At 39.2% G+C, this 576,716-nt stretch overlaps 1 protein-coding gene and 1 pseudogene across 2 annotated transcripts; one reads left to right on the plus strand and one right to left on the minus strand.

Annotated features, from left to right (window-relative positions):
- Positions 1 to 156,081: 156,081 nt before the first annotated feature.
- Positions 156,082 to 430,598, plus strand: GUCY1A2 (guanylate cyclase 1 soluble subunit alpha 2; the record flags this gene model as incomplete). Its single annotated transcript, XM_081098790.1, has 8 exons — positions 156,082 to 156,369; positions 187,442 to 187,503; positions 197,980 to 198,101; positions 234,013 to 234,728; positions 331,253 to 331,738; positions 354,013 to 354,156; positions 409,695 to 409,849; positions 429,257 to 430,598. 8 exons carry the CDS (start codon positions 156,082 to 156,084, stop codon positions 429,462 to 429,464), a joined length of 2,181 nt encoding a protein of 726 aa, XP_080954916.1. The 3' UTR covers positions 429,465 to 430,598.
- LOC308524705 (heterogeneous nuclear ribonucleoprotein A1-like) lies at positions 285,379 to 287,334 on the minus strand (annotated as a pseudogene). Its single transcript has 2 exons — positions 287,241 to 287,334; positions 285,379 to 286,332 (listed from the first exon to the last, which is right to left on the minus strand). The product of its transcript is annotated as a heterogeneous nuclear ribonucleoprotein A1-like (transcript).
- Positions 430,599 to 576,716: the final 146,118 nt, after the last annotated feature.

The raw sequence follows: 576,716 nt of genomic DNA on the forward strand, positions 1-576,716 counted from the left end.
ACTATAAGCTTAGGCCAGTTAATTACCAATTTCAGATACCAGATGAAACGCGTAGGCCTTGACAGTCTTTAAAGATCTCCCCCATCTCCTGAGTTGAGTCCAATTCTGCTAAAGACCAGGCCCAACACCTAATTGTAAAATTGGCAGAACTTCATAGAAGGCTGAATTTACAGCCTCACAAAATCGCCTGCTCCAAAGTCAGAGCTCTAGTAAGGAGACCCTGGGATTAGGGTTGGGGTCTCCTGGGCAGATGCACCTCAGAACTATTACCCCCAGGTTTCTCTGAAACTCCTGGGCCTGCAGGAATGGTCAGTTGCCCTTCGTAGAAAGAAGATTGCAGCCTCCTTTTGCTCCCAATGGCCAGGTCTGAACTAAAGCAGACACCATGCCAGATACTTAATAGCTTATTAAATTCTAGCTTAAGAGAAATAACATGGACTTTGAAATCAGAAGTGCATGGGTTTGACTCCTTACTGTGCTACTACCATGTAACCTGGACAAGTTATTTATTCCCCATGAGCCTCAGTTTCATCATAAAATAAGAATCATACTAGCCATTTCACAGTATCTTAATGAAGCTAATCATTATTATTATCAAAGGAAGATGGAGATAGGATAAGCTCCATCCCCAGGCATTAAAATAGCCAGCAGAGGTCTATGTAGTCTCACAGAGTCCATATTTTTAAATGTGGCTTTTTTGGGGGGGAGGGGGTGGTTATAGAAGTAACAGTTACTTGTTAAAATCTCTGAAAACTATTGAAAGAAATTATTCATGGTCCCCACATACTAAGCAACCAGCACAGTGATTGGCCTTCCCATTGAAGCAGTGCATGCACGGTAGAAAGCTGAGTTGTTTGTCTAGCCCTGTCTGGGTTACTTTTACAATGTTGGCCAAGGCACTACACCTCTCTCTGCCAAGACAGTGCTGGCTTCCCCAGGAGGAAAGAGTAGCTTCCCACCTGGTCACGGAGGGCAGGCCTCTAGCAATCTTACCTCTCTAGAGGACTGGCGGCAGGTTCTCCCAGAGTGTTTTATGTAGCTGGTCCAGGAAGAACAGACGCCCTTTCATACAATTAGAACCCACTGGAGGTGTCGAGGGGAACATTAGAGATGGGTCTTTCTGCATTAATTTTCTGGCAGTCAGGTGCAGAGATTTCTTTCTTTTTCTTTTTCTTTTTCTTTTGGCTTGTTGGTATGCATGCGAAATGTGAGCGATGTCTCCGATTTAATTCTGCTGGAAGTATCTGATCCTGGGGGACACATGCTCTGACCCTGCGCTGTCTGCCTCTGAATGGGGATCTTTGATGGTTTCAAAAGGCCATTCAATCTGAGGTTGTTCCAGAATTTTAAAGCATAAAAACCAACAAGTACAGATATGTATGGAAGAGGCATTCTGAAAATGAACTACTATTTACATGAAAGAGGTGGGAAGAGACTGTTACTGCCAAGGGGATTGTGGTTCCAGGGGATGAATGGGCACCTTTTCCAGGGCAAGACCTACCTCACCTCCCAATCATGTTGACTTGAGCACAGAACCAGCCTGAAGAGCCCTAGTAGCTATATTCTAGAACATTCTCCAAAGTACATAGTCCCTGGCCTGCATTTATGGCCTCTCTAGCACCATTGCTCTGCAGAATTTACCCTACACCCACTCTGTTAACTTGTTCTTCCCTCATGCTTATATCACTCTGCCCTGGAATGTTTTTCTTTGTCTCACCAAATCCTCCCTAACCTTCGAGATGCTGCTTCTCGGACAGTCCCATGGGGCTGCCCAAGCCCTTCGTACAAGGTTGGAGCCTGTGTTTTGCATGCCCTGCGCACGCTACAGCCCTCTGGAGCAGCGTGTCACACACACACACACACACACACACACACACACACACACACACACGTATACTTTCCTGGCTCAGCAGGAAACGTCTAAAATATTCCTACTCTAGGGAAGACCTAACTGGCGATTATTCCTCCTTGTGAAGCAAGATTAGGAGCTAAATTCACTTGGGTTAACCAGAGTCACCCAGTCACGTGGCCGTCCTGGGTGCCTTGATGGGCAGGAGTGTGTCCCAGGGGCTCCTTTGTCTACACAACACAAGCCTCTGCACTCTGCGGCCGGGAGGGCCCTCCTGGGCTTCACCCGAGAGCTTGTCTTGTAACCTCTTGTTAATAACAGGGACACACAGCTCACCACAGCAGACATTTTGAGGATTTGCCTAATTTGAATGGGCTTTAGTGCCCATGGTACCTCCACTCTCTTCAATCTGCGAAGGGCTGGCAGTCAGCTTTGGGCGCCTGGGCTGAGAAGACAGGCCGGTGGTCAGACCAGAGAAACTGCACTTCCATGGGATCCATCTTGCTGTCCCCTTGGCCCATCCTTAATCCAATGTTTCCAGGCTGGGCGACCTGTGCCTCCCGGCGACGGGATGGTGCGCTGAGGTATGAAGCATCTTCCTCAAGTACCACTTCTGCTTGGAGAGTAATTTTAAAGACTATTTTTAATTAAAAAATATGCATAATATTAATTTGATTTGAAACTATACATCCATTAGAAAAACTTGTATTTCCAAAATATTTTATATCTCCAAGGCCCTGGAGTTACAGGTTTATTTCATCTTTGTTTATGTATTAGGGGCATTCTAAAGGAAAAGCTTGAGTAGCACTGGTTTAATATTATTCACCTGTTTCTTTTTCTTTTTTAAAATCCTTACTGTTGAAAGTATCACATATGTCCTCCTCTTCCCCCATTGACCCCTTCTAGCCTGCCCCTACCCACCACCCCAGGCCTTCACCATGGGTTATGCATATATGCATACAAGTTCTTTGGTTAATTACTTCCCACCCACTAACCCACTCCCGCCTTCCCTCTGAGATTCATCAGTCCGTTCCATGCTTCTGTGTCTCTGGATCTATTTTGTTCATCAGTTTATTTTGTTCCTTAGATTCCACATATGAGTGAGATCATGTGATACTTGTCTTTCTCTTACTGGCTTATTTCAATTAGCATAATACTCTCCAGGTCCCTCTAGAACAGCCGTGGGCAAACTACAGCCCGCGGGCCGGATCCGGCCCGTTTGAAATGAATAAAACTATTGAAAAAAAAGACCGTACCCTTTTATGTAATGATGTTTACTTTGAATTTATATTAGTTCACACAAACACTCCATCCATGCTTTTGTTCCGACCCTCCGGTCCAGTTTAAGAACCCACTGTGGCCCTCGAGTCAAAAAGTTTGCCCACCCCTGCTCTAGAAGCATAAGCATGCTTATGCTTGGATATGAACTAATAAGCATTCTTTGGACCAGAAAGGGTTAGAGATAAAGGGTATTACAGAAGAACCTGTGGGGAGGATGGTGGACAATTGGTGGCAGGTGCAGTGGGAAGCGATGCTAAAACCAAGGCCATCTGAGTTGAGGCCAGTATAAACAGTTTACCATGCTTCAGGCACCTCTCCCATGATGCCAGAATGATACAAAGCCCTTAGCCCCTTCCAATATTTAGTTCCATCCCTAGGAAAGAGAAATTAAGATTAAAAAGGATGTTGAGAATTTAAAATTAATTGAATTAAAAATTTTTTATTGGGATGATGTTAGTTAACAAAATTATATAGGTTTCAGGTGCACAATTCTATAATACATCATCTGTATATTTGTATTGTGTATTCATTACACAAAGACAAGTCTCTTTCCATCACCATTTATCTCCCCTATACCCTCTTCTATCTCTCCCTCTGGTAATCACCATCCCTTCACCCTTTTCACCCAGTGCCCACAACACCCTTCCGTTCTGACAACTGTCAGTTTGTTCTCTGTATCTGTGAGTCTATTTCTGGGTGTTTTGTTTGTTTATCTTGTTCATTAGATTCCATATGTAAATGAAATCATATGGTATTTGTCTTTCTCTAACTGGCTTACTTCACTTAGTATAATACTCTCCAGGTCCATCCATGATGTCACAAATGGTAAGATTTCCTTTTTTTTTTTTTTAATGGCCGAGTAGTACTCCATTGTGTAAATGTACCACAGCTTTTTTATTCACTCATCTACTGATGGGCACTTGGGCTATTTCCAAATCTTGGCCACTGTAAATAACACTGTAATGAACACAGGTGTGAATATATTATTTTGAATTAGTGTTTCTGGTTTCTTTAGCTATATTACCAGAAGTGGAGTTGCTGGGTCTTAAAGCAGTTCCACTTATAATTTTTTGAGGTAACTCCATATGTGTACCACAGTGATTGCACCAATTTGCATTCCCACCAGCAGTGCACAAGGGTTCCCTTTTCTTTACATCCTCACCAACACTTGTTGTTTATTGACTTATTGATGATAGCCATCCTGACAGATATGAGGTGATATTTCCTAGTGGTTTTAATTTGCATTTCCCTGATGATTAATGACATTGAGCATTAATCTTTTTCAATTAGTCTCTTGGTCATTTGTATGTCATTTTTGGAGACGTGTCTGTTCAGGCAGGTCCTTTCCTCATTTTTAAATTGAATTGTTTATTTTTTTGGTGTTGAGTTGTGTAAGTTTGGGTATTAACCCTTTATCAGATATATCATTGGCAAATATGTTCTCCCATACAATGGGTTGTCTTTTCATTTTGTTGATGGTTTTCTTTGCTGTGCAAAAACTTTTTAGTTTGATGTAGACCCATTTGTTAATTTTTTCTTTTGTTTCCCTTGCCTGAGGAGATATATCAGAAAACATATTGCTAAAAGAAATATCCGAGATTTTCCTGCTTATATTTTCTTCTAGGATGTTTATGGCTTTGAATCTTATATTTAACTCTTTAATTCATTTTGAGCTTATTCTTGTGTGTGGTGTAAGAAGGTGATCTAGATTTATTTATTTTTTGCATGTATCTGTCCTATTTTTCCAACACCATTTATTGAATAAACTGTCTTTACTCCATTTTATGCTCTTGCCTTCTTTGTCAAATGTTAATTGACCATAAAGGTGTGGGTTTATTCCTGGGCTCTCTTTCCTGTTCTATTGACCTGTATGTCTGTTTGTATGCCAGTACCATGCTGTTTTGATTATTATGGCCTGGTAGTAGAGTTTGACATCAGATAGTGTGATTCCTCCAACTTTTTCTTCTTTCTCGAGATTGTTGTGGCTTTCAGGGTCCATATAAATTTTTGGAATATTTTTTGTAGTTCTGTGAAATACACCATTGGTACCTTGATTGGAATTGCATTGAATCCATAGATTGCTTTAGGTAGCATGGACATTTTAATGATGTTAATGCTTCCTATTTGTGAACATGGTATATGCTCCCACTTATTTATATCTTCTCCAGTGTCTTATAATTTTTCCAGTAAAAACGTCTTTTACATCCTTCATTAAATTTATTTATAGCTATTTCCTTTTTCTGATGCCATTGTAAATGGGATTGTTTCCTTAGTTTCCCTCTCTAATGTTGGTGTATAAGAATGCAACTGATTTCTGTGTATTTATTTTGTGTCCTCCTACTTTACTGAATTCATTTATCAGTTCTAGCAGTTTTTTGGTGGACTCTTTAGGATTCTCTATATACAGTATCACGTTATCTGCTTACATTAACTGAATTTTTTTTTTTTTTTAGCTCAGAAAGAGTCAATTTGAGTTTCAAAGCAGAAATGATTGGATTTGTGTTAAACTACAATATTTGTTTTCCTGCCATTAGTGAAAGTGGGATGTTTGAAACTGAGCAGATTCCAATTATAAGAAAAATAACTTTATATCCATGCAACTCAGAGTCCACGATTATGTTAGAATTTACATTCCATAAAATGTTTACTTCACGTATGCATGTTTATACCATGTACTGTGTATCCAGTACATGGGTTTCAGGCTCGTCTGCTTTGCTCAGGTGCTCAGAGGACTCTGTGGCTCTTAATGAGAGAACTAGGTCAGGCTGCTGTTCAAAGAGAATGCTGAGATTAAGGCAGGATTTGGCTTTTCTTTATCCTGAGGCTTTGGAAAGAGAGAGAGAAAACACTTCTTATGGATTTAGAAACATGAGGCAGGAAATTTTTTCCCTCAGATATCTGCTGTATTCACCTGTCTTTAAGAAAACCTATTATACTAAAAATAAAATCAGACTGTATTAGGAAACAACAGAAGAAATAGAGCTCATTATCTGAACTAGAAAATAATTCTTGGTAGTACAAAAGTAGTTTTTTCTTTCCTCAAATTCTTGTTTATGGATCATTAGCCACTTGACAAAAGAGATTGGGAGGAGTCAAACTAAAAGTTAAAGCACTAAGGACAAAGCAAATTGGAGATGAATCATAAATGAAAAAGTATCTTTTGGTAATTGCCATTCTTTGAGAAAATATAATTTAGTTTACAAAGTTATCAATTAAAATTTATCTGTTGGGGGGTGGCAGGAAGCTGACCTTTCAGTAAAAGCATTTCTTGTTTTGATATTTTATAAAAAAAATGTAGAGAAATCTCTTTGCCAAGATAGCCCAGGAATCTGGAATCCCTCCCCAACTTGCCACCTAACTATCACCCAGTGTTTGTATCAACCTGTAAAGTGTGTAGTTATGTAGGGGTCATATTTGTTATAACCAAGGCTATTTGTTTCCCATTGAATTCCAGTAATATTTCTGCAGCCTGGAGCTTGCTTACATCTCACCTGTCTCACCTGTGTGGCTCTCCTCCCATGTCTTACATTGTTTTTCTGCCAGCACTTCCCGGGGCAGGATGCAACTTGCTTTCAATTAGAGTTCTGAGGACTCTGTCCAACATCCTTCTACCCTAAGCAAAACACAGCAGCTGCTATGCTCATTCACTCTGTATACCCCCTCGCACTCCTCCCTCCCTCCCTCACCCTCCTTCCCTCCCTCTCAAATGTTATCTCTACCAAGAAGAAGGCACTTGCCTCTGCACAGGGAAACACAACTTCCTCTTCAAAGGGAGCTCAGTTAGAGACCTCTGTGTGCTTTGGAACTGAGCGGAAAGAGCCTGAAGAAGGGAGAGACTGGAGGGAGAAGAAGGAGGATATTGGTGGGGGACAGACTAGAAGGAGGTGGGGGTGGGGAGAGGAATGCTGAGGGAATGCAATTAGTGGTACCCAGAGCACAGGTAGACACTGAGTGGCCAGATTATTATGACCACCCCATCAGTATTCATTGGGCCACCTTTTGCCTTCAACACTGTGGCGATTCTTCTTGGCATTGACTCCACGAGTTGTTGAAAGGTGATGTGAGGAATCTGACACCATGCCTGATGAATAGCACTGTCCAGTTCTGTGAGACTTGATGGTTGTGGAACCAGCTGCCTGATGGCTTTTAACTTCGTCCCACAAATGCTCAATTGGACTGAGATCTGGTGATTGTGGGGGCCACCTCAGCAAGCTAAAGTCTCCCTCATGTTCTTGAAACCACTCCTGCACAATACGAGCTCCGTGGCATGGCGCACTGTCTTGTTGGAAGAAGCCATCTCCATTGGGATACGCCATCAACATGATAGGATGAACTTGATCAGCAACGATACTTAGGTATGTCGTGCTATTCAGACGTTTATAATGGTCTGGCCCTCTAGCAACTTCAGCGCGAAATTATAGCTAATTTGCCTACAAAGGTCAAGTTGTCATAATAATCTAGCCACTCAGTGTATATATTTCCTTCAAATAGGGGATGGGGCAAATTTTCCTTCGAGAAAGGGAACTTATCTCAATTAAGGAAAATTTCTCAGTGAAGGGGGTAGATGTTGACCTGGCCATTTGACATGGCCAATAGGCATAGTGCTTCTTACAAAGATGAAAGACACTTTGAGAAATCCCCAATTATTGAAACGCATTCCTTGACAGGAGGCTGAATATCGCCCCTGCGTGCCGGGCGCAGGACCACTGCACCTGCTGTGTTACTACACGACGGGCATCTGCAGGCGAGACGGTGGGACTTGGAGCTTCTGCTGTGACCTGGTTACTTACTGTACAGATGACCATCAAGCAAGTAAAGTTGTTTTAGCTCTTTGTTCTAGGTTTACGTAGCTTTACCTCATGTGGGAGGTTAAGAGTTTGGGGAAATTTTTTTTCAAGTTTGAAATCTCATTTGGCAAAATGTAGCCAGTGAAATGTGACAACATCAATCCCGATTCTTCTCATTCAATGAAACGTCTCTGAAAAAGCAAACAGGGATGCTTTATGAGGTAGCTGATTAGGCTTGCGATGCCTGTAGGCACTGAGATTTGCTCTGGAGGAGCCCTGGAATTGCCACTGTTTTCAGGCTGGAAACGGAAGCAGGGAGAGCTAGATTTACTAATCCAGCCGCCTGATACCATCTGAGGCATGAGCAAACGTGCCTAGATTTTTTTTTTTTCCTGGAGGAAAACTGAAGTTAGTCTATGGGAAAAGCAGGCGAAAGCAGATAAATCCAAAAACGTCAACCATAATCTGCTTGTCAAAGGCAACACTGATGGCACGAAGTGTATTCTGGGCATCTCTCACCTTGCCTTTCTCATTCTTCTTTCCTTGCTGGGCCTCCCCACCCGACCCCACCCTTACTCCATCCTGATCCTGAGAGCTGATGCCCCCTCATGTCAATTTTCCCTTCTTAGATACCATGATAACAATAATTTCATTTTCTAGACCAGGGGTGGGCAAACTTTTTGACTCGAGGGCCACAATGGGTTCTTAAACTGGACCGGAGGGCCGGAACAAAAGCATGGATGGAGTGTTTGTGTGAACTAATATAAATTCAAAGTAAACATCATTACATAAAAGGGTACGGTCTTTTTTTTTTTTTTTTTTTTTTTTAGTTTTATTCATTTCAAACGGGCCGGATCTGGCCCCGTGGGCCGTAGTATGCCCACGGCTGTTCTAGACAAAAATTATGTCATGTTGCTTGACCAGAGATTTGCAAATGTATTTATGTAAAAGTCACACACTTTTTATAGTTGCAAATATACATAAATCCTGATTCAAAGTGACCTTTTTCTCATCCCTTCCCCCAACCCCAACCAGTCACATTCCTCTTCCTTCAGTCCACTAGTGCCACCTAAAATGAGTGGATAAAAAAATATAGTTGGAAGTGCTGTTGGCTGATAACACCTGTCGTGGGTCTTAGTGATGTGCGTGTGTCTGGGACCCCTTTCTTCTTCTGAGATTCCCACTTCCTTCCTTTCTGTGCATCCGTTTGCTGCCTCCCCCCACAGTCCTAAGAGACAGATGAGAGTTTTTATCTTCTAATGACTCTGCCTCCCTGGCCACAGTGATTGGTTCAGAGATAAAAACCTAATCTAAACTGGCCAGTCAGAGGGCTCCCTCAGAATTCTTACAACGATCAAGGAGATAATAGTCTCTTTTCTCTCTGATTTTTGAGGGCGAAAGAATAGAATCCCATAGAAGGCTATAATTGCTAGTGTCCAGGTTTTCAACTGTAGAGACGTTAAGATAAAAAGCCAACCCATCTGAGAGTTAGGGAGAGTCCTACAGTGCAGTCAGGGAAATGTAACTTTCGCAAGCCTCTACTTCCAGTTTAATCGTGGGCCCACCTCTACGCTTGCCTTTCCTGCAATTTGCTCATCGTAGTCCACAAATATCTACTCCTCTGCTTCCTGGTTTTCTCATTGTTTTCCTTAAATACCCATCAGAGTTCTGACCAATATAATTCCACAATGAATTAACCCCATCTAAGAAATTTGTGTTTTTTTAAGGGACACGGCACTGAGATTAATAAAGCCCATTTGCTGGCATACCCGGCAGTGTGGCCATTGGAAGAGAAGCAGTTTGCTCCACCTGGAGGCCTCTCAACTCCCGCCACAGCAGTGCCCGTTGGTGCTGCTCACCGCCAAGCCCAGCCTCCCTCCCGATCTGTTTAGCACTTGGAGGCAGCTGAGCTGGTGACTCTCTTCAGAATGGACAGCCATGTCCGGCTGCTTCCTGAGAGTTCGGCCTGCGTTAAGCGGTGCTTCCCTATTTCGCCCTGTGGGTCTGATCTTCCTAACAGCCCTGGTTAGGCTTGATGCCACCAAGCCCTGTGGCAGGAGCCTGGGAAAAGTCCTTGCCCTGGCAGAGAGGATGTGACTGAGGGCCAGCCACGCCAGGGTTTCCTCGGGACTGCGCAGCCTTTCAGCTGTGCAGAGCCTGGGTGATGGATGTTCTTTCCTTCTTTCTCCAACGAGAACCTCAGCTGGCTGGCTGTACAGGAAGTTCTCAAGCTTGGGGCCAAGGTTCCTGGGAAGCTCAAAGTCCCTTTTGCCTTCACGTCTTTGAAGCTGACCCCTGGAGGAGCAGGCGTTCCCAGCGTGGGACCAGGGGAGGAGGGGGGAGTTTCCTGCGGGACAGATCCACTTGCAGCCACGTGAAGACAGTTGGTGGATATGCTTCTTGATCTTTCCTCTGACAGCCTGTTGGGTCAGGCTGGCTTTGAAATATCCTCATCGAGAGTCTGTGTTGACAACAAGTGACAACATTTCTGCATCTGTTCATGATGGGAATGCGCCTCATGGAGCATAACAGAGAGTTCCCAGGAAGCCTTGTGCAGCTCTCAGCCCAGGAATGAGCGTGGGCCTGGCGACAGGCCTTAGAAGCAGTGTTGGGTGTGACTGAGGCACTCGCTGGGTGTGAAGTGAGTATCCAGCATCGTGTTTCTAAGAGAGAATAGGATCAGCGATGTAACTTTCACTGAGTACCTGTTCTGTGCGCTGTGCTCTTCTAACTAGGTTAAGTGGACTCCTCCTAATTCTACCAAGTAGCTACCTTTATCACCTCCATTTTATGAGAAAATGAAACACAGAGAATTGGAATACATTGCCCAAGGTTACTGTGGTAGCTCACCTCCAAAGGTGAGTCTTCTAATGAGCCATGCCTCCTGATACCTTGAATGTCTCCTGGCCACTGTGACTCATGCTTGACCATCAAAACATAGCACAAGTCATGTCACGTGAGTTCCAGAGCTAGTTTGTAAGCCTTACAGATCCTTCCTGGTTCTCTTGGAATGATTGCTCTTGAACTTTCCCTGGTTGCACCCAATCACTGGTAAAAAGCCTAGGAACTCGGTGGGAGGCCATGGGAATGTGTTCTGTTCAGTAGCCCTAGCTCAGTGATGGTGAACCTTTTGAGCTCGACGTGTCAGCATTTTGAAAAACCCTACCTTAACCCTGGTGCTGTGTCACATATAGAAATTTTTTGATATTTGCAACCATAGTAAAACAAAGATTTATATTTTTGATATTTATTTTATATATTTAAATGCCTTTTAACAAAGAAAAATCAACCAAAAGAATGAGTTCGCATGTCACCTCTGACACGTGTGTCATAGGTTCGCCATCACTGCCCTAGCTGATCTACCAGGTGGGCCTTCAGATGACTGACAACATCTTACTGCAGCTGTAGTAGAGACTCTAAGCAACTACAACCCAGGTAACCCCAGCCACGGAACCATGAAAATGAATAATTAATTATCGTTTCAAATCACAAAGTCTTAGGGTGGCTTGTTACACAACAAAAGATAACCAGAAATACTCACACAGCCAGTAAGTGGCAGAGCTGGGATTGAAACCCCAGAAGCTTGGGTCTAGAGTCCCCTTGCTCTCAACCAGTGTTCTACACTGACCCTCCACTGCTTTCTGATGTTCTGTCCTCGTGATGAAGATGAGAGGTGCATTGCCCCACGCAGGCAGGCAGACGATAAACAAAGTGAGTGTGTGGAGAAGCTGGATGTAAGTGGAGTGGACTATGCATGGGGTTTTGAGTCTAGTTTTGTGACCTCAGACAACTTACCACCACGTGGGGACCTGATGGTGCTGAGGGTCAGGGTCTCAAGTCAGCAAGTGCAGTCAGTTCTTTCAGTACAAATATTTTTTGTCACGTGTCTCTGTGTGGTCATATACTCTTTAAGGTCAAATCTTTTCTCTGTATGGCACTGCTTGACATCTGAAGCAAACGCTCACTGTGTGACACGTTTGGGGCTACAGGCACTGTTAAAAGTAAGTCTTTTGTTTTAGATTTTGACTGGATTTGTATATTTGGATTCATTTCAGTTGAATGTGTTTAGGAAGAGTCTTCATCCTACTTTTCTGTGCTTTAGTTTCCTCATATGTAATATGGGAGTTAAGTGAATGGCATGGGGTTCATGCGGTATTAACTGAGATAATGCACGAAGAGTGTCTGACACTCGCTTCATTCTGAGCAGAGAATTCCTTGGATGCTCTCAAGGCCTGACTGGCTGTCCCATCACTTACTAGGCTCCTGTGGGGAGAAACATAGATTGGTGATACCAAAAAAAAGTTTTTAAGGGACTGAAGAGGTCCATTTACGTCACCAACTAGCAAGTCAAACTTTTTCTTTTGTGCCTCAGGGATAGAAAGTTTTCTATTTGCAGTACTTCTCACTGTATAGTGGACGAATCAAAAACATGATATGACAATTAAGTAAAGAGAACACGTGTACACTAATCATGCAAGGGTTAGTGTATTTCCTGAGAGTCTGGTTGTAACAAATGCAAAGTTTTTCGACTTTATACTTGTTGCTTCCATAATTTACCTGAAGAAAACTGTGATGGGAATTCCTGCCAATTCTCTCATGTATGAACAAGCAGTGGAAAGAGAGAATGGAGGAGACTATATTTGAGGGTCCTATTTCAATATTGCCGTATCTCTGTTTTTTAGAGGACTTGATTGCTAAATCCAGCCGTGTAAATTCAGCCGTAGCTGTACCAGTGGTCGGTAAACTGCGGCCCCTTGAGTGTGGCTCTTCCACAAAATACCACGTGCAGGTGCGCATATACAGTGCGATTGAAACTTCGGGGCCACACTCAAGGGGCCAAAGAACCGCATGTGGCTCTCGAGCCGCAGTTTGCTGACCACTGGTATAACCAATCACCCTATGCTCTAGTAACCTAAAATAACAATTATTCCTGACTGCTCATGGTATCTATGGGTCAGGAATTCAGAGAGGATGAAATGATGACTTGCCTCCCCTTCACATGTCCCAGGACTTGTCTGGAATACTTGACAGCTAGAGACTTGAGTCGTCTGGAGTCACAAGGACTCACATGTCCCATCATAGATGCTGCCTGTTGACTGGGGTACTAGCTTGAGCTGCCAGCTGTGTTGGCTGGAAACACTCATGTGTTGTTTTTTAGGCTGTGCATAAGCTCTGCCCAATTGCCAGGTTGTCATGTTAATGAATCACACTGAGAAGTCCAGTCAGGGAGGAGCCAAAGGCGTTCAGGGAGCTCCATTAGGGGAGGGGCAGGGAGGAGTTTGGGAGGGTTTGAATAGTGAACCCCCTCACCAGGGTGTCACTGTGGATACTCAATTAGAGAAAGGTGTTGAGACAGCGATTCAGAGCTTCCTGGCAATGAGCGTTCCCATGGTGCTGGCTGTGGTTGAGCCAGTGTAAATACACTCAGTGCCTCCCTGAGCCACGTGGTCTTGCCCACTGTGGGCATCACTAAGAAAGGGAGGTTGCCCTGAAAGAGCAGGGAGCTCAGCATCAATGGGCTGGAGCTGTCTGCAGTGTCCAGCAGCCGCTCTTCCCTGTGTGCTGTCCCTCACGATTCCCTGAGGCGGCTGAACGCTGAAAAGACAATTCTTGGTGATGATGAAGGTGCAGTCATGTGAGCAGATTTGAATTTTGTAATTCCGGAGCGCGACCAATGTTACTTTATTTTCTTCAATTAAATATATTCCTGCAAGTCATTCACTTATTCATGTACTTATGGTGCTGAGAAAAATTATCCAAAAGTTGGAAAAGAGAAAGAAAAAGAGTCAGCCCCCCACATTCATAAGCTAGCCTGGCATTCACAGCGAGGCTATGTTATTCTCCTATTAGATATAAACCATCTCACAGAATTTCAACTTAGACAAGGTTACTCAGGGAAAATGAAATCAAGGTTACCCTGATAAAATGAGACAAAACAAGACCAGTTTTAAGCTCAGACAAAATACAAGGTCACTGTGCCATTCACAAAACAGCAAATACCCCCTTTTTTCGACCAAAATGAATGTCTGCTATTTTTTTTTTTTACCATCAAAACACTGTTCTTGATTTGTTTTTTCTCCCTATAGATGTGACTCAGTGAGACACCCAACCATAGAATTGCTCCTGCTCCCTGACAGCGCCCAATCTAGGGCAAACCCTGGCTTTCTTAGATGCCTTTTCCCCAAAACTTAACCACAACCCAAATCCTGTAATAGTTTCCTCTTCCTCGAATCCTCTTACTGGGACACCCATAGTTCTCCATGGTGAGCACTCTCCCTCGTTACAGCGAGTAATAAACCCAACTTGTTCAACTCTAGGTGTGTTCTTGGTGGACTTTGGCTGAGAGTGATGATAGAATTGAGGCAAAAAGATGATTATGTGAAGTTTTATTGTCATGGGAAGAGAAATCATCTAATGGGTCTTAAAATATACTTTTAACTCCGGAGAATCAATTTGGTACAATTGAGTGAACCATTCTGTAAGCTTAATAAGACATAATAATTTTAGATGACATTTTTCATTTTCTGTAGAGAAGATAACACCAAAGATTCTGGTTTCATTGTCCTGGAAGAGATTGGCCAATTTTACATTTAATGTAGTAGTCTAGTTTTAGAATTTCTTTTTTCCATTGACAATACAAATCTTAGTTCTTCAAATTCTCTTGGAATCAATTTTGTAATTCTTTTGGTACCTGCACTAATGCTCATTCTCTATTTGTATGCAAATTAAGTTGTTAACATTTCGAGACTTATACACAGACAGTTGGGACACTAAATGGAATGCTCCAATATGGAATCTCGAAGAAACAAGCCAAGATGTTGTTTGAACCTCCCCTACGAACCCAGGCTTGTGGGCGGAGGTGTGAAGTGAAGTTGTGGAGTGGGGAAGGAAGGGGAAGTTGAGAGCGCTGGTGAAGCAGAGGAGTTTATTTTTGACCAGTTTAAATGTTCCCTGATTCAAATCCCTCTCTCCCCTCCCATTGCCATTGTGCCCAGCCCTGAGGTCGTATCTCCAGCACCATGGCTGCATGTCTTGGAGGCTGTTATTAAATCACACTTAGACTGTTCTTCTTTGCTCTAAATAATGTAGGAACTCATCAAATATGCATCCACATTTATACATCTGGGAAAATGTGCTGAGGTTTTAAAAAACGATCATATAAATGATGTGACTCTCACAGTGATCTTTGACCAAAAGCGATAAAATCTCAGCTGGGTAGAGAGTGAGACTACTTGAAGCTTTACTCCCAAAGGATAGGGTACACTCCCGGCTTCTTAGTTTGTAGAACAGCAATGAATATAACAGCACAGCGGTTTTCCAGCAGCAAGTAAATGAGTACACACCCAGAGAGCAAAGCTGTGAAACATGCAACTGCATTCTGAAAAGGTTTGTTTAAGGGATGTTTTCTATCTTGACATTGTAGAGAAGCTAGCCGTTCTATATCCAGGTTACAAAAAAGATAAATGGCCATAGGAGATTGGATTCATGGTGACTGGTTTGCCCCCTTACTTTCCTATGAATGACTGTTTAAAGCAAGTATTTTTACCTATGGATTTATTATCCTTGTAGGATGTCAGAGCTGTACCTCTTATACAAGAGCCTATAGGGTACCTTGGATAAGGACTTGGGAGATTTATGGTCTAGGTCTATCAGAAACAAGTTCAAGTTCTTTGTTTTGTGTATGAGATTTTTTCTTTCATCTGTACTTTCTTCTGTTGTTAAATTGGGGAACAGATAATCCTATATAATAAAAGGCTAATATGCAAATTGTCCCCACCTCCGGGAGTTCAACTGGAAGTTCGACCAGGAGTTCCACCAGGGGGCGGGCCGGCCAGACCCCACACATGCATGAATTCATGCACCGGGCCTCTAGTATCAATATAAGTCAAGCTATAGCCACTCTTCATCTTGTGTAATTTGCTTGGGTCCTGGGGATAATGCAGGCCAGCTGCAGATTGCAGTGAGAGGCCTTGTTATTTGCCTTTTCATTAATTTAACAAGTGTTTTTGGGCCTCATTAAATGCTAGGCTTTGGGGAAGGTAATGGTAAAACAATGGTAACTGAGATCAGAGATTTACTGTCCTTATGGAGATCAGAGGGGAAGGATTAAAAGGTAAACTTAATGAAGTGTCTCCGGACATCAACTGGACTCTAGAGAGAGATTGCCTGGGTTCATGCACCACTTCTGCCCCCACTATTTTATGACCTGGGCAAATCACTTAGTCCATTCAGGCGCTATAACAGAATGCCATCACAGACATTTATTTCTCAGTCTGGAGACCAGGAGTTCAAGATCAAGGCACCAGCAGATTTGGTGTTGGGTGGGGATCATAGGCCAACTAGTTCAGAGGCCATTGTCTTCTTGCTGTGTCCTCAACTGGTGAAAGGGGCCAGAGAGCTCCCTGGGGTTTCTGTTATAAGGATACTAAGCCCATTCATGAGGTCTCCACCCTCATGACCTAATCACCTCCCCAAATCTCCACATCTTAATATCATCACCTTGGGCATTAGGTTTTTAATATATGAATTTGGGGGAGACACAGACATTCAGTCTATAACAATGTAGGTGGAGGGGGTGATTAGTAGATTGAATGGGGAGGGAAGATTGGAAACTGTGGGAGCATAAAAATAAGTACTTCTAACCTAGACTTGAATAAGGGGTACAGAAGGCTTTCTGTAGACGGTGATAGTTAGGCTGAAACCTAAAGTGCCCAGGACGTAGCCAGCTCTGTGGGGAGAGGGTCCAGATAAGGAGAAATGGCCTCTGCCAGCACTTCTGTCTGGGAGAAAGCTACCCCTCCAGCCCTCGCCCTGATACCAGGCAATTCAGTTCCTCCTTGTACGTCCAAGGTTTTTCTCTGAGCTGCTTCCCCAGCGTTGGAGTAGGTAAGTCCATGCACAACCTCGTTAAGAGGAACACCTTGGACTCCAGCAGCCCTCTGTTTCACTCAGCCACAATCCTGACTGGTTTTTACAGCCAGAATTTATGGGGCCTTCTCTTCCTGGCACTGGAACCCTGGGCTGGGGACATGGTGTGGGGCTGGGATCCTCTCACTCCTCAGGGGGGAAACTCCACAGCTGAGATATTCCTCCTGATTTTTATCTGCCACATGTGGGTGTGGGACCAGCCTGTTCTGTGTTTCCCTCCTACCAGGCTCGATGTGGCTGCTTCTTTAAATCCCTGGTTGTAGGACTTCTGCTCAGCTGGATTTCAGGTGGTTCTGAATGATGGCTCTAAACTACAGGTGGTTCTGTAGTTTAGTGGTAATTTTGGTGTGGTTGTGGAGGATGTGAGGACCTCATTGACGTACTCTGGGCCACCTTGACTGGCAGCTCTGGAGGTCAAGTCCTCGGGGTGACCTCCAACATTGACTAAAGCAGATTGTCCTCCCAGCCTGTTGAAGGCCTGAATAGAACACAAATGCTAATCCTTTCCTGAGTCGGAAAGAAGCCTTTCCGGACTAACTGCCTGAATAGTGGGGCATTGGCTCTTTGTTCCAGTTTGGACTGGAACTGGAACAGTATTTGTCCTAGGTCTGGAGCTGCTGCCCTTCAGATGGAAGCTATGCTTTTGGCTCCTCTGGTTCTCAGGCCTTTGGACTCAGACTGGAACGAAACCCTCCGACTGGACCTAAACTCTTCTTTCTCCAGCTTGCGAGCTCTCCTGTGCATCTTTGGAACTTGCCTGCCTCCATAGTCACATTAGCTTATTTCCTATAATAAATCCAAATATATATATAGTTTTCTGTGTGTGCATATATATTTCTGTTTCCCTTGGGAACTCCATTGCAATGTTTAATTGGTCAGGGGTGGCTGATAAACTGTCTTCTAAGGGTGGGAGACAGGAATTTTGTCCTGCTGAATAGACTATGTACGTTGGGGCCAGACCTGGACTGCTCAGTATTTACAGAGAAGAAGCTGAGCTTCTCTCTCCACTGGCACCAGTTCAGATACTTTCAGTGGTTCTCAACCTTCCTAATGCCGTGACCCTTTAATACAGTTCCTCATGTGGTGATCCCCAACCATAAAATTATTTTCGTTGCTACTTCATAACTGTAATTTTGCTACTGTTATGAATCGTAATGTAAATATCTGATATGCAGGATGTATTTTCAGGGGTCGCGACCCACAGGTTGAGAACCGCTGCAAATGGAAAGTTAGAGAAAGCTTTTCTCAAACTACCTTAAGCAGTAATGTAACTTGCATACTTATCAGTTCAGCAGTAGGGTGGGCTTTAAGGTTGGTTGACTTAGCAGCACAACTATTGCATCAAGAACCCAGGTTGTTTTCAGTCTACCATCCATAGACCTGGTGCCACTGCAGGCATAATTCCCACTGTAGGACTAATACGGCTCCACTACGAATAGTGCAACAAGGCTACATGCTTCCTTTCTTTAGAGAGAGGAAGGGCGTGGAGGCACAAAGGATGCCACAATAATGGAATGAGTCACTTTTTTGGAATCAATTTAGATCATAAGCCTACCACTGGACCATTAACTTATGCTAGAGAAAGGCCATGAGCTGGTTGACTATGTGTAGGTTCCTGAAATAATCACTGACTTGGGGTTACCAGGGTTGTCATAGACCATACCATGGTTCTCAGGGGAAGGACATTCACTTCAGGGGAATTTGGAAATTTGTAGTGAAATCTTTTGGTTGCCATAATGACTGGGACATATTGGCATTTTGTGGGAAAATGGCAAAAGATGACAAATAGCCTATACATACAGGACAATTTCTCACAGTAAAAATTATTTTATATCCTAAGCAATTTCAAATACCCCAAAACACTAAATCCACTCTAAATATAATTATTGGTAGGATTTTTACTGCATATGATAAACAATTTTTAGTGAAGTTACTTGAGATATGTAAGAATAGATTTTTTTTATGGAAAAAGTTCAAGTTAAATAAAAACAATTATGATGGAGTCGCTTCTGGCAGACACATATTTTGTACTAAGAATAACTAAAATAGTCAGGTAAAATGGAGGAAAAAAATGTATTTGGAGGCATTGGAGGGTTGCTGAGGAAATGAGGGATTTAAGACTTTATCCCAGAGATAAAGGAAGCTGCATACCGCTTCTACCTTCATACCATTCACTGATTCCTGGCTTGGGGACGAGAATCTGGGCAGAAGTTGAAGGTCCCTTTCATTACTGTTGGGATAGACTTCTGGTTTGCTACTGTGACCATAACTGGTGTAAAGGGAGCCTGTCCTTCTCTTCCTTCTGTGATCAGTGGCACCTAAGAGCATACCACCAACTCCATGGTACTTAAGATGATCAAGTATCTGATATGCTGGCGAGATTGCTAGGTGTCCCCTGCCATCTGGACCCCATCTCCACTTGCCACGGATGATAGTCTGAGTCATTGTGATGCTGTAGCATGCTGGGCACCATCAAAACCCCACTTGTCAACAGCAATGGAGCTCCGGTTGTCATCTGACCTTGACTGACCCAATTTCTGAGGCTCTTTTTAGGAGCACTGATGCTACCAATTGTTTTAGATTTGGTTCCCCCACAAGTGGGTCTTGTAAACCGTCTACCATTGTGAGCAGCTGGAGTTAATTCTATGGAAAAAACCAACAACACAGCACTCACACTTCAGTGTTATGTCACTTAAGGGGGGAGGGAACCGGGGTATTTCTATATCAGCTCCCAAGTGTCACTCATGGGGACATGCTTCTAGGGGCTGATAGTCTTTTTCTGGACTGCCATGCATATACAGGTAGAATAGCCTTCTGCAGTTTCAGAAAAGTCCCTCAAGTAGGGAGACTCAAGATGGAAACAGTTAGAGATTGGCCAGACCACAGTGAAATGGCACAGACAGGTTCACAACACCTGGGAGACTTCCAACACCAGTGGCCACTTATGCTCTGACTTCAAGACTTTGGCGATAGGAAAGAAAAATATGACTCAGAGCATCCTACAAAAGTTTTTAGAGGAGAATAATGTTTTTAAAGTGGAATAAAGATATTTCTACTCCTCTTCCTCTTAGAAAAAAATCCCACAAAAACAAACACAAAATTTAAGACAAAACAAGGAAAAGAAGCAGTAGGCGCATCAGTAACTCTAAACCAGTAGGTGAGGATGGAGGGGAGATGAAGGAATGGTCTGCTGGCAGCAGGGAGGAAGTCAAGCTCAGGTGCATATGGAGAGGATACTGATGAGACACAAGCCAATCCATCCAGCTGGTTCCCAGAAAGTTTCAGGAATTAGATGCATCAGGTGCCGAGAAAGTGTGAGGCTAGGGGAAGAGGAATGAGATAGGAAGCTGAAAAGACGGGATTCCTGGAAAGTTTTATAAGGATGAGAACCCTCATTTGCATAGTGAGCGCCTTTCCTCATACCCTCCTTCTGCCCAGTTCTGGGACACTAGACCTACTAGCGGGGCAGGAGTGAGGCATCAGGCTCAAAGTTGAGGAATTGTGTAAAAGTGCAAAAGTGGAAAGAGGAGGCCTGCTTCCCCAGACAGCTCTGAAACATGAAAGACAAAGAAGCAATAGTAAAAAAAAGCAGAGAGTAGAAGAAATGAGAGAGAGGCCCAAGAGATGAAACTTTTTGTTTTTGGTATTAATAAGCAAGATGTAGGATGCTGTAAGATGATCCGAAAATAGTAACAGACTTTTATAAATTAAAAAACAAAAACAACATAGTAGCATGTAAAAATTAAATGAATCTTCTAGAAATGAGGTTAAAAGGTTTAAAAAAAGAGCATTAAAGGAAAAGAGCTAAGAAAATTAGAGGATCAATTCAACAGTGGACTAATAGGAAGTGCAGAAAGAGTAACAGTGGAGATGATTTCAAACATAGGAAGTTTTCCAGAAAGTGGAGTGAAGAGGTGGGCAACAGGAGAGGTGACAGCAAACCACCAGGAGCCCCAGCATCAAAACGAAGGTTCCCGAAGACGAGCAGGAGGGCAGAAAGGAGTTAACATAATAATACAAAAAATGTCCCTAGAACTGAAAGATGAATTTGTTGATTGAAAATGCCTGTTGAATACCCAGGGTAAAGAATGAAAGTCACAACACAGGGGTTAAAAAGAGATTTAAAAGCTTCCAGAGATAAGAAAAACAGATCCCATACAAAGGCCTGGGAATCAGAATGGCGTTGCAGTGCTCAGTACCAACACTGGGTGTTAGAAGATAGTGGAAGAGGTTTACCAAATTCTGAAGAAAATGGTTTCAACATAGACTTCTAAACCAAGAAAAATTATGAGTCCAGGATGAGGTAGAATAAAAAATGTTTCAACAATATGCCTGCCAAGTGCCCTGTTTCAAGAGGAACCTAGAAGTTCTCTATTAAATTAAAAGCTAAAGGAAGAAAGAGGAAGACAGTGGAGTCTGGAAACTGAGAATTCACACGAGAGAGGCAAGGAGGGGTTCACCCTCACACCAGGCTCGGGCCAGCCAGTGCAAACCAGATCCGGGAGAGGGAGGCCTCCAGGAGAGAAATGGATGCAGTAGGAAATCTGACAGGTCTGACCAAGAGTAAAATCGTTGTAAGCAGCTTTTCAGAGGATATGGAAAGAAAATTAAGAAATTTTAAAAAGTAATAACAAAATGAGGTAATTATTAACTCTAGGGAGAAAATTTTGTACAAGGAAGAACCATAATAATAGTTTGCAACTTGGTCAGCATAAGCAATGTAAATAGAGTCCAATAGTAACTCTATTGTGATTAAAAACATCGAGGATATAGTAAGAGAACTGAAATTCTCTTCTACTGCAAGAGTTAGTCAGTAGATACTGTTTAAAATTCAAGAGAAGAGTATGCATAAGTTATTTAAGAATGTGGAGGTAGTGAGAGTGTATGGACAGCTATGAGTCAGTGTGCCTCTGAGGAATGAGATGGGGGCGGGGCAGAAATGGTGCTGGGCTCTCTCCTGCCCTGGACATGGGACTGCCTGAGTTTACCTGCGTTATTACTTTGCTAGAATGGAAAGGCAGACGATGTGTCCAGGAAGTGGAAACTTTGCCAGCAAAGGCATGGGTGGAGACCAGTGTGATCCCCCTCATTTGGGAACTGTTGAGAGACCCACTGAAAGGAGGGAGGGGGATCTGGAAGGGACAGGAAAGTGGAAGCTGGAGTGAAGGCCTGGGCTTTTGAAGAAGGACAATATGGTAAAACATATTTGATGAAAAAATATGATGAAAAGTCTTCCCAAGTTGAATGCATCTCTAATTTCGTTCTTCCTCATGCTGTAAAATATGGAAGCCAGAGTACAGCTGGTTCAACATAGTAGCAATTCCAGGTACATGCTGTACCATGGTCTGCTCTAGACAGTATCGCCTTTTCAGGGACGTTTGGTTCCAGAGTGCTAGCGGCAGCACCCCGAAACAGCCTCCTCAGGGGGGCGCTGCAATGCGGCTGATTCATCATCTAAAGTAGTTCCCACCAGACTTGGGTCGCTTGACTCAGTTTGGAATAAACCTTATTTGCCACATTTATGTTAAAGTGTTTGAAGGCATATTTTCCTGAACGTGCCCTTATTTTAAGAGAAGATTCAGGAGGGTAGGGTTAGGGGACCGAAATGTGTAAAGGTTAAGTAGTTTGTCCAAGATCCTACAACTGGTTAGTGGTGGAGCTGGAACTTGGAGCTGGAGCTGTTATACTGTGAGCCTCCAGCCTGGGTTCTGTCCCAAACTGGTCACAGTCGCAGGCAGCTCAGTAGGATGGAGGGGGAACCGTTGAGGTCTTTGGTTCTCTGATTCCACTCCAGCATCTGAATGTCACCCTCGTAGCACAGTGGCCTGCAAAGAGCGACAACACTTAGAAATGCCAACTGTCACCAGAAACAAAGGGTCGTCTCTGGTACTGCAACACCCGTGTGTACAATGATACACGTCATCATCAGCCATGTCAGCGATTAACCAACAAACGTGGGCCAGGTGCTCTGCTGCCTGCTGCTTTCCACCACTCTGCCCTGAGCTGTGGCATCAGCAGAAACCCACAATGCATATTGCCACAGCTTGCTGCCCTCTTGCTTTGCAACGGCAACCAGCTCTGGCTAAAGGGTGCTCTCAGTTTTATGGAGACATTTTCTAGTCCTCAGATCTGTAGGCACTTGGTACAGAGATAGGTAATAAAAGGATATATAAAGGAGCTACTTTGTCATTAGGTGTAATGCCCAACTTATTCATACTCATGATTCTTTGCAATGCACTTGTTCTTAAGACATTATTATTAAAAGCAATTGACTTACGTGCAAAAAAAAAAATATGAAGTTCAAGCACTGTTTTTGTTGCTGTACCCGGGTGGTATCTCATTTGCAAATGCAGAGAACCAATAATAATATCAGTGCTAAATTTTTTTATACTTCTTTATGGCGTATAAAGTAAACCATGGAATCATTACAAGCCCTCTGTGAGGTAGGGATCATCCCATTATTTTAGAGAGAAGGAAACAAGGCCCAGAGGAGCTAGAGCATTAATTATTTATTCCTTCAGCACTGTGCAGAATAGCACAGTGTCAGGATCATAGACTTTGGAATCAGACCAAACTTTTAATTCCATTTCTGGCTATTTTAGTAGCTGTGCAACGCTGGCCAAGTCTCCTAGCCCTACTAAACTCCAGCTTTCTTCTCTGTGCTTTGGAGCTAATCAAAGTATCTACTCATAGGGCTGTAGTCAGAATTAAATGAGATAATTCCTGTAAAACACTAAGCACACTATTTGGAACATAGCTGTTGCTCAATAAAAATGGTGGCTGATTGCCCTAACTGGTTTGGCTCAGTGGATATAGGGTCAGCCTGTGGACTGAAGGGTCCCGGGTTCGATTCCGGTCAAGGGCATGTACCTTGGTTGCGGGCACATCCCTAATAGGGGGTGTGGAGGAGGCAGCTGATCGATGTTTCTCTCTCATCGATGTTTCTAACTCTCAATCCTTCTCCCTTCCTCTCTGTAAAAAAAATCAATAAAATATATTTTAAAAAATGGTGACTGATATTGCTATCATATTAATATTACTGCTTTTATTTTTTTTTTGCCTATGTGTTGGTTATTGTGATAGGCACTGGTGACCTAATAGTAAAATACATTGTCTGGTGTCCTTGCATAAATATTCCCAACTAGTAAGTAAAAGAGACAACACATGTTTTCTGTTTCTTACTATTTAAACTAATTCAGTGTTGAACGCATTAATCTCTTAGCAGTGAAGAACATTGAGAAATTCAAATAAATGCAAATAAAAGCTAATTAGGCAAATGCCGGTGTCTCCTCAGTTGCTCAAAGTAAAAATTTTTTTCCTGGGTTCTGGGCAGACTCCCTTTTCCTTAAAGTAGAGGCCATTCTGATTTCCAGCGGATGAACCTGCCTGCAGTGGAGCTTGTGTGCACTGTGGCCAGCTGATCCTTTTTTTATGGAGCCATCACAGACTCGAGGTTTTCTCAGGCAGATGTTGAAATCCAGATCAAAAAATTTATCAGTGATGTATTGCAAAGACTATTCATCTTGAATAAGATGCCATGTTGCAAACTGTCTTGTTTAACAGGATTACAGAATAGTTACAGTTTCCATAGAAACAAGACTAACTCCTTTTAATACAATCCCGGAAGTCTCTGAGGTCTCAGAAGACTTGCAAAACATGCCATAGACTGTTAAAACATTGCCTCTGTTGACACAGGGAGGGAAGCATTATGGTTCCATCAAGCTGTCCTTGTGTGGCACAGTGCACTGGAAATTTCAGTTAGGATTCTGATTTTTATCAAGAAAGTGCATCTTCCTCAAATATCCACTTCGCTCTTTGAAGCAATATTCAGCAGGCCAATAGTCCCAGGAGTTAAATCCAGACCTTTTTTATTCACACTGTTCAGGAAACTTCTAAAAGAAGAGTTTTCCAAATGCAAATTCACCTGCTTCGGTTTCTTCATAGTAGAGTTGTCATTTCATAGTAATTACACTTTGTCCTTGACCTACAAGCTAGGTCATATAGTTCATATTTCATTTGCTGGAAAGAAGCAACAAACCATTGGGAACTTTAGCCATCACACTGCCAAAAAGCCCTTGGACTCAGTTAATTTATAATTCTCTTATCCTATCTAATAAAAGAGAAACATGGTAATTAGCCATATGTCCACTACCCTTCCCATTGGCTAATCAGGGAGATATGCAAATTAACTGCCAGCCAAGATGGCAGCCAGCAGCCAGGCAACTGACGCGAACAGGGAGGCTTGCTTGCTCCAGTGATGGAGGAAGCTAAAGTTCCCCGCCTGCCTGCTGGGCTCTGAGCTGCTCTCTAAGAAGCATTGTTACAAATATAGAAGCTAAACAAAACCCCAGAAACCTGCTTTCAGTTAGCCGGGATCTCAGAGCTGGAGTTGAAACAGTGTTCCAAATACAAAAGGTAAACAAAGTCCAGAAACCTGCTTTCAGCAGCCAAGGTCTGAGCTAAAGCCGGCTCTCAGCTCCAGTGACAGCCATAGAAGTAAATAAATCCAAGAATAAAAAAAAAAAGATGAAAAAAGGAGAGGTTGGGAGCTTCAGGCACCGGCCAGACTGAAAACGGCCCTCAGCCCCTCACCCAGACTGGCCAGGCACCCCAGTGGAGACCCCCACCCTGATCCAGGACACCCTTCAGGGCAAACCAGCCCCACCCATGCACCAGGCCTCTATCCTATATAGTAAAAGGGTAATATGCCTCCCAGCACCGGGATCAGCAGAGCAGCGAGGCCTCTTGGCCACTGGAGCAGCGTGACAGGGGGCAGCACCCAAACCCCCTGAGTGCCCTGCGGCTCTGTGTGTGACAGGGGCGGGACCACAACCTCCCTATCTGCCCTGCTCTGTTCGTGACAGGGGAAGGCGCCCCAACCCCCTGATCAGCCCTGCTCTGTGCCTGATGGGGGGAGCTCCCCAACCCCCTGATCGGCACTGCTCTGTGTGTGACAGGGTGTGGCGCCCCAACCCCCTGATCGGCCCTGCCCTGAGTGTGACAGGGGGGAGTGCCCCAACCCTCTGATCGGCCCTGCTCTGTGGGTGACAGGGGGCGGCGCCCCAACCTCCCCATCGACCCTGCCTTGAGTGTGATGGGGGCGGCACCCCAACCCCCCAATCGGCCCTACCCTGAGCGTGACTGAGGGTGGCATCACAACCTCCTGATCGGCCCTGCTCTGTGCATGACAGGGGGGAGCTCCCGAACCCCCTGATCGGCCCTGCTCTGTGCATGACAGGGGGGAGCTCCCCAACCCCCTGATCGGCCCTGCTCTGTGCATGACAGGGGGGAGCTCCCCAACCCCCTGATCGGCCCTGCTCTGTGTGTGATAGAGTACGGAGCCCCAACCCCCTGATCGGCCCTGCCTTGAGTGTGACAGGGGGAGGCGCCCTAACCCCCCAATCGGCCCTATCCTGAGCATGACTGAGGGTGGCATCGCAACCTCCTGATCTTCCCTGCTCTGTGCATGACAGGAGTCAGTGCCCCAACTCCCCAATCGGCCCTGCTCTGAGCCCGACCAGGGGCTGCACCTAGGGATTGGGCCTGCCCTCTGCCACCCGGGAGTGGGCCTAAGCCAGCAGGTCGTTATCTCCTGAGAGGTTCCAGACTGTGAGAGGGCACAAGTGGGGCTGAGGGACACCCCCCACCCCCCACCAATGCACAAATTTTTGTGCATTGGGCCTCTAGTTGTAAATAAGAATAAATATATTGATTGATCCATGCTATAGGGAAGCTCTGAAATACATAGAGAAGTAACTTAAAGGGATAAAAAAAAATTCAGGCTTCAGTATTTCAATCTGAAACCAAGTTGGAATAGATAATTCATTGGAAATGGTCAATTACTAGGGACTAGCAATAATAAATTCTTTTTTTAAAAAATATATTTTATTGATTTTTTACAGAGAGGAAGGGAGAGGGATAGAGAGTTAGAAACATCGATGAGAGAGACACATTGATCAGCTGCCTCCTGCACACTCCCGACTGGGGATGTACCCGCAACCAAGGAACATGCTCTTTGCTCTTGACCGGAATCGAACCTGGGACCTTTGAGCCTGTGACACTCTATCCACTGAGCCAAACCGGTCAGGGCAATAATAAATTCTTAATGGTGTGAGTATAGTGGTAAGACTAGCTCTTGTGATAACCAAAGTGGATACATAGCAGGTAAGAAGGGCATTAACTAGGGAAAGCAGAATGCTAACATATAATTTTAGTATAATTTTCAAAAGTTACTTTGTTTAATAGTTAATTCTGGATGAGGTAAATGACCTGTTTGTGAATAATTTCTACTCTTTATTATTATTGTTTTCGCTTTAATTTGGACACCTAATTGCTCATTAGTGTCCCATTGAATGAGTTTTATTCCCCCCTTTTTTCTGTTTTTTAAAGAAATACATACTTATTGCAAGAAGTTATAGTGAAATTCAGTAAATTACAAAGAGGAAAGCCAAGGCCAACCATAAGCTGATTGTAATGGTAGTCTTATCACTTGGGTGCCCATTTTCTTAGAATTTATGCACGTATCCTCACATAAATAAACTTTTTAAAGACCAAAACAAGCCATGAATGAAAGCCATCTTGGAAACCTCAAAGGAGGGTAAGATTGAGCCAGGGTATACGTGTTCATAAAACATAATGAAAATGCAAACTTCTTCCTACAAAAGCAATGTTTCCATGTGTAGGAGGCATCTCTCTCCCTGGATTGGATGCATACCAGCCAGCATCAGACATACACTTTCACTCTGGTCTATAAAACTTTAAAAACGTCTAGATGAAACATCATTCCTGTTATGTGCATGTCCATTTGATGGAAAGCCTGTATTTGGAAATAGTCAGATGTTTGATGTCAGAACAACCCCATTTTTACTGCATAGTTTTACTTCTCCTCTGGAGATTTTCTGTGGGGCGCGGACACAGTGTTTTGGACAGGTTCAAGCCTTGGGATATTGAGAGGGCACAGTCCTCTCATTGCCACGTGCAAGTCCCAGCTTGGATGGCAGAGCCCTCCCAGCACAATTATAGCCAGAAGCTATAGCTGTAAACTTGAGCCTGTCATCCGAACACGTGGCCCTATGTGCCTGAGTGATAGAGTTCAGGTGCATGTAGTGGAGTGGGACTGAAACCCACGAGAATGTTGTAAACAACTTGATCACGCCCTTACTTTGCCTCGTGGCATCTGCTATAAAATAAAGACACGGCTTGTGGGCGTGGTCGCTGTTCTCAGAAGCAGCGTCCCACCGAGACCCAGCTTTTCATTCTCTTGTCTGTCTTTTCTAAGCCTTTCATCACCCCCACTTGGGTTCAACCTTGGCCGTGCCGGCGCGGCACAATTTTCATTCACTATTAACAGTGTTTTAACAACTTTGATTCAGGACCAAGTGGCAAGACCAATTAGAAGTTGGAGCAAAGGCCCAGCTGTTGGATGATGTTGAGTGCCTTTCCTTGTAGAATAGGCCGCCACCCGGCAATGGCAGAGTTAACCTCTCACTCTCACCTGTTGCTACAGGCAGTTTTCTGCAGACCAGCCAGGTCAGTGGTTCTCCACAGAGCTGGTCAGGGCCTTTAGGAAACTTGTGGGAGGGTTTGGTTGTCATATGATTGGGAGTGCTACTGCCGTTGCAGAGGTCTGAGCCAGGGGTGCTAGATAGCCCTCCCTGTATGCAGAGTTGATACAACAGAGATTTGTCCCACATCCCATGTGACATTTAAATATTAAAATGTTATTATTTTATTACAAATGAATTCCCCTTTATTTACCTTTGAATGAGATAGATAGATAGATAGATAGATAGATAGATAGATAGATATGTTGTAGGCAGTGGGAATGGCACCAGGTGCTAAGACTGGTGGGGTTGGACCAGACCTGGGCTCAGCAACCTCAGTACTTGAGTTCTGGCTAGGAAAGAATTCAGAGCCAAGACTCCAACTATTAGAGAAAATTTATGTATAAAATCACAGAGGTGGAAGAAGTAATTTGTAGAAGAAATGGGCTGAGGAAACAAGTTATAGAAGCAAAGAAAAAGCCCAAGGAGGTTGGGAGTGAGAAGGTGATGGCAAAGTGGCTGGGATAGGGGAGATGAAGGAGGAAGGGGAAGGAAAAGGGAAAAGGAAAGGGAAAGGTGCGGATGTGCTCCCACGAGCACTGGGTCCTCATCCTAAGGGTTTTAAGGGTGGAGAGTTAGGAGAGGTCCCAGGGGAAGATCTCAAAAGAATATTCAGCAGGGTCTAGGTGTTCACTGATTGACCAACACAAGGGCAGGGGGTCATTATCTAATGCAACTGGTCCTGAGGTCAGCCTTGGGGTGACTCGTCTGTGTTTTGCTGCTTTTCTGGGCCTGGAGCTGAAATACAATTGAGTCCTAGATGTTATCTCTATGGAGGAAGGTCAGACGGTCCAAACCCCAAACCACATGGCCAGCGATATGCTAGGGGAGGAAAGGTTACCCTGGGGGCGAGGTCCCCCCTACAGCTGTCCTTTGCTACGCACCCGGGGCTTTCTACCTGGTGACCTTCTGCACCAGGCCCCTGGTCCTTGCTCTGCTCCTGCCTAACTGCCTACCACAGACAGACAACAGATAAATAGGTAGATAGCTTATCTTAATTTTATGTCTGGGGAGTTAAGGGGAATATTGGTTTTGGGGAGCATTGGGTTTCAAAGAACTGGATCACACACTTCCAGAATAAAAGTGCTCTGGATGAGCACAGGGTTTCATTTTCCTTAGAAACGGAGTTCTAGGTGAAAGTTAGTAGGTGAGCCGTTTGGTGAAAATTCAGAGAGAAAGAGAGAGTTCCTGAATTAACGCTGGGGCGCGAAAAGTCTGACACATGTCAAGTCTCCCCTCCCCACGTCTGTTGGTTTCCTCTCCTCTTCCCCCCTGAGCATGAAAAGGACAGCATTTGGGGAGGGCAGATTTTCCTAAATGCACGAGAGGAATGCAGATCGTGTAGCCTGGAAGCTTTCTGCTTTATGTCTGACACGATCAGATGCTGTCTTGAGGAGGATAAGTCTGACAGCAGACTGTTGGGCAATTTTGGATAAGAAAAATCTCATCTCCCAGGCGTGATTTAAAAAAAACATAACATTTGCCATTTATTCTCCTACTTAGATCTTGCTTTTTCCTTTCTGATCATGCTTCCTGATTCTTAGGGCTCTTTAATCCCCTGTCCTGAAATCTCCGAGGAGAGGCTTCTGTACATAAGATTACGTAGATAATAAAGTTGAGCCTGTGATTGATTTGGGACAGCTCCCAGTCTTGGCTTATCACCTTAATTTTTCAACTTGCCCTTTGGGCGGCAAATGCAAGCTTGTTTCCTTACTTTCTAGACTAACTCCTCTTTGAGGCCTGCATCCTTGGCGCTGTGTGAATATAAAATTCTACAGCTAGTGATTTCAGGATCTTACCTATTATCCTATGAGAGTATTTTAGAATTCTGCCAACGTGGACTAAACTTCAATTTCTAGCTCCTCTGTCCATTTACATTTCCCAAAAGGCATCTTGTGTCTTTTGCAGGGAGGAAAAAATGTGGGTTGATAACTAGCCACAGTCTACTTTACTCCTCATTATGTAACAGTTTCAGTGACCATGGTCTAGTTTAGAGGCAGTAAAAAAGAGGCTGGGCATGCTTCCTGCATCAGTAATTATAATCCTAACCTACATTTCTACCTGCACAAGGACAGATTCCTAACTGATCTCTTTCTGATGTTGGGTTGACTCTTTCGTCCTCTCATGTTTACAAGAAGGAGGTAAACTTTGGAAAACAAACAAGCTCCTGTGAATTTTCCTGATGGTGTTTGTTCTGTTTTTGCAAACACAACGGCGAAAGCAAAACCAAACCAAAATCACCACTGAGGAGATAAGAGCCTATGGGAAGGAGGCAAAGGCTCCAGAGGAGAGGGGGGCAGAGGGCTGGGAAACCAGTTTAAGTGAGACTTCTGTTCCCAATACTGTTTCTATTATATTAAAAAACAAACCCAAGGCCACCCAGTACTTTAAGGTTTTAAACCAAGGCAACTGAGACTGGTTTGAACATCTTGATGTCCATTGGACCAAAAATTCTATCAGAAGTAAAGGCCTTGGACATTCTGGGAGGCCACAGTACATTGAAGTTTGGGAAAGGAAACTCAGTAATGCGTCACCATCCATCAAATCCTTGATCAGGTTAGATGTCTAGTAAGACCTTGGGCAAGGGCATTGGAAGAGAAAAGGAGGAAGAAAGAGGCCAGGAAAGCTCCATAGACAACTTTGCCAGGAAGGCAAGTGGGACTCACCAAGAAATTATGTGAGGGCCCTGACTGTTGGGGGCAAGGGGACCTGGGAGGTAGTAGAAGGACGACTGACAAGGGGTCATGAAGGACTCAGCAGCAAACTCCCCCGATGTGTACAGTGCCCAGCACAGTGCACAGAGCGCAGTGAACTGACACCACAGATCAGTTCCTCCCCTTTTCTCTCAGCTCCCTCAAAGAGGGGCCTGTGCGGCAGCCTCTGCAGCTGTCCAGGTCTTGCACTGGCTGAACCAAGGTGTCCCTTGGGCTCCCAACCCTGCTGCTCTGTCAGCGGTCAGCTGTAGGACTCAGAGTGATGCTGGCACCACTGCTCTCCCGGCGACTCGCCCACATGCTGTGCGCTGCTTCCCTGTGTGTGCCTGCAGGACACTGTCTTCCCACCCCGCCTCTCCTCCCTGGAGTTCCTGTGCCAGGACCTGAGATGCTCACTCTTCGATGATGAATGTACGGAGTTCTGTGCATATAATATAGAGCCTGATTTTACATTAAACTGTCTCAAATATTATCAGACTATTCCATCCCAAGGAATTCAGTCTTGCAGAAAGTGTGAAGTTTGGAGCTAGGGTATAAAAAAAGCCGTCTTCCCTAAGAAAAGCAACTTGGAAATCTCCAAGTTTTGCTTTGGGTGGCCCGCTTGCATCAGTGATTATAATTACTGGTTGTACTTACATTGTCCTGATTTTACTTTCTCTAGGGATTTCCTTATTTGGTTTATTATTGCCAACACTCTTGCTTCAAAAGGAGTACAGACCCTCTTTGACACCTTCTGCCAGGTGTCAAAGCCTTTTCTAAGAACCCTTTTAAAGTGGCTGCGTGAGTTTGAATGTCCACACTTATTTTATTACATTGCGGGGAATGACAAAATGGAAATAAAGAGTTCAAAATGCCTTCATTAATGGCATCCTCGTGAGGTGTTGCTTTTCTTTTTTTGAATGAAGTCTACAGAATGCTCGTTCTCCGTGCTACCTATAACCCTGGAAAGGGCTTCTCTGAGCAGCAGGCCCTGCATTCTGACCCCAACCCCAGTGTCCTGGGCTCTCTTTTCCCAGGCTGCTCCTTCCTCTGCCCCAGGTCATGGTGCTGTCAGACAAGGGGGGCATTAAATACCGCGTTTAGGCAGGTTTAGGCTCTGAGGCTGAGCTGAAAGTGGGGTCCTCCTTGAGTGGGAGATGTGACAGCCATGAAGGCTCCCGGGCACCACATGTCTCACTGGCTGCCATGGATTGGAGTTCTTATGTAAACACTTCATCCAAATTGGTGAGACTATCCTTGCACAATTTGTCTCACAGATTCTGTTTCCCTGGGAAAGTCTGTACGGTACAGAGCACATATCTTGTACCTGAGTAGGATCCTAAAATGTTCCTCAATGTCTCCTGTGGCCCCCTGCTCACCAGATGAATTTAAGTCTCTCTGGTGCATAAGAACTTTGGGTTCAGAGAATCTTTTGACAGCTGATGAGCAGAAAGGTGAAGATCTAATAGAAGTATGAGTTCCAGACCTGGCCTAGCCACGTTGTAGGCCCTGTGGAAAATCACAGTTCTCTGGGTAACTAGACATTGAGGCTAACAGTGCCTGTCTCACCCTGTAGGATGGCTGACAGAGGCTGAGATTCATTTTTAAGTGCCTCTTTATGGGTGTGCTGCCCAAGCCCAAGACCATTTTCACGCTCAGGTTGGTGAAGACTGGGAAAACACAGGTTATACTTGGATTGAGAAGTCTGCTCGGTAAGCCCATCCATCTGTATCCTCTTGCCTCTTCTCTGCCTTTCACTTTCTCGTTAGTGCTCCTGTTGAAAATTTTCAACAGATTTTTGCCTTGTTTCATTAGGCCAAGAAGGAAAGGCATTTTTCTACTCATGCCTTCCAGCCATTTATAGACCACATTGAAGACATTCTTGGGGGTTCAGGAACAAAACTCCTTTTTTAGTGTTAGAGCAATTATCTATTCCCTTCTCCCTCCACCTTCCTCCCCCCATTATGCCATTCATTTTTCTGGTTAAGGGGTTATCATAGTCTGTGATCTCTTGTTTGTAAAATGCAAGGTCCCCTTAGTAATGGAAGGGCAGGCCAGGAATGTTCCGTGGAGGGGTGCGAGAGGAGGTTTCCTCCTTTCTGCCACCCTCCCTGTGGGAAATGGTGTGCAGGCTGTGCAGGCCTCCAGTGTGGATGGCTCACACTCCTTTTGGAGGTAGATCGGTCATTCCATTTCATCTGGTGCAGGCATCTGAGTAGGACGGGAGGGTTCTAATTATTAGTTAATGAAGTGACTCTATAGGGCCCTATGGAGCCTGCTTTTAGGGAAAGGAAATTGCTTCTCTTCTCTTGTCGGTTTTTAATAATCTGGTGGTTGGCAGACCTGAATTTCTCAAGTGCCTGATTTTGTTGTATATTGCAGAAATGCTTATCGTCTGTTCTTTTGATGTGGTGGGTTGTTCTACGCAAGAGGGGAGTCAAAAAGAGAACCTAGGTAGGGCATACTTATCAAAAGAAAATAGAAATACATGTGTATCAATAAAAGAGCACAGAGAAACCCTAGTTGGCTTTGCCCCACATTCATAAAGGAACCTGACATTGTCCAAACTCTCTCTGGGTATCACTTATTTTTGAAATTGTAAGAAATGGTGTGTGTGGAAAGTAACATATCACACACACACACACACACACACACACACACACAGAAATAGAAAAGGCAAGTAAAATACAACTCAAATGAAAAAATCAAATTACTACAGAGGCTCATGTTAACTTTACCTGGCATCGGGTTGACATTCTATCAGCTGCCCTCTGCCCTCTGGTATTGCTGCTTGAGTCCAAACCCTGGCCAGTGATAACATATGCAACCAGCGTTAGCCCGAGAGGGTGGCCAGACATTACATGTTCTTGGGGACAGAGAGATGAGCACAAGCACTTGCGCTTGGACAGGTCTTATTCATTCTTGAATTCTCCACTTGCTGATGGCTCCACAGGCTGACATCACAGGCAGGACTTCGTTTGTTAACATTTTTGGCTTCAGCCAGAGCAGTTCGCTCTCTCTTGTCTGTTTTATATAGTGAGGCCCTATAAAATATTTGGTTTGAAGGAACGTTTTCTGCTCTTAGAACAGGCATGTATCTCATGGCTTTGGGAAAAACATATATTTAAAAATAGCAGGTAAGCTCATTTGTTTTCTGAAACCCAAACACTTAAATTCTGGAAGGAAGCTCATTATTTCAAGGTAACCGCTTTAGTGTATTCTTCTGGGAAACAGAGTATTTTTGTAAGCTTAATGATGATGCTAAGTTTTTTTTCCCCTGAAAATCCAGATCTTTCTTAATATGTTAAATTTTCCTGAAGGGGGAGGGGTATGTCTGTAATGATCCATCAGAGCACTCATGCATATCTCCAGCTTCTCCCCTTGCTGTTCCCATGCTTGTCGATGCTCCATGCCTTTGCTTACGATTCTCCTACTTTTCTGAAATAGTGACCTGCCCCTCTGTCTTTGCACACCCACCCTTTCTGCAGGGCCCAGCTAGGAATTGGCTTCTTTACTGAATTCCTCCCATCGACAGACACTTTGTTTTCTTCTTTTTGGTTTTGTTGTATAGAATGGATAGTATGTGGGCGCTTAAACTCTTATTGTGGCTTCTAGAATATTGTGTTGTTATGTATTACTCAACAATTCCACCCGCACAGGAGAGGGGAATTAGTGTCAGAAAGCACCAGTTAGCACCAAGTCAGCAGTAGGCAGTGTGGCAGGGCGGGCCTGCACTTTCTCTCCTGGTGCAGAGCTACGCTGTGGACTCTAGGTTAAAGACAAGCTCCTTTGCTCGTGGGCTGTGTGGCCTTGCGCAAGCTTCTTTGTGCTTCAGTTATTATTTGACATGGAAATCGGAGCTAGTAACCCCATTTGGTTGTTGTGAGGATGGAATTGGATTATATATGTAAAAGATTTGAATACCTGGCACATTTTAAGCCCTCAATATATACTAAATACTAGAGGCCCGGTGCACAAATTCGTGCACAGGTGGGGTCCTGCTGGCCTGCTGTTGGAGGGCAGATTGGGGCTGGCCAGGGGGAAGGGCCTCGGGCAGTTGGCCGGCTGGCCCTGCCCCCTGGTCAAACTCCAGGTTGAACTCCCAGTCGAGGGGACAATTTGCATATTAACCTTTTATTATACAGGACTAGTGGCCTGGTGCACAAAATTCATACACATTAAAAGGAAATTAATTAGAGGAAATATTTTAATATTGCTATTTTCCCTTTCTCTGTAATAGAAGTGTTAGAGATGAAAGAAAATTAGTAAAATGTATATGAAAATCTCCCTCCTGTCAGAGTCTGGGCCACGCCGTGGGACCTAGAGTCAAGTCCCTGCCCACCACCCGCACGTGCTTCGAAAACACAGGAGACCCAGACCCAGCCTGTCCCACCCCTATTGGGTGAGACGCAGACCTGGCTGGCCCCACCCCCATCAAGCCCCTCCAGGTGGGAGGGCACGGGTGCAGCCTCAGGTCCCCCAGCCCAGCTCCAGGTGGGGGGGCGCAGCCTCAGGTCTCCTGGCCGAGCACTGGGGCATGGGTAGCACGGCCTAAGGTCCCTGTCAAGCCCTGCCAGGTGGGGGGCACAGCCTGAGGTCCCCGTCAAGCCCCCCCAGGTGGGGGGAGCAGCCTGGAGTCCCTCACCCCGCCAGGTGCCATGCAACCTCAGGTCCCTGCTGTCCGGTCCTGACGTTATGGCGCCTGGGCTAATTTTCATATTCCTTATTATTTAGATAGATTATTACTAACCTAAAGAGCCACCCTAAGAGGTAGACATTCTCTCCATCTTGCGGCTGAAGAACCTGAAGCTGGCAGGTTAAAGGAATTGATGAGCCATTATTGACAAGCACACATCTTTTCTACCATCTCTTGAACTCTTCTTACCAATGACATTGTTTTGCTTTAAATTTATATAGAATTACCTATACCATATGACCTCCTTACATTTTTCTTTTTGCACTTCCTATAACAGCTGGCTTACTGGTGGCAAATTGGTAAAGGCAGCAAACACATGTCAATTAAATGAGGTCATGAATGTGAAAGCATCTGGCAAAATGCTTAAAACTTATTCTGTCAGATGCTATGAGATGCCCTTGGTGGGAAAGGCCACACAAGCATAATGAACTTGTGTGGTAAGCACACACTTCATAGTGATGAATAGTGCAATAGGAAGACTTAGGTTTTATTGAGATTAGAGGCAAGGAATGTTGTATTAAAAAGGGATGGTAGACCACCGGTTTTCAAATAATTTTTAATGATTGCATTCTTTCTTTTCTCTTGATTAATTAAATCTTTCTTGTAAGTCCAATCATAATAAAACAGGCCAAAGAGAACTTCAGGTTGGAGTTGGGTAGAGGAAGCACATTTTCTCTGGTAAGATCACCCCCTTCTTCCCTTGAGGCACCTCCTCAGAACCTTAGAGGACTTCAAGTCACAATCCTACCCTTTATTTTTTACTGTGAAGTAAATGGGGCTGAGAAGTTATTGGTCCAATATCCTAAGTACAAACTCAAGAACTTGGTTCTTCCGACTCTGCCCTGATGCTCAAGGAGACACATGGTCGCCTCTTCTGCTTTTGTTGTCTAGGTTCTTAGAACTACTTACACTTGGCATAGCGAAGGACAAAAGTTACCTCTCTCACGTCCCAAGTACAAGGACACAAATGCAACCAGGCACGTGTCAGAAGCCGAGAGCTTTAACAGGCAGTGAATTGCCAATGCAAGAGTTTTCCAAGGAGACCAAGATTTAAAAGTCTTTCATTTTAATGAGTGCATGAAAAGAAAAGGAATAAAATGAATATTTAAATTTTTTCCTTTAAAGGACATAATGCATTTCAAGGCTATTTAGCTTAAGCGAGTAGGAATGATCAGAAGGTGACCGAGCCCCTGTTTTTGTGGTCTAATTTTGAGGAATGTTCTTCACATTAATTGGCTCTCCTTGGTGTAATTATTGTACGAGACTTGAAGATAGACCACGAAGGAAAATACAATATGTGAAATAAAGCCCTCATCTGTAAAACCCTAATAAGATCAGGGGGTGCCATCAGTAAATAAATGATTTCAATCCTACAAGGTCAGAATGGGAAGTCACAAGCAAGTGATACCCAAGGGACGATAGGAAATGATATTGATTACTAATCACTAGATAAGCATCTAGTGCCCTCTGGGAACTCTCTGTAAAAAACTGATAGGGGAAATACTTAAATCCAGAGATATTTAGTGAGGCCTCCTGAATGAAAGATGGCTAGGTCAGCAGAGCCTGTCCTAGCTTAACTTATCCATGTAGTTATAGATGGAGAGCAGATGTTTCTCTCTCTCTCTCTCTCTCTCTCTCTCTCTCTCTCTCTCTCTCTCTCACACACACACACACACACACACAAGCTTTTGCAATTATGCTTTTTTTTTTTTATACTACAGAATCATAGAAAGAAGTGAGCCAAGAGAGAGAGAGCTTGGGTCTTTAAGGCATTATAACTCTATTCACTGGTTAAACAGGACAGTGGCCATTCTGAATTCTGGCTGATCAAATTACAAACGAGCCCTTCCTAGGAGATGTCTGAGTGGAGGTCTGTGTGGAGTCAGTAAGATGAGCAGAAGCGTAGATCTATTTTTACTAGGAAACACATGTATACAGTAGAGGAAAGGCTGGAGGCATTTACACCAAAGGCCACAGTGCTTTTGTTCTGGTTGGTGGGACTATAACTGATTATGATTTTTATAAATTGACGGCTGTTTGTACTTCTTGCATCACATGGATTTTTTGTAATAAAAAGTCATGCACAAAACTTTAGGTTTAATGTCATTTGAAACAAACACTCTCCCCCCACATATTCATATTCAAAATATCAGCAGGACATTTTGCCTCCAATCATCGAGAGGTCTTTGAAGACATAAGCCCCTTCCTTTCCAGCCTGGGCTGCTCCTTAGCCAGCCCATCTCGCAGGCCAGACTTATGTGAATTCTTATGAGCTCCAATCAGAGCTCCACTGACGCCCGCAGCATTGGCTGCCTGAGATGCCGCATGTACAAGGAAGATTATTAGTTGCCTGGGAACTTCAAGGAACTAAAACCAGTATTAATAACGATAATAACAGTTACACTGAACTAGGGTTTGCTGAGCACCAGGCCTGCTAAAGCTTTACTTAACACATTTGGTCCTTACAACTCCAGTAATTAGAAATTACTAAAATTCCCATTTTACAGATTAAGGCCAGAGGGATCAAATGATTCACTCAGCTAATAACTGGCACAGCTGGGACCCAAATCGGGGAGGTCTGTCAGATGTCAATCACTCTGCAGTGTGCTGGTGGTTGCAGGTGGGGCCCCCTATTCCATGGCTAACTCCTACCAGCTCTCCAGGCTAACTAACCATGTTCCCATCGATGAGCTAGGGGGTCCCACATTGCAGTCACAGTGTCTGTAGCACTTGACTCAGTGAACTGTGATTTTTTTTCTTTCTTTTCACAGTTATTTCCTCTCCTAGACAGTGAGGTCCCTAAAGATAGGAGTTATGTCTTGTGGTTGTCTCCCTGGCAATTATTATCTTGCCTGACTCCTAGAAAGTGCTCAATCAAAATTAGGTGAATACCTAATTAGCTGGGTATGGTAGACACACCAATTCCACACACTGCAAAGTTCCACTGACTCATAAGTAGGAGCTGAAGACATACCCGAGGATCGACGAATTTCTTCCAGTGATAGGACGGCATAGGTGAAGTGTTTTCCACCTGTGTGGTCCTGGGTTTAGTCATATGGAGAAATAATTTGGTGTAATCTCTTCTTTCTAAGAAATTATAGCCCCAGGAGCCTTTATTGCCTATAAAGGAAAAGGCAGTTTTGCTCTGGTTTGAATATCATGCTTGGTGTTTTGTGGACCAGAGAAAGAAATAAAAGAACATAGCCTCAATGTTAAAAAAAAAAAAAAAGAAAGATTAAGTGAAAAAACCTTATATGTTCATTGTTTTGCTTCTTTTTTCTTTTTAACTCACTTAATTATGCAAAAATAATTTTGTGATTTTTGTGTTAACAATGATAATGGTTATAGTTAGTATTTCTTATCAGTAATTTTATTACTTTATTTTTATTTAAGTGTATTACATATCTTGTCTTATTTAGACCTCACAATAGTCTGAGGTGGATATTATTATCCTCATGTTATAGATGTAACTCCAGAGTTTTTCAAAGAACACAATCAATTTATTTATTTTGATCATTTAAATTGACAAGGTAATAAAATCATACTTCAGAAGTTTGTAAAAATATAGGGTAACCCTGGCTGGGTAGGTCAGTTGGCTAAAGCTTCGTCTCAATACTCCTGGGTTGTGGGTTTGATTCCTGGTCAGGGCACATACAAGAATCAACCAATGAATGCATCAATAAGTGGAACAACAACCTGATGTTTCTCTCTCTCCTTCCCCCCTTCTCTCTCTAAAACCAACAACTATAAAATACAGGGTAAAATATCACACTGTATTTTAAACCCAGCATAGTACATTCTATTACCAAATGCTTTACTCAGTTTTACTTTTTAATGCTAAACAGTGTGACTGTTGCTGCACAGAGTTCAGAAGGGGACGTTTCTTGGAGAAGATGACTTCAAGTTGGTCCTTGAAAGATGAAATAAAGACAAGTTTAATGTTTCTTAAAAGACATTTATTTTAAACTTCAAAGCAGTTTATAATCATGCCCTTTGTTCCTTGTTGCTGACCCGTCTGCAGCTGGGCAGAGGGCTGTGTACAAAGAGACCGATTTCTGCATGGGCCGAAATTCACTATTTCCCGAGGTTGTCCTCCGTCACTTGGAATTAGGATGTCAATTCCACAGATATGTGCCTCTCTCGTGAGTCTGTCCTAATTCCTAGTAATACATGTCTACACTGAAAGGCAAGCGAGGTGGGAAATTTGTATATAGTGAGTCAGGAGGAGGAAGTGGAAAACGTGGAATCACATACCAATTCTGTTACAAGTGATCATTGGAGCTTCTGAGACAGTGTGGTGGGATGCTGTCTTCTCCAGATTTTCCTTTAAAAAGTCCTTGAAGATGTACATTTTTCTCATTAAAAAATTTTAAATTAAATTTATTGGGGTGACATTGGTTAATAAGATTATACAGGTTTCAAGTGTAGGATTCTATGATACATCATCTGTACAGCACATTGTGTGCCCATTGCCAACGCCAACTCTTCTTTCGTCACCATATATTTGACCCTCTTTAGCCTTTACTCTCTCCCAAGCCCCTTCCCTCTGGTACCCACCATACTGCTGTCTGTGTCTATGAGTTTTTGTTTGTTTTTCTTGTTTGTTCTTTTGGTGCTTTCAGTTTTGTATCCCACATATGAATGAATCATAGGGTTCTTAGCTTTTTCTGACTGACTTATTTCACTTAGCATGATATTCGCAAGATCCATCCATGTTGTTGCAAATGGCAGTATTTCATCTTTTCTTATGGCTGAGTAGCATTTCACCATATATTTGTACCACAGAAGATATACAAATTTTCAATAGCATTGGAAATCAATAATAAGAGTAGAATGCAGGCTAGCATTTGAGGTGAGTTTCTATTAATTGGAAAATTGATCAGATTCAATTGAGAAATACTTCCTTAGGTTATGCATGCTGAGCCTTTGCACGAGAAGGTTTGGGCTCATTTTTTCTCTTTTCCTCTAGCTCAGGAACAAAAGGGGCACACTAGTAAGACAGGTTACCTCCAAACTGCACAGGAAATATTTTCTGAAGCAATAAAGGATGTATACCATTACCCCGGTATTCCAGCCCTCACTCTAACCAAACAAATTATCATCTTTTTCTATATCAATTTTATATTGCACTTCCAGAGCACAACACCAGGGGGGGGGGGGGAGGAAGATCTGCATTAATTCATTGCCTCCTAAGATTTGTATTTATTACCTAAAATGGAGAGTCTGACAGCAAGGGATAATATTTCAGCAGAGCCACACGGGATAAATGCTTGCCATCCACTGTAAATTGGATTAGGGATATACTCATTATTATGTTTCTAAGTTTAGATTTTAAATAAGCCATCTAATGCCACAAATGTCCAATGAGGAGACACTTGAGGACACAGAATTTACCATGTCTGTTGGCAACACTAGACTTGATTAGCTCTCAACTTAGTCAACAGTCAATACAAAAAAAAAAAAAATTAAAAGGAAAGCAAAATAAATAGGTCAATGAAATATTCTACAGCACCAAGAAGTAAGGTTAATTTGAAAGCTCAAAGGGAGAGTACAACTGAAAATTATTTATGTTAAAAAAATAGACAACCTAGATAATCTATTTGGTGTTTTCAGTGAAAGGTTTGAAGGTATGACTTTTATGAAGCACCAGTAACTAATAAGAGAATACGGTCTGGGATAAAGGACAACACGGAATGGAAGGTAGTTATTACGAAGAAAAGAATGCAGGAGCTTCACTACATAGGAGCAGAACCAAATTATCTGTACGACACAGAATTGGCAGTCTAGAAATTTTAATCATGAGACGAAAAACTTTCAAAGTTTCACAGACTAAGTGGGAAAGGAAATATAGAAATAGAGAGAAAACAAAACAATAGCAAAAATGGATACATGGGATGTCTACAAATTTTGTGTTCCCAAATGAGGTTAAGATATATAGACCACAAGCATTAATATACACTAACATAGGAATAGAATTGCAATGTAAGTCTATAAGTTATAAAGGATCACTGTTTTCTAGGTAAACTAATGGTAATATATCTATAAGTAGGCACCATTGAAGACACTCAAAATTGCAAGAATAATGAAAAATATCCATGACCATCAAAATGGAAAATAAAGTCCAGTTTTGTTTAAGCAACATGAAGCAGGCTGACTTCATACTTTTACAATAGTACATGCTGGCCCTGGCCCATGTAGCTCAGTTGGTTGGGCATTGTCCTGTGCACCAAAGGGTTGCTGGTTCTATTCCCAATAGGGGAACATGCCTGTGTTGCAGGCCCAATCCCTTGTGGGAAGTGTACAGGAGGCAGCTGAGCAATAGTCCACTCTCACATTGATGTTGATCTCTCTCTAAAAATTAATTTAAAAAATCTTGAAAAAAGTAAAATGAAATACTACATGCCATAAAAAAATGGGGCAACATAGAGAGAAAGTACCCAGTAGAACTGTCCTTCATTATCATATATTAAGGCAACAGATAGATTTCTTAATGCAGTCAAAGCTTTAGCATATGCCAGTTATGGAAAACTGAATGAAAAATAATTACTCAAAGGCATTCTTTCCTTAAAAGATTCTTTTGGTTGAGAGATGAATTATCCAAACCCAAAAATAAAAGTGGAAAAGTCATCAGGTGAGTTTTGAAACAGTATACCTATAGAGATCAGAATAAAAATATTTTAAGTAGAGAAAAAAAATCCAAATGTTTAAAAATTCTTAAACAAGAATAATTGCAGAACTAAGCAATATTATAAATAAACAATATTATATGCTGGGATATTACATCAAGTAAAAATGCTCCTTAAAAATTAAGAGAGAAAAAATTTCAGGTAAATAAGTATCTGGGACTATTTGCTGCTATCAGAAAGAATCCACAAGGAATGGAAAAGGCCGTTCTTCAGGCTGGAGAGAAGTTATCCCAAGTGCAAGGAGAGCACTATACGTGGTTAATATGTGCATTTAAAACACCCACTAAAATACCCTTAAAAGATTATTAATTGCTTAAAGTAGAAATAATGAATATGTATGGTAGATTTGTATTATGTTTAGGGGTAAAATATTTATGACCAAAGTGACAGAAAGGGCAAGGAAAATAAAAAGGAATTTTACTGTTACAGGTTTTTACACTTGATGTGAAGTGGAGTGATATTAGTTCAATGTAGACTGTGACTGTGATAGGTTAACAATTCATATTGTAATCTATAGAGAAATTATCAAGGAAAACACAAAGAGGTATAGATAGAAGGCCAATAAAAAAGTAAAGTAGAATACTAACATACTCAATTAACCCACTTATATATGTAATTACATTAAGTGTAAATAGATTAACACTCTAAGATATGTCAGACCTATATATGAAGAATCATAAACTATATTTTGTTTATAAGAGATATCATTTTAAATCAAAAGACAGATATAGTGAACATGAAAAATGGAATATATATGTACATATATAATAAAAATACTAATCTTAAGAGAGGTAATATGGCTTTATTAATTTTAGATAAAATAGATTTCAAGACAAAAAGTATTACCAGATATAATGAGGGATTCTTCAAATGGTAAGATGTTGTTTTGTCTAAAAGATGTATAACTTCCAAACATCTAACTTTAAAAAAAAAAAAAGGTAGCTTCAAAATTTATGGAAAGAAAAATAACTTTACTAATAAAAAATAGATAAATAAACAAAAAGAATTGGAGATTTGAAAACTCCTCTCTCAGAAATTATTTGAACAACAAAGAGAATTCTTAAAAACATAAATTTGGAGAAGTCTCTATTCAGGTCCTTTGCCCATTTTTTAATTGGATTGTTGTTTTTTGGTGTTGAGTTTTTTAAGTCACACTGCTGGCCAAATGAGATATGAGAAGAAGCTCAATGTCACTAATCATCAGAGAGATGCAAATCAAAACCACAAGGAGCTATCACCTCACACCTGTCAGAATGGCTATCATCAATAAATCAACAAACAAGTGTTGGCGAGGACGTGGAGAAGAGAACCTTCATGCACTGCTGGTGGGAATGCAGATTGGTGCAGCCACTGTGGAAAGCAATATGGAGTTACTTCAAAAAATTAAAAATGGAACTGCCTTATGACACAGCAATTCCACTTCTGGGAATTTACTGAAGAAACCCAAAACACTAATTTAAAAGAATATATATGCCCTTATGTTCATTGAAGAATTATTTACAATAGCCAAGATTTGGAAGCAGCCCAGTAGATGAGTGGATAAAAAAGCTGTGGGACATTTACACAATGAAATACTACTTGGCAGCAAAAAAGTAGGAAATCTTAGCCTTTGGGACACCATGGATGGACCTGGAGAGCTTTATGAGAAGTGAAATAGGACAGTCAGGGAAAGACAGGTACCACATGCTTTCATTCATATGTGTAATATAGTGAATACAATGAACTAACAGCAAAATAGAGATAGACACATAGATAGAGAGCAGGTTGACAGCTGGGGGGTGGGTAGTGTTGGGGTGCTGGGGGGGGAATGGAAGGATTGATCAAAAAAGAAAGAAAAGAAAAAAAACCATGGACTCGAACAACAGTGTGGTGATTCCTGGGGGGAGGGGAAGGGTTGGGTGGGAGGAGGCAGAGGATGGTATAGGGGGGATAAATGGTGACGGAAGGAGACTTAACTTGGGTTGGGGAACATACAATACATTGTACAGATGATGTGTTGTAGAGTTGTGCACCTGAAACCTGTATAATTTTGTTAACCAGTGTCACCCCAATAAATTCAATACAAAAGAACATAAATTTGTACATTACAGACTAGGCTAATCTAATCGACAATTATAGAATACTATATACCCAATAATCATAAAATACTATATACCCAATAATCATATTCTTTTCTAGTGCATGTGGAATATTCACTAAAAACATGTTGGGGTGTAAATAATCTTAACAAATGTAAAAGAATGGAAATCATGCCATGTAAGTTCTGTGGAATTTTCTAAAATTCAATGTTTTAAAGGGTAGTTAGGAAATCTCCAAATATTTGGAAATTTAACAACATAGTTCTAAATAACCCATTGAAATTAGAAAATATTTTGACCCTAAACAGCCAAAAAGACACTTGTCACACTATGAGAACTGCAGCGAGCAGCCACAGCTTCTCTTTGTTCTCAGCTGGGTATGTGCCTCTGAGGGCACTCAGACTTTTGGCTGCTGTGAACATCTATGAATGACGATGGAGACACCCTGATTATTGTTTTGGGGGTTACAAATACATTTGAATGAGTAGGTACATTTGCAAATTCTTGGTGAATATTATTAGAAGATCAAAAAGCTCTTTTCCAAATTGGTAAAATGAAGTTCAAAAATAAAATTAAAAACAAACTCTAAGAAAGATAAAATATTAGAATTATATAACTCTATAGTTATACTTCATACTCTTGGAGAAGTTGATCATTTTCTGGTAAAATATAAAAGACTAAAATGGAATCAGAAGTAGAAAAGCTGAATAGCTATGCAATAAATTGGAAATGTTTTCAAAGGATTGCATCCCTGAAAATTTCCAACAAGATAGATAATTTTATTGCTCTCTATGTCAAAAGGTTTTCATTAAATTTAATAACCATTTTGATTTAAAAAATCAGCTTTCAGAAATTGTATTTCTATAGAAAGATAATATCTAACTTAAAACAAAACCAGTAATATGTTTAGTCATGAAATATTATGGAGACTGCTATATAAATCAGCAACAAACTAAGAATGTTTTTTAATATATGCTAAAATTTTTCTGAACTTCTAACAAATTAAAGATGACTGAAAACAGAATAAACACACACATCAAAAGATAAGACAGCCCAGCAGGCATGGCTCAGTTGTTGAGCATTGACCTATGACCCAGGAGGGCCATGGTTAGATTCCCAGTCTTGAGCCCCAGTAGGGGACGTGCAGGAGGCAGCCGATCAATGATTCTCTCTCATTATTGATGTTTCTATCTCTCTCCCTCTCCATTCTTCTTTGAAATCAATAAAAATATATTGAAAAAAAGATAAGACAAATTTATAATTTCCAGATATATTTACATTTTTTCCCTTTCTTTTTTTAAATATATTTTATTGATTTTTTTTACAGAGAGGAAGGAAGAAGGATCAAAAGTTAGAAACATCGATGAGAGAGAAACATTGATTAGTTGCCTCCTGCACACCCCCTACTGGGGATGTGCCTGCAACCAAGGTACATGCCCTTGACAAGAATTAAACCTGGGACCCTTCAGTCCGCAGGCTGATGCTCTATCCACCGAGCCAAACCAGTTAGGACTCCTTTCTCTTTTTTAATTTAGAAATCCAGAATAATATACCAAGAAATTATTAAACTGAAAAAGCTTATTAAGTTAGTTGTGTATAAAATAAATATTTAAAAATTTCTCAATTTTCCTATACCAGAAAAATTATAACAATATGTGAAAATGATGCAACAAAAATGGAATTATACATGAAAACTATGTATAATGTAAATGAAGAAAAACACAAAATTTTATTAAGTGGCACAAAAAACCCAGGTTAAATTTTAAGGCTGAATATTCATCCAAAGTAATCTAAGAGTTTAGTGCAATAGGATTTCTTTTTAAGTTTTCAAGTTTTCTTAAGTTTATTTTGAGGGATAAACAAAAATATTTAGAATAATATTGAAATAAAAAGTATTGATAAGGTACAGTGGAATGAAAATGGACTGATTAATAACAAATTCAATTCCTGATATTGAATAGATGAATAAAAACTATGGTAAAACAGTCTTCATAAATCAGTGCAGAAATGAGAAATTACTCAAAAAAATGATGCTGGGTAATAAATACTAATTTTCACCTTATACTGTATTTCATTATTTGAGGTTCCGAAAGTATTCATTTTAAAAATCAAAACAACAACAAAAAATTGATAGAAGACCAGAATGCAGAAAGAATACTTACAGTTGAATAATCCTATATAATAAAAGCCCAATATGCTAAGTGTCCAGTCGTCAGGTCATCTGTTCAACCAATCAAAGTGTAATATGCTTATGATATGCTAAGGCCACTCAACTGCTCCCTATGACGTGCACTGACCATCAAAGGGCAGACAGTCAACTGGGTGACCAGTCACTATGATGTGCACTGCCGACCAGTGGACAGATGCTCTGACTGGTAGGTTAGCTTGCTGCTGGGGTCTGGCCGATTGGGACTGAGCAAGATGAGCTGACATGCCCTAGAGCCCTCCTGTGGTCCCTCCTCGGCTGGCCAACCTCCCGCGTCCCTCCCTGGCCCAGCGATCATGCACAGATGGGATCCCTCGGCCTGGCCTGTGCCCTCTTGCAATCTGGGACCCCTCAGGGGATGCTGGAGAGCCATTTTTGGCAACAGTGGGACAACTGGTCGCTATGATGCACACTCACTACCAGGGGGCAGACACTCAACCCAAGAGCTGCCCCCTGGTGTCAGTGTGCTCCCACAGGGGGAGCACTACTCTGCCAGAAGCCGGGCTCACGGCTGGCTAATGCAACAGTGATGGTGGGAGCCTTTCCTGCTTCTGCGGGCCTAAGCAGTCAGTCGGACATCCCCCGAGGGCTCCTGGACTGCAAGAGGGTGCAAGCTGGGCTGAGAGACATCCCTGAGTGCATGAATTTTGTGTACCAGGCCTCTAGTTTAGCAATAAGAAGACAACCTGATTTTTGAAAAATGGCAAAATATTTAAATAGACACTTTATCAAAGGATGGAAAATAAGCAAAAGAAGAGATGCCCAAGAACATTAATTATCTGAGAAATGCAAATTAAAATGACAGTGAGATACCTCTATGTAAACACTAGAAGGTACTCTGTGGCAAGGTGAGAAGGCCAGTCTGAGAAGAGCATATAGAAGCTGGAGTGGGGCTTTACAGGCTACATTTGTGGGTGAATTCAAGAAGAGAGTAGTAAGACCAGTAGGTGTTGGGTCATATTCCAAGACAAGAGGTGGCAAACTATAGCCCACAAGACAAATCTAGTTCACAACACACACTCATTTGGAAGAACAAACAAACAAGAGTAATAAGGATATTAGTGAAAAAGGAGAGCAATTCACGAACATAGCCAGATTAGGTATTTATGAAACTGTAGTATACCAGTAGGTGTGAACAGACAGACCAATAGATCAGAGTAGAAAATCCAGAAATAGATTCAATTACATATAAAAGTTCACCACATGATAAAGCTGGCACTTCAAATAATAGGACAAGATGGACATTGTAATAAGTGGTGATATGATAACTGAATTGTCACATAGAGAAAGATAAAATTAAATCTATTCCTCAAATGCTAACCAGGATAAATTCCCAATGGATCAGGGATTTAAGTGTAAAACATGAAGCCATTTAAGACAAGAATAAAATGTGAACTCCTCCATTAGCTGGAAGTCGAGAAACATTCCTAAATAAGACAAAATTCAGATGCAGTATGTGAGAAAATTGATAAAGTTGAAAACATAAAAGTAACTTTTAAAAACCAGGCATGGAAAAACACATATAAATAAAATTTAAAAACAAACAAACCCACACACCAATAAACTAAAGGATGCATTTGGAAATATATAAAAACTAAAGATTAATATTCTTGATATATAAAAAACCTCTGCAGATAGAGGACAAAATGGTGAACACTCAGATGGAAAATTGAGCTAGAGAAAATAACAGTTCACAGGAAAATAAATGCAAATAGTTCTTACTCATATGAAAATATGATCATTTTGCTCATAATAACAAAAATGCAACTTAAAAGGTGCTCTGTAATTGCACTTTTCAACTATCAGACTGAAAAAATTCAGAAGTTTGACAATTTATTCTGTTAGTGGGACTTTGGAGATGTAGGGAGTTATAGATCCAATATTAAAAAGAGAAAAAGATATATATTTTTTTCTTTTTAGCTGTTTAAATCCCATCCTCTGATTTGGTTGAAATATAGACATAATGCTATCCTGTGACAAAGTTTGGAATTTCCAGGTGAGAAATTGGCCAGTCTCGTTGAAGATTAACATACCACAGAAAAAAGGCACAATCCCCATAAGCCAGGTCTGTGTCTTTAATGAATGCTAGGGCTCAGTGAGTGTGTGGTTCTGAGTTCTTAAATGTGCTCTTTATTGCAGGTGCTCTGCCCAGGCAAAGAAACAAAGAAGGGCACCTCCCTCCCAGGCAGACCTTGGGCCTGTCAGGTGTGATTTATGACTGTTTATTCTAATCGCTCTATGAGTAATCAATTCTCCGCCTCCACCCCCTCCTCGACAATATAGACTACTGTGTAGTTTTGCCAAGTTTTTAATAATGAATAGAACTGGATTTGAAAATTGAAATGCTGCCAGCCATATATGTGAGTGTGCATGGAAAGCTATAGAGGAGGCAGCTCTGTCTTTCTTGACTTTCTATTTCCCAACACTTGAGACAGAATAGGTGCTGAAAAAGTGACACTGAATAAATAAAACAGTACATTCTCTGGAATCTTCTTAAAGAACAGTACTAGGTGTAGGGAGTGGCTATAGGGTCAAACCTTGGACTGACCTGTGGCAGGGCCACAAACAAGTCCCAGCTTGGAGGGCAGAGCCCTCCTAGCATAATTAAGCTTGACCTTATAGTTCCTTGTTCCTCCTTTGTTCCTTCTTAGGTAGCTAATGGGCTGTGAGAGGTGCAGCAAGTGCTGCCAAAACAAGGTGAAACTTGTAAGAACATTGTAAACATATTGACCACTTCCCTTGTTTTGCTTTGTGTGCTCTGACTATAAAATAAAGCCTCGGCTTGCAGGCTGTGTCACTGTGTCCTCATCCAGGTACAAGTGAACCTACATAGCCCCAACTATATTCCCTTGTCTGTCTTCTTTAATCCTTCACCACCCCTCTTCAGATTCACCCCTGGCCGTGCTGGATGCGGTTCAACTAGGAATGGAGATGCACCAATACCTATCCATTGAAGCTATGGAATGGGATCTCTGGGGGGTGTCCCTGCAACCTTGACATGCTTACAATAGCCTTTCTCTCAATTAAGTCAGGACTCTTGGTTGTAAGTGGCACAAATACATTCATTGTAGGCAAAAAAGTAGATTTGTTACTGCTATGGACTGAATGTTTGTGCTCCCACCCCCAACACATATGTTGAAACCCCGAACCCTGTTGGAGATAAAGCCCAAGTGGAAGTAATGAAGTCATAAGGGTTGGGTCCTGATCTGATAGGATTTAGTGTCCTAATAAGAGAAGAAAGATGAGAGCTTTCTTTCTTTCCACATGCCTGGGAAAGGCCACGTGAAGACATAGCAAGCAGGTGGCCAAATGCAAGGCAGGAAGCGAGATCTACTAGAAACCGAATTGGCCAGTACCTTGATCTTAGGCTTCCCAGCCTCTAGAACTGTGAGACATAAATTTCTGTGGCTTAAGCCACCCAGTCTGTGGTACTTTGTTATAGCAGCCAGAGCAGACTAATACAGTCACTCATGTGGTAGACTAGAAATTGCATAGCTCACAGTGTTAAAATAGCTGTAAGAAGTCTGGCCTCAGAGAAAACCACCAAGACTTGCTATCTCTCTGTCTTTTGTATGTGCTTGTGTCTGCTTTATCCTATTGAAAAGCTTTCCATGTGGCAGAAAAAACTACTCAAATTTAGACTTGCATTCTCCTACTTCAGCAATCCCAACAGAAAAATGTTCTGAAAATCGTGTCTGAAAATCAATCCCAGAAAAGGACTTTGTCACTGCTCAGAACACAGGTTTCCAATTTAGGGTAAATCTCTCTTGTTGTGAGGACAGTTGTTATTGACAAGGCCTGGGTCACATGCCCATTGCTGTCACTGTGGAGAAGAGAAGCGCCAGGTGCAACCCCATCAAAAACATGCAGAATGGCTTAGTGGCGGTTCTTTAAGGAAAAGGAAGTTGATGTGAAAGGACATGTGTCCACTCCACGTAGGCTGGGGCAGCCAGGCCTGTGAGTTGAGGGAATTGAGCACCTCCAGCAGTGCTCAGCAATTCAGAATAAAGCCATATTTGGACCAGTGTAGCTCTGATGGTGCTTCCCACGTTCATAAAATAGGCTCTGTCTAGTTCCTGAGCCAAAGTTGTTGCCCAGGACTTTGGCTCTGAGTATCTTAAGACGGTTTTGCCAACTGGTAGTTACAGAATAGTCACGGAAATGTTAAGTACAGCATAGGGAATATAGTCACTAATATTGTAATAACTATGTATGGTGCCAGGTGGGTAGAGAATTATCAGGAGATCACTTTGTATATTATGTAGTTGTCTAACCATTGTGCTGTATACCTGCAACTAATCTATATATATAAAAGCCTAAGTGACCATTAAGACCGGATGACCGCATGATTGGTCAGTAGCTATAACATGCACTGACCACCAGGGGGCAGATGCACAATGAAGGAGCTGCCCCCTGGTGGTAAGGGCACTCCCACCGTCAACCTCCTGTGGTCCTTCCCCCCCGCCGGAGGGCTCCAATCAGCCCTAATCAGGACTGGGCAAGATGGCCCCAATTGGCCCTGATTGACCCCACACGTGCACAAATTTGTGCACTGGGCCTCTAGTATAAAATAATATTGAATGTCAATTTAAATATAAAGCAAAAAACCCACTGTTTTGTTTCCATAGGGGACAAATACACCGTTATCACATCTTAAGTGTTTTTAGTTCAGTGATGGCGAACCTATGACACGCGTGTCAGAGGTGACACGCGAACTCATTTTTTTGGTTGATTTTTCTTTGTTAAATGGCATTTAAATATATAAAATAAATATCAAAAATATAAATCTTTGTTTTACTATGGTTGCAAATATCAAAAAATTTCTATATGTGACACGGCACCAGAGTTAAGTTAGGGTTTTTCAAAATGCTGACACGCCGAGCTCAAAAGGTTCGCCATCACTGACCTAGTTCCTCTGGAACTGAAATGACCAGAAATTAGAATCCTATGGTTGGATCTACTCTCTGAGACCACGTTTCTGCTTTTATGTTTCCTGAGCATCATTTGCTTCTGGATTTCACATTACCATGCTACGTCCACAGTACGTTTATTCGAAAAAACCATTTTCCTCAAGTTAGGCTCAGCGAGGCTGGCTGGTATCTTGGGCTTATTACTGGTGATGAGCAGGCTGGAGGGGCTTAGAAGTGTGAGTGCAGGGAGCCCCCCCCCCCCTCCAGACCACCTGTCCTGGGAGACTGACCCGGTCCCTCTCAGTCCTCCTCCGCCTGAGCTGTCCTCCTGAACTTTATGGCTTTACTTGAGATAGGGAAAAACTCATTTCTAACTCAGATTGTCCAGGGTGTATACAGTGCCTTTTGATCTTCACATTTTATGTAGTTTCCTCTGATGTTAGTCATTAGCAAACATGACACAAGCAGAAGCTTGAAAATCATTTGCATAGCGGGGCATTATATGCTTGGACTGTTCAGTCTTGGAGTCCTGAGCCGCTAAGGAAAGAAATTCGGCTCCTCTATTGAAAAGACCACGTGGAGGAAGAGAGATGCCAGAGGCGCAGCCCCAGCAGTGCCAGCGATCCTAAGTACCACATGTGAAAGAAGCCAGCTGGGGTAATCCAGCCCCAACAGAAGAAAAGCCAGCAGAAGCCTACCTAGCCCAAAGAATTTTGAGGAACAATGAATCATCATCGTCTTAAACCACTGAGCCTTGCAATGGTTTGTTACACACAAGAGATAACTAAACACTCTGCTTGTTACCAAATATGGAGATGGCAGTCTTTTGTCTTTGCCTTGCTCTGGTTCCATTCCAGAAGTCAGGATGGGTGCTCAGTCATCCATAGATGCCTCTGCTTCACCTCCCATGCAAGAAGAAGGTAGCAGGCTAAGAACCTTCACTCTGCAGTGGGGCTGGAAATATCCCGGTCCATTCTCTGTCCACTGGTGGTGATGTCTGTATGATCCTTTGTAAGCTGTGGGATGTTGGTTATTTCTTATGGTGGCTGAGAGGATTTAATGCAATGATACACATACATAAAGCATCGGGATGAGAGTTGACTATCTGTAACTATACTTCTTTCTTCTAAGGTTTTCATTTTCTCTGTGGCCCCGGAACACAGACAACTGACTAGGGGTTTGCAGGTGGGATGATGCTCCATTTCTAACTGACAGGATTTCAGCATCTTTGTCTTTAATTTGAAGGGCACAAAATTGAGGGAAGAATTTGTCGAGGATTTTTTTTTCACCTGATCTCTCTCCGTGCTTCTGAAACCACATTCCCACCATGTTCTCATGGATGCAATCTTCCTCCGGGCTTCTGCTCCGTGCTCTGGCATCAAGGTGAATCCCTGATCCCCATGCCTGAACTTAGTCTTTTAATATCCAACAAATCCTAACCATGTGGATTTGGCTATTTTCCCAGCTTTGCTTATGTTTAGCTGGAGCTGTGACACACATTAGAAAATATGATTTTTGACAGATTCACACATTAGGTCTGAAAGATGTTGTGGAAAGGTAATTGGCTAATGCCCATGTGATAGCTCTCTCTTCTTTGGGGATTAGACATTGAGAATATTTGAAAGAAAATGAGCTACGCAATCTGATGATGAAACTTTTTGCCAAAGGTTATGCTAGTTGCATATACATGCTCAAATGATATTTAATTAAAAGTTAGAATTTCTAGTCCATGGTTTTTAGAGCATCAGAATTTTTTTAATAAAGCTTTCCTTGTACAGATATATTTTCAAGGATTATTAACTAAAAATGTAATTAGAAAAAAATTTGATTTTTTTGCTTTTTAATTGAATTTATTGGGGTGAATTGGCTAATAAAATTATATAGGTTTCAGGTGAACAGTTCTATACTATACCATCTGTATATTGTCTTGTGTGTTCACCACCCCAAGTCAAGTCTCCTTTCATCATTTTCCCCCCACTTATCTTCTTCTATCTCCCCGTGGCTAACCCCTTTCCCTCTGGTAACCACCATACTGTTGTCTGTGTCTATGATTTATTGTTTTTTCTTTGTTTGTTTTTTGCTTAATCCCTTCACCTTTTTCACCCAGCCCAGCAATACCCTTCCACTCTGACAGTTGTCAGTCTATTCTCTGTCTCTATGAGTCTGTTTCCATTTTGTTAGTTAGTTTATTTTCCTCATTAGATTCAACATATGAGTGAAATCACATGGTACTTGTCATTCTCTAACTGGCTTATTTCACTTAGCATAATGTTCTCCAGCTCCATCCATGGTGTCCCAAAGGATAAGATTTCCTTCAAATGTACCAGTTTTCTTTTATCCACTCATCTACTGATGGACATTTGGGCTGCTTCTAAATCTTGGCTATTGTAAAGAATGCTGCAATGAACACATATTCTTTCGAATTAGTGTTTCAGGTTTCTTTGGCTATATTTCCAGAAGAGGAATTGCTGGGTCACAAGGCAGTTACATTTTTCATTTTTCAAGGTAACTGTATACTGCTTTCCACAGTGACTGATTCAATCTGATTTCTCACCTGCACAAGGGTTCCCTTTTCTCCACATCCTTGTTGCCAACACTTGCTGTTCGTTGATATATTGATGATAGCCATTCTCATTGTGGCTTTAATTTGACTTCTCTTAGTGACATTGAGCATCTTTTCATATGTCTTATTAGCCATCTACATGTCCTTTCTGGAGAATTGTCTATTCAGATCTTTCGCTCATTTTTAATTGGATTGTTTATTTTTTGGTGTTGAGTTGTATAAATTCTTTGTAAATTTTGGATATTAACCTCTTATTAGATGTATAATTGGCAAATGTATTCTCTCATTCAGTGAGTTGTCTTTTTATTTTGTTGATGGTTTTATTTGCTGTGCAAAAACTTTTTAGTTTGATGCAGTCCCATTTGTTTATTTTTTCTTTTGTTTCCCTTGTCTAAGGTGATATATCAGAAAAAATATTGCTACTAGAAATATCTGAGATTTTATTGCTTATGTTTTCTTCTAGGATTTTTATGGTTTTAAGTTTAACACTTAAGTATTTAATCCATTTTGAGTTTATTCTTGTGTATGGTGTAAGAAGGTGGTCTAGTTTTAACTTTTTTGCATGTATCTAATTTTCCCAACAGCATTTGTTGAATAAGCCATCTTTACCCTATTGTATGTTTTTGCCTCTTTTGTCAGATATTAATTGACTATAAAGGTGTGGGTTTATTTCTGGGCTCTCTATTCTGTTCCATTGATCTCTATGTCTGTTTTCATGCCAGTACCAGTTTGTTTTGATTACTGTGGTCTTGTAGTATAGCTTGACATGAGGTAGCATGATTCCTCCAACTTTGCTCTTCTTGCTCAAGATTGCTGTGGCTATTTGGGGTCTTTTGTGGTTTCATATAAATTTTTGAAATATTTGTTCTAGTTCTGTGAAATACACCATTGGTATCTTTATATGAATTACATTGAATTTATAAATTGCTTTGGATGGTATAGACATTCTAATGATGTTAATTCTTCCTCATGAATATAGTATGTGCTTCTACTTATTTGTATCTTCCTGCATTTCATTCTTCACTGTCTTATGATTTTTTGAGTACAGGTCTTTTACATCCTTGGTTAGCAATTACAAATATTAGTTTAAAGGTCAATATTCCCTTGACAACTGTACCCCGTTTTTTCTATTTCAACTATCATCTAAATTTCTGTTGTCACTTTCTTCATGGTGTTCTTTTAGACAATCTTGATTTTAAAGTACTCAATTCTATTAATCTTTCATTTATGTTTAGTGCCTTTTTGGGTCTCATTCAATGAATTTTATTAATTATTATAGCCTTATCATAAATCTTGATAGCTAGTAGAACAAATTTCCTATATTATTCTTCTCAACTATTCTTGGGCCTTGATTCTTTAATGTTAATTTTAAAATCAATTTGACAAATTTCTCAACAAACTATGTTGAGATTTGATATTGCATTACTCTATAGATTAATTTGGGCAGAATTTACATCTTCAGAATAAATTTTCTATCCATAAACACTGTATATATCTATTAAGACTTATTCAGTGTTTTTAAATATATTAAATATATTTTAATATTTTTATGTTGGGTGTTCAGTTGTTGAGTGTCCGATTGTGGTTATGCTTCATAACTTAAATATATGCATTATGTATCAAACATAATCTTTTTTAAATGTGGAAATATGTCTTATTTGGAACCTAACTATTAAAAATGATGGTAAAGTTATTGATATGGAAAGATCCATAGCATATTAATAAGTGAGAAATGCCTTTTCTTTCTTTTTTTTTTTTTAAATATATTTTATTGATTTTTTACAGAGAGGAAGGAAGAGAGATAGAGTTAGAAACATCGATGAGAGAGAAACATCGATCAGCTGCCTCCTGCACACTCCCCACTGGGGATGTGCCCGCAACCCAGGCACATGCCCTTGACCGGAATCGAACCCGGGACCCCTCAGTCCACAGGCCGACGCTCTATCCACTGAGCCAAACCAGTCTCGGCGAGAAATGCCTTTTCATAATGTAATGTGTTAGGTAAAGGTCATTTATTTAAATATTAGAGGCCCAGTGCATGAAAATCATGCACGGGGCAGGGGAGCAGCCCTCAGTCCAGCCTGCGCCCTTTCGCAGTCCAGGATCCCTTGGGGGATGTCCAACTGACAGCTTAGGCCCACTCCCAGTGGAGAGGGCCTAAGCCACAGTCGGACATCTTTAGTTCTGCGGTGGAGGCAGGCCGCTGTGCTCACCAGCTGTGAGCCTGGCTACTGGCTGAGTGGCGCTCCCCCTGTGGGAACGCACTGACCACCAGAGGGCAGCTCCTGCATTGCGTGTCTGCCCCCTGGTTGTCAGTGCACGTCATAGTGACCCATCCTTCTGCCGCTTGGTCGATTTGCATATTACCCTTTTATTATATAGGATATGTAAAATTGTAAGTATGAAATAAAGAGATATTTGGACAGCTGTTAAAAATGCAGAGTAGAATAGGAGAGTCATATGGAGAAGCACTTTCAGAATGGTGGAGTAAGGACCTTTGAAAATATGCTCCTCAGAAAAGCAATGATAACACTGGCAAAAATTGTCAAAATTAAATTTTTGGAACTTTATAAGTTGAAGGATTGCAACATTTGAAGAGCATTGTTCAAGAAAATCAGCTGGATCCTGGTAAGAACATTGAGCTTTATGGTGTTTTACTTTGCTCTCTTCTACCACCCTCTCCCTAGATCTGCAATAGCTTTGAAAATCAACACTTTCACAATCACAGCAACTATAATATCCAGCAAACTCATAGGTCCTGGAGCGGGTGATATGGGCTTGGAGCTTTCTAACAGCTTCATTCCCCAGAATTTGATATTCCTTAACCTGTCTTGTATCTCACTAAAAAGCTCCATTTCCAGGGCTTGTCTTTTGACCTGACTCAAAATCACTGTATGTGAATAGCCATATCCCTGAAACATTTGTCAAAAACAATCAGCAGCAATTGTTTAACACTGACCAAGGTGATATTATCTACCAGTTGGGGCTAAAAGAGGCGTATCACAACAATAAAAAGGGAAAAAGTTGGGAATAAGATAATGTATACATGGGACTTTGAAAATCTCCAGTGTATTCCTGGGAATCTAGAAGGCCACACATGGATATGTGTATGCCTAGAAAAAACCTGAGAAAGCCCTAATTTTTCATTGACCTTGAGATTGTGCAAGCAGGAAGTAAAGGCTAAGGAAGAGTTGTGAACTGCCTTCCATAGCATTGAAGGCATCTCCTAACACATTCACAGAGCCCCTCAGCAAAGATTGGGACACTTATTGATTCAAGGTATTAAGGGAAAATCTCTGTCCAATCATTACCTGGCCATTAAGTTAGTCAAGCAGAGGCTTTAGTGGCCATACACAATTCATAGACTTTATAGTATTATTTCAGGAAAGTCATTAAACAAACAATAACAAACCCCAGGCAGGGGTATCAGATTTTGTTATATAATTAACTAATATTATCTTATTTAAACTATTTAGTATTAATTGAAAATTCAGAGACATACAAAGAAGTAAGAAAATATAGCCCATACACAAGAAAATATGCTGTTAGTAGACACCATCCTTAGGAAAATCTGACACTGGATTATTACACAAAGATTTTAAATCAGCTATTTTAAATATGTCCAAAGAGCTAAAGGAAACTATGTTTAAAAAACTAGTGAAAGTGTGCATTTATTACAGAAGAAGGTGTTGGGAGAAGAATCTACTTCAGGGAGCCTGATGTGCAGCTTCAGCATCCCCGTGGCCTTTTTCACTTGTCGCACTCTCACTGGTCAGTTGGCCAGGGAGGAAGAGGGTGTGAGACAACAATCAGGAAATGTGAGTGGGTGACCTTCTGAAGATCACTTTACCCAGTTCAGGGATTTACTCTCCATCCTGCCCCAATATCCTTCAAAAGCTACATATTTAGTGTTTCTCCACTTTAAAGTTTTTAATGTCTCAGTGGAGAGCTCATTCTGTGCCTTCTGGATGGTCTTCCAGTCCCTTAAATGAAGAAGGAAAGGAGAAGAGATTAGAAAAAGGTAGAGATATGAGGGTGGGGAAAGAGGAAGATGTGATGCCTAGACCAGTCTCTTACTAAAGGCTAACTGCTATTTAAGTATTTTGGGGATCCATTTCCCTATCAGCTTAAGTCATGTAGATGAGTCCCTTTAGTCTTTCTCCTCACAGTTCGTCCTCAGCTGTCTCTAATTTTGAAGAGCAAACTCTTTCTCTAGATGTGACAGTGGATTTGCTTCTGTGCTGTCTGCGGAGATAGAACTGATTCTGAATATCTAAAATCTATTCAGTCAGAGAGAAACGCTACTTTTCCAAGCACCCTCTCCCCCTTAATAGAAGGAACCAACCATGAAAACGTCCCTGTTTTCCAAGGGGTACACATGACCCATCAGAGGTAGCCACTGACCTCAGAACCTCGGAGACCCCGAGGGAAACAGCCTTGCTCGCTTTCACTCCACAAGGTTCTTCAAGGAGGGAAGAATTCATGTCCTGCTAAATGGAACAGGCTAAAACTGCAATGGAAATAAATGGTATTTTCCTGCTTCTAGAAGCACATTATAAAAATAGAAGCTGAAAGTTAAAGGGAAAAACAAAGAAGAATTCACATCTGCAGTGTGATGAATTGAAATTTCCCTGAAGAATTTTGGTTTCAGGAAAACAATTCTTGCAACTTCTCACACCATCCCGAGAGTGGGATGTTAAAATCCTTAATAAATAGGGTTGTTAATTCAGGACAGCTGAGTAAAAAATGTGACTGTCACTCAAGGTTTCCTCTTCCTTGCCATCTTTTGATTAAGAGACATTTTCATCTCACCATACCTTAACTCCTTTCTAGCTAACCCACAATTGCCTTGGCCTCCAGGCTAGATATCTCTTTCAGTGGTTCTCAACCTTCCTAATGCCGCGACCCTTTAATATAGTTCCTCATGTTGTGGTGACCCCCAACCATAAAATTATTTTCGTTGCTACTTCATAACTGTAATTTTGCTACTGTTATGAATCGTAATGTAAATATCTGATGTGCAGGATGTATTTTCATTGTTACAAATTGAACATAATTAAAGCATAGTGATTAATAACAAAAACAATATGTAATTATATATGTGTTTTCCGATGGTCTTAGGCGACCCCTGTGAAAGGGTCGTTCGACCCCCAAAGGGGTCACGACCCACAGGTTGAGAACCGCTGGCTTAAGTGGATTACTATGCCATTCAAAATATTTTGCACAGTCTACTGCAAATTATTTAAAAATACAAGCAATCAAACCAACAAACTCACAACCCCTGCTATTGCTACTAGAAAACACAGTTGCCAAGGGAAGCACGTAGGTTACCAGAGATATCATTTTCACGGTGTGTTTCTCTGCTGTAGCTGGGACAGGTCGGGAAATAGGTTGGCTGAGAAGCAGGGACACGCTCCTCATACCAGGGGACTGTGTGCAGCTGGAATGAACACACATCGGATGAGATGTCACACTTGCAGAAACACTGGAGAGCATTTAACTCCGGCCAGATCTCTGCGGCGTGCGCTGCCTTTCCCTAATCTGTATGTCTATGCGGAGAGTGAATTTATAAAACGCCAGAGTGGGGCTGACAGGCTGACAGCCGGTGGGAATTAGAAAGAGGAGAGGTGAGATTGTCTGTGCTATTGGGGCCTGGTGGAAGTGGGGCCTGGTGGACAGGGGCCTCGTATTGCTATTGCATTAAGTTAATGTGTTGGGACAAGGCTGTACTCAGGACTTGGATTGCTCCGTGTTGCCGGCATGCAGAGAGGCTCCTGCAGCTGGGCCTCGGCAAAATGTAGAGTGCAAGATGCGAAAAGGCTAACCATGCCTTGATACATGCTTTAGCTGTGGCCTTCTAGAGAGATTGTTCCTAGCTTTGCTGCCCAGCCTGGAGAGTTACACACAGTGGGGATTTCAGGCCAGAAAAAGCAGGGGGCTATGTTCATGCAGAGAAAGCTAATTGACCAGACCCCCAATTTTGTCCTTCTTGTGGCATCCCCTGCTCTCTGTAAGGTGGCCCTTTATCACTTTCCTGGCCTATGACCTGGATCCTGTCTCAGGTTTTCCCTAGTCCATGCTACCTGCCCCATGTGCCACACACTGTGCTCAGTGCTGGGAATACATATAGAGGTGCCTGTGGTCTCTGCCCGTGAGATTTATAGTGTGGGGGGAACTGCAATTCTATGAGTTGCCAAAGACCTGGACAGAGTGCTGGGAGAGTATCAGGCTTCTTTTTCTCTAGTAAGCACTATTGATTTTAAATCAAGGGAGGTAGTTTCTTTATCTGCAAATAGCCAGTTAGTTTTAGAGTCCATTGGTGGGAGGAGTGGCGTTTCTGGTCATCCACAGGCAGGGGTTAGTAAGAATAGTCATTTTAATTTTATACACGAGAGGCAAGGCATCCTAGTCCATATGGCAAATGTGTAGTTGATTACATTTTAAACCTTTCTCAACAGATAGCCAGTTATATAAGCATATATCACTCATCAGAAGCAAACACATCTCCAGAACTTAACAGAGGAACTCTAACTTAAAATTTATAGTGAACCTCTGTATGTGTATCAGTAGTATAACTCAGACAACTCTTTCCTTGTATTCATGGTTTCCTTAAATGTAACACACTAGGTGCAAATTTCCAGGCCTGGCACCAGAAGCAAACTGAGGAGGGAGAGAGAAAGTCTGGGAAGACCTGTGGGTACAGAGCTGTAACTCCTCTCAAAGGCAGGAACGGAAACTCTGAAGTGTCTGCAGGAAACCAGAGTTTTCTTGGAATAGGCTGATTCCCTTTCCAGCCTTTCTAATGGCATTTGATGACTCCTTAAATGCATTTTTAATTAGACACCCAGATAACCAGAAGACATATGGTGCTAATGTTTCCCTGGCCTTTTACGAACAGAAGCAGCTGGGAAGCAGAACAAAAATATTTTCTAGAGGAACAAGTAAGCCTCAGGGGATAGAAATTGTTATCAGCCAGTCCTGAGGTCTTCAGGCTTCATTCATGTCTTCATCGAGCTGGAGTGGGTGGAGAGCATACCCAGGGCTGGCCCTGCTGTGAGGAGCCTGGCTGGGAATGTGTCACCTGTGATAGTCTCCTCATTGGGCCTGTGGGCTCCTTTTGTGACAATATATGTGATTATCATATATTTCTAGATGCATTGTTCAATATGTAAGTTAATACACCTAGAAACTATGTTTCTGCAGCCAAGACGTGATGCGAGAGGCTCCAGGGAGGTGGGGAGAGGCTGGTTGCCATTGCCGTGTGGGTGGGGTGGAGGTGGTAGAGGGTGGTAGGAAGTGGTAGCGGTTGACCAAACTGCCCTTGTGTCCCCCTCTTAGTTCTCAGAAGCAGCTCAATCTCATTTGTAAATTAAAACCAGGGTGACTAAACTTGGAACAAATCCAACAACCAAGTGGAATGATTCACAGTGATATTGAGAGGTGATTTTTTTTTTAACCAACCAACTTCAAATTATATTAGGCTCCATTTCTGTGCTTGGTTCTGTCTTCCATATTGGGCAAATTCCCAAAGACTTCTGGAACCGTCTCTGTTTCATTTGAAGTCCCTTTTATGATAAACAGATTGCTTTTTGAATGCTGGGCATGTACCAGGTATTGTCTAACTTGAGTCTTGTAAAGAATGTATTGCCCTGCCCAGTTGGTGTGGCTCAATGGTTGAGCATCAGTTTGATTCCCGGTCAGGGCACATGCTCAGGTTGCGGGCATAATCCCCAATGTGGGGCCTGCTGGAGGCAGCTGATCAATGATTCTCTCTCATCATTGATGTTGTTCTCTCTCCCTTACTCTCTGAAATCAATAAAAAATAATATATATATTTTAAAAAACATATTGCCCTTCTAGAGATAAGGAAACTAAGACTCAGAGATGTTAAGGCACCTGCCTTGTCCAGCTAACCAGTGGCAGAGTTGGATTTGAACTCCAGCTTTCCTGACTCCAGATATTCTCTGACTTTTGCTATATTTGGTGTTGGAGGAATCCTAATTGCTGAGATCCTTCCATGATCACACTGTGGTCTTGGACAAAGACTGCCAGGGCTGTGTATTTTAATGCTGCTAAAGATGAGGATACACTTTACAAAGAATTGTGTGACTCTCAAACAATTCAGAGACTGGGCATTGGTCTGAATTTTGTATCTTTGGCAGCAGGGACTCAGGGCAGCACCGGTTTAGTGCTCCTGGAAGTTTGACCTGATGGAAGAGAGGGCAGAGTCCAAGTTCTGCTTGGAGAATATTCTCTGACTTGAGTTCTGAAGCTCTATGGGGAACCGACTGCCAAAGCTCCAACTCTACATGCTCTGGGAAACATTCTCCTCCAAAGCTGTTTTATTAAAAATATATTTTTATTGATTTCAGAAAGGAAGAAAGAGGGAGATAGACACATCAGTGACAAGAGAGAATCATTGATTGGCTGCCTCCTGCAGGCCCATTACTGAGGATCAAGCCCGAAACCCGAGCATGTGCCCTAATCGGGAATTGAACCGTGACCTCTTGTTTCCTAGGTCGACACTCAACCACTGAGCCACGCCAGCTAGGTCTCCAAAGCTGTTTTTTAAACATGAGGTGAGAAGTCCTGAAGAGGAAGGTGCACCAATCATTCTTCTGAAAGGAAAGAAGGTTTTAACACCCACTGACAAAATGTGTGCCGCGAGGCAGCAGAAACAGATAAAACTGTCATTGATTTCTTTATAACTTGGCTGAGACAGCGCTGTTGGCCCCTTCCCCTTCATCTCAGGTCCAGACAAGCCCTCTGCTCCACCTCCTCAGCTCCTGGTTCTCCCTAGGAGAGGAGATGAACAGACCTGGTCCCTGAAGGAGAAAAGAGAAAGAGCCTTTCTACTCTCTTAAGCCCTGTCCATAGAGTGCAGGTTTAGCCCTTAGAGCTTCTGCCTTTTCTGCTACGTGACTTTGAGAACAAGTCATCTTGCTGACAATGCCTGGCATATTTTGTACATTTATATGTGATCACAGGCGTAATTCCTGTAAAGGTCTAGCTTCCTCCAGTGACTAATCCCTCACATTTTTATACTGCTGTTTATCTGAATGCTTCCAAACACACTGTCTCATTTAATCCTCACATTAATTCTATGCCATAGGCAATATTATCCTCAAGTAAAGAGATTCAGAATCTAAGGCGCGTGGTCGTGGAGCTTGTAAGACGCAAAACTGGAATGCAAATTCAGGGCTATCTGATCCCAGAGCCTGTGCTTGTTAACCACCACACCACACCACCCAGAAATGGGAGGCAACCTACCGAAGGGAGAACTAGGCAAAGGCCACGTGACTTATCTTGTTGTTACAACTCTCTGCTTTTCGCTCTTAAAAAAGAAAGTGGCATATTTTTTTATTATTTATTCCTTTATTAGTTCCTTTTACAAATAAACTTTAATTCTGAAACAGTTTTAGATACATAGAAGAGTTGCAAAGATGGCACAAAGAGTTTCCATATGCTGTCTAGCCCAATTTTCTCCATTACTAACATTTTATATGAGTATGGCACATTTGTTATGATTAATGAATAAATATTGATGCATTATTATTGACTAATGTCTATATTTATGCAGCTCTCTTATTTTTTTTTCTATTCCAGGATTCCATCCAAGGTACCATTCAGTTGTAATGTCTCTGTAGGTGCCTCCTGGCTGTGACAGTTGGGAGAGTACTGTCAGGGACCTTGCAGGATGTTTTTCTATTGGGATTTTCTAATGTGTGTTTTTTTTTTGTTGTTTTTTTTTTCCTCATGACGAGTCTGTACTTGGGAGGAAGAGCACAGAAGTGTCATTTCCCTCACATCATGCTAAGGAGACATACTGTCAATGTGATTGCTGCTGACTTTGATCACCGGCTGAGGTAGTTTATGGCAGGCTTTTCCTCTATAAAGCTGTCCTTTTTTTCTTGCCCTGGATACTACACTCTTTGGAAGGAGGACACTGCACAGCCCTGTTTAAAGAATGATAATTTATTCTTTGTTTTCTTGAGGGTACAGCATCTGCAATAATAACTTGGAATTTTTCTGCATGGACTTGATTCTTCTCCCCATTTACTTATTTGTTTAATAATTTACTTATGTCAGTATGGCTTTATGGATATTTATTTGTATTTGACATCAAAGAATATCTAGTCTACCAGCAATAAGAAAGTAGGTTGGTAGAGCCCTGCCTTTCTTTAGTTAAGTGGTAAATATTTCTGGTTATTCTGAAGAGTCAGTGGTGTATCTAAAAGGTATAGTCTTTCTGTGGGCTGTTTATTGACTTGTGGAATATTGATCCTGGCAAGTATCATAGGCATGTTTTATTTCCTCATGAGGAAAAGTAGTCACAGCCATTATGGCACCACTGGCCCAGTTTGTTTTTTCATGTGTTCCATCTCTCCTGTTGCCCACATCTGGCCAGATACGGAGGGAGGCCAGAATCTATTGTCACTCATAACTGCGTCCATTCCTGGTGGGAACCAAGACAAGCAGCTTGCACCTCATGGCATGCAGTTCCAATCAGTTGCTCATCTTTGCAGCACAGTGAGGGCCAGCAAGCTTCGCTCTTTCCTCTTAAGACACAGAGAGAAGGACCAGGTTTTCTTTAATGCCCTGTAGCTATTGGAAGGATGTGGAACTTGAACTTTTGTTTTCCCTTAAGTACCTAAGGTGTTGTGTTTTGGCAAGATGAGCCAAATATATCTGGGCAGCACCCTCTAGTGTGATTTCAGTACAGATTTTCAAATTAAAATGGTAATAACTTGGGATTTGCACCAGCCCAGCATGAAAGAAACCCATTAGTAAGTCTTGGCAGCAAGAGTGAAATCGTATCCACCTCCCCATGCTGTCCGTATTAATCATCTGCACCACGCTCTGTGCTGAAGGGAGGTCTCCTCAGCCGGCTCTAACATTTGCCAGCACAAGAGGAGTGGGACCCTTACCTTCCGCCCTTGCATGGCTTCCTTAGGGAAACAGAGGTCCATTGCCCCTGACTTGGAAAATCCTCATACACCTCTAATTCTCAGAAAATAGTCTTGGTTTTAAATATCACCATTTGGGTGAGATCCCTCTGCCGCTCTGGGACCTCCCAGGGCATCAGGGATTGATTACTCGCCGTATTTGCTTTCTTGTCTGGTGCTGCTCCAAGACAGAAATTGTTTTGTGTCATTATTTCAGTGACATAGTCTACCTTTCCGGGACACATCAAGTGTGTCTGGTCTAGGGAAGCAGACAGTCCTGCAGAGGCAGGAAGCTGCCAAATAATATTCGGTCTCTTGGTGGAAGGTTGTCCTTCACAGAGTGATGTGGGGCCACCTGGGGCAACCTGCGCAGGGGAAGTGGAGGGTTCCAGCTAACACTAAAGCCAGGCAGTGTAGAGTAGGAGGGAAGCACTGACATATTAATAAGAGAGATTGGACTTGTAACTGCTCTGTCCCTGATTAAACAAGTGGCCTTGGGCTGTTACTTTACCTCTGTGAATCTGTTTTGAAATGCTTACTTTAATTGATTTCTGTATGTATTAACTATGTAAAAAAAAGTATATACAGGGCCTGGAGAATAATAGGGGGTTGATAAATGATAAGGATTATCATTCCCATCATTAAGATATTGCTGTTATATTCTCTATGATTGTAATGCCAAGATTCTGAAATCCACATGGTATGTTCCAACTTTTCTCCCTTTGGGCTTGGCTTTAGTAAGAAATATCACCCTTCACAAGGGGAAACCCTCTTGCCCACCATCACTACAGCATCATTTTAAATTATTTTCCATGGTAGGCTAATCGGTTCAGACACATTCTCTTTTTCTTTCTCTCCTGATTTTATTTATGTTCAGCAATGAACATTTATAACAGTGGTTCTCAACCTTCCTAAAGCCATGACCCTTTAATACAGTTCCTCATGTTGTGGTGACGCCCAATTTCATTGTTACAAATTGAACATAATTAAAGCATAGTGATTAATCACAAAAACAATATATAATTATATATGTGTTTTCCAACGGTCTTAGGTGACCCCTGTGAAAGGGTTGTTCAACCCCCAAAGGGGTCGCAACCCACAGGTTGAGAATCACTGATTTATAAGATCATTGGCCCTGGGTGTGATATCGGTCAAATAAAGATATTGTTACACAAGGATTGAAACCAGGACCATGACCTCAAAACTGTGAGGAGAACTAATTAATCATAGCAGGTATTGGCACTTCCTGGAAGAATGTCTCTGAGACTGTAGGAGGTTCACTTGTTTTCATCATTGTAAGGTGGTTTCTTTTCCTTAGTTGCTCCATAGCAAAGCAAGCTCAACTCTTCTCATCTATCTACACTAATAAAAGACAAAGATGCTAATTGACCATACCTTCGCTATGCCCACCAGCCAATCAGAGCAACTATATGCAAATTAACCCAACCAAGATGGCAGTTAATTTTCATATACTGGCTGGGAGCGAAGACTAAAGACAAAGTAGAAGGAAGCCAAACGCTGCAGAAGGGGGCAAAGTAGAGGCGGTGGAGACAGGAACGGAGCCAAGGTGGCGGAGGCGGGAGGCGGGAGGCGGGAGCAGAGCCAGGGCACTGCGGGCGGCTGGGATGCGGTGGGTGGCTGGGGTGCAGCGGGCGACAGGGACGTGGGAGAGCGGGGAGGGAGGCGCCAGGTGGTGGGCGGCGGCAGGGAGGCAGAATAGGCCCTTGACGTCAGGGAGGGATGGGACCTGAGCACTTGGATCAGAGGGATAGGACAGGCTCCATGGGAGGGAACAGAGCGGAGCTGTGCTCACACTCAGCCTCGGACTTCAGTTTCCTGGTGTGTCAGGTGGCCCTCCCCGCCTTCACTGGGTTGCAAGGTTCAGCTCAAAAGACTGAGAGCCTCCAGGGTGGTTGGGAAGGCAGTTGTGGGGGCGGGGGGGGGGGGGGGTAAGGTCGGTGGGAGAGCGGATTGGCTGGAGGTGGGGCAGCAGGGCTCCTGGATTGGCTAGATTCGACAGGGCGGGGCTAACCTTTGACAGGTGCGAGGGGGAGTGTAAGGTTACTACCTGAGCCCAGCCGGAGCAGAGGCCGGTGGAGCAGAAGGACATCCCGGCATCCCGATACCAGATGGCATGGCCTGCTGGTCATGGCCAAAGGGGAGGGTGCTGAGAGCGGCTCCACCATGGGGCTGCTGCCTACAGGCATCCTCCAAGTGGGTGAACGCCAGGCCCAGGGAAGGTGAGAACCTGGCATCCGGTGGAGGGCAAGGGGCAGCAGCGTCCGGGGAGCATGTGAGGTGTCGGGGGTGGTGGACATGGCCCTGATGGCAGGCTAGGCCTAGGGGACCCTACATGCACACAATTTAATCGTACGCTGGGCCTCTAGTATATATATAAAAATCTAAGTGACCAAACAACTGAAAGACTGGTCGCTGTGACGCACACTGACCCTCAGAGGCAGACACTCAACACAGGAGCTGCCTCCTGGTGGTCAGTGCGCTCCCACAGCCAACCTCTTGTGGGCCCTTCTCCCGGCCGGCCAACCTCCCGCAGTTCCTCCCCCTCTGTTGCCCTGATCGGCCTTGATCTCAGGCTAGGCCAAGGGACCCCACCCATGCATGAATTTGTGCACCAGGCCTCTAGTTGATGTATACTCTGGTGTGCAGAGAAGAAAGCTGCTTTAAGGTTTTACCTGACACGTATAGACATAGACATTCAAGACTCAAGGAGACCTCACTAGTCTTGCTGTCCTAACTACCCTATAATAACTACTTGTGGGCAGCTAGGGTACATTTTCAGATTTTTTGCTGGGTTGGAGTAAAGAAATATAAGCATTCACTTGCCATAAAAATGTTTTTGACTGTCACCTAACAACATTTCTCAGCAATCTCTCCATATTCATGGCTAGTCCCTCATGTTATCATACTATACCTTTTCTGTGACCTCTGTGAATGTAAGAAACATTCAAACCTGTGAGTTTATTTGAGCCAAACTGTTGACAATTGCTAGGAAGCAGAATCTCAATGGGTTGAGGTTGTGCTCCAGAGAATGACAGGTTTTCACTTTGTTTCATACATTGCAATCAAAAAGGAGACATAATGGGTTACATGAAATCCATTGATGATAGATTAGGGAGATGGGAGAAAGCAAGGGTGGCGGGAGAACCTCTGGGATTGGATAAAAAGTAAAATGATAGACACATACTTCTTTTACATAGGTGGGTACAGGATAGTTAACAGTCAACAATTAACATGATAACAATAACAATGAGGGAATTTGTGGTCTCTGCCCTGGTGCATTGATTGTGCCCTGAGGGGCTGGAAAAAGGGAAGTTACCCTGACATTTCAAAGGTATGTTATCATAGATGCAAAAAGACAGAGGCTCAGTTAAGGTCAAAGTTATCATTGTCAGGGAAGATACCGCCTAAGACATGACTACCTGCCATACACTGCTTTTAATTTTAAAAGTTTTAATTTCAGACCTTCCTTTGTGGTTTCTCTATGTCTCTGAGTTTGCAAGGCTGCCGTGCAGGCCTTCTCTGAGCTTGTCAGGTTGGCATGTGGTCCTTTTTGTCCACACCTCCAAATTTCACAACAGAATAGATACTCTCCTAGATCACTCCTTATCTCATGTACACTCTGCCTTTTGTCTCCACCATAATTATGAAGTTGCTCCTTCAAGGGCCATGTATTCAGTAGCCTCACAGTGGTCTAATAAATTACCTTTCCTCAATTCTATCTTCCTTCCTGGTGTATCTGACATTCTATCATACTTTTCTCTTTCTGCAACTGCGTCCTTGACTTCTAATATTTTATACTATTCAGATTCCCCTGCTACTTGTCAGAGTATTCATCTATCTATTAGGCTGCTTTTTCCTTCTTCACCCACCTTAGAAATGTAGGCTTTCCCAAAAGTCCAATTCTTATCTGTATTATTTCATCTTCCCGCTCACCTATTTTCTCACTTATGTCATCCATTACCATTGCTTCAAATATTATCTTCTTATCAAAGGCTCCCAAATCTTTATCCAGATCTTAACTCTCTCAATCTCCTATTCTCCCTATTCAGTTGCTTGTTGAACCTTTTCACCTGTGGATCTATTAGTACCTCAAAAGCTTTATATGTAAATTTCTGTCATTTATCTGAAGGGTTTTCAAGTCATGATTTACAGATCGTTATGGTTCATAAAAATGCCTTAGATACTAATTTGGGATGGGGCTGATGGTTGTGAGAATGAGCTAACTTGGAGGACTGTTTTTCTGTTTTATATATGGGACTTCCAAGTAATATTTCATTTTTTTCTCAAGGATTGTGATGCTGAAGAAAATGTTTGGAAGCCACTGAGTTGCCCAAATTAGTCCTGAACTAGTTCCTTTTACTTTTGATTTTTAAATTTCAGTTATTGCTATTGGGAATCACAAAGTCAAATGCCTACAGGGGCCAAGCAGGAAAAGTAAAAGAGAGAGATTCCCTGAGTCCAAGATAAAGGCGAGTAGTGGCAATTCTGGTGTACTGAAGATAACTACCTCTAAAGACCTTCAAGTAAAAAGTTAACTCAGTGGATGAGCCATAAGTTCATATCTGTAAGCTTCATCTTCCCAAGAGTTATACATTTGCAATCTTTGGGTAGCAATAATATCCTAATTGCCCAGGCTAACCACCTTGGAGAGATTGCTCTCCTTCCTTTTTCTTCCCTGTCCTTAGTTTGCTTTTTTGTCATTGCATTCATGACCAAATGTAAGGCTTCTTCCTCCCAATGATTCCCTCAACTGTCCTTTTCATCCTGTTGGTTTAACTTCCTTATTAACTTGTTCATGGGTGTTTTCTTTGCTCTTCCCTCTGAGTTCTTCTACACTGTTGTCCACATTAGCTATGGTGAGAAGCCAGTTACTTCAGCTTGGTTTTCAAGGCCATTCGCCTTTCTGCATTATCTTTGCATTTCCACAGAATCCTATATAATAACGAGCTAATATGCTAATTAAACCAAACAGCAGAATGACCGTCCAGACAACCTTCTGGACGAAGCCAGGGCTGCAGAGCTGGCCAAGGCTGCGAGGGGTTGCGAGGGCTGAGCCCCTTGCACAAATTTTGTGCACCTGGCCTCTAGTCTGATTATAGTCATCATCTGATATCTAAAAATATCTAATTTAGTTACTAGATTGGGAACTTCCACTGTTTCATTTAATACTAGAGGACTGATGCATGGATTTGTGCACCAGTGGGGTCCCTCAGCCTGGCCTGTGCCCTCTCACAATCTGGGACCCCTCAGGGGATGTTGGATAGCCGATTTTGGCCCAATCCAGACAGGAGGGTGCCCAATCCTGTGCATTGAGCATCTGTCCCCTGGTGGTCAGTGCACGTCATAGCGACTGGTTGACCGGTCACTTGGTTGTTTGTGGTTTGGTTGCTTAGGCTTTTCTATATAGAGATAGGTATGCATTTTTTTCAGTAACTACCATGTCTAACAGGTACTGTTTTAAATGCTCTGGACATAATCTTTATTGTCAGAGAGATCACAGGTGGACCATGCAAACAAGTAATTAAGACATTAAATAATGACTAAAGATATGAACAAAACACTATGGGAGTATAGAAAGAGAAGTAGTGAATTCTGAACAGTTTGAAGACTGGGTGACAGGTCAAGGAAAGACACTAGTACTGGAGCTTGAAAAAGGTCCCCTTGATGTAGCAGTTCACCAGGATGTAGGAGACAGAAGGAAAAATAATTGTAGGCATTCCAGATGGCTGAAACAGGATCTTAGAAATAATGTTATAAAAGGACATGCAGAACATATTGGAGCTATATGTCTGGAGAACAAGTAACATATTTGAATAGGGAATGAAATCTTCCTAGGTAATAGTAGGACGAATCTATGGAATTTACAGAGAGAAATTTTGGATGCAATATGATAAAGATTTATTTCAAAATGGAAACCATAAAACACTTCAAAAATAATTTTAATGTGTTTCTGTAGCAGCCAGTGTGACCATTTTGGCCAAATTGATTAGAGCATTATTAGACTAATTAAATGTGTTGGTTCTATCATTGTTGCTTAGCACAGGAAAGGGTCTCTATAATTATAGAATTGAATCCCAGTGGACTTGTTTCTAAATAGGAGCTTTGTGAAATATTTCCAATTACTCTGCTTCAAAAACTTTCAGCAGGGAATTGGGACATGGGCACTTTTATCTCTTGCTGGTCAGAGATTAAATTAGCAAAACCTTTCTGCAGGGCAATTTACATATGAATTACATATAATTAGTTTCAGCACATTCCTATCTTTTGACCTACTAATTCTATGTGTTGTAGCTTCTTCTAAAGCAATTGTTATATATTGTCAAAATTTTATCTATAAGGGTCTGGCCAGAGTGGCTCAGTGGTTGAGTATCAACCTCTGAACCAGGAGGTCACGGTTCGATTCTGGTCAGGGCACATGCCTGGGTTGGGGGCTCCATCCCAGTGGGGGACATGTGGAAAGCAGCCAATTGATGATTCTCTCTCATCATTGATATTTCCATCTCTCTCTCTCTCCCTCTCCCTTCCTCTCTGAAATCAATAAAAATATATATTAAAAAATTTTTATCTATAAGGATACTCATCATGGAAGTGTTAATAGGAAAAACTGGAAATAAGCTAAATGTCCATCAATATGTAATTGGTTAAATAAATTATGATACATTTGTACAATGAAATATTATTTAGCTACTAAAATTAACATTATAAGAAACATTTAACAACATGGGCAATCATTCACAACCTATTGCTAACTTTGAAAAAGCAAGTTTCCTAAGTACTGTATTCTACTTTTATCCTATAGATGCATTGATTTCTGAGATCTGTGGTTATGGAATATTTTAGTTTTTCCCTCTTACTTATTTGTAGTGAACACTTCCTACACTATACATATAACACCTTTGTAATAATTTAAAAGGGTATTTTTTAAAAATGCAAAAATCTGTTACTGTTCCCTTGGAGTCAGAGCCACCACATCTATGGTATAGGAGCCACAGAGTTGCAAAGCCCAGCAAGCAAGAAGGATAGAGAGGTCCCAAAGGGGAGTTCAGTCTTGTGAGCCAGGAGGACTTCCCCTCTCTGGCCAAGGACTGTGTTCCTCCTCTGTATTGAATTGGCCACAGATACATCTAAGGAATTTTCCTCTTTTTAACTTTTCCCACTATATGGCTCAGTTCATGTGAACTTCCTAAAGCTTGATGACAATTTTCCTCTTCTACTCTCTTCCCTTCACTCAAGTCCTAACTGTCTCACTGCATCCAGGAAGCTAGTGCCAGCGATACCTGTAGGTGCACAGACCACCAGCGTAGGTGCAGGCAGGGAGTACATGCATGTACTTCCTCGGGGGGAGACTTGGACTCCTGCTGCCTTTTCTTCTGAAGGGGGTTTACTAGTTTTCCTACCTTTGCTACTTAGTGGCTTTCTCATGGGGGAAAAAAAAGAAGGAAAAAGTGGCTCATAGAGGAACATGGGGTAAGGAGCTGAGCTGTCTAAGCAGAGCTGTGCCTCCGTCTTACTCTATGACAAAGAGACAAGAACATACAGAAAGAGCTAAGATGGCTTTTTCTTTTTTTGGTGGCTGGGACTTGGGCAAGATGACTTCCCTACCCTGACTTCATGGGGAAGTATATATTTCTCTCCCTTATTAGAAACGAAGATCACACTCACTAGAAACCACTCTGTTTTAAATTTATATTTAGGCAGAAGCACTTCTTTGCATTTGCCCCATTTAGAGTGGGGAACTCTCAGTTAATTTAATTTTATTTTTTTTTATAAGGGACAGTGGCAACATGCTGGGGCAGCAGCTGCAAAGAAGCTTGGAGTTCATGGGAAGGGTGCAATAGAGTAACTGTTCATACACTTATTCAAGAAAACCTATGCAGGCACTTTGGGGCCATGGGCGCACATAGAAGATGGAGTCACAGCTGCCCTTAAGTACTAGAAGTAGACTTTTCCAGACAACTGGCGATCATTACAGTCTGCGTTAACTGCAAGGGCAGGGGGATGCTCACAGGTTGGAGGAGTGTGAGAAGGGATTCATGGGGCGCTGGTGCTGGGAATGAGGGTAGGATTTGGTGATGAGGTGAAGCCTAAATTGAGTCTTAAGGGGTGAAAAGAGGTAGCAAAGACAGAGAACGGGCAGGAGAAGACATCCAAGATAAAAGGACCACATGAACAAAGGCATGAGGTGGGCAAGTGCAAGATGTATTCAGTGAATTAGAATGTGATGGGATGTGGGCTTTGGTAAGAGATAAGGATACAGAGTTGGCTTAGCTGGTTCTTGGAGGAACTTATGTGTTTTATTAGAGAATTTGGGCTTATTCTGTAGGCAGTGGAAAGCCACTGAGGAGATTAAGTAGGAAAGCTACATAGTATTTGAGCTTGAGAAAGATCATTTGGTTAGAATGGTCCTGAATAGAAAGAGGAGGGGTTAAGGGGCCAGTTAGGAAGCAGTTGTTATGAGCTCAGAGAGGGATGGTGAAAAAAAGTTTTAATGAAAGCAAAGATGGTTAGGAGTTTGGAGAAATATTTAGGAGATGAAATTAATAGAATGGGGGTTACTTGGATGCGTGTGGGAGAGAGCACACAGTTGGGAATCAGAGAAAATACCTCTATTTCAGGCCATCAGAGCTGAGTGTAATGAAAGTCACATGCTTCTTGGGTTCCATTTTACCATGAGCAGTTCTTCCACAGCCAAAGCTGTGGTGCTGGTCTGTTTGTCTCAGAATTAGGATAGATTGGTTGAAGGCATTATTTCATTATTTTATTGAATATGAGGCAAGCAGTTTTCATCTGAATCTGTCCTTTCTATTAAAAACATTTTTGGGGGGCGGTGAGGGTTTGGCGGGGGGTGGGGGGGGGGAGGGTGGGAATAAAGAGAAGGAAAAGAATCCCTAATTTTTTATGAAGGGATTCATTTAAAAAAATTTTTAGAATAGGATTCTAGTTTCTTAGGTATCAAAGCATTAGGGATTAATGGCCCAAGTCAGTTTTAATTCAGATGTGAAGAATTAAATGTTGACAAGCAACATATCTGTTACTAAAGGAGCACAGTATTCCCCACCCCTTTTCATGAGGGAAACGTTCCAAGACCTCCAGTGGATGCCTGAAACTGCAGATAGTGCCAAAACCTATATACACTGTTTTTTTTATATACACATACTTATGTTAAATTTTAATTTATAAATTAGGCACAGTAAGAGATTAACAACAACTAATCTATCTATATAAAATCCTAATATGCAAATAGACTGAATGGTGGAACAACAGACCAGCCGAACAACGGGTCGCTATGATGTGCAATGACCAGCAGGGGGCATGCGCATAACATGGCAGGATGGTGGAGCAGGTGAGCTGGGGCGCCAGACCAAGTCGGGGCACCAGCCACTGTCACTGGGGAAAGCCTCTGGTGGTTACTGAAAATTCTTTGCTCCTGCACACCATGGTCCTGCCCGGCACTTGCACCTGCTGCCAGCGCCGGCCCCAGCTCCTACCCGCTCCCGGTGCCAGCCCTGATCGCTCTGCACCATCAGCAGGTGCGAGCAGCGGCTGCTGGCCCCGATTGCCCCTGAGGGCTTCTCCACCTCCCCCTGCTCCTGGGGGGCGATCTGGGCAGCAGCTGCTACTCACACCCGCTGCTGGCGCCAGCCCCAATCGCTTCGTGCCATCAGCGGGTGTGAGCAGGGCTGGCACTGTCAGTGCGTGGGAGCAGCAGCGGCGGGAGCGGGGCTGCCAGCAGACAAGGGACTGGGGGCCATGGTGGGACGGGCTGGGCAGGGTGTAGAGGGTGGGTGGAGACCCGCCCCTGTGCCCACTGCAGCCTCGTGGCCCCCAGTTCCTTTCAAGGTGCACAAATTCATGCTCTGGGCCCCTAGTAATAAAATAAAATAATTATAACAATGTACTATAATAAAAGTTATGTGATTGTGGTTTCTCCCCCCCCCCCCCCCGCCTCTCTTTCTCTGATAATCTGATACCAAGGTGTCTACTAAGTGACAGGTGAAGCGTTTACAGCGTGGAGAACTGGACAAAGTGATGAATCACATCCCAGGCACGACAGAGTGGGATGGCGTGAGATTTCATCACCTTGCCCAGAATGGCACACAATTTCAAACTTATGAATTGTTTATTTCTGGAATTTTCCATTTAATATTATGGACCATGGTTGGCTGCTGGTAACTGAAAGCATGGAAAGCAAAGCCCTGGGTAAAGCAGGACTGCTGGACTTTGAATGCCTAAATAGACAAAACCCAAGGTAGTTAATTAGACTAAGTGCTGCTGGGGAAGGCTCTCCTCTGGCGCATTGCCGGGAGAGATGATTAAGGATGCAGAAAAATTAATTTTGCATCCAGGGAAAGGTGAAAGACGCCCAGTGATTCATTCAGTGGCTGTTAAGGACGTTTTGGCATCTGAGCTGTAAAACAAAATGCTGTCTTTGTGTGAATGATGTTTCCCTGACGGTTCCCGGGTGGACACTGCTAGGCCCAGGGCTCACCTTTCCCTCCACATGTTCTTTCAATTGGGGGAGGAGGGGTGTTGGGGGCAGATTATGGATCAATGAGAAGATATTGAAGAAGCTGTACTTGTTTTAAGGATCCACTTTGGAGGAAAACACACCTTTTCTTTGTGCTTTACATCATAATATAATCATGTTCCTAAAATCTATTCATCTTTCTCCCTTTTCCTTTCTCTTCTCTCGTCTCTTTCCTCTCTCTCCTCTCCTCAAACCTCTTCCCTTTTGCTTTTCATAAACCCAAATACTGTTTAATGAACTCAACATATCAAGCAGTCTAAAAATTAATTTATTTGATAACTATGCAAAGTGAAGGGGCACAGTCTGCAAGTTTGGGCTCAAGAGCCCAGTGTTCTTAGCTATGGGGATCTTTTCTCTTACACGCAGGGAATACTGACAATACCCTTTAGGTACTAAAGTCAAATGTCTGTATGGTTATGCTTGCTCTGTATTAGCTTTACAAATATGCTGGAAAGTACACGAGGGCGTGCACTCACATTTATAACTTCTAACTGTAAAAGGAGACATAACATTTATCTGCTCAAAGTTCTCATGCTTTCAGAGTAATCTCTCTAAGCAAATACAATTAGGAAATGCTACTAAGAGGCCAGCAGGACAGTAGGTCTTTGAGCTACAAACACTGCAACAGCATGATGGTGTCAGTGTTGAGTGCACAAACATGTTTCCTGTGGGTCTAAATGCCAATTAGTATGATGTAGGAACTGGCGACACCAATGCGGGGTGCAAATGTCAACATCATTAATTGTTTCTAGCTGTTAATTAGAGACGAGATGCATGACTAGGAAAAACTCCGAATGTCCTAAGTCTGTTAAATGAATGTGTTTTTTTTTTAAAATATATTTTATTGATTTTTTACAGAGAGGAAGAGAGAGAGATAGAGAGTTAGAAACATCAATGAGAGAGAAACATCGATCAGCTGCCTCCTGCACATCCCCCACCGGGGAAGTGCCCACAACCCAGGTACATGCCCTTGACCGGAATCGAACCCGGGACCTTTCAGTCCGCAGGCCGACGCTCTATCCACTGAGCCAAGCCAGTTTCGGCTGTTAAATGAATGTTAAATAAACTTTCAAGTTCCTCATTTTGATTCAGCAATGGAACTGTCAGTGAAAAATACATATAAACAGAAATTTTATTATTATGTTCTCATTATTATGTTCTCAATATGTTCTTATGTTGATCTTTATTTGTTTGGTTAATATCCATTTCTTTTACCTAAGAGTATCCTAATTTACTTTCATCCTCACTGGATGTAATTTGGTTGAAATGTGCATTGAACTTCCTAACCAAAGGCCAGGCATTTGACACATGTCAGATAATTGGATGCTTCCTCCTTTTTTAATTTGAATTAGAACTTTATTATTTTAGAGCACGTTTAGGTTTATGGCAACATTGAGGGGAAGGTGCAGAGAATTCCCATGTCCCCCAGCCCTCACACATGCATTGCCTCCCCCATTATCAACAGCCCCCATCAGAGGAACATTGGTTACAATCAATGAATCAATACTGACATATCATAATCACCCAATGTCCATAGCTTACATTTCAGTTCACTCTTGGTGTTGTGCATTCTGTGGGCTCGCATTCATCATTACGGTATTTATTATACAGAGTATTTCCATTGCCCTCTGTGCTCCATCTGTTCATCCCTGCCCCCACTTCAACCCCTGGCACCTTTGGTCTCCAAATTTTTGCCTTTTCCAGAATGTCATATAGTTGGAGTCATATAGCATATAGCCTTTTCAGAATGCCTGCTTTCATTTAGTGATATGCATTTACAGTTCCTTCACATCTTCTCATGGTTTGATAGCTCATTTCTTTTTAGTGCTGAATAGTATTCTACTATCTGAATATACCAGTTTATTCATCTATTCACCTACTGAAGAACATCTTGGCTGCTCTCATGTTTTGGCAATTATGAATAAAGCTTCTGTGAGCATCCATGTGCAGGTTGTGATGGACATATTTTCAATTCCAATAAGCACATACCAAGAGGTGTGATTATGTTATGAGTTTGTTTAGTCATGTAAGAATCCCTCAGACTCTTCCAAAGTGGCTGCACCATTTTTAATTACCAACAGCAATGAATGAGACTTCCTGTTGTACCACATTCTTGCCAGAATTTGGTATTGTCAGTGTTCTGGATTTAGGCCATTGTAATAGGCATGTGGTATCTCATTGATGTTTCAAGGTTACCTTTTAATTTGCATTTCCCTGATGACATATGATGTGAAGCATATTTTCTTTTTCTAAAATTAAATTTATTGGGGTGACATGGGTCAACATGAACATATAGGTTTCATGTGTGGGTGCACCATGTACCCACCAACCAAAATAAAATCTTCTCTTGCCATCATATACTGGGAACCCCTTCGCCCCAAACCCCCTTCCCTCTTGCAACCACCATACTGCTTGTTGGTCACAAGTTTCAGTCTTATATCCCTGGAGCATATTTTCATATGCTATTTGCCATTGGTTTATCTTCTTTGGTGAGGTATTTGTTAAGGTCTTTGGCCTATTTTTTAACCAGTTTTATTTTTTTAATCAGGTTTTTTTTTAAAAATTTTAAGAGTTTTTTATATATTTTAGATAACAATCCTTATCATATATATCTTTTGCAAATATTTTCTCCCAATTTGTGGCTTCTCTTCTCATTCTCTTGAACTGGATTTTGGAGAGCAGAAGTTTTTAATTTTAATGATGTCTAGCCTATCAATTATTTCTTTCATGAATTGTACCTTTGTTTTTTGTTTTTTTTTTTTATCTAAAAGGTCATCACCACACCCAAGATTATCTTTTAAATTATCTTCTAGGAGTTTCATAGTTTTCAATTTTCCAGTTAGGTCTGTGATTATTATGAGTTAACTTTTGTGAAGGATATAAGGTCTGTGTGTAGATTTGCTTATTTTACATGTGAATGTCCAGGTGATCCAACACCATTTGTTAAAAACACTTTCTTTTTTCCATTGTATTGCCTGTGCTCCTTTGTCAAAGATTGGTTGACCATATTTATGTGAGTCTACTTCTGACTCTCTATTCTGTTCCATCGATTTATTTGTCTATTATTTCACGAATACCTTAATTACCATAACTTTGTAGTAAGTGTTAAAGTTGGGTTCAAAACTGTGCTGGCTATTCTGGGTCTTCTGTATCTCCATATAAACTTTAGAACCAGTTTGTCAGTATCTACAAGATAACTTGTGGGGATTTTGATTGAGATTGCATTGATTCTATAGATAAAACTGGAAAGAACTAATATCTTGACAATATTATCTTCCTATCCATGAACATAGAATATTTCTCCATTTATTAAGGTCTTCTTTGATTTTGTTTATCAGAGTTTATAGTTCTCCTTGTATAGATCTTGTACATATTTTATTAAATTTACTTTAATATGAGCCAAACTTGTTCATATTTTTGGGTGCTAAAGTAAATGACATAGTGTTTTTCATTCCAAATTCCACTTGTTGCTAATGTATAAGAAAACAATTGACTTTTGTGTATTAACCTATTGTGCGACCTTGCTTTAACTACGTATTAGTTTCAGGAGATTTTTTTTCCCCTCAATTCTTTCAGATTTTCTACATAGACTATCTTCCCATCTGCAAAAAAAAACAAAAAAAAAAAAAACAGTTATTTTTTTCTTCCCAATATGTATGCCTTTTATCCCATTTTCTTGTCTTATTGAATTAGCTAGAACTTTGAAAAGAATGGTGAGAGGGAACATCCTAGCCTTGTACCTCATCTTAAAAGGAAATCTCCAAGTTTCTCACCATGTAGAATGATGGTACCTATAATTTTTTTGCAGATATTCTTTATCAAGTTGAAGAAGTCCCTCTCTATTCCTAGCATATGGAGAGAGTTTTGATCATGAATGGTTATTGGATTTTGTTGACTGTGGTTTCTGCATATATTGATATGGACATGATCATGTCAGTTTTCATTTTTTATTCCACTTGCAAAACTCTAATTAACAATAACAATAATGATGGTGTTGGAAGCATGATATGTTCCATTTCCCCTGGAAAACTAGCTGGTGTGACTTTAAAAAAAATAGTTCAGCATAGTGTGTGGATGGCTAAAAACCCAACAATATTTGACAACAATCCTTTTCTACCTGTTTATATCTACATGTTGGTCTGCGGTTGTAGACATTATAAAAAGATTCTCAATTCTTATCTCTCTGTCTCTGGATATTAAAACCATTCCCTCCTGTATGTGCCTGAGTTAGGCCTCTGAGCCAACCTTGTTTTATAGAGACCTGTAGATATGCTGCATTATGAAAAATGGAAGATTAAGTTCAAACTGTCACTTAATTGCCTTTGAACTTTTTATTGCCAGCAGCTTCTAAGGTATCCTACACAATGTCATTTCTTTTCATCCTCTTACAAGTCCATTCTCAATATATGACATGGCTCTTACTCCAGGGCATGGCTGAAGAAAAGATATTATTGCACTTATTTGGATAGGAAAACATATTGAGAAAATTAACAGCAAGATAATAGTGAGAAAATAATGATATTGAGAAAATAACTAGCAAAAATCTTTTCAAATATTCATTTTTATTTCACCAGAATAGAATTTCAGATGGAGCAACACATCAGCCAAAGTGCACAATAGTGGGTAATGGCCTATTTCTCTGAGAACACTATTCATGTGAAAAGGGGAGGGGAAATTGAAGGCAAGAGGAGATTGGTCCCCTAGCATAGGTGGAAGAGTGGCTTTAATAGCAGCCCAGACCACTCACACACAATGAAAGGGTGGGGAGGGGGAAGAAGAGAATGTGAGTATAGGTGCCCAAAGGTGAGACAAGGAGGTCATTATTATATCTTTAAATCTATTTTTCAATGAAATTTGAGTGGGTGCATGAAGGCAAAGAGAACAATTGTGAGAAGGTTACTTTGTAGAGTGGGTGAGTCCATATGTTAGAGAAAAATAATAGGTGTGCCAGGCCATGCCATGTGCCTATTTAAATTTATTGTCATGAATTCAAATGATGACCAGTCAGGACAGTGTTTTCTGATCCTCCACCCATTTTCAGCTACTCAAACAATGGCTCAGAGAAAGTAGCATTTGAGATTAAGCAGCTCTGAGTTTCTTCAAGTTAGGATAACATAGGAAGAGAAATGAGAGTGGTTGCCCAGATGGATTGTATCAGGTGGAAGTGAGAAAGAAAGAAGTGACAGAAAATGAAAAAGAAATTGGAGTCAATGTAGGAGATGTTCTGATGAGAATAGGAAGTAATGATCAGAGAGTGTGAAGCTTAGAATCTAGATTTCAGACCTGATACAGTTATCAGGGAGATTATGGGTCACGAATATGACTATGAAATTGGGTAGCTGAGGAAAATTGTGTAAGCAGTGAACTCTTCATGACCATGTATATTCATGTAAAGCAGATCTGAAACAGAAATAAAAAGCAAGTTCTCCTTATATTTACTTCTGTGTTGACTCTTCAACTATATTATTAGGTGCAATACATCAGAGCTATATACCAATATAGTAAACCCTTGGTCATAGTAACCTTCCAGATGCAGGATTCTGTAGAACTGAACTTGGTTCCACATTTAGAAACAAATGTCGATTCCAATAGTGTCAGTTAATTCCTTTCCAATTCTGTGTACTTTGAGCTATGCAAAGTAGAAAAACATAGTCTAAGACACATCCATTACTTCACATATCTACCTGTGTATGCGTTTAAACATGCATGTTCTACTTTTTTAGCAAATTTCAATTATATAATACTTGAGTTAGATAAGACCCTTGGGTAAGCAAATCCATTGGGTCCCTGCATTGTCATGGCTGAGAAACTGTTCCGTGTTTTCACTACCATGGCCAGGAAAAATTTGTCTACTATATAAATTGAAAAGAAAATCATGGTTTAAATCACTTTTCAATATTAAATAAGGGCATATAATCTCAATGTACAAGGTTAGCATTGCATCTGGGACCCACATAATATGCCTTTTAGACAGGCTTCTGCACCAATAAAAACCTCATGGATGGAAGAGTGAATTATCTTCACTTCAACCCTCTCACTTCCATTGAGCACCATTTGATATCAGGCATTATAAAAAACACAAGACTTACAAAAATAGAAATAAAAACACTTCCTTGTGTTTGTGATATGTATGGATGTATATGTATGTGTGTATTTAATTTTTATATAAAATAATTTTTGAAGTTAGTATATGACTGACCATAGATAGGTGTTATTGATTGAAAATAAATCATTTTATCCTCCTTGAAGAAGAAATGTGTTAGTGGGAAGAGAGATATGCAAATCAATTATTATAATACTAGTGGCCCGGTGCACAGATTCATGCACATTGAAAGGAAATTAATTAGAAGAAATATTTTAATATCGTTATTTGCCCTTTATCATAGAAGTGTCAGAGATGAAAGAAATTAGTAAAATGCATATGAAAGTAATATATAACTTGATTATTAAACAATACAACATGATATAACAACAACAAAGACACGATATAAAAACAACATTGTTAAAAACAATGACTGATAAATTGATTAAACTTATTCTAATATCTCCCTGTACACCATATTAAGAGTGAAAACACTTTCAGAGTGCTTGACTAATTTCCCTTGTGATGAAGAATTTACAACTTTAACTAACATCACATGCTCTTCGAACTCGAGAGAAAGCAACATATAACTGATCATGTGCGAAAACGGGTTCAGGTAGGAATATTCCTACTCTGTCTAGAGTTTGTCCTTGTAATTTATTAATTGTCATTGCAAATGCTGGCATCACGGGAAACTGTCTTCAAATTAATTTAAATGGGAGGCGAGTGTCAGATGGGGATGTATATCATGCATGAACAAGTCAACATTTATTTTTAAATTAGAGGCCCGATGCACAAAATCTGTGCAAGGGTAGGCCTTCCTAGTACCAGCTTCTCTCTGGTACCCGAGACCTGGGCTTTCCTCTGGCTGCCAATAGGCACCCAGGACCCGGGCTTCCCTCGCAGCCCCGGCTTTGTCCGGAAGGTCATCTGAAAGGACGTCTGGTCTAATTAGCATATTATGCTTTTATTATTATAGATTGCCAGTGCCTGTTATATATACCGGCTGGTCGGTCATACGGTCGTATGGATGTACGGTCGGTTACTTAGCCTTTTACATATATAGATAATAATTGCTATCATTGTGGTTATTATCAAGAGTAGTGGAAACATTGGAGAAAGAGTCTGCATCCTTGGGAGGGTCCGGGAACTTCCATAGCCTGCAGCTCTGCTGCTAACTTTTTGAAGGAGTTCATGTACCTGTGGCTGAAGGGGTAATTGCATACTTAGATAGTGAATTGAATGTACCTAAGATATAGGTATACATAAGGCGTTGTAGAAGCTAATATGAAAGGAAGCACCACTGAAGCTGGGTTTAGAAGGATGAGCAAGTGGAAGCAGAGAATATGGTAGAGTGGCCATTATCTGTGGAACAGAGATCAGCATGAGGTCACGACTTAGCCCCACCCAGCACCTGATTTTCCAGTCCATCATCGAGAGCGATCATAAATCATTACTCCTCCCCATGGCTGGGTATTTAGATTAACCTTTGGCATCATGGCATTCTGGGGAATTTTCTTAGGCTCACCTTTCAAGATTTCCAGTATTTAATGAAACTATTATTGAGAATGACACGATTTAAATGAAAACCAAACACACACAGAATTTCCTCACATGTAAGAAACCCTTCTAATATTCATTGGGCATAACACTTTTGCAATGCCATCTAAAATCTTATTATTCATCCTTTACGGGAAGATTAATTCAAAGATTAAAATGGGTGGACACATGAATGAACACAAGCAAGTGATGGAATGCAGACATCTATGCTTTCATGCATTAAAGCATGATAACTATGGTGCACTGCGATGGATCTTGTAAACACATTTTAAAACAAGAACATAAGTACGATTTGACAAACCTGAGGAAGGAAAAATGTGCTTCCTCTTTCTTGTTCTTGAAGGAATCCCCCTCCACAGACGATATGCTCATATAAAAGATGGCACTGCATGTGACATTCCGTTGTTCACAGAATAAGAGCATTGTGTGATTTCAAGTTTTAATGAGCCCCCTCTCCCCCCCCCTCACAGCAGTATGTTATACAAAGGGCCCTTCCTTGCATAACTTGTGAGGATTACTTGGAAGACAAAAACTTAATGTGTTCCATGGGCACAGGCATATTTTTAAAACACTTTCTCTTCAGGAAGGTCTATAAATATGGATTAGTGTCAACAATAAAAAGAAAGTTTAAGAAAAAATAATTTGAGTTCCCGGGATAAGAGGAACCAAAAGGACTCCACCTGAGATGGAGAGCACATGCTCATCGCTTAAAACTGGGCAGTGGAGTGGGACTCTTTGCAACCGTGAACACATAAGAGGCTGCAAGAGACTGCTCTGAACTGATGCCCAGGGCTATCCCTGCCGTGGACTGAAGGTTTAAGGAGGCAGGAGAGGGTGGACACAGTTTTTCTAGGAATCTGAGAAAAGGAATTTGCTGGCTCTGTGTCTTGGTCTAAAATATTCTCAACATTGCCATGGGGTAGTTACTTGAAAAACCCACTCTAAGCCCTGATTCTGGATCAGTGACTCAGAAGGCGGGTAGAGATAACCATAAGGCTAGCTTAGTGGATGGGAGGGAGAAAGAGGAGGAGGGAAGACAACATGTGTTGAACAAACAAATGTCACTTTCCACTCAAAATAAGGTTGAAAATGAATATCTCCAAACTCAAAAGACAATCAACAATCAGAAGTTGAAATTAACCCAGATAAAATTAATATAATGTAGCCTGGCAAAAAATTTAGAACAAGTACCTTGAAGATGTTCAAAGGCCAAAATAAAATCTTCTTTATTTAAAAAGCACCAGGAAGTTTGAAGCAAACAACATACAAGAGAAGCAAGAACAATGCGTATGAAAAATATATTATTTAAACTAAAAAATGCAATCATGGGTATAAATTCTAACCAGGACACAGAGTGAATTTGACAAGAATATAGTTTCCAGATACAAAGAAGCAAGCTTTAAAAAGAATGGATAAAGGTATGCAAAGCAGATCAAGAGCTTCTGTATTAGTTACATATTATTGCATGACAGATGACCCCAAAACTTAGTGCCTTAGCCCAACATTTCTATCTCAAAGTGTCTGTCAGTCAGGATTCTAGCTTGGTTTTGGCTCAGGGTCTCCCAGGAGGCTGTAGTCCAGATTTTGATTGAGGATGCTGTCATCTGAGGGATAACTGTATGATGCAACAAAATTTATAAAAATTTATACTTTATTACTATCAATTATCCTTTGTTTCCCCATTTTTTTCTTTTTTTAAACCCTATTAATATCTAACGTCTGGTTTCCTTGTATACTTCTGTGTGTAGTATATTTTCCTAGGGTGATTTTGCCCATTTTTAAAAAAACTTTCAATCTTCCTGGGTGCCGAAAATGCATTTCTTATGGACAGAAAATATTATGGCTCTCTCCTCCCCACCCCCCAGTCTGACAGTGTTTTCCTTTTAATAGTTCAGCTTTTCTCATTTTCATTATGACACATGTGTGATCTGGGCTGTCACTGTATTTTGGCAAAATGAAAATTCGTGTTGGTTTTCAATTTGGAAATTGTCAGAAGCACTTCTATTAACTCTAGCTTGTCATAAACAGCAGCAGCAGGAATCACTAATAATACGTATAACCTATCTCAACCACCAGAAGTTTCTCTGAAGTTTTATGGTGTGTGTCAAGCAAGGCTTAATCCAAGGTGAAAAAGGGGAGAGAGAGGAGAGGAAAGAAAATTTGCAATAAATTCTCTTGTGTTTAAAATGATCAACAATGGACATAATTATGAGTTATCAAATTTTTATATACTAAGTTTATAAAATTATTTGAAACATGTTTCATAAAACTTAAGAGCCATATATTCAGAATATCATTTCCTCATATTTATAGAAGTATGTGATATATAATAAACTATGTCAATTTAAAGTATATGATTTGATAATTCTGGAATATGCCTAAAACCATAATCACAACTAAGTTAATGAATATAGCTATCATCCTTAAAAACTATATCAAGCAAAAACATTTCTGCACAGCAAAAAACAAACAAACAAAAAAAAAAACCCCACCATCAATAAAATGACATAAAAACTTACTGTATGGGAGAACATATTCGCCAATGATATATTCTTTTAGGGGTCAATTTCCAAAACATATACACTCATACAACTCAACAGTAGAAAGACAAACAATCTAATTAAGAAATGGGCAGAGGACCTGAATACTTCTCCAAAGAGGACATACAGATGGCCAACAGATACGAAAAAATGCTCAAGATCACTAGTCATCAGAGAGATACAAATTAAAGCTACAATGAGGTATCATCTCACACTCATCAGAGTGGCTAACATCAATAAATCAACAAACAAGTGCTGGTGAGGATGTGGAGCAAAGGGAACCTTTGTGCACTGCTGGTGGGAATGCAGACTAGCACAGACACTGTGGAGAACAGTATGGAGTTTCCTCGAAAAATTAAAACCAGAACTGCCTTTTGATCCAGTGATCCCACTTCTGGGAATATATCCTAATAATCCCGAAATACCAATCACAAAGAACATATGCATTGTTATAGCAGCATTATTTACAATAGCCAAGCTATGGAAGCAGCCCAACTGCCCATCAGCAGATGAGTGGATACAAAAGTTGTGGTACATCTACACAGTGGAATACTATGTGACAGCACGGATAGGCCTGGAGAGTATTATGCCAAGTGAAAGAAGCCAGTCAGAAAAAGACAAATATCATATGATCTCACTAATATGTGGAATCTAATGAACAAAATAAACTGATGAAAAAAATGGAACTGGAAGCATTGATACATGGAACAGACTGGCTGATGTCCGATGGGAGAGGGGCGGGGATGACTGGATAAGGATGGTGAAGGGATTAGCTAAAGAACATATATGAATACTCTATGGATGTTTGCTGAAATGGTTTGGTGAAGGCCAAGGGAGGTGGAAGCAGGGGTGGGTGGAGGTGGGCAAAGGGGGTGGGGAAATGCAGATACCTGCAATAATGTCAACATTAAAAATAAGAAAAGAGAAAAAAATATGCCTAAAACTATAACCACGAATAATTAATGAATATATTTACCATCCTTAAAAATTTCTTCAAGTCCCTTTGCACTCTTCCTCTATGCCCGCCTCCCTCTTCCTCCCACTACCAGCATCTATAGTCAACCATCACTTGCCTCCTGGCACTATACATTTCTTCACATTGTCTAGAATTTTAAGTAGGAGAAATCATGCACTCTTATGTCTCTCTTCTGTCACTTAGCGCATAATTATTTTGAGATTTGTTTATGGTATTGTATGTGTCGATATTTCATTTTTCTTGCTCATTAGTATTCCTTTCTATGGATATACAGTAGTCCCCCTTTATTGTGGTTTCACTTTCCAGGGTTTCAGTTACCAATGGTCAAATGTGGTTTAAAAATATTAAATGAAAAAACACAGAAGTAAATAATTCATAAGTTTTAAGTTGCACACCATTCTGAGGAGTGTGATGAAATCTTGTAGCGTTCACCTGTTGATGGGCTATTTCCGGTCTTTAGCTATCACAAAGAGAAGTACTAAGAACATTTGTGTACAAGTCTTTGTGTGGACATTTGCTTATATTTAGCTACACACCTAAGAGTATAATGGCTGGGTCACAAGTTAGGTGCTGTAAGTTTTCTTTAAGAAACTGCCCAACTGTTTTCCAAAGAGTTGGTACAATTTCACATTCCAACAAGGGTAGTGCTGACATTTAGTTTGATCAGGCTTTTAAATTTTAGCCATTCTAATGGGAGAAATCTCATGATTTTAATTTCCATTTCCCTAATGAATAATGATGTTGAGCCTTTTTTTTATGTGCTTATGCTCTGTGCATATATTTATTGTCTTTGGTGAAGCACCTGTTTAAATCTTTTGCCCATATTTATTATTAGGCCCTTTGTCTTCTCATTGAGCTGCAAAAGTTATCTACATATATACAGGTCTTTTGTATGATAAATATTGTACAATTATTTTTCTCCCAGTCTGTGGCTTTTCTTTTTATTTTCTTGATATGTCTTTTGAAATATAAAATTTTTAATTTTATTAAAATCCAATTTATTTTTTTCTTTTATGGTTTGTGGTTTTGTATATTTAAGAAATCATTATGCCAGTGAAGGTAACTAAGACTTTCTCCCAGGTTTTCTTCTAGAAGTTTTATAGTGTCAGCTCTTATATTTATATCTGTGATACATTTTGATTTAAATTTTGTGTGAGGGTGTGAGGGAAGAATCCATACTGATTACAGTTCTTGCACAAATAATCAAAACTTTATTTCTTTATTTACTTATTTTGCCACTGAAATACTTTCCCAACTTTGTTAAAAATCAATTGACTATATATGGGTGGATCCACTTTTGGACTTTTAAGTCTGTTCCATTGATAGATTTGTTCATCTTTACATTAATACCATAACTTTTGATTAGTGTGATTAGTGTAGCTTCATCCTAATCTTATAATCAAGCTGTGTAAACTTTTCAAATTTGTTCCTCTTTTTCAAAGTTGTTTTGCCTATTGCAGTTCTTTTGCATTTTTATATAAGTTATAGAATTAGCTTTCAATTTTTACACAAATGCCTGCTGGGGTCACCCTTCAATATTGGATTGAGCTTATAGGTCAATTTCATAGCAATATCAGGTCCTCTGATTTATGATCAAGTTTCAGACATCAATGGACTTTAAACAGGGACCAAATGTTGATGCCTGGTATTCAGGGAAAACAATGCAAGGGAAAGATAAAGGGAACAAGCTAGAACAGTAAGTAACTTTAATAATTAACAATAATACAGGTCATGGGGTCTCAGTTACAGCTCTGCCCTGGGTGAGCTGGAGAGTTACTAGGCTAATAGAGAAACCATACATCTCACTGGCCCTTAGCATGCCTACTTGGTGTTGATTTCTCTACACATTGCAAAAATGATTGCTATTCACTCCTTCTCTTCTACCCTTCCTCACTAACAGCCCACAAGTCTGAATAAACCCTCTTTATACCTTGTTTCCTTTTCCCTGTGGCTTAGTCACAGTCCTTTTGCCCAGGCTCCTAGATCCTGCTATGTCAGGCAGAGGGTCTGTTATGCCCAGATTTCAAGATCCCCAAGAGCCCACCAGGGAGCCAGCGAGTCCGATGCAAAAGCAGAGAGTCTTTATTCAAACTAGTTCGGCTCCCCAACCACACTCACCGATGCAACAGTAAGCCAAGTGGCAGAGAGAGGGCTAGCCCGATGGGAAGAGGAGTTTTATGGGGGGGGGGGGAGTAAGGGGAGGGGAGGTGACTGTGGGCCCTGCCAATTGGCCAGGCGCAAGTCGGTGTATCTATGGCGACTTCCCTTGATTGTCACTGGTTAGTTTAAAGAAGTCCTGGGTGTGGTTAGCAGAGGCTTGGGCTTCCGGGAAGAAGCCTTGCGGAGCACATGGCTGCTAAGGTAAGATGGAGGGCGTAGCCCTCACCCGTTCAGGTCATTGGTTTGTTGAAATTTGGCCACCCAATTTAGGTGGATTTGAGGCACTACCAGAATTCTACAGAGACATGTCTGTTCTCAACATCTTTCCTGCACTTGGTACAAACTGTACTGTATTTAAATACTGTCCTTCACACATTGTGACTCAGAGTTGCAGCTGTCCTAGTTTCATCAGAGATGGGGTAGGTTCTTTTTATTGCCCTTCCTTCCTTCCTTCCTTCCTTCCTTCCTTCCTTCCTTCCTTCCTTCTCTCTCTCTCTCTCTCTCTCTCTCTCTCTCTCTCTCTCTCTCTCTCTCTTTCTTTCTTTCTTTCTTTCTTTTGCTTCTTATTCTTTTTTTTGTTAGGGTTTGTTTTAGAAAGGACATCATAAAGGGAAAAACACACAACTAAACAAAACCTTTGTTATTCCACCTTGGTTAACTTTAAGATGTTAAAACCATCTTTCCTCCCGCTAGGGCAGTGCTTGGCTGAGGAGAGACAGGAGAGCAGGGATGGGGAAGGGACTTTGCTACAAAGGACTCTGCAGGAATCTCTGTTTTAATCTTCCTGGCAGGACTTTATCAACATGGATTCCATCTGTGCCCTGCAAAGATCAATAACTGCCTTATCAAACAGATTTACCAAACATCTTGTCTGTAAGCCAGCTGAGATCAAAAGGATGACAACTTCCAAGAATTCACAGTTACAGTTGACATACCAGTGTTCAGGAACTTTCCTTATAGCAGCTATATACCAGTGTCCCCTGTCCGCTTAGCTCAGACCGTTTCTGGCTCTGTTCTTCAGGCTGGATCCCTTCTATGGATCCGTGCATGTTTGCCCTCCAGTAGCCTGCAGTATTTGCATACATTTGCAAATAAGCACCAGCAATATTTGCATACAGTGTGAAAAACTGAAGTTCAGAGTGTTTAAGTGACACATTCAAAGATGTTAATTCAGACAAGGCGGAGCCGAGACTTAATCCTATCTTCTTAGCCATAGGTGCGATTACTTTATTTTAAAAATATATCATATCCAGCCCTGTCCGGGTGGCACAGTTGGTTGGAGCATTTTCCTACATACCAAAAGGTTGCAGATTCAATTATCAGTCAAAGCACATACCTAGGTTGTGGGTTTGATCCCCAGTTGGGGTGAGTACAGGAGACAACCGATCAATGTTTCTGTCTCACATCATTGTTTCTCTCTCTCTCTCTTTCTCTCTCTCTCTCTCTCTCTCTCTCTCTCTCTCTCTCTCTCCTCTCTCTCTCTAAAATCAATAAATATATCCTTGGGTGAGGAATATATATGTGGTGTTCAAGGATAGATATGTATATCCTCCAGTAATTGTCCAAGGATATATATATCCTCCAATAATTGTCCTAGGAGGATTATATTATTTCTTCAGAAACTGACTGAATCAGAGAATCAGTCACTTACCTCAGGTCATACAGATAATAATTGTAGAGCTGAGCTAGGACCAGGTCTGATCTAAATCCAGGGTGTTTTTGTGGTGCAAGTGGCTACAACCTAAATTGCTTAACTAGCGCTTTCTTCCTCTCTCAACCCAGCATCTCCGACCATATTTCCTTGGCTATATTACTATTTTTTAAGTCTTATATGTACTATCTGCATTCCTCAGATAATTTTGTGAATTAGTCAAAACAGTATAGCTCAGTTTTTCTCTATTATGTCCCAGGCTCTGGAACATTGTGCCGGCTGCTTGTGAATATTTAAAACTTCTCAGTCCTTTTACTCCCACCAAGGCCGTTTGGGACTTTGAATGAAGCCCATGGGGATAAACCTGTGCTTACTTATAAACCCTTTATTGACACCGTTCTAAACAGCCATCAAGTAACAGGGATTTGGAAAGTTCCCACCATAACCAGTGCTAATTATCCAGCTGAGAGATACTGAGTGAGACGATCTGGGAGTTAACAGCCTTCTTGTAAATATTGCAGTTTAATTTTCTGACCTTCTTTCAATGTTTACCCTGCCTTGAAGAAGACCGGGCTGCTTATTGCCTGGAATGGCAGAATTTTCATGAGTTATCAGAAGTATTACCTTCTACCTGGTAGGAAGAAAAATTATTTTCTTTAACTCTTTCAAAGGTGTCTTTTGAAAGATGTCCACCTGTATTTGGAGAAATGAATCAGGGATCTTAACATTTCATGAACATCAGCTGATTTCAGGCCAGAACATGGGCAGGCCTCAAACTGCAGGGTTACTGGGGAATGTGGGGCTCAGGCAAATATCTTAAACCAAATTCTAACATATTTAGTTAAATAAACCTTCTATTCAAAACACCTTTGTTAATTATAGTTAAGTGAATTTCAACCTTACAGAACGTGGTTTATGAGATTGCAATGTTATTTGGAAAGAATATGATCTTTTGGCTTTTAAAAGGGAGCATGGATGTGGGTAGTACCTAGTGCGTTTAAACTTGTAACATGTGAAAGGGTGAAAGAGAATAAAACGGGGCAGAGAAAAGCTTCCTGTGCTTAGCAGACACCTTGCAGAAAGCTTGCAGCCTTGAACACCGCATAGCTCAGATAACCAGAAGACACCCGGCGGTGGTAGGAACGAAGGACCAGACCCTCACGTCAGCCAGCGGAACTGCTTGCAGCCAACAATAGCTGATAAAAGTCTTCGCCCTTCCTACACTCTCTGCTGACTCCCCTTTGTCCATTCAGCCCATCTGCACCCAGACGACTGCAATAAAAGCTTTTTGATAAATTATAGCCTCATGTCATAGGTGCGCGACCCCGACCACTCCGAACCTTTCAACATGTGGAATCACTTGTTCTTAAGGATTCTGAATGATTTAGGACTGCATTCATCAGTCTTCTTTAATATCCAATAATCAGGGCAACAATCTTGCCCTTAACTTGTTGCTTACAACAGTGCCCACTGCATGCTGGGTGACATTGTAGAGTCTATACTTTAGACTCTTCCAGTTGGGCCACAGGAACGTTAGTGGGGCATTCCTTCTGAGCAGTGCTCATTCCCTCGATGCCTACAATACCACCTTTCTTGCAGATTTGCATGAATGTGGCCAAAGGAACAACTCCATTTTTATTAAACGCCTAGAGAACATACAGTAGGTGCCTCTCCTCTTTCCCTTTGTGTTGGTCATTTTGGTGAATTACTGGAAGATGGAAGTTCCAGCCAAAAGGCTCGTCTGAATACATGTTTAAAGAGCTTTTGGATATTACAGTGCTGTGAATTAGCGGATGTTAAATTAACTGCTTTCATGTGTAAAACTGCCAAAGGCAGAAGGACAACCTTAAAACATCATAAGAAAGTAAAACATTGCCGTTTATAAGAATAAATCAGCCTGGCCAGTGTGTCTCAGTGGTTGGATGTTGACCTATGAATCAGGAGGTCACGGTTCGACTCCCAGTCAGGGCACATGCCTGGGTTGCGGGCTCCATCCCCAGTGTGAGGTGTGCAGGAGGCAGCCGATCAATGATTCTCATCATTGACATTTCTATCTCTTTCTCACTCTCCTTTCCTTTCTAAAATCAATAAAAGTATGTTTAAAAAAATAAAAAATGAAGTAATATATTCAGTTCGATATGGAAGTAATTTGAGAGAGCAACATGCAGTTATCAAAACTGGTCTTTGATCAGGACCTGAAAACTAAAAACAATGATTAAAAGCTACCCATTTCATCCTTTGCCTTTGTGAGCTCAGGTTGGCGACAACCTACAGAACACCATATGAACAATATCTGAAAGCTTCCGTCCCAGAGCAATCTGAGTTTCAGAGGAGAAATGTTCTTTTGCCCAACAAGATTCCCAGAAGTACTTTAAGCACAACAAAGGGACCCACTAACCTTTGATGCTCTCTACAGACTGGGCTGTATTGGAAAGAAGTCAAACGCTGTCTTCTCACGGAAGCCAGAAGTCAACACTTCTTACACAGAGCCGCATAGTCACCTCCTGGCCTTTTCATCAGAAAAAGCCAGGGACACCCCTCCCCCCACTCCCACCAGCAACGGAGAAGGGCAGTCCACGGAATTCCCCAATAACAGAATGACTGAGCAAACGGGAAAGCAGTCAGGCTGCTTCCGGACTGGGCTGCCCTAGGTAGTTATGGCATATTATTGACCTATGCAATTATCCACACCGTGATTCCTCCTCTTACGGGTGGGTGTACTTGGGCCTTCCGTTAGCGAGAGTCAGATACTCTTCTAAATAGACTTCATCACCACACAACCCGTGAGATGGTTGTTGTAAAATGAAACGGAAGCACAGAAAGGTCAAGGAATTTTCCAAGGGCATCTTAATCAATTACTAGTGGTTGAGTTGAAAGATTCAATACCCGGGTCAGTCTGAGGTCGAAGCCTTCTCATACTCCTCTTCTACACTACATTTCCAGGAGTCTTCCATTTTATTCTCTGGCTCCTTGAGATTTCAGCTCTCAGAGCCTCTCAAGGCACTGTTTTCCAAATTAGGGGTGGGGTGGGGTGGGGGAGCAGGTGCTGTTGTTTCTGTTCTGTCAGGGATCAACTCCACCACGGGCTTTGGGGACTTTACTGCCCTCAGGAAATACAACTCCTCTCTCAGCTACTTAGTTAATATCAGCCTTTGATCTTGATACAAGCTCTGGCATTTCCCAGAGTTTTCCTTTATCCACAGAGGTTACTTCAGAAAATCCATTTTTGGATCCAGAATTTGTTTTTCAAGTTGCATCGCTATTGCCATCTCCTTACATTCCCGACTCCTAAAACATCACCAGCTCCTCTCTACCTCCGGTCTAAGAGTTAGGCATTTCCAAATTGAACCCTGCTTACCCACAGCTGACTTCCAGCAACAACATTCCACAAGCAGTCTCCTGTGCACCATTGCCTTTGCAGGCACATAAGGGACATGAAGAATTCTTTTCTAAGTTCAAACAATTCCAGCCTCTTCTTCAGGAGCTACTTCCTACTGTTTGTTGCCTCCATGATGTCATGGTGTTCTCCTTTCACTTTTCCAGTTCTTCAGTGCCTGCTTAATCATTCTGCATATGAAATTCTCTCTGTTGAAATTACTGGTATGGATTTTTTTCTCACGACAATACTGATTGATCCAAGACTCAGAAGCAAGAGATTATAAACTTTTCTCTTTTTGATCTAGAGCAGAGCCAACACAGTTACTCAGAGCAATGTCAATTTTGCTCTGGCCCTGTTTTATTTTTTCAAATGTCCAGGACAGATTGACTGGTATATATCAGGGGTCTATTTTTGGTCTAGCTTTAGTAGATGGGAAAAGGCCAGGTAGTTAAAACATGTTTCATTGGGAGTTGGCCCCAGAGAAAGAGAAATTATAAAAAGGGCATCTACTATGTAATTATGACTTTGGGTAATTAAACAATCCTAAAGGACTGAATCCTTTTGAATCATGAAAGGAAGAATACAGTATTTCATGCAGAATTAGTGTTGATTCTATTGTACCATATTCTATTTTTTTAAAAAAAATTTTAAGAACTTAATTAAACTTGCCATTCTATGGATAATTTGATAAATAAGAATATTTCAATTTTGCCAGAATCTCAGCATTTAAAACATCTAGTTTCTGGAAAAGTGTTTATTCTGGGAGAGAAGGAGAAAGGAAGGGAGTGGGAGAGAAAATAAAAATATGAAAAACAAATTAGTTGACTAATTTGGTATATATATATATTACTCTTACTCTTAATTTGTTTATACCTATATATCTCTATCTCTATCCCTATCTCTATCTCTATCTCTATCTCTATCTCTATCTCTATCTCTATCTCTATCTATCTCTATCTCTATCTCTATCTCTATCTATCTATAGCCTCAGTGAGGATGTACTTAGAGAGGGGAAGGGAGAGAGACAGAAACTTTGGCAACTTTTTAATGACAGGACAACACTGAACCAACTGAGCCACCCTGACTCTGGCCAGGGTGGTTTTTATATTTTTATGTTCTGTTTGTATATTTTCAAGAAGCCATTAGTAACTCATGGATTCTTACTCTTACCCACCAAATAATGTTGATACTTAGAAGTATAGTCATACTGTAATCTAGTGAGTTCTGTGAAGAAAAATGTATAGGAAGTCTAGAATTTATTAGTCCCAAATCATAGAATGTAAGAGCTAGAAGAAATGTTATGATTTAGGAATTCCTTCATTTGGAAAATACAGAAACTCAAATTTAAGGAGGTTAGGTAGCTTGCCTAAGGCCATACAATTTGCTGGCAGGAGATTAGAGACTACATAGAATCTCATCAGTCAAAGCAATCTAAATGTTTGCTAAATATTCACTTTGCTATGCGTTGTAGCTATTTATTTATTTATTTATTTAAAATACACTAATTAATGATATTTTAAAACATACATAAATGTAGAGGGAATGACATAATGAACCTTCATGTATCCATCATCCAGCTTCCATAACACATGCTCATCATAATCCATAAACAAAATCTTAATCTATTTCTTCTTGAGTGATCTTTGATAGCTTGTATATTTCAAGGCATTTGTCCATTTCATATTTTATTGTTCTCTGAACAGATGGAAGATCTATAGTGATGTGCCTCTCTCATTCCTGATATTGGCAATGTGTGAATTCTCTCTCATTTTTTCTTTATTGCTCTGTTTCATAGGTCTTTGAGGCACTGTTCATTTTTCTTCATTATTTTGTTTTTCTTTTCTTCAGACTGAATAGTCTCTACTGACCTATTTTCAAGTTTGAGATTATCATTTTTTAAACCAGCTTAGATCTGTTGTTTATTCCCTGTAGTGGATTTTTCATTTCAGTTATTGTAGTTTCAACTCTAGAATTTCTGTTTTTATAAGATAGATGACTCTTACCTCTTTTGTGTATAATTTCTCTTTTTTCCATTTGACAAGAAACCATTGTTATTCTTTCCTTTAATTCTTTAGGAATGGCTTTCTTGAGTTCTTGGTCATTTTTGTTATGGCCGATTTAAAGTGTATGTCAACTAATTCTAAAATGTGGGCCCCTTTAAGGACATTTTCTGTTTTTATTTTACTTTTTGCTTCTCCCTCTCCACTCCCTCTCCCCCCCGAGGAGTGTAGTAAACATTCTTTTTCTTTTCATATCTCATAGTTTTTGTTGAGAACTGGACATTTTAAATCACACATCATAAACATACTGGCATCAGATATCTGTATTTTCCTTGAGTTGGTTGTCATTCCTGGGCTTTTGTTGTTTCCCTTGTTGCTGCTTATATTTTTAGTAACTTTCCTGGACTAATTCTATAGATTCTATAGTCTCTGTTGGGTGCAATTATTAAATTCCTTGCTAGATTTTTAAAATTACAAGTAATCATTTAAAAATTTCAAACGTGGCTTTCTAGGGTCATCCTTGGGACAGCGTAATTCAGTGATAAGTCAATAATCAATCAGAAGATTACTTTAAAAGCCTTGTCTATATGTCTCCCTCCCCTTATAAAGGGTAATTATCTGAGAAAGCACACCTTCAAACTTCCAGAAGCATAAAAACAGTCTTAGCTTTCACTTCCTACTTTTGCAGGGCCAGAAGGTGACTGGGACCTACTTCTTTCTCTGTCCCCTCTCTCCCTCCCCCATTTTCTGGCCATTCACATAGCCTTGTACATATACACAGTACATATACACAGGAAATCTCATAGATTTTCAAAATTTCCTATGGCCATTTATTTTCCCAGGATCTCCTTTTAAATTCACAGTCAGGTTCTTGTTTGACCCTCTCGAAATCACAGTCTTAGGTAATATTGTCAGCACTTTGTTATGTTTCTGGTAGGCTTTGGGGCCTGGGCATTTAATTGTTTTTCTTGAGGTGATCTCTTAGTCAAGTCAAATAATCACAATATCCAGGGAATAGAGATTTTCCAGGGGACTGCAAGTTTGTAAAAAACATTGACTGTTTTCTGAGGATAGTGCTTTTAATAGCCTCTCCATTGGCTGCAAGACTGGTGGGTGAGAAAGCAGGGATCAAAGAAGGTAATAACCCCAAATTAAATATCACATCCCTCACTATTTTATCAAAGTTCAGCAGTCTCTCTTGGATAGACAGGTTGTTTTTTTTTTCCAGTTTATCTATAGCATTGATATATTTTTAGAGTTCTGAAATGATTGAAGTTGTTCTGCCATTACTTTCATTGCTTTCATGGGAAAACTAGTTCAGCAATGTTTTCAATCCATTGTTCTAGAATTCAATCCACCTGTCTTTCTTTTTGAAATATGTTTTGGCTGAATATAGAATTTCAAGAGCTTAGTCCATTGTCTTCTGATTTGCATAGTTTCAGATGAGACATCTAAATTCTGATATTTACTCATTTTGCATAATGTATATTTATTTCTCTGCTTTTAAGATTTTTTCTTTTTCCTTGGTTTTAGTCATTTTACTATAATTTGCTCTGGGGTGTGTTTGTGAGTGTGTGTGTATGGTGAGTGTGTGTGTGTATGTGAGTGTGTGTGTGTGTTTTCTTGTTTATTCAGTTCAGAGTTCTTTGGCTTGGACCTTGGATCCACGAGTTTATAGTTTTTATCATATTTGGAAAATTTCTGGTGAATATTTATTTATTTTTGTCCCCACTCTTCTTTCATCCTTGGACCCCAATGAAATAAAATTTAGTTGGCCTGTTAATATTTTCCACAGGTCACTGATTCTGAGTTCTTCTATTTTTCAGTTTTTTTCTCTCTTCATTTCAATTGGGATAGTGATTATTGCTCTGTCTTTAAGGCAAACCATATCTTATTCTATACTGTTTAGTAAGCTTATTCAGAGAACAATTTATTCCAGATACTATTATTCTCATATCTAGAAGTTTCTTTGAGTCTTTTTCTTTTCTCCCATTTTTCCTCATTTATGACATTTTTACATCCTATGTATATGGAGCACATTTGAAATAGCTGTTTTAATGTCTCCTATCTTTAATTTCTGTCATCTTTGCAGATTCTACATCTGCTTATACTAAGTCATATTTTTCTGGCCGTGGGTAATATTTTCTAGCTTCTTCACATGTCCAGTAATTTTTATTGGATTGTGGTCACTGCAAATGATACATTGTTGAGTGCTTTATTATGTTCTTTTAAAGAAATTAGGATTTTAGGGTGTACAGTTACATTCCTTTGCAAGTTTGATCTCTTTGAAGTTTGTTTTTAAGCTCTTTTAGGACAGATCTAGAGGGGTCTTTATTCCTGGGCTAATTTAGCCCCTACATAAGCCACGGTTTTTCTAAGATCTCAGGCAACTGTCCGTTATATTCACAATGGTCTGTTCTCTGACTTGAAGAAAGTTGAACAATTTCCAGCCCTTAGTGAGCTCTGCAAGTTACACATCTAACAGATTCCTAATAATTCTTCTTTACTCAAAAGTAGTTCTAATTTGGCCTCAGCTGGGTTTTATTGAGGATATATAAAAATCTACCAAAACTCAACAAAAAGAAAATAAACAATCCCCCAAATGCACAAGCTGTTTGAGCAAACATTTCACCAAAGAAGATCTATGGATGGCAAATAAGCCCACTTAAAAGTGCTCAACATTATTACTTATTAGGTAAAAAAAATTAAAAACACAATGGCATACTACTGTACACCTATTTAAATGTCTAAAAAACTGACAACACCAAGTGCTGGTGAGAATTTAGAACAGCTAAAAATATCATATACTGCTTCTATGAAAATAAAATAGCACAACCACTTTGGAAAATACTTTGGTAATTTCTTAAACAGTTAAACATGTACTATTATTATCTAGATTATTATACAGACATTCATACTGAGTTATTTACCCAGATGAAATGAATACATGTGATCCGACAAATACTTACCCATTCATGTTTATTTGTAATAGCTCAAAACTGAAAATAACCCAAATTTCCAGTAGCAGTTGAATGAATAAACACATTGGGCTATATACATAAAATAGAATATTACTCAGCAATAAAAAGGATAAACTATTCATGCATGCAATAACCCAGATGAATCTCAGAATAATTATACTGAGCAAAAGAAGGCAGACCAAAAACAAACAAACAAAAAAGATGCTTTGCTGTGCATTATATAACATCCCTGGAAATGCAAACTGGATAGTCATGGTCATTCTTACCATATTGTGCAATTTAAATAAAGGACTTTTTCCTTATCTTAGAGAAAAAGCTTCCAACATTTCATCATCAATTATAATGGTACTTGTGAGTTTGTCAAACATATAAAAAATGTTCAGGTATGTTTTTTCTGTACCTACTTTTTTTTTTTTTTTAATCATAAAGGTTGTAGTTTATCAAATACTTTTTTTGTGCATCTGTTGAGATGATCACCTGATTTCTGGCTTTTATTTTATTAATGCGATATACTGATTTGTGTATGTTAAACTGTCCTGGCCTCCTAGGGATAAATCCTGCTTGACCATGGTGTGTGATCCTTCAGATGTGAATTTGGTTTGCTGATATTTGTTGAAAATTTTTGCATCTGTATTCATCAGAGATATTGGCTTATAGTTTTCTTTTCCTCTAATGGATAATACTGGCTTTGGTATCAGGATAATACTGGTCTAATTAAATGAGTTTGAGATTGTTCTTTCAATTTTCAACCTCATAGAGGCTGTGAGTGTATTGGTCCCAGGTAAAAGGGAGAGGGAAGCAAAGGGGTTTTGTGGGTCTCTACTCACTAACCTGACAGAGTTGGGTACTTGCGTATTCCATATTGTTACAATTTCTCTTCTTTTTCTTAAATCTTATCCCTACCAAACTTTTCTTTTTACCACTCTGTGTGCGTATCTTCCGGGTTTCTCTCCCATATTCACTCTCTACCCTGTCTTTGCCCGAAAATGTTCATCCATCTCAATAGCTCCGTTTCTTCAACTTCAAGTTGAATTTGGCTAACAGGAAGAATCACAGGGGTTGGAGGGGGGAAGCGAGTGAGGGCAGGGCATTTATCCTCCTGGTTCCCACTTTCAGGAGTGGGGGTGTTGGTTCCTCTTCAAATTATGAAAGGCCACAATGACGCCACATAATTTTTTTTTTGTCTCCAGGCTCTAGGTAACTCTCCATTCCCTCAACATTTCAGGGCCCTGAGGGTGAATGGAATCATTATTCCATGTGATTTCCCTGATGCCTGCTTAAACCTTTGTAAATAGCCCCTTTATTAAACTCTCCTCAAATTCTCCAGTTTGCGTGTGCCAGCTGTTTCCTGCTGGGACTCTGACTGATATAGTCACTGTGCTCACCATCTTGCTCTCTTCCTCACTCTATTATCCATTCTTTATTTGAAGAAAACAAAGGATGAATGCCTTCCTCTTGCAACAGCATGTTTTCATTAGTTTTTTTGTTTGTTTCTTTTGTTTTTAGGTTTCAAGGAGCTGAGACATACTCATGCCACCGTAAGTAAGTGGGAGTTTATTGTGAGGTCATAAACAGAAATCAAGAAGGCAGTAATTTCTCTCACAAAATTAGCCTTTACAGAAGAGCTGAGGCCGCATGAAGTCAGCTCTCAAGGGGACTAGAAAGCAGTTCAGTTTCTATTCAGTCGCAATCCCTTTTCACACTCCTGTGAGCACCAGGGCTCCTATACACATTTTTCTGGGTTCTCTCTTGACCTTAAGACTCCTTGGGAAATTTAGAGGCCATACACAAACCTTTTGAATATATTCAAGGGCATATGATTATGGCTAAGTCCTATGAATCTAGCATCTGCCAGCCCTGGCTTGAATTTTGACTTTACTTACTGTCTGTGTGTTTTGGGAAAGTTATTTAATATTTCTAAGTTAGTCCACTTGTAAAATGGGAATAATGACCAGTCTTATTTCATTTGATTCTTGGAAAAAATTCTCTCTGAAAAAGATGGGCTGGGTAAAGAACAAATGCTTCAGAATATGCAAGGCACTGCTCCTATCATTTTCATTAGAAACAAAATTGTTTTGACAATGACTTGGGGGAAAAGAAATCACTGAACCCCCAGTCGGGCTGGCTGCCCACGGCAATAAGGTGAGCCTCCGGTGCTACACGATGTGATCAAAGGAGTTCTGTGGACAAGGACTGTACGATGTTGCTGAAATGGGTCCAACCAGGGCCAAGATCAACTATCGGCAGGGTGCCTTGGGGACTGGTTGCAGCACCAGCTAAACAGGGGGCCCTGGTAAAGCTTGCGCCTCAGTTACTAGTTAGGGCTCCTTCACTCCTCCATGGAGTTGGTTTGGAATTCTCTTTCAGCTCTAGGGAGCAGACACTCCCATTCATCCTCACAGCAGTGATTCTACTGTCTCTCCTTTATGTGATAACAGCTTCACATTTGGTCTCTGCGAGACTGTGGGTGTTAAGTCTCTGTCCCCAGAGAAGGATATGTACAGGTGGTCACCATCTTCCCTACTTGGCTTGAACTTTCCTATTCTCTCACCTCCTGGGCTAAGGGACACCTGTGGACTGGCTGCCTTCGGGTCTGGAGGGCCTCCTTATTGAGTTGCTGGTGTGGCAGAAGCGCCATGACTCATGTGAAAGTAGTTAAGAAGGAGACTCTAGGCAGGAGCCCCTTAGAAGGAACTTTGCAAATAATAGTTATTTGAGAAATTGGCCAGCAAGGGATATAAATTCTACCACCTGAGTGAATTTTCTGGCATGTAAATTATACCTAATTAAAGCTGTTTGGTAGGAGTGGAACAGAAAAGTGAAATGAGACGGAGTAGAGTGTGTGTAATGACCATTGGGGAATCATTCAATAACAAGTATTTGTTGACATCTATGTGTCAAATACCATCCTAGCTATTGAATACAAAATATAAGTAGATATATTTCCTGACCTTCTTGAGATAATACATGGGGTATTAATCCTATTTTTAACTTCTTGGTAGAGGTGCAATGTAGATGGCATTGTACTGTAGAATAGATTTTGTTTTTCTGGGCATGTGATAAAAAGCTGTATTTCTGTATCGTGTCCACCCCATATAAAATATTTATGGAGTGACACAGTGTGTGTCAAGAAAAATTATGTTTCAGATCAGGCAAGCTTTCTCTCTGGGCTATCATTTCCAATATTGAGTAGAATTACAATTTTGGTGACTTGCTATCCCACTGACAATATAAAACTAACTATACATATTTTTTCATTTCCTGGAGATGTCAAAGAAATAGTTCTTGGCCTCATGACAATAAAAAATACTTTGAACTTGTAACTGTCATAGGCATATATCTCATAATTCTTTTCATGGCCTTGGAGCAATATGTTTAATTTACTGTCCTCATAACCTACTTCTTTCCTTTATCTTTTTCTTCTTTCTTTTTGTTTTGTTTGTGGATCTGAGTCGAAAATGGGTGAGAGTATTTAAGAGGTTTCTGGCTGTTTGGTTTTCCTGAAAGAGCGTTTCCAGCTGCACTATCGAGCAGGCAGTCATTCTCACTTTCATTTATGGAGGTGTACATAGCTGATGTTTTACCATATTCACCTGTCACTCAACATCTATTCATTTATTCAGCAAACATGTTTGATACCATGTGTCAGGCTGTGGTCTTGCTACTGGATATACAAATGCAAACTGTAGTCCTTAAAAAAAATTATTGTCCAGTGAACGATAAACAGTGTCCTGCACGTGGTCATTCCCTCAAGCTTTGTAAATCCCTGAGTGTTATATTGTTTCAAAACACAAAAATAATAATTTAATTGACAATATCAATCAGGGGCTTTATCATTCCCACGTCAAAGATGTTCGCTCTCCTAGTAGACATATCACTCTGTGAGCTGGTGCTGCCCACACTTCAGCTAGGAGCCCATGGTTGTACTTCAGCTATAGAATCTGGGATCTAGGGACAAAAAGTGTTCCGAGTTAAATTTGGTTAGATTATGTCAAATAATTTACATTCTTACCTACAGTGTACAAAATTGCATTTCTCATACACTTGCCAGTCCTGGATATTAACAGTTTTAGATGACATTGGAAGCTAAGCCCAATGTGCAAAACAGATCTGGGCCTGGCCGCCTCGGCAGCAGTGGGACCCAGCTGGGGAGGGCTCAGCACCCTGTCCTGTTGGTCTTCCCTATTCCTTCCCTCTGGGTGCTTCCTGGCATCTCTGAAGGCTCCCAGGACTGCATTCATCACCGCTTGAAAATCGTGGTTTTTCTAGTTTGTCTTTTGTGGCTGCAATTGGTTGGTTTCTCATGAGTATAATGACATATCTTTTATGGTACTTGAAGCAAAAATACATGGTTTTGAAATTAACAGTGTGTTTCTTTTGTTAGTAATGTTTGAGTTATAGTGGTATTTAAATATTATTTCTAGTTCTCCAGACACAAAATAAAAAGTCATTATACGCTTTATGCATTGTTTTAAAAAAAAACTTCCTAAGATTGCAGGAGGATGCCAATAGAGAGCTTTCCTATTTTCAGGGCTCATATGCTACCCTCACTACAAGTTCAGCCATGTATGTCATATTGACTCATTCAGGTCACAAGAGAGACAGCTAGCACACCCCAAAAGGGACATCTCTAAACTTAATACATTAGTGTATTCCATTATGGCGTGAAAGGCTTTCCAAAGGACTGAGCTAATGTTTATGGAAATATGCATGCTTAGGTTGGAAGACTTATAAATACCAGGACAATCTCGGGAATGTACAGGGCTCTAAATATACCGCATTAGCTTGGACAAGGGTAGAATGTGGACAGATGTACCAGTGACAATGGGTCTTTTGGATCATGCTCTCCACTTACTTTTCCCATAAAGGCACATCCCGAAATTGCACCAAGTATGCATCAGTTTATAAACATGGTCTGAAGCACTGTGATGAGCGGACTAGACATGAACTCTTCAAAAGGTGATGGGCTTCCAGGGCCTCTCAATTTGGGAAAAAAGTGGAAGGGAGAGCAGTAGTGCCCTGCCAGTCCAGGAAGTCAACAAAGTGGCCACTATCCCAGAGCAGTCAAGTGCCTTGCTTTCAGACATAAATGATGTGTCAATGAACCATGGGGTAGGTAGCTCCTAATGACTCCCCTCAGGGTATTTATACCCTTGTGTCAATCCCCCCCAATGAGTGTGGGTTGGGCTGGATAACTTGCTTCTCATGGATAGAATATAGAAGAAGTAATGGGATGTCTCTGAGATTTGATTATAAAAACACTGCACTTCTATCTTGGGTACTCTCACTCTTTAAATGAGACACGGCTCTACTTTATGGCTTGAATGCAACCTCAACCTCATGAGAGACTGTGGGACACAACTAAGCTATTCCTGGATTCCTGACTCAAAGAAACTGCTTTTTGGGGAGTTATTTTAAGCTTCTAAATTTCGGGGTTAATTTTTTATACAACAATAGAGAAACAATATAGACTGTTTTAAAAATACAGGTTCTTTCTACAACATTATAAACAAAGAGGAAGAAAGTTCTATGCTAAAAGGTCCTCTGTTAGTAAAACTTCAGGAACCTGGATCTTTGATGATAACTCATCCAACAGAGAGGCAACTCGCTTGGCCAACATAATTGTCTCCCCACATTTCAGGATAGCCATCATCACCACTGATTTTACAGCATCTTAGGCTATACCCAAGTAAAAAGTATTTAACTGACACTACCCTAAGTCTTACTTATACCCAGGTCCCATGAAGCAGTGTAGGGACTGCAACTCTACAGAGTTTAGAGGTTTGTAGTACCATATTAGACATGCCCTATATACTAGCCTACTTAATCTTCATAGGAGCACTGTGTAATAACTATTATCATCATTATTTTAGAGATGTGGAAACAAGCAGATGTTAATACACTCGTCCAGGAATCATAGGTAGAAAAACTGAAGAGAAAATTAAAAGTCAGGTCTGCCTGGCTCTAAAGCCAGGGCTCTTTCCTCTTTATTATTCCTCCTTCAGGTGTTGGGCTGAAACTCCAGGTGAGCAGGGTGCACACAGAGATGATTATTCTGGGTGTAGGGGGCTTCACAGAGGGGTGCAAATTTGAGCTTACATGTTTTACAGGGAACCCAAGAGGCCTGTGAGCAGGGAAGGGTGAGACACAATGAAGCACTAGGAAATATGTCAATGCAGCCAAGAATGAAAAGAAATCAACCTAACACCATTTGCTGATGGGATCTGACACAACTCTGCCAATTCTAAGATAAAATAAACTGCCACTTACACTCATGTGACCTCCTTCTATTCCTCATGTATTGTCCGTAGGAGAGATCTTGGAGCAGGAAGTTGCTTCAAATCTAAATATGCATAATCTTTACAGCAAATACTTTACTTACATTAGGCTTTAGTGTATTCTATTTTGTTAGCCCCAAATACCAGCAACAGTTTGTAATTATTTTCATTTTTTCCCAAGTGGTTACAATCTTTATAACATTGAATTTAAATAATTATATCCTTCTGGGATTGATTTTTTAAAAAACATTGTGTGTTAGGCTGAATTTGCAATGTTTCATTTAACATTGCCGAAGGAAAGAACACATATTTAAAATATTTCAAGCTGGAGCTTTACATAGAGCTTTACATAGACAAAGAGAAACTTCAAATATTGATTACTAATTCCATTCATATTTTGCACCCAAAAAATAGGAGGAGTTGCAAATACAAGTTTGAAGTTGACCATTATAGGTAGTAAGAGCATCAGCAGGTGATTCCTCATTGGGGTGACTGTCTCAGGAGTTCTGGGAATATAGGGGATCCATGGAGAGTCCTATTTGCATGAGGATATACAAACATGACTGATGGAAGAACTCTACAACACTGGGGCTGAGGGTTTTTTAAGAATATTGTTATTGTTGAAAATTACACAGGTCTTCCTTTTCCCCCCATTAACCTCTTCCAGCCCGCTCCCGTCCCCCCCCCCCCCCTCCCCGGGCCCTCACCACCCCATTGTCTGTGTCCAGGAGTTATGCATATATGCACACAAGTCCAGTGATTGATCTTTTTCCCCCACCCTCCCCTGCCTTCCCTCTAAGTTTCAACAGTCTGTTCCTGCTTCTATGTCTCTGGATTTATTTTGATCATCAGTTTATTTGGTTAATTAGATTCCACATATGAGTGAGATCATGTGATACTTATCTTTCTCTGACTGGCTTATTTTTCTTAGCATAATACTCTCCATCCCTGCTGTTGCAAACGGTAAGAGTTCTTTCTTTTTTATTGCCACATAGTATTCCATTGTGTAGATGCACCACAGTTTTTAAAATCCACTCATTTGCAGATGGGCACTTAGGCTTTTTCTGAGTCTTAGCTATGGTGAATTGTGCTGCTATGAACATAGGGGTGCATATATCCTTTCTGATGAGTGTTTTAGGTTTCTTAGGATATATTCCTAGAAGTGGGATCACTGGGTCAAATGGCAGTTCCATTTTTAATTTTTTGAAGAAACTCCATACTGTTTTCCACAGTGGCTGCACCAGTCTGCATTCCCACCAGCAGTGCACCAGGGTTCCTTTTCCTCCACAACACTTGTCATTTGTTGATGATAGCCATTCTGACAGGTGTGAAGTGATATCTCATTGTCATTTTGATTTGCATTTCTTGGATGATTAGTGACTTTGAGCATTTTTTCATATGTCTCTTGGCCGTTTGTCTGTCCTCTTTCGAAAAGTGTCTATTTAGGTCCTTTTCCCTTTTTTAATTGGATTGTTTGTCTTCCTTTTGTTAAGTTGTATGAGTTCCCTATGTATTTTGGAGATTAACCCCTTATCAGATGTATCATTGGCAAATATACTCTCTTGTTATTTTCATGATGGTTTCTTTTGCTGTGCAGAGGTTTTTATGTTGATGTAGTCTCATTTGCTTATTTCCTCCTTAGTTTCCATTGTCCTAGGAGATGTATTGGTAAACATATTGCTATGAGAGATGTCTGAGATTTTGGTGCCTATGGTTTCTTCTAGGATTTTATGGTTTTACATTTTACATTTATGTTTTTTATCCATTTATGTTTATTCTTAAGTATGGTGTAAATTGGTGGTCTAGTTTCATTTTTTTTGCATATATCTGTCCAGTTTTCCCAACACCATTTATTGAAGAGACTGTCTCTGTTCCAACGTATGCTCTTGCTCCTTTGTCAAATATTAATTGAGCATAGTGGCTTGGGTCGACTTCTGGGTTCTCTGTTCTGTTCCATTGATGTGTATGTGGAGCTGAGGTTTTTAAAAGGAGTAATGTGGGGGGAGGGAGAGCCAGTGCTGCCTGTCAACCGGTGAACTTGAGAGTTATAGCTCCTACGTTTCCTCTTGGAATCATGGACTTGAACAAGATGTGGTGCTGTGTCCTTTAACAGCCTAAAATGTAAGGGCCAGGCTACTGTTTCTGAAGCCTTGTAAAGGGTTCAGTATTCCTCGTCTGCCTGAGATCTGTGTCTGTGGCGGAGGGTCAATAGCAGAGATGATGGAGAGCTTGGGGGCTGCAAGACCAGCATCTGTAGTCTCGATGAGAGTTGCTGAAATAGGATCTTGGCTATGTCTGATTTATAACCATGAAGATCTCATGACCTTAACAACAACCTTCAGTTTCTAGCTCCTGATATCATCAAGCAGCATCAACAGACACTTACACTCTCATTTTCACGTAATCTCCACAAAATTCCCACAAGTTAGAGAACATCGGCTTCATTTGGAAGATTTAGAAACTGAATGGAAAAGGCTAAGTAATTCTGTAGTTACTGTTTGAGCCTGGTTTGAACTTAGGTTCATCCAACTCAGGCTATTAGCTCAAAAATTTGTGAAGAAACATAGCTGTACTCCTGAGATATTCAGACATCCTGGAACTTCAGGAATTACACCCTTGTAGAAGGCTACCCTTATTCTCTGTGTGCGTTTGCATGCACATGTGTGTGTAATAACTTTGATAAATGGTTGGAGCTCCAGGGTATTGTGTGGAAGGCTGAGTTATAAGAGTGATCATGGCAGACATGTGACTAAATCTTTACTGATTTGTAATCTACTTTGCCAACCAGTGGGAAACAAAACTGATTCTCATTAATTTAGTTATCACAGTTTAGAGGGAAATTGACAGCATATTTAACTGTGGTTCTAAATTTTACCCTGAGAAAGCCCCATTCTAAGTTAGGAATGTTTTCTTGAGGACTGTTTGCATGGTATTATTTTTCCATCAAGTGCAGTTGAGGGGTAGCCATTCGAATTAAGAAGAGTTATAGTTCAAGGCAGATCCTATGGATTAGCTGGCTGAATTACATTCAAAGGTCAACTTGAAAGAAAAATTGGAAATGTTGCCACTTGTTTATGCACAGAAGGAACAAGGAACAGCATAAAGGGAGGGGAAGAGAATATCAGGAAAGAACTTTTAATAACAAATTCTTAATATTTGTTGCTTTTAAGTTCTTTTTCTCCTAATAAAATATTTAAGCTTTTCATTATCAAAGTGTTTTTTTGATAGGGAGGATATATTTCTAAATTTATCTGGTTTCTCCTGTTTATATTTATGGCTCAGGAAGAATTATTAATCTCTCCCTTTCTTTCTCAAAAGTGTTCTTCTTGGAATGATTAACTATATAGTCACTCTATTTATTGAACACTTACTATGTGCTAGGCCCTGGATATGGACACAAAAGTGAATAAAACAAACACCTATCCTCAAGGAGCTTATGTTCTAGCAGAAGGTCCAGCCCTCACCTTAAAAAATAAAAAGCCACAGAAAAAAAATAAACAAAAGAATTACAGGGTAATATGAAAGAATCAAACCAAGGCCTGAGCTAATCATTGAGAATGGGGAACACCTTTAATAAGAGTAACTAGAAAAAGGAGAACCAAGATGGCGGCATAGGTTAACGCCGGAGTTTGCTGCTTTGAACAACTACTTCAAAAGTGAAACTAAAAGACGGAAGGGACATCACCCAGAACCACAGGAACGCTGGCTGAGTGGAAGTCCTACAACTAGGAGGAAAGAGAAACGCATACAGACACTCAGAGGAGGCGCAGTGCTGAAGTCAAATTCTGAGGTGCGGAGTGCGCGGAGCGGGCTGGCGGCGGAGGGCGTGGTTGGCATTTTCAATTGGGAGGGAGTCGCAGACTCTGAGCTCCAGATACAGGCGCGAGTCTTTAGGGACCCAGACTCAAACGGGAGAAGCGGGACTGCCTGGCTTCGGTCAGAGCGAGTGCAGCTTTCTCTCCGAGCTTTGCAGCAGGTGCTGGGACTCAGAGAGGCAGAGCCCCTGGGGACAGGACTGAGAGCTGCCATAACTGCTCTCTCCGGCCCACCCTGTTGATCCTGTGCGACCAGCCCCGCCCAAGCCCTGCACGGAGGCATTTGCCGGATAGCCTCAGGCAAACGCCAGATTAGCACCTCCCTCGAGGACAGAAGTTCTCTCACTGCTGACACAGCTGATTCTCATAGCCACTTGGCCTGGAGGTCAAACCCTCCCTGGAATTAGCTACAACAATCAAGATTTAACTATAAGACCACGAACAAAGACCACTAGGGGGTGCACCAAGGAAGCATAACAAAATGCGGAGACAAAGAAACAGGACAAAATTGTCAATGGAAGATCTAGAGTTCAGAACCACACTTTTAAGGTCTCTCAAGAACTGTTTAGAAGCCGCCGATAAACTTAATGAGATCTACAAGAAAACTAATGAGACCCTCGATGTTATATTGGGGAACCAACTAGAAATTAAGCATACAGGGACTGAAATAACGAATATTATACAGACTCCCGACAGCAGACCAGAGGAGCGCAAGAATCAAGTCAATGATTTGAAATGCGAGGAAGCAAAAAACACCCAACCGGAAAAGCAAAATGAAAAAAGAATCCAAAAATGCGAGGATAGTGTAAGGAGCCTCTGGGACAGCTTCAAGCGTACCAACATCAGAATTATAGGGGTGCCAGAAGATGCGAGAGAGCAAGATATTGAAAACCTATTTGAAGAAATAATGACAGAAAACTTCCCTCACCTGGTGAAAGAAATGGACTTACAGGTCCAAGAAGCGCGGAGAACCCCAAACAAAAGGAATCCAAAGAGGACCACACCAAGACACATCATAATTAAAATGCCAAGAGCCAAAGATAAAGAGAGAATCTTAAAAACAGCAAGAGAAAGAAACTCAGTTACCTACAAGGGAATACCCATACGACTGTCAGCTGATTTCTCAACAGAAACTTTGCAGGCCAGAAGGGAGTGGCAAGAAATATTCAAAGTGATGAATACCAAGAACCTACAACCAAGATTACTTTATCCAGCAAAGCTATCATTTAGAATTGAAGGTCAGATAAAGAGCTTCACAGATAAGGAAAAGCTAAAGGAGTTCATCACCACCAAACCAGGATTATATGAAATGCTGAAAGGTATCCTTTAAGAAGAGGAAGAGGAAGAAAAAGGTAAAGATACAAATTATGAACAACAAATATGCATCTATCAACAAGTGAATCTAAGAATCAAGTGAATAAATAATTCGATGAACAGAATGAACTGGTGATTATAATGGAATCAGGGACATAGAAAGGGAATGGACTGACTATTCTTGGGGGGGAAAGGGGTGTGGGAGATGCGGGAAGAGACTGGACAAAAATCGTGCACCTATGGATGAGGACAGTGGGTGGGGAGTGAGGGCGGAGGGTGGGGCGGGAACTGGGAGGAGGGGAGTTATGGGGGGGGAAAAAAGAGGAACAAATGTAATAATCTGAACAATAAAGATTTAATTAAAAAAAAAAAGAGTAACTAGAAAAAGAACTTCTGAGGAGGAGACATTTAGGCCAAAACCTAAGGGATGAGAAGTTACCCACACGGCGTCATGGGGAGAATATCTCTGGCAGGGGAGTGGCAGATGCAAAGTTTCTGAGTGCCTAGTACTATGACACATTTGAGAATTTGAAAGCATACAGTGAGGATGTTGTTTAACAGCAAAGAAGATTGATATGAAGTGAGGGATAAGGCAGATCATGCAGGGTCTAGGATTCACATGACAGTAAGAACCCTGGATCCTAAACATACTAGGGAGCTACTGATGATATTTTAAAATAAAATTTGTTGTCATTTCTAAGCAAAATTTTCTTTTTAAAAACTGTACAGCATTTGTCGTTTGTGTTTTAATACATAAAAATGCAAAAATTAAATGATTTGTAATCTTCCTGCCCTGATAGCCTAATGATATTATTAAAATGAAAGTTTTGTGTTTACATATTTAAACACACACACACACACACACACACACACACACACACACACACTTTACTTTCTTACTTTGATGCTCTTGCTTTTTTTCCAGTGTAGCCACTATTACATTTTTCTTGTGTTTCTTTCAAAATGTTATGCAAATACTAAAATATTTGTATATATAAAAAAGGATCACATTTATTTATGTTATATACTTTATATTTTCATTTAATAGTAACACTCAAAGAATATCTCATTCTTTTTTAAAATATATATTTTTATTGATTTCAGAGAAGAAGGGAGAGGAAGAGAGAAATAGAAACATTAATAATGGGAATCATTGATTTGCTGCCTCCTGCATACCCCACACTGGTGGAATCAAATCCGAGCCTGCACCTGGGCATGTGCCCTGACTGGGGAATCGAACTGTGACCTCCTGGTTCATAGGTCAACGCTCAACCACTGAGCCATGTCAGTCAGGTGAATATCTTATTCTTATAAAAAACTGCATAATATTCTATTTTATTGGTGTACAATCTTTCCTTTTTTAATCATCACCTATTGATTGATATTCCTATAGCTTTTCTTTTTTTTATTGTTTTGTCACAAAAGCAATGCTCCCCAAAATATCCTTGATAATAAATCTTGGGACATATTTACAAATGTCATTAATGAGTAACATTATTATGTGTTTTTAAAAATTAAAAGATTGCTGAATTGTTCTTGCAGAATGATTTCACCAACTTAACACTCTAGGCATGTGAAAGTACCTGTTTTCCTGCACTCTCCTGAATACTGGATATCATGAAATATTTCAATTCTTTCCTATTTGGTAAGTAGAAAATGGTATCTTAATGCCTTTTGAAATGAATTTCTTTGAATTGTGATCGGATTGAGTTTTTGCGTTGATAAGTTTTTATATTCACATCTTTGTGACTCTCTTGTTCATACATTTTAATCATTTTCTACTGGGTAATTATTTTTATTATTGATTTATACAAGCTCCTTGTGAAATGACTAATTTGTAATTAAGAAAACTATGCCTGGCAATATTGCAACAAATATGTTTCCCCAGCTTGATATTTTGCTATCCACAGTTTAGATTTTCAGGTAATCAAATTTATCAAGTTGTTCTTTTTTTAAAAAAATTATCTTTATTGTTGTTATCTAAATTATCTTTATTACAGATGTTCCCTTTTTTCTCCCATTGAACCCTTTTAGCTCACACCTGTCCCCCACCCCAGGCTGTCACCACATTCTTGTCTGTGTGCATGGGTTATGCATACGGGCATATAAGTTCTTTGGTTATCAAGTTGCTCTTTATGGTACCTAGATTTTATGCCAGGATTAAAAGACCTTTTCCATAAATAAATTAGAAACAAATTCAACTATATATTCATCTGAAACTACTATTTTGAATCATTTTAGGCAGAGGTATGGAATTGAGGAAAAAAATGGCTCTGGGGAGACTAGTTAAGTGGCAGTTAGGTAGACAGAGAATGGGGGCTGGCTTAGTATGGTAGCCAGAGCTCCAGGGAAGTGGACAGTTACAAGATATTTTGGAGTTTGTGCCCACAGGACTTAATTATGTACCAGATGTGGGTGGAATCAAATCCAACCCGTCGGTTTTTAGTTTCTGCAATAGGGTGGAGGTCATGTTACTCACTAAATTGGCAGCAGGGGTGTTTTGTAAGAGAAAAATCTCAGGTTCTAGTTTAGACGTAAAGTTTGGCATGTTTGAGAGACATCCAGTTGTAACTGCTCACTGTTAGGTTGATGACTAAATATACTGATCTGGAGCTGAGGTAAGTTCTGACTTGGATGGTATTTCAGTAATGAGATCAACCAGAGAAGAATCTAAGAAACTCTGACACTTCGGTCAAGATAAAGGAAGAAGAAAAAGCCAACAAAATAGGATGAGAAACAATGAGTAGGCAAAAATAGAGAAAACCCTGGAGAGAGTGGTATTGCTGGAGCCAAGAGAGGGGAGCCTATGGATTCTGTGATGGAGGGAGCAGTCAACTCTATGAAAGGCTGGTGAGAGGGCAAGTGATATGAGGGTTGGATTTGGTCTATGGCCATCATTGATGATCTTCATAGGAAAATCTCAGTAGGGTTGTGGTGTAGAAGCCAGATTTGATGGATTAAATTTGGTTGGTGAGCACATATTCATGTATAATAGCTCCCGTTCTCCAACACTATCTGCTTTGAATTTACAGGAATAGTCTCATTATGGCCATTACATATGTTGTGTCTTCATTAGAATCCTGGTTCTCTTGGCGCACCCTCATGTCCCATACTCTAATTATCATAAACACCTGTGCACTTCTTATTATATTAACTTCCTCCTTTCTCCTCAACTTCTGAAATGCTTTCACAGTGCCCTCTGAAAATCACAGTCCATTACTGGCAAAAATTTCTGTATCTTAACCATTTCTCTGAACACCTCTCGTCCCTTCTTGCTACAACAGAAACCTGTCCCTCCCTAGAGGACCTTATTTTTCCTTCAGTCATCCTAAATGATGGCTGTGTGTTTTTTAAATTTCTTTACAAAATTCTCTTTATTGTTGAAAGTACTGCAGATGTCCCCTTTGTTTGTTTGTTGTTTTTTCCCACTGATCCTCCTCCACCCTGCACCGGCCCCTCCCAGGCCTTCACCACTCTATTGTCTATGAGCTATGCATCTATGTATATAAGTTCTCTGGTTAATCACTCCCCCCTGCCCCGCCCCACCTTCCTGTTGAAATTCATCAGTCTGTTCCATGCTTCTATGTCTCTGGATCTATTTTGTTAATCAGCTTTTTGTTCATTAGATTCCTTATAAGAGTGAGATCATGTGGTACTTACCTTGCTCTGACTGGCTTATTTCCCTTAGCATAATGCTCTCCAGGCCCATTCATGCTGTTGCAAATAGTAAGAGTTCTTTCTTTTTTATAGCTGCATAGTATTCCATTGTGTAAATGTGCCACAGCTTTTTTTATCCCCTCATCTGCTGATGGGCACTTGGGCTGTTTCTAAATATTTTCTATTGTAAATTGTGCTGCTATGAACATAGGGGTGCATATATTCTTTCTGATTGGTGTTTCTGGTTTCTTAGAATAATGATGGGTGTTTTTACTTCTGTAACCCTAGCAGTCCTGGAGACGAGATAGTTGCCTTATTTCCTCTTCATTGGTGTTTTCAGACCATGCTCACTCTTCTAAAAATTTCCACCTTTGACTCTCATGTCATTAGATTATATTACTTACTACCACTCATTGTTCCTTTCATCTTCACTCTCCGGAAGCATTTCCCCTTATTTCTCCATTATTTGAGCTCCGGCCTAATTGGGATTCTCTAATATGACTCATTATTCTTAGTTTATTTTTTAAAATAAAATTAATCCTTTTAATGCCTGCACTGTCATTCCTTGAAGTTATCTCTTCCAGTGTCCTCCACTCTACCTGAGTAGCTCATTCCCATAGGCATACACTAGAGCTTGTTACATAAATACCTACAACTTTTCCATCATGTCAATGGCATCCACTTTTCCATCTCAATGCTGTTAGTACTCCAATTCTAACAAGTCATTAGTCCCACTAAACTCGCCAATCCATTGATTGGTTTTATCTCTTTTTCATTGACCTTCACCCCCTTGATGTCTCCTCTTCCCCTCTTACTCAGCTTATATTTTATGACCAATTATTATAATCACTCCCTTTGACTCTCTTAACTGCCTTGTTAAATTTGTGTACATGAACCACACGAATCCCCTTAATGTTGCTGAACTCTCTTGCTGTATTTTCCCAGTGTGATCATTCTCACACTCTAGACAATTACTTCAGACCTTTTTTCTCCTCAAATATCTGACATTGCCTTCCCAAAATTATACTCAGCCTATGAATTTTCTTACTTCACTAAAAATTTGAAGCACCCAGACAAGATCTTACACTCTCATTCACACATTTATCCACCTACCAACAGTTTTATCAACATTTCCTGCTTTCTTTCTTGTTATCATAAATAACATATTGATAGTCTTATTTAAAACCAATCTTGCCAGTTGCTTACTGTGTGCCTCTTTCACCCCTCTCACTTACTTAACCATATTGCTCCAGCATCTTTCCTTCTCTTACATTATAAAATTTTACTCTTCACTCTTGAGCATATAAACATAGCTATTTATCCTTTTTTAAAAAATACAGAAATGGAAACAAAGAAACTCCCTCTACAGACCTATTTATTTATATTCCCTTTTAGAAAATTTTATTTATTGATTGATTTTAGAGGGGAGAGGTAGAGAGAGAGAAACATTGACTTGTTGTTCCACTTATTTATGCATTCATTGATTGACTCTTATATGTTCCCTGACCAGGGATTGAACCTGAAACCTTCGTGTGTCAGGACAACACTCTAACCAACTGAGCTACCTGGCCAGGGCCAGCATCTTTTTTTAAGGAACTCCTTACAAGTACTGTTTACACTTGCCATTTCCAAGGTTCCCAATTATTCTCTCCCTTCTCCCTTAAACCAATTCCAGCTCACACCTACTACTTTACCTAAATTACTCTTCTCATGGTCATCAATAACCTTCATATTGCTGAACTCAGTAGTCAATTCTTACTCCTCATTTTAGTTGAACGTTCATCTAAAGTTTTTTTGAAAATTTCCACTCTCTTCTGCTTCTTATACTTTCTTCATTTGGTCTCCAGAACACCACACTATCCATATTTTCTAATTACAAGTCATTCCTCTACAGTCCCTTTTGGCGGAATCCTCTTTACTCTTTGACCTCTTAATTTTGGACTATCTCATGGCTCAGTTCTCTGTCCTTCTTATTTTGTTATATGCACTTACTCCTTTGGTGATCTCTGGATAACAATGATCCCCCTTGTATCCCTCTGATTGAGACCTCTCTCCCAAACTCCAGAGATGTATCCAGCTACCTACTTGTTATGTTCACTTATAGACTTCCGATTCAGTTGTCCAAAACTGAATTCAATTGTCCTCACAGATCTGCTCCACCTACAACTTTCCTTTTTGCAATCGGGGGCAGCACTATTCCTTCATGCAGCTTCTCACCCCAGATGACGTTATTCTTTTCTTCCTTTCAATCCCTATATCCAATCTCTCAGGACATATTTTTGATTCTACCTTCCAAGTATGTTCAGGGTCAGACCCTGTCTCACTATCCCTAGTGCTGGTATCATCGTGTTTTCCAGATTTTGAAACAGTCTCCTAATAGACTTCCCTGTCTCCATTCTTTCCCAACCCCCTGCTCCAGTCCATTTTTAACACAGCAATCAAAGTAACCCTTAGAACAGCAGTGGCCCCTGTTCTTACAATGTCCTCCAGGACCCTGCATGACCTGCACACTCAACCATTCCTTTTTCCCTTTTGACCTCTTTTCTTACTAGTTGGACCTTAGCTTACTCTGTTCTAGCCAAATAGCTTCCATTAGATTCCTCAAATGCTTCAGACATGTCTAAGTTCCTCACCTCTTTCACATTTTTCTTTGAATGTCAATAAGGCCTACCCAGATAACCTATAAAATGACAACCTCTTCCCCTTACTATCCCCTTCAACCTACTCTATATTTTCTCCCACATTATACTTAACACATTCTAACATGTCATTCATAGTTATTTACCTCTTTATTATAGCTACTAGAGGCCCAGTGCACGAAATTCATGCATGGGTAGGGTCCCTAGGCCTGATCGGCAATCAGGGCCAATCTGTGGGGCGACCGGTGAGGAAATTGGAGGGGCCCCCACTGGCACCCGCCTTGGCTGGCCTGGGGCCTGTGGGCTGGGGGCAGCTCCTGAATTGAACTTCTGCCCCCTGGTGGTCAGTGTGTGTCATAGCAACCGGTTGTTCCGCCATTCGGTCTATTTGCATATTACACTTTTATTATATAGGACTAGAGGCCCAGTGCACAAAAATTTATGCACTGGCGGGGGAGGGGAGGGTGTCCCTCAGCCCCACTTGTGCCCTCTCACAGTCTGGGACCCCTCGGGAGATAAGGACCTGCTGGCTTAGGCCCACTCCCGGATGGCAGAGGGCAGGTCCAATCCTTAGGTGCCTGCCCCACAGCTCCTGGTCTGGCTCAGAGCAGGGCTGATTGGGGAGTTGGAGTGCCGTCCCCTGTCATGCCACCCTCAGGCACGCTCAGGGTAGGGCCGATTGGGGGTTTGGGGCGCCGACCCTGTCACACTCAAGGCAGGGTCGATGGGGAGGTTGGGGTGCCACCCCCTGTCACCCACAGAGCAGGGCCCATGGAGGGGTTGGGGAGCTCTCCCCTGTCACATTCAGGGCAGGGCCGATGGGGAGGTTGTGGCTCCACCCTGTCACACACAGAGCAGGGCCGATCAGGGGGTTGGGGAGCTCCCCCCTATCAGGCACAGAGCAGGGCTGATCAGGGGTTTGGGGTGCCTTCCCCTTTCACGAACAGAGCAGAGCGGATAGGGAGGTTGTGGCCCCAGCCCCTGTCACACACAGAGCCACAGGGCGATCAGGGGGTTTGGGCTCTGCCCCCTGTCACGCTGCTCCAGGGGCCAGGAGGCCTCGTGGCTCTGCTGATCCCAGTGCTAGGAGGCCTCGCTGCTCTGCTGATCCTGGTGCTGGGAGGCCTCACGGCTCCGCTGATCCCGGTGCCAAGAGGCCTCGCGGCTCTGCTGACCCTGGGTTTGGGAGACCTTGTGGCTCCACTGATCCCAGGCTGGGATGCCTCGTGGCTCCGCTGATCCCGGTGCTGGGAGGCCTCACAGCTCCGCTGATCTCGGGTTTGGGAGGCCTCGCGGCTCCGCTGATCCTGGTGCTGGGAGGCATATTACCATTTTACTATATAGGATAGAGGCCTGGTGCACTGGTGGGGCCCAGCTGGTTTGCCCTGAAGGGTGTCCTGGATCAGGGTGGGGGTCCCGCTTGGGTGCCTGGAGAGCCTGGGTGAGGGGATGATGGCTGTTTGCAGCTGGTCACACCTCCTTCAGGGTAGGGGTCCCCACTGGGGTGCCTGGCCAGTCTGGGTGAGGGGCTGAGGGCCGTTTTCAGGCTGGCAGGTGACTGAAGCTCCCAGCCCCTCCTTTTTTCCTTTTTTTTTTTTTTATTCTGGAGTTTATTTACCTTCTATGTCTGTCACTGGAGCTAAGAGCTGGCTTTAGCTCAGACCTCGGCTGCTGAAAGCAGGTTTCTGGACTTTGTTTACCTTCTGTATTTGAAACTTTGTTGCGACTCCAGCTCTGAGATCCCGGCTGACTGAAAGCAGGTTTCTGGGGTTTTGTTTAGCTTCTATATTTGTAACAATGTTTCTTAGAGTGCAAGCTCAGAGCCCAGCAGCGGTAGGCAGGGAACATTGGCTTTCTTCATCACTGGAGCAAGCAAGCCTCCCTGTTCGCTTCAGCTGCATGGCTGCCGGCCGCCATCTTGATTGGCAGTTACTTTGCATATCTCCCTGATTAGCCAATGGGAAGGGTAGTGAAGTTATGGCTAATTACCATGTTTCTCTTTTATTAGATAGGATTAGAGGCCTGGTGCTAAAACCAGCTCTCTGACATCCCCTGAGGGGTCCTGGATTGTGAGAGGGTGATTCTCGGGTAATGCACCCTGGAATCAGGCTCCCTCCTCTCTGGTTCTGGGTGTGTCACCTGAGAACCGCAGCTGCAAAGTCATCACAGCTCAGCATATCCTGTGTTGAACACCTGCCCTCTGGTGGTCAGTGAGCATCATAGCTACCAGTTGGAGCATCTGTCCCCTTGTGGTCATTGCACATCATAGCTACCGGTTGGACAGTTGAATGATCGGATGGCTGCTTAGGCTTTTATATATATAGATTGTTTATTTATTCTTTCTTCCCGTTATCATAAAACCTCCAAAAGGGCAGGGAGCTTAGTTTTGTCCTTTGTTGTATCACGAGTACTTAAAATATTGCCTACCACATTGTCAATACTCAATAAAATATTTTTGAATGATTGCATAATATTTTTGACTATTATGTTCTCAACAAATACCACATACCCATATACCACATCCTCCATCATACACATATATACACTCAAGTCATTAAAATAATAGAGATTAAAACCTTAGGAATTGACGTGGAAACATTTCCACTTCTGAAATGTTTCCAAACTTGTTTAAATATATAGTTCCAAAGTTACCAGTCATTGGTAGAGTCAGGGCACCATTCTTGTGACCAGATGCTGTAGCTTGAGCTCTTTCTTAGTCAATCAATTCTAATTCCTTTCAAACCCTATATTAGACAAAGAGTAGATGTTGCATGTACAAAGGCAAAGGAAATTGGCCCAGACATTTATTACTCTGTAAGACATGATCAAATGGGCCTAGTTATCATTCATAAGGGTTACTTTGATTGCTGTGTCAGAAATCTATTAGTCTCTCTAGGGTCTGTTTACCAAGATCAATACTACAAGCCATAATATCAAAGAATTATGATGGCAACAATGAGAGCTGGAGTGCTTTGATATACAGCCAAAGATCTAGGCAAGTGAAGCCAAAAGAACACTCACTGTCTCTTTTAATATTTCTGATTGATTAAAATGATCAGTGCATTGAGTTCTACCTAAGTTATTTTGTTAACTGGAAAGGAAGAAAAATGAATAGTATTCAACATTGTGAGTCTGTGATTAAACTAACCCAAATTAGGGTCTGGAAGGTTGTATAGAGTTGACAATACTGCATTATTCTCCCCTTTAAAGAGATGATGATGATGATGATGATGGGGACAATGACAATGATAGCTCTATTAATAGTGATGAGAAATAATTCAGTTCTGATAGCTAGATACAATGGTATATTTAATTATTTCTCATATGGTCAAGAGAGGCTGTGTTTTCTTTCACACTGTATTTGCAGATTAGACGCTGATTTAATATTTTTTAAACAAGTTTGGCAACATTTTAGAAGTTTTGGAAATGATTCCACAATGATAAATAAATGAATTTTTTTAAACCTTTGGTCTTACCTTGGGATGGCAAGCGGGGATAAGTTGGTAGGATTTGTACATGAAGTAAGCAAAGACCAGGGCTCAGTCAACTTGTTGCTTTGCACATTCCCAAAGCTGAAGTTTATCTTAGGATATGGATGAGGTTGCACCTGGTTGTGACACTTCATTTGAAATAATATGAACATCCTGCTATGGGTAAAAGTGAAGTGAAAGACGTGAACTTGAATAGAGCTCTTCCAAATTCTGAAAAACCTACCATAATTTTAGTTCAGAGTTGAATATTTATGCATCCAGAATTTTACTGATCACAGAACTACATTTTATTTCAGTCTTAGTTACTGACACAACTGCTTCTTAGGTAAGGCAGGTTTCAGTTTAAGTTTGAGAATGCTTAAATCTGGTTTACAGAGCATCTTGAACAAAGGATATGTTAGTCATGGTTCACCAGAGAAACAGAACCAAGAGGATGTGTGTATATTTGCATATATAAAGAGATTTATTTATAAAGAATCAGCTCATGCGATTGTGGAGGCTAAGTCCCAAGATCTGCAGTTGGCAAGCTGTGGACTCAGAGAAGCGCTGATGGTGTAGTTTCTGTCTGAAAGCAGGCAGGATTGAGACTAAGGAAGAGCTAACATTTCTGTTTGAGTCTGAAGGCAGAAAAAATCCCCACAAAAAAAACAATATTCCAGCTCAAAGCAGTCAAGCAGGAGGAATTCCCTATTATTTCAGGTTGGAAGGGGTCAGCCTTTTGTCCTAATCAGGCTGATCAGTTGAGGCTCACCCACAGTAGGGAGGGCAATATATGTTAAATGCATCCCTAACCACCCTCAAAGAGACACTCCTAATAATGTTGCACCAAATGTCCGAGCACCTGTGTCCTAACTGGCACATAAATTAACTAACACAAATCCTTGCCAACTTGGCACCCATATGCATCTTCTTAAACCATTCTTAATCTCCAAATGAAGATGATAACAAGGTCATAGTTCTGCCTGTCATAATGCAACAATCCTACATAGGGGTGCAGTGTTATGGACTGAAATTGGTCTCCTTCTTCCCAATTCATCTGCTGAAGCCCTGATCCCTAGTGTGGCTATATTTGGAGACAGGGTTTCTAAGGAAGTAATCAAGGTAAAATAAGTTGTAAGGGTGGGGCCTGGATCTGACAGGATTAGTGCCCTTGTACAAGGAGACACTAGAGCATTCTTCTGCACTTTTTCTCTGTGTGAACCCACCAAAGAAAGGCCCTATGAGTAGGTGATGAGAAGGTGGCCATAAGCAGGTCAGGAGGCAGCCCTCACCAGAAACCCGAGAGGTCAGAACCTTGATATTGGACTCCCACCCTCTAAAACTGAGAGGAAATAAGTTTCTGTTGTTTAAGTCACCAGATTATGGTATTTTGTTATGGTGGCCCAAACAGACTAAGACAGAGGAAATCTATGGACAGAGAGTAAATCAAATTGTCAAGCTTCTTGATATTAGAGAGTCTTTTTATTTTAGCAGCACATTCATTGCAGGTTTCATGACATATTGTTAAATTATATTAGTTATTAAAGAACAGCAATGAGAAATGGAGAAGTCCTTTCTGAGGAAGCATTTCTATCTGTACATTGAACAAAACAGAAAGTGAATAAATGAGTGAATCATTTAAAGTGAATAGTGAGCATTTATAAAGAAAATAGTTCAGAGAAAAAATTTAAAGGTATATTCACATGTGCAGGGGTGGGAAAAAGTAGGTTTACAGTTGTGACAAAAGTAAATAACACAATAATTAATAAATAATAATGCAAAAATATATTCTGTAATTTCCATAGTCACAACTGTGAATCTTCTGCCCACCCCTGCATATTTTGCAAATTACTCAAAATAAAGGTACAACAGAAATGATTTTAATTATCTACCAGAAGAGGGTAGTTACATAATTTATGGTTGACCTCCTCAGTGGAATCTAACATGATAATCCAACATGAGAGCTATGAATGCCACCTGGAAAATGTTTATCATTTATGTTATATGAAAAATATACAATGTATTCTGCTGTGATTATAGTTATATAAGAGTGTGCATGCATATTAATAAGACCTCTCCATTTGTTTTCTGGTAATTTTATACTAATAGTGCTTTTAAAATAATGTTTAGAATAATGTTTACTTAATGACATAAGGGCCTCAGAGCTGCCAGTATCTATGCTCTGCAGCCTGTCCTTCATCCTCTTCACATGGGTGATAGATCCCTTTGCTCTGACGAGCCAGATGGCACGCATACATCAGAGAGGCCTGAGCTTGACATCCATTCGAGTTGCACTAAATGTTTGGTTAAACATTTTTCTACTCTGAATCATTCACATTAAGAGCACAGCTTTCCTTTTTTTCCTCTGCAGAAGCTTAAGTGACACTGAAGGGAAGGAAGTGAGGATTAAAATGATTAAAGGTGTCAGATGGAAGAAAACTGTGAAAAGCTAAAACTATGTTTGGAATCATAAACCTTATTGTTAAAGGGACAATCGTCAACTTTAGCATCAGATTATTACTTCTTAGCAAAATAATTTCCCCACATTACCATCCTTTCGCACTTGTGCACAGACTGCTTTAAGTGCTTCTACATGGCTCAATATGTCCTTGGCGTTTATTGACTATAACATTTAAAAGGTCATTAGGTGTCTTTAACGGCCATTCCAGCACCTTCTTGCAGGCTGCTGTGATTGTCCCAAAAGAGAGGTTGCTTGGTGCCTGGCATGGGCTTCCGGCCGTCACTGCCACAGGGATCTTTCAGCTGAGGCTTAGGTGCTGGACAAGGAGACGAGTTAGAGGTTTATGGAGAACGTGACTAGACAGGTAACGCAAGTCCAGACAGCGAATGTGCCAAGTACACACCAACTTTATAGTCTTTAATATCTGTTTATGTAATAAAAATATTCTGTCTTCCCAAAAAGAAAGCTGGAAAGACACTGGAGAGAAAGGATGATAAATTTTAGCCTTTCTTCGGAGACTCTTGTATCCTTAGAACCTATTTGTCATTTTCATAGATTTATAGCCTAATTATTTCTTTGGCAAAATTTCCTCCTCGGGAACATTTTCTTTCAGATATTCTGACATTTTTCTATCTGACATTAAGGGGCTGGGAAGGGAACTCCCTGATGTTGTACCTCCTGGACAGCTCAGGCACCATGCCAGGCCCTTGGCACATGCATTCAATCGATCATTAAACAAATATCAGTGAGTTCAAGCATCAATTCAGCTGATATTTGATAAATTTCTGTTATGTTCCAGGTGCTGTTCTGGAGCTGGGAAACGGTGGTGGGCATGACAGCCAAGGCAGCTTGGAGAAGGGATCATCTTCTTTATACATTATCCATTGACAGGCACTTAGGTGTTTCCATACATGTTCATGAATAATGCTGCAAAGACATTGGTTTTTATTTCCTAATAAGAGTGGGAGGCAGTTTCTACAGGAGCATCTAGGGATAGGCCTGGTAGGGAGGCCAGAATAGGATGTGCATGGCCGTACGGTCAGACTCTATGGAGAGAAAGCTGCAGGCAGATGCTACAGGGGCTCTTTCAGCCCTGGTATCTGTGAAATCGGGGAAAGACACTGTGTTTCAGTTGGATGGGCAGTAGGGGCGCCTAGCTCCAGAGGACTTGCTGAACACAAGTGTGAACACTTGTGGGGCCAACTGCTGCTGAAATTTTGCATTATTAATGTTGATATCATTTCATCTAGAGCAGAGGTTCTCAACTTGTGGGTCGCGACCCCTTTGGCGGTGGAACGACCCTTTCACAGGGTTTGCCTAAGACCATCCTGCATATCAGATATTTACATTACGATTCATAACAGTAGCAACATTACAGTTATGAAGTAGCAACGGACATAATTTTATGGTTGGGTCACAACATGAGGAGCTGTATTTAAAGGGCCAGAAGGTTGAGAACCACTGATCTAGAGGCAGACAGAGGTGGATGCGACTTGTAAACAATTAAGCATACTAGTAAGTCAAATGTTTCTTGGATTATTCTTTGCTGCTAACTGTAAGCTGTCCCATTTAATAACAAATCTTTCTTTTTTTCTTTGCAGGGATTAGAATCAAGGTAATAGGTAAATTAGATGTCTATACCAGTTTTAAGAAACATCCTGATTCCAGAAACTTTAAAATGTGGAAGGGAAAATGTTTCTTTAGGAATAAGAAGGTAAGGTATATAATATGGCATTCCAAATATAATGGCATATTTCACTGGCATCAACTCAATTGTATCACTTTCCAGCAAAAGCATTGGACTCAAAGACCTACCTGGGCTCGTATCTTGGCTCTTGATCTGCTCTAAGTTACTTAATGATTTATTTAGGCTCCCTATATCTCACTATTCTCTTTAGTAAACTGAGACAGTAATCCTATCTAATAATAGACAAACATGGTAATTAACTGTACCTCTGACACGCTTCCCATTGGCTAATCAGGGTGATATGCAAATTAACTGCCAACCAAGATGGCGGCCGGCAGCCAGGCAGCTGAAGCGAACAGGAGGTTTGCTTGCTCCAGTGATGGAGGAAGCCAGTGTTCCCCGCCTGCTGCTGCCAGCCACTGAGCTGCACTCTAAGAAACAATGTTGCAATTATAGAAGCTAAACAAACCCCAGAAACCTGCTTTCAACCAGCTGGGCCTCAGACCTGGAGCTGCAACAGTGTTTCCATTATAGAAGCCAAACAAACCCAGATACCTGCTTTCAGCAGCCAAGGTCTCAGAGCTGGAGCAGAGCCTCAGAGCTAAAGCCGGCTCTCAGTTCCAGTGACAGCCATAGAAGGTAAATAAATCCCAGAATAAAAAAAAAAAAGAAAAAATGGAGAGGTTGGGAGCTTCAGTCACCCACCAGCCTGAAAATGGCCCATAGCCCCTCACCCAGACTGGCCAGGCACCCCAGTGGGGACCCCAACCCTGAAGGGGGTGTGACCAGATTCCAACAGCCATCATCCCCTCATCCAGGCTCTCCAGGCACCCAAGCGGGACCCCGACCCTGATCCGGGACACCCTTCAGGGCAACCCAGCTGGCCCCCACCCTTGCACCAGGCCTCTATCCTATATAGTAAAAGGGTAATATGAAAACTGACCCTAACAGCAGAAGGACTGGGAATGAATGGTCACTATGACACACACTGACCACCAGGGGGCAGACGCTCAATGCAGGAGCTGCCCTCTGGTGGTCAGGGTGCTCTCACATGGGAGGAGCTCTGCTCAGCCACAAGCCAGGCTGATGGCTGCCAGTACAGCGGTGGTGGTGGGAGCCTCTCCTGCCTCCTCAGCAGTGCTAAGGATGTCTGACTACAGTTTAGGCCTGCTCCCCGCTGGCAAGTGGACATCCCCTGAGGGCTGCCGGGCTGCCAGAGGGATTGTCTGATTGCCATCTTAGGCCCAATTCCCCGGGGAGTGGGCCTAAGTTAGCAGGTGGTCATCTCTTGAGGGGCCCCAGACTGCAAGAGGGCACAGGCCGGGCTGAGAGACCCCCCTCCCCCACGAGTGCGCAAATTTTTTGTGCACCAGGCCTCTAGTCTATATATAAAAGGCTAAGTGCTGCCTGACCGGTAGCTATGACATGCACTGACCACTAGGGGGCAGACGCTCAACCCAGGAGCTGCCATGGCCATCTACATATATAAAACCCTAATATGCAAATAGACTGAATGGTGGAACAACCGAAAACTGGTCCCTATGACATGCGTTGACCACCAGGGGGCATGCGTGGAACATGGCGGACATCGGCTGCAGTGGGATGGTGGAGCAGGTGAGTGGGGGCACCAGACCAAGGCCAGTCGCTGTCATCGGGGTGAGCTTTTGGTGGTTACTGAAAATTCTTTGCTCCTGCACGCCGCGGTCCTGCCTGGTGTTCACACCTGCTGCTGGCGCCTGCCCCGCTTGCACCTGCTGCCAGTGCCCAACGCCGGACCTGATCGCTTGGCACCATCAACAGGTGTGAGTGGTGGCTGCTCCCCCTGATCGCCCCTCAGGGATTCTCTGCCTCCCCCTGCTCCTGAGGAGCAATCAGGGCCAGCAGCTGCTGCTCGCAACTGCTGCCGGCACTGGGCTACTGCTCATATCCACTGCTGGTGCTGGGCCCGCTAGCACCTGCAACCAGCACCAGAGCCACCACTTGTACCCACTGCTGGTGGCCAGCGCTGGTCCCGATTGCTCAGCGACTTCAGAGGGTGTGAGCAGCAGCTGCTGGCCCTGATTGCCCCTGAGGGCTTCTCCACCTCCCCCTGCTCCTGAGGGGCGATCGGGGCAGCAGCTGCCATTCGCACCGCTGATGGCGCTGGCCCCAATTGCTCCATGCCATCAGCAGGTGTTAGTGGGGCTGGTGCCATTAGTGTGTGGGAGTGGCAGGAGTGGGGCTGCTGGCAGACAGGGGACCGGTGCATGAAATTTGGGCACTCGGGGTGGGGGGTGTCCCTTAGCCCAGCCTGTGCCCTCTCGCATTCGGGAGCCCTCAGGGGATGTCTGACTGATGGCTTAGCAGTCGGACATCCTTAGCACTGTGGAGATGGAAGAGGCTCCCGCCAGTGCCGCTGTGCTTGCCAGCCATGAGCCTGGCTCAGGGCTTCTGGCTGAGTGGCACTCCCCCTATGAGAGCATGCTGACCACCAGGGGGAAGCTCCTGTGTTGAGCGTCTGCCTCCTGGTGTTCAGTGTGCATCATAGTGACCAGTCATTCCGCCATTCTGTCGATTTGCATATTAGCCTTTTATTATATAGGACTAGAGGCCCAGTGCACAAAAATTTGTGCACTCGGGGGGCGGGGGGGGGGGGAGAGGGGGTCCCTCAGCCCGGCCTGTGCCCTCTCGCAGTCTGGGACCCCTGGGGAGATAACAACCTTCTGGCTTAGGCCTGCTCCTGGGTGGTAGAGGGCAGGCCCAATCCCTGGGTGCAGCCCCTGGTCAGGCTCAGAGCAGGGCCAATTGGGGAGTTGGGGCGCTGCCCCCTGTCATGCACAGAGCAGGGCGGATCTGGAGGTTGCGATGCCACCCCTAGTCATGCTCAGGGTACAGCCGATTGGGGGGTTGGGGCACTGCCCCCTGTCACACTCAAGGCAAGGACGATAGGGAAGTTGCGGCACCAGAGCAGGGCGGATCAGGGGGTTGGGGCGCTGCCACTGTCTCACTCAGGGCAGGGCCGTTGGGGAGGTTATGGCTCTACCCCGTCACACACAGAGCAGGGCCCGTGGGGGGGGGGGGGGTTGGGGCGCAGCCCTCTATCACCCACAGAGCAGGGCCGATCAGGGGGTTGGGGCTCTGCACCCTGTCACACACAGAGCTGCAGGGTGATCAGGGGGTTTGGGCGCTGCCCCCGTCACGCTGATCCTGGTGCCGGGAGGCATATTACCCTTTTACTATATAGAATAGAGGCCTGGTGCATGGGTGGGGGCTGGCTGGTTTGCCCTGAAGGGTGTCCTGGATCAGGGTGGGAGTCCACACTGGGGTGCCTGGCCAGTCTGGCTGAGGGGCTGAGGGCCGTTTTCAGGCTGACGGGTGACTGAAGCTCCCAACCGCTCCTTTTTTTCTTTTCTTTTTTTTTATTTATTCTGGGCCAGCTTTAGCTCTGAGGCTTTGGCTGCTGAAACAGGTTTCTGGCCTTTGTTTACCATCTGTATTTGATACAATGTTGCGGTCCAGCTGGCTGAAGCCCGGCTGAGTAAAGCAGGTTTCTGGGGTTTTTTTAGCTTCTATATTTGCAACATAGTTGCTTAGAGTTGCAGCTGAGAGGCCGGCAAGTCAGGCGGGGAACGTTGGAGTCCTCCGTCACTGAAGCAAGCAAGCCTACCTGTTCGCATCAGCTGCCTGGCTGCCGGCCGCCATCTTGGCTGACAGTTAATTTGCATATCTTCCTGATTAGCCAATGGGAAGGGTAGTGGTCGTACACCAATTACCATCTTTCTCTTTTATTAGATAGGATTCTTTTATTTTTGTGCAGTAAAAAGTAAAGTTTTACTGATTACCAAATCACAACTTAAAAGGAACATTAACATTTGGAGAAGGATATCCAGGCTGCAGAAGGATCTAGTCAACAAATCATACGAGTACTTGCTGAAAAAGTGAAAATAATTCTCTGTGAACAAAGCAGAAGTGAATTGATAAAGAAAAACAACATAATTATTAGCTGAAAAGTAGAAGTACAGTCATGTATGGAAAGTGGGTATATAATTTGTTGTGTAAAAACTTAGATTTTTAGAAGGTAGTCAGTTCCATCCATGCTGTTGTAAATGGTAAGAATTCCTCCTTTATTTACAGCAGCATAGTATTCCATTGTGTATATGTACCACAGTTTTCTAATCCATTCATTTGTTGATGGGCACTTAGGTTGTTTCCAAATCTTAGGAACTGGAGAGCATTAAGCTAAGTGAAATAAGCCAGTCAGTGAAAGAAAAATACCACATGATCTCACTAATTTATGGATAATAAAGACCATTATAAACTGATGAACAAAAATAGATACAGAGTCAGAGCAGCATTAAACAGACTGTCGAACTACAGTAGGAAGTCCAGGGAGGGTTGGGGAGGGTTGGGGGGCGCGGGTAAGAGATCAACCAAAAGACTTGTATGCATGCATATAAGCATAACCAATGGACACAAGACACTGGGGGGTAGGGAAGGCTGGGGGAAGGCCAAGGGGGGAAAAAAAAGGAGACAAATGTACTACTCGTTGTAATATTTTAAGCAATAAAAATAAATAAATAAATAAATAAATATTTTTTAAAAAGAAGGTAATCATCCTCATGCATTAATGACCAGGAATTTAATAAATGAACAAACCTTTATACATTCTTACTCAGACCGAGCTCTGTTGACTCTGATCCGGTCACCATTGCTTTTTCTGACCACATACTGCTTCCCATTGCTATTGCTCATTTTCAGCTTTGATCTCAATGGAGGGAGTGACAGTAAGACTTGCTGAGTTCAGTGCCTTAGAAAGTTGAAACTAGTAGGTTGCTCTGACATAAGGTTAGTATGATTTGGCTCCTTGGATGTTTTGGTGGCCTTTAAAAAGCCTTTATTTGGGGCCTTTCACATAGTGATGGGAAGAAGCTGAGCATCTTGTGGGAAGAAGAAATTGAATAGTGGCTGAGGCAGGCTTAGACTTTGTGCTATTAATCACCATCAGTAGAATGTTAGAAAATTCCTTCTAATCGCTCAGGCTACAAGCTCCTTATCTATAGAAAGAAATTAATGAGTACAGTGCTGGAGCCGCATATAAAAGAGTTATTTTCATCTGGGTCTTATCAGTTTGACAATGTGCTCAAATGAATGGCAATGAAAGAACAAGGCTTAGAGTTCATAGTATGAGTATCCTGATGTCAAGATTACCCGTGTATTCAATACGGCCTTCAAAATAGCAGTGTCACTTGTGATTGACTATGAACACTGAACCGTATTCTTCAAATGCAAAACACGGGACTGGCAGAGCCTGCAGATGCTCTGCGGCAGAGCTGGTATTTCATCTGTCTCGTTAGTAGACCTGACCCAAATGTAGCATTAGTACAGTGCTCTGTGTGAGCTGATAGAATACTTAGTTTATTCATAGTTGTATGTCTCCCTCTGTCATATGTTTAACAGGTAAGTTGCTCTGTAGGTGTTGCCGTCCTGTGATGGGAACAGGTGCAGGTGTACGGAGCTCGCAGAACAAAAGGCAAACACAAAGGCAAAGGAGAAACATTAGCAACCTAAGGCTTGGGACTGGGGAAGCTTCATCGTAACTGCCCCACAGCGCTGCTCCTATGGTGTTGGCCACGCTAGTTTCATTGCCACAGTCAAGTAGCTGGATTAATCTGCTTTCTGCATGTGTTCCATTGTTGACCTGTCACATCTGCAAGAGTGGAAGGATGCAAAATGTGGATCAGGAGCTTATATGTGCCAGATGGGAGTGTGTGCTGTGGTCCCTCCTGACTGCGGAAGAGCCTGGCTTAGAATGTTCTTGAGTTACAAAAACATCTCCTCATTACTGTGTACAATTAATTACACAGCGTATTGTTTGCTGTAAATAGCCACAGATTTGTCTTCAGTTCGATTTTAAAAGGCTTACTCTTTGCCTAACAAAGGATAACACCCCCTCCCCTCCTCCGCCGCCCCCAACAGGGATGTGTTAGAAATGCAGATACTGTCTCTCCAAGGGAGATGTGGCACAATCCTGACAGGACGCTGGTGTTTTTAAACAGTGAATCCTAGTTACAAATTTTCCTCTTTTTAATCATTAAGGACCTCTTTTATTCTTTAACTGTCAAGCATACCATATTTTGAAAATTGTGGTTCATCAAACTGCATGTACTAAGTAAAATTTCTTCCCATTTTAACTAATTACAATACCTATAATTCAACAGTTCTGATCAATTAATACATTATAGCTAAGAAAGAAAAGAATGATATAGTCAGGTTTTTGTTGATTTTTTTAAGAGACATAGTGTTATTTCCATTAGTTATTATTGAAAAATAATGAGAAACAGATCTACAACTTTTTTTTATCCTCACCTGAGGAAATGTTTATTAATGAGAGAGAGAGAGAGAGAGAGAGAGAGAGAGAGAGAGAGAGAGAGAGAGATCAGTTGCCTCCCTTACATGCCCTGACCAGGAATCGAACCTTGGTATACAGGAGGACACTCCAAGTAACTGAGCCACGTAGCTAGGGCTACAACTTTTTAATTCCTCTACAGTCCACTAGGAATTCAGGTACCTTATAATAGACAACTTTGAATTACCAATGTCTTAACATCATATAGCTGCTATATTTTTATTATTAATTATAATTATAATAAGTAACTTGTTATGCAGATATTTTTGTATTATCTTATGTAAGTCATCAGAATAATTTCTTCAGATAAATATGTTGTTCCCATAATATGAAGAAACTTGGTCTGTGATGTCAACTTCAAAATCAGGCCCAAAGCTCCCTTTTCAAACATCTTGGTCATGCACACTCATTCTGCAAGGTTTGAACAACTCTGCACTCCTTTAGGCATTTTAAAGTGGATATGTAAAGTTTTTTATTACAAGTTTAAATAATTTCAAATGTAAAGTTTCCAGCATATTGTAAACATTTTCATTTTAACTAGAAAACTGTTCCACCAGTCTTTTGAATGTGTAAGAATTACACCCATGTGTAAAATAGAAGACACACACACACACATACACTTAGAATGTGTAAAATCCTATCTAATAAAGAGAGAATATGCTCATCGACCCTCACGCTGTCGCAAAGATGGTGGTGCCCACAGCCAATGAGGAGGGATATGCTAATTGACTGCCACATCCTCAAAGATGGCGGTGCACACAGCCACAAGATGGCAGCTCCCAGTCCCCTCAGCCCCACCAGAGCAGCAGGCATGCGGCTGCTCTGCGAACCTGCCTCTGGAGTCCCCCAGTCCCCTCAGCCCCCCCAGACGCCCAGGGCCACTCGAGGCTCAGGTAACCAGGGCCAGCTGAGGCTTGCGCTGCCAGCAGTAGCAGCAGCAGAGGTGTGATGGGTGCGTCGCCTTCCCCTGATCACTGAGTTGCCTCCCGCCCCTGAGGGCTTCCGGACTGTGAGAGGGGGCAGTCCAATGCTGCCTGCAGCTTCTACCTGCCACTCCCACTCATCCCGGTCCCACTGTGCCTGCAGTGGGCTGGTGCCCAATCAGTCCTGATCAAGAGAGGCTCGTACCATCACAGCAGCGCTCGCCAGCCATGAGCTCTGTCTCTGGCGCCCTCCCAAAGGGAGTGGCCTGAGGACTGCCCCTCCATCATCCCCCAAGGGGTCCCGGATTGCAAGAGGGCACAGGCCAGGCCGAGGGACTCTACCTGTGCTGGGGAGGGACTGTGGGAGGGCTCCAGGGCATGTTCTTGCCCAGTCTTGATCAGGGCTGGCCAGCCAGTGAGGGATATGGGAGGTTGGCTAGCTGGGGAGGGCCCACGGGAGGGCTCCAGGGTGTGCCTGACCCCTCTCTCTCAGTCTTGATTGGGGGGACCCCAGAAGCAAGCTAACCTATGGTTGGAGCATCTGCTCCCTGGTGGTCAGTGCATGTCATTGTGAGCAGTTGAGTGGCCTTAGTATATTATTACCATATTGTGCTTTGATTGGTTGAACAGTTGACAAGTCACAGGACGACCGGACACTTAGCATATTAGGCTTTTATTATATAGGCTAATATTGTTAACTATAGTCACCATGTTGTACATTACATCCCTAGAACTTACTTATTTTAAACTAGATGTTTGTATCTTTTGACTTTCTTCCTCTCCCTCCACTCCCTTACAACCAACAATCTGTTCTCTGTGCCGATGAGTTTGTTTTTTTTAATAAAAGATTCCACATATAAGTGAGATCATACAGTATTTGTCTTTCTCTTTTTGACTTATTTCACTTAGCATAATGCCCTCAAAATTCACTCATATTGGCACAAATGGCAGGATTTTCCTCTTTTTAATGGCTGAGTAATATTCCATTATATATATTTCTAAAGATATATAGCTGGAATTGCTGCATCATATGGTAGTTTTATTTTTAACGTTTTGAGGAACCTCCAAACTTTTTTCTATAGTGGCTGTACATTCCTGCCCACAGTGCACAAGGATTCCCTTTTCTCCACAACCTTGCCAGCACGTATTATCTTTTTGATGACAGCCGTTCTAACGGGTGTTAGGTGATATTTCCCTGTGGTTTACTTTGCATTTCCCTGATGATTACTATGTGGAGCAACTTTCATGTACCAATCTACCTTTTTTCTCTATAAATTTGCCTATTCTGAACATTTCATATAAATATATACGTGGTCTTTTGTAACTGACTTCTTCCCCACCTTTATTGAGATTATAATTGACAAATAAAAGTATATATTTAAGGTACACTGTGATCTTTTGATATACATATACACTCTGAAATGATTGCCACAATCAAGCTGATTACTGTATCCATCATTTCACACAGTTAAGATTTTTTTGTATGGTGGAAACACTTAAGATCAACTCTTTTAGCAAATTTCAAGTATACAACACAGTTTTTATTATTAACTAGAGTTATCATGCTGTTCATTAGATCTCCAGAATAATCCTTAGTTAATTGATTAATTTATCGATGAGAGTGATTGTTCAGCAGTATTATTAGGGATAAAATTTAGTGATGAGAGCCCTACTCGGGTGGCTCAGTTGGTTGGAGCATCATCCCATACACCAAAAATATTGTGGGTTCAATTCCTGGTCAGGGAATATACCTGGGTTGTGGGTTTAATCCCTGGTCTGGTGTGTTTGAGAGGTAACCAATCAATATTTCTCTGTCTCTCTCCCCCTTCCTTTTTCTCTAAAATCAATAAATATATCTTTGGGTGAGGATAAAAAAATTAGTGATGAGAAATTTATGGAAATTATAGCAGTATAGATTTGTCTTGCTTTGAGATATCCTACAAAAGACAATTAAATGCATTAAGCTGGTAAAGTAAGAATACTTTTTTTATTCCAAAATTATTACTTTTTTCAATAAAGATTAGATGGCTACCTCTTAAGATATGGATATTTTAGTACACTTACATGTCAATTTATGATTAATTAGAAATAAAAATATAACATCTGTGAAAATAAATGAGTAAATATACCATTTAAATATGAAAATATTACCCAATCTACAAAGGACTTGGGTATGATATTTCAGGAACCTATTTTATTGCATTAAGTAAGAGTACCTGTCTTTCCCCAGGTTTTGCCATTTACATTAGCTACTAATGATAGTACATGAAAGGGATTCTTGGACCATGTGGTTTTATGTCATATCAATGATGCAATAAATTGAGTACTGGGTAATATCACTTGAAGAATGTTCATAATTCAGACTATCTTCATGCTTAAATTTGCAGGCCACTTTGACACATATCTAAATACAGGTATTTTTTTAACTTGCTGAAGCACCTAATTTAAGCAAGTTCAGTTATATGGTCATATATGAGTAGTTCTCATTTTGATAATTATATATGGGTAGTCATGATATTCAGAATCATAGTATGGTTAACTATTTAAATTAGAAAAACATATATAGTGTGAATTGCATAAAACAAGTTTATTTAGCATTGGAGGGCTAAAGACATTTCTAAATGCATTTCCAGAAACTGCTGTGCTTTTACTGCCCAAAGACAGTAAAAAATGCATTTCTCCACTTAATTTTGAATGTAAAAAAAGGCAATCAAAGAAATAAATTACAAGTTTACTTTTTAATTTGAATGTCACTGATCAGCATGAATTTTTTATTTTTATTTGCTAAAATGCCTCCCTTAATAGCTTTGTAAACTGTCATTTGCTCAGAAATTATAATGGTAGTAGAGATGGTAGAACAACATCGTTCTGTTCTTCTTGAGTGGTCTAACTTTCCCTTCCCGCTTCCCCAAGATTCCTTTGAGCTTTCTTACTTCTGGTTTGCTGAGGAAGAGGAAATGACATGAGGACTTATTTTAATAGCGCTGGTCTTCTGTGAAAATTATACTGAGAAGTGGTTTATTCAAGGAATTCAAAGTAGTTCACAAACCCCTTGAATGTCTTTATTATGTAGCCAAAGAATAGGACACCATTCACTCAGTGGCCATGTCTTTCCTTTAGCCCACTTTCTTTTGGCCTAAACATAAGTATGAATAGTCTCATTTTTGCCTATAGTTTCAAAAAACACCACAGGACAGTGAGAGCCTTCAGTTACACTTTCCTGGACTACCACAAGGTGGGGCTAAATTTTAAGTAGAAAGCTATTTTTGTGGTCTGAGCAAGCCTTCCCTAATTTTATTTTGCTATTGCTGCTGCTGTTGGGGGGTGAGGTGGGGTGGTGATTTTCTAACAATGTAAGGCTTACACAATTTAATTAGTAATTGAAATATTTTACAATAACTGTACAATATTTTACAATATTTCTTCTTTACAGAGGATGTATATACTTTTTTTTTCTTTTACCAAGTAGTGAGTTCAAGTATTTACTATATAGGTACCCCAAATGATTGTGCTGATTATGATCTGCATATATGACATAAAATGACACTTTAAAAGAGAGTTTTATAGCATTCTATACGATAAAAGAACTCTTCCTAGCTTTTGTTTCTTTCTCCCTTGCCTCCCCACTCCTACTTCTATTTCTTCTTCTTTCTACCTTTGCACTGTTCTCCAACTTTTACCAGATGACTAATATGCTAGGGCATTTTTCCATTTTCTGTTCTTCCTCCCACCTCTGTGACTGGGGAAGATGGGCTACCCATGCTAAGACAAAATTGAAGGAATTTTCTGAGTTGGAGAGAGTGTGTACCCAAAGAATCTCGGATCTGATGATCTGATATTATGTGCCAAATATTGATACAAATACAATTATATTGATAATTATTCATTAATCAACTATTCATAGAGAAATGGCTCTGGGCCAGGTGTTAAGTATACATTAGTTAAGAAGACATACATGAATTCTTTCCTAATCAAGTTTTTATAAATGCAGATAATACGTTTTCAGTTGAAAGTCCCCTTATGCCCCTTTAGCTCATTTTGAGTTAATTTTCTCTGACCAGTCCCTGTCCCCAGCATCCGTTCTGATTTATATCCCTATAGATTAATTTTGCCTCTTCTTAAACTTTATATAAATGGAATGTACTTTTCCCTTTTTTAAATAAATCTTTATTGTTGAATGTATTATATATGTCCCTTTTCCCCCTGTTGCCCTCTCCCACTCCCCTCCTCACCACCAGCCTTCACCACCCTATTGTCTGCGTCTATGGGTTATGCATATACCTATATGAGTTCATTGGTTGATCTCTTTGCCCCCTCTGTCTTCCCCCCTTTTTTATGTATGACTTTTTCCCACTCAGCATAGTATTTTTGAAGTTTATTCATGTTGTTAGGTGTATCAATAAAGTGATTCTTTTTATTGTGAGTAGTCTTCTATTGTATAAACACACTACAAATTGCTTGTCCATTCTATGATTGGTGACACTTCTGTTGCTTACAATATGTGACTGTCATGACTAAAGATGCTATGACCTTCTTGTATGTCTTTTTCACAGACATGAGCTTTAATTTCTTTTGGTTGATTATCTAAAAATGGGACTGCCGGGCCCTAGTGTAGATGGATTTTTAACATTACAAAAAAATTGCCAAATAGTTTTCCAAGGTAGTTAGACCATTTTATACTCTCAAGAATAGTGTAATAAGTTCCTAGTTGCTTCACATACTCAACATTTGGTACAACCTGTCTTAATTTTAGCCATGCTGGTGGGTATAAAATAGTGAGGATATTTATTTGTCTCAATTATGAGCAATAAGGTAGATCTCTAGAGGTCATGGTGGGAACACCTCGGGAGATCAAGGGTGAAAGGAGGACTCTTGGGGAAGCAAACAAAGCAGCACTAGGAGGACACTGTGTGTGAGGGGACCCGAGCCTTCCGCGTTGAGCGGCTGTCTGGGAAAGCGAGGCAAGGTCACTGCAAGTGCAGGTGGGAGCAGGGAGGGGCCTCAGGAATGTGGTGCATTCTGCTGTGTATAGCCCAAATGATAGCTTAGGCTTTATAAGGAACCTACATGATGGTAGAATGTTTACATTATGATAGTCCAGAACCTCTTATGGGATCTTAAAATGTGGGTCATGCTCTATTAGAGCACTTAAACCTAGTTGTCGAAGGCAGTCCATCCTGAAGAGTACTCTCATATTAAATATACCACTTATGGATGGGATATTCTGGTTCGAGAACTTTTAATCATAGCTGGAAAGGGGGTTTTATTTAGATCTTCTGATAGTAATATGAACACAATGCCTACTAAAAGGGGAATGTAGACTTTATTGGTACTATAGGCAATCAAAACAGTTTGGCAAACTTTTATTGGTCATAGATATGATGGAGTTAGTATATTTAGATCTTGGCATTAAAAAAATTTTGCATTGCCCTAACCGGTTTGGCTCAGTGGATAGAGTGTCAGAGCGTCGGACTGAAGGGTCCCAGGTTCGATTCAGGTCAAGGGCATATACCTTGGTTGTGGGCACATCCCCAGTAGGGGGTGTGCAGGAGGCAGCTGATCAATGTTTCTCTCTCATCGATGTTTCTAATGGTCTATACCTCTCCCTTCCTCTCTGTAAAAAAAATCAATAAAATATATTTTAAAAAAACTAAAAATAAAAAAATTTGCATCACTGTGGTTACTTTTTAAATTCAGCATTTTAAAACTTGTCAGCCAACTTTATAAAAAATAAAAAAATTATTTTCAAATAATAATTTTAGGTTTATAGAAAACTCATGAAGATAATAAAAAGATCCCATATACCCCCTCATCCAGATTTCCCTAATGTTAACCAGCTTATATAAACACTAGAGGCCCGGTGCACAAAAATTTGTGCACTGGTGAGGGGGTCCCTTAGCCTGGCCTGTGCCCTCTTGTAGTCTGGGACCCCTCTGGGGATGTCCACCTGCTGTCTTAGGCCTGCTCCCCAGGGCATTGGGCCTAAGCTGGCAGTCAGACATCCCTTTGATAGCCCGGGAGCCCTGCGGGGAGCAGGCCTAAGCTGCAGTCAGACATCCTTAGCGTTGCTGAGGAGGCGGGAGAGGCTCCCGCCACCACCGCTGTGATGGCAGCTGTCAGCCTGGCTTGTGGGAGCACACTTACCATCAGGGGGCAGCTCCTGCATTGAGCGTCGGCCCCCTGGTGGTCAGTGTGTGTCATAGTGACCAGTCATTCCCAGTCATTCTGCTGTTAGGGTCATTTTGCATATTACCCTTTTATTATATAGTATGGTGCATTTGTTAAAACTGAAAAATTAACATTGATAAATTACTAATAACTCCTGAGATCTGTAAGAATTCTTAGTCTTTTCTTGTTTTTCATGATCTTGATAGTTTTGAAGAGTCCTGGTCAAATATTTTTTAGAAAGTTCCTCAATTGACATTGCCTAATGCTTTTCACATGATTAGATTGGGGTTATGATTTTGGGGGACAAATACCACAGAGGTAGAGAGCCCTTCTCATTCCATCATATTAGGGCGACATAATATCAACATGACTTATCACTGACGAAGTTTCCAAATTTCTCCATTGTGAGGTTACTATTTTTCCTGTTCTAGTTTATTCTTTGAAAGTGGGAGGTTAAGTCCCATCCACACTCAGCGTGTGTGTGCTTTGGTATGGGAAAGGGGAGACTGGAGATTAAGCTCCATCTTTTGGAGGGAGGAGTAACTACATATATTTTTGGAATTTTTCTGTAAGAATAACTTGCATCTTATCTTCATGTATTTACTGATTTGCTAATTTATTTGTATCAGGTATGGGCTTATGGATATTTATTTTATACTTTGGGTTATAGTCTAATAATACACTATTTTTCTTCAAAATTCTTACAACTTTGGTCTTTGGGAGCTCTCAAAGGAGTTCCAGTGTCCTTTTGACATACATACCCCCTATTTATTTATGTTCCATTTTAATGCTTCTTTACTTTCTAGCACATCTAGAAGATGCTCTAGACCAGGGGTGGGCAAACTTTTTGACTCGAGGGCCACAATGGGTTCTTAAACTGGACTGGAGGGCCTGAACAAAAGCATGGATGGAGTGTTTGTGTGAAATAATATAAATTCAAAGTAGACATCATTACATAAAAGGGTATGGTCTTTTTTTTTTTTTTTTTTTTAGTTTTATTCATTTCAAATGGGCTGGATCCGGCCCGCGGGCCGTAGTTTGCCCACGGCTGCTCTAGACTCATATTTTCTCTGTACCAGTCCTAGAGAGTCAGCATTTCTCCAAGGATTCCTTTTATTGGAAAATTGTGTTTTGAAATCAAGATCTGAGTACTGAGTGTGCTTATTGTTGGGGTGTCATTGCCTCTAGGCTCTCTCTAAACACAGAGCTATGAAATATGTGTATGCATGCCAAATATATATAGGTATTATCTATCTATCTATCTATCTATCTATCTATCTATCTATCTATCTATCTATCTTCTACCATCTATCTATCTATCTATCTATCTATCTATCTATCTTCTATCATCTATCATGTATCATCTGTCTATATTAAACATACCACAGGGATTATCCTACACTTTCCCCTTACTTACTTGTAATTTCTTTTTCTGATAAGAAACCTAAATCCTATTGATCTAGCTTTTATTCACTTACTTTTTCAGTCTTAGTAAGTATATACCGTACTTCCAGAATTGTTATTGGATACTCCTATGAGAAACAAATTCTCTAACTAGCACACTGTGTTCATGTACATTTTTTGGCTTTTACTCTTACAGATTTCATCAAAACACCATCTTCCCAAGTTAATTAGGTAAATTCCTCTTTCCTTTCCACCTCTAATGAGGTTATTCATACATTATAATACAAATGAATTCATATGCCAATCAACTTTGTATAAAAAGGTATATTTTTCTCTCTGTTGCTGTTCCTTTGTTTAGCACTGCAAGTTGTGATGGTCTATGGATACCCTATAAATTTTGAAGAGACTTTAGTAGTCAAAGCACAGTTTTCAGGAGTAGACTAGCTGGGTATGAATTTGAGGACTGACTCATATAGTACTTAAAATTCTCTATGAAATCTAAGTTATATTATGGAGTGTTTTTTAAACAGAACAGAATTTTTACAGTGGCTTATGAAATAAATTGACATGAAATATAGGGCATACCAATATGAAAGTCAAAAGATATGATGGAAAATATCTACTCCATGCCAGATATTTCTCCTATAATGCTTCTTTTGGTAGACACAGGTGCTAGAGACTTGACAAATCATTGGTAGACCATAGTGCTAATTTTTCAAATGGCTGAATTATGTTTTGATGTTTATTTCTTAGGACAGAATTTATTATTCTTTACCTCTCCTTTCTTCAAGATTTTAATCTGAAAAAGTACTGCCATAAGTACTTTTATCACAAGAACTACTTTCACTAATTATTCAGGCTACTCCTGTAATTGTTTGCCATATTTTACAATTTTTACGCTTCCATATTTAACTACAGTCATGGGTTTCTTAATGATGGGATATATCCTGAGAAATATATTTGTAAGGTGATGCTCATTAAGTGGCCATCATAGACTGCAAGTACACCAATGTAGCCTACACACCGAGGTTACATGGTAGAGCCTATTGCCATAGGCTACAAACCTGTACAGTATGTTACTATAGTGAATGCTGTAAGTAATTATGTAAGTATTGGTGTATCTAAACATACCTAAGTGTATAAAAAACAGAGTAAATATACAGTTTAAAAGAGAAAAACTGGTACATCTGCTGCAGGGCACTTACCATGCGGCTCTCAAGGACTGGAAGTTGCTCTGGGTGAGTCAGTGAGGGAGTGGTGAGTGAATGTGAGGCCTAGGGCATTGCTGTACCCTACATACACGGGTCACACAAGGCCTCCCCCTGTTTCTTTCTGTCAGTGTCAGAAATAGAACATTGAACTGTCAATGCTGCTCCACACACGGGGATGTGGGCTGGATTGATTGGAAATAATCAAGGAGCAACTGGCTGAGTAAGGCACAGATCACCACAATAGTGACTGTCAGGAGGGAGTGAAAGGTGGCCTGAGGATCAGTAGAAATAGGAAACCAAGATGCAGAAATAAAGGAGCATAGGGGGCTGTCATGGTAATTTGGTTTTGGCTGTTGCATGTTGGTGAGGTGGTCAGATTAAGGTGATTGGTGATAGTCACAAAAAAAGAGGGTGTGTAACATGGAGGTGGTGTCGTACTCAGGAATATATATTGTTAATTCTCACCAGAGGATATTTTTTCCATTGACATTTTAGAGATTGGAAGGGATGGGGAGACAGAGAGAGAGAGAAACATTGATATGAGAGAGACACATCGACTGGTTGCCTCCCACAGGTGCCCCAATTGGGACCAAGGATTGAGCCTGCAACCGAGGTAGGTGCCCTTGACCGGAATGGAATCCATGACCCCTTCAGTTCACAGGCCTACGCTCTAACCAGTGAGCCAAACTGGCTAGGGCAGGATTCAATTTTTTTTCTTTGGAAGTTTGTTTATGGTTTCATTGACTCTATCTGGCACAAAGGGCTCTCTCTGGCATTGAATTGGTGGAAAAAAATAAAACTTATCTATGCTTTACAGCATTAAACTTGAAAATATTTCCCAAGTACAGGGTCAGGCTGGCTCCACACTATCACAGAAAGCTTTTACTAAAGTGGCAGTGGCACTTAATACCTGTTAAGGTAGCTCTTGTGGACCTGTGTCCTTGTACAGGGCCATCAGTTCTCAACAAAGAATTTACATAATGTCCTCTGAAGACCATCAGCTAGATCTGGGAGGGCTCTAGTGCCTCTAAGTATGTAATGTTGGGGATATCTCCTCTGTGCTTAAATAGGTCACTGGCTGACTGATTGGGAGGTGATCTGTCAAAATTAAGGTCTTATGAGTGAGAGGGACTCTATTGCCACGCCCCAAAGATATTGATGCTGTCAGAGAAAAAAAAATCCTCCTGAACCACATATCCTTACATTTCTTAGTGGAAATTCAGCTTCATTATAATCTTATGGAACCATCATCATATATGCAGTCTGTTGTTGACGAAAACATGTGGAACGTGAGTGTATTTTTCTTTACCTAATTAGTCCTGATATCTTCAACACTTAAATATCACCACCCATAGCTACTTTTCCACTTTTCTTTAACCATCATCCTAGCTGGTTAAACCAGATACAGTTGCTTAATCCTGCTTCAATACTGCCTGCTTTACTCCTAGTATTAAGGTCTTCAAGACATCCACTTCTTTTTTTTCTTCTCCTTTTATAATTAATTTTGGGTATCTGAGGGTTGTACTCCTTACCAATTATTTTTTAAATTTTTACTGCTATGAACTTAATGTCTTTTCTATACATCTCTCTATATTGTGCAGCTTTGTTCTTCTTCTTATTTTTTTTCTCTTCTACAGATTCTTATTGTGCACATGTTCAAACTCCTCTACTCTCCTATAATATTTGACTGGAAAACCGGGCCTTTATTTGTTGATTATCACTTGTTGGAGTGGTTGGGGGATATGTATTTATTTTATATTATCTCCATGTGGAAATAAGAGTGGAGAATAAAATAGTCTATACCTGATATCTCCAACTCATTGCAAACAGACTTCTAGTCGTCACTAAAACTACTCTCTTCAAGTTTCCCAAAGATTTCTAATTGCAAAACCCTAAGAATATTTTCCATTACAAATGGCATTATTGAACTACTTTGCCATGTTTAAATATTGAGTCCTACATTCTGAAAATTCTTTGGCATGACATTCTTTTAATTCTTTCTAGTCCTTGTCACACCATTCTCTCTCCCATCTGAAAGCTGTCCTTCTTAGATGCTGGTGTTGCTCAAGTATTTTTGTTTGCTTTTATGGTCACTATAGTCTTCCTATGTATGTTTCCTGTTGCTGATATAACGAAGTACTACAAACCTAGTGGCTTAAAACAACACAAATTCATCCTTTTAGAGGTTTGGCGGTCAGATGTTGCAAGACGAGTTTCACTGGATTCAAGCCAAGGTGTTGCAAGGGCTGGAGGTGATGGGGAGAGGATATGTTTCTGGTCTCTTCCAGCTTTTAGTAACTACCTGCACTCATGGCTTGTGGTCTCCTTCTCCATCTTCAAAGCACATCACTCCTATCTCTGATTCTGTCATCACCTTCTCCTGCAACTCTGATTCCCCCTGCATTCTCCTTATAAGGACCCTGTGGTTACAATATTGAGTTTCCCCAGGAATCCAGCAGAATCTCCGTATCTCAGTTCTTTTCATTTAACCACAGATACAAATACCTTTTTGCCACATAAGGTAACATTCATAAATCCCAGGCACAAGGATCTGGAGGTCATTATTCAGCCTGTCCCACTCTTGTGACACTCCTTCATTCTTAAGTTTTGATGAAAACCGCAATGCTCATGATTTCTGTATCTGCATCTCCTACCCAGCCTTCTCTCCTGCGTTCAATATCCCCATGTCTAATGCTTGCTAGACATTTTCGTCTGGACCAACTTCAAATTCCATTATAAGACATGGACCTTATCGTCTTCCCAGGACCATTTTCTCTCCCTGTGCTCTCTATATCCGTTAATAGTCTCCATAATTGAAACATGGGGTCATGTTGAAAAGTCTCACCCCTCCCTCAGTTCCTATACTAAATCAGTCATCATGTTCTGTTAATTAACTTCCCTATATTTATCTAATCTGTCCCCTCTAATGCATCTTTATTTTAATTGTCAATGTCTTCTTTTGCCAAATAGGATGATAGTGTTTAATTCTTGTGAGCCTATTGCATCAACTTCACAGATGGAGTTGAAGCATAGGGAGGTGAGGACCATGTGCAACGTAGCGAGAGAGTTGGGATTTAAGCATTGGATCTGGCTTCTTCTGCTGCCCTAGTTAAAGCCCTTGTATCTTTTATGGGTTCCTCAGACAGCCTCCTAACCATTTTCCTTGAGAACAGTTCTGGCTCTTCGAGTCTATTCTTCATGTCGTAGTCACATAATCCTGATATACATGGCTCTCTGTGATCTGAGACCTGTCTACCACTTATTACCATATTTTGCTGAGCCCTGCTTTAACTTCACACTCCAGAAATTTTGAACTCATATTTCTTGGTGTACTTAGGTTGTTTTTCAATTTTGTGCCTTTATTCCGCCTGACTCACTACCTAGAATACTCTGCCTTTAACTCCCCTGTCTTCAAAGAACTATTTATTCTTTAAAACTCAGCTTAGACATCTTTACTTTCAACAAGGTATGTACACTTCATTTTTAAAAGCTCTATTGCTGAATCTTGGAAAATAAAGACTGTATTATCCTCCTGTCTCTTCACAATACCTAGTACAATGCCAAACACAAAGTATTACTCAATAAATGCTTGTTGAATGAAGGAATACATTAATGTATATGTTGGTTTTATTATATTTTTCAATAAAATCAGAAATATTCTTTGTGTCTTCTTCATGGGTCTTTAGACAATAATCATAGTAGAGGCAATTACCAGCAATTACCACGCTGAAGAAAAGCAAACGAAGTCTTTTTTGTTGTTGTTGTTAATCCTCCCCCGAGGATATTTTTCCATTGATTTTTTTTCCTAGGGAGAGTGGAAGGGAGGAAGGGAGGAAGGGGGTGGTAGGGGGAGAGAGAGAGAGAAAGAGAGAGAGAGACATCAATGTGAGAGCGACACATCGATTAGTTGCTTCCCACATGCACCCTCCTATCAACTGAGGCTGGGGATCAAACCTGCAACCCAGGTATATGCTCTTGACCAGAAATTGAACCAGAGCTCCTTAGGAGCATGGACCAATGCTCTAGCCATTTAGGAACACTGTCCAGAGTCTAATTCTATATTTTATATGGATTTCTGTCTTAATAAAAAATTGCTTTATGCAAAATAATAAAAATAAAAGAAATCATGAAATTAATGTTTAATACTAAAAAGAATGATTTCATTACGCTTAAGAAAGTTTTTTCTACTTTTCTCTGTTCAAAATAAATAAGTTAAAGGCATAATGAAGAAAACATATAAAGGATCATTATTCATACATAAATTCCTCATAACTAATTAGTGATACTAGTAAAATTCCTTCTTGTTTGTATATGTATCAAATCAAGCATGAAAGTACCAATAACTTGTTCCAACTTGTCAATTTACTCAACAGCTATATGTCTATTTTTTATCTCACAAACTGGGTGCTAATAACTTTGAATAAAAAGAATTGGTTTTCTTTGTGAAAAGAACATGCAGCTTTGTTTGGAAGTGGATCTTGCCACAATCTGATATCAACTTGTTATTGATTGCTGTATTCCAGTGAATTTGAGTGACAATATAGCTTTGCCAAACATTTGCTCATGTTTACTTAATTCTCAAATGTATAAAGGATATCACAATCAATTTTATACATTTACATTAGTTTTTAGTGATTAATATTGACTTCCTTTAAATCTGGCCAGATTTTATAGAAATTATGTTATGCCATTTATATAATGAGAATAAGCTATTGTCATGGACAATAGTTTGATAAAGGCCAAGGGAGGGGGAGGTGGGTGGAGGTGGGCAAGGGGGGGAAAGGGGGACACTTGCAACTGTGTCAACATTGAAATTTTTTAATTAAAAATTAAGTAAATACACTGCAATAATAAAGCTTTACAAACATGAAAAGACTAAGGTATTATTTTTTTTGCTAATGGAAAACTACCAATAAAAAGCAAACAGCAAAAAACAAAGGTGCTCATTTGTGAAATAGGACACCAAGTAGAGCAGGGAACAACTGAGGAAGAAATGCTGCTACACTAATCGGAAATCAAGGACTCTGAGAAGCAATGACCGCCTCAGCCTGGAGACAATTACCTTTAATATGGCTCATTACATAATCTGAAGACAGAAGCATAATGCAAACCATGAAAAATGAAGGAGTGACAAGAAGAACTATGGATAGAGAACAAGTTGAGCATTTCTCCTTGGTAGCTTTAATGCTATTTGAGTTTTAAAAATACTGTAGTTATCTTGTTAAAGAATGTTGGAAGTAATTAATGATGATGTTTGAATGGGGCATTTGCTTTTATACTCTAACCAAATTATTTAAACTACTTTTTGATGAATTTAAAGTTGCAGGTGGTGGCTACTGCCTTATAAAAATGGACAGTAATGATGGGAAATTTGGGACATGACTCGATTTCAAAACCTCTTTTATTTGTTTTCTCATACAAAAGTACTGAGCACTCTCAGTAGTGGTGTCTCTGAACAAATATGCCATTTGTTAAAATGCTCAGTAATATACTCATCTGTGCTCTCCCTAAGATGCTCTTCTTCATATTGTGCAGAGTTGGTGACCTCCTCTAGCCATTGCTTCAAGATCATTCCCATCTGGTCATTTCAAATCCTGCCTGTCCATTCCTCTAGGCTGATCTTAGTTATAGGATTGTATTTATTGCTGACCATTTGAGTCATCTTTTCAAATCTCAGTATCCACACAGCCATGTCTCTCTTTCTCTATCCTCCTTGCCTCCTGGACCTCCTGGACCTGGCCGACAGTGCTTTCACAGTAGATAATTGTTCTGGCTCACTAACTGACGAGAAATTCCCGACAGCCAATCATTCTAGTTTGTGTGGATGAACATTCTCTTTTGATTATTGAAAATAAAAGATAGCAAGCTCAAACATTTTTTTCTGGTATAAAGGGGCAGTATATTAGATTTAATGTCAGAGCACAACATATTTGGTATGAGTCAAGGTGGAATGATTTTTCTTGCCCAACCTGGATTAAAATCCTCTTCACTGAGTCAATCAAGTCACAGTCTTAGGACATGAAATGAAGGATGTTGGGGCCTCTTTATTAAGTACAAGAACACATCTGGCCCTAACACAGAAGTGGCACTTACTAGATCTTTTTTTTTGGTCTCATTAAAAAATAGTTTCTGTAGAGGGTAGCTTTTCTTTGTATTGATTTATTAATGACTGATGTGCTTTGAAAATCGGCCATGTTAGACCAAAAGAAGGTAAAATAAAGAGGCTGATGTATTTTATTGACTTTGATTATATTTTTGGATAGTATTATAGGTAGATAACATATAGCAGGTATGTTCTAAATTTGAATGATATAAAAATGGTGTGTGTGTGTGTGTGTGTGTGTGTGCTCTCATGTGTAGTGGAGGAGGTCATGAACAGGCTACATAGCTAAATTTTCAAGGTATGCAACTGATTTCCTAAACAACTGAGGTAGTTGGACCTGCTAGTTTATGTTCCTGGGACTAATGGACTGTTATTGGATGGGTAGCTTTTTTTGATCTGTACAACACTCTCTTCATGTCACTTCTCAGGTCAAAAGTTAAAATGATTTTTTCCCCAATGACTGCCAGAGAAAGTCCATAGTAAGGCCTTTTGCAATCTGGTCTTTATTTTCTTATTCTAATTTCTCATTACTCCCCAATACACATTCTCTGATGAGACTGGATGGTATTCCCAGTATATCCAAACACAACATACTCTCTTCCTTCTCCATGCCCACTTCATTCATTTCCATCCATTCAAATTTTACTCATTTTTCAAAGACCAATTCAAATTCCATTTTCTTAATGAGGAGATATCTGAAGTTCCTCTATTTTTAAAAATATTATAATACTTATTTTCCATATGACATCTGATGTGGTACTATTTTGTAATGCTATTTAATTTCTGATATTATTTAACTTCTCTTATGGTTATTAGAGTGCAACTTTTCCAAAGGCCGGGACCATATCTGATCTTTATAATATCCACTTGTGCTTGGTTTAACACCAATCTTTCAGTCACACACATATGTGTTGAGATGAATGGATATGGATGAATTAAATTAGCCACGACGAGTATGTGTAACTGGATCAATAAAAATCTATTTTTACTACCTAAGAAAATAACTCAAATGATATTTTCTACAAATAATGAGCTAGACTTTTCTTCCCTCCCCAAGGGATAGTCTTTCTTAGAGACAGCCTTCTAAAATAGAACTATGAAATGAGATTTTGCAGTGCGAAGGGTCCAGCTGTGATTAACTATGTGCCAATGGACCATGGACAGGTTCCTCAATCTTTGGATGCCTTTGCTTCTCTATCAACAAAATGCAATAAGGTACCTTCTTTTCCCTGCTTGAAAGTAGAAATCATAGGTAATAATGAGTCCTACCCTTGCCTTTCTTGTTATTTTCAAACAAAGAATAGTTATCAAGGTTTCAGGGTCAGTTTTAAAAAAAAAAACCACATAAAAATCTTTTAAAAATATTGCATGAGGTAATATTGTTCTGCTAAACTATCAGCATATACAATCTTTGGTAAAAAGATTGTATGTATAAGAAAGTTCAAGAGCAAATATTTTGTGTCTTTCTAAATTATTTTGTTTCTTATTATATATTCAAAGCTTAGTTGGTAGATAATTAACGAATTGAAACTATACATTTGTAAACTACAGAACAATGTACTACACATAAACCACACTTAAGGTAATATTCTGTACACAAATTTATTATAACAGAAAATGACAGTAAGGTGCCTAATTTTCATTTTACATTTGTAAGCTCTTATTGTCTATTTGCTCATTTAGAGTCTGTAATCAAGATAAAAGACAAGCATTTCTGAGAACCTGGGGTGGGCGGAGCAACCAGTCACGGTTCCCCAAATAATGCACCAGCCGGCCCTGGTGCCGGAGTGACTGCACAGGAGGGATCGTTTAGCAACCTGAGGGAAAGGCAGCATTACTGAGCATCTGTTGAAAACTGAGCGAATTCTTAGCATGGCGCAGTTTATAGCTTTAACATTCGACTGTGATACGTTTTCAATTACCTCATACATTTGAGAAGGTGGGTATTGGGGAGTTATTACAGTAAAAAGCAAGAGCTACAGGAAAATCAACATGGAACAGAAAATGAAGGTGGCAATGTCTAATTTCATCCCAAGGTTTGTGAAGCTGTGCAGTACCCAACTTATTTGGTTAAAATAACTAATCAAACAGTTCCAATTATTAAGAATTAAATAAAATATTATTTTCCACTTTTCATGTATTTTCAAATGCTACTGAGTTGTTAGGATATACATAAACACATATTAAATCAGGCGGGCGCAACCACCATGTACATGGGATTCTTAGGTATTTCTTTTGGCTAAGGGTGCTGTTAAAAATTAGTTAGAAAACCTGAAAACCAAGAAAATGTGGGAATTTTCACCTCTGAGATAAAAGTGCAGAAACCTTACCGGATGGCGCAGACACACGTGCAGGTTGTTTGCATAACCCGCAGGGAAACACAGAGTCCCTGTTGGGAGCTGGGTGTGGAGGACTTGGGCTTTGGGAGGATTGCCTACATAGGTACATGCTGCTCATTAGGAAGCAAGGATTCCTCTACTTACTAGTCTGTGGCCCCAATAAGATCCTGTGCAAATTATAGAGATGGAGCATTTTCCACCACCTGTGCCCAGTGGTGGTACAGATGCCTGTCCGTTTTTGTATACCAAGAGGACTTTACGACCATTTTGCTCACTGTAAGGAGAACTGAGAGAGATAGGTAAACATGTTTTATCTTCAAGGTTTCACATCTTTTGGTGGAGAAATGTTTCGGATTAATTTTAGCACACACTTGTGTTTTTAAGCTTGAACTAATCTATTTATTGCTGAAGTCACTCATTTCAATATCCACATTGAAAGTTTTTCCAGAAGTGATCACAGCATGAGTATAAATTGTAATTTGTTTTTTTTAATTTCTTACACAGAAAAATTTTCCTATTAATTATTTTAAGGGATCTGAGTACATTGCCACTTAATTATGATTAGGAACATTTGGTTAATGTTTATTTTAAATCTAGTGACAAGGGTACAACATTGTATTCTTAATGTTAATACTTTTAAGAATTCCAATATTTGTGTTAAAATTGAATTTTAAAAATAGATTCTTTATTTTAAAATAATGATTAAATAATAGATTGCATACTGGTGACAAATTGAAAATATGTAAGTAAATGTCTATTAACATTAACAAGGTTACATCAAGACATTTATCGATATTTCATGCTTATTATTGTTCACTGTCAAGCTCAGTAAGTTGCAGACAGGAGGATAGAATTCTTTTCTATAATATAATAAAGCAGACAGAAGAATTAGGTTATGAAAAGACAGGGAGATGCTGAACATCTAACCAAATACAATTGAGTTGAAATTTTTCTTTTTTGATCCATTTAATTCTGTGGGCCATGTTCAGGGTAGCTTCATCTAAGCAAAAGACTTTAGGCGGCTATGGAAGGGATTTGCAGGGGAATTGCATTCTCAGAAAGGACAGGGAGAAAAAAGAGAAGCTGACCCTGCAATGTGCAAGGGGACATTTTTCTAGACACAAACTATGTCTGAAAGAAAATGGATAACTCCCCAAATAGAAAACTTATAAAATATTTGGGATTGGTGATAGCCCAGAGATTTTACCCAACCCTTTTAAATGAGAGATGAGGGGTCTGTGACCCAAAGAGGTTAGGTAACTTGCTTTTGATCTTGTGGCCAGTTATTAGCAGAGCATCTACTACCAAGTAGAGCTTCTGCACAGACCAGGGCTCTTCCGACGCCATTGTGCTCCAGGGAATAATTCCAATATGTTAATTGTGTGTGCAATATTTATTGGCAATGCAATAAACAGCTGACGTTAATTAATCAGCTCTTGTTTCTTCTCTGTTTTTAGGGCATTTGAGGACAATTACAAGAGGCAGGCAGGAAGTATGTTTCAAAGGAAATAACATGGACTTAGGAGTCAGGCCTGGAATTCTGACTAATATTTATCAGCTTCATGACCTTGGGGAAGGCATTTTAAATCTTTGTGCAAGACTTTTCATATTTGAAAAATTGGAAAAATACGACCTATTATGGCAATGTAAATATTAAATGAAGCAAGAAGTAAACAGGCCCTCGTCCATACTAGATTTCTCAACAAATGTTACTTTTACTTAAATAGATTTGGAAGGCAAAGGTTTGGAAATAAATTGGAAAGCAAAGGGTTTGGGTGGAAAGAAGTATTTAGGAAAATTATTAAAGGCTACAGTGGACCACATGACAGAACATGGCTACTATCAGACACATAAAGACAATACTGTGCATAGAGAAAGGCACAGTAATCTTCCCATTTAATCTCCACCTAATACCTGAAAAAGAATCCTAACTTCAAAAAAGTGTGTAGAGAGCTAATGACGCTGAAGACAAAAAGGTTGGGAACAGTAGGTGGCATTGACTTACAGGGTCTCTCCTCAGAGGAGGATGGATTTCTGCAGTGCGTGGTGGAGATTGCAAAGCCACTTACGGCCACTTAAAGTCAGGTAAGGAAGAGAGTATTGTCTGCCAAAGGCACCAAAAGATGCTGACTACTGTCCCTCTTTCTTGCTTTCTTGGGCATGGTGGCCTCAAAACAAGGCAGCCCTCCACTGATTCACAAAGTCTACCAAGTGCTGCATTGACTTTATTGTTTTTCTCTATTTCCTCCTTGCCCCTCCCAACTCTTGTTTTGATTAACAAGTCCCCGATCCCTTCCCGATGGTTTTGTGATGAAATATAATCATCGAATGATGAGTTGCATTATCTTCCAGGTGCCCCTTTATATACGAACAAAATAGTTGATTCTTCTCATTTTGATATTTTCCTTAATATTAAGTTTTCCTTACAACATTATGCAAGAATATAAAGCTCAGTATATCTATGCTTATTTGTTCACAATCTCTCACTGGGAAAGTATGTTTGCCCTGTTTTAAATAGAGAATATGAGGAAGTGGGAGGCATAGAAAGATCTCCAGGAAACACGGACATAGGATTAACCTGCAGGGGCGGAGTAGGTGTATGTGTGTTAATTTCTAGGTTAGGGATCCAGAAAAACTTGCCCTAGTTAAGAGATCACCAGCTATTATATTTCTTTAGAAGAACTTGCTTTAATGTCACACGTACAGCTCCTGTGAGTTGCCTGGTTTAGGCAAAGATTGACTAGCAGTGATGGAGAACCTTTTGAGCTCGGCGTGCCAGCATTTTGAAAAACCCTAACTTAATTCTGGTGCCGTGTCACATATAGAAATTTTTTGATATTTGCAACTATCATAAAACGAAGACTTATATTTTTGTTATTTATTTTATATATTTAAATGCCATTTAACAAAGAAAAATCAACCAAAAAAATGAGTTTGCGTGTCACCTCTGACACGCGTGTCATAGGCTCGCCATCACTGGACTAGGAGGAGAGTTTCTCTTTCTCATGACATCAGGCAAGAACTCTGCTCTGGGGTCAGATGTTGCAGGTTTTCCTGCTGGAGACTTAGGTGGATGGAAACAAATTAGGAAAGAGTGCGGAGCTCTGAATTGTAAAGAATTTGGGGAGTGAGGACTGCTTGTAGTTTTTACTTGAATTTGGCAGAGGTGAATTTTCCTCAACTACTTCTCTGGGAAGAATGAAAAACAAATTAAACAAGCCAAAGTAAGGGGCAGGAGTTCATAAATAGCAATGCTGTATGTGAAGGTAAGGCACACACAACAACCCATGTTTTATGTTTACAGGGGAAGCAGTCACCCTCTTCATTAAGGTGGAGAAACTACTCTCTTAAGGAGTCCTTCCCAATGGGTGATCAATCTGAAGTGAGTTCTCAGGTGCCCTCGCCAACTTCACAGGCAAACCAAGTACATGGGAGTGGGCTTTAAGGAAAGTATCGAAGCACAATACCTCCAGCAGAAATGGGCCTGTGGGCATGCATAGGCAAGTTTCTTTTTCCAACATCCCCGCAGAAACTTCATTTTCCTAAAGTGTTTGGATTCCTTTTACTAGCTTCAAGGCTTACACATTTTTTTTTTAAATGGAGCATAGGTTACTCCTATCGTCTCCCTTTAAAAACGTTAATTCAAATATAGAACACAGCGCTCTTCCTATCAAGAGCCTTTGACCCCGCTCCTGAACAAAAACACAAAGGAAGCCCCGGCAACCCTGAATGCAGACGATGGCCTGTCTCTGGCTAGGCCTCCGTTTATTTACAGTTTAAAAAGTCAGTGGGAAGATCATGATCAAAGACAGGCTAATTCCTACAGAAAGCTCTAGGACCACTTCACTTGGCGAGATGCTATAAAGAGTCTTTGATTCAAATGGTTCACACGAGTCAAAAACGTCCGGTAGGTTCAGAGTTCTTTCTGGCAATAAACCTCCAGTGTAAACAGGAAGACTCTGGGGGCCTCTTGCAAATTTTAGGAACAAATTGTACTCATTGCTCAGCACTCAGTCATTTTGACTTGGAGACAAGAGTCAGAATGATTAGAAAAAGTTGGGGTTTTAAGTTCAATGTAAAAGGTTATTTACCATAGCCACACAGAACATTGTGTGTGTGTGTGTGTGTGTGTGTATTAGCAGTTTTTTTAAAAAAACATATTTTATTGATTCCAGAGAGGGAAGGAGAGGGAGAGATAGAAACATCAATGATGAGAATCATTGGTCTGCCTTCTGCACATCCCCTATTGGGTTCGAGCCCACAACCCAGGCATGTGCCCTTGACCGGATCAAACCTGGGACCATTCAGTCCACAGGCCAACACTCTACCCACTGAGCCAAACCAGCGAGGGCTGTATTAGCAGTTTTATTAAAAGATTGTGAAGGGCCTAATGCTATCTAGTACCCTTAATAGAAGCTGTAAAGTTGTGTGACTATAATTGTGTCTGATTTCCAGTGGAAACAAATGCATATAGATGTAATGGGGAAATCAATAGTAGGTAATCACACGATGATCATTCCTAAGACAAGAACCAATAACTCCAACTTATTATGCCATGATCAATACTGCACAGCAAGAATTTGAGACAGTTTTCCCAAAGTTGGAATTGTGTAATTTTCAAAAGAACCATCCTTTGTATTTCAGAAAAAAAGGCCAGTGAAACAAGAACTGACTACTATTCTTTATGATAAAAAGTATAATTGTGTCTGATTTCCAGTGGAAACAAATGCATATAGATGTAATGGGGAAATCAATAGTAGATAATCACACGATGATAGTAATAATAATAATAAATAGCAATTTTAGAAGAGAGTCCCGAATTTCCTCTCTAGAGGAGAAACTATGCAGTTAGCAACTTACTCAGCAGGCTGAGAAAAGACTATGTATATATATTCATATATATATTTAAGTGTAGCATTTTTAAAGAGATTTTTTCCAATCCTCATCCAAGTATATGTTTATTGATTTTAGAGAGAAAGGGAGAGAGAGAGAGAGAGAGAGAGAGAGAGAGAGAGAGAGAGAGAAACTTAGATGTGAGAAAGAAATGTCAATTGGTTGCTTTCCGTAGGGGCCACTACTGGGACGAACCTGAAACTTAGGTAATGGGACCTTTAGGTGTACTGGACAATGTTACAACGGAGCCACACTGGCCAGGGCCACGTTTTTCATGTCTTTAACTCCTATTTAAAATCTAAGAATCAGGCATATCTCTGCATCAATTTGAGTGTATTTATCCATCATATAAAAGGAAATCTCAAAAAGCATTCATATTTATTTGGGCCCTCACAAATATTTGGGAAGGTTTAGAGTTAAAAGCAAATTGGGGTTGGGATCAGAGCACAGCTATGCGTGTTTTGTTTTTTTCCTTAAATACAATCCACAAACCCATCTGCCTTCACCTTGGAAGGACCAGTCCTTAACAAAACAAAAAAACAAAACGCTTTGGCCTTAGTGCCATCAGGGGGCTAAAGCCTGAGCCCTGAACTTTTCTTTCCCGGGAAGGGAAAGGTGGGGAGGGTGCTCATCTTTGTTGCGGAGGGAAGCACAGCCTAGGACCCCTCTTCTAGGAATGTCTTATCTGCTCCCCCCCCTACCCCCCACCCCCACTCCCATGTCAGAACAAGTCTGAGGCTTTTCTGGAGCCAAAGCAGTGCTTGGAGCGGCTGCTGGTCTGCAATGAAGCAGCTCCGCCACAAACTTTCAGCAAGAGCTCTGCTCGCTCGGTGATGCTTCTCTCCTTGGGCTTGGAAAGCCTTTCTCCCACTCCTCTTAGCTTTCCGGGCAGCAAGTGCAGCCAAGTGCAAACAGATCGTGTATTTGGCGCTAAGAGCCTGGAGAAGGAGGGCCATGGGATCACTCTCGGGGTTCCCCCGAGCCCGGTCCTAGGTGGTGGAGTCTGCAAAACTGGTCCCCAGCCCGAGCCCCAGCTGACGCGGCCGCAGGTGGCACGCGGAGCTGTCCAGCACCAGCGGGGAGCCGGGAGCCGGGAGCCGGGAGCCGGGAGCCGGGAGCCGGGAGCCGGGAGCCGGGAGCCGGGAGCCGGGAGCCCCGTGCGCCCGGCGGCCCGCAGCTCCGCCGCCGCGCTCTCGCCCGAGCCGACCGGCCGCCGTCCTCATTCAGCGCCGCCCGCCCTGGGCTCGCTCCGAGCCACGCGGCCTCCGGGGCGGCGAGCGCGGTCCCCGCGAGCTGCTTGGGCAGAATAGGTGCCAACATGTGGCCCCTTCCCTCCTCCTCCTTAGCGTCTCCTCCGGATGGGCGGGCTGGCCCGCTCGGCCTTTCCCCAGCTCAGAACTTCCGAAATAAAGTCCCAGGAAGGCGGGAAAGGGCAAAGATGGACCTGAACCCCCACTGGGCGCGCTCGGGCTTTCCCTGGAGGATCCCCTCCTCTCTGCGCCCCAGCCGCCTCCTCCGCGGGCGAGGGGTAGGCGTTGGGGGCGAGGGCCTGTGGTCTGACCCGGACGGCGGTGCACTCCCCGGAGGAGGAGACGGTGGGAGCGGGGAGGGCGCACGGAGGACGGCAGCCAAGTGTCCTTGCTGCTCCTGAAACGTGGCGACAGGCAAGGCAGAGACTCCCCATGAGCGCGATGGCGACACGTGATCCAGGCGGAGGGAGGCTCGCGGGGTGGTGGATCGAGAGAGACGGAGGGGGGCGGGCTGCAAGGAGAGAGGCGGGAGGAGAGGGGAAGGGGGGCGCGCGGGGCGCGCGGGCGGTGGCAGCCTCTGCCTCCGGGACGCACGGGCCGCAGCCCTCCCCGCGAGCCGCGCCGCGCGCTCACACACTCGGGGGCTCCCCGCGAGCCGGAGCGCGGCGCACGGCGAGGCGCCGAGGCGGGCGCGGAGGCGGCGCCGCGCGAGCTGCAGCCGAGCCGGCGGCGGCCCCCAGCCCAGCCCGGCGCTGCCGCCGAGCCCGGGCCCCAGCGAGCGGCGGCGCCCAAGTTCCCGCCATGAGCGGCGGGCTCTGCGGGCTCCGCGGCTCCGGAGACTCCCTCCCGGCTGAGCGCGATCGCCGCGCCCCGCGGCCCCGACGCGCCTAACGCCGCCGCTCGCCGGTCCCGCTCCCGCTCCCGCCGCCGCCCGCGTCCCGGCCGCCGCCTCGGCCCCGCCGCGCCGCGCCGCTCGCAGCATGTCTCGAAGGAAGATTTCGTCCGAGTCCTTCAGCTCCCTGGGCTCCGACTACCTGGAGACCAGCCCCGAGGAGGAGGGCGAGTGCCCGCTGTCCAGGCTCTGCTGGAACGGCAGCCGGAGCCCGCCCGGGCAGCCCGAGCCCAGCGCGGCCGCCGCCGCCGCCACGGCCGCCGCTGCCGCCGCCTCTGCCGCCGCCGCCGCCGCCGGGGCCAGGAGGGCGCAGCGCCGGAGGCGGGTCAACCTGGACTCGCTGGGCGAGAGCATCAGCCGCCTGACGGCGCCCTCGGTGAGCCGGGCGGAGGGCCGGGCGTCGGGAGGGGACGGGGATCCGGAAAGTTGGCGCCCGGCGAGTCGGGCGTGCGCAGAGCCCGACCGCTGGGGGGCGGCCCGGCCTCACCCCGCCGGCCTGGGGTTCCTGTGGCCCGGGGCGAGACCCCGACCTCTGGGCCCTGGGGTTAGGGGGGGCGGGCGTTAGAACACGCCAAACGAGTGAGACCTTGCTTTCGGGGTCTCCGGACTCGGGGGCCTGCCCGCCCACCCCAGCCTCTCACCCTCGTGCACCCTGACGGCCCGGGGCTCCTTCGCACCCACCTGTTTTCTTCGTCCCAAACTTTCCCAGGCACTGTGCCCGCAGATCCCATTCCCAGGCCCTTCATCCCTGCTGTCCCCAAGGGGCGCCTGCCCTTCCAGGAAACTCTTCCTCTCCCTTTTCCCACACTCTTGTTCTTGGCGTGACCTCCGCTGACATCTCTGAATTCCACGGGCTATCTGCATTCTGGGACGCATCCCTTTTCTCCAGTCTTCAGGCACTGGCTGTCAGATACTTGTTGGGTTGCCTTGTCATGAAAACAAAAACAAAAACCCCTTTAATTTCTTTCTCCCCACCCCATAGACTTTTTTTCCTTAGTCACTGAGCATGACTAGCTCAACCTTCTTCTCTGGGCAACTCTGGTGTCTGGTTTTCTAAACCTCCCTGGTATATCTTGCACCTGTACCTCACACCTTCTCTCTGTTTCCCCTGACTTCTCCAGTGCTTTTTCACTCATTTATTTCGTACCTTCCTTTTCATAAGACCTTCATACATATCTGTTGAGCGAGCAAACGCCTTCCTAGCCCTCGGAACTAGTGCTCACTCCGGGATGACTGTATCAGCTGTTCCAGGGGTGCCAGACTCCCCTGGTTCCAGGCGTCCTTCCAGAGCACTTCTGCTCAGTCCTGCTCAGCCATGTCAGCCACCCTTGGCGTGGCCCATTTGCAGGAATGCCAGGCCCGTGTTTTAGTCTTTCCGTCTGTGCGACCTCTGCTTGGAAGGAATTCACCCTATTGCAGACAGAACCAGAAAAAGATGCAGTGTGAAAGCCCCATCCACCTTTCATTCCCACCCTGACCTTGGATACAAGGACTTCAACTCCTGACAGCACTTTGACCTACTCTTCCTTGAGACTTCCACTTCTCAGAAGTTTCCACAATGAAACCGAACTTTGATCTTGTTCGACTACTCTTGAGTCTCCTTGTGAAAGTCCTCTTGCAGCTGATGGCAGTCCTGCAAATATCCCGGTGGCCCTGGCATTAATGGGGCATGATCTTTTCCTTTAACCGTGACACCACTCTTCCGGTCATCTTCCTTTTCTTGTATGTGTTCCCTTCAGTTTACCTTCGGTGGCCTCTCCCATATGATTCATTCATCATTGATAACTTAGGAAACAAAACTCAAAATGGGTTGGCTGCTGCTTGCTGCTCTTTACTGCAAGTATCTCCCAGAAAGTGTAATTTTAGGGACTATTTGTTGTTGTTAAACCTAAGTCTTTATTAAAGGAGCCCAGTGATCTTGTGCAACTGTAGCTTTGTGTAAATATCTAAAGCAACATTTATGCCATATACTAAATCTTTAGTACAATAGATCCATATCTGAATACAATGTTTTTCTAAAGGCAATGATTAGTTTTGGGGGAATTTTTCTTAAATAGTCTTGGAGTTTTCTTTTCACTTAAGAATCAGAATTTACAAATATGTAAACAAGCAATGGCAGTGCCCCTGGTAACACTAATTTAATCTACGTGAGGAGTAGATAAAAGTAACAGAACACAGGGTTTACTACCGGAACAAGAGGGAGGAAATATTCTCTGATTTTTACCTTTATAAGTAAAATTTGAATGACACTGGCTTTCTGCTGGATAAAAGGAATGCGCCAGGTAATGGTTTTTAGGGTAAGAAATTTGAAAATTATCATGGTGATCTAATCAATGCAACAGCTATATGTACTTTCCATGCTGTAAATCTTCTCCGTTTTGAAAGCTGAGAACACACTGGTGAACATAGCGTAATTTTCCACATCATAGTATATGTATAAATAAATCTCATTGGCTAACCATGTTGCCAATAGACTTAGTAACACAAAGGAAACAGAGGTTATATTTTAAAGCAGTAACTTGTGTCTGTGGTTGCCTCCCCCCACCCCGTTTTCTGTTATTTGGTGAGCTAGAACGTCGCTTCAAAAAGTTCTAGTAGATTCATTCTCCTTCATTGCCAGGATTCTAAACTTCTCTGAAAACACTTGAGGAAACAGTTTATGTCCTGTCTTTTACTTCTGGTTGTTTTGATTGTTATGAGCTGTCTTGCATTTGTCACAATATTCTTCGGGAAAGACTATATTTGCTATGGAAGCTCTCTTCTCCGTTGTGGCTTCATCATGGAATGTTGTCCACTGGAGATTTATTACTCATTCATAATAATTTACAAGTAGGAAAATGGAATGATTTTAATAAATACTAGCATATTGTCCACTAATTAAACTAGTTGTTTGATTAATGGGATATTCAAAGTCTGGTTTTTGATAGTTTAAAGTCATTTTTAGATACATTGATGTTGGACTTAAAGATTATAACACATTATACCAGTTTAATAATAAAAAGTAAATTGAATTGATGAAATTTAAAAAAAATTCCGGAATTTGGGAGACCTGATTTTCATTCCTTGTGCCTTGGACAACTAAACATTTTTATAGCTCCATCTATATCATTTTAACTCTCTAGGTTCCTTCTCATTTGTAAGGTATTATACTTAGGGTCCCTCCTTATTCTGGGATTATACAGAGACATATAATGTATTATCAAGCTTTTGATAAACTGCCATAATGACATATAAAAGAAAAATAAGCACATATTATGAGTTTTAAATTTTTGAGGGAAGTAGATTACTTTCTTAAGTAGGAGCATCAAAGCCATATTTATTCCACCCAATTATTAAACAATATTGGAGGACCTACAATGTGGCACGTATTGTGCAAAGCACGGGCAATACAATAGCCAGGAAAAAAAATTCCCAGTCTTTGACCTCATGCGACTTCTTTAATTATAGCCTTTATTTTAATGAAACTGTACTGAGGGAAATCACAAGAACTCCAGTTGTCCTGGGGATGTCTTGGATAAGGTTTACTTATCATCCACTTTGGGTAGTTTTGTTTACTGTGAATCTGTGGAGTGCAGCCATAACCATAAAAACAACCCTAAAGTCTTGACTGCAGGTGCATAAATCACCTATTCTGTTATTTATCTTGAAGTCATTTACCTGGAACACATGTGGAGAAACAGCTGGGGATTATACGTCACAGGTGGATTTAGTAACCCATTTATTTCGATTTTATTCTTATAAATGAGAGTTGCGGAGAACCCTTCACTCTGACATCGGTTTTGGGTTTGCTGGTGCCAGCCTGTCAGTGAAGATATTGAGACCAACTGGAGGGTGGGCTTTCCTAGTTTTCTTGTCAGAGGACGACTGGCTGTGACAACATCGCAGGTGGCTTTGAAGACTTCAGAAGCTACAGAGCAGCATGGCAGGAAGGAAAGTGACAGAACTGGAAGGATGACGACTAAGGGGAGGAAAGCTACTGACACAGGGAATAGTCCAAGGAAATGAGAGAACAGTGAGCACAGAGAAAACTGGAAGGAAGGCTGGATTCAAGCAGCAAAAAAGGAAAAATGGTTTCACTATTTTTGGAAAGGTATCACATTGATGCAAAGCCTATGAAAAAGTGAAAGGACATAAAAATACATATGTAGCCTCCCCTGAAATTGAATACTATTAGCTTTCTGACATGTGTAAACTATTAAAAAAGCCTTGAGAGGGTGGGTGCAACTGGCATGTAAATAACGGAAAATATATGAAATATCTTTGTGAGGTGGGACATGTGATAAATTTTATCTTAATTGAAGTTTTTAAAATTTGGGCTCAATTTAGCTAACAGAGTTTGAGTAACAGATTCATTGCAATTAGAAAATTAGAGAAAATGTATTCCAGTAGTTTAATGTTCCCACATTTGTGCAAAATAGACACTGTAATCTGAAATCAGAATTTACGGACCATTTGTTGCTTTCCCTGCTGCGTCCCTGACCCTGGAGAAAGAAAGTGGCAGAGGTGAAAGAATAAGGCTCAGAGTTTGTCAGGGGTTTGAATAACTCCCTGCTGAGCCCCTTGCGAAACCAACTCTTACTTCTTAGAGCCTTGCTTCCCTATTCTGTGAAATAGGGATAATGACAATCTTGTAGATTTGTTGTGAACGGAGGAGCAACGTTTTTTGTTTTTGTTTTTTTTTTAAAACTCCTCGAACTCAATACATGATAGTTTTGGGCCGAGATCCATTACTTTCAACTAAATTTGAATGCCTCCAAATCATCTAAAAATGTCTTTTCTCTCAATAATTTACTTGCTAGTAATCTTTGAAAGAGTTCATAGGTTAACGGATGTCATGTACCCAAGAAAGAACAAAACGTAATAAGGAGTTTATTTTGTTGGCATTGCCCAGTCAATCCATTAAAAAATTAGTACTGGCGTCTCTTTCTGCTCCCTGGCTATGACTCTTGTGTGTATGTAATCATTGCAGATTTGAACATTTCTGTCAAACTGCAGAGTGCTTTGTGACAATATGGAAACCACTTTTACAAGTTTTATAAGAATACATACAAGGATATACATATTTGGTAGAATGTAGGTTATTTCACAAAAAATTGCTTTTAAATTAGGAAAAAAAATAGGTGAAAGAGAAATTGCTTATTTCATTTGCCTGAGAATGTCAAATGTTCTCCATTCATTGCATTCAAACTAATTTGTACATGTGTTCAAAGGTTTAGGCGGTGAGATGCAGCAATTACCCTGCTAATGGCATTTATGTTTTGTGTACAGTGATCTAGTCTTGTTTGGCTACCAGCTCAATTGTTAGATCTTCATTTTAAAGCTAAATTTTGACAAATGGGAAAATAACATCCACAATTATTAGTTAGTTCATAATTGATCTACCTTGAAGGACTCTAAGCTGTGTGGGAAGTGTGTTCGAGTGCTATTATGTCTTTTCCCCTCAGTATCATCGTTGCTCTTTTCATTCACCTTTGCTTTGTCCCGTTGTTTCTGTCATATGGAAATTAAGGTAAAATTTTAAAAAATACATATTTTATTGAATATGATAGTAAAATAAATGCATTATTTCCAGATGTATGCATTCTTCACCCATGAGTTTAGGGAGAAGGTAGCATGATACCTTTTGGAACTTCACACACCTCTAGAAAGAAAAAAAAATGAAGTGCATAGGCAGGGAAAATATTTGCAAGGCCTTTCTGGTGACTAGGTTTTCTTTGTAGGCCCTTGCTTATTACATGAGCCAGTGATGTAGCTCAAACTTTAAAGTTCCTATTTTTAAATCCTGACTCTAACCTCAACACTCTTAACGGTTATGTCATACTAGAGGCCTGGTGCATGAAATTCATGCACTGGTAGAGTCCCTAGGCCTTGCTGGTGATCAGGGCTGATTGGGGCCTTCCAGCTGTCAGCCAGGACCTTCCTTCGTTCTGTGCCACCCCCTGGTGGTCAGCGCATGTCATAGTGAGCCATTGAACTCCTGAGGGGATAATTTTCATATTGGGCTTTTATATAGAGAGATAATTTAGCATAGTACCTAATGGGTAATCAATAAAATGCTTAGAATAGATGAATGGGTGTTTTTGTTTAATCGTCTTCTTACACCTGCCATTTAAAGCAAACCTTCAGAATGCAGCTGTGCTAACAAGCAGATGGGGTAGTTTCCTCCTCCTGGTTTTTATTAGGTGGCCCATTTATATTTTAAGAAGTCAGGTACATGAAATGATTCCTTCAATCTCCTTCAGTCTCCAGTCTGCTTATAGTGTCTGCACAATTCTCCCTCAAATGAGAGGGAAATGTTTGTCAGCAAGTGGGCTACTGTTGCCAAAAAAGCATTGCTAGGAGATGGAATGACAGTCTTGCTCCTCAAAACTCACTTCAGGACAGAATCTGAAGATCTAGAATTATGTACTGTAAGCTCAGAGCACCTCATAACATTGCAAAGTCCAGCTTAGAGTGATTTAGGAAGTAGGGGAACTGCAAATATCCCAGAAGCTGGAGACTTGTGGGGCTGTGGTGAAGAGTTGAGAAAGAGTGAACGTTCTTATGAAAACAACAGTGAGGAAATAACTTCCTAATACAGGCTGGATTTGAGACTTATTAAACAGTTCTTCATTTAAGTAGTGGTTATCCAACTCTAGTGAACACAAAAACACCTGAAGAAAATAGTTAGAATCAGATTCCTGGGCCCCTCAGCAGGTCTGGTTTGATAGCTCTGAGGAGGGGGGAGGGGAGGGACTTGGACTTTATAGTTTAAACAAAAGCCCACCTGCCGGGAGCCGGTCCATCCTTGCTGTTTCAAGGGACCTGGCATATATGGCATACTGTTCTTAATATGTTTGCTCACCTTCTTGGCACTATGTGCTTTAACCAAGGTCACCTCTCTGAGAAAGGTTGTTTCCCCAGGTAGGGATTTTCCCCTGAAGTTAGGGAGGGAATAAAACCCCTTAACTAAGTGCCAGGCAGGTAACTAATCACTTTAACTACGAATAATCATGCTTAAGCTACATAATCTTTACTCCCTGGAATGGAGATAAGAAACGCCCTAACCTTTGGAATAGAGATTGATAGGATTGGAATCAACTGGTATAAATACAGATGTAACAAGACAACAGGACACAGAACCTAGACACAGAACCTAGACACAGAACCTACACAGAACCTAGAGACAGAAGAACTTCGCTGGAGAGAACATGGCAAAAGACCCTGGACAGAAACTGGAGACAGAACCTAGTGAGAGAACATGGCAAAAGATCCTGGACAGAAACTGGAGATAGAACCTAGAGACAGAACCTAGCGAGAGAACATGGCAAAAGATCCTGGACAGAAACTGGCCACAGAACCTAGAGACAGAACCTAACGAGAGAAACTGGCTGAAGAACCTAGAGACAGAATCTGGCTACAGAACCTGGATAGAACATGGCAAGAGAACCTGACTAGAACCTGGTGACCGAACCTGGCTGGAGAACCTGGACAGAACCTAGTGAGAGAACATGGCTACAGAACCTGGCTGGAGAACCTGGACAGAACCTAGTGAGGGAACATGGCTACAGAACCTGGCTGGAGAACCTAGCAAGAGAACATGGACACAGAACCTGGCTGGAGATCCTAACCAGAACTTCGCTGGAGATCCTGAACAGAACTTGGCTGGAGAACCTACAGAACCTGGCAATAGAACCAGGCAAGAGAACCCAACCATGCTGATCAACTGAATGCTGCCTTTGTGTCATTCCTTCTTCGCCGACTCCGTCCACACCTTTGGGGACCCCTGGACCTGCTGGGGCTGGACCCCAGCACCCACCTGATAGCTAGGACCCCACAGCTATACCTCAAGGACTGGATTCCACACCTTCAGGATCACTGATCTAGACTCCAGTCGACAGTGAGCTCTGCAGACTGATTCTTTGGAAAGAATGATCCTGGACATGACTCCTTTGAGGTGACTGTATCCAGGTGAATTTTTGTGTTAATAGGGACAGAATAGAAGTGGTGACTTGGAGCCGCATGTGATGGTTGTGCCCTTTGTGTTCAAAATAATCGTGTTGGTTGTGTGGCAGAGGAGGTTGGGGTGTCATGGTTTGTGGTTGTAGTTACTTGTGGACTCTGTGGCTGTTTTTCCTGAAGACGCTTTGTTAGCTCCCCTAAGTTTACATTCAAAGTCACATGCCATTGCTTAGTGTGCTAGGGCCCCTTCAAATAAACTATTAGAAAATGTGGAGGAGGGCAGAGGAGAAGGGAGAAGGGTTATCTTGAGGATCCTGTGACAGGACCACCAGCCTTTGCGTTTTTCAGAGTGTTACCCGTACAACATTTCTCAAATGCTCCATCTACTGGTTCACCCTGAAGCAATAGCTTGTTCACATGCCTACAAAAAATTTCTTTAAAAGGTGAAGGGAGAAAGAAACAGATCTGGATGCCAGGAAAATATTTTTTTCCTAGAAAAAAGTAGGGGATTTGGATATTAGGTGAATAGAGCTACCTATCAAACCTTACTAAAATATAATACCAGCTACTCATCGCTACATCCTTAACCAGTTAGTCTTTCTCTCATTCAGTGGATAAGTTGAACTCTCCAAATAAATGGTGAGCCGACATTTGAAGAGTTTGCATTTGCAGAGAACTCTGGAGCCAGTCTATCATGAGAGGAGGCCGTCTGCGTGGAAGTCCTGGTGGTATCTTAGTAGCAAGTCCTTGAAGCCCGCTTGACTCCTTTTCTATTCACTGTACTATCTTTGCTATGTGTGACTCTGCTGTGCCCAATAGAGTAATTAAAAATGTCAAAAACATGCTTACATTCCTTGTTGCTTTATGCCTACGCTTCTTCATGCATGAACTCTCCAATTTAATATCGGGGAAGAATGGTTTTTCTGATTAGTTTTGTGCACAGCACACAAACACACACACACACACACACACACACACACACACACACACACACACATGCCCATTCTGTTTTCTCTCACTGCAGTTTCCCCTATAGAATACTGTTATTGCTCACATGTCTGTATTAGGACTTGTGTTGTACTGTGATTTTGGTTTGTTCTGCCTCCTCAAGACAGATTTATGCATGTCTATAGCTAGTAAAAAGTCTGATTTGTAAAGGCACTCAATACCTGCTTGTTAGGAGAATGAATAAATGAGTGAAAAAATCCTTGTGTCACTTGTGATGTATTAGTAATTCTTTGTAGGCTATGATGATTTTGTGCTGACATATTTAGTTGACTATTTTGACTGTTCTATTTGTAGCTTTTTCTTAGACACAAATAAGAGTAAATATAGTTGTAAAATTATTTTTCAGAATGCTTCAGGTTTTGAAAATCCTCTCATGTTGAGTCTTTTATTGGAGCTTCACAATAATCTCTAGATTTTATGCCAGTTATCTCTAACTTTGGTAACCATGATGATCTTAAAATGCTTGTAGTCATAGTAACTATTTGGGGAAGCATATGTGCTGACACAGTGCATTCTAGCTCTTAAAGATCAGATGTGTATCTCTGGAAGATATGGAGATGGTATCTATACCATGCTGTTTTGTTCATTATTATTTCAATGTGTAAGAAATCTTTGTTATCAAACATTATATTAAATAAGAATCTCAACAAACCAGCACATCCACATATTTATCCTACAGTAATCATTATAGACATAATAATGGTGTTGGAGGGATGGAGTCCTTGGGAACAGTGATAAAATTAGGAATTGTTGCTTTAAGAAATGGGGAGGAATAGTGACCAGGAACAGTTAGAAGTATAATTAGGTATTTTTTAGAGGGCCCAATTGAGGTTGGAGATAATTAATTTGTAGCCTAGTCTGAGAGGATGAGTATGACTTGGAGAGGTATAAAGTGCTGAAGGTATTCATTGTATATTAAAAGGCCTATCTGTCAACTTGAACTTCAGGTGTTTGGGGGTAAATCCATTGGAACAGTAGATGATGTCTTGGGAAATAATGAGAGTGAATGTCAAATGAAGCAGACTGTAATATTTGAAAGCATTTCTAGCCCTCCTGTGTTGCACACAGATTTGATATTGAGCTTATTTAATGTATATCTGGGTCTTACTCTTTCACTATTCAGTTAATGCTCCTAGAATAGCTAATTGACCCCCCAGGCCACCGCCTTCCGCCAAACCAGAATCGATAACTGGTTATTAGTTAGTTTTTGAGAAACTCAATGCAAATTTCTTGATTAGTATTTATGTTATGTTTTCAAAGTTAGAACTGAGCCTTGAAAAATTAAGGCTACTCAGTTATATCATTCAATGCATTATTTATGGGCCTTAGTTGTTACACAATGAGTTTCCTTGGCTCAGATTTGGTAGTACATTGCTTCTTGAACATAAAGGAGCCTATGGGATTCGAGTAATAGGTGGCTACCAGAACATTTCCTATTGTATTGGAGAACACAGCTGATATTTTCTTATCCAAAATGGTAAAAAGTCGTTCTGGTTAATCAGACATTCTGACAAAGTATGCTGTCTCACATGTGCACTATCAATTTGTGAGTAGATGAAATTCAATAAAATACTCTTAAGAGTTAAGCACTTTTCAGTTTGTGAATCAGTCTTTGGTCATCCCAAAGTCTCTCCTGTCTGTGTCAGTGATGCAGTGTCATTTTTATGAGTCTTAGCTATCACTGGGCTATGGGTGTGTGGACATCCTGGCAAGTGGAGTGTTTTAAATAATCAAATGCTACATAACAGGAGTTTTTTTTCTACATAGAAACACTGAGGAACTGCATGGTTCTGGTGGTCTGAAAGAGTTAATGTGCATACTTGATTACTAATACTCTACCAGGGAGTCTCTTAGGCAGAGGGAGGCAAATTAGGAGTGGATTTTAACAAAAAGCTTAAAATTAGAGATCTGTGCATAATTTGGTTAATGTGATTGCCTTGTTTTCTTGAAAAAATACCCGTTCGTATATGTGTGTGCGCGCAGGATGGGGGCAGATGCTGCAGTTCAATAAATGTCGCATTCTGATTTTTGTTTTAATTTGACTTTGGGGAAATAACTTTCCTGTCTTTGTTCCCCCATCTCTGAAATCACATATAATCATACTAATCTCTCACTCCTGGGTAAATATGTAATAAAATGTGAACAGTGAATCGGAGACATTGTGTTTACTGTTATTAATTTCTTCATTGTGCTGCTATGCTGATTCCTTGAGGATTAAGGTCATGGTTAGGATTCCTTTCCTCTCTACATTCGGGGAGAATAACGGGTTTTGGAGTCAGACACTAACTCCTGTGTATCTTGTGCATTCTTGGATAAGCCTCTCTGAGGCTCAGTTTCTTTTCTATAAAATGAAGGTAATAATTTATAGAATTATGAAGATTAAATGTATACTGCGTAGCACAGTATTTGGAATACAGTAAACAATTAATTTTGGTGCCTTTTTCTGACCCCTTATCAGTTATCCTACAGATCTGTATATTGGTTATCACATCTCCTGATACTTCATTATCTCCAGCCACAGTCTTTTGGGAAACCCCCAAATATTTCCTTCCTTTATAGTTCTTGTTTAGCATTCTTGTGCTTTTCATGGAAAATATGTTCAACATTTTTGGGTGTGCAACATCTTAGGATTATAAAATCTCTCAGAAATTTCTTCCCAGAAATCTTAAAAACAGATGCAATTTTACTGGTTACTTACTTATTCACTCAGTCACTCCTCACATGCGTTCATTCGGACAGCATTTATTTAGCAAATGAGGATTTACCAATTCATTCAGTATATACTCCATATGCATTAAACACACAAAGTAGACATTCAGACAAAAATTGGATATGGTCCTATTGGTTTTAAGAAATGTAAAATCACATTTTAAAAATTACCAAATAATGTGTTGAACGACTATTTCAACCCTCCCTCTGTCTCCCTCACTCGTCCTATCTTAACCTTTCCTTATTTGGCATGATGTGGAGGACATGTGGACAAAGGAAGAGCCTGTATAGAAAAAGACCAGTTGAAACTGTAATGATGATGATGATGATGATGATGATGATGATGATGATGATGATAAGGAGGAGGAGGAGGAGGAGGAAGAGGAGGAGGAGAAGGAGGAGGAGAAGGAGGAGGAGAAAGGGGTGAAGGAGGACAAGAGTGTTGATTTATCAAGCATTACCATGTACCAGGCAGGTACCAAGTGCTCTAGACATGGTATTCCATTAAATACCCACAACGGTAATGCAGGAGTAATGCCTTCCCATGGTCTATAAGGTGTCAAAAGCCTACCTTTCTGACCTCACCTCCTGACACTAACCTCTGCTCACAGTTCTACAGTACACTTCTTGCTCACTCCAGGCAAGTGTTATCTTGCCGCACTTTTGTCTCATTCCCCATGCCAGAAATGCTCCCTTGTTCCAGTTTTCCATATGATTGGCCCTTTTGTGGCGTTTAGATTTCTGCTCAGTGTCATCTCATCACACCCCCCCACCCGCCCCAATTATTCTCTCTCACATCACTTAGTTTCCATCATAGCACTCACCATTAGATGGTATCTATTTACCAGCTTGCTTATCTATTACCTGTCTCCCCTCACTGCAATTTAAGCTCTGCACGAGCAGGACCTTGTCTGGGTTGCTCACAGTGGTCTTTGTGGTGCCTAGAAAAGTCCTGGCTCGAGGTAGGTTCTTAATACATCTTTATTGACTGAATGAAGTAGAGTCATTTTGAGAGAAGTCTTAGCACTTGGAAAAGAAAGAGCATAATTAAAAAAACACAGACACATAGGGTGGGAGAAGGAAAAAACAACATGTTAGGTAAATACTATGGACCCAGCGTTTAAGTGTTTTTATAATATGTGTTACTGAATTTTCAGAATAATTTTATGAGCCAGAGAAGTCAAGTAACTTGCCTATGATCACAGCTAAAGAGTGATAGAGATAAGATTAGAATCTTGGTCTGTGTGGCTCCAATCTCTGTATTCCTTCTAGTGGAATTATATGTTTCAAACCCCTGTGAGTGTGGTGGACATTGTAGTGCCTAGATGCCCCTTTAGGAATGAATGACTTACTCACCTAGATGCTGGGAATACTACTGGCTGTCACCCTTAACTGTCAGTCTCTTCCATGTGTTGCCTGGACGGAAGGGAGCTGCCTTGCCCAAGGTCGTGCCCCTTCCAGTGACTGATCAACATGGGGACCTGAAGGCTTGTCTGCAAGCAATAGTGCAGCCAACGCTGAAGCAGAACTCCATGTAGGGTCAGCTGAGGCCTCCCTGAGGCTGCATCTCAGGCATCTTCTCCCTCTTTCTAGTTCTGCTTCTTCTCTACTCTTTCCTGGGTATGGATCCCAAGAGCACCTCCTAATAAGCTTTCTGCATGCTCATCTTTCCAGTCTGCTTCTCAGGGAAACCATCTTGCTGTAGTGATTTCGAGAACCATCATGACATTAAGAGAAGTGCAGAAGGCAGCACCCAGAAGGTGGCATTTGGAAGAAAAATAATGATAACCTTGAATTTGGAGTTTCTGAATTTAGGTGCACATGGTCAGCTCTGGACTTTGAGTTCTCTGAGGGCTTAGTATTACTGGATCACTAGCCTCAGCTCAGTGCCCATCACATGGTCGGCAGTCACTCATTAAATAGACTGTTGAAAATTTGGGATTGGAGTTGGGGTAAGAGGTTGTGGAAGTAATAGCTAATAGCTTGAAAATTGACAAGCTCTCAGAGTGAAAGAGAGAAATCTAAGAACAACAGAGACTTGAGAAGCAGTACACTAGCACATAGAGACCCAGAAGAATTCAGGTACCAGGGTGCTTTTTGGTTTGCTTGTGAGGGTGGGAGGTGGCTGGAGAGAAGCTGGGAGCAAGGCCTGTAGTGGTTGATATCTGGGAAATAATGAGGACAATTTAAGGATGGCACTCTCGAGCCCAGCATGAATGCAGTTGCTGGTGGCCTCAGAAAAGCAATGCCAATTCTGCATCTGCGATAGAAAACTTCTTAACAAGGTTCAAAGAGGGTATGTATGATGAATAAACAGAGGATATGATGGGCATACATTTCTCATCCAGGGTGTTTGGCAATAACAGTAAAGAGAGATATTTGGCAGGCCTTCTGAGGCCACATCCAAATTTATTAAAAAGGTGGAGATTGTTTGAAGGTGACAGAGTAGTGAGAAGAGTTGGAGATGGATGAAATAGGTGCCAGGAAAGGCGAGGGTATACAGCGTCACTCTTTCACTGCTTTCTCTGTACCTGGGGAATGCCCTATGGCATCGTAGGAATATAGGGCAAAGGCAGCTGTCAGAGGTAGGTTTTTTTAAAAAATATATATTTTATTGATTTTTTTTACAGAGAGGAAGGGAAAGGGATAGAGAGTTAGAAACATCAATGAGAGAGAAACATCGATCAGCTGCCTCTTGCACACTCCCCACTGGGGATGTGCCCACAACCAAGGTACATGCCCTTGACCGGAATCGAACCTGGGACTCTTCAGTCCACAGGCCGACGCTCTATCCGCTGAGCCAAACCGGTTAGGGCGAGGTTGGTTTTTATTTACACCGAATTGATTATAGTCTTGTCTCGATTTTATCCGTATATCTCAGTGATGGGTCAGTAATTTTGATATCTAATGGTTGTGAAATTTAAATTGCCATGCTATTCACCGTTCTCTAGGTTTTCCTCTATGCTAGCTGCGCTGACGATGGGAGGTCAAATGAGGCCAGACATGTCATTCATTTACCCGCCAAACATTTTACATTCCCCTTATAAAATGGACATTTTTCATTTGTATATTCCACGGCAGATAGCTGTTAGATTGTCTCATCAGTCTGAAAACTTCAGGTTTTCTCTGACTCGTCTACAGACAGGACTTTATAAATGGAACACCATGTGGAGGGAACTGTTTTTGATTTGTGCTTTGTATTAGCTTTCTCTCTCTCAGTGTGCAAGGTAATTTGAGATGTCTATTTTAAAGCCATGACTCCTGGCCTTACACTCCCTGTGTCCATATGACTTTGCTTAGTGTTAGAGCCTTTTGCACTGATGGAAAGGTCACTAATGGAAGGGGCTCCAGGGGCATTAGGAGTCAAGTGGCCAGGACTGCACTTCGTTGTTATGTGGAATATATTTTACACAGTTGAAAGGTGGTGTGGGAGGTAAAGTGAGGCCAAGCAGGATATACACAATCAAATGCAGCTTCTTGGCTCCCTCCCTTTCCTTTTCCGGGTAAATTTTACTTAATTTCATTAAGAAAGGATTTACGTCTCTTTTATTTACTGCCATGGGCAAGTCTGCTAGTGCCTGGCACATAGTAGTTGATCAATAATTATTAAATGAATAAATTTAGAGTGAATATAAAGATATTTATTCTAACTATACTATACAAATAGTGTCAGAAACAGATAAGGTGATACATACAAATGCACTTCAGAAAAATAAAAGCAACAGTAGTAACAAAAACAGACAAAACAGAATGTACAGATATAAACAACCCATTATGTCCTATTATTTTTATTCCTTCGTCATATATATATATATATATATATATATATATATATATATATATAATCCACCCACTATGCACGCTTGACTTTACTGTGTACTGAGCCATAATGCAAGGTCTATGGAGCAGAAAACGGCTGTTGTCATCTGCAGAATTTAAAAACCAATTTCTGGATGTTCCTTAAGTACTCTTGTAAGCATCTATAGCAGTCAATTTACATTACATACTAGGAGGAAATAAGTTTTTCCCACATGATATAACAATATTTTTTTAAAAAAATTCAACATTAGTTCATTAAACAGATATTTGTTGCTGGCCTTTTCTGTGCGAAGAATTTGAGATGTCTCAGTTACATGGGGAAAATACTTATAATCCCTCCCCTCCCCCACTTTTTTCTTATGATTTCTGTTGCAAACATTTTGGGAATGATATTTCAGAAAGTTTTTATCTTGATTCTAACCTCTTCCAAGAGAAAGCAAGAACTTTTGGAAGAAAAATTTACATTTTCCCAATAGCAAATTAGTGAGAAACCTGTAATAACTCAGTGTTTCTGTAGACCTCAACAAACAAGAAACATATCTGTAGAAATGCTGTTGTTCAGATTCTTGACTCTATCTTCCAAATTCATTTTTCCTTGTGCGATTGGTCTAATTTGTGTATGAGAGATATAATCTTGATTTTTTAATGTTGTCTTACTAAATACTTAATTTTCAACTGAAGGTATTTATGTGTATTTTTTTTTTGTTTGTTTCAGGGATGAAAGGATGCAGGGGTGCTTACAAATTGTGTTTTATAGTACTTGTAGACATAAACCTGAGTTTATTTTAATAGCATTTTGAAATCTGTCTATCATTGATTATATAGAGCAGAAGATAAATGATTCTGCCATTGGATTCTCAATTTAAAAATGCCATCTAATAGAAATCTGGAGTAGGCATAATTACTCTCATTGTTTCTCTTTTTAAAATTTGCCACAAGTAATGAAAATGTGTTTTACCTCTTTATAAAGAAACCTGCCTTCAAAGGCATTTGTTGTAAGGAGTGATAATAAGATGATTGTATTGTAAGGGAACAAAGACTGAGGGGAAGAGTGAATTTTAGCTACAGACTATTGTAATTCCATTTGAAGCTTCAGACAGATATGAGGGAATTTCTAGCATGCAGCCTAGAGAAGAGAAATTTATTGTTTCCTTCTGATAAAAGATCAATAAAGCTTTGTTGACCTGACTGTGTTTGTAAGCTATAAAGACACTCTTTGTGTGTGTGTGTGTGTGTGTGTGTGTGTGTGTGTGTGTGTGTATTGTTAATTTATTGCCATTATACATACGTTTAAAAGAAAACAGTCTTTCGTTTTGTTCCGAATTAAATTCTTTTTCCAAAAGTGTGCTTGTCAAGTACTGCCCTAACTTTTCTGCGGGAGAGGAACGGATGGGATTTGTCTGTAGCTTGCAAGAGGCTACCTAGTGGACTCTGTCTGGTGTGGGAGGCTGCTCCCTGGCTCTTTAAGCATTTGGGTAGCTCTCTCCTGTTTCAGCTGCATGCTTGGGATGGGAGTTGGGAAAGATGTAGGAAATAAGAGACTAAACTAAGTTATAAGTGTAATTTTTCACAATCGGCCTAGCATTCTTGACTATTGGGAACAGTCTAGGTTTCAACTATCTAATTAATATAGATATTAAATTATTTTGATTATAGCAATGGGATATATTATCATGATGACAATAATTGTAGAAATCAACAATTCCATTGGACATGTAATTGGAAAAAACATTTTACTACAGGTTACCCCCAAGAGATGTAATCATTTTTCAAAGAATACATATGAGTAAGTCACTTTCAAATATGTGCCTTCAAAAAAGTTACCAGAGTTAAGCTATAAAGTGAGTCTGCAAATATAAATTTTAAAATAATATCAGACTAATAACTTTGGTCCATTTGATAAGGGATTTAGCTATTTTATGTGATTTATAAATCAAATCAAGATGTAACTGCCTGGAAACATTTTAAAAACCTAAAATAACCAAGTTTATTATTTTGCTCTTCCAGAGTAACGGAAGCGAAAGCAAAGGCATATAAAACATTTTATACTAATTTAAACTTGATATGATATAGGTCAGTGATGGCGAACCTTTTGAGCTCGGCGTGTCAGCATTTGAAAAACCCTAACCTAACTCTGGTGCCGTGTCACACCTAGAAATTTTTTGATATTTTCAACCATAGTAAAACAAAGACTTATATTTTCGATATTTATTTTATATATTTAAATGCCATTTAACAAAGAAAAATCAACCAAAAAAATGAGTTCGCGTGTTATCTCTGACATGCGTGTCATAGGTTCACCATCACTGATATAGGTTAAGATTGAGAAAACATTGTAAGGTGGGGGCATTTACCTTTGATAGTCCCTATTTTCAGTCTCTCCCTCTCTTTCTTTCTTAATTCCTATATCAAAGCCTCATACCATAAAAATCTGCTATGAGTTTCTCTCATCAGACAAATTTGGACAGTGTACATTTTAAATACTTTATCCTGTTAAATTACTCTTGAAAAATACCTCCTTTGATGTTAAGTAATTTTGCAGGAGTTGAAAATAAGTTTTTTGGAGAAGATTGGGGGATGAATGGGGTGGAGATAGCTCTCTTGGTGCTCCTAAAATCAAACCTGTCCCCACAAGGCTCTGACATACATGGATAGTTTATGGAAGTGGTTATGTCTGGGTGCTTCTCTGGCAGCCATCTGGAGCTCTCTGCAGCTATAATAAATTAGTTAATGTTCTTGATCTGTAGGAATAACATAGATATATATATTGGGAGATATAAACAAAATAATATACAGCACCTTTGACTATGTGGCATTTTATTTATTATTAATTTTTTTTACCATAAACTATTTTCTGTTGTTCTAAAGAACTGTTACTACTTCCTTAGGGTTCATCCTATATAATAAAACCCTAATATACAAATAGACCAAATGGCGGAACGACCAGCCGCTATGATGCGCATTGACCACGAGGGGGCAGACGCTCAATGCAGGAGTTGCTCCTTGGTGGTCAGTGCACTCCCACAGGGGGAGCGGCACTCAGCCAGAAGCTGGCTCACAGCTGGCGAACACAGTGGTGGTGACGGGAACCTCTCCCACCTCCATGGCAGTGCTAAGGAGTAGTGAGCCGAGTGGTAAGGAGCAGTGAGCAGGCGGGCGGTAAAAAGTGAGGGGTCCAGGACTGTGATAGGGTGCAGGCTGAGCTGAGGAAACCATCCCCCGACCCAGTGCATGAATTCCGTGCACCAGGCCTCTAGTTTTAAATAAGGCTCATAAGACTACATGATACTAATGTTGTCCTTATGTTTTATAATGCTTGCAGATTCTAGAAATTTTTCTACTTACATGCATAATTCAGGAATTAATATGCGTTGTGCCACTTTTGGATGCCCCTGTACTAGGTTTGGGTGGGAAATTCCGTTAAGTGCCCTTATATATGCAAGAAAATGAAAATGTCTTTTAAAAACGGAAAAAAGAGAATAATGTCCAATCAGTACCTTGTTCCTAAGTATCATGTCATTAAAATTCCCTGTTGTTTGGTGTGAATGGGTGTACCTGATTTCTGAGGGTCAGCAGTTAACTGATAGTTATACAACTGAACTGCAGAGCAAGAAACTTAAAACTGTGTAGTATTCTAGACAGAATTTGAGAAAAATCTATACTGTGCCAGAAATTTCCCTTCCTCTGTAGGCAGCTGTTCCTAATATCACTTCTCAGTCATGCTCTTTCATGCCCACTTTTCCCAGTTACTAACTTTCCATTAGGCAATGAGACAAACAAATGGCCAAGAATGTTAGGCCAAGAATGGCCAAGAATCCTTTATGCAATGTTTCATAAAGGATTCCCCTTCCTTCTCTTTCCTATGGATGCTCTCTCTAACTGCACCTCCCCCCCCCACCTCCACCCCCTTTCATCTCTTTTACCTTTGTTCATTCTATTGTCCAGTGGCCACTTTGCTCAGAGCTATATACCCTAGCTGGTGACTAGAGGTAAACATTTGGTTCTGACGTGAGCAAGTTTGGATGTCTTTTGTCAGAGTTCTAATATGAACCCCACAACAATTCACATTGTAATGACCTTTCTTTAATGATAGATGGCTTATTTTGAGTAGTTTTTAGGGTAAGCAGATTTGAAGAGAATTTTGAAAAACCAGGGGCTTTCACCAACTATATTGTCTTTAACCCCTGACAACGTAAGGCATTTTTCTTCTTAACTTTCCTCACTCCAGGGCTGTGAAAAAATGATGTGCCGACCTATACTTTCCATTCAGAAGAGCCACAGGCATTGGATGGTACCTGCTTGGAGCTTACCAAGCATGTTTTAAATACACATTATCCCACCCTGATTCACCCAGGAAATGCATGCTGTGGCAGGACCAGGATTAATTATCAACTCAACTTAAAGATAAGGAAACAAAAGCTCAGAGAGGAAGGGTAACTTGCCCAACGTCAAGAAGCTAGTAACCATCTACATTTTGGAGCCTCGTTCTCCTGTTTCAGGTCCTAAGTTCTTTCTACTCTGACATATCTCTTGACATGTCCATGAATTGTTGCATCCCAATATACAGCATTGTTCAGGGTAGGTTCCCTATTTCATTTCCCATATGTTTCCTACTTTGTGACTTGCTAAGGGGTGGTAGCAATATCCTGTTGTTGTTTTTTCTTGTTTTAAAATATTTATCTTTACTCTTGAAAGTTTTACAGATGTTACCCCCCCCCCCATTGATCCGCTCCATCCCTCCTGTTGGTTTTCTTGAATTTTACCTCCTCTCACCAACTGTTTAGTTCCTGACTGTGCTATAAGTCCACACAACACAGACTTGTGTTAGAAATGACAAAGGTCTCTTTCTCCATCAGACTCTGCCTCTAGGCTGACCTAGTTTGCCTTTCCACTGTCATGTTTGTATGCTCCAGGCTCCCATGATGGAGGTAGCTGTGACCAGATTGACAAAAGCCATCACCACTGCCAACATCTGAGCTTATGCTGCAGAGTCTGGGAAGAGCAATGATGTTACTTGTACATAGTTTGCTTTCTGAGTATGAAAGAAGTCATGATTATCATAGAAATAGTTACATGCATAAGGGTCTATAGTTCTCTTCATAGATTGTATATAATTGTGCACACCCATTCATACACATATCTAACAAATTATTATTAGAAGAAACAAGGAAGTAACATGATAGTGTTTGTTTGATGGATTAATACCTACATTAAGAGATGTGCTCAGAGTTAAGTGACAAAAAAAGGTACGACTTTCCACGTCAGGTAGTACTAGTGTTCTGCTGCCTGCATGTTTTTGTCCTGAAAGAAGTGTGATTATCTGTACCTCAGCTTAGGAAAGTCGTGCATCATAAACACTGATGACATGGCAGTCCTTATCTGCCGAACATCTGCCTGGTAAGCACCTTTCATAGTCATTTGGATCACCCGATTATAGTCAACACTCAGTCTTATTATTTTAGACCCTCATTGAGTTTTATCTTCTAAGAGAGGTTGAAACAGAGCTGGGCAGCATCTGAGACCCTTAAACTCCAAGTATTTGTGCTGGTCATGGTCTGGAGGTGACCAGACTCTCAGCCACTGACTGGCTAAACAAAATGCCCACGGTTCTTTGGTTGGCATCTGATGACAATTATTTACATTGAGCAATAACTGTGAAATGAGGCTGATTTCTCAAAGTCTGCATGGTCAGCACTTTCTTACCTGTTCATGAGGAACCAAGCCATAATCAAAAGTTTGCTTTAACCCAGTTAGAGTCAAAGCAAAACGACTTTCATCCCAAATTGTTCAGTGCGCTGTCGAGAGCTGTCCGATGGCAGGGGAGGCCTTGCGCTTGAGAGGTGGCACTCCACGTCTGTTTATAAGACTCCCTTTTTAGTAAAGATGCTTGAAGAATTTTCCTTACATTAGGAATAATCTTTCTCAATGTGACAGAGGGCCAATATCCCCCTGAACAGTATTAGATGCAATGTTTCATAAAGGACTCCCCTTCCTTCTCTTATGGATGCTCTGTCTAACTGCACCTCCCCCCCCACCCCCACCCCCTTTCATCTCTTTTACCTTTGTTCATTCTATTGTCCAGTGGCCACTTTGCTCAGAGCTATATACCCTAGCTGGTGACTGGAGGTCATTCTCTATCACCCAGTTACAAATTATTGTTTAAGCAGTGTGTTTAGGGTTGACAAAACATTTCCCTGTTTTATGTGTTAATTGTATATTTTAACTGTCAGGCAGAAATATTACTTCCTTTATTTCTGGGCTCTGGTTAGGAAACACTTCACTGTTGCTCCAACTACTGGAAACAACAGGGAATTCTTTGGAAATGCTGAAGTGGAGGCTGCAAAGGTGTTTTAAAAAGCTAGACATTATTTCTGACATGAAGGCTGTTGCTATCCTGTGTGGTACTCCAGAGTTGAAAAGACACTAATTAGCTTTGCAGCATCTCATTGGCATCTTTGGGCTGTGAGGCAAGCCGGGCAACAGTCCTAAATGTTAGACATGGGCAGTTTATTTCAATTTAACAATTTTTTGACTACTTCCTCATCAAGAGATTCCACACCCCCCCCCCCCCAATAGGATTATCATATGACACATATTTGTATAATACTTTATAGTTTTATTTCATTTTGACCTTATAACAACCCTGATAAATAGTTTGCTAGTAATTTTTTGATTTTATCAGAAAAGAAATTGAGGTTCAGAAAAGTAAATGGCTGCATCCAAAAATCACACAATCTAGCCAAGATGGCTTCTTTTCAACTGTAACCTTTTCTGCCTCTGTGAGGATAGAACATTGCTGTTCAGAGGAGCAGATTAAAAGCTTGGCCCTGGGAGGCCCTCAGACATAGATGAGATGCATCCATAGACTCAGACGCTTACCACTGAAGTGACTTTGGGCAAGTTTTTTAACTCCCCTGGGTTTCGTTTTCACATTTATAAAATTGGGGTAACACCTTCCTCTCTCATGGGATATTTATGAAGATTAAGTGAGTTGCTGCATGTAGCATGTTAGCACAACTTAATATTGTTGAAGGCTGCTACAGTGTTTAATCCAGGAAGCTTACCCTTATTTCACTCTGCATACAGAGTCAGCCCCACGCCACCTGTGAGATTCTGCTTGGTTTAAGGGTTCAGGACTGGAGCCATGTCTCTTCAAATGTTTGAAATACAGCAGGACTCATTTTCCTGTCAGTGTCTAGAAGTGATACCACCTTGTCTCATAGGCAGTATTTGTAGTCAGACGACCGAATGGCCACGATGACCAGTGGAGCGTGTTTCTCCTGAAGTTCTCCTATTAAGAAGTTAATGATGATACTAAAGCTATTTAAATAAAAATGACAACATTGATATATTGGGGAAAACAATTTTACATCATTTTCATATTCATTAAAAAAAACAACAACACAAAAGGAAATAAGAGATTTCGGATAGATACATGGAAGAATTTCCTAATAGTCACCAAAATGCAATGTTACCAACGTGAGCAGCAGGAGATCGAAGTCTTGTTGGCAGTTCTTCCAGCTGAGGCAAACCACTTTGACCTTTCTGAATCTTGGCTTTTTCCTCTGTAAAATGTGGATTTGTGGGTAATGATATTTGAGACTCATGATGTTCATGAATATCTAAGAAGTAAAGGAACAGAGAGTGATTTGTAAACTGTGGTGTTATTGTTTTCTGGAGTTCACTGAAAACATCAGGTATTCTTGGATGACTTATATGTGCTCTTGTCTGAAGGTAGGTAAAGGATTAACAAATAATTAACTCTTTGGATCTATTTCAGTTGAAGGGATGTATGTTTTCAGTTTAAATTAGTATTGATGGTATTAAGTCTTATATCAAATCAAATTCAATGGCTGTTTTTAGAAAGACATTAAAATAAAATTAGAAGAAAATACTTGGAAGGAAGACACATCCGTTGTATAGAAATACTTAATTACCATATTGATTATACGTTAAGTTCATTCAGTTACAATAAATAATTACAGTGATAATAACCACTGTGCTTTGGCTAATTAGAACATACTTCTAATAAGACCAGGGTTATCAGTTTGAATCCCTTTATGGGTCAATTAGCATGATATCAGCCTTCACCCTAAGCTCTCATGAAGTCACTGAGATGTATACTCATGTTCACAAAGAGAATAAAGTGGAGATTAGATTGAAATCATGCAGATGTTCAACCAGTATGGTAGAGGAATTCTATATTGTAATGCATCTCTAGCTTTTATTTTTTTCCTTGTAACAGTTATTATTTTTGCATTTCATAATTCATTACCTGGACTACTGATAGTGGCAGAAAAACGGTAGTAGGTGTTAACTTCAGCAATCTTGGTACTTGAGTTCTGGCTAAGAAAGAATTCAGAGCCAAGACTCAAACTCTAAGAGAAGGTTTTTCTAGAAAGTCACAGAGGTAGAAGAAGTGAGCCATAGAAGAAATGGGCTGCCCTGGCTGGTTTGACTCAGTGGATAGAGGGTTAGCCTGCGGACCGAAGGGCCTGGGGTTTGATTCTGGTCAGGAGCACATGCCCGGGTTGTGGGCTTGAACCCCTGTAAGGGGTGTGCGGGAGACAGCTGATCGATGAGTCTCTCTCATTGATGTTTCTGTCTCTCTTTCCCTCTATATTCCTCTCTAAAGTCAATAAAAACATATTTAAAAAAATGTGTTGAAGACTTATTCCATCTAAGGAAGAGCAGCAGCACAGATACCAGCCAGAATAAATGTAGAAGTTAAAAAAAGAAGAAGAAGAAATGGTCTTAGGGAACAAGTTACAGGGGCAAAAGAAGGGCTTAGAGCTTAGGAGAGAGAGTGAGAGATATGTGCCTTGAGAGAGGAAAGAGGGAGGAAAGGCTCTGGAAAAAGAGAGAGAAAGAGCATGTCCTGGGATGGGGAAAGGCTCAGACCTGCTCTAGAGAGAGACCAGCTGGGTCCTCCATCCTGAGGGCTTTTATTTGAGGCCTCAGGGGGAGGATTCCAATAGAGTTTTCATCAGCTTTCCAGGTGTGTCTCCTCAGGGAAATGGTCTCCACTGATTGGTTGGCATCAGGGTAGGGGGCATCAGTCAATGCAGCTGGTCCTGACATCAGCCATGGCATCCCTCTGTCTGGTTTTGCTACTCTTCTGGTCCTGGAGCTGAAACACAGCTGAGGCCTAGATGTCATCGCCAAGGCTTTTAGTTTGCCTGTTGCGAGGCACCTGGGCTCTCCACCCTGGTAACCCTCCGCACCTGGCCCATCCTTCCTAGCCTCATGCCCATCTAACTGCCCACTGCACTACCAGTTTTGTTTGGCAGAGTACTAGTGTCCATCACTTGAAATGGCCTTCCAAGTTTCCTGAAAGGTGGTTTAATTACCAGTCTGTTCTGACCCTTTGAGTACCAGGGCTGAACTTTGCAATGCTTTACTTCAAAACAACCCTGAGAATACAAACTTCTTTTTTTAAAATTTTGTTTTATTGCTTAAAGTATTACAAAGAGTATTACATATGTCTCCTTTCCCCCCACTCCATTGACATTCCCCTGGCCTCCCCTACCCCCCAGTGTCTTATGTCCATTGGTTATGCTTATATGCATGCATACAAGTCCTTTGGTAGATCCCCCCACCCCCCCCGCCCCACGCCAAACCTCCCCGGGCTTCCCACTGTAGTTTGACAGTCTGTTCAATGCTGCTCTGCCTCTGTATCTATTTTTGTTCATCAGTTTATAATGGTCTTTATTATGAGTCTTTTTCAGATGGGAAATTGGAGGCATTCCTCCTCTCCCCCCTCCCCACAATGTTCCTTACTCCCAGGTGAAGATATTTGGGCTAATTTTATAAAAAGGTCAATAACACAGCTGGGTTTGAAATACAGAGGTCCTGACTCAAAGTTCTATACTTAATTTGCAGTCTGGAGTTTTTTTTCCCCTTTTGGTTTATATGTAGTAAGTTTGTCCAAAGGCTGGGAAAATGAATGAACATTGTATCTGGATATTTAGCAAGATTAATGATTATTACAATTACATCTCTTTCAGAAGTAATTAATCTGGTTGTTTGAAGTGACCTATTATTTTTACCAGTTTTATTAATAATACCAATCATGTAATTTGATCCATTGGTGTCTAAGAGCTAGCCACAAAGACAGGGTGTCTATCTACCACTATAATTTTGATCACTTTAAATGATGGAATTTGGCATTTCATGTTCTCATAAGGAAAATGCTTTTATGTGGTGGAGATCTTCATCTTGAGGCTTGGAGGATGATGAGAAGGGTTCTTTGCCCTCCAATTTATCCCTCACAGATAAGCCTATTTACCCAAATTCCACCATCAGTGGTTCAGACCATCTTACAGAATGTAGAGAAGCTCATTCACACCATCATCTGTCTTAAGGAGTGAGGATCGAGGGCTCGAGGAAATGGAGGCATGATTGCTCCTGAGTGTCATCTGAGATCAGTGTACTAAGGGGATTTGAAATTTTGTTGAGGGAAGGAAGAGAATATACAATAATGATTTGGGAGTTCAGATGTGGTGGCGGGGATTCGACTTATCAGAGTGCACCTTAAATTCAAGTCAGCACAAAATTGAATGCTGATGTCAGTGCACCAGAGTGAAGTAATTGTGAAGGACATTTAAAAAATCCTATATATATATACCACAAGCAATATAGTTATTTGTTTATCTAACAAATTCATATTGATTATAAGCCTTTAGTGACAGCTAATAAATGGAACTGTGTTGAATTTAGCAGTTATGTGTGAACATCTCTCAGAAGCTTACTTCTCTTTCCTTTTATTTGAGAGGAGAGAGAGAGAGAGAGAGAGAGAGAGAGAGAGAGAGAGAGAGAGAGAAGAGAAACATCGAATGTGCCCCAACTTGGGATCAAACCTGAAACCTGGGTCTGTGCTCTGATCAGGAAGCGACCTGCCTCCTTTTGGTGCACAGGATGATATACACCGGCCAGGGCAGAAGCTCACTTCTCTTGATATTTGGATAAACTACTCTCAGTAAGGCTGACTTATTCAGGAATGGTTTATGGAGTATTGCTCTTGATCATCATGTTTATAGTACCTAAACCCTGATAATACATGAGAAGCAATCCGGACTCCCAGACTAGTTGAATTGGAAAATTTGGGAGTGGCGCTCAGGTATTGGTATTTCTTATAAGCTCCCCTGGTGACTTTAATGTGCAGACAGAATTGAAAACCATTGGCTTAGAGCATTGATTCCAGAGATGAAGGGAGAGGGAGAGAGAGAGATAGAAACATCAATGATGAGAATCATTGATTGGCTGCCTCCTGCTTGTTCCCCTGCTGGGAATTGAACTGTGATCTCTTGGTCCATGGGAGGATGCTCAATCCACTGAGCCACCACAGCCAGGCAATTTGTTTTTAAATCACCTGTGGAATTTTTGTTTGCTTATTTTTGGCAGGATGAAGTGTTGTATATATAAAAATGGACATGGAGACACAGAATACTAAAGGTGACAGGGATCCTTAATGCATCTAGTGCAGGGGTGGGCAAACTTTTTGACTCCAGGGCCACAATGGGTTCTTAAACTGGACCGGAGGGCCGGAACAAAAGCATGGATGGAGTGTTTGTGTGAACTAATATAAATTCAAAGTAAACATCATTACATAAAAGGGTACGGTCTTTTTTTTTCTTTTTTTTTAGTTTTATTCATTTCAAACGGGCCGTAGTTTGCCCACGGCTGATCTAGTGGGAAGAAGACACACTTAAAGCTGGTTCTGATTTGCAGTTACTTATTCACTTACTAGTTGTGTGATCTTGGGATATTCACTTAACCAATAGGAGCCTCACCTTCTTCATGTCTGTAAAATTTTGATGAATGTGTACCTAGTACGATGACAACTGTGTTTCATGCTGTGTGCAAACCACACGCGCGCACACACACACACACACACACACACACACACTCTCACATACAACTTGTCTCTCTGCCTCCTGCCCGATGGGTCCCCACACCGTCTGGTGCAGATGTCCAGAGCAGGGCCTGACTGTGTGGGAGCCTCCACAGGGCTGTCTGAGCTGCAGGGCCAGCTGCTGGGAACGGCTTCCTCCCACTCCTCAGGGATCACTTCTCTGGCTCTGTTGGGACTGTTTCATGGCTGGCTGTTTGGATCCCATGACCTTTCATGAGCATAACATTTAGTCTGTGGGGGTCAGTGACTGCCGGTCAAGGAGTGTGAAGCTGTTAATGAGGCCGGAAGTGGAGAGGGCTTCTTGTTGTCACAGGACGGAAGCTTTTGGGTTCCTTCTTTTTGAGCCCCAGACAATGAGTGTGCAGGACACAGATGGCTACGTTCTCTTTCCAACTGTCTTCCTATCCATTGCTGCTTTGTGTTGAGTAGGGACAATAAGACAGTAAGAGGCCACTATCGAAATCCTGGTTTGGGGGAAGCGGAGAAAAGTCACAGACCTGCTGGTTTTTCTTTTTTATAAGAACAATGGCTTTTGTCTCCCCCTCTTGTTTCTCTGCTCTCCCAGCACATGGCCTTGAAGTTATGAGGTCACACTGCTCTCTGGTCGCACATTCTTTGTGTTCCAGGAAGAAGGTTCATGGGTTGTTTCTTTTCTTTTTCTTTTTTTTTTTAAATATATTTTATTGATTTTTTACAGAGAGGAAGGGAGAGAGATAGAGAGTTAGAAACATCGATGGGAGAGAAACATCGATCAGCCGCCTCCTGCACATCTCCCACTGGGGATGTGCCCGCAACCAAAGTACATGCCCTTGACCGGAATCGAACCTGGGACCTTTCAGTCCCCAGGCCGACGCTCTATCCACTGAGCCAAACCGGTTTTGGCGGGTTGTTTCTTATTAGTTGTAAAGCGTTAAGGCTTGGGGTCCTGATCTTAGCTGTGGTGCTTCAATGTCCTTCCCATTATAGGCCTGGATTTAGGTCTATCCTCAATCTTAATTTTGAGAATTCTGCTTTTGTCACCCTCTCTGTAGGCCTGATCTGAGTTTCACTGAAAATGTTTTAAATGTGGCTGCCACTTTTCTATTTTTTCCCGTTGTCTATTGGAATGGGCACCATTTTCTCATTGTTTGCAGGAATGGTGGGCCTGTTGGTTTTTTTAGGTGATGAGTATCTTGAAACGTTACACTTGTGGGGAGAGTGCCTTCCACTGGATTATGAGACGTTGAGGGCAGGAGCCATGTTTTCTAGCCGATTATGGTGACAACCAGTATTTATTATGTACATACTGTGCACCAGAGTCTTTGCTTTAAGTATTTCCATTAATTCCCATACAGATAATGTATACATAAAAAAATCATATTTCAGAGAGGTTAAATAAATTGCCCTAGCTAGTGAGTCACAGAGATGGATTTTGAACTCAATTTGACCCTAAATTCTCTTTTCAAAATCACCTTTCTAAACTCCTTCTTGAAGAAAAGGAAAGACACAGATGAGAAAAACAGAATCTCACCCTTTAGAAAGTTGGATGGGAATGTGGAGTAGAGGACAGGTACGGAGTTGCATTCTTAAGGAAAAGAATAGTAGAAGGTCTATAGATTTGCATAGCCCTTGCTTTCCCCGTTAAGCTACACTGACCTGCATCACTGGCATACATAGACTCTTAATAACTGGACCCTATGACTGTCAAGGCAGAAGTCACCCTACCGAAGGCTTTGGTCCACAGGTGGGTCTTCACTTCATGCTTTTTTATTTAGATCAGAGAGACCCTGAGATTATGTGAGGATGTCTGTCTCTCACTGATAAAGCCATGGGTTGAGCGATCAGGCAAACTCTAGAGAAGGTTCTAGTGAATCTCTGCGATTTGACACTCCGAGGAATCATGTTTGTGTTGAAGTCACCCTTGGCTTGCTGAAGATCAGGGGCTACTCTGCAGTCAGCCTCCGTGCTTGTAGCTTAGACCATCAGAATGTGCACACTGGCCTGGCAAGCAACAGAAAGTGCATAAATGCTCTAGCAAGTCGAAGCTTCGTTCAGTGTGCTCAGAGAACATTTTCCTTTTAATGTATTTGGGAACTATAAGTTTAACTCCTCCTGGGGAGTAAAAAGTAACTGCTTCACATAAGAAAAAAAAGTCATCTCTTTAAAAGGCTTAACTCCTTTCACAAACATGCACTTTTTAAAACCTGGGAAATTCCTGGTACTGGGACAAAAAAAAATGTCCTTTAGCAAAAATGAGGTCATTCTGGTCTTAACTGCCCCTGTGCACTCTCTAGTTCCTGCTTTCTGCTCCATGTTTTGGGACCAGAGGTTATGGGGAGGATAATCCCCCTGTGGATATTAACTGCATTTAGGGCATGTTGCCAAGAGAAAGTTATCTTAGCTCAGAAACTGCCAAACCAATGCAAGAGGCCCAGCTCCCAGGGGTGACTGATAATGACTTGGTTTAGGTTGGCTGTAGGGTGGATTTTTAAAGCACACTTTTCCTGTGCTCCAGGATTGCTGTGTCTGCTTCATCCTCCTTAGATTTCTCAGCAGCTCCATTGCTTCTTGGTTCAGGAATGATTTTTCTTTCCTAGACACATTTTATTTACTCTGCTTTGATTCTGTCCCGATGAGTAGAAACATCTGCGCCAGTCTGAAGCCTCATGTTCATCTTTTTTAACCTATTGTACTAGTAAATGAAAAACAGCCGTTGGAAGAAGCTGCCCTGTATCTCTTTCTTTGAACACTCAGAGTCTGATTCCTCCTAAAATTAGTTTCTGAATTGGTTTGGCAGGGGTGAAGATTGCGTGTGAAGTCTTTGGTTTGCTCAGGGTAAGAGTTCTCCTAAGTGACAGTGTAGAACATCTCAGCGGATGCTCTTGATTTAATTGAAGTTCACTTTTTTCCTAGCTTTCACACAGCCATTCCCCATGAAGGAGGATGTTGATACTTTGAAGAGTGTTAGGGAGATAATTATATCTATTCTGGATGTTTTCATAACAAGGTGAACATGGAAGGGGTTCAAGTGAACCTTGACAACAACCTTCATAGTCTCCTCCAAGTTAAATATTATTGAGATGGCCACTTTGAAAGATGGAGGGTGGGAAATAAGTTGATATTTCTGAACTGCTTCTTAGGTACTAGCACAGTGCTAGATTCTTTCCGAGGTGACCCTTTTAGACTTGTCTAGGTTCTTGTAGTTTAGTTAGTGGGAGCCCATGAGGTCATCTAACTACCTTGCTGTCTCACATCTTGAAGAGTCTGTGTCAGAGTCATGACATTCCCTAAAACTCATCCATCGCTATAATGGATCAATATTTTGATAAACATTTGATAGCTTTTTATTCTGCTTGATTGACTACAACATTTTATTATTTTAAAATTTACACTTTTGACACTGAAAATTTGGTTTTTATCTTAATTTGTTAATAAGATGTATGTGCTAGGATCTTAGTGTCACTTTTATGGCTCCATGGGTCTGAAATTCCAAGTTTAGGCTCTGTTGCCTAAATAAGTCTAAGAATCATTTTTTGATCTGGGCTTAAGAAACTCTATTTTCAGCTGGCATGGAAAGGAGAGGATTATAAAATTTGGTCATGAGCTGTTTAGGTATTTGCTCCAGACCCCATTTCTTGCCCTGAGCACTTGTGGTCCCGCAAGGAGGCTCCAGAACCCTTGTTTGGAATCTCTTGGATGGTAAGGAAGTCAGGCTTGCCCTGTGCATGACCCATGTTTCTTCAGTACATCCCCTCCCACTGCCCCTGGGGCCTAGGTTTATTATAGGCATCCAATGAGTGTTTTATTGAACTTAATAGCTGCTACAAAATAATTGGGAAAAATATGGCTAGGAAATGCTATTGTATTGGGAAATTGGGAAATTCTGGGTAATTACTGAGTGCCTCATATTAGTTCCTGTGGGGAAAATACATGGCAAAATGCATCATGGGTTAATATTTTAAAGAAAAAAAAACTCTTATGAGATAAATCAGAAGCTACATATCTGCCTATGATGCTCAGAATGGGAATGACACTGATTTGCTGATAATTTATTATTGTTATTATTATTATTCTGTAGCCTCAGACGATTCAGCAAACTCTCAAGAGGACATTGCAGTATTATGAGCACCAAGTTATTGGGTAAGTAAAAATGGATTTTGGTCATTACTGGGGCAAATTAAAGATAATTACTCAAGCAGAGCAGTTGAGCATGTAGTTTTTTGCCACCAGGTCAGCTTTATTTCATAGGGGCTGTGCTCTCAGCATGGAGGGTAGCTCATGCGGGACCCTGGAATGACTGCCTTAGGCTTATTTGTGTTTAATCCTTTTAAATAAAATTCCCTTTGGTATTACTTTTTATTTTTTCTTCTTCTTTTTATTTGTTGTTTTTATCCTCTCATTTTCATCCATTTCATTTCATCTCATAATTTTGCCTTAGTAATGTGCTAAGATTTAATGGTACCAACTGAGATGCTTTAATCCTTCAGTAAAGTTTACTCAAAATCATTACAAGTTTAACACAGTTCAGTGAGAGGTATTATTTTAGCTAGAGTCACATGCCACATTTTTCTTTTTTATGCCCCGTTTGTTGACATCATTGTGATACGGTGTAAAGTAAGATGTGAGGTCAAAAAACATTTCAGGGCCGCATAGAACTTTTAAGTAACTATCTCTTTTGTAGAGGGTGATGATGATAATAATAATTAAAGCAAGGATTAGATGTCATTATTAAATGAGATAATTTCAATGAAACTATTTTGTAAATAGAAAGCTCCAACTGAATGAAAGGCATACCTTTTTTCCCCCCCTTACCTCTTTAAAAAAATTATCTTTATTGTTGAAAGTATTACAAATGTCCCCTTTTTTTCCCCCCATTGATTCCCTTCACCCTGCCCCCTACTCCCAGGCCTTCACCACACTCTTGTTTGTGTTCATGGGTTATGCATACATGCATGTAAGTTCTTTGGTTAATCACCCTCCACCCCCTCAATGTGTCTGGATCTATTTTGTTCATCAGTTTATTTTGTTCATTCGACTCCACATATGACCTTTGATTGGCTGTTGTAGGAAGCAATTGGCAAATACAAAATCCTAGATTTACTTTCCAATGCAATCTAGCTATTTAAATATTTAGATTCATTGGCATTAGGAAGGCATATTTTTAATTCACCTTGTTAATATTCTCTATGTGCTACCATGATTTTTCTTGGTAAGTTTTTAAGAACTTTTGAGGAATTAAGATTCAAATCCTGATACCTCTTGACATGCTTTTGGAATCATTGAACATTTATGGTTACTAGTCATTGCCATGGGGATCAAGGATATATATTTTTTTCTATTAAGGTGTTACATAATTTTTTTTATAAAACAAAAGGGAAGAAACTTAGTAGAAAAATAACTCCATACCTAGTACGATGCCATATACTTGAAGTGCTTGATGATTATGTTGTCATTTCAAAGGGAATTGCTTTGAAACTTTGTCATATCAATCCTCAAGAGTGCCTCACTAGGAAAAACACATTATTTAAACTCATGAGATGGCTTTTAGTTTGAGGCCATTAGGGATTTTAAATGGTTTAACCTAATGGAGATAAAGAATGTAAGAATGTCAAATTAATCTCTCTCCACACATTCTAAATAAAACTTAATCACTCTCATTGGATATGCTGCTTTCTAAGTATGGTGTTGGATTAAATTTGTCAATATTCTTAGATCAGTTCCTAGTATATGGTAAGTACTACATATTTGCTGTTGGGTGTATTATCATCATTATTAATATTTTATGACAATATTAGTAATCAAATGCAAATTATTTTATGGAGTTATGAATGCCCTTTCTAATGTGAAATCAAATAATAACTGATAAAAAAGTCCCATTTGTGAACTAAATTTTGTCTTCCAGGCAAATTGAATTGGGAATCTTGTAAATTTGATCAAATAGACAACTAGACTATATTACCATTATCAGCAGAAAATTTATATTTTGTTTTTAAGATGGAGTTGTCTTTTATCTAAGTTACTGCCTCAACTCTCCCTTCTCTCCATCTGTGTAGAAATAGCCTGTGGTGGTTCTTTGTTCATTGCCGAAATGTCCTTTCTAGTTCTGTTTAATGCAGACACAGTATAATGAAAACAGACAGGGAATGTGACTCCAATATAAAGAGGTGTCCTGATGTCCCACTGGTTCCAAATATACCTGTTAGCATACTTCTTACGTGGGTGCTGGCTGCCTTCTGCGACTTGAAGTACCTTTGCTCACAACCTGTATTTGTACTCATGCCCATGAAGACAAAAAGGACTCGTTGGCAGAATAGGGTTACATTTGCTTTTCTTGACTTTCTCCTTCCTTTCCTTCAGTCATCGCTTCCATGTCCAAAGCCCTCCTTTGCCTTTTAGACTTCTTCTTTCCGCTTTCTTTCTCTTTTCAGTACTGAGAAAGGAGGGCATCTATTACCACTAACGTTTGGATTTACATGTCTTCACACCAAGGTGTTGTTCCTCTTAAGAAAATACACATGAAGGCTTTTTATCTCTAACTGTGAAGAGGAATGTTTTTTTTTTTTTTCTTTTCTGTTTTAGTTAAAGGGATTTCAGGTAGCAAGTGCTGGAAAGTATTATTTTACATATTCCTGGGGAGGTTAGAGTGGGGAATAGATGCTTTTCCTAATTCCTGAAATGGGGCTTTGCCTAAGGCTTGTCTTTTTTTTAATTTTTTATTTATTTTTTATTTATTGCTTAAAGTATTACAAAGGGTATTACATATGTGTCCATTTTACCCCCCCGCCCTAGACAGTCCCCTAGCCTCCCCTATCCCCCAGTGTCTTATGTCCATTGGTTATGCTTATATGCATGCATACAAGTCCTTTAGTTGATCTCTTACCCCCCTACCTCCTGCCCCCCAACCCTCCCCGGCCTTCCCGCTGCAGTTTGACAATCTGTTTGAGGCAGCTCTGCCTCTGTATCTATTATTGTTCAAAAGTTTATAATGGTCTCTATTATCCATGAATGAGTGAGATCATGTGGTATTTTTCCTTCATTGACTGGCTTATTTCACTTAGCATAATGCTCTCCAGTTCCATCCATGACGTTGCAAATGGTAAGAGTTCCTTCCTTTTTAGAGCAGCATAGTATTCCATCGTGTAGATGTACCACAGTTTTCTAATCCATTCATCTACTAATGGGCACTTAGGCTGTTTCCAGATCTTAGCCATGGTGAATTGTGCTGCTATGAACATAGGGGTGCATATATCCTTTCTGATTGGTGTTTCTGGTTTCTTGGGATATATTCCTAGAAGTGGGATCACAGGGTCAAATGGGAGTTCCATTTGTAGTTTTTTGAGGAAACTCCATACTGTCTTCCATAGTGGCTGCACCAGTCTGCATTCCCACCAGCAGTGCACAAGTGTTCCTTTTTCTCCACATCCTCTCCAGCACTTGTCGTTTGTTGATTTGTTGATGATAGCCAGTCCGACAGGTGTGAGATGGTACCTCATTGTTGTTTTGATTTGCATCTCTCGGATGATTAGTGACTTTGAGCATGTTTTCATATGTCTCTTGGCTTTCTGAATGTCCTCTTTTGAAAGGTGTCTATTTAGGTCCTTTGCCCATTTTTTGATTGGATTGTTTATCTTCCTTTTGATAAGTTGTATGAGTTCCCTATAAATTTTGGAGATAAGGCCCTTATCAGATATGACATTGGCAAATATGTTTTCCCACACAGTGGGTTTTCTCGTTGTTTTGTTGATGGTTTCTTTTGCTGTGCAGAAGCTTTTTATTTTGATGTAGTCCCATTTGTTCATTTTTTCTTTAGTTTCAAGTGCCCTAGGAGCTGTATCAGTGAAGAAATTGCTTCGACATATGTCTGAGATTTTGTTGCCTTTGGATTCTTCTAGAATTTTTATGGTTTCCTGTCGTACATTTAAGTCCTTTATCCATTTTGAGTTTATTTTTGTGTATGGTGTAAGTTGGTGGTCTAGTTTCATTTTCTTGCATATATCTGTCCAATTTTCCCAACACCATTTATTGAAGAGACTATCTTGGCTCCATTGTATGTTCTTGCCTCCTTTGTCAAATATTAATTGAGCATATTGGTTCGGGCTGATTTCTGGGCTCTCTATTCTATTCCATTGATCTATATGCCTATTCTTGTACCAGTACCAGGCAGTTTTGAGAAAAGTGGCTTTGTAATACAACTTGATATCTGGCATTGAGATCCCACCTACTTTGTTCTTTTTCAGGATTGCTGCAGCTATTTGGGGTCTTTTTTTATTCCAGATGAATTTTTGGAGAGTTCGTTCTAGATCTCTGAAGTATGCCGTTGGTATTTTAATGGGAAGTGCGTTGAATTTATAGATTGCTTTGGGTAGTATGGACATTTTAATGATGTTGATTCTACCAATCCATGAACACGGTATGTTCTTCCATCTGTTTATGTCTTCCTCTATATCTTTTTTCAACGTACTGTAGTTTTTTGAGTAGAGGTCTTTTACCTCTTTAGTTAAGTTTATTCCTAGGTAGCTTAATTTTTTAGGTGCGATGGTAAACGGGATTGTTTTTATAATCTCTCTTTCTGAAAGTTCACTATTGGTGTATAGAAATGCCTCAGATTTCTTGGGGTTAATTTTGTATCCTGCTACATTGCCAAATTCATGTATTAAGTCTAGTAGCTTTTTGATGGAGTCTCTAGGGTTTTGTATGTATAATATCATGTCGTCTGCAAATAAGGACAGTTTTACTTCCTCTTTTCCAATTTGGATGCCTTTTATTTCTTCTTCTTGCCGAATTGCAATGGCTAACACTTCCAGTACTATGTTGAACAGGAGTGGTGAGAGGGGGCTTCCCTGTCTTGTTCCTGTTCTTAGGGGAAATGGTGTGAGTTTTTGTCCATTGAGTATGATGTTGGCTGTGGGCCTGTCATATATGGCTTTTATTATGTTGAGGTATGATCCTTCTACTCCCACCTTGCTGAGAGTTTTTATCAAAAATGGGTGTTGAATTTTGTCAAATGCTTTTTCTGCATCAATTGATATGACCATGTGGTTTTTTTCTTTCAATTTGTTTATGTGATGTATCACGTTTATTGATTTGCGGATATTGTACCATCCTTGCATCCCTGGGATAAATCCTACTTGGTCATAGTGTATGATCTTTCTGATGTACTGCTGGATCCGATTTGCTAAGATTTTGTTGAGGATTTTGGCATCTATGTTCATGAGGGATACTGGCCTGTAATTCTCTTTCATTGTGTTGTCTTTACCTGGTTTTGGTATTAGGGTGATGCTGGTTTCATAGAATGAGCTTGGAAGTGTTCCTTCCTCTTGAATTTTTTGTAGTAGTCTGAGGAGGATAGGTTTTAGTTCTTCCTTGAATGTTTGGTAAAACTCCCCTGTGAAGCCGTCTGGTCCTGGGCTTTTGTTTGCTGGAAGCTTTTTGATGACTGCTTCAATTTCTTCCATAGTTATTGGCCTAAGGCTTGTCTTGAGGTAATTCAGCTTTTAAGTGCCTTGGGGGTTGGGGTGATGAATCCAGAGGATTGCAGGGAGTAGGAGCTAGCCCTTCTCAGTTTCTTAATCTAGCCTCTAACCACTGACCTTCACACCCTCCCTTTCCTCTCCTTTAAAGCTCTGCCCTTGGACCTGCTTTATTTATTAGAGCTCCAGGATTGCATGATTCTTCCTCTTGATGAATTCATATACCAGTAGCCCATAGACATCTCAGAGACATTTTTAGTCTCTAAGACCTAGACTTGAATGCAGGGAGCAGCTGTTCAAAGGATCACACAGATGGAGGGATGGGAGGGGGTAGAGGATGGAGCTTCTCATTAGGGAGTAAGATAGCCTCTGTGCAGCTCAGCAACTTTATCTTTAAACGTTTGCTCTGCTCCTTAACTTATCCATTCACTTGTTCATTTATTTATTCATAGACACCATTCAAATTGGAAAATGAGCACTAAAATCATTTATTCATGTGGTGTGATAAATCTCCTCCTCTCCACTGTCACCGTCCTCTCTCACTTAGAGGTTCCCATCTAGTTTTTTGGTATCTACTCCTGTCCCTTAACACTGTATTCTCACTGCAGCCGAATGACTAAGATATTAGGTCATACCATTTCCTTTAGACCAGTGGTTCTCAAGTGTTAACAGGTATCAGAATCACCCGTCAGATTTGCTGAAACTCAGATTGCTGGGCCTCGCCTCCACAGTTCCTGATCAGGTTGTCTGGGAGAGGCTCAAGAATTGGCGTTCTTAAAAAAATTTTTTTTTGGAAATACAATTCAGATTTATTAATCACTTGTGTCTGAATAAAACATAAACACATGCAAACAACTCTACTTTGTTTTTATTGTCACACTGCTTTGTTTTTATTATATTCACAGCATCAAATTTATGTTTTTTTTTAGGTGAGATACCGGTATGGGAGGCCTTATTTATTATAACTCAGCCAAAAGAGTTGGCATGTCTGAGTTCCCAGAGGGATCACACTTTGAAGTCCTGGCTTTGAACCATATTGAGACTGACTGTGATCGGATAAAATCTGAATTCTTTCTGTGACCTGTCCTCTGTGTACCTCTCTGATTTCATCCCCTTCCACTCCCCCTATTTCACTCCATTCCAGCATTCCAGCCACCTGTCGGTATCTCGACTATAGCAAGCTTGCTCAACCTCCAGGCCTTTGCATGCACTGTTTCATTTTCCTGTAATGCTTTGTCCCCAGATGTTTGTGTAGATTATTTTTTATACATTTAGGTGTCTGTTTAAATATAATATCTTCCGAGGGACCTTCCCTGACCACCCAATCTAAAGTGGTCCTCCATCCCCTACCTCAACCTCCAACTCTGATCATTCTTTATTGTATTACTCTTCATTATTCCTTTTCATAGTGCTTATCATTAACTTGTATTAGCTCACTTATTTTATTATTTTGTTATTTATCTTACTTTTATATTTCTGTACCTTTGTAAATGCTTGGTACGTGGAAGGGACTAACAATTTTGGGGGGGACAGTGAGGAAGTGTGAATAAATGAATAAGTTGCACCCTAGGGGCATATACACAGATATGCATATAATGGATAAAAGAATAAATTATGCTTTGGAAGGAGATGTAAAATGAGGGGTGGGAATAATTTCTGGGGCCCAATAGAATTCTAAAATTATAGTGCTAGTAGTCAGGACCCTTTTCCTTATAGCTAAATTACCTTGACTTATTTGCATAGTTTTCCATTAATGCTTAATGTTCTGCCACTGTGTGTCAGATTGATCTTATGGTACCTTTTGATTACTGTATGAATTCCACACAAGCATGCTCACTTGGATAGCTTCTTGCTTGTGTAGCATAGTTGTCTTCTCCTCCCTCAACCTAGAATGAGAAAAGGGAGCATTGAGTGTACACGCTTGTGCTGCTTTAACTCAAGCCTCTAGGGGAATGGACTAGGTTTTTGGGCCACATCCGGCGGAAAGAATACTGAGAAGAAAATGGGTAAGTAGGAGATACCAGGGTTCCCCTGGGAACAGAAAGGAAGTCAGGATGGAGGAAAATCTGCTTTACGATGACATTTATGGCTGATGTCATTCTGGATACTGTCTTCTGCCCTTCCTTCTCTCTGTGCTTCTTTGTTGTGTAGTATAGAGCAGGGACTGAGAAAATGTGCTTTGGAAGCAGGCATACCAGATACATTAGACTTAAAAGTTAGATTCTACCTTTGATCCTGGACAGATTACTTAACCACTCTGAGCCTCGCTTTTCTTATTTTTAAAAGGCTACTGATTATAGGGTTGGGGTAAAGTTTGAATAAAATATTAATGATAATGATATGTAAAGTCATATAATCATATACAGTAGTACAGTGCCTGGCACACAAGGATAATCAGTTCATTTGTTGAATTGCTACCGCCATTAGTACCTGGCTCCTAGCTCCTCATTTTTCATTGCTACGTCCTTCCCCTGGCCTCCTTGAGCCTTTAAAGTCTGGAATCAGTTGTTTAGCATCCGGAGCTAAACGTCAGCATGCCCCCCTCATGTTCTAGCTACCACTTTCTTCTTACAGAGTTTGGAATTTTTTTAACCTAAATTTCTGCCTCTGGAGTGCCTAACCCAACTACTGTCACTCATGTTTATACGGCATTACTCCTACTGGTCTGTAGCTCACAAAAGTGGGTTACTATGGCAGTGTAGACAAAGCAGAGATTTATTTAAAACCATGATTGGAAAACACATGATAATCACTCTTTTTAGTTTTTATGTTCATTATAGATTTTAACATGAAAGGATAAAGAAATATGTATTTAGAATGATGACATTAACTTTTTTTTTTTTTTTTGCCAGAATTAGCATTGTTGTGCTAATACCCTGGGTAGGACTGCTGCCAACCTCATATTGGCCTGGAATGCCATTTCCTATAGTCATCTAAAATTAAATTCTATTACTCCAATCATCACTGTGGGCCCTGTGTTTGTTTTATACAGCCAACCTTCTGTTCTCTTTCTTTTGACAATTGGGTGGGGACTAAGCTAGAATAATTTCAATAGAACATTAGAAGTAAAATTAGGAGTGGGTGAACTCTGATTATTCTGGAAACAAACTTCGATGGTATTACTTATGCTTCCATGGTCAGATTTTGTGGTTATAGATTTTTTTTAATCTAAAACATGATCTAGTGTTTTTATATATTTACAAAAAATAACTATCTCATGGAATAAAAACAAGAAGTCAGATGAAAGCTAATATCTATTGATTGCTCCCTGTGTTGGAGGCAATACATGGGGCACTTTACATCTGTTATTTTATTTAATCCTAATCCTCTATTTCACAGAATCATTGTATAGATGAATAAATCGAGGCTGTGACAAAAATATTTGAAAATGGTGGCCCTTGATTTAAAAATAATACTTTCTTCGTCTATGTTTAACACCCATGTTCCCCTTTCCACCTTTTATTGACTGATTACTGCATTCTAGAAACTATAGTATGCGTTTTGCGTAACTTTTTTGAAGTCAGATCTCAGTAAGGTGTACAACCATTAAGCCATTTTACTTTTTCTCTCCAATCACATCGAACATGTTAGCATGAGTCCCCTTCAGTATTAGCGTGGGCACATCACTCTGTTTTCCAGGTACATTCAGGGCGTTTAAAGTCCACTTCAGACCAACTGAAATCTTTAATCTCATGCCCCATCTCACTCTTATATCCCTCTGTGCCTGGGCCGGCTTGGCCTGAGGAACGCGCAAAGCAGTGCCGAGCAGGTGTGATGTGGCTGTTCACTCCGACACTCCAGGCCACTCCTCTCTAGGTCCCGTTCTCTTCCGATGTGAGGTGTCAGGTGAGAATGGACCGGAAAACCGCACTGGTTGTTGCAATAGTCCTTTCTTGGCTATGATGTCCTCAGTGAGGCGCATGGATGGGCCCTACTTTGCTTCAGACAGTAGATGTCTGCTGAGGAGTGAGACATCCAAGCCCCAAGCTCTCTCAGCAGCTGGGCTTCCACAGGGAGCACCCCCCTGCTCTCCTTTCCTCATGGGGGAGGGGAAAACGATAACAAAGCTCTCTTCCTAGGCCAGTGGCTCTTCTGAGGATTTCCTTTTCCTTTTTGTATGTCTCTTCGCTTCTGTGACATGGTGGCGGGTGACAGTGGCAGTGGCTCTTTAGTCATTGCTGAGGTTCTGGAGACGTCTGGTCTCCTTGGCTTCTCTTTTGGAATGTGGGAGCTTTGGTGCCTTAGCTTTAAGTCAGAGCCGCCGGAGAAGTTCCAGTCAACATCTGGTTACAGCATTCTGTCCTTCCGTCCGCACAACAACCCTAGGAATCATCCCCATTTTATGAGGGAGGAAAGTTAGACTAACAGAGATGAGCTTACTTGTCCCCAGTCTCACAGATAGAAAATGGTAGAAACCGTGAAGGGGCACGAGACGTACCCAGTTTCAGTTATAACGTAAGTCACAGGGCTGCAATGTGCAGCACAGGGCATCTAGTCAATAATATCGCAACAACCTTGGATGATGACAGATGGGTGCTGGACGTAGCATGGTGACCACTTTGTTACGTATATTAATGTTGAATAGCCCTGTTGTATACCTGAAACTAATATAATATTGCATATTGATTTTGTTAATCCAAAAAGAAAATGGTGAGACCATGATTGAAATTCTGTCAGCCTCCAATTTGTTTGCTTATTATCCAAGCACCACGCTGTCTTCCTGACTGTCTGTGATAGAGGTTAAGATGTATTTGCTTTCAACACAGTTGGTGCCAATGCACCAAATTAGTGGTGTTAATTCTTCCTCTAGGCAAGTTGTGTATAGAAACAGATTACCAGCAGCTATGAAATACTCACATAAGGAAACGTTAGTTACATAAAGCTCATCTACCTTCTGGTTTTCCTCATTTATTTTTTCCCCCCAAACATAGCTTCCTTATTAATGATTGTCTCCAGTTCCAGGTCCACTCTGCTATTGCTGATGTTAATGGTGGGTAATGTCATAAATTATGTCTTAAAGGTTCAGTTATTTTAAAATGTGATTATGCTGAGAGCACAGAGCACGTGCATTTGTGCGTATGTATATGAGTGCCTTCGCAGATGCTCTGACATTTGTCTCCATATGCTGATTTTGTTTTCTTCTTAGTTATAGGGATGCAGAAAAGAATTTCCACAATATCTCCAACAGATGCTCCTATGCAGACCATTCCAACAAAGAGGAAATCGAGGACATCTCGGGAATTCTTCAGTGCACTGCTAATATGCTCGGTATATTAACTATGTGTTTATATGGTTAAGAGTAAATGAATGAGGAGAACAGGAAAAGTAAAGGTGTGAATGTTTTATTTTCTACTAATGGGAAGTTCAGTTAATTGAAGCTACGGCAGATTGAGCCCTTGTCTTCAAGTGATTTAATTTCAATACTCCTGAAGATGTTTAAGTGAAAATGATATGTGGCATTTACTTAGAGATTGAAAAACATTATAATAAAATTACGTTCCAGGGAAACTTTTTAAAGTATGCTTAAACTCGACTAAAATTGAGGATCTTTCTGTCCTCTCCAAGCCCATATGCTATTATTTCTGTTATGATTACTCCACTATTTCTGGAAAGCTCTGTTTGTGGCTGGGAGAATAGGTCATGGGTACTCACAGTGGACTCAGAGGCAGTGGGCAGGTCATCTCCTGAGGTCTGTGTGCCCTGTGTGGTAGTATGTGTGTCCATCTTAAAGATACTAGTATTTATGACAGAGGTGCTGTTTTTGGGTGCTCCCCAAATGACTTAGGGGTGCTGTTGGAAACTGCACTTCGTCATGCACTCGGCATCAAGGGACCATGACGAACCATACTATCACACTGTAGTCTGTGCTATTCTTGGTATGTGAGACCTATGTTGTATTATATGCCAAGTAGATACCACAGCAGGAACACATCTTGCCCTAATGTCTTACAGAGGTTTTTAGTGAAGAATAATCTCTTTCAAATTTTTTTGAATCCTCCTTTTTCCTTATGACTGAGACAGGAATCCATGAAGTGGTGGCAAGGACAAGAACTCGTAGTGACTGACTCCAGGGAGAGCTCAGAATGACATTTCCCTCAGAGTCAGGCGATAGAGACTGGGCAATGTGGTTTGCCTGATTTTCTCTCCCTTTAGAGTAAGTACTTTCCCTGGAGACATCCGAGTCCCTTTCACAAACAGATCCCAGGTGACTTCAACCGAGATTTTTCTAAACATATCTGACTCCTAAAGATAGATATGGCTTTTACACTCAAGCTGGGACTCCAGAATCCATGACTACATTTTCATTCTAAGTATCTTAGTAAACACAAAATATTGTACTGAGAACATGGAGATTTTGTGAGGGGAGGCATATAGATGTGTATGTAGTTTGTCTATAATAGCTGCAAGACAGTGAAAAGGAAGGCCAAATGTATACTTACCTCAATCTTGGTACAACTGTGGGAATGCTGTGCCCCAAGTAAATCCTATTATTGGAGCAGATGAAGGATGAGAATAAAGGAGGAGGGAGATGGGCTGTTCACAGTTTTCTGATTTTGTATTTTCAAGGACTCTCCCATCATTAACTTCTTTTTCTCTGGACACATTGTGATTTTCAAGGGGTGCCCCAAAGAAGGATGTATCAGAATCTTGGCTGGGGGATGTTTAGTATTTTTTTTTAATATATTTTTATTGATTTCAGAGAGGAAGAGAGAGGGAGAGAGAGATAGAAACATCGATGATGAGAGAGAGATAATCATGGATCAGCTGCCTCCTGCACCCCCCCCCCCATAGGGGATCGAGCCCGCAACCCAGGCATGTGCCCTTGACCGGAATCAAACCTGGGACCCTTCTGTCTGCAGGCCAATGCGCTATCCACTGAGCCGAACCGGCCAGGGCATAGTATTTTGGAAAGTTGCTCTTATTCATTTATAAACATTTCCTTGTACTTTACATCTCCTTTTCTTTTGCTCCCTACCTTGAGAATCAGTGGTTTAGAGAGAGTATGAGGTGTTCAAGATACTAAACATATAAGGAGTACTAGTGGCATCTGAACCATGACTTGCAAGCAAGTGTGCCCAAGTCCGCAAAGAAACCTAGGTCAGCCAATTTGGCATGGCAACCACCAGGTGACGCTGTGGCCCAGAGCAGCTTAGTTGCCCTTCAGCAGTAGCCATGAGATACAGGGTAAGTAGTGAGTGGAAAGAACAACAGGTCGTGTGCTACCGGATGATGTTAGGGAGTGAGTAGATTTAGCTAGGTACTTATAATTTAGAAGATGACTGTATATCAGGTTTTGGATTTCTGTAAATAATACATTTGTTCTAGAAAAGAAACACTTCCCCCTCTGCGTAATCATGGGTTGTTCCTAAACTGTAAGAAGTGCGATCTTGTAAAATTTAAATTTCTGACGAGTAGAACTAAATGCCTGCACTTGTTGACCAGATGCTGGCCTGGTAATTATGGGCCTACGAGATAGCTGTTCTCTTTCGAATAACGTCCTTTCATAACTCTTGAAATATTGACTCTCTGAGGACAAAGGTAACAGCTTTACTGGTCATATTCAATGGAAGCTTTGTGCTTTCCCCCCATTTTTAAAAAAATCGATTTGAGAGAGAGAGAGAGAAAATATAAATATATCATTTTGTTGTTCCACTTTGTTTATGCAATCATTGGTTGCTTCTTATATGTGTCCAGGGATTGAAACCCGTAACTTAGCATATTGGGACAATGCTCTAAACAGCGGAGGCACCCAGCCAGGGCTCAATGAGACTTTTGTTTTTAACAAGTCATTGAACTATGATTAATTTTGGTTTGCTTAGATTTTATCTTTTTAAAAAATTACATTTAAATTCTCTTGTGTAATAATTTATGAGCATGCAAGAGTTGATTAACTCACTGGACAGAAAACCACTACACAAGAAAGGAAGTTGTTTTTGCTTTGTTTGAGTGTGGGGAGTTTGGCATGGAGAAGTAGTTTCAACCAGTTTAGGAGAAATTTTGCTGTTTGGAAACCTTCTTTGTGGATGCCAGCGGGCAGTTTTCCAACCCTACGATTTATATTCATTACCTTTGGGGAAAGTGGTTGGAACATAGGTGGGATTGGGAAATACATATTTTTCTCACCTTCTTAACCTAGAAATGGTAGAGGCTAGAAATGTGTTTGCTCACTCATCTCTATGTTATTTATATTTCACCTATTAAGGAAAAAGCTTTAAAGTCATAGGTCAGAAAATATGATCAGAGTAGCAAATTTTACTTTTTTTAGAGGGACCATCTCTATTGATTTACTATACTCCTGTAGATAGTTTGATTATTTATTGGCTTTTCAGGTTGGCGTTTGAATCTAGTGGTTGGCATGGAATAAGAAAGAGGCGCCTGAAGAGATGGAGCGAGCTTGCTACAGAAGGCCAGTGGTGCCTCTGTCCTGTGTTTGCTCAGTCCCAGCTTCCCCAGGACTCCCCGAAAAAGCGCATGCACATTACAGAGCGGTCCATGCCTGCTGCTAATGGGAAAGGACTTTTTCCAATCAGCGAGATTTTCACCATTTATTTCTCTTTTGTTGGCTTAGAAACCGGTTGTTGCTATTTCTGTCTCATCATTTACAAATTAGGGATATTAAGTACAGACTGCTCCTTGTCATCTATTCGCCTCATTTTGGGGCTCTGGCAGTCGTTGGGATAATGCAGTGTAGCAGCCTAACGAAGCTTTAAACCCTGGGGAAAGGCTGTACAAAGAAAGATGGTTGTGAACCATGCTCTCCCTGATAAAGGCTTTTAGTGTTAAATTTATTGCTTTATTTGGTGGACGTCTTTTGCATACCAAAATAATCTCCTAATTTTGGTTGTCTGAAAAATGTAAACCTTTCCCAGCCATAACCCACAAAGCTCATTTTTTAGCTCCAGTTAAGTAGTAAAAATGTATTTATGAGCCTGTGAGTTGCAGCATTGAGAATTTTCTTGGGAGATGTAATGGTTGAGTGGTACAATGAAGTCTCTAAGATAAAGCATGAAAGGGTCTATACCACATGGTGCCACCTGGTACTGTGGTGTGGATTTAGGTAATATTGTGGGGAAGAGTTAAGGGAGAAGGATGATAAAATGCATAGCTCCCTTTGCCATCATGCAATTTAAAATAATCAGGGGTGATGACTATTTCCGTTATAATGTTATTAAAGGGGTGGTGGGTGTTTTGGTATAGCATCAAGAGCTATGAGTTGGAGGCGATGGTGTAGGAAAAGGCATTCCACACTAGGATAGAAATGAGATCTCTAGGTAATTTATTTGCTTATGAAATGTAGCGAACTAAGGTTTGATATTTTAATAGGTATGAGTTATTTACTAAGTATTAACAAAGCATAGCCTTATACTGCCCTTGTTAAGTGTGTTTTCTCTCAAAATAATCAGGAAGGACATGGATTGTGAAGGAGTATTCATTCAAGTTGTCTGTTTCGCAGGTCTTCTGTTAGAGTGGGGCTTTGTTGTCTCCAAAGACTTAGCATGTGTAAAGTCAGAATCCCAGTAATGTTGCCATGGGATTATTTGTTGGGAAGGTGAGGAGGAAGGAGGAGATGACTATTGGGGCTTCTACCTCATGGTATTTTCCTGGCCTCAAGGACTCTGAAATACTATGAAATCAGAGCTCTCCACAAAATGCCACAGATTCTAGAATCATGAGCTGGTCTGGAGCTTTACATTGTTTGTTTTTTTATAAGCAATAGCTTGTTGCTTACATGTTAACTTGTATGTACTTTTTGGTTTTATTGTGATTCTGAATGTGCAGCTAGAGCCTTTTAATTGGCCATAAAACTGAAGAATTAGCCAGCCTTACTTAGGGTTAAGATTACCTTGGGGTTTTCTTAGAATAACTCTTACTCATATGATTTTTTAGTGAGCTGGAAAATGTTTAACATATTTAGCACCTTGAAGGGCTACTTGGTGTAATAACCATTTACTGGCTTTATTGAGGAATTAAGATGGGTAGCAATAAGTAAATTCTGCCAGTATAGTTTTTGTTACTATAAGTTGGTAAGTGATCATTTTTCCTCTCTCATTAAAAGTAGATAAGGTCCATAGTTTAATGAGATGAATTGGAGTTAAGGTGGTTGGGAGGCCCCTAGTTTATTAACTGATTTAATAATGGTATTACAATATAGTGGTTTGGAGCAAAAAGGAGCCAGACTACTTGTGCTGAAAGCAAAGCTCCACTGCTTATTAATTGTGTGAACTGGAATGGGTTATGTAATCTTTCACACTTCATATTCCTAATCTGTAAAATGGGGGTGATATAATTCCATACCTCCTAAAGTTGTTTGGAAAATTAAATAATTTATATAAAGTATTTATATATCATGAAGCCTGACACATAACAATATTTCATAAGTGTTTGCTCTTATTATTGAATATTCACAGAAGAATGTTTACATAATACCTGGGGGGGTCAATATTGCTCAGTTTTCTAGGTGAGGAGACATGCTGAGAGCCATGAACTTGTCAGTGAGGACAAGCCACAAAAAGCAGGAATTAAGCCCATGTCAGTCTGATACCAAACCCCGCTTTCTTTAAAACATTTTTTTTTTTAATTGAGCACTACCTGATTTGGCTCAGTGGATAGAGCGTCAGCCTCGGGACTGAAGGGTTAGAGTCCCGTCAAGGGCACATACTTCAGTCGCAGGCTAGATCCCGCCGGATCGGGGTTCATGCAGGAGCAGGCAGCCAATTGATGTGTCTCTCTCACATCGATGTTTCTCTCTCTCTGTCTCTCCCCCTTATTTATATATTCATTGATTCTTAAATGTGCCCTGACTGGGAATCAAACCCACAACGTTGGCATGTAGGGATGGCACTTTAACCAACTGAACTACCTGGCCAGGGTAAACCCCACATTATTTTCACTACTTTATGCAGAGTTGTTGGAATGTGATTGACTTTACATGACCATTCTAAAGCTAATTATACAAGTCTCTCTATTTCTCTCCGTTATGATAATTGTCATGATATTGCATTTTACTTAGCTCATTACTATTTCAAATATACCTCGGAAACTTTTTATATGTGACCAGTAGTACCAAAAATGTTTAAGACTGTATCTCATTGGTATTGAGAGTACAATTTCATTGTAATTTGGATCATTTTCAGTTTAGAGACAGGGGGCTTGTAGGAGGCACCCAAGGGATGTTGCATTCACACATCAATGTTTCTCTCTCTCTCTTCCTCTTCCTTTCTTTAAAAAAACAATAAACTAAAAAAAAAAAAATAAAAAAATAAAAAAATAAAAAGAAATGATCAAAGTGTATTCCAAAATGGCTGTACCATTCTCTTCTTCCGCTCTAGAAACTGGTGTCATCAGATTTTGGATTTTAGTCATTCTAATAGATGTGTGTTTTCCCTTTTAATAAACAAAAATAGTACCTGCTATCACCTTAAAATTTCAACATATGCAAACTATAAGAATATTGTTTTTCTGTTTTTCATTCTGGGTGAATTTTCAAGATTTTATAACTGAATTTATATACTGCTTAAAAATTTATGGTCAGATGTTTAGCATAAATGATTCATGGTACTGATAAGTAGAATCTTTCCCTTTGATTTGGTAAAAAAACAAAAACGTAAGTTCCCAGAATGGAGTTAGTCAGCATTATACAGTGGGAAATAAAATCTCTTAGGAATTTGGGTATCACTTCGAAGTGATATGACTTGTAATCCTATTTGTTGACGATGTTTAAAGTATAAGACACCATAAGCAGTCTTTGCTAATATCATTATTCTCTCCTAGTCCTCAGCTTGCCATGGTTTAATTCCTTTCAACACTATCAGTGGCCAGTGAGCCAACTCACTTAACTAAAACTCTCATAACAGGTTTCTCAAGGCTCTTAAAAACCTATTATTGCTCTTTTATCAGGAGATCATATCACTTCTTTTTAGTATCAGCAAAATTCTGGGGAAAATTATGTCTGACTTAGAAGAGAAGAAATGGAAGCACAGATAGGTCAAGCTGCCTGTGTTGGGTCACACCATTAGCTGGTGGGAAGGCAGGAAGACTGAATCTGATGGAAGGGTCTGCTGCATGACTCACTGAACCCTTGACCGAATCTATTACTAAAGAACAGCCATTATTTTGTTTTGTTTTTTCTCTGAGTTAGAAAGAAGTTTATTCTTTTCTTACTATGTAAAATGATTGTGGGTCCATGTAATTTCACATGTCAAACTCATAGCTCATTTCTGTTGCCATCTCATAGAATGAATTCATAATGATTTGGCACATTTGCTTTTTAACTTAAATACTTTTTTTTTTATTTTTTGGTTTTTGAATCTTTTAGCTCAAGTGAACATACCACCTTCCTTTTCCCTTCACTTTTCCCTTTATATTTGATGACTGTTATTCATTAAATTACTCATTTCTTGCCTATGGGTTTAATTTCTTTTTTGCTGCATAACTCTAATTTTGACTCAACTATACATTTTAATAATGTGCTATTTATATGTCCTGCACATTAATGAAAATTTTAAGTAAGGTTACAGTTAAGTTCAAACATCCTAGGTTTTATGCTAGATGAGTTGTCATTCTTATTAGCCTTGAGTTTAGATCTCCAATTCAGATCTCCAGTCAATTTAAAGTTGTTTTTTTTAGCAGCATTTCTATCACAGTCTATTTAATTAATTTGGTGAGTAGAAATTTATGTTTTCCAATAAAGATGCTTTTAAAATTAAGGTTTTTATATATGGTACATTCCCTTTATCTCATTGGCAGTCTATTTTTTAAAAGTAAATATATTGATCTCTCTTGATTTGTTTTTCATGAACCCCATATGAAATATTCCCATATGTTTTCTTTTCTATACAGAGAACTATGGATGGTTATGTATTGTGTATGATTTTTCTAGGTATTTCATAATTCTTCTTTCCTATTTTTATTACCAATAATAGTAGGTAGTTAGGTGTTCAAATGTTATATGATTGAGGCCAAACTTCTGATTTCTGGCCTAACAACAGATAATGCCCATTTTTTCCCCCCTGTATTTCTAACATGTCTAGTCTTAACTTTAAGATGAGAGATAGTAATTTTCTTGCCAGAAGAGAGAAGATGTAACTCATCAGAATGTTATTGTATCTGTGTGGACAGCTTGCACATTGCTATCCACCACTGTTATGGTGCAGACTCAGTTGGGGTAGGTGGATGGGACATAGAGAATGGTTGGGCCTAGAAGGATCAGGCTTCCCTTCCATAGAGAAGGGGAGTCAGAAGACCCAGCTGTGAGTCCCCACAGAAGAGATAAATCATGCATGGTATGAGGGACGATGTCATTTGAAGTTAGGGGAGTGTTGGTTACAGATATGAAAAGAAACCAGTAGGACATACATAGTAGTCGTTTGAGGAAAAAACAAATGTGATTTTCATAAGCAAGGATGCTCAAGTAATTTCTGACTCATACATACTGGCCAGGATTGAATCTTGTCCAGAACTAGACAGCGAAAAGGAGAGGAAAAGCCAACTCTGAAAACATCAATTTTTATTTTAACATTGCTGAATTTATGCTTTTGCTCTTCTAGAGAGATTTGTTTTGCATTATTGATTTGAATCTTAATCCCAGAAGAAATGACCTCTACTCCAGACCATAGAACAGTGGATTCCACTAGTGATTGTATAGTAAGATTGTTTAGAGACATTAAAAAACAAAACAAAACAAAAAACCACAAAAAAACCCAACAACAAACAAAAAATTGAGGCCTGTAGACACTATATCCAGATATATGTCTAGGTTAAGTAGTAGGAATTTTTGTTTTTAAGAATAAGCTTTCCAGATCATTGTGATATGACTTGTACAGCCATGACCTGCCACCTAAACTCCTGCTAAAGAAGTTCTAGTTTAATTCCTAGGGAATTCGGTACCAAGTTACATTTATTGGAACTTAAGGTTCTAGAGCCTGAGTTATTGTCTTATTTCTGAGGAGGGTTGCTGCCTGTACATTACTCAGTTCTTTTTTACTTATTCCACTTCTGTTCAGGACTTTTCGTTCTGCATCTCAATTCCAAACAGGAAGTGGGGCCCTGCTTCCATTCAGTGTCATTTATCTTCCTGACTCAAGCTAACACCTCCTGCTAGATACCCTGTGCTCTAGTCATGCTTTTTTTTTCTTTTTGGCCTTTCTTTGTATTTTTACCAAATCTTGATGTTGAGGACTCATGATTTAGACTGCCACATTCTAATCTAAACCATACATTTATGATATAATTTTTTTTTCTTTCTGATTTTCTCCTGTCTCTGCATAAGTGGGCACATCTAGTTCTGGGATGATCCCTCCCTTTTTCCATCCTATGTCATTAACTTTCACTGATGTGTGGCAGATTGTTCAAGGAATGTTAGGAATAGTGAGTCACATGTAGTTTTAGTCCAATGCAGACTTTTTTTCTCTCCACTGTTAGGCCCAGAAATCCTATTAATCACCAGAGGACAAATTTAGCCTGGGGGTGGGGAGGATAAAGTGAGCAATAGGGTGAATTTGCAGCTGCTGTGGGGAAGGGAAGTTTATACTTGCCTGTGAGCTTTCATAAAGTGGAGTCGTCGTAGGGTCTTTACAGAGGAAGTCAAGAGGGATTTCAGCCGACAACAGGCAGAGCAGTGGCAAATGATCCGAATTCTCATGAGTTACTCCACTGAGTAGCTCGTGCCCAGGAACATTTTGACTGAAAGTACTGCAGATCACCGTCATTTTTCCATTTTTCATTCTGTTTCTCCAGATTTCTTGTATTTCCTACAATATTCTGACATCTCTTTCACCTCTTCATTCACTTCTAGTACTTCGGACTGTTTTTCATTTACCTCTTTTTTTTTTTTTTTTTTTTTTTGGTTTGTGTTCATAACTTTTACTATTCATTATTTTGATTCTCAATCCTAAATATGAATAAAAAGGAACAATGTAGATCTGCCAAGCATTTAGAGGTTCACGTCTCTTAATTTGTCATCATTCTTGGCTTTTGTGCTATATTTGAGCTGAATTTTTTAGATGACAGATTTAGTAATCAAGAGATTCTAACATGTTGCAGATCTTGAAAGCTTCTTTAGTTTAAAGATCTAAATGATCGCCGAAACCGGTTTGGCTCAGTGGATAGAGCGTCGGCCTGCGGACTGAAAGGTCCCTGGTTCGATTCCGGTCAAGGGCATGTACCTGGGTTGCGGGCATATCCCCAGTAGGAGATGTGCAGGAGGCAGCTGATCGATGTTTCTAACTCTCTATCTCTCTCCCTTCCTCTCTGTAAAAAATCAATAAAATATATTAAAAAAAAAAAGTTCTAAATGATCATTGGGGCTTTAGGTGGGCTAAATTTTATTGTTGTATTACTATAGGGAAAGGTTTATTAATCCAGAGATGTGTGTAGAGAATGTTTGCCTTATCAAAGAAACACTTTTCAAGTATTTTATTCCATAAATATAAATATTTCTTAGGTATCTACTTTTTTAGGTTCTGTTCTAGGGATCATCAGAGAGAAAAGCAGACAGAAAGTGGGAAGGCAGACAACAAAAAATCCACACAGATAACAAAAATGATAACGCCAGAGTGATATGTACTATGAAAAAATGGAATGGAATGGAATACAAAAGAGTGGGAAGGGCTTAAATAATTATGTTAATGATAATTATTTTTAATTCATTTAAGCAATTCTAATAGTATTTCTGCTTGACTATCGTGTTTACATTGTTTCAACGGTATTTCTGGATTCAAAACTTTAGGGGTGAACTCTTTTTTACATGGTGTTCACCCGATATGGAGGTTGATGAAAGTTCTGGTTTTCCCACTGATGTCTGAGTAGCAGTTGCCTCAAGAAGGAGGCAGTGATGTTGGGGGTTGGACAAAGTCCTATTGTGTTAGTCCATTTCACAAATGTTTGTGGAGTACCCTCTGTGTACCAGGCCTGTGCTGGTGCCAGAGATTTGACAGTGGGTACGGCAGACGTGGTCTCTGCTCTTCTGTCACTGTCAGCCTTGAAGCTCATGGGCAGGTCACAGGGCATGGAGAAGAGAATTTCTTTACCTTGCGGACAGAAGGGAAGGCTGGCTTGTGTATAGCCACTGAAGACAACCATCCTAAGAGGAGTGGGAGCACCAACTCTCATAAACCGAGAAATTGGGGATTCAGAACTCTTTTATGCAGTGAGAGGGAAAAGAGCCTATCATAAAAAATATCTGCAAATCAAATACATACTTAAGCTTTCTCTCATTCTCATCCTCTTTTTCTCTGTCTCCATATACACTTACTACATATATATCTACGTACATAAGTACATCAATATATATATATATACACACATATATACATACATATATATATATATATATATATATATATATATACACACACACACACACATATACAGGGTAGGCAAAAGTATGTTTACAGTTGTGAGTACATGAAACAGAACTTATTCTTGTATTTTATGATCATAACCTGCATGCCTTTTTCCATACAAACAACTGTAAACCTACGTTTGCTTATCCCTGTACACATATACATCTATCTATCTATCTAATACAGTGCTCTATTGTTTATAAAAAAAACAACTTTCACATATATTATTTTGTACTTTTTAAAACTCTGTAGTTAACTGTTATTATCTCAATGTACAGATGAAAAAATTAAGGCCCAAAGTGTGAGTTACTCAAGATCACTTAGCTAATAGATGATCGAGGTTGGATTTGATTTTTGCTTTTCCAGCTATAGAGAAGGAGCTCAGTGCTTTTTACCATGCCAGATTTTTCTGTTTCTGAAAATAAATGGTAATTGTAGCACATCTTCCATCCCTGTTTCTTAAAAAAAGTGTGTGTGTGTGTGTGTGTGTGTGTGTGTGTGTGTGGTACCTGGCAGTTAGGGGCCATATTTAACCCTTTGTAAACACAGCAACAAGGTGGAGTTCCTAGAAGGGTAGGTACCCAAGAAATATTGTCTGAAATACAAGAAACTGAGAATTATTATTGAGGAAGGAAAACTAAAGACACAAGACAGACAAATAAAGCAGATGACCCTTATTGGATCCTGGGCTATTGGGACAATCAACAAAATTTGAATGTAAACTGTGGGTTAGATAACAGCATCGTACCAATGTTAAATTCCCTCATCTTTATAATTGCACTGTAGGTATACCAGGGAGCATTCTTATTCTCTGCAGGACTACACTGAAGTATTTAGGGGTAAAGGGGCGTGATGTCTATTATGCCCTCTCAAATTCTGTGTGTGTGTGTGCTTGTATGTGTGTGTGTTGGAGAGAGAGAGAAAGATTATTTGATTTTTATTTAATAAATGTTTTTATTGATTTTTAGAAAGAGAAGAAGGGAGATGGAGAGAGAGAAACATCACTGTGAGAGCAAAACATTGATCCACTGCCCCCCGCATGCCCCTTACCAGGCACTGAGCTTACAGCCTGAGCATTTGCCCTGGCCAGGAATCGAACTGCCAATCTTTCAGTGCCCAGGAAGACTCCCAACCAACTGAGGCACACTGGCCAGGGCTAGAGAGAGTGTGTTTTTTATACTGTTACTGCAACTTTCTTCTAAGTTTGAAATTATTTCAAAGTAAAACATTTCTAAAAATTGCCGAATAAAATTTATACTTAAAAAAGATCATAAATCCAAAGGGAATTTCTATTTCTACTTAGCCACAATAAAAAAAAAATCAAAACTAAACTAAACTAACAAACATAAATGAGTTTAAGAGCTTGTAGTCTATTTTTATACTTGTGTGTCTTTTGCTTTTTCCGATATTGTCCATGAGGGCACCAAATTCTGTATAATCAGTGTTGGTTGGAGTCCATCTATGGAGTTTATTTTCCTCAAGTTTTGTGGTCTTACATCTAATCTGATTTAGGGATATGTGCCTTGAAGATGAAATTAGAATAGTGTCTGAACATATTCCCACTTTTCACAGGGCATTGCTACCAGAATAGAGGACTAGTTCCCCTATGTTCTGGATCACTTTACTCTTTTGCACATGAAAAAATGTTGTTCAAGAATGAGAGCATGGCCCTAACCGGTTTGGCTCAGTGGATAGAGCGTTGGCCTGCGGACTGAAAAGTCCCAGGTTCAATTCTTGTCAAGGGCATGTACCTTGGTTGCGGGCACATCCCCGGTGGGGGGTTTGCAGGAGGGAGCTGATTGATGTTTCTCTCTCATCGATGTTTCTAACTCTCTATCCCTCTCCCTTCCTCTCTGTAAAAAATCAATAAAGTATATTTAACAAAAAAGAATGAGAGCACGCATTTCAAGACAATAAAAAAGTAAAACAGCTTCCTGCCCTTATTGCTTAAGTTACCTATTTTCTTCATCCTATAGTGAGTGACATCTACACTACAACATCTTCCTTTCTTCTTGTAATCCCTTTATGTTACGGTGTTTCTGTATTTCCCAGATACTTTTCCTGAAATCAAAAGCCTCATCAATCATTGACATCAGCTCTTCTGCCCGCTCTGATTTTTTTATTGCTTCCCTGACATTTTAAATACCCAGGGTAAATTATTTTTCACAGCCTGTCATCAGTCATTAGGTGATGCTGCAGTGTGCTGTAGGAGTGCTTCTATATTTAGTAGCAGGGCTTTCTGCATCTCTGTATAGCAGTGTGTGCAGGTAGTTACATAGAATCTTCACCCGAAGCAGGGCACTACACCAAGTAGCTGTTTAATTTGTAAATTGAGCTAATAGGAGTTTAAAGTGAACTGTTCAGAAGATGATGGAAAACCACGTGACTGCAACTGTATTTGTTAAAATTATTTCTACTGCCCAGATTTTTAATTAATAATAGGTCATAGCATCAAGCACATGCTAGATAATTCATGTCCCCTCTTGCTGGAATAGACAAAGTATCATTTAAGAAATGATTTTCATTTTAGACACACATTATCACATTCTTAAAACCTTAATTGTTGTATAGAAATAATGAGTTTTAAGTGAATGATCCTCAAATTTCAAAATTAAGTTTAGGATCATAAGCAAACATAAGAGGCAGATAAATGTCATCTCAGGTTCGCTCTCTCATGTCTTGTTAACTTCGCTGTCCCACCCCCTCAGCCCCTGCACACTCTCACATACACACTTTCATGCTGTCATGGGCCTCAGGATCCTGATCATTTGGGGAAAAAATCTTTAATTAAAGGATGGATGAATCTAGTTGCTAATGGGAGGCAAAAATCCTATAATCATGATATTCACAAACCAAGGTCTCTGCTTTTACAATGTTTAAATCTTAAGGAAGTATGAGGTACTTATAGGATGTAATAAATGTTGGCATTACCACTTAGGAGCTTGACTGTATTGGCTCATTCTTATTTATATATGTGAAGTCTTTGGCTAGATCTGATTAGTGAAACTGCGATGTTAGTAGTAAGCTTTACTGGAGTACAGGATCTGAAGACAGCAGAATTCAAGTTTATTGGCTCATCCTATATAATAAAAGCCTAATATGCAAATCGACAGAATTGTGGACCAACTGGTCACTATGACGTGCACTGACCACCAGGGGCAGACTCTCAACTCAGGAGCTGCCCCCAGCCCGCAGGCCCCTGGCCAGCCAAGGCGGATGCCAGCAGGGACCCCAATCGCCCCTCCGGTTGCCCCACAGATTGACCCTGATCGCTGGCCAGGCCTAAGGCCCTACTCATATACGAATTTTGTGCACCAGGCCTCTAGTAGTTCATAAAGAAGATTGTCTCACACTGTGAGATTTGCACATAGAACAAGCTTACTTACTATAGTCACAGGCTAAAAAAATAATCTCAAATGTCTATTTGCCTTCTCGGGCACCAGGCCAGCCATTTCACTGTTAGTGGGATAGAAAAAACAAACTATGTTGACCTTTGACATCCTTCTGGAAGCTAGAAAGGAAATAGCAGCAATGTTCTGGCAAGGCTTGGGAATGAGCTGAGAAAAGCCAGCATAAAAAAAGAAAAATTAATTAGGACTCTTTTCTGGTCCACACTAAAGAAATACTTTAAAAAGAATGTGGCATCCTTCGTTGTGTGTGAGTTTAAGATCTTCCAGCTTTGCAACATCTTTGCCTGTCAAGGACGCGAATTGGTTGACCTTTTGGGTAATGCATTTTTGTTTGCTTTCAAATATTAAGAGAGATCTACCATATAACCTTTTGTGTTCTTTAGGAGTCGTAGAGTGGCGGGAAAGTGATAAAAGTTTATGGGAAAAGGAAGAGCTCCACGTTTAGACAGTTACGCTTTAAATCTCTTTTGGGTCAGGTAGCCCTACGCTTACCTATTAAGATATGTAGAAGAACAGAGTAAGTATTTGGTGCAGTTTCTTTTTTCCTGCATCTGCATTCTTTGCTCCCTCTCCTCTCTAAGTGGCATGCCCTCCTCCTTGTTCCCTCTGCGTATGCCTGCCCGGTGGGGGCTGCTCTCTTTCGGGGATCCCGGGGGAGGGAATGTGAGCGACAGGGCACAGGTTGGAATGAGCGAGGTTTGCTCACAAGGCATGATTGAGACCAGCCTGATTTGAGATATGATTCTTTTTTAAAAAAATAAGTTTTTATTGATTTTAGAGAGAGATGAAGGGAGAGGGAGAAGAGAAACATCGTTGTGAGAAATATCGATTGGTTGCCTCCTGTACGCACCCCGACCAGGGATTGAACCTACAACCTGCATTTGTGCCCTGACGTGGAATGGAACTGGCGACCTTTTGGTGCACAGGACAGTACTCCAACCCACTGAACCACACTGGCCAGGGCCTTGAGAAATGGTTCTTGCGGTGTCATTTTAAGAGAGGCGAACGGGAAAATAATCTTATTCCTGGATCTGCCAGTGCTTTTCACTAGATGTACCATATCCAACTTAACGTCCTCCTTCCTCTTCTGCCCCAAATGTAAATATGTGGATTTTCACTAATACTTTTAGTCCTGACACCCTCTCCATAAGTTTGTGGTGTGTATTTTGGTCTGATAACAACAAACTTTGTTTACTCTGCTCTAGTTGACCCTGAGTGCTTTTATTAGTTATAACTTAATTTTATTCATCTGTAACTCTTCCTCCTTATTCCCTCTGCTGGCTTCTACATCAAAGAGGACCTGACACATGCTCACATGTGCTGTCACTGTCGCCGTCACTTTGCTTTGGAGTGGGAACCATTAAGAATTTAATGCCAAGGGCTTCTCGCTATCCAGTCCATATTTCCTACATTATCTACCTTTCTACATTAACGAACACCCTTGGGTTTAAGTTAGAATTTAAAGCAACCTTAATATTCATTTATTCATTCATACATATACTCAACAAATATTTCTTTTATAAAGGGTGCTGACATTATGTAGGTTCTGAGTTTTTGAGCCACATACAGTAGAATTATTGACAAAGTTAATTATACTGTAGACCATTCTCTTCTCTCCAGGCCTCTCAAACATCCTAATCTGAGTCTTGAGTCAAAGACACCAAAATACATAAAATAATCTGTCCCAATTCCTTAGTATCCTGATAGTGTATCTTACTATTGGACCTATGTTTACAGTAATCTATAAAGCCTTAATAGACTGAGGACCTTCCTAGCTTTATCTTAGTAATGGCTCATACTTCAGATTGTTTTAAAGGAATAATTCAAAACAGGAAGAAGAAACATCAAATAATGGCTTGGTGTTTACTGAGTTCTCTTTATACTGACAAAACATTGGCAACAATCAACAGTCCAACTATAAGGAAATGGTCAATTAAAATATGATAAATCTGCTTACAAGAACATTAAGCAGCTGTTTCAATGAGAAAATATTTATGATGTTGTCATAGCTCTGGTTCCCCAGGAAACACTCTGAGATTCAGATCTGTGCTCAGGAATGCTATTGGACGGTGTCCTCAGGACCAATGACCCAACCAGGCGAACCGGTTACTTTGGAGGCTTGAGACAGATCCTTTGTGGTTTGTAGCTCCACCTCTTGAGTCATCCTTTTCCACAAAAGGTAGCATGTGTTCTCAGTTTAATAGTTTTACCAGACTGTTTCCCCTGGAGGATGAGAAGAAAGTAGAATGGGAGAGGGAGAAGTTAACTGCTGTGCGATGCAGTCACAATAGTCTCAGCTGATCTTCAGAATCGCCCCACCAAGGCAAGGAAGCCTCACTTTGTATTACAGCTCACCACCTCCCAGTCTAACCATCTTTGGATGGAGGCTGCCTGGGGGTGGGGACAGGACATGGGTCCAGGCAGCTCTCTTCAGCTGAAGGCAATTCCCAGAGCCAGACGCAGCCTAGAGCCGACAGCTTCATACACTCCCAGCATAGACTAGAGATGAAATACTACACGAAAGCAAAAAAGCCAACACACAGTGTTTTTGTGTATATGACTGCATTATGAACCAACTATGTAAGACATGTGTGAGATGTGCAAAAACTAGGAGACACAAAAAGAATGAACATAGTCGGGTCGGTGTTGTTCAATAGTTAGAGTATCGGCCCACACATTGAGGGTTCAATTTCTGGTCAAGGGCATGTACCTCGATTGCAGATTTGCTCCCCATCCCTGTTTGGGATGTGTTAGGGAGGCAACTGGTTGATGTGTCTGCCTCACATGGATGTTTCCCTCTTTCTCTCTCCCTCTCTCTCTGAAAAACAATGGAAAAAATATCCTCAGGTGAGGATTAACCACCACAACAACAAAAGAAAATTAACAACAATAAATGAACACAGCTGTGTTATAAAAGTGAAAGAATTCATAAGAACATAACCCTTTCACCAAATAAATCAGGAATCCAGTGTCCCTTGCAATAATGGGAGAACTCAGGTGCATAGTGTCTCCTTCTCTCTCACGTTTAAAATATTACTATTTTATTAATTCTTGCATGTCTCAGGCTTTCTCTTGTGTCCTATATGCAGGATGTGTCTGGGTGTGGTAGGAAAGACATAGCCTATGAGATATTAACACATACAAATAGTGGCTGTACCTGAGATGCTAGCTTCAGCAATTCCTAGAGTGGCCTCACCATGAAGCAGGTGGTTATGCATTCAGTTCCTACATGTGCCATCGATACTTTTTCCCCCACAGTATTATATTGCTGCCCTACCCAGCTCAACATAATTATCTATCTATCTATCTATCTATCTATCATCTATCATCTATCTAATGTAGATATCTATGATCGAAGGAGCTGGGTGTGAAAAATGTGAATGAGCATGATAAATCAAATAGGAGACTAGAAAATAGGAGCTTGAAGTGTACTCTCTAGTGATGGGAATAAATACCGACATCTATTTTCCCAAGTTAGAACACATACACACAAGAGGCTGAAACAGGGACATAGCCACATCTCACATTATCTCCTCTCAGCTAAAACAGATCTCCTATAGCTCTATTGCTTTCTTGTTTCCTTCCAAATCATAATTTGTCCTAAATCACACGCACTGTCTGTCTACTTTCTAATGTACCCATGTTTTTTATCTCTCTATAAAATTGTTCTTTAGAGCTGCCTTTAATGCATTTTGAATTAGTTCTTTGAAAACATAAGATGAGAAGACAGAGGAGAACATGGAGCTATTTCCAGGAACTTTAAAGAATGTCCTGTGAGGAGAGCAGGTGGATTTGTTCAAGTCATCACAGAGCATATAATAGAATGAGATGACTAAAGCTGTAGGATGAGGGCTTGCCTTGATGGAAGGAGGGAGAACTCTGTGATCACTAGAGGTAGTATTGGAAGAGCAAGCTTCAGTTCCTCAGCTCAGGTGGTGTGTAAGCAGAGGGTGGATGACTGCTGATGAGGCCACTCTGGTTTCAGGGAAGTGGAGCTGAGTTACCAGTGAAGTTCCTGTGTGCTTGTGGACTTCATGTCTTGACATGTGAAATGCATTTCTCTCTTTAATAAACGTACAGTCACCTGCTATCATCCTCCAGAAGTTAAAAGTATTCAGACTGATGCTTGTGAATGTTGTAAATGCCATCAGATGCTACTGAAATACCTACATCATGGATGCATGTTGTTGCACTCATATCTGTCACACATGAAGTCTGATGCTATTTGGCTAACGAAACACATACAGGGGTGGGCAAAAGTAGTTTTACAGTTGTTTGTCTGAAAAAATACGTGATTATTACAATAGCTTTATTAACTCAAAAGAGTGTCACAATGGCACAGTGGTACTCACAACTGTAAACCTACTTTTACCTACACCTGTATTTCAGGTCTTTGGCCAAGTATTTATTACCTAACGCAATAGGAAAGTCTTACAAAATTTCAGATTTCCACCGTTTTAATTTCTTTACCACAACACAATTTTTATTCCAAAATCTAATCCTCTGTACAAATTGGGTAGAGGCATAGCTCCCAAGACTGGGTTGGAGCAGTTGAGGAGTGGGAATCACAATTTGGCCACTATAAAAAGCGCAACAATTAAAGAGTCATTAGTAGTGATTAACAGCTCTGAGTAAACCCTGAGGATTCATCCTTGTGGAAGTTATGCTCTCCACAGCCCCTTTGTGGCCTCCAATTTGAATAGGACTGGCCATCAACAGCAGAGGCCAGAATCCCTTTGTTTATTTGCATAGTAATTCCCTCCCCTCCCCTCTTATCTATTAGGTAAGAGACTGACAAAAGGTGCGTGTCAGAGAAATGCTGAGCGCACATCTCTGTAGGGAGACTGAAAGCCCATGAGCCGCCGCCATATTTTCACACTGTGGCAGATTGCATTTCAGAAGCAGGGGCCAGTTGTGGGCACAGGGCTGAGGCTGGTGCACCTGCAGCTCCTCTTTGTAATTAGCTCATATCTGTGCGTTCTTTGAGCCTGCACCACACTGCTGTTGGGCTGTTGGCTTAGCGTCTTCCATAGCAACTTGCCAGGGTGCTGAGGAAGGAAGGCTGGGCAGTGTGATCAGCTCTTAGTCACCTGACGGGTGGCCAGCTTCTGACAGCAAGCACAGCGCAGAGCCCTGATCAAGCTGCCTGATTATACATCTGCTACTTGAGTCTGTCCATTTTTCCCCCTGTTATTCCCTTTTTTAAATTGAATTTATTGGAGTGACATTGGTTAATAAAATTATATAGGCTTCAGTTGTACAATTCTGTAATACACGCTCTGTATATTGCATTCTGTGTTCACCACCCTAAGTCAACACTCCTTCCATCACCATTTACCCCCCTATGCCCTTTTCTACCACCCCCCTTCCCCTCTGGTCATCACATTGTCTGAGGTTTTTTCTTTTTTGTTGAATCCCTTTACCTTTTTTAAAAATATATATATTTTTATTGATTTCAGAGAGGAGGGGAGAGGAAGAGAGAGAGAGAGAGAAACATCAGTGATGAGAGAGAATCACTGATCGGCTGCCTCCTGCATGCCCCACACTGGGGATTGAGCCTGCAATCCATGTATGTGCCCTGACCGGGAATCCAACCATGACTTCCTGGTTCATAGGTTGATGCTCAACTCCTGAGCCTCGCTGGCCAGGCAATCCCATTACCTTTTTAACCCAGCCCATACCGCACTCCCCTCTTACAGCTGTCAACCTGTCCTCTACCTCTGAGTCTGTTTCTATTTTGTTTGTTGGTTTATTTTGTTCATTAGATTCCACATATGAATTAGAGATGTATTTTTATTGATTTCAGAGAGGAAAGGAGAGGGAGAGAGAAATAGAAACATCAATGATGAGAATCATTGATTGGCGGCCTCCTGCACTCCCCTCCTGGGGGTCGAGCCTGTAACCCTGCATGTGCTCTTGACCAGAATCAAACCTGGGACCCTTCAGTCTGCAGGCTGGTGCTCTATCCACTGAGCCAAACCAGCTAGGGCTGTACCACAGCTTTTTTATCCACTCATCTACTGACGGGCACTTGAATTGCTTCCCAGTCTTGGCTATTGTAAATAACTCTGCTATGAACATAGGGTACACATATTCTTTTGAATTAGTGTTTCAGGTTTTTTTGGATATCCCCCGACATGGAATCACTGGGTCACAAGGCAATTGAATTTTTAATTTATTGAGGCAACTCCATACTACTTTTAATAGTGGCTGCACCAATCTATATTCCCAGCAACAGTGCACTAGGGTTCCCTTTTCTCCACATCCTTACTACCACTTTGTTGATTTATTGTTGATAGCCTTTCTGAGAGGTACGAGGTGATATCTTATTGTGGTTTTATTTTGCATTTCTCTGATGATTAGTGGATATTGAGCATCTTTTAATATATATATATGTACACACACACACACACACACACACACACACACACACTATTGGCCATCTGAATGTCCTGTTTGGAGAAGTCTCTGTTCAGGTTCTTTGCCCATTTTTTTAAATTGGATTGTTTTGTGTTTTGGTATTGAGTTGTACAAGTTGTTTTGTTTTTTTTTTTAATAAATTTTGAATATTAACCCCTTATTAGATGTGTCAGTGAATATGTTCTCCCATTCAGTGGGTTGTCTTTTCATTTTGTTGATGGTTTCCTTTGCTGTGCAAAAACTTTTTAGTTTGATGCAGTCCCATTTGTTTATTTTTTCTTTTGTTTCCCTTGCCCGAGGAGATATGTCAGAAATAATATTGCTATGAGAAATGTCTGAGATTTTACTGCCTATGTTTTCTTATAGTATTTTTATGGTTTTGAGTCTAATATTTAAGCCTCTAATCCATTTTGAGTTTATTTTTGTGTATGGTATAAGCAGGTGGCCTAGATTCATTTTTTTTTTTTTTGCATGAATCTGTTCAATTTTTCAACACGGTTTATTGAAGAGACTATCTTGACTCCATTGTATGCTCTTGCCTCCTTTGTTAGATGTTAATTGACCTTAAAGGTGTGGCTTATTTCTGGGCTTTCTATTCTGTTACATGATCTATGTCTTTTTATGCCACTGTCATGATGACTGTGGCCTGTGGTACAGTTAGATGTGATTTCTTAAGATTGCTGTGGCTATTTGGAGTCTTGTGGTTCAGTATAAATTGTTGGACTATTTGTTCTACTTCTGTGAAATATGACATTGATATCTTGATAGGAATTGCATTGAGTCTATAGATTTCTTTGGGCAGTATGGACATTTGAAATATGTTAACACATTGTGCACCAGTAGTTTTATTGCTAGCTTTACCCAGTGGCCAGATAAGTTTCTATTGAACTAGTACAAAAAACGTTTTACGAAGTATCATACTTTAAGAAGATATTAGCCTGTAAGAACATGTAATAAAAAACTTCATAATGCAGTGGGTATTTAATGGTAAGGCGTGCCTTTAACATTTATATAAAACACTGTGTAATAGGAAAACATGAGAATGCTTGTGACCCGTCCACAATGTGTTGTCTTCATACCCATGAACATGATACAGGCTTCCACTTATTTGTATTTTCTCCAGTTTCTTTCATCAGCATCTTATAATTTTTCGGAGTATAGGTCTTTTACATCTTTGGTTCAATTTATTCCTAGGAGTTTTATTTTTTGATGTAATTATAAATGGGATTATTTTCTTAGTTTCCCTTTCTGATAGTTCATTATTGGTGTATAAAAATGCAACTGATTTCTGGGTATTTATTTTGTATCCTGCTACTTTACTCAATTCATTTATCAGTTTTAGTAGTTTTTTGATGGAATCTTTAGGGTTCTCAAGTCTCTTTATTTCTTAGTTCTCACATCTGGCTATTTGTTGGCAAAGAAACAAGAACTCATCAAATACTTAGCATTCACACCTACTAAATGTTATTTAGCACAATTTTCTCTGCATATATAAAAAGCTCTACCAGCAAGTACTGAAGTGTACAAAAACCAGCAATGGAAAACCTACACATATACATATTATGTGAGTATATATATCTACTCTATATATTATATAATTATATCATATGATCATATTTTATATATATATAAAATACATGGACATATGTTCAGACATACAGCTGTATTCATTTGTTCATTCATTAACTGATTTATTATTTTATCTATTCATTCAAAAAATTTACTGTGTCAGGTATTAGGGTGACAAATTTTGGTCTTCATTTAGCTTCTTAAGTGTACCATGTTAGTTTCTCTTTCAAGACCTTTGCATAATGTTTCTTTGGTCTGGAATGGTTTTCTTTTCTCTCCTGTCTCCTTGCTGCCTAGTTGACTTTTACTTATTTTTCAGATATGTCACTTTTTAAAAGGAAACCCTTTGATATAGTAGATTACATAAGACGCCTATTACATGCTCTCATAGCATTCTCCTCCTTATCATTACGCTTGCCATCATGTGTTTTCTGGAACAGTTGTGGGATTATGTGTGCATTTACTGGATTTTCTGTCTTTCACCTACCTCAGGAAGGGTGAGACCATGTCTATTCTGATCACTACAGTGTGTCCAGTGCTCAGCACTGAGACTGATGCAGAGCAGGTGTTCTCATATTTTTAAAAATAAAGAAATGACTAAGTGGTGGACTTCTGTCTTCAAAGAGGTTACGTCTGTTTGAGTGGGTGAAGAAGCCAGAGGCTATTGTCTGATAAATGCTAAGGTGGAAGTAATCAGAAAACGCTTTGAAAGCCAGAAGAGCAGAGGCATCTATCTCTGTCTTGGAGTGTCAAGGAATGACCTGCATGATGAGTCTAAAGCAGATAACTAGCTAAGTGGGGTAGGTGGGAGAACAGAATTCCACTAAAAATCAAAACCAAACCCAAAACTAGTATGTACAGAAGCCTGTGAGTGAGAGAGGTAGTGGCGCATGTTCAGAAAACTCCAAGTGGTTCATCGTGGCTTGTGCAGAGATGTGATGTTGGGAGACTGGGACAGATGAGATGGGCCCACAGGTAAACGGTGTATCAAGCTCTGCTAAATGTTATTTAGCACAGTTTTGGGCTTTTTTCTTAGGGCAAAAATGTCCTCATTAGAGGACATTAAGCAGAGGAATTTATATGATAGGATTTATGATTCTGAATGGGTGTGTAGAGAATGTATTGCAGAGAAATTGGAAAGAAGCTTAATTAGTTAGGAGGCTTTTGAAATGATGCTAGACCAGGGGTCGGCAAACTCATTAGTCAACAGAGCCTAATTATCAATGGTACAATTATTGAAATTTCTTTTGAGAGCCAAATTTTTTAAACTTAAACTATATAGGTAGGTACATTGTTATTAACTTAATTAGGGTACTCCTAAGGCTTAGGAAGAGCCACACTCAAGGGGCCAAAGAGCCGCATGTGGCTCGCGAGCCACAGTTTGCCGACCATGATCCTAGACTATTGATCATAATGGCCTAAAACAACAAAGTGGTATTTGGGATAGAGAGAATAGCAGAATGTCACTGGAGTGCATCACACACATACACATTTTTTTAAAATATATTTTTTATTGATTAAGATATTACATATGTGTCCTTATCCCCACGTTACCCCCTACCCCTCCCCCGCCCATGCCCTCCCCCCCCCCCCCCGTTGTCGGTGTCCACTGGTTAGGCCTATATGCTTGCATATAAGTACTTTGGTTGATCTTTCCCCCTTACCCCCACCCTCCCCTACCTTCCCTCCAAGGCCCGACAGTCCAATCAATGCCTCTCCGTCTCTGGATCAGTCCTTGTTCATTAGTTTATGTTGTTCATTATATTCCACAAATGAATGAGATCCTGTGGTATTTATCCGCTCTCCAGTTCCATCCATGCTGTGGCAAATGGTATGAGTTCCTTTTTCTTCTTCCTCTTCTTAAAGAATACCTTTCAGCATTTCATATAATGCTGGTTTGGTGGTGATGAACTCCTTTAGCTTTTTCTTATCTGTGAAGCTCTTTATCTGACCTTCTATTCTGAATGATAGCTTTGCTGGATAAAGTAATCTTGGTTGTAGGTTCTTGGCTTTCATCACTTTGAATATTTCTTGCCACTCTCTTCTGGCCTGCATGGTTTCTGTTGAGAAATCAGCTGACAGTCGTATGGGTACTCCCTTGTAGGTAACTGACTGTCTTTCTCTTGCTGCTTTTAAGATTCTCTGTTTGTCTTTTGCTCTTGGCATTTTGATTATGATGTGTCTTGGTGTGGTCCTCTTTGGATTCCTTTTGTTTGGGGTTCTCTGCGCTTCCTGGACTTGTAAGTCTATTTCTTTCACCAGGTAGGGGAAGTTTTCTGTCATTATTTCTTCAAACAGGTTTTCAATATCTTGCCCTCTCTCTTCTTCTGGTACCCCTAAAATTCTGATGTTGGTACGCTTGAAGTTGTCCCAGAGGCTCCTTACACTATCTTCATATTTTTGGATTCTTTTTTCTTTTTTCTTTTTCGGTTGGGTATTTTTTGTTTCTTTGTATTTCAAATCTTTGACTTGATTCTTGGGATCCTCTTGTCTGCTGTTGGATCTCTGTATATTATTCTTTCTTTCAGTCAGTGTATGCTTAATTTCTAGTTGGTCTTTTTTCATATCCTCCAGGGTCTCACTAAATTTATCGGCGGTTTCCATAAAATTCTTGAAAAACCTTATAAACGTGGTTTTGACCTCTATATCCAGTCGTTTGCTTTCCTCCATTTCTGTCATTTGTGACCTGTTTCTTTGTCTCCGCATTTTTTATGCTTCCCTGTGTTGGTAGAGTGGTTTTGTGTGCTAGGTGTCCTGTAGGGCCCAGTGGCTCAGCCTCCCCAGTTACCTGAGGTGGACACTCTTGGTGTACCCCCTTGTGGGCTTTTTGCACAGTCTTATTGTAGTTATGCCTTGATTGTTGTAGGATCACTGGGAGGAATTGACCTACAGGCCAATCGGCAGTGAGAATCAGCTGTGTCTTCAGTGGGAGAACTTCTGTGCTGGAGACACCCTTCTGGGGCAAGACTTGCTTCAGTGGGGCTTTGGTGCTCACTGAGTCTGCCCCCTGAGTATGTCCCTTATGGATCTGAGGAGTTGTAATCTGGATGGTCCCCCTCTGACAACTGGGTACACTGGCTCTTGGATCTAAGGAGCTGCTAATTTAGCCTGTGCCTGAGGTTACCCAGCAGGAGCTATGAAGAGAACTGCAGATTCCCCTTCCTTTTTTGGAGTTTGGAGGTGCCCTGATGAGGCCCAGCTGTGAAGCAATGCAAGCTGCTGTGGAGTCTTGGGCCTTCTCTTGGAAGTTCTGGGTCTGTCTGGCCCAGCTGCAATTTGTTAGGTAATTTTCAGGTTGCAAAGGGCCAGGGCATTCATATGCAAAAGCCTCTGCTGCAGCCTGGGTGGGGTGGGGTCTCAGGGAATCAAAGGACGGAGCAAGCAGCCAAGGAGGATCCTCAGCCCTACCCGAAGGGGCCGCACGTCTCAGTGTCCCGATAATTGCTGCAAGCACCTTTGAGGGAAAGCCGCCCTCAAGTTCAGAGTTCTGTCTGCTGCCAGACAGTCCAGTTTCTTCCGGTATGAGTCCTGGGTCCCCAGAGGCTTCCCGGAACCGGAGTTCAGAGCAGTCGGGAGCTTGTGACTCCCTAAAGATTCAAAAAGACAGCCTCGTCCTCAGGTGCCAGCCCCTTTCTGCGAGCGCACGCGAGCCTCCGTACCTCTGCATTTTATTTCCGCAGCTCCTCTGGCTCTCAGTGTGCTTTTCTTTCCTTCTAGTTGTAGAATTTCCACTCAGCCAGCCTTCCTGTAGTTCTGGATGATGTCCGTTTTGTCTTTTCGTTGTATTTTTGAAGTTGTTGTGGGAGGCAGCAATTTCGGTGTTTACCTATACCGCCATCTTAGTTTCTCTCCCACACACACATTTTTTTTTATATATATATTTTATTGATTTTATACAGAGAGGAAGGGAGAGAGATAGAGAGCTAGAAACATCGATGAGAGAGAAACATCGATCAGCTGCTTCCTGCACATCTCCCACTGGGGATATGCCCGCAACCCAGGCACATGCCCTTGGCCGGAATCGAACCCGGGACCCCTCAGTCTGAAGGCCGACACTCTATCCACTGAGCCAAACCGGTTTCGGCCACACACACATTTTTACTAAAATAAAATTATATTCTGTATATTGTTCTGACAGTTTTAACTTAATTATATATCATAAAAAATCAAATATATCTTTATGTCTTTTATTTGCCAGTCTTGGTTCAGGCATACATATACTCTCCTAGATTTTTCTAAAATATTTATTGTTCAGTTTTTTTACATTTTAAGCTTTTAATTGATCTGGAATTTTGTTGTTGTTGTGAGATGGGATTTAATTTTACTGTTTTCCAGATAGTTAGTTAGTACCACTTATTAAATAAACCATTCTTCCTCCATTGAATTAAAATACAATTTTGTGATATATTAAAACTTATATGCACAAATTTACTTCTGAATTTACTTGTTCTCTACTATGACTCAATAATCTTTGTTTATATGGAAATAAAAATTTTAACTATATTATGCTATATTTATTGTAATATCTGGTTCTTCCCTAGTAGTCTTCCTAATCAAACATTTGGGGATATTGTAGGCATTTATTCTTCCATGCATATTTAAAATTACTGTATTGATAATACTTGTTGAGACTATTTTGGTAGAATTTATATTTTTACTTGAGACCTGGTGCACAAAATTCCTGCACTGTGCAGGGAGGGAGTCCCTAAGCCTGGCCTGTGCCCTCTCACTGTCCGGGACCCCTCGGGGGATGTCCACCTGCTGGTTTAGGCCCACTCCCTGGGGGATCTGGCCTAAGCTGGCACTTAGACATCCCTCCTGCAGTCTGGGACCCCTCACTCCTTACTGCCTGCCTGCAGTGGAGGTGGGAGAGGCTCCTGCCACTGCCGTTGTGCTCACCAGCTGTTGGAGTCCGGCTTCTGGTTGAGTGTGTGTGTGTGTGCGGGGGGGGGGGGGGGGCGGAAGGAGTGCCGCTCAACCAAAAGCTGGGCTCGCTTCTCCTTAGCCCGGCCCCACCCCCCTTCCCACTGGTGGAGGATGCTGATCGGAGGCTGGGCCAACTGGGGGAGGGGCCATGGGAGGTTGTGGTGTCTTGGTTGCGCCCCGTCCCACCAACTGAAAATATTTTCTTCTTTAAGACTATCTTTATCTCTGTAGCTTAGTAATTTAACCAGATGTATCTAGATATGTGTGTGTGTGTGTGTGTGTGTGTGTGTGTGTGTGTGTGTACATGTTTACCAATCCTGGCTGGAACTGGTGCCCTTTCCACCAGCAGATTCAAGATTTCCTACATTTCGGGGAAAATTCTCTCTGTTAATGGTTTATTTATCATTATTTCTCTATTGATTCCGACTTCTCATTCTAGGTCATGCCGGTTTTAGAGATTGTACTTTTTCATGAGTTGTCCTACTACATCTGTTTGTAGTTAACAGGAAGATTACAGAAAAATATCTGTAATTCCAGGGAATACCTACTATTTTATAAGTAAGGCACAGGACATGCTTTGCTATTTGAACTGAGTGTTGGAGTGTATTTTTCTGATGCTATGCCTTTTAGTTTAGATGTAATTCTTGGGTGAATAAAAGTATTCCACAGTACTCAGGGCTTGGCTTCATCTCCATTATGCCATGTTTTTCACTGTTGAAATTATATACTGTGTATATTTTAAAGCATACCTTAGCATATCTTCAAAATATACAGACTGTAAACTTAATCATTACAAATATTTTTGTGCCTGAAGCACTTCACTATGCTTTTAATAATACCCTTTTATTATATAGGATATAATTATATAATATATAATATATATATATAATATTTATTTATTCTTAAATCTCCTCTGGGAGGCAGAGACCAACTTCATACATTTCTTTGCAGACTGGCATGACACTAGAATAATATATCAAAGGTAGTTGGCAAATGCCTAAAATGTTTCTTGACAAATCCTGTATGCTGCCACTTACATGTGGAATCTGAAAAAAACAAAATCATAGGAACAGAGAATAGAGTAGTGTTTATCAGGGTCTGGGTAGCTGGAGGGATATTGGGAGATGTTGGTCGAAGGCTACAAACTTCTAGTCAGAAGATGAAGAAGTTCTGGGGATCTAAGGCAGGGCACTGTGATTATAGTTAACAATAATGTATTATACACTTGAAAGTTAAGAGAGATAAGAGAGTATATCTTAAATGGTCTCACTACAAAAACGAGATGGTAATTATGTGATGTGATGAAGGTGTTTGCTAACACAGTGGTGATATCATTTTGCAACATATGAATATCACATTAACACATTCAAGTCACATAGTGTTATATGTCAATCATATCCCCATAAAGGTGCAAAAAATAATTGTTTCTCTAACAAGATAACCATCTCCTTAAAATATTGAAATCTCTTCACAGGTTGAACTTGAGATATAGTTACATTACTTAGATATTAGGTGGATGATGCTTAAGTAATTAATAAAAAATAATTATGAAGTGTCTGCAGAAGTGAGTAGTTGGAAGGTATTCAGCTCCTTGGTTGAAGTTTAAGCAACTTGCAGGTACAGCTCTTTCTTTGCTATTTTCCCATGTTAGTGGAGACTGATGCCCTTGTTGGATGATAAGTATGATCTCTGGACCAAAAAAGACACTAATTTGCCTCTTTTATTAATAGACCTCCTCTAGAGGATCCAGAACCCCAGATAGCACTATAACTTTGGTGCCATATCCCTCTATATTCACTTAGTTCTCAATGAAGTCAGTATTTCCATTTCCGGTCATTCTGATCGTTCTGGTCGTTTGGTTGTAACCGTCTCTTAGGCTTTTATATATATAGATCTGCATGTTCTTTTCTTGATGGCCTTTGAACAACCACTTTTTCTTCAAGTTTCCCCTCAAATATTATTTCCCTGAGGAAAGAGTCAGATATTGTTTTTATTTAAACTCCTTACTGAAGGACATGTTTTTTATTGATGAGAGAGAGGGAGAGAGAGAGAAAGATTGATGTGAGAGAGAAACATCTATCAGTTGCCACCCATAAATGCCCTGACTGGGGATTGAACCCGCAACCTGGGTATGTGTCCTGATGGATTGAACCTGTCATCTTTCTGTGTACAGGACGATGCTCCAAACAACTGAGCTACACTGGCCAGGGCCAGACATTCTTTTGATATCACTTCATAGGTATTCAAGTGTGACACTGTTATAGTCCAATCACAGTGTAATTTAATTATCTGTAGGGGCCCATGTGAGAAAAGAATGCATTTAGTATCTTGGTATCCTTAGATGTGGCACAACTGTAGCTTTAAAGACTTGATTTTAGTTATCCAACAAATACTTGGATGAATGTTTAGTTTCTATGAATGAAGTCTTACTCTCCATCTGCCAGGCATTATGCTGATGACAGGTATGCCGACATCAATGGGATAAGGTCATTGAGCTCAAGAAGTGCCCAGTGGGAAGTCAGATGAATAGCAGATGAGGGACAACGGTTTCATGTCATGAATGAACAGACTGTTTCATTTACAGTTGAAGTATATCAGCAGTTAGGCTATTCATTTTTTTTTTAAAGAGGTAGATTAACAGTAACTTAAAATTCTGACTTCTAACTTACTTGTTAGTAAAAGCAGTTTTCTTATAAGTTTGTCTCTTGAGGAAGTGTTTTCTTATAGACCTAAATGTCAGGTTGTCATAGTGTCTTGTGAAAGGAGGTGAGCACTGTCTATATGTTTCAAGTGATATACTGTATGTAGGGGGTTTGCATTAGTCGTAGGTGGAACCTTGGGAGTGAGAACTGCACTAGTTGTCTGAGCTGAACTACTTTCTTTGTACTTTCTACATTTTGAGATAAAATGGGAGTCTTGGCTACCGATTCATAACATATTTGCAAAAGTTGAAGGATCATTCCCTAGTTTTAATTTTTTAAATTCTAAGAATTTTTCCGTTTCTGATCTTGTACAGTTTAACAATTGTAAGATCAAAAAATGTTAGTTAACTGAATATTGTGGTTTATATAGAATGACCATGTATAGCATTGGAGTGTAATATTAAACATAATTCAGTTTTTCTTTATTGATACAAGTCACTTTTACATTCTAGTACGCCTTGGTGTTATCTGAGAACTAGCAATTCTTGTACCTTAAAGTCTAGAAATGCTTTTTAAGGCAGCAGGGTTTTAACTGAGAGTGCTGGACTCACAGAGTAATTTTTGTTGCCTCAGGTGAATTGACTTGTTATTTTTCTGGAAGATTTTTTGGGATTTTTGTTATTGGAAGTAGAACATAAGCACATAAGCTTATTGTAGTAGATTTGTACCTGTGTTCTTTATTTAACCATGAAAGCACTTTTAATGTTATGAAAAAATGCAAGCTAGAAGAAATTATAATTTTCTTTTCTGTGTATAAAGACCCTAAGCCCTTAAGATACAACTTTTCAAAATGTAGAAGCAATCCATGGACTATTTCCTGTGGCACATGAAATTTTGTAGTTCAGCAAATATAGTCAGGTTGTAAGAAATTTTATTTATTCTGAGTTTAGTTTTTTAAAAATTTATTTTATTGTTATTTTATTGCACATTTCCCTCATTCCTCTCCCTTTGCCTCCCCTCTACCCATCCCCCACCCAATCCCAGGCCTTCACTTGTCTAGTGTCTGTGTGTATGGGCTATGACTAATTTATACTTCTTAATCTCTTCTCCTTTTTCAACCATCCACCCCAACACCCCTCCCATATGTCAACCATCAAAATATTCTCTATAGCCCTAACTGACTTGGCTCAGTTGATAGAGCGTCAGCCTGCAGATTCAAGGGTCCCAGGTTCGATTCCGGTCAAGGGCATGTACCTTGGTTGTGGGCACATACCCAGTAGGGAGTGTGCAGGAGGCAGCTGATCGATGTTTCTCTCTCATCGATGTTTCTAGCTCTCTATCCCTCTCCCTTCCTCTCTGTAAAAAAATCAATGAAATATATATATATATATATATATATATATATATATATATATATATTTTTTTTTTTTTTAATATTCTCTATATCTATGAGCCTGTTTCTGTTCTGCTTGTTCGCTTATTTTGATTTTTAGATTTAATTGTTGATAGATATGTATTTATTGCCTTTTTATTCATCTTATTCTTTTTTAATTATTTTTAAAGTATATTTTTATTGATTTCAGAGAGAAGGGAGAGGGAGAGAGAGATAGAAACATCAGTGATGAGAGAGCATCATTGATTGGCTGCCTCCTGCATGCCCACTACTGGGGATCAAGCCTGCAACCTGGGCATGTGCCCTGACTGGGAATGGAACCATGACCTTCCTGTTCATAGGTCAACGCTCAACCACTCAGCCATGCCAGCTGGGCCATTTTTCTTATTCTTAATCTTATTTTTTTTCTTCTTCTTTTTAAAGAAGACTAATATTTTATGTAATACTGGTTTGGTGGTAATGAACTCCTTTAACTTTTTCTTGTCTTGGAAGTTCTATATCTGACCTTCAATTCTAAATGATAGCTTTGCTGATTAGAGTTATCTTGGTTATAGGCCCATGCTTTTCATCACTTTGAATATTTCTTGCCACTCCCTTCTGGCCTGCAAAATTTCTGTTGAGAAATCAACTGACAGTCATATGGTGCTCCTTTGCAGGTAGCTAAATGCTTTACTCTTGCTGCTTTTAAGATTCTCTCTTTGTCTTTAACCTTTGGCATTTTAATTATGATGTGTTTTGGTGTAGGCCTCTTTCGGTTTGTCTTGTTTGGAATTCTCTGTGATTTCTGGACTTGTTTGTATATTTCTTTCACCAGGTAATGGAAGTTTTATGTCATTATTTTTTCAAATGGATGTTCAGTTTCTTGATCCCTTTCTTCTCTTTCTGGGATCCTTATGATGTGAATGTTCGTTCACTTGAAGTTGACTCAGAGGGTCCTTATGCTGTCTTCATATTTTTGGGTTCTTTGTGCTTTTTGCTATTATGATTGAGTGTTTTCTGCCTCCTTATATTCCAAAGTCTTGATTTGATTCTCAGTGTCCTGTACTGTTGAATCCCTGTAAATTATTCTTTATTTCAGTTAGTGTATTCTTCGTTTCTGACTGGTCCTTTTTATGTTGTTGGTGTTCTAAGTTCCTTGAAGTTCTCATTAAGTTCCTTGAGCATCTGTATAATCATTGTTTTAAACTCTTTATCTGGTAGTTGTCTTGCTTCCACTTCATGTATTTCTTTTTCTAGAGATTTCTTATATTCTCTTATTTGTGACATATTTCTTTGTCTCTGCATTTTTGCTGTTTCCCTGTGTTTGCTTCTATGTATTAGGTAGCTATTCTATGTCTCTTATAGTTGGATCAGGGGCCAAACTGCAGTGCATATCATCTGTCTTGTTTTCTCCCACACTGGCTAACTGGACAGATAAATATTATTCTTATCAATTTTGGCTGGTATGATTGTTAGTGAATGCAACATATGCTGAAGGGTAATCTTGTAAAGTGACAATGTTACATGAGTGGTGACTGATGTTTTTATTTTAATAGGTGACTTTCTCAGCTAGCTTTGAACATCAATTCTATGAAACTAAAATTAATGTGAAATGCTTCTTAATAAAGGAATTCTTTTTCAATTAGATTTTGAGTTCTTTTAATTTCACATTGATTGTAAGAACTTCTCTGTCAAACTGGCCACTTACTTGGCTACCAAAGTTTTAGACTATAGAAAGCTCTCAAAAAATATTTGATGGTTTTTTTTTTTACTCTATTTGTTAACTAATATTGTTGACTGTGTTATTGCCTCACTCTTTAAAGCATGGTAGGTGGGGACAACAAACCAAGCCGTAGATAGTTTATTCTGCTCTGCACTCTAGCAGGGCACTACTAAAGTATTGTCTAATTTCCAGGACCTTTTTATACAATGGAGTAGACTAGGCAAGGGAATATTAATACACTAGCGGCTCCATGCACGAGATTTATGTACAGGTGGGGTCCCTAAGCCTTGTTGGCGATCAGGGCCAATTGGGGCCTTCTAGCTGCCAGCTGGGGCCTTCCTTCTGGCTGCTGGCTGGGGCCTTCCCTCCTGTGGCACCTCCCCTTGGCCGGCCCCGCCTTCCTGCCAGCAACTGGCTGCTGACTGGGGCCTTCCTGCCAGCAGCCAGCTGCCAGTCAGGGCTTTCCTGCTGGCTGCCAGTTGCTAGCCAGGGCCTTCCTGCTGGCTGCCGACCAGGGCCTGCTGGAAGTGGGGAGGTATCCTGGGAGGTTGGCTGGCTGTGGGAGGTTGGCTGTGCGAGTGCACTGACCAATAGGGGACAGCTCCTGCATTGAATGTCTGCCCCCTAGTGGTCAGTGCACATCATAGCAACCGGTCATTCTGACATTCCGGTTGCTTAGGCTTTTATATAGTATACAGATAAACTACATGTATTGATTTTAGCTGTTGGGAAGGAGAAAAATCCTCTATGCTTCTAGGTTCTTCTGGCTGGTCTAGGAATTCAATTGCCATGAGACATATTTACAGACGAAAAACCAACTTAATTACATATGTACTGGGGCGCCATGGGAACATGGGGCCCAGAGATGGTCAGCAATTGGGGCATATATGCCATTATGAATTAAGAAGAGGGGTAGAAGTCTGCTACTTCAGAGGGGAGGAAGGCAGTTCACATGGAGATGAATAAATATATGTTTACTGGGCCATGAGTAGACAATGGGATACAGAGAGGACTTTGGTCTCTAAGCCCTATCACACCTAACTTATTCTCTTTGTAGTTATCTCTGGTGAAAGCTCTTTCTAGACTAGGCTGTTTATCTAAATTCTCTTAGGCAGTTAAGGGGGAGGTAAAAAGCCCTTCCTGAGTCTTTTGTTTCTTAAAAAGAATCAGCCTAAAATAAACTCATGACGAGGAGACATATTTTGGGGTGGTAAATTTCTGTTTCCCAACACAGCCAAAATTAAAGGAGAAGCCATAGAGTGAGTCTAATAGAAGCTTTCTCGTGTAAAAAAATATTTTTATTGATTTTAGAGACAGAGGAAGGAAGAGGGAGAGAGAAAGAGAAACATCGATGTGAGAGTGCAACATCAATTAGCTACCTTCTGCACTCCCCCTACTGGGGATCAAGCCCACCACAGGGGCATCTGGCCTGACTAGGAATTGAACCAGCAACCTTTTGATACACAAGGCCCAACCGACTGAGCCACACTGGGCAGGGCAAAGCTTTCTTTAGCATACAGATTCAACTCTTTTATATGTATTCCTCTTTGGACCATAAATTCCCTCCTTATTTTGCCTCAGATTATCCTGAAGGGTGAATCTACTTGATCACATGTGCCTCTGTTTCTAATTACTACATAATACATTGTGTGTGTGTGTGTGTGTGTGCGTGTGTGTATGATTTTTTCATTATAATTGCATTACTATGAGGTAGAGTTCTTTTTTTCCATAGCATCTAGGAATAAATATGAACTTAGAAAACTTAACAAAGACCTTTAACTCTATCTGCTCAGATTTCTACTCCACTCCTGGCTGTTCTTACCTTTGTTACAGGTGAAAGAATGCAAACCATTTCACAGTTCTGCCATTTTAAATTTCTTGTTTTTGTCTCTCCCTGGGGACCTATAGGACTTCCCCAGAGACTGCTAACTTAAGTCCTCTATTTTCCCTAGATAACCTGACACATTTCCTCATATACCACAGATGCCCTTTCTGGTTGATATTTACCACTTAACAAATGAATTTTGATAAGTAAGATGGCATATTGGATGGACATAATATAGAGCCAATCTTATAGTTATCTTTATAAAGATCCTTTAACAATGAGGGAGATCATTAAGGAAAAGGTATTATTTGTGCTAATTACAGCAAACGGAGTAGGGTGTTGAAAAGAAAAGTTAGATTAGCAGCAAAAGTAAAAGTTATTGCTCCATGTGCTGGGGGAGGAATGAATAGGTGAAACAGAGAGAATTTTTAGGGCAGGGAAACTACTCTGGATGAGACTTTAATGGTGAACACATGTCATTACACATTTGTCATAACCCAAGGAATATAATACCAAGAGTGAACCCTAATGTAAACTCTGGACTTTGGGTGATAATGTTGTGTCATTGTAGGTTCATTGATTGTAATGCATGTACTGCTGCAGTGCACTATGTTGATAGTGGAAGGGGGGCTTGTGTGCAGAGGGGAAGGGGGGTATATAGAAAATATCTTTACATTCTGCTCAATTTTGCTTTGAACTTAAAACTATTCTAAAAAATGAAGCCTGTTTAAAAACATACAGAATAGTTTATGCTCATTAACATTTTAGAACCATCCAGAAGATGAAATGTACTTTCTCTGACTCAAGATGAATGAGTTAACCTATTTGGGAGATTTGTCTACCTCTCATGTTTCACTCTCTAGCTATGCCATTTAATAAGTACTTAAAAGCTTTAAATTTAGTTGTTTATATTATTCTTCACTAACATTTGCTTCCCATTTACCTCTAGGATTGAAGTTCGAGGAAATTCAAGAACGATTTGGTGAGGAGTTCTTTAATATATGCTTTGATGAGAACGAGAGAGTCCTTCGAGCTGTCGGTGGCACGTTGCAGGACTTCTTTAATGGCTTCGATGCTTTGTTGGAACACATTAGAACTTCTTTTGGAAAACAGGCCACCCTGGAGTCACCATCATTCCTATGCAAAGAGCTCCCTGAAGGTGCTCTCATGCTCCACTACTTCCACCCTCACCAGATTGTGGGCTTTGCGATGCTGGGGATGATTAAGGCCGCAGGAAAGAAGATCTATCGGCTGGATGTGGAAGTGGAACAGGTGGCAAATGAGTTATGCTCCGATGGCTCAAACCCAGGCAACTGTAGCTGTCTCACTTTTCTTATCAAAGAATGTGAAAATACTACTATCTCGAAGAACCTTCCACAGGGAACCTCCCAAGTTCCCGAGGACCTCAGAATTAGCATCAACACCTTCTGCAGAGCCTTTCCTTTCCACTTGATGTTTGACCCCCACATGGCAGTCCTTCAGCTGGGGGAAGGCCTGCGGAAGCAGCTTCGATGCGACACTCACAAAGTGCTCAAGTTTGAGGACTGCTTCGAGATCGTTTCTCCGAAGGTGACTGCCACCTTCGAAAGGGTCCTGTTGCGACTGTCCACCCCATTTGTGATTAGGACCAAGCCTGAGGCTTCTGGAACGGAAAATAAAGACAAGGTAAGTGGCCGTGAGCTTGAGATGGGTGATGGGAACTAGAAGAGTGCATAATTATTTCAGTAAATTACATGCTGGCTGTACTTGTAATTATTTAGGCAAGAGAGCTTAAAGTGCCATTTAGAAAATTACTGGTCCCTGGATGTATGTAATAAGATTTGGCCCTATTCCCAGCCATTTTGCATAGTGTTTGCCTCTTCCATTAATTTATTTCAGCATATAAAAAGAAGACATTTATTAATATGAGCCATAGTAATTATAAAAATGATAAGGTTCACTAAAAATCTGGTATTGTAAACCCATGAATATATCCACTGATTGAAGACAAATTATGAGAGAAAAGGTAACCCTGGTTTCAGCATTGTGGGACTTGCTTGCCTTATCCTTAAATAAATATAGGTCAGGAATTAGCTACACTTTGAATATGTTCTGTTCTAAATTTCATAATCTAGGAACATCTGGTTTACATTCTAGTTTTGTCTTAACATGCAGAATAAGGTATTTTCTAAAAGTTGGAAATAGAGCAACTATCTCAGAGTTTCAATTAAATTTTAATATTGAAATAAAGACTCATTTCCTTGAACAGTGGATCTAGGAATGTTTATTGTGAATTTTTTTGAAACCCTTTTGGGAACATCTGGATTATAAATTATAAATAAATACGAAAAGACAACAGAAGTACATCATAAGTAGTTGAGTGTAAACAAATCTATTCCCTCAGGTAAATTTTATTTTTAGAAAAAAGCCAACATTAAAATAAATAATAAGATATAAAGAAAAATTAGCTATTACTATTTTAAATTTGGTAATGTAATTTCAGTAATTAAAAGGAAAACTAATGCTAATTATCAGAGTAGACATTTGAATGTACATTTAGTTTTCAATAGAGATTTTTTAAAATATTTTGTATCAAGATAAATAAAGATGTGTTAGGCTTATTCCCAATCATTTTGGGAAAGCTGTTGGCTTTCAGAAATGAATTGGTTTCTCTGGGCCAAAAGAAGAGTTGCAGAAACAATTAAAAACTCAGTGAATGAATAATCTACACATATTTTAGAGTGCCTGCAATAAAAAAGGAAATAGTTTCCTAAAGGCAGAATCAGATATTTTTGAGGATTTTAAACAACATTGTTTCATAACTGATTCATTTTTATAATTTTGAAAATCAATGGAAAATTTTTAAACAAAATATTAGAAAAAGATGGAAGGATGCACAACCATTTAGTACAGGGGTCCTCAAACTATGTCCCGCAGGCCACATGCGGCCCGCCGAAAACATTTATCCGGCCCACCAGGTGTTTTTGCCGCTGCTGCCTGTCCTGCTTAGTAGCCGACTCGTCCCAGGCCCGCAGTGCGCATGTGTGGAATGTCTGAGGGACAGTGAACTGGCCCCCTGTTTAAAAAGTTTGAGGACCTCTGATTTAGTATAACTGAATCAGGTGATTTAGGAAAAACCATCCAGTCGTATTTTCATCATATAAGTTCAGAGACTAGAAAACATCTAAGGAAAGCCTGAAGATTCCATTTTAGTACATTTTTAGATATTTTAGTCTGAATGAACTATATTATTCCTATTTGATTACACATGATGTTTTAAATAATATTTTTCGCATGTGCAAAATATCTTATCTAATAAAGAGGTAATATGCAAATTGACCATCACTCCAGCACACAAGATGGCCACCATCCTGTGGTCAAAGATGGCCGCCCTCATGTGGACACAAATGGCTGGCAGAGGAGAGCAGTTGGGGGTGACCAGGCCTGCAGGGGAGGGCAGTTAGGGGCAATCAGGCTGGTAGGGGAGTGGTTAGGGAGTGATCAGGCCGGCAGGTAGAAGCGGTTTGGGGCAATAAGGCAGGTAGGCAGGCAAGAGGTTGGGAGTCAGCAGTCCTGGATTGTGAGAGGGATGTCCGACTGCCCATTTAGGCCCGATCTCACCCGGTGGGATAAGCCCTAAATTGGCAGTCGGACATCCCTCAAGGGGTCTCAGATTGGAGAGGGTTCAGTCTGGGCTGAGGGACACCCCACCCCAATGCACGAATTTGTGCATTGGGCCTCTAGTATATTCAATAGTTGCTATCCATTTTGAAACTCTTTAGATTGGAAGATAGTTGTTAAATGTGTATTTTTGTCCCTATTTGTAGCTGTGTTAAAACCGGAATTATTATAGCTTTGTACCATAGGGACTCTTAAAGCTGTTGATTCTGTCTTAAAGAAGTACAATATTTGGCTAGGAGGATTTGCAGCATCTTTGGCCTTTAGAATGGAAGTTAATATTTTTGAAATGGGCCTACAGTAGAATGTGTTATTACCAATGTTAATTGCTTTATATTTTTTTGGTAGACTTGAGAAAAATTAATTCAATTTAAAGTTACTGCTTCAGATTCCCCCCACCATTCATAATTCATCCGGCTGGTATTTCTATTTAATTTGTATACCAGGGTAAGAAATAGACATAATGAAATGATGACTCAAATGCCAAGGCCCCCTGCCAGTTCCAATAATAAGGGACTGTGCTTATTGAGAAGATGCAATTATAATTTAAACATGTTAGTGGCAGTTTAAAAATAAAGCAATAGGCAGGATTTTCAGTTAGAATAAGAATAACAGTCTAGCTATCCTATATCAGCATTTCTGCTTTTTACCTGTGTTTACCAGGATGAATTATTTGTGAGGCTATAGTTGGCCCAAATGGGAACCATAGTTAATAAAGTTGTGACATGGAGTCTTAACTAGATAGATAACATTTTTACATTATTATGTTGCCAAATTCCAAATTTGTAGTTACTTAAACCATGGAAAGAAGAAAGAAAAATCAGGGTTAAAAATTATGATTCTGTTGATAAAGTTGACCTTGATATTCATTATTTTCCTCATAATAGCTCCATGTTATTTCATGTTTCTAATTCTTTAGTGGGCTTTGATAATAAAGTGCTTTTAAAAAATAATTTAGGATATTTATTTCTTACTCTAACAGTGAAGGCTTTTATAGTAATTTAAATATTTTGGCTATTCATTTTAATACCTATGAGCTACCACCCCTGTTGTCAAACAACAACAACAAAACAAACCAACAAAAACATGAAGTCAAATGACAGTAAATCATTTGCAAATTGAACAATAATGCTTTAGCTAAATCATGATCTTTGTCATTTTGTGTTGTCAGTCAGTGGTTAATTGCATGGCAAGGGGTGAAGCATACTTGTGAGCAATTTGTTGAGATACTGATGAAACAGAAAATCATCATTGTAGTTTTAAAGAGTTATAAAGACATAAGGGTTGGTTACCAAGAAGCAAGAATGTCACTGACAGGCAACTGATGCCAGTAATTGTGGCCAGGTTTTAATTAAACAGAATTTTGAGGTAGAATGAACTCTTCCAGATGGCTTGAACAAGCTTTGATTTCCATTTTATTTTTTCCCCCTCTACATCTTCTCTAAGTGATCATCCATGCCTCACATATTCTTCTTTCTCAATTTTATTTTTTCCCATATGGCATTCCTATGTTTTTGTTTTTCTTTAAGCTCAACTTCCTTTTTTTTCCATCATCTTCTCTTATCAGATGTCAGGCATTAAATATGAATCAATTGGTTAATTATTTTATTATTTAAAAAATTTTGTTGTTAAGTTTCACCCTAGGATATTTTTTTCCATTGATTTTTAGAGAGAGAAGAAAGGAGAAAGGAAGAGAAAGAGAAGGAAACATCAATTGAGATAGACACATCAATTGGTTGCCTCCTGAACCTGCCTGACCAGGGCCTGGGTCCAACTTGCAACCCAGGAATGTGCCTTTGACTAGGAATCGAACCACTGATCCTTCAGTGTGCAGGCCCACACTCTAACCACTGAGAGAAACCAGCCAGGGAAGTTAATTATTTTAAAAGACAGATTCAGCATTGGGAGTTAAGATTGAATTGGGAATCCATGTTATTGTGCTGTGTATCTTTCAGGTCATTCTAATCTAATATTGTTCTGAGAATTTGGAAGTTTATCACATAGGTCTTTTGAGGCATTGTGGCAGTTTAAGAAGAAATTTTTGCAGTCCGATATGCAGTTTAGATATTAACATTTGGTCACAGAAACCTAACTCATTGACATGGACTCCAAAGCGAGGTTTTTTTGTATGTAAGAGACTGCGTTTGTAGGACTATTATAAATAAGTGGAATGGCACATAGTCTCCCTCTGCACTGTGGGTCGTGAGGTGTGGGGCAAGTGGCCACAGACTGAGGGGGAGGTATCTCTGACAATCATGATTGTAGTAAGTCTCATAATCTCTGAGCCTCAAATTTATTCATTTGGAAATTAAGGAGCCTAGAGCAATCATTCATATTTTTACTCATTAGAAGCCATTCTTAGCAATATATAAATTTATATGAATTCAGTTGGTCATGAAGCTTTCTATCATTCCTGTAATTCAACGAATTCAGATGCATTTTTAGAGAGGCAGAGGGGAATCTGACTCTTCAACCATAGAGAGCTCATTCTGTTCTCAAGGCGAAGTTAAAATAATTCCCTGGCAGCTTACGCTGTCAAATAACTCAGAAAGTTATTTGTGAGGATTAAATGACACACTCCATGTGAGTTCTTATTAAATCTTCAGCTCTAGGTGAAGTGTTAAATAAATGTTCATTATTTTCACTTCTACCATGATTAGCATTATTGTTTCTTTCTACTTGTATCATTCCTCCTATCCAGTTTCTGCTTCATTTCTTGCCCCTGGAGGTGGTCAGCATGTTTAATAATTTTAGAGAAATAACAAGCGTACCTAACATCTTCACAAAATATGACTTGGGCCCTGCTTCTTGTCTTTTTTAAAAATTGATTTGAGAAAGAGAGGGAGAGAGAGGTAGAGAGAGAGAGACCCATTAGTTGTTGTTCCACTTACATATGCGTTCATTAGTTGCTTCTCATCTCTGCTCTGACCGGGCAATCACACCTGCAACCTTGGTGCACGGGGAGGACGCTCCAATCAACTGAGCAACCGGCCAGGGCTTGTCTTCTTCACAGACTGGAAGACGCCCTTGTCACTTATTCTGTAGGAACTCTGGATCTGTTTTCTCTGTAGACTATCATTGCTTTAAAATTCCTAGCCTCCTTTTCCGTTCGGAACCAAGTTTTCTGTTAGCTGTGTCTACTAACGCCTCTCATGCTCCTTCGTTACAGCACTCAGCTGTGCCAGTGGCTCCTAAAATAAAATGGACTTGTTATCTTAGGCACAATCTGAAACAGCCATGGATTTTGAGAAACAATAAGAATGTGAGCTCTGTTGACATTTTTTTTCTTAGTAGCAACGCTTCAAAGAACTTTAATAAAAACTGTGGGAGGAGCCCAGCATTGGAAGTACATCATCTCTAGGACAGAGCCATAGCATCGTTACTTATCTTCCTGTAGTCCTCAGGTTTGGAACTGAAGAAGAGCATCACAACACATTTCTTTTTCGATCCCCAGAAATATCCTCATATTTATTTTATTAACTAGAAGCTGTGAAACAAATACTGGGAAATAATTATCAAAGAATAAGGGAAGAATTAACCTCTGATATCTGTGGTCAAATCAATTTTCAAAATGCTTTTTAATCTTTTCCAGACGCATGCCCCATGCTTTCTGACATGATGATTGAAAAGTTTAAAATATATTTATTCATCGTACCATGCCATAATGACACTGTTGAAAGACAAGTTTCATCGGGCTGTCAGGAATAGATTCTTTGACTTCAACTTTAATTTAATTTGGGGAAATGTGAGCTTTTCTTCTCTGTTTGGATCATAATATTCTTTAGAAAGTTTCAAATGTTGAACAATATTTTTAGTGATGGACAACATGAGAGAACTTCCTTTAAAATTGGCATTATAGAACATAGACATAACATCATTAAAATTATTGAATATTTTGCTCTTGCAATTATAAATGGGATCTATTAATTTTTGTGTTGTTCATTTTTCTCTAGAACTGTTCCCTTAGAGTAGGCTAGACAAATTGAGGTTCTGATGCAGTTATTACTGCGGTTCATCCTGGCTCTCTCTCGATTTTTTTATGCCTATAATGTTAGCATTACTGAGTAGTGCTATCTTACTGTACAGTTACTGTATTCTCTATGTCAGAGGATAGGTAGATGATTATATAGGGAATTATAAATTTCTTGGAATGATCCTTATGCTTAAAGTGCACATTTTGCCATGTTTTTATTTTTGTTAGCAGGAAATATTGCAGTCCTGAATTCAGAAGGGAGAAGACTAGATATTATTTAGTTATTAGAGGCCCAGTGCAAGAAATTCATTCACTCGGGGGCAGGGGTCCCTCAGCCCAGGCTGTGCCCTCTTGTAGTCCGGGAGTCCTTGGGGGATGTCTGACTGATGGCTTAGGCCCACTCCCGCCTATGCCATCAGTAGGACATCCTTAGTGCTGCTGCAGAGGAGGTGTATGGGATGATGCTCTAATCAACTGAGCCACTGGGCCAGGACTGAATTGTATTTTAAAAATATATTTAGCCCTAGCCAGTTTGGATCAGTGGATAGAGTGTTGGCCTGTGGACTGAAGGGTCCTGGGTTTGATTCCAGCCAAAGGCACATGCCCGGGTTGCAGACTCGATCCCCAGTAGGGGACGTGCAGGAGGCAGTTGATTAATGATTCTCTGTCATCATTGATGTTTCTCTCTCTCTCTCTCTCTTTCTCCCTCTCCCTACCTCTCTAAAATCAATAAAGAAATATATTTAAACCAAGAGTAGTTCAAAACTTTAGAAAACATTTAAAAAAATAAAAACATACATTATGGACATTACATTGAATTAAAAAGGTACTGTATTTTGAAAGACAATTTTAATTCCTTTTTTTAGTTATTCAAATATAAGTTTATTATAGTTAAAAGTGATTTTTTTTTTTTGGTCTAAAGTTTTACATATGTCTCTTTTTCCCCCCGATTGACCCCTCATGCCACCTCCCCCCGCCCCCGCCATTCCCACCCTGGGCAAGTCCCCACTGCCCCAGTGTCTGTGTCCATTGGTTATGCTAATATGCATGCATACAAGTCCTTTGGTTGCTCTCTAACCCGCTCCCTTCCCCTGCCTTTTGTCTATAGATCTATTCTTGTTCATCAAATTATGTTGATCATTATATCCCACATATGAGTGATATTTATCTTTCTCCGACTGGCTTATTTTGCTTAGCATAATGCTCTCCAGTTCCATCCATGCTGTTGCAAATGGTAAAAGTTCCTTCTTTTTTATTTTGATGGTACCAATATTTTCTTTTATGGATCATGCTTTTGGTATGATATCTAATACATTTTTGTAACTCAAGACTATAGACATTTTCTCCTTTATTTTTTTCTAAAAATGTTATAATTTTAGTTCTTAAATTTAGGTCTGTGATCCATTTTGAGGCATATTTTGTGCATGCTACGAGGAGCTACGTTTTCATTGTTTGCATACAGACATCCAACTGTCTCAATACATTTTATTGAGAAAACTATAATTTTACCATTCTATTGCCTTTGCAACTTTTAAAAAAATTAATAACCACAAAATTTCCTCTAGCCTTTCTATTCTATTTTTAAAAATATCTAACTTTATGCTGATAATTTAGTTTTTTGATTACTGTATCAAAGTTAAGCTTTGCAAATGGATATGTTAAGTGCTTCAAGTTTGTTCTTTTTCAAAATTTATTTTAACTATTCCAGGTTCTTTACATTTCCACATAAATATTAGAGTCAATTTGCCAATTTCTAAAAAAGCTTCCAGAGTTTTGATAGGGATTGCCCTAAATCTATAGATCAATTTAGAAATAATAGGAATCTTAACAATAATGAGTCTTTCATTCCATGAAGATACTTTTCTCAATTCATTTAGATCTTTAATTTTTGTCAAAAATGTTTTATAGTTTTCAGTGTTAGAGGCCTTGCATTTTTTGTTAAATCTATTTTTGGTTTTGTTTGTTAATCCTTACACGAGGACATTTTTTCCCAATTATATATAATAATTGTTGTAATAATTATATGATATATGGGTTTTTAAAAAAGGAATTAGGAAAAGAAAGAACAATATATTAAAGTGTATGCATACATTCTTATATTTATCTACATATTAGCCATTACCAGTGCTTTTATTTCTTCCCATGTATTCATGTATTTCAACCGAAGGGCATTCCTTTAGTATCCTTTGTACAGTATATTTACTAGTCAAAAGTTCCATTACTTTGTTCATCAGAGAATGTTTTTATTTCACCTTAATTTTCTATAGTTTTTCTAGATATAGAATTCTTGTTGACAGTATTCCCCCCCCCCCAAGCAATTTGAATATATAATTTGCTCTTTTTGGCCTCTAATTATTTATAATGAGAAGTTAGTTGTTAATTGTATAGAACATGTTGTTGTAATAGAGAGTGATTGATCTCAGGAGTTGAAGAGATTGATTGGGCAGAGGATACCTCAATGAAAAAATGGTATGTGATCTTTTTAAAACATTTATAAGGCTCATGCATTTCTCCCATATCCTAATGCTGAAAGGATTCCTAAAGTGGTTTCTCCATTATGCCATGTGACACATTTTGTGTCCTTGCAAACCAGTTTAATTTCTTTTTTTCAACATATTTAGTGTTGACACTATTACTGATGTCTCCATCTTCCCATTTCCCCCCTCCACCCAACTTCTGCCTCCCCTTTCCTCTTCCTTTTTTTTAAAAAATAGAACTATATCTTTTTGTAGCCACTGCAAGTTTTATTAATATATTTTATATTTTTTCAATCTGTTATTATATTCCTTTTGAGTTTTTTTTTTTACCATAAAATAATTTTTATTTTTTGTAAAGTGCAGAAAAGAAGAAAAACATCTATTTTTATTATTAAGAACCCTGAAATGTCTACTGATGACATTTTGGTGTACCTATTTTTACTTTCCCCCCCAAATCTCATTAGTCATATAATTGTAAAAGATTAAAATTTTAAAACTCTTTGTTTTTCTAATAAAGTAATATGTGCCAATTTAGTGTTTAACATTTTTTTTTCAGATTTATTTTAGTAGTGCATTTAGCTATTTTTGGTGTAGTATTTTCTCTGATTACTCATTAGCAGTCCATCATATTTTGGCACATCTAGTACCCCCACCTTTGTTACTTCCTATGCAGTAGTTTTTTATTCTCTTCAATTTACTCTTCTGTAAAAATATTTGTGAAGAAATTTCTGTTCAGAAACTTCTGATTTAAATCTAGACTTTATCAGTCAATACTGTTTACATGTTTCACATCTCCTTCTCTTAACGCTGAACTTGATGTTTTGTATTGGTAGCTTAGATTGAAATTACAGATGTATTTCTGGATATATATTTTTGTATGTGGTCATATGGTAACTCAACGGTTGCAGCTGAACCACAAGGCCCATATGTACCTTTAGACTTTCTTTTTTTCTCTGAGCAACAACAGTACTCTATGGGCCATTCGAACCCTCCAAGTACATTAGAAAAACATTGACATGTCAGTGTTGTTATGACAACACTGCAAGATGCATCACCTAAGAGCACATGCAGCAGTTATCTTAGCAACCGTAACCCTAGATTCATCTGAGGTCTGCAGATTATTACTGCTACTGTTTTCAGTGTGTTGGGAAGATAGCTTAGGTGGTCATAGTAACTGCCTCTGACTTCCTGAAGTGTAATCAGGATAGAAAAAGGTATCAGAGGCATGGCAACATGAAACGATAGATTCTGTTTTCTCCTTTTATCAAATTATCTTCAAAGATTCTGAGATTTGGTATGTGGGTAGCAGAATTGAGGTCACAATTCTTGCTTGAAATGGCAATTTTAATATCATAAATTAAGTTTTCCTTTTTAAAGTGGGCTTTGTGATGGTGTCTGTTATGATTCTGATTGAAACAATTAGCTTCACATGTGTCTTGGTTTGGCATCTCTTCTGAACAAGCACAGTCGTGTTGACAGGCCGTGTTGTGTGCGATTAAGAATATATCTCTGGAGCAGACCTCCACAAGTTCCAAGTCTCTGTCATTAACTAGCTGAGTGACTTGGAGCAATTTAAAAAAATTTCTTTTCTTGCCAACCTCATGGCCAGTGGGCTTCTCCTGTCCCCTCTCATTTTCTTGGCACAAATAACTATCACATTTTTCTGACTTCCACAAATGTTTACTACTTCTTTCAGCTTTTCCACCAAACTTATCTAACGTTTTGTGGGTTGCTTTCTTTATGTTTAATCTTTAGTTTTGATTAAGGCTTAATCCCTTTGTTATATTTTAATATCATTTATTCTTAATGTGGTTTAATATTTAAAAAGCATATTTATGTACGTATGTGTGTGTGCATAGATACATATATGCACGCACACACACAAACACATAGGGTTTGCAAAAGTAGGTTTATAATTGTATAGAAAATAATATAATAATAAATAATACAAAAATAAACTCTTATGTTTCCTGTACTCACAACTGTAAACTTACTTTTGCCCTACTCTGTATATATGCGTATGTATTAATATATACACACACAGATCTTTCAATATTCCAGGTATTGTTTTAAGTACCTTGCATGAAAATATTGATAATAAATGGAAACTGCCATCAATTATTTGAATAGTAATAAAACAGAAGAGGGATATTATTTTAATTTGTTTCAGAAGGCAAAAATAGAATCAAAGAGTAGATTTATAAGGAAGTGAGTAGATTTGGTTTAGAATTAAGAGGAACTTTCCAACTATTAAATATATGGAAAATTAAGAGTTGCCTTTTGAGTTAGTGAGTTGTACAATACTTGGGGTTCAAAAAATATTGAATGAAAACCTCTTAGAGATATTTTATTGAAGATTCATAGAGGGAATCCAAATATCTTCAAAAGTAAATAATGTGATCATATTATTTTTATAATACTATTTTTAGGGAGTAAGAGTAGTATTCATAAACTTTTTATGCTATTAAGAGGAGAACTGTCTATATACCATTTTATTTTCACAAAGGATATCCTATCTAATAAAGAGACAATATGCTAATTGACTCTCACGCCATCACAAAGATGGCAGCATCCACAGCCAATAAGGAGGGAATATGCTAATTGACTGCCATGCTGCTATGAATATAGGGGTGCATTTATCCTTTCTGATCGGTGTAATTCCAGAAGTGGAATTACTGGGTCAAATGGGAGTTCCATTTTTAATTTTTTTTTAAATATATTCTATTGATTTCCCACAGAGAGAAAGGGAGAGAGACAGAGAGCCAGAAACATCGATGAGAGAGAAACATCGACCAGCTGCCTCCTGCACATCTCCCATTGGGGACGTGCCCACAACCCAGGCACATGCCCTTGACCGGAATTGAACCTGGGACCTTTCAGTCCGCAGGCCCACGCTCCATCCACCAAGCCAAACCGGCCTCGGCCATTTTTAATTTTTTGAGGAAACTCTATACTGTTTTCCGCAGTGGCTGCACCAGTCCACATTCCAACCAGCAGTGCACAAGGGTTCCTTTTTCTCCACATCCTTGCTAGCACTTGTGGTTTGTTGATTTGTTGATGATAGTCATTCTGACAGGTGTGAGATGGTACCTCATTGTTGTTTTGATTTGCATCTCTCAGATGATTAGTGACTTTGAGCATGTTTTCATTTTTCTCTTGGCCTTCTGTATGTCCTCTTTGGAAAGGTGTCTATTTAGGTCCTTTGACCATTTTTTGATTGGATTACTTATCTTTTGTTAAGTTGTATGAATTCCCTATAAATTTTGGAGATGAGGCCCTTATCAGATATAACATTGGCAAATATGTTCTCCCATGCAGTGGGCTCTCTTGTAGTTTTGTTGATGGTTTCTTTTGCTGTGCAAAAGCTTTTTATTTTGATGTAGTCCCCTTTGTTTATTTTCTCCTTAGTTTCCATTGTCCTAGGACAGTGGTCGGCAAACTGCGGCTCGCGAGCCACATGCGGCTTTTTGGCCCCTTGAGTGTGGCTCTTCCACATAATACCATGTACGGGAGTGCATGTACAGTGTGATTGAAACTTCGTGGCCCATGTGCAGAAGTCGGTATTTTGTTAAAGAGCCACACTCAAGGGGCCAAAGAGCCGCATGTGGCTCGCGAGCCACAGTTTGCCGACCACTGTCCTAGAAGCTGTATCAATAAAGATATTGCTACAACATACGATATTTTGTTGCCTTTGGGCCCTTCTCATATTTTTATGCTTTCCCATCTTATGTTTAAATTCTTTATCCATTTTGAGTTTATTTTTGCGTATGGTGTAAGTTGGTGGTCTAGTTTCATTTTTTTGTATGTAACTATCCAATTTGCCCAGAGCCATTTATTGAAGAGAATGTCTTGACTCCATTGTATGTTCTTGTATCCTTTATCAAATATTAATTGAGTATAATGGCTTGGATAGATTTCTGGGTTCTATATTTGTTTCATTTGTCTATATGTCTGTTCTTGTCCCAGTACCTGGCAGTTTTGAGAACAGTGGCTTTGTAATATAGCTTGATATCTGGTATTGTGATCCCTCCAACTTTGTTCTTCTTTCTCAGGATTGCTGTGGTTATTTGAGGTCTTTTTTTATTTCATATTAATTTTTGGAGAGTTTGTTCTAGGTCTGTGAAATATGCCATTGATATTTTAATGGGGATTGCTTTGAATTTATAGATTGGTTTGGGTAATATGGACATTTTAATGATGTTGATTCTACTAATCCATGAGCATGGTGTATTCTTCCATTTTTTTATATCTCCCTCTATCTCTTTTTTCAATGTCCTGTAGTTTTCCAAGTACAGGTCTTTTACCTCCTTAGTTAAGTTTATTCCTAGGTATCTTAATTTTTTTGTTGCAATGGTAAATAGGATTGTTTTTTTAGTTTCTCTTTCTATGATTTCATTGTTGGTGTATAAAAAAGCCATATATTTCTGGGTGTTAATTTTATATCCTGTTACATTGCCAAATTCATTTATTAAGTCTAATAGTTTTTGATGGAGTCTTTAGGGTTTTCTATGTACAATATCATGTCATCTGCGAATAATGACAGTTTTACTTCTTCTTTTATAATTTGGATGCCTTTTATTTCTTCTTTTTGTCTGATCTCTATGGCTGGCACTTTCAGTACTATGTCGAATAGGAGTGGTGAAAGTGGTCATCCCTGTGCTATTCCTGTTCTTCGCGGAAATGGTTTTAGTTTTTGACCATTGAATGTGATGTTGGCTATAGATTTGTCATATAAGGCTTTTATTATGTTGAGTTATGATCCCTCTACTCCCACTTTGCTGAGAGTTTTTATCAAGAAATGGTGTTGAATGTTGTCAAATGATTTTCTGCATCAATTGATATGATGTGATTTTTGTCTCTCAATATCTTTATGTAATGTATCACATTTATTGATTTGAGAATATTGTACCACCAGCCTTTGATCCCCAGAATAAATCCCAATTGGTCATGGTGTATGATCTCTCTAATGTAATGCTGGATCTGACCCTGCAACTTAAAGAATTAGAAAGAGAGCAACAAGAAAAGCCCAGAGTAAGCAGAAGAAAGGAAATAATAAAGATCAGAGTGGTAATAAAAGACATGGAGACAATAAAAACAATACAAAAGATCAATAAACCTAAGAGCTGGTTCTTTGAAAGAATAAACAATATTGATGAACTTCTAGCCAGGCCCACCAAGAAACAAAGAGAGAGGATCCAAATAAACAAAATCAGAAATGAAAGAGGTGAAGTAACAACCAACCCCACAGACATACAAGGATTGTAAAAAAAATACTACAAATAACTGTACTCCAACAAACTTGACAACCTAGAGAAAATGGACATATTCTTAGAAAAATATAATCTTCCAAAACTCAATCAGGAAGAATAAAAAAACCTGAATAGGCTGATAACTACCGATGAAATTGAAGCAGTGATCAAAAAACTTCCAGCAAACAAATGCCCTGGTCTGGACAGCTTCACAGGGGAGTTTTACCAAACATTCAAAAAAGAATTAAAACCTATCCTTCTCAGACTATTCAAAAAAATTCAAGAGGAAGAAACATTTCCAAGCTCATTCTATGAAGCCAGCATCACCCTAATCCCAAAACCAGTTAAAGACATTAAAAGAAAATTACAAGCCAATATCCCTTATGAGCATAGATGCTAAAATCCTCATCAAAACTCAACTCAGTAAAGTATCTTTGAGATATTACCCATATTTTTGGGTTTTCCAAGTGTAGCGGCCAATTTTCATCCCCCATAATACAATGAAAACTTGATTTCTGTGATCTTTTATGAATAAACATAGTAAAATCTTTCTGTAAAATATCTGCAATTTAGAGGAGTGAGGGGTTTTTAAGAAAGTTATTTATTTATCCTTTTCAGCATTTATGAAATTGGACCTTTAGGAAATCCTGAAATTGTAAACAAGTCATACTATATGAGTTTTTGATGAGTTTTATTCAGGCTTACATTAGTAATTGAAAATATAAAGCCAATGTTCAAATTTCCATATACTAGGTGATTAAAATTCTTATCTCTTAGTAGATGGATCTGTTTTTACCATAGTTGAAAAATATGATCAGAACCTTTGATCATGTTTAATAGTATTTTCTTATTTTGTGATGGAATGAGTAGAGTTTGCTACATTTTATTTTTTCTGAAAAGAATCATAGTATTTATATTTGAATCCCTTAATAGTCTTGGTTTATTTTCACTTTTCATTTAACTAGAGTCAGTGTGTGTGTTTTTCATGAAGGTTCAGGGGAGTCAAGAATCTGTCTTATTGCAGAAGATAGAGGAGGAAGAAAGGTAATTCCCAACTCTTTCTCTTTGACGGAGAGGTCAAGAACTGTATTACTGTCAGGACAGACTTATCTGTGGTGCTGTTGATGGTTCATATTGAGAATGATTGGGTAACATGTATGACTCCTTAAAAGGACTGAGATTTCAAATTCACACATCTTAAAATTATGAGTGAATGACTCTGTTGACCATTCAACACTGGCTTCAGAATCCTTCCTTCCACTTTAGGAAAGATATGAGGGAAATCTATCTCCATTGACATATATGAAAAACTTATACTATGATTTACAGTTCCTTGCATTTCCATATTTTCTAATTTCGATGCAATTTCTAACTTGGATGTTCCTATGAATGCAATAGAAAATATAGCTTTAATACTAGTATTTTAATTAATAAGAATTGGAAAGATGTTCTTCTAAATTGAAAGGATTCTGTGGTACTTTGATGCATTTCCTTGGTAGGTTATACATTCTTCTAATCTTAATATCTTTATGAGACTAATTATGACAACTTATTTTCAACTTAGTAATTACCATTCTGCTCTGTTCTGTGGCTTTAGGGACTTTTCCCACATTACAAGTTGTTTATTCTGTTAAATAATATACATATTATTTTACATCATGTTTACATTATATATAACTCAAAAGGATCTAAATTTTTGTGAAGTTATAGTCCTTGCTTATTCTCCATTAATTTACAGAAAGAAATAAATGTATAATAAATTATTTACAGGTTCTGTTTCTCTATAATCCTTTGGATTTGATGGGACTATGTATTTAATAGATTTGACATGCCAGTTTTTCCATTTGTAAGTAAACACTATTTTAAACTTTTATTTTATTGTGGCAATAACAACCTAAGATCTACCTTCTAACAGATTTTTAGGCATACAGTGCAATATCTTTAACTGTAGACACAATGTAGTACATGGATTTCTAGAACTTATCTTGCATTACTGAAGCTTAATTCCTATACGTAGGAATTTCAACTTGTATCCACACTACTAAACCATAGCAAAGAATAAATAATTTGGTCTTTATGAGAAAAAGGACTCCAGTTTTCTATCCCTGATAAGGGATCATTGGACACTCTAAAAATGTGTTTGATTTTCTTACATGGTCTCCTTAGCTTTAGTCAGACATTTTTTAAAAGAGAACCACTGTGCTATATAGTGTGACTTTCTAAACATTGCCAATATTCCATATACTAAAAAAAAGTCCCCACAACATTTCAAGAACAGTACCTCTTTGCACTTTCTGAATGACTATGGCATGTTTATGGGGATGTGACTCTGCATAACTTTCTGGGTCTTCAGAAGATGTTCTGGGAGTTCACCTGGTCTAGTCACATGCCTGACCCAGCCTCTGTGTCTTGTTTTATCCTTAATTTTTGAGTCAGATATGGCAAATTTTCTTTATTACTCTACCCTCAGCATTTTACCATTGCACTCAGGAAATGCTTGCTGAGGCAATCACTGAGTGATTCTGTAATTCATTCCATTTTGTTGTTAAGGTCTGAGGTACATGTGACAGCACTTTGTAAAGTATTGTTTAATTATGATGTATTACTAGATATATCAAATTAATTTTCATTAATCCAGGGTCATATTTAAACTTTCTCTGTTAATATAAAATAATTTCGTTGCTTAGACAGCACTTCTCTGTCATTACAATTTGCCTGGCATAAAATAAAAAGGATTACAAATAAAATCCTAATGAAGTAATTTTCTGATAATGGGTCCTCATTTATGATTATTAGTTCGATTACAATCATTGCCCATTACATAAGTAATTCAGTCATATTATAATTCCCCTTCATTTTCTAGCATGTTTCTACAATGGGTTTTTTGCATTTTGACTTCCAAAGCTTTGTTTCCTTTCTTCCTTTGCCGTTACCTCCATCTGTTCAGTCATGGTTCAGTTCAAGACCATGTATTGACCATGTTTCATTACAAGCATATTGAAAGTACACATATGAATATAAGGCACGTTCAGCCTTCAAGGAACCTCTTACCACTCACTGTATTGTGTATGTTTCTTTGTTTGCCTAGCTACTGTTTATCAAGTGCTTAGTATGAGCAAAGCCTTGGACTACATTCTTTATACAGTCTCATTTACTTATTCCAACAGCCCTGTATGGTCAAATGACTAGTCCCACTTTACAGGTAAGAAGATTGAAATATGAGTATTGTTTTGTGGGACCATCAAAGAGTGAATCATTGGTTCTTTGTAGAGGGGGTTGGAGAAGGAAATTGGGAATAGGAGAATTACATGATCATATTGGTCAAGGAAGAGCCCTAAAAGATTTATTGAAAGCATAGTCTTAATAAAAAGGGGGCAGTTTTCCACCAGAATTGTTTTAGTCTTTTAGTCATCTCTGAAGCCCTTTTTGGGTCACATTTTGTCTTGATCACATTTCTGGCTTGGATCCCTGGGAATATGAGGACAGGACATCTTAGAATGTTCCAGCTGGCTGGAAGTGTGGAAACAGCTGATAGATTTTTCTGGTCACGTCCAGTAGGAGCAGAAATCATGCTTCAAGTTCTGGTCTTGGAACATTTCAGGATATGGGAAATTGAGTCCTGTAAACATGGAAATAATGATGAGAAATCCAGAAACAAGATGTAAAAATAGGTGACTTTCATGCCCTGCTTCTTGCCTTTCCCATGGTGTCACATAATTACATTGCATCGCACGTAGACTAAGGCAGAGGACATAACCTTAAAGGCTGATACCTTCCACTGGTTTTACAACGTATTGCATATATGCATTGATTATAAAATGTGAAAAGAAAAATCTAAACTAGGCTCATCCTAGGATTCTAAATAGGATAAACATTTCAGAGAAAACAGAGGTTCCACTGCTTTTTCTTTAAAAAATCTTCATTGTTGTAAGTATTCAGTATGTCCTCTTTTTCCCCATTTACTCCTGCTAACCCACCTCTGCCCCCCACCCCAGGCCTTCGCCACACTATTGTCTGTTTCCATGGATTATGCATATATGCATATAAGTTCTTTGGTTCCATTGCTTTTTGTTATTAGGATTTCATTGCTTTCAGGAGTTAATGAAGCACTGAAGCACCATTATTTGAGAGTAATTGCAACAAGGATAGTCTGAATGAGGGAAACTCATGAAACAGATTTTTAAAAGTAAATATAATTGTTTTACAGTCAACTTTATTCAGTATTGTGAAAAAAACCCAAAAACTTCTACTCACTTGAATTGTTAATAAAGTATTAACCAGGACTTGCTTTAATGACTATACAAGAGTCATGTGACATTATATGATCTAAATGGCAAACAACTGGCAATATTTAAATCATTATACATGGTTCAGTGTCCTTTAATAAATTAAAATTGCCCTGAAAGAGCAATCTTATTTACACTTTTAATGGGGGCTAATAAATTTATACTTCACCCACACTGATATATTATAAATTTTGTTTGGTGGAATGTTATTTAATGACTTTTTCACTTATTTCCAGTGAAAAAAATAAAGCTATTAGTTTGCCTTTCTGCATGCTAATTAATTTTGCTCTAGCCTAATCCTGGGTTGATCTGTCTTGTGTGTCTCCTCTAGTCCTGGGTAACTATGGACAATCTGACCTATTCTCAAATTATCTGTTGGAAGAGCATGAAAGCAGCTGTTTGTAAATCTAAATTTGCTTCTGGAGACAAGGGATTGCTAGTTTCTCAATTGCTCACGTGACATGGTTTTCAGAGATCGCACCATGCAGTTTGCCCTCCAGTGGGCAGGCTCTCACTTGTCACTAGGTCCTGAAGTGAACGCCATAATCTAGATGTGGTCTGGCCAGGGAGGATTGGGCGTGCTTGATGCAAGGTGCGTTTTTTTGAAACATTATGCATTGGGTTCATGTTGCATTTGTAGTCAATTACCATGCCCAGATCACTTGGAAGTAAACTGTTTTAAATCAGTTCTTCTGTTTGTGTTTGGATTTTGTCTTTGTGTAAATTATTTATCACTGTTAAATCTCATCAATTTGAGTTTTAGCTTATTGCTCCAATTATTCAATTATTTTTGAAGTCTGATTCTTTCTTCAGTGTGTTAGCTATTCCTTCTGTAAGACTGATTTAGAATGTCTTCAAAAATGGAAGGAATATGGAGGAAAATACAGTAGGGAAATCAACAAAAAACACATGATATGATGTTAATGTGAATACTTTAACAATGATTGTTGCTATTTTTATAGTACTTTTCATTTTCACTGTGATAAAAATCTTCACTTATATTTACATATGCTTTCAGAGGTAATTATTAACAATAATGCATCATAATTGCAATACTTCTGTTAAAGCACATAAAACAGCATTACTAAATATTTTTTTATTTTCTGCTGGGATAACCTATTTTCTCTATTTTAAGTATTTATAAGTATTTTAAAGTGAATTCAGTACATGCATGTATGTGATTGTTATGATGATTGACAGTTTAAAGCTCTTTTTTATAATTATATTAGTGATCAGCTTCACAAGAGTTTTTAGTTCTCTTCAGAAAAGGCCCCAAAATTATCACTACTAGACAATAAATGAGCCCTTTTCTTTATATTCTCTGGTTACATACTCTTTGATTATTATCTAAATATGTTTTCATTGATTTTATAGAGAGAGAGAGGAAGGGGGAGGGGAGGGAGGAGAAAAGGGTAGGAAGAAGGGGGAGAGAGAGAGAGAGAGAGAGAGAGAGAGAGAGAGAGAGAGAGAGAGAGAGAGAGACATGGATCTGCTGCCTCCTGAATGCACCCCAACCAGGGATCAAAGCCCGCACCCTGGGTATGTGCCCTGACCACTGATCAAACTGATGACCTTTTGGTGCATGGGATGATGCCCAACCAACTAAGCCACACGACCAGGGTGATTTTCATTATTATTAAATCTAGAAGTTAGTGTCTGGGCCTTTGATGTTTGTTTCTATTGTCTATGACATTTCAAGAAAAGATATAAACAAGGAAACCATATTGGATTATGCTGTACCTCGCTCACCTATATAATGATGAATTGCTAGCTATTTTCCAATATTCAGTAGTACCCACTGCCTATGAAGCTCCTCTTGTCTTTCTCAAGCAAAACTGAACAACTGCCCATCTTTAAATCCCCTCAGTCTTCTGCCCCAGTTTCTAACAGAGTCCCTGTCATAATTGATTATACTCCTTAAATTTTCATTTTACACAACAGAGTATAAACATTACTGCATCTATTTTTGTATAATTTGTCCAGAGTCATTTCACTGAGTGAAGAGCCACAACATAGTTCTCTTTCTAATGCCTGTACAAAGGCAAATATCAGGTGCGGAATAAATGCCCAATAAATTTTATCAAATGAAAATGAATGAATGAATGAAATCTGCCCCTAACCCTTTCCCGGCTCATTGGTTGCCTCTCAGAGCCCTGCTGACATTGACTTACTCCTGTTCTACCATTTCCCCACTTTTCACCCCCTTTAATCCAGTGTGCCTAGTTTTCCAATAGAAGTAAAATTTAATCCCAGCCTTTACTTGTGAATGAAAATGAATAGACAGCTAAAATAATTCTTGGACTAATAAAACTGTTTTGGTCAAGAAAAAAAGATTTATCTTGTATGGTTTACTTTTGTTTTAAACTATTACTGGGTCAAGAAAAGCAGGCTAAAAGGTGTTTGAGGACTAGTGTTTACAAGCATTAAGTTATTCCTACAAGCCATTGTCCTAAATAAAAAGTGCATAGCTAACTAGAAATGGTAGTCCTACTTTTTGTCTCACCTTTATTAAATTTTTTTACATGATGGTTTTTGACCTTTAGAATAACTAAGATGCTTAAACTTTTAAAAATAAGTGTGCTGCACGTTTGTTGTTTTAAGAAAGGTTTTTAGAAGAAAATAGAGACTTGTCAGTTAGAAGTCAACAGAATAGGAGCCTGGCCAGCTGGCAGGACAGAAGTGATGAGGAAGTAAGGGGCAAGCTTTTTGAGGTACACATTTGCCTAGTAGTCCCAACTGGCACTTGGCTGTGAGAAATGAACGCTAACATGTGCATGTAGGAGCAGCAAGCCTGACAGAAAGCTGGTATCCACACAAGTTCAGCTGTCCTGTGGTGAACTGGTGCAGCTAACAAGCAATTTTCAGGGATCCACAAAGACAGAGTTTGGCCTGAGGCACTGTGGGAATGCTCACTAAGGGAGGTTTATGAATGACCAGCCAAAGTGTGTGCCATTACTTCTTGCCCAAGACAAGCAGCATTCATGTGCTTGAATTAACATTGTAACAAGAGGTAGGTAAGTGGAAGGGTGTGGCCTAAATTAAAAGGAAAGGAACGGATGGAATGAAATCTTATTAAAGGATTTCCCCTACCCCCACCGAGTCTTAATTCATTCAACATGTACTAAGTATACCCTATGGGTCAAGAGATGGTAGCTCTACAAATTGTGACTCATTTAATTCTTACAACAATGCTATGAGGTTTTGAAATTTTTTCTTGACAAATAAGGAAGTTGGAGCTCATTGACTAAAGTAATTTTTCTAAGACAGTAAACTATAGAGACAGTTCTTATGGCCTTAGTACTGGAGTCCTCAAAGAATCATGGAACGATTTACCAGCACTAACATTTGTAAGGGATTCTTTTCCAAACTCTCAAAGGAAGAGGTACTAACAAAGGCATTTGATTTCTTTTTGTACTTGGAGGTAGCCAAGTACAGCCCTGGCTTGGAAAATTAAGAAGTGCATGTTCCTAATGAGATCCATCAACACTTTGATTGCTGATTATTTCTTGTAATTCAAAGGAACCAAATAATGATTATAGAGAATAGGACACCAAATACATTGAAAACTGCGTGTGCCAACCGAAGGTCAATCGTTGTCTAAGAAAAAGGAAGAAATGTGAGAAGAGTCAGATATAATCCATGGTGGTGAATACCAGGATTGTGTTCTAGGCAGTGTAGGTGTCAGGGGATACTATTCTAGGAAGGAACAGAGTACAGCTCACAAAGATGCCACGGGACCTGTTTAGTAGCCTACTCAGAGATCTAACCAAAAAGTCTTTTTTTTAAAAAAAAATATATTTTTATTGATTTCAGAGAAGAAGGGAGAGGGAGAGACAGAAACATCAATGATGAGAGAGAATCATTGACCGATTGGCTGCCTTCTGCATGCCCCACAAATTGAGCCTGAAACCCATGCATGTGCCCTGACTGGGAATCGAACCGTGACCGCATGGCTCATAGGTCAACACTCAACCACTGAGCTATGCTGGCCAGGCTAACCAAACTTTAAGGTGGCAATTAAAATGTAGCTCAGACAAGTTTGGAATACAAGATGTCAAAAGGCATAAAAAGAAAATGCCTTTGTATAGTAACTAACATAAAAAAGCAGCTCAAAAGAGTTAAAAACAAATATTATAGCCTCTGATCAATATATACTGCTACACATTTATGGGTAATAAATTGAAATAGAAAGTTTAGTACCTTTTAGTCCCATGGGTAGCATCACTAATACTTTGCAGCATTGTGACTCTGGAAAAATATACTTTGTTTTAGAAAACAGATCTGAGAGAAACCAAAGATTAGCAAAGAAGTAAATCCCTGTGTAAACCAATCAATCAAAACATGAAGGCGTTACAAGTACAGTTTAAAAGAGAGATAAATGAAGGTGATGGTTTCATGGGAGTATAATACCCTAAACAGAAGATGTCCGGAAGATGTGACAGATGCTTTCCAAACAGAAATGTTCAACATAAAGCTAAGATATACCAGGACGGGCAAGAGTGAGTTTACAGTTACTTGCATGAAAAATAATATGATCATTAGGAAATAATAATACGAGAATAAACTTTTTTTACTCACAACTGTAAGCCTACGTTTGCCCACCCTGTATGTAGGGCCCTCAGTTTCCCAGATGTCAGGGGACAGTCTGTTGGCCGTTGACTGGAAGCAGAACACGTGACAGGCATATTTTACTTGCTTTGATGAAAATTCAATCTTTAAAAACATATATAAAAATTATAAAAAATGATAAATGACTTCTCTGGACATATTTCTTTCTAGCAAGGATGGTTGGTGGTGGAAATAAAAGTGATAGGAATCTTGAGAGAACATGATCAAATCCTAGAATTCATAATAGCCAAGAAAGGGAACACTGGGTAGAGTTAGATAAGTGCTCTGAATTTAGAAGAATAGAAACCAGAAGTTCTAGAAAAGATGAAAGTATAATTTCATGGAATAAGATTCTACTAGTAAAATATGATGAAATGGAAATTCTCTCTCTCCCTCTCTCTCTCTCTCTCTCCATTCATTATTTAAGGAAGACTTCACTTAAAGGAAACACTAAATAGTAAATAAAAAAGAAACAGATAAAAAATCATTTGAAAAGTGCATATCATTTTATAGCAATTCATTTTTCATTCATTAATTTTTCCTGTATTTATTCATTCATAAATTATAGATCGTTAATATATGCCAGGCATATAACAATTTAGATGTTTGTATCTTAAAAGTTTTGTAAAATAATATATTGTGAATTGCTTATAATCTATTCCTTCTAGCTTCTCCAAATGGTTGTTAATTTGGAATTCAAAGAGTCAGTCTAAGACATATAAAAATTTAGTAAATCTTAACAATTATTCACACATTGTCTTTAAACTGAAGAATTGTTTTAGAACTTTCATTTTCATTTCTTTGGGGGGGGGGGAGTTGCATATTTTTTATTTATTTTTAATTTAATTATTTTATTTTATATTTTTCTTTATTGATTAAGGAATTACATACATGTCCTTATCATTTTCATTTCTTTTACTTGTGTGAGATGTGCCCTTTGCCGACAAGTGGGAAATAACTGGATTAAATTTGTAACATTTCCCCCAGCTTGAAAACACATTTTATGGTTTTAGTATTAATTTCAGGCCAGGATGACCAAAATCATCTTTTCTCTCTCTCTTTTTTTAAAGTTTAAATTATTTATTGTTTAAAGTATTACACGAGTCTCCTTTCCCCCCATTGACCTCTCCCCAGCCATTCCCACCCCCAACACATGCCTTTACCCCCCTACTGTCTGTGTCCATTGATTATGCTCATATGGTCCTTTGGTTGATCTTTTACCCCCTCACCCTCCACCTTCCCTCATAGGTTGGACAGTCTGTTTGGTGCTTCTTTGTCTCTGATTCTATTTTTGTTCATCAGTTTATGTTGTTCATTATATTCTACAAATGAGTGAGATCATATGATATTTTCTTTCATTGACTGGCTTATTTCACTTAGCATAATGCTCTCCAGTTCCATCCATGCTGTTGCAAATGGTAAGAATTCCTTCTTTTTCACTGCAGCATAGTATTCCATTATGTAGATGTACCACAGTTTTCAAATCCACTCATCTGCTGATGGACAATTAGGCTTTTTCCAAATCTTAGCTATTGTAAATTCTGCTGCTATGAATATAGGGGGTGCATATATCCTTTCTGACTGGTGTTTCTGGTTTCTTGGGATATATTCCTAGAAGTGGGATTACTGGGTCAAATGGCAGTTCCAGTTTTAACTTTTTGAGGAAACTCCATACTGTTTTCCACAGTGGCTGCACCAGTCTGCATTCCCATCAGCAGTGCACCAGGGTTACTTTTTCTCTATGTCCTCGTCAGCACTTGTGATTTGTGAATTTGTTGATGATAGCCATTCTGACAGGGGTGAGATGGTACCTCATTGTCATTTTGATTTACATCTCTCGGATGATTAGTGACATTGAGCATGTTTTCATTTGTCTCTTGGCCTTCTGTATGTCCTCTTTCGAAAAGTGTCTATTTAGGTCCGTTGCCCATTTTTTGATTGGATTGTTTATCTTCTTTTTGTTTAGTTGTATGAATTCCCTATAAATTTTGGAGATGAGGCCCTTATCAGATATAACATTGGCAAATATGTTCTCCCATGCAGTGGGCTGTCTTGTTGTTTTGTTGATGGTTTCTTTTGCTGTGCAGAAGCTTTTTATTTTGATGTAGTCCCCTTTGTTTATTTTCTCCTTAGTTTCCATTGTCCTAGGAGCTGAATCTGTAAAGATATTGCTACGACATATGTCTGATCTGAGGAACAGATTTTCCCTAAACACAAACACCATTTGAAGTTTGGTTTTGATCTTTTTATTAAGTAATCTTTTATAAAGGGACATTTTATACTGACAAAATAACAATCTATATATAATACAAATACAAGCCATGAAGCATAAGGTTAAAAGAAACCTTTGAATCTACTCTCTAATGCAACAATCTAAACATTTTCCGTTTTCTCCTCTGCAACTCCCAGAATCCACTGTCTTGCCTCTCCTGATTCTGCACTACTCCCCCCACTAAGAAATGATCATGCCGGATTACATGTTACCACTCTGTGGTTTTTGTTGTTGTTTGTTTTTACTGATCTAATCTACATAGCTGTAAATGTATATTATTTACTTCTACTTGTTTTTGAGTTTAGGAATGAATTAATTTATCCAGTATTCTCTAAGCAGGAGCATGAATGACATTTCAGAATCACTTCCATGAAAATAACGGTGGATAACTGAGAGCGTACGCTATGATCCAGGCACAGGACTGCCTGCTTTGATTTACTCACATTGAACACAGCAGCCGAGTAAGACAGGTGTTGTCATCTCCATGTTAACAATGAGGGTTACGGCATGGATGGAGCTGGAGAGGATTATGCTAAGTGAAATAAGTCAGTCAGAGAAAGATAAATATCACATGCTCTCACTTATTTGTAGATTATAATGAACAACGTAAACCAATGAACAAAAACAGATGTAGAGACAGAGAAGCATCGATCAGATGCTCAAAACTCAGAGGGAAAGCAGGGGAGGATGGGGGTGAAGGGGAAAGATCAACCAAAGGACTTGTATGCATGCATATAAGCATAAGTGATGGATGTGGACAACAGGGGGTGAGGGTGAGGGCAGGATTGGGGGGAAGAGGGCACATTTGGGGGATAAGGACACATTTGTAATATCTTATTCAATAAAAGGAAAAAAAAAACAATGAGGGTTATAGACAGTAAATTATGCCAATTATTTACATATGTAGACTGGTAAATTTTCAACGAAGAAACTTTTAATATTTGTTTTTTGCCAGACAAGTATTTTTTCCTGTATAACTAAGTGGATAATAAACAGGACTGATGTAGCAGCTGTTGTCATTTATGACTTGCGAAAACATCACGATGTTTCCTTTTTGTACTTGCATAAGCTTTTACTTCACCCAGGATTAACATCAAGCCAGCAAGTATGCAAAGTTCTAGCCACATTCTCAAAAGTTTTTTGTTTCTCACTGATAAATTATCAATTGTGTAAACATGATACTTTTCATTCTGCTGTGACTTAATCTTAGTGGTTGCCTTAGATTTGCAATATAGCTTTACATCTAATCCAGGTCCACTTACAAATAACACTGCTTCGTGGGTAGTGCAGATACCTTATAGCAGTGATGGCGAACCTATGACACGCGTGTCAGAGGTGACACGCGAACTCATTTTTTTGGTTGATTTTTCTTTGTTAAATGGAATTTAAATATATAAAATAAATATCAAATATATAAATCTTTGTTTTACTATGGTTGCAGATATCAAAAAATTTCTATATGTGACACGGCACCAGAGTTAAGTTAGGGTTTTTCAAAATGCTGACACGCTGAGCTCAAAAGGTTCGCCATCACTGCCTTATAGCAATGTAAACCCAATTCCTTCCTCCCTGTTCCCATAATATCATTCTCACGCATTTCACTTTCCACTTGCTATAGTCACACAATACACGTTATTATTTTGAATAAAGTTACCTATTAGGTCAATTAAAAATAAGAAAATAAAAGATTCATTTTGCCTTTACTTAGTCTTTCTCTGATGCCTCTCATATAGATCCAAGTTACTGATCTATATAATTTTTCTTTTTCTTGGAGAACTTTTTAACGTTTTCCTGCAGGGCAGTTTTCAGTTTTGCTGGCAATGAATTTCCTCAGTTTTTGTTTGAGAGAATTTTTATTTCTCCTTTATGTTTAAAGACTCACTGGATTGGAATTCTAAGTTGATGTGTTTTTTTTTAAACTTTCAACACCAAATATTTTACTACACTCTTTTCGTGTTTGATTCAAGAGAGGTTGTTGATTTTCGGTTTGCTCGGTGCTTTTTCTTGTTAGGAGACAGAATGACAACTTGCAAGCCCTTTACACCCAGTGGTAAACCTGGACGTCACCTTGTGACCGACTCTTTATCCTTCAAAATACCTTTTACTGTTGGAAAATTCTGAACATCCATGCAATATTCTTAATTTTCTTAGAATTTAAGTTTTTAAAATGTTATCTTTATTTAATTTTCCTTGTAATTATTTCTTGTCTGATTAGCCCTTTTAATATTGTCACTGTATTTGCACTTGCTGAACATGTTATGGCAAATAGTATTCTTAAAATATCTCAAAATCAAACAGAGAAATGACTTTCCTATGTGATAAGACAATTAACTTGGCTGTCATCACCATTGTTTAATGTATAGTATTTGCTCTACTGTAATTGCCTGTTTCCCCTACTAATAACTTTTTGTCTTTTACCTTTATCTGATACCAATCCACAATTTGACAAACATTGGCACTCCTCAAGTCCTAGTTTTGCCTCAGTGATCCACGATGGAGTGTACTGAATCAGGCTTAGTACTCTTTCCACGCTGTGGTTCAGGATATTTTGGTCCTCAGGGATAGTGTATTTTCCTCTATAGGAAATCTGTTTGGAATTTAAGAATAAGCAGAATAAGCTTCAGTATCTTAATTTAAATAATTTTGAGATGAAGCAAGTCATGCCCATAAATTTACATAGCACATTAAGTTTACACCTGTCTGTTGGATTTATATTTTAAACAGCTTTACTTTGTGGGGTGTGTGTGTGTTTTGTGGTTTAGACAAATCGTATTGAAACATTTGGGTGCTTTTAGATATGTTTTTATTAAAAAACTGTCTCACTACATAAGCAAAACATCAATTTACATTTGTAACTGTGTGTAGAATGCTAACATGATTTCCTAGGTTTGGCAAATCTCTCCAGAAAGTGTTGGCCAAATGCAAATAGACTGTGTCTACATGATGCAAAAATATGTGGTTGTTATGAGAAAGTTGTGGTAGAAATCAGTATAGGTTGTTTGGAAGCAGGCAGATCACACTCCTAGTTGGTTTGAACAACTGTTCATCTGGTTGTTCTGATGCTGTGTAGACATAACATTAGTCAATCAGAGAAACAACAAGTGTTATTAAAGGTACAGTCAACAATTTTCTTTTTGTATATTGTGCTTTTTGTTTCCTGGGTTGATAGTTCATCTACATTGTTTTAGTATCCTAGAGAAATCACGTAGTCTATCCACTGGCTGGACTGTGCTGAGTTACTTCCCAAGCCTTCATTATGATTGAATACAGAGAATCACAAACTCAAAGTTGACCCCACTGCAGTTGAGGAGGAAAATTTAGTTCTTGAGTGGAAAATACTCTAAATTAGAAATTTACACTGTTCTCTGCCCTTCAAAGCTATTTATGTGGTTCTGGGGAGAATATTTTTTTAAACACTGAGTATATCTGAGTCAGAGAGAAAAACTTGGGTTTAAATGGAATTTTGGCCTTTTCTCCACAGATATGTTTCAAAAAGCTGGGAAGAGTCATGAACCAGTATATGGCTTAACACATATTTTAAAGTATTTTTTAAGTATTCTATGTTGTGTGGGAATTGTTTTGAGAACATTTAAACAGTGCTTTTGAGGATGGCTTCGCAGTGAGAGCTTATTAAAGAAAAAGGGTGGGAATTGATGTGGAATTTAGGTATGAATTTATGAGAACCTGTGAGTTAATTTGAGCTGTAGGGTGTAAATAACTGTCAGGTGACTTCCAGGTGCTAACATGGTTTCCTAGGTTTGGCAAATCCCTCCAAAAAGTGTTTTTCATATGCAAACAGAGTAATATTCACTTTTATTTTTTCCATCAGCTAGTTGCTGGGGTAGTAAATAAACAAGACAGGCAAGTGACTATGAAATACAAATTTCCTGCAAGTGATTAATTGAAGTACCAGAAATAGTAAAATATTTGGTTATTTTGTCATCCAAAACAATGGAAATGACTACCTAACTTAACATTTTATTTTACATAAATTTTATTTTACTTTCAAATTTTAATTTACATGAAAAACCAATATTTGGACATTGAAGGGATGCGAATCAAATCTGAGGATTGTTTAAATCCTGTGCTGCTTCTGTTTATTGTATGTTTCTTTACTAATTGCTATCTTCTCAGAGGTGGAAGAGGAAGAAGAAGAAGGACCTTCAGTACAATGTTATGACTGATGGTTAGTGTTTGGAGGAGTTTAAACAAAGTGGTTAAAACAGGGTTTATCATGATCAGTGGCTTTCAGAGAGCTTGTTTCCCGTTTTCCTGGATAGTAAAATATTTGCGTTTACTTTGGCCTTAGTTGTCTTGTGTTCAATAGAAGTGGCCATTGCATTTTTAATGCATTTTATCTTTAGTATATATATTGAGGTTAGCCCTGGGTAAGCATTTTTAAAATTGTGCAGTTTGTATTTGATATGTTATCCATTTTTCTTGAGCGTTCGTTTTTTCCCCTTCAAGTGCCTTTTCCTTCTTTTATTCCTTCCCGCCTACTTCCCTTCTCCCTTCCCTCCCTCCCTTTCTTCTTTCCTTTAACAAATACTTACTAAGCTTGACCTGTGTGCCAGGCATCTAGGTCTGCAGATGTCTTAATGGTAGATGTCGTGGAGGAAATCTCAGGGTTCATAGCTGACCAAGGACACAATTAGATGACTGTCTCTGTACTCATCAGATATCCAGATGACTGGATTGGTGCAAGTCCTCTTGCCTTGGAGTCATTGCATTAGTTATGGAAATTCTTCCATAAAATATCACCAATATGTAATAGCTCAAGGAAAGTTAAAGTCTTCTTCAGCTAGCAGTTACTGTCAAATGTTCCACATCAGAGGAGGGAGCTCTGCTCTACCTAGTCATTGAGAGTCTTGGCTGATGCCTGGCTTGTCTGGTCTTCCATTTCAGCCTACATCCTATATAATAAAAACCTAGTATGCTAAGTGTCCAGTCGTCCGTTCGACCAATCAAAGTGTAATATGCTAATGCTATGCTAAGACCGCTCAACCGCTTGCTATGATGTGCACTGACCACCAGAGGGCAGACGCTTTGACCGGTAGATTAGCTTGCTGCTGGGGTCTGGCTGATGAGGACTGAGCGAGATGGGCCCTGGAGCCCACCCACGGTCCCTCCCCAGCTGGCCAACCTCCTGCGTCCCTCCCTGGCCCTGATCATGCACGGGTGGTGCTTGCGCTTAGCCTGCGCCCTCTCACAATCCAGGACCCATCGGGGGATGTCCGAGAGCTGGTATTGGCCCAATCCCGCAGGGCAGGCCAAGGGACCCCACTGGTGCACAGATTCATGCACCGGACCTCTAGTAAGGGGATAAAGGTGTGGGTTGTTGTGAGGACCTAGGAGTAGTATGTCTAATTTTGTAGTCACACTAACTGCAAGGGAAACTAAGAAATGGGATCTAGTCCTGTGCCAAGAAAGAAGTGGGAACTGATTTTTTTTTAAAATTATTTATTAAATTGATTGGGGATTGACGTTGGCCAACATGAACATATAGGTTTCATGTGTAGGTTTCTATGTTATAAGATCTCTATATTGCACTGTGTGCCCACCACCCAAAGTCAGATATTCTTCTGTCACCTCATATTAGGACCCCCTTCTTACATCCCTTTCTCTTTAGCAACCACCACTCTGGTATTTGTGTTCATAAGTTTCAGTTTTATATCCCACATGTGAGTGAAATCATATGGTTCTTAGCTTTTCCTGGGTGTTTTAATTCACTTAGCATAATGTTCTCAAGGTCCACCCATGTTGTTGCAGATGATTTTTATCTACAATTAATGATCATGAATTCACAGTCACGGATGGCCATCTTCAGCCAGAACTAATCAGTAGCTTACCCAAAGATGTACTCTGTTATAACTAGTTTTCACTTTAAAAACCTTAAAATATGCCTTGACCGGTTTGGCTCAGTGGATGGAATATCGGCCTGGGGACTGAAAGGTCCCAGGTTCAATTCTGGTCAAGGGCATGTACCTGGGTTGCAGGCACATCCCCAGGAGGGGGTGTGCAGGAGGCAGCTGATCGATGTTTCTCTCTCATCGATGTTTCAAACTCTCTATCCCTCTCCCTTCCTCTCTGTAAAAAATAAATAAAATATATATTTAAAAACCTTAAAATAATTTATGACCCTTTTTGCTTCTGTTTACAAAAAGTTCTCCTTGCTCTTTGTAGGAGACTTAATATATATAAATATAATTATATGTAATATTTAATAAAATAGTATATACATGAACTATTTAGAATCACATAGCCCACAGAAAGTTATCATAATGATGTTGTATTTCTTCTAGCCTTTTATATGTATTTAAAAATATAATTGGGATTATTCTACATGTAGTTTCAAATTATATTTAAAATTTAAAATTTATATTTGAATATTTTCTCATGCCACTAAAATTATTTCAAAACATCAAGTTATGTCTTTGTAGATTTTTATCATAATAATGTACCATAATTTATTTAATCGTTCTTATATTGATGGAATTGGGGCTGTTTCCATTTTTTAAATTATAAGTATGTTTTCGGTGAATAACTTTTAAACTTAAATTCATGCCTGCATTTCTAATTATTACCTTGGTAGACTTGATGACTCAAAAGGTATGAATATATTTTAGGTTATTCACACATATTGATTGTATTTTCAAAGAATTTTTACCAGTTTACTTTACCAATAGCAGGAATAACAGTGCCCTTATGATGCATGCAATTACCAGATGACCCAGGGAAATGAGAACTCTTGTTCTTATAAAAACCTACACAGGGATTTTCATGGAAGCTTTATTTATAATAACGAAAAGCTGGAAACAACCTAGATGTGTTTTAATGGATGGAAAGTTAAACAACCTGTAGTATCTCCATATCACAGAGCACTACTCAGCAATAAAAAGGAAAGAGCTATTGATGCGTGTTGAATTTGAATGAATCTCCAGAGAATTATGCTGAGTGAAAAAAGACAATAAAAAATTACAAAATGCTACCTGATTCCATTTATATATACTTTTGAAATGAGAGCAGAATCAATGGGTTAGTAGTTGCCCTGAGTTAAGGATGGGGGAGGGGCAGGCAGGGACCTGAGTGTGGATATAAAGAGTCAACACAGGAATCCTTGGGGCATGGGGGGTGGAGCCACCCTGCATCATGTATGGTGGATGCACACACCTGCAAATATGATAAAACTGCCTAGAACACACACACAATTTAGTATAAGTGGGAAATTCAGAGCAAGATTGGTGGTAGATTATATTAACATCAGTATTTAGTTTATGTAATTGTACTATGTTTTGTCAAGATGTTATCCTAGGGAAATTGGGAAAAAGGCATAATGAGATCTCTCTTTCTTACAACTGCATGTTAATCTGCAATCATCTCAAAATAAAATGTTTTATTAAAAAACAATAATGCACGGAATTTATCACGTAACATTAGTTAGTACTTTCCACATAATAACAATTCTGTTATTTGATGGCTTTTCTGTTACTGTCATTAGGAAATTGTCCCTTTCTTAACTCTCTACTATTCCTATCTGCTAGCTACACATTTAAAATATAGCTGAGAGCTTTTTCTGTTTCTTTGTCCTCATTTTCTTCTTTTAGTTTTTAGTAATTTTACAGTACAGTAGCAATTCCTAAAATCATTTCTTCAGCCTCTTGTACTTTGGTTTGAAAATATGATTACAAATCCTTCACTGCCAAATGACTCTTTTGGGGCAGCATTGTGTGTCTTCGTGCATAATGGACTGGGCACACTGGTTTATATGCTCTCGGTCAATAAGTAATGCTGTTAGAAATATTCTTATATCAAAAAGAATATTATTTTATTCACTTATTTACTTTTAAAATTTTCTCTAAATAAGATATTAAGTTAATGAAATTTTTCGCATCCTCACTTTATAGCATTTTACTGTCCTCACTCTGGGCCAAGCCCTTCTTTCCTTTCTTTATTCATGTGGTTATTTACCGTTTATCCTTTATCACCGTTGCCCACTCCCGTACTCCACATCCCATGGTCAGTGTTCTGTTTTATTTATGCGTGTGTCCTTGTAAAATCCTGAAGGGCTTTCTTTTGTGTGTTTCACATTTACATAAATATTATATCTGTGTATTTTATATCTGTTTAAATATAGTTATTTGTGGATAAATTTGAGTATTTGTTGAATTCTTTAAAATATTTAGCTAGAATTTTGGTTAGGATTCCACTGAATTTTTAGATTAATTTGAGAACAATTGAGCCTCTTCAGTGCTTAGTGAGTGCCTCGGAAAGGCCTAAGTGATGGGGATTACACCTGATAGTGTCTGTGTTTCCTTCTGAGGTTTTAACAAGGAAGCCCTAGTATCATTGGCCTAATGTCTCTTTGATGATGCTCTTAGTGTCCAAGCTTGAATAATCTTCAGGACAAATTGTTGGATATGACCTAACACTTAGATGATTGTTATAATATTAACACTAAAGTTACTGTTATAATGCTTGTAAATGTTCCCTTATTATTGTATTGTATAATTTTCAGTTATAGCATTGTGTCAGAGGGATTTGAAACCCTGAATATATCTTTTTGAAATCGTGTGGATAAACTTATTTGCATAAAGATCACCATACCTGTGTCTTAGCTATAGCTAAAATAGTCCCAGGCAGGTGGGCTTGGCTTATTTGGACTTCTCTTCTGCCAGTGATATGTGCTTGACTTCAGTTTTCTGGGTGCTGTGGACAGAATTATGCCCCCCGTGTTCATATGGTGAAGACCTAACCCCCGTGTATAGTATTGGAGACAACATTTAGGGAGGTGGTTAAGTTTAAATGAAGTCTTGATCCTATAGAACTGGTGCACTTACACAAACACCAGACACCAGAGCTGTCTCTGCGGGTGAGCACACAGAGGAGGGCCCTCTGCAAGCCACACAGCGGGTGTCTCCAGAGCCCGGCCCTGCCGGCTCCCTGATCCCGGACCTCCAGTCTCCAGAATTCTGAGCATGTCTGTCTGCGGCATTTTGTTATGGCAGCCTGAGCTAAGACACTAAGCCTGACATCAGAGTGATTGCCAAGCTCCTTAATGTGTATCAGAGAATCATGAGTCAGCTTTCTATTAGAAGTCATTTGATAACAGTTTTGTTTTAGGTGTTTAGGCATTAATCCAGTAGTGAGCCTTGGGTTGTATCTTTCCAAGTTTGCTGACCCCTGTGGAGCTACATGAAATGGCAACTGCTGTTTCTAGCCACCTCAGTGCCTGACATCATGGTTGTGTTTTGTGCACCATTCCCTGTCTTTTCTGACACGCAGGATATGAAACTATTTTGCTGTCTAATTCAGTTAGGTCACCTGTGACACTTAGGAAGCTGGGCTTCAGAAATGTAAAATAGTATTGTTATCCAAACAGCAAGTGGGAGTTCTTATTCTGGGTTCTTGTCCTATGAAATTTGAAGAATAAAATTTGCGGATTAAAAGGTTGTAAGCAAAAGCGTGGGAATTTATTACAAGCATACCAGGTATACAGACTCCCGCCGAGGGCAGGGTACCCAGATGGGTAACCAGCGAGTCTCTTTCTCTAAGGCAGCGGTTCTCAACCTGTGGGTCGCGACCCCTTTGGCAGTCGAACGACCCTTTCACAGGGGTCGCCTAAGACCATCCTGCATATCAGATATTTACATTACGATTCATAACAGTAGCAACATGACAGTATGAAGTAGCAATGAAAATAATTTTATGATTGGGTCACAACATGAGGAACTGTATTTAAAGGGCCAGAAGGTTGAGAACCACTGCTCTAAGGGGTTATAAATGCTGGCAGCTTCACTGTCTGTACATGCTGCTTTCGAATTGGACCCTTCCTCATTTTATGTCCCCTCCTGCTTTTTCCTAATTGGCCGATTTCCCCCTTCCCTGCCAGGTATCATTTTCAAAGTTTCAAAGCTCACCCCTGTGCCCCCCTTTCGTCTCCCCCTTCTCTTGTAACATTGTGCTGCTCTTGTAAGATAAACATTCTGGTGGTTTGTAGCTGGCTCCACCCATCACATCACATAGGCATTCCTTTGCCGTGGACCCTACCCTAACTGCCTCCCTTATCTCTAAATCCTCTCAGTACTGCCTGTACATCTTAATATGTTTATTTTTTTTCTAAGAAGGGCCAGTTTAGGAGTCCAAGCCACCCAGAAATTTGTAAAATTTCACTTATATTATTATTTTTTTTCTTTTAAAAAAACCTTTATTGTTGCGAGTATTATAGATGTCCCTCACTTTTCCCCTCATTGCCCTTCTCCACCTGGCTCCTGCCCCACCCACACCCAGGCCTTCACCACCCTTTTGTCTGAGTCCATGGGCAATGCATATATGTATTTAAGCTCTTTGGTTAATCACTTACATTATTTTTTATATCATGCATTTTTTTCCTCAGGGAGATATGTCATAGCAATTCAGTGTTTTCTCAGGTCTATTTTTATGAACTTATTATCAATGGTTACGCATGCTAAATATTGAGTCAACCTAATGGAATATTGAGAGAACATTGTAGGAACACAAACACTGCCGTTGTCATTGGAGGAAGGAAAGCAACGAAAACTTAATGTGATAAACACTTTCAGAAATATTATTTATCTTGGACAAGATACAGGTGAAGTCCTGCAGAGCTCAAATGCATTGCAGAAAATTGGCCACTGCTTTGCTCTGAGGATGTGGAGGTCACTTGCAGAATAGTTCAGTTAGCTTTTTATTTCTTTACAAGCCTTTTAACTTCAGTAGCTCAGGCTTGTGCCTGCTATCAAATAAGTTTGGTTGCTTAGAAATAATCTGAGGTTAAGTTATGATAGCTATCAGAGACTTAATAGCTTTCTTTTTTGTGTGAAAAAGAATAATTCTGGTTACTTCTATTCCCTTTAGTCAGCCACAGTTTGTGCTATAAAGAAGGGCTTAGAGGCTAGATTAGAAAATGTTTCTTAACCTATAACAGAATGTTCCACATTAGCTATGTCATCTTTATGTTATTTTCTGGGACTTATGGACTATTATGTTGTGAGTATTCTTACAAGAAGGCTCGTAAACAATTGTAGACATTTTTACACAATTGTAACCATGCTGTAGTTTGATGGTAAATCAGAAGACAGGTAATATATTTCACAGAAAGCCCTTTGTCATTTTCTAGTACCTTCTTGCCCTTGGCAATTTCTTTGTCTCCTTTGTAATTTACATAACACTAGGTACTGAGGATTTTCATTTTAAAAAATCCTATTCCCATTTATTGTTGGTAGGAATGCTAAATGGTACCATCTCTTTGGAAGACAGCTGGGTTGTTGCTTACAAAATTGAACATAGCTTTACCATATGTGGCTGAGACAGCAGTCAGGTTCCTTGGTATTTATTTACCCAAAGGATTTGAAAACTTATGTCCACACAAAAGCAGCTTTATTTATAAATGCCACATTTTGGAAACAACCGAGATGTTCTCCTGTAGGTGAATGGATAAATAAACTGGTACATTCAGATACTGGAATACTATTCAGTGGTAAAGAGAAAAGAGTTAATAATCCATGACATGACATGGAGAAACCTTAATAGTATATTATTAAGTGAAAGAATCCAAAGTGAAATGACTGCATACTGTGTCATTTCAAATATATATACTGGAAAAGGCCAAACTATAGAGATAGTACAAAGATCAATGTTTGACAGGGGCTAGGGAGGCGGGAGGGATGAACGGGTGGAACACAGAGGATTTTTAGGCCAGTGAAACTACTCTGTATGATACTATAAAGGTGGATACATGTCATTAGGCATGTGTCAACACTTATGGAAAGTGCAACGTCACCGGTTAACAGTAATGTAAATATGGACTTTAGGTAATTAGGATACGCCAAGTAAGTTCATCAGTTTTAACAAATGTACCACCTTGATGGGGATGTTAAGAAGGAGGGAAGCTATGCATATGTGGGGGTATGGGGTATATTGGAAATATCTGTACCTTCCATTAGATTTTTCTGTGAACCTAAAATTGCTCAAAATATAAATCATAATAAAAAAAGTCATGAATCTCCATTTGACTGGTATTTAGTCATTTCAAACCAGATAGGTAAGTCATGAAAACCTGGCTTGCCTTTCTGGGGTTCCGTGCAAAGTCCTCCAGGGCCTGAGAACCATGATGGCTTAAAATGAAGGTTCATGGCTTTGCCTGAAAGAGAAGTTTGGTTCTGATTTAGTCCAAATTGGCTATGGGAAAGTTATAGAAAGAAATATTTCTTTGGTGTGGTAAACTGAAATTTACTGGCCTCCAAGGGAAACTCTATCAGTTACTGGTTGCCTTGCTCTTATATTTTGGTGCAATATAATGCCATAATAGGCAATGTAAAGCTGAAATGTAATACAAAGGAATTTCATATCATTTTTTTCTCTAGAGAGTTCAGATAGGATCAAAGTTAGATTGAATCAAGCTAGGGAAGCAATGCCATTGAACTGAGAAAATTTGATATGGCCAGACAGCATTAAAGAACTAATAAAATGAAATTGAGTGGTTGTGGAAAGACTTAGAAATTGGTAATGAAAACCTTTTACAATTCAGTGGCTATCATAAGTGTTAAATAATATTTATTCAGCACTGCACTCTCCTGTGTTTGGGTGCTTGGTTGCATCTATTTAATATTATACAAATTTATTTTTTATCCTCTGGAATCTATACTTAAAAAATTAGAATTTGAGGACAGATTATGTCATGGGACACATGCTTGAAGTTGGGTTAGAATTTTTACATCTGAACTATCTGTGCAGGACATAGCTTCATATTTAAGATACATGCAAATGCTTTCCCAATTATAATGGAAAACTGGTGCTGCTGGCCACCTGGTACAGTTTGGGGCCACTACTGTATCTTAATGTTTAGGCACCAGCAGTTTCATCCACCATTGATTTTGTAGTATCTGTGAAAATGTCATCACAGTGAAAAAGCAAATAACATATTGGATTATTTTGAAACCAGTTTTTACTTATGGATTGCCTGATATGACTTGTAAAACTCCGAGAGGTTTGAGGAACACATTTAAAAGTACAAAAGTTCTAGTCTAAGATTTCCAAGAAGAGAGGCCATGCTCTTTCTTCTTAGCTCTTCCTTCTGTTTGATCTTGAAAGTGCAAATCTTTTCTTTAAAATGTTTTTAAATCCCATAGCACTGGGAATACCTATATTCTTTTATTAAAATTTCCAGTTTTTTCTTTTAGAAGAATTACAGCAACTTTTGGGAGAATATTACTTGCATAGTGTTTTTGTTTTTTAAAATATTTTTTTTTATTGATTTCAGAAAGGAAGGGAGAGGGAGAGAGAGAAACATCAATGATGAGTGAGAATCATTGATTGGCTACCTCCTGCACGCCCCCTACTAGGGATGAAGCCCACAACCCAGGCATGTGCCCTAACCAGGAATCGAATCGAACGATGACTTCCTGTTTCACAGGTCCACACTCAACCACTGAGCCATGCTGGTCAGGCCCTGCACAGTGTTTTGATTAAGGGTAAGAATACCATGATTTTTTTAATTGATGAAAAGTTTTGTACATTTTCTTAAAATGTACTAACATTTATATAGATATCTGTGAGAGAATGAAGAAAAACTGGAGATATAGATATTTTCAAGTTATTAAAAAGAACATATTCCAGGATTACCAAAGAGCCTCTGATTTACTGTAGAGATTATGTGTTTATTGAAATATAAATATTTTCTTCTTAGGTTTTTTGCTAAATTGAGCCATGAAATTATGGCTAATAGATGAATAATTATTTTTATTTTTAAAAATTATAGTAGTTACAAGATATCATACATTGACTACATATATCATAGGTTCTTAACCTAGGACATCAAGCCCCTGAATTACTAATATGCAAAATTTGGTACATGATTACTCTTTATTATTTTTTTAAGATCCATCAGATTATCAAAAGGTTTTCCTAGAAATGCTCATTCACAGTTATTCTGTATTTAAGGAAATGGATACAACTATTTTATTGCAATTATATAGAGAGGGATGTAATTCTTATCTTTGCTCCTCCTGACTTCTTTCAGGATTTTTTTCTTTATCTTTGTCTATAGTTTGAATATCATATAATTAGGTGTAGTTTTATTTTATTTTTTAAAATTAATTATGCTTTGTGTTCTCTGAGCTTCCTGGATTTGTTTATTATTCCATTATTATTTCAAATCTTTCTTCTGTTCCTTTTTCTCTTCTGGCATTCCTGTTTCATGTATGTTATGTCTTTTGTTACTGTCTCTCAGTTCTTGGATAATCTGGGATTTTGTTTCTTGGTGTTTTTTTCTCCTCTTTGCTTTTTTATTATTGGAAATTTCTTTTAAGCTATCCTCAAGCATAGATATTTTTTCCTCAGTTTTGTCTAGTCTATTAATAAGCCCACCAAAGGCATTCTTATAGTGTTGTTGATCTATTTTCTTTTTTTTTTCTTCACCCTGATCATCTTGTTTTCAATAAATCTTAAAAGAATTGGTTGTTGTAATGTAGGTAATGGACCAAAGTGGGAGGTTATATTAAGATGCCTAATTGGAAAGGAAATCAATAGCTTTTCCAATGATCAAAGAGAATATAACTAATGACCTTTTCTAACTATTCTTATGGGACAAGCAAACAATTGCTGTAACTATGCTACCCAGCGACCAGAAGTAAATTAAATATTTACTAAATCATTATACTTATTGTGATACAAACACCTTTTGGCTATAAAAGTACAGTCCTTAAAGGAAAGCAAAAGGTAATGGAAATAAAAAACAATTGTTCTTTTCCAACTTTCTGCAGTTAACATGTGATGAATTTCTCCTTCAAAGCCTGTGAAATAAAAATAGGTTACTCACTCAGAATCAGTTTTTAAAAATATATAGTTGCTGGGGTCCAGCCCCAGAGGGTCCAGGGGTTCCCCAAGGTGTGGACGGAGTAGGCGAAGAATGAATGACACGGAGGCAGCGTTCAGGTGATCATCATAGCCAGGTTTCTCTCCCTATTGTCCTCTTACATCTGCATTTATCCTATTTGATCTTAACCCCATCCATTCCATTCCAAAGGCTAGGGCTGTTTCTCATCTCCATTTCAAGGTTCCTTGAAACATCCCTGCAGGGACTGCCTCAAGCAGCCAGGGTGGATCGGCTTCCAACATATAGTTTTATTGATTTCAGAGAGGAAGGAAGAAAGAGAGAGAGAGAGAGAGAGAGAGAGAGAGAGAGAGAGAGAGAGAGAGAGAGAGATTGAGAGAGGAAGAGAGAATGAATGAATCATTGATTGGCTGCCTCCTGCATGCCTCACACTGGGGATCCAGCCTGCAACTCTGGCATGTGCCCTGACCAAGAATCGGGCCATGACCTCCGGGTTCATAGGTAGACACAACCACAGAGCCACACTGGGCACGCTCAGAATCAGTATTAGTTTTCAGCATCTTTAAAATACTTTGTCAGACAACTTACCCTAAGGACATTCATTACTTTTTCCTTCAAAGAGAGACCTTCTCAGGCAACTTTTAAAGCAACTTATCCAGAATCATTGTGGTAATAACCCTCAGAGGCTGATAAAGCCAGTTAGGACTCTAGCTCTACTGGCCAAAGAAGACGACATTATAAATGTGGTTGACAATCTCCAGTGGAATCTATAATAATGAAAGCATAATATGCTAATTAGATTGAAAATCCTTCTGGACATCCTTCCTTCTGGACAAAACCATAGTGGGCGGGGGCCATGGCAGAGGTGGTAGAGGCCATGGCAGAGGTGGTCTAGGCTCCCCTCTCCCCCAACCCCCTCTCCCCCCCCACCTGCGGTGGCAGTCATGGGGTCTGGGGCCAAGACCCTTGCATGAATTTTGTGCATCGGGCCTCTAGTAAGGGAATATAAAGCTAGAATTACTTTCAGCTTGAGAAACTTAGTTCTATGGCTTTTACCGAATGTTAATATTTTAGAATATCTTAGAGAGGAGAAATGGCCTACTTAATTTTTGTCATCTACCACTTAACCAAAATGTCCTCATTGCTGTCATAGGTACCTTTTTTTCTCAAAGTAGCACCCAGCATTGCAAGCAAATAATTAATTCAAACTAGGAGGAATGCTTGGGTATGTGTGACATAACCATAAAAGTGAGGGGAATGAGGGAATTAATGGTGCAAGTGAGACTAACTGAAATGACTGACATGAGGTCCAAGTTGGGTATGAAAAGAAGTGAAGTATGAAGTCAAGGGACTTAAGTGTAGGTTTAGTAGCTGAGAGACCTGGAAAAAGTTTTATGAATGAGTTTCAGATTTTGAGATTTAAGGTATCTTTGTCTCTGGATGACACTGTTTAAACTGAGGCAGTGTAAATTGAGAGAGTAAGGTCAATGAAATAAATGAAGTCCAGGAACCATGACAACAGGGTGCCGGATGGGTCCTCCAGTTGAACAGTGAGTAGAGCAGACTCCTAATAATTAGTCAGTCAGTTACTGAACATTCGTACATGGCATGGAGGGTGAAAGAAATGGAAAAACGTCCTATTTATGCTTGTTCTCAAGGACTGTGGGTAAGACTAAAGATCAATTATATATACTTGATGGCTATAATAGAGATCAGTAGTGCCTGCCACTCAGTAGATACTTACACGTTTGTTGAAAGAATAAATACGTGTACAAAATCCTAAGGGAGCATGAAGGAGCTAACCAAACAAGGGCAACAGGGGAATGAGTGTGGAGACCTGTCATAGAGATAAGATTTGAGCTGTATTTTGAAGGCTAGTTAGCCATCAGCAAGGTAGGTTTTAGGGCCTGGGGTGAGGCATGCCAAGCAGAAGAGAAAGATGCCTGTCTGTGCAAGGCCGAGAACCAAAGTGAATCTGGAGGACAGGATGCATGCAGAAGAGGACGAAAGGAGCTCCCTTAGGAAGGATGCGATGGATCAGGTTTAGAGTTAGAATTTCTAATGCCTTTTGTATTGGCATGACGGAGATTATAATGGAGAGGGTAATACTATAGACGTTTAGGGGCATTTCACCTTTGAAGTGTCTGTTCTACTAGGCAATTGAACGGTCCTCGTCCTGTTTTTGTTTTATATCAGATTAAGTATGTACTAATATGTGTGTATATTGTGTACAAATATTTGTATATATTTATGCTTTTATTTATAAATAATTATAAATATAAATATAGATAACATAAGTACACATGGTACATAGTATATAGTGTATAGTATATAGATAGGATGAGGTTGTGAATAACTAAAGACCCCAAGTAACAGGTTTTTAAAATTTTTTAATTTATTTTTATTATTTACCTTCCATGTGAAAAAATTGTGTAGGCCACCTGGAGTTGATATTTGTGTGTCAGGAACCAAGCTGCCTCATCTTTTTGCTCCATCTTTCCCATCATCTAGGCCCTCCTTCATGGTCCAGGATGTCTGCTTACATCCCAGCATCATATACATATTCCAGCTCACAGGGAGGAGAAAGGGATAGAAAAACCAGATACTTTTTACTTATAAGAACACTTTTCTCTAGGGACACATTTAACATGATATTTCAAGTTATATCCTATTGACCAGAATTTAGCCTCAGTTGGCTGCAAGAGAGGCTATAAAATATTATCTGTTCTAGGCAGAAATATGCACAGTTAACCATGACAACTCTTATCAGGTGGAAGGGAGCCAGCTTGAGAACTAACAGTGCTTGCCACATGCCTGTAGTTTGCCCCCTCTGTGCAAAGAATATGTGGTATTGTGTGTGTGAAGTTGGCATGCTCTTAACATTTCTTTCATTTGAAACACACAATCAGCACACACTTGTGGGCAACAATAACATTGTATAAGTCTGAGCATGTTTCAAAATGATTATGTTTATGTAGTTGGCTTAGTGTATACTACTTGTGAGGATTGTAATGAGTTGCAAATATATAGAGCTTTAAACTTTTTACAAAGTACATTCACACCACCCACGTCATTATTGTATAATCTACATAGCATTTATAAGGTATATAGGATAAAGGTACTATCCCCATTTCATTACTGGAAAAATGGAATTATATGGGTTGATGTTGAAACTGGGATTACTATATATTGATCCATACTATTGGGCTATTAATAAAAGGGAATAATGGCATGGGTTTTTGAGAATAGAGGATAATTAGAAATAATTTATATTTTAGTTTGAATGAATGTATCCTAGTGGACATGACATTCTTTTCATTTGAAAATGTAGCATTCAAGAGTCCATTTTTTCCTCTCACTCACCTGAGCAGTGATATCTTGGCCATGGTCAGAGCCTCCCATTTTCCATTGCTGTGACTGTTTTCTTCTCCCAACAGACACATCGATTGTTTGGTGTTGCTCAGTAACCTAAGTTCTATAGATAAACTTATCCATCACTTCCTTCCAACTGCAACGCACAAAAGTGATCTACATATTAATTGCTTTTTTGACATATTCCCTGTATAAAATAACAAGAGAATTCAACTATCTTTGTTTTACTGTAATATTACTTTGTAAAAACAGTACCCTGGTAAATATTACCATAAACACAAAATGAAGCAAATGCTTTCAACAACTGACTCACATCGTGGTGTTTGAGTTAATGCCATATATTGCTCTGGAGGACAGTCTATAATGTCTTCTCCAGTGGTCCTTCTGAAGAGCACAAAGGTTTTTTAGCCCATTATCTGTGGAAGCAAACTTTCTGAAGATACCAATAGTGTAGAGAAGCCTGTGGTGGGGTGGGGGTTGGGAGGAGGGGGTGAAAGGTGGGTATGAGGGACATCTAAAATACTGTCAACAGTAAAAAATAAACTTAAAATTTAAAAATAGCAAAGGAGAAGAAAGCTATTGAGTCACTGACTGTGCCAGGAGCTGAACCTCCTCTTTTTGAATTCTTAATTAAAAACTCAGATGTCATTGTTTAAATTTTAAACTCCTATCTGGTAAGAACTAAACTGATTACTAATCAAGGACTAAAATAGGATCCCCTGGCATGAAGTTTATTTGATTTTAATAAAGTTATGTGTTGTAGGAACTAGTGATACAGCTTTCCATTAATATTAATAATCTCCACTTCTCTGTTCAGTAACATTAACTATTATTAAATCCTCTCTACATCCCGAAGCACATTCACCCCTTGGTTTCTGTAACTTTACTGTCTTTTTTCCCCCCAAAGACTTGTCTGCTCCTTCTTGGTTTACTCTGCAGGCTCACCTTTATCCACCCAGCCACTGGATGCTAATGCAGGTACAGATCAGAATGAATTTAAATTGTAGATGGTGTCACTTTAATCCCCTTCAATAATTCACTTTCTCTGGGTAACTTTAATATATAATGTGAAAGGCAAATATCATTTTTTCTTTATCCAAATACAGAGAAGATGACAAAAATTGAAAAGTCTGTCAGTTAACTAAATGATGACCCTCAACTATTGAGTTTTCATGCATTTCTCTGTTGAGAATTTGAACGATTGAATGTAGAATTGTGGGACTTTTGGCATGGATCAGTTTTATAGTTTGTGGGTCAGAATGAATAAAATATTAATATCGCATAAAATGTAAGTAAATTACATTCTTATATATTTTTTAGCAAGCATATATTGTTTTTTCCTCTAGCGACAAATTTTATTATTTTGGGGTAAATTTCAATGGCAAAAAATGGATATTTTTGATGTAATTTTCTGTGAAATGACAGTGGGAAATTGCAGATATCGTGAAATGAGAATGAACATTCACGCTCAGCCCTAGGTCCAGATAGGTTCTTTTGTGGATTAGATTTATAAAATCCTATGGAAATACTTGGTATCTGTTTTCATTAGATATTTTAAATCTTATAACACATTTTATCCTAACCTACCCACTGGGAAACACTAATTTAGTGATTATTCAAACAATTGTTTATCTTCCTCCCCAACCCCTCCTCATTTTAATCCATTTGTCATCAAATGACTGTTCATTCTTACAAGAATACTTTGGAAACTAGAATTATTGGGGAAAAGTACACAGTTGGCAGTCATCTGAATAATTTGATTAATGCAAAATTCCATTTTGAACAATGAAAATCCTATCCCACTCACTACATCTCCAGGACTTATATAATAACCTTGAGTAAATGCTTTGGCCACTTGGATGACACTGATGCAATTATTAACCTCCCACCTCCAGATATTATATACTCAAATGGAGTATAGATAGCTGAGTCCATTTTTATTTTCTTTTGGCAAAACATCAACTATTATATATATGAGAAAAAAAGAAATAAGGAAGGAAAGAAGGAAGAAAAGAAGGGAAGGAGGCAGGGAGGCTGGAAGGCAGGGAGGGAGGGAGATAAAGGTGCTTAGCAAAAGCTTCCAATGGAGAAAGTGAGCAGTCATGCTAGAGCCTTGCCATAGACAGAGCAGGCCAAGTCTGGGATGTTATCAAGGAGCTCCTGATGGCTGCTCTTCTCATATATTGTGATAATGTTTGGCTAATTCCTTATTCATTTGCACATAAGTTATCTATATATATAAAAGGCTAAGTTGACTCACACATGTGCAATACACATAAATCTGGCGCCAATCGCACTTTTGTGTTTCAATCTGTCATTGTCAATCATGAGTTTTTTTGACACTTCTGTTATAGGGAAAGGGTAAATAGAGATATTAAAATATTTCTTCTAATTAATTTCCTTTCAATGCGCATGAATCCATGTACCGGGACACTAGTATAACAATAAATAACATAACCCCTTTATTAGTGATTAATATTCTAAAAATCCTATAAAATAAAATATGTGTTCATGCAAATAATATTTAAATCAATAACTTGATATGTCAGAAATTATTCTGAACAATTCTGTAAAATTGGTTGCCATTTTATGTGCTTTGGAGCTTTTCTTATTTATTCCTTTGTTTGTTTTCTGTTGAAAATAGTTTAGATTATCTCTGAGGAGAGAGGAAGACTGTAGTCTGGGAGAGAAGACCTATGTGGCTGCAACCATATTGACAATATTTTACTTCTTTAGCTGGATGATGGATAAATGGGTATTAATAGTCTTATTCCTTTTTTAAAAAATAGAGGAATGGAGAGGAAGAGAGAGATAGTAATATCAATGATGAGAGAGAATCATTGATTGGTCACCTCCTGCACACTCCCTACTGGGGATGGAGCAACCCAGGCATGTGCCTGACTGGGAATCGAACCATGACCTTCTGATTCACAGGTCAATGATCAACCACTGAGTCACACTGGAATAGGAAAAGGAAATATTTATTCCTTTTGATGTAATACATTTTTAATAAGAATACAATATTATAAAGCAGACTTAATAATCCCTTGCTTTGTCAACCTGAGCAAGTTAGTTGTATAATCATTCTGGATCTTAGTGGACTTTATGTAAAAAAAATTAACATGATAATTCATGAAGTCAGCAATAGACTGATGTATGGCCTGCTTTTGAGGACTACTTCAGTTTTATGACCATTAATTAGATCACTTATAATTCATTCATCCTTTTAACCTTTATGAAGTAGCTAATGTTTACATGCATATGTCACTGCTTAAAATGTATATACTGGTAAAGTTAAGTTTATTGTAAGATTTCTAACATTTAGAAGGGAGGTGCCTTTTCTAGAATCAAGAGTAATAGGAAGTTGAAAGTATTAGTTGTTTATTGTCTGAACACAATCTGAAACAGTGTACAATGAGATTAATTCATGGAAAATAGAATCATAGAATGATAGAGCTGGAAGGAACCTCAGAGATTATCTAATTTGCGTCTTCAATTATAAATGGGGAAATGATTACAGTTCATAGTGGCCTTACACAACTAGTTAATGGAAGAGCTGGTACTAAAACTAAGATTTCAGAGCTTTTCTCACCCTTTCCTTTCCTCTGTATTGGTATTTCCCAAAGTTCTTCTAAAATTCTTCAGATGAGTGTAATGAAATAAATGACTAACAAACAATAACAACAAAAGTAGGATTTTGTGGTATAGTCACTTTTTGAAATTTTGCATTCTAAATCCTCCTTGTGGATTCACAACACACTAGTGTAATCTAGGCGCCGAGAAGACCTGCAGTGAAGGAATCTATAACTGTTTAATCCACTCTTTCCAAAAATGTTTGGCAACTAAGTCCCTATTATATGAAATAGTACATTTTGAAGAAGAAAGTTTGAACAATACTATGAAATATCATATCACTTTTTATTGTCATGCAATCTAGTTGAATAGTAGATGAATTTTTAAAATTTGGTTAATTGATATGGTAGCCTTGAGATCCATCTTAACCTAAAGACAGTTTCTCAATAAAGGGGTCAGTGTTGCATAAGCGCTTTTAAAACTTTCGTTCATCACTCAAGGGAGGGACTAAGGAGAGAGAATACGGTCCTCTCTAGTGAAAACTGCAACATGCTCATGAAAATGGTAGTTAGTAATTCTAATGTAAATATAGGTGTTAGGCTATGGCCGAGGAAACAGAATTGAGAGAAGAGAGAGAAGAGGAATCAGAGCCATTTCAGAATGACAGGTTGTTTTAGACCTATCCTTGTCTCACGGAGGCACTCCTCAAGCCCAGTGAAAACATGAGATAGTTTCCTGAGGAAGATGATCAATGTGAGGGAAGGAGGAAGAAGGAATGACATCAAACATAGACATGATAAAGATAAGCCGGGCAACATGCCACTTCCTCCATGAGATATTTTTGAGTCTCCCAACAAAATAAACTCTTCCATATCTAAACTCCTAAAAACTTTTCTTCTTTTACTCTGTAATTTGACATAGCCTGCTTTTGAGTTTCCTTCAGTTAGTTGAGTATATGTTTTATCACTCCCAAGATATTGTTCTGGAGGACAAGGACTGTCTGTAGTGGTTACCTTTGCTGAGTTCCATGGTGCTGGCAGATTACTTTGCATAAATCGTTCCTCAGTGAATGTTTGCTTGATAAATACAAATATGACAAAAATCAACAAGCATGCATTGTATACCTAGTACATAACTATAGTTGAGAACATGAAGCACTAGCCCTGATGATCCCTTCTCTCAAGAAGGTTAGAATTTACTTGAGGCAACACACTAAAAAGGAAAGATTATTCTGTATTAAAACCTTGATATCAGACATTTCCATAAAAGGGACAGGTCAGAGAAAGCTTCAAAGAGAATATAGCGTTAAAAATTATTATTTATTGAAGGTGGTGTTGGTTGGGTGCATTACTTTCTGACTGCCATTTAAACAAATTATCATAAATTTAGTCTTAAAAGAATACAAAGTTATCACCTTACAGTTCTGGAGATCAGAAGTCTGAAATGAATGTCATGGAGCTAAAATGAAAGTATTGGTAGAGCTGCATTCCTCCTGGAAGTTCCAGGAGTGATTCCGTTTCCTTGCCTTTTCTAACTCCCAGAGACTGCTTGCATTCCTTTGCTTGTGGCCTTTTGCTGAATCTGCATACTACAACCCCTGCTTCCATCTTGAAATCCTCCCGACTTCCTTTTGTAAGGACCCTGTGATTATATTGGGCTCGACTAGATAATCCAGAATAATATCCCCATCTTAAAATCCTTAACTCTATCTGCAAAGTCCTTTTTGCCATGTAAGGTAATATGTTTGCAGTTTCTGGGGATTAGGGCATGGAAATCTTTGTTAGGGTCATTATTCTTTCTACCACAGTGGAGAATCAGCATGAGCTAAGTTCTGGAGGTAGAAAAAAGCGTGCAGGGTATAAACTGAACAATAAAAGAGAACAAAAGAAAATGTAGACTACATGTTAAGGAGTGCGGCAAATGGAATTGCTGGTGGGCAGGTATTAGTTACAGAGGGCTTTACAGTTTAGGACAGGAGACTTAGATTTAATGCCTTTAATACCAGAGAACCACTCCGAGTTTTTAAGAAGTGGCTAGTGTTGTGAAATGGTATTTATTAGAGATTAGTCATGCAGGATTTGTAGGAGAGCCTGGTAGAAATTTTGAAGGCAAAGTTTGTAGAAAGTTTAAATGCATAATTGGGTATGTTGTCTTGCATAGTTGTTTTTTTTTAGAATATAATACTTAATACACTTCTATAGATTTTTTTTGATTAAAGAATTTATTTGGAGTGACAATTATTAATATCTCACAAATCAGTAATTTGATATCTCTAGTTGGATTCGAGTCTTGGTTGTCTTTCATGACCATGGTAATCTCCGAAGCAAGGCTCTGACCTGGCTGTCAATCCGTGTTTCCTCCTTGCTTTCTCATCATCTCTCATTCTGCCTTACGAACTGTATTCCATGGCTGTCCTGAAGGGACTCTTCTTTTCCTCTGGAGAAATCTCCTTTGAATGATAAATGACTTTTTCTTTTAACTGTTTTAAACTTTCTTCATTAATTCTTATCTTTGTGATATTGATGCCTTCTTCCTAGGTGGAAGGCACTCATATCAGATTGAATATTTACTTTTAATACATTTTAACTGTAGCTTTTCTTGCTTTTACCTGGAAAGGGTGAACAGTTAATTGGATAAGAAGGAGTTACCTTTTCTAATTGTAATAGAATGTCTTTGGTGGTGGTTTTGGATTGTTTCTAGGCCATGGAGTCTTAATCAGATATAAAGTCAGTGTGAGGTGCAATATGTGCCCTGGCATCAGAAGGGAAAGGGCTGTGTGTATAATAGATATTTATTGTTTTTGCTTATCTAGTATCTATCCTTTGTTTCTGCTGGTAATAGCCCCTTCCATTCTTTCCCTATTACAGTCCATGAGTTTTGTCCTTCCTCTAACCCCACTCTTCATGGCCAATTAGTGTCAGAGTAATGAGTTATGTAGTTGGCTTTTAACCTTGCTTGAGTCAATACAGATTAGGCCTGGGACTTTTGCTAGAGCTACTGGCATGAGGTGCCAACTACCAGGGTGATGAAACTGGTAGGATCTAAGTCTGAGGCGCTTGAAAGTTGGCATTAGAGAAAATTTCTGTTGTAGTGAAGCCAATGTAGAGGAAAGCAAAGCTATTAAAAATAAGAGTGTCTTAATCCTGGTTAGATTATTTGAACCTTAAATGCAACTAGGGCTGAAGCTGAAAAGTTTCCTAGCATTTTGGTTTATAAGGCAGTGTATTTTCTTCATTAGTTATGCTGATTTTAGTTGTGTATCTATCAATTTCAATCAGGAGTTCACTTTAATATCGTACACATATAACACCCAGAATCTCGCTTGGGCTCCATGGCCTCTTCAAGGTCCTTCTCTGAAATGTTGACCTTCTCCCTCAGTTTCCTCACCTTGTACTCTCAGCTTGTATTCTGAGCTGAAATTTTGGACTTCCTGATAATTTGCAGGGGCATAAAACTTTCTGAAAATGTGATATTATTAGTATTAGAACCAATAAATGTATTTTGGAAAATAGAATTTCATTGTCTTAATGAATCTTGAAACCTGGTTGCTGAATCCTTTCTCATATTTTTCCTGTTTATATAATTAGAGGAATGGACACGTGGTTGACTCCAATTTATCTATTGCCATTATGGATCACACCCATATTTCAGTAGTGATGTGAATCCTGGGGTAGTTATAAAGAATACAGAGACGGTTTTGCTATAAGACACTTAAAAGATTTTTTTAACACATGATATCCAATAAATTATAGGTTTCAGACATTACTACTAAAACCCTTTGTTGGAATGCTTTGCACTTTCCAGAGAAGAGAAACTGAAATAACCTGTGATACAATTAGTCACAAATACAGTCCTGGAGGATTTCGCCCATTCACAAGTGTTGTCTAACACACGTCTTCTTTGTAGCAGCAAGGCCCTGTCACCACTGTGCTTGGCTAGTTCACAAATCTGTTGCAACCGGTAGCTTCCCTGTCACTTCTCTGGCTCTCCTCTCCTGCTAGGCTTTGTTTCCGGGCAGTAATTTAAGCCTTCTGCTACTTCCATAGCTACTGCTGCTGGAACTGCCACAGCCACCTTGGTTTTGTGGTTTGGCAAAGTATTGGCTTCCATCACCATAGAGGCCAGAGCTTCTGCCTCCAAAGTTTCCTCCTTTCATGGGTCCAAAATTTGAAGATTAATAGCTATAATTGCCAAAATAATTGGAGGTTCTACCATCTTAAAAATTGCTTTTATCATTACTAAATCCATTACAGCCATCTATTTGCCAACATATCCACCGCCACCATGGCTGCCACCAAAGCCATCTCAACCACCAAAGTTTCCTCCGCAATCAAAGTTGTCATTCCTACAAAAACTACCTCCAAGACCACCTAGTTTTCAGAATCACTTTGACCTCTTGAAGCACGAGCCATCTCTTGCTTAGACAGGGCTCTCCTCACTTCACAGTTGTGGCCATTCACAGTATGGCATTTCTGAATAACAATCTTGTCTACAGAGTCATGGTCACCAAAGGTTACAAAAGCAAAGCCTCTGTTTTACTGCTGCCTCCGTCAGCCATGCTTTCAATTACTTCAGCTTTCCCATACTGTTCCAAATGGTCTCCTAGGTGACGTTCTTCAGTGTTTTCTTTAATACCACCGACAAGTATCTTTTTCACGGTTAAATGGGCACCAGGTCTTTGAGAATCTTCTCTTAAGACAGCCTTCTCTGGTTCTGTCCACCTCATGCGGCCCTGCATTCATGGCTGCTTCCTTGAGGATAACATAAATGCCCTCCTCAGTGGCATCATGACAAACCCAAAGCCTCTGGAGTGCTTGGTGTTTGGATTTCTCACCAGCAGAGCCTGAGAGAACCCATTGATCAACATAGCTCCTCAGACTCTCCTCACTCGTTTCAAAGCTCAAACCTCCCATAATGAGCTTCCACAGCTGTTTGGGCTTTTTGGGAGACTCTTAGAGATGATGACTGTGGGAGGAGAGACTCCAACGATGCTTACTCCATGGCCTCCACCAGCAGAAAGGTCTGATTTCAAGTTTTCTTTTTTTTTTTTAATAGTTTTCCATTCTCATCATCCCATACAACAAAGAGGCGGAGGGAGTTAATCCCATTATTAACTCTTAGTGAGAGCCAAGTTTCTTTTGGTGTGCTGAAAATTTTATGCCAATAATAGCTTCAGTCCTTTTCTTTTGAAAAAACATACATTTTTAACACAGATGACACTGAAGAAATATTTACAAAGTAACACTACCTGCTTTGAAGATCTTTAACAATATGATAGACGGAGGGAAGATTAAATTTTATTTTTAATATTTTTATTTATTTCAGAGAGGAAGGGAGAGGGGGAGAGAGATAGAAACATCAATGATGAGAGAGACTCATTGATTGATTGCCTCCTGTATGCCCCTACTGGGGATCGAGCCTGCAACCCAGGCATGTGCCCTAACTGGGAATCAAACCCAGGACCTTTTGGTCCATGGGATGATGCTAAATCCACTGAACCACCACAGGCAGGCAAATTTTTCTTTTTGGGTAGATAATTAGAATGCCTTTTAATTAACATCAGGCCTCATATGTTTGATGATTTTATTCCTCAACACTTATACCTGCTATTTCTGTATTAATTGGTTTTATATTAAATTTTACTGTATGCACAAAGGCTACAGTCTATTAGATTTCAAAGAGCTATTAAAGGTTAGCCAACACAATATCCTACTCAGTAGAGGAATGTACTCTACAACATTTTTTCAGCAAATATTTTTGATCACCTGTTAATTAGCAGACATCTTGCCATGCATCAGGGAAGGCTAAAATTAAGATAGCCCTTCTACCTCCCTGGAAGTGAACAGTCTATTGCAGTACCTTGTAGTAGAGGATAAAATAAATGTCTATGTTTGAGGTAAAGGAACCCTGGAGTAGGAGAGCTAATACAGGTGGCAGCAGCTGGAAAGGTCATTTTGAGGAGTAATATTGGAGCCAAACTTTGAACATGAAGCTTAGATAATAAAGAACATGCCAGATGAAACTGCACCATTGGTAAAGACTACTAATACAGGCTATGTGTGTATGTCAATCTGAGGACCTGAGACGTAAATTGGTCTTCTAGACAGCATGATCACCTCCAGAGTTCACAAAGCAGCAATTAAAATTGTGAAGAGTGCTTATTGCCAAATATTGTTGCCTATAGATTTTGCTGAGATTTGCCTCCACTTTTTTAAACTACATTACTTAAAATTAGTCTAATTGTTCTTTCACATGACCATGTTTCAGATATTTAAAGGTGTTTCTTTTTTACCTTCTAATCTCCAAACTTAAAAGTTCCAGTCATTTAACCTATTCATCCTGCTCTTCTTGCAACACTCCAGCCTCAGAATTGGGCTGGTCCAGTGAATAAGTAGCCTACCCTCTATGTAGCAATGTTCTGACCTTCTTCTGGATTCTGAGAGAGGTCTAGGTGCCACTTATGATTGTACTGACATTTTTTAATTTTTCTCACTGTTAATTACCTTATATTATTGGCATATATTGACTTTAAACTCCATAAATTGCTTTTATATGATCTACTACTGGGTGATCCTGCCCAATCTTGTTATTGTGCATGTGACTTTTTAAACCTTGGAACAAGATTTTACATATGCCCTGGCCGGTTTGGTTCAGTGGATAAAGCGTCGGCCTGCAAACTCAAGGGTCCCAGGCTCGATTCCAGTCAAGGGCATGTACCTTGGTTGCGGGCACATCCCCAGTAGGGGGTATGCAGGAGGCAGCTGATCGATCTTTCTCTCTCATCAATGTTTCTAACTCTCTATCCCTCACCCTTCCTCTCTGTAAAAAATCAATAATATATATATATATAAAGATTTTACATATATCTTTGTTCAATTTAATTAATTTTAATATAGGTCTAGCATCATTAATTGTAGAGATGCTTAAATTTTTATACTTCTTTTCTACAATGTCAACTCCTTATGTTTTTATGTGATTAATTATTTTTATTGGGATGGCATTGGTTAATAAAATTATATCAGTTTCAAGTGTACAATTCTAAAATACATAATCTGTATATTGTATTGGGTGTTTACCACTCCGAGTCACATCTCCTTCCATCATCATTTATTCCCCCTATTGGCTCTTCTACCTCCTCCCACCCCTCTCCCCTCTGGCAGTCACTATACTGTTATCTGTGTCCATGAGTTTTCCTTCCTCCTTCCCTTTCTTTTTTCTCTCTCTTTCTCTTTCTTTTTTTTTTCTTAATCCCTTCACCCTTCTCACCCAGCCCCCAACTAACCCATTATGTTTTTCAATCATGTGCAAGTTAGATAACCATACTTTAATACAAACTTGTGCTAAAATATAGAATTTCAAAGTATGTTTACAGCATCCTACAGCAGGGCACCATAGACCACCCATCAAAGTTGATAATATCCAAATATTCAATTGCTATGCTTTGGGAATTGGCTAATCATCCCTGAATTCACCTAAACCAGTAAATATTTTCCTATAATCCCAAGTCATAATGACTGTGTTAAATGTCTTTCTAAATCAAGTCCACTATGTCTTTGACTTTATCCAGATCAAGCAGTGTAATAACCTTAAAGCAAATGGAAATGGTGTTTGTTTGGCATCTTCTTAATGAATCTTTTTCCCAGAAGTCTCCATTTTGTTTTCTATGTGAATGTGACCGTATTTGGAAATAGCATCTTTGGAGATGCAGCCAAGTTAAGATGAGGTGGTTTGGGAGAGCCCTAATCTAATTGACTGGTGTCCTTGTAAGAGGAAAAGAAGAACAGGTACAGATGCACAGGAAGAATGACATATGACAACAGAGGCAGAGACTTAGTGATGTGTCTACAGGCATAGGGATGCCAGCAACAACAGAAGATAAGAGACATGGGACAGCTTCTCCCCTGAGCCTTTGGAGAGAGCATGGCCCTGTTAGCACCTTGATTTAGGGCTTCAAGCCTCCAGATATGAGAGAACAAATTTCTATCGTTTTAAGCCACGAGTTTGTGGTACTTTGTTTCAGCAGCTCTGAAATGAATACATCTAGATGTGTTACTATCCAGAATTCACTTGGACCCCTTTTTTGAAAGTAGACCAGCATATACTCCCCTTAATTCTTCTGACAATGTTTTGGTTCTTTATGATTCTACAAAAATTATTGAAGGTGGATTAATAATGACATTTTCAAGATATTTCAATGATGTAGGATACAATTTCTCTGGTTTTACACTTTATATCATTAGATGTTCTTTATCCCACTATTCACTCATTTAAATCTGTATATTGATTGCTTACTATGTATCATGGACTAAGGTAGTAGAAATTTACACTAATAAAAGACAAACATGCAAATTGACCATACCTTTGCTATGCCTTAAGTCATGCCCACCAGCCGATCAGAGTAACTATATGCAAATTAACCCAACCAAGATGGCGGCCAGCAGCCAGTGATGGAGGAAGCCAAGCTTTCTGCCTGCCACCGCCGGCTCTGAGCTCCACTCAAGGCAACAAAGTTTCGATTATAGAAGATAAATAAACCCCAGATACCTGCTTTCAGCCGGCTGTGGCCACAGAGCTGGAGTTAGCAGGATGCTTGGGTTGCCCCTGGCGATGGAGGAAGCCAAGCTTCCCACCTGCCCTGGCTGGCTCTGAGCTCCACTCAAGGCTACAAAGTTTCAATTATAGAAAGTAAATAAATCCCAGAATAAAAGAAAAAAGAAAAAAAGGAGAGGCTGGGAGCTTCTGTCGCCGGGGAGCTTGGCCAGCCTGAAAACGGCACTCAGCCCCTCACTCAGACTGGTCAGGCACCCCAGTGGGGACCCCCCACCCTAAAGGGGGTGTAGCCAGCCTGAAAACAGCCATCAGCCCCTCACCCAGGCTGGCCAAACCCCCATGGGGTGAGGATCCCCATTGGAGGGCTTGACCAGCCTGCAAACAGCCATCAGCCGCTCACCCAGGCTGGCCTGGCACACCAGTGGGACCCCCACCCTGATCCGGGACACCCTTCAGGGCAAACCAGTCGGCCCCCAACCATGCACCAGGCCTCTCTTCTATATAATAAAAGGGTAATATGCAAATTGACCCTAACAGCAGAATGACTGGGAATGACTGGTCACTATGACACACACTGACCACCAGGGGGCAGATGCTCAATGTAGGAGCTGCCCCCTGGTGGTCAGTGTGCTCCCACAGGGGGAGCTCTGCTCAGCCACAAGCCAGGCTGATGGCTGCCAGCACAGGGGTGGTGGCGGGAGCCTCTCCCGACTCCTCATTAGCACTAAGGATGTCCGACTGCATCTTAGGTCTGCTCCCTGCTGGCAAGTGGACATCCCCCGAGGGCTGCCAGGCTGCCAGAGGGATGTCTGACTGCCAGCTTGGGCCCGATCCCCCAGGGAGTGGGCCTAAGCCAGCAAGTGGACATCCTCCAAGGGGTTCCAGACTTCAAGCGCGCATAGGCCGGACTGAGGGACCCCCCCATTGCACAAATTTTTGTGCACTGGGCCTCTAGTATAGACATAATCTTATGGATACCTCAGTTTCCTCATCAGTAAGTGGGGATAATGGTGGTGGTGTGAGAATTCAGTGATACAGCATATAAAGCATTTAGCATAACCCTTGTTACATCATGGAAGATAGCTGCTGTAGCATTATAGTAATGTAGTGGTATGACTAATAATAAGTAGAAAGGATGTAACTATAATAAGGAAAATAAAAGAAGAGCTTATGGATAAATGAGAGTGATAAGCCAGGTAGAATATCAATACAGAGTATTGAAAGAAGGATACCTGTAATCCTAGGAGAAAGAAAGAAGAATGGGACTACCTGCAAATGCTTATCATAGCACCAGTTTTAAGTCTGGATACAATTGGATGTGTAGCACTAGCCTAAGCCAAAACCAATAATTAATTTATTAATTAAAACAAGAAGGAAGATTGAGGGAGCATCGAATGACATGGAGCTGTGAGAGAACAAGAAGCATTCTGGGAATTTAGATAGTAGATGTGTTAAGAATGCAGAGTCAATGTCAGGAAAGAGAGAGAGAGAGAGCTGGGGATGCTGGCCAGAGCTAGTTCATGATAGATCTAGAATGTCTTCCTGAAATTTATAGGCACCCATTAAAATGACTGTCAACCCCTTCAAACTTGAGTAATAAAACAAGCTCAAAGGAAAAGAAACAATAAAACCAAAACAAGTTGTTGATCCCAGTGTTGACTTAAATTATTTTATTTTAACCTTAGTTAGTTATGCACAAACATAAAAATGTCTAGAATTATCATGCATAAATGATGTAATAAAAACATATAAAAATTTAAATGACAAAATTCCATAAAACTGATCAAGTTCAATTTTAAAATGTGAAAATAATGTTTTTCTGAAGCTAAATTGCACCTGTTGTACTACAAGTTTATTTTTAAAATTTTCAAATTAGTGCTTTATTTCTTCTTAGTAATATCTCTTAGCTTGTCCATGCACCACTGATAAAAATAACATGCCCGTTGAACCCTTGGATAAAAATAAGCAACTTCTCTGAGATTGTCCAAATCTATCAGAAACCATTAGCTTATTTAATGATTTAATAAAATTTCATGAAAATCTATAACAGAAATATACTTCTTTGGCATTTAAATATTTGTAATCAGATAAGAAGGAATAAAAAGTATCATGCAAAGCTTGTCTATTTTACAAGAGTATTTAGAAAAATCGAATAATTCAACAAAAGTCATAGTTGTTTTTTTCCCAATTAAATTATTTAAAAACTGTGGCCAAACCAGTAGATTAACTTTATTAGCTATACTATATAGGTTTTACTACCATGTATCTGGTGCCAATTCTGGTGCCGTTTTTTCCTGTTTGAACCGCTGTAAAACCTTCACCATGTATCCTATAACATCATGTATTTGTGGATAGACTTCATTTGAAAAAATATTGCATTAGAGTGTTTTAAAACAAGACATCCTCTCTTCACACTGGTGTGGAATGGTAAAAAACAAGATTGAGGCTGTGACAGCAGGCTAATTCATATGTGTATGCTTCATTAATTTGCCTGTAAAGTGTTTACCACATAGTATCCTTTGGATGATGTTTCAGAAATAAATCATACTTTATTATCAAAAAACAACTAACATAAATATAGATGTAATTGCCTATTTCTGAGAATGGGCAGATATTTTGGCTTCCTAAAGGAATAGCCCAGTAGCAGTAGCCCCTTTTGAAAATTAGCTAAGTAATTTATATGGGGGAACTCAGTATTAGCTTTATGTTGAGGTGCATGGAAAGTAGTTTAAAGAAAGCTTTGTTAACATTTAAACTCAAGGGAAGGCAGTATGTATAGCTTATGGAAATTTAGAGGATAGATATGATCTGTGCTATCTTTCAAAATGAATTTCATGTATTGAAAGAGGTTTTAGTCCTATCAAGGAGTAGCAACTTAATTGATTGCTGGAGGTTGTTACTGAAAGATAAGATTCTTGTTATCTGCATTTCAGAAAAGACTGTCCCCTGTGTTCTTCCATAGAGAAATAGATAGCAATTCTAAACCACTGAAGTGTACACCACTGATACTATGCATTTTAATTGAGTGATTTGGCTCTTCACCTTAGTAATCATAAAGACTTGGAGCCCCATGGAAGCTCCTGATTTAGCAAGCAAAGAGAACAATGTCTTTATTACCCCAGGCCAAGTAAAACCTACCTACACAACCTACAGGACCAACTGCAGAATGACATTGGAAACTGGTGATTTTCAGTCACTCATCCACATTCTCTTTCTGTATCTAGCTGGGCATGGAAAATTTCATTTTTCCTTCAAATTCTTGTCAACTCATCAAAATTGGTCTTTAGTTAAATAGTAATAGCGATTTCCACATTCTCTGAAGCCCTATATTAAAATCATTAAATGACAAGTATGATTCCTTAGGGAATTTTCTTTAATTGAATTTTTTTCTGATAGGAGAAGTACCCTTTCATCCTCTCTCTTCTCTTCTCTCTCTCTCTCTCTCTCTCTCCCGCTCCCTCCCCTCTCTTCATCCCTCCCTCCCTCCCTTTCTTCCTCCCTCCCTCCCTCCCTCTCTACCTTCCTCCCTTCTTTCCTTCAGAGCTCAAAGTTGAAGTAGAGATAATCTAATTCAGCATTTTAGTTGGAGACCCAGATAAGTTCAACAGTTCCAGAGGCAGAACTACATCCTAGATTTTCCTGAACCAGGCCTTTTGGCACCAGGCGAACGACCTCCTTATAAGTGCTAATAAGAGTACAAACAAATGCTATAAGCCTTGAGCCATAGATGCTGAGCATTTGCTGTGTATAAGGTGCTATAATCAGTGTTGTGGAGGAAACCAAGGTGAATGAGACAAAGGTTATTTCTTCATGTAGTTTGCATTCTACCAAGGGAAATAAGTAGTATTTGTAATAAGTATCACCTAAAGAGTTGGTTTTTTTAAAAAAATCTTAGGTAAAAAGAATCAACTTTAGGGTTGTATTTTACTTCCCTCTCTTTTCTTCTTATTACAAAGCTCTTTAACTATAAGTTTGTCTTTGAGGCCCAGGCAGGGCCTGTGGGCTGACATAGTCAGGGTCAGCCACATCCACCTCAGTCTCTGGTCACACATAATTCACAAATGCCCCCAAGTTGGGAAAATCCCCTAACCCCTTAGTTTACAGAATATAGTATTTTCAAAAGAATTCTCTAGTAATCTAAAAAAGAGAGAGAGAGAGAAGCATAGAAACAAAGAACAGTTTATACTGATCATGTTTCTTGAATCAGTATAATGTTTCTGAAAGGGTGGTCAGAGATCTGTTTGATCAGAGCAGTTTACAAAGCCCCTTCCATGCCTGCCTTCTCTCGCGCCAAACCCTCAGGAAGTTACCCAGAGAATTTCTACCTCTGTTCCTCTCCTTATCCCAGTTTTTGGTCAAGGAAAGAACTGGAACAGAATTTTCCAGTCACTCTAGCAAAACTGTAGACTATAAAACTGTAGACATTAACTTCCTAAGGGAGAAAGCAATCATTACCTTTTTCTGAGTATTTCCAGTGACACAAACAAAAGTCTTAGCTATTTTCTTCATGCCTTCAGTGAGGTACGGTTCCTCCAGTGCTCACAGTAGAAACGGCTATTTCTTCCCCAAGATTTACATTAAGTTCAAGAGCTGTTCAGAGGGAAGAGAGAGGAATTTATTTGAGATGTGGCTAAACAATAACTATGATAATGATTACTGCAATAACAATATCAGCTACCACTTAATCTCCTTGCTTTTAGCAGAAACTAATGTATTACCTTTATTCTCTATACTTTATTTAATGCTTATAACAGTTATATGAAAGTCTAATAGTATTATTTTCATTTTACAAATGAGATGCTAAGTAATTTGTCTGAGGTCAGTAAGTAGAAGATATGTGGTTGCAACACACATCTCTGACCTCAAGCCACGCCATACATGCTTTCCACTATTAACAATGCATCTTTTGAAAAGGGATGGGTTGCGTGGGGCAGCCGATGCTCGCTCTGCCTTGCTTTCTCAGTGCACTTAAGGACATCCGTGCGCACTAGCACAGCAGCTTGCTTCCTTTTAGGAGGAAGAAACGGCCAACTGCGTAATTCCTCAATTTTAGTTTATTCTGTCTTTAAGCACAATTTTTTCTCCAGTGCTTAATGAGGAGGAAACCCAAAGAACATACTTAACACTTGCTTTTATAAATTTTCTTCTTTTCATTGTTAGTTTTATTTTACAGAAAATTTGGCATAAAAAAAAATCACACTACAAATGGTGATTTTGACTATATGCAAATTAGACTTCAATTTTAAAAAGTAGGGTAAAAGCTAATTTTAGATGATGATAAGCGTTGGTAAGAGACTAAAACAGGAAAATGAGCTAGAGCAAAGAAAACGGTTTTCTTTTTTTTTAACTGGAGTGATTTTCTCATATTCGATTTTGAGCATTTCATTTTTAATAGCTTGTTTGTTCAAGAAAAATGCAATTACCAAATTTTAATCTTGCCTGTGCAACATATAAAAGGAAACTCCAATTTTAAATCCTATCCTTCCACACACTTCTCTGCCTTCAGAGTCAGGGATGGAAAAGCAGGCCCGTTCTTGCTAACAATAGCTGTGACCACTCTCGATGACGTAGCCCAAACTTGCATCTGAAGTTTGGTGCTTTGGGGAGGGGAATTGTTCTAGGATTGAGACTTGATGGGCATATTTCTGACAAATGGCAAGTGTATGGGGAAGCAAAAGCTCCTACCAACAAAGAGACACCTATTCACATCAATATAGGGGGAAAAGAACACTGCTTCATTACCGGTGAACGCTACAGAAGAGTACATGCGTGTAGGTAGCCCTCAAAACCAGGAAGTCAGGATGACATGTCACACAAGTTATACTGCTAAGTAGAAGAAAATACAATAGAACTCCTATTTCCTCTGTTACATCTCAAGATAAGTTCCTAAGTTAACGCTAGAGCAGCGGTTCTCAACCTGTGGGTCGCGACCCCTTTGGTGGTCGAATGACCCTTTCACAGCGGTCGCTTAAGACCATCCTGCATATCAGATATTTACATTACGATTCATAACAGTAGCAGCATTACAGTTATGAAGTAGCAACGAATATAATTTTATGGTTGGGTCACAACATGAGGAACTGTATTTAAAGGGCCAGAAGGTTGAGAACCACTGCTCTAGAGGCATATGTTTCTGTTTCAAGCGGTGATGAGGCCCACACACCTGGAGAAATCTTTTCACTGTAAGATGAGACTGGGCTTAGTTCCTCCTTGCAGAGGTCTATTTTCATTCCAGTGAGTGAGAGCAAGGACTCAAGTCCAGATTTTTACCCGCAAAGAGACCCTTTCAAAAGGGAAAGAGAAGGCAGCTGCTTCCTTTTCCTTTATAAAGCAAAGCAAATTCTTCTTCATCTCCCTCTCCTCCTCCTCGTCCTCTTCCCCCCTCTTCCTTTCCCTCCTACTTCTCTTCTCTTCTCCTTAAATCTGTCTCTATAGTAAGAAGGGTGGCACTTTCCTTTTCTGATTTGTGACCTATCCCTTGGACTGGGGTCAAGCTGACATGAGGGTCAGCATAGATACTTTGAAGCTATTCATGATGGCATTATACATCTAGTGACAGCAACAGAAGATGCACGCTTTTAAATTTGTGGGTAGATTCAACCGTTATAACAGTCAGTGAAAGTACAGACAACACTTTCTCGACACAGCCAAGTATGAGAAAGGGCAATAACCTCTGAGATATCAAAATACAGGTCACAGAATCCATGTCTCCCACGAACTCTGTACAGTCTCTTCATGCATACGTTCTCAGCCCACCGCAGGTTAGATATAATGTGTGAAAATGTGCAAAATGGGGAGAGTTGCTTCTAATAGCAGCAAGTGTAACAAGCCTGATGTCTGTGGAGCTATACAGGAAACAACCTATAATTGAGAAGATAGGAACTCTAAGGATATGAACATCAAAATATGTACTTTATAGAGATATATAAAGTGCTGAGTTAGCTGTCTTCTATTTTTCTCTAAGAGCATTATTGTTACATGCAGTACAAAATCAGTGTTTATAATATTACATTAAGTTTTGAGAAACTTTTGGGGTGAGGGTGATCTGCATAAAATAGCAGAGCAGTGTATGTGCATATGAGAAGCTCATTTTAACCCACAATGTTAAAATTAAAGCATATTTTGGTATTTAAAGACATGAACTTAAGTAATTCACAAAATCTAGACATCTTGGATAGTAATAATAGCTACATTTATTAAAAGCTACATTTTGAGCACTTTACATGCATTAGCACAGCTATTTTCAATCAGTGTGCTGCAAGAATTTTCACAACATGCAATACCTGACTATTAGTTGGGGCACTGACCTCTTTCCCTTAGATGTCAGATAAAAAAATGACAACAGCCAACACAACAACAGCCACCTGGTGTGAGCGGATAAAAATTATACCTATTTTTTTTGTCAGATAGGCAAAAGATATAGTATATTTTTGGTGTGCTGCAGAATTTTAGTAATTAGCTTATGTATGCTATGATAGGGAAAAGGTTGAAAATCGCTGCATTAGCATGTTATTTGTATGCTAAATCAGATGAAACTCTTCCCATCTGAGCTAGATTATATTATTCTCTACCTAGTTTTATTTTTAATATCATTATTTTTCAGGTAATCTTATTTCATTTTAGAAAATGCAGGTCCAATTTTTTTGACCATGCCTTTTCATAATAGATGCTTTGTAAACTTTATGGATTTAATAATTAATTAAATTCATTTAAAAATTTTATTGGCATTATGTTTTATCTTGTAATTTATTTTTTAACAGGGGAGGGATAGATATGAGACTCTGTAGAACAGTTATATGAATTAAGTAAGCATGGATGGCTAGCTCAAGTTAAATATAGAACAATGTCTGCTATCTATTGGTGATAAATTGCTATTCTTTAGGGAAGTTTAAATATTCCTATTTTTAAAAAGCTTTAAAACAAGACTTAATTTAGATTTACTTACTTATTTTTCCCGTAGACTGATAGTGACTGACTCATTTTGGTGTTTTTTGTTTGTTTCTTTTTAAGTTTTATTTTTCAATTACAGCTTTGCATTGACTATTGTATTGAATTCAGTATTATTTTGTACTAGAGGCCCGATGTACGAAATTCATGCAAGGGGCTCGGCCCTCACAGCCTTGGCTTCATCCGGAAGGACGTCCTGAAGGTCATTTGACTGTCTGGTCTAACTAGCATATTACGCTTTTATTATTATAGATTAGTTTCAGGTGTACAGCATAGTCGTGAGACATCATATACTTTACAAAGTGTCCCCCCTGGAATTTACAGTACCCACATGGCCCCCTACATAGGCCTTAATTTGGATTTAAAGCTGCCAATTCTGAACAACTGTGGTTCACAATTAGGTGTCTGATAATTTAATTTTGATGTAAACACATTTATAGTTACTGCACTCTTACTTTTCATTATAATCTGAATTAGTTAAATAATTTTACATAATGTCAGTAGTAAAGTATTATGACAATAAAGTACAGCCCCTAGAAAATATGACAGAAGGAGGCCAGCACTAATTGTAATATAGACTTTTTAGATTTCCTAACTTACTTATGCTTATATGTGGTCAGAAAGTCCTCCACTGAGTGGCTGTGGCTTCAATAGATCATTTTTAAATGAGCTGTTTGTTATCTATGCAGATGACAGGTTTCTTTACAAAAGACTATTCTGTAAGTAAAAGGGCTTGGGATGTCTGTATTTAAATTTTGACCTCAAGAAGTGTGTGTGTGTGAACTTTGCACAATGATTTTGCTAGCTGTTTCCTAGATCTGGAATAACATTGGCTACCAATGACCATTGTCTGAGGAATGGTCCCACCAACCTGCATTTCATCTTTGTCTTATAAATTCTAGTGCTTCTGGTCTTCAGTCTTTAGGGGACCAGTCATCATAGGAACTTAGAATTCATTCTAAGTTCAGACAGATTTAGGTTAAAATTCTGGCTCTACTTCTTGATCATGTGTCCTTAGATATGTTTCTTAATCTACCTTACTGTCAATTTTCTAATTTATATGACAAAGATGATAATGGTACCTTTTTTATAGGGTTGTCTACAAGATTAACTTGAATAACTCACTAGAGTTGTGCTTATAATATACTTCGTGCATGATAATTGTCTCCATTATTGTGCCCTGAGTCCTTTAGTATAGAATTCTGCCAAATACTTTCAACTTCACAAATTGCTCCTCATGCAAAATGATCTTAATCTGGTTTTTGTGTCCTTCCAAATAACATTATTCATTTCTTCAATATAGCTGATAGAAATCGGGTAGATCTTAGAAGGAAAGCATTTTAATTATATTAATTTTTCCTGAGCTGTGAGTCACTGGTAGCCATAACCCTTCAAGCATTATTAGGTTTTTTAAAAAGATATTTATTATTTTTCTTCAATGTAATCCCTAATTGTTGAAGATGTAGGCAAGTAAGTAAATTGAAATACAGGTTATAGGTAATGTAGGGAAAAGGTACTTTTGTGGCACACTGTCATTCAGGTCTATTGGCATTACTTAGAGGCTTATCTTTGCTTCAGCAAGGAGAAATTTAATTTTCTATCACAGTTTTTTTTTTCTTTTCTTTCTTCCCTTTCTAAAGCATACATTCTCTAAAAAGTATGAAGTCTTTGGCAAAGGCAATAAGTCCCAAGATAGGAGGGAAGGGTTTGGGAAAGGATGAGGTGTATTGGAGGTTGGGAGAGTAAGGTATGAGAAGCCATGGTGGCTAATCTTATGTAATTCTCAAGCTTGGAGAAATAAGTACATTAATTCACTGAACACTAGGTTTGGACATTTAGGTAGATGTGTAGCAGTTTCTTTAACTAATTTTATAGGTAGTAAGTAGTCAATTTTAGGAGAAACACACGCATTATTTGAGATGGGCTTGTTTTCTTTGCGGGGGAAAGCTGATTTTCTCATAAAGAAAATTTAATTGGCAAATAGGGAAATTGGCAGAGCTTTGACTTCTACTTTTGGCAGTAGAGGGTTTAGAAGAAAGAGTAATGGGAAGGAAAAGGAGCTGGGTAACACACTGCTGCAGGTACTCCTTTTAGTACAGTGTGAACAGCACTGCAGTTGCCAGGATACTTGCCCCAGAGACATAGCTGAAGGTGCCAGGCATGCTTCTCAGATACTTAATGGAAATTTTGACTACCTGCAGACACAATTTTACATAGTGAGCCAAGAAATACTAAACATAATAGGGTAGAGTAGAATGGCATTTTCTGGTGATAAAAAGCTTTTACATTCATTATTTCACTTATTCTTAAAAAGTAATCCTTGAAAATAGGCAGAATGGATGGTTTTACCTCTAAATTACAGGCATAAAAATGAGATTATCAAAAGTTATATAGCTTCTTAATAGTAGAATCAGGAGAAAAACACATAGGTTTTCTCTATTTTCTGTGTTTCTTTCTATCACATTACTTTTATAAAAAGATGATAAAACAAAGCAATTTCCATACTTCACTGGTGAATTCTACCAACCATTTAAAGAAGAATTCATACCATCCCTCATAAGCTCTTCAGAAAAATAGAAGAGGAAGGAAAACTTCTGAAATATTCTATGAGGCTTGTATTATTACCTTGGTACCAAAACCAGACAAAAACATCACAAGAAAATAAAACCACAGACCAGTGTTATGAGTATAAATACCAAATCCTTAACAAAATAGTAGTAAACTGAGTGCAGCAACATATAAAAATATTTAGACAACATGACCAAGTTAAATTTATCTCAGGAATGCAAGATTTGTTTAACATCTGAAAATCAATCAGTGTAGTGCACCTTATTAAAGAATTAAAAGACAAAAACCTCATTATCATCTTTATAAATGCAGAAAAAGCATTTGACAGACCAACATCCTTTCAAGATCAAAATAGTAAGCTACAGAAGCAAACTTCCTTAACCCACTAAAAGCAATCTTGCATAAAACCACAGTTAACATCAAAACTAATGGTAAACGAATGCATGCTTCCCTCTTAATTTCAGGAACAATACACATGTCTACTGTCACTTTTTTCAACATTATACTGGAGGTTCTAATCAGGGAAATAATCTAAGAAAAAGATAAAAAAAAGGCATTCAAATTGGAAAAGAAAAAGTATAACTTCACCGCAGAACAAAAGACTCATGAAGAATGAGTCTGAAGGGATGGAAAAAATTTCCAGGCAAATGAAAAAAAAAAAGTGGGGGTAGGGGAGATAGCAATACTCATATCTTACAAACTAGACTTCAAAGTAAAGGCCTGACAAGAGACAATGAAGGATAATTCATGTTACTAAAGGGGTTGATAGTACCTGAGGATATAACTCTGGCAAACATATATGCACCCAATACAGGAGCTTCCAAATCTATATATATATAAACTTCTGGAGAATTTAAGGGAGAGATAGACAGCAATACAATCATAGGAGGGGATTTAACGCCCCACTGGCATCACTGGATAGATCTTCTAGACAAAAATATCAATAAGGAAACAGTGATCCTAGATGACCTACTAGATCAGATGGAATTAATCGACATCTTCAGAACATTTGACCCCAAAGCTGCAGAATATACATTCTTCTAAAAGTGCACATGTGATATTTTCTTTTTTAAAAAATATATTTTATTGATTTTTTACAGAGGGGAAGGGAGAGGGATAGAGAGCCAGAAACATCGATGAGAGAGAAAAAGGGACATCTGTAATATTTTCAATAATAAAGATAACTTTTTTAGAAAAAGCTCTTGAAGAAAACATGATATATGATTCCATTTATATGAAATGCCTTGAAGAGACAACTTTATGAAGACAAAAAGTAGATTAGACTTGCCTAGGGCTGAGGAGGAGGGAGAGAGGGAAAGGGACTGAGTGCTAATAAGTATGAGGGAATTTTTTTGGGGGAGGTGAAAATTCTAAAATTATTTTGTGACTAGAGGCCCGGTGCACGAATTAGTGCACAGATGGGGTCCAGCCGGCCCACCCCAATCAGGGTTGATTGGGCTGGGTGGCTGGGGGGAGGGGCCATGGGCAATTGGCTGGCCGGCTCCGCCCCCTGGTCAAACTCCCCAGTCAAGGGGACAATTTTCATATTAGCCTTTTGTTATATAGGATGATGATTGCACAACTCTGAAATCACTGTAAAATCCATGTAATTGTACACTACTTATTTTTTACTATAATATTTTATTTGCAATTTAAAAAAACCTGCTATTTTATCTGTAAATTCTGGGTAATGTATACATTAATGGCTGTGTTTTTTATTTTTTTTAAAAATCTCAAAATAAAATGTTAATAAACTTTTAGAAATTAATTCAGTATAACATACAGCCTTAAAGTATGTTGCAGAGTTTTGAATATATAATGAACATTTCATAACTTTTACAAATTTATATTATTACTATTAAATATATTTTTTAAGCCTTTGGAGAACAAAGTGGAAAGATTTGGCCTTCCTGGTGGGAAAACCACATGAGTAAAGGCACACTAAGAAGGAGCATGTTCAATTAATGAGACGTTGTCAACACCTGTGAATTGTAGCAGTCCTTCACACGGGATGTATTTCCATGAACCTTGTCTTTCCTGCCCATGACTCAGAACAGAATGCCCTGGGAGACGGGAGTCATCAAACAGGCCACCCCACCAAACAGGAAGGGCTCTGGTGGAGCATGGAGGATCCTGGTTCAGGGATGTTGCTAAGCAAGATAAGATAACTTGGGGAAGAAAAATAGTCACTCAATCTTTTTTTGATTTTCTTCTTCCTTTTTTAATGTTTTTTTTTTTTTTCCACTTCAAGAGGCGTGCCAAAGAAGAGTCTTTTGTAATTAAATAAGCTAGAATATACTATGTAATTTATTCTCCTCTTAGTCATGATATATATTTATTAGAATGTTAAAGGCTCTGAGGAATCCTGTTTCCTTTCTCAACCGAGTATCTCCCAAACTGATTAATAGTATTAATTCATAGAACTTACATTCATTTTGGGAACACTTTCCATCACCATTTATCCCCTCTATGCCTTCTCCCATCTTCCCCCTCCCTCCACCGCAATCACCACACTATTGTCTGTGACTTCTCTCTCTTTTTTCTCTTTTGATAAATCCTTCCAGCCTCCCAACACCCTCCACCCCACCAGAACTGTCTGCTCTCTGTCTATGAGTCTATCTCTAATTTGCTTGGTAGTTCAGTTTGTTCATTAAATTCCACATATTTGTGAAACAGATGGTGCTTATCTTTCTCTGACTGGCTTATTTCACTTAGCAGAATGTTCTCCAGGTCCACCCATGCTGTCACAAAGGGTAATTTTTCCCCTTTTTACAGCAGAGTAGTATTCCATTGTGTAAATGTACCACAGCACTTTTATGCACTTACCTACTGTGGACACTTGGGCTGCTTCCAAGCTTTGGCTATTGTAAATACCACTGCAGTGAACATAGGGGTGCATGTATTCTTTTGAATTAGTGTTTTGGGTTTCTTTAGATAAATTCTGAGAAGTAGAATCCCTGGGTTGTAAGGCAGCTCTACTTTAAATTTTTTAAAAATTCTTTATTATTGAAAGTATTACATATGTCCCTATTCCCCATGTCTTCTCCCAGCCTGTTCCTTTCCCCCAACCCCAGTCTTCACCCCCCGCCCCCCGTTGTCTGTGTCCATTTGGTTATGCTTATATGCATACAAGTTCTTTGGTCGATCTTTTCCCCCAAGTGCTTTCCCTCCACCACCCTCCCCTGCTTTCCCTGTGAGATTTGAGGGTCTAATAGATGCTTCTATGTCTCTGGATTGATTTTTGTTCATCAGTTTATGTTGCTCATTATATTCCATGAATGAGTGAGATCACGTGATATTTATCCTTTTCTGACTGGCTTATTTCACTTAGCATAATGCTTTCCAGGTCCATCCATGCTGTTGCAAATGGTAAGAGTTCCTTCCTTTTTATAGCAGTGTAGTATTCCATTGTGTAGTGTACCACTATTTTCTAATCCACTCATCTGCTGATGGGCACTTAGGCTGTTTCCAAATCTTAGCTATGGTGAATTGTGCTGCTATGAACATAGGGTGCATATGTCCTTTCTGATTGGTGTTTTTGGTTTCTTGGGATATATTCCTAGGAGTGGGATTACTGGGTCAAATGGGAGTTCCATTTTTAGTTTTTTGAGGAAATTCCATACTGTTTTTCGGAATGGCTGCACCAGTCTACATTCCTACCAGCAGTGTACTAGGGTTCCCTTTTCTCCACATCCTCACCAACACTTGTTGTTTGTTGAGTTGTACACTTTTAGAAGGTAAATTTTATGATATGTGAATATTTTTAATAAATCTGTTAAAAACAAAGACAGTGGAGTCTCCTCACCTGTATATCGTGTCCTCTTGACTATGATGTTTTTTCCCTAAATTTCTCCAAGGTTTTATACCTAGTTGAGGTTGATTACTAGTTCTACTTTTACTGAAATTATCTGATAGATTTGGCTTACATCAAGTACTTCTTAAAAGAAAGGCTTAAATAGGGGCCACCTTTTCCTTATTATTATTTGAAACATAGCTGCAGATATTTGGCCAAAGTTTTAAAATGCAGTTTTGGAGCCGGGGGAGAGATGATTTACATTTTGTGGCCCATGTTTTTCTACTTCATTCCTCAGAATGCACTCAATCAAATAAATTTACCATAATAGCTCTTTACCAGCTTGCAAATATAACAGCTGAAACCATGCAACGCTAAGTGCTACCTCCTTTGAACTTCTGTAATGCTTTTTTCTAGAATTAGCATATGTGCACTTGTATAGACTTAGATATACATACTTATATTTACCTACTTTATACATGTATTACTAGAGGCCTGGTGCATGACATTTATGCACTAGGGGGCGGGGGATCCCTCAGCCTAGCCCACACCCTCTCGCAGTCCAGGACACCTCGGGGGATGTCCACTTGCCGGGGAGCAGGACTAAGCTGGCAGGTGGACATCCCCCAAGGAGTCCTTAGCACTGCCACAGAGGCAAGAGAGGCTCCTACCACCTCCGCTGCGCCCTCACCAGCCAAGAATCCTGCTTTTGGCTGAGCAGCGCTCCCCCTGTGGGAGTGCACTTACCACCAGGGGGCAGCTCCTGCATTGAGCATCTGCCCCCTGGTGGTCAGGGCACATCATGGCGACCAGTCGTTCTGCTGTTTGGTTGATTTGCATATTAGGGTTTTATTATATAGGATATGTGTCCAGTATATTCAATTAAATTTGTAAATTATAAGTTTCTAGTTTAATTTGTAAATTAAAAGTTTGTACATTACCTCAAACAATTCTTTGAAGGTTTCTGTTGGATAGTTTATATGCCAGTCTCCACATCAGGGAGAGACCCTGTGAGTGGTCTTTAACTCAGAAAATTATAGAATGGGTTAAGATTAAGAATGCTCTGTACTCTCTACAAGGCTTATCATTTAGTAGCTAGCTTTCGTCCAGAAAATGGTAGCTCTTTGTAAAATACATTTGGCCCAGAAGACTTTGACTTCCTGGAATTCTAAATAAAGTTCAAAATACAACTTTTTCTTCTATAAATTTTTAAAAGTGAAAAACAAATGCCCCAAATACTTCATATTAGATAAGTAAACCATATATTCATGGTATAATATATCAATAAGATGGTGTTTTCAATAAACATTTAAATAAGCATCTTTCATAGTAGGTCCTTGACAGGCAACACAATTTTTTTCACTAATGGTAATATTATGAAAGCATTTTTGAAGATTTTTTTGGAATCTCTGTCAAAGCCAGTGTACAAATTACATGAGTAAACAACCTTAATAGCTTTTAATCATACCTGGTTTGCAACCAAAATTATATTACTCAAGTTAGTCAACCATGTTATTCTAGGCTTAGCTCAGCATCACTATGTTACTTCCAAAATTATATCCACTCTCCCAAAAGGGAGCCATGCTGCCATTAAAAAATTTTAAAAATGGGTTTTAAGCTTTCCAATATAACAAATGTGTATCTTGGTTTCCTGCCAGGTACATGGTGAGCATTCAATTAAATGTTGCTTGAATGAGTGAGTGAATGAATGAATGGGTATCATGTTTGTGTTAATTGGTACTACTTTGAAGAGAACAATACTCATTTAACAATATCTGTATGTTTCTCAAAAATCAATTATTTCATATTCATATAAATATACTGATTCTCTACTGGTTGTTTAAACTCATTTTTTTCTGCTTATGAAATGGCCTTTGACCTACTTATATTGGCATACATTCTATCCATTCACATACCTCTGGGTAATCATGAAAATAAAATCTAAACAATAACTAGAAGAAGACTTGTTTCAGATTCTTCACCAGCCTTCCCTGTTATGACTTGTACAGCTCTGTGATGTCTTCCGCCCATTTCTAAATGTCTGCATAATAATCATTGGACCTACAGATTTTGCCACAGTTTCCTGGACTCTATTGTCAGTGGCTGTTGTTCTGGCAATTAGATTAGAGCCAACCTTCATACCAGTTGAGTTAAAGATACTGTTGAAAGTCTGTAACTTTGACGAGTCTCTTATCATGTTCTTGCTGACCCCATTTAATAAATCTGTGGCATGTCTCATTTTCAAAAAATGTTTATTTCTTATAGTGTTTTTCAAAACTTGTTATTTATTGTATATTCTATTCTTCCTTTAGCCTCTCTTTTTATGGAAAAAAAAATAGAAACATTTGCTGAAATAGAAAAAAAAGACAGTGGATTTTCAAAAATGTTTAGGGCTCTTCCTTTACAACTTTTAATTTACTGGTCATCGTTCTCTGTACCACTGAAATTTACTAAGGGCATCTGGGATGAAACATCACCTCTTCTTAAAGCCTCCACTGACGGGGCTCATCTTCAATGAGCTCCCTTTCCTTTGGGTCCTCAGAGCTCTCTAGCTTTGTTTATTTTGCCTTGTATTGTAGGTATGTGTGTTCAGGTCTTAGTTGTCCTAAATAATAAAAACATACATACTGACTATTGTTGATTAAGTATTTTCTTTCGGCTAGGCACTTTATATAAGATCTTATTTATTTCTTACAACTAAGTTGTGGTCAGGGTGCTATGATCATCTTCATTGTATCTCATATGTATATGTACATGGTTTTAAAAATATTATTTATATCATAATTAAGAGTCAAGTAAATTTCTCTGGGTAAAATAACCTTGGATCATATTTTTTCCCCTAAGAACTTGTTTTCCCCTGGCATCTAATTCTCTTGTAGGGATGTTTGAAACTAGCCTAGTTTTGGTCCCTTGAAGGGACTTGCTTTATTGCTATATTGCTACTTGAGTACCTGAAGAATTTTTTCATTTAATCTTGAAGTTTAGTACCTTTTCCCTTGATATATTGTGTGCCATTTCTATCTGAAGATTGAATTCTCTCCTTATTTTACAGGAAGTTTCCCGTGTTTATATATATACTAGAGGCCCGGTGCACAAAAATTTGTGCACTTGGGGGGGGGGGGTCCCTCAGCCCGACCTGTGCCCTCTCGCAGTCTGGAACCCCTCAGGAGATAACGACCTGCTGGCTTAGGCCTGCTCCGGGGTGGCAGAGGGAAGGCCCAATCCCTAGGTGCAGCCCCTGGTCGGGCTCAGAGCAGGGCTGATTGGGGAGTTGGGGCGCCGCCCCCTGTCATGCACAGAGCAGGGCGGATCGGGAGGTTGCGATGCCACCTTCAGTCATGCTCAGGGTAGGGACAATTGGGGGGTTGGGGCACCGCCTCCTGTCACACTCAAGGCAGGGTCAATGGGGAGGTTGCGGCGCCACCGCCTGTCATGCACAGAGCAGGGCCAATCGGGAGGTTGGGGCGCTGCCCCCTGTCACGCACAGAGCAGGGCGGATCAGGGGGTTGGGGTGCCACACCCTGTCACACTCAGGGCAGGGCTGATTGGGAGGTTATGGCTCTACCCCGCCACACACAGAGCAGGGCCCGTGAGGGGGTGGGTTTGGGCGCCGCACCCTGTCATACACAGAGCCGCAGGGCGATCAGGGGTTTGGGGAGCTCCCCCCTATCAGGCACAGAACAGGGCTGATCAGTGGGTTGGGGCCCCTTCCCCTGTCATGAACAGAGCAGGGCAGATAGGGAGGTTGTGGTCCCAACCCCTGTTACACACAGAGCCGCAGGGCAATCAGGGGGTTTGGGCGCTGCCCCCTGTCACGCTGATCCCGGTGCCAGGAGGCATATTACCCTTTTACTATATAGGATAGAGGCCTGGTGCACGGGTGGGGGCTGGCTGGTTTGCCCTGAAGGGTGTCCTGGATCATGGTGGGAGTCCCTACTGGGGTGCCTGGCCAGCCTGGGTGAGGGAATGATGGCTGTTTGGAGCTGGTCACACACCCTTCAGGGTGGGGTTCCCCACTGGGGTGCCTGGCCAGTCTGGGTGAGGGGCTGAGGGCTGTTTTCAGGCTGGCCGGTGACTGAAGCTCCCAACCGCTCCTTTTTTCTTTTTCTTTTTTTTATTCTGGTCCAGCTTTAGCTCTGAGGCTTGGCTGCTGAATGCAGGTATCTGGTTTGTTTGGGTTCTATAATCGAAACACAGTTTCAACTCTAGCTCTGAGATCCCGGTTGGCTGAAAGCAGGTTTCTGGGGTTTTGTTTAGCTTCTATATTTGTAACAATGTTTCAAACTGCAAGCTCAGAGGCCGCAGCAGCAGGCGGGGAATGTTGGAGTCCTCCGTCACTGAAGCAAGCAAGCCTCATGTTCGCTTCAAGCTGCCTGGCTGCCAGCCGCCGTCTTGGCTGGCAGTTAATTTGCATATCGCCCTAATTAGCCAATGGGAAGGGTAGCGGATGTGAAGCTAATTACCATGTTTCTCTTTTATTAGATAGGATATATATATATATATATATATATATATATATATACTCACATGGGAATATTTTCCCATTGATTTTTAGAGAGAGTGGAAGGGAGGGGAAGAGACACAGGGAGAAAAACATAAATGTGGAGAGACACATTGATTAGTTGCCTTCCACTACCAGGGTGGGAACCTGCAACTGAGGTATATGCCCTTGACCAGCAATCAAACCCAAGATTCTTCAGTCCTCAGGCCGACGCTCTAACTACTGAGAAAAAAACACAGCCAAGGCTAAAATGCTATACTTGATAATGCCCTACAGCTTATCATTTGCAGCACCACAAGCCCTTTCACTCCGTCCCGTTAGGCCCATTTGTATAAGGAAATTACACCCTTTGCTGGGTGGCAAGATATTAGACAAAACATGATTTATTGAAAATATGTTCTGATATAGCAATGATATTGGGAAAGAGCAAAAACTTCCAAACTTGTTCTCATGTTCTGTTTTAACCACAGGTTAAAAAGTGAATGTCAAATTTATAAACACTGCGTATGAGGCACAAGAAACATAATGTAAATATTTTGAAGGAATAGCAATTAAGAGCTGTGACTCACAGATAGCTACCAGATGAGAAGCATAAAACCAACTGCGTCAGGGCTTTGGGTCAGAACAGGGTCCAATTTTGATATCCACTGAGCATAACTAAACTGTAGATGAACATGAGTAAATACTGACAATCCACACTATTGCATTTTGTCTGGTAATAAATGTTTCTTGGGTTTTGTACATTCTCCTAATGTAAAAATACATATACTATTTGAAAAGGTGGGAAGGAACCCTTTGGACATGTTTTCTGTTTCTGTATTACATTTTCAGAAAAGCATAAGTTTTAGAGAATCAGATAAACAGAGTGACAGACAAAATGGAGTCCCGAAGCTAAAATATTTATGGCCACAGATTCCAGAATACAGAGAAAGAGTTGTCAAATTTTAAAAATAATACTATGTTTTTCCTTTGCATTTGAAAACATTACCTAGGACATCATCTATCTTTATAAGATGATGGTTACTTTAAGAGTGCCCTCCAACAAGATTATAGAAGGTGATCCCATGTTACACCCCATGCCCTGAAAAGTTCTAGATATCCTAAGATCTAGGTCCTAAAGTGCAGAGTTTCAAGAACCTATATAAAAATAAATAGCCCGGCCAGTGTAGCTCAGTGGTTGAGCATCAACCTATGAACCAGGAGGTTACGGCTCTGTTCCCGGTCAGAGCATATGCCTGGGTTGTGGGTTTGATCTTCAGTGTGGGGCATGCAGGAGGCAGCCAATCAATGATTCTCTCTCATCATTGATGTTTCTTTCTGTCTCTCTTCCTCTCTGAAATCAATAAACATATATATATTAAAATAGATTTTTTCAGAAATTTCAAAGTAATGTTAAAAAATGGAGCTAGGAAAAAGAGAAGGGAAAAACATGAGAGGTAATAAAGATATAAGAAAATGGACAGTGGTGTCAGGAGACCAGAGTCTAGTTGTGTCTCTGTCACCAACTGGCTATGACTTTGGATAAATCATCTTATCTACTGACTCACCTGGGAAGTAAGCATTAGGCTAGTATTTTAGTAGTGTATAAATATTTAAGGAAATAGAACTATTCTCCCCCTGGAGTTAAATCTTACTTGGAACCATAATATATAAAACATGAATATAATGATTCAGGGGAGAAGTCCTTTCTCTCCGCCTTCCCCACACTTCTGAGACCAACTTGGAGGCATTGCCATGGTCACCCCAGGGATTTAATACTAAAAGTGTGGTTTAGTACCAGAAGCATCAGCTGGTTAGAGATGCAGAATCTCAGAAACTAGTTAGAAATGGAGAATTACAAGCCTCTGCGGGATCTACCGAGTCAGAATCTGCATTCTTGTAAATCCCCCACTGATGTGTTTCCCAGAAAAGTTTGAGAAGCCTTGCTCTAGAACAGTGGTTCCCAACCATCCTAATGCCTCGACCCTTTAATACAGCTCCTCATGTTGTGGTGACCCCCTACCATAAAATTATTTTCGTTGATACTTCATAACTGTAATTTTGCTACTATTATGAATCGTAATGTAAATATCTGATATGCAGAGTGTATTTTCATTGTTACAAATTGAGCATAGTTAAAGCATAGTGATTAATCACAAAAACAATATGTAATTATATATGTGTTTTCCGATGGTCTTAGGCGACCCCTGTGAAAGGGTCGTTTGACCCCCAAAGGGGTTGCGACCCACAGGTTGAGAACCGCTGACCTAGAGAGAGAAGAGATCATGCATATATAACAAACTGAAAAGATTGTTATTGCCAAAGCAGAAAGAAAAGGAGGCATGGTGTTTTGTCTTTATCTTTAAAGCCATGTGAATAATGAAATATTTTTTTAAAAAAATAATGAATTACTTGAGTAAATGGAAAATTATGAGTATAAAATATTGGACTCCCTATTATTATCACTTTAAAGCTTTAATTTATTGTCTGCTTCTGAAGTTTTTCTGAGAAATAATCACAGAAAGGCATTTTTATCAGCCTTTTCCCAGTTTTAAGTTTTTCCTCTAATATAAGAGCTCAATTGATCTGAATTTTCTGTCATGTTTTGCTGTACATCAACATAATGACATCTTTTTAAAGAAAATCCATGTCTTTATTAGTAATATTATAAAGATAAACCATGTTTAATAGTTGCCAAAGGTAGGATGAAAAATGTATCAGAATAATGTTGACAACTAGGTAGTAAATTTCATACCTACCTGTGCGTGCGCGAGTGTGTACGTGTGCATGTGTGACTGTGTGTGTGTGTGTGTGTGTGTATTATGTTTATTGCTGAAAATTCTTCAATCTCGTTATGAGTAATAGCATTTACCTTCAGTTTCCTTCATGTGCTATCTCAGCCTATTGATACCTCTTTAACAATGCAGTCATCTTGCCTGCTGGAACAGGTAACTCATGAACAATATGTATTTCTCTGAACACTAGCCAAGTGAAAAGGACATACAGAATCCCTCTTGAGCTAGAATCATCTATGCAGACACTATTATTTCATAAGATCTAGTTATTGTATAAATCCATTGTAAGAACATTGTCGGAAGTGTTTGGGAGCCTGCCAATCACGTTCTCTACAGCACTACTTGTCCAAGTGTATTCCTTTACCCCTACAGTAGTCGTGAAGGATACTGACACAGAAAGATGAATACTACCGTCAACAACACTTTATTTCTTCCAGTACCAGTATTGATATTATTGGTGTAGATGAGAGGTTATACATTATTTCTCAGACATGTGAATCTATTCATGGATGGACACGATTGAAGGAATGATTTCCTAACCATCTTACAAAGTCCCGTTTTCAGGCAGTATGGATTCTGTGGCTCATTTTAAATGATTGTAAAGCAAATGTTCTTCAAATCATGAAGAGGACCAGAAAATTTGTATATAATAGGCTCTGATATTACCAGATGTGGAAGTTCCCTGATGCACAGTCTTTAATAGATTAGATCCTAAATAGTCTCTAGTTGCTTAAAAAGATGGAATCTTGATGGTCCATTAGTTATTAGTTAAATATAGATACAAATATATAATTATGAATGTATATACATAATATATAGAGATTGCAAGTGATTGATGCCTCTCAAATTGTTCCTGAAATTTTACTTGTTTCCGAGGTGCTTTCCATTTCATCTGTTCATTCATGCATTTATTAATTCCACAAGTATTTATTGAGATCCTACTGTATGTAAGGTCCTATGCTAAGGCCTCTATTTTTCTCTTTTAGTTTAAATAGTATTTTTAAAATTTTTCAGTTACAGTTGATGTGCAACATTATATTAGTTTCAAGTGTACAATACAGTGATTAGACATTTTTATAACTTACTAAGTGATCACCCTAGTAAATCTAGTACCCATCTGACACCATATATAATTATTACACTACTAGAGGCTCAGTGCATGAAATTTGTGCATGGAGGCTTCCCTCAGCCCAGCCTGCACCCTCTCCAATCTGGGACCCCACGGGGGATTTCCAACTGCCAGTTTAGACCTGATCCCAGGGATCGGGCCTAAACCAGCAGTCAAACATCCCCTCTCACAATCCAGGACCACTGGGTCCCAACTGCTCGCCTGCCTGCCTGCCTGATAACCCCTAACTGCTCCCCTGCCAGCTTGATCACCCCTAACTGCCTCTGCCTGCTGGCCAGATCGCCTCTCACTGCCCCCCTGACAGCCTGGTCGCCCCCAACTGCCCTCCCTGCCGGCCTGGTCACCCCTCACTGCCCCCCCATGCTGGCCTGGTCACCCCCAACTGCCCCCCCCCCCCGCTGGCTTGGTTACCCTAACCGCCCCCCCTGCTGGCCTGGTCACCCCACGCAGCCTGCTGTTCAGTCATTTGGTCGTCCCTCACTGACCCCCCTGCCGGCCTGGTCACCCCACGTAGCCTCCTGCTCGGTTGTTCTTGTGAGGGCATCCTGACCAGTTTGCGTATTACCCTTTTATTACTATAGATTATTGACTACAGTCCCTACATTCCCAGTTTACATCACTATGACTATCCTGTAACTACCAATTTGTACTTCTTAATCTGTTCACCCTTTTCACCCATCCCCCAATTCCCTCCCCTCTGGCAACTGTAAAAATGTTCTCTGTATCTATGAATCTGTTCCTCTTCTGCTTGTTTGTTTGTATTAGCATACAATATGTGCTCCGAGTAGAGTGGTGTGTTTTTGGCAGGGACATAAAGTGTGGAATAAGACTGGATCTTGAGGTGGCTTGGAATGGAGAATTGGCTGCATGTTCTACCAAAGGAAAAGGACTGAAACTCTTATTCAACAGAAATAATCATGACACTCTTCTCAGGAAGAAACCAGTGATGCTCTGGGGTTATTACTTTATTTACTATTTATTTTATAATAAGTGAAGAATTGCAATCTAATAGTGACTGGAAATTTACGTGTCCTAACTTTTCCCTATGCTATTTTCATTCATAATAATTTACCCTTTTTAAAGTTCTATGTGGTTTATAAGCCTTTTTTAATAACAGCATTGTTTTTTTTTTTAAAGACAGTCTCTTTTATTGTTTTTTTTAAATATATTTTTTATTGATTGAGATATTACATATGTGTCCTTATCCCCACGTTACTCCCTATCCCCCCGCTCATGCCCTCACCCCCCTGTTGTCTGTGTCCATTGGTTAGGCCTATATGCTTGCATGTAAGTCCTTTGGTTGATCTCTCCCCCTTACCCCCACCCTTCCCTACCTTCCCTCCAAGGCCCGACAGTCCAATCAACAGCATTGTTTCTTAATCTCATCCAGTTAAAAAGTCATCTGGAATGCTTATCAAAAAGTAGCATATCACAATGGTTATTACTATTTTATGTAATATGAAATAGATAATATTTGTTCATATTTATCTATATTTTTTCTCTGTTCATTTTTTATTCTAGACTATCCTTTTGGGTTCATTTTCCTTCTTTTTTTCAATAATTCATTTTTAAAGTTGTTTTGTGTTAGTTTATTGATAGTAAACCCTCTTGGTTTACCTCATAATTTTTTCAAAATATAGCTTTTCAGAGAGCACCATTCTAGAATGACAGTTATTACTTCTCAGCCCATCGAAAACACCATTTTATTGTCTCTGGCTTCTATTATGACTGTCTGTTGTCAATGTATCTTTGTACGTGATCTTTCTGTCTACTCTTATGATCTTGTCAAAGCTGGGTATTCTGCAGATTCACTACAAATATCTAGGTCTGGATTTCCTTTTATTTCTATTTCTTGATAGAAATTGTACTTGATAGTGGGGATTCATATTTTCTGTTAGTTCAGGAATATTCATAATCATTAGTGCTTGAAATATTACTTATTTTTCATTTTTTATTGAATTTATTTGAGTGACATTGGTTAACAAAAGTATACAGGTTTCAGGTGTCCACTTATACAATACCTCATCTGTACACTATATTATGTGTTCATTACCCCAATAGATATTACTTTTCCTCCATTTTTTACATTCTCTCCTTCAGATCCTCTGTTTAGACTTAGGTTAGATTTTCACATTCTTTCTTTTATATTACTTGACCTCTCTGACATATTTTTCACTTTTTTTTTAATCTCTCTGTGTGACATTTTACAATGTTTTTAGACCTACCGGTATTTTCTAGTTCTAGCTCACCATTTTTTCTTTGGTGACATCTAATACTCTGTTCAACCCATCTCCTCCTTCATTTTGTTTACATTTTAACCATTACATTTTTAATTTAAAAAACTTCTATTTTTCCTCTTTTTTAAACCTCCTGAGTCAGTTTTGATTATATCTCATTGTATACATGGTTGTGGTGCCACCTTTCATTTCTGTAAACATCCCATCCGTATTTTGTATATCAAATCTGAAACTCAAATATCTGATGTCCTTGGTGGTCTAAACCTATTTTTTTTTATTTCTTTTGATTCTCACTTCTGGTGGCTAGTTTTCCTGTAAATTTTGTGATTTTTATCTTATATTCAACATTATGTTATTTGGAGGAAATCTTGGAGCCTAAATTAAATGTGTATTCCATAGGAGAGAATGATCATGTGTTTCTGTGGGGATCCTGGCAGTATTGCAGACCGGGGACTGCTTTCCCCTTTCCAGATTCTCAGGTACAATGCAAGCATCCCGGGTCCAGCTCCCTCTCCTTACTGCGAATGGAAGGTTAAGTCTCCAGTCCTCGGTGCTGATATTGGCATTTACCCTCAAGTGACACCATCTTAAGTTTGCACATACAGCTCACATCAAACATTTTAGCTCACTATATTTGCTTTTATTTTTGCTTAGACCCCTGAATACTTTTTTCACCTATTTCCAACCCAGCAATGCTATAAAATTATGTTTTATGTAGGATATGCATTTTTACTTTCTTTTGAAGTGGTTCTTCTAGAGTCTCTAAATTGGCCTACTATTAGAAGCTGAATATAGATCAGTGATGGCGAACCTATGAAAGCGTGGCAGAGGTGACACGTGAACTCATTTTTTTGGTTGATTTTTCTTTGTTAAATGGCATTTAAATATATAAAAATAAATATCAAAAGTATAAATCTTTGTTTTACTATGGTTGCAAATATCAAAAAATTTCTATATGTGACACAGCACCAGAGTTAAGTTAGGGTTTTTCAAAATGCTAACATGCCGAGCTCAAAAGGTTCACCATCACTGATATAGATACCTGTTTATAGCACAATCGCAATCTGGGAATTATCAAAATAATTTCATCAGTATAGGTCACTATAGATAATAAGACAAATCAGAATATTTTAGGACAACAAAAATAAATTGGTATTTGATTTGTCCATATTAGTTATCTGTACTGATAACTTGCTACTTCATGCTTTTTTTCTTTACCAGCTTTTAATTTTTTATTTATTTAATATATTCTTATTGATTTCAGAGAGGAAAGGAAAGTGAATGAGAGATAGAAACATCAATGATCTACTTTGTACTGTTTGGATACAACCTAAACTATTGTATTAATAAAATATATGAAATATTCCTGTTTTACAAAAGAAGTAACTGGGCCACTAGAAGATTACTACCTTCTAGCTTTTCTTAAAATTTCTATTTTCTTATTCTAATATGTTTAGTATGTTCAAAGGAAAAGGGAGAGTTGGTTCATTAAGAAATCAAAGAACTAAAGTAAGATGAAAGATGTCATTGGTCAATTCTTTCTTTAGTTAATACTGTTTATATACTTATGCATGAATACCTTCATATAGATTTACTTAATCATCCAATTAATATTTATAGAGTGTTTGCTATATGGACTGTACTATTTCACATGGTAGAAAACACAGCAAGAAACAAATAGAAATCTCTTCACTTATGGATCTTGTGTCCTAATATCAAGACAGACATAAACAAGGAAAAGTAGTAAAATTGTATGGTAGTTCTAGGGACAAAAATAAACCTTAGAAGAGGAATAAAGTATGATGGGGGTACAATATTAATGAGTAGATAGATTTACTGCTTCTGAACACTTTATTAATGAACCTTGTAATCAGAGCGACATGTCACAGGTAAAACACTGCCATAATCAGGGGAACATATTATGGGTTGAATGGTGTCATCCAAAAAGGTGGTATTGTTGGAGTCCCAGTATTTTAGAATGTGACCTTATTTGGAAATAGTGTCTTTACAGAAGTAATTTAGTTAAAATGAGGCTACTAGGGTCCTTAATCCAACATCACCGGTGCCCTTATTTAAAAAAAAAAAAAGGACAATTTTGATGCAGAAACAGACTTGCAGTCAGGGAGAACCCCATATGAGGATTGGCCTGTGCTGCAGAAGCCGAGGAGCACCCAGAAGCCTGCAGAGGCATTGAGAGGGAGCATGGTCGCACCAACACCTTCATCTCGGACTTCTGGCTTCCAGAACTATGACACAATAAATTTCTGTTGTTCAAGTCACTCAGTTTGTGGTACTTTGTTATGGTAGCCCTAGCAAACTAATACAGCCATAATTTATTGTAATTAAATCTTAAAAATATTCAGAACAATAGTAGATGGATGATGAGCTAAAGGGTTCTAAAACTACTTACAACCCCCTGTAAACCAGGCAGGTTTTGGTTAATAAATATATATTTACTATATACCAGTAAGTATTCTAGATACATTGTAAATATTAACAAATATGTATCTAGATAGCAATCATACTATTTAGGTTCATTTGTTATCTCATTTTAAAGATGTGGAGTCCAAGTTTGGTCTCACCATCTACTTCTACTTCCCAAGAGAAGGAAAACAGTCAAACAAACATTAAATGACAGTGCTGAGATTCTTGTGTTTCATATAGGAGGTTTCCCATAATATGTGTGTACATACACAATTTTTAAAAGTCCCTTTGTTGGTGATAGTAAAAAAAGGACATGCCCATGTTCCAGTCCCACCTCCATGTTTCCTCAGCCATACACCTTGGCTACCTCAATTAAGCTTTATTAGTCTCCATTCTTACACTTGCTCATTCTAACTGGGTTATAGTAAAATTAAATCAGGAAATAGATATAAACATAAACATAAAAAGGAGTAAAGTTTTTAATCCATAGTTTGCCCTGAGGATTTTAATTTTTAGAGGGAATATTTCTTCAATATCCCCCAAATAACGTATTAATTTATACACAGTTTGTGAACATTTAGATCTAAAAAGGCATTTAAATTATTTGCACTACACTGAATGAGTGGCTAGATTATTATAACCACCTGACGTTTGTAGGCAAATTAGCTATAATTTCGCGCTGAAGTTGCTAGAGGGCCAGACCATTATAAATAGGGAAGCAGGTTGTTCACCACGACAGTAGAAGTGATTTTTTTCTGAAGATATGGGTAAACAACACGATTTAACAGCCTTTGAACGTGGGATATATATATATATATATATATATATATATATATATATATATATATTTGAGAGGTTTGGGCACCATCTTACTGAAATAAAAAAGACACATGCAATCTAGTTTCAAGGAGATAAAAAATTGATATTAAGTTATAATTCATGATGATTTATGTTGGATAAGCATAAAACTAACCATGTATCAGTAAATCAGGGGAAACTTTGGATTCAGACTTATAGATTGAACTGTGTATCAATCTCAGGCCTCTTCCTTTCATTCACCGATAACATAGAATTTTAAAATGGGAATGATAATAATTAGAATGACAGTGAATTCAGTCAGATTGGATGGAAAAGAATTGTGATGAATTCTTTTCACTGGGGTCCTAGCACGGAGGAGGTGTTGGTCCAGACCAGCGGTTCTCAACCTGTGGGCCGCGACCCCTTTGGCGGTCGAACGACCCTTTCACAGGGGTCGCCTAAGACCATCCTGCATATCAGATATTTACATTACGATTCATAACAGTAGCAACATGACAGTTATGAAGTAGCAACGAAAATAATTTTATGGTTGGGTCACAACATGAGGAACTGTATTTAAAGGGCCAGAAGGTTGAGAACCACTGGTCTAGACCATTTCTTAAGTGTGTGATGGAGACAGGGGATAATGATCTTTAACCAAGACCTGGTGTGTTCAGTGAAGGTAAGTAATGCTAGTTGGTGAAACAAACAGTCTTTAAATCTCAGTTCCTTAACACAGTAAAGATTTGTTCCTTGCTCACATCACAGGTCTGAGGGAGGTTAGATGTCATTTCTGAGCAGCCCTGGTGCAAAAGAGACTTCAGACAGTAGACTATTTCTGATGTCCCCATATTTGACATGTGACCTCCATGGTTGCAGAGCAGAGAGTGAAAGGATTGGAGAATTACATGGCCTAAGCTCACATTTCAATGGCAGAACTCAGTCACATGTCCTTGACCTGACTTGACCCTGGTTATTCCTCTTTTGCTCTCTGCAGTAATCGGACTGTATCTCCTTCAGTGCCCTAAATGTGCTATGCTCTCTTTTCTCTCTGGGCCTTTGAGTGTTCCTTCACTCATCTGGGAATACTTCCCTTGCCATATCCCAATAACTCCGGTTCTTTTCACTCTCCTGGACAGCCTCCAAGGCATGCTCTTTCAGTTGAATGTTATTACCTTTACCTCGACAAGGAATTCTTACACATTGTTTATGTTGATGGGAATGTTTACAAAGACAAATTTTGATGGTGTGTGCCAAAGCAAAATCAACTTTCATCGTGATATTTTAATTATTGTAGCATTTTGTATGGTTTATGAAACTTAAAAAATTGATGGGACATAACTCATTTAAGTAAAAGTTTATTTATAAGTTCTTTCCAGTTTTTCACTGTTTCTGAAAATGCTTCAGTGAATTAAGGAATGTATTTTAACCTATATTTCATGCCTATTCAATATAGTTTCATGAAATGTATTATAATCATAATTTCTTCAACATAACTATATTATTATCACTTCCCATTTGTAGTATCTCCCTAGCACCAGCTAAATCATTGTTATCATTGTCATAATCTATATGTAAAAGGCTAATATGCTAAGTGTCCCTCCGCCCATCTGACTGGCTGCTATGATGTGCACTGACCATCTGGCAGCAGACGCTCAACGCAGGAGCTGCCGTGATGCCCACTCACCATTTACAGAGAAACAGCACCGTGGACCTGGCGCCCACAAAGCAATATTCGGCTTCCCCCAAGTGGGACACAGGCCCTGCCACCACCCTGGAGCAACAGCCCACAAATTGCAGCCAATGCTGCCAAGACCCCATGGCGCAAAATGTGGCCCACAGCACAGCCCGGCCCGGAAACGGTCGCTGTGGGCGCCAGATAATGATGTCACATAGTAACGCCAACTTCTTCTCCCTTATGACTAGCCTCCTTGAAGTTTCTTCAGCCCAGGAACATGACTTGCTTTATAGCCAGGTGAAAACATTTACACTTTAACCAAATGTCTGTGAAGTGTTTTCCTGTGCCTCATCTCATTTGATCCTCACAGAAGTCCTGGAGTAGGAAGATAGGAGATTCAGTGGAATCCTGTTTTCATTAGCTGGAAAACAGAGATTTAGAAAGCTTAGAAACTTGACCCAACTGAAAAGAAGTAAGAAATGGTGGACCTTGAAAATGACTTCAGGTTTTCTCACTGCACAGAGTATAATCAAACCCTGCTGCAGTTAAATATTTTACCCTTTGTTCTCCCTGCGTGATCTACAATAATAATCTGCTTCATGTTGATATTTACTGCTGTGTTGCTGACAATTACCTGAAAGAGAAGTTGGGGTGCTTCACTGGGATGGAAAAAGTTTAGCTACATCAGAAAACAGGTCTAATTAAGCAAGTTTATTCTATGTATATAAAAGGCTAAGTTGACTAGTGCATGCGCAATACATATAAAGCTCTCTCTGGCACCAATCGCACCCGTGTGTTTCGATCTGTCATTGTCGATCATGAATTTGGTTGACTCTTCTATTATAGAGAAAGGGTGAATAGCAATATTAAAATATTTCTTCTAATTGATTTCCATTCAATGTGCACGAGTTTGTGCACCAGGCCACTAGTGTTGAACAACAGCAATAATCGATTATTGAGAGTATTCATATGTGGATACTAGCCTAGGCTTTTTGTATGTCTTATCTCATTTAAACTTTATCCTAGTGCTATTCTGTTAGAACTATCAGTGTCCCAACCTTACAGATGAGGCTGCTAAGGCCCTGAGAGGCCATGTGATCTGCCTCTGGTTACTCAGCCAGCCAAGGGGTGGAACTAGACTTTAAACTGAGGTCATTTTTAGTTCCTAAGCTCTCACTAATTTAACGCCCCACACCAAGTATGGAGAGAATACTGGATCAGGCCGCTCAGGCTTCAGTCAGGCCTCTGAACTGTGTGATCTCTGGCAACTGATCTTAGCTTCCCCAATGACAGTGACCTTGATTGTATGTTCCTTATGACATCAGGAAGACAAAATGCAACAATGCAACACTGGCAACGCTCTGAAAAATTCTACGTGCTGAGCAAATCCAAGGGGTAATTAAGAGATATTGGATCTCACACAGGTTTTATTTGTCAAACAGACCTTTGGCAAACATTAAGGATACTCACAGAAACTCAAAGCTCTGAATTGGATAACAAAGTAAACATAATTCCTCTCAATAAAATGCAGTAGTGTGCCAATGGTTCACCTTCAATGAATATGTTTATAGGCTATTTGATCAACTTGTTCATGTCCTACCTCCGAGCCATCACTGAACTTCACCTTCTACTCTTTATTTTATTCAAACCTCATTTTCTGACAGTGAACCTTCTACAGTGGGGCTGTGTATGTCCAGAGATCTGGCTCAGGTCCTTGCCCTTTCACCAACTTGCCCTGTGACAAGTTGTTTTCCCAATGCCTCATTTTCTTCATTTACATTTGTGAGATGAGTGGATTGGACAAAATGATGTTGGAGACAGTAGTTCCCAGGTCTAGCCAATTCTCAGAATCACATGTAGGTCTTATTTAAAAACCCGTTTATGAGCTCAGCAACAGGAGGTTCTGATTTCAGAGATTTGAGGTAGGTTCAGAATCCACAGTAATGTTATCCAACAGTTATTGCAAGCTAATTTTTGCCAGATATTATGGTCAACATGGTATACAGGCCTATTTATACTTAAATCATTAAAACTGTTTGAGGTGAATACTAATACCATTTCCATTATAATATATTCCAAGTTTTTAACTCCTGCTCATTCCTTATAGTCTCCTGTTGCTCGTTTGTCTTTATGACTGATTAAGTACAGGGGTGGGGAAAAGTATGTTTACAGTTGTTCATATGGAAAATAGTCCAGTGATTAATAAATGATAGTACAAGAATGAATTCTGTTTTGCGTGCTCACAAGTCTAAACCTACCATTGCCCACACAGTTTGTAGCTGCTCTAGATTCTAAACCTGATAATTCCAATGTCTACAGATTTTAGAAATCTAAATCTTGTGTTCATTGTTTCTTTGTTTTGATTAAGAAACACAGAAATATGATTGCTTGATCTTAATCATATTGAGGGTCTTGAGAAATGAAGGTGGAAAAGTTTTATTTTTTTTTATTCTTTAGAATATTTTTTGTTGTTGTTGATTCCAGAGAGGAAGGGAGAGGAAATGAGAGATAGAAACATCAGTGATGAGAGAGAATCATTGATCGGTTGTCTCCTGCACGCCCCACATGGGGATCAAGACTGAAACCTGGGCATGTGCCCTGACTGGGAATTGAACCATGACCTCCTGGTTCATAGGTTGACACTCAACAACTGAGCCATGCTGGCCAGGCTGAAGTTGGGAAAGTTTTAGATGCCAGTGACCAAGGCCCACTCCAGCCTTATTTGAGTGGGGAGTGTCAGCTCAAGACTCTCTGATGAGACTCCTTACCCATACACATGTCCCGTGTCTCAGAATCCTGAAAGCAATGTTCTCTCCACATGGCTCTCAAGGCAGCCTGACTTCTCTCTGCCCTGCCAGGGCTCCAGACTAAGGGTGACTTTTGGTTTATTTGTTTGCTTTGATTTGGTTATTCCTTTTTCTAGGGTGTGCATGTGGATGTATCCTTGGAAACCTTTCCTACCTTTTTAAGAGATAACCAGTGTCTCAAAAGTTTTTGTTTTTTTTTCTTAAATCAGAATCTATTTGTTATGCAGCAGCAGGGTCCATCAGCTCTTCATAACTTATACATTTAAAAAATAATATGTATATATTAGAATTTAATATTCTGTTAGAATATAATATTCATGAGGGCAGAGACCATGACTGTCTTAAACTCAACTCTATCTTTTGTACTGAGTAAAGTTCCTACACATAATATTTTCTCAAACTTTCTGTGTGACATTGTTAACAACAAAAACACATCTGTGTGACTCAAATTTTCCTCCATTTCTTACCCATAATCAAATGAAAAAGAATATCTAGACTAAATGATGGATTGTATATTGGAGTCAGAATTTTACTTGAGAGCTATGCTGTCCAATACATTAGCCAGAAGCTATATGTGGTTATATTCATTTAAATTTAAATTAATGAAAATAAAATTTAAAATTTAGTCCTTCAGTCACACTAATGATATCTTCATCACCACAGGAAAAAAGTTTATTGAATGACAATCCTATGTATGATAATTCAATCCTGTACCTAAAAACTAGGTGTTTTAGCTCTCTGAATTTCTTTAGTCGTGGTGTGTGTTCTGGACTAAGCAACTACCTTATTTCATTAGAAAATTTTCATTTCTTCTGCACTCCAATATCCTTCACTCTATTTATCCAACAGCCTGCATCCCCTCTGTATAGCAATAGGCTTTGCCAACTGGGGTTTAAGCACAAACTCTAGTTATTTCTTTTAAAGATTTAATGCAATTCAGTCAAAATGAAAAAAAAAAAACACACCACTAGTTTTATTATTAAGCAATCTATTAAGTAGCCACCCCCAATTTTCTGCCCTATCCCTGATTCACAAGAATGAAATGACTTATGGGAGAACAAATATTTCAACATAAGTGCACATACACACAGCACACACATGTATAAATAGTACATAATTAGATAATTGAAGGTAGTTTTTGTCTCTAAGACCTTATCAGAACATTATCGCATTCAATTGGCTGGTTCAGAGAGCCCAATGCTTTTCACTCATCCAAATAGTAGTAACTCTCTGTTACTATGAGGGACTTCATTCAGCCTGATATAACCATGTGTTAGTGCTTTGTTTAGAATTATTTTTGTAATATTCCCTTGAAGAGAAGATACAGTGTCCTGTCTTTGCAGAATATTTTAGTGATAGTTCCAGAAATTTATTATACCTTTTGAAGTGAAGTTTTGTAAACTAGATATATAGGAATATAACCACACTTTCCCGTGGATGTGTGAGCGACAGTGTGGTGACAAAGGCTAACTGCTGTGTTAAAGAAGGATGACTTTCAGTGCTATTCTTGAATGTGTGTGACTTACTGATTGTGTGACTGTGATGAAAAATAAAGTCACGTTCACCCTTTGGAAAAAAGGCAGCCTGTATATGCAAGGTATTACAATTGCATATCAATTTAATATTTCGTGTGTAGTGTGAAATTTAATGCTTGATAAATAACAAAGAAATGAATAAGGAATCTAAAAGCGAAACAAGCATTTCATTTGGTCCCCTTTGCACAATAGAATGCCAAAACATTAGCTGATACACTTCTTTCAGCTCTAAAGCGTAACGCCATTTCTTTTAAAATAGTACCTGAATCCTGCTGTGATTTAGAAAGAAAAGTGGCATCAATCTAATCATGGAACATAAAATTGACTTGGTTATGTAGTTTACTGGCTTATCTGTCAAAACAGAATTCAAATGTATTTTAGGATTAATTTCTGAGATTTAAAGAATAGCAAGGAAACTGTTCTTATTGTAACTAGCTAGTTATTAATATTATAAAGGAAAGAAAGCAAAGGGAAGTTGGACACTAAGCATGGTCACCTGGGAAACTTCACCAGGAAGCTACAGCTTCACAGGGCATTCCTCCTCCAAGGGGATTAATCCCCTCCCCTTCCCCATCCAGTACTGGGCTGTGGGGGTGAAGGGGGAGGTAGGCACATGCACAGTAGAACTCAGGGTGGTGCAGGGGAGGTGCTTCCTGTCAGTCTAGCCTGGGAAACAATGGATTGTCTAAGGGCGGACCCCATCAGAAGCATGAAAAATCTTAAAAAGTTAATGGGTTAGTTTGAAGAAGCTCCTGGTTAAAATCCCCAGAAAGAGTTCCTCTCTCTTGTTCTCTGTTGCTTTCTCTTGCTTAGAAACCCACACCTGCTCCTGTGTCCTGCATTCTCTCTCCATAGCCACATGGCCCTAACAGCATGGCCCATGGCAGGATGTTGGGCTGGACTGGACTTTAATGTGAAGCAGAAGCTACAGGCAGGGGCCTTAATTCTGGTCTTGTTGAAGACAAGATTGGATGTATTTTATGGTGGGATGGACAGAAATGGGACCTTGGAGAGGAACCCCCTTAATTTTACACCATCAATAAAGCTTTCCATGAAATCCCATCCTCCCATGGGGGCCCCGGGAAATTAATTTCCTTGTGGCACCCCAAGAACTCCACTTCTACCGATAACAAAACTAAGTATAAACACAGGGGCAAATAAAGCAGGCACGGAAAGATAAAACCTCTGAAGTGTTATGTTTTGGAGTTTTTAGCTGATGTTAGCCATAAACAATGTGAATTTTATTTTATTTTTTTTCTTTTATTTATTTATTTTTTTAATTTTAGTAAATCTTTATTGTTCAGATTATTACATTTGGTCCTCTTTTTTCCCCCCATAGCTCCCCTCCACCCAGTTCCCACCCCACCCTCTGTCCTCATCCCTAGGTGCACAATTTTTGTCCAGTCTCTTCCCGCATCTCCCACACCCCTTTCCCCAACAAGAAGAGTGAGTCCATTCCCTTTCTATGTCCCTGATTCTATTATAATCACCAGTTCATTCTGTTCATCAGATTATTTATTCACTTGATTCTCAGATTCACTTGTTGATAGATGCATATTTGTTGTTCATAATTAGTATCTTTACCTTTTTCTTCTTCTTCCTCTTCTTAAAGGATACCTTTCAGCATTTCATATAATCCTGGTTTGGTGGTGATGAACTCCTTTAGCTTTTCCTTATCTGTGAAGCTCTTTATCTGACCTTCAATTCTGAATGATAGCTTTGCTGGATAAAGTAATCTTGGTTGTACGTTCTTGGCATTCATCACTTTGAATATTTCTTGCCACTCCCTTCTGGCCTGCAAAGTTTCTGTTGAGAAATCAGCTGACAGTCGTATGGGTATTCCCTTGTAGGTAACTGAGCTTCTTTCTCTTGCTGCTTTTTAAGATTCTCTCTTTATCTTTTGCTCTTGGCATTTTAATTATGATGTGTCTTGGTGTGGTCCTCTTTGGATTCCTTTTGTTTGGGGTTCTCTGCGCCTCCTGGACTTGTAAGTCTATTTCTTTCACCAGGTAGGGGAAGTTTTCTGTCATTATTTCTTCAAATAGGTTTTCAATATCTTGCTCTCTCTCATCTTCTGGCATCCCTATAATTCTGATGTTGGTACGCTTGAAGCTGTCCCAGAGGCTCCTTACACTATCTTCGTATTTTCGGATTTCTTTTTTCATTTTGCTTTTCTGGTTGGGTGTTTTTTGCTTCTTTGCATTTCAAATCTTTGCCTTGATTCTTGCGCTCCTCTGGTCTGCTGTTGGGAGTCTGTATAATATTCGTTATTTCTGTACATGTATGCTTAATTTCTAGTTGGTTCTTTATCATAACATCGAGGGTCTCATTAGATTTCTTGAGGATCTTAATAACTTTATCGGAGGCTTAAACAATGTGAATTTTAATGTATCTTATCGCGACAAAGTCAATGTGGCAATCCATAGAACAAATGGTAGTACAATTAGCCTCAGATGTTAATGTCCCTCCAGCTACATATGCACTTTACTATTGAATTTACTTTTCAATTCAGTAAAAAAGCAGCAGATCTGTTTAAATTCCTGTACATTTAAAGTGCTTAGCATAGTACTGGCAGGTTGTATATCCTAAGCAAATGTTTATAAAACAGATGAATAAATGAATGAATGCTTTAATTTTCTTTTAAATTATATTTAGTGTACTTGGGTGAAGCATTTTTGCATTGCCTTTTTAAATAAGAATATTTAATGAAGGATTTTTGCTGGAGACAGTAAAAATATTTTTGCAGATTAAAAAAACTGTGGCTATTATAAATGTAGATATTAGATTGAAATTGTAAAATATTAATAGCCCTCTGGGAAAATATTGGTTTTGTTTTAAAATACCTTATTTTTTTGGATAATTCTAAGAATAAAAACAAATAATTGCATGATAAAAATAAATAAGCAAACGAGGAAAATAAACCTTTCTATTGAGCAATTTTTCCACTCAGCAGAATTCCCTACAAGTACAGGTAAAATTGTGCCTATATCAATAGAATATTTCTTCCTATTTCTAAGTAGTTCTCTACATTTGGCTTAACCATTCACCCTTTAAACCTCATCTTGATTGTTTCTTATTTTTACTATTATTAATATGTCCTATAGTTATTGATTTCTAGTTTTATTCCATGTAGTCAGAGAACATATTCTGTATAGTTTTTTAAATTTGTTTTGATGTTTGTTTTTTAATGTGGCCCAGGATATGGTATACTAAGATAAAAGAACCAATTTTTTCATAGTCTCTAAAAAAAAATATATATTCTGATTCTTTGGGGTGGATCATCTTACATAGGTCAATTAGATCCTATTTGTTTATTTTATTGTTCCAATCTGTATTAGTTTCCTGTGGCTGCAGTTAAAAATTAATACAAATTTGTAGTGTAAAATAAGAAGGAATTCATTCTTTCACAGTTCTGTAGGTTAATATCTAAAATCAAAGTGTGGATAGGGCCTTGGTCTCTCTGGAGAATTTGGGGAAGAATCCTTTCCTTGGCTTTCTAGCTTCTGGTGACTACTGGCATGCCATTGTTACATCAATCCAACCAATCAATGCTTCTGTCTTCACATCCTCTACTCTTGTGTGTGTGTGTGTGTGTGTGTGTGTGTTTTCCTGCTTCTTTTTTATAAGTACATTTATGGTGAGGATCAGATGGTGTTATAATTTTTGTTTCAATCACCACATATGATTTAGACACTTCATGAAGAGGACAATCTATTATGTTTACCTGTATTTCTAGTATTTCTGTTCTTTTTTCCTTCCTGATGTTCAAAGTTTCTTTTCCTTATTTTCTGTTTAAAGATCCTTCTTCAGCATTCTTCTGTCCTCCACAGTTTCAGATGAGAAATCTACTGTTATTCAAATGAGTGCTCCCTATCCTATATAATAAAAGGCTAATTGTAAATCAACTGATTGGTGGAACGACCCGTCATTATGATGTGCACTGACCACCAGGGGGCAGCTGCTCAATGCAGGAGCTGCCCCCTGGTGGTCAGTGCGCTCCCACAGGGGGAGCATTGCTCAGCCAGAAGCTGGGCTCATAGCTGGTGAGCGCAGCGGTGGCGATGGCAGGAGCCTCTCTCACCTCCATGGCAGCACTAAGGACCCCTTGAGGGATGTCCGCCTGCCAGACTGTGAGAGGGCGCAGGCCAGGTTGAGGGACCCCCGCACCCCCCAGTGCACGAATGTTGTGCACTGGGCCTCTAGTAAGTAATATGCCATTTCTTTCTGGCTGCCTTGAAAATACTTTCTTTGAATTTAGATTTTAGAAGTTTAATTATTTTGTGGCCTGAAGTGAATTTCTTTGAGTTTACCCTATTTGAGGTTCATATAGCTTGTTGAATCTATGTGTTTATATCTTTCATAAAATTTGAGCCATTTGCAACTATTATTTCTTCAAATGCTTTTTCAACCCTACTCTTACTTCTCTCCTTCTGAGACTTCTATGATATAAATGGTATTTCTTTTTGTTATTGCTCTGCACTTTATTGTCTGTCCATTCAGATTGAGTAAATTGTATTGAACTATCTTCAAATTCACTGTCATCTCTATTTTTGAGACTACCCAGTAAGTTTTCTATTGTAGTTGTATTTTTCAGTTTTATAAGTTCAATTTGGTTATTTTGATATCTCCTATTACTTTCTGATTTTCTCATTTTTCACTATTTTCAAAAGAATTTGTAATTGCTTGTCAAAACGTTTTATGATAGCTTCTTTAAAATTCTTGACACATAATTTCAATATTAGATTCAGTATTGGCATCAATTGATTGCCTTTTCTTGTTGAAGATATGATTTTCCTGAGTCTTATTTTGGTGTTTCATTTTCTATTATATCCTGGACAGTTTGGCTATTATGTTAGAAGACACTAGATCCTATTTAAATTTTTCATTTTAACAGACAACCACACAGGTCCTGTCCTACTTTTGTAGGCTGTAGTTGCAATGACAGTGTAATTTTCAGAACATATATGGTACTATTTTCATCTGCTTGGCTTATTTCATGCTTCTTGGGCTCCCACTGGTCCTTTTTAATGCTGCTTCACGGGGCAGATCAAGCTCCCTGAGATAACACTTATTTATTACATATAGAAAATTCCATCTAATATTATTTATGCATATACTCATATACTAATTCCATACTAAATAACAAAAAAGCAGAAAGGACCATTTGTGATGGGAAATGTGGAAGCTGATACAGAGGGGAAAAAAGTGAAGGGAAAGAAAAAGGAAGAACTAATGAGGAAAACCAGTGATGAGAGAGACTAGATGAAGAGAGAATGCTGAAAAAAAAAGTGTAAGTCCAAAGAACAAAGGGGAGAAGGAAGGAGAAAGCAAAATGGAGAAGAAAAAAAAAAGTGATTAGAAAAAAATATGAGGAAGGAAGGGGAAAAAGACCCCAATAGAAGTCTAAATCTTTGAACATCAGAGGTTTGCTTTTACCTTAATTTTAAGAAAATATTAATATACAAATTTTTACTATGAAGTTGTATATTATGTATATATTTCTTATTATGCCTTTAATATTCCAACAATGGGAAATTATATGTAATTAATAGCACCTCTTCCCTCCAAAAGCAAATCAGGCATATGTAAAACAATCTGGAAATTTTTTCAGAACAATTATTTTCTTTGTATTCAAACCATAGTGTGCATGCAGTCTTCTGAAAGTTTGCTTTGAATTGAAAGTGTCCTGTTTATACTATTCTCTGTGCTGTATAGATTTGGCTCCCTCCCCACCCCCATACTTTGATATCTTTGAAAATAGAACTTTATTTTATCTTTTTATGCTTATCATCCAGAGGTGTACTAGTAAATAGAGAACAATAAATACTTCAATGAATAACTGAGAGTATTATGTATAAAATAATGAAACACCAAACACTAGAAGAAACTGCATAAGATAAAGTGAACATTTGATCCAATAGAAATTATAACATCAAGCAAGAATTCAACTTTATTTCCTTATGTAGATTAGATCTTGGTGATTTGGTGCAAGGGGGACAAAGTAAATCATAGTTGCAGACTTTGGAACCCAGATCTCTATAGTTTTACCCCATATTTCTTCTTTGCCTCTTGTTTCATCAAGTAGCCTAAGTGCTTTATGCTATGAAAAATAAAGACAAATAAATTTATTGAGTATATTCATGGTAGTGGAAAGTGATGTGGGTGAAACTGATGTACAATCTTGGTTGGTCAACTCAGGCTGTTCTTTCCAGGTAACTGCAACCACCTTCCTGTCCAGGTGTTCTGAGATACCTTATTTTAACCCAAGCAACTTATGTAGATGGCTAGATTGTAAGTCCATATTCCTTTCCTATGGTGCTTATCCGCTCTGAGTGGGCACCAAGCTAAGATGGCATAAGCCTGTGTTCATTAAGTTTTCCATTAAGCATCAACTCCGCAAATTCATCAAAAAGCACAGGAAGAAGGGATAGATTTAAATTACTAGATCTTCAGATACTTTATATTAAATGAATTTCTTTAGTGCTATCTTGGTTTAGGTTTATTTTTAGTTTATATTGAACATGCTGGTTGAATTAATATCTGACAGTTACTTTCCAATAATGTTAGCTTAGTTATATCTAGTTTAAATTTTTATTTTTATGACCAAGTGAATTGTCCATTAATATAGTCAGTGCAAAGACTGCTATATAGTCAAAGGACTGTAGCTGGTGAAAACATGACTTATATAAGGCCAAACAATTATTTTGATTTATTTTAATCTCTTGGACTTATTCTCTGAGTGTTATTTTAATAACAATTAAGTGTAGTTATTTTGTTATTATTAAAAAGATTGAAAGTTTTTGAACTGGCTCATGAACCAGTTTCATTATGTACCTGGGTTTAATTTAATTTTGAATGACAATGATTTCCTACTTATTTCTCCTTGATCTCAGACTTCATTTTATCATTGTCTTTAGAACGTGGCCAAGTAGAAAACAATAACAAATGTTTTGATTCAGAACCATAAATTTTACACTGGCTGTAAATATTAAATAAATTTGCTTGAATGAATGTAGAAAGTCAGTACGGCTAATAAAGCATTTCTTGCTTTTCCTCTTCAGATAATAATTGCATTTTTGTGAATCTACTATGTGAAAAACACTGATTAAAATTCCATGTTAATTTTGCAGGTGATGGAAGTCAAAGGACAAATGATCCACGTCCCAGAATCAAATTCCATTTTATTTTTGGGCTCTCCATGTGTGGACAAGTTGGACGAACTCATGGGCCGGGGACTGCATCTCTCAGACATCCCCATCCATGATGCCACCCGAGATGTCATTTTGGTTGGCGAGCAGGCTAAGGCCCAAGATGGCTTGAAGAAGAGGATGGATAAATTAAAGGCAACTTTAGAAAGAACTCACCAGGCCCTGGAGGAAGAGAAGAAGAAAACAGTGGATCTTCTATACTCTATTTTTCCCGGTGATGTAGCCCAGCAACTGTGGCAAGGGCAGCAAGTGCAGGCCAGAAAGTTTGACGATGTCACCATGCTCTTCTCGGACATAGTCGGCTTCACGGCCATCTGTGCACAGTGCACCCCCATGCAAGTGATCAGCATGCTGAACGAGCTCTACACCAGATTCGATCACCAGTGTGGATTTCTGGATATTTATAAGGTAAAGAGGCTTAATTATTTATGTATAAATTCTTTTTAATAAGAAGTTGTGATCTTAATTAAATTGTAGGGACCTACTTTTCTTTTTGTGCTTAAACTTGATAATGAATGATTGATATCTCTGATTTAGACAACTGTGTACAGGATACAGGTATTTCTGCTTCATTAGTAAACTTGTATTATGAGTGAATTTGTAGTATTGATATACTGCAGAAAACGGTGAATCACGGTATTGCTCAGTAAGGAAAAATTCTGTAGAGCTAATCCTTTATAGTCACTATTTAAAAAAATTAAACTTGCTGAATACTGGACAACTTTTAACCACTTAATGTCTTTCTTGGAGAGTTGGATTCCAAAGTAAGAACTTTATGTTGACAGTTAAAAAGAAGCAATAAGCTATGCTAAAATATACATTGCATTATCAGTTAAATCATGGTTAATCAATATTTTTCATTGCATTGTCAATTAAGTGAGGTCCCTCTAATTCTGAAAGAACACATGTAAGTATTTTAGCTATTGCCCAAATGACCAATGGTTTTTAGTGGAAGAGAAGAAAAATAGTGGAAGATCTTTGAAAATTAGTACTAATCACCACTGGAGCGTCTGCTTTGATGAACTCCTTAATATTATTACAATCATAGCAATATTTTGTGTTATTCAGCCCCCGATCTACCTAATATTATTTTAGTATAGGATAAAACAAAGCATGGCTTTATTATGTGAGACAGAAAGTATGTTTAGTATAAACAAAGAGCAGTGAACTGTCGGTTTTTATTTTCTTCTTTACTAATGCATTTAGACAGCTGTTTCTTTTTATAGTAAGTTCTGCAAATAAGCATATTTGGAAAAAAACCTATCTGTTTGCATTGCTTTCATTAAAGCATATCTCCTTCAGGGAAAGGTGTTCTCTGGCCATTATCCTATCCTATATAATAAAAGGGTAATATGCAGATTGTTCCCTAGACTGGGAGTTTGAACGGAGTTCAACCAGGTGGTGGGGGCAGCTCTCCAACCACCAGGGACCTTCCCCGAAGCCGGCCCAGTCCCATGGGACCTGATTGGCGCAGGCCGGCCTGACCCCACCCGTGCATGAGTTCATGCACTGGGCCTCTAGTACATAATATATAGCCAATGCTATCTCTTTTAGTGAGTCTCTTTTGAGGGGTTAGTATTCAGTGTGAAATGTATATGAGGGATTTGTTTTGTTATACAAAATAAGAGTACTAATACGTTATTTTTAACTTTCATATAATTTATTAGTATACAGTTTATGGTAGCAGTAGCCAAATGTCTGATTCGACACCAGAGACTCTGCGATGAGTGTGTCATGTAATTCCCAGCCATGTGCAGAAGACGGGCAGGTCAGCCTGACTCTTCCAGCACTTTTCTTTTTTTATATTTTATTAATTGTTTTACAGAGAGGAATAGAGAGAAACTTCAATAAGAGAGAAACATTGATCAGCTGCCTCCTGCACACCTCCTGCTGGGGATGTGCCCGCAACCCAGGTACATGCCCTTCACCTGAATCGAACCTGGGAACCTTCAGTCCGCAGGGTGACACTCTATCCACTGAGCCAAATCAGTTAAGGATCTGCCAGCACTTTTCTTCCTCCAGCCTTGGGCACTAGTGCACTAATCTCTGCAGCCACCAAATGCAGTTTTTTCCAAATCTCTGCACCACTGACTTGCTGTGTTAGCTTCCTCCAGCTGAAATCATCATATGTTATTTTGGTCCCAATTTCATACAACTAAATGAGAGTGATAAAGAGGTAAATAGATTCTTCTTTGGAAAAACATGGGAATCCCTGATCTAAATATAAGCATCAGTTAGGTTTTGATCTTAACATGGGATGTCTTCTGAGGGTAACAAACAATTTTCAAGTTTTAAGAATATTTTTAATTAGATTTTTTTAGACATCAAATATCTCTTCTTTGGAAATAAGCTAGAATACTTCCCAGAAAAAGAAAATCTATGGGGATATCCTGTATGAACCTCAGATTTTCCTATATGTTATTAAATCATGGACAGTTCCATATAGTGATAATTATCAGCAAGTGTTAATAATAGCAAAGCATATTATGAGGACCATTTGAGGAGGAATACAGATTAGAAATCGTGTATCTGACTTGACTAATTTTAAATTTCTAGCCATCATAATCATTTGAAGTAATTTTCTAGGAAATTTAAACAGTGCTACTTCCATGAACTATATGCTAAAGTTTTAATTATTATTGAAAAAAATCTCAAAGGCAATAGAATGTTTTAAGGACCATAAATATACCGATTTTATAAAATGAAATGGAGTTTTGCTGGATTTAAAATTTGTGGAATTTTTGTAAAATAATCATACCGCAGAGGAAAAGGACAATATACCCCAGTTTTGTTTTATGTTAGAAAAGTAAAAGGAAAGTAGGCAAAGCTGAATGCCAAGAAAAAAGAGCCAGAGAGAGTGCCCCACAAGGGGCATCCAGAGCCTGCTGTGCACAGTGACCCCAATTTCAAAATTTGTGGTTGTGCCTTTCTTGATCATCTTATTTTTCATGTTTTCCATCACTAGGGAGATGATGCAGTGATGAATAATTCTAATAGAATTTGGCTAAATTAAGCTACAATAAAAAGTTTGTGCCGAAACCAGTTTGGCTCAGTAGATAGAGCGTCGGCCTGCAGACTGAAAGGTCCCAGGTTCGATTCCGGTCAAGGGCATGTACCTGGGTTGCGGGCACATCCCCAGTAGGGGGTGTGCAGGAGGCAGCTGATTGATGTTTCTCTCTCATCGATGTTTCTGACTATCTCTCTCCCTTCCTCTCTGTAAAAAAATCAATAAAATATATTAAAAAAAAGTTTTAAAAAAAAGTTTCTGCTAAAATAATCTAAACCTTCTATAAAGCAGGATATTTAAGAAGAAGCTATAGACTTTATTGAACATATTTCATTCCCAGTGTTGAGAAAATTAAAGTCTTTACAGTGCTTGGCTGCCAAGCTGTTACAGGTGTATGAATAGTAAATAAGAGCTAGATAACCTGAAGGAAGCATGGATTATAATTTTGATCCTCTTATAATTAGAAAAATATTTAGTAAAAAGTCAGCATAAATAGTACAATATGTAATATTTTGCTTCTCAGGTTTTATAGGGTATGGAGACTGAACAAGATAAAGAACTATTAACTCTTTTTAAATCAATGTCATATATCTATATATATATAAAAGCCTAAGTGACCGTCTGATGGTTTGACTATTAGCCTGGTAGCTATGACGCACAATGACTACCAGGGGGCATACGCTCTGACCAGTAGAGGAGGAAGCCTGATTCCTCACGGAATTGGCCATGGGTTAGGTTGCTGCTGGGGCACTGTCGGTCCTGAATCTGCTTCACCTGCACCCCAGACCCAGACAGGCGGGAGCTCGATTCTCAGGTGTGTCACCCAAGAACCGCCCTCTTGTAATCCAGGACCCTTCGGGGGATGTTGGGGAGCCAGTTTTGGCCTGATCCTCGCAGGCCAGGCTGAGGGACCCCACTGGTGCACAAATCCATGCACTGGGCCTCTAGTACTATAATAATTGTATTGGGAATTGAAGCAACCTAATGTGGATTTTGCCTGAATTTACATATTCGCCTCTGGAGAGCCCTTTAGTTAGAAATAAGGGAGAGGAAAGGAGTAGGATGAGCCCTTTTTCATTTTCCTATCATTCCATTCAGCCAAGGCTATGATATCCCAGGACTACCTTCAATACACTACTTAGAGTTCTCATCTTTTCACCTTTACCCACTGTTATTACTTTTCTCTAGTTCTATTACCTATGAAGCCTCGATTCCAAATCAGACTAATATGTGGCGTTGTTACATTATCTTCATTTTCAGACAGAGAAACTAAGTTCTAGAAGGTTACATACTCCAATTAATACAGCTGATGAGTGCTTGCCAGTATTACTCAGTGGTTAGAGTGTTGACCTATGCATCGAAGGGTTGCAGGTTGGATTCTGGTCAGGGTGTGTGCAGGAGATAACCAATCAATGTGTCTCTCTCACTTCGATGTTCTTTTTTTCTTTCTCTCTCTTCCTCTCCTTCCCTTCCACTCTCTCTCTAAAAAAGAAAATAAATGGGAAAAATATACTTGGTGAGTATATATATATATATATATATATATATATATATATATATATATATTAGAGGCCCGGTGCACAAATATTTGTACACTTGGGGGGAGGGTCCCTCAGCCAGGACTGTGTCCTCTCACAGTCTGGGACCCCTCAGGGGATGTCCACCTGCTGGCTTAGGCCTGCTCCCTGGGGAATTGGGCCTAAGCTGGCAATGAGACATCCCTCTGACAGCCTGGCAGCCCTCAGGGGATGTCCACTTGCCAGCGGGGAGCAGACCTAAGCTGCAGTCGGACATCCTTAGCACTGCTGAGGAGGCAGGAGAGGCTCCCACCACCACCGCTGTACTGGCAGCCATCAGCCTGGCTTGTGACTGAGCAGAGTTCCCCCATGTGGGAGTTCACTGACCACCAGAGGGCAGCTCCTGCATTGAGCGTCTGCCCCCTGGTGGTCAGTGTGTGTCATAGTGACCAGTCATTCCCAGTCATTCTGCTGTTAGGGTCAGTTTGCATATTACCCTTTTACTATATAGGATAGAGGCCTGGTGTATGGGTGGGGGCCGGCTGGTTTGCCCTGAAGGGTGTCCTGGATCAGGGTGGGGGTCCCGCTGGGGTGCCTGGCCAGCATGGGTGAGGGGCTGAGGGCTGTTTTTAGGCTTCCCACACCCCCTTTAGGGTGGGGGTCCCCACTGGGGTGCCTGGCCAGTCTGAGTAAGGCACTGAGGGCCATTTTCAGGCTGGCCAGCGACTGAAGCTCCCAGCCTCTCCTTTTTTTCTTTTTATTCTTTTTATTCAGGGATTTATTTACCTTCTATAATTGAAACTTTGTTGCCATCACTGGAGCTGAGAGCCGGGCTCCTGCTCACTCCAGCTCTGTGGCCATGGCCTGCTGAAAGCAGGTATCTGGGGTTTGTTTAGCTTCTATAATTGAAACTTGGTTGCTTTTAGAGCTCAGAGCCGGGCAGCGGCAGGCGGGGAACCTTGGCTTCCTCTATCACTGAAGCAAACAAACCTCCTGCTCATTTCAGCTGCGTGGCTGCCAGCCGCTATCTTGGTTGGGTTAATTTGCATATCTCTCTGATTAGCCAATGGGAGTCATAGCGAAGGTATGGTTAATTACCATGTTTGTCTATTATTAGATAGGATCTATATATTAGACGCCCAGTGCATGAAATTCATGCATGGGGTGGGGGGTCCCCTCAGCCCAGCCTGCACCCTCTCCTATCCAGGACTCCTCGGGGGATGTCTAACTGCTGGTTTAGGCCCGATCCCAGGGATTGGGCCTAAACTGGCATTCAGACGTTCCTCTCACAATCCTGGACTGCTGGCTTCTAATGGTTCACCTGCCTGCCTGCCTTCCTGGTTGCCCCTAACTGCACTCCCCTGCCAGCCTTATCGCTCCTCACTGCCTCTTCATGCCAGCCTGATCGCCCATAACTGCCCCTCTGCTGGCTTGGTCGCTCCTAACTGCTCCCCTTGCTGGCCTGGTCACCTCTTACTGCCCCCTCTGCCAGTCTGGTTGCCCCCAACTTCCCCTGCCCTCTGCTGGCCTAGTTGCCCCTCACTGCCCCCTGCCAGCCTGGCCGCCCCACGCAACCTGCTTGTTCAGTCATTTGGTCGTCCCTCACTAACCCCCCTGCTAGCCTGGTCATAGGCAGCCATCTTGTGAGGCCATGAGGGTTAATTTGCATATTACCTCTGTATTATATAGGATATGTTTTTGATCAGAATTTGAACTGAGGCTTGTCTTATTCTAGTCTACAATATTTCCACAAGTCTAGGCTGTGGTCTAGACAAAGATTAACTACTAAAAATAAACTAAGTTACATGATCAATAACTACAGTTATATTGTCGAGTGATAAGAAAAGCTCTAAGAACACCTTAACCAAAGCTACTCCCTCCCTTTCCAGTAGCAAGTAGTTCAGAGTTTCGAGAAGCTGCATCTTAAAAGTTGGGCATTCTCCCATCTGCCATCCTCCCTGTGTGTCAGAAACCAGTCAGCAGCTTCTCCCTATTTCTCCTCACAGAGAAATAGCATATCAAGAATGGGACAGAGGGATCTACGATCTGGAGTGCAGGCAGTAGGGATATAAGTTTAAAATAATGAAACTTTTTTAAATCATCTTTCCCAGGCGACTCTGAAAAATGGTTGTAATAAAATACTTTTCTCTGTTGGAGTAGGGGGCATTCCCTCATCAAAACCTGAACTGGGTTTGGATATGTTGGTGGAGTTAAACATTAAGTATCAATTTCAGGCTTGGGTTGGGGAGAAGAGTAAAATAAGATGGAGCAACCAGGAAATGCCAGGAGCAGAATTCAGTTAGATCAGGGAATCTGATGTTAAAAATCTAAAAAGCAACAACACAAAGTTCATATTGGCAAGAGAATGCAAGTATTCTAAGTCCAGGTAGGAGAGCTAAGTCCCGCAGAGTAGGAAGGGGCAGAAATCCAGACCCAGGAGACACCAGACCTTGGGCCTGGGTACAAGGGGACTGGAAATGGAAACCAGGCAGTGTGTCCTGGAAGAAGTAAGAAGATGGCATCAGGACACACTTTGCTACAAAACTAAAGGCTTTTCCCTGGCCAGGAGCAGATGTAGAGTCAGAGAGGACCCCCTCTCTAGAGTCAAAGGGAACCAACTTGGGCAACTTCATCGAAAGACAGAGATGTCTTTTGAGACCTTAAATGCCACAACAGGAACTAGACCCACAGAGATGCTAGAATTAGCAGGTTATTTCTATCCGTTCTTGAAAATGAATAAAATATGTTTGGGACACTCATAGCATTAACTCATTTTGCAAATTGCTAGATACCTTGAGCTCTGAAAATCTTCAAAGACCAATGTAAATACTTTATTGACTTTATAAGCTCCAAATCTCCACAGATACAATAGCAATAGAAAGGACTAGTAAAACCATTAAGATCATGTATGTTTCATTTAGTTGATATGTGTAGATTGATATGTGTAGATTGTTTAGTCTCTCTTTAGTCTATTAACTATAGATTCCTATTAACTATAACTCCTTGGCTACTTTGTGGGGGGAAAAAAGTCTGCACATTCTAAAAATAAATACGGACTGCAGAGGTAAACAGGATAGATATCCATGATAGAAAGGTTTATGTAGAAGGTGATCAGTATTCACTTTTCAGTGGGCATGTTCATATCCCAGGGAAGCTGAGAGCCAGGTGAGCCCTTGGATTTATATGTCTTGGTGCTGATCCCCAAGGCTTTGCACCGATGCGCTAGCAGTTTGTAAATTAGAGAAGGAGCTATGTCAGATTTGAATCCCCCTCTTAAACCTCCTTGATAAGGGCTGAAAGCAGACGTTTCTCACATCAAGTTACAAGGCTGCGGAACTCTCTGCCTCAGGAATTTTGATGTGTCTTGCCATTTGACAGTATGGAGCCCCTGCAGTGGCTGCTCCCTGCACCGTCAGCCAGGCTTCAGAAAATACAGCAGAATCTCCAGTGTGACCTGGATTTTGCAGGGGGGTGGCGGGAGGTGGCTGTGGGAATGAGGTGCTTTCTTTTCCCCTTATTTTGTTTTATGATAAAAAAGCCTTTTAAGTACTTAGGTACTTAGGTTATTCTTGGCATTTTATAAACATGTATATAACATGTTACTCCATTTCCCAGCACTGAATGCCAGGTCCATTTAGTAAAGAATGAACGTTTCATTCTCCGCACCCCTCCCCAAGATTTACATATTTTCTGCTTTTGAAATGAAAAGCTACTAAAGATTTATGTTAGTTCTTGTTAGTGGATTCCATCAACATCAATGCCTTTTACTTTTGCTGCTCTTTCATTGGCAATGAAGTAACAGTATCTTCCTAGAAAATCTAGAAAAGAGGAATTTCTGAAGTGAAAAAACACACACGCCATTCTATTCATTTATTCACTCAATCAATAAGCATTTTTGAGTCACTCACTTAATAACAGGGCATGAGTCCCATAGAAGCCTATACAATGTTATGGAAATTAGTATGTATTTTTAGCACAATTTTAATGAGCAGAAAAGAACTAATTTATATGCTTTAGAAGGTAAGGTGAAAGTCACAGATAAGCATTCTGTTCTGATATCTTTTCGACTGGTGGGATTATATTGTTGAATTTTAAAATACCCTAAAAATTACCTGACAAAGGTTTTACTTCATTTATATGTTTGCCTTTGGCAAGCACTTAGGCTGGAGGTAAGGGTCAAACAAGGAGAAGGCTGGATCCTTTATCCTGTTGCTCTCAATCCGTTCAGCTAGAGCTGCTGAATCCCAATGCTGGCTTCAGTACACTACCCGGAGTTTTCATCTTTCCTCCTTTAAGCACTTATTTAACCTCTCTGCTTCAGTTTTGCCATCTGTAAATAGACTAATTTTATCTACCGCATAGTTATAGTTTTTGAGCATTTAAACGAAATTTATGTAAAATGCTTATTACGATATTATATCCATGGCAGTAAATGTAAATGTTAGTGATCATTCTTGAAATAGGTGTTTCTGGGTATGTATGGTGAGTGTGTTTCATATGCATATGCTTGTATGTGCATGTGTTTGTGTGTACATAAAGATTGTGTAGCTGGTGCTTATTACATAAAGATAAAATGCCTATTTGCTCAAGTTAATCCTTTCAGGTTATTAGAACTACATTGTCTGCCAGAGGAAGACTGAAGGAAGGGTAGGTAGAGAGGTAATAGTAGGGGGAGAGACCTAGATCCCTGAAATACAGGATTTGTATGATCTTTACTGGGTCCTTATGGACCTTATTTCTCCAAGATGGGTCCACAGTTCATCTGCATGGCTTAGTTTTATCTAAATAACCTGAGCCACAGTATGAAATTCATGAAGACAAAAGTGTTGCTTTAAGTCATGTCAACTTGTGCCATGTCTTGACCAACACTATGAAACTGAACCTAAAATGTTTATCTTTTTATATTCTAATATGACATCCGGGATTTTTTTTCTCTATATTCAGAGAACATTTCCGTTTACTCTTGTGGCAAATTCTGAAACAGTTAAAAGGCTAAAATAATTTGGATTGCCAAGCAGAAATTGAAATTGATAAAAGTGTCTTGCTGAATTTATCAAAGTGTTTTGGGGTTGTTGTTTATATCCCTGTTGATTTTTAATTCCCTAAAGAGGTGGCAATTGCTAAGATATTGATGTTTTTGATTTGTAGAATACTGAGTATTATGGACTGAATGTGTGTGTCCTCGAAAAATTTAATTATTGAAGCCTGTCTCCAGTGTGATGGTGTTTGGAGGTGGAGCCTATGGAGGGGAATTGGGTTCAGGTGAGATTATAAGGACAGGGGCACCATGATGGGATCTGTGTCCTTATAAGAAAAGTAAGAGGTCAAAATTCTCTCTGCCAGGTGAGGACACAGGTGGCCATCTGCAAGCCAGGAAGGGGCCCTCACCAGTGAATGGAACCAAACTGGTCAGGACCTTGATTTAGGATTTCTCAGCTTCCAAAATTGTCAGAAAGAAAACTGTTTTTAAGCCACCCGATCTGTGGTATTTTGTTCTATCAGCCTCTATGCAATCAGACACTAAGGAAATGTGTATCAGTTCTGAAAACAGTCTGGGAATTTATGATGCATGTCTCTAGCAAGTTTTCTTAGTGTATTCGGTCCATGCTGCTCAGATTTCCGATGTCCGTAAGGGTGAATATTACACCATGATGCCTTACGCAGTTTATGTCATTACAGAATGTCTAACTTTTGTGTGTCCATAAAGTGTAAAGAAGTTCTGAGCTAAGCTGTTTGTCACTAACACCTTTTTCAGAATAGTATGGCAAACTAGCTTTTATTTGTGTCCATTTTGCAAGTTTTACCACATAGTGAATTACTTCAATATGTGTATTTTGAAAATCCACCTAAAATACCAACTTTTCTTCATAAAGAATTATTGTCATTAAGTAATAATTTATTTTACCCTGAGGTCCTTTAGCAGAGGATTTCTGGCATGCTTCAGCATGGGAATACGTCAGTTATGTTCCCGTCAGGGTGTATCATGCCTGGCTATTGTATGAGTTTATGAAAATAGAAATTGATCTAGATCAGAGACTTCTCACTTACACTTACCTGATAGGATAGCATCAATGCCATCAGCAAATCGTATTGAATTTGATAGTTTCTGTTACCTTTTTCACTAAACCTTTAATGAATGCTGTGCTGTAGGAGAAACATTATACACAATCCTCCCTCTGTTTACCAATTAACAACAGTGATTTAAAGAGTACAGATTCCTTAATGCAACATGGAACTAAAGGGATGGAATTCACATTTACTCAATACAAACTGTATTCCAGATGCAGTGGAAGATGCCTTAATTGTGATATTTGTTTTCCAAGAGAGCCCTGAGGGATGGGTGCTGTTATGTCCTCTTTGAAGATCGGTGTATCAAGTGGCAGAGATATTATTGGAATTTAGTTCTGATTCAGCTAAAAGCTTGTATTTTAGAAAATAACGGCAGAAGTCATTTATGAATCAGATAGCTAGTGTTCCTAATTAGTTAGAGGCAGAAATAGGACCAAAGATTGTTCTAGCATTTATCTATGTATACTTCATAAATTGGTATCCTGTAACTTTGACAATCCCCAGGAAAATTTTATACCTTTAAAATGAGAACAACAGTATGTCACAGGATTGTTCACAGGGTGAAAAAAGCTAATAGCAAAAGACCTTTTTATTATGAACAAGAGGCCCTTGATATAATAGTTGGAGAGTGAGCTTAAATTTTTAAATTGCAATTTGAATTTTAGCCTAGAGTTAAGAATATAACTAGTCTCCTTTTTAAAGACATTCAACAAATCTGCACTACTTATTAGTATGTGTGGCCTTTATAAAGATTTGTTCTCTCTGGCTCAAGGAGAGTAGAGAGGATATTTATGCAGAAGTTAGAAATTTCAGCTTAGTGGAAGATCCTTATGAAAGTCAGTGTCCCAACAATGAAATACATTGGCTGCAGCTGTATGATCAGGTCATTGGAATGATTAAAACACAAGCTACAATCTTTTGATGGGATTGACAGCAGAAATTCTCAGAAAGTCATTTCATTCTATGAGGTTCTAGATTCTAGATACTCAGTGTTGGAGCTGTATTTGGTTGGCTAGGAAAATGTCCCCAAAGTGCAAATCAATCCTTCTGACTCCCTATTAATAGGTTATTCGTGTACGGTAAATGATTTGGGTATATGTTTATTTTATAAACATTTTTAAAGTGGAAGAAATGATAATGTAACTTTATCTTAAATTTGACTGTTTGGTGGTGAATGTTTATATATTTTGATGCACTTTTCAAGTTTTGAATTGTTAACATGGCTTTGAACAAGTTGGAAAACTAAGAAATCCCTGAGGCAAAATTCTTGTTAGACGGCTGATCCAGGTGTGTGTGTGTGTGAGTGTGTATGTGCCTATGTGTTGAAATCTATGAAAGCTACCTATTAAAATAATGCTTTTCTTAAAATAATGAAAAGGGATATTCTAAAATATATTCCTTTGACTTTCAGAGTTTGATATTGTACAGATTTTTTTTCTGTTGTCATAAAAATAAAACCGTATGCTTCTCCCTTTTCCACTTATTGCTAGTGTCACTGCCTTGTAAACTGTAGGTCCTGTTTCAGACCTCTGATGAAAGAAGGTGCTTTGAGCATTAGGAAGAAGTCAGACCAGCACTATTGAAGCTGCTTATGACAGTGCAATCAATGGCAGTGAAATATTGGGGGAAGGGTATTAGATATAATTTTTATTCTGTCCTTTTTACTTAAGTCACATGACTGATCTGTGCCCAGCTTCTATTTCTATAAACTGGAAACAGTGGTATTGGTCTCACATTTTTGTTGCAGGTGACACATCTGGAGTCATTTATATGAGAGAAGGCTAAGGCTAGAGAGAGTGTCTTGAGGAATTTGCTGTGAAGGGAGGGAAGGAGATTGATTGTCTTAGTCCATTCAGGCTTCTAAAACAAAAAGGCCATAGAGGAGGTGGCTTCTAAACAACAGAAACTTATTTATCACAGTTCTGGAGGCTGGGAAGTCCAAAATCAAGGTGTTGGCAGATTAGGTGTCTAGTGAGGGCCCACTTGCTGCTTTAGTGATGGCTGTCTTCTTGCAGTGTCCTCATGTGGCAGAAGGGACAAGGAGCTCTCTGGGGTCTCTTTTAGAAGGACACTAATCTCATTGATGAGGGTCGAGCCCTTACAAAGGTCCCCAATTGCCTTACAAAAGTCCTACAACCAAATATCACATTGCAGATTAGGTTTCAACAAATGAATTTTGGGGGCACACATTCAATCTATAGTAAGGCCAATATTTGTTGAGTGCCTCAAATGTGCCAGATACCATGCTAAATTCTTTATATGATTATTGATTTATTTTATATTTAACCAATAATTATTGATTATTGTCTGTGTTCTAAGTACTAAATTAGGCAGAAGGGCAAAATGGTAGATAAGACAGTCATGTTTCATATTGTTAGTTGCTTATAACTGAGCATTAGGGATTGGCATTAAATAATTAAATAATGCCTAGTTAATGATTAATTAAAATTACAATTATTATTAGAGGTTTATAAAATTATCTTCTTTAATCTTTTCAGAAACTTTGAAAAATAGATATTATCTCCCATTCACAGGAGAATAAAATGAGATTTTAAAAGGTTAAACAGCTTGTTTGAGCTCACAAAGCTGATAGGTAGTGGAGTTAGCATTGCTCAGTCCTTTTCTATTCCATCAGGCTTCTCTGGGAAGTCTCACAACTAAAGAAACTGAAGAAATTAAGATTAGCACAATATAAATGATACAGAAGTAATTAGGAGCTAAAACCTACACATGTTTTAGCCATTTCAAGAGTGTTGGTCTTAATCATAGGAGTGATCCAGCAATTGTGACATCATTAAAGATTTTTGAATGGCAGTGTGACGCAAGTAGATTTGCTTTATGAAAATCACTTTAAAATAGGGTGGGGTATAGGTTTGGATAGTTTTAGACAAAAGTAGAACATAAAGATAGTTTTGCTATAATTTAAATACATACCTTACCTGGGCTGGCAAGATACAAGAGGCTTAAGTCAATATTGGAACCCTGAGTGAACTGGTCAAGTTTGTCTAGTTAGTGGAAATACTTCCATTCCATTGTTTACCCAATCACTGGGATATGTTCTTATTTTGGCATTATGTAGACTTAACCTGAGTTGATAGAATAGACATATTTTGGAGTCATTTAACAATGACTGAGTTTTAAAGGTAATTTATACATTATCTCTATTGACATAGCTCTTGATAGAGATGTTTATAATACAATTTGACTCAGTCATAATTCTTGAAGTGTCTACTATACTAGCACTCTGCTAGTCCCTGTGGGACTTTAAAAAAAAAGATAGCCAACATATTGTCTTTGTCTTCAAAGTTAAATGACTTAGCCATCTAGACAGGATGATAATAAAAAAGTATAAACACAATGACTGCAGTATAAGAGGTGTAGAAGCCAAGTTTTATTGGGGTTCTAAAAGAAGCAAAGATGTTATCCTACTGAAGGATTGGGGACACTGTCAGAAAAGAAATGACTTGAAAGGTGGATGTGGAAATGTGACAAATTTGGCTCATGGAAGAGGGGTTGGGGAAGGCTTGTTTTCTAAACTGTAATTAATCTGGATAAAAGAAAGTAATTCCATAGATACCTGAGGCTATTGGGATTTATGGACATTAGCTTATGTTTATTTAAAAAGTGAATTTTTAATATTTCCACTTGATTTACTAACTGGGCTGTCCTATCTACTTCAAGAAAAAAGACTTTATTTTTCCTAAAGCAGTTTTATGTTTACAATAAAATTGAGAGAAAGGTACAGAGATTTCCCATATACATCCTGCCCCATCGTCTTCGGAATTATCAACATCACTCACCAGAATGGCACATTTTTACCAAGGATGAAGCTACATTGATGCAACACCCGAAATTCATAGTTTATCTTGGGGCTCACTCTCATATTTCACAGTCTGTGGGTTAAGGCAAATGTATAATGGCATATATCCATCATTATAATATCATACAGAGTATTTTAACTGCCCTAAAAGTTATCTCTGCTTCACCTGTTCAACCCATTCCCTCAATCACAGGCAACCACTGGTCTACTTACTGTCCTCACAGTGGTACTTTTCCCAGGAATTTATATAGCTGGAATCGCACAGCATGAAGCCTTTTCAGATTTGCTTCTTTCACTTAGTAATGTGTGTTTAAGTCTCCTTGTCCTGTCATGGCTTGATAGTTCATTCTCTTTAGTGCCAAATAATATTTTGTGCCTGGATGTACCACAATTTATTTACCTGTTTATGTACTGAAAAGTCATCTTGATTGCTTCCACGTTTTGGCAATTTTATACAAAGCTGCTATAAACACCTGTGTGTAGGTTTCTGTGTGGACATAAGTTTTCAACACCTTTAGGTAAGCACCAAAGAGCACAATTCCTGAATCATATGGTAAGGGTATGTTTAGTTGTGTAAGAAATCACCAAAATGTCTTCCAAATAGACTGTACCTTTTTGCATTTCCAGCAGCAATGAATGAGAGTTCCGGTTGCTTCACATCTTCATCAGCATTCAGTGTTGTTCGTGTTCTGGATTTTGGCCATTTTAATAGATGTGTAGTGGTGTATCTCAGTACTGTTTTAATTTGTGTTTCCCTGATGACATATGATGTGAAGATCTTTTCATATTATTTTTTTCCATCTGTACATCTTCCTTGGTGTCATGTCTGGTAAGGTGTTTGTAACATTTTTAAAAAATCAGATTTTTTTAATTGTTGAATTTTGAGAGTTCTTTAAATATTTTGTATAATGGTCCTTTTTCAGTTGTGTCTTTTCCAAATATGTTTTCCCAATCTGCGGCTTGTCTTCTCCTTCTCTTGATATTGTCTTTCATAGTACAGAAGTTTTTAATTTTAATAAAGTTTAGCTTATTAGATTTTTCTTTTAAAGACTGTGTCTTTGTCTTTGTTATTGTATCCAAAAAGGCATCACAATACCCAGGGTGGTCTAGGCTTTCTTTTATGTTATCTTCTAGGAGTTTCATAGTTTTCCATTTTATATTTATGTCTGTGATCATGTTGAGTTCATTTTTGTGAAGGGTGGAAGGTCTGTGTCTAGATCCTCTTTTTTTGTTTTTTTGTTTTTGTTTTTCCTTGTGGATGTCCAGTTGTTCCAGCATCATTTGTCCTAGAGACTACCTTTGCTCCATATGTTGTTTTTCTACCTTTTTCAAAGATTAGTTGACTATATTTGGGGTATATTTATGCGATCTCTATTGTGTTCCACTGATGAATTTGCTTATTCTTCCACCAATACCACACTGTCTTGATTACTATAACTATATAACAAGTCTTGAAACTTCACTGTTTTGACAACTAACATTGTTTAGAATTCATTATATGTTTACTAAAAATTATAGCAGACATTCACCATATTCTGGGAAAATGTTTATAATTCTGGTAAATCCAAAACCTCTGGAAACTTTGTTTTTGAAAATAATAGACCAATTACTTATTTTTATAAAGAGTGAATGGATAGATTTCAAATAGTAACTGAATATAAATGCAGGGGTGGGAAGTATGGAAAGTTTGTAAAGATAATTGAGTTATTCATTGGGATTGGGACATGGACTAAATTAAAGTGATAGTGGTGAATAAAAGTGGACATTGGAGTCATACTAGTGAAGATCTTAGAAGACAGTTTACTATACAGGGGAAAAAATTGTTCAGTCTCCCACATCTAACTTGAGAATTTAGAAAGAAATTTTGACTGGGTATTTGGATGTATTTTTCTTTGCTAATCTGCCTCGGTATTCAATAATCTTCATGATAAACAACCTGGAGCCTGGCAACAGTATTTTCTTCATGATTGAGATTCCTGGGCAGAACTGAAATGTACTTTGATAGATCTACTGAGAGCTTTATCAGGAAAAGAGCTTTCTTTGATAGGCAGTCATTTGGGTTCTATTTTCCCTCATTTGGGAATAGTTCCCAGGCTAAATCACTGTTCTATTTATATCCATGACCTCCTTTTCGATGCTGTAACAGCTGAGCACTACAGAGCCTTCCTTAAGAGAAGTAGTATTTGGGTCAGAAACATCAACTAAAGTGAGTGTAATTAGATAGATTTTATTTTTAAGGAATGAAGATATTTTTTGAAGCTTTGTTAGTAAATTTTTAAAGTTGTTTACATTTGAATTGCTAAACCATTATGCACAATTCACTTGGAAGTATTTAATTAAACTCAACAAACTTACTTTGGATCATTGAATATCTACTGTGCTAGCATTTGGGGTGTATGTGTGGGGACCAGAAGTTGTAATCTAAGGTTCTGACAAATAAGGAAGTATCTGGAGAAGTTTATTGTCCCTATGGGTAGAGTGAAAGAGAGAGGAGTATATAGGAATGAATGGCTGGAGTTCAGGATAGAAGTGCTTTTCTCTTTTCTGAAAGCTCATTGGCTCTTAAAAGAAGTGACTATCTAGATAAATGTTGTAATATTTTTAACTCACATCATATACCACGAGTCTTCAAATTTTGAGAATCATAAAATACACGTGAAAATGCCTATAGCTGGGAGTCTGATTTAGGTGGGGCATGGGGATCTAATTTTTACCAAGTACTTTTGGGTGATTCTTACACAGGGGGTCCTGAGAGTTGCATTTGAAGAGCTTTCTGAGAGGACAATTCCTAGGAAATAATTTCAGAGTTTCCCCAAAATGTAGAAATTAGATACAATTTAAACAACTGATAAAACTCTTACGTAGTATTCTGACCCTTTGCCCCTTCTTTAGCGTTGGGTCCCAGGGCTGTGGCAATATTCAGGCTACCCCATCCTGCCAGTCATCACCTGTGATGCCTCAGTCTTCTCTGGAATCTCTGGGACTGGTGAGTGATCTGCATTCAGGAGGGAAGCCCCCGCCACATCCTGTTAATGTTGGGTGGAATGCCCTACAGAGACCTGGTTTACAGGGGAATAGAAGTCTCAGGCAATAGCGGGTATGGGGGTTTGCCTGACAAATACGCCATCTTCTCAATGGCAGCTAAAGAGATTAGGAGAGAGATGGAAGTGGTGGATGAAAAGCAGGTGGAGAGACAGGGATCCTGGAAAAAGAAAAGGTGGTGGAGGAGGAGGCACAAGTGAAGATGATGGAATGATGTCCATGGGGAGAGGAATAGAAGTTGTGAAAGAAAATAAAGTGTTAGAGGTAAAGGAGGTGGTAAGGCTGTGGCCACTGGATATGATGCCTTCAAGGACTTTCTTCAGTCTGGATTTAGGGACAGTGAATGCTCAGGCTGGCAGGGCCCTCCTCCAGCGGGATCCCACATTTGGGCGAATGCAGTGGCACTTGAGTGAGGGTACAAGATTCATCAATTAAAATGTACCCACATTCTGGGACACCACCTTTTGGGATAAACCCTCCGACACCCATGCTTATTCGCTTCCATGTAGATTTCCTGAGGTTCATATCAACTAGGAGTGAAAGAGTTCAGCTATCTCAGGACAGGCTACAAGATTGCTGTGGCTATTCAAGGTATTTTTTGATTCCATATAAATTTTTGGAGTATTTGTTCTAGGTCTGTGAAATATGACATTGGTATTTTAATAGGGCAATTTGCAATAGCTAATATTTGGAAACAGCCTAAGCGCCCATCAGCAGATAAGTAGAGTAAAAAACTGTGGTACATCTACACAATGGAATACTATGCAGCTGTAAAAAAGAAAGAACTCTTACCATTTGCAAAACATGGATGTACCAGAGAGAATTATGCTAAGAGAAATAAGCCAGTCAGAGAAAGATAAGTATCACATGATGTCACTCATATGTGGACTCTAATGAACAACGTAAACTGATGAACATAAATAGACCCAGAGATATAGAAACATCGAACAGACAGTCAAACCTCAGAGGGAAGGCATGAGAAGGTGGGGAGGGAGAAAGGAAAAGATCAACCAATGAACTCATATGCTTATACAGCATGACCCATGGACACAGACAATAGAGTGGTGAAGGCCTGGGGGTGGGATGGGGTGGTGAGGTCAATGGGGGGAAAGGGGACATATGTAATACTTTCAACAATAAAAATAAAAATAAATATAAAAATAAATAAATAAATAAATAAAACTAAAGTAAATAAACGGAGTGAATACATAAGAAGTTTGTTTCCGCCCTAACCAGTTTTGCTCAGTGGATAGAGTGTCAGCCTGGGGACTGAAAGGTCCCAGGTTCGATTCCAGTCAAGGGCATATACCTTGGATGTGGGCACAGCCCCAGTAGGAGCTGTGCAGGAGGCAGCTGATCGATATTTCTAACTCTCTATCCCTCTCCCTGCCTCTCTGTAAAAAAAATCAATGTAATATATTTTTTAAAATTTTTTAAAAAAGCTTATTTCTGAAATGAGAGAATTTTGACAATAAGGGATTGAGAAGAAGCTATATTGAGATAGGCCACTTCTTTAATGTTTGATAAAGACAGCTATAAAAATAATTGTGGGACAACATTTGTACATAATATTTTTAGTATTTAAACCTCCTCTTCTATGTTCAGAAAAGAATATAAAGTTTGCAGACATTTGCATAGCACTGTTTTTTCTATCTCCATGCATAGCCATCCTTATTTCCATTCTTATTTAAGAGCAGGTTGGAGAGGCTGAAAATAAAGGAAGTGCACTATTTTAGGTGATCCATTGTATTTAAAATTTTATTTTAAAAACACTGAAGCAATTATAAAGGAATTCATAGTATAGTCAACTTTATGGCAGCTTTTTTTGTAGTATGTTCACAATTTCCATTTGTTTTACTTTGGTTTAACTCAAGGAAATATCCTCAAGATCAATTGTAATTGATACATAATGCTTTCACTTCAGCAGCTCCTCATGAGGCAAAGTCAACTAATGATTTTGAGTAGAGGCCACTAGAATTTTCACATATACTTAATTCTGCTGAACATGTATAGTCCCGATAGTGATGTTTTTTTAGAGAAAAGCACGGAGCTTTAATGGAAAGCTGCATTACTAAGGTGGTAGTATTTCAGCCAAGATTTTCAGGTTAAGATGCTGAATACATCTGCAAGGAAAGAAAAACATCACACAAGATATACTGCCTGTTCTTACAGACACCTGTGTATATGAAAACTTTTGAACTATTCCCTATTCACTCATTATTCACTAGTGCTATTTGCCAAATGTTACTGGCTCTTCTATGGGCACAAGATGGTAGCATTTCCCCATCCTCTTTATGCTAAGCATATAGCTGTGTGACTTTCTTCAGTGAATAAATCTTGAGAAGAAGCTATATATGTCACATGTGGGCACAGCTTTAAAAGCTAGTGTATAATTTGTCAGAGCTTCCTTTCCTCTGTCATGACAGTCAGCTCCAGGTGAGGCGGTGCTGTTAGCCTTGTCCCCTGAGTGAAGAGACATAGCAAGGTCTTTCTCTCCTCTGCCCCAGGCTTTTAACCCACATGAATATGTAGCACGAATCAGAAACAAACCCTTGTTATTTTAGGGAATTCAGGTTTGGAGGTTATTTTGTTAATGCAGCACAGTCTAGCCTAGTATGGTGGACACATCTTTTAGATTTTTTTAAATTTTATTTTGGGTGTTTATGAATAATTGTAAGAATGTTACATTTTACTAAGGGCCATTCTTTTTTGTGTCCATTTATTGACTCTTTCTTGATCCTGTTATTTCTGATTGCTATTCTAACTTCAAATATTTGGGAACTAAAAGCTATAAAATCTTACACGATATGTATGAGTTTTAATGTGAATTTGTTATATTTATGTTGTGCACATATTTATCTTCTATTTCATTAGATTTATGTTCTATATCAATTAGTAACATATTGGTTCATCTTATCTGCACTATTATGTTACACTAGAGGCCCGGTGCACAGCATTCGTGCACTTGGAGGGGGGGTCCTTCAGCCCAGCCTGCGCCCTCTCACTGTCTGGGACCCCTTGGAGGATAAGCCGGCAGATGGACTCCTTAGCGCTGCTGAGGAGGCGGGAGAGGCTCCCCCCACTGCTGGTGCACTCACTAGCTGTCAGCCCCGGCTTCTGGCTGAGTGGCACTCCCCCTGTAGGAGTGCACTGGCCACTAGGGGGCAGCTTCTGCATTGAGTGTCTTCCTCCTGGTGGTCAGTGCATGTCATAGCAACTGGTTGTTCCACTATACAGTCGATTTGCATATTAGGATTTCATTATATAGGATACTCCTATGGACAAAGTGCAACATATAACTAATCCTTACTCTTTTGGTACAATTTCTGGAAATGCACATTTAGTGGTACTCAATAAACTTTTGCTGAAAAGATAATGGAGATGATGCTACTGAGGAAAATGATGACAGTAGGGATTTCAAGAAGAGATCGTGCTCCAGGAACACATATGCGCAGAGTGACTGTAACACAATTCCGTTTATACAAATAAATTGACTATGTGTTCTAATATCCGGAAATCAGAAGTTAGTTTCTTTTTTTTTTTTTAGAAGTTAGTTTTAAAGTACATAGCTAACAGTGTTCTAGATTTTAAAATTGTGTAGAAATACAAAAAGATGAGATAAATATGAGAATTAGCAAAGGGTTTTGTGTTTCTAAGGAAGAAATAATAAATGGCCACATATTAACGTTTATTATTTGCTGAGTGTCTTTCTGAGTGGAGATTCTTTGGGGGGAGTATATTCTAGTCTTAGGAATAAATTCTTTGCCAATTCACATTGCATCATCTGTCTGTTCTTATATGATTTTATTTCCATTTTTCTGGCACCAGAAAACAGATCTTGAAGTGAAAATTTTGAACTTCATTATAGGTCTAAGGGTATTGGAATCATTTTTTATGTGTGTTTCCTGATAAGATTCTAATAAGCAAGTGATAATTTTGGTTTCTTAGGCTTCTTAAGTTTTCTCATCATATTGTCTAAGTTAATGGTCACAGAATTTAATGCAGTACAGTACATCTTTTAATACATCTATAGTATTAGAATACATTCAAGTGATATTTAATTATTGCTATTAGATCTTAACTAATAGAATATCTTATAATTCTTGGTATATTTAGGATAAAGCATGTCTGGTCATTTAAAGGCATTTTTTTCCTATGCAGATCTACATGACTCTCATGGGGGGAAAAAGTGAAATGAGAAAACAATTAGAATGTCTGTTGTTATAATCATGGTAAACATGGTAGATTAATTTATTCATTTGGTGGATATTTGTTAAATATCTATATTTTAACACCATATAAGCCCTGTGAATACAAAGATAGAAAAACAGATATTGCATTTTTAAAGAGCTTACATCATAACCAGGAGTATATATTAATTATACATAGATACATGTTGATTATAGCCTATGATTAAAACTATAGCAAAGTGGTGTGGAAAGTGCTAAAACAGAATAGAAGAAAGGATTTGTTCTACTAGGAACTAATAGAGGGCTATGGAGGGCTACAGAGAACATATGATATTGGAATTGAGCATTTTATACAGTATTTCATCTCTTTTCTCTAATTAAAATATTAGAACACTTGAAGATTTTACCATCATATTTACTTTGGATAACTAGTGAACTTTCCTCTGAAAATAAGGTGTGCCCCAATTTTTATGCCTATTCTATGCTTTGGAAATTTGGGAATTTTAACCTGGGGTCAATATTTAAAATATTGAACAAAAGCAATGGCAACTCAGAATGGATGCTGACAACAGAATTAGAACAGGGTCAGAGAGACTCTCACAGTGCCTGTTAACTCTTTAATGATGGGACTATGCATGGGATTGTGCACAGGAATTACTCATCTCAAATACAGCCACTATTGAAGGTTTGAGGAAGATGAGCAGGTGGCCTTGGAAAAGGTCATTATTTAGAAACTGCCTGGATAAAATACTGAAGATTCTTTTTTTTGCAGAGCATATTATTTTATGTTCCAGTTGTTCTTGATTTCAGGGATCATCCATAGCGATAATGTTGATGAGCAGCCCTGGCGTGAGATGCCAGCATTTGACAGAGGCTGTTTGCAAACTCGGCTCTGATTATCCTCAGTGGTCTAATTGCTTAATTTGCCGGTGTTTTGCTGACATGCTTTTCAGCAACATTTGTGATTGCAGATAACTAATCATTTCTATTCCGGCCGTTTATCACATGTTTGCATTTGATTTGTCTGATTGCTGCAGGTGGAAACAATAGGTGACGCATACTGTGTCGCTGCAGGACTGCACAGGAAAAGCCTCTGCCACGCGAAGCCCATTGCGCTCATGGCCCTGAAGATGATGGAGCTTTCAGAAGAGGTGCTGACACCTGACGGGAGGCCCATCCAGGTAGCTCTCTCCACACGACGCTTTGAGTAGTAGTGCGTGCTTAACTGAAGGGAGCAAGACATTCCCTTCTGCATCCTACGTACTGTAACACAGATCTAGATAAGTCGCGTGCTCAAGGAAGATGAGGGATAGCTAGAGTTGACTCACAGAGCCAGGACCAGAACAAATGGAATGCGGTCTAAAACAGGAAAAGGTGTGTGGAAGGCAAATTACCATGGAGGGGGAACAAAGGAGCTAAAGGATTAGATCAAAGGGAAGAACTTGTTTTCAGGGACCAGGTTACCAAATCCAAGCATGAATGATGGTCACAATCAGAGTCAGAGAAATAATCCAAAAAATGAGGAACAAAAAAGGTAAGAAAATGGACCTGGGCAACTTCCTGTGAGTGGTGTGCAGCTATCCCTCACGCAGCCTCAGGCCTCAGGGATCCTTCTGCAATTTTTATGTGACAGAGCTTGAAGGTTGGAGCCCAGTAACGGAGGAAACTTTAAAAATGGAAAATGTAACCTTTGGTGAGCTATGCGCTTTGTGGTACTGATGGCTCCCTGCAGTCTGATAACTACCTGTGAGAATGGATTAGGTCACATAGCTATCGTTTTGCCAGAATCTGGTGGATCCCAAACGCGTTGTTGTTCTGAGTCCTTATAAACCAGAAGTCTTGCATTCGGAGATGTAACCTTGAATTTAAGGCAGCCTCTTTATAACAGCTCACTAACTATGAGTTAAAAAAATTAGAGAAAATAAAGTCTTAAAATATGAGTACATTTCTAGTTCTGGCATTATAGCAAATTAATCCCTGAGTGTCCCTTCTGATGGAATTATTAAAATGCAGGGTTAACCGTTTTTTAAATGTTGTTTAAAGATTACTAAGCACAACACTGAAGTTATAGAAAAGAGAGAAATGTGCCAATCACATGTGGCTACAGATTGAACAAAATTTAAGTGGTGAACTTAAATGAAGTGCTCTGTCATTAACAGTGAGAGTAGGAAACAGTATTTCCGCTCCGGAGGAAGACAACTTCAATCTCATCTTCAGAGACTTTCCACAGATAACATTCTCTGGAAAATCAGTGGCTGTTATTCAAAATGAAACAAAATAAAATAAACAAGCAAAAACACACACATTCACTCTGGAAAACAAAGCACTATAGATAAGATGAGAAAAACAGAACTGGCGGGTTGTCAAATATCACAATTTTCAGGCAGAATAAAAATTACAATATTTAATATAATTAAAGAAATAAAAGTGAAGTTTTAAAATGTGAGGCAGAAACAGTAGATTTGAAAAAGAACCAGAGAACTTGTATGGAGTCAACATAATGTTTTTTTTTTAAAAAGCTCAGTGGATGAATTTAAGAGCAGATTAGACATAGCTGAAGCAAAAACTAGTACACTTAAAGTTAGAACTGAAGAAATTATCCATATTAAGTTCTGAGACAAAAATGGTAAAATATGAATCAGAGAATATAAAATGTAAAATATGAAGGAGTCATGGAGGAGTGAGAAGATGTAATATATGTCCAATTGAGGTTCCAAATGGACTTAATAGAGGCAATGCAAAAAGAAAAAAATTTTGAACTATTAAAAGACATTAATCAGCCGAAACCGGTTTGGCTCAGTGGATGGGGCATCGGCCTGTGGACTGAGGGGTCCCGGGTTCGATTCCGGTCAAGGGCATATGCCTGGGTTGTGGGCGCATCCCCAGTGGGGGATGTGCAGGAGGCAGCTAATTGATGTTTCTCTCTCATCGATGTTTCTGACTCTCTCTCTCTCTCCCTTCTTCTCTGTAGAAAATCAATGAAGTATATTAAAAAAAAAAAGACATTAATCAATTCTCAGACACAGTAGTTCTAAAGAATTCTACAAAAGATAAATCAGGAACCCAAAAACTAAACATCTCTTAATGAGACTTCAGGACATCAGAGAAAAAGAGGATTTGATAAATGACAATGGTGACTTTTATCATCCTTTTATCAAAGGATGGACTATTCAATGGTTTGGGATAATTGGTTATCCATGTAAAAAAATATTAAAATTCAATACCTAGTTCATGAGTCTGCACATAAAGCAATTCTGGATAGGTTAAATGTCAAAGATAACACTATCTATAATACTAAAAGCACAATATGCTAATTAGACTGGACAGATGAATGACCTTCCAGATGAAGCCAGGGCTGCGAGGGCTGAGACCCTTGCACGAATTTTGTGCATTGGGCCTCTAGCAAAACTATAAATTTATAATTTAGATTTTTTGACTAGGAGAACAATTTTTTTTTGCAAGCAGTAATAATTTTTTGCTACTAGTGTGACACAACTTCGAAAGCCTGACAGTGCCGCTGTGGGTGGGGCTATGGTGCTGAAGCAAACCTCACACACACGCACCTGGTGGGAGTGTCAATGGTATAATGTCCTTGGCATTAACCAGCAAGGTTCACTTTATGCCTTTTCTGCCACCCGGCAATCGCTCTGCTAGGCAGTTGCTCCAGGGAAGTATTTGTGCACGTGCAGCAGAAGTTACACACACGATTATTTACCAGCAATACTTTTCAAAATAATCTCAAACTGGAAATAGCTGAAATATCCACCTACTGGATAGACTTACACCTTGGGATACTATACAGTTGGGGGAATGAATTACTTCAGCTGTTAACATCAACATGGATGAATGTCAAAAGCAAGTCATAGAGAAATTCTGTAGTTTTACTGCATTTAATTACATTTCACAACAGGGAAAATTTGAAAACATGTGCTGTTTAGAAATACTTGCATGGATGGAAAAAAATGTAAAGGAAAGAAAGGGAATGATACAATTCATGGTGGTGCTTAATTCAAAGGGAAAGAAAGTGATGACGAGAGGGAGGAGGCAGTAGGGAAAATGGACATAGGGGTCAGAGTGTGCAATTTTTCCTTTTATTACTACTCTTTAGTGTGCACATATATGTTTATACTTGATCATTTTAAAACGTAGAAAGAGAAAACTCCTACCAGTGGTGAAAACAGAAAATCATGGAGCATTAAAAAAAAAAAAACAAAAAAAACCCCACCTAGTTCAAGTCAGGATGTAATTATCTAGTTAATCAAGTATAGGATGGCACTTCTATCACGGTCAGGAGAAACAGGCAAACGCAAGGAAGCTGTCTCAGATGTGCTGCAAACTGCAAATAGACACATTCCACGTTGCATTTGTACCAGCTCTTACATTTTCAAGACTACCAGCCGGGCAGTGTTATCATTTGGGATGGGTTTTCTTTTCTTTTCTTTTCTTTTTAAATATATTTTATTGATTTTTTACAGAGAGGAAGGGAGAGAGACAGAGAGTTAGAAACATCGATGAGAGAGAAACATCGATCAGCTGCCTCCTGCACATCTCCCACTGGGGATGTGCCCGCAACCCAGGTACATGCCCTTGACCGGAATCGAGCCTGGGACCTTTCAGTCCACAGGCTGACACTCTATCCACTGAGCCAAACGGGTTTCGGCTGCGATGGGTTTTCTATGTTGGATTTTCTTTTGCAGGAGATATGTTTGTATTGATTCATCCTTGTCAAAGCAATGTAAGTGACCAAAGAACAAAAGCAGGGAGTTTTGTTTTACAGTGTGCTCCTCTATATTGTTATTTGTGGGAGACACCATTAGCTCTATCTCATGAATCAGACAGTCTTATTAAATCCAGGAGAGGAAATGTCCGTAAAGATTTAATAAGAATGCAGAAGGAGAATTCAAAATATTAAAACCACCTTGATAATTTTAGCTTCATTATTATTTTATATTATTTCAAGGTTTGGGATTGTTTTCTTTTGGTACATTAATTTCATTTTGAATTGGCTTCTAACTTTAGTGCCATGGGGACATTTCTAAATTCATTGAAATAATCGTTCATTAAAAATATTTGGGTGTTACATTAGAATTGATATGTGATCAGTTGATTGTTTATTTTAAAATATCCAAGTTTTTAGGCTATTTAAAATTTAAGCCATTTGAGTTGTAATACTTGCTCAAAAGAAAACTCCCCAAAACTCACAAATTTTGAAAAATAGATTGATAATTTTTATATGCCTTCTAAATTTTTGAGGCACCTGTCATGATGGGGAATAGGAAACTGAATTATTATTATAATTGCTTGTAAATGTTTGATAATATCCTTGAATCATTAACTGTAAAATTGGGTTAACTTTTTTAACTAAACACACACACACACACACACACACACACACACACACACAATATAGCATTTCATTTCTTCACTTCAAGCCAATTATCTTTCTACTAGAAGCCCAATGCATGAAATTTGTGCAGGAGTAGGCCTTCCTTCCCCCAGCTGCCGGCACCAGCTTCCCTCTGGCACCCAGGACCCAACTTCCCTCTGGCCCTGGCTTAGCCCAGAAGAACATCTGGAATGACATCAGAAGGACATTTGGTCTAATTAGCATATTACCCTTTTATTATTATAGACTAGAGGCCCAGTGCACAAAAATTTGTGCACTCGGGGGAGAGGGGGAGTCCCTCAGCCCGGCCTGTGCCCTCTCACAGTCTGGGACCCCTCGGGAGATAACGACCTGCTGGCTTAGGCCTGCTCCCGGGTGGCAGAGGGCAGGCCCAATCCCTAAGTGCAGCCCCTGGTCGGGCTCAGAGCAGGTCCGATTGGGAAGTTGGGGCGCCGACCCCTGTCATGCACAGAGCAGGGCGGATTGGGAGGTTGAGATGCCACCCTCAGTCACGCTCAGGGTAGGGCCGATTGGGGGGTTGGGGCACCGCCCCCTGTCACTCACAGAGCAGGGCCCATCAGGGGGGTTGGGGCTCCGTACCCTGTCACACACAGAGCAGGGTCTATCAGGGGGTTGGGGAGCTGCCCCCTGTCAGGCACAGAGCAGGGCCCATCAGGGGGGTTGGGGCGCCGCACCCTGTCACACTCAGGGCAGGGCCGATGGGGAGGTTATGGCTCTACTCCGTCACACACAGAGCAGGGCCTGTGGGGGGGAGGGGGTTGGGGCACCGCACCCTGTCACACACAGAGCAGGGCCGATCAGGGGGTTGGGGCGCCGCACCCTGTCACACACAGAGCAGGGCCGATCAGGGGTTGGGGCACCGCACCCTGTCACACACAGAGCCGCAGGGTGATCAAGGTGTTGGGGAGCTCCCCGCTATCAGGCACAGAGCAGGGCTGATCAGGGGGTTTTGGCGCCTTCCTCTGTCATGAACAGAGCAGGGCGGATAGGGAGGTTGTGGCCCCGCCCCCTGTCACACACAGAGCCGCAGGGCAATCAGGGGGTTTGGGCGCTGCCCCCTGTCATGCTGATCCCGGTGCCAGGAGGCATATTACCCTTTTACTATATAGGATAGAGGCCTGGTGCACGGGTTGGGGCTGGCTGGTTTGCCCTGAAGGGTGTCCTGGATCAGGGTGGGGGTCCCCACTGGGGTGCATGGCCAGTCTGGGTGAGGGGCTGAGGGCTGTTTTCAGGCTGGCGGGTGACTGAAGCTCCCAACTGCTCCTTTTTTTCTTTTTCTTTTTTTTAATTCTGGGCCAGCTTTAGCTCTGAGGCTTGACTCCAGCTCTTAGGCCTCGGCTGCTGAAAGCAGGTATCTGGTTTGTTTGGGTTCTATAATAGAAACACTGTTTCAACTCCAGCTCTGAGATCCCGGTTGGCTGAAAGCAGGTTTCTGGGGTTTTGTTTAGCTTCTATATTTGTAACAATGTTTCAAACTGCAAGCTCAGAGGCCGGCAGCGGCACGCGGGGAACGTTGGAGTCCTCCGTCACTGAAGCAAGCAAGCCTCATGTTCGCTTCAAGCTGCCTGGCTGCCGGCCACCATCTTTGCTGGCAGTTAATGCATATTTCCCTGATTAGCCAATGGGAAGGGTAGCGGATGTATGGCTAATTACCATGTTTCTCTTTTATTAGATAGGATAAGAACTCTAATGAAACTCATGATAGTTCTAGACTGAATCTACAAAGTATAATACACAAATATGGTCTGTTTATATAATAAATTCTAAAAATTCAGCCCAAAATGACTTTAATTAAAATTGCTTTTAAAAATAGTGACTAAGAATATTTTTTTTTACTTTCTCAATATGATGTTTATTCTAATGCTGCAATCTGCCTATTCCATTTTTCCCTCTCTAGAGGAAATATGGTTTTCTTATATCTTAAAATATACACAACTAAAGAGAAGTAAAATCAGCTTCACATTCTCTCCCTAGCTATCTGGTAATTTCACTAAAAAATATGATTTCATGCTGTTCATTAACTTGTGAACCTAATATTATCAAAGTATTTTAAATATACTCTTTTTTTATTTCAGAGAGGAAGAGAGAGAGAAAGAGAGTGAAACATCAATGATGAGAGAGAATCATTGATTGGCTGCCTCCTGCACACCCCCTACTGGGGATTGAGCCCGCAACCCAGGCATGTGCCCTTGGCTGGAATAGAACCTAAGACCCTTTAGTCTGCAGGTAGACACTTCATCCACTGAGCCAAACCAGCTAGGGCTCAAAGTATTTTGAATAGAGTTTTTAGTGCATAAAGACTAATTTTTACTAATAATTTAACCACTCTTTGATTAAAATAAGAAAACATTTATCACTGTGCTTTTTTGTTTTAAAAAAAGGTAGTAAGGAAAGGGAAGCTGGGTTGAGGTCTGACTACAGTATGTGATTAAACATATAGTAGAAAGACAAGTAACATTTTCATGATTTAAAGCTTTTGAAAACTGTGTTAATATCCAGACATCTAAGTTTTATGTCTAGATTTCAGTTTTTAAAAATATTTCCATTGAATTTCATCACATAGGTATAAAAATGCAAATTTTCTTCATTAGTTCAGAGAACAGTACATTTTATATAATGAAGCAATTATAGAGATTGTGAAATAGAGTTTAAAATAACATTGTATAGTCATGTTGTAATACTAACGTGTTTAGCAATCTCAATTGCAAATCAGGGAAATGCTATGAATTTCTTTTAACTGCTTAGTTCAAAAGCAGGACTATTAATGTACAATACACATTAAATTCTAGCTTCTTAACGCTTCAATTAAGTCTTCTAATGAACTTACAGGATTTTTAGATTATGAAATAAATATTTTCCAGTTAATTTAAAAGTAGTTGTTATTTATAAAGGAAACCTAATGCTATTATTTTAATATTTGAAGGGATTTATTCTTTGCAAATATAGTAATATTTAGTTAGCATCATGAGAGTACAGCCAAAGACTGTATTTAGAAAAAAAAAAAAAAACAACTATTTGAGAACTTGGATTAATTCCCTGTGATTCTTGATAATTTTTTATTTATAAAATTCTAATTAATACTTTTCATCTTGAAGTGTGTATACTTATTTGAAAGGTTCTACCTCTAGAATCTATATCTAAGATGATAAACCTAAGAAGTCAGAAAGAAGTACGTAGGCATTATGTGAACTCGCTATCAAGATGCTGAGCCCTCTTATCCTTGCTTCTCATATTTATCCATTAAACACATCTTAATTTGTAAAAAAAAAATTTTTATTTATTTGAGAGAGAGAGGAAGGAAGAAAAACAATTGTTCCACTTATATATGCATCCATTGGTTGCTTCTTGTATGTACACTGACCAGAGATCGAACCTGCAACCTTGGTACATTGGGACAACACTCTATCTAACTGAGCTACCCAGCCAGGGTCCATTTTAACTTACTTTTAATCTCCTAGATAATGCACATACTGGCATTTTAGTAAATCATTGTTTTATTATAACAATAATATCCACAAATATTACATAATATTACTGCTAAAATGTATGCCTAAATCTATTTACTAGTAGATCTATTCTAATAATGAATTTATTTGATACTAGAAATAGGTTTATGTTTTTTAAAAAATAATATGTTTAAAGTATGTTTCACTGAGAGTTTACCAATAGATAAGGTTACAACAGATTCTCTTTTGTATTTTGCTCGTGTTTAATTATCAGAGCTTAAGTTTACATATTCTCTTGAGATCTACCTTCTAACTCACTAATACTCTCCCCAATCAGTTATGAAAATCATCTATTAAACCCATGTATTTAATACTTAATGTTGCTTATAGCAGTTTATAGTTTTTTTTATTGATTTTTTACAGAGAGGAAGGGAGAGGAATAGAGAGTTAGAAACATTGATGAGAGAGAAAAATCGATCAGCTGCCTCTTGCACACCCCCTACTGGGGATGTGCCGGCAACCAAGGTACATGCCCTTGACCAGAATTAAACCTGGGACCCTTTAGTCTGCAGACTGACATGCTATCCACGAGCCAAACCAGTTAGGGCTATAGTTTTTTAAGTTCCCATTTATCTAACAAATTTTATATTGTTCTTATTTTCTTAAATATATTAGCCATAGTTAATTTAAACTCTTTGCTTAATAAATCTATTCTCTATATCCCATATGGTCTATTACATAGTTTTTTTATTTACTTAGTTTTTAGTCATGTTACTTAACTCATGTGTGCCTAATTATTTTATGTTTTGAGTGCTAGATATTATGTATCAAAATTATAGAAATCATTTGTGACCTAGAATGATGTTACCCTCCTGTAGGGAAATTTTGCATGTGCTTCTGGTTGGGAATTGCTAAGAGCTCAAGCAATGAACACTGACTGGGCTTAGGTCTGTGAGGGGAAATTTACTTCTGATTCACCTTACGTTGATGGTATTGCCCTTATACCTGTGGTGTTGCTTTTCAGGGTCTCCTCTCAAAGTATGTAGGGTGAGCTAAGACCGCTAATGTTTGTCCCCGTAGTCCTGTGATGTTCAGAAGTATAAAATTAAATATGGAACTGTCATTTGACCCAGTAATCCTTCCAGAAATATATCCTAAGAAATCTGAAACACCAATCAGAAAGAATATATATACCCCTATGTTCATAGCAGTTCAATTTACAATAGCAAAGATCTGGAAACAGCCCAAGTGCCCATCAGGAGATGAGTGGCTAAAAAAGCTGTGGTACATTTATACCATGGAATACTATGCAGCAGTAAAAAAGAAGAATCTCTTACCCTTTGAGACAGCATAGAGGGACTTGGAGAGTATTACGCTAAATGAAATGAGCCAGTCAGAGAAAGACACTATCACATGATCTCATTCCTATGTGGAATCTAAGGAACAACATAAACTGATGAACAAATAGATCCAGAGACATAGAAATGTGGATCCAGACTGTGGAATCTCAGAGGGAAGGCAGGTGGGAAGAGATTAAAGGTCTTTGGTTAAAGACCTTGTCTGCATATATGCATAACACAGGCAACAGTGTGGTGGAGGCCTGAGGCAGGGGAAGGCTAGACAGGGTCAATGGGGAAAAGGGGGGGCATATCTAATACTGTCAACATTAATTTTTTTTTAAAAAAAAGTACAGCTCATTTTCTCACCCTCTCAGTCACTTCTGAAGGCAGAAGATGCCCATAGCGGAAAAGCATGCTCAAACTAGTGCCGATCTCTCCTCGGGCTCATCTTCTCCCGGGTCTCGCTGCAATACATTTTCATTGCTTTGTGAGCCCACTTGCAGAGGGTTGTTCAAATTATATCATCTGCTCTGCCTAGAAATGGCAGTTTAAAGTGATGTATATTTTTATGTGTTTTTTCTTACTAACAATGAGTCACCCTTACTAATCTACATTTATGCCTATTTTCAACCCAAGTCACAGATGAAATTATCTTTAAATGGAGAAGACAGGAACATTTAACTGTATTTAAACGAGCTGCTGCAGAACAATACGTAACTTCGGTGGAAGCACTTAAAGGTGTGCAAGTCACGATTCCCAGTTCTTTCCATGTCATCACTCCCGGAGAGAAGTATTGCCATTAGTTCCACTTTATAAGTGAAGGGAGTAAAAGCAAATAGCCAGAGCTCCTAATTGCCAGACACTACAGACATTAAAGAAGAGCATACTAAATAAATTTTATAATGTTGAAGCTTCTCGAGTGCTTTTAGTGATGAATTGCCTAACAAGTTAGACTTCATAGCTTTAGTCTTCAAGAATATTTAAATTTATATTAGATGCTCTATTTAAGAGAATGGAAATAAGCAATCTATTTTAGAGATATTCCACCCAGAATGATTAATTTTTAAAATTAGAATTTAAGAGAGATAGGCTCAGTTAGGTATGTGGGAGGGTAGTGAGTTTTATCCCATTACTATTTTGACAATTAAGATCAACAGCCAGGTAGCGTTGTGGGCATCTGTTAGCCGTCATATTCCATTGCTTTTTCCCTGTTTATTTTCCCTTTTTTCATTTTTTTATTGTAGATTGTGAGGCAGAAGCTACATATTTTTAAATGACATTATTTTTTCCATAGGGTATTCTTTGAGTTTAAAGATTGTGTCCTAAATTCTAGTTAAGTGTTTTTATGTATTGAGTGAAATATTTGTTTTAACGATAGAATTGCTGTCCTGGCTTGGTGCTCTAGGCCAAGCTTTAATAGACAGAGCACCCTTAATGCCTTATATGACAATCCTTCTGTAGGATGTCAGACTAATGATTTAATACATAATACTATACAGTAATGTGTATATCGATGAGGTAGGATTCCATTGCTAATTTGTTTTCGCTTTTATCTTTTGTCATGATTAGTCCTAATATAGTCACAGACTTTTAATTGTATATTCAGTCTGTCAAAAATCATTTATCAGGCACACATTTCAAAAAGTGCTGGCCTTGCTGAAAAGTTTTGTTATATTTGTCACACAGATTTTCCAAGCAGTTCTTCATGAATGCATTTGCGTCATTTTGCCACAGGGGAAAAAAAATAGTAATAATATATCAGTGAAAGGAAACATAAAACCAAGCAAAGAGGAAAAACTGAATTGATTTGCATGAAGTTGTGTGTGTAAAATACAAAATTGCTCCATTTGATTTTGTGCAGCCATCTTCACACTTCCCCATTTTCAGGAGAGAAATGCATTTTTAGTGGAGACATGGTTTAAACATTATATGAAGTTTCTCTGTTAAGTAATATCATGATGGGGTAAATACCCTTAAAGAGATTATAATCTATTTCATTTATTTAGCCTATCTCCAGAGGTTGCCCCTCCCAGAGTATTTTTACAATGTCCTAACAAAGGGCTAAACATTATATTAGTAAAGGCATCCATTTTCATTTGATTCTCTGTGGTGTGCTTTAGAAGTGTGAGGCCTCCAAGCAGTTAGGTAGCTCATGTTCTTATTTACCTGAGTTTTAGTAAAGAGTCAGAATCTCTGCCTTGCCATTTCTCACTCATAAAGAGATTTTAAGACATGATTTCCCAAACCCATTTTGGGGATAGGTCAGCCCATTATATTTTGGAGTAAGGTCCCTTTTTCTGGCATTATTGAACAAGAGAGCTCTTATCTTTTACTGCCAGTTTGACTTACTCTCTTTTATGGCTAATTGTCATATGCACATATGTCCACATTAGCAGCTTGAATCTGACAATACCAAAAATGATGCACAATTAGCAAGAGAGATTAATTCGTAAAACAGTAACCACACTGTTAGGTTTTATGTCCTTGGTTATTCTGTCTCAAAATCTCACATCTAGCTCCAAATAAACATTTAAAAATTATTTCAGAATAACTTTATAGTTTTCTGAAATTACACAAAGTAAATTGACCCCTGAAAATTAGCACACAAAAGATGATCAACCAACCATAATCTCAGCATATATTTTGTTTTGTATTGTTTTTTTTCTACAAATTGGAAAGGACGAAGGGAAGGAGAGTGAGAGAGTTGGTGGGGGGAACGAAAGTGAGAGACACATCGATGGTTGTTTCCCCCATGTGCCCCAACTGGGGCTGGGGATCAAACCCGCAACCCAGGTATATAATCTTCACCTGGAATTGAACCCATGACCCTTTGGTGCTTAGGCCAGTGCTCTAGACACTGAACAATACTGGCCTTGGCTGTTGTGTATTTTTTAAAATATTTTTTTATTGATTTCAGAAAAGTAGGGAGAGGGAGAGAGAGATAGAAACATCAATGATGAGAGAGAATCATTGATCAACTGCCTCCTGTCCACCCCCTGTTGGGGATGGAGCCCACAACCTGGGCATGTGCCCTGACCAGGAATTGAACTGTGACCTCCTGGTTCATAGGTTGAAGCTCAACCATTGAGCCACACTGGCTGGGCTGTTGTATATTCTTAAAGTCCTTTTTTCCCCCCTCTAAATATACAAACACATAGTAGTGCAAAAGTAGATTTCTTAAATAATTAAATGGACTTCACTCAATGAAGCAAAGTTAGGAGATACCAAGTACCGATTACATGCATGTGTCCTAAATACATAGGAGAGACGTGGCAAGCTCCAGGAAGCATTTTTCGTTGTTATTAATTCAATTTGATTTTGTATTTTTTGGTCCCTACAATTGAATTTTTGAGTAATTGAAAGGCAACTCTTTAATCAGCTGAGTTGCTAGTATGGTATGAACAATTCAATGTCACAAGTGATTTCAGAAATCTGTTAAGCATTGTGTTGATGTCATGTCAGCCATATGGTAATTGTCTGGGTCACTACTATAATATTCCTTATTTGGAGTGTGGTTTCCTAGCAACTCATGCTTTTTCCTAATGGCTGAATTGATTTTTGCACATTTGTAATGCTTCCTACTACATCAGAAATTGTCACCTTATGTGCCAATGTTACAAGATCAAATTTACATGTAGATTCAATTCTAAGAAATTATTCTGCTTTATAACTTGCCCTTTCTTGTTATTAAAAGGTTAAACCAACCATAAAAATATAAATTAATAAAACCTCATTAATTCACACCTCCCTCTTTGAGGAAATATCATTTTGACAGTGATGTCCGAAATACATGCATATAGCTCCCAGAGGGAGACATGTTGAAGTTGAAGAATCAGAGTTATTTTGATGGTCAAATGATCATACAATCAGCAGGTGGATAGAAACATAGGCTCAGACTATGCACTGAATGTTCCATAGGATGAAAGGCTTTTACTTTGAAGGCAGTTTGTTGTTCCAACTGAGAGGAAGCCTGCTTCTGCATGATCCTGGCTGGAAACTTGCTGGGAGTGACTTTCACTCCTTTGCTCAATAGGTGTTTTGGGGATATTTACTGTTTTCTAGACAATGGGTTAGGCCCTGGGAATATAAGGAAAGCAAATATAACATGGCCTCGACCCTCCCAGAAATTACATTTTATGGAATCAACACCTATCAATCACTGACATGGTTAGCAAGTGGAAATAGACACTTGGATTTCTCTCAGTAATGTGTCTGTCTTAATAGTGACAGATTTTTGTTAGGTTTCTGGAAAAATTTGGCTGAGACTTAAATTATTCTCAGAGAGAATATTTAAGATGTTGTACATTCAGACCTACAGTATTTTGGTGTCTTCGTAGACTTGGTATATATCTAGGGAAGTGGAGTTGAAAGACATTGAAAACCAACTATCTGCGCTAGTTGTTGGTTTGATAGTTTATATGTCATCTCATTTAATCTACACAATAACCCTATGATCGTCACATATGCAGTTCTTACGTATTTTAAAGTCCAAGAAATAAGACCTCAAGGGGTTAAAGGATATATGTTAAGATCAGGGTAAAATAATATATACCCTATATCATGTATATGTCAGATTTGTGCCAGGTGATTTATAAACTTTTTCTCTTTTATTCCTGCACCCCCCCCAAACTATACAGAGTAAGTTTCATTCATCTTATTTTACATTTGAAGAATTTGGGATTCAGAAGCTTACATAATTTGACCAAGATTATGCAGCTAGTCAATTGCAGAATTAAATTTGAACATGCGTGTATCTGCTTGAAAAAAATAAAACCAAAAAACTTTGAACTTTTGTTACACCATACTGGTCAATAGCTCACTAGAATACCCAGAATAGAATCGTTATCTGAATATTTAATAACTGTTGCTTCTCACGTATGTCTACTGTGTTCCAGGTATTGTGCTAAGCAAGAATGTGTGCACACTCTCTTTCTCTCACTTGTTCTCTCTCCATTCTCTCTTTCTACACACACACACACACACACACAGAGACACACGTGTGGTTAATTTACTTACAGTATTATGGGTATCTGCTAAGCATATTTTAATACTTGTGAGATAAATATGTACCCTATATCTATTATGTTTTTCTGTACATATACACCTATGATAAAGTTTAATTTATAAATTAGACAATTTCATGGATAGAAAATTTTTTCTTACTGTAGATCTTAGCAATCTCAGCATATGATTTTTTCTTTCCTTATTAAATAAAAAAACTTTCGCCTTTTCACCTAAAGAAAGCACTTTACAACTTCTCCTTGGCATATCTGAAATGCTATGGGGTCATTATTAAGTAAAATAAGGGTGACTTGAACACAAGCATTGAGATACCATAACAGTTGATTTGGTAGCATAAATGATTACTGAGTGACTAGTGGGTGGGTAGCATATACAGTGTGGATATGCTGGACAAAGAGATGATTCACATCCCAGGTGGGATGGAGTGTGACCACATAAGATTTCATTATGCTGGACAGAATAGTTTGCAATTTAAAACTTATGAACTGTTTATTTTTGGAATTTTTAATTTAATGTTTTCAGTTGACTGCGGATAACTGAAACCTGGGAAAGTGAAACCGAAGAGGGGGTGAGGACTAATGTATGCATTGCATGTTATTATATGTCTTAAAATAATGTGGATCGTGAGTCAGTTGTTATCCTTATATACAAATGATAAAACCAAGACTCAGAAGGTTAAGAGACTTATTGTCAAATAAAGGTAAATAGGTAAATACGACTAAGAGTAGATTCAGAATTGGAATTCAAATCAAAGCCCATGCTCTTAACCATTGCTTTCTCCTACCTTTATAATTACAACATATGATTCCTAATCTTATGAATAAGGTAATAACTTTAATCTTACTTGAAAAAAATCCTGCTCTTCTCTCTCTTTTTAAGAAAGGGGTGTTCATTTAATAAATAAATAAATAACCGAATTCCCTCAGAAAAATAAAAAGAAAGGGCTGTTTAGATGGAATAGCAGTGCAATGATTGGAAGGCATCCTAACTTGAGGCAAACTCTATGGACTCTACTGTACATGTGTTGCTGGAGGATTGGGTGGGTGGAATTCCTCCATCTCTAGTGGGAGTGAGGTTCTCGCGATAGCTTTAGAAAGGCATTTTCTAAGACTTGCACGGGAGAATGAGTGGATTTTATTTGTGTAGCGTTACAGCTCTTGGTTTCCAAAGTCCAATTGCCTTTATTTTTCTCTTTCCTGGCTTTATTGAGATATAATTGACAAACAAAATTTTGTATATTTAAAGTGTTCAAAAGAATGTTTGCTTTTTTTAATGTTTCTATTGGGAAAAGTGTTCTTTAAAAATAATTCTTTATTGTTGAAAATATTACATACTTTCTCCCATTGACCTCTTAACCAGGCCTGGAAAATGTGCAGCTGGGGGCTCAGTAGAGCTAAAAGCAGGGCCAGTGTCCAGAGCTTCTGTTCCGTGGTGAGCTGGGTCCTAGGTAGCATTACGCTAGTTAAAGCCCATTAGTCCACATTGTGTGGGGTCCACATGGCTGTGGGCCATGTGGATGGGTGCAGAGCATGGGGGCTCCACAAGCCAGGAGTCAGGCACCAGCAGTAAGAGAGAGAGAACTTCCTTTGTTTAGGAGTTAAGTATTTTAGATTGAATGCCCTTGCAGTGGCCATGCCTATTCTGGCCACTGACTCTCTCCCAGGTGTGACTGACAGTATCGTCTATGTCACCCAGACCTTACTAGGCATGTGTCTGTTGTCTAGTCCCTTCCCCCACTGATCTGTGGGGAGCAGACTTGGAGAATGTTACCTGACACTTTCTGGCAAAGCTGTGTAAATGTCATGCCTATATTATGTAGTCTCCACTTTGCTCCTTTCCTGTTAAATAAGAACCAAGTTATTATAATGGTATCACATGGAGATGTTGAAATAATGAGGATAATTTAGTCTGCATTCAAGATTAGAAGCCCCAAATTGGTAGTTTTATAAAATTTCAAAATCTCTGGAGAAAAAAATTTAGTTGGGAATACTATTAAAATATAACTTTCTATAGTATCAGCTTCTTATAAAAGTAGGAATCTCTGTCTTCTCCAGGAAAACAGAGATTTAAAACCATAACTGAGAATTCAAAAGAAACACTGCTCTTTAGGACATATTATTTTCCAGATGGTATCAGTTGATCCTTTTGCATATTAAGTTATCCAAGATCACTTTTATATTTGTAATAACCAAAGCACTGATTGGAAAAATATAGTAAAATGGTTTGATCACTCAGCCAGCAAGCATTTACTGAATCTCTCTCATGTGCAAAACTACATAATTGAGTTGCAGACTAACTGCAGGAGTGCCAAATACTAATCTGCTTTTTTCTTGGTTCTCATTAAGTCAAAATTCTCTCTACACAATCCCGACACATCTGGCCACTTAAATCCATTCAGTTAAAAATTCAATCAGCCGCCCAGATTTTCAGACTGCAGGATTCCATTCAACCTGTTTGTCTTGATTATTAGTTTATCTGAAAGCTAATAGCCTATGTTCAATTATTTCACCGTGCTTGGCAGCTCACCCAAGAAAAGGTACAGACATGGAAGAGAGAAAACACAGAGCACATTTCTCACCAGCTTCCGCCACAGATCTGAGCTTTGTTCTCTGCCTCCTCTCCTGTTTACCTTCCACCCCTCAGGTTTCCTTTCTCTCAATTTCAGAAAAGTGCTTGCCATTTTTCTATGGGCTACCTAAGAATTAATTACTCAAAAAATATTATGAATAATGCACTAGTTAATTTATGAGAAGGGCTTTTGTTTTTGCTTTTAACCTGGAAGTTTTAGATTTGTTTAAATTTTCCATATGTGCACCAATTACTGTATGTATTCATTGTTACAATGAGCAGGAATTATACAGACAGTACCATCATGGACTATTTTTTTTCTTCTTTATCTGTATCTGTACTTTAAAAACTCATAAATATAGTTTAAAAATAAAGTAACCACAAGATTTCTCCTATGTATTCTATTTATAAGGCACAATCAGCCGGCAGTGACTAAAACTGAACAAGGAAAAAAAATTCTCAGCTAAAAATTGGTGGGAGCATCAACTTTTTTTGGACACAATTGTGCTGACAAGCATTTGGCCAGGAATATTAAGGCAGTTAGAAATAATGGTCACAAAAGAAAACTGTACTGGCAGAAATTAAAATGAGCAAATTTTTTATTAATGAGTCACAAATCATCACTGTAAAATTTAAATGGGAAGGAACCGATGCGAATTAAAACACTCAGAGAAACAACTGGAAATACAAAATATCAGAATTAGTTTAACTGCATTATATAGAAAACAGATCAAGGAATTGAATTTACGTAATGGCCTTTCATCCAGAAAATAATTTCTTTATGATAATTCCTCAGCATTGATAAATTGAGAATTTCATTTAGTTGTTATGGCATTGATAGTTATTATATCTTTGCATTATATTGCTTTTTCTCTCTGATCCTTAGCTATGCAAGTCAATATTCTTTGATATTTGCAAAGTTTTTGCCATGTAATTTACCTGGTACACTAACTTTTGGTGTTTGTATAAATTTATAGTAGTCTCTATTCTTTTAATCTTATTTTCTCATGTTCCTCTTTCTGTAAATTTTTATATGCAGAATCTTCTTTTTGAAACATACTAAATGTACCCATGCTCATATTTTACCTTTACTAGTCAAAATAGAAATGAGTAATTTTCTACCAAAAATATAATGAAATAAAGTGGAACAGCTTCATTGTGCTGGTATTGTATGTATAATGAGGTTATGATATAGTGTGATGTCTTACTCCATGCAATGGAGCATCCTATGCTATATTGAAACCACTTTTCACTATCTAGCTATGTTATTTTTGCAAACTATATCCAAACATTGTTATCTATAATTTTTCTTTTTTCTTCTTACTTTTTAAACTCTAATTTATGAAAAATCTCATCTTATGATTTAAAAAGGCATGGCCAGGAAATCAAAAGTCATACCATATTTTAAAGATGTAGACTTTATCAGAGGTCTCAGCATAATATATCAGCCATAAATATTATGGCAAAGATTACCTTTTAAGTTTCATGTTTGAAGGATTGTTTACACCTTCAAAAATTTGCTCTAAAATGAGTAATCCTTATTCAAGAAGGAAAAGTTATCAATGTGTTCAAGTAGATTAGTATTTTGATTCCAAAATGTCACAAGAAGACATGTTTCTATCCAGCTTTATGGCATTGCTATGGCCAGTTAATGCCAGATTCTAGAGCCAAATGTATTTGTCTGAAGACTCTGATGTCTTATGATATGCTGTGCTGTCTGGTAAAGCAATTATGACTTTAAATTAAGCTTTCAGATTTATGAACTGGGGCTAAAATGCCCTTCCTTTTTTTTTCTTATATTCTGATTTAGCCACACTAACCAGAGGTAAATTACAGAAGGGTAATTATATAGGACTTAGGAAATGCAGTTATGAATAACTAACAATTGGTAATTTTAATATTAAAACAATTGGAGGACAATTCTCTCATTCCACATACAATAAAACAAGTATAAAAAATATATGTAACTATTTAGCAATGAAATGTCCACATTTGAAACTTACCAAGGAAGCTAGTGAAGAAGATAAGGCCAACCAGAAGAAGGAGAAATAATTTTGAAGTCATTTCTGTTTTTTCCCAGCAACTGTTCATTGTGCTAGAAGAAATAATCATTTGGGAAGTGTGCTTTTCTGAGGTAATTACATAAAAGAAGTAGAAAACACTGCACAAATCTGGCAGAAGTCTAATTATTTTGACCTCTTGAGTGTCATTTCTCTATCAACAGAGTATTAACTATTTTTACTGTTTCCTTTGAATTATTTCAAAGACTATTAATTGTATTTTCCCTGTTCCTGAGTCATCCTTCTGTTAGAACCCCACGAAGATTTTGAGACAACTATTCACTAGAATTTGGTCAAGGTTTACAAGTAAATTTCTTCTTCTAACCTTCAGCATTTCCCACTGTTAAACTGGGTCAGTTGTTAGCTTGAGAAGAGAATATCAATATGTAAATGAGTACCCTTTTGAATCCCCAAGCCTTTTGCATCTCACCTCTAACAACATATTCTTTTTGAAAATAATATAGTGTATTGGTATGTTTTTAGGAACGAACATCTTTTCTTATTTCTTATTGTTGCCATCATCAAACATGTCAAAGAAATTAGCGTAATTATTTTTACACTTTGCCCAGATTTGAAGTGATAGATACTATTAACTTATTAAGAAGCTTTTCTAAGGAATAATTATGAATATTATAAAAATGTATGCTCATAAATTTTTATAAATGATAATTCTATATTAGCATTGCTGTTATATCCCAATTCAGAAATTCACGCACAGCCATACCCCAGAATTTTAACAGCTTAGACTGTCCCAACTCTAGAATCGCAACTCTTAATGTCCTCCCCTAATCACATCCTCTATTCTTCTACCATTTCCTGTTCCACCTTTTTCACAATCACTGATCTCCAGGCCTTATCCATACTTAGGTTTTCAGTCTATTATTTATCTTTTGGCTGTTTGTCTTCTGTATCCATTTGCTATGGCCGCCATAACAAAGTATTGTAAACTAGGATACTTATGCCAATAGAAATGGATTGTCTCACAGTTCTGGAGCTAGAAGCCTGAGATCAAGGCATTGGCAGGGCCCTGGAGTCCTCTGAAGGCACAAGGGAAGGATGTCTCTCCTAGCTTCTGGCAATTACTTGGCAGTCTTCACGTGGAATTCTCCCTGCGCGCATGTCTGTCTCTGTGTCCAAATTTCTCCTTTTTATATGGGTACCAGTCATATTGAATTAGGGGTTCACCCTACTGCAGTATGTCCTCATCTTAACCAAGTTCATCTGCAAAGAAACTATATCCAAACAGGATTACATTCTGAGGTCCTGGAGTTTAGGTTTTGAGCATGTGAATTGGGGCTGAGGGAGGACTCCATCCAATGCATATAATACCTTATCTAGCCAGGATTCCATGGTCTCCTCTCACTCAACATTGCTCCTAACAGCTCCCTAGTTTTACTTGTCCTTATATTTCATCATACCAGACCACCTAAATAGAAAATTCTTGGTCTGGAATTAATGAAAATTCATGGAGAAAATAACATAATCAAGGTAATGAAATACCCATTATAAATGCATATCTTTTTAACTCAACTGGTTCCTAAATTTTCAGGGATGTCATTTTACTATACCCTAGCTGCTCTGGCTGTGTCAGTTGCAAATAATTTTTACTGGCCTTAAATTGTCTCTTAACCTTACTACTTTAATCTCAATAGACCCTTTCTTTCCTAATTAAATGAAATGATAGAAAACATCAGTATGAACAATCCCAACTTTTCTTCCACAACCCTGTCCTACATTGCTCTTTTTTCTTTCTTCCTTTGACCTATCATGGTCCGAGTTTTGCCATCAGTCTCATTTTTCTGTACTTGACATTTTGTATAGCATATATAAGCCACTAAGAGAGTATTAGCAGTTCTTTATTCATGTTCACTAATCATAAAAAGAAAAACCCAAAGGACAGGTATAATTATTGTGATGACTAGTATCATTAGCAGTCAGGTAAAAGGCAATCAAACAAAATAGATTCTGAGTTCAATATTAATCTGTAGGTATACAGGCCTTAACATAGTCCTTTTCTCAAGTGTTTTGTATTTTTAAAATATTTTTGTTGATTTCAGAGAGGGAGAGAGAGGGAGAGAGAGATAGAAGAGATAGAAACATCAATGATGAGAGAGAATCAATGACTGGCTGCTTCCTACATGCCCCCAACTGGGGATCGAACCTGCAACCCGGGCATGTGCCCTTGACCGGAATCGAACCTGAGACCCTTCAGTTCACAATCCAACACTCTATTCACTGAGTCAAACCAGCGAGGGCAAGTGTTTGTTTGTTTGTTTTTTTCTTTGCCTCTTTCATCTCTCCTCCTCAACTGGCCCCCAGGTGTCAACAAAATTTCCTCTACTATTAACAAAAAATTGTCATCTTTTAAAACTTCCCTCTCTCCCTATGCTAAATTCTTCTTCTCTGTTTATGACCAAACAGCCACTCTGTTGGCTCTCTATCTCCTGTAAAATACGACTAAACAGTACCTTTAATCTGTTCCCAAGCTACCTTTTCAAGCTGACATCCAATTAAACAAATAACATCCCACCATGATATTATGGCATTAAACATACCAGACTAATTGCCATTCTGCATAATGCCATCTCTTTACTTTAGCCATGTTATTATTGTTTTATTTGTCTTGTGTTTTTGTTTGTTTGTCCTCCTAGTCTATTCATCCTTCCTTGGCCAGCTTAATTCTGTTATGTTATCCCCAATACTCACATTCTTTTTAATGATAATTATTTTGTTTTTCTTTAGGAAATTTATAACGTTTGTCACACTCGGCTGTTGCAAATAAATTGTTTATGTGTATCCTGTGTATTAGAACTTTCATCTCCAGGGCTATGTCTTGTTGATCTTTATATATTATAGTGCAAGCAATTAATTAGTACTTGTTCAATTAAGTTAAAATGGATGCCTTAATGCAGAGTATTCATTCTGACAAGTAGGGAAAGTGATGTCCTAATATATATTTATTTATTCTTTATTTAGTTTACCATACATTGCTTTTCCATCTAAAATATTTATCAAGGAACTACTTTTGCTTGATACCAGGTACTCAATAGGTGTATAAAACTGTAATTTAGTATAAAATTTTATTCTACAAGTAAGCCCATTATGATAGTGTTTAGGGAACATAATATTATCTTAATTTTTAAATTCAAAAGATAGAAGTTTACTCTTTAAAATGAATCAGAAAATTCTTGTGGGTGTTGCATATAGTCTATTAATAACCGTAGCTCAGAAACCTGGCTTGTACAATAGTACCATTCCTGTCAGTAGTCAGACATATTGGAAACCACCCATGTCCATTCCCAGGAAGGGAATCTCTAAGGGAATAGAGAAGTGATGTATCTAATGGCTAGATGAGTGACACTGACCAAAGAAGAATAAAACTTCAGAAGAGAGTCTTCACAAACTGGGGTTAATTAAACTGATCATATCCAATTCTACTGTACATCCTTTACTGCCTAAGCTAATGAGACTTTAGAAATTGAACATATTCATTCCTTTGACATGTACATTTTAATGTAGTGATTCTAGAGACAACTTCCAAAATTCACTGAGGTTACCACAGATTGAATAATTAGCCCTTCCTCTCATTAACTATTATTAGAATTGTCATTATCAAGCCTTTGCTGTGAAAAGTACAAAATGCACTAATGATTGGGCTATTCAAATATTTTACATAGCAGCACTTTCCTATTAGGATAGCATCCTTAAAGAGGAGACATGTGAATTAATATGCTGTGGCACATAGAGATAATTAACTAGGCATCTTTTCATTTCAGAGGAACCCACATGATTAAATTCCAGAGCTAAAAATTTATACTTAAAAGTTAAACTTTAGCAGAATAGCTAATTTTATTTTATAGCTGTCAACTTGATTGACACATAGGACCTATCAGGTATGTTTCTATTCTTGTAATCCAGGGACACCTTGAAAAATATTTCCCAAAGGAAAAGAAAGAAATATATGGAGAAAAAATAAAAAAAGGAAATTTCCTTTTTGGTTGAAAACCTATTTAAGATAAAATATAGAAATTTTTCTACTTCCACTATGATGCTAAAACTACTACATTAAAAAATGCCTTGTTGTGGAGGGTTTTGAAGTGATTGGTGTAAGTAAAATATTTCATTCTTATTTGGCAACTATTTATTATGCTGTTTAATTCATTTTATTCCTGGCAGGGTCATACTGTATTTTTATGCAATTTGAATTGGTACTATATTTCTAGTTGCAGCAAGGGCTAGTCCTTCCTGTATAAGGATTTGGAATTTTAGTTTTATGATAGCTTATTGAAATATTTAATATTGTATTATGTTGTTATTATTGGTACATTTAGTGCTGGATGTTTACATGTGGCTGTACTATGTTGGCTATCATCTAAGTCACGTGAATAGATGAGGTTTCGTCACCCACTTTCACAGCTGATATGCATTTCTCAAGAACTGCAGCTTTGGGATCTGTGTTCCAGGTGGCATTTTACTCTCATGTCCTTCTGTTATGGTGTAAGACAGAGGGGGACTTCAATACCATATTTTTTTAAAGTGATATTTAATTAACATATTATAAAATTCACCTTGATAAAGTGTACAATTAAGTGGTTTTCAGTATATTTAATTATCACATTAAATTTGTTCAACCATCACTATTATCTAATACCAGAACATTTAATCACCTCAGAAAGAAACACTGTACTCATTAGCAGTCACTTCCCATCTACTGCCCCTCCTCCTAGCTTCTGACAACTGCTAATCCTTCTGTCTATGGATTTACCTATTCTGGACATTTCTTCACACAGAATGTGGCCTTTGTGACTTTTTTTCACTTAGCGTAATTTTTCAAGGTTCACCCATGTTGTGGCAAGAATCAGCATTCCATTCACTTTTATGGCTGAATAATGTTCCATTGTACATGGACAGACCGCATTTTGTTTGCCCATTCACCAACTGAATGACCTTTCTTTGTTTTGTGGGTTTTTTAATTAATTTATTTATTTTTTGCTACGATAAATACTGCTGCTATGAAAATCCATGTACAAGCTTAAGTGAACACTTATTTTCAATTCTCTCAGATATGTACCTAGAAATACAATTGCTGGCTCAAATGGTAAGTTTATTTAACTTTTTGGGGAACTGCCCAATTGTTTCCCAAAGCAGCTGCACAATTTGTATTCTGACCGGCAATGTTTGAGGATTGCAATAGTTACACATCCTTATCAACAGTTGTTATTATTGTCCATATTTTTAAAAATTCATTATAGCTCGCATATTTTTGCATAGGATTTTGAGAAGTTTTATGTTTATGTCATATGCATTTCTCTTATTTGGTGAGTATTTTTGAATCCTTTCATAATATAATGTTAGTGTGAAATGATGTAATTAAAATATTATTAAATTTATTGGGGTAACATTAATAACATTATATAAATTTCAGGTGTACACCTTTGTAATATAATCTATTGTGAGCTTACCACCTTATCTCCTTCTGTCATCAAGTACAAAAATTTTGAAGAAAAGCATATTGTACATAATTTAAGATTAATACTTTGATGTGGGATTCTATTAAGAGTTATAGGTGAAACAAAGAATGTATTTCATTACCTCGAAATTGGACTTTCCCCACCTGCCCTATATATAAAGGCAATTGGTTGTGTAATTCCACTGTCCCAAGCTTTGCTCTTTATATTTCTTATTTCTACTTATCCATGACAATGATAGGTAGAGTTTCCTATAGTATTACCATAGAATTAAGCCGTGAATGAATATTTGATGTGTGTAGTACATGTTCCTTTCAGACACTCTAGCCTATATGGGGTTAAGGTTAACGTCCAAGGACATTAACTCTCTCCATTCCAGGCTGCATTACAGAAACCTCTAATGCTGAGGTTATCAATACAAGAGGTTATCAATACAGAGTGAGTCTAAGGCAGCCGTGGGCAAACTACGGCCCGCGGGCCGGATCCGGCCCGTTTGAAATGAATAAAACTAAAAAAAAAAAAGACCGTACCCTTTTATGTAATGATGTTTACTTTGAATTTATATTAGTTCACACAAACACTCCATCCATGCTTTTGTTCCGGCCCTCCGGTCCAGTTTAAGAACCCATTGTGGCCCTCGAGTCAAAAAGTTTGCCCACCCTTGGTCTAAGGCCTTCTAGAACTATTCAAAACAGCTGTGGCTGAACTCAGAGGTGGGCCCAGAAGCTGCAGAGTGGGACACCAGGGGATAATGTTAAGCATGGTGCAGGTAATGTGATTTATCCCACAGCACAAATGAGAACCTGACACCCAAATATTACCTAAAAGAATGGATTTCAATTTTTCTTATGAACAAAAGTAAGAAAAATTATATCATGATTCTATTGGGGCATACAGAGGCAAAAATTAATGAACTAATATCTTTAATACGTACAAAGCATCCTGATATTTTCTATTCTGTAATATGCTATGTTATTCTCTTCTGTTCTTCTTAATTTAAAAAATGGTATTCATAACTTCCTAAATTATTTTCAAAACCTGGAGTTTGGAAAATCATTGGCTGAAAAGATAATTAAACTAAGGAACCAAGAGGTTGAAAGATAGCATCTATAATAATAAAAGCATAATATGCTGATTATTCCAGACATCCCTCCTTCCAGAACTGAAGAAGCTTCGTCAGGTGGGGACTGAGGCAGAGGTGGCCACCGCAGGTGGGAAGAGGCCAGGGCAGGCAGGGAGGAGGGGCCAAGGAATTTTGTGCATCGAGCCTCTAGTATCATATCATTGAAATCGTATGACCTGGAGTGGTATACAATGAAATTTTTAGAATTAAGTTCATACTCTCAAGGTCAGTTAAAAGAGAGTTGACTACATTCTTAAGAAACCATGTTCCATGGTTCTGAATTTCATCTGTCAGTGTTTGAGAGTCTATAAATGGGTAAAACCATCTAGCTCCCTAGGAGTACGCACAGGCTGGGACACTGAAGGGCTGGATCAGGAGATGCTGGGTCCTGTTTTCCCCTCCTTTGCCATGTCTCCTGTTGTCTCATTCCATGTACATACATGCAGAGACTTGGTGTGTACATTCTGCATAGGTACACGCATGTATCCACAGCCGGTGGCATGTTGCTGCAGTTAGCGCTGGCTAGTATACTCTCAGGATCCTTTTGCATTTCATGTTTGTTTCAGGTTTATTGTTTTGACAGTTGTCATTTTTAAGCTTCTTTTCTCCTTTCACAGAGAAAAAAGCTTTTAGTCTCCCAAGAGCAGAGCTCTATTATCATAATCACCTTTTAGAAAAGAGAAAATTACCTGTACTTTTTATGCTCTGAAGGTCTATCATAATAATTAAACCACCCACCTTGCCCTCAAAAGCAAATGTGTGTGTTTTTAAGGAATACTTTGTTCTTTTTTACTTCTTCATTTTCTTTGGAGGAAGTGAGAGCTTAAGACTTTAGGAAATCCCACCAACCACCTCTGAGCTTTGGCTGCCTCTTCCTGTCAGCTGTGAGGTTCAAGGATATCACTGCACAGGGACAGACCCACAGGCAGTGCTGCTAGGACACAGTGTAACGAAAGGATGTTGTGAACACTACAGGGTAGGTGAACGGGTGAGGTGATGGGAACCCTCACATCAGCTGTCACCTTCCCACAAAGTCCTTCACACACAGGAACAGCCCCTTGGCTGGTGTATACAGCCCCTCCTGGGAGCCCTCACCCCACCCCACACGCCTGTGAGCCTGTCTCAGGTGACGTTACATGGGTGTCACGTTAAACAAAAAGTTCGTGATGAAGTAACTGGGAAATGCTCCCTTCGACATGAGGATTCACAAAGCGCATTAACATGTTAGAGATTCTGGAAAGCCTCGAAGTTAAGACATTTGTTTAACTTTTATGAACCCAATACTTCTCAAGTATATTATTTCATAAGACATTTTTGATGTCTTGAAAGCCAGTGGTTATTCATACCTACTAGTATGGAAACTGGGTTCTCACCAGTGCCGTTTGTTTCTTCTGGTGCCCTCAGCGTTTCTTTTCCTATGATGCTCTTTCATCCTTCTGCGTTCCCTTGGAAAACTTTCTGACCCTTTCAAACAACAAACCCTCCTCTCCTGAATAATTTCTGTATCATATCACCATCATCGACTTCAGTGATATTAGCTATAACCCACACAGTCATGGCTATTTGTATATGCAAATTAAAAATGTCACAATATTGATTCATAACCCTTGTCCTTGGACTCACTTGCATTTCAATGTGAAGTTTGGGGCTCCAGAGGCGTGAACGCCTTCTCTCCTTTCCCGCCCCCATTCAGCAGCATTTGGATCAGTGTTAGAGCTGAATGGAGTTGTGTACTGAAAGGTAGAGGTGCTTCACTTCTAGGGAGAAGGCAAGCAGAAAATTTAGATAAATATAGATATGCATTTTGGTTATTGCCTTACTTCCCTGATTATAACCTGCATTCATTCATTTAAACATCATTATTTTAGTAGTAGAAATACTAGTAGTTCATTGAGTGTCTGCTTCAGGCCAAGCATTATGTTAGAGATCATGTAATGTTAATTGTTAAGTCTTCACAGCAACCCTATAAAATATGCCGTGCTTTCCTCGTTTTACAAATAAAATAGGCTCAGATGAAGTGAGCTGCCCAGTCACATGATATGCATGGCAGAGCTAGAAATCAAACGGAGGTCATTTTAGTACAAAGCTTCTCCCCATAACCTACTGCTCCCCAATATTAATCATCTCTTAGGTGCCAGGCACTGATGTGCTCCCAGATTTCAGTGGCAAGACATCACAGTGAGCACGAGGGGCTAACACTGCAAATATAGTTTATTCTGAGAGTAGCTGTGTTGCATATTAGGGCAGTGATTACTTATGGTTAGTCATTCTTTATTGGATATCTATTGTGTACAGACGGGCAAGTAGTTAAAGAGGAAGTATTCATTAGTGCTTATTGCTATGGAATAAACATGCTTAATGTTTATGCCATGTCATAAAAAGCATTTGAATATTAAAATATCAAACCACTGAAATATTGATATGTACAACAAATATTAATTACAATAAAGATTTGATAAGATTTCATTGTTTAAAATGGGAAGAAATTTAATGAGAGTTGTAATACACAATAATAAAATAAAATGGCTAATAAATATCATATTATTTGAAGAAGGCAAGAATCTATTAAACAAAACATTTCTCAATTATTTTTTGTGTGCATTTGTGTGTATAGTTTAGTAATACTCTTTTAAGTGCAGATGCCATTAAATAAAAATACAAGAGCTAACTAATTTTCATTTGAATACTGTATTCTAGTAACTGTTAGTCACACTTACTGTGATCTATTTAGAAGGGGTAAATCTTTTCCAAATAGTTCAACATTTTCTTGCCTTTCTTGTGTACTCTGTTAACTCATGGTGAATTTAACTTGGTTTACTCACTACTAAATCTAATACAATTTATTATTTTTCTTCATGATTAACAGTGTTTTAGCATTTTAAGTAATTTATACAAAACAATTTGTACTCAGGAGCTTAAAAGCAACAACAAAGTATTTGATTAGACAACCTTTTTGGAAATGTCAAACAGGAAGCATAATTTAAAATACAGCAGTTTAAGGACAATATAAGTCCTCACTGAAATATGGGTTTTGATGAATATATAATTTGCTGCTTCCCATGTACCATAAAATGAGTTCTGCCCCTACCCTCCACCTGACCATTGTGGGATGGCAAATTAGCTCGTTTAATGTAGGGATATCCTAGAAGGCTCTGTTTTTATGCAGCAATACAGGCTCACAATTGCTCTTCAAGCATCTCCTAAAACAAGCTCATTATATGGCATGACAAGGAAACCTTCCTGCTCATTACCTTTCATAAACTTGTCTTCCGAAAATGTAAGGGTGAGAAAAGTGTGAAAAGAATTTAGATTCAGGGATTTAAATTCCTTCAAGAAGAAAGTTACGTTCTTCAAGAAAGCAAAAGCTCTGATAATTGAAAAAGCGTTCATTTTAAGCACACAGGATGCCTCTGCTAACTGGAAGTTTCCGGAGGCTCGCACACACTCCTCAACTTCCTTGTCTTCAGTGCCCTTTCGATCCTGAGTGGTAGCAGCTGTATTTTCTTCACTGAATGCAGGAATGGATGGCAGGCAGGTATACTCGCCACCTAATAATGATGTATACGGTACATCTATGGTCTTCCTGGCAGTTCATTTCTGACCTGATTTCTAATTTAGAACATGATTCATCTAAGATTGGGGTGGATTCTTAAACCAAGGACTTACAAGAAAGGTAATCATTTTGTTTTCAGAATATTTCATTAAATTCTGGAATTTTTTATCCAACTCAGGGCGTGTGCATAGATTTAATTCATCTGGGTAAACATTTACTGAGTGCATCTAAGGTTTGAAAAACTAGGAATTAGGTTCTCCATTCCAGATTATGGCATATATCGTATCATGTGAAGAACTAAAGGTTTAAAAAACAAATTACTTTCCCTGACCTCAGTGAGCTCAAAAATTCGTGGGAGAGACAGACATATAAAAAGGCGAAAGATTTATGCGGTCTGAAGAGAAACCAGAGCATTAGAGAGACAGACATATAAACACATAATTATATGTGAGTGAAAATTGAGTATATAGATAATATATGAAAGATCAAGGAGGACCCAATCCCAACCTGCTGTCAATAAGAACACCAGTGCAATATTGATACAAGTAAATGGAGGGCAATCAAGGGCATGAAGGGAGGTGTATGGGGCAGAAACCACATGTGTGGAAGGCTCTGGAATCAGGTTGGAGCATGACTTTTTTCAAGCAGGGAAAGGACAAATCTGGTTGCTTTGTGGTTTATGAATTTGAAAGGACAAGCTTGAAAGCAGAAAGATTAATTAGGAGATTGTTGTAGGAATCCTGTAAGAGATGGAGCAAGCCTGAACTAAGGCATCAGTATCAGAGGAGATGGAGAGGAATTCAAAAATATACATGAACCTGAACTGACAGAAGTTATTATTGATTAGATGAGGTACATGAAGGAACATAAGACTGCTCCCAGGACCTTAGCTTGGGTAGTAGCAAGTGTGATACTATGAAATTATCACCCTACTCTGGTTTGGCTCAGTAGATAGAGCATTGTCCTGTAGACTAAAGGGTCCCAGGTTCGATTCCTGTCAAGGGCACATGCCTGGGTTGTGGGTTCAATCCCTAGTAGGGGGCGTGCAGGAGGTAGCTAATCAATGATTTTCTCTCATCATTAATGTTTCTCCTCTCCCCCTCTCCCTTCCTCTCTGAAATCAATAAAAATATATATTTTTTTAAAAAAACAAGGACCTATCAAATATCAAAGAATGTATTGACACTTTTATTTACTTTTCCTTATCAAAATTTAAAGAAAACTCTCAGACTAATAAATACCAAACAAAACCACAATTAGATCTTCATAAAAAAACATTTCTGAAGTTCAGACCATCTTAAATATTTCTTTAACTACTGAGAAGTCCATTTTGAAATTTCAGGTGCCTGTTCTTTTTCTACTTACTTGATTTTGTTAAATGTATTTTGATAACATCATGAATTGTGATAAAATAGCTCAAATGGCACTCAGTTGAAAGACAGTAATTGCTAAGCAAGTAATGCTAAGTAGCTGTAGTTGGGTCATTTCATTTTATCAAAGGATAAATTACTCTGAGAGAAGAAAATGAGCAGCCTTGTTACATATTCAAATGTCATAACTTTATTCAGCCTTGTCTCTTCAACTATATGCACTGTGTGGAAATGAATATTAATCAAATTCATGAAGCAATGATCTAGATTAAGAACTACTAGTAAAAGAAAGCAGTGCCCTTGATTGTAACATTTTATTTAACGGTAAAATCTATCATAGTAAGGGTAATTGCTGGTGTCTGCAAAATGGAGAGGTTATATGTATTTGTTGTCTCATCATTATCACTATCATACATTTGTTTCTAAATGCCTATATGTGGGTGGTGCTAGAAGTACCACACTTTTGGCAAAGGCATTAATCTTTCCTTCAGAGTAATTTAACAATGCTACAAAACGTATTACTTTTTGTTTCAGTCTTTTGAAACCTCCCATTTCCAATTAATCTACTCATGGGCCATATTTGAGTATTTGAAGCTCAGTTTCTATGAGTATTTTCTATTTTTCCTTATTCCTTCTCCCATGATGTACAATAGCATCACACCTTGCTGATATTTTCATTGAACTGACTTTTCACTCAGTAAAAATGTGAGACCTCCCTCCTCATGTTCAAGCTCCAGCTGAAGTTCCCAAGCTGCACTGTCCACTGAGGTAGCCTTGAGCCACCATGGCTAGTGAACACTCTTCATAGGGCCAATCCAAACTGAGAAGTGCTGTAAGTAAAAAAAAGATTTCCAACACTTTCTACAAAAAACAAGGCATAGAAAGTTTCAATAATTTTCAATTTGATTACAGTTTGAAATGGTAATATTTTGGATATAGTAGGTTGAATAAAATGTTACTAAATTAATATCACCTGTTTCTTATTTTTAATATGGCTACTGGAAAATTTTAAGTTTCATTGTGGCTCACATTTTTGTGGCCTGCATTGTATTTCTATTGGACAGAACTGCCATAAAGGCCACTAGAGTTAAAGAAGGCATACTTTCTGCTCTGAGGTCATGCAGCTCGACATGAAGGTAACTATTATATAATGTGATAAGATCCACAGAGGGGTGTAAAGAGAAGGGTGAGTAATCCTATCTGACAGAGCATCCTAGGGAGGATTCATGGAAGAAAATATATCGGACCATCATTGGAGGACGATGACAGGAGTACTAACATTTCAAGTACAGAAAGCATCGTAAGTAAAGGCCCGATGACAAGAAAGGCTGCTGAAATAGTCTCCTCAAATACTATTTAATAACATAACTGCCCTATGGCCAACCATAGAAACTAAAAATCTCTCAGGAAAATATTGCAAACCCCTCCTAGCATCCATGCCTACCTCCAGCAAGGAAGGCCCCTCTCAAAGAGGAAGGATGGAGAGGAGTGTTGCTTAATGACAGACTAGAGATGCTACAAGGGAACTTTGAGGACGAGCCTATGGGTGTGGCTCCTGATAAAAAGGTAAGATGAGCTCACCTGACACCAGGAGTAACTCCAACAGGGACTAGAAGGAGAAGAGTGGAATTCTAATAGCATGTCTTCTGAGAATTAGGATATATTGTTCACTCTAACGTGTCTGATGAGTAAGAAAAAGTGGACAAAAAAAGGGAGAGGGGAATGAAGGAAGTGGAGGAGGGGGATGAGTCAGTTTCCAAAAGAGAAGTTTTATATAGATAGAGGTAAGCACATAGGAAAGTAAGAGATGAGAGTTGTAGATGAGGCAGTGAAGTGTCTTGGGAGCATTTGAAATAAGGCTCTGGTATATGTGGCTTTTTGATTGTGGGCAAGTTGCTCAACCTCCCTGAGTTTAAGTTTTCCGATGTATAAATACATATAACAAAAATATATAACAAAGCCTTCCATGCAGAGTTGTGAGAATTAGAAATAATATAAATGATAATGTCTAGCACCTTGCAGGGTTCAATAAATGTTAGCTATTATGTTTGACCACTCTTGGTTAATAATTTTGAATATTTATCTTCTTTTGGTTGATTCCCTGGAAGGAATTGGAGTGGTTTAGTGTCTTAATCTGTATCTCTCACTAATCATTTTTAAAGGGAAAGTAAAAAGACAATATAAAAAGAATATTTTATCTAATCAATTACAAAATACACTTTTTTCTCCTCCTATTTAATATCAGTGAACCTAGGATATGTCTTATAATTGATGGTGTCATACAAAAAACTCAGCCAGGCTGAGGTAGCTCCTTTGCCTGCACACATGCGAAGCTGTTATTATTTTTGGTGGCATGAGTACACAGATGCAATTCTAGATATTTCATTCTAAAAACTAATAAAGGATTATTCGAAGACCATGAGTCCCAGTGATTGTTTACACACATTATTTTGCGCGTCTTCTGTTAAAAAGCAGAAGTTTCAGCATCAATACTTGATGAAGAGTGAAATTTCTTAAGATGTCACAGACTATGGCATAGATGGAAAAACAATCACTCTAATTTCAAAAACGATTTAGAAGAGTCTGAAAATGAGGAACTTTTAGGAATAACTTCTCATAATTATTTTGCTCATATTTTTCTTTTTTCCTTTAAGAGAAAAATAGACTTTTTTGTGTGTGTCCATGAGTTTTTTTCTCTTTTTCTTAATCCATTTACTACCCCTTATAGCTTCCCTCTTCGAACCCCTGAGAGCTGTCAGCCTATTCTCTACCTAATGAACAAAATGAACTAACAACCAAAATAGTGACAAGCTCATATTTTTCTTTTTCTGGATAGACAGAGTGAATATGATACAAAATCTATATCTAAATAAGTATAAAGAAATACTTTAGTAATTAAATATTAATTGAAGGAAATTCTAAGAGATTTGAAAGATTATGTTATGGTTTTATTGCTTATTTTTTCCTTTCCTTTCCTTTCCTTTCGTGCATCTTGTAAGTTATAGACCCTTGGGCTCTCTCTATGAAATACAGTATTTTTTTCACTTATTGAGGAAGAGAATAAATAAACAAATGAAAAAACTCCAGAGCAGTGTCCTCAGGTTTACTGGATATTCTTAGTATGTCCTAAGGCCATGGCAGGTCAAGGGCAAAGCAATGAGGTAATTGAAGTGTATCTTTAATTTCGGATATTTTTGGCCCCTCTTAAGTGGAAAAGCAGGTCAGTGTAATAAAAGGGCAAAAGATTTGGAGTGCAAAGATTCAGGTTTTAGTTCTTGCTCCAGTAATTGCTGGTTTGTGAACTTGTGTAGGTCCTGTCACCTCTGAGTTTTCTCATGGCATAATAAAATATCTGCTTTATGTTCTTCAGAAGGTGGTTAGTTAAAAAGCACATTTGAAAAGTTATATGCAATCTTAAATTCTCCTTATTTTTTTTTGTTCTACTGATTAAAAAGAACTCAGGTTTATTTGTCTAAAAGAAAAAAGGTGAACCCACAGTCATATGCTATGACTGACAGTTATAGTCTACAGTCTACATATGGCCAAATATTTAATTCACTGAGAGTTAGAGGAATACTCCTCCAGGAGGAGTTGGTGAAGGCATTCTCAGGAGAAGACTGATAATTTTTCTAAGATATATCCCCCATTCCCCACCCCTCGGCCCCCCGGTAACCAAGTGTGGGCATCCCATTGCCAAGCGTCCTTCTTCCCCTGACCCAGCAACCTCATTTGTCTTCTGGCTGTTGAGGACCAGGCTCCCTATCCAAGCTACTCCTTCTGCCCCTACCAGTTCCCCGCTGGTCCCCACCACTCCATCGCCTCCCTCATTATGAATGTTCTGTATCTCCTATTCCCACAGAGCCAGTACTTCTGTAGCTTCAGTCCACTAAGTAGCTAATATCATAAACTAGACTTCAAAACTCATCTCATGTTTTTAGTCTTAAAGAAGTACTACTGGAAATGGAGAAATATTGCTCAAAGGGTAAAACTTTCGGTTGTAAGATGAACTAGTTTGGGGATCTAATGTATGGCATCGTGATTATAGCTAATGATACTCTGTCATATACTTGAAAGTTGCCAAGAGATTAGATCCTAAATGCTCTCATGACAAAAAAAGAAATGGTAACTAGGTGATGAGATGGAGATGGGAGCATACTATGGTGACAATCATTTTGCAATGATTGTACGTCTTAAATTTACATAATGTTATGTGTCAATTATATCTCAATAAAACTGGAGTGAAACATAGAAATGGTGAGACTTAAGGTACAGTAGAAAGAGAATGGTGCCTTGGTCAGTGATTGGGGAGTTAACTTGCTGAGGAACAATTACTTATAGCCCTCTGTCGACATACCATACGCATTCAATTCATTTATTTATACCTTGAATTAATCTTGCCTAAAGGTCTTGAAACATTTCTGTTAAATATAGTTAACTTATTCATGTTCCTTAAAATGATTGCTTTCATTTTTTTTAGTACAACTCATACAAAATACGTTTATGCCTTGACCCAAAGCACACATAAAAGTTTATATGTGTGTGTAAGGTAGAGCAAATTAAAACAAAAGATTAAAACAACACTTAACCTTACAGATCACTGAAAGATTGAAACCAGCAGTTTAAAAACACTGATTTAGAAAACAAGTACTTTTCGCAAGCTTGATCAGATATATGTTTGGTAGCCTTTAAGTTAATTTTCTGGGAAATAAGTCAGAAAATATTGAAAGAAAGTTTAACGGATAATCATTAGATTATGATTGTCTGTGATTATTCCAAATCTGATTTTTTTCATTCATATGTTATTTTCTTCTAAGGGACTCAATTTCTACACATGCTTTTGTAGCAGATAAATGAGAAAGGAAAAGTAATGACTTTGTTTTTATAAAATCTAGACTATATTTTCTTCCATTCTTGTTTCTACTATCTTTTATCCTATCTAGAGTTTCCTTATCATTTGGTTAAGAAATGATTTCTGTATTCTTTGCATTGTTCACAAATGAGTCAGTTGCTTCCCATTTCTTACTTTCTGGAGTGAGACAAATTGTCCTGAAGACAGAGCTTGAAGAATTTCCTGCTCCCAATATTTTTTTCACTAAATCTAAGCACATTAAACATTTCATTGTTAGGAATAACATTTTTTTTTCTTCAAGGAACTAATAATGATGCTGCTTCTCCTCCTTTTTCTCTCCTGTTCTCCTCCTTTTCCCCCTCTTTCTTCCCCTTCTTCATCACATAAATATATTATTGGCAATATAAAAAGCAACTATAAGATTTGGTATTTAAAAATCTTATAAATATTCATTAAATAGTCTATTTTGTCATAGTGAACAAGTTCAATAAAGTGGATGATGTGTTTCAAAACTAATTTTATCTACATAAAATTGAAGAATCCTATCTAATAAAGAGGGAATATGCTAATTGATCCTCATGCTGTTGCAAAGATGGCAGTGCCCACAGCCAATAAGGAGGGAGTATGCTAATTGACTGCCCTGCCCTCAAAGATGGCGGCACCCAGTCCCCTCAACCCCACCGGGGTGGCAGGCACACACAACAAGGCTGGGCCCACCCCCAGGCAGGCCCAGCCTTGCCTTGCACCTGCTTCCGGAGTCCCCCAGTCCCCTCAGCCCCCCAGCCGCCCAGGGCCACCCCGAGGTGCAGGCAAGCCTCAGATGGTGGCTGCCCAGTCGCCCAGGGTCGGCCCAAGGTGCAGGTAACCAGGGCCAGCTGAGGCTTGCGCTACTGGCAGTGGCAACAGCAGAGGTGTGATGGGGGCGTCGCCATCCCCTGATCGCCAGGTCACCTCCCGCCCCTGAGGGCTCCAGACTGTGAGAGGGGGCAGGCCAGGCTGAGGGACCCCCTCCAGTGCATGAATTTTCATGCACTGGGCCTTTAGTGTGAATATAAAAATACACCATCTTAATTAAAGAAAGTTGTTTAGCCACTTAAGGAGTTTTTTTCTTATCAGTTTAGAATAGTATGTTTAGTTATGCCAATGTAGAAAAAAAATAATTCTTCATTCATTCCATCCAATAAAAAAAAAGATAACTTCGACACCAGAAGGTTATAATCTAGAATGGAAAGCAGGTTTATTAAAAATAAAATACAGTGCGATCAATGAACTGGTTGAAGTATATGTAGAGCACAGTGGTAACAGGAAGGAAAAACTAAATGTCTTGAGAGAAGGATTCAAAAAAAAGAGCACATGGACCTTGAAGGACATGTTCAGGGGACATTTTTTCAAAGAAGAATAGTTGTGAGAAAGTCCCACGATATTTTCAGTCTTCCTGGCCTGTCACAATTAATTGTGGTGACCTCGGCACGGTATGACACCTTTTAAATTTACAATGAGACATATTTTGTCATTTCCCCTGATGATTTTACAACAATATGCGGGTTTGTGTCACTGCAGAAAATTGTCTTTAGTTACATTTTACTGAACTTCTAAAGAGCAGGTTCCACTAAATGGCTGTAAATTTTTCCCTTTTGTTTTCTCAGCTAAGACCTGGTCCCTGTGACAAAAGGAAGACCTTTCCAAAATATACCTCTCAGTTTGCTGGCAGAATTTCTCATTAGCAAAGTCACACACTTAGCCACATAACTGAACAATTATTCATTTGGTAATGCTTTTTATACAAACCAGCCAGGAACAACACAGGGGTTTGAAATATAGCCCAAATGTGAAATTGCAAAGCTCAGGTCAGTACTGTGTGGTGGCAGCAGCACAGAGCTGAACCCACCAGTGCTTCATCTTCCTAACTATGGGCACCACATCTAACTTCTCCTCAGGTTTTAAAAAGAACAGAGACATTTTTCTTTTTTTTCTCTTTTTTTAATTGTTTTATTGCTTAAAGTATTACAAAGGGTATTACATTTGTGTCCTTTTTTTTTCCTCACCCTTGACAATCCCCTGGCCTCCCCTACCTCCCAGTGTCTTATGTCCATTGGTTATGCTTATATGCATGCATACAAGTCCTTTGGTTGATCTCTTATCCCCCTCCTCCTGCCCCCCAACCCTCCCTGGCCTTCCCGCTGCAGTTTGACATTTTTCAAAGTATAAATTTGTGGTGGTATTTGATTATTGTTTATTTGCTTATTGTGTGTCTCCATTAGAATGTAAGCACCATAAAAGCAGAGACTTCATATATTGTATTTATTCTTGTATTCCCAACACATAGAAACGTGGGTAGCATATATTAAGAACAAGTATTTTTTGTGTAAATAATTAAGTGAAATACATCAATATTGAATGAAGTAAGTCTTTTCCTCTAGCGATTATAAATAGGGAGATGTTGTCACATCTCATTCTCAAGAGCAGTGGGAAAGGGAATAACATTTGTGATTGTTTTAACATTGCAATTGAATTTCAGGCATCTGGTTTGTTCATTCATTAAACATTTATTGAACATCTACACATCCTCACACAAAGATAAATAGACACAGAGCCTCCTCTCATGGAATGTAGATTTAGATGTGGTTGTAAATGTATAAACAAGTAAGTGCCATAATATTGATCCTTGGTATTTATAAAATTTACAATCTCAGTTTCAACTATTCACAAGTGAACTTAGAGTAGTTATAAGAATATAATAAATAATATTTTTTGCCTACACATGCATTTAAGTCACCCATGCCATGAGGCTTGGACAGAGACTAGTCAGTGAGTTTATATGGCTCTTCACTATCTGAACATCCACATGGCTTGTGTTATGTCTCATTCTTTGATAAACACTTTTTAGGAGAAATTACTTGATGTTGTGGCATTGTGAATTTAGGGTTCCAAAGGTTTTTTGTTGGTTTGTTTTTTTATTTACAAAGAGGGGTCCTCTTCTTCAGTAGAATTTCAAGAGTCTAGTATTATCTACACATACTAAAATAGAGGAATGTGCAAAAAACCAATGTAGCAGAGATGATGGGATGATAAACTGTGTCAGGTGAAGGGTCAGAGGAGGAAAGGCTATATTAAGGGGAAATATGAAGTATGTATTGAAGGTTAATAGACTGAGTAGGAATTTGTCTGAAAATTGTGTTAAGGAGGACAGTACTAGTACACACAGAAGAAATAGCATGTGCAAAATCCCAGAAGCATGAAAATGTCCAGTGAATTTAGAAAACAATAAGGCATGTGGTGTTTTAAGAGCAGAAATTCATAGGAAGGAAGAGTGTTAGAGGAGAGGGGACATTGGCAAGGAGCCAGACCATTAAGAATTACGAATTCCTTGCAAAGGAGCCTGGATGTTCAGTAGGAAGTTAGGAGCCATTGAGAGACTCTAGCTGGGGAGAGAAATCTATTTAGATGAATGTCTTAGAATGTTTTAGAAAGTACCATCTGGCAGCTATGCACTGAAAGATCAAGGAGGAACTAGAGACAGGTAGACAAATTAGATTCGTGTGATAGTCCAGGTGAGAGGCTGAGACCCCATGCTGAAGCACATGCTGAAGGGATGGAGAAGAGAGCCATTTAAAAAGAGACTTAGGAGGGAGAATAAACAGGACACTTCCTCAGGGATTTTAGTGTTCAAAATCTAGTTTCTGAACACAAGTTGTTTTTCTTTTTAATAAATCTGAGATATTTTTCCATAAGTGTTATGGTTTTCTTCTTGTTGTTGAATTCTTCTTAAATGACTGGGGCAAAGGAACAACTCAAAAATGTGACCTTTGTGCTGTGTTTTAATAGATTGAAAATGCTTCAGAGGCCTAAAACATTAAGAATGTCTGTGGTTTCCTTCCAAGATTAAGAGACGAAGTCATCTCACTGAGACTCTCATGTCATCCAATCCATGTTCTCATCTTGCAGATGTGGAAACATGCCAGCAGCTGGATTCTGTTTGCTAGATTCAATGGGCCTGGCCTGGGTCAGGGGACTCTGAGAAGGGAAACTCACAAGATGGGCTGCGTCTTTCAGGACATCTCGTGAATTTGGTTTCCCCTTTCAGGATGGGCCTCTGATACTTTGCTCACCATAACGTGCATGTCCTTCTTGCCTGCTTTTTTCTTTCTCCAGATCTTTTGCAGGCTCTGCGAAGGGACTCACTCTTGTCCTAAAAAGGTTTGCTTTGTTGTTAAGGTCTTCTTATTTTCATTGCTTTAAACTTAATCACTTGACTTCTCAGGTAGCTCCTACTTTCTGGTTTTGTCCCTCCACTTTGATCTGCTCTCCAACCTTTACCTGTCTGCTCTAACATTTCAGACCCTTGATCTAGCTTCAGATCCTTGGTTTTATTTTGATTGTCAATCTTTTATTTACCTTCTTTTTTTATTGGGCTGACATTGGTCAACAAGATCATATAGGCTTCAAGTGTACAGGATATGTACACTGCATTGTGCTCCCACCACCCAGAGTCAGTCATCTTCCGTCACCATATATTTGGCCCCCTTTTCTTTTCTTTTTTTTTTAAAATGTATTTTATTGATTTTTTACAGAGAGCTAGAAACATCGATAGGAGAGAAACATCAATCAGCTGCCTCCTGCACACTCCCCACTGGGGATGTGCCCGCAACCAAGGTACATGCCCTTGACCGGAATTGAACCTGGGACCTTTCAGTCTGCAGGTCAACGCTCTATCCACTGAGCCAAACCGGTTATGGCTGGCCCCCTTTTCTTTTTACTACCCCTAACCCCTTCTCTCTGGTAACCACCATACTGTTGTCTGTGTCTCTGAGTTTCAGTTTTATATCCCACATGAGTGAAATCATATGGTTCTTAGGTTTTTCTGTCTGAGTTATTTTGCTTAGCATAATATTCTTAAGGTCCATCCATGTTGTCTCAAATGGCAGTATTTCATCTTTCCTTTTGGCTGAGTAGTATTATATTGTGTATATGTACCACATCTTTATTAAATCCTCTATTGAAGGACACTTTGGTTGTCTCCATGTCTTGGCCACTGTGAATAATGCTGCAATGAACATAGGGATGCATATATCTTTATGAATAAATGTTTTCAAGTTTTTCAGTAGATACCCAGGAGAGGGATTGTTGGGTCGTATGGTAACTATTCTTAATTTTTTGAAGAGCTTCTATACTGTTTTCCATTGTGTCTATACCAGCTTACACTCCAACCAGCAGTGAATGAGGTTTCCTTTTTCTCCGTAAGCTGTCCAATATATGTTATTAATTATCTTGTTGGACCCCAAAGGCAAAGGAAGTAAAGGCAAAAATAAATGAATGGGACTATAGTAAGCTAAAAAGCTTCTGCACAGCAAAAGAAAACAACAACAAAACAAAAAGCAACCAACAAAATGGAAGATGATGCTTGCAAACAACAGCTCTGACAAAGGGTTAATATCCAAAATATATAAAGAATTCATACATTCAACACCAAATTAACAATCAAGTTTTTTAAAAATGGTCATAGAACCTGAACATACACTTCTCCCAAGAAGACATACAAATGGCCAACAGATGTATGAAAAGATGCTCAACTTCACTAGCTATTAGAGAAATGCAAATAAAAACTACAATGAGATACCACTTCATACCTGTTAGAATGATTATCAATCCTTTATATTTCCAAAATTATTCACTCAACTCTTTTTATGCCCCCTATGCCATAGCCAGGGTTTCTAAAACCACTTAGAACCTGATAGCTCCCAATTCAAATTTAACTTACTTTTAAATTTCCCACTCAAAATTAACTCACAGTCTCCCACATCTTCATCCCACCTGAAAGGAACTTATTTTTTCTTCTTTTGCCCTTATTTCAATCCATGACATGCATCACACTAATCCAGAGCTTTGGGAATCCTCCTTTATAACTTCTTTTTTTTTTTATCCTTGACATCCAGGAAGTCACCAAGTCCTGTCAAATTGCCACCTACATATCTCTCTAATAAGCCTTCTGCTTTCCATCAGCAGTGTCACTCAAATTTCACTAAGAAGTTTTGTGTGTTTTTTTTAGCTTATCATGGTTCTTGCTTAGCCATAAATCTAAAGTCATTTTCCATGTAGCCCATACTAATATTATGAATCAGAAATATAATTTGACAATTATAATTGTTTAGTTTGCTTAGTACATATGGCATATTTAGGTTTAGCTTGTTTACTTAATACATAGAGTATACTTACCAATCACCTATGTGCATGTGAAAAGACGCAGGGTTATCACAATAAATAAGGTAGACATGACCGAATCTCAAACTCTTAAAGGCTTTCAAAATCACTTCTAAAGTCCATATAATGGAAATCCCTGGTTGGCTCTTGTCAAACTACTGAAAAAAATTGGGAATTATACAGGGTGAGCTTTATTTTCCTTTGGCTTTTTGCCCATGAAAGGACTCCACAGTGCATGTGTGGCTATATAAAAAGCAGACAGAAATGATCCGGTGTAAGAAGCTAAGGGCCGGGGGGAAAAAAAGGAGACATATGTAATACTCTTTGTAATACTTTAAGCAATAATAAAAATAAATAAATAAATAAATAAATAAATAAATAAATAAATAAATAAATATTTTTTTAAAAAAAAAAAAAAAAAAGAAGAAGAAGCTAAGGGCCCAGGCTGCCATTGTGATAGTCACGGGAGAGTCAGGCACTTACTTAAAGGTGGAGATGTCTCTCACCAACGACCTTTTAAGTTGACATCTTACCATTTCCAGTATTTGATTCAAAGTGCTCAGAAACACTTCTAACTCCTTTCATTGAGAACATACTCTTAATTAATATTGTGACAGAAAGTAGTTACCAATTGAAATGTGTTACTTTATATTAAAAAATAATATTCTACCATGACTGGATTTTTGTTTTGATAATACCCTTACCTACTTGAAATATCTTAAAAATACATTTTTAAGATGGAAGTATTTGGCATAATTTTGGTAATTGTAGGCTATATATGTCCTCCTACATGCACCACTCAAATTGATATCATCGTTAGACACAAAGGTTGGCCTTGGCCACACTCTGCTGTGTCCCTGGCTCCTGATGTACAGCTCTCACTGGCCGCTCATAGGTAGTTCCCTGGGTAGGTGTTATTGCTTGGATACACTCCCTTAACTTGACCCAACTTGTTTGTTTTGTTCATGTGTGTTTTTTTTAAATCCTTACCTGAGGATATTTTTTTTTTATTGATAGAAGGGAGGGAGGAGGGGGAGAAAGTGAGAGAGAAACATCGATGTGAGAGAGACACATGGTTGGTTGCCTCCCCTATGGGCCCCAACTGGGTCCAGGGATCGAAACAGCAACTGAGGCATGCTCCCTTGACCAGGAATTGAACCCATGACCCTTCGGTCTGAGGGCCGATGCTCTAACCACTGAAAAATTGGCCAGGGCTCATGTGTTTATTTTTTTATTTTTTTTAAACATATTTTTATTTATTTTTTACAGAGAGGAAGGGAGAGAGATAGAGAGTCAGAAACATCGATGAGAGAGAAACATCGATCAGCCGCCTCCTGCACATCCCCCACCGGGGATGTGCCCGCAACCCAGGCTCATGCCCTTGACCGGAATCGAACCCGGGACCCTTCAGTCCGCAGGCCGATGCTCTATCCACTGAGCCAAACTGGTTTCGGCTCGTGTGTTTATTTTTAATTTGCTAGAGTGAAAAGCAATGCAGGCATAACTTAGGCAAGTTTCTGGTAAATTATTCTTTAGTTAAAATTATGTTTTTAGAATATTTTTATGAAGAACAGTTGAAGAAAACAAAATATATTTAAAAATCTAGTTCAGAAGGCATAGTAGGTTTATATTCGGAGGTTTATATTCAGAGGTTTTTGAAAGAGGTGGTTCACATTCATATTTCACTTCAGTATTTATTGGCTAACTACTGTGTTCAGGAAAGTTCTGGTAGGTGCTGGGACTATAATAGTAACATAGATGCTATTCATGTTCTTCCAGAGTTTAACGCCAAGTAGAGGAGGCAGATAATGAAAAAAAAAAATAAAGTGTAGTAACAGTTAAGAGAAGGGAATTACAGTGAATACAATTCACACCAAGGACACTAACGTCCTGATGAAGACTTCCTGGAGAAAGGGACTTCTGAGCTGTGGTCTAAAAGGTGAGAAGCCAACAAGACAGATCAAGAATTGAAAAAAGCAGGGGGAACAACTTATGCACAGGCATGGAGCAGAGATGGTGGGTCTATGGGAATGATGGCAATTACCCCAGAGAAGTGGTAGAGGCAGTGTAAGCAGGTACACAGCAACAGAAAGGCCCGAGGAATGAAATAGATCGGTGTGTTTAGAGATCTGCAGGTGACTTCATACCATAATAAAGCATATCAAAATAATGTTATATATTTTAATAGTTTTATGAAGTCATACATGAATAAACAATGTAATAATCAGAATTTTGTTTTTTTCAGAAATTTATTTTAAATAAAGAGATTGATTTGGTTAAAACTACACATTTCTTATTCTGAAGTTCATGTGTCAGGGGAATGAAGTTAAAACAAAATAAATCAGTACACACTTACGGTTGTAGAAGTTCTATGTGCTAAGAGATTCCTTAGAATCGACATTGTGTGGAACACACACAGAATTGGCCTTTGATGATTACTTTGTGTAGAGTCTTCATTTATCAAATTCTCTTTTTGAAGAAGAAAGTTTCCTACTTTTTTATCTTCTGTTTACTTGGATGGGATCAATGACATGGTAATTACAAATAAATAATACAAAACCTTCAATTTCAAACTTCAACTTCTTCTCAAAGCCTGGTTAAAACAGTGCCTTAGCTAAATCAAATGACTTATTCCAGTCCATGGGTTCATTGATTTGTGAGAATCTATTATTCTCTTATTTTGTAATAGAGGACACCATCAAAATAAAAATGTCATGGCTGGACTTAAGCAGAAAGAGCAATTTTAAGTTTTGAGGCGTGATTTTAGCCCCAGTGACTAAGCTTTTTATTTTTATTTTTTGCAGCCGTTAACTAATTTCATCTAAGTTTTAGTCAGATTTGGGAGGACCTAAAGATACAATTTTTTGTTGTTAATTTATGAATTAGACTAATGTGAGAAGCAGAAGTAGTATTGGGTATGAAACATTGATTCAAGGTATCTTTTTTCCAAGGTGCTTTCATTCTTAGTTTGCAAACATTGATGAGGGACACAAACATGAATGAGTAGCCAATGACTTGAACGGTAAAAATATATATAGTGCTGCAAGTCTTTAGAGGACAGGGAGGTTGACATTTTTGCTCAGCATAGAATTTCCTTTCATTCTTCTGTTCAAGTCACATATTCACACATTTAGTAAATTTTTAAGAATGTGTACTAAATGCAAAATTCAGTGGTAGATGTTGAAGATACAGAAATGGTTTGAAACTGAAAGAGACATTAAAGTAATGGTTCTAAATATTGGGGAATCCATTGGCTCATTTGCAAAGCTGGTAAACACTGTGGATACAACATACACACAACAAGTTCAGGGGATCCGTGAATGCTTTGAGGTCTACCATTTGTAAATCCTGTTTAATGAATTCTTAATTTCCAGTTTTATTCATTTTTTAAAATTTTCCAACAAACTCAAGGTTTATTTAAACCTTATTATGAGGGTTAACTTTGTTTAACAATTTACCCTCTTCCAAATTAATATTGGGCCAGATCTTCCATACACATCTTGAGCTGAGAAATCTATTGCTGATATTAGGGAGCCAACCTGCTCAGTAAAATGAGCATGAGCGCCATCTAATGTCCAAATGGAATAAATGTTGGTAACAACAGTAATATACAACAGGATTTAGGGTATGTACCAGGGGTGGGCAAACTTTTTGACTCAAGGGCCACAATGGGTTCTTAAACTGGACCGGAGGGCCGGAACAAAAGCATGGATGGAGTGTTTGTGTGAACTAATATAAATTCAAAGTAAACATTATTACATAAAAGGGTACGGTCTTTTTTTTTTTTTAGTTTTATTCATTTCAAAAGGGCCGGATCCGGCCCGCGGGCCGTAGTTTGCCCACGGCTGGTATGTACCAAAGGATTTAGCATTATTACCCTTTGGTTGGTTGATTGGTCCCTTTCTTTCCAAAATTCGTGAATTATTATTTTTTATACTATCACCTTTAGTTCTTTATTCCATATAGCAACCCCTTGAGTTAGTTTTTACTGTCTCAATTTTAAACTAAAAAACATTTTTAGAGATAAGAAACATTTGTAAATTTGTCTTTTTGTTGATGGAGGAGCATATGATTTACATTTTAAAATAATTTTTATGTTTTATAATAGTTTTGTATTTTCAGAATAATTGTGAAAATAGTAGAGTGTCCCCAAATACTCCACACCCAGTTTTCCCTAAAAAGTGGTACTATTTTTATAATTAATGAACCATTATGGATATATTATTATGAACTAAAGTTTATATTTTCTTCAGGTGTCCTCAAATTTTTTCCTAATGTTCCTTTTTTAGGTTCCAAGATTCCTTCTAGGAATCTGCATTACCTTTAGTAATTGTCTCCTTATGCTTGGTTATGGCAGTTTGATATACATTTGATTTGGTGTATATTTGAAGTTTCTTTTAGCCTTGTTACTTTTCAAAGTAATTTAAATTTTTTTTTCTCAGAAAACACTTTTAAGTGGATTTTCATAAACAAACTAGAGGCCCAGTGCACGAATTCGTGCACTAGTGGGGTCCCTCAGCCTGGCCTGTGCCCTCTCGCAGGCCTGCAGGGATCAGATGAAACCAGTGGTCCAACATCCCCTGAGGGATGTAGCAGTGCACTAAGCAGCAGGCAGCCGGGGAGGAGCCCAAGCCTGGGCCGGGCACCGTGCCACTTCTGCTCATCCCAGCCCTGCTGCACCTGCTGCCCAGTAGCGCTGCTGCTGAAGTGGGAGAGACTTGTGCCACAGCAGCTGCGCTTGCCAGCTGTGAGCCCGGCAGCATCTGGCACCCATCTGTCAGCTGAGCAGCACTCCTGCTGTGGGAGCTCACTGACCACCAGGGGGCAGCTCCTGTGTTGAGCATCTGCCCCCTGGTGGTCAGTGCATGTCACAGGTTGACTGGTCGTTCAGTCGTTCGATCGCTTAGGCTTTTATATATATAGATTATCATTATGCATTTTTCGGCTCTATAAATGAAAAAAGGAAGAATTAAGAAAGAGAACTTCTAAGACGTAATGATACACTAATTCAGTGGAAGCCATAGACTTACGTTTCCTTTTGGGTTCTAGTCCTCGCTGGTTGTGCTCTATACCAGGCCCTTACCCTTTGTGTATCAGTTTCCACATCTGTGGGATGAGGTGTGGGAACCAGAAAATTTTCCAGACCTTATACTATGAGAAGATAAATAAAAAATGATCACCATTTTCCTAGTAAAAGTTAACAATCATAGTGTTTCATTTAGGATATGAATGAATGCTTATTATATACCATTCTAAGCTGGCACACATTATTATCTGCAGAGTATAGATGATAAGTTGTAGGGAAGTAATTTCCCTGGGATCACATAGCAATTAAGTGATGGGTCAGATTCTGAAGCCTATGGCACTTCCAAATAGACAAGGTTCCTTTCAGCATCCGCCATGTTGGTGCTAGGGCTCCTCTCATGACCACACTCCAAGATGAAAAACTTGGGATGCTATAAAATGCTATAATGAGCCTGGGTTGCTACCCACCCCAAAACATATGTGCTGAATTCCACAGGAAACCTCTGTCTCCAGCCAACTGAAATGCGTGGTCTGAGGTGTATTCACAGTTCTACCCCACTGGTTAATATTTTAATGAAACGTGTGTTTCTATTGCTTTGAAAAGTCTTCAGGAAGCATAACTAATGATAGTAGCCAGTTTTTAAAAGATTGGAGCCCAGCTTGGAAATCTGTGAGAAATATATGAAAATATATTTTGAGATTTCAGCTAATATGCCATAAGCCTTATAAATCTATTGATTTAAAAATAAATTACTGCTTTTATTAGTAATAAAAATGTCTTCAAAGATATATAGGAATATTCTGTCTCCTGGGAGCAGGATAGAATAATTTGTTGTTGTTTGTTTTTATGTTTCTAAAATTTGAAAGGTAGGGAGGGCCCTGGGTGGTGTGGCTCAGTTGGTTAGAGCATCGTCCTATGCACCAAAGGGTAATGGGTTTGATCCTGGTCCTTGTGTGCACACGAGGGAACTGATTGATTTTTCTTTCTCACTTGGATGTTTCTCTCTTTCTTTTCTTCTCCATTCCTCTCTCTCTCTAAAATCAATGAGAAATATATCCTTGGGTGAGGATTTAACAAGTAAAAGAAGATAGAAAATAGAAAAAAATAAGCAGGGGCATGGAAGGATTGAGCAAAAAAAAGAAAATAAAGAGAACAGTGTGGTGATCGGGGTGGTAGATGGAAGTGGAAAGGGGTATAGAAGAGATACATGGTGATGAAAAAACAGAACAAAATAAAAATTTAAAAAAATAATAGAAGAATAAATAAACAAATTGAAAGGTATATATATATATCTATATCTATATCTATATATAGATATAGATATAGATATAGATATAGATATAGATATAGATATAGATATATATCTATAGATATGTATCTATATCTATATCTATATCTATACATATATATATAGATATATAGATATATAGATATCTCCTAGCTAATAAAAGAGAAACATGGTAATTGGCATACGACCGCTACCCTTCCCATTGGCTAATCAGCAAGATATGCAAATTAACTGCCAACCAAGATGGTGGCCGGCAGCCAGGCAGCTTGAAACTAATATGAGGCTTGCTTGCTTCAGTGACGGACTCCAACGTTCCCCACCTGCCTTGCCAGCCTCTGAGCTTGCAGTTTAAGAAACATTGTAACAAATATAAAAGCTAAACAAAACCCCAGAAACCTGCTTTCAGCAAGCCCGGGATCTCAGAGCTGGAGTTATACATTGTTTTGATTATAGAACCTAAACAAACCAGATACCTTCTTTCAGCAGCAGAGGCCTCAGAGTTGGAGCCAGAGCTAAAGCTGGCCGAGAATAAAAAAAAAAGAAAGAAAAAAAGGAGCAGTTGGGAGCTTCAGTCGGCCTGAAAACAGCCCTCAGCCCCTCACCCAGACTGGCCAGGTACCCCAGTGGGGACTCCCACCCTGAGGGGTGTGTTACCAGCTGCAAACAGCCATCATCCCCTCACCCAGGCTGGCCAGACACCCAGTGGGGACCCCCACCCTGATCCAGGACACCCTTCAGGGCAAACCAGCCAGCCCCACCCATGCACCAGGCCTCTATCCTATATAGTAAAAGGGTAATATGCCTCCCAGCACTGGGATCAGCAGAGCTGAGTGGCCTCCGGCACCGGGATCGAGTGACGGGGCAGCTCCCAAACCTCCTGATCACCCTGCAGCTCTGTGTGTGGCAGGGGGCGGGGGCCACAACCTCCCTATCGGCCCTGCTCTGTTCATGACAGGGGATGGCGCCCCAAACCCCTGATCAGCCCTGCTCTGTGCCTGATAGGGGGGAGCTCCCCAACCCCCTGATCGCCCTGCGGCTCTGTGTGTGACAGGGTGCGGCGCCTCAACCCCCTGATGAGCCCTGCTCTGTGTGTGACAGTGCGGCACCCCAACCTCCGCCCCTCATGGGCCCTGCCCTTTGTGTGACGGGGTAGAGCCATAACCTCCCCATCGGCCCTGCCCTGAGTGTGACAGTGGCAGCGCCCCAACCCCATGATCCACCCTGCCCTGAGTGTGACAGGGGGCGGTGCCCCAACTCCCCTATCGGCCCTACTCTGTGAGTGACAGGGGGGAGCTCCTCAACCCCCTGATCGGCCCTGCTCTGTGCATTACAGTGGGGAGCTCCCCAACCCTCTGATTGACCCTACTCTGTGCGTGACAGGGTACGGAGCCCCAACCCCCCTGATGGGCCCTGCTCTGTGCGTGACAGGGGCGGTGCCGCAACCCCCCAATCGGCCCTACCCTGAGCGTGACTGAGGGTGGCATCGCAACCTCCCAATCCGCCCTGCTCTGTGCATGACAGGGGGCAGCGCCCCAACTCCCCAATCGGCCCTGCTCTGACCCCGACCAGGGGCTGCACCTAGGGATTGGGCCTGCCTTCTGCCACCCGGCAGCAGGCTTAAGCCAGCAGGTCGTCATCTCCCGAGGGGTCCCAGACTGTGAGAGGGCACAGGCCGGGCTGAGGGACCCTCCCTCCCCCCCGAGTGCACAAATTTTTGTGCAATGGGCCTCTAGTATATATATATATATATATATATATACATATTTATATGAAGGAATTTACATAATGCTTGTTGGCTAAAACCATTTGCTGGAAAAGAGTAGAGCTATGTAAATTAGTTGGTCCCTGCAGTATTGATAATTTGTAAATATATCTGAAATTTAACATTCTATATTTGTAGTTGTTCTTGAACTTTGGATGCACCTTAGAAACCTGAGCGAGGGTTAAAAGTCCCAATACCCAAGCCTCATTCCATATGCGTTAAATCAAAATCTCTGGAAGTGAGATCCAAGACAACAATTTTAAAATTCCCTAAGTTGATTCTCATGCATAGCCAATGGTTTTACATTGTAACTCAGGAGTATAATGTTGTTATTGTATTTCTACTCTCAAAGGTAAACTTGTCTAAAGGTAAACTATTTTTATAATAGATAAAACAGTTAAGGCTTACCCAAACAGATAATAATGATTAATGTTTAATAATTAAAGTCATTTTTTAATTTCTTTTTTTTTTAGCTTAAACACTTATCAAATACATTGATTTGTCAGAGATATAGAATTTTTAAGACATTAAACAAACTAAATTTTCCCTGAAGAAATTCAGTTATCATTAAGAATGGACATCATTATGATATATACCATTTTCTCATAGAGGAACTTTTGTTTTTATTAAGTAGTCTCTAAGTGGAAGATCATACATTTACAAGATTTATTTTTAGTTTTATAAAATTTCAAAATAATGATTTCAATATCTAAAATTTTGAAGGTGATATTTGTTGACCATATGTATATTCTTTTCTTATAGAATAAGATTTCTGTCTTAGTTGGTAAGATTTCAAGTTCTTTGAAAGAAGAGAATAAAGTCTAATTCCTTTATACCATCCACAATGCAAACAAAAGGCACAGAATAAAGAAGCTATAAAATACATAATGTGACATTTCCTGCTGCTCCCCTCCTGCTTTAAAAATCACTACAGTGATCGCAGGCTCAGACTGACAATCTTAGGACACAAGGTCTGGGAGCTTTTTAGGAAAGCCTGTATTGCACAAGGCAATCTATAATAATAAAAGCATAATGTGATAATTAGACCGGATGTCCTTCCAGACATCCTTCCAGACGAAGCTGTGGCTGTGAGGGAAGTCTGGGTCCCAGGTGCCTGCTGGCAGCTGGAGGGAAGTCCGGATCTGGGTGCCAGAGGGAAGCCAGTGCCAGCAGCCGGGGGAAGGAAGGCCTACTCTTGCATGAATTTTGTGCACTGAACCTCTAATTTAATATAATTGGGCCTTCTGAAAACAAACAGAAATGCAAAGAAATATAATAATATTGCAAAATGCTTTGATAATTTTAGAAAAAATGTGCTTTACACATATCTTGCTTAAAATTAACAATACTATTCAGCATTGTGTTTACCTTTAAATTCAAAATGATAATCTCTCATCAGAAGTAGGCCTGAATTTTTCAGATAGCTTACTTTCTTTAAAAAGAGAAATGTGTCTCATTTCTGCTTCTAGTCAATAGAGTAATAGGGACTGGATTTATACTCCCACCTTAAACAATTAAAAATCTGGGCAAAATATACAAAGAAACAAGTTTTCATGATACTGGACACTAGGCAATGGAAGACAGAGATAGGAAAAAATTAGATGAGATGTGATTTCCCTGGCGTATTGCCTTGGGAGATATCTATGCTGTGGAACAGGGTGGAGCAAATCAAAAAGGACCCAACAATCTCCCTGAGTTGAAAAAATGGAGCAAAGAGTGTGGTGAGACCAAGGAGGCTAGAGGTCACACCCAGTTACCAGCGAGGAATTTGTTGCACAAAGGTTACCAGGTATCTTCTCAGAGGCCTCCTATATGTACTTCTGCATAGCACTGATTACTGTTTGTATGTGAGAAAATCACTGAGCCCATTGGAGGAAAAGCCTAAAAGAATTAAAGGACAAAGTTCATGGCACTCACACAGAACTTAGAAAAAAATGCCTGTGCCCATCTGGAAGACTGGAAACCCACACATATCATGGGCCTGGAGTAGACAGTTCTTATGTCAGTAGTGGGGAATAACTGGCTGTACATGGAATATTGCTCAAGATTAATCTAACAATTCTTAAAAAGCAAGACTTGAAAGGAACAAACTGTTTCCAAGTAACCTGACTGTATCTTAGGACAAAGCTCAAGAATATTTATAAGATTATAAAAATATTTGACACCCAGCAAAATCAATTCACGATATCTAACACCCAACTAAAAATTACAAGACATGGAAAAAAGCTGGAAAATGTGTTCCATAATGATCAGAAAAATCAATTAATCAAAACTAGTACATAAATATAAAAGATATTAGAATTAACAGATAAGAAAATTTTAAAAATTATTTAAACTGTATTCCATATGTTGAAAAGTTAATTTGACATCTTACAGATAAAAAGAAATCCCAAATTGAACTTTTAGAGAAGAAAATCACAATGATTAAGATGAAAAAGATACTCGATGTGATTAAATTACAAAAGAAAATATTGGTAAATTTGAAGACATTGCAGCAGAAATTATCCAAAATAAACAGAGAGAGAGGAAAAAAAAAACATTTTAAATGAACAGATTATCAGTAAATTGTGGAAATATTTTAGGCATCCTACTAAATATGTAATTAGTTTCTCTGAGAAGGCAGAGTGGATAGATAATATATTTGAAGAAATAATGGTGGATTTTTTTTATCAAATTTGGTGAAAATTATAAAACCTACAGATCTGAAAGACTGAACAAATCCCAAACACAAGAAACATTAAGAAAACAGCATCAAAGAAATCATAACTAAAGTTTTTCAAAACTAGAAAAAAACAGAAAAATTTAAAGCAGCCAGAAGAAAACGATATAAAAATGCTCCTTGACTCATGATGGAATTACATACCAGTAAGTACTTCATAAGTTAAAATATTATAAGTTGAAAATCCATTTCATACACCTAACCTACTGAACATCATCTGTAGCCTCGCCTATTAAAATATGCCTAGACCACAATATACAAAAGATGCTGGCAAGTATACTGTAGAGTATCAGTTGTTTTCCATGTGACCATGTGCCTGACTAAGAGCTGCAGCTTGCTGCTACTGCCCAGCATCATGAAAGAATATCATACCACATATTATTGGCCTAGGAAAAGAAAAAAATTCAAATTTTGAAGTACAGTTTCTACTGGATGTGTATTACTTTGCACCATCTTAAAGTCCAAAAATTTTAAGTCGAGCCATCATAAGTTGAGAATGATATGTATATTACATATGGAGGAATTAAGATAAGAATGCCATCAGATTTTTCATAAGAAACAATGCAAAGAAGGAGACATTAGAGCACCATCGCTAAAGTACCAGGAAAAAATATTAACCTAGAATTCTATACCCAGTGAAAATATCTTTCAGATATGAAAGCAAAATAAAATTTTTTTCAAACATATAAAAACTGAAAGAATTCATTGCTAGTAGACTTACAGCTAAAAAAAAAAAGTTAGAGGAAGTCTTTTAGGCAGAAGAAATATTATACTAGATGCAAATATGGATCTAAACAAAAGAATGAAGATTACTTTAAGCAGTGGTTTTCAACCTTCTGGCCCTGTAAATACAGTTTCTCATGTTGTGACCCAACCATAAAATTATTTTCGTTGCTACTTCATAAGTGTAATGTTGCTACTGTTATGAATCATAATGTAAATATCTGATATGCAGGATGGTCTTAGGCGACCCCTGTGAAAGGGTCGTTCGACCGCCAAAGGGGTCACGACCCACAGGTTGAGAACCGCTGCTTTAACGGGTAACTTCAATACTCACACCCTGGACTTCTGTTATCTATCTTACCACATCATGAGTTGGAACATGAGGATGCTCCTGACCCAGCTTCAACTTTTCTAAAAAATATAAACAGGGGTGTCCCCAAAAATGTATACACATAGATGATTATAAATTCAGTGTTTATTAACATTGCTCATTTTCAAAATTTGAAAGATCTACAGAAATGAATAATTGTTTTTGTCAAACAATTTCAAACTTATGACCATTCTGGTCCAGGCACCTCTGATAATACAAAGCTATAGAATCACAAACATCAAGAATCATTTCCTTTGGTATTATTGTGCCCCTAATTTGTCAACTATTGCCGGTTTTATACCATAAACTTTATCTTTTATGTGTTCCCATAAAAACAAAATCTAGTGGTACTTTAGGATAAATTTTAGTCTGGCTTCACCCATTATTTCAAACCACTTAAATCTGAAATGGAGTGAAAATTAAGTGAGTTATCAGATATGAAGTTGTATATACCTTTTGAGGGGACACCCTATATATGACAAGATATGAAGAGGAACACAGTGATAAGAACTTGCTACCTGACTGAACAAGAGGACCAGAGCTAGCTGCATAGCAACCTGGGCCACTCATCTTAAATAAGTTTTCAATAATGAAGTTACTAGGAGACTAATAAAAGTCTGTAGTTTTCGGTGTCTATATTTTAGGTTTTAACTGATACTGCAGATTTGGTTATTGGTATAGATCACGGGTATACAACTTCATTACTAAAACCTTATTTAAGTGTATATTAACTGCACCTTGAGAACTCCTTCAAGGCATAGACCAGACTAATGTTTATCAGATTCTCAGAGAATAAAATATACAACACTTATTTATAATTGAAATAGTTGTTTTTAAAGCTGTTAGATGGTACCTTTTACATTAAGATCTTTATTGTACTCAGGTTATTTTTCCACACGAAGACACAGTTGATACAGAATATCCCAGTGCAGTGGTTCTCAACCTTCTGGCCCTTTAAATACAGTCCCTCATGTTGTGACCCTACCATAAAATTATTTTCGTTGCTACTTCATAACTGTAATGTTGCTACTGTTATGACTCGTAATGTAAATATCTGATATGCAGGATGGTCTTAGGCGACCCCTGTGAAAGGGTCGTTCGACTGCCAAAGGGGTCGCGACCCACAGGTTGAGAACTGCTGTATGGAAATGCCATATTTTTTCTAACTAATTTGGAATGCCAACTGTATCATATATCAATCACCTATATATGCATTGAAGTTGGGGGGGGGGGGGCGCTATTTGTTTTATCAGTCTATGTCTCTGTGCATCAATATTATAACATCTGTGTACTAATTAAATGTTTATACAAAGACTTGATGTCTTATAAGGCAAATATTTCAACTTTTTCTTCTTAAGTATATCTTGGTTCCGCCTAATGAATTTCTAAATAAATTTTAGAATCATTTTTTAAAGAGTAGATGATGAGGTTATTAGGACCTCAGCTAGATCACATTGGTGTTAACCTGTCTTATTGTGGATTGATACATGCAGAAGTCTCCAGTCTGATGAGCAGGGTTAGTCTAAGAGTAGCATTTTATTCTCACAACTATGGCAGCAACAGCACACATGGTATCGAAAAGCTGACACGGCCCACCTAGTGGACATCTAGGGACTAGATCTCCTCCTCATTTCCCAGAATTAGCATTTTCCACGTGGTCACCATTAGCTTTGTGTTATTGGGGGTAGATCATGGGCATACAACTTCATTACTGAAACCTTATTTAAGTGTATATTAAGTGCCTATTGAGGGCTCCTTCAAAGTGTGGACCAGACTAATATTTATCAGATTCTCAGAGAATAAAATATACAACACTTATTTTACTCTTCAGGGTTTCAAACGACTCTTATTGACAGACACCAGGGTTGAATGCTGTATAACTCCATTTTAATACCATGTTGGGGAATTTAGACAATTTAGTCAACTTTCATCACTTACTATTGAGTATCTACGTTGCTCTTGGTACAGAACTAACTGTTGAATATTCAGCAATAAGGAAATACATGTGGATTCTTCTCTCTTGGGAAAAAATCCAACATGGAAATATAATAAACAGAAATATAAATATTTAATTTATAATTGTGTTTAAGGCTATGGAGGGGAAATGTGGTTTTATGTGAGAGTACATAACTAGAAGGAGAATAATACATTTTTCATGTTTAGAGCATTTAATGTACAAATGAAACCTGATTTAACTTGTAACACAACTAGATTTATATAGCAAATTAAACGTAGTTTTAATAAGTCCACTTATTCATTTATTTCACAGCATCCATGTTTATCCAGATATTGGGCTCACAATACCAACCAAGGCCTTTGAGGAGTTCATTGTTTGAGTGCATAATTAGCAGTACTTCTCATTAAAATAATTGCATACCAAATGAAAACATAATATATCCTTTTTCTTTCTTTCTTTTTTTTTTTTAGATGAGGATAGGCATTCATTCAGGCTCTGTGCTGGCTGGAGTTGTTGGGGTAAGAATGCCACGATATTGCCTGTTTGGAAATAACGTCACTCTGGCAAGCAAATTCGAATCGGGAAGCCACCCTCGGCGCATCAATGTCAGCCCCACCACTTACCAGTAAGTGTTCTGGTTCCGTCCCCTGGTCTTTGACACTGCCTTGGGCTAACATCCTATCATTTGTAAGACCCTGTTCATTTTCTTGATTCTGTCATTACCTAAGGTAATATCAGTCTATCTGCCCAGTCTGAAAGGTAGCAACTGTGACACAAACTTTTCTTCCCACCTGAGAGAGTTCATGGGAAGCCTCACTTGACTGAGAGGTAAATACACTTGTCATTTCCCAAAGTCTCTGTTCTTCTGAGTTATACCTGCTTAAAATATATGAGAGCAAAGGTTAAGGGTTAAGGTTAAAGGTTAAGGTTACACTAGAAACTCTAATATTTTCAAAATGTTCCTCAATGTTATGAAAATTAAAGGAATATGATAGAGAAGGTGGTTTGTCTGTTTTTCTTTTGAATATGAACATAAACAAGGACTCTCTCCAGTGAAATATATACTGGGTACAGAGTAAAACTTTAAACTCCATTTCTCATAAAGGTCTTATTTCACAATTCTACACTTTTTGACAGCTGAATTCATCCTTATTTTGTGCCTGGTAGATGTCATCTTACCCAGTAGATATTAAGTTCATATGGGCAGTGGCCACGTCTGTTTGGCTCATTATTATACACCCAGAATTTACCAATGTTTAGCACATCAGAAGCACTCTATAAATATTTACTGAACTAATGAATGAATGCATTGATAAGATGGACTTCTCTAGAATAACGAAATAGTTTGACTATCTCATCCCTGTAGACTTTCGCTTTCTGATAGGCATTGTGTGCAAGCTGTTCAAAGAGTCCCATGATTTGGGTAACTTAGAAATTATTGTAAAACTGTAAAGTAGAAATAGTGGTCATTGCCTTTTTTAAAAAAGATTTTTTTTATTGATTTTTTTGAGAGAGAGGAAGGAAGAAGGAGAGAGAGAAACACGGATTAGTTGCCTCCTGCCACCCCACCTACTAGGATCAAGCCCATAACCCGGGCATGTGCCCTGAACGGTGATCAAACCTGCAATTTTGGGACGAAGCCCAACCAACTGAACCACACAGGCCAGAGTGATCATTGATATTTGTTATTAACATGGCTACAAAAAACAAACAAAAAACCCTCAAGCAGAAAATCTGAATATATAGGTAACAAAAATTTGATTATAATTTAAAAACAACAATGGAAACAAAGATAGACACACTGAGATGCCATGTAGAGATAGCTTCTCTGACTGGCACCAAATCATGTAATTCTTCCTAGTGCTTTATAAACCAATTTTTACACTTAGTCTGTCCTCAGACCTTTTCCTTGCTCTTCCCTGTGTTCCTCCCTTCTTTTCTTTTTTCAACAAATGCTTGTGGAGTACCTACTATATTCCAAGCACTACGATAGGCACTAATGCTATAATAATGAATCTCATAAGTTTGATCTCTGCCCTTGAGAAGGAGACCACGGACTAAATGTTGGATGTGCCCAAGTAAACAATTAATTAAATAGAATGGAGAGGAGGTCAAGAAACCCTGATTAGAATATTAAAGTACGAGAAGGGGTGGACTAAAATGAGGAGGAAGAGATAAAGCTGGTAAGTCAACTTAAGGGGTTTCAACCTAACCCTAAGAGCAGCAAAGGACGTTGGAGAGCTTTGTGTGTGTTTTTAGTTTTTTTGCTCCAAAGTGACTTTTTATTTATTTACTTACTTCCTTCTTTTATTTTTGCATCACTATTTATCCGCACTATGCCCTCCTCCACTTCCACCCTGCATTCACCACACTGTTGACCATGTCCATGACTTCCCTTTTTTTCTTTTTTGCTCAATCCCTCCACATCCTCCCAATGCCCTTTCCCCTCCATTCCCCCTCCTCCCCAACAGACACACCAGAGCTTCCTGCCTGCTCTCTATCTATGAGTCTGTCTCTATTTTTCTTGGTAGTTAGTTTGTCCATTAGATTCCACATATGAGTGAAATCATATGGTGCTTGTCTTTCTCTGGCTGGCTTATTTCACTTAGCATAATGAAGAGTTTTAAGCAAAGGAGTGACTTGACCAGATTTGTACTTTAAAAAAATCACTAAAGTTACAGAAAGAACAGCTTAGGAGGAGGGGAGGAGGAGTAATCTAGTGATTGAGAGGAGTCACCATATCCCCATTTCCTTGATTACTGAGATTTAGAGTCCCAGCATTTGCTTTCAACTTGTTTTGCCGTGTTTCTGTAGAGTGGTTAGGCTCAATGACTGAACATTCACTTTTATCTGGGATGCCATTAAAAACACGCTGGCCCCTGGTTAAGCTTCTAGCAAATTACATATGGCTATGTGATTTTAGTAATTGGGTTTTCATATTCTGGATCTTCTCGTGCTTAAGTACTTTCTGTTTGTTCCGTCTACCCAAGTCTATACAGTCCAGCTGCAAAATTGTTAGATTCCACATGGCACAGGTGATTTAGGAACCTACACCAGGATGTTCACAGGGAAGTGCCACGATTGTCTCCTGAGGGACATTCTCTATCAGGAGACAAAATTGCACTTTCTTAGAGCACATAAGAATATGTGAAATAAAACTGGAAATTTCAAGCTCTCACGAGCTTAAAACTTGGTTTTATTTCCTGAATCAAATTTGTAGAATATCCAATACAGTCTTGTCATCTTGGAATCTTCAGAGAGGTTTATACTGAATTTATTTTTAGTAAGACTATATGATTATCATAAATTTTGAGAGAATGAATTATTTGGTTATTATGATAAATTGAAATAATTTTCTGAATGATTTATTTCAAACACATTTTGCCCAAAATATTTAAGTAGTAAATATTAATACTTTATTATATTTGCTCCAGTTATTATTTAATAAAAATAAATAAAACATTTCCTTTGGATTTTCCTCCCTTTCATTGTGACAAATAACCTAGAAATTTGCTGTATTTCAAAATCTAGTGTTTTATTCATGAACTTTCTCATATATATATATATATATATATATATATGTATATACATGTATATATATATATATATATATATACACACAATAGAATTTTATTTTACCTGTTTTAATTTGTATAAGTGATATGTCACTGTATGAACCTTTCTCTGACTTTTTTAAATTTCATATTTTAAGATTTATCCATATGGAGACATGTACCTGTAGCTCAACATTTTAATTACTATATTATTCCAATGTATGACTATGCCATATTTTAATTTTACTCATGTATTCCTCTATTAATGAACACAAGGTTTTTAAAAATAATTTTTAATTATTAAAAAGTATGTTCCCATGAACATTACTTACCTGTTATTATATAAATTTGCTACTTTACTTTCAGATGATATAAATAATTGAGTTTCCTATAGGTCATTAGAATTGAAATGATGAGCTGTTGTTTATTTCAAAATTAATTTGGATATAAGGAATGAAGATTTTAAAATCAGGGCCATAACTTTTATATGAATGACCTTCATTTTTCAATAATGAACAAGGACCATTTCCTCTTCACCTAGAGCACTTTATTGCTGGACAAAAAGAAATATTTAATGACTTTTGAATTTTCCATGTTTGATGTTTTCATTTCTGTTCAATAAATGTGATGTTTACTCATCTTTGTCTCCACTCATCCTAATTTAAAAATAATGCACACATTACAAATAATTGTCTTTTAGCATCAAGCTACTGATCTGTGAAACTGAAATAATTGCTTATGTTAAGGACAGTTTCAGCAAACTTGGAAATGGCATGAATAATCGAATGATTTGCCTGAGCAAATCATTACTTGTATTTCCTTGTTATTACAAGCTAAAAATGTAGAAAGACTCTTTAATTACTTTGATATGAAATTTTCCTTACATTTAAAGGTTTTTGTTTTTCTCATTTTATAGTTGATCTATTTCTGAACTCTTCAGAATGCCTATCTGTCATTCACTGTGGAAGGCCCCTTCTGTTAAAACCGAGTTGCCTTCTGACCACTGCAGTATAGACAGCTCACCACATCAGGGGATGTACATGGAGAAGGATGAGGGAGTGGATAAGTACACAAGCTTCAGAAGCAGAGTGCCTTGGTTGGAATCCAGGCTTTAAAACTTAGTGCCTATGAAATATAACAACTTAACTTAGTATTAAATATGATGTGTATAAATCTCCTAATACTTGGAACACAGAAGACATCCATTTATTGCATCATCCTGTTCTTTTCTATGAAGAAATAGACTATCTTATTCCTGCACTTGAGTCTCATATTTAATGAGCTTAGCCACGTTGAATTATGTGTAATAGTGCATTACAGACCTCATCTGGCAATCCCAAAGGTGTGGGTTTGGTAATTTGGGCAAAGGCATTTTGAGCTATGACTCAGTACCCAGCTAGTAATCACCTTATTCCTACAAGTTTTTATTAGCTAAGGCATCTTACTGATGACTAAGTCATAATTATGTGAGAAAAACTGTTTTCTTGGCAAATACTCAAATTTAAGTAGCAGTACATTATTGCATATATGTTAATTAGGTTAACATAAACATTGACTTAAATGACACAAATTTATATCTTACAGGTGTCCCTGTCCACAGCAGGGTTGCATTCTTTAACCCAGTGGTTCTCAACCTTGGCCGCCCATTAGAATCACCTGGGAATCTTTTTAAAATCCTGATTTCTGGGCCTCATCCTTCGGAAATTCTGTTTCTTTGTTACTAATGTTGTTACCCCACTCCACAACAAACAGAATTTCCAGAGGATGAGGCCCAGAAATCAGGATTTTAAAAAGATTCCCAGGTGATTCTAATGGGCGGCCAAGGTTGAGAACCACTGCTTTAACCTGTTTGCCTCTTCCAGCCTTTAGAGGCCACCTGCATTCCCTTTTCACAGTTTCCTTTCTGTGCACCTAAAACCTATATAATTTTATTAACCAACTAGAGGCCCGGTGCACAAAATTTGTGCACTGGGGCAGGTGTGTGTGCGTGTGTGTGTGTGTGTGTGTGTGTGTGTGTGTGTGTCCCTTAGCCCGGCCTGTGCCCTCTTGCAGTCCGGGACCTCTTGGGGTATGTCTGCCTGCTGATTTTCTTCTGACTGCTTTTAAGATGTTCTCTGCCTTTTTTTTTTTTTTTTTTTTTTTTGGTAGTTTCCCTCTAATGCACCCAGGTATTAGTTTTCTTTCTCCTCACAGTCCAGGACCCCTTATTCCTTACCACCCACCTGCTTGCTGCTCCTTACTGCTCAGCTCGCTGCTCCTTAGTGCTGCCGTGAAAGTGGGAGAGGCTCCTGCCACCACCACTGCACTTGCCAGCCATGAGCCCGGCTTCTGGCTGAGTAGCGCCCCCCCTGTGTGAGTGCGCTGACCACCAGGGGGCAGCTCCTGTGTTGAGCGTCTGCCCCCTGGTGGTCAGTGTATATCATAGTGACTGGTCATTCTGGTTGTTCTGCCATAATGGTCACTTAGGCTTTTATTATATAGACTAGGGGCCCGGTGCACAAAATTCATGCACTGGGTGGGGGCAGGGGGAGAGTGTCCCTCAGCCCAGCCTGCCCCCTCTCACATACTGGGAGCCCTCAGGCGTTGACCCCCATCACCCTCCGATCGCCTGATCGGCCCCTTGCCCAGGCCTGAGGCCTCCGGCAGAGGTGTCAGGCTTGGACAGGGGACCCCCATCTCCCCCCGATCACTGGCTCTGGCTCCCGCCCAGGCCTGATGCCTCGGCCAGAGGAGTTGACCCTCATCACCCTCCGATCACCAATCACCAGATCGGCCCCTTGACCAGGCCTGAGGCCTCCGGCAGAGGTGTCAGGCCTGGGCAGGGGACCCCCAGCTCCCCGCGGTTGCAGGCTCCACCCCTGCCCAGGCCTAACGCCTCTGGCCTAGGCTTCCGGCCCAGGCAGCGGGGACCTGCAGTGGCAGCGGGGGGCGCCGCGATTGTGGGCTTCGCTTTGGGCCCAGGCAAGGGACCCCTAGCTCCTGGGACTGCCAGCTTCGACCGTGCCCAGCTCCCATCGCTGGCTCCACCCCTACTTCCTGCTATCACTGGCCAGGGCAGCAAAGGCACCTGATTCTCCGATCATGGCTGGGGGGCAGGGCAAAGGCGGCCCCAGGGCCGCCTTTGCCCTGCCCCCCAGCTCTTAGCTCCCCCCTGGGTTTCCGATCACTGTCAGTGGCAGGGGGCTTCTTCCTGCTTTCCCTTTCGCCTCCCTGCGTTGTGTCTACATATGCAAATTAGCCGCCATCTTGTTGGCAGTTAACTGCCAATCTTAGTTGGCAGTTAACTGCCAATCTTAGTTGGCAGTTAACTGCCAATCTTAGTTGGCAGTTAATTTGCATATAGCCCCGATTAGCCAATGAAAAAGGTATCGCCGTACGCCAATTACCATTTTTCTCTTTTATTAGTGTAGATATATATATATATTTAAGCAGTACAGTCCTTGGCTTGAGGAAGAGGAGCAGTCCTGAAAAACATGGAATTTTTACAAAGCTGACTGCAGTCTCCGCACTTTGCAATCTGCCCTCAGATGTAGCTATCCCCATATAATCTCTAAGAAAAGCTGGGCATCCAAGAAGTTGTAATAGTTAGCTTACAGCTATCTTTAGACAACAAGAACCAAGCTTAAAATTCCCAAACAACATTGTTTGTGCTTGAGTTTGGTATATAAATTCCTAGCCTAGGAATCGGGAGAACTGAATCTCATCTTGATTCAGATATTAACTTGCTGTGAAATTTTTGGCAAACCAGTTAATGTTTCTGAGCTTGGTCTCCTCATATCTACAGTGAGGAAGACCAAGATGATCTCCAACATATCTTTTACCTCTAAAATGTCATGATAGCAATAGCAAACATTTATTGAATTACTTATTTTCTCTAAGCAATTTCTCCTCATTACATTTACCATATTTTTCCGTGTATAAGATGCTATTTTTTTCTAAAATCCTTAGACTGAAAATCGAGGGGCATCTTATACACAGGAGTCAGCTGCGCGGTGCATAGCTGCCTATACTTTGTCCAAGAGGCTTCCTCCAATTACAAGCTTTATTGTTACTGACGTCAGCTGATGTAATTGGAGGTGGAGGTGGGAGTGCGTAAATGCAACAGGGACCGGATGTTCTGAGCCCATAACGATGTCAAAAAATAAAAAGATAAATACCAGTAAGCAATTGTCTTACTCTGCAAACTTCAAACTGAATGTAATCAGCTATGCAAAAGAGCATGGAAATAGAGCTGCAGAGAGACAATTTGGACCTCCTCCCACTGAGTGTCTGATCAGACAATAGAGAAAACAGAAGAAAAATTCCTTAAGATGCCAAAAAAGAAGAAGGCCTTACGAGGAAAACCAGCAAAATGTTTAAAATATTGATTTTTTAATTTGGGGATGGAAAAGTGGGGGCATCTTATACATGGAAAAAGTACAGTAATCTTCACAGCCAATCTGCGCGTTAAAGGTTGTTGTTATTTTTATTTTTCAGAGAAGAAACAGACTTAGGAAGGTTAAATAAGCCACCAATAACACACAGCTAAATAAGGGTGTGAGTCAGAATTTAAATTCATAGCTGCCTTACTCTACTAGAGCCTGAGTTCTTATCCAATGCCAAACTGACTTTGGAGTCCATAACTAATGGAAAGGAACAATAATTCCGAATATAACTTGCCGGGTTGTGAGGGTTTCCTCTGTGAGAGAATGGTGAAGAGAACAGGAAAGCCCTAGCTGGTTTGGCTCAGTGGGTAGAGCGTCAACCTGTGAACTGAAGGGTCCCAGGTTCAAATCCGGTCAAAGGCACATGTCCAGGTTGTGGGCTCAGTCCTTAGTAGGGTATGTGCAAGAGGCAACCAATCAATGATTCTCTCTCATCATTGATGTTTCTATCTCTCTCTTCCTCTTCATCTCTGAAACTAATAAAAAAAATATATTTTTAAAAAAAGAGAGAGAGCAAGTATGGAGCAAGCGGGATCAGAGCAAGGGAGGTTCTGTTCTGTTCATCTGCCTGCAGGACATTTGGTCTTTTCAAAACATCCGTGGAGACATTTGATCCAACCACATCATCTACCGACCCCATGTACAATTGCCAGAAAGGTTATTGTTGGCAAACCAGCCACAATACAATTATTGAACTAATAAAACATGATCGTATTTTTAGTGTATTAATCCTGTAAACTAAAAGTATCAATAGAGGTTATGGGCTATTTGAACCCAGGGACATTTTCTAAGCCTGGGAGTTTTTGACAGGACCAAATTTCCGCTAATCTTCTTTCCCGACTCTGAATATATAAAAATGCCAGGTTTTACTTTTCATTCTCAGGGTAATAAAGGGGAGGTATGTTCTTCCTAAAATAGTTTCCTGGTGTCTCCATATTTCTAACCACATCAGTATCTGTAACTCTGAATCCAAACATGTGGGTATATATGAACAAAGCCTCAAAAAGCAGAGGCTTCAAAATTAAACAGAAAACTCTCTTGCTATGCAGGATTTTACTCTATAGGCAATATGAAGGAATGCATCTTTCTAGTATATTGAGATATGCATGGAATAATTGAAGAAAGGTGAAGTAATGTGGGTATATTCTTTGCACGTAAAAGTTAGTTATTAATACTAGTTAAAAGCAATAGCTGGAAAATCTGCTTCTTTTCAATATAATTATTGTACACTACAGGCCCGGTGCACAAATTCGTGCACTGGTGGGGTCCCTCAGCCTGGCCGGCATCTGGGCCGATCAGGGCCATCTCGCCCAGTCCCAATAGTCTGGACCCCAGTAGCAAGCTAACCTACTGGTTGGAGTGTCTGCCCCCTGGTGGTCAGTGCATGTCATAGTGATTGGTCGAGCAGTCGACCAAATGGTTGACCAATCAGTCAGACATTTAGCATATTAGACTTTTATATACTAGTATATAGATGACTGAGATACTATATAGTATATACTCCTCTTCCTACTTAATGTGGAAAAGACATCCAACAAACTTCAGGAAATTTCTGTCTAGTAGTTCACCTCTAGCTTTCTGTCTTTTAAAAAATCAAAATGCTCATCTGCACTAGTGACTTGATATTTAAAGAAAATAAAAAGTATTTGGGCTGATTAAAAGGCGGTCCTGTTGGTCTTTTACGTGACTTTATTGATCTTCTTAGGGTTTGTAGAAGCACCAAAACAGTAAACATGATATTTTACAAAAGAAAAATAATCAGTAAAGACAAATGACTTCATAATTTTCTGAAAAGGAAAACTTGAGCTGTGCCTCAAGTTATATTTTCATTTTTCCAATTACAGATGGCAACATTAATATTATCCTTCTAACTGTGCCAATAAAAGTTCCATCTAGCAAAATTGAATGAGATATTTTACTCATTTAGACATTTTTATTTTTTCTTTCTTTCTTTGTCTCCCTGCTGTATCAAATATCATTTTCCCCGAGAAAAATATAATTTTAAATATTGGAAATCGTAAGCCTTCCTAATTTTAAAACATAAATCTGGCCTAGTTTTTGACCTTTAGAATATCCCCCCTCAGTCATTCTGTGTATTCACTAGCACCTTTAAGGTCATAATGGTGAAGTATTTGAGGATCAGAATACAATGTTGTGGTTATTTTTATAGTAAAAATTGTACATACGTACCCATTTGTTCACTTCTATAGGACTTAAAGTAGTTGTCAGAATTAACGCAAAAATAAATAAATACTGGCACTTTTTAATAGCTTTTTATTATTTCAGAGATAGGAAATGAAACAGAATCTGACAATGTTGACTTTTTCTTCTTCATGGTTTGGTTGATTATTTGGCATATGATTATTTGGTCCATATGATTAGCCCAGAGGTTGAATGTAGAGTACTTCTGGTTCTGTATTAGGGCACATTCCTTACTATGTATGAAGGCTGTTTTTTGTTTTTTTCCCCATGACAGTAACGCTAGAAAGTAAATTACCCAGTTTACTTTTCATAATTTAAAGGCACTGATCTGATTCATATCAATAGTTCTTATATAGGAAACATCTATTAATTGCACACACAAAAAATGAATTTTTATGAAGTCTAAATAGCTCTTTTCTTGGCCATAAATATTTTTATAAATAATGCCAAGTTCAACAAAATTCCCCACATTATCTAAATTACTGTAAAGTAAAAATTTACTAAGATAATTGAGGGTAATCTAAAGCAAGAGGGAAAAACCAACCCACATTTTCTTTTCTCTTTCTCCTTTAAAAACGGCACTATTTCAGGTGACCTGGAGGACAGTGTTTATTTTGCAACTACCAAATGATAAAAGACACTTTCTGAATTTTTTAGATGTTCAAATATTAGCTAAAAAGGCCAAGTAGAAAAGTAACTTTTAGACATTTATTGGCTATGGAACCAATTAAAGTATTTGATTTACAAACCCAGGGTAGAAGAGAGATAAACTAGTATTGCTGAAGTGTTGGGGTGTTGTGTAGCATTTAAGGGAGACAGGGTGAGCGTGTTCATGAGTTTCCTGACACATGCTATGTGCTCACTCACATGTGTACTCTATGGAAAGACTTTTCTTCTGATGTTTTCAGTAGATTTCCAAAGTGACCCATAATTCAGAAAACATTACAAATTGCTCCTGGCTAATTAAATAAGTGAATGACCAATAAAAGACATCAGGAGATGGTAGCTCACACTACTGCTCTGCCACCAATTAGTTTATGACCCTACATAAGTCACATAAGTAATCTCATCCTCTGCTTCCCAGGAGGTAGAAAACAATTGGGTCTAGATTTCTTACAAAAAGTTTACCCTAAATCCTAGAGGAGAAAAAAGAACATCAATGGAAAAGCAATGAAATCTGAATAGAATCTGTAACTTACATAATAATAATATACTTTTATTAATTTCTTAGTTTTGACAAGTATACCAGGTTATGTAGAAGGTTTATATGAGGGAAAACCAAGTTAAGAATTTAAGGGAGCTCAACTGTATATAGTATCCTTGCATTGCTTCTGTAAACATGAAATTATTTCAAAATGAAAAGTTTATTTAAAAGATTATTACAGCTCTAGCCAATTTGGCTCAGTGGATAGAGCGTCAACCTGCTGACTGAAGGTTCCTGGGTTCTATTCCAGTCAAGGGCACTTACCTAGGCTGCAGGCTCAATCCCTGGCCCTGGTCAGGGTGCGTGCAGAAGGCAACCAATTGATGTGTCTCTCTCACATTCATGTTTCTCTCTCTCAATTTCTTCCCTTCCCTTCCACTCCCTCTAAAAATCAATGGAAAAATATACTTGGGTAAGGATTAACAACACAAAAAGCTTATTGCAGTTCTAACATCGAGTGAGATTGAGAATTTATTTTCAGCCGGCCTGTGGTCGGCAAACTGCGGCTCGCTAGCCACATGCGGCACTTTGGCCCCTTGAGTGTGGCTCTTCCTAAGCCTTAGGAGTACCCTAATTAAGTTAATAACAATGTACCTACCTATATAGTTTTAGTTTAAAAAATTTGGCTCTCCAAAGAAATTTCAATCGTTGTACTGTTGATATTTGACTCTGTTGACTAATGAGTTTGCCGACCACTGGTAGACAATAGTGGGGCTTACATGCTATTGGAGACCCATTGAATGTTTTTGAGTCTGGAAACAACGTGATAAAAGGAAAATACAATCAGAGGTGATGTTCCACAGGGAGCAGAATAAGGAAAATTAGAGGAAATAAGACCGTTAAGAAAAGACAGTGTTATTCCAGGCCTGAGGTATGGTCATGAACTAGAACTGCGGCAGTGGAAATAGAAGGAAAGCCAATAAAGTATGAACACCTTTACAGAAATAATTACAGCTCAGCCAGCGTGGCTCAGTGATTGAGCATCGACCAGGAGGTCACAGTTTGATTCCCAGATAGGGCATGTTGTGGGCTCCTCCCCACTATGGTGTGTGCAGGAGGCAGCCGGTCAATCAATGGCTCTCTCTCATCATTGATGTTTCTCTCTCTCCCTTTTCCTTCCTCTCTGAAATCAATAAAAAAATATTTTAAAAAAGGAAATATGTACGGGGCCAACTGGGCAAAAAAATGTATACAATCTACTTATTGTGTGGTCAGTGCTGAGCCTTAAAACTGGAAAGCCATTTTTCTATTGTTACTCATTTTTTAAAAAATAATCCCTTATGCCTTTTTCTTTCAAAATTCTTGCTTTGGGGTTAACATGTAATCAGACTTCTAAACCAATTTCTCTTTTTCCCTTTTTCTCATATATGTGTATTGTTTTTTAAAGGAATTAAAAAAAGTTTATATCATTATAATTGATATAAATTACATCTTTTATATAATTATATATGACAACATATCATATATTACATTGGATTTGTTATTGTATTGTTACATTAAGTAAATAGGTATGTTTCAATTTCCCTCAAAACAAAGCAATGCACCATCCAGTAAAAAAGGTCATGAATTACATTATGAGAATGCTTTTTTTTAATCCTCACCCAAGGATATGTTTTTATTTATTTTAGGGAGAGAGAGAGAGAGAGAGAGAGAGAGAGAGAGAGAGAGAGAGAGAGAGAGAGAGAGAGAAACATTGAAGTGAGAGAAACATCGATCGGTTGCCTCCCTTATGCGCCTCTACCAGGGATCGAAACTCCAACCTAGGCATGTGCCCTGACCAGGAATCGAACCTGCAACCTTGTGGTGTACAGGATGATAATCCAACCAACTGAGCCACCCAGCCAGGACAGAGTACATTTCACTATCTAATAAAATAGAGTAATTTTGCAGAAGTCATTTTTCAACTAGAGCATTGAAAGTGGTCTCAATTGGAACTTAATATAATTTTAATTTTAAAAATAGTAAATTACAGTTGACATTCAGTATTGGTTTCAGGTGTACCGCACAATGGTTAGACATTTATATGACTTACTAAGAGATCCCCTTGCTAGAGACTGAATACTTTATCAGTCAGTTCTTCTTACTGTTCTTTTGAGTGTAATGCTCTGTGCACTTGGAGAAATTTCTGCTCTAAATGCTACGCTCTAGAATCATTTTCATCTCTGATTAAAGATTCTCATGCATTCGTCACCCACTACTGAATCAAAATTGCTCTATAATCAGTTTTTATGATATTGGCCAACAGAGCAGTGTTTTCTCTGGAGATCTTACTTGAGATGTTTTCAGATTTGCAAGTCTAAAACTAAAGTAAATGTTAAACCCCACTGAATGTTAGAGCTGTAAATAATCTTTAAAATAAATTAGATCAAAATGTTAGCTGACTTTATCAGTGCCATGAGCTGATTTGCTATTATGCCACCTGTATAGGCTGGCGGGGTGACCCTCAAATATAAGAGACCAAATTTACAGAGTTTACCCTCTAACCTCTTCACCTATCTCATCCCAATTTAATAACTTACCATAGTTGTTCTCCACAAAAATTAGTATTTCCGAAAAACAACCCATCAAGGGAATTTATAAGGAGTGTGTGCTGTAAACATTGTGCAAGAAGAAGTTAAAAGTTGTTTTTTGGGTTTTTTTTTTGAAGGGAAAAGAGTTTGCCTTTCATTTTCTAGCCCCTAAATATTTCTTCAGGCTGACTTGTCTTCTTTGCACTGGAGTCATTACAACTCCGTGTGTTCTCTGTACAGTGTCCCTAGGCTAATTCTGCTGCTGTTGCTTCAGGAACACCTAAACTATAGAATGCAGAATCTCCTAAAATTGACTCTGGTCCTACTTTTATTTATTTATATTCAAATTAATGAAGGATCATCCATTTTCAAAAATAAATGGGCTTCTTTCCTTCCTTTTTACTCCGCCCTTTGTCTTTTACGCAGAAAGGCCAGCACGATGATGAACTTGTTTATAAGAAAGAATTTTGGTTCGAGTAGTGAAAATATGTGAGGCATTATTTAATTTACAAGAACTGATTATAGGTATCTTTTATAAGCTCTCATCTGTCATCTCTTTTTTAAGTTCTGGCTGTTGACATGTAAAAATTTTGAGTGAGTGTTTTAAATTTCAAATCTGTGTGTTATTTAGTCTGTTGAGTGGAGTTTAGAGGCTGATAAAGTCAAAATTGATAGTTAGCCACAGAAACCAATGGTGCGAAATCATTTTTAGCTATTCAGCATTCCAAAATTCAAGAATTTAAGAGGCATTAGTTTTGACACTGAAATGGGAAACGCATGCCAGAATGTGCACTCCAGCAAACCCCAGGCATGCAGACTATGGACTCCACAGTAAGCACACTTTGCCCTTAATATTAACTCAGGGCGTTGCAGACAGAAATGAGCCAGGGTGTCACCGTAGTGCCTCTGAGGCATTTTGCCTTAAACTTTTCAGGATACATATAGGGAAAGTATCTCTTTTTGAAAACATGTGTTAACTTGAATTTTCAAACCTACCAAGTGACAATCTTATAAAATTGCCACCAAATCTGCAACTTAAAATTTGCATAAGTTTGGTAACCTTAAAATGCATAAAAATTGGTGAGATCCTTCTTCACTTTTTCTTCATAGTGAGCTCGATTCTTACTTTTCTTATTTGGATGGGAGTTTTATTTCCAGGGGATGAGTCACTGAATTTCATGGAATTTTTGCTGCCTAGCTGACTCATAACTATCATTTCATGGGGCTTATCTTCAAACTGCATCAGGTGTTGGAGCAGTGAAGCACAGAGCAGAAACACAGAGCAGATTAGTTCTTCTCTCCACTCAGGTGGGAAGAAGAAGGTGCATAGAAAAAAATGAAGGAATTACAGAACACTTAGAAAACACAAGGAATCTTCATCTTTAAAAATTTTTCAGAACTGTCATCATTCTCCAACACTCAAAGACATAGTAGCTAATGCCATTATAGAGTCCAAATGCATTCCCTAGCAAAAATGCATTCAGATGAATAATTAGCAACAAAGACTTCTAATTTACCACAGCAGATCAGCCACCTGGATTTTTCATTCGTCTCTTCTGAAACAATAGTAAGCTGGTAGTGAAGACAAAAGAAATGTAGCCCTCCTCCAGCATGCACATGCAATGGTCAGGGGAAACCCACCGTGCCACAAAATCTTGCCACACATAAAACTTCCAAACAAATTTCAGTGCCTCACACTTAGAGACTTTCAAGTATATTAGTCATTTGTTGAGTGCCTTTAACAGGAAAGAGGAAATCAAAATAAACAAGCAGACAACACCCCATCCCACCAAAAGACAACAACAAAAATTGGTTGTTGGAGAAAAAGGGGAAATGGGCGCCCAAGAGCCCACTGAGTCAGAGCAGCTCCCTTTCTGCAGTGGTGAGGGAGCAGACCCACCAGCCTCCATGGCACCCCGCGCCCCTCCCATGCTTGGGGGACATTCATTGATCCAAAGCAGCAGTGAATTTTCATCTTGAAAATCAATTTGTAGAAAAACTCTGTTGTGAGGAGGAAGGGTGGCAGGCAGGTAAACTAGGATTTGTGTGGCTTCTAAATACTCACTAAATATGTGGCTGAAACTCCCCGGTTGTCCATCAACCAGCTGGGGATTACGGCCGAGGATTAATTTAGATTTATGAAGGATGTAAGCTTCCATATCAGTCCTGAGTTGCTGAAGAAATGGATTGTTAGGCCGAGCTTGAAAGCCAGCCCAGGGACTTGGACTTACTCTAACATTTCAGAGGGGATCAGAGGCTATGCGGTGACCGGTGTCTAAATCCCTAATCCCCGCATACACATTTGATCATTTGTTCACACCGTGACTCATATCACCACCAGGCAAGCTGTGTGAAACGCCTCCCCTGACCTCCTGCACAGCCCACCAGTAACTCATTCAGATGGTCCTATTGGAAATAATCTGGATATCACCCTTCAGTGTTCATAGCTGTAAAGGCTGCTAAACCCTGGATATCACAGGAGCTTGGGCCCATTCATCCTTGTGTGCTATCCTTTTTATTATTGAAAGGTAACACTGTATTTAGTTATTGATATCAAAATGTTTACTTGGAAAAGAATAAGACCTGATGAAAGCTTGTTGTCTGTGATTTTGGGGCACAGTATGTAGGAGATGTATTTAAATTGTGAGAAGATTGATTTATTATGAAGAGCTTCCTCCCAGCCAGAGTGCAGTGAATTCTTTTAAACGTGTGGCATCCAAAGCAGTGCCTGCCCTCTTCTTTTAGTCATTTACAAGTACTTTCATAGATGTAACCCAGTTTATTTTTCAGTGTCAGAATATTCCAATTATTGCAAAATATCAAGACCTTGGTGAAACAAACCAACCATGGAAGAGAGAAACTAGAGGGCTTAAAATATGAGGCAGGGGTGGGGGCTGGGAAGGGAATGATTATCTGGGAACTTATATGTACACTAGAGGCCTGATGCATGAAATTCGTGCAAGAGTAGGCCTTCAGTCCCCCGGCTGCTGGCACCGGCTTCCTTCTGGCACCTGGGGCCCAGGCTTCCCTCACAGTCCTGGCTTCGTCTGGAAGGTCATCCGGATGGATGTCCAGTCTAATTAGCATATTATGCTTTTATTATTATAGATATGCATAACTCATGGACACAGGCAATAGAGTGATGAAGGCTTGGGAGGGGGGCACGGGGTGAAGGGCGTCAAGGGAAAAACACTCAAACAAACAAAGGGGACATCTATAATACTTTCAACAATAAAGATAAATTAAAAATATATATCAGGAGAGGGGGATGTAGCTCTCTCCTATTTGTTGATTATGGATCCTTAAGGAAACTTGGAAAGATTGAGCTTATGGTCTATTTTATACTCGATGGAAGTGAACTTCATTGTTCTGCTGCTTGTCTTTTGTACTAAGATCCACAGCCATCATTTCTTCTTTTTTCCTACAGAATTTCCTCCTTTGAATTGTGTCATGTGGGCTACCATATGCTGTCTTGTATTGCTAATTTGTTTCCATCAGTATTTCTTGTCTTTTAAATTTTGTATTAACTCATTCTGGGCATCCCCACTTACTCCTCTCCTTTCAGAGTACAATTTTAGCATGCAACAGGCACTCAACAAGTGTCTGTTGATGGATGGATATCACTGATTGACAGCCACATGTTGCACATCGATAGATGTTCTATTTGAGCGAAACAAAATTGTTGTGGAATTCATTGTTAAATTAAAGCATTGTTTAGGTAATCTGAACATATATCTGAAGTGGTTGATGATACAGGACATGTAAAGAAAATCAACATCTGTTAAAACAAAAACGAAGCACCCAGTACTGATGACTTCTGTATGATTGCCATTGGGCCCAAGCTATATCTCAGTTTAGTTTTGTGTTGGAAAGCTATCTTAGTGTAGTCTTATTATTTTCTGTAGGGCTAAGCTTGACTAGGAATTACAGATCTGGGTTCCAGTTCCAGTGTCCCCATTGTCCTGTTACTTCCATGAGCAAATCACTGTGATTTATTCTGGATTCACCTTCACCCTCCATATATTTGTCAGAGAAGAGCATGTCTGGCTTTGGCATAGAGCTATCTTATGTAGATGTAATGAGATAAGGCATTTGAAAGAATTTTGAAATGTTAGAATAAGCCTCATTTTCCTATACCCCAAGTTAATATTATCATCATATCCTATTTTTAAAGAAATGGTGAAATAGAACTTCTTTTTAAAATTATTTACAAAGCAAAATACTATTAACTGTGGTTCATAAAAGTAAATATAGATTGTTCATATTATAAGAATTCTTAGTACCACCAACTGTTATTTTCAGAGACTATGTTTTGTCCATCAAGAATGTTTGAGAAGGAATGATTATTTGTTCCCTTTTTTTAGTGGGATAAATGATGATCATTGCTTGTGCAGTGATCTTACATTTCCACACATCCTTTTTTCTCCTTCCTCTTATTGCCTCTTTTGACTTTGCCTTCTCTCTGTCACAGTGGCTCCTTTCCTCAACTCACCTCTTCCATTGCATAGCTTGTTAACATTAACCTATCTTAGGAGGATGCGTTGTTTTTAGGAAAAAGGTGATGGGCTTGGCTCCACTATGCCTTCCAAATAAAGTCTAAACTTGTAGTTTAGGATTTCAAAGCTTTGTCTTAACTTACTGTTTCGGCTTTAGCGCTCATTCTGACCTTATTCTGTGAGAGTATCACATGGTTGGAAATGTGTTGATCCTGATCATAATTTTCTTGTTTCTAAACCTTTGATCTGCTGTACTCCACATTCACTTGTTGGAAGTCTTTGCATCTTGAAGTGCTGTCTCTCCTAGGAAGACTTTGTGAGCTTCTGCTACAAATGTGTTTTTTTTTCTCTTCTAGACTTCAGTGCCTTTAATATCTACTTTTCTTGGGACATCTAGCCCATTCTCTTTTATATGACTTTTATATTACTGTGGTTTTGTGTGTTTATTCAGTAACTAGAGGTCCTGAGCCCTGGCCTGAGCCCTCTCACAGTCTGGGAGCCCTCAAGGGATGTCTTACTGATGGCTTAGGCCTGCTCCCTGCAGTCTGGTCTCCCTCTGCGGGAGTTGACCTGGCAGCAGATCAGGGGCTGGCGCCCACCCCCCCATTGCCCCTCTGCTGCTGCTGGTCGCTGCCGCCTCCTCCCCCTCCCATTGCCGTCCCCTCTCTCTGTCCGCTGGCATGGGCCTTGGCTCGGCTGCTGCCAGTTGCTTGCCGGCCCTGCCCCCTGCCGACTGGTCGTTCTGCCGTTCAGTCGATTTGCATATTATGCTTTTATTATATAAGATTATTTTCTGCTCCTTTTATTCCCTGTTTCTATCTCTGTTTATTCAGTAATTATTTTCTGCTCCTTTTATTCCCTGTTTCTATCTCTGTTGATAAAACTTTGAGCTTCTTTGGCTGTGTTCTACTTATCGTTATATTCTGAAGTGTCTAGAAGAGTTTTCTTGGGCAGTAAGAAGCAGCCCATAAGAGTTGTTGAATTAAATTGAATAGCAGGGCCACATCTTTAGGCATGAGTATCAAACTGAACCTTTCATGGGAAAGAGTAAAACCAGTGTCAGGGTACTAGCAAAGAGTCTTTAAGTGTGACTGGAAGGGAAGAAGTCAGCTGTTGGACAAATATGCTAGTGAGGTTAGAAATGCGTATTGCCTGGAATCAGCATATACCAGAGATACTTGGAATCACGAATATTGTTCTACAAAGTTAAATGTTTGGTTTACATGTCAGGACACAGGACACACATTTAAAGCTTAGCAGGTGTCTACAAAACATAAAAAGAGTGGTGTAGAATCTGGGCAGATTTAAAACATAGAGTGTAAATCCTTTGTGTTTGAATAAAAACATGTGTTATGCAGTTTCCTCAGTTTGTTTAGGGGAAAAATCAAATTTGAACAGATTTTTTCAAGTAGTACCAGGACCAGTTTTGTTTTTATTATTATTACGACAACATGGAGGGATCTTTCCTGAGACATAACATTTCCTAGTGGTAGGAATCCCATGAAGGCCACATCTATACAAAGAATAGAGGTATTAGCAGGAGCACAGTTATTGATTGGGTTCCTGAGTCTTTAACGTGTCTGTCCAGGCATGTGCATTTCCCCTGCTTATTAGATTCACATTATCTGTATTTTCTTCTTAGATTATTAAAACGGGAAGAAAGTTTCACATTCATTCCTCGGTCCCGTGAAGACCTTCCCGACAACTTTCCAAAGGAAATACCTGGGATCTGCTATTTCCTGGAGGTAAGGACTGGCCCCAGGCAGCCAAAGCCTTCTCTTTCCTCATCGAGAATCAAAAAGGTTTCCTACAACATCGGCACCATGTTCCTCCGGGAGACAAGCCTCTGAGACGTGCGACAGATCAAAGACTCCTCCAAAAGCACAAGCCCAGAACACGGGGCACGACGGGAAGGTGGCGAGGGGTTCTCTTTCACTGCTTCGTTGGGAACAAACAGCGGACTTTCTGTGATGTCAGGCAATAATCCTAGAAAAAGGCGGGCGATGACTGTCAATTAAAAAACAACTGGAGGGTGGGGGAAACAAGGCGTGTCCATACGTAGGAGTGTTCTTGGTCACATATATATATTTTAATTACAAGTATGGGCCCCCTTTCAAAACTAACCCATAAATAGCGTTCATGTTTGCTTGTTTGTCACACATACAGATATCTTTCCCTCTATATTTGTATCACTTTTGACAGCCAGTTTTAGTATATATTCCTACATTTAGTGAGGTGGTATGTGAAGGATATTTTCTAACTTTGTTTTTTCTGAATAGACATTTCATACATATATCATGGCAGTGTGGTCAGCTTCCCAGCAGGAAGAACTGTAACTCAGCAAAATATTTTAGGGATATTACCTATTTTTATACATATCTCTTCTAGATAATTGCCTTTCACACAACATGATTAGATGTCCTGAATCTGTTACTGTATAGTTGGTAAATAGTGTAACTCTAACCTATTCTTCGAATATAGTTTTATTTACCTAGAGTCTTTAGTGCTTAGACTTGAGGACACATATAACCAAGAATTTCAGATGCTGAGAAAGAATTGTACATCTGCTTAGTAAATATATCCTGTAGATTTAATTCATGTAACATGGGACCCAGAGCAAATGGAATTTCCTAATAGTAGCTGAGATTAAAGAAAGATCCTTTTTGCCATCTTCTATCAAGAATCAGTCAAACCCAAATGCTCTCTTCACTGAACGCTTTTCAACTTTGCATTCACAAATACAGGTAGTTATTATAAGGTACTGAACTGCACTCTAAAAACAGCAGCCTCCTAAGTGACATGCTCACACTCCCTCACCCCCTTCATGATGGACGACGCCTAAGGCCACTCTCAGGAGTGAATGCCTAGATACTGCAATTAGTGAGAACACTTTTGCCAACAACTTTGTTTCTTCATGTATAATAAAGAGCAAGGAAAGATACCTGTATTGAATGGCTTTAAGATTAAAAAATATGTTCATCTTCCGTTCGATTGAGTTGGCTTTTAAATTCAGTGAATCACCTTCAAAACAGTGATTCCCTAACCTTCACTTAGTAATCACCATAGTTGCCAATAGGCTTCCATCACATGACCTGCTAAAATGAAGACCAGCTCCCAATAATTAGCACTGAATGAAAATATTATTACAGACTCACCTGAAATTAGGAGCACAGTGTGTCCAGAGATTTTCTATTTTGGATCAGATCTAAAACCTAAGTTTCTATTGAGGTTAATGAGCTGTCAGTATTTTTTCCCTTAAAACCTTAGGGTGTCCATTTTCTTACTACAGTACATACACTCATTAGTAGCTCGTGTCTACTGAATACAGCATGTTTCTTCTTCTGGTCAGTGACTTGGGCTGCATTATGATTTGCTTATGGCATAACTCAGCAAAGGAGCATATTAACTAGTGTCCAATGTAGTCTGCGAGGCTGCTTTAGTATATTTAAGTTCTCTAAGTGGGTCGCTAGAAAGCATTTGCATATTTATAAATGCAAAGTATTTGTTATAAAGTGATCACTTGCATCATTGTTGAGCTCTGTCCTCGGCCTGGGGCTTATGAGGACACTCGTGTGTCACTCCTCATGTGGGACGGGACCTGGACCAGGGCTCTCTGAATCCTCGCCTGGCCTTCTCTTCCCTGAGCCTAGGCCTCCGTTTACCAGCACACGGGGCCAGAAGGCCTGGGTGTTCATGGGCGGCTGTGTAGACTGAGGACAGTGCGCCGCCCTGGGAGATGAACGCACTTCCTTCACAGGGGGCGGGGCCAGCTGTCCAGTCAGTGCACGGAACAGGCGGGGGCACCTAGTCCCTGCTAGGGAATGGGAGCACCCTTGTCCTCGTGCCAAGAACAGGACCCCGTAGCTATCCATGTTGGTGGGCTTCTCACAGCACAGGGGCATGCGGAGGGAACCCAGCTCTCTGAATCATTTATGCTTATTCTGCACAGTTCCTTAGAGCTTATCCTGACATGGTAAATCAATGCATGTTTTGGCAGTAAACAATGCATTCTGTAACCATTAGCCTGAAAGGGAGTTCCCTGAACAATCCAATCCATTTCCCTGCTTCTCGTAAAGGTTTGTGTAAGCAACTCTTCTAAACATATGGCTATTCTCTCTAAACTGTGATCACGTATGGGAAGCATATTTTAAAAGCATCGCTGGAAATCCACTTTCTTATCTGGTAATGGAACTAGGGCCCCAAACCAAAACTGTAGATGCATTCAGTTTGTCAGAAGAATAACAAACTCTTTCTTAGTTTATATGATTTTACTTAGAGAAGTTGCTGTTTACATTGTAACAATTGTTACAATGAAGAATATGCCAAAAACCTATTAAATATCACAGACACGATGTAAGCTCCAGTTTTAATACAATATAATCTATATATATCTTTCAAGCTATAGTCCCAAGCAATGGTCTAATCTGTTACCATTTTGCCAATTTAGTCCAATCGATCATCATAGTTGCACTGTTGCTATGTGTTTGCAAGGCTGTTTAAAATGGCTGTTCATGCTAGCTGTACTCACAGAATTTAGAAGCTGTGAAAAAGCATCCTACTTTGCTCTACATAATACACTCCACATGCGTTCTGTTAGGAATTGTGGCTGTAACAGTGGGTGATAGTTGGTACTTCATCTGCCTCTTATCTATACAGTCTTCTCACTTACAAGCTACCACACACATCATGCATGTTAGTGAGGCAGCCTAAAAGTAATTACATGGATATCCCATGGAAATCAAGTGGTATTAAATTGGGTAAATGGCTTTACCCCACTTTAAAAGGGATACTTTAAATATAATGTGGTACCTGTTTTAGTGTTTTTTCAAGCAACAAATTGGAAGTTACTGCGCATCACTGTATGACTAGCCATCAGTGCCAAATCTTTCATCAGCAAGAGTATCACTTTGATGGAGAGGATGTCATTGTTTGCAAATAAATCTGATATCTAACAAAGTGAGAAACCTCCGTAGGTACCCCAAACACACTGAGCAGGAAGTGCTTTGTGAACCTCAGTAGGTAATAGCAGCCATAACTAAAGAATAATACTCAATGCCTGGAGAAAGGCAGTGTTAAAATCTGCCTTGATATTCATCAGTTCTCTTATATGTTAAATTACATGAGGTTTTCTTTCAGCACCTGACTCTATGCTGTCCAATGAGGTGTGACCTGCCGATGGCTAAAACCGGAGAGCAGGTTCATGGAGTTGGCACTTCTAATGTGATTCTCGTGGTCTCATGCTTGTTCCTGAGACAATTGTGTCAAGAACATAGTGTTTTATTATGAAAATGCAAAAGTGTGGGCCTCTCCAAGAAAAACAGAGCAAGGCAGAACAGCAGCCTGAACAATGGCTCTCATGTACAAGTGCAGAAGGCGTTTCATTTTGCAAATTCCTCCCAAGAGTTCCAGCAATAAAGCAAAATTAATCTGATACATACAAAAGGCAAAGCCACAGAGAATTTGGCAAACCACCAGGCTTGGCGTTTTGAACAGAATCATATTGCTACCAACTGAAGTAGGATAGTTGAGGTTGTGAGGTATCAAGAGAGGGCACAAGATTATTACCATCATTAAATACATTTCATGAAGGCTCCTTGGGTTCCTGACTTGCTGAGGGCACTGGGCAGAGAGTAAAACGTCGACATGTAGGTTTCTATCGTCTCACGCATTTGGAGCACTACACAGTCCATGCCCAGACCCTCTTTTACTCCCCGCATTACTGAAAGTCATCCCGCCCTCTCACGCCTGGCCCCATCAAACACTTCTCTGTACCTCTGAGCCGAACGCGGCCACACAAAGAGTTTCTGAGGCCTGTTTCAAGCCCAGAGGAAGATTCACACAAAGTCAGGCCCAAGCAACAATGCACTTCTGAAGGGAACTAAGCCCGCCGCCCCCCCCCCCCCAGGGGTGCTGGGGTACTGCTGACATCTGAGCTTGTCCTTTTGCTTTTTCTTCTAAATACAACCTGCTGAGCACTCGCTGCACCCACTGAATGTCCCTTCGGAATGAGTGATATATGCACGGCTGTGGGTGGCACCAGATGCCTCTCAGCCAGCAATACCTAATGCTCAAGACCAACAACGAAGTCCCACATTAAACCGGGCATTTCTGTTATGAGACTACAGATCTTCAATACAAAAATAGTCATTTCAGAGGCTTTTAGGAATATACCTTATTAGCTACAACCTGAAAACACGATGCATGAGAGACTGAATTGTTAAAGTGTAACTAACATATTCCATTCTGAATGATGATTCTTTATGGGTAGCTCTGACACCAATATACTCAATCCACAGTCAGCTGATTTAGCACACACATACATTGTGTTAAAATGACTGAATGCATTTTATTATTAAAAGTGTAAATGAACCCCAGCTGTGGGCTCAATTTCAGGATCCTCATGGTGATGGCTGAAGAACAGACACTGATATTATACACAAATTATCATAAATTTTGTCAGGACATGTTGAGATAGTGTGCAAAATTCCTTCCTCACACTTGATTCAAACAATTGAAACCTAAGGATTATTGTGCTCCCACTTTTCTGTTTCCTTCCTCCGTCTCCTCTCTCCTTCTTCTTCCTTTCATTAAAATAAGTCATTTGTACACACGGTGGGGCAAAAGTAGGTTACAGGTGTTCACATGGAAAATAATACCATAATTAATAAATAAATAATAATGCAGAAATAAATTCTGTTTCGTGTACCCAAAACTGTAAATCTACTTTTGCCCCACCGTGTGTGTGTGTGTGTGTGTGTGTGTGTGTGTGTGTGTGTGTTGAGTGTTGAGTGTAGCTATTTTAAGAATAACATTTTTTGGAGGACTTTGGAGATAGAGAAGTAAAATTTGTCTTTTTATTTCTAGTACATTGTGGCCAGAACAGTTTCATTCAAGTGTCTTGTCGCCATCCCATCCTTATTAAAAAACAATGCTGTTTAATGGTTCAACTCATGAACTTGGCAGTATCTGGCTGGCTTCAAAACACCTAGGAAGTGTTTAGGAATGCAAAGCACTGGGCTTTGCCTTCAGAGATTTGGATTCAGTAGGTCTTAGGAATCTGTACTAGAAAACCACTCTAGGGAATGCTAATATGTAGCCAGATTTGGAGATCATTGAAGAATACTCAAAGAATCCCAATCAGTAGGAATAACTATAGATTGACTGACATAGCAACATATTATTTGTAGTTATTTTGAAAGCTATAGACTCTGAGCTTCATAGCATTATTTTTTTCACAAGTTGTAATTATTTTAGCTGTGGTTTCAAATGTATTCTCTGCTTCGTAAACATGAGTCTTCGAACTTGTTAGAGACAGAAATCAGCACCGATAAGCATGAGGGATGAATATTGCTCACTATAGGGCTATTTGGCATACTAGATATGGCACCATTTTCCTAATTACTGCCTGAACTGTGCGGTATATCACAATATTTGCTGATCCTCACCACCATTATGCGAATATATACCATGAACCTTTGGACAGAGAAACAAATGTGGAAGTGACAGCCTTGTCTCTGAATGCTTTGAGGTTTATGTTAAGAAAAGTCAACATCATACTTAGTCTCACTCTGTGCTTTTCACATCGAACTGTACGTTCATCTAAAAATATTCCCGAGCAATACTTTGCAGCAACCTTTCAAGCAATAATTTAAGCCATGGTGTTGATGCCACAGGAGACGTGCAATTTTGTGCACTTCATAGAACCTTTAGGGAAATAGAGGCATGTTTTATATAAGCAATAACATAGCTGGTGTGAACTTTTAAAAGATAGTCACCATATTCTACTACAGCGAGATGGGCAACAGCTGAGGACCCAGGTAAAAAGTATCTGAGAAATGCCGTGCCCAGTGTATCTCAGAAGACATTCAGCTGCACACAGGCCACAAAGTACTTAACAGAATCCTTTCAGATTATTTCTGTTGTATAATTTTTAAAATACCTATAATAATATTTCTCTCCAGAGATGTGTACATATGCAATGCTGCCCAGGTTTTCAGTCTTTGTAGTACATAATGGTAAGGAGCAGTTAAGGACGGATACATGAGTAAAAGTAGAACAGAAGTTGATTGAGTTGATTGAGAATGTAGGCTTTGCAAACGTATAGATGGGTCTTGGGACAAGTTAATTAATCCGACTGTAAGTTGGATAGAGTCTTAGAAGATGAAAGATTAAAGATAAAAAGAGGTTATTACCACTGTTTTCTACGATGGCAAGTGTTCAGTAAGTATAACAGTATTTTGGCTTCAGAATATGGTTGAAAGTCATTTGTAGTATAGTTAACAAACATCTTAAAATGACATGTAGTTGTATTGAAAATAAAGTGCTCCCTTCAGCTATTTTGATGATAGTATGAAAGCTTTTAGTCCCTTAATAGTTAAATTACCCTTCCTTTATTTAGAATAATGTATGGGGATTACAGATAAAAGCCACTGGTAAATTGTTACACTAAGGATATTCTAAGCAACAGATTATTATTTAGCAAATTATATAAGTTTATATCCATTCTTAAGCTCTTTGACTATAGTTCCTATTGTTGTCTTGCTGAGTAAACTCCCTTCTAATCACAAATCTGAGCACAATTGGAATGGTGGGTGGGTTTGCTAGTATTTTAAGTTCCTAATACCCACACCAAAATTTAAGTTAGCATCCTTTTGTCTACAACAGGGGTCCTCAAACTACGGCCCGCGGGCCACATGCAAATACAAATATTGTATTTGTTCCCGTTTTGTTTTTTTACTTCAAAATAAGATATGTGCAGTGTGCATAGGAATTTGTTCATAGTTTTTTTTTTAAACTATAGTCCGACCCTCCAATGGTCTGAGGGACAGTGAACTGGCCCCCTGTATAAAAAGTTTGAGGACCCCTGGTTTACAATTTAGAAAATGACCCTGTAAAATCAGTCAGGGTTGTTGATTCACTGAGACAGTTTTGACAGTTGTATTTTTGTATATCATTCAATGCGTAACCCTTAATAAGCATGCTTTTGATTATTATAAATAATGACCAATTGTTCATTTGAAACTATTAAGTTACATTGAATTTATCCTCTCAGTTAATTCATCCAGTAACTAAGATCATTCTTAATATTAAACTTAAGCACTGTTGCTTATTATCTGAAAGCAGAAGAGACAAGAAAAAAACAACACCACAAAATGGCAAGCCTAAGTAATAACTTGTTTCTGATTCTTTTGAAACATTTTTTTTAAAAGTAGTCAGTTTCTATTGTCTTCCTCTGTGGCCTTTTCACTATTTGGCGATAAAGAAGGGATTCTACTAAATATACTTTTGCTGCAGTCTACTACATGTAATTATATATAAGTTGGGCAACGATGTATTAATTGGGGTAAAAATCAGAAGTGTACAAAATTGCTCCTCACACCACCTTACTTTTTAAAGAGGATTTCTCCTTTTATGTTGTCTGGCAGTCAGTTATACATCAGACTCCGGACGGGGCAGATGGGAGGGCTGGGATGGGGAGGGGCTCTAGATGAGATTGAGCAAAGAGATTTCATTTCATGAAGGTGTAGATACTCTCAAAGGAGAGGCGGTTTCCATCATAGACACGTGTGGCTCCATGAGAGCCACATGATTTATTCGACTGGTGGTCATTCTCACTTTAAAAAGCAAAGAGAAAACTTCACAGGCCGTTCTCAGTGTCCTTAGGGTAGCGTCAGCCTCTCAGCAGCTGCAGTGTCAGTGGCACTGGGACTCGGGGGGCTCGCAGAGCTATGAATAGAAACTCTCTGAAGGTGGCAGATAGCACCGCCACGTTGCACTGATGAAGGTAAATGAAAGTGTTAGAGCGTCTGGGCTGAAGGAACAGAGAAAGCCAGATACCAACTCTGCCGTAAGTCATGGAAAAGCTGTTAAAATTAGCACAAAGGTTACAGACTATGGGTGTGCAACTGATAGGAAAACAAACCCTCCTCCCACCCCCACCTCTATAGCATGCCTGGCTGAGCTAACATTCAGCAAGAAAAATACAATTTGATTTTATACATCCTTTTCAAAATTCTGAAATTATAAAAACTATCTTTCCCTAGTTTGAAAATTTAATCAGAAAGAATGAGAAATATTTGTTCTGTGTCCTAAAATCTATAAAATCCTTCCTTGGGCTACACTATATTCCATGTTATTCTTCACAATGTTCTCAAATGAGGTTTTAGCTGCTAGCAAAACAAGTGCTCAATTTTAGAGTAGGCGGGAGCCTTTATGACCCGGCAGCCTATCCATCGCATTCAGGGTGCTCCAGAGGGTCAGAGCCAGGCAGAGAGGTGCCCGCAGCCTGTGACGGCGTGCTGTGAGAGAGATGAAGGTGACTGTCTTCCAATGTTAAAGTGCGTAGGTAATCTCTTTCTGTCATTCAAAGACGTTTCACATACAAGTAATGGGTTAATTCAAGCAGAGTTTGATTAGAACATAAATGTTAAAAGGAGGAAATAAACATGAACAATGACCAGTTAGAAAAATAATGTAGGATAAATATTTGCTGTTTTAGAAGAGTAGACGTACTCATATCCAAAAGTTGGAATGCTAGAGACTTGAAAGTTTTCTAACTATATCAAATTGTTCAACACTGAGAAAGGAAAATAATTTTGTTGATGTATCTCTTAAGGTTTTATTCCCTGAAGATAACATATAATTATAAATTACATTTAAATTATTTTTTCTCCATATTCTTTGCTTGTGGAAAAAAAATAAAGACGTAGATGATGTCATAAATAAGACAAACTTAAAAATTGTGGCATTGAGCCATGGTTTGCAAATTGGTTAACATTCTTTTACCTAAAATAATAAACTTTTATTTTATTTTTATTTTTTTAATATGTTTTTATTGATTTCAGAGAAAGGAGGGAAATGGAGAGAGAGATCAAAACAACAGTGATGAGAGAGAACCATTGATAGGCTGCCTCCTGAACACCCCACATTGGGGATTGAGCCTGCAACCGGGCATGTGCCCTGACTGGGAATCAAACCGTGACCTCCTGGTTGATAGGTCGATGCTCAACCACTGAGCACCCTGGCTGGCGCAAACTGTTTATAATAATGTAAGGGTTAAGGATAGCCATTAAATACTGTATTTAGACTTGTTCACATTAGGATATAGAGCAAAGCAACTCAAAATTTTCAAAATAAAATCTAAGTCAAAGGTCTTTTAAGTTCAAATCATTTGAACAACACATGTATTTTTACATCACCTCTAACAAGAAACTATGCATTCCCTACATATGGAAACCTCAATTCCATTATTATTTTCCCCAAAGCATGCCTTTATGGTCAACATCATTAACTTTCAAGGCTAGCAAGAGAGTATGATGTTCTTTTGAGACTGGGGTGATCTATATCAATATATTTGTGTATAGTCACTTAAAAGGCTTCCCTCTTTTTTATAGCTTTTTTTTTTTCAGTTCAAAGCATCATAGAAGCAAAATATTGGAGCGAGCAGATGATTTTTCAATAGCATGAACCTCAGACCCTTCAAATTTTATTGGTATAAATTACCTTGTTGAAATCAAAACCTAAACTTGACTCAGAGTCTCAAATAAATTGCTTTTGTATTATTTGACTATAATTTATTATCAAGAAGGAGAAATTAATTCTTATGTAGATCTCATTTTGACCAAGAAGGTCAAGGTAAACTAGATGACTCTATAATTACCTACAGTAATTCAGGGAGTTTTTAAAAAAGTCTTTAATTTTTGCTTTTGTTGTGCAAAGATAATCATTAGCGGATGGCAGCTAAAATTATTATTCCTATCTTTTACATTTGTTTCAAGTGTGTCACCAGGTACTTGTAAAATCAATTCTTTTCATTTATTATGTAACTCAATGACCTGGGATAATAGTTACCCATTGCTCTTTCTTTTGATCCTTAAAAACACCTCATTTTTCCCTTCTAAATGAATTCTCCTGCTAAAATGCAAATGAGCACCTGACTATAGGAGGTATTCCATTTTGTGAGCTTATGTGAAGTACTGTAGCTAGGTTCAACTGGACTGCAGCAAAAAGACACCAATAGGGAAGATGAAAAAAAGACAGAAAAATCAAACTTCGCCTGTAGCCCAACCCTGCTGACCTAGAACAAAGCTGAAAATAGATGGCAAGGATAACTGATTACAGTTGACCCTTGAACAATACAGGTTAGATCTGTGCAGATCCAATTGTACATGGATTTTCTTCAATAAATATATAGTCAGTAATTTAATCTCCAGATTGTGCATTTGTGGGTTCAACCAACTGCAGATTGAAAACAGTATTTTTAGTCTGCAGTTGGGAACCGAGGATTGGAGAGCCAATTGTATGCAAAGTTCTATGCCATCCTCTATAATAAAAGGCTAATATGCAAATCGACCGAACAGTGGAATGACCGGTTGTTACAATGCGCACTGACCACCAGGAGGCAGATGCTCAATGCAGGAGCTGCCCCCTGGTGGTCAGTGCACTCCCACAGGGTGAGCGCCACTCAGCCAGAAGCCAGGCTCACAGCTGGCGAGCGCAGCGGCAATGGCAGGAGCCTCTCCTGCCTCTGTAGCAGCGCTAAGGACCCCTTGGGGGATGTTTGCTGAGGGGTTCTGGACTACAAAAGGGCGCAGGTTGGGCTGAGGGAAACCCCCCAATGTGCAAATGTCATGCAGCAGGCCTCTAGTTTTATATAAGGGACTTGAGAATCCATAGATTTTGGTATCTGCTGGGGTCCTACAACCAGTCCTCAAATGCCCAGGGACCACCGAGTTTTGGGAAATCAAAGTTGTATGTGAATGTTCAGCTGCATGGCGGTCCAGTAGCCCTAACCTCACACATTGCTCAAGGGTCAACTGTATAGATATTTAAACACAGTATTCATAGCTAACAGACCAGCATAAAAGTCAGCATGTCAAACTGTGATGAGACAAATAAGAAACTTAAGAAATATGCTAATCAGAATGAAAGTATTAAGAGACAAAAATAACTTCTTGCATTACATATGCCCACAAGTGTAGAATTTATTTTCTGTTGGGAAAATTTGTCCTCAATCCATATTGGCTATATGATCTAATTAGACATTAAGATAGCCTTTATAACAATAAGAACGCATGCAAGAGTCCAAATATCAAATGTGGCCATAACTTGGATATTAACAGAATTGAATATTATTTCTGAATAAGACAGCTGCTGAATGTGAAATGAGTGGGCTATATGTATAGATACTATGTGCAGTAAACTAATTAGGTCCGCAAAGTTTGTCAGTATCCTCAGCCTCTCTCTCTTTTATTTTTATTTTTATTTTGTGTGTTTTTCTTCCCTTCCTCCCTCCTCTAATTCCATGCCTTTGAGATTTTAACATATAGCTACTTCTAGCCATAATTTTGGCTTATTTGCTAGAATTAACAAATTCTCAAGTTCTTAAATACAAAAAGACATGAGTGAGATCATTTTATGATACATCAAGGGGTCAACCATTATAAATCTCAATTCCAAAAGAAAATTCAATCATTTCTAGCAGAGTTCGATTCATAAGGAAAAAGAAATAAAATACTTTATTTAAAATAATAAAAAAGAGGAAGACAGAAGAGTATGTCCGTCCATTTTTTGGTACCCTCTAAAAACACTGTAATAATTTGAACAAGTCTTGAACAAGATTTAAAGAATCTTTAATCTCCAAAACTGAAAACTTTATCTTATTCATGCTTTTATGTTAGTGCACTAACATTACATTCAAACTACTTAACTTGTTGTGTCCATGCCCTAAGTTTGTGTTCAGTTACAGAAAAGCATATAGAAATAATACAGCCTTTTTCTCTCTGGAAGGAAATGCTTCACTATGTCAAATCCCTTTGAATGTGGCTCTTTTTCTCCTTTGGACTTCTTTGTTACACACCTCCGGGTTCCTCTGGTCAAACACGTCAGGTAGTCAGATAGACACAGGGAAATGAAAACTTCTGAAAATTTTAAAACTTCAAAAGGGAAGAGTTTCTGTGTGAAACGACTTTTATGTATTTAACACTGATTATTTTTAAATTGTGAAAAACAAAAAACAGGCAGCTACCATATAAATTGACTGTTTTGAAAATGCCAATTGCTTTCCTCCTGTGATTTTCATTAAGAAAGCTTTTGTCTTGAAATGATAGATAATCTACAGACTTATTCAAATGATGAAATGTGGCATTCAATAACTTTACCATTTTTATGTCTTGAGGGAAACATTTTAATAATGAATGTAAAAGTAGAACAAATGTGGTTGAGAAAAACAGAAGAATTTAAGACGAATTTGAATAGCTCTGATCCAAAGTCCCATTTCCCCCCCTCCATGTTGCTGCCTCCTGCTGAATTGATATGTAAGGCCCAGACTGGCAAAAGTCACAAATTATTGTCTCCTTTAAGAATCTGGAGATAAGCAGAAATTACTCTGTGTGGAAATTGAATCACATCACCATGGTGGGTTATGCCTACTAGGGAAGTCAGGTTAGGTTCAAATAGAAAAAAGTGGTTCATGGAGAGAAAAACTTCTGATTTTTTTAAGAGTTGGCTAGACAGACTATATCATTATTTTAAAAAATCTTTCTGAGAGTTTTGCCTAAATTTTTATATAACAGCTGCCTGTAACTACATTATAACATTGGTAATCAAGTGACAAAACTGTCTCATTATGCTTTTAAAATGTACCGATTAAGTGCATTCCCGAAATAATACATATCGTTCTTCATTTCAAAATCAACCTACCTGAATTCTGACTCTTCGACTGTGAGTAGCCATTTTACAAAACCAAAGGGTCTAATATCCCAAACAGTATTTTAGATTAAAAAACAAAACAATAAACCTTGCCTGCTCATTTCAATGCATAAGACAAACAGCCAATGCATTTCCATCCAACATTCCTGCACCACATAATAATAAATAGGATTCCCAAGACACTTTTATTAAAAATACATAGTTATAATGTGCTGGGCCGTCTTTCACTTCCTCTGCATGGGGTAGGTTTCACTTAACCAGATACATGAATTATTTTAATATTTTGTCTAATTCATTTGCTGTAATTTCACGGGTCTAAATTTTTGGTTTGGTTTGCGATGTAAATAATATTGTATATCTGCTATTTTGCTATCAGATTATACTTTGTAAATCATTTCTTTTAAAAATCTAGTTACCCAAACTTAAATTACAATGTCATCAAATAACACTACGTAAATATACTAATATATCTGTAGGGCATGGTTAATGAAACATATTTTGAAATGTCAAGCTATTTCTCATTTTTAAAAAGATGAATGCATCTCTTAAGCCTGTACCATTAATTTTTTTAAAGTTTCATTTGGTGTTTCATATTATATTTTAAAGTAGTTTTCTTTATTCAGTAGTACAGGTTTAGAGAAATGATAACATGTGTCTCATTTCACTAGAATTTTAAGACACTTATAGGATTATAAACATCTACTGTAACTTCTTTGTTTTTCATGTTACACCACTTTTTACTTATTTGATTATGTTTATTTATAATTATGCTAAATCATGCACAATGTAAATAGCATGTTTCATTATGCAAAATGTCTTTGTATTTACACACTGCAGAACAAGGTAAATTTATATATGAAAATGAGTGGTAAAAACCTGGGTTCCTTATAAAACAAAGTAGAAATAACCATTGTGTGTTATATTTACATAATTCATTATAAAGCTATCTGTTTAAGTCATGCATTTATTTACTGTATAAATCCAAACCGTCACGTAAAATATTTAAATCAATAAATGATTCCAAAAAGAACGAGTCTATAGATTCTTTTTAGTATATTTTTTCACACCATGAATGACAATAACTAAGAGTATGACTGAATGGTAAATGAAAAAATAGGAAACAAATGAATGAGTGGAGTATTCTCAACGCATTATTATGGTCAATGATGATACTATTGACAAAATATCAGGAAAGGCCAATGCTTAATTATTTTTCTAATATGAAGTATCTCCTTAATTATCTTACAAAATCCAACTGCACAGGTCATCTTTTTTGTAGTTTTATTCACTCTGAATATATTTCACACAGAAAAGGCATGAGTCACCTGTCTATGGCCAGGCCTTTGCTTTCAGGAAAGGATAGAAAAAAGGGATCATTTTACTGTCATTATTTTTTAAAATATTTTTTTTATTGATTTCAAAGAAGAGGCAAGAGAGAGATAGAAATATCAATGTTGAGAGAGAATCATTGATTGGCTGCCTCCTGAACACCGCCTACTGGGGATCGATCCTGCAACTTGGGCATGTATGTGCCCTTGACTGGAATTGAACCTGGGACCCATCAGTCCCCAGGCTGACGCTCTATCCACTGAGCCAAACTGGCTCGGGCATTTTGCTGTCACTATTAAATGTCAGTTGAATGCCCACTGGGTGCTTGTAAGTGCCCCATCCAACAGTAAGTTTGGATGCAGGACATACCTATGAGGAGAAGTTTAATCTAACGTCCCTATGTTTCAGCAGTGTATATTTACAAAATCAAGCCATCTTTATTTTCTCGGCCTTCTCCCCCAAAACCACTTGGTCTCAATCATACAAGTTTCTCTCCTAGATACAGTTCTTATTCTTACCTTCTTGCTTTTTCTTCATGGTTGTCTTTTGATTTATTGGCAGCTGTGGAAGGGAAGGCAGCAACTCTTAATCTGATCTATGCCATAGGACCAAGTCTCTGTTACACTGAGAAATCTTCATGGGTCTCAGTTGCTCACTTCAGAATTCTTTTACTTTTTCAGGCTTGTCTCCTTTTCGTGAAGAACAAAAATCATTATTAGCATTCTCTAAATTTTGTGAGCGAACCACCCAGGTCTGTCTTAAACTCAGTTCTTCCTCTTAACACCTTGCCAATACGGCAAGAGGAAGCCAACGTGCATTAGTGTTCTGGCTCCCACAACTACTTCCTCTAGAGGTGCAGACTCTGAGGGCAGGTGCTCTGCCTTCCAAGTTATCCAAGGTCAACAGTTTTACCATTTTCCCCTCACCTAGTATATGCCCTCCTCTTTTCAACCGCACAGACCCCCATCTTGCCTGTAAGGTTTTATATTCTGCATGCTGGCAAGGACAGAATAGGCTGCACTTACAAAAAAATCCAAGATCTCATGCCATCAATGTATATTTCTCGCCATATGTCAGGACAGAAATGTTCCGAGTTGGTGTAAATCTCCTCCATGTTGTTACTAAGAACCCAGTCTGATGGTGGCTCTGCCTAGTAGGATTGTGCAGGTCAGGCATAGGAACAGTATATTCCTTTCATTCCCATTCCCACCTCTAGACTCAGTTACACAGCTACACCTACCTGCAAGGGAAGATGGGAAATGCTCTCCAAATTGTGCATCCCAGAAAAAGTAAAAATCTGATGAAGAGCTAACAACTTCTGCCATAATTATAATTTACTTTGAGATTTTTTATTATCTTATTCTAAATGCCTAAACTAAATACTCTAAACTAGCTCAGGCTTAAGCATGTGTCTCCCTATAGAAAACAGACCTGGAATCTCTTAGAAACCATGCTCATGATATTTGCTATGAGGTTGTCTTGCTTCTCTAATTCTCATGGACAAAGACATTCAAAAGAAATTAATGATTAATATCTGAAAACAAATCTCCCAAATAAAATATCTCTACAAAGTTCCCATATGCCTGCTGAGTGAGCTCTACTAATCAGGAGGGAACTCCATTTAAAGTGTAGTCACCACCATGATTCAATAAGAGAACTGAAGGTGACAGAAACTCCTCAGGAGACAAAGCCCATCCCATGTATGTGCCACACATGTGAGAAGGGGCTATCAATCTTGTTGGTTAGAAAGGCTGGTATAGATGAAGACCAAAATAGGGGTTCCTACATTAATTTAAATAGAATTGCAGTGGCCAGAACAAGAGAAGCAAGAAACCCCTAATCAACCCAGTACTGAACAGATTATGCAGTTTGGGATTTTCAGCTTGGGACTTCAAGCCTAAGACATTTTCCATCATGAAGAGACAATGTACATAAGATTTCAACATTCAAAGTTATATAGAAGCACATCACCAAATTTTGATCTGAATTTACGCCTTTTAGTTGAAGGTTACGATTACAGAACCATATGTGCAAAGATGTAAGCAGAAGTTGTGATAGTTTAGGTGTGTGACATCGGAAATTATGCCAATCTGAGATTCATCCCGGTATATGATTTATTAGCTAGGAAGCTATCAGGAAATACACCTACTCCATTTGACAGCTGTGCTTCTCTCAGCCTGGATTTCCATTGGAGGAAAACTCTCCATCTCTCTTGCTGAAATCCAACATGGGAGACAGGCCCAATGTCTTTTTAAAACAAGATGAGGCTCTTTTAGAAGTTATCGATTTTCTTATTTTAGCGTGTAACTTATCTGATGCTCTCACTTCAAAGAAGCTGATGTCTTTACATTTTCAAATGTTATTTGATAATGGATCTGTGACTAATCAGCCTTTGTTCCTCAATGCAGAATGCTTGAAGCACCAACTTAAAGTAACATGTTCTGTTGCCAAATTACAAATGAATGGCAAGGAATCTGTTAAATTTAAGTGGATTCTGAGAAAACCTCTTTAACACCATTAGTGCTTCAGGTGGCCACAGCCTCAGGATTTCTCGTGAAGTTTGTTGTTGTTGTAACAAACAAATGATTACGCAAGACTATATCAATGACATCTCCTTCCAAAGGCTAAGTTTACAGTGTTGGCTGTCTTTAATTTACAATCTCCAAGACTTATTTATGTGGTGCCTTCTGTGCAGCTAGTGAGTGTTGGTTAGTAGGAAGTAACTGGGACTACATACATCAGACTACAGCTGAGCCCGTGTTCCTACCCACTCTCCCACATGGGTATTTGGATCTTGATCAAAATTAAAGCATACTGTATTATTCTACACACCATATCACTATGTTCTTGACTCTAATATATTAATGCATTTCTGTTGGATGAAGGTTACATCTCTACTTCCTCATTTATATTAAATATGCTATAGAGTGTCCTAGCTAAGCTTAAGAAGAAACTGGATGACTGAGCTTAGCTTTCATTTGCATGAAATTTTTATCGGTGGAAGTGAGGTGTGCACCGGTGGGAGTGGGGGGTCTCTCTCCCCACTAAGTGCTGGGGTTCAGGTCCTTACGATTGAGAAAAAGAAATTTCTAAGACTCGCACAGGAAGATGAGTGATTTTTATTTGCATGGTATTATATGCTTTGGTTTGTAAAGTCCATTTCCCTTAAGGCAGTCCTGGAAGAGGAGCAGCTGGGGATTCAGCAGAGCTGGAAGCAAAGGCAGTGTCCAGAGCGTCTGTTCCATGGTGGAGTTGATCCTGGTACCACATTAGCCCAGCTGCAGTCCATCAGTCCCCCTATGTGTGGGGTCCACATAGCTGTGGGCCACATGGGCAAACACCAGGGAGCATGCCCCCTGCAACAAGAGAGCCGGGAGCCCAACACACAAGAGGGGGGAACTTCTTTGTTTAGGAGTTTAAGTGCCTCAATCTTCCCATGCTGGCATTGGCCACGCCTGCTCTGGCCAATGACCCGTTTCTAGGTGTGACTGACAGACATGCCGTCCAGGCCTTAATGGGCATGTGTCTATTCTTCCTTTGCCCGGCCCCTGCCCCCAGGATCTTCGAGGAACAGACCTGGAGAGTGTTAAACTGCAGCTCCCTGGCACAAATGGCATGCCTATATTATCTGGCTTTCCCTTTGCTCCTTTCCAATTATTCATAACTAGTTCATTACAACAACATCAAGATAAGAAATGTATTCATATGCTACCGCTATCGAGAAGAAAGAGATGTAGGTGGACTCTAAGGGCACAGACTAATGAACATTGGAAAATGAGAAAACAATATGGTAGCTGTTTCCCAGCCTGGCCCTAGAAAATAAGTGTGAGATCTTATAGAGAGAAATGTAAAAAGCCGAAGCTAAAGAGGCTGCCCTGCTCAGACCCATGTGATACCTGGACCACACAGAGTACTGCTTCACAGCCTAGATCAGTGATGGCGAACCTATGACACGCGTGTCAGAGGTGACACGCGAACTCATTTTTTGGTTGATTTTTCTTTGTTAAGTGGCATTTAAATATATAAATATCAAAAATATAAATCTTTGTTTTACTATGGTTGCAAATATCAAAAAATTTCTATATGTGACATGGCACCAGAGTTAAGTTAGGGTTTTTCAAAATGCTGACACGCCGAGCTCAAAAGGTTCACCATCACTGGCCTAGATGATAAATCTGACATTTTGCCTATAAACTTTAGAGAGAGGATTAAAATTTAAAATGTCACTGAGTTTGTTGAGTTGAGGTCACATCAGATAAATCTGTGGCATAATTCAATGGAACAGGTTAACATGTGTTTGCTATCAGCAAACCCTGAAGTGTCTGCTGTAGGGACTTCACCGTCACCAAAGGCATCTTAGCTCTTGCCCTTATGGATACTGCACGTGCAATTATCTCCTCTCTAGACAAACCTTCAGGAGCACTGACCCCAGCAGAGCACTTTGTATAATAACTTTTCTTTGTTCATAAAAGAAAGAAAATTTGTCGTGAGCCAAATCCATTCAATTTGAAAAACTGTTTTTAATTTGGAGATTAACAGAAAACCTAATGTAGCTGTATTGAGGGGTATTGTTGACAGTAGATTTTTTTTCCTTTTTATACATCATACTTTTCAAGAATACCTGCCCCTTGCTCTAACTTACCCAGAGAATGTTTATTCATATCTGACTACTCTAATCTCTTTATGCAATTCTCCTACCTGCTCCCCAGGACCCTGTACTGCCCTGTGGGGTACTATTGGAGTAAGGTATAGCAGTCTTGGGAAACTAAAAGGGAACACAACCATTATTCATTAATAACTGATAATTAAACAGCAAGTTCTGTCTTTTTAGATGGGTATAGTAGCGAGTATACTTGACTCAATGTTTTGTTTTGTTCTTGGGTAAGGAAGTTACGTTGGCTTCTGAAACAAAGAATTTGGGTGTGGAAAACACAAACTACTTACCTGTGATTCCCCCCTCCTGTGTGTATTGGCCTGGTTCTACATGGGCCTCCCTCGTGGACATGAAATGGCTTTGGCAGTACTTTTGTTTAGTTGTTGAAGAAGAGCAGCCCCTCTCTTTTCCTTTAAATTAGTGGTTCTCAACCTTGGCTGCACATTAGAAACACCTGGGAATCTTTTTAAACTCCTGATTTCTGGGCCTTATCCTCCGGAAATTCTGTTTTCTTTATTATGGGGTGGGGCCACAACATTAGTAACAAAGAAACAGAATTTCCAGAGGATGAGGCCCAGCAATCAGGATTTTAAAAAGATTCCCAGGTGATTCTAATGTGCAGCCAAGGTTGAAAACCACTGGTTTTCAGGTGTCCTCAAACTACGGCCCGCGGGCCACATGCGGCCCGCCGAAAACATTTATCCGGCCCGCCGGGTGTTTTTGCCGCAGCTGCCTGTCCTGCTTAGCAGCCAGCTCGTCCCGGGCCCGCAGTGCGCATGCGTGGAATGTCTGCGGGACAGTGAACTGGCCCCCTGTTTAAAAAGTTTGAGGACCTCTGCTTTAGATAGTGTGCTGTGTGGATGCAAAGCCTGAGACAAATCTAAAGTAATGACTTGGGCCCGAGGAGCCCTGTGTTCTCACTGTGTTTTAAAAACACCTGGTTTAAAGAGGGAGCAGATTATACTGTTACCCTGTGGCAATAAGGAACATCTATGCGCTTTTAACTGGCTATTATCCAATGGGAAAGGGCTGGAGTGGATTCAAGGAGGTCTCCATAATGATGCAAAATATTTCAGGATTATTTAATATCCTTCTGGGCCATCTACAATATGCAACCTTATTTTACACGCATGGTGCCCCCGTGCAGCCAATTCAACGTACATATGTTCCCTCGCTTACAGTGGTTCTACTTAATGATTTTTGGAGCTTACAATGATATGAAAGTGATGCATTCAGTGGAAATTGAACTTTGAATTTTGATCCTTTCCCAGGCTGGCAATATGTGGTAAGATAGTCTCTTGTGATGCTGGGCAGCGGCAGGGCGATGATTTCACCCAACTGCAGACTAAGGCAAGTGTTCTGAGCGCGTTTAAAGTAGGCTACCCTAAGCTATGGTGTTTGGTAGGTTAGGTGTCTGAAATGCATTTTTGACGTGATATTTTCAATTTACGATGGGTTCATTGGGACATCACCCCTTGTAAGTCCAGGGGCATCTGTATTAAAGATATTTGCATTTCATTTTCAAAGGAGGAATCAACTGCAGGGTGAAATGTGGCATGGAGGCTGACATTTCAGGATGAAGGATCATTTCTGATGTCTTTTAAATGACAGCATGCAGGTAACCTTCTGTTCTGTGCGTGCATAAAGTCAGCTCTCTCAGCAGATGAAATGTAAGGTGATTTAATGGCACTGCAAAATCATACCTCTCTTACATCATTAACCGCATGGAGGTCAGGGACTTTGGGATAGAACCTACCATGTGAAGAGATATGAAAGTCTTAATTTAAACAGTTTTTTTTAGGGTTCTCTCTCTTTCACCTGGAAAGAGTCCTGCGTGCTCTCTCTGGAAGGAAGTTCATGTTCAGTGGGAACACTGAGCTTGTGGGAACTAAGCTGTTCCCATATGGCTAGAAGGCTGACTTGTCTTCAGATCACAGGTGAAGCACTTCATTATCAAGATGCCTAATTAAGATACTGTAACTGAGCATATTAGTGCTAATGTGAGAGAGTGACAAGAGATTTAAATACCTGCTATTGACTGAGTAACACTTGTAAATGTAGAAGAAGCCATGCAGTCAGTTCAGGGGGTAGGAAATCTCCCAAGAAACTGCTGTTCTCCCTGGCTGTGTGCAAGCAATCAGCACACCGAGGTAGGAAAGAGTTACATGGCCACCGAAGCCACACCCACACACACCTCAAGACCAGGTGACTCAAACCCACTGCACATAATCCCAGTGGCCCCACAAGCAGGTATCCAGCAGAAGCAACCAATTATCCCAAGCTCACTGGCCCATTCTTGCACATTTTTATACTCAAGAAGGATTTCTTGGGACAAGTCTAATTTTTTTTTCATCAAAGTAAATTCTCTTTTAAAGTTTCACAGATGTAGAAGGGCTATGGTTATTACTAAATCCAGAATATGTTCTAGGTGCCATTTTATAGTCTTTATTTAGCTTAGAACTCATAGCAACCTTACCATGTGAGCATTATTATCTGTCAGTGAAATAAAAGCAAACAACAGTGGATGAGCAACACTTCTAAAATAACCTGGTAAAGTTTAGAGCTAACCATCAAATTCAGTGTTCTCAGTATTTCTCCAGTGCTTCAAGGGGGACCTTGTCTTTCCTTTTGGCACTTTTCTTCCTAAAATCAGGTCCAATTTTCTTCATTTTATATTATAGAGCCTACAGTCCAACATTTGAATGATATCTGTTAATTTTTTATTGTTCTTCTCCAGGTTTTTCATATTCATTCAGTCATCAAATATTTACTGAACATAAGCTTTGTGCCTGGAACTGTGCTGGTTCCTATAACTATCATGAAAAAGCAAAATATACATGTTTCATTTAGTAATGGAGTTGAATAAATTGTGTGTGTGGGGGGGAAAGATTAATCAAAATTGCACAATAATGTAATTCAGAATTGAGATCTGAAGGGTGATTAGGAATTCTACAAAAAAATATTAGGGGAAGACCTCTATCCCCAGCATTGTGATAGAAGAGATAACCTGAAAAAAAAAAAAAACCCCTTCTAAGAAAGAGCTAGAAATTAAGGATACAATAGACATCTTAATGAGCAAGTAGCATGAACTGGAAGGCAAAAGTAAAGGGAACATGTGAATGGACACTGCAGAAGCCCCGTGTTGTGTGGGGAGAGGTGGTTAAGTCAGGAGGGTCTCATTACACAGGGGACTGTAACACTCCCACCTGCATGGGAACACAGGCCACTGGGACCCGGAAGCTTCAGGACAAAGCCAGGACTCACATGGGATCACACTGTCCTAAAATGGTGGGCTAGCAACCAAACAAACACAACAAAACAAGCGAGCAAAAGCCTGGCTCCACACTCCGGTGCCTTGAATATTGGCCTTTCTTTGGAAGTGGGCAGCACACTCACCTTGTCCCTGTGGCCTACTTTCAGTCTCTTCCTGTTTCTTTGTATTGACTGAGGGTGTTTTAGTCCCCTCCCCTCTTTTTCCCTCTTTCCGTGCTTGGCAGTTTTGCCACTTATTTCTGTTTCTGTTGAGCTTACTCTTAAATTTTAACAGACATTATGTTAGCGTAGGCAGTTAGTTAGGTATTAACAATAGAGGAGAGAGTGAGTGGAACCAGGTATCTGATTAAGTAGGAAAACAACATCTTTACAAGGACCCCAGGGAGTAACTAACATTGTTTGGCCAAACCCAGCCAAACATCCCATTGGGCAGGAATGATGGCTTTTTGTTGACCCTGGGAGTCTGAAGTGGGATTTATGGAGGTTGGAGGGAAGGATACAGCCAGCGAGTTCCTTTTCCTAAGTCCATCCAAAGGAGGAGGCAGAACTATGAGGCACACAAAGGAGGAGCCAAAATGGTGAGGATTCAAGGAGGGGCGGAGGGGAGCACAAGCCAGGAAAATCCAGGAAAGCGACTGCAAAGTATGAAAGAAAAGCCTGCTCTTTCCCAAACCCAAGAAAATTGAACGAAGACCTCATTCAGGGCAGCCCCTGCCCTCTAGTCTGCCCATCTGCCTCTCTGAGAGTGTAGTCAACTCTATAAATCTTGCCACTATCACTTAAAACTCCTGCTCTCTCAGTGTTCCTCAAATTCTTTTCCCAGGACACCACAGAATAGCCTATTTTCTCCAGTAACAATAACTGATGTAGAAAGTTTAATGTTTTGTTTGTTTTTTAAATATCTCCCCCATAAGGGATTTTTTTAAATTCTTTTTTTTAATATATATTTTTATTGATTTCAGAGAGGAAGGAAGATATTTGCCAATGACACATATGATAAGGGGTTAATAGCCAAAATTTATAAAGAACTCATACAACTCAACACCAAACAACAACACCAAACACAATCCAATTAAAAAATGTCAGAGGACATTTATCCAAAGAGGATATACAGATAGCCAATAGACTAGAGAAAAGATGCTCAACATCACTAATCATCAGAGAAATGCAAATTAAAACCATAATTAAATATCATCTCAGATGTGTTAGAATGGCTATCATCAATAACTCAACAAACAACTAGTTTTTTTGGAGAAAAGGAATCCTTTGTGAATTGTTGGCAGAAAAACAAATTGGTACAAGCACTATAGAAAACAGTATGGAGATTCCTAAAAAATTATAAATAGAACTACCTTATTGCTTAGCAATTTCACTTCTGAGCATTTATTTTAAAAAAATCCAAAATGCTAATTCAAAAAACATATGTATCCCTATGTTCATTGCAGCATTATTTACAATAGCCAAGACATGGAAATGACCATATGTCCATAAATATATGATTATATAAAGAAGATATAGTACACATATCAATGAAATATTACTCAGACATAAAAATAATGAAATCTTAACCATTTGCAACAACATGGATGGATCTAGAGAGTATTATGCCTATTGAAATAAGTCTGGCAAAAAAAGACAACTACTATTCTTCACTTATATGTGAAATCTGAAGAACAAAATAAATGAACAAACAAAACAGACACAGACTTGTAGATACAGATAACAAACCAATGGCTGCCAGATGGCACTGTGCTCGGGGGGCTGGGTAAAAAAGGTGAAGGGATTATGAAGTACAAATTGGCAGTTAAAAATAGACTCCAGAATGTAAAGTACAGCATAGGGAATATAGTCAATAATATCGTAAAAACTATGTATGACATCAGATGGGTTCTTGACTTATGGGTTCATATGGAAAATAATACAATAATTAATGAATAATCAAACAAGAATAAATTGTTTTCATGTGCTCACAACTGTAAACCTACTTTTTCTCCACCCTGTATAAATAACCACTATCATGTACACAGTTTAAAATAATATTGAATGTCAACTTGTAAATAAAAAATGAAGGATCAAAATAATAAATTTATTGGGTGACATTAAAATAATAGAAATGGATTGTAAAATAACCAAAGTAGTAGAGCAAAAATATAATAAAAAATAAAATAGTTATTTAATTCAAAACAAAGCAAAATAATAAAGAAAAAGAAACAGAAAAAGCTGGGCAAAAGAAAACACAAAATATTGCTAGAAATAAATCCAACTACATCTGTAATTATAATAAAGGGAAATAAATTTAAAGGTCAAGTTTAAAGAAGAGATTATCAAGCTGTGGGGAAAGTTTCATCTATATTTATTTACATAAAACATGTTTATAATATAAAAATATGGAAAGGAAGAAGTAAAATGCTAAAAAAAAAGATATGTTACTAAATCTTACACCAAAAATGTAGCTATGTTCATATTACAGAAAATAGATATTTAGGCAAAAAGCATTTTTAGATATTGAGAAAGTCATTTTCATAGTTATAAAATGTACAGTTCATATTAAGATAGTAAAATTGTAAACCTGTACTTATTAAAAAGGTTATATCTGTATGTTAAAGATATATAATTATATGATTAAATATATATAAGAGGTAATATCATATATATGCCAATGAAATTGCCAGAACTAAGAGGTAAAGTAAAAAAATCAACAATCATAGTAAAATATATTTTTACACACTTTATTCAATAACTGATGGATCAAGCAGATAAAAGATCCATAAGGATGTGGAATATCTGCACAACACATTTAACAACATGTGTAAAACTTTACCTAATTGCTGCACAATACTTTTCAAGTGCACAAAATAGGGTTGATATTGAAATACCTTAGACCATAAGACATGTCTCAACAAATTTCAAAGGATTACCATCTTTCAGTTTAAAATATTAGTTAATTTCCCTTATGGTTTGTCCTTTGACCCATAAGTCATTAAATTTCATGATTTGTCATTGTAAAGCTTTTTCAGTGATCCTTATAACATTCATGTAGAAAAATTAAATCAAATCTCTAGCTCATATCATAACCAACATACATCCCAGATGTTGTAAAAATTTAAATATATAAGGCAAAACTATAAAACTTTTAGGAAAAAATAGAGAAGAAAATATTTGTGATCATAAGTCAGGGAAAGCTTTCTTAATAAGACACAAAAAGTATACGACATAAAGAAAAATGCAAAGGATATATGCACCCCTATGTTCATAGCGGCACAATTCACCATAGCTAAGATGTGGAAACAGCCTAAGTGCCCATCAGCAGATGAGTGAATTAAAAAACTGTGGTGCATCTACACAATGGAATACTACACTGCTATATATATAAAAAAAAGGAACTTTTACCATTTGCAACAGCATGGATGGAACTGGAGAGCATTATGCTAAGCGAAATAAGCCAATCAGAGAAAGATAAATATCACATGATCTCACTCATATGTGGGATATAATGATCAACATAATTTGATAAATAAAAATAGATCCAGAGACAAATGGCAGGGGAGGTGGGGTTAGAGAGCAACTAAAGGACGTGTATGCATGCATATTAGCATAACCAATGGACACAGACACTGGGTGATGGGGCTTGCCCAGGTGGGAATGGCTGGGGGGGGAGGGGAGGGGTCAACTGAGAAAAAAGGAGACATGTGGAACTTTAGACAATAATAAATAAATAAATAGATAGATGATAGATAAATAGATAAATAAATATTTGTTGAATGAAAAAATGAAAAGAAAAATGCTGGTGCATTTATTTACGTGAAATTCTGTTCATTTTAAGGACCAGAGAGCAGTGCTCTCAATGGTCCCTTGAATGTGTTTCTTGCTTTTGGATAGTTTTTAGACAGAACAGACCCAGGGGTGCCCCCTTTTCCAGCCTCTGGCCACCATCCTACCTCTTTTTGCCACCTTCAGAACCATTTCAGCTATCCTGAGCCTCCAAGACCAACCAACATCCCTTTTTAAGCTTAACTTCTTATTGCTGAGCAACCATGATCTCCCAAATTCATCAAAATTATTCCACGGAGGTGGAGGCCTCTGTCAGCCACCAGGTCAACGTGCATCTGCAGGCTTCCTACACCAACCTTTCTCTGAGCTTCTATTTCCACCAATGACATGGCTTTGGAGGGCATGGGCCATTTCTCCTGAGAGTTGGCCCAGAAATGTGAGGGCACCGAACAGCTTTTGAAGATGCAAAACCAGTGAGGTGGCCGCATTCATTCCCAGGATGTGCTGAAGCCTTCCCAAGATGAGTGGGCTAAAACTCAGGATGCCCTAGAAGCCACCATGGTCATGGAGAAGAGCCTAAGCCAGGTTCTACCCACACAGGCCTTCATCTCTGTGACTTCTTAGAGAACCACTTCCTGGATGTGTAGGTGAACCTCATCAAGAAGATGGATAACCACCTGACTCACCTCCACAGGCTGGTCGGCCCCCAGGCGGGGCTGGGCAAGTTATTTCTTTGAAAGACTCAAGCACGAGTAGCAGTTTTTGAAGTTCAGAGGCCTTTGAGGGACCCCTCTGAATCTACCTTGCATATGGCTTCTGTCTGAACCTCTCCCTGAAACCACTAGGCATCCTTTCAATCACCCTGGAGCCCTCTCCAATGCCCTCTCATATGGTTTCATATGCCATTTAGTTTAATCACGCTTTTGCAGAATAAAAAGGAAAAAAAGAGAACCACAGAGAAAGTGAAAAAGCAAGCTTAAACTGGAAGAACATATTCTCACCACATATAATCAAAACATCATTTATATCCAGAATATATCAAAGAACTCCTACAAATAAGTGAGGAAATAGTAAAGTATTTCATAGGTCAATGAGCAAAAGGAGAGGAAATTTTACAAAAGAGAGTGTAATGGACTCAAACACAGGAAGAATGTTAAATCTCATAAACAATTATAAATATGCAAATCAAAACAACCATGATACCATTTCTACTCTTCATATGGGTAAAAGTAAAACTCAAACAATATCAAGTGATGACCAGAGTGTGTGGAGGAATGGAAACGCTCATCCACTTCTGATTGGATGTAAAACAGTAAAGCTATTTTGAAAACCAGTTTGGCATCACTTAGTAAAACTGAATATATACAATGTACCCATAACTTGTAACCTATTAGTTTCACTGTCATGTGTACACCTGAGAGAATTTTTTCTCATTTACACCAGAAGACAGGTTCAATAATATTTACAGAAGTCTTATTATAAAGTAAAATAATAATAATAATAATAATCATTGTAATAAAACAACTATCCAAATGTTCATCAACCATAGAAAGATTAAGTCAGTTATGGTATATTCCTAAAACAAACTACAACAAAGTATACAAAGTTAATGAAATAAAATAGGATGCAACAATAATAAATCTCTAAAACATATTGACCAAGAGAAAGAAGTTCCAAAAATTTCATATAGTATTTCATTTATTTACAAAAAGTTCCAAAGAAGATAAATCTAAAAAATGTATTATTTAGGGATAGTCAAATATGTAGTTAGGCACTAAACTGACAAAGGAAAGCATGGGCATAATTAACTCAAAAGAGGAAATACAAATGGCCAGGAAACATATGAAGGGCACTAGGTTCACCATGGAAACGCAAATTAAGAGAACAATGATATCCCATTTCTAATCCAGATGTTGGCAAAAAATTTAAAGTGTCTCCAAACCAAGAATTGACGGGGCTAGAAGGCCAAGGTAAAGTTTGAGATACCTACATCCCCAAAATCCAGCAGTTTCAAACCTTGATTTATATCCAGGAGAAATTCATGGATATGGGCACAAGAAGACATGCACAAAAATAAAGTGTGATATAATCCTACTTAGCTGGAGCTAGAATTACATGTATCAACATGTTTAAACCTCAAGTTCAGAATAGGGGCCACCTCTGGTGAGAGAAATGGCCAGGAATATGCCCAGAGGTAACGCTCTATCTTTAAGGTTTAATATTTTATTTCTGAAAAGGGAGTGATCTGAAGCAAATATGACAAAAATGATAGGATTTTGTAGAGCTAAGTGGTGGAATGACACATGCTGTCCATTATATTATTCTCTATATAGTTTTATATTCTTGAAATATGTGTTAATAATAATGTATTAAGAGTAAAAGTAAGAGTAGAATGCCATTTCTAGGTATAGGGAGGAGCATAGACTATTTTGTTCTCCTGGTCTCCTTACTTCTCTGGCTTGTGAAATCGAACTCATTCTTAAAATTCACCTGAGGTATCTCCTCTGTGACTTCTCTCCCAGGCCCACATAAAAACATACTAACTGTAGCTATACCTACATAGCATTTATCACACTGCGCTATGATTGTATAACCTGTTTGCAAAATGCATAGTTCATAGCAGCACAATTTATAATAGGTAAGACTTGGAAACAGCTTAAGTGCCCATCAGCAGATGAGTGGATTAAAAAACTATGGCTAGGATGTGGAGAAAAAGGAACCCTCATGCACTGCTGGTGGGAATGCAGACTGGTGCAGCCACTGTGGAGAACAGTATGGAGTTTCCTCAAAAAGTAAAAAATGGAACTTCCATTTGACCCAGTAATCCCACTTCTAGGAATATATCCCAAGAAATCAGAAACACCAATCATAAAGGATATATGCACCCCTACATTCATAGAAGCACAATTTACAATAGCTAAGATTTAGAAACAGCCTAAGTGCCCATCAGATGAGTGGATTAAAAAACTGTGGTACATCTACACAATGGAATACTACACTGCTATTAAAAAAAAAAGGAACTTTTACCATTTGCAACAGCATGGATGGAATTGGAAAGCATTATGCTAAGTGAAATAAGCCAGTAGGAGAAAGATAAATATTACATGATCTCACCCATATGTGGGATATAATGATCAACATAATTTGATGAACAAAAATAGAGCCAGAGACATATGTCAGGGGAGGTTGGGGGGGGGGGGGCGGGTGGTTAGAGAGCAACCAAAGTTCGTGTATGCATGCATATTAGCATAACCGATGGACACGGACACTGGGGTGATGGGGGCTTACTGGGGGTGGGAATGGCTGGGGGGTGTCATTCAGGGGAAAAGGAGACATATGTAAAACTGTAGACAATAAAAAATAACTATGGTACATCTAGAGAATGGAATACTATGCTGCTGTAAAAAAGAAAGCACTCTTACCATTTGCATCAGCATGGATGAATCTGGAGAGCATTATGTTAAGTAAAATAAGCCAGTTGGAGAAAAATAAACAGCACAAGATCTCACTCATTTGTGGAATATAATGAACAACATAAACTGATGAACAAAAAAATAGATCCAGAGACATCGAACAGACCACCAAACCTTAGAGGAAAGGCAGGGGAGGGTGGGAACAGGGATGAGTAAGAGATCAACCAACGGACTTGTATGCATGCACATAGGCATAACCAATGGACACAGACAGTGGGGGAGACGGGGGAGTGTTATTGAGGGCCTATGCTAGGGGTGGGAGTGGGCGGGGAGAGGTCAATGGAGGAAAAGGAGACATATGTAACACTTTCAACAATAAAGAATTTTTAAAAATCAAACAATGAATGCATTAAAAAATGCACAGTAGTTTCTAGCAGAGGCTGTGCCCTCGTTTTTATTTTTCTAGTATCTAACACCCAGTGGTTAGCACAGAGTATATAGTCAATTAACAATTGTTGATGAAGTTGAAAATAATTCCAGCATAGTATAATGAAGAAATAATAGAATTTTAAGACCTGGGTTCACTTTGAAATCCCAGGTCCATTTTCAAGTATATTAGTCAAAATGATTAATCTCTCTGGGTTCCATTTTTTAAATCAAGATAGCATATTGATTGCCTACTTATACCCCAGGAAATTAAGGTAGCTGAAAACTTAGAGGTCATTTAATAAACCATACATACATTTTGTTGATTGGATGGTATAACTATATTTAGAAAAAAATAAATTCTATAATCTAAAACATCTTGAACTATTCAAAGTGTTTTTATTGAAATGTTTCAACATAGTGCCAGCAAATAGTATACAGGGTGGGGCAAAAGTGAGTTTACAGTTGTCAATATGGAAAATAAGAGTAATTAATAAGTAATAATATAAGGATAAATTCTGTGTTTCACATACTCACAATTGTAAACCTACTTTTGTTCCACCCTGTATATAGAACCTAATATGAGTAGCACGGGGGTGAGGGAGACAGCCCACTATTAATAAAAGTGAAAAAATGTTTGAGATCAAAAGTCCCAAGAAGAGGTATAATAGAAAGTCAATGGTATGTGTCAACTTAGTTGCTTATAACTGATGCCTGTTGTGACTGAGTTGTGCCTGTGCCACACCAATTGTTAAATATTTTGAATATCACTCCTGCTTTAACATAGTGTGATTCAATCAAGCATTTACCTAACAGCAAATTCTTACATATACCACTTAAAAATGGCCAGGTTACAGATTGGTCAAATGAAACATATTCACTCCTAAAACTTTATCTAAATTAATTTGAATTTTCTTTTTTAAACTTTTTGGTGATTCTAATATTTTTTTTCATTTATTGAAGTGCTTCAGGGCTTATTAATGAGGTTCAAATAATTATATAATGTATGTGTAACAAATGGAAGTAGAAACAAAGCAAAACAGTAAAGTGTAATAGTTCAGTCTTGCCTGAACTCATAAGGTTTTTTGTTTGCTTTTTATTTATTTTTATTGTTGAAAGTATTTCGGATGTCCCCTTTTTCTCCGCATTGGCCCCCTCCCCCCCAGCTCCTGCTCCCTCTCCAGGCCTTCACTGCAGTATTGTCTGTGTCAAATATGAACTCATAATTTTTTTAATTTAAATTTTCACAACTTCTTGGTAAGTATATATATTGGTACATGAAGAAAAGGCAAGGGGCTAGCTTTCTCTAACTAAATGACACAAAGTTGAGAAACTGGACGTGCGAATTTCCTTCTAAAATCCAGAAAAACAATGCTTTCCTGAAGAGCTAGTTTAAGAAAGAATCTGGGGTTCCATAACTCAGATAAATTGTAGTTCTTCAAAGAGAACCAAAAGGAACAAGAGCTTTCCAGAAAGATGTTCAAGGAAGAGGCTGGAAATGTCAAAAATGTATAAAGGAAGAAGACTGTTCAAGGAAGTTTTTGAAAATACCCTGTGATAAAGGGATCTCTAAGACTTTTCTGTTCAAAGCAAATGTTCTGTATTCAGGTAAAGGACTCCCTATGAGTTCAAATCTCAACACCCACCCACCAGGACAGTGTGTGCAAGGAGAAATACATTTTGAGGAGCCTAGGTACAGTTTGTAAGCATCATTTAAGCACAAATTTTTTGGGGGCTTTACTGAGTTCCAAAGTGCTGATATCAGAAGGATATATTGAGTATCTGGAGTTGGATAAAAGGATGGATTCCCTTCATCAATTCCCTTATCCATCACTGGATTTTTTTTTCCCCAGAAGGAATAGAAACATTTGCATAATAAGAAGGGCTAACAAGAAAATGAAATATTCTCTCATCCATGGAAGCTCTGGAAAGAGAGGTTAGGGTTAGCAATATATAGGGAGGAGGGACTAACAGATTTGTTTTGAAAAAATATTTGTATACAAGTACACTGTTTATGCATTTCTTTTTATTGTAGATAGAGACCTACATCTTCTTCTAACACTATCATTATGTTCACCATCACTATCAACATAACCATTTGAGGGAATTGTGGTATCGATGGAGATTATGGGAAGTACAAACCACCTACTCACATTGCCATGACCAGAGAATCCAAAAAAGTCAAATACTTGTCTAAGAGTGCATTGATATTCTCAGGGGACAGGTTAAGGAAAGTTCAATTCTCCAGTAATTTGGATACAGGATTCTCAGTTTCTTTTAATAGAGATGAAGAATAGCATGACATTTCATTTTGAAATTTCACTTCAATAGTGTTTTATGCATATGGAGTAATAAGATGTAGCAATGATATTGAATCTTTTTAATATTTATTTTAAACTAGAGGCTTGGTGTGCGAATTTGTGCACGGGTGGGGTCTGGTGGGCTCGTCCAGATAGGGTTCCATCCGGCAGGGCTGGCTGTTGGGTCTAATGCTGGAAGCTATAGCTTTCCCCCAGCTGGATCTAATTATACTTTAAGGATGACCAAAAGAAAAACCACAACAGAACTGTTTTGCATTTCACATGCCATGAGATGAAGTTGTTTATGTGTTGTTTGCAAATGTATCTCAAGATGGATGATGGCCCTTTAATGATTTTTGCGTTCTTCCCAGGGCTCTGCCCTCAGTTTCCCAATATGATCTTCATGTCTATTTAAAAGTTTTATTTTTGAATGTGCCTACCCTTCGCTGTTGCTCCTGGCAGCCTGCCACTTCTCTTTGCCGCCCCTTTTAAAGAGAGATTGAAAGCTCACCTAATCTGCAAGGCACCAGAATTTCACAAAATCCTCACCCAGCCTCTCTACATTCCTCAGCAAAGGGCTGCCATCCCATTAGCAGTGGTTCTCAACCTTTCTAATGCTGCAACCCTTTAATACAGTTCCTCATGTTGTGGTGACCCCCAATTTCATTGCTACAAATTGAACATAATTAAAGCATAGTGATTAATCACAAAAACAATGTGTAATTATATATGTGTTTTCCGATGGTCTTAGGCGACTCCTGTGAAACAGTCGTTAGATCCCTAAAGGGGTCGCGACCCACAGGTTGAGAACCACTGCGTTAATGCTTAGGTTGACTTTCTGGCTAATTTGGGGCTGTGGGCTGTGGAGAGAGAATTCCACACCTTGGCTGCAGTATTAGCAGAGCTCTCTGGAGACTCTGGTTGAGGACAGAAGGGACAGAAGGGACTGATAATTATTTTCTTGTGCTTTCACTAAATGTACATGCAGCAGGGAGTCAGGCCGTGATTTAGGGGTGTTGGGGGCCAAGCAGGGCTGGGACGAGGGGCCCTGGTCATTCCACCATTCAGTCGCTGGGCTTTTATTATATGGGAGATTTCAGATATACAAAAAAAAAAAAACAAAAAACCCACAAAAAGCAAAACACACAGCACACACACAACACACACACACACACACACACACACAAAACATAGTAGTATAATGACAACTCATTTAACAATCAGCCAGATTCAACAAGTTTTGCTAGACTAGCTTCATCTATAATTTCATGTTGTTATTTGATTTTTTACATATTATTTATACATGTTGAAATATGTAGATCTTAAATTGTGCAATTCCAAGAGATTTGATGAGTACATAAGCCCAGGTAATTCACTTCTAGACATTTACTCCAGAGAACAAAAAATACATGTCCACAGAAAGACTTGTCCAGAATGTTTATAACCATTTTATTCATAATAGCCAAAAACCTTTTTAAAAAAGGATAGATCTATGTTCAAATGTAAAAATAGTTTTTCAAGTTGGGTTTTGACTATTACATCCCACGGACAATGTATGAGTGTCCTGATTTCACGCTCATCAACACTTGATGTTGTCAATTCTATTAATAGTAGCTATTTTAGTGGGTGTGCAGTGATGTCTCACTGTGGCTTTAGTATGCATTTTCCTGATAATTAATTTTGTTAGAAACTATTTCATGTGCTTATTGGCCTTTCCTTTGGGACATACTCTTGGGGGTTGGGGGAGGGATTGGAGAGATTGAGCAAAAAAGAAAAAAAACAGAAAGAGAATGCATGGACATGGACAACAATGTGGTGTGTTGGTGTGGGGGAGGAAGGTGGAAGAAGGCATAGAAGGAGTAAGTGGTGATGTAAAAAATAAAATAAAATAGAACAAATAAATTCAAAATTAATTATTGGGTTATCCATTCTTTATATATTGTGGGTATAAGTTCATTGCCAAATATACATACTCATTTTTTCTCCCAATCAATGGATGGCCTACTTATTTTCTTGATGTATCTATTCCTGAATATTCCTGTGTCCAAACATATGTTCCATGTATAATACAAAGAAAAGTATACTCTCCGTTACAGGAGTTTCAGGTTTTATATTCCACTAGAAGAGCTACCTTATGAGTTTTTTTTAAAAAAATTTTTTTAAATATATTTTATTGATTTTTTACAGAGAGGAAGGGAGAGAGATAGAGAGTTAGAAACATCGATGAGAGAGAAACATCGATCAGCTGCCTCCTGCACATCCCCCACTGGGGAAGTGCCCGCAACCCAGGTACATGCCCCTGACCGGAATCGAACCTGGGACTTTTCAGTCCGCAGGCCGACGCTCTATCCGCTGAGCCAAACCGGCTTTGGCTTAAATTTTTTATACAAATTCTATTTTGCTATATATTTGAACTTCCTGAGATTGAGAAAAATATGTCAAAGTGACCTATTTTAGATTTTTCTATTTTTTTCTTTTCTCTTTTATATCTCTTCATTAGGAAGATTACTGCTGTGCTTTGAAGGAAATATTTCACATTAATAAGTTTTACTTATTTTAATAAAACTAGCTCATATTTTAAAGAAATTCTTATAGCTTTAATATTTACTGTCCCTGAAATTATTAAAATATAAAGAAATAAAAACCATATCTAGAGATAATTCTTTATCTTTAATTATGACTGGCTGCCTCTTACATGCCCCTACTGGGGACAGAGTGCCCAACCCAGGCAGTGAGTGGATTGACACGCAACCAACTGAGGGCCACACTGGCCAGAGCTAACGATAATTCTTAAATATTTTTTCTTGAAAGATTATTAACCTCCATATGGTTGTTAGTATACTTAAGACATTCCCTACACACTTCTTTCCAATACTGTGTTTATGGGTCACTAACACATAAAGTATATTATTTGAACCACATATATAATTAACGGTAAATGACAAAGTTGACTTGAATACATCTACCAGGTCTCCTTTCCTGTTGTATTGTACCAGAATTGCTTTTCTCGTAAGTGTTCCCTAGCTAGTCTATATAGAAATCTCTAAGGAATCATTTTAGATCCCTGGCCTTATTTGGTTTATGTAATCTGTTTAGTGAATTAATTTGAATCATGTGCTTGCTATCTATTTCAGAATCTAGAGACCCTTCTTTATCATAATTTGGGATATTTACATAAATATTATTTTTATAGAGGAAATAATGGATGTTGGTGGCTGGCTGCAATTAGCTGCATTCAAATTTTTCTGAAATAACTTTTAATCATACTGGATTTAATAGGATATTTCTATAGCAAAAGGAATTGCAAGTGAGTTGTTCTTTCATTTCAAACCAGCCACTAAATGCATCTGTTACCTGATTCCTTGTCATCTGGCACAGTGGTGTTAAGTGGTTTGTCATCTGACACAGAGAAGCTTATGTGGGTGTTAAAGGGCATGTTTTTGTAATCTTTGCAGAACTATTCTCCAAGCTGTTTTCTTATGTTCTTGGCAAATGAAGACTTTCTAGACTTCAGTATAGCAATGCATTTTTGCCCCCTATTTCTGTGTAATAAAAATGGACTTGAATTTCTGTAGCTCTGCTCACAAGCAAGTTCTTGGATAACTTGATATTCTCTCTATTTTGCCTTCAGAAATAACTATAAAATCCCAGTCTTGGATTGGGAGCAGGGTCTTGAGTAATTAATAGAAAGTAGCACTGCAGAGCTATAATCTGTCAAACTAATCTCATTTCTACCTACTCTGTCCATCATTAAGAAGACATGTGAGATACAGAAGCAGGGATAGAAGCCAAAGCTTAATGCTAACCAGGGTAGATGGCCAACAGCAAACCTCACCTCAATGGTTCTATAATCCAAAATTCTAAAATTATTTGATTAATATCTATGACATTAAAAAAGACAATGGGCCCTAACCGGTTTGGCTCAGTGGATAGAGCGTCGGCCTGCGGACTGAAGGGTCCCAGGTTCTATTCCGGTCAAGGGCACGTACCTTGGTTGCGGGCACATCCCCAGTAGGGGGTGTGCAAGAGGCAGCTGATTGATGTTTCTCTCTCATCGATGCTTCTAACTCTCTATCTCTCTCCCTTCCTCTCTGCAAAAAATCAATAAAATATATATATTTTTTAAAAAAAGACAATGGACTCACTGTAATGATACCATTTTATATCACGATCATGGGATAGTATGTTTAAGAATAAATCACGTTGGTATTGAAGCACAAGAATTCAAGTGTACTCCCAGGTAGCCTAGGAAGGCTCTGGGGCATGCTATGCACCTGATGTGTTCACAGTGATCCTTTGATAGCATGGTCTTAGCATAAAACATTTTTTAAAATATATTTTATTGATTTTTTACAGAGAGGAAGGGAGAGGGATAGAAAGTTAGAAACATCAATCAGCTGCCTCCTGCACACCTCCTACTGGGTATGTGCCCGCCACTAAGGTACATGCCCTTGACCGGAATCGAACCTGGGACCTTTCAGTCCGCAGGCCGACACTCTATCCACTGAGCCAAACCGGGCAGGGCAGCATAAAACATTTTTAATGCCAAAGTCCTTGAAGATGCACTAAATTGTTCATTTGTCAATTTGCTTTTCTGTGGGGGAAAATGATATATAATACATGTTCATTATAACTATTATGGTCCACCCAAAGCATTTTCAGGTGTCTGAATGCTATTTTGGGAATAAGACACTTGCCAGTTTTCACAGAGAGTGCTCACTGCTTCTCATTTCCTCCACTACCTGGTTAAAAAAAAAAAAAGATTTTAGCCTATATTTGGAAATAACCTGCATGGGGATAATAAAGAAATGCTGGCTGGTGATGGCCAGCAGCTGCATATCAATGTTACCTGGACATTCCCAGGCAGTGGGCAGCAGTAGGGCTATGAGAGTCTGTTCGAACAGCTCAGGTGCTGGTATAGACCTGGGAATCTCAGAAGGTGCAACTATCTGTGCCCTGGGAGGAGGGACAGTGGGAACAACAAAAATTTCTGTGTCCTTGTGAAAAACAATCATATGGCTTTTACTTGCCAGGAAGTCATGAATAGAAGGCTGACTTATTTAGATGAATGCTCTGGATTCTCCTTGGAGAGCAGTCAGCAAGGTATAAAAGTTTTGGAACCCATCTATAATATCTATAATAATAAGAGCATAATATGCTAATTAGACCAGACATCCTTCCGGACAACCTTCTGGATGAAGCCACAGTGGTGGGGGCCAAGGCAGAGGCGGCCGCTGTGGCAGGCAGGGGTTGAGGCAGAGGATCCCAGCTGCCGCTGTAGCTGCGGGGCTGAGCCCCTTGCACAAATTTCGTGCATCGTGCCTCTAGTATAGAAATAATGATAGATTCCAAAGGAGCTATTCATCATGTAAATAGCTCATTTTATAGCAAGGTTTCTCAGCCTCAGCCTGGGCCCCATTAATAGCACCGAATAGTTCTGGTTATTGGGGGCTATTTTGTGCATTATAGAGTGTTTAGTAGCATCCTTGGCCTCTATCCACTATATGCCAATAGCACTCTGATGCCCAGTTGTAACAAAACAACAAAATTACCTGAAGACATTGCCAAACATCCATGGGAGGGGCGGGGGGGGGGGGAATTACTCCCAGTTGTGAACCGCTGTTCTATATAGAAGAGATTTCTTCCCTTGAATAGTTGTGATATTAAATATTTTTCTCCCTTTTTATTACATTTATTGGGGTGACACTGGTTAATAAAATTATATAGGCTTCAGATGCACAATTCCATAGCACATCATCTGTACACTGTATTGTGTATTCACCACCCCAAGTCAAGTCTCTATCACCATTTACCCCCCCGTATACCCTCCTCCCTCCATAATCACCACACTGTTGTCCCTGTCCATGAGTTTTTTTTTCTCTTTTTTGCTCAATCCCTCCAACCCCTGACAGCTGCCAACCTGCTCTCCATTTATGAGTCTGTCTCTATTTTGTTTAGTTCATTTTGTTAGTTAGATTTTACATATGGTACATGTCTTCTCTGACTGGCTCATTTCTCTTAGCATAATGTTCTCCAGGTCTATCCATACTGTCCCCCAAAGTAAGATTTCCTTCTTTTTTACGGCCGAGTGATATTCCATTTTGTAAATATACCACAGCTTTTTTATTCACTCATCTACTCTTATTTAACATAGTACTGGAAGTCCTACCACACCAATCAAAGAAGAAGAAATGAAAGGCACCCAAAATGTAAAGGAAGAAGTAAAACTGTCATTATTTGCAGATGACATGATACTGTATATAGAGAACCCTAAAGATTCCACCAAAAAACTACTAGAATTGGTAAATTAATTCAGTAAAGTAGCAAAATACAAAATAAATATCCATAAATAAGTTGAATTTTTATACACCAATAAATGAACGATCAGAAAGTAAGAAAGCAATCCCATTCACAATTGCTTCATAAAGAATAAAAAACCTAGGAATAAAGTTAACCAACCATGTGAAAGACCTGTACTCAGAAAATTATAAGATACTGAAGAAAGAAATTGAAGAAGATGCAAATAAGTGGCTGTATACACCATGTTTATGGGTAGGAAAAATTAAAGATTTTTCTGAATTGGCTTTTAAATGAGAATTTTTTGTATGTCAATGACCTAAGACTTATATACTTTTGCCTTTTTTTTTTTTTAGAGAGAGAAAGTTACATTTAAAAAAGAAAAATTCTGTTTTATAATTTATATTTTCTTAAAAGTTAGCTTGACAATGCATTAGAACAAGGGTCAACCATTTATTTCTACAGAGCTGGAACTAAATATTTTAAGCTTTTGTGTAGTCTTTCTTACAGCTACTCAATTCTGTTGTTACAGCATAAATGCAGCCATACCATAGATAAAATGGAAAAGAATGGGCATGGATCTATTCCAATAAGATTTGGTTTATTAATGTAAATTTTTAATTGTGGTATAATTGACATAAAACATTATATAATTTGACATTTGTGTATATATATATATGTATATATATATATATATATATATATATATATATATATATATATATGTTCACCATAATAACACATTTGTCAGCATACTAGTTACAAGATTTTTTTTTAGTGATGCGTATTTTTAAGATTTACTCTCTTAGCAACTTTCAATACAATATTATTAACTATCTTCACCATACTGTACATTACATTCATGACATTTACTTTATAATTAAAACTTCGTACGTTTTGAGTCATTTTATCTATTATTTCACCCCCCGCCCCCTGCTTCTGGCAACCACCAGTCTGTTCTTTGTATCTCTGTATCCATGAGCTTGTTTTTTTGAGGGAGGGAGAAGGTTGTTTGCTTTTTCATTTTTATATTTCACATAAAAGTGAGATAACTCAGTATTTGTCTTTCTCTGTCTGACTTATTTTGCTTAGCTTAATGCCCTCAAAGTCTATCCATGTTGTTGCAAAAGTGGCTATAAAAATAAAAGGCATCCAAACTGAAAAGGAAAAAATGAAACTTCAGATGACATATTGTACATAGAAACCCCCAAAGACCACCAAAAACTGTTAGAACAATAAATGAATTCCATAAAGTTGCAAGATAAAAAATCAGTGTACAAAAACTTGCTGCATTTGTATATACTAATAATGAAATATCAGAAAGATAAATTAAGAAAACATTTCATTTAAAATTATACAGAAAACTATAAAACCTTGATTTAAAAAAACTGAAGAAGACAACAAATAAAAAGGTATTCTGTGGTTATGGATTGGAAGAATATTATTAAAATATCCATACTACCCAAAGCAATCTCCAGAGTCAATGCAATCCCTATCAAAATTCCAATGGTATTTTTCATAGAAATAGAACAAATAATCCTAAATTTTGTATGAAATATAAAACTTCTCAAGCATTATTTTTGACAGGCAGCAATTGTTACCACATTCACAATAGAGACCAAAGAGCAGAAGGGATTAACATTAAACATAAAAGAATTGTTCTCTATTTATAAAATACTAGAGGCCAGGTGCATGAAATTTGTGCACTGGGGGTGGGGGGGAGTAGCGAGGGGGGTCCCTCAGCCCAGCCTCTGCACCCTCTTGCAGTTTGGGAGCCCTCAGGGGATGTCCAACTGATGCAGGGAGTGGGCCTAAGCTGGCAGTCAGACATCCTTAGCGCTGCTGTGGAGGCAGGAGAGGCTCCTGCCACCACTGCTGCACTCTCCAGCTGTGAACCCAACTTCTGGCTGAGCGGCGCTCCCCCTATAGGAGTGCACTGACCACCAGGGGGCAGCTCCTGTGTTGAGTGGGTGTCCCTTGGTGGTCAGTGCACATCATAACAAACGGTCGTTCCACTGTTTGGTTTATTTGCATATTAGCCTTTTATTATATAGGATAGTATAGGAAGAAAGAGATTATTCATTAAGTCTCTACTTCATGACCTGCACTATGTGAAGTTTGTGTGTGCATTATTAATCTCAAATTATGTGTAAAGATACTGGCTCAGAGAATTTAGGCTACTTGAATAAGGTCATACCACTAATAAGTGACAAAATTCTGATTCAAGATCAGGTGTTCTGACCTAATTCTCATGCTCTTCTCTTCAATGCCTCATTCTGCTCTATCGTAGATATTTAATTCTGTAGCATGAAATCATCCTTCTTTTACAAAATCTGCTGAAACTAGTCTCCTCAGTCTGGATTTCTGTGATTCAGTAGTGGAGCCATTAGGGGAGAATTTTATAGCAGATGTCAACAGTGTCTATTAATGACATTTTATAGTCATATTTTTAAAGTTGCATTATGGTATTAAGAGGGATTATTGTAGGGTAGAAGTTAAAATATGTATGTGAGATGTCCCAGTCAAGATGTCTGACTTGGTTTTTAATAAGTAATTCTCTCAACAAATATTTATTAAGAACACTCTCCCTGATCGGTGTGGTGCAGTTGATTGGGCATCATCCTGTGCACCAAAAGGTTGCTGGTTCAATTCCCAGACCGGGCACATGCACAGGTTTTGGGCTCAATCCACAGTGGTGAGCATGCAGGAGGCAGCCCATGGATGTTTCACTTTGACATAGATGTTTCCCTCTCCCCCTCTCCTTTCCTTTCTCTCTAAAATTCAATAAAAATCTTTTAAAAGAACATGCAGTATACATTGCCTTGTTCTGAGTATTGAGGGCACTGTGATGAAGAAAGCAAATGAGATCACTGTTCCCACAGATTTATATGCCAGTGCAAGAAACAGCCAAGCAAATAAACAAAATTTACAAGCCAACAAGATCATATAAAGTGGTAATCAATCCTAATAAGAATATAATGTAGAGAGACAGAGGTCATATGGGTGAGGTGATAGTGGCAGGAAACATCAAATGCTTTCTCAGGGAAGGCCTTACGAAATATGGGACATTTGGAGGGACACTTGGATGACCAGATGAAACGAGGCAGGACAATATCTTCCAAAGGAGTTCCCAGATAGAAGGAGCAACAAGTCCAAATGTCTTGAGCTGGGAACAACTGTGATCTTAAAAAGAAGTCTGGCTGTTTGACAAGCTCCATCCATGTCTTTAATCAGCTTTCCACTGTATAATCCTGAAATACAAATGGACAACCTAACATCACCTATTATTTGAGGAAAGATTACAACATGAAAGAAAAATAATGAGGAGAGAGAGAAAGAGAGAGAGAGAGAGAGAGGAGAGAGAGAGAGAGAGAGAGAGAGAGAGAGAGAGAGAGAGAGAGAGAAACAATGACCGTGAGTAAAACAAGACTTAATTCAAGGTAAGAGAGTGGAGCATCCATTTAAACAACAGTAACTCAAATAAGTATCTTTGGACAGACTAAAGAAGATATTGCATCTATAAATCAATTACAAGATGGTGGCTAAAGGAATAATCAGAGAAAAAGGTCCTGAAAATTACTGAACAGGAGTGTGAATGCTGGGAAGACTTCACCAGGGATGGCTATCTTTGGAGCTTGGTCTAAGGCTTGGATTCTAGGATCTTGTCTTTTAAAGTAGGTCCCAGTGTGACTAAAGCTCTTGGGGTCTGCGTCCTTTAAATGTGAAGACGTATGAACAAAAGGGTGTTAAATATTCCCTTTCCTAACCACCACCCAACATACAGCAGTGAGAGAGGGACAAGAGAACCACTGTAGTCACTTAGGTTCAAAGGAGGAAGAGAAACAGGAGACAAATAGCAGTCACTGTGTCCTAACAAATCTGAGCTGCAGCCAGGAGCATGTTGCCAGTTCTGACAAAGAAACATTCCCGTTCCCCGGAAGTCATTACCCATGGCTTTTGGCTCCCTGTCAAAGCTTTTGGCTCCAGCCTCTGAGTCATTCTTCATTTTTGTAAGGAGTAACCTATTGCATGGCTTTCTCAGCCTGCTTCGTGTGATTTAGGGGCCCACAAACCTTTTTTTTTAAAATCATTTTGAATGTCCTTTCACCTTTTCAGTCCAAAATGGTATAATTTCTTTAAAAACATTGTCAGCTTTTTTGTGATTCGAAATATCATTTGTTCTAGTAGACAAAAGCCAGACCCATCTATCTCCTCAAAAAGCTCCCTATCCCCATTGGGTCAAGAGTCAGGTGCCATGAAACAACACCTTGCAGTTTAAAGCCCTTACTTCTAGCTGCAAGTGTCTCTAAGGGACCACCTTAGTTCTTTGAGCACTTAACAAAGAATCTTGAGATCTTGACCCTAAAACCACATTTTACCTGAGAGACCCTGAGTCTGATATTTCCTCTAAAGCCATTTCTTACTTTGAGAATCTTTTGCCAGGGATCCAGAAAGTTCTGACTTGGAAATGTTTCCTTTATCTGGTAGAAAACAGAACAGTTCCTATTTTAGTGTATCTTTTCTTAAATATATATATTCTTATCTTAGTAAGTGCAGCGAAAGGAAAACATTTGTGCTTCTAACATTATGCTGAACATTTCCTTAGCCAAATCTACAGTCTATTAGGTATATTTTCTCCTTTCCATGTTTCTGCGATGACAGTGTTGACAAAGTATTTGTCCTCACATTATATGGGTCAGTTACTGCAGCCTCCACTGAAAATTTCTTCCCTGCCCTTCCAGCCTCCTTTGACAGTAACCTGGAGGCCTTTTGGGCTCAGTCATGCTGCCCTTTTCCAAAGTGAATGACGCATGTTTAGGTTTTTGTTACAGCCGTACCCCACGTTTAGTTTGTGGTTTGATGATGTATTGTTGTCCAACAAACCACCCCAAAACTTAGTGGTTTATAATGGGATACTACTCTGCTGTAAAAAGGAAGAGAATTTTATCCTTTTCAACAGCTGGATGGACCTAGAGAACATTAATGCTAAGTGAAATAAGCCAGTCAGAGAAAGACAATTACCATATGACTTGACTCATATGTGGAATCTAATGAACAAACTAACCAGCAAGCAAAATAGAGACAGACCCATAGATAGAGAGCAGGCAGACAGCTCTGGTAGGGGAAGGGATGTTTGTGGGGGGTGGAGGAATTGAGCAAAAAAGAAAAAAGAGAGAAAACTCATAGAAATGGATAACAGTGGGTTTATTGCAGGGAGAAGGGTAGAGGTAGAAGAGGGCACAGAGGGGATAAATGGTGATGGAAAAAATAAAATGAAATAAAATAAAAATAAAACACAATGTATTGTCTCTCATGGTTCTGCGTGTTGACTAGACACGGTGGGTGGCTCTTGCTCTGGCTCCCTCAGGTGCTTACAGTCCAATGGCAGCCGACACAGCCGGGATACCCGGCATCTCCCTCTCCAGGCTGCCTCGGGGCCCCTCTCCTCCATGTGGCCTCTTCCAGCCGTTTCTCCTGCAGGGTAGCTGATTCTGCATTACATGTGGCTCAGAGTTCCCAAACACACAAAAGTGGAAACTGCTGAGCCTTCTTAAAGCTTAGACTTAGACAAAAATGTCACCTTCACCACATTTATGGTTAAAGTCAGTCATAAGAGAGCTCATATCCACTGCTGTTGGCAGCTATATAAATGTGTGAATTCCTAGAGGACTAGTTATTGGGGCATTTTTGGAGAATGGCTACTATAAGTATTCTTCTTCTGTATCCAGGTTATTTATTTAAGAGTATATTTGTAAGAGTCGTTCATTTGGTTTCATGTGGTTGGAATTCAAGGTCTCCATGATCTCCCATGTGTGAATATGCCATGATTTCCTGTTGAGATTATTTGGGTTGATTCTAGTGTTTGTTATAAATAATGAGGTCATAACCCTCCTGTGCCTGTCTTTTTTAGTGCATGTGTTAACACATTTATTTTGTATATATAGCTAAGCATGGGCGTACAGAGTCTAGGATATACTCACGCTTAACATTAGGAGATAATGCCAAGCTGTTTCCCAAAACAGTATTACTTTTTAAAAAATTTCACTAGTCTGCTTGAAATGTTGCCTCCATATAAATTACCCTGTACACAGCAGCAAGTTTATACTTTTAAATGAAAGCTTAACTATGTTTCTACTCTGCTTAAGACAATCAAATGATTCACTTAGAATAAAGTCCATGCTTCCTACCCTTGTGTCTAAAGCCCCCCAGGATCTTGTTCTTCCTGATCTCCACAACACAACTTCATATCACTCCCCTGTCACTGGGCTGAGCTACACTGACCTTTCAATTTCATGAGGATGCCACGCTCATTCCTATGTTCTTCACTTTTATTGTTCTCTAACTCTGGAATGATGCTCCTCCTCACTTTTTATAAATGTCCCTTTTTAAGTTCATGCAAGAATAATTTATTGAGCAGTTATTATGTATCAGACACTGTTGTATATTATCATGATACATTAATGAACAAAACAGACAAAAACCACTGTATCCTGTGGCTTAAATTCTAGAAGATAAAAAAATAAATAGATAATATATAAAGAAATTATGCCATTTCTTAGAAAATGAAAAATTCTATGGGAAATAGATAAAAAAAATTAGTGCCATATGAAAAATATTAGAGTAGGAATAGAAAAACTGACGAAAGAGGCTGTTGTAATTTTGAGTACCAAGTTCATGGTAAGCCCCTTTGAGAAAGTAACATTTGAACAAAGGCTTAAAGGAAGTGCAAGATACTGGGAACTATCATTGTAAAGGTCAGAGACAGTACAAAGGCCCGAAGATGGAAGCCTGCTGTTCAATGGAGGCAAAGGCCAGTGTAGATAACGCAGAGTTACCTGGGGTGACTTCAGAGTTACTGGGGAGTAAGGAGTGGTCAGAGGAGGTAAAAAGAAGACTGAAGAAATATGGGGTAAAATTTTAAAACTTTATGAGTGTTATCTGGCTGTGATATGGAGGCAAGAGTGGAAACAAGGAGACAAGTTAGGAGGCCACTGCAGAAACACAGGAGCTGAGGTGACTCGCAGGAGTGTGGTAGCAGTGGGGCTGGTGGAAATTGTCAGAAATTGTTAAATGTAGAGCCAAGATGTATGTGGTATGAGACAGAGAGGTTTATAGGCTGAGTGACCAATAAATTCCAGGTGTCATTGATTGAGTTGGAAAGGTTGCGATTAGAGAAGTTTTGGGGTCCAGGGGAATCAGGCTATTAATTTGGTACATTTTAAACTAAAATTTGTTAGAAATCATAGGGGAAATACTGGATAGGCAATGGGATATATTCAGGAGAAAAATCTGTGAGATAGAAATCTGGGGGCTTATCACCATATAAATGTTACTTGAAGGCATCAGGCTAGAAGAACTCTCTATGGGAATGAGTCTAGATATAGTAGAAAGGAAACCAAGGGTCTGACTTTGGACTCTGGCTCTGACATTTGTGTCACTTAACCTCTCTGTGCTTAAGTTTCTCTATCTGTATAATGAAGCACTAGGTATGGGAAAGACTAAATGAGTTAATGCGGCATATGTAAACAGGACATGACTAGCACCAAATAAGTGCTATATAAACATTGCTTATTATTTACTAGAAGGTAAACCGCATGATATCAGAGATTTTCTTTCGTTTTTGTTCATTGCTATATTCCTAGTTTATGGTCCATATAGTTGATATATAAATATTTGTTAAATGAATTTTTGGTCCTGATTATAATAGTGGAATTCAGACAATTGGTGATATAAGGTGAAAAAAATAATTCCTTAAGTGTATTATTATTATTATGTCAAATGTCAAATCATTTGTTTCTTCATGAGAATTTGAATGGAATTCAAGACTTTCCTAAAAATAGTAGATGAGAAATTGTTGGCATTTGAATCAGAATCAAGATGGAATGGCACTTCCCATGTCTCTGCCTCTATGTAGAGTCAACATGCCTCCACAAAGGATCACAGCCATGATTTTGTTCATCTCACTTTTACATCTGCTTTAGCAACCATCCATATTTGGCAAGTTTGTTTGCTGTCAGGTAATTAATCAAGCTGCACCATATTGGCATCTAAATCTTACTCTCTGTACTTTAAAGAGCAAAATATTAAAGAGGCAAATAACTTTGAACTACACCTGGCATCACTTGAAGCAACCTGGACCTCTCATCACCACAGGTGAGCAAACTCAGCAGCTGGCCTTAAAGTAGTTAATGATCTGTAGAATGCATCTGGTAGCTTCCTGTGGTGTGCTGCTGTTTGGAGAAAAGATTTAAATGTTTGCCAAATAGGGTTTTGTTTCTGCACTGAAATTGGGACTTCAGTTGTGGGAATGACATCTCTGAGTGCCCTGAGTTGTAGGGAAAATACAAGCCAAAGAAGGAAGAGCCCTACACCTGAGATCTGCCATTAGGACTCTACACCTGGATCTGCCATTAGGATTTTGATCAAGTTACTCTTCCCTTCTAGGACGTTAGTTTCCTAGTCTATCAAATGAGGAGTGGGATAGCTCACCTGTCAGGAGTCCTAGAGCTTTATGTCCAACTCTCCACTAGACATCTACACTTTCATGTCCAAGTTGATCTCAAAGTATAACAATTTCCAAATCAAACTGTTTTATATTTCCTTTCTTATAGTTATAGTTATAACTATATTTTATTTCTTATAGCTATAACTAAGTCCATCCAGTCATATAAGCTAACAATCTAAAAATCATACTCAACTGTCCTAACTTCTTCAGTCCAATCATCAAAATGTGATCATATTCACTCATAAATTTGTTTCCATTCTGTTATCTTCCTGCCATGGTCTAAATTTTTGTGTCTCTCCAAAGTTGACACTATGAAACTTAATGCTCATTGTGATGGTTTTAGGAGGTAGGGCCTTTGAGAGGTGCTTAGGTCAAGAGGGTGAAGCCATCCTGAATGGGATTAGTGCCCTTTTAAAAGAGACCATAGAGCCCTCGTTGGTTTGGCTCAGTGTAGCAGGGGTGGGCAAACTTTTTGACTCGAGGGCCACAATGGGTTCTTAAACTGGACCAGAGGGCCGGAACAAAAGCATGGATGGAGTGTTTGTGTGAACTAATATAAATTCAAAGTAAACATCATTACATAAAAGGGTACGGTCTTTTTTTCTTTTTAGTTTTATTCATTTCAAACGGGCTGGATCCAGCCCGCAGGCCGTAGTTTGCCCACGGCTGGTATAGAGCGTTACCCTGCAGACTGAAGGGTACCAGGTTCGATTCTGGTCAAGGGCACATACCTTGGTTGCAGGCTCCTTCCCTGCTCAGGCCCTGGTCAGGGTGCATGCAGGAGGCAACCAATCGATGTGTTTCTCTCACATCTGATATTTCTCTCTGTCTTTCCCTCTCTCTAAAAAATCAATGGAAAAATATCCTCAGATGAGTATTAATAAAAATAAATAAATAAAATAAAAGAGACCATAGAGAGCTATCTGGCTCCTTTTACCAGGTGTGGTCACAGTGAGAAGGTGGCATCTATGAACCCTCACCAGTTATTAATCTTCTGGTACCTTGATCTTGGACTTCCTAGCCTCTAGATCTTCTAGAAATAAACATTTGTTGTTCAAGCTACCCAGTCTCTAGTATTCTGTAATAGAAGCATAGACTGACTCAAGACACATTGTCTGCACTGGTACTTGTTAGTCAAGGGCAAGCCTATTTAAAAATATTTACTTTCTGTCCTGTCTGTACACATGTCAGGTGAAGGGCACAAAAGTTTTGGCACCCTGAAGCTGCCTTTTGGGGATATTGATTTTAAAATGTCTATTAGGAAATAAGACTCAGAAAGAACCTTTGGCCTTCTTCTTTTCCTGTCCAGGATATCCTATATAATAAAAGAGAAACATGCAAATTAGCCATCCCTCTGCTATTCTCAAGCCATGCCCACCAGCCAATTGGAGTGATATGCAGATTAACCCAACAGAGATGGCCACGGAGCTGGAGGCTTAGGTTGCCCCCGGCGACTGACAGAGGAAGCCAAGCTTCCTGCCAACACTGGTCTCAGCTGAAGGAGTGGCTGAGGGCTTGGGTTGCTGGGAGCAGGGCGGGAATTATGCAGCAGGCAGCGGGGCACTGGGCCACTGGTAGCGGGGCCACTGGCAACTTCCCAGGGAGGGCGCTACGCTGCAGGGAGAGGTGACGCAGCAGAAGTTCCTGCCCCATAGCCGCTTGCTCATTCACTTACTCGCTCATCCATTCACTCATTCACTTACTCACTCACTCATTTATTCACTCACTCACTCACTCAGCAAATACTCCCAGGTCCCTGGCACCAGGCCAGGCACTGAAGGTGAAACAGGATAAGACAAAACTATGTCCTCAAGATGTTAGTAATTCAGTAGGGTGAAGCAGGCACATGAACGAGGCAGTTGTATGCACAGACGCACTGTGCTGGGTTCGGTGAGGGCTGTAACTACGCTGACTTTGTTCTCTTGATAAAATGGGGCCTTGGGAGCCAGGTTGCCCCAAGCCTGTAGGCCTGTGCCTAGGACGGGAGCGGCCAGGGTCCAGGAACATGACAGAGGGTGCAGGTCCGGCTGAGGGATCTGCTGTTCCGCCCCGCCCCCCAGCCCCCACACGAATTTTGTGCACCGGGCTACTTGTTCAGACAGAAAAACCTTCAGGAAGGAAATGTTAGGATGTTCACTCCACCTAATTTGAATTAAAAATGATAAATAAGAGGGCTGTAGACAGGGGTCTGTTGGTTAGATACTCTCCATGTTCCATTGTTTCTGAGTTGCCTACCAAGAATTTTCCTGCCATGTATGTTCTGCTCTTCCTCAGCTACCTATAAATCACCCATTCTCATTTCTAAAATTTAATATCTCACCCCCTTTCTCTTTTGTCCAAATATATCATATATACCTAAAGTTGCCTCATTATCTGCATTTTTGTGCTTATGTGAGTTTCCCTTGCACATGTATTACATTTCTATTTTCTTCGGTTAATCTGTCTCTGTTAATTTGATTATTAGCACAGCTAGAAGAACATAGACGGTGGGAGGGAAAGTATTAATTTCTTCTAGCCTTCACATAGGCATTGCCAGTTAATTACATGCACTTTCCTGCTCAGTCTTTCTGCAGTCTCAGAATTCTCAACATATTTTAGACAGCCAATACTATGTTTTGTTATACGTGCTTATGTTCAAATTATTGGACATTACAAAACATATCTGACAAACAACTAGTGTTCAGTATACATAAGGAATTTCTGCAGCTAACAATAGACTAAAATGCAATAGAAGTGAGTAAAAGGTTTGAAAAGACGCTTCACAAAATCAGATATACAAATGACTGATACGCATATGAAAAAGTGATCAATATCATTACTTATCAATAAAATGTAAATTAAAACCTCAAATAGCTACCACTACAGGTCTATCAGAATGGCTAAAATTTAAAAGGCTGACAACCACAACACTAGTAAGAACTTGGAGTAAAGGGAATCCTCATACATTGTTTGGTGGAAGCGTTAATGGAAGGCAACCATTTTGAAAAACTCTTCAGCAGCTTTTCATAAAACTGAAGGTATACCTACCCTATGATCCTAAAATTCCACTCCTGGGTATTTACTCACGAGTGCTCACAGCAGTTTTATTAATACTAACCATCCACTAGAAACAGCTCAGATGCTCATCAATAGGAAAATGGATAAACAAACTGTGATATATTTACTCATGCAGAGGAATATTGATGTACAATAAAAAGAAATGTGCTAGGATATACACAATGGCATGGGTGATCTCAACAAACAGTTATGTTGTGTGGGACAAAACTTACACAAAAGAGTATATATTGTAAAAATATATTTATATGAAATTCCAGAATTGCCAAAACAAGTCTATGGTCAAAAGAAAATCAAAACAGTATTTGCTTCTGGGAGTGGGCATGGGAATTGATGGGGAGTGGTATGAAATGATTTTTCTGAAGTAAGGGGGAATGTTTTATATCTTGATGAAGGTTAAATATGTATAGGTATTTGTCAAACGTACATTTACAATTTGTACATTTTATTGTGCATAAATGTTACCCAAGAAGGTAAAAAGTTGTCAAATATTGAACTATGGTGACTAATATCCATGATGATATCTACAGTGAGAAAGCAAAGGATGTTTAAAATTTACTTTGAAATGAATAAAATGTTAACTGAATTCATGGTTCAATAGATGGTTGGATGGATGGATTGTTTTGGGGGAAATTAAGGTATCCCTTTCCCCACTGAGTGCTGGGAGTGGGTCCTTACCATATCTTGAGAATAGGAATTTTCTGAGACTTGCTTGGGAGGATGAATGATTTTTATTTGCATGGAATTACATCCTTCAGTTTCCAAAGTCCCATTTCCCCTAGCCCAGTCATCAAAGAAGTGCAGCTGGAGAGTCAGCAGAGCTAGAAGCAAAGCCAATGTCCAGAGTTTTCCTTCCATGTTGCAGGTGTGTCCAGTTCAGCAGCAAGCTAGTTGCAGTCCATTAGTCCATTGTGTGTGGGGTGCACATGGCTATGGGCCATGTGGGTGAATGCAGGGGAACCAAGAGAATGTGCCCATGCCATAAGAGTCCCAAAAGAGCCACGAGCAATCAAGAGTACAAGAGAGGGAACTCCTTTGTATAGAAAATTAAGTATCCCAAATTTTGTGCCCCTGCAGTGGCCACACCCATTCTGGCCAATGACCTGTTCCCAGCTGTGACTGACTGGTTAGTGCCTTTACTAGTCACCCCAACTTTACTGGGCATGCGTCTATCTTCCCTTTGTTTGACCCCTGGGGAGTTTAATATTAATCTTATTTTAGTTTGCCAGAAAAATGAGGGATTGTTCTTGCAATTAATATAGCAAGCACAGAAACCTAATTCCAGTGCAGATAAAACTATTCCTCTGTTTGATCTCTTGCCCCTCCTTCATTACTTTCATAGATGCTCTCCAGTTCTTTCAAGTGGTATCCACTTCCAGGGCAGCCGATTTGATTGTGACAGGAATGAATACTTAGGTTTTATCATTTGGACAAGGCACAAAAAGGACCTGTCAGCTTGGTCCCTTATCTCTTTCACTATGTCCATTTCTAATGGTGTTTCTGACCCATCCATCAAGTCACTGGAAAAGTTTGTCCAAAGGAAGAAGATAAGTGTAGAAGGAAGAGGAGGTTGTAAGGACATAGGGGGCATTTAAAAGATAATTACATATATTTTTTATTGGGAGGCAGAATAAATGTTGCTCTGTTAGCCTACTTCCTGAGTCCCCCATAATCATCACAATTGCTAATGTGTATTAGTTGCTGTGTGTCAGATGCTGTGCCTGCCCTGTGTACCATGAAGCTCACATACAAATCTCATCTTACCACTCTGTGATCTGGTTAGTAATACTTTATCCCTCTTAAAGATTAGAATACTAAAAGCCAGAGGGATGAAGTAATAGTCCAGTTACCTAATTACTAAACAGTTCCAACCTTATTCATCTAACTCCAAAGTCTATATAGTCTTGCCAATACAAGGCTACCTCCTGTTTCTCATCTTCACATCACTTGAAGCTTCATAGGTGCTCTAGCTTTACGCACTGCCTCAGTCTAAACCCTCAAAGCTGTCCTCATATTTTCTACCATATCAAAGTGAAGTTTTTCTCCTGGCCAAAGTGGCTCAGTGGTTGAGCATCAACCGATGAACCAGGAGGTCACGGTTTGATTCCTGGTCAGGGCACACGCCCAGTTTTGGGGCTCAATCCAGAAGTCAGAGAGAAAGAGAGAGGTGTGTGTGTGTGTGTGTGTGTGTGTGTGTGTGTGTGTGTGTAGTATTTTAAATATCTTGACTAGATCATTGGCTATATTTACCACACATTGTGTTCCATATTCTAACAACCCAAACTTAAAAATACATTAAATAGGTTCCAACTCTCAATACTCTAATGTTCCTATATTTAAATGATCACTTACACAGTATTTTCCTGTTAGGATTTTCCTAACCTAGGACCACTGTGATAAAAGTAAAGGGTGCAACTATGTCTCTATCTATCAGACTAAGTGCCTCTATTCTCTCTTTACCATTTCTTTCTAAATGTACTTCTGACCCATCTACTGAAGAAAATTGTTAGGGGCTGATTTCAGAAGAAATTGATCCTCATAGAAGTCAATAGGTAACAACATTATTTGACCCTCTCAAGATCTTGCATAGAGTGTTTTGGGTTACCTGTATAATCTAGACATTATTGCATATCAGTACGAGATATGCAAAAGGAGGAGGAAAAGGAAAGGTGTGGATACTAACATCAGGTGAACAACTACCATGTACTAATGTTTCTTAGATACTTTATTATTTAATGCCCAATACAATCTTAAGAGGCAAACATCATTTCCCAATTTATTGAAAATATTTATTGACCATATATTATATATCAGGCACTGATCTATGTACTAGGAATAGAGCAATAAACAAGATAGATCCAGCTCTTATATTCTAGTGGGTGGGAGCATATGATAAGAAAAACACATACCGGGATAATGTTTTTTTAGAAAGCCAATTTTAAGCTCCTGTTCATGGAGGACCTCGTCATGAGCTAATCTGGGATCTGGATATTCTAGGTAGAGGACAAAGGACCCCCCAGGCTTCTTGCATTCTAGGACTGAAAGAGTATTTGGAGTATTTGGAAGGAGTTGTTGAAGTCAGAGACTCATGAGAATACAGTGGGGCCTTGACTTACGAGTTTAATTCGTTCTGAGACTGAGCTCATTAAGGAGCTCGTTAACTCAAATTACTCTATCAACTCAATGCAAAAAATCGGCCGAGAGACAGCTGGTATTTCAGTCCAGGCTTATCAGGAGGGCCTTATAGACCAGTGCTTCTCAATCTGTAAAGTACATATGAATTACCTGGGGGTTTTGTTAAAAACAGTTAATTGCTACAGGTCTGCACTAGGGCCTGTGATTATGCTCCCAGGTGATCTGATGTTGCAGGACTTGATAAGGAAATAACATAAAATTCCAAGTGTCACTGAAGCCACAGAAGGGTTTTAAGTGGGCAATGAAGTGATATGATTTACTTTTCAAAAAAATGTACTCTGGGTGATGGCTTTTACTAGGGTAAGATTAAAGCATGACACCAGATTGATTAAAACACGAGAAATCGCGTAAGAAACTGGTGTTTACAGAAGTTCAATAATTTTCCAAGATCTTCTGTAGATTCCTAAAACATGTCCAGGCCTATTTGACCCAGTGTGTAGTCCTTTACCCCCAGGTCACTTCTAGCAGTGGTCGGCAAACTCATTAGTCAACAGAGCCAAATATCAACAGTACAATGATTGAAATTTCTTTTGAGAGCCAAATTTTTTAAGCTTAAACTATATAGGTAGGTACATTGTTATTAACTTAATTAGGGTACTCGTAAGGCTTAGGAAGAGCCACACTCAAGGGGCCAAAGAGCCGCATGTGGCTCGCGAGCCGCAGTTTGCCGACCACGGGTCTAACTGAGAGAAATCTTGCCTTTGACTATGCGCTCCTGCGATCGAAGCAGCCTAAGGCAAAAAGGATGGATTCACTGGCTTTGCCATGCTTTTAAAATTGATCCGCCAAGCGGGTACCATTCAGTGGATGCTGGGATAATTGTGTTCATTCTCTGATGGCGGTCAGAACGTCTCATGTACCAGGCACAGTAGAGAAGAGGCCAGCTCCTTAACGTGGGAAGCTCACTCTTTTGATCTGTGTCTTGGTAGAGATGGATCATCTTCCAAGGGGCCTTTGATAGCCAGGCTGTTTACTTCTCTACTGGCATTAACTGCACAGCAGGAGTGAACCTCAGACAGAAACCCAGGGCGCGTTCCAACTACCTGACAGCTGCAGCAGGTAGCAGAGACATTGCTGGAGCGGCTGGAACATTAGGGCAAAGAAACAGCAGCAGCTGCTTAATTGTGTGTGTGCTGTCAAAGGGGTCCCGCATTCCCACTGCAGAAGAACCTCCCAGATGTTTCACCTCCCGAACAGTCTGCCGTGTATGCACCTTATCCAAGTTTTGCTCATGGACTGCAACAAATCTAGCCATTTATTCCCTGAATTTATCCTCAGAAAATGCCGGCTGTTCACATGGGAAGGAATCTGATATCCTTTTCAGTGTTGCCCACACTGCTACTTTCCTTTTATCCTCCTTTTTAACCTTCCCACTGATGTTTTTTCTTGCCTCAAAAAACTGATGTGCGGAGAAGGACTATCATGTTTTTTATTCCATTTTGGGTTCCTCAAAAAGTTTTTCCACCTGGTTTGACAAGCAATGTTTGACATTTATGTAGCAATCACGCTGGAAGCACTGTGCTAAGTGCTCTGCAAATATTATCTTATTTAAACTTCTTAGGAGCTTAGAAAAGAAGGTTCTCTCTCTCTGTCTACCCTGTAGCTCAGGAAGCTAAGATTTTAATGGAGTTCAGTAAGCCGTGCATTCTCATAGCTGGTGAGTGAAAGAGTGGGGATTTTAATCCAAGCCTATTACTGCTAGTGATTTTCCACCTGTGGTTCCTGGATCTGCAGCATCAGCAGCAACTAGGAACCTGTTAGAAATGCAAATGGTTCAGTTCTACCCCCCGACGTTCTGAGTCAGACACTCTGGGGGTGGCTATCTGTTTTAGACCCCGCCCAGGTCTGCAACCTGAGGCCAGAGAGCCAAATCTCGCCCATGATCTCTGCTGAGAGGGCCCTGAGCTAAGAATGTTTTTTTGTGCTTTTAATAAGTGGTCAAAAATAAAACAAAGGAGAATATGTGACAGAAAATGCATGTAGCCAACAAAGCCTAAAATATTTACCACCTGGCCTTTTAGAGAAAACGTTTGCTGACCCCTGAGCTGGACTGTGCTTTTCAGGCGACTGTGATGACTGGACGTGCTCCTATCGCTTAGTCCCTATAAGTAATCACTGCTTTCCCACCCTACTTCCCTCAGTTGCTTTCCCTCCATCCTAATTTTTTTATTCCAATATTTTTAACGAAGGATAGAAACTCTTTTCTAGACGTCACTGGTCTTTTCTATTGACGTATCTGTATGGATTTACATTTAAAGGAGTGTTTTAGAATTTGTTCACTTTGCTTTTCAGCACTCAGCTCCCTAGCGGCTTTGTTGTGATCTTCTCTGTGTACAACAAAGCTCCCCATGTGCATATTAATATGCTTATGGCATGTATGTATTTTTCTTATGGAAATATTTAACTCGTAGAAAGTAAATAAGTAGTTTTTGGTTATTCTAAGACACTTTTTCTTGGAGTACGTTGTTTAAATCTCTAAAGTAAGGATGCACTTTAAACTCTCGGGTGCCTGCAGTTGTTTTGATGTGGCAGCGGTCATGCCTCCTTCTCATTTCCTACAAGTATGAACTGGGCCTTAGCTATGCACGCAAGGGTAGTCAGTACTCCCTTATTGAGTGTCATTGCTATTTAAAATGTATTAAAATATTGCATGATGTTTCAGTATTAAAAGGAAAGCTTCTCTTTATTCAAAATAACACAGGAGAAGAAGAGAATGAAGCAAATACTCATTGTTGGGAGAATGACCACAGCCTCATATTTTCTTGCAAAACAACCACCGTGTTTTATAGGATCAAAGAAAAGAGGATATTCATGAGTATGTGAAAGTGCTGCATTCTGTTTGTGAGAAACATGCAAAAGAACTGCCTGACATACATTAGGCAACACAAAGTCAGGAGAATTTACCAAGATCCGCTGAATAGCTGAATAGAGGAAAGCAATTTCCAAGCAATAAGAGGCTTGTGTGAACAATTCATGCATCACACAAAATTTCTTTTAATGCATTGTGCCATATTTAATTTTGCAGAGTTTTTGTCTTTCTTAGGGGCTCATAAAATAGTAGTGGGTCCAGCAATTGATGTCTTCGAAATTTTAAGAAACCGAGTCTTACAAATGGTATTGAGTGTTGCCAAGTATTATGCAATTAAAATTTAATTAAAACAACCTGAACTTAATAATATATATTTTTTAAATGCCAATATTTGGAAGCCTCTTAGCCTACGTATACAGATATCATCGAGGTTGCTCACAAATACAGGTAACATCAGGGTTGCTTAATTAATTGGACTTACCCTAGCTTAATTAGAAATTATTTTATCATTTGTCTTAAATCTATCAAACTAAACTCAATTTTTTTCTCGAGGTAAAAAAAGGCCAGAGTCCTCTTGATTGAGTCTGTGTTAACTTTTGTAGACTGTTTGTTGTTTTTATTTTACTTTGTTTTTATCTCTTTTTTAAAGAGACTTTTAACCATTGTTAAGCCATCTGAAGAAAAGCTTAGCTGTATTACTTTTATGAGAAACCATATGCAACCCCATCTTCATCAGAGGAAGAAGAAACAAAGAAACAGAAAGAGAATTTACCATCATGAAAGTACTGGTTTTTTTTTTATATGTCTGTGATTACTAGGACATATCTCAAATACATATAAAGGAGGTGGATTTCTACCCTCACTATTGGCTTGTCTTTCTGAGAAAACTTCATTGCTTCATCCTTCCATTTGACATTTTTCCCCTTGCCAATTATACTGTGTTGACCTGTGAAAACTGCTTAGCATTAGGAAAAATAAAAACCAAATTAATGGTCAAAATCTAACAACTTACTCATACTTAAACGAAATGTGCATTTAAAAAATTATACCAAATAGTTTACTGGTTTTTGCAAAAAGAACAGTAACATTGCAGCACTCTGTGCCCTTTACCTGAATCAAGAGCAATCCAAAATTTATTTCCTATTTTACCCGCCCTTCCAGTCATTATACAGAAAACTACACAGTGAACATGGAAGACCAGCTCGGCAATGATCTAATATTACATGAGTACTTCTAGGTGAGGAAAGATGCATCCCTACACTTGCAATTACAAAGACAAGTAGCACTTAGATTTTGTGAGTGGAAGATTGGCCCTGGCAAACCAGCGGCATCTCATGTTTAGCTCATTTCCCCTGAATTTCACCGACGAGAGCACCCTGCAATGTTGTCCTGATGAAATCACAACCTGCAGTACTAGGGATGGGGAAAGAAGTAGGTGAACACTCCTTGAAGCATCGTTTGAATGGAGAAAAATACAGCATTTCAATGTTAGCGTCTTCCCTATGAAAATAATAGAGAAATAACAGTCTCTCCTTGATTCAGGTAACTCACTGTCTAACAAAAGCGTTGTGAGGGAGATCACTTTCTCTACTTAGTTTCTTTAACAAAATCCTAAGATTGAAGAAAACTGTGACTTTAAAGACATGCTGCGTCCTGAAATATGGGCACAAATCCACTTTAGAATTAAGAAATGCCTTGAAATAGTCTTTATATTCTTCATTGTCTGAAAGCAACAAATCAAAGATGTACCCAGTACTTTAAAAACATTATTTCAAAGTTTTCTTGATTAGCTTTTACTGAGTGAGCTGAATGATCACCTGGTCTGTTGGATTAAGAGTACCTTCATGCCCAAGTCTTGCCTGATCATTCATATGTGTCTATGTAGCACCTGGCTTACCATACGTAAGATGTTGCTAAGAACACAGGAGGGCAGAAAGGATTAAAAGGAAGAAACAGAAGCAGGATGTGAGGGCGATCTGGCTGCGACATCTGTCACCCCATTGATCGCCAGGGTTGATTCGGCTGATCTGGCTGGCTAGGCGGGTGTCCCCCTCCTCCCTCACCGATCCATGTGCGTCCCTCCCGAAGCTGCGCGCTCGGTCGAAGAGGACGACCTTCCCCCCCCCCCCGCCCCAGGAGAGGACCGGTCTTCGGTCAAGGGTATACGAGTAGCTGCGCTCCCCTGCTAGAACCTCCAAACAAGCTCTCAAGAAACAGAAGCAAAGAGAGAGGAGAAAAGGAAAAATAGAGAAGAAAGGAAAGGGGGGGAAAGAGGAGAGTTAGGAAGGAAGGAAGGAAGGAATGGGAAGGGAGAAAGGAGAGAAAACACTAAGATGGTTTATTATGTGTTATAAAAATATTTAATATTTTGGCTGATTTTCCAAAATACATAGTTATATCTAATAAGAGAAGCAAAATTTCAATTAAAAAGAGCTGACTTTGGCTATTTCAATTCATTACAGATGAGAAATAGGTTTGTAGTGCTGATTTCTGGCAGAGATGATATGGGACTATAAAATAAAGCACTCTAGGAAAAGGCAAACACATATAAGTGAGGTCATATGGTATTTGTCTTTGCCTGACTGGCATATTTCACTTAGCCTAATACTCCCCAAACTGATGATCAAAGTAGAACCAGAGGCATGGGTACATGGAACAGACTGACAGCTGCCTTAGGGAGGGGGTTGAGGAGCTGGATAAAAGAAGTGAAGGGATTAAGCAAAAAACCAAAACCCACATATATACATAACACATAGACACAGACAACAGTGTGGTGATAACCAGAGATAAAGGGGGTGAAGGGAGGTAGAGGTGGGCAAAGGGGGACAAATGGGGAGGGAAAGAGACTGATTTGGGCAATGGGTGCACAACAAAATGCACAGATGTTTTGTTGAGTTGTACATTTAAATACTGTTCACTTTTGTGAACCAATGTCATCCCAATAAATTTCCCAATAAACTCAATATAAAAGAATCCTTTATCATAACTTTTATTTTATTTTTTATTGATATTTAGAGAGGGAGAAAGGGAAAGAGACATTGACGTGAGAGAGATACATCCATCAGTTACCTTCCACTCACACCCTGACTGGGGATTGAACTTGGCACCTGGGCCCTCACCTGAAATGGAGCCTACGACCTTCCAGGGCATGGGACAATGGTCCAACCTCCTGAGCCACACTAGCCAGGGCTGGCATGACTTTTAATTGGATGTTCTAACTTTCTATTCAAATACTATGAGCATGGTAAGAGGACTCCCATCTTTGATTGATAGAGTACATTAAATCATTAAATCCAAAGTGATATAGCAGTTGAAGCTGGGCTTATTTTTGCTCCTTGAGTAAGACATTGTACCGAGCCAGCTCAGCCAAGGGTTCAAAAGCCTGAGTGAGGGCGGTGAATGGATGAAGAAATGACACACAAAGAGAATAAGCTGGGTCTAGGCCAGTGGTTCTTAACCTTCCTAATGCCATGACCCTTTAATACAGTTCCTCATGTTGTGGTGACCCCCAACCATAAAATTATTTTTGTTGCTACTTCATAACTGTAATTTTGCTACTGTTATGAATCATAATGTAAATATCTGACATACAGGATGTATTTTCATTGTTACAAATTGAACATAATTAAAGCATAGTGATTAATCATGAAAACAATATGTAATTACATATGTGTTTTCTGATGGTCTTAGGCGACCCCTGTGAAAGGGTCGTTTGACCCCCAAAGGCGTCGCGACTCACAGGTTGAGAACCGCTGATCTAGGTTCTTACTATTTCTTACCTCTTCCTGTGCCTGGCTGAGGCCACAGAGAGAGATCCAGAGGCAAGCTGAGCCTTTATTTTATAGCCAGAGGTAAACAAGGTAGTGGTCACCATAGTTACAATGTTCTTTTGAGTTTCACTTGTTTTGGCAGCAGGTGCTACATCTCCCTCATCCCATTAGCTTCCCAGATAAGATCTAGGGAGTGTCATAAGGTCAAACCTAATTATGCTAAAAGGATTGTGCCCTCTAAGCTGGGACTTGTTTGTGGCTTTGCCAACAGGTCAGTCTGAGGTTTAACCCTATAGCTGCTCCCTATAAGACATGAACATATAAGGTGTGTGTTTTTCTTTATTTGGCTTGTGGGGAACATATGGGAAGTGCAGAGCAGTAATGCTAAGATTAAAGGGATCCGGTTCTAAATGGGAGGGCTTGTTATTGGATGAGAAGCCAGCTCTCCAGGGACTGGACCCATCAATGAGGCAGAGGAGGTAGCAGGTTCCATCAGCATCCTGCAACTCTGTTAGTCTTGATAATTTAGCATTAATTGAACATAAGGACTTTAGAGGATTTGGGGAAGGTTTATTAATCATCACGGTTCTTTGAACTCTTTTGGTATGAAATAGAATACATTAATTTAGTTATTTCTTACCTATTTCTGGAGTCAAACAAACACTGCAAGGCTAATAGTCACTTTTCATTTTAAATGTGTAGGAAATTGCATCTCATTTGGTGTGATTTGATGTATTTGAAAATGTTATCAGTTTTTGCCTTCATATAAAGTGCTCACTGAGTTCACCCAAAATAGAATCGGTAAAGATAAGGGAAAACATGAAGAATAAAAAAGAGGTCATGTAAGGAGTACTGAAGAGTTTAAGAAAATATTGTGAACACATTTTGATTTTCTTGAATAAAAAAAATGAATTTTTAAAAGAATACTCAGAAATGTCCTATTAAGCTGATTAAAATTTCTAGTGGAACTGTTAGGTCATCACTCTTTCACACAATGTGGACATTGGGTAAGATGGGCCATCAGATAGTAATTCAAACATTAGACTTGCCCACTATTTGTCAATACCTAAATGGATGCTCGGGTCTCTTCTCCTTATTGAAAAATGTTTCAGTATATATGACACTCTTAGTACTGATCCGATCCACACAATGCATTATATTATCAGGTATCTTTAGACATCTATAAGTATATTATAAATTCCAAAATATCAGGTTATTTTTCATTTTAAATCCCTGTGGTTCACAGAAATGATCATTTAAAAATCACTTACATTTACAGAGTTTATCATGTGAAATTACATACATTATCACCCCACTTTCATAATAACTCAGCAAAGAAGGTTTCTTTAACCTCATTTTACTGACAATATATAGTTTTGGGTAAAGAGTGTGGGGTTTTTAGTGTCACAGAACTGGATTCATATCCTAGCTCTTCTCCCTACCTATGAAATGCCTCCCTTGCTTTTCTCATGCATAAAATGGAATTACTAGTACTTATTTCCAGGATGTATTATAACAATGTAATTAGAAATGCACTAGCATATAGTAAGTGCTCAATGTGTCTTAGCTTGTATAGTAGTGGTAAATAGAAATTCCAGGAATCAGATCTGGACCTATACAACTTCAAAATAAAAGTCACATTTTCTACTATAGCACAGAGGGATATTTCAAATACATTCAAAGTGTGCAGTAAGTAATACATAAATTCACTATGTTTTGTGTCTAGAGTCACAGAAAATAGATTTTATATATACAGTTAGTATTTTGTTATTAGATTTTTAAAAAACATGTCTTATAGACCAAAGTATCACAGATGGCTTATCATTTCTAATGTTTAATAAAACCTGGGATCGCCTTTAGCCAGGCACCTGAAGACAGTTATATTGAGTTCATTTGAGAGCAAAACTTGTCAGATAAAATTATGAAGTGATAAATTATTAAAACAGTAATAATGGAATATAGCTGTTTCTAAGGTTCATTCTCTTTGCATGACATTATGCTAAGTAATCACAACTGAACCTCCGAACAAAACTCAGGAGGTAGTTCCTGCACTTCCCCACTTTGTGGGAGAGCAGAGGAGTCATGAAACAGCCCAGGAACCTAGCTAAGTGCCAAAGGTCAGATTTGAATCCAAATGAGCCTGATACCTTTTTTTGTTGTTGTTTTGTTTTGTATTTCCAGGCAACTTTTGTTCTGCTAAGGTATTTTAATATTCATCACAATGTCCCTTTAACAAGTTTAGCTAAGGAATGTTTCATAGGTTGTTAAGTCAGGGTACTGAACAAAACCTACTTCTTAACCTTTAAATCAAGAGTGAATTTACTGAGACCTTTGAATTAAGGCACAAGAAGCCATTTATGGGGAATAATAGCCCTGGATAGGAGCAGACATGAATATGTTCAGATGTCCATTCCAAACATATCCTCAGGGAGAGAAGCTATGAGCGATCTATAAACTTTCAAAAGTGAACTATCTTAGCGAAGCGCTATTTTACCTGAGCTGCTCTGGCCTCCCCACCATCTGAGTTCTTTCCAGAAGGATGACTAAGCAACTTCCAGCCCACATGTGGGGTAAAGGCAATCTAAATCATCTCACCTTGCAGCTCATGCTACCTGACACCTGCGCTCCCCAGGCAATCAACCACCTGCAGTCCTGTCATTTACTACCACTGGCCACAATGCCTGTCCTTCAACTCACCACACACTGGGAGAGAGTAACTGGTCACCTCATAATATTCAAAGTAAGAACTCTTTCCAGTCCTGCATGGCTGATCCTTTATGTACAATTGGGTAATGTTGCCCACTCAACCTTGCCTGAAAGTTGGTCTCTCTTTCTTCACCCTCTTCTGTAATGCTCAAGCACACTATTAACACTCAATATGGTTTATTACATTTTACATATGCTTATGATTACCCCCTTCATCAATTTCATCCATGGCCATGCCTCCGGCATTGTCTCCCAGCTATTCAGCTAACTGCAGATTCGCAAACATTCCATGATGTTTCATAGCTCTATTTCTCTATCCTTGGTGTTTGGCTACCTAGCTCTATTGTTTTTTATCTAACAGCTTTAAAAACTTAATTCCTGCGTAATCCTCCTTAAGTCATTTCTAACCATTCCCTATAAAATTAGACACCCCCCTCTTTATATCCTTGCTTAACCATATGCATATTTTAGTTTTGGCACTTAGAGTGCTTTATTGCTCTTATTTTTACTCACCTCTTCCATTAACTGGGCTATGAATTCATTAACTTCTCCTGGACCAACTATAAACTGTACTTAGTGAAATTAAATCTCTCTCTCATCCCTACCCCCAACCCCAGTTCTACTCTCTGATGTCATCAGTAACAGACTAATGTGTATGCTACCAGCAATTTTCTATGTATATGCATTTATATTTATAATATCTAGGTTCCTATTTTTTAATCTTGATTGTTGAAAGTAATACATATGTCTCCCTATTTCACCCAGTGAACCCTTCTAGCCTCCCCACGACCCGACCCTCTACCCCAGGCCTTCACCACCCTATTGTCTGTGTCCATGGGTAAGACATATATACATGCAACTTCTATTAGAAATAGTATACAAATTGGCCAGAAACTTACTTTTTTAAAAAATAGATTTTATTGATTTTTTTACAGAGAGGAAGGGAGAGGGATAGAGAGTCAGAAACATCGATGAGAGAGAAACACCGATCAGCTGCCTCCTGCACACTCCCCACTGAGGATGTGCCCACAACCGAGGTACATGCCCTTGACCGGAATCGAACCTGGGACCCTTGAGTCCGCATGCCAATGCTCTATCCACTGAGCCAAACTGGTTAGGGCCAGAAACTTACTTTTTAATATACTTAACAGCATCATGAACATTATCCCATATCAACACATTGTTTTAAATAACTCTATGATATTCTATTATGTGCATAAACCTGAACTTATTTAAACAGAGGGAATATATCTTGTTTATTTTGTGAACCTTCCACTTAGTACGGTGCTTGGTATACAAAGCACACGTAAAAGAAACACATGCCTTTTCCACAACCCAAAGAGGTGGGCTTTAGCTTGAACTAAGTCATAGCAATTTGCTGCTGGTTCTTTCACACTCTATCTTCCAGCTCCTACCTTTTTCTGGAACATAGTTTTGGAGTGAATAACTATGACTTTATCTGATTAAGCATCTCTCTCTCTCTCTCTCTCTCTCTCTCTCTTTCTTTAAGAAGAGCACCATCTGGGCAAAACCAGAATGCGTGATTCAGAAATTGACCTTCAAGATGACGTGGTTCCAATCCTAGGACCACTTCAGTGCTGTACCTCTGCAATTAGGATGTGTCAGGCAGCAGTCAGCAACATTGGTCTGATCCACATGTGTTCTATCCAATTTGTGGCTCTAGTCAAGGAAAGGAAGATTTGATTAGTGGTTGTCTTAGCTCGTTGTTGTCATAACAGAATACCACGGACTAGGTGGCTTAACCAACAGAAATTTATTTTCTCACAGTGAGGGAGAGAGAGAGACTAAACCATATTTAATGTCTCATGTTGAGTTAAGTGCCCCTTTTGGTGATCCCATAGTACTCAGTGTTTGCATGTTTTAAAGCATTTATTTAGCCCTGGCAGGTGTTTTCAGTGGTTAGACTGTCGTCCCCAGTACATAAGAGTCTCAAGTTCTGTTTCCTGGCAGGGGCATGGTTGCAGGTTAGATCCCTCCCTGGCTTCTTCTGTCAGGGTGTGTGTGGGAGGCAACCAATCAACGTGTCTCTCTACACATTAATGTTTCTCTCTGTCTCCCTCCCTCCCTCCTACTCTCTCTAAAAAACAATGGAAAAAATAACCTCAGGTGAGGATTAAATAAATAAACAAACAAATAAAGCATTTATTTAATTATTCTTTAATAATGGTTTTAATTTTTCACTCACTTTGACTGACTCAAGTTTCTTTGCCACAATGAGGGTACCATGATGGTTTAGTCTTGAGCAAGTCTGTATTCCTGTGGTTCAGAGATTAGAAGACAATCATGTACTGAGGGTGGGAGTAAGTGGGGGAATATCTCTGTCTCTGCTGTCAAATACAGTAACCATCAGTCACATTAACTATACTGGGGACCTGGCCCTTGGCGGGTCTGCTTAGGGCCTGCCTACTGGTAATGTGTGGGTTCTTGACTTTGTGTAGGAAAAATGTCACATCATGAATCCAGGTGACTATGAAGAAATGTGTTTTAAAGCTGGAAACAGTAAAACAAGAAAGGGCTTAGCATAGAAGAAGCAACAGGAGAGCCTAGGTCCAGCTGCCTTAGCTCTCTGGGAAATCAGAGAAAAGGGGTTCTTGGTAACAGGTTCAGGGGTTAGCCTGGGATGAGCTGCTGCTGCCCATTGCTCCCCTGGTTGCAAGTCTCTTAGGGCCCTTTAGGGTTAGGAGATGCCTGCCTGAGGAGGGAGGGAATGGTGGAGGGGTGTTTCCAGAGGGAGAGCAGGAGATGTATCATCTATCTTGAGGCTTCTATCTCTTTCTTGCAGGCAGAAATCTTAGGGGAGGGTTTCGGCAGATTATTCATCAGTTTTCTAGGTGTGCTCCTTCAGGGTCATGGTCTCCACTGATTGGTCAGTGTCAGGGCAGGGGGTCCTTAGTCATTGCAGCTGGTCCTGGTGTTGTCCACCCAGTTTTTCTGCTTTTCTGGACCTAGGGCTGAAATACAACTGAGGCCTAATGTTATCTCTAGGGAGGTGACTTTCCATATTTGCTGTAAATTGCTTTGCCAGTTTGCTCAGCTCTCTGTCTGTTTCCCTATTCCACTTGTCCTGGCTTACTGGCCTGCTTCATCACTGTTGGACACTTGAAATGTAGTTACTGCACCTGAGGGATTGAATTTTTATTTTATTTAATTTTAATATACTTCAACTTAAGTGTAAAACTGAAGCAGTATAAAATATTTTCAATTAAACTCAATCTTATTTTCACAGAAATCTACTTAGAATGTGAATATTTGGCATTTGCATGGAGATGTGCTGTAAGTGTAAAATACACACACGATTCCCAAATTTGGGCTAAAAATACTATTAATGATGTAATTATATTAATAATTTTATATCTATTACATGTTGGAGTGTTAATTTTTGATACATTGGATTAAATAAAGTATTATTAAAACTTCACCTTTAATTTTTTAAATGTGGCTACACTACCACACACCTTTTAGACTGGCAAAAAAATGTACAAAACTTGACCATACCAAGTCCTCACAACAAAGCAAAGCAACTGCAACGCTCATGCACTGCTGGTGGGAATGTAACAGGTGCAGCCATTTGAGGAAATAGTTAGACAATTTCTTATTAAGTTAAATATGACACTTTCCTTATTGTCCACCAATCCTGCCTCTTGGTATTTACTTAACACATTGTATGCGGGAAACGTGTTTACACGTTTTACGTATTTATACGTTCTACCAGTGTAGTAGAGCGCGGGACACGTATTAATACGTTTTTTATAGACTAGCGGTAGAATGCGGGTAACGTATAAATATGTAAACTAAAGTTATCGTAATTTTACTGAACGTTGCCATTTGCACAAAAAATTAGCAAAAGTGGCCCACGCCACCTGTTAGCGCGCGATAAAAACTACCCACAAACAATGTGTTAAGAAAACTGAAACCTTATGTTCACATCAAAAACAGTATGAGAATGACTATAGCAACTGTATTCATAACCACCCAACTGGAAATAATCCAAAGGTCCATCCACGGGTGAATAACTAACTGTGATGTATACATACAATGGAATAAAAAGAAATGAACCACTGATACTCATTACAACACTCATGAATCTCAAATGCATGGTGCTCAATGAAAGTAGCCATACTCAAAAGGCTATATACCAGCGGTTCTCAACCTGTGAGTCACGACCCCTTGGCAGTCGAACGACCCTTTCACAGGGGTCGCCTAAGACCATCCTGCATATCAGATATTTACATTACAATTCATAACAGTAGCAACATTACAGTTATGAAGTAGTAATGAAAATAATTTTATGGTTGGGTCACAACATGAGGAACTGTATTTAAAGGGCCAGAAGGTTGAGAACCACTGCTATATACCGTCTATATACTGTCATTGACAGCAGAATAGACTGTTCAGAATGCCCACCACTATGCATGGAGAAAGTAGATTCATGGTTGCCTAGGGCCCGGGTGAGAAACTGGGGGAATTGGAATGTGACTGCTAACTCATATAAGGTTTCTTTTTGGGGATAATGGAAATGCTTTATAATTGATTGAGGTGATCATTGCACAACTCTGTAAATATACCAAAAATCATTGAATTGTACACTTTAAATTGGTTAATTGTAAAATATGTCAATTAGATATCAATACAGCTGATAAAAACTAGTTAATAAAATAGTGACTAAAATGAATTATTTCTACTGGGTGGCTAGTAGAAAATTTAGCATTACAAAGGTAAAAAATAAAAAAGTACAGGTATGGTTGCATTATTTTTCTGTTGCCTAACATTTAATTGGTGCTAGAGTGAAGGAGACTTTGAGGGAAGAGTGCAGTGGTACGACCTGACATTTGTTTCTGACTCAGGGAGGCCTGGATCACATCACTTACTCGCCTTCCCTCAGTGCTCTTCCCCACACTTAGAAAATGTGATTCCGCCAAAACCGGTTTGGCTCAGCGGATAGAGCGTCGGCCTGCGGACTGAAAGGTCCCGGGTTCGATTCCGGTCAAGGGCATGTACCTGGGTTGCGGGCACATCCCCAGTGGGGGGTGTGCAGGAGGCGGCTGATCGATGTTTCTCTCTCATCGATGTTTCTGACTCTCTATCTCTCTTCCTTCCTCTCTGTAAAAAATCAATAAAATATATTTAAAAAAAAGAAAGAAAAAAAAAGAAAAAAGAAAATGTGATTCCGCTAGAGCCCAGAAATGCCACGTGGAATAAGCAATTGAATGGCCAATATGCCAGTTATAAAGACTTTTTTCTCCTATTTGCAAATTAGAGTTAAACCACAAAACAATCATAATATTTTCAATTAAACACAACTTTGGGCAGACTAGCATTTTTAATAGTGTTACAGAGTCCTTAAAATGATTAACTTCTAAAATGAAGTGATACAGTTATTAAAATCATATTGTTAATTATTTAGACTTCAGCAGAGTTAAGAACACAAATTATATCACAAAACTGAGAAGGAAAATGAAGCCAGCTAAATAATTTCTTTAAGCCACTGTTGGATATAATAAATGTAGGCTCCATTAATTTGGAACTTTCTCTATCCTAGGTAGATGTTTCACACTCTTTAATTTAGTACTCACAGTAACCTTACAGGGAAAGATGCTAGGCTTAGAGAACTAAATATGCTCAAGGATTCATAGCTATTAGGTGGTGAAATAGGTCATTAAACACAAATCTCTCATTGCACAGGACTTGAACTCTTAATTCATTATGGGTGTAGGCCATAGGTGTCCTAAATGCCATACTGGAAAAACAGGTGGCCAAACGAGCTTCAAACACCTGGTAATGGAATATGATCCAGGAAATCAAATTGTCATCATGGAGGTCAAGTATGCAGGAAGAATTCAGAAGAATTCATTGAAAATGGGCCAAGATCAGATGGTCCCTTGCTGGGTGACTCAGTAGGTTGGAGTGTTGTCCCCATGCACCAAAAGATTGTGGGTTCGATTCCTGGTCAGGGCACCTACCTAGGTTGCAGGCTCCATCCCAGTGAGGGCACCTTCCTATTGATGTTTCTCTCTCTCTCCCTTTTTTTTCTCTCTGGGATCTACAGAAACACATACTCAGGTGAGGATTAAAAAAAACACCTAATAGACTAGAGGTGCATTCTTGAAAACCTAACCCCAAAATAAATGTCAAAAACATTTGCCATAAGAGATGATAGTGAAAGACTTTATGATACAATTTCTAGGATAATAGACATGTGCATTGCTAAAGGAGCAACTAATGTGACTCATTCTAGACCTGATCCAACCCAGGGGAGTCATTAACACACATTAGATTCAATTACCCTCCTATTAGTTTGCTTCCTGTCACAGTTAAATCACACACACACACACACACACACACACACGCACACACACACACACAGAGAGAGTCTATGAAAGATACCTCTACTTCTTTACCCTTGATTCACTCAATATGGTTGTTACCATACCATTATACCAAAACTGTTCTCCCAATAGTTGCCAATGTCTTTCCTATTGATAAATACAATGGAGGCTTCTTCATTGTCTTCCTCTTATTTAACCTCTTAACAATAGTCAACATAATTACCTAGCACTCTTTTTCTTTAATACTTTCTTCTCTTTGCTTCCCTAAAACCACAAAATTCTGATAACAAATCTGTTAGCTCTCTGGCTACTCTTTCTAAGTTTATTTGGCTAGCTACTCGTCCTGCACCGAACTCTTTGTAGGGGGAACTCAACATTTGATTTTTGCCCTTTTATTTAGCTGTACATTTGTTTTAGATTATCTTATTTAAATCTTTGACTTCACATAACGTTTAAATGTTAATGATGTCTGGCTAGTGTGGCTCAATTGTTGATCATTGACCTATGAACCAGAAGGTCATGGTTTGATTCCTGGTCAGGACGCATGTCCGGGTTTTGGGCTTGATCTCCAGTAAGGGGTATGCAGGAAGCAACGGATCAATGATTCTCATCATTAATGTTTTTCTCTTTCTCTCCCTCTCTCTTCCTCTCTGAAATCAATAAAAATATATTTTAAAAAATGAAATGTTTATGATGTCTATAGTTTGTCCTGGGGCTTAGACCTCACTCTAAGCTCTTAACCCATTATACCAATTAGCTCACCTGCATCTTAATCTACAGACATCCTTCAAAGTCCTTATGTCTTAGCTTGGGCTGCTATAACAAAATACACAGAAATTTATTTCTCAGACTTTGGGAGGCTAGAAGTCTAAGATCAAGGATCAGACAATTCGGTTTTTAATGAAGATTCTTCCTGGTTTGCAGATGCCACCTACTTATTGTGTCTTCACATAGCAAAGAGAGAGAATTTTGGTCTCTCTTCCTCTTCTTTTTTTTTAAAAAAAATATATTTTATTGATTTTTACAGAGAAGAAGGGAGAGGGATAGAGAGCAGAAACATTGATGAGAGAGAAATATCAATCAGCTGCCTCCTGCACACCCCCTACAGGGGATGTGCCGGAAACCAAGGTACATGCCCTTGACCGGAATCGAACCTGGGACCCTTCAGTCTGCAGGCCGATGCTCTATCCACTAAGCCAAACTGGTTAAGGCTCCCTTCCTCTTCTTATAAGGGATCTAGTCCTGTTGTATTAGAGTCCTCCCTTATAGCCTCATTTAACTTTTATCACATCCTCACAAGGCCTTATCTCCAAATACAGTCATAGGGGGTTAGAGCTTTGACATATGAATTTGGGAAACACAATTCAGTTCATAGCACCCTATCCCTTCAATCTTTCCCCCCTCAAAAAAGGACACCACAATGCACCCAACTGCTTAAACCCAAGTCCTGGTGTTCTCCTCTTAGACTCAGAAACAATAGAACTTGATGAAAGATTGGGTACATCTTGGGATGCACTGAGTCAATCCACTTCCCTTATTCCCATTGCCTTCACTGCAATTTAAAACCACTTTACTGCACTTTCACTCTTGATCCTGCCTATTTCATTCCATCATTATTTTTAACATAAATGAGGTCTTCATCCCTGGATCAGAGTACATGAATTATTTTCAGCTCCAAATTGTTAACTTGCACCTCAAACTTTCAGCTTCTGCATATTAAAGCCAAGAAAATATGTCATATAAGAAAAGGTTAATCTAATTTTTTCATTACATTGTTGACTTGTCTTCCTCTCCCTTGAATTCATTAGGAAAAGTGGCTTGACTTCCTGGAAATGGATCAACTATGCCTTTTGTAAATCTCCAGCTGCAAGCAACAGGTCAGACTATATAATGTTTGCAAAAACTAAGTTTAAAGTGATTAAAAAATTTTAACATTTTCTTATTCCAATAAGAGAAAATTAATCCAATATTTTAAATTTGATTTAAAAAAAAACCCACAACCGGCCCTGACCGGTTTGGCTCAGTGGATTGAGCGTCGGCCTGCAGACTAAAAGGTCCCAGGTTCGATTCCAGTCAAGGGCATGTACCTTGGTTGCAGGCACATCCCCAGTGGGGGGTGTGCAGGAGGCAGCTGATCGATGTTCCTCTCTCCTCGATGTTTCTAACTCTCTATCCCTCTCTCTTCCACTCTGTACAAAATCAATAAAAATATATTTAAAAAACAAACAAACAAACAAAAAACCCCCACAAACTAAAAGGTATCAGTAGTATTGAGAAACAGGACAACCAAACATTGATTAAGATTTCCATTACTTCATTGACTCTTAAAATATATTTTGAAAAGTTTAGTAGGACCTACTAGTAAAGGTATCATGCTTTGGAAATCTTGGAATTTTCTGGCAAACCCAAATGCATTCTTGTTGTTATTAATGTAATATATAAGCAACTCTTCACTGTAGACTTGGGGGAAGAGTGTCAAACAGAAACATTTTAAAAACATACAAACTTTATTATGGGAATGGAAATAATTCAACCTCAGAGGCTTTTTGAGTAAAGATACATCATCCAGTTTTTAAAAATACATTTGGTCAATGGGGGGTAAAAAAGGAAACATATGTAGTACTATTTGTAATACCTTAAACAATAAAATAAAATACATTTCCATTGCAGGAGACTTGAAAACTCCTACTGTGGCTTCAATATTGTTATTTAAACTAGTGTCCTGGTGCAAAGATTTGTGCACATTGAAAGGAAATTAATTAGAAGAAATATTTTAATATCACTATTTGCCCTTTCTCTATAATAGAAGTATCAACAAAATTCACGATTGACAATGACAGATTGAAATACATGTGTGCAATTGGCGCCAGCGAGAGCTTTATATGTATCATGCATGCGTGAGCCAAATTAGCCATATATATATATATAAAATAAACTTGCTTAATTAGACCTGCTTTCTGATTTAGCTAAACTTTTTCCAGCCCAGTGAAGTATCCCAACTTTTTTCAGGTAATTGTCAGCAACACAGCAGTAAATATCAACATGAAGCTGATTATTATTGTAGATCATGCAGGGAGAGCGAAGGGTAAAATATTTAACTGTAGCAGTGTTTGACTATATTCTGTGCAGTGAGAAAACCTTAAGTCATTTTCAAGTTCCACCATTTCTTACTTCTTTTCAGTTGGATCAAGTTTCTAAACTTTCTAAATCTCCATTTTCCAGCTAATGAAAAGAAAATAGAATTCCACTGAGTCTCCTATCTACCTATTCCAGGATTTCTGTGAGCATCAAATGAGATGAGGCACTTGAAAACATTTCACAAACATTTGGTTAAACTGTAAAATGTTTTCACCTGGCCATAAAGCAAGTCAGGTTGCTGGGCTGAAGAAACTCCAAGGAGGCTAGTCGCTAGGGAGAGGAAGCCGGGTGTTGCTATGTGACGTCATTACCCAGCGCCCACAGTGACCGTTTCTGGGCTGGGCTGGGCTAGGCTGGGCTGTGGGCCACATTTTGTGCCATGGGGCCTTGGTAGCATTGGCTGTGATTTGGTGGGGTATCATCCCAGGATGGTGGCAGGGCCTGTGTCCCACTTGGGGGAAGCCAAGTGTTGGTTTGGTGGCGCCAGGTCCATGGTGACGTTTATTTTTAAATGGTCAGTAAGCATCATGGCAACTCCTGCATTGAGCATCTGACCCCTAGTGGTCAGTGCACATCATAGCTACCAGTCGGATGGACAGACAGACACTTAGCCATATATATATATATATATATATATATATATATATATATATATATGTTGTTTATCTATTTTCTATTGACCTGGAAGGGAAGGGAAGAAGAGCCAGCATTTTGGGCATTTATTACACACATCCATTAGATATAATAATTTTAATTAATTTGCATATACTCTTTATTTTAGGAGCACCCACTCAGGTCACTACTTTTTCTAGAATATACCCCAATCATAGTGCCTTTTGTAGGAAGTGACTCGTCACCACTAGCTGTCTTGGCTAGGATCGAATGCAAACACAAGAACCAGTACATAAACTGGGTTGAACTAATAGTTTTTTCTCAAGAGAAGTTGCACTTGGAGACACTGGAGTTATTGTTTAGATAATAGTGGACAATTGAATTGAAATATCAGGGCAAGTAGAAAAATGTGAAGCTAAATAAGAGAAAAAAAGAAGCAGAGATGAGGAAGAAGCTCCTGCTTTACAAACACAGAGCATGTTTGTGTAACAGCAGGCTTTTTTTAAAACCTCACCAGAGGGTAATTTTTTCATTGATTTCTAGAGAGAGTAGAAGGGAGGGTGGAAGGAAAGTGAGACAGAGAGAAACAGAAACATGAGAGAGACACATAGATTGGTTGCCTTCCATACGCACCCCCTACTGGGATTGGGGATCCTGCAATTTAGGTACATGCCCTTGACCGGGAAAGGAACCCATGACCCTTTGATCCACAGGCTGAAGCTCTCACCACTGAAAAACCGGCCAGGGCACAACACACTTTTTTGTTCTATTGTGTGTTCCATTGTGGCTTGACTCTCATTTCTAATCATTAAATGCCTATGAGGGTGCCTACCTTAGCCTAAAACTAACTTCCCCTTAACTCAAGTGGGTTTAAATGGGCTTTTGTTCCTCATAACTAGATCCTAGGCCAATATATCCTATATAACAAAAGCCTAATATGCTAAGTGTCCAGTTGTCCGGTCGGCCATTCAACCAATCAAAGCTAATATGCTAATGATATGCTAAGGCCACTCAACCACTCGCTATGACATGCAGTGACCACCAGGGGGCAGGCAGTTGATCGGTCGACCAGTCACTATGTCATGCATTGACCACCAGATGCTCTGACCACTAGGTTAACTCACTGCTGGGGTGTGGCCCATCAGGATTGAGTGAGATGGGCCAGACACGCCCTGGAGCCCTCCTGCGGTGCCTCCCCAGATGGAAAATCTCCTGTGTCCCTCCCTGGCCCCTATCGTGCACCTGTGGGGGTCCCTCGGCCTGGCCTGGGTCCTGTGGCAATCGGGCTGAGGGATGCCCCCTCCCTCCGAGTGCACGAATTTTGTGCACTGGACCTCTAGTTATTTTATAAAATGTTCTGTGGCTGAAGTTAACTACCTTTCCCCTCCTCAAGTCAGCCTGTATTTGCATACACAACTCGAATATGTATAAATGGACTCTTGGTTCCTTAGTCAGCAGCCACCCTTCTACTAGCCAGTCCTTACACTTTTAAATTGACAATGACCATCAAAGAGAAGTTCCCAGGGTCAAGCATGCTCTCGTCCTGTTTCTCCATTGCAGATTCCCCATGGCAGGTACAAAGTTCTAGCAGCATCCTCCAGAAACAGCCAGGAGGGAGTCATTGCATCTGGGGCCTTCGGGTTCTGAACGCCAGTTTTCTAGCTGTGTAGGTAGGGCCTTTGAAGCTCCATCCTAAAATGGCAGTGCTCTAAATAACACAGTTAAAACACACTGAGATGAATTCCCAACAGTCTGCACACAAAAAATCTCCTGCTGACGTCAATGAGAGCTTATCCTGAGGGCCTAAGAATTAGGTGAGTATTAATAAATGTTGTTGAGTTATTTTAATCTGATCTGAAAACTTTAGCTTTTTCCTTCTCGAGAGTGGGCTGGAAAAGAGGAGGATGTGACTATGTGAGAACGCTTCGATGCTCCCAGTGTTTTACTTGGAGATTTTATTTAGGAAGTTCAAGTTAGAAGAAACTTAACACAGGTTTTTATTCCTCCGTATGCTCTGACTCTCATCTCTCTTTCTAACCCCTTTCTAGAATTCTTGCACTTCTGAATGATGTCAGTTTTCACTGGTTATCAGAAAAACTTCTGAAAATGGCATTTTGGTTTAAGAGCAGGTGGCACTGCAGATATTATATATTGACTCATTAAGTCTGAGGGTCTTGCTGTACTTGGCCTTTTTTCATTGTTTCTCTTAAGAAATCAGCTTGTTTTTGGCAGGGTGTGTGTAAGCACTCAAAGTGATTAATTGAAGTAGAACCATTAAATTAGGCAAAACCTTTTAGATGTGGAAAAAAGCAAAAAGCAAATGCTATTACTTTGGAAATGCATAATGTTTTTACAAACCGTATACATATGAATAGACCATTCTTCATTTACTCATTTGGAAATTCTTTTTGCAGAGACTAAAGTTCATTGAAAAGAGATATTTTTTCTAATGTTTCAGGTGTTTAACATTAGAAAGAATGTTAAAAATAGACATATACTCATAATTTATTGTCCAAATTAGAGCACTTTGGAAATGAAAGGATACTATTAAAAATTACACTGGGACAAGAGGTCTCAACCAATAAGTCTCAAAAATGAGGTCCCAGTGGCACCATTTTCTCCTAAAAGTTCAAAGTCTTTGAAAATAGTTTCCCTCTAGTTTTCTAAACAAAATAATAGAAATATCTTCTACTTTAATTCACACAACTGAGTTTAATAAAATATTCCTTCATATAAACAAATTGAAATTCAACGTTTTTTATCTTTGAAATTAGTTTTGATTCTGTTTTACTTTTTTCTACAAGTTACCCAGCCTTCCTTATTATTATGATATTTAATTATTTTTTATCATGAAATGGAATAGAAACATAGAAAGGTAAATAAAAGAAAAGTTTATTGAAATTATTATGAAGAAAAAAACAGATATAACAATCTTCCTGGTAAAGACATGAATTACTGTCATTATCTTAAAACCCCCACAAGCGTTTCCCAATAAAAATGCCTTGTCACTCCCAAAGGAAATCAGTAAGAAAATCACTTATTTGATTTTTTTAAAGATTGAATCCTGAAGTATGAATTCCTAAACCTTGGTATTTTAGTCTTGTCAATATTATTTGAAACTTATATAAATGAAGTCATATTGCATGTTTTTTGTTTGTATGAATCTGGTTTCTTCTGTTCATTATTGCATTTTAAAGAATTTTCCATATTGCTGTGTGTAGCTGTACCTGTTGATTGTTATGGTAGTGTGTTATACCATTGTCTGAACATGCCACAAATTGATTTTTCATTCTATTGTTGGTAGATACTGGGTTGTGTTTAGATTTTGGTCATCTATATTAATAAAAGGGTAATATGCTAATTAGACCGGATCAACCAGACATCTTCTGAACGTCCTACTTCCTTCCAGACAAAGCCATGGTGGCGGGGGCCAAGGCAGAGGAAGTTAGGGGTAATCAGGCTGGCAGGGGAGCAGTTAGGGGGTGACCAGGCTGGCAGGTGAACAGTTAGGGGGCAGCCAGGCCAGCAGATGAGCACTTAGGGGGCAACCAGGCTGGCAGGGGACCAATTAGGGGGCAATCAGGCCTGCAAGCAGAGGGGTTAAGGGCGATCAGGCAGGCAGGCAGGCAGGTGAGCAGTTAGGAGCCAGCAGTCCTGGATTGTGAGTTGGACATCCCCCGAGGGGTCCTAAATTGGTGAGGATGCAGGCCAGGCTGAGGGACGTCCCCACCACACACACATGAATTTCATACACCAGACCTCTAGTTAAAAATAATATAGCCAAGAAACATTCTTATACATATCTCCTAATACATAAAACTATGAAATTTTGGTAAAAACCATACTGAGGAAATAAATAGTTGGATAGTGTATACATAACTCTACCTTTAGCAGTTAATACTAAACAGTTTTCCAAAGTGATTCCATCCAACACTTCCCCACACTTGTATTATTAGCAGCACCTAGGGACTTGTTAGAAATACAAATTTTCAGGCCCCTTTGTAGACCAGCTGAGTCAGAAACGGAAGGTGGGGCCCAGCGATTTTTGTTCTGACTAATCCTCTATGCCCGTGGTCGGCAAACTGTGGCTTGAGAGCCACATGCGGCTCTTTGGCCCCTTGAGTGTGGCTCTTCCTAAGCCTTAGGACAGTGGTCGGCAAACTTGCGGCTTGACAAACCACGGCTCACGAGTCACATGCGGCTCTTTGGCCCCTTGAGTGTGGTGGTATTTTATAGAAGAGCCACACTCAAGGGGCCAAAGAGCCACATGTGGCTCGCGAGCCGTGGTTTGCCGACCACGGCCTTAGGAGTACCCTAATTAAGTTAATAACAATGTACCTACCTATATAGTTTAAGTTTAAAAAATTTGGCTCTCAAAAGAAATTTCAATTGTTGTACTGTTGATATTTGGCTCTGTTGATTAATGAGTTTGCCGACCACTGCTCTATGCTATTCTGATATAAACGGAAAAGCTGTAGTTCCTAAACTTCACTGCAAAGGTGGAATTATTCTGGAACTTTCTACAAACAAACCCACCAATGCCAAGCTCCCTTCCTCCAGGTAGTCTAATCTAGTTTGAATGAGGTATGACCTGGACATTAGCACTGAGAGAGTGGTTCTCAATCTCAGTTGTTAAATTAAACCATCCTGAGATTTTTAAAAATAAAATCATAAAAAATTCCTGCCCCCCAACAAAGATTTTGATATAATTGTCTTTGAGAAATGAAGAGCATAGACACCAAACTTTGTTTGTTTTGTAGTTTGGTTTTGTAGCACTTAAAATAGCTCCTTTGATAGTTTTAATATGCAGCCAGGATACAGACCACACTTACAGGAGGATGATAGCATTATAAATGCCCCAGTCTTTTCATTTATCTCTCCTCTCGGCACTCCTTACCCATCACCCCTCATCACCTTTTTCAGAAAAATTAAGCTCAATTAATAAAAACAAAACAAAAGAAGTGATCTGATGCAACTAAATTTCACAAATGTGTGAACAATGAATAGACTCTAGAGCAGTGGTTCTCAACCTTGGCTGCACATTAAATCACCTGGGAATCTTTTTAAAATCCTGATTTCTGGGCCTCATCCTCCAGAAATTCTGTTTCTTTGTTACTAATGTTGTGGCCCCACCCCATAACAAAGAAACAGAATTTCTGGAGGATGAGGCCCAGAAATCAGGATTTTAAAAAGATTCCCAGGTGATTCTAATGTGCAGCCAAGGTTGAGAACCACTGCTCTAGAGTTAGAATCCTAGAGTTATTTCTTATTTCATACTGAATTATCTAAAGTGAATCTCTAATTGGCAGAATAGAATTTCAGGTAGAATAAAAAACTGAAATAAAGAATGATTTGGAGAGGAAAGAGCTATTCTGCAATTCTTAAATCTCATAAAGCATAGTCCACTTGAGAATGTGATAACCTCCTTTCTTATTTTTAGTGTCCACTTCTAATTTATTTTTTAATCTATTGGAGATTATTTTATCTCTCAGTCATCCATTTCCCACTGAAAGACGTCCTTATTTCCCTTTAAAATGGAATTTGATGGAACATTTTTATAATGTTGTAAAGTACCTTGGGCGTCTTAGAAAGATTCATGTAAATTCAGTCTATTTCAAGAAGATACAAGGGTACCAACCTTCTACCACTTAAATCCAAAGAAATTACTTTTTAAAAAATTAGAAGTAAAATTAACCAGGCCAACTTTTTAGAAAAGCCAAAAATTTGTTTAGCATTTGACCTATTATTTAAGGTGGCTCCTAAATTCAAAATAATGTATTCTATTTATGACTACTCCATGATCCATATTGTGCCAAGCCGGCACAGCCATGGGTGAACCTGAGAGGGGGCGGTGAATGATTTAGAAAAGACAGACAAGAGAAGAAAGCTCGGTGCTAGCTGGGACACTGCCCTCCCTGATGGAGAGACAGTGCCACAGCCTATAAGCCAAGTCTTTATTTTATAGCCAGATTCCACGAGGCAAAGTAAGGGCGTGGTTACAATGTTCTGGTGGGTTTCAAATCTACTCAATTACATGCACCTGATCAAGCTTTGTTTACTTGCTGCACCTCCCGCAGCCCATATCACTTAGCCACGTGGGGCTACAGGTCCGGACCATAAGGTCAAGCTACAACTATAGCCTTTGGCTATAATTGTGCTGGGACTTGCATGTGGCTTTGCCACGAGAGGATCATGCCCTCTCATTAGTCCCAGGCTTGAAGCTGTCCAAATGCTGTAGCTGCTCTCCACACCATATAATCTTGAAGCTATTATTGAGAGTTCTGTTTTCAGCATGTTTAACCCAACAACCTTCATGAATTCTGTTAGTGGGCAGTAATTTTACAGTGTAGCAAACAGTAAAAAATGTATTCAATAATTTTTAAAAGGCTTTTTTTTCTGGCACCATAATGTAATCAGCACTTAATCACAGAATAGAGCACTCAAGATTCTCAGCCGAAATCATGTTTTTCATAGTTCTGGTGTGATCTATCAGTGAGGACTGATCTACAGAAGTAGGATCACATTCTCCTCTCTGATTTCTGCTTCAAAGCTTTGGCAAGGGCCAGATTTCTTCTTGTCGTTGATACAAAATGTAGGAACACAACCAAATATTTGCAAATTGAATATAACAAACAATTATATACTCTGATTAAGTGGGATTTCTCCCAGGTATGCAAGGCTGGTTCAACATCAAATATCAATTAATGTAATCAATCACATCAACAGACTAAAAAAGGAGAAATCATATAACATCAATAGATGCAGAAAAGCATTTGACAAGATCCAACGTCCATTCATGATAAAAACTCTGATACACTAGGAATAGAGAGGAACCTACTCGTCTTGATAAAGAACATCTATAAAAAAACTTACAGTTATTTTCTATATATATAAAAGCCTAAGCAACTGAACGATGAAATGACCAAAGGACCAGTTGACCAGCTGCTATGATGCGCACTGATCACCAGGAGACAGACACTCAATGCACAGAATCAGGCTCCCTCCTGTCTGGATCGGGCCTGTGGGGATCGGGCTAAAACTAGGTATCCAACATCCCCCGAGGGGTCCCGGATTGCGAGAGGGTGCAGGCCAGGACAAGGGACCCCACCAGTGCATGAATCCATGCACCAGTCCTCTAGTACTCAATAAATTACTATTGCCCTGGCCAGTGTGGCTCAGTAGTAAGAGCATCAGCCCAAGTTCCAAAGGGTCATGGGTTTGATTCCTGATCAAGAGCATGTACCTGGGTTGCAGGTTCAATCCCCAGGCAAGTGGGGGAGGCAACCAATCGATGTGTTTCTCTCACATCCATGTTTCTCTCTCTTTCTCCTTTTTTCTCTCTCCCTCCTTCCCTTCCTCTCTCTCTAAAAATGAATGGAAAAAATATCATCGGGTGAGGATTAACAAAATAAAAATAAAAACGTAAATAAATAAACCAATCACTATTATTTTACCCTACTTTTATGATACATGAAATTATGCTATATATTTATTTGTCCAGTTTTCACAATAAAATGCAAGCTTCATGATAACAGGGACTTTGTCTTGCTCAGCACCGAGTCATCGATCCCTAACACAGGGAAGGAAGGTTCTCAATTAAAACAAACAAGCAAACTAACAAAACCACAAAAACCGGACCACTCAAGAGAGTCTCCAGAGAGCAGGCAGCTGGGAGATTCAGCTCCTAGTGGCCAGGCTGGGCAGGGGCGCTCCAGGGTCTGGCTGTCTGGATGACGCTGAAACAGGACGGAGAGCTACAGAGAAGGAACGTGAGGGGAGACAGAAAACAGGTGGCTTTCCTGTCCCGAAAGCTGGAATTCAGTTTTCATTTCCTTTTGACATTGTTGTGTCTACATTAGGGCACCCATTGGGCAGAGCCTGGGATCCTGAATATCTTACTGAGGGATTTGGAGGTTTTTTTTTTAATTCTCCCTCTGAGCTCAGATCACCATGGATACTCATTATCACATGCTAATTGTCTAGGTTGGTGATGGAGCTACAATTCAAATCTGAACAGGGTGGGTATTCCCTTAGGAGGTCTATTTTGGCCCCCATTTGAGATAGTCAATCGTTTCTCTCCTCAAAATAGCGCATGTCCTCAGGGCCACTTTCCAGTTAAATAAAGCCCAAATCCCAAATTCTCTTGCTTTTTATTTTCAGCCTTGCCAGCCCCACACTGCCCTCAGATCCTGGGACTACCTCAAGCAGCTGCGCAGCTCACAGGGAGGAAGACTCTTGCTCTCTCGCCGGCTAAGCTTGAGGGCAAAGTTTTGATTTCTTTGACAGCTTGGGTTTATTTTTAGAGATATTGGGATGACTCACCTCTCCTGACATTTGTTTCTATAAAAACTAACTTTAAAATGTCACACTTCCAACTCTGTGCAAAGAGCGAGAGAAAAGCTGCAAAAGCAATTGAATCCGAAGAGGACTCTGCTTGAGGGCTCCTTTCATCCCCCCTTGTCTGTCCTCCCTCCTTTTCCCTCCAAGATTGATATGCCCTCTCTGACCACCCCCCACAGAGCCACAGCCTGCAGATGTCTGTGTGCCTGAGTGACCTGATGACAGACACTGGGGGCAGGAGGCCAGTCACCCTGCCCAAATAAAATGCACTGCTTGCCTCGCCGCATCTGCGCGTGAATTGCCGCTTACAATATTATGAACAGTTAAAGTATGCATGTGGTCCATAGGATACCAAAGAGATATTAAAAATAATTGTTGGAAGAATGTACTACAACACAGAAAGTGTTTATGATATAATATTCAGTACATAGCCCTTCCCTTTAATTTAATTTAATTTTCTCAAAGAAAGTTGACAGATTTGAAACAAGGACGATAACAAAGAATCTGAGGCAACTGATAAGTTTGTCATAATAGATTTCAAATATAAAGGCAGGCTCCAAAATGAATACATGAGAAGGGTAGATAGAGATGTACAAAAATGCAAACATCTGTGAAATGCCGTTTATTGCAAAGCTGGGATTGTGAGGATTTTCCTCTCTGTTAAAAATTTCTAGTATCTTTTTGTTACTTTTATTTTTTTTAAATATATTTTTATTGATTTTTTACAGAGAGGAAGGGAGAGAGATAGAGAGTTAGAAACATCGATGAGAGAAACATCGATCAGCCGCCTCCTGCACATCTCCCACTGGGGATGTGCCCGCAACCTAGGTACATGCCCTTGACCGGAATCGAACCTGGGACCTTTCAGTCCGCAGGCCAATGCTCTATCCACTGAGCCAAACCGGTTTCAGCTTTTTGTTACTTTTAAAATTAAAAAGAAAAGCATAATGAACTTGAAAAATACCATTTCATCAATGTCTCTAAATGAATGTGTGTGTACTTGACATGTATTTTCCTTTGAAGTTTGCAAATTCCTAGATTGGTTACATAAAAGGATCCAAGGCAGCCAGTAACCAAACGGCATAAATAGAAATACCCTGTAGCTCAGTGATCCCAAAAGGATACTATAGGATCCAGTTGGGAGTCAGGAGAATGGGTTCTGGTTGACAGACAGATGCAGAAAGTCTAAAACTATTGAGAAAGGTTTTCTCATGTATCTAAATTAGCTATAGAATATGAGAATATGCAACTAGAGATCTGATATGGCTTACTTATATTAGGGCAATGTCTACACCAAAAACTTGCTGGGTTAAAGCTGACTGATTGTAATATTAATATTCATGTCCCTCTTGCCTCACTGAATTATTGAACCAATCAAACCAGTAGAGTTCTGGGACCTACTAACCAGTCAATATATTTGAAATATTTATCATCCGCTTAATTGCTAAGTGCCCATATCTGAGCTAAGTTCCATAGGAAAAACAAAAGATATAATAAAATGTGCCAGTTCTTCAAAGTTTAAAAGATGTGATGCTATTACACATGCAAAAGGAGCTTAAATAAGAAAAAAACAGATGGAAATTTAGAAAACCCTAGATGACAGAAGGACTTTGGCTAAATCTTGCTTGAATGATGAATGAAAGAAGAAGAAAGATTATTAGAAATAGGAAAATCAGTCTGCTTGTTACAGATGGATTGAAAGAAACTGCATTTCAGGGTACTTTACTGCACTATAAATGAATTAATGAATGAATGAGTATATGGGAGAGTAGGTTAATGAATAACAAAGTTTATTTTGAAATGAATTATGTGGATTTTATATGGTGGTGAGGTTGGAAACTTGTGTGCATTCTGCTCCCGGCATCACCCACTCCCAACAGGGTCATGCCATGAGTATTAAGGTCTGTGACTCTCTACCTACCCTTAGGATTGGGAATTCTCAACTCCCAGTTACCAACATCTGATTCAAAAAGTCATTTTTTAATCTTTCCTTTGTTATTCATTTTAATTGCCTCTTTACCTTTCTATTCTTGTCTATCTCTGTTTGGTTTGCTGATTCATTTTCAGTTTGTGCCCAGCCCAGAGGAACTTCCTCTGGGCTGATTCCCTGTGTTTGTTTCTATGTATTAGGTAGAGCTGCTATATTTCCTGGGCCTGGTAGTAGGGGTCATGTAGGGCCTAGTGGCACAGTCTCTCTGGTCACCCCAGCTTTAGATGAACCCCCTGTGTGGTTCGTATGCACCCTCCTGTTGTAGTTGAGCCTTGGTTCCTATTGGCATGTCACTGGGAGGGGTTGACTCCCAGGCTGATTGGATGGGAGGACTGGCTGTGCCTGCAGGGGAGGAGCTGCTGTGCAGGGACTGATCCAAGGAGCAGGACTTGCTTCAGTGGGGCTTTCGTATTTGGTGCTCGATGAGTCAGCCCCTTGAGTGTGTCACTTGTGGAGGTGGTTGAGTTGTAGTTTGGCATGGTCTGCAGCTGTTCTCTGGGTGCACTCTCTCTGGGGCTTCCCAGGAGATATATGTAAGGTCAGCCACCACTGTGTTCTGCCCAGGGTCACTCAGCATAAGATATAGACTGATTGACAGAAAACTTGGAGATGCCCAGGAGAGGTCAAGCTCTGAACTGAGGCCAGCTGCTGCTAGTGTCATGCCTGGGCCACTTGGGCCAGATGATGATTATTTGAGAGATTTTAGGAAAGTTTGAAGCATTAGCCAAGAGAGGCCCTTTATATGGGAAAGCCACTGGGAATGACTTCAGTGGGCCTGCAAGTTGGGTGGGGTGGGTTCTCAGGGATTTACCAGGGCACAAGGAACAGTGGTAGCCAGGCTGATGGAGACGTAGCTATCATGCCTACCTGCTGGCTCTATGGGGGGAGCCAGCACTTCTGTCTGGGAGAAAGCTGCTCCTCCTACTCTCACCCCGATGACAATAATTCAGTTCCTCCCCATGTGTCTCTGGTGCCTTTGGAGCTCCTGCCCCAGCACTGGAGCTCAGAAAGAGTGAATCCAAGTAAGCCTGTGCAGGCCCTTTAAGAGGAACACCCGGGACTCCAGTAGCCCTTCATCTCCCTTGGCTGCAATTACCTCTAGTTTTACAACCAAAATTTATGGGGACTTCTCTTTGTGGCACTGGAACATTGGGTTGGGTGGCCTGGTGGTCAGCTGAGACCCCCTTGCTCTTTAGGGAGGACCTCCAGAGCTGAGATATCTCTCCCAATTTTTACCTGCTACATAGAGATGTGGGATCAGCCTGTTTTGAGTCTCTGCCCTTCTACTAGTGTCAATGTGGCTTCTTCTTTATACCCTTAGTTATAAAACTTCTGTTCTGCTAGATTCTTCAAGGTGGTATATTTTATTAGGTTTGTAATAAAACATATTACTGATGCAAGGAGAAACATACAATTCTACATTAATAATGGAAAACTTTAGTAACTTTGTCTCAGCAACCCAATAGACCAAGAAGACAAAGAGTCACCAAGACTACTGAAAATTTGAATACCTTATTTGTAAACTGGACCTAATTAACTATATATAATGCTACAAAAAAAGCTCTAGTACACTCATTTTTTAAGTGCACATGGGATATTTATTGAATGGGCAATATGAAAGGTCATTAAACAAGTCTCAACAGGTTTAGAATTCAAGTCATTGGAATGAAATGATGTTAGAAATAATAACAAAGACAACGAAAAAATTCCCTTATGTTTGAAAAGCAACAAATGTACCTTTAAATAACTCATAGTTCAGAATGTCTCCAGAAAAACTATAATGGTCTCTTTTTTAGAATGAGAGCAACTGCAAAAGAAAGAGGGCTCGTACTTAAGCAAAAACCTTCATGAAAATTAAACAACTTTTAGGTTTGCTTGAATTTTTTTCTGCTGTTCTTAATTTATCAGCACATTGTTCAACTAAACAGCTCTAAAAAAAAAAACAAAAAAAAAAAACTTGGCCTGGCCAGAGAGGCTCAGTTGGTTGAGTGTAGTCTCTCTGCACTGAGAGGTGGCTGGTTTGATCCCAGAATGAAGAACTCACACGTGTTATCCCTTAGATTTGGATTAACAGCATTTTCAGCGCAACTAGGTTAAATATCATTTTGTGCTGTTCATAGCAAGAGAATTTATTGATGAAATTCAGTTAAAGAATATTGAGAGGATATAGTGATTGCATGGGTCAGTGAAAAAGGCAAGTACTGGGAATTAAAACCCTAAGGCCAGTGTCACCTGTGATGGTAACATTCACTGTGCTTGCAGTATTTCTGGGGACACACCTGAAAGATTTTGCCATGCATTGGCAGGTAATTTTGCCAGCATGACAATTTACAATAATTACGTGTTCTCTCTCTCTCTCTCTCTCTCTCTCTCTCTCTCTCTCTCTCTCTCTCAATTTTTATTGATCTCAGAGAGGAAGGGAGAGGGAGAGAGAGATAGAAACATTAATGTTAAGAAAGAATCATTGATTGGCTGCCTCCTGCATACCCCCCACTGGGGTTCCAGCAACCAGGCCTGTGCCCTGACCAGGAATCCAACCATGACCTCTGGGTTCATAGGTCGATGCTCAACCACTGAGCCACCCCAGCTGGGCTATGTGTTCTCTTAATAGCTATTTCCTTTTTGGGTTTTAATTTCTCTTATACAATGTTTGATCTACCTTTTCCTGTTAGTGTGTTGTTCTTAATGGCAGAGAAAAGAGAAGTAAAATAAAGGTTACATCACTCTGCTTACCCTGTCATTTGTTAAAATTATAGCTTTTTTCAAGCAATGGCTCTACCCTGTATTCATGTCTCATTGATCTGAATGGAGCTGTGAGAATGAGTGTGAATCTTGCATTCACATTTTTACATGTCAGCTTATTTCAGTGTCTGGCGCAGAGGTCCACACTTAGGAGGCATTCAATAAAATAAAATATTTGGCAGAATGAGAAGAAAAAGAATAAATAAATGGATGGATTTCAGGTGTTAGTAATCAGATTATGTTCTTACAAGTTTGTGTCACTTCCCTGCACTTAGCCAACTCTAACCCAATCTTCTACAGATGGTCTATTAACATTTGAGCACATTAGCTGCTTACTACTCAACAAGCAAGAATTCTTTCATTTATTTCTTCTTTTCAAAAATATTGTTAATATGCAACTGTTTATACAAATATTGTTTTTAGACAATGTTCATCTACTGAGATGCTTCCTATATTTGAACCTTTGCACATGGAATCTAATATCTTAATTTTTTTTAAGTTTGCTTATGTAAATTGAGATAAGTGGTTTAACAAATTAGGGTCAGAGGTCAATCACTGTGTCACTAAAGAGCCCCTTAGATCAGTAATTCCCAATCCTGACATTTAATCAAAATCACCAGTTATACTTTTTAGCAGTTCTTGGATTTTACTTTGAGAGAGTTACTTTCAGCAATCTGGCCTGGGAGCTTGGCAAATGCATTTTTTCCACGTGGTTGAGATGTACATATTTGAGCATGAGCAGAGCTTCACAAACTTTACCTGCCTTTGCCTTACCCAAGGATCTTGTTAACAGTGTAAATTCTGATTTAGGAGGTCTGTGAGAGACTCAAGTTTCTAAATCTCTGAAAAGCTTCTGGGTGATAAAGCTACTGCTTTCACATGTTGAGAGCAAGGGTCTCAATTAAATATGCATCATTTTATTAGTTTCATTTGGTGGGAAGTGACTTTGACTAGTGTTACTACAGAATGAACTGCTATTTAAAATTTACATATAAGAGTACCTAGGACTCCAAGAACATGTAGCATTAACTGAAGACAAAACATTTGAGTAAATAAGTATATTTTTGTGTTTTCTTTCTTGAAAAAAATTTTTTTCTTCAAGAAATATACCAAAAGATGTATGAATGGATAGTTGAACATAACTGTGTCAAACTAATGTATTCAATAATTATGAAAGTAAATAAATATATATGGAATGTTTCAAGGTCCTTTCTTTGTTCAGAGATAACCCTATGGTCTCAATGGTTTCAGTGAGATAATTTAGTTTTCTTTTACAAAATTAGCCTGGCTTATTGCATGCAATTCATTGATATGCAATGCCTAGTAAGCAAGCTTTTGAGAACCCTAAAACTTTTTTTAAGGGAGGAAAAGAGAGAAATTATTATAAGCTGCCAAAATTAACCCAGCATCTCAGAATTTAAATAGCACCAAAATATTATGAGAAAAGAAATTTGTAATTATTTACTAATTGTCTCAATTGGAGGCATAATTAAATGTGATTACTGGAAGTAATTTTTGGGAGATACATTCCCAAGACCCCAGTGGTTTCCTGAAACCTTAGATAGTACTGAACCCTCTATATTCTATGTTGTTTCCTATACATTTTATGTCTGTGATAAAGTTTAATTTATAAATAGCACAGTAAGAGATTAACAATCCTATATAATAAAAGCATAATATGCTAAGTGTCCAACCAATCAGTCTACTGTTCGGTCAACCACCCACCAGACTCTATGATGTTCATTGACCACCACCAGGGGGCAGACGCTCTGACCGGTAGGTTAGCTTGCTGCTGGGGTCCCGCCCCTTGGGACTGGACAAGCGGGCCAGACATGCCCTGGAGCCCTCCAGCCAGCCAACCTCTCACAGTCCCTCCCCGCTGGCTGGCCCCCATCGGCCTGATTGGAACTGGGCAAGATGGTCCCAATTGCTGGCCAAGCCGAGGGACCCCACCCTTGCACAAATTCATGCACTGGGCCTCTAGTAAATAATAATAAGATAGAAGGATGTAATAAATTTTATGTGAATGTAGTCTTTCTTTCTCAAAATATCTTACTGTACTCACCTTTTCATCTATAAAAAACCCATTAGCCCACCTGGGTGTGGCTTAGTGGTTGAGCATTGACCCAGGAACCAAGAGGTCCCAGGTTCGATTCCCACTCAGGGCACATGCCAGGGTAGTGGGCTTGATCCCTGGAGGGGTGCATGCAGGAGGCAGCTGATCAATGATTCTTTCTCATCATTGATGTTTCTATCTTTCTCTCCCTCTCCCTCTCCCTTCTTCTTTCTGAAATCAATACAAAATATATATATTTAAAAAAAAAACACTTTATAGCTTCACTGTGGCTTATCTGAATTGCCAATATCACTACTCTCCTACTCTTTTTTAAAAAGTTTTTTTTAATTGAATTTTAGAGAGAGAGAAACATTGATGTGAGAGTGAAACATGAATCAGCTGCTTCCTGCACATACCACACCAGGGGTCGAGCCCTCAACCCAGGCATGTGGCCTGACTGGACTTGAACCTGCAATTTTTGGTGCATGGAAGGACACCCAACCAAAAGAATCACACTGGCCAATGCAGTATCACTACTCTTGTACCTTTTGGTTATTATTATGTAAAATAAGGGTGACTTGAGCATAAGCACTGTGGCACCATGACAGTTGATCTGGTAACCAAGACAGCTTACTAAGTGACTAAATGGTGAGTAGCTTATACAGTGTGGATACACTGGAGAGACAGATGGCTCATGTCCTGTCAGGAGAGACAAATAGAGTATCCCGGATATGTCCAAGCTTACCAGCACGACAGCTCCCACCACAGGAGTGAAGGTTCAAACTCACTACTTTACTCTTCTGCTTAAAGATATGTTAATGATTTTCAAGTCTGAGTGGGAAAACCTTCAAACTCCTTGATTTGACATAGAGGGACTTTTACCATTTGGTTCTCACTCTTCTAGTTTCACAGTTTCTTACCATCCTCTCTGTGTGTCTTTTAACAGTCTCAGGTTTCATCATTCCAGTAAATTCTCTGTTCCTTCTCCCTAAATATCTCTTCCCTTATTTCTAACTGGTGCACTCCTGCTCCCCACTCGAGCTTAAGCGCAAAGCTTTTCTCTAATCCACTCTTTGATTTATAGTCAGAGCTGGACTAGCTGTCTAGTAGGATAATAAAAATAATCTACAGATATATTATTAGAATTAACTGTTGGTTTGAGCAAGATTACTGGATATCAGGTTAATATTTTAAAACCAATTATAAGAAACACTAGCAAAAATAAATAGAATGAAAAATGTTAAAAGATGCCATTTGTAATATCAAATATCTAAGAATAAATAAATTCCATGCAAGATCTCTACATAGGAAACTTCAAAAGAGGGTGAGAGAAAAATAAGGACAAAAAAACCTACCTTCCCAGCTGTGTAGATGAACTGATTTGCTCTCCTACTGAAAAGAGCTAGGAAAGTTGAAAGAATATATGTGGAATAAAAAAAAAATTATTTTATAGAAACAGAATAAAATGGTGACTATCATGGAGTGAGTCTGGCAGGGGGAGAAATTAGAAGTTGTAGGTCAAGGGTACAAACTTTAGTTATAAAAAGAATAAGTTCTGAAGATCTCATACACAGCATGGAGACTATAGCTAATAATCCAGTTTTGTATATTCGAAAGTTCTGAGAGTTCTCACCACACACACAAAAAAGTAGTTAACTATGTGAGGTTATTGATGTTCATGGTCTTGGTTTTGGAAATCATTTATTTGCATCTAAATATGTATAAATTTTACTATATATATACTTACATATATATTATAGGTATAAAATTATCACATTGTAAACTTTGTATAAAATTATATCTGTCAATTATTCCTTAATAAAGTTGGGGGGGAAAGGAAAATTGAAAACAACATATAAAACAAATATTGGGCACCAGGCAGTACAGGATTTTGATCCTTGAGAGAAATGAAACTAATAAGAGAATTTGTTATGGTGTATAGTTCCAAAATAAATTATGCACATATCAAGCTGCTTACCTACATTCTTGCAACAGTTAGATAGTAAAATAATTTGTTTTCTATCATTTGTTTTCTAAAAACACTATTTATTATAAGAAGTAAAATGGGAACATTGGTAGTATCTTCAAAAATTAAACACATGTAGCTCATAAGATAGCAATTCCACTCTGGTATATATACAACAGAATTGTGTATGTGTGCATGTTCACCGAAAGATATGGACTAGAATGCCAAAAACAGTACAATAGCCCCAAACTGGAAATACATAATTGCCCACTCATAGTAGGATGGATAAATGAATTGTTAAGTACTGTACAGCAATGAGAATACACAGTCTGCAGTTACAATCAACAACATGGACATATCTCATAAATATAATGTTGAACAAGGATTGTCTGACACTGAACTAGTGAATATGATTTGATTCCATTATATGAAGTAAAAAAAAATAGGCGAAAGTAATCAGGAGGAAGTTTGTATAGTTGTTATTCTAGACAACGGATAGAGCGGAAGAGAACACAAGGAGACTCCTTAATGCTTGAAATATTTTGCTTTGGGGTCTAGACAATGTTTACATCAGTGTATTCCATTTGCGAAAATTGAGCTGTACACTTATAGTATGTGACATTTCCAATATTTAAATTTTACTTCCCTGATATTTTTAAAAAACACATGAGGAATTCTCCGCATAGTTTTCTGGTTAAAATTTGCTGTAGTGAATTACTATAAATGACAGTTCTAAAAATTGAACTCTAAAATCTCTCAAACTTTTCAAAAGATGAAATTAACAACACACTCCAAAGGCTGACAAGGATTTTCTACCCAGAAGAGCAAAAGAAATAATTTGGCACATGTCATCAATTCATTAAATTTTTCCACCTTTGTATTCCTTTGTCATTCAGTTAAAGTCTTAACCTAGAGATGTCTGGATTGGATTGAGCTCATTCTACATTTAAAAAAAATTTTTTTTATGAGTTCAGTGTATATATAGCATATGGTAATGTTTTCCCTGTGTTTGTGTGTGCATTTGGAGCCTTTGCCCCATAGCACACATTTCTTCTTCCAGAAACAATACTTTCCGTCTTTCAGGGAGCCAGTCCTCCCCATCCACCAGAATGGCCAAAGAGAAAAAACTGACAATACCACGTGGTAGTGAGGATGCAATCAGTGGGAAGTTTCAGACAGTGTGGTCTGAATAGGAAGCTGAGGAGAGTGTAATTGTCCTGGGAGGAGTCAAAGAAAATTCATTTGAGTCATCTTGGAGCTTACATTTTAGTAGAAGAGATAGATAATAAACAAAACAAGAAAATTATAGAGTGTGTGTCAAATGGTAATAAAAGCTATATTTAAAAAGTATGGAAGAATTGTACCGAATGTACCACTTTTGTGGGGGATAGTGATAATGGGGGAGGCTATGCATGTGTGGAGGTTTGGGGGTGTACAGAAAATCTCTTAACTTTGCAATAAATGAAAAATTGCTCAAAAAATAAAGTTTAAGGAAAAACCGTGGGAGGGGGAGATGGAATGTTAAGGCTGAATGTGTGATTTTAAAATATGAAAAATGAAAGCTTTCTGAGGTATCAATGTGCAAAAAGCAAAGGAGGTGAGGAAGCTCTGGTAGTGAGGACCAGGAGGCTAAAAGCTCCGAGACAGGGCAATGTCTGGCGTCCTACAGAATTAGCGAACAGGTCAGTGTTGCTGAATAGAATAACTGAAGGAGAAGGTTCTCTAAAATATGATTTCAGAGCTAAGAAGAAGGGTAGTGGGAGAGGCAATGTTATAGGCCTTGAGAGTATAGTGAAGACTTTGGCTTTTTCTGTAAATGAGCTGAGAAACTATTGGATGATTCTGAGAAAAGAAGGGATATAATCTGCAAGATATATTTAAAAGTCTGGATGCTATGCTGCGAATTGACTGTATTGAAATAAGGGTGGAACCAGGGAGACCAACTAGGAGGCTAGTGCAGAAATCCAGATAAAAAATTGATAGATATGGTGGGTTGATGTAGGATGCTAGCAGAGTGATAGCAATGAAGGGAATGTGAGATGGATAAATAATTGATATCTGGGAGATATATGATTTTTTATCAACATATTTACCATATCTGGTAACCTTATTTGTGTATATAAAACTTTCTATCTGGAAGAATTTTTCTTCAGCCTGAATAACTCCCTTTAAACTTTCTTGTAGTTACAGTCTGCTAGCGATGACTCTTCTCAGAGCTTGTTTGTTTTAAAAAGTCCTTCACATTGTTTATAAAGGTATTTTTGCACTGTAAAACTTCCTGTTTGCACGGGTTCTCACATCAAGTCTATAGTTTTTCTTAACTTTGTTCTTTTATGTCCATTCTGCCTCTTTTTTTCTAGCTCCTTTATACTTTTCTCTTTATGACTGGTTTTCAGCAATTTGATTATGATGCTCCTTGGTGTGGTTTCAATATGATGCTAGAGATTTTCTGAAATTCTTGGATTTATAGTTTTCATTGAATTTAGAAAAAAAAGTTGTTTATTTTCTCATTTTTTTCTGTTCTTTCACCTTTCAAAGACACAAAATACTCATATATTAGACAGCAAAAATCAATGCAGATCTGTTCATTTTTGTTTCAAAATTTTCCTCATCTCTTTATGCTTTATTTTGGTAGTTATTGGTATATGTTCAAGTTCACAGATCTTTTCTTTTGCAATATTTAATCTTATAAATTTCTTATTTTCAGACACCATTCTATGACCTAATACATTTCCTTATTGTAATTGCTACTACTTAGAACCAAAATTATTCTAAGCAGCTTGCCATTCTAAAATATATCTTCTGCATAGTTGCCAGGTTAATCACCTTAAAATGCAGGTCTGACCATAAGGCCCTACATAATCCGGCTTCACATCCAGTCCCTAGCCTTATCTCTTTTTCCTTTCCATCTCTGCTCTAGTCCTGGCTGTATTTGACAGTATAAATATTCTCTTGTCTCAGACCATTTGTAGGGGCTGGAGAATCCCTCCATTAGGTATTAGGCAAGTTTACTCTCTCATCTCTGTCACATCTTTGCTCAAACATTATTTTTTCAGTGAGACCTACACAAACCACCCTGTTAAAACTGCAGCCTCACTCCTTACCAACACTCTTAATTCCCTTTACCCAACTTAATTCTTTTCCAATAGTACTTTTACTTCTAATATCTTTTACATTTGCTTAGTGTGATTGTCAGTCTCATTTGAATAAAATAAAAGTCCCACTAGTGTTTTTTTTTACTATTTTGTTCACTGATACATTTTCACACACAAAATATCTGGAACATAGTTGTTTCTCAGTAAGTATTTGTTGTGGGAGTGAGTGAATTAATGCCTTTATGGAAAATCCTTTGGTAGTGCTTTGTGAACAATTGAGCAATAATGTTCCAGATTGCTATCAGGCCATACAAAGTCTTCATTGAACAAATCCCTATTGATATCTCACATTTTACTCTCTGCAGTCTTTTCGTTCATGCTACTCATTAGTTTCTGCACGCACAGTGCTGTGTCATGACTCCATATCATAGCTGGCGGCGGTACTTTCCTGTTTCACTGCTGGCTTATTCCCATTTGTCTTTTAATACTCAACCATCCCCAAAGTTCTTTATAATAAGATTTCAATCCTGATTTTACTAATTAAAATTGGGATGTAGTACTAAACTCTCTGGTTATTTTTATTTTTCTCATTTATTGGTTTTTATTGATAACAACAAATATTTATTAAACATAAAATGCAAATGAGTTTCAGCCAGGTGCTGTTGATACAGGAATAAATAAACCAAGTTCAAGGAGCTGCTCAATAGCATTCAAAGGCTCCCAAAGTCTTTAGAATAAGGTCCAAATCCGTGGCCCAACACAAAAAGTACTTCATAGTCTCAGCCTGGCCTTCCTTCTAATTAGGCTCATTATGTACACGAGGTGCACACTCTACCCCAGTGATTCTAAACTACCCTTCTCTTATGGTCTCATAGCCCTGTATTTTTACTAGTGCAGGTCTAGTTCAAATCTATTTTTATTAAGAGAAATCTGCCAGCACCGGTTTGGCTCAGTGGATAGAGTGTCAGCCTGTGGACTGAAAGGTCCCAGGTTCGATTCCGGTCAAGGGCATGTACCTTAGTTGCGGGCACATCCCCAGTAGGACGTGTGCAGGAGGCAGCTGATTGATGTTTCTAACTCTCTATCCCTCTCCCTTCCTCTCTGTAAAAAATCAATAAAATATATTTTTAAAAAAAAAGAGAAATCTAATAAAATTTAGCTTCAGTTAAAGCTTCAGTTAAAGGTGGTAGGGAGAAACGTAACAGAGTAAGATCTTAAGAAGTACAGCTAAGCTTAACAGGAAACAAAAAGCTTTCTTCTTTTTTAAACTTATCTTTATTGTAGAAAGTTGTACAGAGGTCCCTCCTCCCCCCCACCCTTGGCTCCTACCTCTCCACCTCCCCCCCCCCACCCCCGCCCCCGCCCCTAGGCCTTCAGGTGAGGAAAGAATTCCAACTGCTCATGCATGGAGAAGCTTAAATGTGATGGTAAGATTTTATTGTGAATTAAGGGGAATTCATACACCCCCTAGGGGGTAGAAAGGATCTCAAGCTGCTACTATCTCGGTGTCTTTTTTTCTCCACAAACTTTTTTTTCTGTTTTCTTCTCTTCTTCTGACAGTTTTCTCTGCTGCTTATGGTTTCAGACCCTATATATAGCATGTTGGCTCATATATGACACTGATTCACGTTCTTCTGTCTAGTCTACCTTAATCTCAGCATAAAGTGGCCTACCAGAGCAGCAGAAATCACACATGTACCCCATCATGAATATAATCTTTCTGTTCACATCACACATGTTCGCCCTCATGAGTATAGTCTCTTATCTCACTGATTCAGCTCTGCCTGTTGATAGGTTCACTGTGGGTCAGGTCAGTTATAGCTGGCATGAGAGGGGGAATCAAATGTTGCAGGAGCTATAGCTGGGCAGGTTAAATGTAAAAGAAAAGTCTGGCATACCTGGCAAAATGTGAGTACACTGCATCCTCCACGCTCAAACCTGTCTCCCCTTTTCTGGCTTATTGGAAGGAACTGATTTAGATTCAGATGTCAGTTCTGCTACTTATTTCCATGGTAACCTTGACGAATTTATCTGAGCTTCTGCTTCCTCATATATAAAATGTGGATCATGTACCATGCAGGGTTATTGTGAGGACTGAATAACAAAAAGATCATTAAGCGCCTTGCATAGGCACTGATTCATGCTGGACACCCCTAAATATTAAATTCCTCTTTCCTTGTTTTTATAAATTTCCACATAAATTTCATTTCATTTTGTAAATTGGCTGGGACTCTTTCCCAATACCATATAGAATTGTAAGTTGCTCCATTTGTTGTGCTATTATAACACTTTTTATTATTTATCTTAATGCATTGAATTAATTTATTAAATATAAACTTATTAAATCATTAAAATTTCTCCCCACCCATAGTGAAAGCCATTTGTGGTCAGAGAACTTATCCTACTTATTCTTGTATGTGCACTGCTAACACATTGCTTAGCATATAGTAGAAATTCAATACATTTTAAAGAAATAAATGGATGGATGGATGAAAATGAAGGAATAAATGAGTGACTGTAGGATGGAGCCAGTCACTCTGTAGAGTAATGCCAATGGTCACAAATGAAGTTAACAATTCTACTCAACCCACTCTTAAATAGAACCATGCAGAGGACCAGGCCACTGGTCTGCTTCACAACAGACCAGTTTCTGTGTACCAATGGCACCTCTTTCTTTTTAAAATATTTTTCTTCCAAATGAAAGCCCAGGAGAACAGACTGGAAGTAAAACTCCTTAGGCCATGGAGAAAAAAAAATGGAAATTCAGAGTCATGAACTAAGCCCCATTTCAACTTTAGATAAAACACGGAGTTAGACTTTCTATGCTCGTGAGGAAGGAAAATTTTAAAACCTAGAGGCTTTAAAAGTATGAACATATTTTTGATATGTTAAAAATCTTTTAATCCTCTAAAGGTTTTAGTGGGATCTTTTTGGTATTTGTTATATTTCTATTCTATTTAAATCTGCTAGTGTCCTACTTCAGGCTAAGGAAAAATAAATCAATGCATTTTCATGGCTGAATATCCTAAAGTGATCACCCTAAACCAGGGTTTCTCAACCAGCACTATAGGCGTTTTGATAATTATTGTGGGATATTTAGTAGCACCCATGCCCTCTACTCACTAAATGCCCTACTCAGTAATAGCATTCCCTGCCACGAGCTGTGACAGCCATAAATATCTCCAGATATTGCCAAGTGACTTCTGGAAGGCAAAATCCCTTAAGTTAAAAAGCACTCACTGCTTAGAACACTTAATCTTTCTTTTTCTCAGTCTGCCAAGTCATCGTTTTTCGTGTACCAAAAGAGTCTTGAGATGGCCTCTAGTTAGTCATCATTTCCCAGGGAGATTGTACCTCCACCCACTCAGACCAATAGTAATTTAATATAATACTGGCAAGATATGTAAGCCATTAAGGATTTTGTTAGAAGTAGTGTGTGAGAATGTGATGGGGAGGGAGCATGTAGCTAAAACTTAAAAGGAATAAGAGGAAGTTATACAGGGCCAGTAGATCACTAAAACAAGGAAGGCTGATGGGTGGAAATGTTTCATGACAGGAGCTTTAAAGCTTGAATGTTGTAAGAGAAAAGGCAGAATAATGATGTGGATGAGGCAGTAAGGAGCCCCCACTTCCAGGTCTGGAGGTAAGAGGGGGATAGGAGAGACAACATCTGCCCTCAGAGGAGAGGCAGGTTTCAGTTAGAGAATGATAATGACGAAGGTGTGGAGAACGTGGGAAATTTTTCTGATGACTGATTCTGAGATCCAGGGAATACAGTGAAAGGGATTCAGAGGACCAATGAGTGTGGAAGATGGTGTCATAAAAAGAATGTTCAGAGCCAAATGGGAATTAAGTCTGGAGGGTGGTGGCTGACTGGGAAATCTTGGCCTTCTTGTGACCATACATGTAAATGGGAACAAAAGGCATGGTAAGTCCTGATGGTCACAAGGTGAGTAGATATAAGGGACTGGCCAGGAGCACACTAAGTTCTGGAGATCCCTTTTAGCTACAACTGATAAAAGAAGCATAAGAAGCATGGGGCTAGGGAAGAGGTAGCTTTGGGATGTCTACTGGCATCATCCACGTTAATTTCATTCCCTTGACCAACAACATTGCTCTCCAAACACCTCAGGTACTTCCTCCCATGGGCAATCCTCTTACTATGTCATTACCAGAATATTAAACCTTTCTATAGGCTCAATTTCAAGCACCAGACTCTTTAACAACCCTTTTCTTTGTAGCTCACACTCTCCAATTTTCCAAATTCAAACAATTCTTCAACACAACAAAGAAGCTAAAATCCACTTGTCCTATCACTTTGAATTGTCCCTTATACCATCAAGCTCGCCTCTTCCCCTATTTTGCTAACATGCCATTGTTGTTCAATATAATCACTCTTTGTTATATCCTCTATTTCTTTGCCCTTTTTTCATTTCTTTGCATCCACTTTTGTAAACAAAAACAAAAGTTGAATTCAAGTAATAACTTATTTGATTGCTGTATACTATATTTCTCTTATCCATTTATCCTCCCACTTTTTTAGATGACTATTTCATATTCTTGTCTCTCAAATTTCAATGTCTCGTCCCCATTTTCAGGCTCAGTTGATGGGCTTCCTTTCAATTTCACTGGGAAAATAGTAGAAATAATCAGGAGAAATCTCCACACATTCTCACCATCCCTCCAGCCCTGCTTGTATCTGTTTCCCCTTCTCTCTGTATGAAAATAATTTCAGTGACTCTAATAAATACCACACCCTACAGTTCAACTCTAGATCACACCCACTTTTCTCTACTCAAGGATATGCCGCAGCAATTCTTTTATGTATCATTAATTTTTTCTCATCTCTAGTGGATATTTCTTAGCCGTCAGACATGCTCTTACCACTTGCATCTTAAAAAACCAACTCTTTTTTTACTTCAGTTCCCTCTTTCAGCTACTCCATTTCTTCTGGTCTGCCTATAGCAAAAATCCTTGGAAAACTTTTCTACACTTGCTGTTTCTAATTTTTCAATTCTCATTTCATGTTGAATTCATTCTAATTTTACTTTCTCTTATAACACACTACTAAAACTTTCTTTTCTTAAGAAAGTCACTAAGACCTCTATAGTGATAAATCTGAGTGTATTCTCATTGCTCATTGTACTTGGCTTGGCTGTAGCATTTGACATGGTTAATTATTTTCTATTTCTAAAACACTTGTTTCAATGGTCTGCCAGAACCCTCTGCTGGTTTTCTTTCTACCTTTTAAATTGTTCCTTCTTATTAGTCTCTTTTACTGGTTCTTTCTAAGTCATCAACTTGTTAATGTCAGCATGTGCAAGGGCTTAGTATTTGGACTTGCCCTCTTTTCTATGTATACCCATTTCCTTGGTGACCTCACTCAGAATCATTACTTGAAATACAACCTATATGCTGATTATCTTCTAATTTACATCTATAGTCTGTATTACTCCCCTCAACTCTAGACTCATGTACCCATCTGTCTACTCAACATCAACCACTGAAGTCTCAAATCAAACATGATCAAAATTGATTTATTGATTTGTTTTTCTATCTCAGCAAATGACAACTTTATTTTTCCAGTCACTCAAGAGTCATCCTTAAAGGACTAAATCCTCCCTTTCTTTCATGCCTATCATCAGCATATCCAGAATCCTACCAATTCCTCACCATCACCACCACTAATATTTTAATCCAGACCATTATAATCTCTGACTAAATATTTCAGTAGCACCCTAACTGGTCTCATTTATTTTATCTTCAAATCCCTGTAGTTTATTCTCAATATAATATTTAGTGATCCTGTTCAAACCAATCTTGGTCAGTTCAGGCTACCATAATAAAATTTCCACAGACTGGGTGGCCTAAACAACAATTATTTCTCACAGTTCTGAAGAAGTAAAGATCTGGTGTTGGGTGAGAAATCACTTCCTGATTTACAGATGGCTGCCTCCTAGTTGTGTCTTCTCATGGCTAAGAGCAGAAAGAAAGAAAAGAAGCCCTCATGTCTCTTCTTATAAAGGCAATAACCCCATCATGAGGGCTCTACCCTCATGGCCTGATTATCTCCCAATGGTCCCATCTCCAAATACTATTGCAATGGGCATGAAAGTTTCAACATAATGAATTTTGGGGGAACACAAACATTCAGTCCACAGCAAAATCTACATCAGATCATGCCACTTCTCTGCTGAACTTCCCCTCCCCATAACAGATTTCAAACTGACTATAAGCAAAAGCCTATTTTTTGCTAAGGCCCGAAAGTCTTCTACAATCTGCTTCCTCCCTTAACTCACTTCTTTATTCTCATCCCCTACTATTCTCTAAGGTACCCATCTCCAACTACACAGGCTCCCTGCTGTCTTTCAAACATGCAAGCAAGCACCTATGAACTTACTGCTCCCTCTGAAGGTTCATTGTTTCCTCAGAAAGCTATACGACTGAATTCCCTCATCTTCTTGTAGCTGTTAACATCACCTGAGACAATCTCTGACCGCACTAACTCAAATTATCCTCACCTAAAAACAATCTTTGTTTTTTGTTCATGCTTTAATTTTTCGTTATCACTTATCATCATGTAACATTCTATAAATTCATTTGACTAATTTTATTATTTGTTTTCCCTTCTAGAACTCTAAATGAAGACTACATGTCTTTTTAAAAAATATATTTTATTGATTTTTACAGAGAGGAGGGGAGAGGAATAGAGAGAAACATCAATGAGAAAGAAACACTGCTCAGGTGCCTTCTGCATGCCCCCTATTGGGAATTGAGCCTGTAACCAAGGTGCATGCCCTTGACCAGAATCAAACCTGGGACCCTTCAGTCCCTGGACCGATGCTCTATCCACTGAGCCAAACTGGTTAGGGCTAATTCATGTCTTTAATGCACATTTTATCTAGGTTTAATATTTTCATCAGTAATAAAAAGTGGCTCAAAAGAGAAACCTAGCATTGCTGGAAAAAAATAATAATAACTTTTAAAAAGCACCACTGCTCTTGTCAATGATTAGTTACCAGTTCTACCTAAAATACCATTCTGCATGTCATCATTTGCAAAAGGATTCTTTCATAAGTGACTTATGCTGCCATTTTCCTACTAGCATAGAAAAGTTAAATGCAGGAAGAAATCAAAAGAAAGAGAAGTCTGGAAATGTAGACTAATAAAAAAAGATATTCAACTGAAGTTTTAAATAAAGCAAAGTAATAGAAATAAACAAAAAAGAGGGGAAATATGTTTTATGTAAGCCTTGTAAAACTAAAACAGTTGTAGATTTTTCAAAACTATAGAGACAATATGGCCTTGAAACTGTAGAGACAATATCATTAAGGCCATTAATCATTGCCTTAATTATTTAATAGGAATAGAAAATAAATGATAGCTGGGCACAAACAACTAATGGGAAGAATTACCAGTTCAGCAGTAGACTCTCTTTATATACATTAACATATAAAATGTGTACTTATAATCCTATGTAACTACTATAAAGAAAAACTGAAAATGTAATATTTTAATATTTTAAATATATCTTCTTATGCTTCATATTATAAAATATACTCTAGATAGCAGAAGATAGATAGTAGAAGAAGTCAGAAACTAATAAAAATAAGAAGAAAAGCCCTAGCCAGTTTGGCTCAGTGGATAGAGCGTCGGCCTACAGACTGAAGGGTCCCAGGTTCGATTCCGGTCAAGGGCATATAGCCAGGTTGTGGGCTTGACCCCCAGTAGGAGACATGCAAGAGGCAACTGATCAATGATTCTCTCTCATCATTGATGTTTCTATCTCTCTCTCTCTCTCTCTCCCTCTCCCTTCCTGTCTGAAATAAATAAAAATATATTTTTAAAAAAATAAGAAGAAGAAAGAAGAAGAGGAAGAAGAAAATGAGTAGCGTAGAAAGAGTAGTGATCTAGAGACTAAGTCTTCTGAGCCTTAGAGTTGAGCCTAAAAAGTTAAGGACTAAATAGAAACTGGTAATATAACTGGAGAAGATAAACCAGAATGATAAGAAGAGGCCTGCAGAGTTGTGTTTTGGCAGCCAAAGAAGGCTGTTAGTTAAATTTATATTTGTATTTAAGTATAGTTGGTATATAATCTTATATTGGTTATATTAGTTTCAGGATTACAATATAGTGATTTGACATTTCTATACCTTACAATGTGATCAACCCACTAGTTCTAGTAATGATCTGTCATTGTGTACACTTACTACTATATTATTGACTATATTCCCCTTCCCTTTTTCACCCATTTCATCACTCCTTCTCTTCTTGTGACTATCCCTTTGGTCTCTGTTTCTATGAGTTTGTTTTTATTTTGTTTGTTTTATTTTTATATTCCACATATAAGTGAAACCATATGATATTTGTCTTTCTCTGTCTGACTTATTTCATCCAGCATAATATCTTCTAGATTCATCCATGTTGCCACAAATGGCAAGATTTTATTCTTTTTCATTACTGTGTAATATTCCATTTTTTATTAATTCATCTATTGATGGGCACCTTAGTTGCTTCCATATCTTGGCTATTGTAAATAATGCTGCAATGAACATAGGGCTGCATATATCTTTTTGAATTAGTGTTTTCATTTTCAATAAAGGCTTTTTTATTTGCTTTTTTATTGATGAGATTAGTTATTAACTGTGTGAAATATTGTTGTTAGTACATGGAAGAAGATAGCTGAGAACTTAGATTTAGCAAAATTATATTTTTGTGATTTTGATTTTGATAAAGCTGTAAAGGTTAAAATCCAGATTAGAGTAGAACTCAAGAGTTTATCAAAGAGAGATATTGGAAAAAGTAAGAAGTTTGAATATGTGAAGAAGGAGAGAAATGAAGTTGTAGAAGAAAAGGAGTTATTGTCAGTTTTTTATAGGAATATTAGGTTTGTAGCCAAAACCGGTTTGGCTCAGTGGATGCAGTGTCAGCCTGTGGACTGAAGGGTCCCAGGTTTGATTCCGGTCAAGGGCATGTACCTGGGTTGCGGGCACATCCCCAGTAGGAGATGTGCAGGAGGCGGCTGATCGATGTTTCTCTCTCATCGATGTTTCTAACTCTCTATCTCTCTCCCTTCCTCTCTGTAAAAAATCAATAAAATATATTTTTTTAAAAAAAGCAGGTTTGTAATCTGGTAAAATAGGAATGAAAAATTATTGATGCCAGAGGTTAAAAGGAAAATATCTGGGGCAATATTCATAAGTAGAAAAGATATGATTTATTGCACAAACAGGAGAGTTTAGACAGAAATAGGTTAGTAGATGTAATGATAGGAATTTATAGAAGTTTTCTTAATGGTGTTATTGATTTCCCTCCAAAAAGATATGACTTGTCTTATCTTGACAAACAAGAGTTCTATAACTTTAGATAATGCCTCCTGTCATATTTATGGGGATTTATATGTGACTTTGTAATTTTCCATATTAATATGGAAGTTCCTTGCACATGGGAACCTTCTTTAATGAGTTTCTTTTTCTCTCTTTCTATAATTACTAGGATCATAGAACTTAAAGCATAGAATGTAATATTTTGCAATACACTGAATGTGTGATTCCATTGCAAAATTTAAGTAATATAATCACATCTTTCTAAATCTCTAATAGATAGAAAATTGGGGCCCTATCTTTGGGTAGAGAACATTAAACATTGTGCTCTAAAAGACTGTTACTTAAGGAGATGGCAGAGGAGACAAAATAAACGACTCAGCTAGCTGACCTAAAATAGAACTAAATCTAAAGGGATGTGCTAGTCAAAATTCAAAGGCAGTGACTTAGCTTCTGACCAAGATAGAGTAACTAGGACTGATTTACCTTTCCATCTGAAATGAGTAAATGAACTAAACAAACTATGTGAAATAATGGCTTTCAACACATTGGACATCCGGCAGCAAAGGCAATTATCCTCTAGAGAGGAGAAACAAATGAGATGAATCCCACAATTGCCTCGGCTTAATGTTTCGAGAGAGTTTTAGGCCTGAATGCAGGGATCGCTGGAAGGAGGGCCAAGGCATTTGGGGCAGACTGCCAGAGTCAGAATAGAGCTGGTGGACAGGGCAGACTGCTGGGAATGAGGAAGCTGTGCAGAGAGGTCACTCCAGAGACAGACACAGGCTCCTCCTAAGGAGCTCAGTTGAGAACGTATAAGTACAACCTTGCGAAGAAACTATAAAGCCAGGGAAAGAACTATCTGGTGAAATTAATAGAAAAGAACATTTAGGTGTTCTATATGTTCAAGAAGCTAGAGGAAAGATTGACTATGTTGTACAGGGAAATATACTATATTGTAAAAGGATGCAAATCAAACTTTTAGAGATAAAAACTATAATGTCAAAGATAAAAAATACACTGGAGCCCTGGTCAGTGTTTCTCAGTGGTTAGAGTGTTGGTCTGTGTACCAAAGGGTCACGGGTTCCATTCCTAGTCAAGGGCACATTCCTGGGTTGCAGTTTCAATCCCTGGCCTTTGTCAGGTGTGTGCAGGAGGCAACCAATTGATGTGTCTCTCCAACACTGATTTCTCTCTTTCTTTGCCCCCTCCCTCCTTTCCTTCCACTCTCTCTAAAAATCAATGGAAAAAATCCTCTAGTGAGGATTAACAAAAATTAAAATATAATGGAGGATATTATTTGGTTGGATTTTGTAGGAGAGCTAAGTGGACTTGAACAAAGAGCAATAGAATATATCCAAATGAAACACACAGAGAATAAGGACTGAAGATAAATGAAAATGAATTAGTGAGTTATAGGGCAAGTTCAAGAAGCCTACTACATATGTAACTGGAATTCTCAAAGGGTGAAGGGAGAAAGGTAAAATTTATAAGTATTTAAATAAGGCTGAATTTTTTCCAAATTTGAAGAAAATTTGAAACCCATAGATCCTCCATGAAGCACATGCCCCAAGCTCAAGAAACATAAAGAAAAGCACATCAAGACATTTCAAAATCAAATTGCTTAACACTAGGCATAAAGAGGAAATCTTAAATGCTACCCAAGAAAAGAAGAGAGGGAAAAATATGAAGATTTCTTACAAGAAACAATGCAAATTAGAAGGTAATGGACACATATTTTTATGTTAAAAGAAAAAATTAAATGTCTTCTTAGAATTTCCTACTCAGTGAAAATTTCCTTTGAAAATAAAAGTGAAATAAAGACAGTTTTCAAACATAGAAAAGCTAAATATATTCACCACCAGCAGACCTCCACTACACAAAATGTTAAGGGAAGTCCTTGAAGAAGAAAAATAATACTTAACAAAACCTGGATCTACACAAAGGGATGAAAAGCACAAGAATAACATGGATAAATGTAAAGAACTACTTTAGATTTGACAAATCAGATGAAAATGGCAACTTCCTTGAAAGAAACAAAAGTATCAAAGTTTACTCAAGAAAAGTTAGAATACATCAGTCATTCAATATCTATTAAAGACGTGATATTGATAGTTGAAATTCTTCCCAGGCTTCATTTAAAAAAACAAAAAGCACCCAGGTTCACTGGTAATTTTATCTCTCATTTAAGTATGAAATAACACCAATTCTACACAGACTCTTCTAGTAAGTTGAAGATGAAGAAATACTTTCTAAAACTGATTCTAAAGCACCTACAATAGCCCCCCCCAAAAATGGAAAAAGAACAAAGTTGGAGAAGTTATATTATTTTACCCCAAGATATATTATAAAGCAACAGTAATAAATAAAGTATGGTGTTAACATCAAGATAAAAAAAAAATAGATCAATGAAACAGTATAAGAAGCCTAAGAATAGATCTATATTTATATAAATAATTGGTATTTTATGTAGTTGCAACCCAACATATGGAGAAATACTTTAGCTGTGGATGCTTAATTGGCTTGTTAGGTAATTCTTGATAAAATATTATCAGTAAGTAAATTTGGGGAACTCACCACATTAGGAAGTTGTTTTCCTTCTCTAAAAGGAAAACCTAAAGGCATAAAATAGTTAGATAGCTTATGTAACTGAATATAAAAAGATTTTGTATTTGTCCAAATGCCTTCAAAGGAGACCACATTTTGCTGTAAAACTTAAATGCAAATATTAACTGGCACATTATTTCCAACAACAACAAAAAACAGTTACAGCCTAGGGATGGGGGAAATATTTTTAGATCCATTTCCCTGGCTTTAGTTAAATTTTAGACTTTAAATGCCACTGAACATATTAGCAAGAAGCTAAGAAACATATTTAAAATAAGTACATAAATAAAATGAGTCTAAAATATGCAAAGGTTCTAAAAATTTAATTATTCACTAGGCTAAAATATGATCATCAAAAGGTTGAGTTAAAATTGGCTATTTAATAAGCTGTAATGCAAAGTCATATTGATATTAAAGGTGAAATTATTCCCTCTAATCTTCATGACATATAGTGATGACTATTTTAACACTATATCTGACATGCCAGTGCATAAAAATATGCACTTTTAACTATGTGCAAAGGTAAGAATTATCTATCTATACTAATAAAAGGGTAATTTGCTAATTAGACCAGGAGACCTTCCAGGAGATCTTCTGGACGTCCTTCTGGACAAAGCCATGGTGGTGGGGCCAAGGTAGAGGCAGTTAGGGGCAATCAGGCCAGAAGGAGAGGGCAGTTGGAGGTGAGCAGGCTGGCAGGGGTGGGGGGGGGGGATGGGGGGGGACAGTTGGGGGAAAGCAGGCTGGCTGGGGGGCAGATGGGGGTGATCAGGCTGGCATGCAGAGTGGTTAGGGGTGATCAGGCAGGCAGGCAGGTGAGCGGTTAGGATCCAGCAGTCCCAGATTGCGAGAGGGATGTCCAATTGCCGGTTTAGGCCCGATCAGACAGATCGGGCCTAAACCGGCAGTCGAACATCCCTTGAGGGGTCCCAGGTTGGAAAAGGTGCAGGCCAGGCTGAGGGACACCCCCCCCCCCCGTGCACGAATTTCATGCACCGGGCCACTAGTATCCTATCTAATAATAGACAAATATGGTAATTAACCATACCTCCGACACGCTTCCCATTGGCTAATAAGAGCGATATGCAAATTAACTGCCAACCAAGATGACGGCCGGCAGCCAGGCAACTGAAGCAAACAGGAGGCTTGCTTTTTCCAGTGATGGAGGAAGCCAAGGTTCCCCGCCTGCCGCTGCAGCCTCTGAGCTGCACTCTATGAAACAATGTTGCAATTATAGAAGCTAAACAATCCCCAGAAACCTGCTTTCAGCCAGCCGGGCCTCAGAGCTGGAGCTGCAAAAGTGTTTCAATTATAGAAGCCAAACAAACCCAGACACCTGCTTTCAGCAGCCGAGGTCTCAGAGCTGGAGCCAAGCCTCAGAGCTAAAGCCGGCTCTCAGCTCCAGTGACAGCCATAGGAGGTAAATAAATCCCAGAATTAAAAAAAAGAAAAAAAGGAGAGGTCGGGAGCTTCAGTCACCTGCCAGCCTGAAAACGGCCCTCAGCCCTTCACCCAGACTGGCCAGGCACCCCAGTGGGGACCCCCACCCTGAAGGGGGTGGGACCAGCTGCAAACAGCCATCATTCCCTCATCCAGGCTGGCCAGGCACCCAAGCGGGACCCCCACCCTGATCCAGGACACCCTTCAGGGCAAACCAGCTGGTCCCCACCCACACACCAGGCCTCTATCCTATATTGTAAAAGGGTAATATGAAAACTGACCCTAACAACAGAAGGACTGGGAATGACTGGTCACTATGACACACACAGACCACCAGAGGGCAGACGCTCAATGCAGGAGCTGCCCTCGGGTGGTCAGGGCGCTCTCACATGGGAGGAGCTCTGCTCAGCCACAAGCCAGGCTGATGGTTGCCAGTACAGCGGTGGTGGTGGGAGCCTCTCCCACCTCCTCAGCAGCGCTAAGGATGTCCGACTGCAGTTTAGGCCTGCTCCCCGCTGGCAAGTGGATATCCCCTGAAGGCTGCCGGGCTGCCAGAGGGATTGTCTGATTGCCGTCTTAGGCCCAATCCCCCGGGGAGCGGGCCTAAGCCAGCAGGTGGTCATCCCCTGAGGGGTCCCAGACTGCGAGAGGGCACAGGCCAGGCTGAGGGACCCCCCCCCACAGTGCACAAATTTTTGTGCACCAGCCCTCTAGTTCTATCTAATAAAAGAGAAGCATGCAAATTGACCATACCCACGAATGCTTCCCATTGGCTAATCAGGGTGATATGCAAATTAACTGCCAACCAAGATGGTGGCCGGCAGCCAGGCAGCTGAAGCAAACAGGAGGCTTGCTTGCTCCAGTGATGGAGGAAGCCAAGGTTCCCCGCCTGCTGCTGCCCGCCTCTGAACTGCAGTCTAAGCAACTATGTTGCAATTATAGAAGCTAAACAAGCTCCAGAGACCTGTTTTCAGCCAGCCGGACTCGGAGCTTAGAGCGGCAGTGATGGCAACAGTGTTTCAATTATAGAACCCAAACAAACCCAGATGCCTGCTTTCAGCATCCGAGGCCTCAAGCTGGAGCCAGTCGCAGAGCTAAAGCCGGCTCTCAGTTCCAGCGACAGCCATAGAAAGTAAATAAATCCCAGAATTAAAAAAGAGAAAAAAAGGAGAGGCTGGGAGCTCCAGTCACCCGCCAGCCTGAAAAGAGCCTTCAGCCCCTCACCCAGACTGGCCAGGCACCCCAGTGGTTACCCCCACCCTGATCCGGGACACCCTTCAGGGCAAACCAGCCGGCCTGACCCATGCACCAGGCCTCTATCCTATATAGTAAAAGGGTAATATGAAAACTGACCCTAACAGCAGAAGGACTGGGAATGACTGGTCACTATGACACACACTGACCACCAGGGGGCAGACGCTCAATGCAGGAGCTGCCCTCGGGTGGTCAGGGTGCTCTCACATGGGAGGAGCTCTGCTCAGCCACAAGCCAGGCTGATGGCTGCCAGTACAGCGGTGGTGGTGGGAGCCTCTGATTGCCATTTTAGGCCCAATCCCCCGGGGAGCAGCCTAAGCCAGCAGGTGGTCATCCCCTGAGGGGTCCCAGACTGCGAGAGGGCACAGGCCGGGCTGAGGGACACCCCCCCTGCCCCCCAAGTGCACAAATTTTTGTGCACCGGGCCTCTAGTATATATATATAAAAGGCTAATATGCAAAGTGTCCCCTCAGGAATTCGACTGGGAGACAGGGAATTTGATCGCTTGCTATGATGTGTGATGACCACTAGGGGGCAGTGTAGAAGGAAGGAAGGCCCCAGTAGGTAGCCAGAAGGCCCCAATCAACCCTGATCACTGGTCAGGCCTAGGGATCCTACCCGTGCACAAATTTCATGTACTGGGCTTATAGTATGTTATAAAATGAAACTCAGAAATAAAATTCTGAACTTTATTTCTAAAATAAGTTTTTCTTTACTTTATATTCAACAATCTTTATTATGTATATATTGTGTGCCAAGAACTGTCCTTGGCTATAGAAATATAAAGGGGAAAATTAAAGCTCCCCAAGACTGAGAGACAAAATATAAACAATTTAATGATAGAATCCAACACAAAGCTAAGTACATGGGATCATAGGAACATATAAGAGGAACATGTGTCAAAGCTAGAAGTAAGAGAAGTAGAAAGGCTATAAAAAGCATTTCTGGAGTTTAAGATATCTCAATTAAGTTTAAAATAAAAAGTAAAATTTAATCAACTAAAGGGAGTGGAAGGCCAGCAGGCAGAGGAAGAGAAAACAGTCTGAGCAAAGTAAGAAGAAAAAAATGTATGGCACAATTGGGGCTTTGAAAATAGTGGTGAGAGAAAGGGTCTATATTAGGGGTAGTATTATTATCAATATCAGCTTTTAATGGCTTGAGCAAAGACTGGCTTCATGAGCATGGAATCCGTGCGCCTACAAAAATCCCATGTTTAGAAGGACCCTATGCTTGGTTTAATGCTCTGCTGTCTCATCATCTTAAAATTCTTGATAATATTTGAACAAGGCACATGTATTTTCATTTTGCATTGGCCCCCACAAATGATGCAGCCAATCCTGGCTGAAACATAAGTTGTAAAGGCGAGAAGGACTGTAAGAGGCTACTGCATAACAGCCTCAATGGCATTGTTTAGAGTTTGAGTTTTCCTAAAAAAGTAATTATATGGTAGCCACTAAAAAGAAGAATTTAAGTGGGGGGTGGACATAATCAGTATGCATTCTGTAACAAAAACAATAATTGAAATATCAAGGATGAATCAAATGGGAGCAAGGCTGGAGGTAGGGAGATAATGAGGAAGCTATTGTAATTCAGAAAGGAATCAGTACCATATAAAATCAGGAATTGTCCATGAAAACCATAAAAGTCAAACATTTCCAGAAATATTTAGGAGGTAGAGTTAAAGGACTTGGTAACCAACAATATCAATGAGAGTGAGAAGTTAGGGATTACTCTAGACTAAGCAAATTCATCAAAACAAAAGATTCAGGAAGAGGCAGGCTTTGGGGAAAGACAACTTCCTTATCTGACTATGTTTCAGCTACACATCTATATATATATAAAAGCTTAAGCGACCGCTCAACTGGCCAGTCACTATGATGTGCACTGACCACCAGGGGGCAGATACTCAATGCAGGAGCTTCCCCCTGCTGGTCAGTGTGCTCCCACAGCAGGAGCGCTGCTCAGCTGACTCTGGGAGCCAGATGCCAGGCTCACAGCTGGCCAGTGCAACTGTGGCGACACGAGCCTCTCCCACCTCCATGGCAGTGCTACCAAGCAAGAGTGGTGAGGGTAGCAGGCACAGCAGGGCTGAGATGAGTGGGAGAGGCACAGCACCCAGCCCGGGCTCTTCCCCACCCACCCGCCACTGTGCGCACTACTACATTCTCCAGGGGTCCCGGATTGTGAGAGGGTGCAGGCCATGCTGAGGGGCCCTACTGCCGCATGAATCCGTGCACTGGGCCTCTAGTACAGTCTAAGTGTGAGACAGCCCTGCACACATGATGTGATCTCAGAGGCCTTAAATGTTTCTTCTCCTGCGATTGGGCATGTGGCAGAATAGTTGCAATGGATAAAAGCTATAGGAGCTGACAAGAAGAAGAAAGAAAAACCTCCACTGGATTTAAAATGAGGAGAGGCCAACTGGATCCAACAGGGTGACTAATTTAACCTAACAGTAACCCCTAGCCTCGTTGTAAACTCATTGTAACACATCAGCATGCTAAACAAGACACCTGGAATTGCCATGATAAGAAACAGAAAGCCTATATAAGGGCATAACCTGGCCCAGGAAGCTCTTCTGAGAAATCTCCACCCCATTTTCTGGGAAGATCTGAATATTCCTCTCCCTCAGTGAATAGCCTACCCTAGATTAAATAAACCTCAATAAAGGCAGCAAATTCTGCCAGGGCTCTGCACTGTCTGTGGAGTAGCCCACTCTCTGTCTCACTGCCTGACTAATAAACTCACTTTCACCTCAGGCTCTATGCTGGCTCGAATTTGAATTCTTTCCTGTGCAAAGCCAAGTACCATTAGTGAGTCACTGACCCTCAGTCCTGGACCCCCAGAATGCCTGCATGACTCCTGCAATCTATTCTTGAAGAGGTGGGTGACTGCAGGTGCCACTGTTAATCACTATCCTTTGAGTTAACGCATTGGGAAAAGACCTTTGGCAAGTTGCAGATATGTTTGTTATCCAATAGTGATAATCATCAACCCACAAGTACTTGTGGAGAGGTGAGTCTTGATAGAGGAGGAGTAGCAAGCAGGATTGTGCTGTCTGATGGTCTGGGGAGTTGGAGTTGGAGAGGAAATCTAAAAGAAAAGCAAATCCAAGACTGCATTTATCTCCTCATTTGGGAAACAAGGTGGCCCTTCATAGAATGGGTTTTTGGAGAATATAATGCAAAGGGCCATTTTAATTTTCTTAATAAATTATTCAGTAGAAAGTCATGTTAATATATAATATAAACATCAACTTCAATAGCTGTCGCCTTCATTTTGGAAGTTTGTATCTTGGTTTTTCTTTTAATATAAATATCGTCAGTATTTGGCTACTCTGAGCAATTTAATATGATGGAGTACCAATTAACAATCCTTTACTATAGGTGAAATTGAATTATAAATATGGGATTGAAGAATTAGAGAATTTAGAGAGACATTCTGGTAGAAAATATTTACAATCTATGCTTATAAATTCTAGAGACCTAAACACACATATATGCATCACAAACCCTTGCATTTGAAGAGCTATAATGAAGAAATCCCCAAGAAAGTAGAACAAGAACAAAAAGACAACAATATAGAAAAGAGGGGAAAATGGAAAATATAAGATGAAACCTACAGACTCTGAAACTGAAAATAGGAATTTAAGTACAGTAGAACAGAGCTATCTAAAAGGAGTAAATTATAAAAATAATAAATAAAAAACTTCTAGAACATTCAGGCTGAAAGTGCCCATCAAATGTCTGGCAAAAAAAAAAAAAAAAGATAAGAAAAGTCACATGTCATGAAATTTTAGGACTCCATGGACAAAAAGAAGATCCTAAAATCTAAGACAGATACAAATATGAGAGTGAAAAAAAGGAACAAGAGAAGAGAAGAATGTTCAAAATATCTAGACTTAGAACATCATTCTATATAATAAAAGGGTAATATGCAAATTGACCCTAACAGCAGAACAAGTGGGAATGACTAGTCACTATGACACACACTGACCACCAGGAGCAGACGCTCAATGCAGGAGCTGCCCCCTGGTGGTCAGTGCATTCCCACAGGGGGAGCTCTGCTCAGTCACAAGCCAGGCTGATGGCTGCCAGCACAGTGGTGGTGGCGGAAGCCTCTCCCGTCTCCTCAGCAGCGCTAAGGATGTCCGACTGCAGCTTAGGTTTGCTCCCCGCTAGCAAGTGGACATCCCCCAAGAGCTCCCAGGCTGCCAGAGGGATGTCTGACTGCCAGCTTAGGCCCGATCCCCTGGGGAGCAGGCCTAAGCCAGCAGGTGGTCATCCCCCGAGGGCTCCCAGACTGCGAGAGGGCACAGGCCGGGCTGAGGAATCCCTCCCCCCAGTGCACAAATTTTTGTGCACTGGGCCTCTAGTCAAATATTTTTTTAAATATATTTTATTGATTTTTTACAGAGAGGAAGGGAGAGGGATAGAAAGTTAGAAACATCGATGAGAGGGAAACATCGATCAGCTGCCTCCTACACATCTCCCACTGGGGATGTGCCCGCAACCAAGGTACATGCCCTTGACCAGAATTTAACCTGGGACCCTTAAGTCCGCAGGCTGATGCTCTATCCACTGAGCCAAACCGGTTAGGGCAAGTCAAATTTATAATAGTGAAAGTGGAAGCTAAAATAATATGGTGCAATGCTTTAAAATTTCTGAAGAATGTAATTTTCAATACAGATTCTATATATATCCCAAATAATCAAAGGTGAGAGTCGGCTAAAGATATTTTCTATCATAAAAACTCCTTATATTTTAGCATCTTTGCTTTCCTCAGTAGCTACTGAAATAAATCAAGAGGGGAAGATAATGGATTTAATACTTGAGGAAGTGAAAGAGAATCTCTAAGAAGATGATGAAAAGATGTTCCAGGGACACAGGATTGCCAGAGTTCTAGGAAACAGCCGATCCAGGCTGTACCAGGAGAAAGGAAGACTCCAGGAGGGATATTCTAAAGAAAAAGATGAAGTGGATATTCTATTCAATCATTTTAAGCACATCAGGGAGATGTATGCTTATGGTAGAGAAATCATGGAGAAGTCAGGAATGTGTACATGGAAAACACAGCAACCAAGAAGTAATCAATTATTAACTACAGGGAAAATAAACGATTAGACAAGCAAATAAATGCACATTATGTGGTTTAATTGTAAGTCATATTTACATTTTTATAATCATGTGCCTACTGGGGAGATATCAAACCCAAATTTGTAAACTGTCTTGGAAGCACGGGGGAAAGAGGGCAAGTGTATGTGCTAGAAGAGAAGCTCCCATAGTGGGAGCTCAATAAGAATGTGTGAACCTGAAGACTATAAAAAGCAAAATGGGAGTGTGGATGTTTTATTTGGCAACATGGATGTAAATGTTAGAAGCAACCAAAAGAGTTGCTAGGTGTTGCCTCTGGGAAGCATAAATGAAACTGAGGGGAAGTAAGGGATAATTTGTGTTTTAAATTATACTTTTAAATTAACTGAGAGAAATTAAAATTTTAAAACGAGGTGCTGATGAGACAGTTATGGATGCAGCTTCCCTGCAGAGGAGACAGTATGAGCCCAGATAAAAAAAAAGTCTGATGGCAAATGGCATCGTTAGTCACTATCATGTCACACAGTGTGACCCAAATAAAGGACTAGAGCGGGCAAACAAGTAGTAAAACATGAGGCTGAAAATAGATGTGGAGACCAGATTACTGAGACATTTAAATACTATATGGAAGGATTTTAGACCTTGATTTTTGCCTGTGGTGATCCCTGACTGTGTGTAGTACCTTATCTCAAAACTTACACTTATCTCAAAACCCCAGCCCTTATCTCAAAACTTCTGCCCTCATCCCAGGAGAAGACTCTAAGACAGTGGTTCTCAACCTTCCTAATGCCGCGACCCTTTAATACAGTTCCTCATGTTGTGGTGACCCCCATCCATAAAATTATTTTCTTTGCTACTTTATAACTGTAATTTTGCTACTGTTATGAATCATAATGTAAATATCTGACATGCAGGATGTATTTTCATTGTTATAAATTGAACATAATTAAAGCATAGTGATTAATCACGAAAACAATATGTAATTATATATGTGTTTTCCGATCGTCTTAGGTGACCCCTGTGAAAGGGTCGTTTGACCCCCAAAGGGGTCGCGTCCCACAGGTTGAGAACCGCTGCTCTAAGAAGTCATGTTTCTGCCAATGGACCCTGTAGCTATAGCCGACTCTTGGAGGGTGGACAGCTGACTCATTTTCAGCACATCGTAGCAGCTTGAGTCCATCTGGGGAGCTGAGAACTTTAAATTCATAAACACAGGGGTAGGAATTATTGGTAACTGAATAAAGTTACTCGCAGTATTTAGAGAGAAAGATTTATAATTTACCACTCATTATGTTCTCAGAGATGCTGAAATACGTGTTTTCCCAAGATTGCTCTGGATTTTGTGAGATAAAGAAATGCTCAGTAAATACCTTTTACCTTGTTGTGCTCTAGCTCTCAGAGTCTGTCTGCCATTTGCATCATAGCTAGTGTGTAGGCAATCGAGAGCAGCAATGAAATGTGGTCCTCATAAAACCTAAGTATTGAACACAAGCGACAATACTATACCTTTCAGGGCTAATAGCTCCTTAGAAGGCTACTGGCCCCTTTAAAATAAGCTCTCTCTCACTGGTGGTCTCCAAGTTGAAACAAGATGACCATTTGCCAGGAATGCTGGAGAGGAGTTATTCAGAAGGAAATTTCTTCAGTGTCCTCAGGCATCATTCAGGGTCTGAATGAATAAACTCTGACTGAGATCCAGAGCCTCACCAGAGCCCCTAAATTCATACAACACAATGAGCGCTTGTTTCCATTTTTCCAAAGGTTGACCCTGAGGTAAGCATATCTTCTCAAGACGCATACGAAGTCCAGTCCCCTCACTCTCTCCTCATGGGTCCATTCTTCAGGGACTGTGGTACCTCTCTACTGGAAAAGTTTTATGGCTTTTCATGTCTACTTCCTCTTCAAAGAGAAATAGCTCCACCTAGGGCACTGCTGGGGGACACTGACCAAATTGTGTGCCCCCTAGTCAGACAGAGGTTGGACACAAGTATAACCAGTCAATTGAAAAACTGATAAATGACCGTATGGTCTATAATTTTAACTCCATGGCCTGGTGTGGAAAGATATTCTGAGGCAATGTTTCCTTTCTAGGAATTCTTGGATTGAGTCTATTCGAAAGAGAAGGCAAAATCCGCACAGAAGGGTCACATGAGGAGGAGTCTAGGCTGGAATGGTCATGACAAGGCAAAGTTGAGGTTTAGAACAGTCAGGATTTTCGGAATTGTAAAAAGCCATGACTGATATAATGAAGTGCTCAGAGCATGTTCACAGAGAAGACCAGGAAGCTGGAAGAAGATGCCCTGTGATAACTGAGAGAAACTAAGTAGCCAGTCAAAAAATGCACCATCGACTTTAAGCACCCAAAGATCCTGTTATTAGGTAAGTGGTGTGTGTGTGTGTGTGTGTGTGTGTGTGTGTGTGTGTGTGTGTGTTGGCTGGTTTTAGTTTGTTTGAGAGAGAGAGAGAGAGAGAGAGAGAGAGAGAGAGAGAGAGAAAGAGAGAGAGATATTTGTTATTCTATTAATCACTTATTTTTGCATCCTTCCTGTATTTGCCCTGACCAGATATTGAACTTGCAACCTTCATGTATTGGGATGGAGCTCCAACCAAGTGAGCTACCAGGCCAGGGCTATTGTTAGGTTTTGATGTTCCCTTCATTCCTTTGCTTATATCTATGCAAGTGGCAAGTATAGTGGTCAGGGATGATGACTGTTTTGCTTGTTTGGAGTTAAGGGTGCATTCAATGGAAAAGTTAAAGTTTTGCATCACAGTAAATTGTTAAAAGCAATTAGCTAAAACAGAGTCCATATTCTTAAGTCAGCTGATCTCAGGAAAAATGTCAATGAAATAAACCCCTGAACCAAGAAAACTTGATTCCATTAGACAGAGTAAACAAACAAACAAACAAAATTAGCAGTGAGGAACACTATAGATGGATAGAAAATGAGCAATCAATAAATAAGATTAATCAATATTTTAGTTTGGGAATGGAGAAGTCACACTAAAATTAGAAATCTGAATTCTGGGTTTGTGTAAATTTAAAAAGATGAACTCAACTGTAGTCTTGAATACTTTACACGATAGTTCTAGACTTGTAACTACAACATGACTGCAAGAATGGACTTGTTTTGGATATTTCATGAATGATTTGTCTGTTTCTGAAATCCCAAGAGGCAAACAGTTGGGCAAGGTCTAGCTAAAAGATTAATGGGCAATGAGGGCAGAACAAAAATCCCTGAGAACCAGGTCCTACGAGTGTCCAGGGACAGGGTTGAGTCACCATTTTGTGGTAAGCGACTGAGTTATGCGGTTTAATATGTACCAAGGCAGAACGAGATCTGAGCACTTGGGAGGCACTATTCATGGGAACCTGAGCAGTTATTACCAACCTATCTTTCCGTTCTCATTTCCATTAACTGTCCACTCCAGGGAGCTTGCTTGTGAACTGTCAAATGGCATAGGCTGCTTCGTGCTTTTCACATGTCCTTCTCGCTATCTGGAATTCCCTCTCCTTTCTCTCTCCATTATATTGGACCTTTTCTGTTTTGCTTTGTTTTCCCCCACTCAAAGCCACGCTCAATTCCCATCTCTTTTATAATGCCTTTCTGGTCCACTGGGATTAAATAGAGTTTTCCACTTACTGATCCTACCTGTGTCTTTAAAATTGTATTACTATTCAAAGCATTGTTTATTTTATTGGTTTAACAAGTAGCTGGTGCATTGACTTTTCACTTTTGACTTTTTCATAAGACCAAGCTTGTCAAACCTACTCCTATCTAATAATAGACACACATGGTAATCGACTGTACCTTCACTACACCTCCCATTGGCTAATCAGCATGATATGCAAATTAACTGCCAACAAAGATGGCGGCTAATTTGCATACTGCAGGCAGATCCTGCTGCGCTGCCCCGAGTGGGGCTGGCAGCAGTGCGATCCCCAGCTACTGGCCGCCCCAGCATGATCCTGGCCTTATGTGTGCGGGACGCGGTAGGAGGCAGCAGGATCCTGAGCTGCCGCCCGCCCCAGCATGGGATCTGGGCCTGCTGTGTGTGGGGCGGGACGGGCAAGGAGGGCGGCAGCATGATCTGAGCGGCTGCCTGGCCCAGTGCTGGATTCGGGCCTGTCATCTGCCACTGGGGGAGATGGGGCAGGCACCCTGGGATTGGGCGTGCCATCTGCCACCAGGGGAGCGGGCCTAAGCCAGCAGGTGGTTATCTCCCGAGGGGTCCCAGACTGTGAGAGGGCACAGGTTGGGCTGAGGGACCTCCCAACCCCTGCTAGTGCACAAATTTTTGTGCACCTAGGCTTCTAGTATAACATATGTTAAACTTCCTTCATGTCATTAGGTCTTAAACAAAGGACCTAGCCCAATGCCTATTATCAGGTTACTAGAGTTGATTCAGAAGCCAGTGCTATGAAAGAAGATGACACACTTTGTATTACACTCCATTCTCACCCCACTGTTTTTTTCACTGTGTTTTCCAGCCCACTAACAACGTTCTTAGGGCCTGGTTGATGTGGCTCAGTGGTTGAGCATTGACCTATGAACCAGGAGGTTATGGTTTGATTCCTGGTCAGGGCACACACCCAGGTTGTGGGCTCAATCTCCAGTGTGGGGTATGCAGGAGGCAGCAGATCAATGATTCTCTCTCATCTTTGATGTTTATATCTCCCTCTCTCTCTCCCTTCCTCTCTGAAATCAATAAAATATATAGTTTTTAAAAGTTCTTAGGTTACAGAAAATGTGCCTACATCTGTGGTCCTGTGGGTCTTGGTTCAGTGGCAGCTGTCATTTTGCTTGTAGGCAGTCCTTAGGCAGTCCCAAAGGCTTGAATTTGTTTCCAGGGCTTCCAATGTTTCTGTTGAAATGGAATCAGCACCCTCTAGAAAGTCTGCTTCGTTCCCTCAAGTAACTTGTTGTAAATGTCTCCCTCCATGTCCCGCGTGGTTCAGGGTTCAGGATCTGGAAGAAGAGCCCCATACAAATGAACGAGAAAAGACAAGAGATAATTTGGGAATATTGGGGGACCAGGTGGGTAAGTCCAACTCAGAAGGAAGGACTTCCACCGGTGCTCAGGCTGCACCGACCTTTTATAGTCAGAGGTAAACAAGGCAGTGGTTACCATAGTTACACAGTTCTTGTGAGTTTCACCTGTTTTGACCATAGTTACACTCCCTGCACTTCCCTCAGCCCATTAGCTTCCCTGGTAAGGTCTGGGGAGTGTTATAAGGTCAAGCCTAATTATGCTAAGAGGACTGAGCCTTATAAGCTGGGACTTGTTTGTGACTTTGCCAGCAGGTCAGTCCAAGGCTCAACTCTATATCGGTTCCCCACAGTAACTGGAGTCATACTTGTTTTTGTTTTGATAATTTTGGTATCACTTTCCCTGGAATAATCTCAAACTTTGCCTGAAGGGTGACTTTCAGATTTCAGTTCAGTTCAACTCAATTTGATTAAAATTGATACGACTGGAATCCATCTCCCCACTTCCACTCCAGACTGGAGAAAAGGACAGTATCTGGTCTGGGGACATAATTTGATTTTTACAAATGGCAATGCTAAACCCATGACAAGAACTATTTATATCTAAGGGTTAGATCTTTAAAGGGCATATGGCTCATGGGAAAGCTTTTGGATTGTTTCTAGTATGTCCAACAATTCATATTTTGGACCAAGATGCTACTGAAGAGAAGGAGCTACCACCGCTTTGCATAATAATGTGAAGAAACAATTTACAAAATGTGGAAGCTGAGTTGTGGTTATGAAACAGAGACATGCTTCTTTTCCTCGGTAAGCTATGAAATGGTGGAGTGTTCATGATCATAATTGGAAAGTGGTGTGTGTGTGTGTGTACATAAGCCTGTGTGTGAGATCCAACAATTTTATCCACACTTTGAGAAATATACTGCTATACCGGTGTACTTTACCATCAACTTCTCGAAAGATTGGTGGAATTTTACAAAATAGATGTTAGAATAAAAGTTAGTGAGTCATTGCATTCTGTCCTGTCATTTCCTTTCGTTTCCCCTCCCTTCACCTATTCAATAAGTTGGGCGTAACTTATTTGGGGTGGTAGTAGGTTGGAAAAGTGATGGGTGAGTGGAAAGGAGATTCTAGGATTGCTTATAGTAACTGCTGGTCCACAGCCCAAGGAAAGGGACAGGGGTGGCCCATAGCATAGTGCACAGGATTGGGAAACAGGAAGAAATATAGTGGAGAGTACACTATGGTTTCAACAATCATCAATGTTTTGCCAAAGTTGTCTCACCTACATCCCTCTGTTTTGGATGGAGTCATGTAAAACAATTTTCAGACATTCCCTTTTCACTCCTAAATACCTCAGCAGATTTCAAAAAAAAAAAGGGTAGGAAGGATTTCTTATATTATCCCACGTCATTGTCTCACCTCTCCACTTATCAACAACCCTTTAATATCATCTAATGTTCAATTTACATTGCTTTTTACCCAACTATTTCCCAAAATGCCTTTTTCAGGTAATTTATTTGAATTACACTTATAAAAAAGTTTCTCTTAAGTTTGATTTAATCTGTTTAGTCTCTCTTAAAACCTCTTTTAAAACTATTTTAATCATTTATTTTATTTTATTTAAAATCTTTATTGTTGAAACTATTACATATGTCCCCTCTTTCCCTCCATTGACCTCAACATTAATATGTTGTTGAAGGACTGCAGCTGGTCTCATGTTCTGGATTTGGATCAGTACTTCCCATGGTATCATTGGACTTGTTTTCCACACCTTGTATTGTCTATGAGATGGAGATAAGATTTAAAGTCCAGTGTATGCATATATAGAAAAAATACATCACCGACAGTGCTGAATTCTCCATACTCCCTCCCGTCATGAGGCACATCGTGTTGATCTTACCTTTTGGTCTGCTAAAACTGATCAGTGAAGTCAGTGACAGCCTGTTCTCTTCCTTGTCAGCTTCCCCAGCAGAGAGTGATCTGACATACCCTTACCTGGAATTGCACCAGCTTATTTATGCCTGTTCTCCTGGCATCTTATTAACAGTATAACTTTCACTCACAAAGTATATCTGTTTAGATGATGTATTACCCATGAATCTAACACTTAATAATTTTATCATCTATTGATGACAATTACTAAGACACTTATTTCATTAGGGTGGCATAATCATTTTTCCTGCATTTATTAACTGAAATACTTCTATATTAAACTCTTTCCCACATCCATAGAACCTATAGGATACCCTGGAATACAGTTTACTTCAGAATGACCAGGTAACTGCTTAATTTTTTTCCCTTCAGTGTTCAACTTACAGAATATTGAATTGGTGCCCAAATAATCCCTAATAGAAGTCCAGGGTCCAATGAGTTTGGGTTTGTTTCTCTCTTTAAAATATCATTATGAATGCATGGGTGTTTTTTTATATTAAATCTGTTTTAATCAATCACAGTTATTATTCTTTTTGATGTGCAAATTGTCCCATCTTTGGACAGTGAAAGTTCATTCAAGTAGGCTCATGTTTCACTTTGACAGTACCCCATTTCCCTTTCATGGTTTTCTTATTTTCTGGTGCACAATGTTCTAGGATTATCTGCTACATTTCTTCTCATAGATCTGAAATCAAGTATTTCATAGGAGCAGTGATTAAGTGGTAATTTAGAAAAGAGCTTCAGGCAACTTCTCCCCTAATGTTCCCAAAATATTAACAGAAAATAGCCCAAAGCTCTCCAGCATTGCAAGCTTAGACAATTTCTGCTTAATTCAATTGGATATAAATATCATGCACCAATGTTTTGATTCTCTAATTGACTTAATAATAATCTTCCCCTAAAATATGGTTTTGATGTTTCTCTGACTGAATAACTTAATAGGGGATTTAGTCTTTGCTTTGATGAGATAAGAAAATGTGTATAGTCATTTCCCTTCCTTGTGAATTTAATAATGTTTACAAATATTTACAAAGAAGCTACCAGTTCATATAGATGCCAGAGGTCTTAGTCTACTTGGGAAAATACACAACTGCCTTTGATGATCTCAAAAACATTACAATGACAAGAACTTTACCCACATCAGTTCCCTGTTTGTGAGTCCAAAACCTCAGGAAAAATTATCAAAAATTATTGCTTTTTAACATTTAGAAAAACAAGGAAATAGTTCTTTCTCTTGTAAAGCTTCAGTACTAATCATCTACAGTTTTACAGATTCTAAGGCCTTTGTATTATGGTGGGAAAAATCTGTTTAGTAACAAGGAATGGGGTCAGCTTGCTCAGAGTTAAAACATACTCTCTGTTTGCCACTTGGATGTCAGATTATGAATCCTGGATTCTTCAGTTCAGACATGACGTGTTCACTAACAGATATTTAGATGGCTCTAGGTATTGGCAGTTGAGGACGTGAATCATTGGCAGAGATTATTAACAGTCTGAAGGTCCAAGTTGTTTTATACTTGTTCTTTGCTGTTCTTCTTACCATTTTCTCAGCATCACGAACAAAATAACTAATTCAAGTCATTAGAAAATAAAAACTAGAGTTTATAATAAAAAAATGATTGATTTCATGACTCAGTATATTTAGTTTTTCATCCCAAATCAGAGAGAATACCATTCATTCAAGTTTTTTATTTCACCCACTCACTCAGATATCCTGCATCCAATTAAAAATATTTATAACTTTAGTAAGTTGCACCAGGTGGTATAATTGTCATTCAGAATAGAAAACCTTGAAGTACTCATAGATATGTGTGGGACAGGCTTATAAATAAGTACAGCATAATGTAGTTCTATTTTTAATTTTTAAGGAGCCTCCATATTGTTTTCCATAGTGGCTGCATCAATTTACAATCTCACCAACAGTGCACAAGGATTCCCTTTTTTCTGCACCCTTCTACACTTGTTTGTTGATTTACTGATGATAGCCATTCTGACAGGGCTGAGGTGATAACTCACTGTGGTTTTAATTTGAATTACTCCGATGATTAATGACATTGAACATATTTTCATATGTCTATTGGCCATCTGTATGTCCTCCTTGGAGAAGTGTCCATTCAGGTCCTCTGCCCATTTTTTAATTAGATTGCCTTGTTTTGGTGTTGAGTTTTATGAGTTTTTTTTATATATATTTTGGATATTAACCCCCTTATCGATGGGTTGTCTTTTAATTTTGTTGATGATTTCCTTTGCTGTGCAAAAACTTTTGTTTGATGTAGTCCCATTTGTTTATTTTTCCTTTGTTTCCCTTGCCTGAGGAGATATGTTAAAAAAATATTCCTAAGAGTAATGTAAAACAGTTTTAGGAGTTTTATGATTTCAGGACTTACATTTAAATCTTTAATCCATTCCATTTTTTGTTTGTTTTTGTATTTTGTATAAGAAGATGGTCTAGTTTCATTTTTATTTCATGTACCTGTCCAATTTTCCCAAGACTATTTATTGAATAGACTGCTTTACCCCATTGTATGCCCTTGTCTCCTTTGTCAAATATTAATTGACCATATAGGTATGGGTTTATTTCTGGGCTCTCTGTTATGTTCTATTTACCTATGTGTCTGTTTTTAGGCCTGTACCATGATGTTTTGAGTACTATAGCCTTGTAGTATAGTTTGATATCAGGTAGTATACTACCCAACTTTGTTCTTCCTTTTCAAGATTGTTGTGGCTACTCAGGGTCTTTTGTGGTTTCATATAAAATTTAAGATTATTTGTTCTGGTTCTGTGAAAAATACCATTGGTATTTTTTATTGGGATTGCATTGAATCTATAGATTGCTTTGGGTAGTACAGACATTTTAACTGTATTAATTCTTTCTATCCATGAGCACATTATATGCTTCCATTTATTTGTAATATCTTTCTTTAATGTTTTTTAAATTTTTGAGTACAGTCTTTTAGGTCCTTGGTTAACTTTATTGCTAGGTATTTTCTTTGTTTGATATAATTTTGAATGGGATTGTTTTCTTAATTTCTCGTTCTGATAGTTTATTATTGGTGTATAAAAATGCAACCAATATCTGAATATTAATTTTGTACCCTGCTCCTTTACTGAATTCATTTATTAGTTCTAATAGCTTTTTGGGTGAATCTTGGGTGTTTTCTATAAAATGTATCATGTCATTAGCAAATAATGACATTTTTACTTTTTTCTTTGCAAATTGGATGCCTTTTATTTCTTCTTCTTATATGATTGCTATGGCTAAGACTTCCAGTACTATATTGAATAAAAGTGGTAAAAGATTAAAAATAGAACTATCTTGTGGCCAACCACTTTTGGGTATTTATCCAAAGAAATGAAAAATACCAATTAAAAATATATATGTATTCCTATGTTCAGGGCAGCACTATTTACAATAGCCAAGATATGAAAGCACCCTGAGTGGCCATCAATAGGTGATTGGATAAGAAAGACATGTTAAGTAGATACAATGGAATATTGCGTGGCCATTTTCAAACATATTGATGGACCTAAAGTGTATTATGTTAAGTGAAATAACTCAGACAGATAAAAACAAATATAATTACACTTACATGTGGAATCTAAAGAACAAAATAGGCAAACAAACAAAGCAATAACAGACTCATAGATACAGAGTACAAACTGATTGTTGCCAGATGGGAAAAGGGTAGGAGGGCTGAATGAAAAAAGGTGCAGGGATTAAGAAGTATAAATTGGCAGTGACAAAGCAGTCACCAGGATGTAAGTTTAGTAAGAAAATATAGTCAATGATATTGTAATAACTATGTATGGTTCCAGGTGGGTACTAGGCTTCATAAGCCATATAAACGTTTGACCACTATGTGTACAAATATAATATTGAATATAAACTAGAATAAGTATATATATATTTAAAATTATAGCATAATTCACATAGCATTAATACTATAAAGTATCATGGTAGTGTTCTGTTTACAAAAGCTGAGGAAGGCTTTATAGAGCTGGCTGCAAAGAATAAGTAGAAGCCACCAGATAAAAAGGGGCTAAGAATTTAGGCAGCAGGAACAGTAAGTATCAAGCTATTTATGTAGCAGGCCACTAAGTATGTGTTTAATGTTCCCCTAGAAAACCTTAATTTTATTTCAAATATTTGAAACTGTGTTCTGACACATCTCAATCCGTGTCCTGATTTAATAAAAAAGAAACAACACAGTAATTTATGGTTGACTAAATAAGAGAGAGAAATAAATGTGTTTACCCTTTCATACACTTTTTATTTAAAAATTGCCCAGATCTCTTCATTAAAACAAGTGCACTTAGTGTTATTAAGGAACATTTTGTTATAGAAAGAATGAACGTATGCAGTTTAATACTTCTTCCACTAAGTACTTATTTTAAATAATAATTCTAGTTCAGCTTTCCTTGGTAAACAATGAAGGCATTATTTGCCCCTGAAACCCGGCTCCTTCTTTCACAACACTCTTTCCTGAAGATTCTCTCACCTCTGCATCAAGTGAGGAAAATAAACTAACAAAGAAACTCCATGACCTCCCCCATTGCTGAAGCTCACAAGCTATCCTGTCTTTTTTTGCAAAGAAAACTGAGCTATAATTTCATTTCTCTCTCTTTTTTTAAGTTTAAAATTTATATGGGTTTTGCGTTGATCCAGGATTAAATTATATTTACTTGCTCTAAGATCTTAAAATAAGTATATAAACTTTCTCAGTTTTTTAAATTATAAAATAGAGATTTGTTTTCCCGTTGAAAAGGAATTTTGGGGGTGAAAAAGGTAGGTTTTAGGAAATTTTAGAAATTAAGGGGACCATGGAGGAAGCACTGAGCTGCAGAGCAGCAGAAAGCATATTTCCATGGAATAGAAAAGCTGAAAAGCTGCAACAGGTACATTTCCATAGAATGAGGGAGCTGGAAACAGCAAAAGGTCTATATTTACAAAATATAGGTTGCGTTGGTGGAATAGTGGTGAGCATAGCTGCCTTCCAAAATAAAAGGAAGGAAGCCCTTCATCCAGAAAGAGAAGAAGAAAAAGCTCAAAGGGAATAGGAAAACAATAAGGAAGTGGGGGAAGGGGAGAACCTCACATGTCCCATGTGAGGTTCAACCTTTGAGCCTAGGAGTTACTGTAGTAATTAGTCTAGAGCAGTGGTTCTCAAACTTCCTAATGCCGCGACCCTTTAATACAGTTCCTCATGTTGTGCTGACACCCAATTTCATTGTTACAAATTGAACATAATTAAAGCATAGTGATTAATCACAAAAACAATATGTAATTATATATGTGTTTTCTGATGGTCTTAGGCTACCCCTGTGAAAGGGTCATTCGACACCCAAAGGGGTCGCGACCCACAGGTTGAGAACCGCTGGTCTAGGGGATAGTAACCAATCAGAGGGGATATCAAGGCACCAGGATCTGCAGCCTTTATAAGCCATAGGGAAAAGGAACTCAGTGGGACTCCTCCCCCTCCCCACCGGAAAGTCCATTCTGTGGGACTTGTTCCCTCTCCCCATGTGGGAGTCTGTACTTGTTCTTCAATAAACCTCCACCTTTGCTATATCACTTTCTGTCCATGGATTCATTCTTCAATTCTGGCAAAGAATCCGGGTTCCAGTCCAAAAATTCCTTTTCACTATGGAGCTGGCAAGTCATAAATATCTTCATAAAGGTTGGTGCCTCCCCCTCCTTTTATCTTTTTATAGAACTGGAAATCTGGGTGTAGTGGTTTCTCTAGCAACCAGTATTTTTGACCAGTTGCTTTCAGATTAAAATTAATGCTAAAAAATGTTTCTTGAAAGCGTTATTATTTTTCCCAGAATGTCATTTAAAATAAATATTTCACTACACACGATAATCTAAATTAAGCATGCATGATAGGTCTTAAGACACAAACGTGCACTATGGGGACTCTAGTATTAATATTAAAAATAGAAGTTCCAAAAGTATATTGAGAAATGACATTATTTTTAAAAATAGAATGTTCAGAATCAGATTTCAAAGGGTACTTTTTAATATTTACTTGTAGGATGAAGTTTAAGTGTTTTTATATTACACTAGAGGCCTGGTGCACAAAAATTTGTGCACTCGGGAGAGGGGGTCCCTCAGACCGGCCTGTGACCTCTCGCAGTCTGGGACCCCTCAGGAAATGACCACCTGCTGGCTTAGCCCCGCTCCCTGGAGGATTGGGCCTAAACTGGCAGTCAGACATCCCTCTGGCAGCCTGGGATCCCTCAGGGGATGTCCACTTGCCAGCGGGCAGCAGGCCTAAGCTGCGGTCGCACATCCTTAGCGCTGTTGAGGAGGTGGGAGAGGCTCTGACCACCACCACCACTGTACTGGCAGCCATCAGCCTGGCTTGTGGCTGAGCAGAGCTCCCTCTGTGGGAGCGCACTGACCACCAGGGGGCAGCTCCTGCATTGAGTGTCTGGCCCCTGGTGGTCAGTGTGTGTCATAGTGACCAGTCGTTCCCAGTTGTTCTGCTGTTAGGGTCAATTTGCATAGTACCCTTTTATTATATAAGATAGAGGCCTGGTGCATGGGTCAGGCCGGCTGGTTTGCCCTGAAGGGTGTCCCGGATCAGGGTGGGGTGCCTGGCCAGCCTGGGTGAGTGACTGATGGCTGTTTGCAGGATGGCCAAGCCCCCCAGGGGAGAGCCTCACCCCATGAGGGTGTGGCCAGCCTGGGTGAGGAGGCTGATGGCTTTTTGCAGGCTGGCCACAGCCCCTTCAGGGTGGGGGTCCCCGCTGGGGTGCCCAGACAGCCTGGGTGAGGGGCTGAGGGCCGTTTTCAGGCTGGCCATACCCCCTTCAGGGTGGGGGGGGGGGGACCCTGCTGGGGTGTCTGGCCAGTCTGAGTGAGGGGCTGATGGCTGTTTGCTGGCTAGCCAATCCCCCAGTGGGAACCCTCACCCAGGAGGGTGTGGCCATCCTGGGTGAGGGGCTGATGACTGTTTCCAGGCTGACCACAGCCCCCAGCCACCCAAGCTCCCAGTAGAGGCTGGCTGGAAGCAGGTATCTGGGATTTATTTGTTTTCTATAATTGAAACTTTGTTGCCTTGAGTGGAGGGTACAGCGGGCCAAGGCAGGCAGGAAGCCTGGCTTCCTCCATCGCGGGGGCAACCAAGCCTCCTGCTTGCTCCAGCTCTGTGGCTTCTGGCCACCATCTTGGTTGGCTTAATTTGCATATAGTTGCTCTGATTGGATGGTGGGTGAGGCTTGGGGTGTAGCAGAGGTGCGGTCAATTTGAATGTTTCTCTTTTATTAGATTAGATAAAGGGAAGATGGGGGAGAGCCTAACTCTCATTCAAACCAGTTCCTTAAGTTTTTGACATTTATTTCTCCTGTGAATTGGGAAATATATATATATATATATATATATATATATATATATATATATATAAATTATATATAATGTAAACATCTCCTATAAGTATCAGGATTTTTTAAGTTAAAATAATATGAGGTATGGAGTCAAAGTCCTTGATTTGACACTATTTCCTATATGTACTAATTTATTACCCATTTCTTCATCTTTTAAAATTGAGGAATGCAGTTATTTTTTATAGTGGACATTTTCATTTATTTGTTTCTTTGTTTACTTATGTATACAAACGTCTAACCCTCTCTGTCCTATTTTTGAATACTCCTTTGTGGCAGGAAGTGCCTCAATCTCCCTGCCTTTGAGAACAGAGACTGGATAGTGACCTGGGCTTAGCTACTAACCAATTGTCCTTGCAAATTACTCTGTATCTTGGTCAAAGAACTCAAAGACAAATATTTCATTACAATTTTTCCACAGTGACATTGTCTCAGAGCAGAATATCCCTACTTCTTGGCTTCTGGGCACCCATCCTTTTGTTCACCATTTTCAAAACTAACCTGGTCTCCAATGAAATGAGCTTTCAGTGTCACCCTGCAATAGATTCCTGCTCTTCTAAGACAACTGGCATCAATTCTTGTTTTTTTGTAAACCAATGCCAGTTGACACACGTACTATAGTAGATTGGGGGGGAAAAAGGGGGTCTTTTCAGATAAATAAGTTAGGCATCTTGAGATGAGAGTTCACAAGTATCTTTATAATAGAGAGGCAGAAGAAGTTACACACAGGGGAGATGGCTCTGTGAAGATGAAGACAAAATTTGGAATGATGCAGCCATAAGAGAAGAAATGGAGAAGCTAAAAGAGATAAAAAATGGAATCCCTCTTGGAGTTTCGGAGGGAGTGTGACCCTACCACAATGTTTATATTGGATTTCTTACCTACAGAAATATAAATGAAATAATTTCTATTGTTTTAAGCTTAAATTTCCAATTTTGATATTATATAACTGTAGACAGAAGAACTAAGCTCCAAATCGAGGTCTTTTGGGCTCCCAAGACAAAAGTTCTTTTCATTCTAGATGCTGGTTTTCAGTCTAGCTATGATGGTGGACTCGGGAAGTTTGGAAAGAAATAGGTGATTAAATAAAAGGATTGATCTGAGAAGGCAGGATTTTCTAAATCTCACTGACATTTTTGATAAAGCATGGCAGATTGAGCATGCTTGTTTATTTTGTCTTTTTCTCCAAATCTCATTATCATGGTAGTAAACTAATATAAAAATTATAAAGTCTACAAACCAAGGAGAAAATAACAGGTAAAAGCTTTGGAGTAGAAAGCATATTTATGAATAGTAACTCATTTGGCAAACAAAGTAAAAACTAAGGAATTGGGGATGAGGTGCAGACTGGGGAAAGAAAGTAGGATAAGGTGAGAGAATGCAGCCCAAAGTATTATGTATATAATGTATAAGTATTAGCTCATTAATTGAAAAAATTTACCATATGAATAATAGGGGAAAGCAGATGTGAGGTATTTGAGAACTCTCTGTTCTCGCTTCACCATTTTTCTATAAACCTAAACTACTCTAAAATTTAAAAGTTCATTTAACAAACAGATGAAAAAGGAAAAAGTCTCCAGAGAGTGAATATATGCTGGAAGGACTGGTAGTAGTGTTGAGAGAAGTCAGTATTTAGAGCTGGTATATTGTTTGGAATGCTATATCTAAGATATGATCCAGGGAGGGGAGCTTTCTGTGGACATCACTTTGGACCAGAAAGATGAAAAACTAAGCAGCAAATAAAAATAAAAACATGTTCGTGGAATTGAGCTGCCCACAATGGTGTCAGAGCAAGGTGGGAAAGACCTGGGGGCATGCTTGTTTCACTGACTTCAGAGAAGGTTTTTGCCTGCAGCACACAAAAGTCCAAGAAGGTGAGCTCTTGCCCTGAATGAAATGCTAATTCCCAATTAAAACTCATCCATAAGTATTAATGGACCCTTTTTAAAGAAACTTCAGTCAGCTTTCAAAGGAGTGGAAAAAGTCTAGTTTCACCAGAGTGAGAGATGATCAAAAAGAGCAGTGCAGTGAGCTGCTTTTCTCCATATGGGATGCTCACACAGGAGCATATGTCAGTGTTTGATATTCAATCAGCCTTCTGCAGAATGCCAACAAATTCAAGTTCTCGTAGTCTATAGAAAATACTTTTTTTTGGTAATTGTTTAAGAGAAATAGAGTCATAGCAGTTTAAAACTCCTTCCAAACAGTTCTAACTTTGGAGCTTGGGGAAGTAACACCGAGTTGCTGAAAAAAAGTTCCAGGTTAAATTTATGCTGGCAAGTTCAACTATTATTTTATGTTTTTGATGTTTTTTAATCACTTTTTAATGATGTCTCAATTTTAAAGCACTTACACTTTTCATGGGTTTAATAGTGAGTTAGCACTTACACTTTTCATGGGTTTTGTTTGAGGTAGAAAGAAAAGATACTATTATCCAAAATTTACTAATGTGAAAACAGAAGGGGGGAGGAATGAAAACACTTTTTCAAAGTCCACACAGGTAGTAAGGGACAGATTCTGATTTTGAATGCCTATAACTTATTTTTACTAAGTTACTAGTTTATTATAAAAGAATGTAACTCAGGAACAGCCAGATGGGACAGATATCCAGGCAAGGCATGAGGAAGGGGGCATTTACATGTCCTCTCTGAGCAGGCCCCTCTCCCTAAGTCTCCATGTGCTCACCAACCCGAAGTTCTCTGAAACCCGTCCCTTAAGGTTCTCTTGGAGGCTTCATTAGGTAGGTATGACTGATTAAATAACTGGCCATTGACAATTGATTCAACCTCCGGCCCCTCTCCCTTCCCTGGAGGCCAGGGGTGGGACTGAAAGTACAAAACCTTTCATCACATCCTCCTATTTTAATCCAACATTTTCTCTCCATTGTACCATCGAACCCTTCATTAGGGTTCACTCAGAAATCTTTACCTTATAAGTGTACATTTACTGTTTCTTTATGAATTTCTATTTTTCATGGAAAATATTTGATATGGAATTTTTGGAATGGAACCCAGATTCTTTGTCCACTGGAGTAGAAGAATGAATCCAGTGACAGAAGATGGTATAGCAAAGGTGGAGATTTGTTGAAGGACAAGTACAGACTCCCACATGGGGAAGGGGAAAGGATCCCACTGAGTTCCTTTTCCCTTTGGCTTATTATTAAGACTGCATTTCTAGGTGCCTTGATATCCCCTCTGATTGGTCACTATTCCCTTAGACTGGTTACTATAGTAACTCCTGGGCTCAAAGGTAGAACCTCACAGGTGGCATGTGAGGTCCCCCCTCCTTCCTTATTGTTTTATTATTCCTTTTGGGCTTTCTTCTTCTCTTTCTGGATGAAGGGCTTCCTTCCATGTATTTTTGTAAATATAGACCTCCTGCTTTTTCCAGATCCCTTATTCTATGGAAATGTACCAGTTGCCACTTTTCAGCTCCCCTATTCTATGGAAATATACCTTCTGCTGAAATAGACCTTCTGCTGCTCTGCAGCCCTGTGCTTCCTCCATGGTCCCCTTAGTTTCTAAAATTTCCTAAACCTGTCCTAAAATTCCTGTTTCATAATAAAACAAAATTTAATAAAATATTTAAAAATGTTTATATGACTTTCATTTAAAAATCAACGTCACTAGTCTATATATTCAATGAGTGGTGCTCTCTGCTTTCCAGGTTCCTGCCCTGGGCTGGGAACTCTTGGAGGACCTGAAGAGCAACTTTACCTCAGAAAGGCTTAAAAATAACTGAAGGGCATCCCATCCATTTCAGAGAGGCTCAGTCTCTTTCTAGACCTCCCACTTTTCTTCCTCATCCAAATCCAGTTTGAAAATCCCCGATTCCTCTAGATCAGTGATTTTCATTCGGAGTGTGGCAAAAATTTTTAAGACATGCAATACTTGACCTCTTTTCCCATATACTGTAAATAAATAAACAAATAAATAAAGCAACAGCCAACAGAACAATAGCTGTCTGGTGTGAATGAATCAAAATTATACCTACTTTTAGTCAGATCAGCAAAAAATATATATTTTGGTGTGCCTTAGAATTTTAGTACAGTGGGGCCTTGACTTACGAGTTTAATTCGTTCTGAGACCGTGCTCGTTAAGGAGCTCGTTAACTCAAATTACTCTATCAACTCAATGCAAAAAATCGGCCAAGAGACAGCTGGTATCTCAAAAAACTTGATAGTCGGGACACTTGTAAGTCAAGGCTTCACTGTAATTGGTTTATGTGTGCCATGAGACGAAAAAGGTTGAAAACCACTGTTCTGGATCTATCTTCCTTTTATAGCTTTATGCTTTTCTATGAACCTTCTAAAATGTGTTCCTGTTGTTTTGGGTATCTGTTTGAAAGCCTAACACAAGATTAACCCGGAAGAGTGTTCAAGTTTAGACACTTGGGCCATCCCCTGCTTTGGCACTCTGGGACTGGGATAAAAGATCTGCTTTGAGAATGCCTCCTGCCCTGGCCTGTGTGGCTCAGTTGATTGGCTGTATCCTGTGCTCTGACAGGTCACCAGTTGATTCCCGGTCAGGGCACATGCTAGGGCTGCTGACTTGACGCCCAGTAGGGGGCATGCAGGAAGCAGCCCATTGCTGTTTCTCTCTGATGGATGTTTCTCTCTCTCAAAGCAATGAAAACATGCTACATATTTGCATGTGGCCTGCAGGCCGTAGTTTGAGGACCCCTGACCTATACAGTATTAACTAATTTAATCTTTAAAAAATATAGGGTATCCCCCCAAAATGTATACACACTCATTTCTGTAGATTCTTTTAAAATTTGAAAATGAACTGTATGTTAATAAACACTGACTTTATAATCTCAAAGTGTCCATACATTTTTGGGGGGATGCACTGTATAGAATGATGGAAAGGGAATTAACTCCAATTTGTACACGAGGACACTGAGTCTCAGAGATTGCTACTTGATCAGTGTTGTACAGTTTATAAGTAGCAAAACTGGTTGAAATTGATGCCTTTGTTATTCCAAAAGACCATGTTCTTTCCACTATGCCACATGGCCTATAAGCTAAAGCAAGTTAAATAAAATTATATTTTAATTCCCTCTTTTGTTTCCAAGATGAATTGTTTTATTTTAAATATACATCAAAGTTTATATATGTATATATGTATATTTATATGTGTTTATGTATATAAATTATGGAAATTTCATTATGTATATACATACTGTAAAACTTCCATGATTCATTCGAATCTTCCAGCTAAAAAGAAGCAGACTTTGAAAATAGCAGCATGCAAATAAAGGCTGTAATAACAAACTTCCAAAAATAAGTGGATTCTCTATATATTTCCTCTGCATTTTAGTCACCCACAGTTTTGATACAGAAGACCTAAGAAATACCAAGCACGCTTCCTAAAGAAAGGCAGGGACCCCGTTTATTAACACTAGTGGACTCCGGGAATAATTTCCAAATCAGAGTGAAGAAACATGCAGAGAGCCTGTCTATATATATCCTGCTGGGGTCTCTGTCTTGCAGATATAGTTCCGCCCCCTTTCATGGGCTTACAGGAAGGCCCCCAGGTGTTGGGGGTCCCCAGGCCATATCCAATGATCTGTCCTGGGGCCAGTGATAACGACCTCCCCCTCCCCAGGGCAGTGCATTATTCACAGTTTCTATGGCCTGACACACCTTGCAAGACCAGTTTCCTCCTCAGTTTAACTCTTGCTACACAGCCACACCAGTATATCAGCCAATTTGACACCTCACTATTTGTGTTAACAGTCCAGATGAATGGCGGGTGGACCTAAATGTAGCTAAAAAGGTGTCCTTGACAATTTCAAGGTCCTGCTTTCTCTAGTAGGCTCTGAGGTTCTAGCATTTAGAAAATACCACATTCTAACATTCCAGGAAATTAGTTATTCGCAGGAAAGAAGACCTAAATAATTACCAGTTTTCTAAAATCGTGAGGGCCTATTTCTCTGGCTTTGTTCTTTTTAAAAGAGCAGCAATGACCCCATTAAAAATATTCATTGCTTAGAAATATACCAAACACTCACTGATTTAGTCAATGCATTATCAGTCTGATGGGTTATATGTTTTCCAAACTATTCATGCATCTAGTTCTCTTTCTGCCTGATTCTCTCTACCTTTGGTTCATTACCCACTTCATTAAAATTTCTATCAAGGAGAGGACACCTAATCCAGTCCTGTCACTTATTAACTGCTCTTGCAGAGCCCGCATGTGCTGGCAAATTGAAAGCAATGGCTAGGGTGTGAGTTGAGCCTAGTATCTGTTTTCATTATCAGCTAAGGAGCAACAAACGCTCTTTGAGTGAACATTGTGTTCAAGGTGGTCTGTTAAGGAAAACTGAATTCCAGTTTGCTCACTCCATAGGGGCTTGGGATAAAGGACAGAGGAGTCTGGGTTTTTTACACAGGATGATCAAACTGGGACAGTTACAACAGATAGGCTCACACATATGCATCTGACCATGAGTTCTGCATGCAGATAAATACTGTCAGACCTCATGTACATGCCTAAGGATGGATGTACTGAAAGAATAACTTTGGTACTAGCAGTGCAGATGAAGTGAGATGTTGCTTATCAAAGCAAAGATCAGAAGAGGAAGATTTAAGGAATAAGGAAGAGGGAATGGTACAGGGATGAAAAATTGCAGCCAGCCAACAGTTTCCATAAACGGGATCATGGGGTCAATGAAGAGGCCCCAGCAAAAGTGGTTAGTTATACATCCCTTTGGCTGATTTCACCCACTATGCCCAACATGGCCTTCTCTTCAGGGGAGTTAAACATGGATCTGATGGTGTCTAGGAGCAAAGGTAACTAAATGGAATCACCACAATAGATGAGCACTCTTTGTGATATTCCAAAAATATAGTATCTGAAATTAGAAAGGCATCTAGAGATGATCTGTTCCAAAATCTTATAAAGTAAAAAAGCAATGTTGTGGGTGATGATGAAACTTGCTGAGTCTGCCCTCTGAGTTCTCATTTCTTTATGTCACCCTTCACCAGGGCACTTACAAACTTTGGCAATTGTGATTGCAGAACCCTTTCAGTAGTAATCTTTGAACTATCACCGAAGGTGACACAGGAGTCAGAGACTGGAATTGATTATTTTTTGCCAATGAATTTGATGTTGAACAATGCATAAGCAGTTTTAAAAGTAATTACCCAAGATACTAGGATCAAAGATGAATTCACTTAAATGTAATTCATTCAAATTAACCCCCCAACTTTTATTATGGTAATAAAAAGCCTATCACAATACAGAATACAAATCCTTTGTCAGATATATATTTTCTCTCAATCTCTGGCTTGTATTTCATTCTCTTGACTGTTCTTTGTAAGACTAGGAGTTCTTAAAATTGATGAAGTCAATTTATCAATTCTTTTCTACATGGCTTGTCCTTTTGTGTTGTATGTAAAGAATCTTTTCCTAACTCAGAGTTGTAAAGTATTTTCTCTCATGTTTTCTTCTAGAAGTTTTACAATTTGAGATTTCACATTTAAGTCTATAATCCACCGAGTTAATTTTTAGATATAAAGCATAGATTGAGATTACTTTGTTCATTATGTATGTTATATAGTCTGCCCTACAAAATAACTTAGACTGGTGACTTAAATAACAGAAATTGATTTTCTCATAGTTCTGGAGGCTAGAAGACCAAGATCAAGTTTCCAGCTGATCCGTTTCTGGTGAGAGCTCCCCTCCTGGCTCGCAGGCAGCTGTCTTTGAGCTCTCTGATGCCTCTTATATCTTTATGACCTAATTTAATCTTAATTACCTTTACATAGGCCCTATCCCCCAGACATATGGGGGTTAAGGCTTCAACATATAAATTGGGGGGGGGGTGTCACATTCAGTCCATAATATATGTTTTAATACACATTTCCTGCTTTTCTATTTCATTGATCTATTGTCTAATTTGATGTCAACACTAACCGTCTTGATTATAGTAACTTTATACTAAGGTTTGAACCTGGTTAGTGTAAGTTCTCCAGCTTTGTTTTTTTTTTTTTTCCAAAATTGTTTGCATTTTTTTACGAATCAATTTCTAAATTTCTACAAAAGTTCTGTAACCAGAAAAGCAAGAGGTCTGGGCTGCCTGTCACTACTTGAGCCAATTAAGCAGAGACAGGGTTGAATCATATATGAGCATTTATTCCAATACCGCCGGCAGTATGGGAGAGCAGCAGGTCATCCACAGAAATCTGCTCTCCCTCGCCCCATAAGCCAGCTGCTTATTGTTAGTTCTAATCAAATAATTGAATCGATACCTCCTCCTCTGGGAACTGACCTTTAAGCCACTTCACAACGGACATCCCATTTACTTAGACCACATTCCACTTGCTAAGACCATTATCTCTCCCCTCCAAACTTCCCCAGAATCCAGACCTGCACAGAGAATTCTCCGCCCAGAAAAAGCCCACCTAGAGTCCTTTAAAAACCTCTGACTCCCCATCTTTGGGGGCTGGTGTCATTTGGGGGATCAGCCCATTTGGGTTTCCAGATGACCTAATAAATTCATAATTCTTTACCCTTCTTGGCCTCGTGCATTCCTCCTTTGGTGACCCTAACACTTATATTGGGTATAAGGACAAAGATTACATGGGAAAGTTGGAATTACAGGCATAGGAAAGTAGGCTCGGGACAATCATTACAGGTTACAAGTCATGCTGGCTGGGGGAGGGGGGCGGGGTTGCAGAGGGCGGTGCCTCTGGGCACCCTGGGACCTGATTACAGGCAGTAGGGGCTGGGGATTGTAAAGAGTGGGTGCCTTTGGGACTAGATTGTTTCAGCCAGGAGGCTGTGTAAATCTTTCCATAATGATAGGCAGTTCTCAGGAAAGAAGGATGGACAACATTCCGACATTAGCTCCCATGTCCCAGGGCAGCGCATACAACTCTTATCCAGGTAAGAATATGCTTTCTCTAATCAGAACAGAACCATCACGGTTAACAGAGCATGATTAATATTTTCTTATAATTATAGCTAGTTTCCAATATTATATTTTTCCCCTAAATGTTCTGCTGTAATTTTTATTAGAATTTCATTAGATCTATAGATAAATTTGGTAGAATTGACATTTAACAATATTAAATTTTTCCAATCCATGACCAGAGTTTTTCTTAATTTCTATCAGCAATATTTTATAGTTTTTAGGTCTTGTGCATCTTTTGTCAGATATAGGTGCAAGAATTTTTTTTATCTTGATATGAGATTGTTAAGTTCTTGGTTCCTAGATATACAATTGACTTTTTGGATTGACTTTGTATCTTGTAATGTTGGTAAACTCACTTATTAGTTCTAAAAGTTTTTGCTGTAGGTTCCATGGAATTTTTTATATAAATAATCGAGTCATTTATAAATACACACAATTTTATATCTTACTTTTAAATCTGGATGCATTATATTATTTTTTTCTTACCTTATTGCATTTGTTGAAGCTTCCAGAACAATATTGAAATGCATTCGTGAGACTAGGTATTCATTCCTGATTTTAGTAGGAGGAAAAGTCAGTCCTATAAGATTAAGTATGATGTTAGCTTAGATTTGTCATAAAAATGATCTTTTCCTGGCTGGTGCGGCCCAGTTGGTTGAGTATCATACAGTGAACTGAGGTTGGATTCCAGGTTATGACACATGCATGATCTCCTGTTGGGAGGCAGCTGATGGTTTCTCTCTTGCATGAGTGTTTCTCTTTCTCTCTCTCTTTCTCTTAAATTTATTTTTTTTAAATATTTTTTATTGATTTTTTTCAGAGAGGAAGGGAGAGGGTTAGAGAGTTAGAAACATCAATGAGAAACATCGATCAGCTGCCTCCTCAACACCCTACTGGGGATGTGCCCGCAACTAAGGTACATACCCTTGACTGGAATCGACCCTGGGACCCTTCTGTCTGAAGGCCGACTCGCTACCCACTGAGCCAAACTGGTTAAGGCTTTCTCTTAAATTTAAAAACAAACACATTTTAATTAAAAAACAAATAAAAATTCTCTGTGTTCCTTTCACACTAACATATCTATTTATATAAAAGGCTAATATGCAAAGTGTCCCCTTGGGAGTTCAACTGGGAGACCGGGAGTTTGATTGCTTGCTATGACGTCCACTGGCCACCAGGGGGCGGCACAGAATGAAGGAAGGCCCTGGCTGGCTGGCAGCCAGAAGGCCCTGAGCCCTGATCGCCCGCTAGGCCTAGGGACCCTACCCGTGCACCGGGCCTCTACTTTTATCATAAATATTTTTTCTTAATAAATAGATGACAAATATCAAATGTTGTCAAATACTTTCTCTGAATATATTGTGATGACCATATATTGTTTTCTTTTTTATTCTGTTATTATAATGAATTAAATTAGCTTGCAAATGTTAAACAAACCTTGAATTTTGGGGATGCAACTTGGACTGGAACTTACACGATTGGGTCTCCCGGTTCCCAGACCTCTGAGCTCAGACTGGGACTATACCACCAGTTGTGCTGGGTCTGGATTTCTCAACTTCCTTAATAATTGCATGAGCCAATCACACACACACACACACACACACACACACACACACACACACACACACCACATATCCTAATATAATGTTATATGTTTTTTATTTGTTATTTATTTTTTATTTTTTCTACATATTTTTGATTGACCAGTTATGATAATTTCATTTTATGTCCTTTGTTAGTGTATTTGATTCACTGTTTGTGTGTTATTTTAGTGGTTGTTTTAAGATTAAAGTACATATCTTTAATTTAGCTTAGATCAGTGGTTCTCAACCTTCTGGCCCTTTAAAAACAGTTCCTCATGTTGTGACCCAACCATAAAATTATTTTCGTTGCTACTTCATAACTGTAATGTTGCTACTCTTATGAATCATAATGTAAATAGCTGATATGCAGGATGGTCTTAGGCGACCCCTGTGAAAGGGTCCTTTGACTGCCATGGGTGTCGCGACCCACAGGTTGAGTACTGCTGGCTTATGTGATGGTATACTACTTCACATATAGTTTGAGATCCTTAAAGCAGCAGTTTTTCAATATCCTCTCCTAGATTTTGTAGTATTGTCATACTTCTTCATAATTATACTTCTATATAAATATAAACTTGTTAATATTCTATTACTGTTATTATTTTACTTTTAAAAAATGATTTCTTTTTAAAATTTAAATAATTAAAAATAGACTATGTATTTACCCAGAAATTATCATTCCTAATGGTCTATGTTTCTTTGTATAAAACTGATTTCTATCTAGTATTATTTCTTTTCTTAAAAGACTTCCTTTAACATTCCTTGACATTCAGATCTGCTGGTGATGAATTCTTTTACTACTGGATGTCTGAAAAGGTTTTATTTTACCTTCATTTTTAATTTTCAGTTGATAGCTTTTTTTTTTAAATTTCAGAACTTTAACGGCATTGCCCCACTCTCGATTAGGGTGCATTCTTTCTCACAAGAAATCTATCATCCTTATCTTGGTTTCTATATGTATAAATTGTTCTTAATATTTGACTACTTTTAAGATTCTTTCTTTATCGCTGATTTTTATTAGTTTAGATTTTGTCTGTTCATTGGGTTTTGTTGAGCTTCTTAGATCTGCACATTCATTGTTTTAAACAAATTTAGAATATTTTCAGGCATTCTTCTTTCAAAGTCTTTTTCTGACACTCCCTCCTTAAATATTTTATGTGTGTTTCCATCTGAAAAATCTCTATTGCTACATATTCTTCTGTAATGTCTAATGTGATATTAATATCATCCAATATATTTTTCATCTAATTGTCATTTCCATGCAAATACTATCATGTTATATCATTCATCTAGCTTCTTGAACATTGAAATATAGTGATAAAAACTTTTAATGTTCTTGCATACTATCAACAGAGTCATTTCTGAGTAAATTTTAATTAATTAATGTTTTTCTCATATAGGCTGTATTTTCCTGCTTCTTTGCAAGCCTGTTATTTTTTGAACCAATGTCAAACATTGTGAATTTGACCTTTGTTCAGTGCTAGATATTTTTATATTTCTATAAATATTCTTGAGCTTTAATCTGAGACATGGTCAAATAAATTGGAAACTGTTTGATCCTTTTAAGCCTTGCTTTTGTCCTTTGTCAGATGGGACCAGACCTGTGCTTACACAAGGTTAATTTTTCCTCAGTGCTAATAGAATCTTTCTCTGTGTTTTAATTCATGCACTGTGGATTATGAAGTATTCTAATCTGTTTTTTTTCAGAACATACACTATTTCTGGCCTTGTGCAGGCATCAAGGTATTGTTCCTTAGCATTCTTCATAGTGGCTCCTTCCACGCATTGGTTGATTTTCCATATGTATGCACTGAAAGGCTCTCAACTGAATACTCAAAGGGAACTATCTCCAGACCTCCAGAATTATTTTATTATTTTTCTCTGTAGCACTCTCCTCTTTGGGATGTTGCACCATGAATTCTAGCTGTCTTAGCTCTCCTGGACACCCAGATCTTCAATTCATGGAAAGTGGCTTCTGCCTTTGCTTCCCTCTCTGCTCTGTGGCCTGGAAACTTCCACCAAGAAGTAAGCTCAGGCAATTGTAGGGCTTGCTGTTTTTGTTCTCATGTAACAGGTTTCATAATCTTCTGTTGCCTGAAGTCCAGTGTCTTGAGTGCCATTATTTGATATATTTTGCCCAGTTTTTCTAGTAGTTTTATGCTGAAAGGTAAGTCTGTCCCTTTTTACTCCATCTTGATGAGAATCAGAAGCCCTCTGCTATTTTAATCAAATGACCAGCATGGTGACGTAGAGGGTTGTTATCACCTGTGTAGGTGGTGAACTGCAAAAGATAACTAATGGGAGAATCAGTATCAAAACTTCCGGATGAACCAAAATGAGTAAAAAAAATGTGCGATAAAAACTTAAGGCTTAAAATTATAAAAAACAACCACCATAAACTGGGAATATTTATTTTAACAGTGATCTTCTTGAATAATTCCTCTTGTAGTTCCCATATCTCATTTTGTATATATTCTTTCTTTAAAATTTGTCTTTATTGTTGAAAATATTACAGATGTCCCCTTTCTCCCCCCATTGACCTCCTACACCCTGCACTCGCCCGCACTCAGATCTACTGTACTATTGTCTATAACCATGGGTTATGCATATATGCATATAAATTCTTTGGTTAATCTCTTCTCACCCTCTTCCCCCTTCCCTCTGAGATTCATCAGTCTGTTCCATGTATTCCTAAAGGAGTAATCCAACCTTGAACACAATTTATAGAGAAACAGCATTCACAAGGAAAGCAATGTCCTAATGTCCTAGTGTATTTTACCCTGGTCAGATCATATCTGAGCTTCATGTCTATTCTAGGAAGTCTAGTTCCAAAAATAGCATAGACAGCAGAAACAATTCTGGGGAAGAATTGCTAAAACGGAGAGTTGTTTACAAAACTAAATATGTTTTTGGAATGACTGAAACAATGACATTAGTTTTTGTTAAGGGATTACTTAAGAAAAGCATAATATCAAGAAGGCCTGTGAAAAAAGAAATAGACAAAGTGTGTGACATAAGATAGATCTAGCAGCTTCTGTTCAGTACAAGCAAATATAGACCAGCAGATCTGGACACAAATGTAAAGAATTTGGTGGAAACCATTATAGAAATATTTGAACAGACATTTAGTTGACCACATATCAAGGAAGTTATAGAAAGTGTTGTAAATCTGTGAAGGAGCTGCCTGAATGCCCTATGGATTCCCTTCTATCTTTTTGAGGTCGAGAGTTTTATAAGTTGTGCTTTTTGACAGCTAGGAGCTCTGCTGAGTTCTTTCAGAGACCACGGCATTGGCTAGAGGACTGTCAAAAGGATTCTTCCACTTTCGTCTCCCACCTCCTCTTCATTCAGGGGAGCACATCATGGCTTTATATACTGACTTTCTCATGAATTGAAGAAAGCATTTGAGGAAAGAGTTGCATGGTTAACAAGACATAGAAACCCAGAGATGAAGTCTATGAATTTACCTTTAGATTCTTCAGTTATAAATAATTCTGAGAACTTGTATATTGGAATGATAAAATGCTGCAAAATCGCAAAGCTCATTTATTTTGTGGTCACTTCTGGATTGGTGTGAAATAAAATGTCACATCATTTGAAAGCTTAAAAGGTGCAATTCATACAGTACAATGCATTCAATTCTGTATTGGCATTTCTGAGAATAATTCTTTGTCCTCATTTCAGACTAGAAAGTGACAGATACTTTTTTGATTTCACCTCCATTACAAAATTGTTTTCTAAAGCCACATAAAAAAATATGATGTCAATGATAAGAAGAAATAGGATTATGCAGGTGAATTCAGAACTTATATATGGAAGATCTGAAAGGAAGTAGTGAAGTTTAAAACCAATGTTCTCTTTCTAAAGACTAGTAAGCAGACTGCCAGTTCCCATCAGATATTCTGCTTTTCTGCAAGTTATTTGTGCTATGAGGAAAAGATAGCTTTAGCACAAAAGCTTTACTCTAGTTAGTGAGGTGATCTTTCTTTCTGAATAATTTTCATCACAGTCAAAGATTCTTTGAAATTACAGAGGCAAAAATGCAGCAAAGGAACATAAGGTTCAACTTGTAAATGACATAGTCCTTGTCTCAACACTGCTGAATCAGAATTGGCCATGCACTGATTCAGCATGTACAGTCCAACACATTCTGGCAACTTTTTTCTTGGCTTCAGATTCTCACTTTTCTGTGTTCTGTTCTTTTCTACAGAGGTCTTGCAACATTCATCAAGAGATGATTAATTCGCCCTAACCGGTTTGGCTCAGTGGATAGAGCATCGGCCTGCGGACTGAAGGGTCCCAGGTTCGATTCTGGTCAAGGGCATGTACCTTGGTTGTGGGCACATCCCCAGTAGGGGGCATGCAGGAGGCATCTGATCGATGTTTCTCTCTCATCGATGTTTCTAACTCTCTATCCCTCTCCTTTCCTCTCTGTAAAAAATCAATAAAATATATATTTTTAAGAAAGATGATTAATTCATTTATCTTGCCTGGCTGGTGTGGTTCAGTGGTTGAGCATCAGCCCATGAACCAGGAGGTCATGGTTTGATTCCCAGTGCGGGCACATTCTCTGGTTGTAGGCTTGATCCCCAGTAGGGGGCGTGCAGGAGGCAGCTGATTGATGCTTCTCTCTCATTGATGTTTCTATCTCTCTCTCCCTTCCTTTTCCTAAAATCAATAAAAATACATTTTTAAAAAGAAAAATAGTAATTAATTTGTTTTCTAAGTGGTGCATTGGCTGGTCAGGGAAATCATAGATTTGCCACTGTTAGCTATTTGGATCTTTGGAATATAGTTTTGCTCAACTGAAATTCAGTTTCCTAATCTAGAAATGTTTTGAGACTGAAATTTCTGTAAGTACTTAGGATATAAGTGCTCCATACTTTCCATTATTTTAATAATTAATTTAAATTATTTTATTATTCTAATTTGCCTAAAGTTTAAGAAACCATTTTTTAAAAGCATCTTAATCTATGCTTACTTCTTTGACCTATTAAATGTACTCTGTATTTATTTTTGGCTGTCAATAACCAATTGAGGATGCTCTTGAATATAAACTTTATCCTGTTAAGTTCAAAATCACTTTATTATAGATAAAATGTGTACTTCTACTTCATTTTCAGATGGTTCCCTTCTCCATTTCACTATGTTCCCTCATGACTCCAAACACATTCAGCCAAGGCTTGTCCATAGGCATGACATATTTCTCCAAATACTTTATTTCATCTCCTTTTTTAAGAAATTAGATGCTGCTGCTGCTGATGAAGAATACATTTTGTAATTTTATACAACTGAAGTATGAAAATGTTGCTACTGTTACATATATTAAGTGCCTGTTGATATAGTCCAACATTAGAATAATGTAGTATTGTTTTATAAGATTATCTTTCCAGAATTATTGAAATACAGAGAATTTCTGAGAATCGATATAAATTACATTTTGGAAGAGACTTTGAATTACAGAAAAAAACATATACACAACAACAAACCAGGTCCTTTACTTTAAAATAAAATTGTGCACAGTGACAAGGAAAAGCTGTGCTTGGTGCCTCTCCAAGGATATAAAAAAATATGGGAACTTCAACTGTCAAAGTGTCACATTCAGTGACTGAGGCAAGAGATGACATTGGAGAGTTTGGCAGGGACCAACCAATGTAGTGCCTTGAACTTTACATTACAAGGTTTACGTTTTATACCAAAGAAAATGAGAACCATTAACGTTTTCCAGAAGAACTGAGATCTGACCAGATTTCCATTTTTTAAAGTTTACCTTGGCAGTACAACAGAAGACAAATTAGAAGACAAAACAGGTAAGCCATGACAGTAATTAAGGGATGGCACTAGTAGGATGGCAGAGTAGGTAAACGTGCTCACCTCACCCCACAATCACATCAAAATTACAACTAATCTATGAAATAACCATCATTGAGAACCACCTGAAGTCTTGCTGAACAAAAGTTCTATAATTAAGGCTATGCAGAAGAAGCCGCATGGAGACTAGTAGGAGAAAGAGGTTGATTCCATACCCACAAGCAGTGCTTAAAAAGAGCTGGTTTGCCTCAGTGTCTCGGTTGGTTGGCACATCATCCCATGCACCAAAAGGTGACTCCCAGTCAGGGCACAGACCCAGGTTGCAGATTCAATCCCTGGTCAGGGCATACAAGAGGCAAGCAATCGATGTCTCTCTCTCTCTCTCTCTCTCTTTCTCTCTCTCTCTCTCTCTCTCTCTCTCTCTCTCTCTCTCTCTCTCTCTCTCCCCTCTCTCTTCCTCTCTCAGATCAATAAAAAAAATATCCTTGGGTAAATATTTTAAAAAATTATTTCAAAATCCATCAATGGAAGATTTGTTATATACAATATAACCCAATCTTTTCATGGCAACCAAGTAGCAGTTTTAAAAAAGGAGATAAATCTATATGTCTAATATGAAAACACCTTAGGTACCTCTAATATAGAAGCATGTTGCTGTACTATATGATACAACATTAATATAGTACATACCATACATATGTGTATGTATGTGTCTCTCTCTCTCTCTCTCTCTCTCTCTCTATATATATATATATATATATATATATATATATATATATATATACATGTTCCTGCATGTGCATATATGTTTATGTGTGTGTATATATATATATATATATATATATATATATCTGCATATATATGTACACACATGCATATATACATAGCTCACTATAAAAGAAGACATTTTCGCCGAAACCGGTTTGGCTCAGTGGATAGAGTGTCAGCCTGCGGGCTGAAGGGTCCCAGGTTCGATTACAGTCAAGGGCATGTACCTGGGTTGCGGGCAAATCCCAAGTGGGAGATGTGCAGGAGGCAGCTGATCGATGTTTCTCGCTCATTGATGTTTCTAGCTCTCTATCTCTCTCCTTTCCTCTCTGTAAAAAATCAATAAAATATATTTAAAAAAAATAAATAAAAGGAAACATTTTCTTTTTAAATTTCTCAAATCTCTTTTTATTCTCACTGCCCTAGAGAATTCATAAATCCTCAGCTTGGTGCCTAATCTACATAATGTATCACAGATATGACTATAGACTTTTAACTTTTTTTCTTTCAGAGAGAAAGGCAGGGAGAGAGAGAGATAGTGAATCATTGATCGGCTGCCTCCTGTAAGCGCCCCGCCAGGAATGAAACCCGAAACCTGGGCACCTACCCTACCTGGGAATCAAACCCTTGACCTTTCAGGATATGGGACTATGCTCCAACCAACTGAGCCACACCAGCCATGGCCGCTTTTAACTTTTTAAAATTGAATCCTACTATGTAAATTTTATACAATAAAACTGTCATTTAAAAAAAATTAACCATCCGGCCAGCATGGCTCAGTGATTGAGTGTTGACCTATGAACCAGGCGGTCAAGGTTCAATTCTCAATCAGGGCACATGGCCAGGTTATGGGCTCAATCCTCAGTGTGGGGTGTGCAGGAGACAGCCAATCAATGATTCTCATTATTGATGTTTCTATCTCTCTCTCTCCCTCTCATTTCCTCTCCGAAGTTAACAAAAATATATTTTTAAAAATAAACCAAGGTAATTTTTGTCAATATTTTATACACACATACACCATACATACAGATATGTGCACAAATCTTAAGTAAATATTTGGCTTTTGTTTTTACAAATGCATATACCCGACCAAATGAAAATATAGAATATCACCAGTTCAATGGCTCGCTCAAAAAATATATATATAGCTCAGTGACGGAGAACCTTTTGAGCTCGGCGTGCCAGCATTTTGAAAAACCCTAACTTAACTCTGGTGCCATGTCACATATAGAAAGTTTTTGATATTTGCTACCATAGTAAAACAAAGACTTATATTTTTGATATTTATTTTATATATGTAAATGTCATTTAACAAAGAAAAATCAACCAAAAAAATGAGTTCAGAGGTGACACACGTGTCATAGGTTCGCCATCACTGATATAGCTGGTGAGAAGCAGAGGCAAGAATCAAACATCAGAACTCAAATACCAACTTCATGCTCTTCCAGATTATTTGTTAGCTTAATAAGAGAATAATCAATAATAACCTGGGAGCAAAATGATCAAGCCTATTTGCAAACAAAGGCACCTCATTATCAGAACCTTTCCCCATTGTTTCAACATAATAAAAATAACTGCTTATTGATATCTTTATTCTATATCATTGCTTCAATATTTTTGATCCCTTCAATTCTGATCAAACTGATATTAACATAATCAACCAAAGTAAGGAATTTATAAACTTTAGGATTTAGTAGAATGAGAAAAATGCCGTTCTCCACTTTATCTCCTTTCCCCTTTGCAAATATATTTATCAGTTTGGAGATCTGAAATTTCATGGTCTATTTAACTCAGTGTTGCTGTTTGTGAGTCCACAGGGCTCAGTAGCATCACTGTACATTCCAGGCACATCCACATGACCGACCTACTTAATGAATGCCCTGAATGCTCGGAGTAGATTTATGCTGATGATATGCCGTGTTCAGGCCGGAGCACAGGATGAGGCCCAAGAAGGGCTCATCTTCCCTCTTGGCTATGGATTTACTATGCAAACTTTAATATTATATTTAGTATCTTAAACCTTAACTGTTCCCATGCAAAAACAAGGCTAATAGTGTATTTGATTGTAAAGTATTTAGGCAACATTGTCAGTAAAGCTGTGAATGTACATATTTGGTATTCATGAGGTCTATAAGATATTTAATGGCAACTGTTTTGTTATGCTACAAAAGTTATTTCCATAAAAATGGATCAACCAATATACTGAACTTGTTAAAATACATGGAAAGCCCACTGAAAATATTAGAAACAAATATTCTCACCTTAGTGATTATCATCATTATTTTTAAACTATTATTCATAAATCATGTCTGTTTCATGTCACCAGGTTTTTTTTTATCTAGCATCTATTCAGATGATTTTTCACCTCTAATTAATATTGAGCATGACATATAAAAGATACCATTAAAATACCAGTTAAACTATTTTAACCAATGCAACAGATAAATTCTTGTGAATTTAGTTCTAATATTAATGGATTAATTTAACCATTATGAAATCAATGTATTGTCAGCAATCAACTGGTATATCTATATAATAAAAGCCTAAGCAACCATTATGATGGAATGACCAGAACGACCAGTCGCTAAGATGCACACTGACCACCAGGGGGCAGACGCTCAATGCAGGAGCTGCCCCCTGGTGGTCAGTGCGCTCCCACAGGGGAAGTGCTGCTCAGCCAGAAGCCAACCTCACAGCTGGCAAGTGCAGCAGCAGTGGAGGGAGCCTCCCCTCCTTCGCAATAGCACTAAGGAGCAGTGAGCAGGTGGGCAATAAGGAGTGAGGGGTCCTGGACTGAGAGAGGGATGTCTGAATGCTGGCTTAGGCCTGATCCCCACCGGGAGGGGCCTAAGCCGGCAGTCGGACATCCCCCAAGGTGTCCCGGACTGCGAGAGGGCGCAGGCCGGGCTGAGGGACCTCCCCCCACCCCCTGCCCAGTGCATGAATTTCATGCACCGGGCCTCTAGTCTGTATATATTTGTATATATCTGGTGATAGTCAAAGTTATGTCCTCCTGTCTAAACAGATTGCCTTAGCAAGAAACACCAAATATTCCATAAATATAGTCCTCTGCTATTTATCTCAGCTCATAATGACTGGCAATAACTAGTAACACAATTGACTAGTAGCACTAAGCAATGTTGGCTTTATTCAATAAAAGTTAAGTAATAGTTTGGTTAATTTGTACCTTTCTCTAGGGAATTAGAGGTGTCTGTGGAAAGGAAATTTACAGAGCCTATTATGGGAACTTTTATCACTATGGCCTGGGTTAAAGAGTAAACTCCCCTCATCTTCTTCATATATATTTAATAGTAGAAAAATAAATTTAATTTTATAAAAATACATAAGCATAATTAAAACTATGCCAGAATTTAAGAAGTAACTCTTAAGAGTGAAAAGATTAACCAAACCAGATAGACTTTGAATTAGTATTTCTGATGACCACAGGGAAAAATTGTCATGTGGACAAATTTCAAGGGCTTATGACCAAAATA

Source organism: Myotis nattereri, assembly GCF_964212035.1.
Source record: "Myotis nattereri genome assembly, chromosome: 9".
Classification (NCBI taxonomy): domain Eukaryota; kingdom Metazoa; phylum Chordata; class Mammalia; order Chiroptera; family Vespertilionidae; genus Myotis; species Myotis nattereri.